Source organism: Heteronotia binoei, chromosome 5 (genome assembly GCF_032191835.1).
Source record: "Heteronotia binoei isolate CCM8104 ecotype False Entrance Well chromosome 5, APGP_CSIRO_Hbin_v1, whole genome shotgun sequence".
NCBI lineage: Eukaryota > Metazoa > Chordata > Lepidosauria > Squamata > Gekkonidae > Heteronotia > Heteronotia binoei.
In genome coordinates this window covers 156,282,114-156,712,167 of record NC_083227.1, presented here as the reverse complement: position 1 = coordinate 156,712,167, position 430,054 = coordinate 156,282,114, and the positions used below count along the sequence as shown (strand labels likewise).

General features: G+C 44.6%; 4 protein-coding genes and 3 non-coding genes across 10 annotated transcripts in view; 2 read left to right on the top strand and 5 right to left on the bottom strand.

Moving 5' to 3' along the window:
- Window positions 1-17,401: 17,401 nt before the first annotated feature.
- RARS1 (arginyl-tRNA synthetase 1) lies at window positions 17,402-48,195 on the top strand. The gene is made up of 15 exons (XM_060240621.1): window positions 17,402-17,536; window positions 22,469-22,603; window positions 23,839-24,033; window positions 27,367-27,478; window positions 29,101-29,201; window positions 30,924-31,045; window positions 32,676-32,796; window positions 36,259-36,388; window positions 36,758-36,862; window positions 38,808-38,986; window positions 39,385-39,494; window positions 42,122-42,227; window positions 46,557-46,729; window positions 47,295-47,542; window positions 47,976-48,195. Exons 1-15 carry the CDS (start codon window positions 17,492-17,494, stop codon window positions 48,083-48,085), a joined length of 1,992 nt encoding a protein of 663 aa, XP_060096604.1. The 5' UTR covers window positions 17,402-17,491; the 3' UTR covers window positions 48,086-48,195.
- Window positions 22,787-22,861, bottom strand: TRNAP-CGG (transfer RNA proline (anticodon CGG)). Its single transcript has one exon. It is a non-coding gene; the product is annotated as a tRNA-Pro (tRNA).
- Window positions 48,196-49,939: 1,744 nt separating the features above from the next.
- On the bottom strand, window positions 49,940-296,989 carry LOC132572982 (rho GTPase-activating protein 7-like). 3 transcript variants are annotated; one of them, XM_060240613.1, is made up of 14 exons: window positions 296,869-296,989; window positions 90,865-90,936; window positions 83,182-83,263; window positions 75,997-76,060; window positions 70,070-71,445; window positions 69,158-69,328; window positions 67,010-67,166; window positions 65,888-66,086; window positions 65,262-65,478; window positions 57,984-58,098; window positions 53,376-53,585; window positions 52,218-52,435; window positions 51,612-51,785; window positions 49,940-50,905 (listed from the first exon to the last, which is right to left on the bottom strand). In XM_060240613.1, exons 1-14 carry the CDS (start codon window positions 296,933-296,935, stop codon window positions 50,812-50,814), a joined length of 3,216 nt encoding a protein of 1,071 aa, XP_060096596.1. In that variant the 5' UTR covers window positions 296,936-296,989; the 3' UTR covers window positions 49,940-50,811. The 3 variants fall into 3 exon arrangements, with proteins under 3 accessions (XP_060096596.1, XP_060096595.1, XP_060096597.1); XM_060240612.1 differs by lacking the exon at window positions 296,869-296,989 and adding an exon at window positions 245,197-245,539; XM_060240614.1 differs by lacking the exons at window positions 83,182-83,263; window positions 296,869-296,989.
- Window positions 296,990-309,426: 12,437 nt separating this feature from the next.
- Window positions 309,427-342,206, bottom strand: PANK3 (pantothenate kinase 3). 2 transcript variants are annotated; one of them, XM_060240610.1, is made up of 7 exons: window positions 341,506-342,206; window positions 335,738-336,090; window positions 333,416-333,669; window positions 332,128-332,304; window positions 319,953-320,076; window positions 317,744-317,869; window positions 309,427-315,309 (listed from the first exon to the last, which is right to left on the bottom strand). In XM_060240610.1, the coding sequence occupies exons 1-7, from the start codon at window positions 341,531-341,533 to the stop codon at window positions 315,259-315,261; spliced, it is 1,113 nt and encodes a 370-aa protein (XP_060096593.1). In that variant the 5' UTR covers window positions 341,534-342,206; the 3' UTR covers window positions 309,427-315,258. The 2 variants fall into 2 exon arrangements, with proteins under 2 accessions (XP_060096593.1, XP_060096594.1); XM_060240611.1 differs by lacking the exon at window positions 341,506-342,206 and having other exon boundaries at window positions 335,734-335,872.
- TRNAL-GAG (transfer RNA leucine (anticodon GAG)) lies at window positions 318,716-318,790 on the top strand. The gene has a single exon. It is a non-coding gene; the product is annotated as a tRNA-Leu (tRNA).
- A 21,628-nt stretch (window positions 342,207-363,834) lies between the features above and the next one.
- SLIT3 (slit guidance ligand 3) overlaps window positions 363,835-430,054 on the bottom strand; it is an 884,772-nt gene continuing 818,552 nt past the window's right edge. The window contains exons 31-36 of the mRNA XM_060240620.1: window positions 413,240-413,480; window positions 410,315-410,445; window positions 372,852-373,006; window positions 369,862-370,147; window positions 366,227-366,435; window positions 363,835-364,933 (exon numbers count right to left, since the gene is read on the bottom strand). Coding sequence (XP_060096603.1) covers window positions 364,695-364,933; window positions 366,227-366,435; window positions 369,862-370,147; window positions 372,852-373,006; window positions 410,315-410,445; window positions 413,240-413,480 — 1,261 coding nt within the window. The 3' untranslated portion in view covers window positions 363,835-364,694. The remainder of the gene's footprint in view (window positions 364,934-366,226; window positions 366,436-369,861; window positions 370,148-372,851; window positions 373,007-410,314; window positions 410,446-413,239; window positions 413,481-430,054) is intronic.
- Window positions 372,303-372,377, bottom strand: TRNAA-GGC (transfer RNA alanine (anticodon GGC)). The gene has a single exon. It is a non-coding gene; the product is annotated as a tRNA-Ala (tRNA).

Below are 430,054 nucleotides of genomic sequence, written 5' to 3'. Positions count from 1 at the left end.
TTTGCAGCACGAAGAGAGAAGAGTTACTTGTCATGAGAGCTGACCCTGAGCTTTCCTCGGGGCACCTGCTTTGGGGGTTATAACTTGGACATTCCAAATCCAATCATTGCCTGAGGGCAGGTGGAGGAGAATCTGCTGGAGATTCCCGATGAGTTTTACACCTCCCAAACCACAAACTGGCTGGGGCAACCGTATGAATCGTAAAACAAATCAACCACCATTTTCCTATTCTGTGCCCAGGAACGTCAGCAACTAACGGTGAAACTAATTCCCCTTTTTAACATTTTCAACGTGTTTTAAAACTACATTACGATTTATACAAGGCCTACAAGGAACATTTTAAAATTAAGGTTTTAAGGAAATGTTTAAGGAAATTTTAAAAATAAATATTTCCCTGTCCATTTTTTCATTAAATGCATGATTTTTAAAAACTCATGTTTTCCGTCACTAAGTGTAATTCAAATGTTTATTTTTACCCCTTTTGAAAACTCCTACTGAACAAGATGTTACAAAGCCTTGTCTAGAATTACTGTAACTTTGTATGGCATAGTTTTCCATTTGTTAGTATTTTTTTAAAAAAACCTCTATCTTGTGAAGTAGCTCTCACTTCTGTGCACAAGAGTGTTTTCTTGTTTCCACATTCACATGCCCACAAATCTTTCAGCACACAAACCCTCTTCAGGTAGTACATTCTAGACCACAAGGGATCAACCTGGAATGAGTCTTGAGCCTATGCCACTCTCACTCACAGTATAGAGAAAGTAACACATAAATTAGACTGGTCCGTATTTGGTATTTCTCACTCAGATATTAAAATCTTCATGACCAGTCCTCATAGGGTATAACGGAGAATTGATCCATGGTTATCTGGGGCTCTGGGGGGGGGGGGGGGCTATTTTTTGAGGTAGAGACGCCAGTTTTTCAGCCTAACATCTGATGCCTCTTCTCAACACACCCCCCCCCCCCCCCATTTCAAAAAGACTGGACCAGGGGTTCAATTCTGTGAGCCTCAAGGAAGGGTGCCCCCATCCTCCATTATTCCCAATGTCGGAAAGGCATTTATATGGAGCACGGTCCCTTCAAAGTTTAATTGTGTTTGTCACAACCTTGCTCCTGGCTCCACCCCCAAAGTCCCCCAAAGTTTCCTGAGTTAGTCCTGGCAACCCTATATTTAAATTAGTGAAATTGTTACTTTCTCTCTTTCTTCTCTTCTCTGTTACTGTCATGTTTTGTCCCTCATACTCATGTTTGCTTAACTGTTGCCAACACAATCACTTTGCTGATAATGGCTAGAGAACCATGGGACACCCACACAGCAGCCTTAAATGGTCTACAAACCAAGATGCGCCTTCATGAAGAAAGCTGGCAAGTGGTTTAAAACTGGATGTCTTTTGAGATGTACATATTCCTTTTTTCTTGTATAAAACACTTTATTAGGCAAGCACTAAATGATTGAATTTATATCTATTTTCAATTTTGTCAGGAGTAAGATTAAAATTGATATAGAAATTTACAAACCCGATTCTGTGTCTTTTTTGTTGTTGCTGCCAGAGCTTACAGTTGAGATAGACATCTCAGAGAACATGTAAATATGTTTTGAATGAAAGAGGAGTAGATTCTGTAGGGAGAATTAAAATGGTGTGTGGCCCTGGGATAATTTTTTTTTTTTTTAAAGAACTCTTTAGGATTGTTTCTCACTTTTGACAACGGACATCACAAATACATAATTTTAATTGCTCCAAGTACTTTAGTTGATGGTCTTGTAACAAAATCTTACCATGAGAAGATCCTAGAGCAACCCAAAATGGTTTACAAAGTATAGGTTAGCTGCTTGGTCTCTGGCTGTTTCATGATATTTAGATTACTTAAGAGTATACTTGGAACTCAAATAGAAAGAAAAGCACTCAGTAGTTGTTACATTGCAAATATGTGTCCGTTCTGTATCCCTTTGTGTCAGGTAAGCAAACTGGACCATCCTAAAGATTATCGTTTGGGATCCATGGCTAGCAGTGGTAATGGATTTTGCTTTGATGCAGACAAGAAAGACATTTTGTAAATGGTATGGAAAAACTGTTCTCCAATAATCAATCTATTCAGAATACTACTTGGATATATTCAACTGGCCTTATTCTCTGGGGTATTTTTAGGATTGCACTGTTAAACTACTAATAACAAGGGGAAATGCCTATTCTATGAAACTATACTAAGGCATACTTGTGCATCAGACTGGGAAATGGCAATATCTGAAACTTAGAGAAATTGTAACAAAAATTAACGTCAAATTTGTGCGGTTACTAACTGCAAATTAAAACCTTTCTACTCTCATAAAGTATCTGAAATGAAAACACTCAGAGCTGGATTAACAATTAGGCAAACTAGGCACTTGTCCAGGGGCCCCGTGTCTCTGGCCAGCTCCCCCCCCCCCCATTTTCATGGCCAGCATGTTCCTCGAGCACCCGTGTCCAGCTGACATCCTTTGCAGACTGGCTGGTGATTGGTGGTGGCACCGGAGGGGGTGGAGCAGGCCTGCACTGCGGGCAGCAGCTGTTTTCAAACTGAAGCTGAGAAAGGCCCACTGAAAGAACCTCCGTGCAACCGGGAGCAGTCGTTTTCTGGGCTGACTCAGTCTGACTAGCTTAGCTGAGAGTCTGTGAGACTCCGCTCACCTCCCTCCCGCCTTCCCTCCCTTTGGCCTTGGGTCTCACTCACTCTTTCACCCCAGCCCCGACCCATGGAATCCGGTGCAGGAGGGGCGGCTCTGCTGTGCTGAGCGACTTAGCAGTGGAATGACAGAGAGCATCCTAGGTATTTCATCTGTAAGGATATAAGTAACCATGAGACTGATTTATGGATAAAACTATGCTGTTAATTAACTGTTGGCTCCCCTAGTCTGTTGTCTGCAGCTACTGATGCGCTTTATGGGCAGAATGCTTGCTGTTAGGTCACCGATTTGGTTTTTCTCTGGTTCAGTTCCGTTCTGGGAAGTTTCAACAGTTCATTTCTTGGTTTGACAAGGCTATGTAAGATTCAGTTGAAGAGAACTTGGTCATTTCTTATTTGACTGCAATATTAGTAATTCCTTTGTTTTGACTTTTAAGCATTCATGTATCCACAGAGTACTTAAGGAAACCTAAGCCAGGTGTTATGCATACATTTTGCTGCACCTTACCTAAGACCACTGTTTTCAGCAATGTCTGCTTTTAGCTTCCGTTTGGTTTCAGTTAGTCTGGGTTTTCAAAGACTACTTCTATGCTCAGTAAATGATTAAAAATTATAGTTCATGTTCAGAATTATTTTGATGTTGTTTTTTTATGGCAGTTATTTAAATTTCAGTTCTAATTTGCACAGACGTATCTTTTTATAGATCCAGAACTAGATCTTAGTCATGCTGGTGGAACAGTTCAGGTTCTGACATTATGCTGGCATAGAATAATAGAGCTGGAAGGTCATCCAGTCCAACCCCCTGCACAGTGCAGGAAATTCACAGATACCTCCCCCTAAATTCACAGGATCTTTATTGCTGTCAGAGGGCCATCTAGCCTCTAGGCGTTTTCGCACTGACCTTAATCGGGAGCGACGTCCCTCTTCACCGCGCAGCATCTGCACGGATTTCGCACTAATTGCTCCGCAGAACCCGGAAGAGCCGCAAAGTCCCACGGCTTTTGCGTCGCAAATGTAAACTGGTTTTTGGCCAGTTTACATTTGCGACGCAAAAGCCGCGCAGACGCTGCGCGGTGAAGAGGGACGTCGCTCCCGATTAAGGTCAGTGCAAAAACGCCCTCTGTTTAAAAACCTTCAAGGAAGGAGAGCCCACCACCTCCCGAGGGAGCCTGTTCAACTGAGGAACCGCTCTAATGGTCAGGAAGATCTTCCCAATGTTGAGCCGGAAGAGATTAGTACATCCCATCCTTAACACTATAGAAAGTCACTGTGGCTCTAAAGTATGTTGTCTCTCGAGTAATCCTTCATCTGCTACAAAATTCCTGCTTGACTGCATATAAAATATAATATAAAGAGAGCAGGAATGTTTCAAAAGCCCCTGGTTGATGATGCTGTGTGTGTGTGTGCGCGCGCAAAGTTTGGTTTTTCTGTTATGTGCAGGTAGTGCTTCTATCTCCGACCTTTTTCCTTATGGTATTAAGAACATAAGAGAAGCCATGTTGGATCAGGCCAATGGCCCATCCAGTCCAACACTCTGTGTCACATAAGAACATAAGAGAAGCCATGTTGGATCAGGCCAATGGCCCATCCAGTCCAACACTCTGTGTCACATAAGAACATAAGAGAAGCCCTGTTGGATCAGGCCAATGGCCCATCCAGTCCAACACTCTGTGTCACATAAGAACATAAGAGAAGCCATGTTGGATCAGGCCAGTGGCCCATCCAGTCCAACACTCTGTGTCACATAAGAACATAGGAGAAGCCCTGTTGGATCAGGCCAATGGCCCATCCAGTCCAACACTCTGTGTCACATAAGAACGTAAGAGAAGCCATGTTGGATCAGGCCAGTGGCCCATCCAGTCCAACACTCTGTGTCACATAAGAACATAAGAGAAGCCATGTTGGATCAGGCCAAGGCCCATCCAGTCCAACACTCTGTGTCACATAAGAACATAAGAGAAGCCATGTTGGATCAGGCCAACGGCCCATCCAGTCCAACACTCTGTGTCACATAAGAACATAAGAAAAGCCATGTTGGATCAGGCCAATGGCCCATCCAGTCCAACACTCTGTGTCACATAAGAACATAAGAGAAGCCATGTTGGATCAGGCCAACGGTCCCTCCAGTCCAACACTCTGTGTCACATAAGAACATAAGAGAAGCCATGTTGGATCAGGCCAACGGTCCCTCCAGTCCAACACTCTGTGTCACATAAGAACATAAGAGAAGCCATGTTGGATCAGGCCAACGGCCCCTCCAGTCCAACACTCTGTGTCACATAAGAACATAAGAGAAGCCTTGCTGGATCAGGCCAGTGGCCCATCCAGTCCAACACTCTGTGTCACATAAGAACATAAGGGAAGCCGTGTTGGATCAGGCCAATGGCCCATCCAGTCCAACACTCTGTGTCACATAAGAACATAAGGGAAGCCGTGTTGGATCAGGCCAATGGCCCATCCAGTCCAACACTCTGCGTCACATAAGAACATAAGAGAAGCCATGTTGGATCAGGCCAATGGCCCATCCAGTCCAACACTCTGCTTCATATAAGAACATAAGAGAAGCCCTGTTGGATCAGGCCAATGGCCCATCCAGTCCAACACTCTGTGTCACATAAGAACATAAGAGAAGCCATGTTGAATCAGGCCAGTGGTCCATCCAGTCCAACACTCTGTGTCACATAAGAACATAAGAGAAGCCATGTTGGATCAGGCCAATGGCCCATCCAGTCCAACACTCTGCGTCACATAAGAACATAAGAGAAGCCCTGTTGGATCAGGCCAATGGCCCATCCACTCCAACACTATGTGTCACACATAAGAACATAAGAGAAGCCCCGTTGGATCAGGCCAATGGCCCATCCAGTCCAACACTCTGTGTCACACATAAGAACATAAGAGAAGCCATGTTGGATCAGGCCAATGGTCCATCCAGTCCAACACTCTGTGTCACATAAGAACATAAGAGAAGCCATGATGGATCAGGCCAAAGGCCCATCCAGTCCAACACTCTGTGTCACACATAAGAACATAAGAGAAGCCATGTTGGATCAGGCCAATGGCCCATCCAGTCCAACACTCTGTGTCACATAAGAACATAAGAGAAGCCATGATGGATCAGGCCAATGGCCCATCCAGTCCAACACTCTGTGTCACACATAAGAACATAAGAGAAGCCATGTTGGATCAGGCCAATGGCCCATCCAGTCCAACACTCTGTGTCACATAAGAACATAAGAGAAGCCATGATGGATCAGGCCAATGGCCCATCCAGTCCAACACTCTGTGTCACATAAGAGAAGCCCTGTTGGATCAGGCCAGTGGCCCATCCAGTCCAACACTCTGTGTCACATAAGAACATAAGAGAAGCCATGATGGATCAGGCCAATGGCCCATCCAGTCCAACACTCTGTGTCACATAAGAACATAAGAGAAGCCATGTTGGATCATGCCAATGGCCCATCCAGTCCAACACTCTGTGTCACATAAGAACATAAGAGAAGCCATGTTGGATCAGGCCAATGGCCCATCCAGTCCAACACTCTGTGTCACATAAGAACATAAGAGAAGCCATGATGGATCAGGCCAATGGCCCATCCAGTCCAACACTCTGTGTCACATAAGAACATAAGAGAAGCCCTGTTGGATCAGGCCAATGGTCCATCCAGTCCAACACTGTGTGTCACACATAAGAACATAAGAGAAGCCATGTTGGATCAGGCCAATAGCCCATCCAGTCCAACACTCTGTGTCACATAAGAACATAAGAGAAGCCATGATGGATCAGGCCAATAGCCCATCCAGTCCAACACTCTGTGTCACATAAGAACATAAGAGAAGCCCTGTTGGATCAGGGCAGTGGCCCATCCAGTCCAACACTCTGTGTCACATAAGAACATAAGAGAAGCCATGATGGATCAGGCCAATGGCCCATCCAGTCCAACACTCTGTGTCACATAAGAACATAAGAGAAGCCATGTCGGATCAGGCCAATGGCCCATCCAGTCCAACACTCTGTGTCACACAGTGGCCAAAATTTATATATATATATATATATATATATATATATATATATATATATATATATATATATACACACACACACACACACACACGCACTGTGGCTAATAGCCTCTGCTGGACCTCTGCTCCATATTTTTATCTAACCCGCTCTTGAAGCTGGCTATGCTTGTAGCTGCCATCACCTCCTGTGGCAGTGAATTCCCCACTCCTCCACTTGCACCTGCTGGAATGGCCTTTCTTGCACACTTTTTAAGGTAGAATCATTTTCTTTTACTTTTTTCTCCACCTCTACACCCTCTGCTTTTAAAGATTCAACACAGAAAAATTCATTCAGACTATAGAATACCACAAGGAGATAGCAGCACTAAACTGTACACAACTGAAAAGCCAAACTTTGCTAGGAATCTACGTATGTACATATGTACACACACACCACCATTTATTCTGCAAAAATACAAGTATCCTCAAAAAGGATATTATAGCGTTGGAAAAAGTGCAGAAAAGGGCAACTAGAATGATTAAAGGCTTGGAACACTTTCCCTATGAAGAAAGGTTGAAACGCTTAGGGCTCTTTAGCTTGGAGAAACGTCAACTGAGGGGTGACATGATAGAGGTTTACAAGATTATGCATGGGATGGAGAAAGTAGAGAAAGAAGTACTTTTCTCCCTTTCTCACAATACAAAAACTTGTGGCCATTCAATGAAATTGCTTAGTAGTCAAGTTAAAACAGATAAAAGGAAGTACTTCTTCACCCAAAGGGTGTTTAACATGTGGAATTCACTGCCACAGGAGGTGGTGGCGGCTACAAGCATAGCCAGCCCCAAGAGGGGACTGGATAAAAATATGGAGCAGAGGTCCATCAGTTGTTATTAGCCACAGTGTGTGTGTGTATATATATATATATATATATATGTGTGTGTGTGTGTGTGTGTGTGTGTGTGTGTGTATACATAGAAGACGACGTTGGATTTATATTCCACCCTCCACTCAAGAGTCTCAGAGCAGCTCACAATCTCCTTTATCTCCCTCCCCCACAACAGACACCCTGTGAGGTGGGTGGGGCTGAGAGGACTCTCACAGCAGCTGCCCTTTCAAGGACAACCTCTGCCAGAGTTATGGCTGACCCAAGGCCATTCCAGCAGGTGCAAGTGGAGGAGTGGGGAATCAAACCTGGCTCGCCCAGATAAGAGTCCACACACTTAACCACTACGCCAAACTGACACATATATTGGTCACTGTATGACACAGAGTGTTGGACTGGATGGGCCACTGGTCTGACCCAACACGACTTCTCTTATGTTAGTTTGCAAACCACGCGGGTTAACAGCATAATCAGAATTAGTAGCACAATGTGAGTACGAGCAAACAATTTGCTGAGCCTGATCAAAGTGTAACAAGAACTGTTTGGCTAGTGCTTTGGCATTCTGGTGAAAATAACTATGACTGAGAAAGGGATTAGTAAATACAGAGGTAACACCTTTTTTAAAGTCTTATCAGCATATACATTGCCCTGAGCAATCAAGCCAGGAAGATTAGAATGGCTTTGAATAGTGAGCAACAGAAAAAGGTCATTCTCGGCAAGAAATTAAAAACTGCAAGATTAAAAATATAGCCCATCAAATTAGAGGGTCAATTTGTGAAGCGATACATGCACCAGGAAGCTGATGAATCCGATTCAATGGATATAAGGTGTCAACTATTAAGTTGAAAGGCTGTTGTGAATAGAGCTGAAAGGCCATTATTATAGCAGCAATTTCAGCCTGTTGTGCTGAGCGCTGTTGCAAAGTAAAGTATGTCTTTTACACTTTTCCCCCAGCAAACTGGGTACTCATTTGGCAAACCTAGGAAGGATGGAAGGCTGAGTAACCTTGAGGCAGCTACCTGAACCCAGCTTCCGCCGGGATCAAACTCAGGCCGTGAGCAGAGCTCAAGACTGCAGTACTGCAGCTTTAACACTGCACCACGGGACTCTATCTGAATCCAAATTAGCATTTTCCTTAGCCAATTTCATCATCAATTCTCCTGCTGCGTCAGGATTATCAACCTGTCTTCTGATTGCTGCCTGAAGACGGTTGATAAAGCTAAATAGGGCTCTTGTGGCTTTTTACAGACCGTTGCAAAACTATGGGCTGGTCACCCTTCTGTAGGTACCGGCAAAGGCCTGTAAAGCACATTTAGATATTATAGCAAGGGTTGCGACAGGAAGTACTGCTTGTGCTTCAATAGTGCTGAACTGTCCAGATCCATATAGTCGTTCAGCGGTATAAGCCCCATTGGAGCCACGCCCTTGAGCATCAGCCAAATTACGATATTCACTGTCCCATACTACATACTGTCCAGGAGTTAACATCATCCTCATATTTTTCCAATCACAGTGTATCCATTAGAGTCCTTCTAAAAGACCTTGCACATCGGTTCCCCCTATGCCCGTATCTCTGATAGCCTTTTGAATTTCACTCAAAACAGAGTGGGGCAATGCAGTATAGTTAACCTGTTGCCTATTCTCATTCTGTGCATATGTTACTGGGCATACCGATAAAAGGTCAGCCAACTTTTCCCCTGTCAAATGTACAGGGCAAATAGACAACATTTCCGCCGATTCTGGAACATTTTCCAATTTAGCCTGACCAAGTTCCTTCTCCAAAATTTCACGGACCATTCGTCCCGGGGCCTTAGATGGTGGGCCCACGGGCGGATCCGTTGGCGGAGGAGGGGGAAGAAGAGGAGGAGCAGGGGGCACAAGTTGGACACCAGTGTATTTTAGGGGACAATCTTTGGAGAGCTGGCTTGTGTTAGAAACGGGCATAAATTTCTCTACTGCATACCGACATTGATGCCAGGCTTGAAGAAGTTTGACAGAAGCTCGGGGTTCTGTATGAAAGGTCTTCCCTACCTTCTCCCAGTCCCGAAGTTTAAGAGAACCTTCCTCCGGGTACCAGGGGCATTGCTTACTGATCTCTTGTAACAGAGTCTCAAGTTGGCCAGAAGTCACGGACCCGCCGGACTTTTGGATAAGAAACCACAGCTCCTCCAAATGTTTGCTCTGGGTTTGCGAGAACTGTCCTCCCATACTCACCAATGAAGGGGTTGTTGAGAATGACGGAGTGCACTCAAGGGGCCTATTCCAGGTGTTGATGAGAGGGGTCCCTGCTCGCTGCGCCACTTGTAGAAATCACGACGCAGGGTTGAGGTTCTTCGCACCAGTCTCTGTCTGTCTGACAGTGGTCGTTTATTTTATACATTCTTCTTTACACAATCATTTACTAGAAGTATGCAGAATAAGGAGACAGATGTTTACCTCTAGCTCTAACACAATGTGTATTCCAGGAAGGAGGTGAAAGGGTACAAAACATTCCAAGGCCCTCAGCAGTCTTGCATAAGGGCAAAGTATACAGAGGCTTAAGGCTGCCTTCTAAGTCTATAGATGAAGTCAGACCAAGGTTGGTTTGCCAGACTGTTGACCTTTCCTTCATCACCTCTCAGCCGCCTCCTCTCCAGGCTAAACATGCCCAGCTCCTTCAACCTTTTTTCCTAGGACTTGGTCTCCAGACCCCTCACCATCTTCGTTGCCCTCCTCTGGACCTGTTCCTGCTCGTCTATCTCCTTCTTAAAATGTGGTGCCCAAAACTGAACACAATACTCCAGGTGAGGTCTTACCAGAGCAGAGTAAAGCTATACCATCACATCACTTGATCTGGACACTATACTTCTGTTGGTACAACCCAAAATTCCATTTGCCTTTTTAGCCACCATGCCAGCAGGCTGCAGCAGGGCGGGTGCTCCAACTCGGAGATAATTTGCAAGGAGGGCTCCAAGATCTCGACTGCCTAGGGGCCTTCACAGGGTTTAATCCAGCCCTGCAAACACTGACTGCTTTAGGCAGCTATCTAGTTACAGTATTCATAAGCTCTTGTAAAGCTTTTCCTGTGGATAACTCTCAGCCCTACAGACTTCCCTGGTGAAGGCATTAAGAATGGGTCGTGTTCCCTCATACTAACAGCAGTCCCTGAACCTCTTAGAAATCCCCTTCCATGTAAATGACTTCCATGTGAGTTATCTATCCTGAGTTAATTTTTTGTTGCTTTTAAATACTTTTTCCTGCTTCCTCACAGTAGTATGGTGCATTCAGACTCATCTGGAAATTCTCCTGGGTTTTCTGCAGTCTTTCTCAAACCTGCTTTGCCCTGAAGCAAAGCAGTCATAGAGGTGCCTGCAAAAGATCAGCACTTTGGGGGTTCTATTCCTGATACTTTCTAGTCAAAACAAAGGGCGGAGGAATGAGATCCACATTAGACCTGAGATGTTTAAACAAGTTTTTATTAATAAAAAAAGTTTACAATGTTATTGATTTCTGATGTCTATCTTCTGTTGAGCCAGGGTGCATGGTTTGTGCCGCTGGGTTTGCTAGATGCTTATTTCCATGTCAAGATACAACCAGGCCACCAAAAATATATCCACTTTCAATGGCGTTCCCATCATTTTCAATAAATGGTCCTCCCATTTGAGCTGGCCACAGTGCCGAGGTAGTAGCAGTGGTTGTAGCTTACCTATAAAGCTTAAGATGTGAGATATTCCCTACCTCAACGATTGGCTGATCATAACCAACATTAAACCAAAGTTATAGGCAGACTTACACCTCATATTATAGCTGCCAAAAGCACTAAGCCTACAGGTCAATACAAAAAAAAAATCCAAGCTCAAACACTTGCAGAATGTTTTGTCTCCTAGGCAGGGCTGGCCCTCCCACTAGGCAAACTAGACGGTTGCCTAGGGAGGCGGGAGCGGCAAATTGGGCTCTCGCCCCCCCCTCTGGTGGCCCAGGCAAGCTCCCTCCCCCCTCCCCACTGCTGCTAGCCTGCTCCAGGCCACTGCCGCCACCCCCACCCCCAGCGTGGCATCCCACCTCCCGCAGGCGATCCGCTCACTCCCTTCCCCCTGGGGCTTACAAGCTAAAAGTAAGCTTAGCCAGCTTCGCAGCCTGCGCATTTTGTGAAGCCAGTTAAGCTTACTTTTAGCCAGCGAGCCCCAGGGGGAAGGGAGCGAGTGGAGCGCCACCGCTTTTAGTGGCGGGCAGGCGAGCAGAGCGCTGGGGGGGCGCAGGGGGGACACTGTGGGGGAGGGGGCACGGAGCTGAGAAAGGAGAGCTATGGGGTGCGCTTGGGGGGGGCGCCAGGCAGCAAGTCTGCCTAGGGCGCCCCAGGGTGTTGGGCCAGCCCTGCTCCTAGGAGCCAAAAGTCCACCACCATACAAAAGCTTCTAGGATTAATGGGTTCCACCACATCAGTGGTTCCAGATGCATTTCTTGCCACTGCAATTTTTCAGGATTTTCAGTCTCCTCCACCACCAATCAAAAAAGGCTAACTACACCAAGGCAGGTGTTAATGCTCCCTGCACTGGTGAACTCTAAACATTGATCTTTTAATTGTAGACCCCTTTAATCCCCCTTTACCAGAAATCACAGTCACTACGGACACCGCCTTGACAGGCTGGGGCACCCACATTGAGCAAATATCAATCAATGGGACATAGTCTGTTCAAGAAAACTCTCACATCAGTGAATCACAGCTCAGACAGATGCCAGTTGCCTGGTTGAGCAGGGATGCTATGAGAATGAGGGGAAAGTAGTTCATTAACCAGAGGCCTTGGAAAGTACACCGTGGGGTTGACAGCAATCAATGGACCTGACCTAACAACCAGAGGCCTTGGAAAGTACACCGTGAGGTTGACAGCAATCAATGGACCTGACCTAACAACCAGAGGCCTTGGAAAGTACACCGTGGGGTTGACAGCAATCAATGGACCTGACCTAACAACCAGAGGCCTTGGAAAGTACACCGTGGGGTTGACAGCAATCAATGGACCTGACCTAACAACCAGAGGCCTTGGAAAGTACACCGTGGGGTTGACAGCAATCAATGGACCTGACCTAACAACCAGAGGCCTTGGAAAGTACACCGTGGGGTTGACAGCAATCAATGGACCTGACCTAACAACCAGAGGCCTTGGAAAGTACACCGTGGGGTTGACAGCAATCAATGGACCTGACCTAACAACCAGAGGCCTTGGAAAGTACACCGTGGGGTTGACAGCAATCAATGGACCTGACCTAACAACCAGAGGCCTTGGAAAGTACACTTCAGGGTTCACCAACCATTAATGGGCCTGATGCTGGTAACGCGTCTAGGTGGACAGGGTGCTGGTTTCTTGTGATATGCAAGATAAATATATAACTGGTCCATAGAGCATTAATAACTCTTTATTTCATATCTTGATCTAAATGATTTCATAGTATTGTATCAAATGCATGGGTTAAATAGATTTATGCCCAATTATATATAATGTGTTATATCATTGATATATGTATTATTAATATATCTATTATTAATGTTAATGTCTTATATAATATACTATATAATAATCATGGGTTAAACTGACTGTTTCCACATTATGCCCTTATGTCTCTGAAGCTCCTTGGGGAAGGGCCTTTTACTGCTGCAAGCCTGTAAAAGGTGGCTTCCCGAGGCGTTTCCATTGGTCATCACGCTTGTTTAATCCTCATAATCGTTTCTGCGGTTTCTCCTGGTGGTCTTCTTCCCCCTTCACTCAGCAAATCTGTTCACACCCATCTCTCTCTCTCTCTTTTTTTGTCACATTCAGTAACGTTATGACGTGACAGTTTGTGCGATTCTCGATCTGATTGGTCGAATGCATTCTAACTGCATGTGTGTCCATTTAAGTTTTAAATGCCTGTTGCCATATAATGTTTCCATATGCACACTGTTGCCATAGCGTGTTTCCACGTACACATAGAAGGGAGATCCCTCTTCACACAAAGAGGATCCAAATTATTCCTTAAGGGGTTACTGAATCAATTGCCACCACTTCAGCTACTGGTTCCAAATGGAGCCTGTCCCTTGTGCTCTAAACAACTGGGCAAGCCGTATGAACCCATGGCCAAACGCTCTCTCTGTCTCATAACTGTGAAAACTGTGTTTCTAATGGCCATCACATCAGCCCAGAGAATCAGTGAGTTCCAGGCATTAAGACATGACCCTCCATTCCTAAAGGTCTTTGACAATAGAGTAGTCCTCTGAACTTCAGTACAATTTCTTCCTAAAATGACTTGGACATCTAAATCAGGACATCACCTTAACTGTGCAATATCCACAATCATGGGATGGAAAGAAAGCCCTGCATTCCTTAGAAATCCTTAGAGTACTCTTCAATTATATAGACCGAACAAAGCCACAGAGAAATGACAAAAAAAACTTTTGTACCCTTCTTAGGCTGTAATGTGGGCAAAATATCATCACAATCCATATCCATATGGATAGAAATTTATATTCAACTGTGCTACAAGCTGATGCAAGCTGACTGTCCTTTGCTGCTGCATCTCTGCTCTATCTGAGCCCAATCTGTCTCAGTTGCTTTTCGCTGTGGCCTTTCCATCAACTCCATCTGCAACATGGTCATCATCTTGCACCTTCATGAGACATTATGCCATGAGAGACGTGGCAGTAGGAAAGTTGTCCTACAATCTCTGCTCAACTGAGAGTTCACACCCACCGTCCTAGGACTCAAAAAAAAAATCACCTCGCTAATCTCCCCATTGAGACTGCACAAGTACCATGATGATGGCAATGAGGTTACGCTTCCAGAAAACTGTTGTTTGAGGGGCCAGATGTGTAGTCACACATCCCTCCCTTCTGCCACACTGTGAGCTCTTATCTAATTTTAGCGACTCAGTGGTAGGCAGGCACAGAGGGAAGGGCACTTGGTCTACTCCCTATCACACTGTGAAAGGTGGGGAAACGGTTTTGGGGAGGGGTGTTTTTGAGCTTTAAAAATCTCTCCAGGGCAGGCCTGGATTTGTGCAGCAGCCATCGGTGACTGCACAGCTGACTACTTGATGAACAACAGCTACAGTTAGGTGTAACTCTGTGTTATTAGGGTTTTATTAGGGTTTTATTAGGGTTTATAAGGGATATTAAGTATTACGTTTATAAGGGATATATTCATTGTGCCATCAGTTACTTCTGAAACTAAGACAGTGTGTTTACTTAACCTTGGTTACCAATTTTATTGTAGTTAAAATTAAATTACTAGTTTATCTATCCCCCACCAATTAAAATGATGCAGGTGGTTCTGGAAGGTGTTCACTGAAATTTAAGGAGATTGTGTTTATATACATGCTTGGACAGTTGGGAGTCGATTTTAACTCATAAAAGTGGGCTACATACTGCAGAAGGCAAAAGTTTTTTTTAAAAAACACAACAGGTAACTTTATGGAAACCACAAAAGTCAGTGCACCGGAGTGGAAACAGCCAGAAGTAGACAGTGAAACTGCTCTTAATCTGAATTGCAACATTTACTAACACAGCAAGCTAGAAATGCAAAGACATTGTACCATGTATCTATAAGTTTTCATATCTACGTCCGCTGTGTTCACCAGTTCCAAATGCGATTTCTTCTACTTTGTATATTTCAAAAGGAAGCTGAGGAACAGGATTATTTATTTATTTATTGGGGGGGGGGGGCGTGAAGCGGTCAAAACGCGTCAAAGGAAGTACAGATCAAAAACTCTTCCCCGACAGCGACTTCGGATGCAACAGCCTGTTCTGCCCCTGTTGAAACTTTTTCGAGATCGTTGCATAGTTCTCGTTAAAGTGCCATCCAGTTTAACATTAGGGGCATTCTTGTTCTGGGTTACTTGTCCATGTTTATTGTAGTAGTTAAGTGTGCGGACTCTTATCTGGGAGAATCGGGTTTGATTCCCCACTCCTCCACTTGCACCTGCTAGCATGGCCTTGAGTCAGCCATAGCTCTGGCAGAGGTTGTCCTTGAAAGGGCAGCTGCTGTGAGAGCCCTCTCCAGCCCCACCCACCTCTCAGGGTGTCTGTTGTGGGGGAGGAAGGTAAAGGAGATTGTGAGCCGCTCTGAGACTCTTTGGAGTGGAGGGCGGGATATAAATCCAATATCTTCATCTACCTCACAGAGTGTCTGTTGTGGGGGAGGAAGGTAAAGGAGATTGTGAGCCGCTCTGAGACACTTTGGAGTGGAGGGCAGGATATAAATCCAATATCTTCATCTACATCACAGGGTGTCTGTTGTGGGGGAGGAAGGTAAAGGAGATTGTGAGCCGCTCTGAGACTCTTCGGAGTGGAGGGCAGGATATAAATCCAATATCTTCATCTACCTCACAGGGTGTCTGTTGTGGGGGAGGAAGGTAAAGGAGATTGTGAGCCGCTCTGAGCCTCTGTCCTTGAAAGGGCAGCTGCTGTGAGAGCCCTCTCCAGCCCCACCCACCTCACAGGATGTCTGTTGTGGGGGAGGAAGGTAAAGGAGATTGTGAGCCGCTCTGAGACTCTTCAGAGTGGAGGGCGGGATATAAATCCAATATCTTCATCTACCTCACAGGGTGTCTGTTGTGGGGGAGGAAGGGAAAGGCGATTGTGAGCCGCTCTTCGGAGTGGAGGGCAGGATATAAATCCAATATTTGTGGGGGAAGGAAGGGAAGGAGATTGTAAGCCACTTTGAGATGCCCGAGGGTAAAGAAAAGTGGGGTATAAAAACCAACTTTTCTTTTTCTTCTGGATGCCCTGTCTTTCCTCCTCTCTGCCCCTCCCCTGCAGACCCACAGGGTGCCTCCTCCTTCCCCACTGCAGGGCTTTTGTAATGCTTAGGGTGGCACCCCTATTCTACCTCCTTCTACCTCACAGGGTGTCTGTTGTGGGGGAGGAAGGTAAAGGAGATTGTGAGCCGCTCTGAGCCTCTGTCCTTGAAAGGGCAGCTGCTGTGAGAGCCCTCTCCAGCCCCACCCACCTCACAGGATGTCTGTTGTGGGGGAGGAAGGTAAAGGAGATTGTGAGCCGCTCTGAGACTCTTCAGAGTGGAGGGCGGGATATAAATCCAATATCTTCATCTACCTCACAGGGTGTCTGTTGTGGGGGAGGAAGGGAAAGGCGATTGTGAGCCGCTCTTCGGAGTGGAGGGCAGGATATAAATCCAATATTTGTGGGGGAAGGAAGGGAAGGAGATTGTAAGCCACTCTGAGATGCCCGAGGGTAAAGAAAAGTGGGGTATAAAAACCAACTTTTCTTTTTCTTCTGGATGCCCTGTCTTTCCTCCTCTCTGCCCCTCCCCTGCAGACCCACAGGGTGCCTCCTCCTTCCCCACTGCAGGGCTTTTGTAATGCTTAGGGTGGCACCCCTATTCTACCTCCTTCTACCTCACAGGGTGCCTGTTGTGGGGGAGGAAGGTAAAGGAGATTGTGAGCCGCTGAGACTCTTCGGAGTGGAGGGCGGGATATAAATCCAATATCTTCATCTACCTCACAGGGTGTCTGTTGTGGGGGAGGAAGATAAAGGAGATTGTGAGCCGCTGAGACTCTTCGGAGTGGAGGGCGGGATATAAATCCAATATCATCATCTTCTTCTTCATTGAAAGCGCTGCTGCTCTTCGGCACCTTCCCCCCTTGCTGCGTGTCCCTCTGCTTTCTTTCCGGCAGCTTTTGCGGGATTTCTTGCAGAAGCGAGAGAGGATTGTTGAAGCCTCCCCTGTTCGGGAGCTGAGCTGTTCCGCAGCAACACCTTTTGCATCCTTCCCTGAAAGGGACCGAACTCCGCCCCCCCCTTCTCCCTGCAAGCGTTCCTTCCCGCGCCCGCCGCCCCTGGACCCGCTTAGAGGAAGCCGGCGACCGCGGGCGCCGCCCACCAGGGGGAGCTGCAGAGCCGCCGCGGAGGTTCTCCCTTCGCGGGCGCTTGTTGGCGGCGCTTCCGCTTCCGCCCCGTTCCCTGACCCGCGAGGATGGAGGTGCAGGTGGCTCAGTGTGCGGAGCGGCTCCGCCGGCAGGTCAGAGGCCCGGTTTTGGGTCTGGGTCTGGGCGGCTCGGGGCGACTTATGGGCAGCGAGGGGGCGACCTGGAGGAGAACAAGCCCCGAGGTTTCCTTGCGGCTGCGCGTTGCGGGACTGGAAGCAGCTCTGCCCCCCCCCCCTCTCTCACTAAAGCAGGCGGAGCTTCCCTCCTCCCGACTCCTGCGTATGGTTGAGAAGGGCTTCCTCGAGGGCAGAGCGGTGTCCGTTTTAGGGCTGCCAAGCCCAATTCAAGAAATGTCTGGGGACTTTGGGGGTGGAGCCGGGAGACATTAGGGGTGGAGCCATGAGCAAGGCTGTGATTAGGGCTGACAACTCCAAGAAATATCTGGGGACTTTGGGGGTGGAGCCAGGAGGCTTTGGGGGTGGAGCCAGGAGGCTTTGGGGGTGGAGCCAGGAGCAAGGCTGTGACTAGGGCTGACAACTCCAAGAAATGTCTGGGGACTTTGGGGGTGGAGCCGGGAGACATTAGGGGTGGAGCCATGAGCAAGGCTGTGATTAGGGCTGACAACTCCAAGAAATATCTGGGGACTTTAGGGGTGGAGCCAGGAGGCTTTGGGGGTGGAGCCAGGAGGCTTTGGGGGTGGAGCCAGGAGCAAGGCTGTGACTAGGGCTGACAACTCCAAGAAATATCTGGGGACTTTGGGGGTGGAGCCAGGAGACATTAGGGGTGGAGCCATGAGCAAGGCTGTGACTAGGGCTGACAACTCCAAGAAATATCTGGGGACTTTGGGGGTGGAGGCAGGAGGCTTTGGGGGTGGAGCCAGGAGACTTTGGGGGTGGAGCCATGAGCAAGGCTGTGATTAGGGCTGACAACTCCAAGAAATATCTGGGGACTTTGGGGGTGGAGCCAGGAGGCTTTGGGGGTGGAGCCAGGAGACATTAGGGTTGGAGCCATGAGCAAGGCTGTGACTAGGGCTGACAACTCCAAGAAATATCTGGGGACTTTGGGGGTGGAGCCAGGAGACTTTGGGGGTGGAGCCGGGAGACATTAGGGGTGGAGCCATGAGCAAGGCTGTGACTAGGGCTGACAACTCCAAGAAATATCTGGGGACTTTGGGGGTGGAGCCGAGAGACATTAGGGGTGGAGACAAGATCAAGGCTGTGACAAGCATAATTGAACTCCAAGGGAGTTCTGGCCATCACATAGAAAGGGACGGCACACTTTTTCAATGCCTTCCTCCCATAGGAAATAATGAAGGATAGGGGCACCTTCTTTTGCGGCTCATAGAATTGGACCCCTAGCCCAATCTTTTTGAAACTTGGGGGGGGTATTTTGGGGTGAGGGACTAGATGCTATACTGAGAATTTGGTGCCTCTACACCAAACAACAGCCCCCCCCCCCGAGCCCCAGATATCTGCGGATCAATTCTCCATGATTTTCTATAGGAATAAATCTCCATAGGGAATAATAAGAGTTCCCAGCAGACATTTCCCTCCCCTCCCCCCACTTTCTGACAACCCTGAAGCGGGGGGAGGGTCTCCAAACCAGGGGATCTCCTGCCCCCACCTGGGGATTGGCAACCCTAGTCCGTTTATATATTCAAATGTATATGTGTTTGTTCAGTCTTTATACCAAATAGATTGCAGGGAGGCTACTGTAATTCTGAACAATCTAAAGAGCAACGAACTCCTAAAATAAATTTAAAAATGTACAAGAGCAAATCATTCCTATTAAACATTCATGCTAACATGGCGATTCTGTAACTTTTGCAGACAGAAACGGTTCCTTGTGCTGTGAAGTCATTATGGTTTTTTCTTGCATGTTTTTTTTCTAGACGTTGGCCTACTTTGTCCAGAACTGTTCTGCAATTTATAGTTCTTTTAACTCCTGATCCTGCATATAAGTAACATTGTAATTATATCTCATTGGATTTAGAATGCAGTGTTTTGGGCCTTTGTATTTAACATGGAGTTGTACAGCATATTTTATGCAATAGTACAATAACATTACATAGTTATCTAAACTGTATGTACTGTTTATTCTGTACCATTCTGAAGAAGAAGATATTGGATTTATATCCCGCCCTCCACTCCAAAGAGTCTCAGAGTGGCTCACAATCTCCTTTACTTTCCTCCCCCCCACAACAGACACCCTGTGAGGTAGATGAAGATATTGGATTTATATCCCACCCGCCACTCCGAAGAGTCTCAGAGCGGCTTGCAATCTCCTTTACCTTCCTCCCCCACAACAGACCCCCTGTGAGGTGGGTGGGGCTGGAGAGGGCTCTCACAGCAGCTGCCCTTTCAAGGACAACCTCTGCCAGAGCTATGGCTCACCCAAGGCCATGCTAGCAGGTGCAAGTGGAGGAGTGGGGAATCAAACCCAGTACAAGCAGAGGCCACTCACTGTAATATGCCTATTTGCTAATGACATAAATTGTCTACAGAAGTCTCTAAAGCCATAAATTGTCTACAGAAGTCTACTGTATTGACACCACAGTTTTCTATGCAACTTGACAGTTTGTTGGGAAAAGAGCACATTTCTGGTGTTTTCTCTAATGCCTGTTTTTTTCAAGCAAAATTTGTCTCTCATTTAAAGAACATTTACCTTGCTATTAATAGAGACTGAATGTCTCACCATACAGGACCAGTTCTATAATGATGTGATGCCGTGTCCTAAGGGGGTGGTATTGGGGGGATAGCAGCCTCAACCACTACTTCTGTCTCTCTGCCACACCCAGGAGCCAAAACAGCTGACACACCTTCCCCCTTGTTCTAAAGCATTGTTAAATACAGCGTTTAAATACACAGGCAGTACATATCCAGTAAGGTTTCCCATATTTGCAGAAGAATCTCAGGAAGGCTTAGGGACCTGGAGCTTCATTGGGCATATCTGCCTTGTTTAAAAATGCCTGGGAGGGAGGAAGCTAAGGGAGGTATCAGAGGTGGGAAAGACATCCTGAACCTCATAACTGCACACCAAAACTGTTCATTCTTCTTCTACCTCCTGTTTTTTTTTTTTGTTATCCAGAAACAAGATAAGAATTGGGAAGGGGAAAATTGAGAGAGTAGAGAATCTGTATTGAATTCCTGTAGAATTTTAAGAAGCTGCAGGTTCAACCCTATAGGGGCCCTTGCATGAAGAAAAGGCACTTCTCTTCTAAGGGTGGAGACAGAGTAGCCACTATTTTCATGAATTTCCTTCTCAAGCTGCAGCTTCTTCAGGGTTGGAGGTATAGAATTTTGCAGTAGGACACGGGGAGACATTCCACAAGCCATTCTAAGAGCTCTAGCCATAGTTTGGCGGACCCAATCCAAAATGTTGACTTGGGGAAAAATTGTACCCCTCTGTTTCATGTTTTCAGTAGGCGTAAATGACATCAGCAGGTACCAAAAGAGATGCAGGAAACTGATTGGGGAAGAGAAAGATTTTGTGTGTGGTTTTCTTCCACAGCATAGTCTCCTTTAAAGACCTTTCTCACAACTGGGCAATATTTATTCCTGGAAAGATGTACTTAAATGTTTACGATGCTGCATTTAGATTATCTAACTACCGGATTTGAGGGAAAGGCAAGCACGCAATACACAAGCGCGCAATCCAGGCTGCTTTGCCTTCAGTCCTTGCTTGGCTTTCCCTACACAACAGAGTCCTCTGACTAAACAGTTTAGCAAAGTAGGCGATTTTTCTTTTCCCTCCAGACCAAAATTTTGTAAGACTGTCAGTTAAAAATCAAACTTTAATCTCTAGGAACAATTAATGTTCCTTATCAGATGTCTTCTCGAAGTTCCAGAATCCAAACCAAGAATATTTATTTATAAATATTTATATTATTTATAAATATTTACAGGAGAGCCAGTTTGGTGTAGTGGTTAAGTGTGCGGACTCTTATCTGGGAGAACCGGGTTTGATTCCCCACTCTTTCACTTGCACCTGCTGGAATGGTCTTGGGTCAGCCATAGCTCTGGCAAATGTTGTCCTTGAAAGGGCAGCTGCTGTGAGAGCCCTCTCCAGCCCCACCCACCTCACAGGGTGTCTGTTGTGGGGGAGGAAGGGAAAGGAGATTGTGAGCCGCTCTGAGACTTTTCGGAGTGGAGGGGGGGATATAAATCCAATATCTTCATCTACCTCACAGGGTATCTGTTGTGGGGGAGGAAGGTAAAGGAGATTGTGAGCCGCTCTGAGACTCTTCGGAGTGGAGGGGGGGATATAAATCCAATATCTTCATCTACCTCACAGGGTATCTGTTGTGGGGGAGGAAGGTAAAGGAGATTGTGAGCCGCTCTGAGACTCTTCGGAGTGGAGGGCGGGATATAAATCCAATATCTTCATCTACCTCACAGGGTGTCTGTTGTGGGGGAGGAAGGGAAAGGAGATTGTGAGCCGCTCTCAGACTCTTCGGAGTGGAGGGTGGGATATAAATCCAATATCTTCAATATCTTCTAAATGCATAAAATCAGACTTTGCAAACCAATCAATGATTTTGCTTGCACTTTATAGTGATAAAAAGTTTCAATCAGATCAGTAGGTAACTGCAGACATCTGTATGAACTGAAGTAAGTGTTGACAAGAGTATTTGCTTTATTTATATCCCACCTTTCTGTGTAGTGGGGGTCCTAAAACAGATTGCAGCATTCTGCTCCTCGCTGTTTTATCCTCACAGCAAACCTGTGAGGTAGTTTAGGCTGAGCGTGTGTAACTGCCCCAAAGTCACCCCAGCAAGATTCTGTGGCAGGGTGAAGATTCAAACTGATCTTCTAGAGCTTGAATGAAAATTTAGTGCACGTTTCTAAGAACCTTTCTATAGATTTTGGTTAGAAAATGTGTCGTTAGGTTCTCTGGTTATAACAGTATTCTCACATGTTTTATTATCTGTAATAAGCGATAGCACTGGGCCAAAGGTAAAGGTTCTGATATAATCTTTATCAGTGAGTATAGACATATACTACTTATTTCATTTGTCTTCCTAGGAAAAGGAAATAAAGTTTCTAACAGCAGAAATTGATCGTCTGAAAAACGTCGAGTGCTTGGGCATGTCTCCAAACTTAGAGGGCTTGCGGGAGGAGAATGCAAAACTTAAATATCGTTTAAACATTCTACAAAAGGTAAGCTTCCTTCTTGAAAATGACAGTTATTAAAGATTTAATAACAACATTAAGAGCAGTACACATGAAGCTGCCTTCTACTGAATCAGACCCTTGGTCCATCAAAGTCAGTATTGTCTTCTCAGACTGGCAGCGGTCTCAAGCTGAGGTTTTTCACACCTATTTGCCTGGACCCTTTTTAGTTGGAGATGCCAGGGATTGAACCTGGGACCTTCTGCTTCCGAAGCAGATGCTCTACCACTGAGCCACCATCCCTCCTACATATGAAGCTGCCTTATACTGAATCAGACCCTCGGCCCATCAAAGTCAGTATTGTCTACTCAGACTGGCAGCGGCTCTCCAGGGTCTCAAGCTGAGGTTTTTCACGCCTATTTGCCTGAACCCTTTTTAGTTGGAGATGCTGGGGACTGAACCCGGGACCTTCTGCTTCCCAAGCAGATGCTCTACCACTGAGCCACCATCCCTCCTACATATGAAGCTGCCTTATACTGAATCAGACCCTCGGCCCATCAAAGTCAGTATTGTCTACTCAGACTGGCAGCGGCTCTCCAGGGTCTCAAGCTGAGGTTTTTCACGCCTATTTGCCTGAACCCTTTTTAGTTGGAGATGCTGGGGACTGAACCCGGGACCTTCTGCTTCCCAAGCAGATGCTCTACCACTGAGCCACCATCCCTCCTGCATATGAAGCTGCCTTATACTGAATCAGACCCTCGGCCCATCAAAGTCAGTATTGTCTTCTCAGACCGGCAGCGGCTCTCCGGGGGTCTCAAGCTGAGGTTTTTCACCTCTGTTTGCCTGGTAATAATTATACCTGATGACTGCTGCAGATCCAGCGGGAAACCAAAAAAAACTTTGATACTGTGCAGTTATCGCTGTTCGAAAATTCAATGCCGCCTATATTGTACTGATGCAGCACCACAGAATGGTTTTTAAAAATTGAAATATGTAAATTATGGTTTTATATGTTTAATTGTATTGACACGATGTTGTGAGCCGCCCTGAGTCCGCTTGCGGAGAGGGCGGGATATATAAGTCGGACGTAATAAATAAATAAATAAAATTTGTCGTAGAAAATACACTATACGGGGACATTTTTAAAAACTAAAAAATATTCAGAAAATACGGGATGGAGTCATAGCGATCTTACATTACGATTGCTATTGTGTGGTATAGGATGACGGTGTGTCTATTCTAGATAGCTTTCCTGGGTAATTGAATTTGGTGTTTCATTTTAGAGCCTTCAAGAGGAAAGGAACAAAGGAAAGCCCTCAAAAGCCATGATTAATATCAACAGCCGCCTTCAAGACATCTTTGGAATGGCTATTAAATCTGCATATCCAGAGCTAGAAAACCCTCCACTGTTGGTGACCCCCAGTCAGCAGCCTAGGTTTGGCGATTATCAGTGTAACAGCGCTATGAGTATAACCCAGGTAATTATGGTCATGACATATGCAGCACGTGGGCCTGAGTGGGGAAACTATCCAGCCTTTTGACTCGATATTTCTCTCGAGTTTTTCTTCCATCGTTCACAGTAATGAGCTTGTGTGTGTCATACAATGCCGCATTTATTTTGACCCTATAAATGACGGGAAACGAAACAGTTTGAGCTGGGAAATGTCTGTGATTTCTATGCAGAGAGCCAGTAGTAGTTGGTGTCAGACTAGGGGAGTCTGGCTCAGTGGTAGAGCATCTGCTTGGGAAGCAGAAGGTCCCAGGTTCAATCCCTGGCATCTCCAAAAAAGGGTCCAGGCAAATAGGCATGAAAAGCCTCAGCTTGAGACCCTGGAGAGCAGGGGAGGGACGGTGGCTCAGTGGTAGAGCATCTGCTTGGGAAGCAGGAGGTCCCAGGTTCAATCCCTGGCATCTCCAAAAAAGGGTCCAGGCAAATAGGCGTGAAAATCCTCAGCTTGAGACCCTGGAGAGCAGGGGAGGGATGGTGGCTCAGTGGTAGAGCATCTGCTTGGGAAGCAGAAGGTCCCAGGTTCAATCCCTGGCATCTCCAAAAAAGGGTCCCGGCAAGTAGGTGTGAAAAACCTCAGCTTGACACCCTGGAGAGCCGCTGCCAGTCTGAGAAGACAATACTGACTTTGATGGACCAAAGGTCTGATTCAGTATAAGGCAGCTTCATATGTTCGTATTCAGATCCTCACACAAAGCTCATGGGGTGACCTTGAAGCAATCCGGCTTCTGCTCTGCCCTATCTCAGGGGCTGATGTGAAAGTAAAACGTGGAGACAAAGTATCCTTTATAAAATCTAGCGGCCTTCAGAGAAGAGGCGTGATAAAAACATGGTAGACTACCTGCTGTGGAATTTCAGAAGTCGCTTCTAAATCCTGATAATCAGATTCCTTTAGAACAAACTGTCAGAACTTGTGCTTTTCATGCTTGCTAAGCTGGGCAATGTTAGCCAAACCGACTCCATCTTGTAAGTTGATACTAACCCTATGTACCCTTAGCTAGGCCACTAATCAAAGCGCTTTGCATTTCAAACAAACTGTAACCATGGGAGGAATGACAGATAGCCTCTGGGAGTCATTCGCAGGTGTCCTTTGAAGACAGCCGCTCAGGACATCACAACAGGACTCCTTCCTCCCTTTTCTGATAACAGACTCTGGGAACAGACAAGTGTCTTTGGAAGTGTGAGAACCGGCTTTATTGTTTCTGTAACAACCGCATAAAGTTGTAACCATTGCTAACCCCGTTATCAGAGTTATTCTGTGCCTTCATGAACCTAGTTCTCAATAAATACCTATACTTTGTAACGAAGTACTGGGCCTCGTTTGAAGTTCTTCAAGTTCTGACACAAACCAGTAGACAAGTTGCACCTTTTAAGTTCTAAGCTGCACCTTTGTTCTCTTGCTTCAGACCAACCCAGCCGCCTGCTTAGATTTCCTTATGTAGGCGGAATTATGGAGAGTGATGCAACTCCTCTTCCTCTCCGCTTCTGGAATTATAATGTACACGAACGGAATGTTTCAAAATTGCTACTAAGATAAACTGTCACCAACAAGTTAGCTAATTTTTTAAATCTCCCTTCATTAAAAAAATGAGAGCCCCAAAGAGGGAGAGTTTCCCGCTAGTGGTTTAAGACCTGTGGATATTCCCATTTTGTTACGTCTCCTAGGAAGACTGTAGATTTATTAGGGAAATTGGCCTGGCAGAGGTCTAAACGATGCTGATACGTGCCAGCCAGCAGCTCTCTCTGTGAACTTCCCTTACAGAAGCTGCCCCATAAAAGTTTGTTCCATTCCTCATGGAGCTCATTAGCATATGTGGTTGGGTGGCAGCAGCCCAACACAAGCTGACCGTTTTCTAAAATTTATTTTGACCGCCACTTTACCCCAATTAAGTTGCTGCTACGAGTCTTGTCCTGTGATCAGTTCTCAGTGTCCATATTGTTTGTGTACCTTGGTATCATATGGCTCTCCCTCCTGATTTAGCGCATAAATTGGCTTGTTTCCATCCCCTTTTCTACTTCCTGACACATTTTTTTTGCTCTCCTTGCCAAGATTGATGTCCCAAAATACATTAGCGCCTCTTCTATTATGTGTAGTGCGCGCTTGGCTGATATTTACTTTATCTTAGTATAAAGAGTTTTCCTCCCCCCAACACTCCTTGGATTCTGAAAACATTCTGCAATTTGTGTTAACTAATGCATCTTCAAAGGTCTCAGATACCACTTTCCCTTTATCGTCCAAGAATGGCTGTGAGAACAATAAAACAAGCAAATATTTTTCACCTCAGCAAGTAAAAACAACAAAAAGTTTTATCTCTTCCACAGGTATTCTTGATTTCGCTCATCTGTTTCCTCTACAATAGGAAACAAAACAAACTACATTTTTAAATGTATAACACTTTTTTTCACTGTTGCGACTTGCTCAAAAAACTTAGAAGCATCGTTCCCAGAACCTTTCCGAAAAGAGGTCATGGTTTTTAAACGCCAAGTTGGAGAGCAGAGGGTATATTTCTGAATATGTATTGGTGGCAGAGGTAACAGAGGGAGCTAAAGAGGTGAGCTGAGGCCATGAGCCAGGGAACTTCCAATGTATCTCTGAAGTTTCTGGTTCCTCCAGCTGGGGGAGGTCAGGCTCGATATGCTAATGAACACATACAAAGACAAATCGCATTTGTGATGGTTCTTTCCATGTTGGCAGGAGAAGTTATTGCCTGGCACGTACACTCCAGTTGTATTTCAGAGCTTGTGTTCTCAACTCCAGCAATACTAAAGAGTTTTGGGGGGGGAGTTGTTTTGGTTTGGTTTCGGCTGAGGAAAAGTTACTTGTTAGAAAGGAGCTTAACACACAATGGGAAATGTGGAATTATTAGCTAGTGGTGGCATTGACTCTTGCCTGCCCTCAGAACTGAGTCTGGTGATGTAGAAGAGCGATTTTTTTTTCTTTTTTGGAGTGTAGGTATTTCCTGTAATAAATAGGAAACCTCTTTCAAGGCATATTAAAGGTAGCATTTGAATGGCTGGGACATTAGCGTGTGAGAAGTGAGATTTGCTACTCCTCATGTTTTCACTTCTGGCGCTTGGAATCAGGATTACCTGTTGTCAGAAGCAGCTGAAGCGTCAGGATGTTTCCTCAGTAAATGAGTGTTCCTGCCAAATTTTTATTTGAAAAATCCAAAGGATTCCTGCAGAATGGAAATTTGCTGTTTTCCACACCCGGTTGAACAATTAGTTTGTAGAATACCGGCCAAAGGTATTTTCTTTCTTTTCAGCAAGCAAATGAATTGAACCCTTTCATTGTGTTTTTCAGATACTGCTCAAGACCAAGGAGCAAAAAGTAAGCCCAAGAGAAATTGCTGATAAGATTGCCAGAAACATTCCTGACAATGAATGCATTGAGAAGGTTGAAATCGCTGGCCCTGGTAATTATTCTGTAGTTGCTTTTCTGGTACATCTAAATCTGATATAGGAGTATTATATCACATGACAAAAGGACTCCGTAGACTACTGGGAATCAGAATTTGAAATGAGATATTTTTAAGAGCTGTTCTCCTTTCTTTTGCTCTCTCACACAGCACTGCTGTGCTTGGCATACACATTTCCCCCCCTGAGAACTTGTATTAACACATTTTCAAGGCTGCTGACCAATTAATCGTTGCCATCTTTTTCTTCACTCAGAACGTGTTTAACAGTTTAGATTGATTTGTCGTCTAAATGTTGCAGCCCAACAAAATATCCGTGTGTAGGAAGAATTTTTTTTTTACCGAGTTGTGTGTTCAACTTGGATTATTGCAGTATTAGAAATAAAATTACAAATTGTCAGTGTGTTAGTGGTCAACTGCTGAGGTTAGGCAAATGCAGCCCCTAAGTACCCCCTGTGTAGGCCCTCCCTGCCACATGGTGGATACAGAAGATAGGGCAGAAATGGTATCAGTGGCAACTGAATTTGCTGGCAAGGCATTCAGTGCTCAAAGCCAGTTTGGTGTAGTGGTTAAGTGTGCGGACTCTTATCTGGGAGAACCGGGTTTGATTCCCCACTTCTCCACTTGCACCTGCTAGCATGGCCTTGGGTCAGCCATAGCTCTGGCAGAGGTTGTCCTTGAAAGGGCAGCTGCTGGGAGAGCCCTCTCCAGCCCCTCCCACCTCACAGGGTGTCTGTTGTGGGGGGGAAGGTAAAGGAGATTGTGAGCCGCTCTGAGACTCTTCGGAGTGGAGGGCGGGATATAAATCCAATATCTCCATCTACCTCACAGGGTGTCTGTTGTGGGGGAGGAAGGTAAAGGAGATTGTGAGCCGCTCTGAGACTCTGAGTGGAGGGCGGGATATAAATCCAATATCTTCATCTACCTCACAGGGTGTCTGTTGTGGGGGAGGAAGGTAAAGGAGATTGTGAGCCGCTCTGAGACTCTTCGGAGTGGAGGGTGGGATATAAATCCAATATCTTCATCTACCTCACAGGGTGTCTGTTGTGGGGGAGGAAGGTAAAGGAGATTGTGAGCAGCTCTGAGACTCTTCGGAGTGGAGGGTGGGATATAAATCCAATATCTTCATCTACCTCACAGGGTGTCTGTTGTGGGGGAGGAAGGTAAAGGAGATTGTGAGCCGCTCTGAGACTCTTCGGAGTGGAGGGCAGGATATAAATCCAATATCTTCATCTACCTCACAGGGTGTCTGTTGTGGGGGAGGAAGGTAAAGGAGATTGTGAGCAGCTCTGAGACTCTTCGGAGTGGAGGGCGGGATATAAATCCAATATCTTCTTCAAAGTGGTCTTGTTGCTCACTGGGATGGTTCATAGGACCATTTAATTTCCCTGGTGTTTTCTTAGACTTGATAACACGCTTAATTTTATTGTCTATGTGCTAAAATTTTGACTTTTTATTATTATTGCAAACGGTTTGGTGATTGTTTCCCGTAATAGTGTTGTGTTTTGTTTTCAATCAAAGATGCTCTTCACCCAAGAAAACAGGGACAGACTGTCATATTTAAATTTTATATCGGTTATATTCCCAGCAACTGCTCTTATGTTTTCCTTCTTCCCGTGAAGGTTTCATCAATGTACATTTGAAAAAGGATTTTGTTTCCAGACAGCTGAGCCATATGCTGATGAATGGAGTACAGCCGCCTGCTGTTGGTGAAAGGAAAAAGGTACAATAATAAATCATGAACAAATTTAATAATCAAGGCTTGCTTCTAAACTTAGACAGCAGGCAGGTTTACTAGGGATTACTTTGCTTTTATAAAAAAAACCCAGGTTTTATTTTTCTGAAAGTGGCTTCGATAAACATAAATTGGACTGGGCTGCATAAATTATAATAGCATATAAGCCATTATTGGAGTCCATAGTTGATGTTCTCTGTTTTTGTTACTGTTTTTTCATAAATAGTGAACATATCTGGAATTTCAACTGCTAATGTGAAATATCTCCCCTCCCACATACCCCGAGTTCAAAATACTTGACTGTGTATATCAAATTTAAGTATGCTTGGGAAAAGCAGTCTGACACTTTTGAACATATGAACATATGAAGCTGCCTTATACTGAATCAGACCTTTTGTCCATCAAGTCAGTATTGTCTTTTCAGACTGGCAGCGGCTCTCCAGGGTCTCCAGCTGAGGTTTTTCACACCTTTTTGCCGGGACCCTTTTCTGGAGATGCCGGGGATTGAACCTGGGACCTTCTGCTTCCCAAGCAGATGCTCTACCACTGAGCCACCGTCCCTCCTGCATATGAAGCTGCCTTATACTGAAGCAGACCCTCGGTCCATCAAAGTCAGTATTGTCTGCTCAGACTGGCAGCGGCTCTCCAGGGTCTCAAGCTGAGGTTTTTCACACCTATTTGCCTGGACTCTTTTCAGTTGGAGATGCCGGGGATTGAACCTGGGACCTTCTGCTTCCCAAGCAGATGCTCTACCACTGAGCCACCGTCCCTCCTACATATGAAGCTGCCTTATACTGAATCAGACCTTTGGTCCATCAAAGTCAGTATTGTCTTCTCAGACTGCCAGCGGCTCTCCAGGGTCTCAAGCTGAGGTTTTTCACACCTGTTTGCCTGGACCCTTTTTTGGAGATGCCAGGGATTGAACCTGGGACCTTCTGCTTCCCAAGCAGATGCTCTACCACTGAGCCACCGTCCCTCCCCTAATCCTTTTGAGGGAGTTAGTAAGGCCCAAATACTTTGTGCATTACAGTTGATGCGAGTTTCATAGTGAATGTGCATAAGCACTAGGTGCTGTACAAAATGCAAACAGCGTAAAAGGGATTTTGCTTGTGGCCATTAATTGTATGTGATCTCCAAACATCTGTGAGGAATGTGCACAAAATTACAAGAGGAGCAGTAAGAAGAGGAGATTGGATTTATATCCTGCCCTCCACTCCGAAGAGTCTCAGAGCGGCTTACAATCTCCTTCCCTTCCTCTCCCCACAGTAGACACCCTGTGAGGTAGGTGGGGCTGAGAGAGCTCTTCAAGAACTGCTCTTGAGAGAACAGCTCTGAGAGAACTGTAGCTTTGACCGAGGTCGCCCAGCAGCTGCATGTGGAGGAGTGGGGGAATCAAACTTGATTCTCCCAGATTAGAGTTCGCACTCGTAACCACTACTCCAAACTGGCTCACACATTTACCTTGTCACAGTATTTCACATTACTTAGTCGCTAGAGTAATGTGTGCATTCAACAGTCATTGTGTGAAGCCTTCACATCCTCCAGCTTCAGATGGAGGGTTATCTATGTTGTGCCATCCCTTGTTCATGGCGATAGCACACGGATGTTCTCTAGTGTCCAGTGAATGTGAATTACGGCTGGTGTCTGTGACTTTTCAGTTAAAAATGTGTTTAGAACGAGCCCGTTTTTAATTTCTTGTTCTGTGCGAAGGTTGTGGTTGACTTCTCCTCACCTAACATTGCAAAGGAGATGCACGTCGGTCATCTGCGGTCAACTATAATTGGTGAAAGCATGTGCCGCCTCTTTGAATTTGTGGGCTATGATGTTCTTAGGTAAGTTAAATCAAGGTTGAATCACGCAAGTTCCCAAAATGCCGTCTGGACATAACCATCATTTCTCTGTAGCGTACCTTAAAATGCACAGTCGATAACGTATACTGAAGTACTTTATGCTTTCCTTTTTAAATTCCATCCTTCTTCCAAAGAGCTCAGGGGTGCCACACGTGGTTCTCCTCTCCCTTATTTTGTCTCTGCAATGACCCATGTCTCCTAACAGATTATACTGGTCTCCTGATGAGTGCCATGGTTGAGATATTGAGATTTAAGATATTGGATTTATATCCCGCCCTCCACTTCGAAGAGTCTCAGAGCGGCTCACAATCTCCTTTCCCTTCCTCCCCCACAACAGACACCCTGTGAGGTGGGTGGGGCTGGAGAGGGCTCTCACAGCAGCTACCCTTTCAAGGACAGAGGCTCAGAGCAGCTCACAATCTCCTTTCCCTTCCTCCCCCACAACAGAAACTCTGTGAGATAGATGAAGATATTGGATTTATATCCCACCCTCCACTTCGAAGCGTCTCAGAGCGGCTCACAATCTCCTTTCCCTTCCTCCCCCACAACAGACACCCTGTGAGGTGGGTGGGGCTGGAGAGGGCTCTCACAGCAGCTACCCTTTCAAGGACAGAGGCTCAGAGCAGCTCACAATCTCCTTTCCCTTCCTCCCCCACAACAGACACTCTGTGAGATAGATGAAGATATTGGATTTATATCCCGCCCTCCACTCCGAAGAGTCTCAGAGTGGCTCACAATCTCCTTTACCTTCCTCCCCCACAACAGACACTCTGTGAGATAGATGAAGATATTGGATTTATATCCCGCCCTCCACTCCGAAGAGTCTCAGAGCAGCTCACAATCTCCTTTCCCTTCCTCCCCCACAACAGACACTCTGTGAGATAGATGAAGATATTGGATTTATATCCCGCCCTCCACTCCGAAGAGTCTCAGAGCGGCTCACAATCTCCTTTCCCTTCCTCCCCCACAACAGACACCCTGTGAGGTGGGTGGGGCTGAGAGAGCTCTCACAGCAGCTGCCCTTTCAAGGACAACTCCTACGAGAGCTATGACTGACCCAAGGCCATCTCAGCAGGTGCAAGTGGAGGAGTGGGGAATCAAACCCGGTTCTCCCAGATAAGAGTCCGCACACTTAACCACTACACCAAATTGAGCAGGGATTTGAACATGGATCTCCCCAGTGTGTCATATGCTGTAGTCATTGTACTCTGCCAGCTTCAGTCCAACACCCAAACATTATTTCATAGTTATGTGTTACAGAAATGATTTTTCCACACCCTGTGCAGTCTCTCTTATATTCCATCCTACATACTTGTTTTTTACTTGTGCTTCTCCTGCTATGACTTCAGTGCCAAAGTCTGCAAAGGCTCATATACCCAGTTCACGACGAACCACTCAGGTTGTCTTAGGCAACGCGAATCTTCATTACTCTCACCTCTTTGTATAATTTCTTGGCACACAACATTTTGTGGCGGTTTATTTGTAGAGCCTTAAATTGTTCCCCCCAGCAACAAGGGCATAGAACTGACCCACCTGCTCTTGACAGCGAGGCACCGTTTCTTTCTTCAGTTTTGTTTGCCATTTCATGTGTTTTGTGCTCTTTACTGTCCAGATTAAACCATTTAGGAGACTGGGGTACCCAGTTTGGGATGCTTATTGCTCATTTGCAAGACAAATTCCCAGATTATCTGACTGTCTCTCCTCCCATTGGAGATCTCCAAGCTTTTTATAAGGTATTTTTGTGTTTAAATGCTTCTGCTTCTGCTTCTAATCTTATTTGCTAGATGTTGTTCACTGCATGGAAGGCTGAAACTACATGAGTTCAGCCTCAGGGGCTTACTGTTTATAAGGAGTTATGGTGAAGATAGGAGAAGGTGTGCAAGTGGGTAGAAAAATATGGTTGTCCTAGGTGTAAGATAATGTTACAGATGTTTGTAGAGAATGCACTTCTGTGTAGAAATGTGCAAAAAGCCCAAGATTGTGAGTGTAGCATGTTGCAATACATATCTAGATTAGCTGCACGTGTATGTGAAAGTACTTTTTGGAGGGATTTCATAAGAACATAAGAGAAGCCATGTTGGAGCAGGCCAGTGGCCCATCCAGTCCAACATTCTGTGTCACATAAGAACATAAGAGAAGCCATGTTGGATCAGGCCAGTGGCTCCCCCGCCGAAGGCAGGCTCAGGGCGGCTAACATGGCACGGTGTCTACCATAATAGTAAAATACAATATTACAACAAACAATTAAGCAATTAAAACAAATAAAATTACATTCATAAGTTAAGTTAAAATTAAATAGACAGTTAAACCGTTGTGAATTATGCATTTCAGTGCTACAGTTCAACTATATCTAGGAAGGCTAGATGTCATTTCCCGGGTTTCATCTTAATGCAAGCTGAAAGAGGGCAGTTTTATAGGCTCTGCGAAACTGATTTAGATCTCGCACCTCTTCTGGTAGTTGATTCCACCATAGGGGAGCCATTGTTGAGAAGGCTTGCTCCCTCGTTGATTTCAATCTAACCTCTCTTGGTCCAGGGACTTTTAAAAGGTTTTGAGAACTAGATCTCAGTGCTCTCTGAGGGACATATGGGGAGAGGCGGTCCCTAAGGTAGGCAGGTCCTCGACCATATAGGGCTTTAAAGGTAATAACCAGCACCTTATAGTGAACTCGGTACACCATCGGCAGCCAGTGCAGGTCCCGCAGCCTAGGCTGCACATGTTCCCACCGAGGCAGTCCCACTAACAGCCTGGCCGCCGCATTCTGCACTAGCTGCAGTTTCCGCGTTCGGTATAAGGGCAGCCCCATGTAGAGGGCATTACAGTAGTCTAGCCTCGAGGTGACCGTTGCATGGATCACAGTTGCCAGGTCTCTACTTTCCAGGAAGGGGGCCAACTGCCTCGCCCTCCTAAGATGGAAGAAGGCGGATTTAGCAGTGGCAGCTATCTGGGCCTCCATTGTCGGGGAAGGCTCCAGTAGCACTCCCAAACTCTTGACCCTGCGCACTGGAATCAGTGACGCACCGTTAAAGGTTGGTAGGGAGATCTCCCCTCCCGGCCCGCCGTGACCTACGCAAAGGACCTCGGTCTTCACTGGATTCAGCTTCAGCCCACTCAGCCTGAGCCAGTCCGCCACAGCTTGCAACGCCCGGTCCAAATTTATAGGGACATCGTCAGTCTGGCCGTCCATCAATAGATAAAGCTGGGTGTCATCAGCGTACTGGTGGCAACCCAGCCCATACCTCCGGGCAATCTGGGCAAGGGGGCGCATGTAGATGTTAAATAACATCGGGGAGAGAACTGCCCCCTGAGGCACCCCACAGTTAAGTGGGTGTCTCTGGGACAGCTCTCCTCCAATCGCCACCCTTTGTCCCCGATCTTCAAGGAAGGAGGAGAGCCACTGTAAGGCTAGCCCCCGAATTCCTGCATCGGCGAGGCGGCGGGTCAGCAGCCAGTGGTCGACCATATCGAACGCCGCCGACAGGTCTAACAACAGCAGTACTGCCGAGCCGCCTCGATCCAGATGTCGCCGGAGGTCATCCATAAGGGTGACCAGAACTGTCTCCGTCCCATGGCCCGGGCGGAAGCCAGACTGGTATGGGTCTAAGGTGGAAGCGTCATCCAGAAAATCCTGCAACTGCAACGCCACAGCCCTCTCTATAATTTTGCCCAAAAAGGGCAAATTTGAGACCGGCCGATAATGAGCCAATTCGGCCGGGTCTGATGTAGCCTTTTTCAGGAGAGGGCGGACCACTGCCTCTTTCAGGCATTATACAGGGGCATTATGATACTGGCTGATTTGTTTTCAATTCCCTTCCTAATAATTCCCAGCATGGCGTTGACCTTTTTTATTGCAGTCACACACTGTCTTGACATTTTCAGTGAGTTATCTACCACAACCCCAGGATCTCTCTCTTGGTCAATTTCTGCCAGTTCACACCCCATCAACTTGTATTTGTAGCCAGGATTCTTGACCCCAATGTGCATTACTTTGCACTTGGCCACAGTGAACCTCATCTGCCATGTTGACGCCCACTCAGCCAGCCTCAACAGATCCCTTTGGAGTGCCTCACAATCCTCTCTGGTTCTCACCACCCTGATTAAATGATGGGAGCCAAATACGTCTCCTATAAAGATAGCTATGATCACTGTCTTTGAAATATACATACAGATGGATGTAGTGTGTGCGTTTCTCCAAGCTAAGAAGGCTGAGGCAGAAACCTGGGTGATGTGCATGCACACACAAACAAGATCCGCAGTCATTTGTGCTCGATATCATTGATCTCTTTGAAGGAATTGGAGGGCAGGATTCAATCAATCCCCGCCCCCCGAACAGATGATTGGCAATATCTGACTGGAGCTCCAGACCCACACAGCTTCAGCTCACACATCAGGCTTTGTAATACACATTAATGTTCTCGCTGCACCCCCCAGTATATCGAACAAATATATCGAACTCTTTAGCTTGGAGAAACATCAACTGCGGGGTGACATGATAGAGGTTTACAAAATTATGCATGGGATGGAGAAAGTAGAGAAAGAAGCACTTTTCTCCCTTTCTCACAATACAAGAACTCGTGGGCATTCGATGAAATTGCTGAGCAGACAGGTTAAAACGGATAGAAGGAAGTACTTCTTCACCCAAAGGGTGATTAACATGTGGAATTCACTGCCACAGGGGGTGGTGGCGGCCACAAGCATAGGCACCTTCAAGAGGGGGTTAGATAAGGATATGGAGCAGAGGTCCATCAGTGGCTATTAGCCACAGTGTGTGTGTATATATAAAAAATTTTTGCCACTGTGTGACACAGTGTTGGCCTGGATGGGCCACTGGCCTGATCTAACTTGGCTTCTCTTGTGTTCTTATGTTCTTATATAGCACTGCTTTGGTGCGGGGTCTTCGATCAACATCGAAGAGAAAAAAGTTTAATTTGATGACTAGTCAGTGGTGACGGGTCAGTCAATTTCCGCATAGTTTCTTATCACAAATTTAGAGACTGGCATCCAGATAATGTGCAGTGTGAGCTTTGAAGTTCAAACTGTCCCCTCTTGCAAATTACAAGGCAGTGACTTATCTGGAGTCCCCATAGGATACTAATGAGTAACATGAGACCTAAACACTTGCTTGCACATGGGTTTATTTCACTGTACCTTCAAGTATATTGTTTTATAATTTCTCTGCCTTGTTTTCAACGTAGGAATCCAAAAGGAGATTTGACACAGAGGAGGAGTTTAAGAAGCACGCATACCAGTGCGTGGTCCTATTACAAAGTAAAAATCCAGACTTCCTTAAAGCTTGGAAACTGATTTGTGACGTGTCTCGGAAAGGTGACGTTGGAATTCATTCTGTGTCTCCCCCTTTCGAAAAACTGTGGAAAATGTGCCCACATGGTAGTTTGGATGTAAAATCTCCCCCTACCTGCCAAAAAATCAGGATGGTGGAATTCAGTAATGATGTAAGGACATATCATGTATAACGTCCAGATCCTTTTTCAGCACCTGTCTTTAATTGTCAACAGTTTTGGACTTTGTGGAGTTATTTTTCCAGCTGTACATTTTGTGGTCCATTCGTAAAGCAAATACAAACATCTGTGCTGACTTTGGCAGCACATATACTAAAATTGAAAAGAAACAGAAGTGCGAGCATCCCAAATCCTGTGATTTCACTTTGTGGTGTTTTTTTTACTCCTCTAACAGAGTTTCAAAAAATCTATGATTGCTTGGACATCACTTTAATAGAAAGGGGTGAATCTTACTACCAGGAAATGATGGCTGATATTGTAAAAGAATTTGAGGAACGAGGTAATGTATCTGTTAGCATACGTCTGTTCCTGTGGTGTTCATGTCTTTCAGCAGAATCAATGTAAATTATTTATAAAAACCTTTGCACCTGTCTTCATTTAATACGGAAATGTTATTAGTTTTTCTTCATTCTTCCCCTGCTTTCTAAGAAAAGAACAGGGTTTGTTATTTACCATTTTTTCCCTGCTGTCATGATTAAAGAATTATACAACAAAATGATTTTGTTTAGGGCTGATAACTTTTGTTGGGTTGTGTCCAGCCGCTTCATATTTACAGCATCAAAGCTTTACGTTTGATTCTCAGCTTCTGTTGATGTCACAACGACTTTGTTAAGATGAGAGGCAGCGACTGGCCCGAGCATTTCATATTTGAGCATAGTGGCTCGGAGGCAAACTGTAGTGCAGGGCGGCTTGTTTGGGGCTCTACATGCCAACCTTGCCAGGAAACATCCAGTCAGCCGCTGAGAGGAAATGGGATGCTGGACTAGGGTTGATCCCGGAGGGCTGTTACTAACAAGCGGGGACTTAAGAATAGCATGACTCAGCAGCCTCAAATGAAATCCCCAAACACGGTCCTTGGGCTAGAAGAATATAAAAACAGTTTAAAATATGACATCCCTCATTAATGAGCCTGGGTAAAAATGACATTTTTGCACTGATGCCAGAAGTGGTGTTAAGATAGGTGCCAAGCAAGTATCTATGCAGACATATGCTGAAAAAGAGGCACCCCCATTGTAAAGGCTCTGCGTGACTCTAGTTACCAACCCTCACATCTGCAGGCAGGGCCTCAAAGGTCAGGTCTTGGTGAAAGGTTCTTAATTTGCAAAATGGACAGTATGGGAGGAAGTGGTTAAATTAAGAATTTAAATTAGGGGAGGGAGAGTGGCTCAGTGGTAGAGCATCTGCTTGGTAAGCAGAAGGTCCCAGGTTCAATCCCCGGCATCTCCAAAAAAGGGTCCAGGCAAAATGGTGTGAAAAACCTCAGCTTGAGACCCTGGAGAGCCGCTGCCAGTCTGAGAAGACAATACTGACTTTGATGGACCGAGGGTCTGATTCAGTATAAGGCAGCTTCATATGTTCAATCAGCATTTTGAACAGTTCCCAGAACCAGAAATCTTTCTGCACGAGGGCAGTGCAACAATTCTCATCTACAATTGCCTCGTTCGCTTCCTTATTTGCCTTGCATGGTAAAAGTGTGTCAGAAATTAGATACTGGTTTGGTTCATAACTTTGATTAGTACGATCGACTAAATGTGGGCCACCGCACTAACCGTGGTTAGGTAGGGTCTCACAAACCAGGATCTCTAACTGTGGCTCGAAGCTGATTTTATTAACCCGTTAGTTTTAACTTCACATTATGTACAAATGCAGACAGCCTGCTGCCGCCCTCATACATTCCGTGGCCACAGTGATGCCTAGCCAGTGTGTAGGGGTGGGGATACTGGCATTTGTTAGGTCAAACCAGGATTTGAGGTGATTTCACAAACAAAAATGTAAGTTATCAAAGATTTCAGGTTTTCACGGCTGGTAACATCATTAGGGTTTGTAGAATCTTTCGGGATCAAGTGCCGTGTTCTACTGGAGGAAGCTTTCCTGCTGCCTTCTACTGCTCCTTCTGCTGGAGAAAGCTGCCTTATACTGCTCCGGCTGCAACGCCACTGAGGATGTTCTCCGCAGCTGAGAACGAAACGTCTGGAAGGAAAACTTTCTCCAGTGGAACACGGCACTTGATCCCGAAAGGTTCTACAAACCCTAAAAATGTAGGTATAATGTAATGTTCCAAACAAGGGTAAAAATGTAGATTCTAGCCACCATGGCTGCTCTTGTGATGTTAGTCAAATAATACTGATGAGTTTGTAGATGTTCTTTGCTTTTTCAGTGCTTATAAGTCTTGACCTCATTTATGCGTCTGTAGTCTGTACCATCAAGCTACTTTCCATGCCTAGGGTTTGTACAAGTGGATGACGGCCGGAAGATTGTGTTTGTCCCTGGGTGTTCTATCCCTTTGACGATTATGAAGTCTGATGGAGGGTTTACATATGACACCTCAGATTTAGCGGCTTTGAAGCAGAGGCTGTTTGAAGAAAAAGCCGACGCCATTATTTATGTGGTAGACAGTGGGCAGGTGAGTTTTTTTTTTACCTCCGTTTTATATTTCTGTGTGCTTTTTAAAAAAAACGGACTTTAGGGTATGAATCCAACTTTAAAACCACAAACAGTTTAGTGTCTTCTTTCCTTGGTGATAGCTTAACCTTATGCCCTAAAGCAGGAAGCATTTCAAAAAGATCTTCCCCACAACGTAAATCTCGTACAGGTTAAGAAATGTTTTTCAGCTTACAGTAGACGCAGTCAAGGTGTCCCATGTTAGAGGTGGCTCCCCGATTTAGGGAACCGTTTAATAAGACAGCAAGGCAAGTAAGCCAAACCTTATACTACAGAATCGTTGTTAGTGCTACTACCTTACTAAGATCATATTTGGGAACCATAGTTAATTGGTTGTGTTCATACCCTTTTGCCTTGCAGGCTATGCACTTACAAACAGTATTTGCAGCAGGGCAGATGATCGGCTGGTATGACCCTAAGGTGACCCGAATAACTCATGCTGCCTTTGGTGTGGTGCTGGGAGAAGATAAGTAAGCTTTCTGATAACTTTCACCATACAGTAGGCTGAACTCTTATGGCTGATTGCATTAAAATGTTCATTGTCTTACCCTGTTGTTAAGGGATTATCAAGTATCCTTTATGCGTTAGTCAGCTTTAGATCTGAATGTACAAACTGTGGATCTAAAGCATGTGAAAATGCATCACAGATCTCCAGATTTCTTTTTCCAACGGCAGTTCCTTATTATATAACCAAAGACTGTTTGGTATTGTGGCATTGTGTATAATTTGTTTATTCCTAGTTTGCACCCCTTTGTAGGTTGATAATAAAATCCCTGCCAAAGCACATCAGAAGTATTCACTGGGATGTGACCAAACAATTACAGTTAACGTCTACAGAGTAGCCACCACAGCCCCATTGTGAACTACGTTTTCACAGTGATTTTGCTTTTCTCTTCCTGCCTGCCTGCTCTGGGGTCACCTAACACAAGCTGGGCTTCTCTGCCATAAGTGTTTAAACTTCATTGTGCTTTCACTATGAGTTTTGTTCCAGCCTCCTGGAAAGAGGCTCTTGAAGTGTGAGGGGAGGGGGAAATCCTGAGTATTACTGGTGGCTGCAAGTGGACAGGGGAATTATTAATTCTGTCCACTTTGCAATATGTGAACATTAATGCTTTTATTAGAAGAAATCATAGGTTTAGTAGGTGCAGGAATCAGTACCTTTTTTGGTGAGGAATGATTTCTGCCTCTTCTTTGCTAGTTTACTATAGAATTCCTTTTTTTCTTCCTTGCTGCTTAACATAAGAACATAAGAGAAGCCATGTTGGATCAGGCCAGTGGCCCATCCAGTCCAACACTCTGCGTCACATAAGAACATAAGAGAAGCCATGTTGGATCAGGCCAATGGCCCATCCAGTCCAATACTCTGTGTCACATAAGAACATAAGAGAAGCCATGTTGGATCAGGCCAATGGTCCATCCAGTCCAACACTCTGTGTCACATAAGAACATAAGAGAAGCCATGATGGATCAGGCCAGTGGCCCATCCAGTCCAACACTCTGCGTCACATAAGAACATAAGAGAAGCCATGATGGATCAGACCAATGGCCCATCCAGTCCAACACTCTGTGTCACACATAAGAACATAAGAGAAGCCATGTTGGATCAGGCCAATGGCCCATCCAGTCCAACACTCTGTGTCACATAAGAACATAAGAGAAGCCATGATGGATCAGGCCAATGGCCCATCCAGTCCAACACTCTGTGTCACACATAAGAACATAAGAGAAGCCCTGTTGGATCAGGCCAATGGCCCATCCAGTCCAATACTCTGTGTCACATAAGAACATAAGAGAAGCCATGTTGGATCAGGCCAATGGCCCATCCAGTCCAACACTCTGTGTCACATAAGAACATAAGAGAAGCCATGTTGGATCAGGCCAATGGCCCATCCAGTCCAACACTCTGTGTCACTTAAGAACATAAGAGAAGCCATGTTGGATCAGGCCAATGGCCCATCCAGTCCAACACTCTGCGTCACATAAGAACATAAGAGAAGCCATGATGGATCAGACCAATGGCCCATCCAGTCCAACACTCTGTGTCACACATAAGAACATAAGAGAAGCCATGTTGGATCAGGCCAATGGCCCATCCAGTCCAACACTCTGTGTCACATAAGAACATAAGAGAAGCCATGATGGATCAGGCCAATGGCCCATCCAGTCCAACACTCTGTGTCACACATAAGAACATAAGAGAAGCCCTGTTGGATCAGGCCAATGGCCCATCCAGTCCAATACTCTGTGTCACATAAGAACATAAGAGAAGCCATGTTGGATCAGGCCAATGGCCCATCCAGTCCAACACTCTGTGTCACATAAGAACATAAGAGAAGCCATGTTGGATCAGGCCAATGGCCCATCCAGTCCAACACTCTGTGTCACTTAAGAACATAAGAGAAGCCATGTTGGATCAGGCCAATGGCCCATCCAGTCCAACACTCTGTGTCACACAGTGGCCAAAAAAAATTATATATATATATATACACACACACACATACACACACACACACACTGTGGCTAATAGCCACTGATGGACCTCTGCTCCATATTTTTATCTAACCCCTTCTTGAAGCTGGCTATGCTTGTAGCCACCACCACCTCCTGTGGCAGTGAATTCCACATGTTAGTCACCCTTTGGATGAAGAAGTACTTCCTTTTATCCGTTTTAACCTGTCTGCTCAGCAATTTCATCGAACGCCCACGAGTTCTTGTATTGTGAGAAAGGGACTTTTTATTTGGGTGACTTTTTATTTTTCTCTTCTGTCCTTCTCTGAATTCTTAGTGTCTCTAAGTTAACTAGATAATATTCCTGTGGAAGTCGTCATACAAGTCAGTGCAACACCATTTGGATTTATGCAGTTCAAAAGCTGAAAGCCTGCACTAAAGTAGAATTGCTTCTGATGTTCTTAAGACTCAGTAGGCCTTTTGCTTGTCTTTCCAGTAGTCTTGTCAGGCAAGACGTATGCAGAACATAAACATCTGTGGATGTTTATGGTGGCAGTGGACCAATGATTTATTGATAGGCAGATAGTTTTGTATTTGAAAATGGGTTATGAACCTAAAAAAAATCACCATTTTTACTTCCTGCAATCAGGAAAAAGTTTAAAACTCGTTCTGGGGATACTGTGCGGTTGATTGATCTTCTTGAAGAGGGCCTGAAGCGGTCAATGGACAAACTGAAGGAAAAGGAAAGAGACAAGGTAGTGAAGAATTTCCCTTTCTCCTGATGCTAAGATAACAAAGCAAGCTGTTCTCCTGCCAGATGGTGCTTCTGAGGGGAGTATGCAAAGTCCTTAGTCCCAGCACTTGGTTGGTTCAGTTTATATAGTGGGTGGCAATGTTCTGTTTCACAATTTATATTTGAAGACTCTTGAGTGATGCTTGCTTAATCTTATTCTCAGACTGAGCACGGTTTCATGTGCTGTATTTTGAACTCAGGCTGATATATTGGAGAACTGAATACAGGCACAGCCCAGCAAGTATGAAAAGTAAAAGAGCTGAGGCTTTTTTTATTTTAGAGAGCTAATTTGGTATAGTGGTTAAGTGTGTGAACTCTTATCTGGGAGAACCAGGTTTGATTCCCCACTCCTCCACTTGCACCTGCTGGAATGGGCTTGGGTCAGCCATAGCTCTGGCAGAGGTTGTCCTTGAAAGGGCAGCTGCTGTGAGAGCCCTCTCCAGCCCCACCCACCTCACAGGGTGCCTGTTGTCGGGGAGGAAGGTAAAGAAGATTGTGAGCCGCTCTGAGACTCTTCGGAGTAGAGGGCGGGGTATAAATCCAATATCTTCTTGTGCAGACTCTTATCTGGGAGAACCGGGTTTGATTCCCCACTCCTCCACTTGCACCTGCTAGTATGGCCTTGGGTCAGCCATAGCTCTGGCAGAGGTTGTCCTTGAAAGGGCAGCTGCTGTGAGAGCCCTCTCCAGCTCCACCCACCTCACAGGGTGTCTGTTGTGAGGGGAGAAGACATAGGAGATTGTAAACCGCTCTGAGTCTCTGATTCAGGGAGAAGGGCGGGGTATAAATCTGCAATTCTTCTTCTCTGTGGGAGGTTCTGTAGGGCATCTGACAGACATTAGTGTCAGATTGCAGGATTAGGTTTGGTTCCAGTATCATGCAAAATCATAGCTGAATTAGGGTTTAGTTTGTCAAGCCCAGATGAACCTCACAGTCACCCAAATCCAGATTTCTTGACAAATGCTTGTTTCATTTCCTTCTCTGTAGCTTGGGACGCCATTATCCAGGAACAGATCCGAATTAGGCAAAACCATAATTAAGGATTAATAGTAATTAAGACCGTGGTACCTAGCTTCAAATCCTAACTAACCATAGTAAGTGGATTGGTCTGCATTTAAGACAGTCACACTAAGCACAGTTTAATTAAACCACAGTATTTTGTAAGGGTAAACTAAGGAGTGTCTTCTTGTGCCTTAACTGCAAAGTCAAAATGACACCCCAGTCAACACCCTGTTTTAAGAATATAAATCAGGTAAGGCATGGAAACTCTGCTGCTTGGACCTGCAGACGGAACCAATTTAGCAAAGTAATTTTACTAGCATTCCAGTAGATGGCAGTAGAATACAGAAAGCCGTGTGGTGAGGTGGCTGTCGCTTTTGCCGGTTGAAAGTCGATTGGCTGTCCGCTTAATTCATGTGGTCGGGAAATCTCTGAAAGCCTTTTTATATTCCACCCCGAGCTATCAAAGTCGGCATTGAATTCATGGTTAGTTTCATGCCACTGTAGTAGCCGATGTACCTTTTGCTCGGAAGGTGAGATGTTTTGTGGGATCCAGAATTTACATCCATGCCTGTGACACTGAGTATAGATTGATTGCATTGGTAGAAGTGGTACGGGAATCACCATTCACTGTGCCGTGCTGTTGTTAAGGTTTCTTCGGAGCCAATCCAGTGAGTGGTGCACTGAAGGCTTGCCTCACTTACACGGGGATGTAGGTGGTTTGGGTGGTAGTCTGAGGTACATCAAGGAGCCCTTAAGATGTTTTGGAGAAGTTTAGTTTCCCCTTGCGATCTGCTTTACAGCCATTGCTGTTCCTTTTAACCCATCAGTTACAGCAGCCATGACATTGATTTATTTATTTTGGAGCTAGGAGTCTCCAAAATTAAGAAGCCCAGATGTAGCTGTACCAGATGCATTTTTTTTCTGTGTCACACTAAGCAAGTTGAATGTTGCCTCCATGTTATGAATGGGGTTTCAAAACGGCTGGAAGAAAATGCCTTTCCTCTTTAATAGAGCAATAGGCCGACAAAGACGGAGGTTCTGTATCTGAGTCGGGGTGGCCCAGGAAGGGAGATCCCTTTGCCAGCTCTTGACGGGGTGCCACTGATACCGGCCCCTAAGGTCAAGAGCTTGGGAGTGCTTCTGGAGCCCTCTCTGACAATGGAGGCCCAGGTTGCAGCCACCACCAAATCCACCTTTTTCCATCTTTGGCGGGCTCGGCAGTTGGCTCCTTTCCTGGAACATGACGACTTAGCAATGGTGATCCACACAGTGGGCACCTCGAGAATAGATCACTGTAACACTCCCTCTATGGGGCTACCCTTGACTCTGACTCAGAAACTACAGCTAGTGCAGAACACTGCAGCACGGCTGTTAATGGGGCTCCCTCAATGGGAGCACATTCAACTGGTGCTGAAAGAGCTGCACTGGCTACCTGTTGTGTTCCGAGTTCGTTTCAAGTATTGACCTTTAAAGCCCTATATGATTGGGGGCCTCCTATCTACGGGACTGCCTTTCTCTGCATGTCCCCCGGAGAGCACTGCGTTCAAGGACACAACATCTGTTGTTATCCTGGACTAAAGGAGGCCAGGCTGAGTTCTGCATGGGCCAGGGCCTTTCTCAGTGGCAGCACCAGAAATGTGGAATGCCCTCAGAGAGGCCATAAGGGCCCTGCGGGATCTCTCCCAATTCCACAGGGCCTGCAAAACAACTATTTCGACAGGCCTTTAACACCTAAACCGGGAGAGGACTGCCCCCTGAGGAATTATGATCATTCCTACACCGCTGAGGAATTACGATCATTATAGGATCACTGTTAGGGATGCCTTTATTGCACTTGAACAGCACCATCAAATGTTTAAATTGTTTTTAAACTGTAATTATAGATGTTTGAGCTGAAGTGATTGTTAGCTGCCCTGAGTCCGCTTGCGGAGAGGGCGGGATAAAAGTCTAAAGTAATAAATAAGGTGATATTTCCCTCCACATGAACCTGTGAAGCTGCCTTATATTGAATCAGACCCTCGGTCCATCGAAGTCAGTATTGTCTACTCAGACTGGCAGCGGCTTTCCAGGGTCTCAAGCTTTCCATTCACACCTATTTGCCTGGACCCTTTTTAGTTGGAGATGCCGGGGATTGAACCTGGGACCTTCTGCTTCCCAAGCAGATGCTCTACCACTGAGCCACCGTCCCTCCCTTCTGTCCATGTGACAGAAACCAGTCGATTACCACACACGAACCCTGTATTAAAGGAACAGTAATTTTTCCCCCCACACTAGTTGGTAGCCTTCAATTGAGCATGTCAGGTTGTACTGTAAGAGGTCAGAACATCAGAATTGCTGTTTCATCATCTTTCAGATGGGCAGCGAAATTTTTTGTGCATGTGGGAACGTTTCCCTGGATGTGTTGCATGAGAAGAGATACACCCACGTATATTTCGGTGGAATGAACACACATTCTTCCCCATCTCTGTTTTCTCTTCCTCTTTTTGCCAGCTCCCTTCTCTCAGATTTTGATTGGAAGCTCTGTAGGGCAGAGGTATTATTTATTATTAGATTATTTATGAACCACCCAGCTCTGGGTGTAAAAATATCCGACATAAATAGGAAATGAAAATAAAATAAAATTCGAATCTAAAATCAGATGGCAAAATCCAAATATTACAGTAGCAGACTGCCTGGCCCCTTTGTGAGTTTTGATCGCTAACTGGCATTATGACGCACTTGTGGCCTGGTCTGACAAGATCTCATTTATATGAGATCCGGCCCTCATAAGAAATGAGTTCGACACCCCTGGCCTAGAAGATGGAATAGTCGCTGTCCTCAACCAAACGCCTGGTGAAACATTTCTCTTACAGGCTGTCTGGAACTGCTTCAAATCCTGCATGGCATGGATTTTTTTTTTTTTTGGACAGCGTTCCACGAGGTTGGCCTAACAGAAACGAACGTTCTTATCTCACTGTTTGCTTTGTGTGTCTAAGAAGATTGTTTGCCTTTGTTGCTGCTATCGCGAATATCACACTGCTTATTTTGCCTCTAAAACACGGTACACAGAAATGGCAGATAACTTTTCTTTCTTTTCTATCAGGCACGTAGACATACTGTAGCCATCCGATGAAGTGAGCTTTAACCGACAAAAACTCATGCCACAGTAAACCAGTATTTACAAGGACCCGAAACATTTGTGTATTTATACCTTGTAGGAGGAGATCTCTTGCAACTTTTTCTGGCATTTGTGCTTTTTTTCCCCCCTGTAGCACTGCTGCAGTATAATGGCATTCTTTTTTTCTTGCAGGTTCTCAGCCCAGAAGAACTGAAAGCAGCTCAGACATCAGTTGCGTTCGGCTGTATTAAGTATGCCGATCTCTCCCATAATAGAATCAACGATTATATCTTCTCTTTTGATAAGATGCTGGATGATCGGGGAAATACAGCTGCTTATTTGCTTTATGCCTTCACTCGAATTAGGTAGGGATAGTGCTGAAATACAGCTTCCCCCCCCCCTCCCACTGGTAAATTAAAGATAAAAAGCTTACAACTTGCGTTTGTACCTGTTAGAAGAATATTTGCTCAGTTCTGGGCTGAGGATGTGTTTCAGGTATTTGATGTGACCTGCCCCGAGCCCTTTTCTGCAAGGGCGGGATAGAAATGTGAATAAATACATGAAAGTTCTAAAAGTGGGATTATTTCAGTCTTGCTTTCATGTACAGGTTTAAGCTGTATTGTTTTTATGAAGTGAAATGTTACTGGTTTTAATGTTTAAATGTTAATTATTTAATTGTTTTATATTTAAAATTGTTAAATTTATGTTTGATTAGTTGTTGGAAGCCGCCCTGAGCCACTTGTGGGAAGGGCGGGATACAAATCCCAAATAAATAAATAAAATAAATAAAAAACTTTTAGGGGGGAGGGTCTGGGGCTATACCACGTTGTTTCTTACTTCCTTGTTGTATATTCTATATATATGTAAGATATTGGGGAAAGATAATTGACTTTGAGTATCTATTTAACACTAGGCTTGCTTCTTTGGCAGGTCTATAGCACGGCTCGCCAATATCGATGAAGGGACGTTGCAAAAGGCGGCTAGAACAACAGAAATAATACTGGACTCTGAGAAAGAATGGAAGCTAGGCAAATGCATTTTGAGATTCCCTGAGATTTTGCAGAAGATCCTGGATGACCTCTTGCTGCATACCCTTTGTGATTACCTCTACGAGCTCGCCACCACTTTCACTGAATTCTACGACAATTGCTATTGTGTGGAAAAGGACCGACAAACTGGTGAGTTAACTTTTCAGAAAAGGATGAGAAGAGATGGGTAAACTGGAAATACTGCGTTTGGGTTTACATGGGTCGTAGTGCAAGTGCTATCAAGGTTTTTGTTATTGCCACAAACCTAGATTTTCTCAAGCCTTTGAAAGGTTGCAGGATGTTCAGATCCCTTATCCTGAATGCTGTGTAAGAGGGAACGTGTTCCAGAGTTGAGTTTGGTTGCAGTCATCAAAAACACCCTTTAGAAGTGAGTTTTCCACCGACTTTTCCTTCCATCCAAGTTAGGGTACGTAGCAGGAAGCTAGGAAAGTCACTGGCATAACATTTCCTGTGCTGCGTGTGGGTGAAGGCGACATTATATCAAGGCCAGTTTTGCTGCAGATTTTTGGGGTGTGCATTTTTGTTTGTCTGATGACTTGTCCTTAATCTCTCTCTCGCTTAGGTAAAATAGTGAATGTGAACATGTGGAGGATGCTCTTGTGTGAGGCCACTGCTGCAGTTATGGCCAAAGGTTTTGACATCTTGGGGATCAAGCCTGTCCAGAAGATGTAACTATATTGCCCTTTTAAAATAGTTTTTTTTTAAAAAAACAACACCAAAAAAAAACAGAAGTCAGTTGTGACCATCGTGGCTCAATCTTTGAAAATAAAAATGATGCAAGTGAGTTTCACTGTCTCTCAGCTGCTGTGGGAATGTTCAGAGAAATGATAAAATAACATATTCTGACCAAACGAGATCAGTATGCAATTCTGAGCCATTAAATTTAGATTGTATATACTCTTTGTCAGAGAACAGAAAGGAGGCCCTCCTGGGAAGAGCTGCTCTCCCCTCTGGCTACATATTCACTTTTTCACATGACATCTCGAAACTGAATTTTGCAGAAGAGAAGAAAGTAATATGCCCGTGCAACCAAACAAAGTAGTCACTTGACTGCTTCTCCTTTATTGGGTGTGTTGTCTGAGTTCACTTTAAACCATTTTATTTACATGACCGTAAGAGTTTTTGCAAATACAAGTAAATGCAGACTTGATGAACAAGACATGCCTATTTTAAGAACAGGAGAACTGCTTGTTTGTATTTTGTGGTGATCTTTTTTTCCTATAGATTTTAGATTTGCAACATTTAATCTGCCCTTTCTAAAACTTGAAGGGCAGTGACAGTTGTCATAAAGCTTTAGATTCCCCCCCCCCTTTTTTTTTGCAGAACAATAGCACACATTTGAAAGTTCAAAAATGAGTTCAGCAATACGTTCAAATAACACTGAAATTAATAACTGGGCAGATTCAAAAAGATGCTTGACATGCTGTCAGCTGCGTGCTTAACAACTGTTTGACCTGTATGTATGGTGTGTACGCTACCTGAGGTTGTTCAACAAAAAACAAGATTCTTATGCCTCTCTCTGTTAATATACAGATATCCCTCAACTGGGATTTTAATCTGCATCATCTGGTAGCAGAATACTTTGAGACCATGTGTAGGAAAACTACCTAAGTTAGTTATTGCCCCCAAAAGTTCTCAGCAAGTTTGTCCTATTGAAGCCAATAAAACAAGGATTTGGCTTTATTGCGGGGTACAATTCAGCAGGGAAAACTGGGTTTAGCAATAGTGGTGCATAAGTAGTCTTAAACCAACAAAGATGATGATGATATTGGATTTATATCCCGCCCTCCACTCCGAAGAGTCTCAGAGCAGCTCACAATCTCCTTTCCCTTCCTCCCCCACAACAGACACCCTGTGAGGTAGATGAAGATATTGGATTTATATCCCCCCCTCCACTCCGAAGAGTCTCAGAGCGGCTCACAATCTCCTTTACCTTCCTCCCCCAAAACAGACACCCTGTGAGGTGGGTGGGGCTGGAGAGGGCTCTCACAGCAGCTGCCCTTTCAAGGACAACGTCTGCCAGAGCTATGGCTGACCCAAGGCCATGCCAGCAGGTGCAAGTGGAGGAGTGGGGCATCAAACCTGGTTCTCCCAGATGAAGAGTCCGCACAAGAAGATATTGGATTTATATCCCGCCCTCCACTCCGAAGAGTCTCAGAGCGGCTCACAATCTCCTTTCCCTTCCTCCCCCACAACAGGCACCCTGTGAGGTGGGTGGGGCTGGAGAGGGCTCTCCCAGCAGCTGCCCTTTCAAGGACAACCTCTGCCAGAGCTATGGCTGACCCAAGGCCATTCCAGCAGGTGCAAGTGGAGGAGTGGGGAATCAAACCCGGTTCTCCCAGATGAGTGAGCTATGGCTGACCCAAGGCCATTCCAGCAGGTGCAAGTGGAAGAGTGGGGAATCAAACCCGGTTCTCCCAGATAAGAGAGCTCTGGCTGACCCAAGGCCATTCCAGCAGGTGCAAGTGGAGGAGTGGGGAATCAAACCCGGTTCTCCCAGATAAGAGTCCGCACACTTAACCACTACACCAAACTGGCTCTCCATTTTATTATTTACTGCCGAATATTACAGATTATAAAAAACAAATGAAATTTTTTATAATTGCTGAAATCATGTTACACTGATTAACCAATTAAAGCAATCTCATTGACAATCAAATGGCATATAAATGTGTCATTAGCATTTCAACACAGTATTGCCCTCAGTTAGGACAGCAGCTGCCACCACTGCACCAATCAATTTTTCTAAGTTTCGAAAGTGGGTTGTTAAGGACTACCAAGAACTACCAAGCCAGCAAAGGGAAACGATATTCACCTTTAAGGACTAAAGTGCCCATTTTGCCATCAGTGTGAGGCAGGATTGTGCTTACAAAATAGATCAAATATTCATACATACAATTTAAGCTTTTACATACAGCATTTTTGAAGGTAAAAGGTGCACCTCTTTCATCTTTATACAGACGCAGAAGAGCTACCTGTCCAAGTGTCGCCAATAGGCAATGCTTAAATCAGAAAACCTGCTGAATAGCTGGTAAATTTGAATCTACTTGTAGCAACTAATTATAACATCTGAAAAATATGTCCCACATTTTACAAATTAAAATATACTTAGAACACATCAACCTGTTTTTTAAAAATAACTTAACTCTGATAGGTAATCTTTTCATCATATAAATTTTTTATATAAAACTATCTAAAAATGTTGCATAGCGTCCACCAGTTCAAGAATATGCTTCAAGAGAAAAAAAAATGCTCTTTATAAAATGCTAGTAACATTCAATTTATATGCAGCACTCTTAGCTGATCAAAACAATGCAACCTAGATGGCTTTTAGCTCTAATCTAGGAAGAAAGACAGTTTTAGACACTACTCATTGCTTCTCCTTCAAAACCAGAAAATCACTGTGAAGTTTTAAAGGATTCTTTAATCCTCATCAGTTCTGCAGTACAAATGTGACCAAAAGCCCTGTTGTACCATTCTAGTGTCCGGCCCCTGTAAAGAAATAAAAAACAAATCTCAGGCAGTCACCAGTTTTCTCTCTCACTATTTTACTGTATCAGCAAGTTATGGAGATGGTCCAGAAAAGGCAATTCGTGAAGGTCTGAGGGCCAAGATGTCTATGGACCCCTGGACTATGAACCTCCATAAGGACTGGGATGTGGTCCGTTTTGTCTGTGACGTGGATGGCACAGGCTGTGCTCGTGGACCATGAAATAGGCCCTGGTCCATGGGAAAATTAGGTCTGTGCCCATCGCTAGTATCAGTGGGAAAATACTAGTGTTTCCAAAAAGCCACAGGCAGAAATGGCTATCTCTGAAGACAAGCCCACTGTTTGGTTGAGCATACAGAACTCTTTAGTATTTTGTGTTTCAGTGGAACGTTAACAAGTTCCAAACCTGTCTGGGAGGCAGAACAACAAAATTCTATATGCCACTTTACAGGACTATCACTTGGAATGATTTCACTAAATCTAATAAACTGCTCTCAGTCATATTCACCATTTATGCAAAAGTAGAATCGGAAGAAACAGTCATAACGTACAACGATTTGTGCGTGGCTGTTCAAGTAGCTGGCCCAACAAGAATCAAAGTACTAAGATTCATATTTAAGTATTAGACTGCTTTTGAAACCCTCAGTTTAGATTGTTATCAAATCTAAATATTCTGCGGATCAAATAAAAAAGGGGGGGGGAAGGTACCTTTTATCTATTCGACAGATGTGTGTTACTTTGGATTTCTGGGAGCCAACTGCTTCTATAAGGTACTGACACAGCAAAACTTTAGCTAGGATCCCATTCGGCTTAACATTTCCACTGTCTGTTGAGGTAGCTGCTAACACGCAAGTCCCGCTTTGAGGATCAGTTCGCCACGTCCTGAAAATCAATACAGGTCAAAATCATATACACTGTTCATTTGCTGTCAGCTGAACAAAGGTCCTGAGATGCTTCCCAGCCTGCTTTTTAAAATGCGTCCATTGCAATAGGTTGATTTTGGGAAATTTCTAAATGATAGAACAGGAGAGAACAATTATCATTTACAAAGGAACACCTCTGAGACATGTTATCAGTGCAGCAAAACTAAAACTTGGCTCCGTTATGGGTGTATTCTATTAGAATGCTCAGTCTGGTTGGGGATGCATTGCTGCCACAGAGAAACTAACGGGAACAAACACGCACTTCAAGAGAAGAGATTGTTTCAGCTGAGTCCTTGTGCGGGGGAGGGGGGGGGAATAAATGATCCTTGTTAGGTACGTCTCCCTCCCACACCATAATCACAGCAGCAAATAGCAAGAGGGAGAGTTTTACCTTAGGATCACATGGTCTCGTGGAGGAAGTGGAGACATGCTCTCTGTTGTGTAGTGATAGATGTTTGTATCATCATCTAAGACCTCTAAGATCTTTGACTGCTGAAGACTCGGATCCCACAGGTGCTGTTCCATCAGTACACGGTGTAGAACTGCTTTAGGAGTGGCATACATTTCAACAGAAGCTCTCCATAAACGGAGGTAACAGTTATCGTCCACCTTAGAAGACAGATTTAACGGTTAAGCACTGAATCTCGCTGAGCTGTTTCTCAGGTTCATAGCGGCTTGCCAACAACCCGTCTGTGCCTTGACTCTGTGTGGGGATGGAGAATGTGGCATGTACATATTGGCCCCACTGTCATGCAAATCACTGAGCTGTCTGCACGAAGTCAGCATGCAAAGGAAGTGCCCGTGTACACTTCCCTTCCCCATAATTAGCAGACTTTGGAAAACAGCCGTGCGGATCATGGGGAGGGGGCACAGGTGCCCACACCTTGCAGACAACGCAGCAATCACACAGAGCTGGGGCCAGAGCATTCAGGACTGCTCTCCCTCCCCAGACAGTGAGTTGACACACTGAGGGGGTCATCTGTGCTGGGTTGAGGTTACTGACTGACAGATGAGTGTGCTGGCCATGCAGTCGCATACAGCTAGAATCCACGTTGCTCCAGTGAGGAAGCAATCTGTACATTTTTTAGCTGCACACTGTTCCTTCTCTCATTAAGGACTGTCATGCCTTCACAACATCCTAAAGGGTGCTTAGCATAAAAGTAGAAGCACCATCCTAACGTATTTTTAACTAATTTATAGCTCATTTCTCACAAGGAGAAAGACTGCGCCTTTTTTCAGATGGGGGAAAAGATACTACCAGCAACTGTCATGTCAATTTCATAGCACATTCAATTCTTTATTGACTTTAGTTATTCCCCACTCTTTTCTCCCACGAAGACCCAAAGAACCTCGTGTTGTTCTCCCCCTCCATTTTATCTTTGCAGCAACCCTGCGAGTTAGTTTGGGTTGAGTGTACGTGACAGGCCCAAGGCCGCCCACCAAACATGGCACGGTGGGGATTCAAACCTGCGCCTCCCAAATCTCGGTTCAACACTAACCACTTCCATTACTAACATCAGCCTCATTCACCTCCTCTTGCCAAAGTTACCTTTTTATAACCAGAGTCCACGCCTTCCGCAATGAAACAAGCAACCCAGTTCCTGAAATTTTCCTTGGCGTCTCGGAGCAAATCCTGCATGGAGTGTTCCAGGGAGATCAGTGTGCTAGAAAGGCTTGCTGAGATGGTTCGGTTCGTTTCATCCGAGAGGTTTCGATTACAGGAATCTTCACGACCTTCATCAATGCAGTAGTCGGGTATCTGTAAAAATTGGGGATCACTCAGAGATGAAATGTACTAGATTGCAATAATTTTTACACAGGTATGGCCCTTCTAGAAAGCAGTTTCTCGGGTGTTTGGCTCACACAAAATGGGTATTTCTTTCCCTGGATTTAACAGTGTTTTCTCTTTTCCTTCTGGAATGCCCCCCTGGAATGCCTCACCTTTCCCTGCTTCCTTCTTTCCTTCCTTCCTGTTTTATCTGCCACCCGTTTTCATCTAGTAATTAATTTATTCATTATTTAATTTACTTTTTACTTCTTACTGTTTTTACAACTAAATCACAAACAGCAAACCCTCATCCCATGGGATGAGAACATAAAAGTTAGTATCATGCAACTTAACAACAAGTGCCAAAAATTTCACCGCACACAGTGATTTATCTTTGTCTGAGTAACCAGGATGATTTCGCTTCTGGAGAGAACTCTGATTAAATAACGGGGAGATCGATTCAGAAATACACTGAGAGATTCCTAAGATATTGTGCAGGAATCTTAGTAGTGGTTTATCAATATCGTCTGATACTGCTCTAATCCAGACCCCAACAGCATATAACATCTGCCCGATGCCTCTAGTGGTGAATACTTTCACTCGTGCAGGAACATATTGGCCCCCAGAGGAATAGTAGAATCTTGAGATGGCCTTCCCGGTATTCAAAGCAGCTCTTAACAATGAAGTTCAGGTGGACTTTCCAAGAAAGGTTTGCTTAAAAAGTAATTCCCAAATATTTAAACCATAGGCTGGATCTGCTATTGTCCATTTGTATTTCTTTGCCCTTCATTTTTTGCTTAAGAGGAGAACCTTTCACTTAGTAATGTTGATATCTAAACCCTCATTGGAACATGCTCCACAAAGAAACCTATAAGCTGGCGAAGGCCAACCACAGATCTTGACAGGAGAGCGGTATCGATAGGAGACAGGGTACTTTGACATGAGCCAGGCGAGGTGAATGAAATTCATCTACGGAAATATGAGGAATTAAATCATTAAGGTACAAATTGAATAACAGTGGGGCAAGGACAGAGGAAGGAAGTGCGGGCCCTGCAGAACCTTGACCAGTTCCGCAGGGCCTGCAAGACTGCCCTTTTCAGACGAGCCTATGCTGACATCGAATGCTGAGTTGCTAAGAATAAAGAACCGCCACCTATAATACGATCACGGAACTATCTAAACTGGCAGAACCAGCGCCAAACAATTTTATTGCTGCCAGATATATTTAATGTAATTTGAATTATGTATTTAACTCAACTAACTGGTTTTTATGCCTAATTTCTTTTTAATTGTTAAATTTAAAGTTTTATCTATTTATGTTAATTGTGTGAAATGTTGTTAGCCGCCCTGAGCCACCTAGGCGGGGAGGGCGGGATATAAATAAAATCTATTATTATTATTATTATTACTTGATTCTTTTGCTCAATTGAATAGCCCTAGTCAGTGCACTGGAGGATGAAACAAACCAAAGGAGGGGGGGGGGAACCCAACCACTTAAGCAGGTGGGTACTCAGAGGTTGAGTTTAGCCATTTAAAAGTATTGCCAGTATTTATCACACTCTATGACAATTGAAAGTATAGAAAATACATTAAAAAAATAAAATGCAATTGTTAAAAAATAATACTAGTTCATCAAAACTTCGCTATAGACCAAAAGGATTTTGTACATTGAAACCAATAGGCCAGATGCGTTTTGGCTTGATGTGCCTTCTTCAGTGCGCTATAGTCAAAGAGCACGCACTTGGAAACATAAAAATAAAAACATCTGTAAAAGAGGAGAGGCAGGTTCATAATATTCCAAATTGAGGCTGACTTCTCATAAACTATTATATGGTTTTGAGTCAACTCAAAAAGCGCGGTTTCTCTCAACAATTGTTCTGCCCCAGTGTTTAGCCTCTGTGTGTGCTCCAATGATAACTGCAGAGGAAGATGATCACCACACATATAATCTGTTGTCTCCAGTGAATTGATCAAATTAAACGGACCAGATGAGACTATAAAGTAATCAATAATGCTTGCACCACACCGATTAATACATGTAAAGTTCTCCTTGATGTCGACCCATGGACAACCATTAAGAGCCCATTGTTAGTAAGGCTAGTCGCTTCCCAACACTGCTGATCTTAGTATCTTTGGATCTTGGCACTAGAGAAAAGTTATTTGCTGAATGGTCTTTAAAACGTTTGGAGAAGAGCTCTTCATAGGTTGCACCAGTCTGAGCACTGAAATCGCCAGCCAGCATGTGGGATTGAAGGCTACGTATCCCTAACTTTCTGAATGCATGTATAAAAACTGCCCCAAAAATACGCCAGTTAACGTATTCATTGTTATTATTTACTTATTCATTATAACAATTAATATAACTCCACCTTTCTTCCAAGAGGGACACGAATTGGCTTGCATCGTTTTCTTTTCATTCAGTTTAACCTGACAACGACCCTATGAGGTAGGTTAGGATGAGAACGTGCAACTGGCCCAACATCACCCAGTGAACTTACAAAGCAGACTAGGAATCTGAACCTGGGTCTCCCAGATCCTAGTCTGAAACTAAGCAGTACACCACACTGACTTTGTGGAGTGGCTGCTGTTAAACAATAGCAAGCAGCCAGCCTTGGGTAAGTCATCAAAGTTGCCTGGCATTTGCGGCCCGGACTAGCCCCAATGGGTCTTCCCCCGAAAACAGCCCTAGAAAGAGACCTACCCTTCCCCCTGCCTTTGAATGACAAAAACCAAGGCTCCCAATACTGTTGTGGTTGCCTAGCAGCCCCCCACAATATCCATTGTCAGGAAATTCATTCATTAAAGTTATATGTGCTAGTTCTATTATAAAAAAAAAAAGGTAAAGGTAGCCCCCTGTGCAAGCACCAGTCGTTTCCGACTCGGGTGATGTCACATCGCGACATTTTCACAGCAAACTTTTTCTTTTTATCCCTTTCCTACATTGTCTGCTGGTATGCAGACGGAGAAAAGTGAAAGCCAAATCCAAGGGAGGAAACAGGAATTACTGGAACACGCCCCTTGATTAAATCCACCACTCCGCCTCATATGCAAGAGCCCATCTCTGCCTCTCCCAGGAGGTTGGACTTTTTCATAGGCTATTTCAATGCCTGATAGAAGGAAGGACTTCCTGGCACCAGCTGATATAATGCTCAAATGTAGCCAAGGTCAGAAGGCCCAAATGCCATTCTTTAGTGTATCCAGCACACTAGCATGTCAAACTTCCACACAAATGAACATATTAAAGGAAGAAGAAATGTCGGCGAGTCTGCAAATCAGACTGAATTGGCGTAATGAAGTCCACAGCCTGCTCATACACAGAGTAAAAAATTTCCTCTTCTCTCATGCCATAAAGGAAATGTTCAAACAACCTGAAAAGCAGTGCCTTTTGTCATGTATTTATCATCAGTGTTGTCCCCTCAAACAGGAAAGGATGAGTTGCTTGAAATTTAGTCAAAAAGGAATCAACTATGACAGTTTTGTGCAGGAAAGAAGGATAAGCAAAGCCAGGCAATTCAAAAGCATCCCCTTAATATCAAGCAAGCAAGGAGAAGAAAACATATTGCTATCACGCAAGGCAAACAATCCACTTGGTCTACCAATGTTCACATACTGTATTAAAGAATAACAGAATTATCTTCATCCAGTAGGCGGTGGTCACCTGAAATCATTGTGTGTATTAACTCCCTTGTTTGTCTGGGAGCTTGAAATGTGAGTCAAAAATGTCCTGCTCCAACCCTGATGGCTTCTGAACATGACTAGAAATCCACTAGCAGTTAATCAAAACAACTTGAGAACATTCTTGTATCTCACCAAACGCTACATGGTCGTTAAGCTGAAAGCCACCCTTCCTCGTCCGACTACCATTAAAGGGGCTACACGTCTGCGTCCAACACCAGTTTAGAAAACCCATCTCCATCAAAACCATCAGTAGAAGGGCAAGAAGCAGCCAAGCACCTGTCTATTATGCCTGGATTAACATGGATTACCAGCCCAAAATCTCCATCCATCCATTTATTAACTGCAACAAATAAGGTCATTAGAGGGAGAACAGGAAGCAATATGGCCCCCCTTTACTTGTACTTAGCCTCAAATGGAAGCCTTCCTACCTCCAACTTCTAAGGCCATCCACAAGACCAGAGGGAGATGAGGAAGAATCTAGCATCTCCCCTCTGTGCCTGGAATCCAGTTCACCTTTGACTTGCTTACCCAAGTAAAGTGTTGTATGTGATTGTACTGGCTACAGGAAGTGCAACGCAATCAATAACACAAGAATCTACTGTAGCTGATAACATAGGTTTATGTAGGATTTGTACTTGGCAGTGATAAGCAGGAATGGTATACACCACAAATGAGGCTAGGTAGTGGCTCCTATAGAACACAGTAACCTACCTGAAAGAGTCTGTGGCACTCCATTATCATGTGGGCTAGGCCTTGTGTTGCAGCTAAATTCTCACTTAGATCTCTCTGGTCAGGTCTTCCTGTACTATATTTTCTCTGGCTGGATCTAAGGAAGAGATGGTAAAGGACAGAATGTTCACGTCACATCAAAGGCTTAGATGTGTCTAGTCTATACCTTTTCAGACTGCAGAGGGGAGATTATAGCATTGATACCTCATTCAAAAAAATTCCTTCCACAAAGAAAACTAGATATCAGAGAAAGGTCTATTCCACAGCCTTGGATCCCTCAAAACAGTTTCTCAGACAGAAGTCTTTCCATCGGCAGAGTACAACTTGTGTGCCTCCTCTCTCCCTCTGCAGCCCCAAATGCCGTCCAAAATGCTAGTCTTGGGGGAAAGGAGGCCCTTGAAGAATTGCACAAGGAAGGGGCTGGAGGTCCACAGAGAGACAGTGGAAATCTGCAAATATCTTTCCCTTCTCTGTGAACCTTTACCTTTTTACTTTGATATCTAATTTATTATATGCAGTCATGTAACCCGAGTCTGACCTGCAGCCTGGAACTGTTAACCATTTGTTGAGAAGTAGGGGGGGAAACTAATACAGAATGCAATGCAACTTGTCTCCTAAAACAGTCCTTCCTACACATGCAGGGTTTCAACACAGGATGACATCTCATCTAAAACGATTTTACCAGAGTCCTGGCCACTTCACATCTATCATATGAGCGCAGCTTGCCAGCACCTAAAAGGTGCCTTTTGAAGGAACTGGTACACAGGTAATAATCATTGCAACAAGAACTTGTGCTTCACAAAACCCTATGCTTCATTTCTGCTCACAAAAGGCATTGTGGTTCACACTGCATGCAAAAACTTACAACCATGCATTCTACGTATGGACTACTTATTGAGTTAAATGCTAATGTAGTAAAATCTGATTTAACACAATAATTTGCCTTTCAGTTGAATGAACAGAAAGCTAGAGGGAAAATACCAATAATACTCAAATGCTTTCAATGACCTCCTAAAGTGCCATTAATTCATATTTTAAGATTATTTGTGGCATCATGCCAAGCATATCAACTGTAAAAAGCCTGGCATTCATCTCTAACAGCTTTATCTTGGAACATTCTTCCTGACCATTTTAAACACAGATTGCTAGATAAAGATACTTGCCTTTAATCCTTGAAGCCCTAGCTGTTAGATTGGTCCCTTTGAAGTCCCAATGCTGAAAATGAAATATTAGCAGCCTTTTATCTAGCCCTTAAGGTTCAAAGCAACCTTGCATTTAAAACAACCGACCCAGCCTTTTAAAACTAACTGTAGTTTTTTTAAAAAAATAAATAAATACATGCGAACATACAGGCCCTCCTCCAGCCAGGTTGCTCTTACCAAAGGTAATTCTTTGCAACTGAAACAACTATCAATTCTTCCAAAACAGTCTTGGCTCTGACAACGTTTTGCTCATTCGCTGTGACTGACAGCGCTCTCATCAGCTCAGTTGTTGATTCATCTCTCCCTGGGGAATGCGGAACATCACTGGACTTGTTTTATAGCCTGATACACATCTGGGATGTGTATTCTTTTTAAAAAGCACACTCCTCACATGTTTTACCTCTCCTCACCCCTCTAAAAGATTTAGCTATCAGATGTCAATTTCACCAATACCTTCTCTTTTCAAGAAATAGATTTTGCTCCCTGAGCATCTTTAGTCTGCCACAGACAAATGAAAATGAAAATCTCCTCTTAACATACCTGCTTCTCCCATTTCCTTTAAATCTTTAGCACACTTACCGTTATAAACTATCTACAGCCAACAACTTTGTGAGTTTTACTCCACTTCCCAGTGCAGTTCCTAAATTACTGATACTACTCCAAAGTAAAACTTTCTCTTCTCACCCTATGATGTAGTACACAAATTCCCTGATGCAGGGTGGCTTGCCCACTTTATTTTACGGGAGATAAATCTCCCTTCCACAAGTGTCTAAAGAAAAAGATCTCCTTTCCCCAAGTGTCTGAGAAAAAGATCTGCCCTCCAAAGTCACCAGGTTTCAGAACACTACCAAGTTTATGGCATGTCTGCCACCATTTTCTGGAAGCCACCACAGTATAGGCACTGCAGTGCTGGATTTTTCCTGGACAGACCATGAAATCCCAACTTAAGTACTCAGTGATCCTAGACCAGTCAGTGTCTCCAAGCCTAACTGATCTCAGAGGAGGAAACTCTATGTGCAGCACTCTGAACTATTTGAAAGACAGTGGGATAAAACTCTGTTTGTTTATATACATTTACATTTCAGAGAGCTCTGAGAGAGAGCAGAGAATAAGTGCTATATGGGTGAGGTTTGGCTTTCTAAGCAGCTGGGGAAGTTGCTGAGAATTTCTGAGTTTGTGTGACTGCTGAAAATTCTGAGTTTTTGGTTGCTGGGGAACTGCTGTCTGTTTGGTTTGAGTGGGCTGAAGGTGATTGTTGCTGATTGATTAGGAGTGGCTGTGCTCCCCACCCTCTTTGCATTATTAAGCTGCAAAGTAGCTTAGGCAAGTAGACAGCTGGGTGGCAAAACCACGTACTAACTGTATGGTGACTTGCCTGCCTGATGCGAAGGTAGCAGACATTACGCTTGTGGTAGATAGGCTGATAGACAGTGCTGGGGAGGAGCCAGTGGTCGCGGTGCATCTTGGCACCAACAATGTGGGGAAATGCAGTCGTGAGGTCCTGGAGGAAAAATTTAGGCTGCTAGGCAGGAGACTTAAGGCCAGGACCTCCAAGGTAGCCTTCTCAAAAGTGCTACCTGTTCCACGTGCAAAGCTGGAGAGACAGGCACAAATTAGAAGTCTCAGTGTGTGGATGAGACGATGGTGTAGGGAGGAAGGTTTTAAGTTTATTAGGCACTGGGACGCTTTCTGGAACAAGCGGGAGCTGTACAAAAGAGACGGTCTCCACATCCCCAGATGGAGCCAGGCTGCTGGCGTTTAAGATCAAAAAGATAGCAGAGCGGTTTTTAAACTAAATCTTGGGGGAAAGCTGACAGGAGATGAAATATCTCTGGTTCGGGAGGACCATCTCAAAGAGATGAAGGGTAAGCTGTTACTTTTCTACCGGGTAATGGATCAGAGTTGTCCATTGAGATGGAGACAAACAGTATGGACTGTCTGCCAAAGTCTCGAGGCAGCAGGAGGAAGGTTGCGGGCCTAGCTTGCCTGGGAAATTATAGATGTTTGTATACCAATGCTAGAAGTTTTCAACGTAAAATTGGTGAGTTGGAATGTTTAGTGTTGGGAGAAAACATAGACATTGTGGGAATTTCAGAAACTTGGTGGAATGAGGAGAATCAGTGGGACACGGTGATTCCTGGATATAAGTTATCTCAGAAGGATAGGGAGGGAAGGGTTGGAGGTGGGGTGGCTCTGTATGCCAGAGAGGGTATACAGTCCAGTAAGACTGAGGTCAGAGAATTAGATTCCCTTCTAAAAATTCTTTGGGTTGAAATAGAGGGCCCAAAAGGAAATTTAACTATGGGAGTTTATCGCCCACCAAATCAAAAGATAGAGGACGATTATAATATGATGTAAGGATTAAAGATAGTTGCTAAATGTAAAAACTGTGTCATAATAGGTGATTTTTAACTACCTGCAGATTGATTGGGTCAATATGTGGCGGGTCAAGAGAAAGAGATTGAGTTTCTAGATGCTCTCAATGACTGTGCTATGGAGCAGATGGTCCCAGAACCTACCAGGGGTGGGGCGATCCTGGATTTGGTCCTAAGTAATGCCCAAGGCTTGGTGAGAGATGTAAAAGTGATTGCGCTGCTTGGAAGCAGTGACCATAACGTTATTGATTTCGCCATTTGTATAAATAGAGAGTTGCCCCAAAAGACCAGCACAACCACGTTTAACTTTAAAAGGGGTAAATTCTCTGAGATGAGGAGGCATGTGAAGAGAAAACTGAAAGGAAAGGTAAATACAGTCAAAACCCTTGGGGAAGCTTGGAGGCTATTTAAAACTACAATCCTAGAAGCTCAGATAAAATATATACCACAAGTTAGGAAAGGCACAAACAGGTATAAGAAAAGGCCTGCATGGTTAACAAACAAAGTAATGGAAGCTGTAAAAGGTAAGAAGGACTCCTTTAAGTGGTGGAAAGCTAGTCCAAGTGAGATCAATAAAAGGGAACATAGGCTGTGGCAAATCAAATGCAAGACTGTGACCAGGCAGGCAAAAAGGGACTGTGAGGAAAATATTGCAAAAAACAAAGACCAACAATAAAAATTTCTTCAAGTATATTAGAAGCCAGAAACCAGACAGGGAGGCAGTGGGGCCCTTGGATGACCAAGGGGTAAAAGGATTACTGAAGGAGGATAAGGAAATGGCTGAGAAGCTGAATGCATTTTTTGCCTCAGTCTTCACTGTGGAAGATGAGAAGTGTTTGCCTGCTCCAGAACCACTTATTTTGGAAGGAGTGTTGAAAGACCTGAGTCAGATTGAGGTGACTCAGGTCCTACAACTGATAGACGGTCCTACAACTGATAGATGAATTAAAATCTAATAAGTCACCAGGTCCGGATGGCATACATCCAAGAGTTCTGAAAGAACTCAAAGTTGAACTTGTGGATCTCCTGACAAAAATATGTAATCTTTCATTGAAATCTGCCTCCGTTCCTGAGGACTGGAAGGTAGCAAATGTCACCTCCATCTTTAAAAACGGTTCCAGAGGAGATCCAGGAAATTACAGGCCAGTCAGTCTGACTTCAATAACGGGAAAGTTGGTAGAAACCATTATCAAGGACAGAATGAGTAGGCACCTTGATGAACACAAGTTATTGAGGAAGACTCAGCATGGGTTCTGTAAGGGAAGATCTTGCCTCACTAACCTGTTACATTTCTTTGAGGGGATGAACAAAAATGTGGACAAAGGAGACCCAATAGGTGTTGTTTACCTTGACTTCCAGAAACCTTCTGATAAAAGTTCCTCATCAAAGGCTTCTTAGTAAACTCGAGAGTCATGGAGTAAAAGGACAGGTCCTCTTGTGGATCAAAAACTGGCTAATTAATAAGAAGCAGAGAGTGAGTATAAATGGGCAGTCTTTGCAATGGAGGACGGTAAGCAGTGGGGTCCCATGCTCTTTAACTTGTTCATAAATGATTTGGAGATGGGAGTAAGCAGTGAAGTGGCCAAGTTTTCAGATGACACTAAATTGTTCAAGGTGGTGAGAACCAGAGAGGATTGTGAGGCACTCCAAAGGGATCTGTTGAGGCTGGGTGAGTGGGCGTCAACGTGGCAGATGAGGTTCAATGTGGCCAAGTGCAAAGCAATGCACATTGGGATCAAGAATCCCAGCTACAAAATCAAGTTGATGGGATGTGAACTGGCAGAGACTGACCAAGAGAGAGATCTTGGGGTCGTCGTAGATAACTCACTGAAAATGTCAAGACAGTGTGCGATTGCAATAAAAAAGGCCAACTCCATGCTGGGAATAATTAGGAAGGGAATTGAAAACAAATCAGCCAGTATCATAATGCCCCTGTATAAATCGATGGTGCGGTTTCATTTGGAATACTGTGTGCAATTCTGGTCACCGCACCTCAAAAAGAATATTACAGCATTGGAAAAAGTGCAGAAAAGGGCAACTAGAATGATTAAAGGTTTGGAACACTTTCCCTATGAAGAAAGGTTAAAACGCTTGGGGTTCTTTAGCTTGGAGAAACGTTGACTGCGGGATGACATGATAGAGGTTTACAAGATTATGCCTGGGATGAAGAAAGTAAAGAAAGAAGTACTTTTCTCCCTTTCTCACAATACAAGAACTCGTGGGCATTCAATGAAATTGCTGAGCAGTCAGGTTAAAATGGATAGAAGGAAGTACTTCTTCACCCAAAGGGTGATTAACATGTGGAATTCACTGCCACAGGAGGTGGTGGCGGCTACAAGCATAGCCAGTTTCAAGAGGGGGTTAGATAAAAATATGGAACAGAGGTCCATCAGTGGCTATTAGCCACAGTGTGTGTGTATATATTGGCCACTGTGTGACACAGAGTGTTGGAATAGATGGGCCATTGGCCTCATCCAACATGGCTTCTGTTATGTTCTTACTGGTTGTAATTAGAAAAATGTTTGAAAGAAGCTGTTCTCCAATGACTCCCTACAGCCCAGGTCACTGGAGTGGAACAGTGGGGGGGGGGGGGACGTTGGCTCAGTGGTAGAGCATCTGCTTGGGAAGCAGAAGGTCCCAGGTTCAATCCCCGGCATCTCCAAAAAAGGGTCCAGGCAAATAGGTGTGAAAAACCTCAGCTTGAGACCCTGGAGAGTCGCTGCCAGTCTGAGAAGACAATATTGACTTTGATGGACCAAGGGTCTGATTCAGTATAAGGCAGCTTCATAGGTTCATAGGTTCAACAGCATGGTTTCTTACCACATCTCTGGTATCATAGGAACTTCAAGATCTCCTAAAAGTCATTAACAATGCAGTCCCACTCTAGTGCTAACCATTCTCGGAAATGGGTACAGGAAGCAATGCTGTGGCAGTATGTACCACCAATGTAATGAGAATCAGCCACTTAAGAAACAAAAGGGAAGCTCCTGAGAAGGTACATGCATAGAAAAGGCCTGCTCTGTATCTAGATACTGTGTGTGCTGAACAGTGCTCGAAAATGCTGTACTAACATTAGCCCATACATCTAAAAGTTTGTTCCAAGTGCTCATGTCCCTGTAGCCTAATTTTATATCCTTATCTCCAAAGCAAAGCCAATGCTTGGGAATTGCCTCAAGGAATGCAAACGCAGTTGCAAAAAGTTAACTTTTAAATAGAACCAGTCAGCAACAACCCTATGCTCTAACCTAAACAACAATAATACAGACTACCAAAAGTTCCCTAAAACGGCAGTAGCAGGAATACCTAAAAATTAATTATAATGATGTAAAATCAAGGTCACCTGAACTTCTACTAATGAGACCCACAGAGTTTGTGGGTAGCATGCACTGGTTTTAAAGTCAACCAGGTAACGAATCACTATCACATAGTCAGAATTGTATATAGCGTTAAAAAGAAGCTACATTCTAAGTTTCATAGTATAGTCTGCTCTGGACACCACCAAACCTGACGACAAGTGACCATGCAGCATGAAAGGAGGAAACTCGCTGTAAATGTAGCAACACAACATCATATTCACTTCCTGCTCACGTTGACTAACAATAACTGAATGTTAAAAGGGGCGATGTGTTTTTCTTCTTGCGTATCAGCAGAATTATACGGACATCTTATTCAAGTGAAAATACCTAGATGACGAGGAACTTTCTCTTCTCAGGGAATTAAGATGAAACAGAGATGGGGCAAGGCAGACAGCGAGATTGGTAGGTGTCATTTGGTTTTCCTCGACAAAAGCTACTACATCCCTGAGAAAGAAGAGTAGAATTTTCAAAGCTTCACGATTTTCATCTGGAAGCAGAATAGCAGCAGCCTGGACAGCGCAGAATTGCTGATCTTTAGGCAAATCTAGAAAAAAAAAGGGATCCCAAATAATCTTGTCTGAATTTACATTTATTATTTCAGTAGAACACCACCCACTTAGACCTCATTTCCAAGCATTTGTCCTTACAACAGGGACACTAATCAGGAAAACAGAGGTGCACATAAGCAGCTGCTAAGCTCCCCTACAGTTACTATAAAATGACCAACGAAAGTTCAAAGACTACAGTTTTTAAAAGCACCAAAATATCTTTTGAACAGCTGGAGCTATTAAAAAAGATTCATCACCCTATACTCACTCTTCCCTTTCTTAATCTAGGCCTTAAATACATTCATTCAAATCATACCAAAGTGGAATGATGACTCAGTTAAGACTATCAATGATTTGTACCATCACTGTTTAAAACAGGTTATGATTAGTATTACCATCACATACATTGGTAGATGTTAAGGAAGGATTCACAGAGTTTGCTGGTGAATATAGGTTCTGGAAGATCTCGGAAATACTGTTTCACCATATCTGCCACATCAAATGCTGATTGCCCCTCATAAGTTACATTGTGAGGGTCATTTTCATTCATTTCCCGTAAGGAGAGGATCCTAGATTTCACACCAGATTTTCTGAAAAGGCCAACCTATAAAAGTGAAAACAGAAAAGTAAAGATCCAGCCAATGGAAAAAATTTCATTGGCCAAGAAATGATATACAACTCTGACAAAACTAATATTTCAAAGCTGTGCAGTGACTTTGTTAATAAACGAAAAAAGAATGAATAATAAATTCTCACATCTGCAGCATAATATGCACCATACTGAGCATTCAAGGTCGACTAACACACGCAACTTCTGATTACTGTCTCCCCTCCTTCAGAGCCTATAGCTGGGATATGTGAGCTACCTCCGCTCAAAAGTACTGGGTCTGAGGTGAGGTCATGAAAGTTCTGTCTGTGGGGTTTGAACCATGATGACTGCTTTACTGAGGCAAGTTATCACTTGAGAATTCAGACACTGAGCGATGAGCATGCACAGATCAACTCGTTTTCAGACCATACGCACAGCAGCATTTCTGCTGACTTTGTCCCATTTTACCCCCTATAACAATACTTGTATAGTTCCCCACACACATCTTTCTGCCATTTAGAGTACATTCAGATTTTTCTGAAACAATGTATATGCTCAGGTGTTACAGATATGGGGGTACAGATAACTGGTTTGTGCAAAACCAACTTTTTAAATTCTTCCAATACAGAGGGTAAAACATTGAGAGTGTGATGTGAACTGGCTTGGCCTTTGCTCTCCTCACAACACTAAAAACAAATTAGCAGAAGAAACTGGTGAAGCACAGGTGTGAGGGGGGACATAATGACACCAAAAGAGAGGGACATCACCGAACATGATTCCTATTTAACACACTAACATTCACAGGAAAGAATGAGAAAGCACAGTGCTAGGAAGAGGACAGAGAGGCAGGCTACAACTGCACATCCTTTTTTCAGTTACAGGCTGAAAAGGACTGGCATGTACTAAGCCCACGAGCTAAGTTGTGTTTCATACAATACCTGATCGAGAAAATTGTCTCTTAAATAGTCCATGGCCTGGAGTATGCTCATTGGAAAAGGATGACTTGTTCTCTGGACATTTAACAATAGTGGTACTCCAAATATATTTTTGTCCTTATAATCAGGTTTTATTTTTCTAATAAACTTTGGAACAGTCCTGAAAATACGAAGTAATTTATTAGTTTATTGTGTCTTTCAATGAATTGAGAAACTGAAATTGGCCACTGAGAAATCACCGCTGGCTGCGATTAAAGTTTTCAGTAATAAACTTCAGACTGCTTAAAAGAGGACAACCAGTTCACAGCAAAAGAGAGATACTACTGGAGCTGTTCTGTTTGCCAGCAGCAGTATTTTGTTGGTATAGGAGACCTTTTAAAAGAAAATATTTTTTTTTATAAAACACTGAAAAGTGATGATGTGAGAATGCTCACTGAAAAGTGATGGTGTGAGAATGCTCACTGAAAAGTGATGGTGTGAGAATGCTCACTGAAAAGTGATGGTGTGAGAATGCTCACTGAAAAGTGATGTGAGAATGCTCACTGAAAAGTGATGGTGTGAGAATGCTCACTGAAAAGTGATGGTGTGAGAATGCTAACTGAAAAGTGATGGTGTGAGAATGCTTACATAATAATTTTTCAGTGTTTTATAAATAAAATGGAACACCTTACAACATCTGTTTAAAAATCTCAATAGAGGGTAATGAATCCGCACATCAGGATGAGACTTCAAAGCATTGAAATCAGTGCCCTGCTAAAACACTGCCATGGTTGCTACAAACTTCTCTTCTTTGCGAGCAAGAAAGTTAATGTAACTAGATTGTAATTTGCTAATTTAAAACATTTATATTCCATTGTATCTCTGTAGATTCAATGCAACAATAATTTTCAAAAATACAAGATCACCGGAGCAAGACAAAAAATAACATGGAACAAACAAAAACTGTGAAAAAAACAATTAATCCTCTACCAAATATTCTCTGAATTAAAAACTATTTCATTTTCCTTCCTAAATGCAGCAAATGAAGGCACCCTCTCTGGTAGGCTATGCAGAGGACTGGGCCAACCACCAAATGCCTGTGACCAAGGTTCCCTCTAAGCTGCAGTGTCTTGTGAGCAAAAATTCTATTTTGTGAGCTACTGGCATTAAAGCTGAGAGCTACTGCATAAATTAGTGTGCTCTGGGGTCATCCTTCCCGAGCTAAGACAAAAATGTGTGAGGTGGAGGCTAAAAATCTGTGAGCTAGTTCACACTAAGTCAACTTAGGGGGAACACTGCCTGTGACCTAACTGTTGTCATACGTCATCTGGAGAACAGCTGCAGAATGTAACCATCACATGGGAGTATACTGGAAAAGGAAGTCTGATAACAATGAGGGCCCCGGGGCGTGAAGGGCTAATAAAGGGTTAAAAGCAACATTTTAATTGGGCCCAGAAGAAAATAGGTAACTGGTACATTTGAGTTGTATGTTCCAAGGAACTGGCCCCAAACAGGAGTTTCACTGCTGCATTTTGTAGCAATTGAAGCTTCCAGGATATCTTCAAAAGCAGCCCCATACAAAGCATGTCATAAGTAGTCCAGTCCAGAGGTAATGGTAGAGTGGATCAGCATGGCTTGGTCAGCAGAGTTTAAATTGGTGGATAGTTTAAAGAAGATACCCTCAGCAACATCACTGACCTGTTTATCCATTAGCAAGGCTGGGTTCAAGAGCACATCCAAGAGCTCTTCACTTGATCTGCTAAAGAGAGCTTAACTATCTAGGTCTGGTAGATGAACACCATCCACAAACTCTGCCATTTACTGATTTACTAAAACATTTGGATGCCACTGTGGTTCAAGGTGGCTTGCAATGATTCCAAAGCACATCAGCTTTTTGTCTTAAGTTTCAGTACTTTTACCCTTGCCCACTTGACCCCAGCTTCAAGTCACTAGCCAGGTAAATAAACTTAAGAGCTGGCACTTTTACCTTGAGGAAATTCTACAACTGAAGCTCTACAGATATCCTTAGGAACAGAGTCCAGTTTAAGAGGAAGCCAGTAGTGAGCTCCGATTATACTGAATTTCAAATACAAGATCTTAAGACAGTTGGTTGCTTCACTTCAGAAAAAAGTTTATCTGGAGAAAAAGGGTTTGTTTTTCATTTTAACTTACCAGTTCCATCCTTGCTTGCTGGAAGGAGTGTATTTGTCCATTAAAGAAGTCAGTTTTAACAAAGCAAGCTTCTGTATTCGGTTTAGGTGGGCTGCTGACTGGCTGTCAAGTTGTACAGAAAGATCTTCCAAGTTCGTGCCTTCCTCAGTAGACCAATATGTTCCCACAGGTCTGGAAAAAGATGTTTGAATATGCTTGGTGCTAATGCTCTTTATCCCAAATACTTCCCTCTTTGTAAAACTACAGAACTCGTAGATGATTGCTTTTGATTTGATACTAACTCCTAAGTATATTATTTTGGAAACCAATCATCAAAATCTCAAAGTGCTTTACACGCAGTTGAATTATTCTCAACGCTGCCAATTACACAAAGCAAGCTTTCACTGCAGCGAATTAAGTTAAATCAATTAACCCGTTTTTAAATTGAGCAAAAAAAGGTACTGAAAACTTTACAAAATAACTCCTAACTTTCTAATCCAAATACTAGACCAATGAAAACATTCCCTAGGGTTGGGATATCTTGGCCACAAATTTTCTGTTCTTTCTAACATTAACGCACTGTGCATCTTAACTCTTGGTATAAAGTAAAAAAACCCATGTCGCTTCATATACCGGGTTGTGCCCAATGTTGAAAAGGTTTTGGACTTTTTATCGTATCAATTCACAGAAAGAGCAATAGACACGTTAACTGCTGGAATCATTCTCATTATATATTATTAATTATTGCAATAGTCCTATAAAGGAAGATCACTGTCACCCGCACACTATACTGAGGTCAAGTGGCAGACTAACTGTTGGCCTCAGGTAACATCACTAAGGATGCATAGCTGACCTAACTTCTTGGCTCAGAGATAATCCCCCCTCCCTTTATTTTTTTTTATTCTTGGCAAACTCAAGAAATATAGAGCGGACCTGATGCAACATGCTGGTGCCAGCCTTATCCCTGGTTCTGTTACATATGCCAGTTCTGCATAAGGGTGCTCACTGGTACTCTTGCAGTCATCTTCTCCATCAATGATAGGCGGTTCCATCAGTTTCTCCTCTGAATGCTTTTTAATCTCGAGGTGAATCTCCTTAGGGGATGATGGGCATGGAGAAGCAGACTGGTTGGAATGACTGGCGGAGTCTGAGTCCCCATCATCAGAGAATTTCTCCGACCACTGACTGACCAACTTCCTGAGCCCATTGACGTGTTCCATAACGCTGTCTAGTTCTGTAAAAACATCATCGTCTCCCGCCTCTGGTGCATCCATTTTGTTAACATGGACTGGACTTTCAGGCACGTTGTCATATATGCTCAGTCTGTTATCTATCAATGAGAGAGAGCCAGGTGTTGTCTCAGAGCCTCGAGAACCCACGTGAGCCCTATTTCTGCGGCAGCCATGAAAACTCCCAGTTCTCCAGTTCACTGCAGTGTTGTCTAGTGGAGGCAAAAGGCTGTAAGTCAGTGCTTTGGGGAATGTCCCAGGCTTATGGCCTTGTGGCACCTGAAATACTTTGTTTTCATGCAAATTTATCTCGTTTTCCAAGTTCTGCTCCGAGAGATCATTCCACACAGCAAGCTTGCTGGCATCAACGCCCTCTACGTATGTCCCTCTGCTACTCTGCCTCCTGGCTTTGATAGTAGGGCTTGGGGTGCTCACAGTACTGCTGTTTCCGGACTGGCTGCTGCTGCTGCTGCAGGTCTGTGGTGAATAAGAGGACTGCATTATCTGGCTATTGGACACGTCACTAATATTCATACAATTGAGTTTTCTCAGTTTCTCTTCAGTTAGACCCTCTAAGAGAATTGGCTCACTGATAATGGGTTTGGCCTTTGAATTAAGTTCCCTCTTTAGACTGCTGCTTCTTATGCGCAGCTTCTCCATTTTCTTCAGGAAGTTCCTTCCCTTTTTGTCGCATGGTTTATCCAAAGGCTTGTCCTCACAGACTATATTCAAGGTTTCGCCAGGAGACGAAGAGCAACTGAAGGCAGAGTCGGGAGACGCCAATTTATTTGAGGAGCACGTGGACGAACTCCTGCTAGTCTCCACTTCCTCAAAAGCCTTTGGAAAGCTGATTAAGTCACTGTCGCCACTGCTGGTACTGTGAACCGAAGATTCATCGTTTCTCTCCCCATGGTCGGAAAAGGCTATATCCCCACTGCCGATGCTCTTAAGCCTCAAACTGTCCACTGCCGAAGCGCCAAAACCGTCTAAGCTCTCAAGACGAGACCATCTCTGAGTACATTTCTCATAAGTCCATTTGTTACTTAGTGCACAAGGTTCATCCTCCTCAGATTCATCACTCTTAAAGAAAAGAAAGATGTTTAAAACATTAAGTATGAAAAGTCAATTATAGTAGTTCATACTCCCCTACTTCCAGGAGCAGCCTCCACGCCCCCCCCCCCCATGACCTCAAAGAATCACAGCCACGGGAGTAGCATTACACGGAGGCAATGTTCCCTCTAAGCTGCAGTCTTGTGAGCAAAAATTCTACTTTGTGAGCCACTGGTATTAAAGCTGTGAGCTACTGGCATCCAAGTTGTGAGCTGCTGCATAAATTAGTGTGCTCGGGGGTCATCTTTCCTGAGCTAAGACAAAAATGTGTGAGCTGGAGGCTAAAAATCTGTGAGCTAGCTCACACTAACTCAGCTTAGAGGGAACACTGCATGGAGGTATGAAAGGTCACTGCCAGAAAACACTCTGTATGCATGCACAAACATGCTCTTTGAAGCCCAACCACTGTACACAACTCCAATAGACTTTAATAAAATCTCCCATTTTTAAGAGATTTTGGTATTTTTTCAAAGCATTGCACCTAGTATAATCAGCCTAATCAACCACCTTGCAAATATGAAATTGGTAGATAGGACATTGTATAATCAAGAAGGACATCTGGCTTCTTCCCATTAAAAGTAATTCCTTGAACTAATGCAAGTTGTATGCCAATTGCCGTTTTTGATTAAGCTTTCTTTTCGTTTAAACCCATTCAATAAAATCAAAATGGACATTCCAGAATTACACTCAAGGTTCGTTCTTCCATTATTTCAGTGGCAGAGGGCTGCACTTTTCCCCACAGCAGCAGGGTAATGCAAGCAGCATTGGAGTGTGCAAGGAGAGCCCATGTTACAGCTCTTCCTATGCAAAAATCAACCCTCCAGAAATGTGGGCTAATGCTAGTTTGGAGAGCACGATCCAGTGCTTTTCATGTAACCCAGAAGCAAATCTGCAAAGGCAGAGTAAGAATAAAGTCTGAAGGCATATAAAAGAATAAGGTGATCAGATCCTTAGCATAAACTTCAGCAAGTAAAGGATGCTTATTTTTCCATGTTCCCTATGTAATGAACGATATCTTATAAAAAGTTGGCAAACTGGAAGGGGAGCTTTTCTAGCACAACCTACTTCCTGTTGTGGTGTTTTCTGGTTGCAGGTAGTTTTTTCCCCATAGGGGATTGTTTTAAAATGTGATCCTTCACATGTTATCTAAACTGGTATAGTCCACTATACACCTCAAAATTCTGCCACCTCATTTCGTCCTACATGCCCTTACTACTGGGACAACATGGTATGCAGATTACACATGGAGCAGGTGGCTCACCTCCTAGTTCCACTCAGTTGCACAAGGTACAGTCTTATTAAGTATTAATGTTAAAAGATTCAAAAATGATTGAAACACTTGAACATATGCATAACAGAATTCATCCATTCACAATAACTGTTTCTACTGGCTGTTGCAGGTGGATCCTTATGTTTTAAGGCGGACATAGGCCTGTCCTGTTTTTGAGTTTGAAATAAAACAGAGCTAGGCACAGTATCCAAGACTTTGATGACAGAGAAGAAAGAGAATGAGCGTACAGATGATCATCCATCAGTGGGGAATCAATGAATAATTTGTCAAAACCAACACCTCTTCCTTCATCTTGACACCCCACACCATTTACAGGCCATGAGTGAACATCGTGGGATCTTTGGCAGAAGCTTTGAGTGGACACTCCACTAATTGGGTCCAAAAAGGGACCACTGCCCTGATGACTCTAAGGAATATGAGTGCCAAAAAGCCAGGTTTCATCTCCTTTTGTCAGGCCCAAGACACAAACTGAAGGGAAGGCTAATACATTTGATCAAACATGGAAACATGGTAAATATTGTATTTACAGCCCAATTCAGACATAAGTGGCGGCCGGCTGTGGCGTAGCTGCCGCACCACTAGCAGACTTCCTGAGGACTTCGGCATACTGGAGCGTGGAGAGGCGTAGCTTGCCGTGAGGGAGACGGTTGCCATGGCAATGCCACTGGCGTAGGCACGCAAGGGAGGTGGAGGCAGCTGGAGGGGCCAGCCCACCCACCCCCCATTGGCCAGTCCTGGCGCATCCCTCATGACAGTCAGGGAGAGGCGGCCCCAGAGAGGCTGATAGCCATCCCCAACCCGCCCCCAAATAGAGAACGAAGCCAATGATGGGCAGACCATCAAAGGCAAAAGAGAGATGTTCTACCAACATGGGGAGATAACAGGAGTGAGGCTGGGCATGCGCACACAAGAAGCCTGGCTTGAAGACAAGGTGGGGGCAAAACAGGCCCGCACGGGACCACGGAGAAGCCGTCAATCCCCTCACACCCTCTGCTATCAGAGACTCTGCCAATGGCAGGCAGACAAGCAGAAAGTACCAAGTGCGGGAGTTTGCTGTCATAGACAGCAGCTGGAATGTGTGTCTGGGAGTGAGCAGCCCAGCAGCAGACACCCCCTCACCCAGAGACCCCGTGTTGCCCTGACACCCCCTGCCATGTGCATGGAACACCTCCCCCAGGGCCGCAGAACTCAGCGTGCGAGTGCATCAGCGCAGACTTCTGAGTCCACTTCATCAGTCTCCCCTTAGTGCCCTGTGCACAACAGCCTTGTGGGGTCGGGTAGGCTGTCAGCCCAGGCAGGCTGAGAGGCGGCACTCCCCTTCCCTGTCCAGCCACGCGGGGGGCAGCGTTGCGGCTCATAGACCATTCCCCCCCCACAACCAAGTCTGCCCACCCTCCCAGGCATTCCCTCGGAGAGGCCACTGACAGGGGGGTGTTACCCAGGGAACATGCAGCAGATGCCAAGCAGAAGAGACAACAGAGGGCACAGCTCAGCCTTTATTTTTCCAGAACAGAGTGCAACAGTCTCCCTGGCGCGCGCTAGGCAGTCTTGCCATGGGCGGGGCTCTATTCAGAGCGGCAGGCAGAAACAGCTGAGGGAGTGGGGAGGCAGCGGAGCGACACACGCAGAAGCATCTGTGTTGGAGTCCCACCTGCAAAATGGAGAAAGAGATCAAGAGCATCTGCAGGGGCAGCGGCTAGAAGAACAGGCTGCGTTTCAGCCAAGCGCTCTCTTAAAGGGACAGTCTCTGACCCACCTCCCCGCAACGGAGCAGCTGCCACACACACACCCCGTGCCCTGCGAAGAGAGCAGGCGACAGCACAGGGGAGCGGGGTCAGCAAATGCCCCATGCCAGAGCCCACTGTCTGTTTTAAGTGCCAGAGATGCTCGCACACGAAGCAGTCGAGAGCGAGGGGAGGGAGAGGCTGGGCGGGGGGAGGACAGTGGAACTTACCCAGACATGGGTGACAGTCCTCGTATGCAGAGCCTCTGGGAGCGCGGAACCTGTGGAGACCTGGAAACAAGAGCAGTTAGCCCCAGGGGAGAGACCTCTCTCTCCCTCTTGCAAGTCCAAGATACTGTCAAAGCAACCGCACAGTGCAAAACCTGTCACCAACGTGCCTGCCTGTCCCTCACTCTAAGTCTGTATGGCCGGGAGCTTGTCAGCAGAGCTTCCCGCCATGCACTCCTCTCCCTAACAACTGAGTTGAGAGAGGCAAGAGTGGAAGTATTTCTAGGAGGAGGGAGACCACAACTAGGTGCTGGGGAGGGGGCTCGTCAGCCCAAGGCGCAAAGAGACTGGCGAGGCAATCATGCCGCTCCCTAAGGAGTGGCAGAGGCGACTTTTGTTTTTGGTTTCATCGAGTGCTTATGGAACACACCGCTATTTTTGCCTGCGTAATGTTGCGCCTCTCGGGAGGGGGGTGTCCTGGACCAAACTGCTCAGAAAGTTGCCTAAGCCTGGCCACGCCCCCAACTCCACCCCCTCCTCCGCCTGAACGCGACGCTCCACCTCACTTCCGCCCACCCTCGGGCACAGCCCGCTGACCTCAGGCGGAGTGGCGCTCGGGCGGCCCTCCACCCATGTAACTCCTCTCCGCTGTGGCGGCGCTGGTTGTAAGCCAGTGCAAACCCTTCCTGCACCCACGTAGCGGCTCGTCTGCTCCCAAAAGACTTTCCGCCCCCCCCCCCCCTCTAGATTCTGCTGTTAGTTAGCAAGAAAACAAATTTTACTTCCCTCCCCCCCTGTACTCAGTAATTTCCCTTTTTAAATTTCCTGTAGTATTTGTTTTTGTGTTCACAGAAATAAACCAGTACAGTGCGTACTTTGAGAGACTTGCTGGATTATCTTCAGCACATCCAGCTGCTTTTAGTATACTCTGCTATGCAGTCCTGAAAAGGCCAGAGTCAGGGAGATCCTGCTCTTTCATCACACAAGAGTGCAGCCCCACATTCAAGTGAAAAAGTACTGACTGGCCTGGGGCAATCTGGAATTTTCCCCAGGTGGTGCTAGGGAACTGACCACAGACATCCAAGAGGGCTCTACATGTACAGAATAGCTAGCTGGAGTCACAGAAACATGGAGATCTAACATCAGATACTGTTACAATGACTACTCAGACAGAGACAATGCATTTCTTGATAGATCTTATTCTTACATGTCACTGCCTTTGATGTTATGAAGCTTAGTTTTTTAAAAGCAGAAAAATTAATTGAATTTGGACACATACCCGTTTCCTTTGCCGATTTATTTCAACTTTCATTGCTGCACACTTATTCAATGTATTTAACCGTCTGGAACAGAGACAAACAAATTGACATCTTTAGCTCAGGACAGTACTCAAAATATTTAGGCCACATATGAAATTATATTTTATAACCAAACACGACCGCTCCTTTCTTTCCCATGGCTCACTGAGGGCTGATTGTCTTTTTATGTTCCTTAAAATATACAAAGAAATAGCATACCACGGTGTTCCTTCATACTGTGCAAATTGTCAAGTCTGAATCAAAATCCTGGCAAAGTTCCTCAAATTTTGGTCAGATTGGGGTATTCGCAAATGATGATGTTTACAAAAAAAAAAACCTGTGCGTCATCATGTGTGTTTTAAGAATGTTAACAGGGAACAGTAACCAGCACAACACAAAATGAAATTTATTCATTCCACATTAGAGTCACATCAAGTAGTCTTGAGCTGTGTTATTTCCAAGGAAAGGTGACTGATTTTTCCGTAACTGCTGATCGTCCAGGCCTCCATTATCTATTGATGAACACCAGGCACTCTCCTGTCTTTCCATCTCTATACAAGAACTTATTTAGAACATGGTTGAAAAGAACTCTCAAACAATTGATAAATATGAATGTTGCCAGTTCACACCAACTCTCAAAAGACACATTTTCCTTTTTATCTCCACCAGCTACTGATAAAGGAACAAATGCTCACATAGCAGTGGATACATATTGTCTTCAAGAGATCTCTTAAGGAACAATATTGTTGTGTAAATTGTTTGCAATTAAGCAATTACAGTGGCACTCCCATGGGGTGGGCGTGAGTAGAGGGCATTGCATAATATTTGAGAGCGCTACATTTTTCTTATTAAAATCCAGAGCATACCTCTAGAAGTACAGCTGCTCTGGCAGAATTTCAAGGTCTCTTTTGCACCTGCAGCGTCTTACCAAAGCAGTCTCCAGAAGAATGTTGATACCTAACTTTACAAATGGTGCTTCTATTACTTGTTGTATCTTGTATCTAAATTAGGCAGCCTAAACATATGACACCGTGGAAAGTTAAGTTGGTCAAGCAAACCTCTAGAAGTAGTGATACTAAAATAAGCAGGTCCATGAAGGTGTTGGTTTAGGTGATAAAATAATAAAAAATTGGTTCATTGTTCAGTACTGAATGTGTTGCCTCCTCCATTGTTGAAGGCTCAGGATTAGCAACAACATGCTTAAAAGCATGTCAGTTATTCTTTCAAAAGTCTAAGAAAAAGTAACGCAAGAACCCACATCAATCCCTTTCAACTGAAAATCCCAACTGAACCCTTCTCAATGGTCCTCCATAAACTGAAAGATGTCACAGTGTATCTGAAAGACAGACTTGACTCAAGGATGATGCTCTCAGTGGACTTAACAGACTGCCTTGTCCTATGGCCAGCGTTTACCTATTAATATATAAAGAAGGAGCAGAGAGTGGGTCTGACAGCAAAAAGCATGCACAGCAACTCCATCCAACACAATGACCTGTAATTCCAAAGCCTTTAGATTTTCAAGAGGAAGAAATTTCCCTATCCCACTGCAGTCCTGAGCTCCTTTGAACCCCGTGGCAAAGGGAGCAGAGTAGGAAGATTGGCAGTGGAGCAGGAGGGGAAATTCAATAGAAATCACCTGTGATTCTTAAGAAAACATATGTATTCAGAGCTTCAGAATGTGCTGTTGGATACAGGCACATACTTCCGGCAGTCAGTAGCTCCAGTCACTTTTTCTTGCTTATTGACTCCAATACTGGGAATAGGCTGGGGATAAAAGTGGCTGGAGCGACAGACAGAGGATGCGTAAAGCATGGAAGAATCAGCGTTCCTCTCCCGTGTACTCTTTTTAGTATTATAAAGTCATCACACCTCATCCAGATTATACATTAAATGGTCAAGACACGTGAAAAGAAATATGCCCACCACTGATACACAAGAAAGCTTTCGTTCTGCTGCAAGCATGAACACAGGCCCAGCTTCAGGAACGGGGGTGCCTTCGGGCAGTCACCACTACCCCCTCAGCCCAATACGTATGATTCACTGAGCAGCTTTGCCATTCCCCTCCTTTAGCAGCCCCACAGCTCTCCTTCCATATCTGAGGCACAGGCAGCAGCTAAACAGAAGTACCAGCCAGATAAGGAGAAGAGGCTTTGCCGCCACAGAAGGGAAAGGTGGGTGCATACTCGCTACATAAGGGACAGCAGCCATTGCTGCCAAGCAGGTACTCACTTGCTTCCCTGACAAAGCGGGCAGCAGCTGTTGTCCTACAACTGACAGGGTTCAAGGAGCAGCCTCACAGAGTGGTAGTGAGAGGCCACTGGAAAGGTTTTTGGCAAAGGGACACTGAGCCTAATTACAGGTGATTCCTTGAAGGAATTCTGTGATATTCAAGCATGGAAGAAGAGAATTGAAGACTTAAATTAGAAAATTGTATGCAAATATATAGATAGTTACATAGAGAGCTTTTTTTGTTGAAAAAAAAAAGATTGCCCAGCAGGAACTCATTTGCATATTAAGCCACACCTCCTGGTTGCACCACTGTTTCACAAAGGGCTTTTTTGTAGAAAAGGCCCAGCAGGAACTCATTTGCATATTAAGCCACACCTCCTGGTTGCACCACTGTTTCACAAAGGGCTTTTTTGTAGAAAAGGCCCAGCAGGAACTCATTTGCATATTAAGCCACACCTCCTGGTTGCACCACTGTTTCACAAAGGGCTTTTTTGTAGAAAAGGCCCAGCAGGAACTCATTTGCATATTAGGTCGCCGCCGCCACCCCCAATGCCAAAGCCAGCAAGACCTGCATTCCTGTTTAAAAAAGGCCGTGGTTACATAGACATACTAGAGTAAGACTTAGAAAACTTGCTCCTTCAGAGAGCTGCTATAGTAAAAGAGACCACGGTGAACAGTAAGAGTCAGAGAATATACAACACTGTGCCCAAAAATATTCTTTACAATATATTGTGAGTATCCAAACTCTATATATTAATTATCCAATAACAATACTACGATTCACATGTAAGGCACAATGAGCATATAAACACCAACAGGTGTAAATTCTCACACCAAGTCTCTTAAAGACTTTCTGGTGGAAGATAAAAGAAGTCAGATGAAAGCAGTCAACTTGCCACTTTGAACTAAAAAGCAGTTTTGTCAGACTTTGTCAGGACCACACGTCAATTGGAGCACTCCTCCAAGAAAAGAAAACAAGAATGGTAATAATAACAAATAAAGAATACAATCAATAGAAATATTGTACAGTGTCCTCAGTTGATTTTGCTTATCCAAAGCCTTCATATATTAAAGCATAGCAAACATCTCCAAGGGGGTTTAACCGCTGTCTCACTTCTTTCAGTTCAGCCAAATGGTTCTTATACCCCCAAATCACAGGTAGCATTTAATAACACAGAGACCTGTTCATTGCTTACAGCTGAATCCAGCCACTAAACAATCATTTAAACGGACAGAACACAGCATAGTCTATAGTAACACATAATCAATAGTATATAGTCCATAGAATAAAGAAACAACCTCCTTTTGGAGGAGTGATGATAATAATCCAGTCTATACAGCATAAATGCTTCTTAACAAAATAGGAATTATCACAGACAGTGCAAGACAAAACAACTTATGTGGCTGAATACCTTAAGTAATTACAACTCAGAGAAAATGATTCCCTATATAAAACGAAAAGTCCACATTAATATTTAACCCTCTGGGTATACATGTGTCTAGTTTATATATGAAATATGTCTCCTGTTTTAATAAGACTTGAGACACATTTTCCCTATTATAGGGATGTGGTCTAAAGTGATACAGAACACATCAATAGAATGGTTGGCTTCTAACCAGCGATTAACCAGTTGTGCATCTTTGTGTTACTATAGACTATGCTGTGTACTGTCTATTTTAATTTTTTTGTGTAGATATATTCATTTGGTAGAATTGTACCAAACATCATCCAGCTGTATGGAAACTCCTATTTCTTCCATCTCTTTGCCCTTCACAATTCCATCAATATCAAGCCTCTCGACTATTAGGCTACAGGAGAGGAGTCTGGCTACCTTACCATACCAGGGCAGCTGATCAGCTCTTCCCAAGAATTCTCAAGTGCTCAGACATAGACCCTTTCAATCATTACCTAGAGGATTCGGAGCTTGGTCTGCCTGATCCTCTAATAGAGTGCCCAGCTCAAAATAACCCGCCTCCACTAGAACCAACTATTGTAACTGAGACAAGGTTTGCCAATTTAAGATTGGCTACTCCACCAAAAATCCCAACCTTTGTCAAAAGGAGAACAGCATCTGAGAACTCAGACATTTCCATGAGACCGCGCAGCATTGTGGCTACAGCATGAGGAGGTGGAGCGTATCAATTTCAGCCATCAGGAGACAGAGTTAGCTGGAGTTTGTAATGATGTCATAACCAAAGTCCTATTTTTCTTGCGATCCTTCCCAAATGCAAGATAGGTTTAAATTTTGTACCACTGCTTTCAGATTTGTCCTGATCTGTGCCCTTGTATTGTTGATGGTTGCGTGTTGTCCTTTAAGCTACCTATGAGCACTTTACGGTTAATAACCGTTTTCACACACAGCTCACCTCGCAGTCACAATCCTGTTCCCTCCGCAGCGTCTGGTCGGATTTCCCACCGTCTGTGCCGAAGATACAGGAAGTGCCGCGGCTTTTGCGTAGCAAATGGAAACCGCTAAAACCCAGTTTACGTTTGCTACGCAAAAGCCGCGGCACTTTCTGTAACTCTGGCGCAGATGGTGGGAAATCTGACAGACGCTGCGGAAGGAACAGGATTGTGACTGCGAGGTAAGCTGTGTGCGAAAACAGTCATCATTGCTGCTGCTGCTTCTTTTCTTTCTTTCCACACCCACCATATTCCTCCAGTAGTCTTTGCAGCCCTACCTTTCCCTCCGTTCCATCATTTTGCTCCCCATCCCATTTCTTCCCCCAGAGGTCTCTGCCCTCCCCCCCTCATGGTACACCTTTCCCCTTCCTTCTTTACCTTGCTTGATTTGCCTTATTTGTTTTTCCCCCTCCACTTTCACCTTTTCTATCCCACCCCATTTTATATACTTTTTCTATCCCATCCTACCTTGTTCTCCATGTCTTTTTGGCATATTGCCCATTGCAAGCCAAGGAGTTGCTTGCATGAGGGGCCTTGCCAGCCTTTGACAGCCTTGGGCTTTTATACTCACTGGACTGAATATTTTTCTTTTCAAAAGAGACTACATGGGTGTTGCTCATCAGAGTCTAATTCAGTTGCTTATATTTCACTCCGTTGCCCTGTGTTCTGTGAGGTTCATCAGCAACTTGTGATCCTGTTGCTTCTGACCTTTCCGGCTCTCCTGTGGGAGTTGCCCAGTATTTGCTTGCTGGTGGATTGCCCAGATCGATGGGGCTGGTGCCTGGGTGTGTGGCTGTTGTATTGCATTAGGGCTTTCATAATTTTGGGTAACGGCAATGAATATATGATCGGTTTTTCTGTGGTGTTGCCTTGACTGCCTTTCTGGCCAGTGTAATTTTTTATTCTGTTTCACCCATTTTGGATCCTGTCTATGTTTTTGTTTCATTTTTTATGCCATTAAGGGTTTTGAAAAGTGAAAAGAAAGTGGTCAAACTGAAAGAAACGAGACAGATATTAAATCCTCTTAGAGGTGTTTGCTCTGCTTTATTTAATATACTAGCCCGAAACCTGTGCTTCACTACTGAATTTAACTTCCTTTCAGTTTTCTTGTTCGTTTTAGGTAGGAACAGTGGTTTATTTTTTGAAGATTTATAAACTCAATTGCCATACCAACCAGTGTTCCCTCTAAGCTGAGTTAGTGTGAGCGAGCTCACAGATTTTGAGCCTCCAGCTCACACATTTTTGTCTTAGCTCAGGAAGGAGGACTCCAGAGAACAGTAATTTATGCAGCAGCTCTCAGCTTTAATGCCAGCAGTTCACGAAATAGAATTTTTGCTCACAAGACACTGCAGCTTAGAGGGAACATTGATACCAACTATTGTGAAAAATGCCTATTCTGATTTAGAGCTGACTCCCCCTTTTAGTCTACATGACAACTCTCTGAGGTAGGTTAGGCTGAAAGTCTGTAAGTGGCCTGAAATCACAATGCGGACCGAAGCAGGAGGGAAGCAACCTCAGCGGGGTATAATGACACAGGGTCCAGCCTGCAAAGCAGTCATTTTCTCCAACAGAATTGATCTCTGCGATCTGGAAAGCAGCTGTAATTCTGAGTGATTTCTGGCCCAAACCTAGAGAGTGGCAACAATGGTTCTCCAAGAGGAAGTGGCTGGTTTGGAGGGTGGAGTCTATAGCATTGTAGCTGTCTGAAGTCCCACCCTCTCCAGGCTCCACCACTCAAATCTCCAGGAATTTCCCAACCTGGAATTGACAACCCAATCTCCTTGCCAGCTAACCATGGAAGGAATGCACTCCCCGAATTTTGGGTTTCCAGGTCCAGGGGTTTAGGCTGGGTGTTGAGGAGTCAATCAGGACACCTGTCCAACTGTCTGCAGTCTCCATTAACTGATTTTTTACTTCAGAACACAGAGCTCCACAGCTGACCAATCAGAGAGAGGGGTGTGCAAACAGGCAGCAGCCCGCCAGTCACACAGCACAGCTTTACTCCTAAGTGAAAACACATTTTATCCCTTTTCTCACACACACACTCCGTAGGGGTGGAATTTCTAGAAATCCCTTCTAAGTGGGTGCTTACGTCATGGAAAGAATGTTCTCCCCAAATTTGGGGTTTGTCGGTTCAGGGGTTTAGGCTGGGCATCGATGAGTCACAGACAGAGACAGGCTGGCTTTGGGTAAGCAAAATCCCTTTTTAGTTTGAGTAGCAAGCTGACTGCTTTCATCTTCTATAAGGAAGACTTAAGAGACGTGTGAAAATTTATACCTGTTTGTGTTTATATGCTCATTGTGCCTTATGGGTAAAACTGTAATATTGGATAATTAATTAATATTGGATAATATTTGGATACTCACAATATATTGCAAAAAAATATTTGGGGCATGGTGTCATATACCTTCAGAGAGCTAAGCAGGGAAAGAACCAGGACCCATGGTTAGTGGCAGTTCTATTAACTTAGTATTTTTAAAATTAAAGTCGTAGGCTTTACCGGATTTAAGGAAAATTCAGTACCAAGATTACCTGTACAGGGAGTCTATTGCATCTTGATCTAAAAAATCATGATCTTTCCTCACAGTTTTGATATCAATAGGGAACTGCATATCTGCCAAAAAAAAAAGAGTTCAGAACAAGAGGTAAATTTCAAAAATGAAACAGTTTCAATTTTCAAACCTCAAAGCTAGTTAAGACATTGTTAGGTAAATCAAGAAATGCCAGCCTCAAGTCAGCTAAATATTTGTAAATAAAACAACAGAGATTTATAGGTGCTTGCCAACGGAAGTTATTAGGATGTATTAATGAAATGTTTTGAAATCAAGGCTTCTATCAATAAAACATGAACTGCTGATTAAAACCTCAACCTTATCTCCATTGCCCAGTCTGCTAAAAAAAAACGCAAAACAGGACTAGAGATGAGAAGCCCACCCGCTCGCAAAACTGAAAAGTTCAGAGGGAAGGGGTTTTCCCTTCCCCCACCCAGGACTTCTTATACTTTTTTTTAACAGAAAAATGGCACCAGGGGAGGGGGGGAAGCTATGATATTTTTTTTTCTTATAGAATGAGTGGAATGTTTCTTAAGCCACATAAAGCAAGTTACAGTATTAGATAATGACCACCAGTAAGAACCCACAAGGACTTGCAGGAGGGATCTTACTTTCCCCTCCTCAATCATTTCCTCTTTCCCTTTCCTGAAAGCCCCATAAGCTTCTCCTTTTTCCCTACTTCCTTCTCTTCTTCTAGGGTTCTCAACCCAGAGATCTCTTAGAACCACGATGGATCAGTTCCATCTTAGGGTTAACAGCTCCAGGTTCAGAAATTCTGGAAGATCTGGGGGTGGAGCCTCGGGAAGACAAAGTCTGGGGAGGGAAGAGAACTCGGTGTAGTATAGTGCTATATAGTCCAGACTCCAAACCAGCCATTTGCTCCAATGGAACTGATCTCAGTCATCTAGAGAGCAGCTGAAATTCCCAGTATTTTATTTTAATATATTTCTATTCTGCCCATTCCCCACAGGGCTCAGGGCAGAGTACGACGTACGATAAAACAATAAAATACAATAAAAAACATTTTATAAACAGACAACTCAACAGCAGTCGGAAAATTTACCATAATCACATATTGCCCAGCCTGTCAATCTCCAGTCCCTAACTGGAGGCTGGCAAATCTAGTTCCCCTGGAGGAAATGGCTGCTTTGGAGGGTGGAGTCTTTGGCATTATGCCCCTCTGAAGTTCCTCTCCTAAAACCCTACCATCCCCAGGCTCCACACCCCAAATCTCTAAGAATTTTTTAACCTAGAGTTGGCAACCCTCTCCCCTTTTCACCTAACATACCTTTACCTACTTCTCTATCTTAAACTTTCTTCCCCCCCTCCAAAACAGCCTCTACCTAAAAAACACTGTACCAGACACTGGACGAGGACCACCTGTATGGTAGGGAATCCTCATGGACTTGTGGGAAGTATTTCTCTCGCCACGCTATTTCCTCTTTCCCTCCTCCCGGCAACCCCCATATCCTCTCCCTTTTGCCTGCCTCACTCTCTTCTCAGACATTCACCAACCTAGCTTTGATTTCCTCCCATCTTCAGCTATATTTATTTATTTCATCCTACCTGCTTCCCAGTGGGGACCGAAACAGCTTACATTATACTCCTCTCTTCCTTTTTTATCCACACAACAATCCTGTGAAGTACATTTGGATGAGAATATATGACTGGTCCAAAATCACCCACTGAGCTTCTGTAGCAAGATGGCAATTCAAACCTGGGTTTCCCACTCTCTACTCTAATGCTCCAATGCAAGGCTGTCAAATTCCTGGCCTGCAAGCCACACCCAGGGCTTCAATCAGGCCTGAGCAATTTTCTTCCTCTTCCCCGTCCTCACCCTTTGAAGCTCAGAGGCTGCCAATGTTTCCAGCTCCTTCTGCCTTGTCTTTGCCTGCTTCAGATGGAAGCTCTTCTGAGCTTGCAAAGCTGCAAAGAAAATGCAGAATGGATTTTCCATTAAGGGCTCTACACCCAGATAGACCAGTCTATGTGGGCCCAGAGACCTTAATGAACATTCCGTATTTTCCTTGCAACTTTGCGCTGTAATGTATTTCAATAGTGTGGAGCTAAAGCAGTTTCACTTCTGCAGCATTTTATAGCCAGATGAAGCTCCTTGCAGACAAAGGGTTGATACTTTGAACCACCTTGTCTCTGCTGAATGGACCTGAGAACAGGTGCTTAGTGAGTACTCTGACCTGGGAGCCCACAGTCAAAGGGGGATATTACACTGGAGAGCCATCATTGATCTGAGTAGGCCTGGGAAGGGGGAGAAGCTTACAGTGTCCAGCCGTTTCATGTTTTCCTAGACTCAGAGCATTTTATATTTGTAATTTCTGCTGTGATCCTTGTGCTTTTTCTTGATGTTTTAGTTTTAAAATTGCATTGCCAAATCCCACTATCCCCCCACCTTTCCATTTTAAATGAAATATTACAGGAGTTTTAAATATGTTTGTATTTTAAGTTAAAATAATATCTTTAATTGTGTTTGTGTCATTTATAAAGTTTAAGTCTCTGCTATGTGGCATTACATTTTATATGTATGGCTCGGCCCCATTTGTGTCATATCCTGCCCTCACAGATGAGTTTGACACCCCTGTTCTAATTTCAACACCACAGTGGCTTTCAAGGGGTGGCTGCTGTAGAACGGTAGCAGGCAGCCAGGCCTAGTTGAGTCATTCAGGTTAGGTGGTATCAAGTCACCACAGGTTGGTTATAGTCTAACTTTGTTAACCTCCAGGTGGAACTTGGGAAACTGCCAGAATTATAACTGAATTCCAGACAACACATATCTCCCTGGATAAAATGTCTGCTCTGGAGGGTGGACTCTGTGGCAGGGGTGTCAAACTCATTTCTTATGATGGCCAGATCTGACATAAATGAGACCTTGTAAGGCTGTGCCATGTGTGTTATAAAATGTAATAACGGGTGTGGGTTTTGGGGGGGTGGGGGTGGGGAACCCAGCCAGCCCAGAGCTCTTGGACAGTCCAAGAGATGCATGCAGGCAAGGTCTTCGTCTTGCATCTGCAGCAGTGCTGCAAAAGCATGAAGAAAGCTCCGCCAGCCTCTGACAGTCTGAGAGGCACGAGGGTGGGGGGAGTAGCGGGATATCTTTTTCCTGCTTTTGGAGCCCAAGCTGTAAAAGCAGGAAGAATGCACCCCAGGGTGCAAAAGTAGGAAGAAAACCCTTCCCAGTCTGCACCTCTCAGAGAATCCAAGAAGCATATGGGGGCGGGGAGATATTTTTCCTGCTTCTTCCAGGCATGCGGGCAGGAGGAGGTCAGTCGCTCATGGGGCCAGTCTGAAGCCCTGCAGGGGACAGATCCATCCCGTGGGCTGGCTGTTTGACACCACTGCACTATGGCATTCTGTCCAGCTAAGCCCTCTCTCCTCCTCAAACCCTGCCTTCCTCAATAAAATCTCCAGGAACTTCCCAACCTGAAGCTGGCAACTCTAGCAGGCTTAGCCTCAATGAGTCCTCCCTCAAAGGCCAAAATAGGCCTTGAAAGGGTCCTACCTTTTACTGACAGAATGAAGTCTGGAATCTGTGGTTGCCTAGCAACATCCACTGAGGGAATCATTTGCTTAAAGCTTCCCAGTGTATTTTTTAAGAGTTCATATTTTTCTGCAAACCTGGGCCATAGTTCAGGCTTGCAGAAAGTTCTTATTCCTCACCAGCAGTTGCCCTGCCCTCGTACTTAACCACTGCCCACCAGCTATATGCAGCTCTGCTCACTATACCCCATTCCACTGTCTGATGAAGTGTGAATGCATATGAAAGCCAGTTTGGTGTAGTGGCTAAGTGTGTGGACTCTTATCTGGGAGAACTGGCTTTGATTCCACATTCCTCCTTTTGCACCTGCTGGAATGGCCTTGGTTAAGCCATAGCTCTGGCAGAGGTTATCCTTGAAAGGGCAGCTGCTGTGAGAGCCCTCTCAGCCCCACCCACCTCACAGGGTGTCTGTTGTGGGGGAGGACGATATAGGAGATTGTAAGCCGCTCTGAGTCTCTGATTCAGAGAGAAGGGCGGGATATAAATCTGCAATTCTTCTTCTTCTACATTCTGAATAAAACTTTGTTGGTCTTAAAGGTGCTACTGGACTCCTACTTTGTTCTATTACCTCAATACGCTTTTGCTTTTCCCCCTGCCTCTTTCTTTCTTCTATACTTCTCCAGCTCAGCTAAGCTTTTCAGCTTGACTCTAAAGCTGTGTTACTGTGTGCTGTGGTGCAGTGGTCAGACAAACGAGGATTTGGGAGATCCTGGTTTGAATCCCCATTCTGCCATGGAAGCTTGCCAAGAGACCTTGGGCTAGTCACACACTCTGGGCGTTTTCGCACTCACGTTCAGCCGGCGCGACCCCCCTCTTCACCGCGCAGGATCTGCGCGGATTTCACACTAAATGCCGCAGAGCAGCCGGAAGAGCCGGAAACTCCCGTCGCAAAAGCCGCGCAAACGGAAACTGCTTTTTGGCGGTTTACGTTTGAGCGGCTTTTGCGCTGGGAGTTTCTGGCGCAAAAGGCTGCTCCACGGCATTTAGTGCAAAATCCGCGCAGATCCTGCGCGGTGAAGAGGGGGGTCGCGCCGGCTGAACGTGAGTGCGAAAACGCCCTCTCAGACCAACCCTTCTCACAAGGCTGTTGTGAAGATAAAATGGAAGACAGGAGAATGATGCAAGCTGCTTTGGATCCTCACTGGGGAGAAAGGATAAATAAATGTTTATCTCATCTGCCTTCCACATTGGTTTTAATTTAATTTAATTTTTTTATTTATACCCTGCCCTATCCTGCAAGTGGGCTCAGGGCAGCTTACAGCAGTAAAAACAAACATCAGAATTAAAACATCTTTCTCCTTCTATATAAACAACTTCCATCAACTTAAAATTTCTTTGTTCTCTTTTCTTCATTTTCTTCCTGCCCTTCACTCTAGTCAGGCCCTTCCATACTCCTTGTTCGTATCTGTCCTTAAAGTACAAGATTACTATCTCCATTGCACAACTTCAGCAGTCTCTCCACTGATGTCATAGCTATCAAGTTTAATACGGTCAAAGACCAATCAATTGGATACAAATAACTTAATAAAAAACAGTCAAATAATACTGTAATGAGAATAAAACATACACAGTATAAAATAAGATTCCCCCCCAAAGCACTAACTAAGTTCCAAAACCAAGGCGTTCAATTGGGTATTTCCCTTAGGAATTGCTTCCGGAGACTTATAGCTCGCGAAGCAAATTTTGCCACACATTAACACTGACTTCTTTCCTCTCAGAGAATATATCTAAAAGCCTGAAAACTCCTCCCTGTTTACTATTTAACTGGTTCTGCATTTTCTTCCACTCTTCCTTTATGTTTCTTACCTTGATTGGGTATAAGCCTGAGGGCAGGGTTTACGTCTTTATCTTTTAAGACAAGGATCTAGCCTTTCTGAACTTTCCAGAAATCTGGGGCTAGAAGTTATCTCTGCCACCAAAAAGCACACAGTGCCACACCACTCCCAAGCAACACTTGCAGGGACCTAAAGCCCAGTGCTTCCTCTTCCCTATTTAGAAAGCCAGGTTTTTCCTGCGTGTGTTAAGTATCATCAGGCCATTTCCAACTTATGGTGACTCTATGAACAAATGACCTCCAGCACATCCTATCATTAACAGCCTCGCTCAGGTCTTGCAAACTGAGGGCCGTCCCATGCTGAGTCTCCTTCTCCTGCTGTTTTCAACTTTTCCTGGCATTATTGCCTTTTCCAGTGAGTCTTCTCTTCTCATAATGTGACCAAAGTACGACAGCCTCAGTTTAGTTATTATAGCTGTTAGGGAGAGTTCAGGCTTCTTCTGCTATGTACTATATTCAAGCGGTGGCTCCGAGATTCAAAGACTTCTGTAGTTCCTTGTGCCCAACAGGCAGGCGTCATTCTAGCACTCGCTTCCGCTTGGCAGAAGGAGATGGGTAGAGGATGCTACGATAGGGCAAGCCTAATCACTGCTTAAACTCAAATTCAGCGAAGAAGCCAAATTCAAGCAGAGACCTACAACAGTCTGCAAGATACCTAACCTCAAATTGTTAATCATACAAGATGATTCAGTTTTTAAAACACCATTTCCACACAGCGGCATCTCTCCACCCTGGAGTTCCTGTGGCCTTCCTGTAATTTAAACAACTCTTCCATTGGAGAGCCGGTTTGGTGTAGTGGTGAAGTGTGCGGACTCTTATCTGGGAGAACCGGGTTTGATTCCCCACTCCTCCACTTGCACCTGCTAGCATGGCCTTGGGTCAGCCAAAGCGCTCTCATCTGGGAGAACCGGGTTTGATTCCCCTCTCCTCAACTTGCACCTGCTAGCATGGCCTTGGGTCAGCCATAGCTCTGGCAGAGGTTCCCCTTGAAAGGGCAGCTGCTGTGAGAGCCCTCTCCAGCCCCACCCACCTCACAGGGTGTCTGTTGTGGCGGAGGAAGGGAAAGGAGATTGTGAGCCGCTCTGAGACTCTTTGGAGTGGAGGGCGGGATATAAATCCAATATCTTCATCTACCTCACAGGGTGTCTGTTGTGGGGGAGGAAGGTAAAGAAGATTGTGAGCCGCTCTGAGACTCTTCGGAGTGGAGGGTGGGATATAAATGCAATATCTTCATCTACCTCACAGGGTGTCTGTTGTGGCGGAGGAAGGGAAAGGAGATTGTGAGCCGCTCTGAGACTCTTTGGAGTGGAGGGCGGGATATAAATCCAATATTTTCATCTACCTCACAGGGTGTCTGTTGTGGGGGAGGAAGGTAAAGAAGATTGTGAGCCGCTCTGAGACTCTTCGGAGTGGAGGGTGGGATATAAATGCAATATCTTCATCTACCTCACAGGGTGTCTGTTGTGGCGGAGGAAGGGAAAGGAGATTGTGAGCCGCTCTGAGACTCTTTGGAGTGGAGGGCGGGATATAAATCCAATATCTTCTTCTTCTTCCATTGGAGGAAGAGCCACTGACATTGAAGGAAGGATCCATCAGGCTGGAAGAAAGTTCCAAACTTTGCTCAGTGGAATGCAAGGATACGTGCTTCTATCTCATATTGGCCTGTTTTAATCTGGCCCATAATAGTTTTTCAGATGTTAGACTACAATGCAAGTAATTACACTATGGGGAATTCTTCTTCAGGACTATTACATCATCATGTCATATCAGGGCACACAACGAATGGACAGCTGTTTCTCTAAGTGCCAGAGAAAGAGAATTGCCATTGATTTTTTGCTATTGTAGTATCAGTGAAAAAACACTTTGCTAATGGTCACAAAACAGCATACAACAGTTTTCAGCCTTTTCCTTCTCTTTTGTTATTAAAGACATTTTCATGGGGCTTTAGGCTGATCATTTCTCTCCAAGTACCAATGCCTGTAATACACAAATGGGCTCACCTGCATTTGACAGATGCTTGTGTGTCACATTCTACATGGATTTGTTGCAGAACTTGTTTCTGAGTATGCTTTGTTATGTCACAAGAGCATTGTCTCTTTTAGTTGTGATTGTTTCGACTAAGCATAGCTAAAAGTGGGAGGAGTTTCCTGATTTTCATGTTTGTGTTCTGAGACAATAAACTAGTTATGCTTATGGCCTTCTGAGTCTCATTTTTACCACTACCAGACACAATACTTCTCAGTTTTTATTTATCAAGAATGCCATGGGAATAACAGTACCTTCAAACATTTGAGCATACTGAGGGAAACCAGCAGCCTTCAGCCATTCACAGGCTTCCTTGGCCTCAATTTCTGGGGGGGAAAAAATACAAACCCCTTAAGCTTGATCTTGAATAATCAGCAAGAAAACAATCAATATTAAGTCACATTAAATAGCTTCAAACACATCTTATCTGTCTCTGGGGAAAGGACATCATGATTTTTAAAAACCTTGTGATGTTTCTTTTCAAACATTGTAAGTTTGTAAGTAGAATTGCCTGCATATTGGTGGCAATAACATGATAGCTTTACCTACGCTATACATTTCTAAGCTTTTTAACTCTGGGATATCTTTTGTATAACAAAATAAGTAATCTCAAAACACAAAGAAAGGATTTTCAGACATACTAAATGAAAGAGACACAGTGAGAACAACGCTATGGTCACTGTTTGGCGAAGAAAATACTTGTTGGTCTATAATGCACAATTCATCACTCTCTAGAACATTTTGAGTTTATAACAGTACTTTCACGAAGCAGTGATTCTCCATTATTTCACCCCTATCACTTTTAACTGTCTATTATCTATAATACCTGACATTTCGTTTAGTTAAGCAGATGTTACTCATTTTGTGTCAATTAATAAAAACCCAATGGTCAATGTTATAACATTCCCACAGGAAAAAGAGAGAAAGCATAACTTCCACAGAACAGTCACCAGATGCCTTAAAAATGTAAACATGTTTAATATAGTTTTGCTCAAAAGAGGACAGGCCAGCAGCCTCCAATAATATACTTTTGCTCAAAAGAGGACAGGCCAGCAGCCTCCAAAGCAAGCAAATACTGAAAATTACCATGTCTTTTCCAAAGAAGAAATTCAGATTAGAGTGTGTGATTCATGTTATGACCATTATAGAAGCTGAACTGCCAAGGCTTTCTATATATATTGCGTTAAATAAAAAGACATACAAGACAGACGTGTATTCCTATAGATACAGCTACATTACCAGATCCCACTCCCAGTTACTAAAAGGTTTTTATTTGTTTCCAGTATTTCTGACATTTATTTTTATGTTACCCATAAAAATGTCTATTTCTTATGACCGATAGTTTTAACTACCATTCCATTAATGAAGGGAAAGTAATTTTCTTCCAGCACAGAATCCAAAGGATTTTGGCAGCAAACAGCAGTTAACATATTCTGCAACAATATCTTATTTTTCAGCTTGTAATCAACCCTTTAAAAGTTGAGGATATATGTAATCACCTCAAAATAAAACCAGATCCCAAATCAGTCTTGCCCATTAATACATCTATATCCACCATCATCTCAGTCTATTAGAGATGCCTTGTCTAGTAGTTCTGGCTCACATGTATAACAATTTCTTATATTACAACAAAGTAGGAGTCAAGTTGCACCTTTAAGATCAACCAAGTTTTATTCAGAATGTAAGCACACGAAAGCTTACGTTCTGAATAAAACTTGGTTGGTCTTAAAGGTGAAACTTGACTCCTGCTTTGTTCAACTACTTCAGACCAACACAACTGGATTGGATCAATCTCTTATATTACTTAAACCTAATGAAAAAATAGTACAACACTGCTAAGACGACTTTCTTCTAAATAAATTACTTAATAGCTGCCCCAAAGTTATTGAAGTCCTTTATTTCATGTGATAAAAGCCTAGCCTCAGAAAATATCTAACATGGAAAAATTGAACTCACAGAAATATTTGAATTTTACATCAAGAAATGCAAGCACACATTCTAACAACAATTCTGTAAAGCAAGTACTTAACATTACTTTAATCGGTCCATATGAATCTGACCTCCCTAACATCAACCAGAAGTGGGAATGTTGGGGGGGGGGGGGGGGCGGGGCGTCGCTTCAACATGGCGGGCGCGTTTTAAGAGAGCTCTGACCTCCTTTCCTCCTTACCACTACATAGATCGCTTTGGATAGCTTCATCCTATGCAAACCATGAGGAGAAGCTCATGGAAGACTCCTAGATCAGCAAACAAATCAGCAAAGTCGGTAAAAAGTTTTTTTTTCCCCTTCAAATAATAGAATATCTTTAGTTGAAAGGGGTTCTCCACCGATAGCCAAAATGGCACCCGTCACTAATACTCCCCTCTCACTAAAAAAGATCTAACTGCTTTTAAGGAAGATCTTTACATGTACTTTACAAATTCAATGACTAACTTGCTTCAACTGGGGAACAACAAACTCAATTCTCTCGCAGCAGATCTTAAAGAAACCTCTAAGGTTGCAGAAAATGCCAGAGATGCTGTACGCTGTTCAGGACGAGATTAAAGCTTTGCAGAGTTTTTGAACAATGGCAACTGAGAGGCTAATGTCTTTGGAAAACTGCTGGTGAGAGCGGAATTTGAAGATAAGGGGGGTTGAAGAGGGAGCGGAAGATGGCAAAACTTATGTTAGACTGGCTTGAAAAAATTGTGAAAATTGATGGGATTTCCTTAACTACCATTAATAAAGCCTACAGATTAGGGTCAAAGGCGTTTATAAGTAAAAACAGACCCAGAGATGTCCTTATTCAATTTAATTCCATGGAGTTACGTGACACGGTATTGCAAGAAGCGCGAAAACGCGACCTTCTAATGTTTTGACGCCCTCCCTTCTAATGTTTTACAAGGAAGGTTTCTTTGCTGGCCTATCCACCAAAGATGCTGAATATGCTCAAAAAAGGAAGTTGAAACTGTCACTCACATTCTTCTACACTGTGAGCTGTATTCCAAAGAGAGACATCAATTAATATTTCCATTACTCTCTAAATTTAAACCTATAGAAAATTATGTGAAATTTGCAGATGTTGTGCTACTGAAATACTTACTGGAAGATATTAAGAAATCTTTAACTCAGGCAGTAGCAAAATATTGGGGGGTTTTAGCCATAAATAAGCGGAAGTTTTTAACAAAGTAGAAATGGTTAATATAGTGCCATTTTTAAGGTTTAACATTGGTGAAATTTGAATATGAGAATGCTTTTATGTAGTCAGAAATTATGGTCTGTGACCATGAGATTTTGTATGTTGTTATTGCTGGTCAATTGACAGTAATAAATTAAATTGAATTAAATTGAAACTATCTAAAATACCCAAATATGTTATCATCTATCCAAATCTCCATTCCAGTTTCTGAACATTTAAAGTTGAAGTTAACAGTTTTAGATATATGGCAAAACATATCCCTAGACATTTAACTGGCTTTGGAGCACAATGGACTACAGTCTGAACCAGGGGGAGCGAAACTGCGGATCGGGAGCCACATGTGGCTCTTTCAGACATATTGTGTGGCTCTCAAAGCCTTCACCACCCCATTGGCTAGCTTGGAGAAATCATTTGTCTCTTTAAATCACTTTGCCAAGCCAGCCAGCATCTTGGAGAATGCATTTAAAGTTGCTTTCTTTCCACCTCTCCTGAGTGGTGGGTGTTGTCTTCTGAAGGACTGCTGGGATATGTGGGTGCTTTTAAAGGTCTTGTCTTATAGCTCTCAAACATCTGATATTTATTCTATGTGGCTCTTACGTTAGGCAAGTTTGGCCACCCCTGGTCTGAACAATGATCTGGTGATTAACACCTGCAAGGACCTCAGTGGCTAACATCTCAGTGTTTCTGAAATGTTTTTCTTTATTTCCTATCCTGAAGTTAAACTATACCAGTCTAAGACTGGGGAAAGGTGGCAAAATAACTATATGTTTTTCTAGCGATAATGTGATTTTATCAGCATGTGAAAACAACTTAGCTCAATCTTCCTTACTGCTTTAAGCCTTTCTGCTGGCAAATGTCCACAACATGCATTTCAACACCCCAAAAGGTGGTACTGTTCCAATGCTAAAATCTGGTATTGAAGCATTAGTGCTGCTGTTCAGGAAATTGTAAGGTCGGTTCCTAGCTAAATAAATCAGCATTGGACTGCAGTTGTTAGGCACAGACCTATAGATCCAAGTTGGTTGAGAGCTTCTGTCCAGAAAGAAAACTGGGAGGAAAAGAACATTTGTGGCAATTACCAGGTAATTACTAGCATATGTCCATGCTTTCATTATGTGCTAAGTGTTAAGAACATATGAAGAGTCCGTTTGGATCAGGCCAGTGATCCATCCAGTCCAACATCATGTCCCACACAACAGTCAACCAGTTTCTCTGGAGAGCCAACAGAGCAGAGAGGAATGTCTAATCCCCTTTTAAAGCCATCTATGCCTGTGTCCATCACTACATCCTATGACAGTAAATTCCATATTTCAATCACTTGTTGTATAAAGAGAATCTAATGCTCATCAACTTCATTATATGCCACTGAGTTCGAGTACTTGGGGAAAAATTACAAAAAGTTCTCTCTGTCCACTTTCTCTGTCGCAGGCATACTTTTTCAAACCTCTGTCAAGCCCCCCCCCTCCTCCCCTTAGCCATCTCTTTTCTAAACTGAAAAGCTATGGATTCTACAGCCTCTCCACACAGGAAAAGGCTATCAATCATCTCGATTGTCTTCTGTACTTTTTTCACTTTTGCATTGTCCTTTTTGAGACACAGTTACCAGAACTGCATGCGCTATTCCAAATGAGGCTACACCATAAATCTATACTGGGGCATTTTAATATTAGCTGTTCTATTTTTAATCAACCAGTCCCTTTCCCAATAATCCCCAGCATACAGTTTGCCTTTTTCGCTATTGCAGCGCTCTGGGTTGACATTTCCATTGAGCTATCCACTGCATCTCTTCCCAACAACCTCAGCAAGTTCAGACCCTATCAGCATATACTAGAAGCTGGGAATTTTTTTTTTTTTGTTCCAATGTGCATCACCTCACACTTAGTTATGCTGAACTTCATTTGCCACACCGTTGCCCACTACTTCAATTTGTGGAGATCCTCCAGATGATCTTTACAGTCAGCCTTGAATTCATTCACTCATTTATTTTTCAGATTTATATTCTGCCCTCCCAGCAAGCGGGCTCAGAGTGGATCACAGATAATCACAATTTCATAAATAATTTCGTAATTAAAAACAGCTACACAATTTGTTGCATGCACATTCTCAAATATTGGGGCTGCTGAACTCTGATGTTCACTTATTCTGAGCCACGCGGGTGTCTTTGGGCGGGGGGGGGGGGGGGATTGACTCTTTTTTTTTGGACAGTCACCACTTCAGCCAAAGGCTTGGTGGAACAGGCTCATTTTACAGGCCCTGCAGAATGGTAGAAGGTCCCACAGGGCCCTGATCTCACACAGGGGAATGTTCCACCAGGCCAGGTCCTGATTGAATTTAGGTAATAATAATAATAATACTTTTATTTGTATCCCACCCTCCCCGCCGAAGCAGGCTCAGGGCGGCTAACAAGACATGGTATCCCATGATTTACATAAAACAATTTTAAAATACAGTTGATACATACATTAAAAACGGTTACATAAAAAGTTAAAACTACAATAAATTAAGGTAGATGTCTCTTGGGCCAGGGACAGTCAGCAAAACTTGCTCAGCAGAGCACAAGGCTCTCCAGGGCACATATGGAGAAAGGCAGTTCCACAGGTATGTCGGTCCCAGGCCACAAAAGTCTCTGAAGGTCAATACTATTACCTCAAAGTGGATCCACTACTCAATCAGCAATACAACTGGCATAGCACTAGCTGAATGCGCACCCATAAGAACATAAGAGAAGCCATGTTGGATCAGGCCAATGGCCCATTCAGTCCAACACTCTGTGTCACACAGTGGCCAATACACACACACACAAACACACTGTGGCTAATAGCCACTGATGGACCTCTGCTCCATTTTTTATCCAATCCCCTCTTGAAGCTGGCTATACTTGTAGCCGCCACCACCTCCTGTGGCAGTGAATTCCACATGTTAATCACCCTTTGGGTGAAGAAGAACTTCCTTTTATCCATTTTAACCTGACTGCTCAGCAATTTCATTGAATGCCCACGAGTTCTTGTATTGTGAGAAAGGGAGAAAAGTACTTCTTTCTCTACATTCTCCATCCCATGCATTATCTTGTAAACCTCTATCATGTCACCCCGCAGTCGACGTTTCTCCAAGCTAAAGAGCCCCAAGCGTTTCAACCTTTCTTCATAGGGAAAGTGTTCCAAACCTTTAATCATTCTAGTTGCCCTTTTCTGCACTTTTTCCAATGCTATAATATTCTTTTTGAGGTGCGGTGACCAGAATTGCACACAGTATTCCAAATGAGACCGCGCAATCGATCTATACAGGGGCATTATGATACTGGCTAATTTGTTTTCAATTCCCTTCCTAATAATTCCCAGCATGGCGTTGGCCTTTTTTATTGCAATCGCACACTGTCTTGACATTTTCAGGCATCACTGTCAGCAGAAACACCACCACATTTTGCACCAGTTGTAGTTTCCGGGTCAACCACCGGGGTAAGCCTGCATAGAGCAAGTTATCGTAATCAAGCCTGGAAGTGACCACTGTAGCCAAGTCTTGGAGGAGAAAGGTATTGGGGCCAGTGCCTATCCTGCTAAAGGTTTTTTAAAATATATTTATTTATAATTAAAATATACCACCAGTTTATAATCTATGAATAATAATTATCAAATCAGAAGTGGGCTAAAACATTGAGTGAATGATGTGATTGTCTAGATTGGCTCAACAATGAGATGGTTTGTTCTTTCTCCAAAAATGGAAGCCATTTTTCTAGGTAGGAGGCAGGACTGCTTTCTGATTCATTAATACTTTCAGCAATTTTATCAACTATAAAATAGTCCCAGACTTTTACATACCATTGATCGATGGTAGGAGGTGTAGTATTCTTCCATTGCAAAGCAATGTTTGGCTGCCATAAGAAATAATGAGACCAATTGTCTTATTTCACAGGGACATGATTCTCACACCAAATGTGCAATAAAGCTATAGCTGGAGTCTCTGGAATCAACAGTCCCAGGATCATTCAAATTTGTTTAAACACTGACTGCCAGAACGGCTGGATCACTTTGCACTCCCACCATTGGTGCAAATAAGTGCCTTTAGGGTCTGAACATCTCCAACACTTGCCAAAGATGATAAAAGGCAGACCTGGCAACTGCAGTAACCTGGGCCTTCATGGAAAGCAAAGCGTCCAGGAGCACCCCCAGGCTCCACACCTGCTGGGCTGGCACAAGCAATATGCCATCCAAAGTTATTCTGAATAATTGTGCCATCCTGAATAATTTTGCGCCATTTGCAAACTCAGCCACTACACTGCTCACCCCCAGCTCAAGATCATTTACTAATTAAACAGCCCCAATACTTGCAGGATACCACTGATTACTTCCCTCCATTGTGAGAACTGTCCATGTATTCCTACTTTCCATTTCACCATAAGAGAACATGTCCTCTCATTCCATGACTACTCAAGCTTACTCAGGAGTCTCTGGTAAAGTATCTTCTCAAAAGGTTTTTTGAAAGTCCAAGTATAATAAGGTCACCATTACTTTATTCACTTCTCAAAGAACTCCAAAAGGTTGGTGAGGCGGGGCTTCCTTTTGGAGAAGCCATCCCTCAGAAGGCTTTGTTCCTCTATTTGTAGTTCTTTGATTACAGTTTCTAATAATTTGCCTGGGACAGATGTTACGCTAAATGGCCTATAATTACCTGGCTCCACTCTGGACTCTTTTTCAAATATTTGACACATGGCACTTTGAAAAGGGAAAAGGAAGTTCTAAAACTAGTCAATTTAACAAAACTAGGGAAATTACATTAAACCAACTGTGAATGGTCCCTACCAGAGGTTTTTTTTTTGTAGAAAAAGCCTAGCAGGAACTCATTTGCACACTAGGACACACTCCAAGATACCAAGCCAGCCGAAACGGCGTTCCTGTGCATGCCTGCTCAAAAAAAAGCCCTGGTCCCTACTAATGCTCCTTCTAAGCCAGGGGTGTCAAACATGCAGCCCGAGGGCCAAATCAGGCCCCCAAAGAGCTCCAGTAGGCCTCCAAGCAACTCACCATCATCTGCTTCTTTCTCTCTCTCTCGGTTCCTTCTGCATCACAGCTTGCTTTGCCAGGTTTGCTCAATTTCACAGGAGCTACAGAGCAAATCTTTTAAGCATATTTTAAATTTTGAAAAACCAAATAATTGTGTTTGTCTGTGTCCTTTATAAAGTTTATATCTCCATAACCCAGCATTACATTTTACAACACACATGGCCCGGCAAGGTTTCATTTATGTCAGTCCGGCCCTCAAAGCAAATTTCAACAGCCCTGTTCTAAGTTCTGGAGTCTTGTGAGCAAAAATTCTACTTTGCGAGCTACTGAAATTAAAGTTCTGAGCTACTGCATAAATTAGTTTGTTCTGGGGCCATTTTTCCCGAGCTAAGACAAAAATGTGTGAGCTGGAAGCTTTAAAAAAATGTGAGCTATCTCACACTAACTCAGGTTAGAGGGAACACTGGTCTCTACTTTTTAAATAGTGTTTGAATTTTGCTTAATTATGTCTTGCACTATACTTCCTGAATGGTCTTTTGACTCCACCCATTCACCTGCTGAAGATCCACTATACGTTGTCTAGTAGAGTGTTCTCAATTCCATAAAAATTTATGTAGAATGCAAGTACTTGGGTTTAACTTATTTATTTATTTATTTATTTATTTATTTATTCCGTAACTTATATCCCGCCCTTCCCACAAGTGGCTCAGGGCGGCTTATAACAAACAATAAAACAATAAAATCGGAACAAATTAATACATTTAAAATCAAGCATTTAAAACCTAAAAACCTTAAAATTTTACATTATACATTAAACTATGCAGTATAATCACAAAAATCTGGAATCTAGAAAGCTACATTTGTCCAGTCAGGCGTAGGCTAACCGGAAGAGGGTCGTCTTACAGGCCCTGCGGAACTGAGTAAGATCCCGCAGGGCCCTCACCTCTTCCGGGCCCTCACTTATGACAAGACTCCAGTTTACCTACCGTCTAATCACCAGATGCCACTTTGAAACTTATTTTACAGGAGATGTTTTTTTAAAGCAGAAGACAAAAAAGGGAATGTTCTTGCATAGTATATTTTCAGACTGACTTTCCTTTCCACATATCTGAAGTAGTAAGCTCTGACTCATGAAAACGCATATTGAGATAAATGCTGTTAGTACTTAAGGTGCCACTGGATTTTTATTTTTCAAAATCTACTCCAGTATCATATATATATATATATATATATATATATATATATATATATATATATATACACACACACACATATATATATAACTTTTCTCCTTGAGTTGGGTTGAACAAAATTTGCTTTTAAAATCTAGACGACAGCTCCTTATGTTTTACAGATTACTGGCATACGATGTAGGGTTCCAAAGCCAGCTCTAGTATGCCCCCCTCCCCACCTTCTCCTTGCATGCAAAAACACATTTCCTGGCTTTCTAAACATCTGAATAGTTGAAAGGTTTCCACTTCCTGCTGACCTCATTACTCTATCCAAGATTAAATATCAGCAAGTTCAAAATGAATTGTTTTCCCTTACAAAACAATAACTTCTCGTTCTGCAAAACATAATAAAATTTGGCTGATTTTCCTTTTTTGAGAGTGCTAAACAGAGATCATAAAAAATACTTGAGGATGATGCTAGCCGGTCAGATCAACCCGTACTAAGAATACAGGAATGTTCTTTCAGTTCTTTTCAGCATCCGGTAAGATGCCAAATCTGTACTCGTCTTCAATGACTTTTGCAGTCAAAAATAAAACAACCTTCAATTTAAAAAAAAATTAACCTGCATGCAATAAAGGATTATATTCACACCTGTTTCCATCCCAATAATTTCAATTAAGCATTCATTTGGATATGTTATTATAAATACTATCAAAAAGCAACTAAACAAAGAAATAGCTAGGAATAGCATTCCTGATTGTATTGCTTTTAAACATTATTTATTTTTAATTATACCCCACCACTTCTTTGGTTGCATCTTGCTAAGGACTTCTGGGGGGGGGGGGGAGGATGAATTATTTTTGCCAATCCTACCTCCCACTGCAGATCTCAAGCTCAGCATTTTGGGTGTGAGGCTCACTCATTCCAGTGATAGAAATTCCTTCTATCAGCAGAAATGTTCCGCAGGATCCAAGCTGTGCTCACAAGGTGGCTTACAACCAATTCCTTAGAATATTTCATACCAAAACCACAGAATTAAAAAATGAACAAATCCATACATTTCTAAAAAATAAAAAACCCACAGTACCCAGAACACAAATGCCCTCTGAACAAGAACTGTCTTGCACCACCTTCAAAAAAAAATGAGAACACTCTGTTGAAACTTCTCAAGAATCCAACTGCAGAGCATAGGGGCTATTAACAGAAAATGCCCTAACCTAGCTAGGAGGTTTGCACCTGTCAAGCACAAAACAAAGGACCTAAGCAAATAACTGATAGTTATCTCCAGAAGTTAGATGTTTAAAGATACCCAAATATAGCTAAAAGGAACCACACAAAAACACATCAAATATGATATGGAACAACTGATGGGTAAAAACTAAGATCATGGCATCCGGCCCCCATCACACCTTGGCAAATAGAAGGTGAAGAAATGGAAGTTGTGACAGACGTCACATTTCTGGGATCCAAGATCACTGCAGATGGTGACTGTAGCCATGAAATTAAAACACGTTTGCTCCTTGGGAGGACAGCTATGGTGAACCTGGGCAGTATAATAAGAGACATCACCCTGCCAACAAAAGTCCATGTAGTCAAAGCGATGGTATTCCCAGTAGTAATGTATGGCTGTGAGAGCTGGACCATAAGGAAGGCCGAATGCAGAAGAATAGATGGTTTTGAGATATGGTGCTGCAGAAGACTCCTGAGAGTCTCTTGGACTGCAAGAAGATCAAATCAGTCCTAAGGGAAATCAACCCAGACTGTTCACTGGAAGGTCAGATGCTGAAGCTGAAGTTCAAATACTTTGGCCACCAAATGAGAAGGGAGCACTCCCTGGAGAAGATCCTGATGCTGGGAAAGACAGCAGGCAAAAGAAGAAGGGGACGGCAAAAGATGAGATGGCTGGACAGTGTTACTGATGTAACAAACACAAATTTGGGCAGACTTCGGAGGATGGTGGAAGACAGGAGGGCCTGGCGTGACTTTGTCCATGGGGTCAGAAAGAGTCGGACTCGACTGTGCGACTGAACAACATCTGTATTTGGGATGGGGGCATGATTCTACTTGCATCTGATTCACTGAAGTTGAATAAAGTTCATTGCTGGGTGCTAGAAACATACATTGTTATTATGAAACCAAGACATCTTTTTTATCAGCACCACAGAAAAAACATTCTGACGTCTTCATTGCTCAGTATTTCTGTGCTAATAGCCATAAAGTTTCTTCACCCACCCCCACCCTTGACATATTAATTTTACTACGGGAGCAAAACAAAGAAGTTAAACGCCATAAAACAAAATTACTCAGCGGTGCTTACTCAATTTAAACACAGAAAGGCAAGCTGTCCCAGAAGTAAAGCCAAGGCTTCTGCCTCCAACTCCTCCTGTTCTTGGCATCTTAGCCCTATTGTTCTTCCCCAGTGCCCTCCATCTGCTCCTGAACCAGAGACAACATGCATGGGATCTGCTTGGCAGCTGCACCAACCAGATGCCAAACTAAGGAATGCTCGTCTCCTCCTATAGGACCAGAAAGTCTCATCAGCAACTGCACTGACAGATGCTTTATGCAGCCTCCTGCTGTATGGTTCATTGTTGGCTCTGGCTGCAGCTGAGCAGTTGATACAAAGGCCAACACAAGGTTATGTTGTAGATCTAAGCTATTAATCTTTCACGTAGGTCTGTTGTATGTTCCTTACTGCAGTCGGATTCATATAGCCTCTCAGACGCTTACATATATGCTCACTTCCCTTGCCTTCGTGCAGCCCTGTAACCTAAAATGGCTTCTTAGCAAAAACAGTCGGCCTTCTAAACAGACACACAAACCCTACATCTAATCAAGATGTCAATTTTGTCCCCATATACATTCAGGAATTACTGTAACATCAGATATACCATCGTGAGTTCATCTTCCAGTGCAGCACATGCCATTATATGCACTCTTCTGCCCTCTTAACAAATACACCAATGCCCATGCAAAAAAAAAAGGGGGGGGGGCACACAAAAACTGCCATATTCAGAAACTAGTTAACTAACTTTTCAGTCTCCTGTTCCAAAAATGCTGCTGATCTAAAAGCCACTGTTCTCCCAAAAAAGGAACATTCAGCATGAAACTGGTGAATTAGACTTATATCTTCTCTTCAACTCAACAAGAACTTGAAGATGCAAAACTAGAGGAGATGGTGTTATCACCAACCACTGCCACTTATTCTGGTGTCTCTACTGTTCATTACTTTGAATTTTCCATAGTTACATTTGAAAATTTGGATTGCCCTTGCTGTTTACAACTTTTTATCTTCAAACCCTCATTTTGTGGGTCCCACTTTGAGTGAGAAGAGTTGGATAAAGACATTGTGTGATAAAAGTGTGCATCTGCCTAATGAGGACACATTACACACATTTGACAAAGTTTACGAAAGCTAAAATTAGTCGTGGTGCTCACTTTTTTGTGCAGTAGCTGCTTAGCTACAAGAGTAAAAGAGTGACATGATACCTCTATGTCACTTTCATGGAGTTCCCCCCCCTCCCCCAACTGTCTGGATTGCAAAACATGGACTTTTTTGCCAACTGTCTGGATTGCAAAACTCCTGTAAAGTTAAGACGGGCTCCTTACACAAGGCTCTGCCACTAACCTAAATTATTCCGTTGAGTTAGGACTATTTAAAAAGCAGGATAATGCCAGAGTTTTATAAAAATAAAGGAAACAGTATATGTCCATGTGGTCAAAAATTTGCCTTTAGGAATAGCTAGCGGAAAGGTTAACTATAAAACTATAGTTTTATAAAAATAAAGGAAACCGTACATGCTCATGTAGTCAAAAATTTGCATTTAGGAATAGCTAGCGGAAAGGTTAACTATAAAACTATAGTTTTATAAAAATAAAGGAAACCGTACATGCTCATGTAGTCAAAAATTTGCCTTTAGGAATAGCTAGTGGAAAGGTTAACTATTAAGCTATAGTTTTATAAAAATAAAGGAAACTGTACATGCCCATGTAGTCAAAAATTTGCCTTTAGGAACAGCTAGTAGAAAGGTAAACTATCAAACTATAGTTTTATAAAAATAAGGGAAACAGCACATGCCCATGTAGTCAAAAATTTGCCTTTAGGAATAGCTAGTGGAAAGGTTAACTATCAAACTATAGTTTTATAAAAATAAAGGAAACTGTACATGCCCATGTAATCAAAAATTTGCCTTTAGGAATAGCTAGTGGAAAGGTTAACTATTAAACTATAGTTTTATAAAAAATAAAGGAAACTGTACATGCCCATGTAGTCAAAAATTTGCCTTTAGGAACAGCTAGTGGAAAAGTTAACTAGTTCTATAAAAATAAAGGAAACTGTACATGTCCATGTAGTCAAAAATTTGCCTTTAGGAATAGCTAGCAGAAAGGTTAACTAGTTCTATAAAAATAAAGGAAACAGCACATGCCCATGTAGTCAAAAAATTGCCTTTAGGAACAGCTAGTGGAAAAGTTAACTAGTTCTATAAAAATAAAGGAAACTGTACATGCCCATGTAGTCAAAAATTTGCCTTTAGGAATAGCTAGCAGAAAGGTTAACTAGTTCTATAAAAATAAAGGAAACAGCACATGCCCATGTAGTCAAAAAATTGCCTTTAGGAATAGCTAGCAGAAAGGTTAACTAGTTCTATAAAAATAAAGGAAACAGCACATGCCCATGTAGTCAAAAATTTGCCTTTAGGAATAGCTAGTGGGAAGGTTAAACGTCCAGCACACAAATAAGTCAACAAGTTCAATGGGATGAAAAATATTCATTGGACGATGCATCTGTAAGAGAAAAAAAAAACAAATTTCCTACTACAGCAGCCCGCATTCAGAGAACACTGCTGCTTAAGGACTCATCACACTCTCCAAAACTGACTGAAGAACTGAAGCCCTTCTTCGCGTGCAACATTCCGCACATAGCAAAATAACACACAGACACACACACACCCCGCGGGACCAAAGCCACTCATAACCATCAGCACGAGGCTGCCCACTCCCTCCACCGGGGCACTGCTCGCTCTGTGCACACAGCTGCCTCTGCCCTCCGCGGTGCCCCCTGCCCCGTCATCTAGGCGCAACGCGCTCCCAGGCAGCCTCCGCACTCACGCGTGAGGATCATCGCGCCCCCGCGTCCCGTTAACCGTGTCCACCGCGGACGCCTCCGTTTCAGTCTCCAGCCAGGTCGGAATAAAATCCTGTATTGTTATAATATTATATATAAGTAGCAGCAGTTCCAGCGGCTCCAAACGGGGCGCCAAGCCCGCTTTCCCAGCGCTGCGCGCGCATCTGCTCGCCCAGCTCTCGCGCCGGACTAATGAGCAGCGCCCGCGCGCGCTCCTAGCTGAGGGAATGGAACGCCGCGTGCCTTTAGCTCCACCCACCCGCCGGGAGCCTGTTCCGAGTCGACCGCAAGCGCTGCGCGAAAGAGAAAGCCTCACCTTAACCCCCACGACCTTTCCCGTCCAGAATAAAAGCAATGGGTCGGCACAATAGGGTTGCCAAGTCCAATTGGAGGGGGAAAAAATCTGGGGACTTTGGGGGTGGAGCTGGGAGACTTTGGGGGTGGAGCCGGGAGACATTAGGGGTGGAGCCAAGATCAAGGCTGTGACTAGGGTTGCCAACTCCAATTCAAGAAATATCTGGGGACTTTGGGGGTGGAGCCAGGAGACTTTGGGGGGTGGAGCCGGGAGACATTAGGGGTGGGGCCAAGATCAAGGCTGTCACTAGGGTTGCCAACTCCAATTCAAGAAATATCTGGGGACTTTGGAGGTGGAGCCAGGAGACTTTGGGGGTGGAGCCAAGATCAAGGCTGTGACTAGGATTGCCAACTCCAATTCAAGAAATATCTGGGGACTTTGGGGGTGGAGCCAGGAGACTTTGGGGGTGGAGCCGGGAGACATTAGGGGTGGAGCCAAGATCAAGGCTGTCACTAGGGTTGCCAACTCCAATTCAAGAAATATCTGGGGACTTTAAGGGTGGAGCCAGGAGACTTTGGGGGGTGGAGCCGGGAGACATTGGGGGTGGAGCCAAGATCAAGGCTGTGACTAGGGTTGCCAACTCCAATTCAAGAAATATCTGGAGACTTTGGGGGTGGAGCCAGGAGACTTTGGGGGTGGAGCCGGGAGCAAGGCTGTGACTAGGGTTGCCAACTCCAATTCAAGAAATATCTGGGGACTTTGGGGGTGGAGCCAGGAGACTTTGGGGGTGGAGCCAAGATCAAGGCTGTCACTAGGATTGCCAACTCCAATTCAAGAAATATCTGGGGACTTTAAGGGTGGAGCCAGGAGACTTTGGGGGGTGGAGCCGGGAGACATTGGGGGTGGAGCCAAGATCAAGGCTGTGACTAGGGTTGCCAACTCCAATTCAAGAAATATCTGGAGACTTTGGGGGTGGAGCCAGGAGACTTTGGGGGTGGAGCCAGGAGACTTTGGGGGTGGAGCCGGGAGCAAGGCTGTGACTAGGGTTGCCAATTCCAATTCAAGAAATATCTGGGGGACTTTGGGGGTGGAGCCAGGAGACTTTGGGGGTGGAGCCGGGAGACATTAGGGGTGGGGCCAAGATCAAGGCTGTGACTAGGGTTGCCAACTCCAATTCAAGAAATATCTGGGGACTTTGGGGGTGGAGCCAGGAGACTTTGGGGGTGGAGCCGGGAGACTTTGGGGGTGGAGCCAAGATCAAGGCTGTGACTAGGATTGCCAACTCCAATTCAAGAAATATCTGGGGACTTTGGGGGTGGAGCCAGGAGACTTTGGGGGTGGAGCCGGGAGACATTAGGGGTGGAGCCAAGATCAAGGCTGTGAAAAGCATAATTGAACTCCAAAGGGAGTTCTGGCCATCACATTTAAAGGGACGGCACACCTTTTCAATGCCTTCCTTCCATAGGAAATAATGGATAGGGGCACCTTCTTTTGGGGCTCATAGTATTGGACCCCTGGTCCAATCTTTTTGAAACTTGGGGGGTATTTTGGGGAGAGGCACTAGATGCTATACTGCAAATTTGGTGCCTCTACCCCAAAAAACAGCCTCCCCAGATACCCGCGGATCAATTATTTTACGATTTTCTATGGGAATAAATCTCCATAGGGAATAACAGAGTTCCCAGCAGACATTTCCCTCCCCTCCCCCCGCTTTCTGACGACACTGAAGCGGGGGGAGGGTCTCCAAACTGGGGGATCCCCTGCCCCCACCTGGGGATTGGCAACTCTAAGGCACAACAAAAGAGATACACTGCACCGTTAAATTCAGAATGTCTCCAAATTAGAGTCACTTTTCGCTGGATTGCACTGCTCCTCTTGTAGACGTAATTGGTGGACACCAGGTAGATTATTTAGAACATTACCTGTCTTTTGCTCCATGGCATTGTAACATTAATAACCGGTTGAGGGGAGAGAACGAGCTGAGTTTTATTTCCCGTTAAAAGCAAACATGGCTTTTGAAACGAATCCCTTTACTCTTTCATATTTCAAAAATAATGTTCTCAATCCCAGCTGGCCTGTTACCTTGTTTCACCACTGAAATTCGTAGGAATCTCCCCACCTCTTTCTTTAAAGTGTACCCCAACTACTTGCAATCCCAGCGGTTGTTTTGGAGTAACTCTTTTTAAGATCGGCCCGCAAAGCGGAGGGCAATGCAGGAGTTATATCCTAGCATCCCCCTCCCCCTTGCATAGGATTCGGGAGGACAGAGCCCGATGGTGGCAAGTCACGAAATGGTGCAGCCCTGACCAATGTGCCATTTCATACAAGATGGAGCAGCAGCTTCAAAGTTGCTGCCCTGTGTATATTTAGCAGACAGCCACAGCTGGTTTTCTCAGATGTACCCATATTATCAGAATTGTGTGTTGTTCACTTACATTTTTAAATAACCACTTAAAGTAATGTGTGAAGTCTCTAAGATAAGTCATTCCTCTCAGTGGCTCTGGACAAAAGTTACCGTATTTGCCGGCGTATAAGACGACTTTTTTGCCCTGAAAAACATGCCTCCAAGTGGGGGGGTCGTCTTATACGCCAGGTGCACTTCATTTGGGATAAACATAGCTGCCCATAGTGGCCTTCCGATGCTCGCCCGGTGCCCATAGTGGCCTCCCGATGCCCGCCCACCTCATTCTACATACCGTCCAGTATCGCGCAGTATCCAGCGCAGCCGTGGTGGGTCATCAGCGTGGCTGCGGCGAGCATCAGCAGCGAGACAGGGGTGCCAGCCTTTTCGGCGTGACCGGCCCGTTCTGCTCGGCGGGAAGCAGCAGCGCTTCAGCCCGCCCCTTGTCTACACACAGCTCGCACATGCACACTTGCGCACTAGTGCCGGTCACAGGGAGATGCAGTTTTCCTGCATGTCATAAGCATTTGAATATAAATTAACATGTTGAAATCAAATCTGCTGTTCTTTTACCTTTTATTTGGTGTGTGGAAGGTGTGCGGAAGAGGGGGTAGTCTTATACGGCGAGTATATAACAAACTCTATATTTTGAGTGGAAATGTTGGGGGATCGTCTTATACGCCCAGTCGTCTTACACGCCGGCAAATACGGTATTCTAAACTACCCGTCCACCTCCCGGTTGACAGCATCCTTTCCCCCAATCTGTGGGAACAACATCCTAACCTTTTGATGCGCCCCATTTTCTCACCACAACCCTGGAAGGAACTGAGAGATGACGGCTTAGCTGGCATGCTTGCCAGCTGCAGGTTGGGAAATACCTGAAGATTTGGGGGAAAGAGCTGGAGGTGAATGGAGTTTAGGGAAAAGAGGACTTCAGTGGGGCATAAATTGTCAGCCCCTAGGTGGAAGTGGGGGAATCCCCTGATTTCAAGAGTTCTTGCCCACTGCTGGCTGTTGGGGGGGAAACCCTGCCCCCAGCTGCTATCACCTGGCATGAAGTCTCCTGTGTGATGACATCACACCAGAGACATCACACAGCAACACTCTAGTATTTCAGGCAAAACTCTAGGGTAACCATAGAGTTTTGCCCAAAATATCAGAGTGTCACCATGTGACACCACCACCTCCCCCTCCACTTATGGAAAGCTCCCTCTCACCTCCTACTGTAAGTGCCTTGGATCTGACAACCCTAGGCATAATGCTATGAGTCCACTTTCCCCAGGTGAAATGGTCTTTGCCACCTGGATATCAGTTCTGATACCAGGAGATCTCTAGCCATCAGGTTGGCTGTGCCAAAGCTACTCAGCAAATTTTGTGGCCAAATGGAGATTTCAGTCCAAAACTCATTTGTCCTAGGCGAATACTGCAGCTACACTGCACTTTCTTTAATGAACTTCCTAACATTTTCTTATTTAAGCTACGTATCACTCTGCTTTTCTCTCCAGTGTTGACCCAACAGAAGGGGAGGGGTGACAGTGAAAGACAATAGTCACAATCTATTATATTTTCCTAATTTTCGAGAAACATTTTTATTTTTAAAGATACAAAAATATATCCGGCTATAATTGAGAATAAACTGTTTCTGGGTTGCAAATAGGGTTGCCATCAGGTCTGGGGTAGGGGGGGAGTCCTGTCCTGTCAATAGAAGTGGAATATGTTGAAATGTACAGTCGAGGCCTTTCATGCCATGGAGATAAAATAACATTCCATTAAGCCACGATAACAGGAACAAGACTTTTTTTTTCTAGGCCTGTTGGCAAGAGTCAATAAGTCTCTGCCTGAGACCTTCAAGAACTGCTGCCAGTCCAAGTACTTGAATTGGAGATCTCCTTGGAATACCAGCAGTTGGGAGGGAGGGGCAGGCAGTGCCTACCTGTGGGCGCATGGTGCCCCAGGCAGGCTCCCTGTCCGTCACTGCCCTCCTTCCCTTCGCAGCGCTGCAAGGCAGCGCTGTGCTCCATCCCCCACCCCACCGAGGCAGGTCTTTACCCTCCTGCTGCCTCCACTCTCCTTCCCTTCACAGCACTGCAAGCCAGCGCCGTACTCTGTCCCCTCCCCTGAAGCTGATCCTGACCCCCCCCACACTGCCCTCCTTCCCTTCGTGGCGCTTCAAGCCAGCGGCTCGTTTTATTGTGCTGTGGCTGGTGCTGTATCTTATCCTTTGCAGAGCCCACGAGAGGAGACTTCACTCCCCCTCCTTCCCAGAACCAGAAGTGAGGGGGAGCAAAGTCTCTTCTCGCAGGCTCTTCAAAGGATTAGAAGCCACGCCAACTGCATCGAAGCCGGTAAGGACCAGCCACAGGGGCGGGGGCGGAGCGCGACGCTGGCTTGCAGCACTGCAAAGTGAGGGAGGGCAGCGTGGAGGAGGGAGAGAGGGAGGCAAACTAGGCATTTGCCATGGGCACTGGTGGGGGGAGTCCAATTGTGCAGCCCCCACCTCCCCGCACCCTAGGCAACCGCCTAGTTTGCCTAGTGGGCGAGCTGGGCCTGGGGGCAGGATTTATTTGGCCACCTCCCTGAATACCCTCCAAGCCCCCAGTAGAGGTCAGTCACCAGAGGTTGCCATGACTTCCAGGTGCACGCATACACATATAAAAATACTAGAGAGAGAGAGAGTCAAAGCAACTTCATGTGTAAAATTTTAGAGAGGATCCTACCCCCAGGGTTGCCACTTTCTAGAAAGTCGGAAATGGAAATTGGTCAGGGAAAGTCAGGGAAATTGGTCTGGTCAGGGAAAGTCAGGGAAATTGTGATTAAAATATATTCAAGCAGTGGATTTTTGACCTGCTGCTGCAAGAGCATGAACTGTTCTTGCAAATTTTGCAAATGTGATTGCTTGTTCTTGCTGGAGTTTACAGGGTACCAGCTCCCTTTTTTCTGACTTCTCTCGTACATAAAGGTTGCAAATGAGGGTTGTCTGCTTCTCTAGATTGCAGAAACTCCACCTCCTTTCTTGCTGCTAATCTGCTCATTACAGCTTTGGAAAGTTCCTACTTGTTAACATTCAGCATTTACTTGAATTGAAGTTTGTTTCTTGGTGTAATATTTGGTGCAATTGCAAAACAGATGTTGCTGCAGTTAATGTTGAAAGAAGTTGATATTAAATCTCTTACTTTGACAAATATTTTTGCAGTTGAGATTTGTGTATATTCCAATCCCAAAGAAGAGTAATGCTAAGGAATGTTCAAACTATTGCACTCATTTCACATGCCAGCAAAGTCATGTTAAAGATCCTACAAGCTAGGCTTCAGCAGTATGTCGATTGGGAAATATCAGAAATTCAAGCTGGGTTTCGGAGAGGTAGAGAAACTAGAGATCAAATTGCCAACATTTGATGGATTATGGAGAAAGCACGGGAGTATCAGAAAAAAAGTCTTTTTCTGCTTTATTGACTAAAGCCTTTGATTGTGTGGATCACAACAAACTGTGGCAAGTTCTTAAAGAGATGGGAATACCAGACCACCTCACATGTCTCCTGAGAAACCTGTAGAAGGGTCAAGAAGCAACGGTCAGAACGGGATATGGAACAACTTATTGGTTTAGAATAGGAAAAGGAGTTCGACAAGAATGTATATTGTCACCCTGCTTATTTAATTTATATGCAGAGTACATCATGCGAAATGCTGGCCTGGATGAAGCACAAACCGGAATTAAGATTGCTAGGAAAAACATCAACAACCTCAGATATGCAGATGACACCACTCTAATGGCAGTAAGTGAGGAGGACCTAAAGAACCTCTTGTTGAGGATGAAAGAGGAGAGCACAAAAGTAGGCTTGAAACTCAGCATCAAAAAAACTAAGACCATCACACCTTGGCAAATAGAAGGGGAAGACATGGAAGTAGTGACAGACGTCACATTTCTGAGATCCAAGATCACTGCAGATGGTGACTGTAGCCATGAAATTAAAAGACGTTTGCTCCTTTGGAGGACAGCTGTGGTGAACCTGGGCAGTATAACAAGAGACATCACCTGGCCAACAAAAGTCCATATAGTCAAAGCGATGGAATTCCCAGTAGTAATGTATGGCTGTGAGAGCTGGACCATAAGGAAGGCCGAGCGCAGAAGAATAGATGCTTTTGAGCTGTGGTGCTGGAGAAGACTCTTGAGAGTCCCTTGGACTGCAAGAAGATCAAATCAGTCAGTCCTAAGGGAAATCAACCCAGACTGTTCCTTGGAAAGTCAGATGCAGAAGCTGAAGCTCAAATACTTTGGCCACCAAATGAGAAGGGAGCACTCCCTGGAGAAGATCCTGAAGCTGGGAAAGACGGAAGGCAAAAGAAGAAGGGGATGGCAAAAGATGAGATGGCTGGACAGTGTTACTAATGTAACAAACACGATTTTGAGCAGACTTTGGAGGATGGTTGAAGACAGGAGGGCCTGGCATGCCTTTGTTCATGGGGTTGCAAAGAGTCGGACTCAACTGTGCGACTGAACAACAGCAACAACAACTAGTAATGGAGAGCCAGTTTGGTGTAGTGGTTAAGTGTGCGGACTCTTATCTGGGAGAACCGGGTTTGATTCCCCACTCCTCCACTGGCACCTGCTAGCATGGCCTTGGGTCAGCCATAGCTCTGGCAGAGGTTGTCTTTGAAAGGGCAGCTGCTGTGAGAGCCCTCTCCAGCCCCACCCACCTCGCAGGGTGTCTGTTGTGGGGGAGGGGGATAAAGGAGATTGTGAGCCGCTCTGAGACTCTTTGGAGTGGAGGGCGGGATATAAATCCAATATCATCATCTTCTTCTTCTTCTTCTTCTTCTTCTTCTTCTTCTTCTTCTTCTTCTTCTTCTTCTTCTTCTTCTTCTTCTTCTTCCTTCCTGCTCATTTACTACAACTCAGCTGCTTTTATTTACTTCTATGCTTATGTCTGCCACGATGCAAAAATCCTTTGTCTTCCACTCTTTCTCCTCCTCAGGATACTGAAAGCCAAATTGATTTCTACCATTAATCCCATCATGACACAGCTTAACAAACTGTGTTACTGTGTCAGCCTCACCTATTGTTTTAACCTGGGAATCCATTCAGGTGCGCAGGAAAAACCCATCAACGACCATTATGGTCACCATAGTTACCAGAGGGCCTTCACTCCTCAAAACCCTATATAAACTGGGTCCAAATCACGTTACATCATCCATTCTGTAAGGCGCCATTATACAGCTTGTACTCCTCATTACTTTCTGTATTTGGGTCTATTGGGCATGTCACTCTGGTCGTGCATGTCCTTCCCTCTTCAACAATCCCTAAAAATCCCTATCAATCACTTTTATCTTTCTTAGTGTGTGTGTGTTTGTACCTTTTAACATATTTTATAGTATTATAAAATATATTTACTTTGGAGTTTTTCTTTATAAATCCAGACCTCTGTATCATAGGTGGAAAAGATCTCTGCTCCAATTAGCTTTACCTAGGTCTCCCTCATGCTAATTTCCCCATACAGAAGACATTGGATTTATAATATGCCCTCCAGTTGGAGTCTCAGAGTGGTTTACAATCTCCTTTATCTTCCTCCCCCACAACAAACACCCTGTGAGGTAAGTGGGGCTGAGAGGCTCTCTCAGAAGCTGCTCTTTCAAGGGCAAGCTCTGTGATAGCTATGGCTGACCCAAGGCTATTCCATCAGCTGCAAGTGGCGAAGTGGGGAATCAAACCTGGTTCTCCCAGATAAGAGTCTGTGCAGTTAACCACCGCACCAAGCTGGCTGAGACCCCAAGCGTTTCCCATAACAAAGGTCTCATTTATGTCAGTTCGACACCCTTGGCCTAGTGGGTGGCGTGGCCCTGCTTGCCTCTTAAACTGTGTTAATGGACGTTCTGTAGCTCATTAAAGTGAGCCCATGAACACACGTATCTGCCTTATACTAAATCCGACCCTTGGTCCATCAAAGACAGCATTGCCGATTTAGACTGGCAACTACACGGCCTCAGGCTTTCATATCACCTGCTGCCAGATCCGTTAACTGAAGATGCCAGGGAGTGAACCTGGGACCTTTTGCATGCCAAGAAGCAGCTCTACCACTGAACCACAGTCCTTCCCCAAAGTGCCTTCATTCATTCTGTCACCAGCCACATACAAATCGGATTTACATTGGGAAATCATCAAATTACAATTCACAGTTTCAGAGATCCTTTTTATTGTCCACGGTCTCTCTCTCTCTTTCTCTCTCTCTGTGTCTCTCTCTCTCTCTCTGTTTCATAAGACTGAGTTGCCTAGTCATGCATATATTTGTGTTTTATTTAAATGAAGGCTTATCGAGCAACTCCATTGATTTCATCGAAATAAGTATTTTTGAAGATTAACTTGTAATAGCTTCAGTTACTGGCTGAAGGACATGTGGAATCACATTTAAAGTACCAAGGTTCCAAAATATGTTTCCCACCCACAAGTGGGAACTGCTCATTGGGTATTTAGCCTGTTGTTAAAAATCACCGATCAATGGCATATAAAAGTCTGGGACTATTTCATATTTGATAAAATGGCTGAAAATATTAATGAATGGCTTCCATTTTTGGAGAAAGAACAAGCCATCTCACCGTTGAGCCAATGTTTTAGACCACTTCTGACTTGATAATTATTAGTTACAGATTATAAACTGGTTGCATTTTTTAGTTATAAAGAAATATTTTTTTTTAAAAAAAAAGGGGGGGGGAATCACCAGTACGATGAGTTATAGGGTTGATGAGCAGAGTTAATGGATGTACCTCTAGTCTATAACAATAAAAAGATCTGCCTATCTGCCCCTTTGCCAATCTGTCTATCTGTCCTTCTGTGGCAAGTGTAAACCTGTCAGAAAATGAAGCCAGGAGTTTCCAAATGAGCCACCAGCATCAAGATTGTGCCCAGAATGAAAGGAATGGGAACACCCTGGCCTCCAATGCTGTTTTCAAAGGAAGAGGTTTTTTCTTTGTGGCCAAACTCGTTAAAAGATAGGAGTTTGAACATTGGGCCACAACTTTAGGATGATAATGAAAGCCATTCCAGTCCAGATGACCGGTAGACCCCCACCCCATTCCCTCCTGTGTAGTTATGAGAGTTTTTGTTCTGTTATAAACAAAAACACGGTTAGTACTTGGGTGTGTGACCTGACCACCAAGGGTCACTATGCAGAGGCAGACAATGGCAAACCACCTCTGAATATTTGTTTGCCTTCAAAACCCTACAGAGTTGCCATAAGTGAGTTGTGAGTCGATGGCACTTTAACTACCATATCCTAAACGGGCCCTTTAAACTTTGCAGCAAATCGTTCCTGTCCCTTGTGTGAACTCCCCCCCCCACCCCGCAAATGAAATGGTATTTCTGAAAGTGATTCTGATTTCTTATTATGTTTAGAGTACCTGAGCACAATATTCATTTCTGCAATACTCCTCTTCTGCAGGTCATGTTCCCCTGTAGCATTTATTTATTTGGAAGATATTACCAATATTTGTATCACAAAATCCGGCACAGATGTCTTCATTTTATCTGATCTGGTCTGAATCTTAAGTCAAATCGATTTGTAGAATTGATTATATGTTGCTCAAATGACCATAATAATAATAAAGAACTGAACTGAAGTCAAATTGAGTTAACAAAGTTGAGCCATGGTACTTAGTGACAAAAATGAGTGGAAGTTTCCTTATTGACCAAAATTCCATGACCACTGCATGGATTAAGAAGGTCAGGGCTTTTTTTTTAGCAGGAATGCACAGGAACGCAGTTCCAGCTGGCTTGGTGGCAGGGGACATAGCCTAATATGCAAATGAGTTCCTGCTGGGCTTTTTCTACCAAAAAAAAGCCCTGTGTGAAGCAATGGTGACATCAAGGTCCCTGCTGGGCTTTTTCTACAAAAAAAAAGCCCTGAAGAAGATAATTACTTTAAACCTACCATTCACGGTTAGAATACACTCACTGTTGGCAGTTGGCCAAATGATTCTATTTTCACCTGATTGCCGCTAAGAATTTTCCTTTGCCCAGTATAATTAACCTCCTAATGACCTGAGCTCCATCACGAAACATCACTTCTTTTGTCAGACTTGTCGTTAGAATATACAGACATCCCTTTGTACATTTAAACTTGCTTCCAACATGAATAGCTATTTTCTACAACAGAAACCCAGCTGGAAAGTTCTGCAATGATTCAAAAATATGATTGTATGTTTTCAAATGATGTTATTATATCACTTGCTTTAAGATTAGAATAATTGCTTATTCCACATTATATAAACATTATTTTAGGATAAAGATTTGAATGTGGCTGTCATAACTAGAAAACCTAACATAGCAAAGGTGTAGTTAGTTTCCAGACGCAAAAACAGTGAGAATTAAACAGAATATTCCCCCCACCACCACAGTGTAAGAAGAAGATATTGAAGAAGATATTGGATTTATATCCCGCCCTCCACTCCGAAGAGTCTCAGAGCGGCTCACAATCTCCTTTACCTTCCTTCCCCACAACAGACACCCTGTTAGGTGGGTGGGGCTGAGAGGGCTCTCACAGCAGCTGCCCTTTCAAGGACAACCTCTGCCAGAGCTATGGCTAACCCAAGGCCATTCCAGCAGGTGCAAGTGGAGGAGAGGGGAATCAAACCCGGTTCTCCCAGATAAGAGTCCGCACACTTAACCACTACACCAAACTAGCTCAAACAGACATTTGAGATAGTTCAAAGAAAAATCAAAAATGAAAATCCATACGATACCTTTAAGTGTGTGTGTGTGTTAAGTGCCATCAAATTGCTTCTGACTTACAGCGACCCTATGAATTAATGACCTCCAAAACATCCTTTCATTCACACCCCTGCTCAGGTCTTGCAAACTGAGGTCTGTGGCTTTCTTTAACAAGTCAATCCATCTCATGTTGAGTCGTCTTCTTTTCCTGCTGTGTCCAGCTTTTTCTTACATTACTGACTTTTCCAGTGAATCTTGTCTTCTCATAATATGACCTGTGTTTAGTTACTTTAGCTACTAGGGAGAGTACAGGCTTGATCTGGTCTAGAACTTTTGAATAGGACTAATCAAAATATCATGCAATAGTGTGCAATCTTTTGAGCTCTTCGAGCTGAATGAAGCCCCATAGAAAACCAACGGAGGGGCAGAGAGATGTTTTGGGACATTGGTTTATGGCCTATTATCTGTATCTTGGGCAGGGCGTACTAGACCTGATTAGATTACATGGTGTTGGGTGAAGCTGGTATCAAGTGCTTTCCCAGGGCTACCTCGGCAAATGCAAACATTACCTTAAGAGATGCAAATATATCTGCAGTAGATGCCTTGCTCATGTGCAAGTCCAGAAAGAAAACCCATTAAAAGTTCATTACATAGAGAATACAGGATTTGGAGCCCAGGACAATCAAGTTTAGATCTTTGTTCAGCCAGATGTACAACTTAACAAAGGGCATTTCACAAGTGATATTAAGACTGCCAGCTAGCTTGAGATGCATAATTTGTGGTTTATAGATACATGAAAATGGCTTCAATCACTCTTCTCAATCCTTCTCTCCTCGGATGAAAGAAAAGCCTAAAACCAAAAAAAAAATAATAAGCACACAGTTTGAGTTTCAGTGAATAATGAACAAGTATGCTCTTGCAACCATAGGTCCATTGAGGATCCAGCTCATGTGATTCTCTGTTGTCCAAAATCAGCAGCAGATCTGAAAAGGTATCTTGGGAACATTTTATCACAATGCTTAGGGAAGTTGGACCAGAACAAACCGGCAGATAGAGATAAATGAGTAACACTAAAATAGGCAAAGTTGGTGGCCCTGGCTATAAAGCTACCCCTGATGCAACTTTGGTCTATGAATCGTGCTGGATCACTCCTTTTGATTATAGGAATAAGAACCAAGCGGGCAGCTGTGTTGGTCTGAAGCACTTGAACAAAACAGGAGTCAAGTGGCATGTTCTAAATAAAAACTGGGTGGTCTTAAAGGTGCACCTTGACTCCTGTTTTGTTCATAGGAATAAGAAGTTGTTGTTAATTCTGCTTCTTTTAGCTGTTAAGGTTACATTTTCAATGCTTATTATTCATTTCAATCTTCTAATGGATTTTTTTTGGCGTTTACCCGATATTGTGATTGCCTTGTTTAGTTTATTTTTCTCGTTGTTCTGGTACAGCTTTGAGGTAGTGCAATAAAATGAATTGATTGGGTCATTATTTGGGTTGAATAGCTGCTTACCTGTGCTCTTCTTATAGATGGCAAGAAGATTCATATACGGTGTAATCCTAGGCAGAATTACTCTATTTCAAGCCCCATAAAAACCAACGGATTTATACCGCAGTAATTCTACATAGGATTACACTGCTAGTAATAGTAAAAATGCCCCTCAGCTGCATTTGGATTCAGTTTTTGATACCTTCAGCCTGCTCTCCTCTACTGACATTAACAGAATCCTTAGTACTATCTGACCAACCCCATGCCTCCTTGACCCATGCCCCTTGTGGCTCGTAAGGGCTGGCAATGAGAGGATATGGGGCCCATTGATGAATTTTATCAACTCGTCCCTGGAAACGGGGGTCTATCCAGAGGGTCTTAAGGAGGCCAGTAGTAGCAGTAGGTAGTAATGGGCAGGATCCTTTAGATCCTGCCCATTACTACCCAGATTTGAATCTATCATTCATGGGTGAGGTAATTGAGAGAGTGGTAGCTGAAAAGCTCCAGGGTTTTCCAGATGACACATTGGCATTGGACCCATTCCAGTCCAGCTTCCATCCTAGCCATTGGATGGAGACAGCGTTGGTTGCCTTAACGGACAATCTCTGCAGACAGCTGGATCAAGGCGGGTCGGTGCTGCTACTATTATTAGATCTTGCAGCATAGTTTATTATGATCTGCTGACCCACTGCCTTGCCAGTGCAGGAGTTTGGGGGGTTGGCCATTCGATGGCTCACTTCCTTTCTCCATAGTCAGTGACAGAGGGTTGCATTGAGTGAGAATGTGTCCTCTAGATACCCCTTAATGTGTGGGGTCCCTCAGGGGGCGCTTTTCTCCCTGATATTGTTTAACCTCCAAATCTGCCCCCTCACCGAGCTGGTACAGAGTTTTGGGCTGGGGTGTCATCAGTAATAATGTCATATAGGGATTAAAATTGTATAATTTGAGACGTTTTAATAACTTATTGTGATTTTATTGTAATAATTTAATTTTATGTTGTTTTAATTGTTGTTATCCATCCTGAGCCCATCAGGGGAGGGTGGGATACAAATATAATAAATAAATAACACCCAGCTATATCTCGGCGGGGAGGGCGGGGTATAAATAAAAATCTATTATTATTATTATTATTATTATTATTAGATGGCCGCCCAGGTTCCACCCCACACAATCTGGCTGTGGTCTTGGAGGCTGTGGTTGGGTGTTTGAAACAGAGCTGGTTGAAACCAATGTTCCCCCAAAGCATGTTGTCTTGTGAGCAGAAATTTTATTTTGTGAGCCAAAAGAGAGCAAGTATATATGTGTGTGTGTGTGTATACACACTAGGGTTGCCAAGTCCAATTCAAGAAATATCTGGGGACTTTGGGGGTGGAGCCAGGAGACTTTGGGGGTGGACCAGGAGACATTGGGGCGGAGCCAGGAACAAGAGTGTGACAAGCATAACTGAACTCCAAGAGAGTTCTGGCCATCACATTTAAAGGGACAGCACACCTTTTTAAATGTCTTCCTTCCATAGGAAATAATGAAGGATAAGGGCACCTTCTTTTGGGGCTCATAGAATTGGACCCCCTGGTCCAATCGTTTTGAAATTTGGGGGATACTTTGGGGAGAGGCACTAGATACTATATTGAAAATTTGGTGCCTCTAACTCAAAAAACAGCTCCCCCAGAGCCCCCGAAACCTCCAGATCAATTCCCCATTATACCCTATGAGAAGACGTTTCCCTCTCCACCCCCTCCCCCCCCCGTTTCTGGGAAATCTGATGCAGGGGACAGAACTCACTCACCTCCGGAGGTGCAAAGGCACATGGTCCTTTGGGGGCGTGGCTGGGCTCCCCTCCCTTCACCGGCCAGCTGACTGGGGGCGGGAAGCAGCCTGAGAAAACGGAAGAGCTCTGGCTGCTGCGATCGGGGCTGGGTGGGAAGGGCTGCCGTTCTCCCCCCTCCCCTCCCCCCGCTTTCCCTTTTATGGCCAGCGGGGGGAGGAGGCTCCAAATCTGGAGTCTCCAGGCCTAGCGGGGGATTTGGGAACCCTAATACACACACACTTATTTTAATTAACAAACATACAAAATATACAAACGTGAAATATAAACTATTACTGACATCAAGGGTAAAGAGGGTGGTCCCTGGTCCTAAAGACATCTAGCTGTCCCCTAGGTCTAGGGTTTTTCGGTCCTTGCTCCAACTCAGTGGAACTCTCTGCCAAATTCCATCAGGGCCCTGTGATATCTTATGAAATTCCACAAGGCCTGTAAGGCAGAGATGTTCCGCCAGGGTCCTGGTTAGGACAGCAACAGTTTCCATCTTGGCTGCTACTCTCCTCTGTTTTTCATGCTCGCTTTGCCCCTTACCCCTTGCCCACAAAGTGGCCAGCAGTCCGTAATTTGGATAATTAATATATTAGTATTCACCATCTGTTTTTATAATGTGTCTTCAGATTTTGTGTACTGTTTTATCTAGGAAATGTTTTTAATGTAGCTATACATCATCCAGAGGCCTGCAGTAGCAGGGATGAGGCAATTCACAAATCAGTGTTTTTGTTGTTGTTGCGTGATCATTTACTATAATTAATGAAGTTATATTACTGAAAATCACCGTTTGTGTGATCATTTACAATAATTAATGAAGTTATATTACTGAAAATCATAGCTCTGTGGGAAAATTTTTCCTCAAATGCTTTGTATTTTTTATCGTTTTGAGACAAAAGCTGGGCTCAATTTTAGCCTAGGTCATAATTCTATCATACTAGAGTTCTACAGTACAAATGCAGTTATATAAGTCCGGGATAGAGATGGGCATGAACCGAGGAAAAGGGTGGTTATTTTCTTTTCATGGTTCATTCAATTTCATGAACCAAATGAACAATGAACCAACAAAACCCACAAATTCCTGAACAATTTGTGGGTTGGGGATTCGTGGTTTGTTATGTCGGGGGGGGGGGGGAGTCATTTAAATGCTACCCCATCCCTTCTCAGCTGAAGAGAGCTCCACTGTATCATATGGGCCCATAGAATAAAATGGAGAAATCAAGCCATAGCTGTGGTGTGACTCTAGAGAAGGGGTTTAAAATTTAAAGTGGGAGAGATCTCTCCCTGATCTTTCTTCCCTTCCCCAGCCAGCCCTGCAGGATCAGCTGGCGCTTTGAGGGAATACAAAAAATATCAAAGATATTGTGCAAAAACACTCTTGACTAGTGTATACAAAATTAAGTAACTTATATTATATCATATAATATACAGCCTACAAAAGTAGGCAAACATTCATATTCATCCAGTAGAAATTAAAGACAAACAAGAGTCTCAAATACAGTATTACAGGGAGGACCCCACACAGTCTCTTACTTTTCCAAACAGAGTACTGAGACTCAACAATAAAGTTCCACAGGAGCCCCTCCGTTGCTTGTTGACTTCTGAAGGAAAAATTCTCGCCTTCACGCAAACCCCGGCTTTGATTGCGTTCCGCTGCTCCTGCAGCTTCCTCGTAAGCCAACTGAAAGTTCCAGCCAAGTTCTCTCTCAAACGCCCATTTTGGTATCTTAATTAGCAGCTTGGGAAGCTGTGAGGGAAGGCAGTTTAAGCTGCCTCCCCCTTGGTTTCCTAAAGCACCCTGCTGTCACTTGGTGCTTGGGGAAGCCAAGCGGGTAGGAACGGTCCCTGAACCTTCTGAGCCTCTTTAGGAATTTCTTAACCTGAAATGGACAACCCCGTCCCCCTCCCTTACTTCGCCAGCTGCCAGGGGGGACCCGGCAACTCTATGCATTGTTCTCCAAGCCGAATAGGTTTCTTAGGAAAGTAATATCCCTATCGGGGCAAAAAGAATGCCTTCTGTCATTATCTTGAATAGTCCAAGTTATGGCAGAAGGGGACTGCCTAGTCTGTCAGCAATACTAGAATGAAACCTGTATTGTTCCACCAGGTTCTACAGGATAATTATTCCCAGGTACGTTCCTGGGCTCAATCTACAAATGGTGTCTAAAAGTCTCATGTGTCCCAGGAGCATGGGGGCCCGGTTTGGACCAGGATCTTAGTATGCAAGTAGATCAGTCTGGAAAAATGGCTCATGGGAAGGAATTGGCTCCCAGTTAGCTTTTCAAGCACAATTCAAAACTTTTTAAAAGCCTTACATTGCCTTGGTCCATTTTATTAAACATTTCCTCCAATACAAGTCCCCGCATACGTTGAAATCATCGGATCATGCCTTACTTAAAGTTACACCTCAGTCAGCTGCTAAACTATTGAATCAAGTTTTGTTTTAAATATATAACGGCAGCCTCGCTGTGGAGCTTCTTCTCAAAAAAGGCTCTTGAGAAGAGTTTGCTTGTTATTTTCAAAACCTTTTCATTCCAACAGGCCTTTTGGAAGAGGAGAGTAGTGGAGACTGAAGTAGGATTGGTCTGGCCAGGGGATCCCCCGATCTTTGGGGCTCTCATCTGCCACCAGCCAAACTGGCTGGCAGGAGAAACCCGACCCCCAAACAACAGAGGTTTTGCCCAGAACCCAGAGTGTTGTGCACAACATCGGCAATGCAATGTCACTTCTGAGTGATGTCACTGCACTGCAGAAAACTCCTGGAGTGACTCTAGGATTCCCCTGCTTGCAGTGAGGTTGGACCTGGCAACCCTAGACTGGAGATCTCCTGGGATTACAATTGATCTCCAGGCAACAGGATCTCCAGGTGACAGGAATCAGTTCATCTGGGGAAAATGGCAGCTTTGGAAGGTTAGACTCTATTTTACCACATTAAAGCCTCTCTCCTCTCCAAATCCACCCTCCTCAGGCTCCACCCTCCCCCCCAAATCTCCAGGTATTTCCCACCCCAGAACTGGCAACCCAGACAGATTTTTTTATATGTCACTTTGTTCATTTGTAGCTGAGGTTGGTGTTAGTGTATATTAAACTGATAATATAGTTGTATAATTTATGCTAGCCACCCTGAGGGCTCCATAGAGCCATGGTAGATGGAGTGCAAATTTTGAAGTAAATAAAGATTTGAAATAAGTCAGTTGTCCTACAGAACCAGTCATAAGCCTTTTCCTGTAGGTGCAGATCCATCTTTTTAATATAAAGAATGTCTATTCCTTCATTCCAAAGAGGCAAAGTGCATATATATCAAAACTGCATTAGCTATCCAAGAGTGGCATTCTTCCAATACATAGAGTCATTAGAAGCCATCCCCCTTCCTCACATATTTTAAGTCTGATGTCATTGGAACATTTCCTAGGTAAACATGTTACCATCCGAAATCCTGTTTCTCCCTCGTATAGAAATATGAAAGGAGTTCTATCTGTACTCACAAAGCAAACTTTCATTTCAGTGACCTAGCCTACAATTAATCTTTAGGCAATATGTTAATATATTTTAAGACAAGCGTTGTATATTAATATTATTAGAAATGTTTTCTTCAATACACTGCCGTGAAAATGTTGTGAAAGCAACGTCACCCCAGAGTCGAAAACGACTGGTGCTTGCGCAGGGGACCTTTCCTTTTCAAAATGATGTTACAGGCATTTATCTATTAGGCATCTCTGTTTCAAAACTTCAGTCTTGCGTCTATTTTATGCTGTTCAGTCATACCAAATGTGGCAACTGTGTCATGTTGCAGGCTGGTTAGAAAACAGTCTCTATTCTGCCGTTGTGTATCCAGGCAGAGAGAAATTACGCAAAAGCTAGTCTTTCTCCACCTACGTTAATGCCTAAGGGGCATTCTCTGCACCTTCTTGAACATACCATCCTAGGGAGAGCCTGATCTAGGCTATGATAACTTCGCCACCAGGCAACTGTAGGAGATGCTTGAATTACTGTGCTGGAACCATAACCATTATTATTGTTCTTTGGAACCAAAGGGTGTGGGGGGGGGAGAGACATGATTGCTCTCTATAAGTATTTAAAGGGATGTCACTTAGAGAAGGGCAGGGAGTTGTTTCTGTTGTCAGCAGAGGAGAGGACTCATAATAATGGGTTTAAACTCATAGAATTGGATCCCTGGTCCAGTCTTCTCGAAATTTTGCGGTGGGAGTTTGAGGAGAGGTACCAGATGCTATGCTGAAAGTTTGGTGCTTCTACCTCAAAAAACAGCGCCCCCCCGCCCCCGAGCCTCAAATACCCACGGATGGATTCTCCATTGTACCCTATGAGGACCAGTCTCCATAGGGCAGAAGCGTCGAACTAATTTGTTATGAGAGCCGGATCTGACTTAAGTGAGACCTTGTCAGGCCAGGCCATGTGTATCATAAAATGTAATGCCAGGTAGCAGAAATATAAACTTTATAAAGGACACAGACAAACACAATTAAAGACATTTAAAAAAACCCTTAAAACATGCTTAAAAGATTAGCACTTTTGCAATATTTTATTTAACAGTCTCTAATAATTGAAGGAAGCAAGGGAGAGGGAGAAAGAAGCAGACTTGCTCACAGGCCTGATAGGAGCCTTCCAGGGGCCTGATTTGGCCCCTGGGCCGCATGTTTGACACCCCTGCCATAGGGTATAGTAGAGTACCCAGCAGACATTTCCTCCCCTCTCTGCTTTCTGATAACCCTGAAGTGGGGAGGGCCTCCAAACCAGAGGATCCCCTGCCTCCAACTGGGGATTGGCAACACCACTAGGATCCACTCCAAGACATATAACATTTCAGGAACTATATGTACAGTACCTATAACCAGTTTGGTGTAGTGGTTAAGTGCGCGGACTCTTTATCTGGGAGAACCGGGTTTGATTCCCCACTCCTCCACTTGCACCTGCTGGAATGGCCTTGGGTCAGCCATTAGCTCTGTCCTTGAAAGGGCAGCTGCTGTGAGAGCCCTCTCCAGCCCCACCCACCTCACAGGGTGTCTGTTGTGGGGAAGGAAGGTAAAGGAGATTGTGAGCCGCTCTGAGACTCTTCGGAGTGGAGGGTGGGATATAAATCCAATATCTTCATCTACCTCACAGGGTGTCTGTTGTGGGGGAGGAAGGGAAAGGAGATTGTGAGCCGCTCTGAGACTCTTCGGAGTGGAGGGTGGGATATAAATCCAATATCTTCATCTACCTCACAGGGTGTCTGTTGTGGGGGAGGAAGGGAAAGGAGATTGTGAGCCGCTCTGAGACTCTTCGGAGTGGAGGGCGGGATATAAATCCAATATCTTCTTCTTCTATTTGCCAGCTCAACCAGAGAGGCAAGTAAAGCAACTGTGCAGAGTGCTAAAATTCCAGGTTTGATCGCTTCTAATGTAGTCTAGAGGTGGCCCATGTAAGCAGGTAGTGTTCAGAGATATAGCTCTATGTTTTATGAATTTGTAAGTCACTTCAAGCCATTTATTTTAAACATTTATATTCTGTCCTGCAACCAAAAAAACTGTGGCTTACAGTAAGTAATCAGAAGTGTGAAAATACATTAAACACCTTGAGGACACTGAAGTGGAAATCAAATAAAAGCAAAACTATTGGGTTTTGCAAGTATAATCCCTTCAGTCATTAAAAGGTTAAGATGAAGTTTCTGTATGCTAATAACAGCAAGTTTACACTAGAACCAATTAGATGTAGAGTAGATTCTTCCCACCGAAAGAGGGAGGTTTTATCCTTAATGAGGTGACCTTAAGATCGCTATTGGCCAATCAGTATATCGGAGATAGTTCATGCTATTCTGCAAGTACACAAAGGGTGAAGCTTTGGGGAGAAACTTCCATTCCTGCCTTCTTAGAGTCAGAGGCCGTTTTCGCACTAGCGTTTGCTCCGTCGTAGCGCCCCATTTACCTCCGGATCTTCTCTTGGATTTCGCACATCTTGCTCCGGCGCTGCGGTTTGCTCCGGCGCTACAGGGATTTTACGCCGGAGTATGTTTTTCAGCATTTTGCCGGAGTTTCCGAAAACCTCTGGATCCACTCCGGATCCACTCAGCGGAGTTTGCTGTGGGAAATCCATCCACGCCGGATCGACTGCTTTGTAGGCGGCACCCTCTCCCTTTCTGTCCTCCCACCCCATCCACCCCCTTGGCCAATCATCAGCCTTTCGCGGCGCTTCCCCGAAGTGCCGGCGCGGCCATTTTTTTTTTTTTAAACTTCACAGTTTTGCGTAATAGCGATATTTCGAAATTAACAAAGGGAAAAAAAACCCCTCCTGGAATAGTTGCGTTATTTCGCTGTTGCGTTATCCCCTGCCTCTTCTCCCTTTAGGGGCCCCGGTGGGGGGACCGCGGCAGCCCCCCCAGCAGGCCTTTTCCAGCCAGTTCGTTTCGGGTCTAGTTTGGGGAGGGCGAGCGGGAAGGAGGCGGTTTCAGCGGGCCGGCGGAGGGGCCCCGGCAGCTTCGACTCTCCCCAGCTCAAACCCCCCCACTTCACTTCCATTTGCGCCCCGCTTGACCCCGCCGGCTTCCCGCTGCCGCCGCCGCCTTGGCAAAGGGAGCCCAGCCGCCCAGAGACATTTGGCGGCGGCGGCGCTTCTCCATTGTTGGGGGGGGGGAATCTAGTGCCGGTGCGGGCCAAAGCGTTGATGTGTGTGTGTTAAAAACGGAATGCCTCCCTCAGCTGTGCCACCAGGATTTCTGGACCTGCACAAAATCGCCCTGGCTACATTCCGCTCGGTTAGAAAATAGACGGAGCTCGCTCTTCACACCCGCCACAAATGATCCGGAGATAATTGCGCCGGGGAATAAGGGGAGCAAACGCTAAGTGGGAAAACGGCCAGAGGCAACAAAGAAGGGGAAGGAGAGAATGGGGCGGGGGGGGGAAGCTCTGGCAGCAGGAATCAGTCAGGTCCCCCGTTGCAAGCGCCAGCCGGAGAGGGGAAAGAGAGCGAAGGAAATCCCAGCTTCGCCACCCGGGAGGGAGCGAAGGGAAGAAGCTGCCACACACACACACACACAAACCCCTCGATTTCTCTCTCTTCGTTATTGCGATATTTCGCAAATTCAGAATTTGGGGGGGGGGGAATATAGTGCTAGGAATGCTTCTGTTAATACATAAAGGACTGTGGAGGACTCTACAGCTGCAGCCAATCCATGAGCAGCAGCAGCACACGTGATGCGGTTTGTCCACGAAATGAAGGGGAGGGAACAGCTCGATGTTACGTTAGTACGTTAGTACGTCATTACGCAACCAGACTTGCGCTTAAAAAAAAATGATTGACAGGGCATCGAACTCAAGCCGATGCCAGTGGGAAAACGATTTGAGCCGGGGCTTCAGGGAAGGCGACTCCGCAAAGAGTCACTAGTGGGAAAACGAGAAAAATGATCCGGAGATAATTGCGCCGGGGAATAAGGGGAGCAAACGCTAAGTGGGAAAACGGCCAGAGGCAACAAAGAAGCAAGATGGAGTAGATCAGAACTAGAAAGATGAGTTAGATCGTTGTTTTCTTTCCATGTAGTCCATTCCCTAATTTGAAGTAAACTTTTTCTTAGAAGTTAAACACAGATGTCTGTGCTGCATACTTCCCCTGTGCTTCGTTTACTCTGCTAAATATCCAGCAAAAGCAGCTCACACATTAAAAACCATCAACAGGTTACAAATAGACAAACAGGAACAGATTAAATGTGGTGTGAGTGTGTGTCTGTCTAGGACTGCTTATATGGCTGTTCAAAAATTATTTTAAAATACCTTTCTCAGTATTATTTCTCTTATATTTGATTATCACGCCTATGAATTTTGCCCCTGAGAGGCTGACACGATCATTGTATCCGATAGTAGCCATGACTCAATATTCGATATATTATCAGCATCAGATGCAAGGAAACAAAAATGCTTGCTACTTAAAAGCATGAGAAAGTAAGCAGGTTTTCACCCTGCGCTTTATGAAGATATGAAGCTGCCTTATACTGAATCAGACCTTTGGTCCATCAAAGTCAGTATTGTCTTCTCAGATTCGCAGCGGCTCTTTCTCCAGGGTCTCAAGCTGAGGTTTTTCACACCTATTTACCTGGACCCTTTTTTGGAGATGCCGGGGATTGAACCTGGGACCTTCTGCTTCCCAAGCAGATGCTCTACCACTGAGCCACCGTCCCTCCTACATATGAAGCTGCCTTATACTGAATCAGACCCTCGGTCCATCAAAGTCAGTATTGTCTCCTCAGACTGGCAGCAGCTCTCTAGGGTCTCAAGCTGAGGTTTTTCACACCTATTTGCCTGGACCCTTTTTTGGAGATGCTGGGGATTGAATCTGGGACCTTCTGCTTCCCAAGCAGATGCTCTACCACTGAGCCACCATCCTTCCTTTAAACTTAATGAATTCAGCTGTAGCTAGCATCCAAGGGGAGGGTATTCCAAAGTTGTAGTGCCACAAATTAAAATGTCCTGTTTCTAGACACCATCCACCTCATCCGCAGTAGGGTGACCAGAGACCCTGCATTCGTTGCCCCCTGCTTTCAGAGGCTAGATGATGGACAACCTGAAACAGGGCCTTCTTGGCTATGGCATCAAAATTACAGCAGTCCCTCCCCAAGGGCATGAATCTGTCCCCATCTAACACAGTCTTCCACCAATGGGTGAAGGTTCCCCCCCCCCCACCGCCTAATTGTTCTGTCCTGCATTATATTTTAATTTGCTGTTTTCAGTTTTATATAGGTATTTTAGCTGTGATCTTATCTCTTTTTACAACATATATTTACTACTCTGGGTCTAATTGCTAGCTGCCTAGGTGACCCTGATCTGGCAGAAAGATGGGATGTAAGGATTTTAAATCAAGAAAGAAATAAAATAGCAGAATGACTGCTGCTCAACAGCAATTGCATCCTCCCGCTGCCCTGCATTAATGTGTAGACTGTGCTCTGTTCTGTTAGCGAACTAGCAACTTGTGTGCGCTATGGGAGAAATGCGGCTGGAGGGCATGCAAGTTTGATAAGCCCTAACTGGAATGTACTTAATGGCAGTTGTTGAATGGATCCTCCAATACATTCTGGTGTGGCTTACTCACCTTGTTCTCCGCATCTCCAAGAAAGAGCTATATTTATTTTGGATGGAATACATTGTTTAAGCAGCGTAAACGTCTTGTTTGATGTTGGGAAATCCTAGAATTGTGATTACCTTTGCACTGCATATGAAATAGTCCTTTGTTTTAGTAGTTAATACAAAAGCTAGCCGCAGGCGAGGCCCTGTTGGATAACACATTCTTTATATCCTGTCTCTCTTCCATAGAATTAAACCGTTAGGATGTGCTGGCAGACAGGAAAGCTATTCTAAACAAACACCAGAGAGAGTACAATACATGCAACAACTAGAGACTATGTGATGAAGTAAACAACGCAAGGATGTATTTACTGAAGAAGGGATGGGTGGGTGGAGGGAGATCCAGGCTGTTATATCTCAGCAACAGAAACAGCAATGCAAAGAGAGCATATTCAGTTAAAGTATCTTGGGACTGAAAAGCGCATTCTGCCTATTTCTCTTCTGAACACGGTAATATTATTCTGATTTTCCACATAGCTTGTTCTAAGAGCGCTTAAGGGCCAAAGTACTTCGCCAGATGTGCAAGTTTAGGTACAAAGCACAGCCACAAGCGGAAGAAGCAGTACCACAGCATTGTGGGAGGGATGGTAGCACTACTTGCCCCATGACATTTCCCTGCTTGGACACCTCCCCCCGCCAAAGCATCTCAAAGAGAATTTCTGGTTAGGAAAACAATACAGGAAGCAGGCCCAGATCTACATTTTTTTTGAGGGGGGGGCAAAACCAAAAATTGGCGCCCCCACTCAAAAAATGAAGGGACCCGTGGGCAGCCTGACACAGACACTCCATTTAAACACCTTATTGAGTGTTTGTATGGGGACGGGAAGCCTCAGCAGGGATGGTCCTAGGGTGTTTTGAGCCCTAGCCAAAACTAACTTTGTGCGCCCCTTTGCAGCGCCACACCAGAGAAGGGGTTTAAAGTTTAAATTCCCTTCGCTAGAGTTGTGCAGCAGTGGCGAAAGGATAGGAACCTAGAATCATAGAATCCTAGAGTTGAAAGGGACCTCCAGGGTCATCTAGTCCAACTCCCTGCACAATGCAGGAAACTCACAACTATCTCCCCCTAAATTCACAGGATCTTCACCTGAACAGTAAGAGAAAAACCCAGGTTGGTTTTCCCTTCTCAACATGGCAAGCATTTCTTTCCAGGAATCTGATGGCTGTTTGCATCTCTAAGGGTGCGGTCAGACGGAACATTAACCGCGACTCACCCACGCCCCCCATGCGGAGTTAAAGTGGACATCCAGACATTCACATCTGTCAAACAATGTGGAGTCGTTATCAACCCGACTTGCTCCGCATGAATGGCGCGTTAATTTGACAGTACATAAAGTCCGGCCCTTTTTCAAAACAGTGACACAAGATCGGCTTTTTGTTGTTTGGACAGCTCACGCGCGATACTGCCTCCCACCCAGCAGACAATCGCATTGCCAGATCATCCGGGAATCTGAGAAGACGCTTCTGCTTCTCCAATCAACACAGGATCGGAGGGGGGGGGGGAAACATCCCACTTTTCAGAACAGGAAAAAAACCTTTCTTTTCAATGTGAGGATTTCAAAATATCATTGTCACTGCCAATTTCTAGGAAAATAATTCCTGCCAGTGCCTTGGTTTGGATCGGCAACGTTAATTCCGGAAACTTTCCCCCTTCCCTCCCTGTCGCTGAAGCAATGTTTGATTTCCCAGCTCCAAGCAGTTGGGCGCATGCTCAATGGACCCCCCCCCTCTCAGAAATCACCATAACCGTGTGATCGATCAACTGCTTTTCACTAACGGGACCAACTCTTTATACGACCGTTCGTGTGAACGCCGCCACATCGGAATTTTCTGCCCCGGTCCAGAAAAAGGCTCTTCCTTCTCGCTTTAAGTGGTCCACCTGGCCGCACCCTAAGTGCATAAACTGTTTGGGATCTGCAGCAAAGAAGGCCACAGTCCCAAGCATACGTACTTGACATTAAATGCTGAGCTATGCGGAACTTACCTCTGAGTAAAGGTTCAGGACTCTCAGCTGCAATTTTAGGTCCCGTCTCCTCTAGTTTCATTAAATTCAGTGAGACTTTCTTACAAGCCAGTATAAAATTTAGAGAGCTTCTCACCTTGAAAAAGGAAAACTGGTAATAATATTCATAGTTTGTTCCTGTATAGGGTGCTGTGCAGACTAACATAAGGCAAGTCTCTGCCCCATCTGAGGTTACAGCTTGCATTTTGGCAAAGAGGGAGAAAGGGGGAAGAGCTAAGGACTGCAAGGGACAAGTAAGCGAAAATGCAAAGTGTTTTCAACTGGATACTCTAAAAACTGGGTCTGGGTAAAAGTCAGATCTACACGGATCTTCATGAATTCATATGATTTTTACATTGAAATGAAATCAAACCACTATTATTATGCTGGGAATTATTAGGAAGGAATTGAAAACAAATCAGCCAGTATCATAATGCCCCTGTATAAATCGATGGTGTGATCTCATTTGGAATACTGTGTACAATTCTGGTCATTGCAAAAAGGATATTATAGCATTAGAAAAAGTCCAGAAAAGGGCAACTAGAATGATTACAGGTTTGGAACACTTTCCCTATGAAGAAAAGTTAAAATGCTTGGGGCTCTTTAGCTTGGAGAAACGTCGACTGCGGGGTGACATGATAGAGGTTTACAAGATTATGCATGGGATGGAGAAAGTAGAGAAAGAAGTACTTTTCTCCCTTTCTCACAATACAAGAACTTGTGGGCATTCAATGAAATTGCTGAGCTGTCGGGTTAGAACGGATAAAAGGAAGTTCTTCTTCACCCAAAGGGTGATTAACATGTGGAATTCACTGCCGCAGGAGGTGGTGGCAGCTACAAGCATAGCCAGCTTCAAGAGGAGATTGGATCAACATATGGAGCAGAGGTCCATCAGTGGCTATTAGCCACAGCATATTATTGGAACTGTCTGGGGCAGTGATGCTCTGTATTCTTGGTGCTTTGGGGGGGGGGGGTGGCAAAGTGGAAGGGCTTCTAGCCCCACTTGTGAACCTCCTTTTTTGGGGGGGGGACACTGTGTGACACAGAGAGTTGGACTGGATGGTCCACTGGCCTGATCCAACATGGCTTCTCTTATGTTCTTATGTTCTGTAGATCCTGTCTTAGGCAGGACCACAAAAATCATGCATCCATGGATTCGTGGCACCTCACTAGTGCAAAAACAGGGTTCCAAAGCACGAATCCTCATGAATTCATATGATTTTCATGGTGAAATGAAATGAAACCACCATAATGCTGTATATCCTGTCTTAGACTATAGGCAGCACCAGAAAAAAATCATGCCTCCACGAATCTGTGGTGCCACAACAGTGGTAAAACATGTTTCCAAACCACAGATCCTCATGGATCCTCATGATTTTTGCTTTGGATTCACCCCAAGCTCACCATCAGTTCTTATATCATGTCCATGGGCAGAGTTTGCACCACAGAAATCATGGATCCATGGTTTCCTGGCAGCACAATGGACCAAAAACTTGATTTTGAACAATGGATCCTCATGAATCCTCATGATTTTTGCTTTGGATTTCCCCAAGCTCACCATCCAATCACATATCATGTCCATGGGCAGAGTTTGCACCACAGAAATCAATGATCCACGGCTTCTTGGCAGTACCCTAGAGCAAAAACTTGGTTTTGAACCACGGATCCTCATGGATCCCCATGATTTTTGCTTTGGATCCCCCGAAGCTCACCATCAATTCCTATATCATGTCCATGGGCATTGTTTGCATCACAGAAATCGTGGATCCATGGTTTCTGGGGTGCAAACTCTGCCCATGGAGATGATATGTGATTGGATAGTGAGTTTGGGGGGATCCAAAGCAAAAATCATAAGAATCCATGAGGATTCGTGGTTCAAAACCAAGTTTTTGGTCCATGGTGCTGCCACAAAGCCGTGGCTATATCATTTCTGTAGTGCAACCTCTGCCCATGGACACGATATGTGATTGGATGGTTAACTTGGGGTGGGCCAAAGCAAAAATCATGAGGATCCATGAGGATCCGTGGTTCAAAACCAAGTTTTTGGTCCATGGTGGTGTCACAAAGCTGTGGATCTACAATTTCTGATGAGTCATATATCTTCAGATGTATTAAACTGAGACTGTGGGAATCGGAGGAAACGAAATTATGGCCAACTGACCCTTATATTTGCTCTCCAGCTTCCTTAGGTCTTTATGCTTTTTTGTGGCAAAATGCCCAATTATCTATCAGACCTAACCACTCCAAGTCATCGCAGGGCATTTATGTTGGCTAGACTAAACGCGTTTCCCGCCAAAGTTTTACAAGGGAGATATCAGCGAGTCCCTTTAGCTGACAGACTTTGCTCCTGTGGAGCGAATACCCCTGACTCAATCCAGCATATATTGCTTGATTGTTCTTTTTACCATAACCTCCGTAAAGAATTATTTGGCAAGCTTTCTTTTTCTCCAGATTTGTCTATTCTGCCACCCTGTTATTATTTATTGAGTGATACTGAGGGGGTGGTTAGTGAGGCTGTGGCAAAATTTCTGGCTAAAAATTTGTGAGCTAACTCAGCTTAGAGGGAACACTGGTCCCAGCCCTTTGCTGCTTGATAGCAGGATTTTCAGTTCCAGAAGGGATGCTGTGAACACTGCACTTCTATGGAGAGTCACTCCAGCCCTATTAACTGTTCTGTTTCGTGTCAGGCTGCAATCACACACACTAAATAATGCACTTTCAATTCACTCTCAATGCACTTTCCAACTGGATGTTTCCAGTTCACACAGTAATATCCCAGCTTCAAAGTGCATTGGAAGTGTGTTATTTAGTGTCCTGTGATCTCAGCCTCAGAGTGCTATTTGATTAAGTTTCTCTATCTCTTCACAATGGAAGCTGCTGTTATTCTTAGGGGCTTCTTTATACAAGATCAAAGCCACCTGATGCCATCTGTTTCCCAGCACTTCCTAAGGTGAAATGACTGTTCCAATAGGAGCAGGTTAATAACATTAAGAACACAGCCTGAAGTTAACTTTTCCCCTCCCATCTCCCGTTTTGGTAACAACATTCCAGTCTGACGAAGAGCTCTTGAGAGCATAAGCGTGCACAGTTTTGTGCCATACTGGTTGCACATAATAAAATTATATCATATGGCTTTTAAACATGCTCCCCCCCCCCATTGGACCAACACAGCTGATCTGGAACATATGCCTGAGATTGCACTGCTTCATTTCCTACTGTGTGTCCCCAAGCCCAGGACAGGGCTTGGGTCTAGGAAAAGAAGCATTTTTGGGGGGCTCATTATTCTTGAACGGCTATCCTAGAGCCCTAGTGAGAAAGATGGACTAGAAATAACATTTTAAAAATCCCCATTCCTTTTGCTAAAAAAGGGGGGGGGGTGGAGGAAGCCTTGAAAGCCACCTTGAAGATCATTAGCTTGAAAAGGTGAAGTAAATAAATGCATTTTTGTGGATAGAGATAGCTGGTAGGTAGAGAATATAGATGAAAGACAGATAAGAAAGAGTTAGAGAGTATGCCTGCCTGGGCAGATTTTTTTTTTAATTTAAAAACTTTTGTCCTCTAGAGATCCCTTTTTTTAACAAAAGTGGTAACTCGGAATTATGGAAATGATATACTATGGGAATGCGTGTGTCTGTGCACACACACAAAAACCACAGGAAGGAAAAAGACAAAAATATTAACATTGCTAACACCTCCCCCGACCAGCCCTCGCTGTCGCTGAACCAAAAACCGAGGCAGAGAAGCCCGCCAATTTCTTTCTCCCTCTCCCCTCACGCCAAACTGAGTGGCCATGGCGTATGCACAGATTCCAGAGGCGGGGAGCGTGTAGGTAGCGTGAGGCAGAGGCGGGATCGAGGGCTGCTTCCCCCTCCCTTCCCTTTGGCTGCCTCTCAAACCAGGCAGTGCTTGCCGTTGGTGGGAGGGGAAGCGCTCTCTCTCTCACACACACACACAAACTCTCCCTTCTGTGTTTCTCAGGCGGGCAAGCGGGCGCGCGCCGTTGGGCCGAGTGCGCGCGCAGGTGCATTCCCATTCCCTGCTCCTCTCTCTCTTCACTCCCTCCCTTTCTCTTCCCCTCTCCTGGCGAGGATTGGTCGCCCGGGTCTCTTTTGCCTTATCCGGGGCGAGCCACGCAGCGCGCCTGCCCGCCTCGTTTTTTCCTTCTTTCCCCCTTCTTTTTCCTCTCACAGAACCTCGCGTGGGTCCATCCAGAGGGGGGCGGGGAAGGGACCCAGGAAGGCTGCGGTTCGCCTCCTAGCCTGGGGGAGGCCGACAGCCAACGAGCGAAGAGCCCGGCCGGGTGAGAGAAGAACACCCTGAGAGGATGAGGAGTGAGGCCTTCTTGGCCCGGCCGGACTGAAGTAATAAAAATTAACAGCCCACGCCCGGCCAACAACCGGTTCTATAGAACCGGTGCGAACCGGCTGAATCCCACCACTGACCTTTCCCCCTAAAAAACTTACTCCAATGCAAGTCAATCACTGACTTCTTTGATACCAGCATGTCCATGATCTTCCCTTCGGGCTTGTTGGCTCCAAGTCCGGAAAGGGTGGAGGGACAGGATGGGGGTCTTGGAGAGAGTGAGCGGGACTTGTCTATGGAAGAATCCCAGAGGTGGAATAGATAGATCTAAGTGGGCAGCCATGTTGGTATGAAGCAGTAGAACAAAGCAGGAATCAAGACCAACCAATTTTTATTCAGAACGTAAGCTTTCGTGCGCTCTCTTAAGCACACTTCATCAGATGAGGGGATCAGGTATTGTGAGCTGAAATACAAGAAGTCTGGCAGACTTGACTGGTCATATGGTCACATAAAACAGTGTGGCTAGGCCATATGGCCTGGATAGCCATGTAAGGTAATAAAATTCTCTGCCAAATGGTGTTTTTGCAAATCTAGGTGGATCACAAAAGGACATGTATATCCAACTTGTAGTCCAAAGGTGGAATAGAGAAAGCAACTCTTCTTTTTATTCTCTGTTTCGGTAGCAGCAAATGGTCAGCCTGGATTTTTTTTTCTCACCTGCTTTACTTTGATGAGCTGCAGGAATGAACTGCAATTGTCAAACTGCTGGCAAAGGGCTTTTTCATGCAGAGCAGAGGCTGTTTTTTTTGGGGGGGGGGGGGGAGGCGAGATGAAACCACTTCTGAAGGGGGGGGAGGAGATAGCCCACAAGATTCTTCCCTCCGTCCCTTCCACCCCAACACACACAACCAGTTATGCTGTCGGGGGAGGTGTGTACGACCAGGCACCAATAGGAAGGGGCTGGGGTGGCGAGGGGGAGGGGAGAGAAGAAAAGCAGCCGGGAGGGAGCGATTATTGCATTCCTGTATCGCTGCAGATGAGGCAAGGGAAGGAATTCCAGCAGGCCGGGTGACGGTGCAAAAGAAGCCGATCTTTCTGGGGATCTGGTTTGGTGTAGTGGTTAAGTGTGCGGACTCTTATCTGGGAGAACCGGGTTTGATTCCCCACTCCTCCACTTGCACCTGCTAGCATGGCCTTGGGTCAGCCATAGCTCTGGCAGAGGTTGTCCTTGAAAGGGCAGCTGCTGTGAGAGCCCTCTCCAGCCCCACCCACCTCACAGGGTGTCTGTTGTGGGGGAGGAAGGGAAAGGAGATTGTGAGCCGCTCTGAGACTCTTTGGAGTGGAGGGCGGGATATAAATCCAATATCTTCATCTACCTCACAGGGTGTCTGTTGTGGGGGAGGAAGGTAAAGGAGATTGTGAGCCGCTCTGAGACTCTTCGGAGTGGAGGGCAGGATATAAATCCAATATCTTCATCTACCTCACAGGGTGTCTGTTGTGGGGGAGGAAGGTAAAGGAGATTGTGAGCCGCTCTGAGACTCTTCGGAGTGGAGGGCGGGATATAAATCCAATATCTTCATCTACCTCACAGGGTGTCTGTTGTGGGGGAGGAAGGTAAAGGAGATTGTGAGCTGCTCTGAGACTCTTCGGAGTGGAGGGCAGGATATAAATCCAATATCTTCATCTACCTCACAGGGTGTCTGTTGTGGGGGAGGAAGGTAAAGGAGATTGTGAGCCGCTCTGAGACTCTTCGGAGTGGAGGGCAGGATATAAATCCAATATCTTCATCTACCTCACAGGGTGTCTGTTGTGGGGGAGGAAGGTAAAGGAGATTGTGAGCCGCTCTGAGACTCTTCGGAGTGGAGGGCGGGATATAAATCCAATATCTTCATCTACCTCACAGGGTGTCTGTTGTGGGGGAGGAAGGTAAAGGAGATTGTGAGCTGCTCTGAGACTCTTCGGAGTGGAGGGCAGGATATAAATCCAATATCTTCATCTACCTCACAGGGTGTCTGTTGTGGGGGAGGAAGGTAAAGGAGATTGTGAGCCGCTCTGAGACTCTTCGGAGTGGAGGGCGGGATATAAATCCAATATCTTCTTCTTCTTCCCCCTTCCTTGGGGGGGGGGGAAGCGCCCAATTTGGTGCCTCCCTCCCTCTGGCAGCGCCAGGGGCAAAACACCCCCTCTGTCCCCCCTGTAGATCCAGCCCTGACAGGAAGGGAGGGTAGAAGTATTCCTACTACCTCCATGCCACAACCCCAATCCCATTTCTGTCGCGCAACGCACAGCTTTGTTTTGTTTTACAGTTAGCTATCCTTTGTTATACCAGCTCTAAATAATTCTGTTTTATAGTTTTCTAAATTTTGCATACTCCAGCTACAAGATAAGGACCTCCACCCCAAACACTAGGACAATCGAACATTTGATGCATAAAGAAATAGTTGTTTGGTTACCTTGTGTTTTCTAACTGGAATGCCTAAAACTTCAAACGGTAACTGCTGTCTGCTCAGCAAGTTATCTTCCCACACAATTCCCAGAGATGAGAGAGTATATTGAAAGCACACATCTAAGTCTTGAGGAAGGGAAAAAACCCTGGAGAAGCAGGACAAAGATTAGCAACGCTGATTCATCATGTGCTTTTGGGCATATAGTCTGTGTATAAACCCAGTCACCTAATTAATGTGATGGGTGATAGTGGTGGTGAGTGGGTGAGTTTTTCTGAAGTTCTAACAGGGAAAATTTTAGGTTATGATATTTTTCCTGCATTTCCTCCTCTTGCTTTTACTGGCCACATTTTGCTTTTGTTCGTCTTTGCCTTGGTCCTTTTTATTGTGCCCTATCTCAGATAGCGGTTCATCTCCCTTCTGGTGATGAAGGCATAGATTCTCAAAGTTCTATTCTAAATGCTCTGGGCAAATTCCAATATTCAGTTGAAGCAACAGCTTAATACCAATTTGTACGTTAGCACAGTTAAGCAGGACTGCAAACATGATTATTACACCAACTTCTAAATTTTGAGCAAAATGCAGAGGTATAGAAGAGGTGGAGCGTCAGGCATTAAAAATATCAAAATCAGAGAAGAGCAGAAAGAGAAGGACATGAGGAGGGCTAGTCCTCACTGGTTTTATATGACCAAACTGACCTTATGCATCCCATGGGCACACATTTCTCTAGGGAATTCCTCCCATGCTTTAACATCAAGATTCCAGATTTGGAACATAAGAGAAGCCATGTTGGATCAGGCCAATGGCCCATCCAGTCCAACACTCTGTATCACACAATGGCCAAAAATATATATTTATATATATATATATATACACACACACACACACACACACACACATACTGTGGCTAATAGCCACTGATGGACCTCTGCTCCATATTTTTATCTAACCACCTCTTGAAGCTGGCTATGATCGTAGCTGCCACCACCTCCTGTGGCAGTGAATTCCACATGTTAATCATCCTTTGGGTGAAGAAGTACCTCCTTTTATCCGTTTTAACCCGACTGCTCAGCAATTGCATTGAATGCCCACAAATTCTTGTATTATGAGAAAGGGAGAAAAGTACTTCTTTCTCTACCTTCTCCATCCCATGCATAATCTTGTAAACCTCTATCATGTCACCCCGCAGTTGATGTTTCTCCAAGCTAAAGAGCCCCAAGCGTTTTAACCCTTCTTCATAGGGAAAGTGTTCCAAACCTGTAATCATTCTAATTGCCCTTTTCTGCACTTTTTCCAGTGCTATAATATCCTTTTTTGAGGTGCGGTGACCAGAATTGCACACAGTACTCCAAATGAGACCGCACCATCGATTTATACAGGGACATTATGATACTGGCTGATTTGTTTTCAGTTCCCTTCCTAATAATTCCCAGCCTGGCGTTGGCCTTTTTTTATTGCAATCGCACACTGTCTTGACATTTTCAGTGAGTTATCTACCACGACCCCAAGAACAAAAAAGGTCCCTTTAATAAAGACCCTAACAAAGCTTATTAAGTTGATCAAATCCACGCTTGGGATAAGGAGATCCACTAGGTGCCTTCAGCCATCTTCATGTTTGTCAGAACAGTCATGATCCAACAAAAACTCTCCACTTCTAAGTACCATTGATTTCAGTGGGAGAGCTTGATGACTATACTTACCTTTAGCCTACAAGTAGCAGGCAAAGTGAGAGGAGCTATTCTCCACAGAACCTTGTACTACTCGATGCAGAGCCTTGTACTACTCGATGCAGAGCTGTCAGATAACAAACAGCTAAGTCCTGGTCAATCTGCCTTGATCCTACCAGACTTCATTAGCAGAGCTGCAACAAAATTCTTCAGTAAACTAGAGTTGCCTTCTAGGATCCAAATAGGGTTCCCAGCCTCCTGCTGGGGGGCGGGGATTCCCCCAATTTCTGGGCCTCCAACCTGCCAGCACACAAGCGGCCAACAGGGGGAGCCTGACCCCCGAAGAGCTCTGTTGGTGCTTGACATGCCCAGTACGACGACATCATCTGGAAGTGACATAATTGCGCTCGGCATGTTGCATAGGCACGCTCTAGCATTTGGGTAAGAAACTCCTTTGGCACAATAGGATTTTTTTTTACCAAAATGCTAGAGCCCCCGCACAACATGCCTGGTGTGATTATGCCACTTGTGGTTGACTTTGCGCACTTGAGGACAGTCCCCCCACTAGCAGCCAGGTGAGACCTCACAACCCTAGATCCGAACAAGCAGCTCCTAAATTGCTTTTGGTTGAGAAAAATGACTAGTCACAATCCCTCTCCTAGTTCTCCCTTGAAATGCTGCATTCAAATGCGGCTACAAGTGACTAAAAGGTGTTTACACTTGCCTAAATGCTATTTTTCCAAATGAGCAATTGACATAGCTGCTAAAAGATCATTTTACTGCTGTGAGTGGAGGGCTTCATGAGCAAAGGGAAAGGATAAAACTGGAATCTGACCGCTACTGAAGAGCTTCCCAAAGTTCACGTGCACAAGCCGAGTCCATCTGCCTATATATAATTCCCATTAATGTAATGGAAAGTTTTAACACAAATATGCCACAGACTGGCCTATCTAGGTCAATTCACTAATGAAAGATTTTCAAGGGCCTTCTCCAGCCACCCAAGTAGGAGCAGAAATGTAGTTTTCAGGGCCTTCTCCCTGCGGGCTTGTGTTCCTTTGAAGCATAAATTAGGATTATCTATCTCAAGGTAGAGTTCTCCAAGCAAGAGCCACATGTGACTCCTGAGCCACGGTTTAGCCATGGTTTAGCCACGCCTGCTCTATGATAAACTACAGAGTTTCTGGTGAATGCTAGGGTGTTACTTCAATAGTGTGATGTAATTTCTGGAGTCACTCCCAGAAATGACATCACACTTCCCATGTCCACACTCTCCAGTCTCCCTCCAACAGCTGGCAACCCTACATCACATCTTTGCCGAGCTCCCTTCCTTCCAGATTCCATCCTCCCAGGCATCTCCTGTCAATCTGCAGGAACTTTCCAAGCTGGAATTGGCAATTTTAAGTACAATGAATTAGTACATGCACTTTGTGGGTTCCATCAGATCATGATGGATACATATGTAGTGCGGTTTTCAAATTATAACTATTGTTTTCCTCACACAAAATACCAACGCCTCCACTTAGCCTTAGACACTGGAGTCTAGGGTTACCAACTCAAGGTGGGAAATTCCCAGATATTTGAAGCCCAGGGAAGGTGGAGTTTGAGGAGAGATCTCAGAAGGATATAAAGCCATAGAGTTCACACTCCAAAGCAGCCATTTTCTCTAGATCAGGGGTGTTAAACAAGTAGTCCGGGGGCCGAATCAGGCCCTGGGAGGGTTCCTATCAGGCCCCTGAGCAAATGGCCATCATCTGCTTCCTTCTCCTTATATCTTGCTTCCTTCTGCATAGCAGCTTGCAAGGCTTGCTCAATTGCACAGGAACTACAGAGTAAAACCTCTATTTTCTCAATTGGCTGAGCCTCCTCGTTTGGGGAGGAAGAGAGGCAGAGCTTGTTTTTCCAGGCTCTCTCAATCGCATAGCAGAGCTACTGAGCCGAGCATCTCTCCCTTCTATTGGCTGAAGCTCTCCCCCTCCCACCCTGTCCCCTGGGGAAGGAAGGAAAGAGCCAGAGCTTCCTTTGCCCAGTTCCCTGGATCCCATGGGAGAAATACAAAGAACGCATCTTTAAGAACATAAGAACATAAGAACATAAGAGAAGCCATGTTGGATCAGGCCAACGGCCCATCAAGTCCAACACTCTGTGTCACACAGTGGCAAAAAATGTTATATACACACATACACTGTGGCTAATAGCCACTGATGGACCTGTGCTCCATACACTGTGGCTAATAGCCACTGATGGACCTGTGCTCCATATTTTTATCTAAACCCCTCTTGAAGGTGGCTATACTTGTGGCCGCCACCACCTCCTGTGGCAGTGAATTCCACATGTTAATCACCCTTTGGGTGAAGAAGTACTTCCTTTTATCCGTCTTAACCTGTCTGCTCAGCAATTTCATCGAATGCCCACGAGTTCTTGTATTGTGAGAAAGGGAGAAAAGTACTTCTTTCTCTACTTTCTCCATTCCATGCATTATCTTGTAAACCTCTATCATGTCACCCCGCAGTCGACGTTTCTCCAAGCTAAAGAGTCCCAAGCGTTTCAACCTTTCTTCATAGGGAAAGTGCTCCAGACCTTTAATCATTCTAGTTGCCCTTCTCTGCACCTTCTCTAAAGCTATAATATCCTTTTTGAGGTGCGGCGACCAGAACTGCACACAGTACTCCAAATGAGACCGCACCATCGATTTATACAGGGGCATTATGATACTGGCTGATTTGTTTTCAATTCCCTTCCTAATAATTCCCAGCATGGCATTGGCCTTTTTTATTGCAAACGCACACTGTCTTGACACTTTCAGTGAGTTATCTATCATGACCCCAAGATCTCTCTCTTGATCAGTCTCTGCCAGTTCACACCCCATCAACTTGTATTTGTAGCTGGGATTCTTAGCCCCAATGTGCATTACTTTGCACTTGGCCACATTGAACCGCATCTGCCACGTTGACGCCCACTCACCCAGCCTCAACAGATCCCTTTGGAGTTCCTCACAATCCTCTCTGGTTCTCACCACCCTGAACAATTTAGTGTCATCCGCAAACTTGGCCACTTCACTGCTCACTCCGAACTCTAAATCATTTATGAACAAGTTAAAAAGCATGGGACCCAGTACCGAGCCCTGCGGCACCCCACTGCTTACTGTCCTCCACTGCGAAGACTGCCCATTTATACTCACTCTCTGCTTCCTATTACTCAGCCAGTTTTTGATCCACAAGAGGACCTGTCCTTTTACTCCATGATTCTCAAGCTTTCTAAGGAGCCTTTGATGAGGAACTTTATCAAAAGCTTTCTGGAAGTCAAGGTAAACAACATCTATCGGGTCTCCTTTGTCCACATGTTTGTTCACCCCCTCAAAGAAATGCAACAGGTTAGTGAGGCAAGATCTTCCCTTGCAGAACCCATGCTGAGTCTTCCTCAATAACCCGTGTTCATCAATGTGCCTACTCATTCTGTCCTTGATAATGGTTTCTACCAACTTTCCCGGTATTGAAGTCAGACTGACTGGCCTGTAGTTTCCCGGATCTCCTCTGGAACCTTTTTTAAAGATGGGGGTGACATTTGCTACCTTCCAGTCCTCAGGAATGGAGGCAGATTTCAATGAAAGATTACAGATTTTTGTTAGAAGATCCACAAGCTCAACTTTGAGTTCCTTCAGAACTCTCGGATGTATGCCATCCGGACCCGTTGACTTATTAGTTTTTAATTTGTCTATCAGTTGTAGGACCTCCTCATTTGTCACCTCAATCTGACTCAGGTCTTTCAACACCCCTTCCAAAATTAGTGGTTCTGGGGCGGGCAAAAAGTTCTCGTCTTCTACAGTGAAGACGGAGGCAAAAAATTCATTTAGCTTTTCAGCCATTTCCCTATCCTCCTTCAGTAATCCTTTTACCCCATGGTCATCCAAGGGCCCCACTGCCTCCCTGGCTGGTTTCCTACTTCTAATATATTTGAAGAAAGTTTTATTGTTGGTCTTTATGTTTTTTGCAATATGCTCCTCATAGTCCCTTTTTGCCTGCCTGATCACAGTCTTGCATTTGATTTGCCACAGCCTGTGTTCCCTTTTACTAATCTCACTTGGACTGGTTTTCCACCGCTTAAAGGAGTCCTTCTTACCTTTTACAGCTTCCATTACTTTGTTTGTTAACCACGCAGGCCTTTTCTTATGCCTGTTTGTGCCTTTCCTAACTTGTGGTATGTATTTTATCTGAGCTTCTAGGATTATAGTTTTAAATAGCGTCCAAGCTTTCTCAAGGGTTTTGACCGTATGTACCTTTCCTTTCAGTTTCTTCCTCACATGCCTCCTCATCTCAGTGTATTTACCCCTTTTAAAGTTAAACGTGGTTGTGGTGGTCTTTTTGGGCAACTCCCTATTTATACAAACGGTGAAATCAATAACATTATGGTCACTGCTCCCAAGCGGCGCAATCACTTTTACATCTCTCACCAAGTCTTGGGCATTACTTAGGACCAAATCCAGGATCGCCCCACCCCTGGTAGGTTCTGAGACCATCTGCTCCATAGCACAGTCATTGAGAGCATCAAGAAACTCAATCTCTTTCTCTCGACCAGAACACATATTGACCCAATCAATCTGCGGGTAGTTAAAATCACCTATTACAACACAGTTTTTACGTTTAGCCGCTATCTTTAAGCCTTCCATCATATTATAATCGTCCTCTCTCTTTTGATTTGGTGGGCGATAACAAACTCCCATAGTTAAATTTCCTTTTGGGCCCTCTATTTCAACCCAAAGCATTTCTAAAAGTGAATCTAATTCTCTGATCTCAGCCTTACTGGACCGTATATCCTCTCTGACATACAGAGCCACCCCACCTCCAACCCTTCCCTCCCTATCCTTCCGATATAGCTTATATCCAGGAATCACCGTGTCCCACTGATTCTCCTCATTCCACCAAGTTTCTGAAATTCCCACAATGTCTATGTTTTCTCCCAGCACTAAACATTCCAATTCACCAATTTTACTTTGAACACTTCTAGCATTTGCATACAAACATCTATAATTTCCCAGGCGAGCTAGGCCCGCCACCTTCCTCCTGCCGCCTCGAGACACTGGCAGACAGTCCATATTGTTTGTCACCTTCACAGTGGACAACTCCGGTCCGTTACCCGGTAGAAAAATAGCAGCTAACCCTTCATCTCTTTGAGACGAGTCCTCCCGAACCAGAGACATTTCATCTCCTGTCGGCTTTCCCCCAAGATTTAGTTTAAAAACTGCTCTGCCACCTTTTTGATTTTAAGCGCCAGCAGCCTGGTTCCATCCGGGGACAAGTGGAGACCGTCTCTTTTGTACAGCTCCCGCTTGTTCCAGAAAGCATCCCAGTGCCTAACAAACTTAAACCCTTCCTCCTTACACCATCGTCTCATCCACACATTGAGACTTCTAATTTGTGCCTGTCTCTCCTGCCCTGCACGTGGAACAGGTAGCACTTCCGAGAAGGCTACCTTGGAGGTCCTGGCCTTAAGTCTCCCGCCTAGCAGCCTAAATTTTTCCTCCAGGACCTCACGACTGCATTTCCCCACATCGTTGGTGCCAACATGCACCACGACCACAGGCTCCTCCCCAGCACTGTCTATCAGTCTATCTACTACACGCGTAATGTCCGCTACCTTCGCACCAGGCAGGCAAGTCACCATACGGTCAGTACGCGGTTTCGCCACCCGGCTGTCTACTTGCCTAATGATCGAATCACCAACTACCAATACCCCCCCTCTCCCCCTGCTCAGGGATGGTTCCTTGGCGCGAAAGGATTCCCGCTCACCGACCGAAGAAGAGGTCCCTTCTGAGGGCGCATTCCCCTTATCCTCAGCACGGTGCCCTGTTCCCTCTCGACCCTCACGCTCTCTGGCAGCAACGGGGCTGCTACGTTCAGAGCGGGGCTCATCTAATACGCCCCCGAGAGTCTTCCCCAAGTGCCTAACTGACCGTCTCTGCTTCTCCAGGGCAGTCACCTCGGCCTCAAGGGTACGAACTCGTTCCCTGAGGACCAGGAGCTCCTTGCATCGAGCACACACCCAAGACTTCTGTCCTTTGGGCAGATAGTCATACATGTGACACTCAGTGCAAAACACTGGAAAGCCCCCAACCCCCTGCTGGCATTCTATCTTCATTGTATATATATATATATTAAAATATACAGTCCTCTTTAAATGCTGTTTAAGTGGCTCCCCTTCTGGCGGGTCAACTTACCTAAACTTACCTTATTGGGAACTTACCTTATTTGGAGAACAAAGAAGCCAGGGATCTGGGTTCCTGCTCCTTAGAGAGCCCCTAGGCGAAGAGCCACAGGCCAAGAGCCCTTTAGCTCTCGCCCTTCGGCTCGCGCCAAAGGCTCGCGCCTTTGGCAAGGCGCAGCTTAAAATGCAAAGAGGTGGAGCAGGGCACTCCTCAGCAATCACTCTCAATCAGCAGCAATCACTCTCAATCTCTTTCACCCTTAAGGCAGTCAACCAAACAAAGAGCAGTCAACCAAACAAAGAGCAGTTCCCCAGCTATCACACCTTAGAATTTTAGGCAGCCCCACAAACCTTAGAATGTAGTCCTTCAAAACTCAGAAATTCTCAGCAATTTCTCCAGCTGTCTCAGCTATCAGAGCTGCTCTGCTCTGCTCCTCCCAGACCTCTGTGAGATGTGCTCAGCCTTTGGCAAGGCGCAGCTTAAAATCAATAAGACCAATAAGCTTAAGACCAATAAGTGCTAATGTTTTAAACATGTTTAAGTTTTAAAAAAAATATTTAATTGTGTTTGTCCGTATAAAGGACACAGACATTCTGTATAAAGGACATATCTCTGCTACCTAATCTTAAATAGGTACACACATGGTGCAGCCCGACATGGCTTGGCCCAATCCGACATGGCCCAGCCCAACGAGGTCTCATTTATGTCAGATCCGGCCCGCTTAACAAATGAGTTCAACACCACTGCTCTAGATGAACTGATCTCTGTGGTCTGGAGGTCATTTGTAATTCCGAGAGATGTCCAGGTTGTATCCCAACCCAGTGGGGTGGGAGGTATAAGGAAAGCTGGTTTGGCTGCTTGTATCACTGACATGAGAAGCAAAATAGGACTTGCCTTTGGAGAGGAGTTGTGGCAGTTAAAAAAAAATTAAAATAATTTATTTGATACACATAGAAAATTAATGTTTTTGTCTTTTGTGAAATTGCTGCTATGTCACAATAATACAAAACACAAGGGAGTTTAATCGGGCTTTGTGCTTCGAGTCAAGAATGTAAGTGTATATATGCCTTTTGGCGAAATTTTGCCTGAATTGTAATTCCAGAGAACACACCTTGATTTCTAGTTACTTTTTAGTAATCTTTATTATATGAAACACTGCTGGTAATTTTGACTGTGAGCTTTCATGCTTGCGTTAACAGGCATGGGATCAAGAGCGTGGTTTTGTGTCTCAGGGCTCAGATCCCCCCTTGTCATTTCATTGTGTCTGTATTCTCATAACATAGAGAAGGGATAAACATGTATGCTACCATAAGCTCCTTTGAAGAAAGGCAAGATAAAGATATACTAGACAGATATCCCCACCTCTCCCTTTTATTCTGCTTTAGCACCTTGGACAAGTTATTTGATGAGTGTTTTTTCTGGCAAATCCATGGGGCTGCCATGGGTAGTACATTCATAGTTTGGTGAACTTGTCTATGGCAGAATTGGAGGACAATGCCATTTATCAAACAAATCCTTTTTTATTGAGATTCTTTTGTATTTTTGTTACACTGATGATCTATTCATGGTGTTGACTGATGGAGGACATGTACAGTAATTCATTACATGGATAAATTATGCTGATGGGAATATTAAATATTAAATGCAGTCACATATTTGGGTGCAGAGGTGTTCAGGAAAAGTAATAATTGTCAAGCAGTAAGACCTTTTAAAAAAAAAAAGAACCAACAGGAATACCTATTTGTCCTTTAGATGATATTGGATTTTGATATTGAATTTATATCCCACCCTATACTCTGAATCTCAGAGCAGTCACAATCTCCTCTACTCCCCCACACACAACAGACACCCTGTGAGGTGGGTGGGGCTGAGAGAGCTTTGACAGAAGCTGCCATTTCAAGGACAACTCCTGTGAAAGCTATGGCTGACCCAAGGCCATTCCAGCAGCTGCAAGTGGAGGAGTGGGGAATCAAACCCAGTTCTCCCAGATAAGAGTCCACGCACTTAACCATTACACCAAACTGGCTCTCAAGGAAAGATAAATTCATCCAGTCCAGTTGAGAGAGAATTTACCTTTTGGTCAATTTCTACAAATAAAATTAAATTCATATAGATCCTTTGAGTATAAGCAGGAATGCACAACAGTGGTGCAGGACTTTAGGGATAGGGGATATCCTGAATGAGTTATATCTAAAGCCATCTTTCAGGCAGATACTGTAGAAAAATCAACGTTGTTTGAAGATTGGATTAGAACACAGGCAAAGTGGTATGTGCATTTACCGGTAATTATATTCCCCTATTGAATTCCATCTGTAGGATTGTGCTATGTCAGTGGCATCTGTTAGAAGGGATCACAGGGTTTGAGTGGACCCCATGTGCTGGATTTAGGAGGACCAAGAATGTGCAGGATATGGCAGTAAGATCAAGCCTACATAAAAAGAAGGTGAGACCTGCAGAGACGGTAGGTCATTACAGGTGTGGTGCATGTTTGGTTTGTCCGCAGTCCTTACAATTGAAAGATTTCACTACCGCAGTTAAGATGTTTCTCAGACTGCAAAACACATAACATGGTTCATTGCATCTTATGTTCCTGTCAAGTGTTATACATTGCCCGCACCATGTGTTCTGTCAGAACCAGGATTCTGCAACTCTTGACGCTCCTCTGGTCAGCCATTTTGTCAGCATGAACCACAATGCAGAGGATTTTAAATTGTTATTTATAAACATGAGAGTAGAGAGTGCAATGATGCTGATGTTTGAAGGGCATTTTTGCTAGAAGAATCATACTGGACATTCAAGTTAATCACTCTGTCCCCCTCTGGCCCTAATTCTAGTATAGACCATTCATGTTTTTTTTATGATGACGTGTCTGCATTATAATTTTGTATTGTAATGCAAAGTTTGTATGCGACAGGATTTAGGTCATGTCTCCTTGAAATTGTACTGTGACTGGAGTTTCCCGCTGTTTTCAATGAAGGTTCCTACGCTTTTATGTGCAATTATGAGGACATGCAGTACCTAAGGGAATGAACTTTGGTCTTATGCTCAATATGTGCAATGAAAGAGCGTGAGTATGATATTACAGCATGTACTTTATACTGTTTATATAAGCAGGTACGATTTTGACGACTTTTTGGCATAAACTTTTTCCCAGTATATAGGTGAATTTGGATTTGGAAACACAGTTCCAGGTTCTGCCTCCTGAAGAGGCTTTTTTAAGGCAAAATGGCCACTCTCAAGCTAGCAGCTCCACAAGCCAAAACATGAGTGGCAAGTAGGCTTCCCAAACCTCCCGCTCTGGCGGGAGACTTCTAGGTTCGCAGTCTCATCTCCCGCTCTTCAAAACTCTGGAAGCGGGGGTGGGGGGTGGAGGGGGGGGGACATACCTTTAGGCTTCATGTTGTAGAGCTCCTGAGCCGTTTGCAAAATGTCTGCCCCTCTAAGGCTGGGCAGGAAGCAGGAAGCAGAAAGGGCTTCTGAGAACGGCCGCTCCCTTTCTTTTGCTTTCGTTTTCACAGAAAGTAGAGTTGTCCGGAGGAAGATCTGGTAAGTGTGTGTGTGTGAGAGGGATTCCCTAGTTTGGAGGCCCTCCCCCCCCCTTTAGAAAGCGTGGGGGGGGAGGGAAATGTCTACTAGGCACTCTATTATTCCCTATGGAGAACGATTCCCATAGGGAATAATAGGAAATTGATCCGTGGGTATTGGGGGCTCTGGGGGGGGCTATTTTTTGAGGTAGAGGCACCAGATTTTTAGTATAGCATCTAGTGACTCTCCCCAAAATACCCCCCAAGTTTCAAAACGATTGGACCAGAGGGTCCAATTCTATGAGCCCCAAAATATGGTGCCCCTATCCTTAATTATTTCCTATGGAAGAAAGGCATTTTAAAAGGTGTGCTGTCTCTTTAAATGTGATGGCAAGAACTCCCTTGGAGTTCAATTATGCTTGTCACATCCTTGTTCTTGGCTCCACCCCCAAAGTCTCCTGGCTCCACCCCCAAAGTCCCCAGATTTTTCTTTAATTGGACTTGGCAACCCTAGTGGCAAGAGAATTGTTTCTGGAACATCACTGTTTACCTTTGGAAAGGGAGTTGATCTCCTGTTGAACCATGAATGTTTCTTGTTTCTTTACAACTTCACCACACTGTTTGTGTGTTTTTGAAACATATATTGCATGTTGGATAGTTATACAGCTATTAATGATAGGGTTGCCAATCCCCAGGTGGGGGCAGGGGATCCCCTGGTTTGGAGACCCTCCCCCCACTTCAGGGTCATCAGAAAGCGGGGGGAGGGGGGGGAAATGTCTGCTGGGAACTCTGTTATTCCCTATGGAGATTTATTCCCATAGAAAATCATGGAGAATTGATCCGCGGGTATCTGGGGCTCTCGGGGGGCTGTCTTTTGGGGTAGAGGCACCAAATTTTCAGTATAGCATCTAATGCCTCTCCCCAAAATACCTCTAAAGTTTCAAAAAGATTGGACCAGGGGGTCCAATTCTATGAGCCCCAAAAGAAGGTGCCCCTATCCATTATTTCCTATGGAAGGAAGGAATTGAAAAGGTGTGCCGTCCCTTTAAATGTGATGGCCAGAACTCCCTTTGGAGTTCAATTATGCTTGTCACAGCCTTGATCTTGGCTCCACCCCTAATTTCTCCTGGCTCCACCCCCAAAGTCTCCTGGCTCCACCCCCAAAGTCCCCAGATATTTCTTGAATTGGACTTGGCAACCCTAATTAATGAAGATTATAAGGACTGTGACGTATTTCTTTGAGACAAGGCTTCTGATTATATATGAATTTGGAACTATGTTTCTTTAAGAATTGGGACTGGGTGTTGTGTTTCTTTAAACTTTGTAAGGGTTTTTCATATAGAATCTTTGTTGAAGAGTTCTCTATGCATATAGTTTATTCTTTTGAGATAAGTAGATTATTCATTAAAAGGTTTTCCACATAGAATTAAGGCTTGTTTTAGTAAATTTTTCATATGCATACGTTTAGTGTTTTGTCACTTTCTTGAAACAGCTATTTTCCCTTAAATGCTTTTTTTCCCTGCTAGTTGTGGCACAGTTGTAATTTGAATTGTGTTGATATGTGGGAGCCCCGATACCATGTGTGAATGGTATTGTATTGCTTATAGGCAAAGAAATGAAAACAGAGATAATATATTGTCTGCGGGCTTCATCTCCTGACCCACAACGCGGGAGCTGATCGGCAGAATCAGTGAATTTATAGCACCCTCACATCACTTTTTGGTAATATCTTCCATCACTCATTTCTCTTATTCAAAAGTCTGTTATTTCCTACTTTCCATACCACCAAGACAACAGTGAATCTGAGCCAAAAGAAACTCTTTTGAAAACCTCAAACAAGAGTGGAAATGCTCTGGAGAGGTAAGCACTTATTACTGCTCTGTGCTGCTTAGACCTTTGGTTATCTCTGCTGTTATGAAAGGTTAACAGCAAAAAGGAAGTCCACCCGGTTTTCAAGCCATATTAATACGTTCCATGCAGCCTCCCTCCTGTTTGTTGCCAAAAACTTACGGATATTACATAAGAACACTAAGTGCCCTCTATTTATTTTTCTTTGTTTTTCCAGATCTAAAGTGAACTCAAATTGCTGGCTCGCAACTAAGTGTTGGCTTTGAATCGGGAGGTCCATCAAAGTTCAAAAAAAAAGTTTTAAATAGATTTTCTAACTAGAAACAACATCTTTTTGACTAGGAACAAAATCAGCTAGCCTTCCCCAAGAATAGCAAGCAATCAGAAAAGAGAAAGAATATACAATCCTACAGCTCTAAAGAAAGCTATTACTTTATGTGAACTTGCTAAATTATCACTTCAATAAATTGGGTTAATGTACAGGAATCCATCTAGGCTGCAGTCTTAAAGATGCTGTTCTGGGAATAAGCCACATTGAATAACATGGGGCTTACTTTTGAGTAAGCTTGCCTAGGACTGTTTCCCCCAGTATCAGAAGAATGAAAACTTTGCTTCTAAACTATTAATTCACTGAATATACACTAAGAATGCCATAATATGATGGCAGAAAGAATTCCTTTTTATTTCATTCTCTGTCTCTGGAAACAAAGGAACAGAGTAGCATCTTTATGCAAGCTGCTGTATGCTAGGCACGTATTTTGTAATTTGCCCTGGCTTGCCAACACATTTTTCAAACATCTTATCTTTCCCATTCTTTGCATACAGCTGACAGATCTGCTGTTGTGAAATGCAACTGGTGATGAGTGGTTAGGAAAAATATGTATGCACATGACTTCTTTGAGTAATACTTGACTTTGGCGCACGCACTCAGGTTTTCAAGAGACAGCCCTTGGCCATTCTGTTTTTGTGGCAATAGTTTTATATCATAGACTAGATCTCACAACCATTGTTTCCCCCAAGACTAGCTGGACAACAGTTGTCTACACCAAGCTGACATAAAGACAAAAAAATAAGATGCACAAATATGGCAGCCCCTTCCAACAGTAAACCTAAGCTACTTCATATAAGCAGTTTTGTGTAATAGTTAGAGCAGGGTGTCAAACATGCAGCCCAGGGGCCGTATGAGGCCCCTGGAGGGCTCCTATCAAGCCTCCGAGCAACTGACTCTTGTCTGCTTCCTTATCTCTCTCTCTTGCTTCCTTCTGCATCTCAGCTTGCTTTGCAAGGCTTGCTTAATTGCACAGGAGCTACAGAGCAAAACCTCCATTTGCTCCATTGGTTGAGGCTCCTCCCCCTCCTGGTCCCCTGGGGAGGGAGGGAAAGAGCCAGAGCTTCCTTTGCCCAGTTCCCTGGATCCCATGGGAGAAATACAAAGAAAGCACCTTTAAGATCAACAAGTGCTAATGTTTTAAGAAATGTTTTTTAAAAAAATATTTAATCGTGTTTGTCTGTGTCCTTCAAAAAGTTTATATCTCTGTCCCCTAATCTTAAATAGGTACACACATGGCCCGGCCCAACACCGCCCGGTCCAACAAGGTCTCATTTATGTCAGATCCAGCTCTCATAATAAATTAGTTTAACATCCCTGGGTTAGAGTATCGGTAGATCTGAGAGACCTAGATTCCAGTCCTTACTCTTCCACGGAAGCTTGCTAGATGATGTTGGGTGAACCATTCAGTCTCAGCCTAAGCTACGTAACAAGAGTGTTTGTTGTTAGGATAAAATGGAGGATGGGAGAACAATATTGTTAGCCGCTCTGGGTCCCCATTATTTTTCCTATATAAACAATTTTATTAGTAACATATGGTAGTAGAACTATTTCTACAGCTTATAAAAAAAAAGCCTTAAGATGAAAGCATCATTCTACCCCACATCTTACTTTCCTCCCACCCCACCCCCCAATTATTGACCCCCGCCAGTGTTATTTTTTAGAAAACAGATATTAAAGGTACCTTTAACTATCAAGAAAAAACAAAAATTGATTAAGAAAGAGAAAAAAAGAGGGAAAAAAAACCCTTCAAAAGTTATATTCTTGTCTTAAAGGTCTTAATCTTCAAAAATTGTCCAGTGTCCTTTTATTTTCCACTCTTTTTCTACATATCTTCTGAATTTCTTCCACTCCCGATTAAAGAGTTCTAAATCGCAGTCTCTTAATTTTCTTGTTAGCTTATCCATTTCACTCCATGACATAACTTTTAAAGTCCAGTCCCATTTTTCTGATATTTTTTCTTGCTTCCACAACTGCGCATACAATGTCCTAGCAGCTGAGAGCAAGTACCATATTAAAGTTCTATCTTCTTTTGGAAAATTCTCCATTTGTAATCCCAGCAAAAATGTCTCTGCTTCTTTTTTAAATTCATATCCTAGGATCTTAGATATCTCTTGTTGAATCATCTGCCAAAACATTTTAGCTCTTTCACAAGTCCACCACATATGGTAGAAAGAGCCTTCATGCTTTTTACATTTCCAACACCTATCTGGCATCTTATTGTTCATCTTTGCTAATTTTTTTGGAGTCATGTACCATCTATACATCATCTTAAAACAGTTCTCTTTAATACTATGACATGTTGCGAGTTTCATAGAGTTTTTCCACAAATGTTCCCAAGATTCCATTTTTATTTCTTTATTTACATTAATTGCCCATTTTATCATTTGAGATTTCACTACTTCATCTTCTGTAGTCCATTGTAAAAGTAATTTATACACTTTTGAAATTAATTTCTCATTATCTCCAAGCAGAACTCTTTCCATTTCTGTTTGCTCTTTCCTTATTCCTTCAGCTTTGATATCATTCTCCATCAAGCTTTTTATTTGTTGCATTTGAAACCAATCATATTTATAATTCAATTCTTCTGCAGTTTTCATTTCTATTTTCCCACTTTGTATTTTTAGTAGTTGGTTGTATGATAGTTGTTTTTCCTTAACTGTTTTGGCCGTTAACTTTATCACTTCAGCCGGCACTATCCACAGAGGTCTTCTCTCATCGCCATATTTCTTGTACTTTATCCACACATTTAGTAAGTTGCTCCTTATATAATGGTGAGAGAAAAGACCGTCCATCTTCTTTTTCCCATAATACAAGTAGGCATGCCAGCCGAATTTTTTCCCATGGCCTTCTAACACTAGAAGTTTTTTATTTAATAACGTTATCCATTCTTTCAACCATACTAAACAAATTGCTTCATGATACAGTTTCAAATCTGGTAATTGAAACCCACCTCTCTCTTTTGCATCTATCAGGACTTTCATTTTAATTCTAGGTTTCCTCCCGGCCCACACAAATTCCGAGATTTTTCTTCTCCATTTATCAAATTGCTTAGCATCTTTCACAATGGGGATAGTTTGAAACAAATACATAATCCTTGGTAAGATATTCATTTTTACTACAGCTATTCTGCCCAACAATGACAAATTGAGCTTGTTCCACTTTAGCATATCTTCTTCTATTTTGCGCCAGAGCTTTTCATAGTTGTTCCTAAACAGATCAATATTTTTCATTGTTATCTCTACCCCTAGGTATTTTACCTTAGAGGTAACTTCACAACCCGTTAGTCTTTGTAGTTCTTGTTGTCTATTTTTCTGCATATTCTTACATAAAATTTTTGATTTTTCTTTGTTTATGTAAAGTCCCGCCAACTCCCCAAACTCTTGTATTCTCGTTAGCAACAACGGTGTAGCTTGTAAGGGATTTTCATTTATAAACATTATATCATCCGCAAATGCTCTGTATTTATAGGTATACCCTTTTATTTGTAGTCCTTCTAAATCTTTTTCATCTTGGATCTGCATCAGTAAAATTTCAAGAGTCATTATGAACAACAATGGCGAAAGCGGGCAGCCTTGTCTAGTACCTTTACTAATTTTCATTTCGTCTGTAAGATCTGCATTGATGCACAACCTTGCCCTTTGTTCAAAATATATTGCCTTTATCATTCTTATAAAACTTTCTCCAAGCTCCATTTTTTCCATCACTGCAAACATGAAGTCCCAATTTAAATTGTCAAATGCTTTTTCTGCATCCGCAAAGAATAGTGCTACTTCCTTTTCTGGATGTCTTTCATAGTATTCTACAATATTTACAACAGTTCTAATATTGTCTCTTATTTGTCTTTTGGGGAGAAAACCAGCTTGGTCCTCCTTTATAAAATTTATCAGATATTGCTTAAGTCGTTCCGCCAGAATTCTTGTAAATATTTTATAATCATTGTTCAAAAGTGAAATTGGTCTATAATTTTTCACATTTGTGACGTCTCTTTCTTCTTTAGGTATCAAAGAAATAACAGCTTCCTTCCATGTATTTGGTACCTTCCCTTTAGCTCTTATTACATTCATCAGCTTCTGTAATTTTGGTATTAATTCATCTTTGAAAATTTTAAAATATTTAGCTGTATAACCGTCTGGCCCGGGAGCTTTATCATTCTTCATCACATTAATTGCTGCTTCAATTTCTATTTTTTCGATTGGGTCATTCAAAATTTTTCTCATATTTTCAGTTAAAGGCTCAATTTTTATTTTCTGTAAGTATTCATCTATCTTTTTTCTCTGGGTCCCCATTATTAATCTATTATTAATCCGTATAGTCCACTGTTGTCTATTGCGACTGGCAGCTGAGGCTGCTTCCACATGCGGGTATGAAGAATTGCCCCTTCTGGGGCTGCAGCAACAAATGGCAGGGAAACAGGCCAGAATGGGAATGGCATATACACATCCTGCGTAGGCTTCCCAAACCTCCCGCTCTGGCAGGAGACTTCTGGGTTCGCAGCCTCATCTCCCGCTCTTCAAAACTCTGAAAGCGGGGGTGGGGGGTGGAGGGGGGGGAACATACCTTTAGGCTTCATGTTGTAGAGCTCCTGAGCCATTTGCAAAATGTCTGCCCCTTTAAGGCTGGGCAGGAAGCAGAAAGGGCTTCTGAGAACGGCCCCTCCCTTTCTTTTGCTTTCGTTTTCACAGGAAGTAGAGTTGTCCGGAGGAAGATCTGGTAAGTGTGTGTGTGTGAGAGGCAGGGGGCAGGGGATTCCCTAGTTTTGAGGCCCTCCCCCCATCTAGTGCCTCTCCCCAAAATACCCCCCAAGTTTCAAAACGATTGGACCAGAGGGTCCAATTCTATGAGCCCCAAAATATGGTGCCCCTATCCTTAATTATTTCCTATGGAAGAAAGGCATTTTAAAAGGTGTGCTGTCTCTTTAAATGTGATGGCAAGAACTCCCTTGGAGTTCAATTATGCTTGTCACATCCTTGTTCTTGGCTCCACCCCCAATGTCTCCTGGCTCCACCCCCAAAGTCTCCTGGCTCCACCCCCAAAGTCCCCAGATTTTTCTTTAATTGGACTTGGCAACCCTAATCCTGCGCCTTTTCCATGGACTGCTGTTGCTGCCCCACTTCTCCCGTTTTTCTGCCATTGCATTGTCACACAGTTGCACTGGACACCCTCTGGCCAGGCAACTCTCCGCACCCCCCACCCCATTTTGATGCACTTTGGAGACCCTGATTAGGTAGAAAAGTGGTATCAAATATTTTAAATAAATCCAAGCTAAACCATGTGGCTCCCCTGGGAAAAGAGAGCCAAACGGGATCAAAAAGAGGGAGAGAAAAATGTAGAGCGCAGCCCTGCATCCTCCTTGTGTTGGCTAGAGGTGGAATGTCCACATGATGTTCTACTCACAGCCACCCAACAGTTCCCCCTTTCATCCAGATCAAAGGGGAAAGCCCCAGGATGCCCATGAGTCATGCTCAGAGCCAGCGGTCATTTTGTAGAAAAACAGGTGGTGGAGCTCATCCAAGGTTTGCTATGCAGCTGCACATACTATTCAGTGGACAAGGAGGTGGAACTCTCAGAAGGGGAGGTGGAACTCTCAGAGAGGTTCAGGAGCTGTGCTCCTGTGAGCTCCCACTGAATCTGAGGCCTGCAGTCAGAGCCATGTGTAACCTTCATTTAATGGTGTGGGGGGGGACATGCTGCTCTCCATTTGGGAACAAAACCCTGTGTGGAAGCAGCCACAGAGTTGGTGTTGATTAACCTGGAGCCTTCTGCGTGCAATGTGCACAGAACCTATTAGGTCACAGCCCCTTCCATTTACAGTAATTTACACCTACAACTTACAGTACTGGTAGATGCTGGTGAGCTATTGTTATCTTAACTAACTGCTTGCTTCCCTTTTCAGTTCACTTATTCAGCATAGCATAATCTAGACTTTGCTTTGGGTGGGGAATTTGTGCCTATTTGTACTCTGACTGCTGCATTCGTTTAAATGCTAACTTTCTTGGCATTCCCACCAACGAATTATCCTGATGGAAAAGGACAACTCTGTGCATATTGGTTCATTGCCTTATGAGTTCTCTCCTCCTGCCACCTACAGTGCTAGGTAGAACTAGACGAGGGCACCTTCCCTTTCGATTGGCTTCCCACTTGAGGTACACACATTTTCTTACCTTATTGTCTGTTAAGCCTCAAAGCAAGAAAACAAGCCAAAATATCTTTTGAACCCAGGCTGTTAACTGATGGGATCCCATCCTTTTCGCACTTTCTAATGCTGCGCTTATAGTTTAAGAAACATTTTATGAATATCCTTGTGGACTGCTGAATGTTTTATGCTGTTTTATTCCCTTGGTTTATTTTAATGTTAACAATTCATCAGACACACAAAAAACCCACTACTATCAGAGGAACACAACATCCTTGCTCTCCCCCAACCAACAGACAGTACAGCACACTGTAGGGTTACCAGACAGTACTTGGCAACCAGCAAAGGGGACTTACCGGTGGGGGGGGGGGTGCTCGCTGGCAATGTAATAACACAGTGACATCACTTCTAGGTGCAAGGGGAGTGACATCAATGCATCAGAATGAAGAAGAAGAAGAAGACATTGGATTTATATTCCGCCCTCCCCTCAAGAGTCTCAGAGCGGCTCACAATCTCCTTTATCTCCCTCCCCCACAACAGACACCCTGTGAGGTGGGTGGGGCTGGAGAGGGCTCTCACAGCAGCTGCCCTTTCAAGGACAACCTCTGCCAGAGCTATGGCTGACCCAAGGCCATTCCAGCAGCTGCAAGTGGAGGAGTGGGGAATCAAACCCGGTTCTCCCAGATAAGAGTCTGCACACTTAACCACTACACCAAACTGGCTCTCCATGCTGAGGGCATTCCACACACACACACACCAGCCAGCTGAGCAGTGTCAAGGAAGTGCCCACTGGGGGCAAGGGATCCTCTGCCCCTAGTGATGGTATAGCAATCCTAGTCCACTTATCTCCCCCACAATGTTGTTCCTGGAGGAACTTCCAAAACACTGTGAAACACAAAATGGTAGAAATCGCCTCTTCTGTAGGTGGGCACAGCCTCCCCCCCCCCAAAAAAAAATTATTAAAATTATACAATAATCAACAGACAAATAAATTTAAACATTGATCAAACATTAGAACATTTTTAACATTAGTAAATGACATACATGAAGAATAACATCAGATTTTCATTAAAATACATACTGAAATATAGCCATAAAGCAAATTCTATAATATCTTATCCAGCTAAGAGTAACAGGGAGGAAAAGATATGGGACTACATCTAAAATTACATGTAAAAATGTTAATATATAACATATGAAACCATTAGAAAGATGACAACTTCAAAGAATTTAGGATGATGTTGTGATTTGCCATATACTCCAGTAAAGGAAACCATTTTTCAACCATGTTAGAAGATCTGGGATAGGTTTCTGATTAAGAGGGTAAGTTATTTATGTATTGATCCCAGAGTTTATTATATCATAATGGGATTGAAGGTCCGGATTTTTCATGCCATTTAGATGCAACGGCCATTTTGGCTGCTACTAAAAGAGTTGAGATTAAGTCTTTCCTGATTTGAGGTATCAATGAATCTGCCTAGTAATTCAGAAATAAAATTACAGGGTTTAAAGGTATAAACATAACCAGTTATCTTTTGAAATTTTTCTAAATTGTCTTTTTCTAAATTATCTTGTGGTTTTGCATTGCCACCAGCGATGATCACATGATCCATTTTCTCCACACTGTTTCCAGCAACTATAGGAGGAATTAATATGCGAAGTCTCAGAGGTGTGATATATGAATGATTCAGTATTTTGAAGAACTGATGTTTAGTGGATATTGTTGGAGATGTGAAGACTGAGGAGTTCCGTACTGTGGACCATTGTTCATCCATCAGTTCCAGATCACATTCTGTTTGCTACAGTTTCTGGTATTAATTTTATTTTTTACTAGTAACATCTATGTATTGTATAAATTTCGGTAATTAAACCCCATTTAGTCTCATTTGGTATTTTAAGGATTTTCTCAAAATCTGTAAAAGGTACAAAATAGATAAAACAAGAACTTGCAAGAAACATGCAGAGAGGGTGAATCTCTTCCCCCTTTTTGATTCCTCCTCTTTATCTCTCTCTATCAATCTTACTTTTTTCCCCTTTCCCTTATATATCAGTCTACCCCCATCTCCTTTGCCCCCAATGCCTCTCTGTCAATCTACCCCTTTTTTGATAACCTACCCCCAATTTTTTTCTCCCCTTTCTTCCTATCTCAACTTCCTTTCCTTTTCCCTCTGTCTCAACTACCCCTGCATCCTTGGTATTCATTCACCCATTTTCCCTTCCCCTTCCTTTGCTTCCTCCCATATTTAATAAACTTCTCCCTCTTTCTTCTCCCCTCCCCTTATCTTCCAGCTTTCCTTCACTCTGTTTCTTCCCCTTACCTTCTCTGACAATCATCCTATTCCTCCAGCTTCGCTTATTCCCTTCTCCTACCACCCCTTCTTCATCTCTCTCTTCTTCCTTTCTCCACCCCTTTACTCTCTCAATATTTTCCCTTCTTCCTCATTCCTGCACTAAGCCTTTGGAAGGCTCCTGCTTTGGGACCCCAGGAGTTCCAACCTGTATCCCTTGGGGTAGCCAGGATGGGCTCCATAGGTTCCCATGAAGCCGGCCACCATTCTTCTGCAACCAGACACATTTTCCCGGCACTGGCCTTTGAAGTCCTGGACCTGCCATCCTGTCTGTCACCGGCAGCCCTGGAGGGGATGGACCTTGCCAGGCAGTCCAAGCGGAGGTAGAGTCGGTTCTTGCTATGGCGGCAGGGATGGTTCTTTCTGGGGCAGTATCCTTCACAGCTCCAGCAGTTTGTTGCATGTTAGCACTGGTTTGGAGAGCCACAGCCTTGGTTGCCAGCGGGCCCTGGCATAATCATCTTGGAGAGGACAGGACTCTTCTTTGCTGGCAGCCATGGCAGCAGCAGGGATGGTTTTTGAAGCCGTACTTCCAAAGGGAGCAGGGATGGTTCTTTCCACGGTAGTGGCAGCTTGGTCTTGGTAAACGTGTTCTCTGAGCATACACAGAGAAAGCTATTTTACTTTTGTGAGGATTTAAGTATCCTCGTATACTTTTTAAAAAAGATTTAAGATTTTTCTGCAGACCAAGTGTGCAGAAGAATCTCTTTTCCTTCCAAGTGCCCCCGATCTGCAGATTTAGATATCTGCACAGAGGGGCCATGTTAGATATATCGATAACCCGATTATTTCACATCGTCCCTATTGCAGTCACAGTGTTGGACAGATTGGTACCTTGCTTGGTAGAAAATGTCCTTTTACATTTATTCAGTCTTGTCAAGTTGCTCTTCTATTGCACATAAATTTAATGCTTGAAGGAGCTGAAATCCACTATCTTCATCCCATATACAAAGGATTTTCCATTCTGGAATACTTGAATTTTGCATGGGAATACCCATTTATATCTGATTATTTGACAAAGTCAAACGTTTAGTAGGTTTCAGTTCTCTCTGTTTAAGTATAGCTTCATATGGAAGATCCTGAAAGACACAGATCTGATCATTTTGATGCATAAAATGACTTCGGTTCTGCTTCAGCTGAATTTTTTTTTCTTTGAACAATGAAAGTTATAACAATATGTCTTGGCCCTTTCTGTTTAACCCTTCTTAATGATTCCAAATACCATGATTGTTGGGGCAGTCCCCTCCCCGAGTTTTAGTTCTGTCACAAGCCAGTTTGCCATACAAGACAACAACTGAGTAATGCCTTCTGATTTCTCCTTAATCCTTTGAAATTTGAGGTTATTTTGTTTTATTGTGGCTTCCAATTGCAGGATTTTTTTCATTCATTATTTCCACTTTATGATGGAGATCTCTAATTTCAGTTTGTGTTGTTATGCACAGTCTGCTGTTCTTTCAGTCTGGGACAGGGAATTTTTAATTTCTTCTAATTGGTTTGTTAACGACTGGAGGAGGACTGATATATCATTTTGAATATTTGATCTTAAAAGAGACAGAGTTTGCAAGTGCAATTGTAGTACAATGTCTTTGCTTTGCAGTTATTGCCTGCCATTTTTGCCATTTTCTGGATGCTTCTCTGAATGCAGATTTTTTTTTTTTTATGATCTTTTGAGAGAAAAAGTGCTTTAGTAATTTTTTTTGGTCAGTCAATAGTGGTTTTTACTTAACCATGCCTGATTTTCCCATAGTTTGGGGCCCTGATTTACACTCTGACTTTTAATTATGGGCAAAAAGGACATGGGATTGAGGGAGAAAAGATCTCAGGTGTCCATTCTATTCAGGCAATGCCAGCTCCCCTCCCCCACCCCCGCCGCAACCTTACATAAAGTTACACTCATCTGAATACATTTCCTCAGGAACCACAGCTGTGAAAACGAGCAGCAATGATCTGACTTTGCCCAGATGGCATGAAATGGCAATGGAAGCAAAATACAAAGTAAGCAAACTACATATAGTCCCTCTTTCTTCAGTCATAGAACAACTGTGCCGGAAGGTCCCTAATCAGTGCTGGCCAATGCATTTGTTAAAGTGATGGCTGATTTCCAAGTTACCTGAAGGGAATCTGTAAACCTTGAAGGCTGATGGTTGACTTAAGAGGATGACTGCACAACCCACTCTTGTCTGTGTCTTGTCATATATTTGTGGTGGAAAGTGCTTTCTAGTCACAGCTGATGTACAGCCGGCAAGAGATGCTCAAGGGTGGTTTGCCATCGCCTGTCTCTGCTTTGTGACCCTGGACTTCTTTTGGGGGTGGTATTTTGTGTGTCCGTATGGGCAACTAGCAGACATGGCAACTGGTGGTGACTGACCCTTACTCCCGGCCGGAAGGATATGTAGAGAGGCGACTGAATAAAGCCTGTCCCTGTCCTCCCAACTGGGTATTTCAAAGAAGTCTCCCATCCAAGTACTAACCAGAGTCAACCCTGCTTAGCTTCCGAGATCTGACACAATCAGGCTTGCCTGGGCTATCCATGTCAGGGTGACCCTGCACTTCTTTGGTGGTCTCCCATTCAAATATTAACCAGGACCAACCTTATACTTTAATTACCATCAACAACGTGAGTGAACTTGAATTAAGAGCTCCTATTGTAATTGATTCCACACTCTATAGGTTGCAAGATTTACAGCAATGGGAGCAGAAGTTTAAGCTACTTCAGCACATATTGGCAAATAAAAGAAAGAAGATTCACACATGTTTTCCAGAATACAGGGTTCCATCTTGGATCCCTTCCAGATTGGCTTTCACCAAAGCACTGGTTGCCCTTACAGATGGCCTCTGGAGGCAGCTGGATTGAGGCAGGTCAGTGCTGCTGCTGCTTCTTGATTTGACAGCAGCATTCGACACGGTTGACCACAGTCTTTTGACCCGTCTGTCTGAGGGATTAAAATGCCATACAATGGCTCTCCTCCTTTCTTCAAGGTTGGAGACAGAGAGTGGTGCTAAGGGAGAGGGTCTTCCCATGTTTTCTGTTGGATTGCGGGGTCCCTCAGGGATCGATTCTCTCACTGATGTTATTTGTTATCTATATGGGGTGTGAACTGGCAGAGACTGACCAAGAGAGAGATCTTGGGGTCATGGTAGATAACTCACTGAAAATGTCAAGACAGTGTGCGTTTGCAATAAAAAAGGCCAATGCCATGCTGGGAATTATTAGGAAGGGAATTGAAAACAAATCAGCCAGTATCATAATGCCCCTGTATAAATCGATGGTGCAGTCTCATTTGGAATACTGTGTGCAATTCTGGTCACCTCACCTCAAAAAGGATATTATAGCATTGGAAAAAGTGCAGAAAAGGGCAACTAGAATGATTAAAGGTTTGGAACACTTTCCCTATGAAGAAAGGTTAAAACGCTTGGGGCTCTTTAGCTTGGAGAAACATAGACTGCGGGGTGATATGATAGAGGTTTACAAGATTATGCATGGGATGGAGAAGATAGAGAAAGAAGTACTTTTCTCCCTTTCTCACAATACAAGAACTGGTGGGCATTCAATGAAATTGCTGAGCAGTCGGGTTAGAATGAATAAAAGGAGCTACTTCTTCACCCAAAGGGTGATTAATGTGTGGAATTCACTGCCACAGGAGGTGGTAGCAGCTACAAGTATAGCCAGCTTCAAGAGGGGGTTAGATAAAAATATGGAGCAGAGGTCCATCAGTGGCTATTAGCCACAATGTGTGTGTGTGTGTGTGTGTGTATGTATATATATATAAATTTTTTGGCCACTGTGTGACACAGAGTGTTGGACTGGATGGCCATTGGCCTGATCCAACATGGCTTCTCTTATGTTCTTATGTGACACAGAATGTTGGACTGGATCGGCTATTGGCCTGATCCATCATGGCTTCTCTTATGTTCTTACCCTCTTGCCCAGCTGATGTGGAAGTTTGGGCTTGGGTGCCATCAATACACTGATAACACCCAGCTGTACCCATTAATGGACAGCCAGCCGGACACAGCCCCAGTCACCTAGTTGAAGGTTGTGGCTTGTTGGTTGCAGCAGAGTCTGAAGCTGAATCCATCAAAGATGGAGGTTCTGCCCTGAGCTGTAAGGGGTTAGATGTGGGAATCTGACTCCTGACCCTGGGTGGGGCATCACTGCATGAATGAATGAGAATTTAAAATTAGTGATTTGGCTGTTAGATGTGAGCTTTTTCATAGTCAAAGTTTTGTCACTTCACCACAACATTACCTGCAATTGTTGATACTGTATGTGAACCAGAGGCCTCTTGGCCACCTTTGGATTCCGTTTTTGACAGCTTTGGCTTGCTGATGTTGACAGGATTCTGGGTGCTGTTAGGCCAACAACATGCCTCTTATATCTGTGTTCCTCGTGACTGGTGAAAGTCAGCAATGAGAAGATATGGGGCCCACTAATTGATATTATCAATCTGTCCCTGGAAACAGGAGTCTTTCCAGAGGGTCTTGAAAGAGGCTGTGGTGGTACCGCTCTTGAAAAAACCATTCCTATATCCTACCAATCCTTCCAATTACAGTCCAGTCATTTCTGGGTATGGTAATTGAGAGAGCAAATGGATGGCTACCCAGATACCACCCTGCATAATTTGACCAAGGGGTTGGAGGCCATGGTGGGATGGTTAAAAAAGAGCCAACTGTCCTGGATTAGGGCAGCCTCAGGCAGCAGAAACCAAGGCGATGAGGTAGAACAACTAATCAGAATCATCTTGTTGAGAGTTGAGTCCAAGAGTCATGTACAAGGGAAGCCAGATGAGAGTCCAAAGAACAAGGTATGAGCAGGTCCAAGAACTGTGGTCGAACAGGTTTGGGTGTCAAGGAGTGGCAGGGGAAAACAGGATCAAGTGGTGGCCACAGCACCTGCAGAATGGTGACGAGATGCTCCCACATCTAAGCCACCTGGGTCTGGGTCTCATTAAGCTTATGAGAGAGCCATCCATTTGTCCCATCAAACCCAGGTGTTCCTCCTGATTTGGTAAATGCCAGGTGGCGAGGCACACAATCAGCCTCCTCACAAGAAGTTCCCAGCACACTCGCTGCTCTTGCATTCCCTGCATCTGGGGAAACGGGAGGTGAGGCAGCCTGAGGAGTCTCCCCTGGATCTTGGGTTCTCCAGGTTGTCTCCATTGTGGCCTTGGTGCTTGTGGGGCTAGAGCACATGCTGTTCTCAGCAACTGGTGCATTAGGATCTGCTTCTGCCATCTCTGCCAACTTGGAGTCGCTGACAGAGGTGTTAACAGCATCAACTGGTTGAGCATCAGAATCACTGTTGACCGCCCACAACACTGGCTGAGACTGAATCCAACAAAGATGAAGGTTCTGTGGCTGGGGGGAAGGACTTGAAGGTTTGGGCACAAACTTCCCACTCTTGATGGGGCGCCATTGACACTGGTGCAAACCATCAGGATTTGGGCATGGTCCTGGATACCTCCTTATCCATGGAGGCCCAGGTCATAATGTTGCCTGGGTGGCATTCTTCCATCTCCACCAAGCACAGCAACTAGCCCTTATCCTGTCATGCCCTGATCTAGCCAGAGTAATCCATGTAATGGTCACCTCCAGTGTGCTGCACCAACTACACTGACTTCCAGTGGAGTATCAAGTCAAGTTCAACGTTTTTGTGTTGACCTTTAAGGCCATGAGTGGTCAGGGACCCGTGTGTCTTTGGGACTGCCTCCTCTGGTATGTCCCCTGAAGAGCATTAAGCTTTGCTGAGAACAATCTGCTGGTTTTTCCTGTCCCCAAAGACATCCGGCTGTCCTCAACCAGAGTCAGTGCTTTCTGGCCTTGGCTCCAACCTGGTGGAACTGTCTGCCAAATAACGTGAGGGCCCTGCAGAACTTAAGGCAATTTTGCAGGGCCTGGAAGGCAGAGATGTTCTGCCAGGCTTTTGATTGAGGACAGTGACAGGTTTTATCATGGCTGGCACCCATCTCCTTTTCCCCCTTCTTTTCTTTTCTCTTGGCCTCCTCCCTGCGCTACCTGCAAGGTGGCAACACAGTCCAGAACTGGTTTAAAATGTGATTCATGGACACCATCTGGGAACTGTTTTTAAGATTGTATTAAGATTGTATTATTATTATGGCTTAATGGTATTTATATTGCGTTTTATTTACAGTTGTACATCACCCAGAGCCCTGTGAACTCAGGAACTGAGCAATCCATAAATTTAATTTATAAATAAATAAAATGATGGCCAATTCTGTACCTCGAGGCTCCACTTTCTGCCATCATTGAATTGTCAGTGATGTAGGAAAATCTTTCCAATATTAAATAAATCAACTTTTTTTTTTTTTTTAAAGAGAGCAGATTCTAGTTCTGAAATTATTTGAAAACACCCCTATTTTAGCAAACGCATATCCTGAAACACTGGGCCACATTATGACTTTTTGTGGGCCCCTAAAACCACTGTAGCTCCTAGGCACTGTGCCTAATGGATCAGTTGGCCCTGCTGAAACAGCTTCTGTTATCCATAGCTGTTTGTTTTCATGAGAGAAAACTGCATGTTCAAAAGGACATATTGTCAGATTCACAGGGAAACAGAAAAAAAAATTATAAACGAATCCTTTCGGTGTTCTGGGTGGCATCTAAAATAATAATACCATAAAGAATTTCACATCCAACTAATTCTTGGCTCACATTCTCAGGAACAGACGTCTGTCATGAGTTTATGTAATCTGAGTAACTTTCCCACTATTATTCTGAATGAGGTGATGACTACTATGGAAATGCAAAGTATTCTTACTGCTTTGCCGTTAAAAATACTTCCAAAGTGATATCTAAGGTCAGGAAAGAGGACGCTGCTTCCCTTGAGCCGCCTGCTAACAATGTCAGTGTGAGGAAAAATACCTCTGTGTGGAACATTTCACCATAAATAGCAAAAGTGATAAGATTTTACTGGAAATAGTCTCTTCAAAACAACATTTATCAGATGTAGAAATATACTTATGCCGCTGATTTTATTTGAAGCTTTTCCGAAGACATGAATACAAATGTGTTCAGTTGATTTAAGTGCTTGTTTTCCTGTCAGTTTCAAAGAATAGAAACAAGACTGGATTTATTATATTACACATCTTTTTAAAGCATGCTTAGCATACCACATGTGAGATTACTATTTCCAAAGGAATCAGAAACTATTTGACTGTCTGCACCTTCAGTGAAAAAGCACTATCTGGAAACAAATAAAGAGTTGCTACATTAGAGGGCAGTTATTGAGAGCAATTTGTTAACTTCTGTTTAGAATATGTGTATGAGACTATGGGTGTTTTTGCACTCACGTTTTACTGGCGCCACGACCCTCCTGACGCCGGCGAATCTGCATGGATTTCGCACCAGAAGCGCCGGCGCTCCCAGAAGCGCCGGCTACTTCCGTCGCTAAGCCAGCGCAAACGTTTTCCTGCATCTTTGCGATTTCCGTTTGCGCTGGCTTAGCGACGGAAGTAGCCGGCGCTTCTGGGAGCGCCGGCGCTTCTGGTGCGAAATCCATGCAGATTCGCCGGCGTCAGGAGGGTCGTGGCGCCAGTAAAACGTGAGTGCGAAAACGGCCTATGTGTATTAGAATATGTGCGTTACAGTTAGGGTTGCCTGCTCTGGGAAATACCTAGGGATTTTGGAGTAGAGCTTAAAGAGGATGGGGTTTGAGAAGGGGAGGGACTTTGAGGGGCAATGAAGCCACAGAATCCACCTTCCAAAGCAGCCAATTTCTCCAGGTGAACTAATCTCAGTCACCTGGAGATCAGTAGCAATAGAGATCTCCAGCTACCATCTGGAGGTTGACAGCCCTAGTTACAGTAAGGACTAACCAACACAATGTCGGTGTATATGGAGTCCTCCTTTACACAGCCTGACAGGAGCAACATGCCAGCAGGAGATCTATCTGACAGGTCAGGTCAGAGTGGCCTTGTCAGCAAGCCGGTTCTGGCTGGATAAGGAAGAAGGGAAAGTACCTGCTGGAGTCAGCAAGATTATGGACTGCCTTGATTGGCTGATGTGCATATATAAGGACTGCATTGCCTGTGTACAGTTCTCTCACTTGAGAGGTGGATGCTGGCGGAGCGCTTTGTCACTGAGATCTATGTTTGTCACTGCACAAGTTACTTTGTATATAGCTTGCAAATACACTGTTTTAACACTAGTTGCAGGTGCGTGGCTCACTTTCTTACCGGAGCTCACTATTGTACATATCTCTATTTCTCACTCTGCACACACACACGCACCGATACACAACACAACAGAGCAGATGTTTGACAAGACATTTTATAGTAAAAACCCCCAAAACTTTCTTTGCACAAGCACAAACACACACGCATCCTGTCTCATCCCCCTATTTCTCACCAATTTACAACCACAGGTGCGCTAAAAGCATTTAACTCAAAATACTATTCCTAAATCAGATTGTCATTATCACAGCTGTTCCCTGAACATCCATTTTAATGACCATCCCCTGTTGTTTTAAAAACAGTAGTGTTTTTCTTAAAAAAAAAACAAAAAACAAAAACAGCATTCGGGGGGAAACCTGGAGGCTTAAGAGGGATTCCTTGATGAAATCACCACCAACGGGGAACAAGGTTTCTTCTCAGTTTCTGCATATAAACTGAAGCATAGGTTTCTGAAGGCTGGAAGGCAGAAACATAAGCCAAGTCCCCAAGGATCACTCCTGCTTCAAGGGCTATCTCCCTTTTCACTGGGCAGGGATCACTTCTCTTAACTAGAAGCAATTTCCCTTTTTTGGCTTAAATAGGGATCCTCATTGATCCATTCACTCCTCCTTTGCCTCCTTCCCAGTCCACAGTCATTGCTAAACTCTCTCTTTTTCAACTGCAAGCAGAGGCAGCCCGACACCCCATGGCGCCCTAGGCCGACTCGCTGCCTGGCGCCGTCCCCACTCTGCAGTCCCCTCCCCCCCGCGCCTCCTTCCTCCCTTCCCCACAGCATGTTAATTTCAAAGTCAGAATGGGCTCTAGTGCCGCATTCCGGCTATCTAAAGCCTCCTCCCGCCTCCTTCTTCTCCCTCCCTTCCCCACTCCATGTTAATTTCAAAGCCCCCCACCAGCGATCGGAAAAACCGTGCCGTGGGGCCACACTCCCAGTCTGTCAGTAGCAGCATCTTGAAAGGGTAGTCCTGTGGCTGCTGAGCTGACTCCTCTCGATCCAGGAAGTGGGGAGGGGAGGAATCAGCAGTCGCGGGACCGTCCTTTCAGGACGCTGCTCCTAACAGACTGGGAGTGTGGCCCCGCAGCGTGGATTTTCCGATCGCTGGGGAAAGGGCTTTGAAATTAACATGCAGTGGGGAAGGGAGGGAGGAGAAGGAGGCGGGAGGGGGCTTTAGCTAGACGGAACACGGCACTAGAGCCAGTTCCGGCTTTGAAATTAACATGCTGTGGGAAAGGGAGGGAGGAGGAGAAGGTGCGGTGGAGGCAAGGTTGCGGGGGGGGGGAGGCCGATTTTGCCGCCCCTGCCCTGCTGGTGCCCTAGGCAACCACCTAGTTTGCCTAGCAGGGGAGCCGGCCCTGACTGCAAGTTCCCAATTGTCATTTCTTAACTGATGCTCTCCACAGACTTTCATTTGAACAGCCTATCACTCAAATGTTCTCAGATTCTGACTGCTTTCCCACTAGCAGTTGCTCTGCCCCAGGCGTCTTCTTTCTTGTATCAACCAATCAATTTCTCATCAGTTGCTGCACAGGTGCATTTTGATCCATGGCTCCCTCCTATTCCCTCACAGCTTCCTGCTCTGGTGTTTTTGGAGGTTTGGAAGCTGCAAGGCTTTAATATAGAGGGTTCAATGCAAGGAGGAGATGCTGTTGTTGTGATCATAGCTCTTTTATTACGTACACAGCATGGTAATGGCTGGACTCTAAGACTGAGGAACTGGGCCAATGGGGCCAACTGTATACACTTCAAAGCGCTAGGATGCCATTGGATCATTCAAACCAGCAGGGGGCCCATGATTGGAGCAGGGCAGCAGGGAAAAGCAGGATCTGGTGCGCTGAAGCAGGATCAGGATCCCCCAAAGGCAACAGCTGGCACTGGAGAGAGTACTGGTATCCAGCCAGAAAAATGGGCTTCTGGTGGTTGGGAGTGAAGAGGCCCAGCAGCAGCTTGTGGTCCATAAGGATAGTGAAGGGCTGGCCATAGAGGTAGTCATAGAATTTATTGACTCTTGCGACTATGACCAGATCCTCCTTATCTATCTGCACGTAGTTGTGCTCTGGCTTTTGGAGGGTCCTGGAGTAATAGGCCACCAGGACCTCGTGGCCTTCCGGTAGCAGGTGAGCCAGGACAGCACCGACTACGTAAGGGGAGGCATCACAAGCCAGGACGATGGGCAACCACTCATCAAAATGAGCCAGCAAGCTGTTGGAAGTCCTTGACAGCCTGGAAGAAGAAGAAATTGGATTTATATTTTGCCCTCAACTCAAGAGTCTCAGAGCGGCTCACAATCTCCTTTATCTTCCTCCCCCTCAACAAACACTCTGTGAGGTGGGTGGGTCTGAGAGGGCTCTCACAGCAGCTGCCCTTTCAAGGACGAGCTCTGTGATAACTATGGCTGACCCAAGGCCATTCCAGCAGGTGCAAGTGGAGGAGTGGGGAATCAAACCCGGTTCTCCCAAATAAGAGTCCGCACACTTAACCACTACACCAAACTGGCAGCCCCAGACCCAAGACATCCACTTGTCCAACAGTCTGTGGAGGGGCTCAGCAACCACAGCCTTGTGGGGGAAGAATGTGTGATAGAAATTCAGAAGGCCGAGGAAGGCTTGCAGTTCGGCCTTATTTGTGGGTGTCAGGGCCTCGCAGATGGCCCTGATCTTGTCATGGGCCGGGTGTATCCCGCTAGCGTCCATTGTGTAGCCCAAAAAATCTATATGCAGGACCCCCAGGAAGCACTCTTCATGCTTTACCTTCAGCCCAGCCTAATTGAAGTATTGGAGCATGTCGCGGATGCAGAAGGCGAACTCTTCCTCGCTGGCGGTAGTGATCAGCACATCATCAAAGAACAGCTGGACCCCAGGGATGCCTTTTAAAAGAGAGTCCATTAGGTTCTGAAAAATCCCCAGGTCTACACTGCTCCAAACTGTAGATGCTTGACCCTGAAAGCGCTCCTATCATGACAATGGTCTGCGCTTCCCCTGTGGTGTTGTCCATGGGGAGCTGTTGGTAGGCCTGGGCCAAGTCCAGTTTTCCACAAATTTTGACCCTGGCCAGGGAGGTCAAGACATGGCTGACTACAGGGACCAGATAGGCATGGTCCTGCAGGGCCTTATTGATGGTGCATTTATAGTCCACGCAGATGTGGACACTCCCATTGGGTTTCACGGGGGTTATAATGGGAGTCTCCCGCTGTGTGTTGGCCACCGGCTGTAAGACTCCTTGCTCCACGAAGCAGTTTAGCTCCTCAGTTTTTGGTTTTAAGGCAAAGGAGAGGCGTCTGGCCTTGAGCCTTAGTGGCTGCACTGCTGGGTTGAGCTGTAGGGACACGGGTCCAGTGTAAGTTCCCAGAGACCCATCCAAAATGGATGGAAACTCCGCACATACCTGCTAGAAGTCCATGCCTGAGGGGGCCTGGTGGATGCCCAACACACGGATCCCCAGCGGACCGAACCATGACTGGCCCAGTAAGCTCGTGAGGTTTCCTGCAATGACTAGCAGTGGCAGGGTTCCCTTGTACAGCCCGTATTTGACCCTGAGAAATCCGACCCCATGCACAGCAATCTCCTGTTTCTTAAAGTCCCGTACAACTATCAGTGAGGGGTGCAAACAGGGTCCCCCCTTGGGGCACAGTTGTTTAAGAGTCTTAGCCAAGATTACCATAAAGGTAGCCCCTGAGTTTATCTCCAGCCTACAAGGAGCACTCTCTATGAACACAGTCGTTTTTAGCTTGTCCGGTGAAAGCATTGATAACTGGCATACCTGGCTGGTGGACGTCGGCCATTTTGTCATTGGGCTGTGCAGCAGGACAACTTGGAATGGCAGACCCATGCCAGGTGGCCCGTCTTCCCACACAGGTGACAGATGGTGTCCCTAAATTTGCATGATCTCCGTTTGTGGGGCTCCCTGCAGCTGGCGAAGACCTTGGATGTCGCTGGCTCCGATGCACGTGGAGGCTGGCATCACAGGGCAGCTCAGTGCAGCTTGAGAGTGTAGTCACCATCTGAGTCATCTGATGCTGCCGGGGGTGGAAGCTGGTGAGCGCTGGCTTTGGAACGGCGGCTTTTGCCCTTACCTGACTCTTCTGCTGCCATGGCTATCTTGAGGGTCTTTTCAAGAGTCAGATTGCTCTCTGATTGCTTGATCTATGGATTTAAGAATCTTCTGGTGGGTTTTCCCATCAGGGAGGCCATGCATGAATTTTTCGAGCAGGGTCTCTTTCCAAATGGGCAGCATCCTCCACTTTCACCCTAAGTTCGTGTAAATAAGTGAGGTAGTCAGCTGCAGACTTGTTCAGCTGCTGATGCCTGTCGAGGAATTGCAGCCGTCGGGTCAGGTGGGTCTGCTGGGGAGCGAAGTGGCCAGTCAGCGCCATGATGATCCGCTCGTAGGAGGATGATTCAGTGTGGCTGGCACGGTCAGGCTCTCAGCTAGCCTCAGGGTGGTGATGTCTCAGGTACTCAGCAGAATGGCCTTTTTCATCTCCTGGTCCTCCTCCTGATTTCTGATCTTCTGGCCACAAGGTAATATTTGAGTCGTTTGACCCACGATTCCCACAGCTCGGGATGGGCTGCGTTGAACTCGGGCAGCATTCCTGGAGCGGTAGCTATGTCATGCTGCAGTGGCGATTCGATGTGCGGAGCTGGATGCTGTGGGCTGTGGCGTGGTGGCAGTTGCCGGGGCTCGCTCACCAGGATCCTACCTTCAAACCAGCAGGGGGCCCATGTTTGGAGCAGGGATTTGGATCCTACTGCCCTGAGTCCCCAAGCTCAGTCCCACAGGCTCTAGTGAGGCAGGCGGGAACGCTAGTAATACATAACAGTCCACATACACAACATCGGGAAATTGGAGGGAGCTGCTAGTAAAAATGTGGTCAAGAAGCAACTAGTGGGGAATCAATTGCTTGATCTAAGAAAAGCAGATCGTTTTTCCAGGTTATGGTTAATACTTGTCAAAATGGTAGAGAATTTGTGCAAGTGGGCAGGTTCAGGAGTCATCCTGGATGTCAGACCAGAGGAAATTAGAGAAAGTAGAGAAAGAAGTACTTTTCTCCCTTTCTCACAATACAAGAACTCGTGGGCATTCGATGAAATTGCTGAGCAGACAGGTTAAAACGGATAAAAGGAAGTCCTTCTTCACCCAAAGGGTGATTAACATGTGGAATTCACTGCCACAGGAGGTGGTGGCGGCCACAAGCATAGCCACCTTCAAGAGGGGTTTAGCTAAAAATATGGAGCAGAGGTCCATCAGTGGCTATTAGCCACAGTGTATGTGTGTATATAACATTTTTTGCCACTGTGTGACACAGAGTGTTGGACTTGATGGGCCGTTGGCCTGATCCAACATGGCTTCTCTTATGTTCTTATGTTCTTATGAAATTCTCCAGTGATCCCTTTTTGCCAGGTTTCACATTTGCTAGGGCATTGCGTTAGACAGCCAGGTGTGACATCTGTGTACTGATTCTCCCCTTCAACCTCAAATGCTTGGTGCTGGTGTTGGAAAGTGCCATCAAGTCACTGCTGACTTATGGTGCCCGTATAGGGGAGATGATTGATGATCAGAGGTGATTTGCCTCCACATCACACACCCCGATATTCCTTGGAAGCCTCCCATCCAAATACTAGCCAGAACTGACACTGCTTAGCTTCCAAGATCTGGTTAACCTGGGCTATCCGGGTCAGGATCTAGAATGCTTACATGTTCTAATAATCTCAGTATAATAATTTGTGATTAAACTGAAATTCCACAGAGGAACTGGCCTGTTGCTTTTTTATCCAAAACACAGAGCTGAACCGTACCAGGAATGTCCGACAAGGAATCTCTTGTGCTTTACACGCTGTGGGGATATAATCTCGGGTTCTTACTTTGCACACAGCCGGGGGGGGGGGGTTGTAGAAAAAGCCCAGCAGGAACTAATTTGCATATTAGGCAACACCCCCTGACACTGAGCCAGCCGGAACGGCGTTCCTGTGCGTTCCTGCTCAAAAAATGCCCTGCACGCAGCACTGACGAGGCCCACTGGGCTTTGTTGATGAGAGAGAGAGAGAGAGAGTATAGCAAGGCAAAAAGCTCATACCTTGAATAAAACCGTGCTAAAGGTCTTAGAGTTGTTTTTTGCATTTCTCTAGTGGGACTGAGGCATCCAAGCAAATCCAGCGTTATTTAGATTATATGACGGCAGCACAGCAGTGAATGATCATGTAAGTGAGGTGTGGCTTCTTGGGAAATAAGATCCTTTGCCAAAGAATGGCTAGACAGAGCTTCAGAAGACAGGGCAGCCACAAATGTTTTAAAATCCTAGAATACAGAGTCTTAAGTTTCCCAAAGAGCATATCCCTTTGGATGTTCTGAATATTACACGTATTTATCGTTTATACAAAGTAGAAAAGCACTCTAAATTGAATGACCACGAATCAAAAGATGTTTATGCCACAAAGCGATATGTTGTGGCATTCATTTGTCCTCATATTTAGGCAGTCCTGAAAGCACACACCCATAATACGAGCACTTATGAGCAAACATTTTCTCAGTAAAATTTGCCAGTTTGCGCATGTGCCTACTAGTCATCCATGATGTTTTTTACATTTTCAGAATATGTTCCCAGATGCAAGTTCTGAGACAGTACAGATAAAATCGAGTTGCAGAATGCACACAGTTGCATCAATACTTCCCAGCCTTTCCATCTCTGATTCGTTTATTAGCAAAGAATTAGTCCCCTACAAGATTGAAAGAGTGACTCACATCCTATAGACATGCTTGGAGTTTTAAACCAAAACAGCAGAACAGTAGACATACAAAATACATGGCTCAGAGGAATGCCAATCCAGGTCCCAAAGATATGCTTTTCTAGTTACTCCGGTACTTTTACAGTCAATCATCGGCTCCTAATTGACTTTGTCCTTTAATTTACATTTTGAACCTACTGTTGAGGATAGACAGAACATGTCCTAACTTACTCCATTCTGTTTTCAGCTCCCTGTATTGCCACCATGCCCATTCTCCATCACTCCATCGCTTCAGCTCTCTTTACCTCAATACCACTGTCACACTTGCACATCTTCCTAGCGCCCTGTGTCCTTACCATCTTCCTCCTCGTGTAAGTCCACTTCCCACTCCTCCCTACCCTCTAATCTTCCCAATCCCATCTGGGATATACTTGAACCATTGGCCTTACTCTGGGTGGGTTCTCATAGAGTAGCCAAGGGTAGAAGACATTTGGGTAATTTAAATCGAATTGGACACTAGGAATTTTGTGAGTAAACATTGCCCCTGGATTTTGGAATAGCCTTGAGTAAACTGCTATCATGTTTTTACATTCGAACTATTTATAATAGCCTTATAAGAATGGTCTTCATATTTTGACTACACAACGCTGCTTTAAATGTCTTTCTGCATTTTTGAAACCATCTTTTCCTCTGGAGTTCTGCTCTATATTCTTTGTTAGGTCAATACAGTTAAAAACTAATCAATCATCTCCTTTCCTTTTGTGTGGGGAGGATACCAAACTAGTCTATGTCTATAAATGAAAAGATCTGTGGAGCCAGAATTTAGGATCTGCATGTGTGGGAAAGCTTACACAGTATGGACACTCAGGTTAGAACAAATAAAATGAAGTACTTCACCCGAACGGTGATGGACACATGGAATTCACTGCTACAGGAGATGGTGGCAGCTACAAGCATAAACAGCTTCAAGAGGGGATTGGATAAATATATGGATCAAAGGTCCATCAGTGGTAATTGGCCACAGCGTATTAATGAACTCTCTGTCTGTGGACAGATCTAGAACAATATCTACAAGATCTTATTACAGACAATGTGGCAGACAAGGTTATGGTTGGGGAGATCTTAATGCAAGGATCGGTCCAAGTGACCAGTTCCTCTTTGACTTTTATAAAGACTCCATAATAACGACAGAGGATGCTCAAACCCACACCCACTACCAGCATCACTCAAAAGACGGCAAAGCAAACTATGCCAGCATATGCCTTGTTGGGATAGCAGGAAGGGCTAGTCTTCATATTTTGAATGGGTCTACTAATGGAGACTTTCCAGGCAGTTTTACATTTTTGATGGGAAAGAGGTGTAGTATTATAGACTACTTTCTTGTCTCCAGAAATACACTTCCATTTGTGAGAAGTCTCCAGGTCCTACCTGCCTTAGAAAGTGATCATTTCCCCATCTATCTATGTCTTAATCTTTTACCACCTAAAAGTCACGTGAATTGACAGATTGGGACGCTGATCTTACCAACAGAACAAATAGGATGTCGTGCAAAATGGACGTCCCAGTTAGAACAGAAATTAAAGGGATTCCTAATCAAAGAGGAATGCATGGCAAACAGAGAAGCTATTATTGGTTGTTCAGAGGGCGACAATCCCCTGATTCCTTTCAATGATCTTGTTCAAAGGTTAAAGCCTCTATTCCTTCAAAACATGAAATCAAAAAATAAGAAACTGAGATGCCCTTCCAAGAAATGGTTTGATCAAGATTGTCAAGATGCCAAAAGATTTTGTATTTCTGCACTCCATGCCAATAAAATCGCCTCTGATGCAGAAAGTCCAGCCCTCTTCCAATCCTATTTGAATGCAAAGACATCCTACAAAGCAATTGTGGCTAAAAAAAGGAAAGCAGATGAAATGAAAACATGGGAAATACTGATTCAGGCAGCCAAAGACAAAAATTCCAAACTATTTTGGAAATTGACTTCTAAACATTCATTTATGGAATCTTCTCCATTAGATTCTGTTATTACGGCCAGTGTTTGGGAATCCTTTTTCCAAAAGATGTATGAAAAATGTCCCCAGGAGACTGATCAACAAACAACATGAAGCAGCTAGCCTACTCTAGGACTATAATATCATAAAAAAACATCGGCGGCCAAGTTTTTAAAGTGTTTGGGACATTAAAAATTGGTGAAGCTGACAGAGGTGACAACTATAAGGTAAATACAATTGGACATTATCGCTGATAATTGTTTTAGAAGCCTTTTGAAGGAAATTTTTTTTTAAAGGGAAGCAGAAAGTCACGACCACCATTTTGGAAGAAATAAAAACTTTAAAAATTAATATCTGAGCCCAGGAGGCTCTGAGGATGGCAAAATTAGGCTTATTGAAAAGGGCAAGCCTTACTCTATCAAACCTGATAGTTTAAATTTCATTTGGAGAGGTAAAAATTTTTGGTGTTTTTTTAAATGTCAGAGCATAAGTTAACCCGTGCAAGGACTGCCTCAATGGAGAAAATGCAAGAGCAATTAGAAGCAATGGAAGCCAGGATGATGAAAGGGGTGAGAGACATGATAACTGCTTCTAAAAAAGAAATTAGAAATACATTGAAGAGTTGATGGTTTCCGGTTCCTGGCGGAGCGAGGCGGCGGCGTTTCTGAGGAGCTCTCGGAGACAAAGCCGGACAAAGGCGAAAAGGGGGGCTAAAAAGCTCGCATATGCCCAGTAGAGGAGTATATGCACAAAAGGTGCCGAGAGGCGACCGACGGCGCGGCGCGGTTGCTTTCATTACCTTTGTCCCGAGCCAGCGACGTCTGAAGACGACTCAGCTCCAGCCTGCCGGACAGCGGGTGAATGTAGACGCTGGGGTAGGAGGGAAAGAGGCTTTGGTGGTTCTCCCGAGCTGGTAATTTCCCCTGCTGAACTGGTTAAGACTGTATGAATGTGTGGGGAGAGGCGCTGAGAGGATAGGAAAAATCTGAAATAAGATGCGAAGCGTTGAAGAGCGGGACGGTGGGGCGACGCCCCAAGAGTGGAGCGCCGACGCCTAAAAGGTTGCTCTCCGACGTCATTTTGATGAGACCGCTACTGAAGGCTTCTACCGTCGCTGTTTATTTGTTTTGGTATTCGTGACTGTTTATTTATTTTGGTCTCCGTGACTGTTCTACGGCTTAAGAGCCTGCTCCTATTAGCGCCTTAGTTCTGTTAAGACAGCGCTCATTTCGTGGGGGTGAAAGAAGAGGCTGAAGCTGGTGTTAGGAGAAGGCTGCAACCCTAGGGAAGGCAAAAGGAGATACAAGGAAGGAAAGCGACCCCTGCTGGCGGTTAGAAGGTGAACTTGATGCAGGACTTTAAGGAGATCAGACTTGGGGCGGAAGAAACTTTGTTGATTGACGATTATTGATGTTTATTACAAAGACCAAGGGAAGCTACACGGGATTATAGAAGAGCACTGAAGGGAATCTTTCAAGAGAAAAGGAGAAGGGAAGACAAGAGAAGAAGAAGGGAAGATAAGAAGAAGAGAAGAAAAGAAGAAGAGAGGAGAGAAAGGAGAGAAAGGAGGGAAAAGTAAAAGGGATTGACAATATATTCTTTATCTTGCTTGTTTCCATATTTGTTTTACTTTGGTATATTTGGTCTATTGTTTTGTTTTTGTTCTACTTTGAGCTAACACTTGTTACTAATGAATAGAATGGGGATGAATGGTGATGTGAACCAATTTATGTTAGAATAGATGTAAAGTGAATCAAGCGATCCCTGTGGCTGACTGTAAGCCTATTCTAATTTATATTGTTGTGATTTGACTTGGTCTAGTTCCTTTCGTATGTATTTTTATTTTTGTGAGGAAATAGTGTAGTTAACAGCAGTGCGGCTACTTCGCTCATTTATTACTTGTTACTAACCTATAATTGATAGAGACGAAGTGAATAGTTAATAAGATGTCACAACTCCCTAAAACTAAATTTTCACCTGGTCAGCCCAAAGCTGTGGGGAATATATTATCCCAAGATGCTCTGAAGGAGTTACAACAATCTTTTATGGAAGCACTGGGTCAAGTACAAAAAACTATAAGTGGTCAGATAGAGGGAATAGACGGTAAATTGACAGGATTAGAAAAACAATCTAAAGAAACTAAAAGTGAAATTATGGAGTTGCTTCAAGTTACGAAATCTATAGAAAATAACCAGAAAGTGATAGACTCCAGGGTTCAGGCGGTGGAGACGAAACAGACAGAGTTAGATAGGAAGTTGGCAATACTAGAGATGGAGAAAGCAGAATATATTTTGAGACTTATGAATATTCCGGAGGAAAGGAATGAGAGTCTTTTTGATAACGTGGCAGAAGCGTTAGCTGATATACTAGATATGGATAAGCAAGAAGTCGAATCGGAACTGGATCAAGTATATAGAGTTAATTCGCTTTATGCAAAAAAAAACGATTTACCTAGGGAAACGCATATTAAATTTGTGAGAAAAAGAATTAAAGAAAAGGTTTGGATGATTGCTCGCGATCACCCAATTATAATTAAAGATACTAAGATAAAGATTTTGCGAGAGGTTCCTTGGGTGATAAGGAATAAAAGAAGAGAATACAAAAAGCTAGTGACAACCCTTCAAGAAAAAGGCATAACATATAGATGGTTGAATCCAGAGGGACTACTCTTTAACATTATGAATACAAGATACAGGATAGATTCCATTATTAAAATGGAAGAATTTCTTAAAAATCAAATGAAGGGAATAGAAAGTAGAGAATTTAGGGATTCGGAAAACAAATCGATACAACCAGAACGTCTGGGAAGAGGTCTAAGCGCCCGAGAGGAAGGGGAACTTTATTCAGGAAGTGACCTAGGACCAAGAGAGACTAGACAACAAAGAAAAAAAAGAACACAATCAGCAGAAGCACAGGAATGGTGAATACAACTATGTTCTCTCAATTAAAAATAGTATCATTAAATGTCAACGGACTTAATTCTCCCCAGAAAAGGAAAAGAGTTTCGCTTCAATTGAAAAAAATGAAGGCGGATATTATCTGCCTTCAGGAAACGCACATAAAGAAAAAGGACGAAGCTCTGATTTGCAATATGAAGATCGGCAAGGCAATAATTTCTTCAGAAATAGATAAGAAAAAAAGAGGATTGGTAACATATGTGAAAGAGGATATTAAGGCAGAGTTGATTTTTGAAGCTGTGGACGCGAGATTTCAAGGAATACTAGTTTCTAAAGGACAAATGAAATTTTTACTGGTCAATATTTATGCTCCTAATAATAAACAGGAGAACTTTTATAAAGAACTACAGAGAATGGTAGATAATTATAAGCCAGATAACATGTGTATAATAGGAGACTTCAATGCGGTGACTTGCCCCAAATTAGATAAGAGATTTGAAAAAGAAAAGAAGGGAAAAAAACGTACAAAATGTAAAACTCTCCCTGATACATTTTTTCAAATAGCAAGTGAATATGTGTTAGTGGATACATGGAGAACTTTAAATCCAGACAAGAAGGACTTCACATTTTACTCGAATAGACACTCCTCATGGTCACGAATTGATATGTGCTGGGCGTCAGCTACATTAATGAAAGAGGTTGAAGGGGTGGAAATACAGCCCAGAACAGTGGCAGATCATAGCCCACTTATAATAAACATTAAGGGGGAAAGAAAAAGATGGAACTGGAGAATGAATCCTAGGTTAATGAATAATAAGAAATTTGTAAAACACATAGAGGAGGAAATGAGAGATTTTTTTTATTGGAACACACGAGAAGATATGTCAGCCAGAACGGTTTGGGAAACTAGTAAGGCCTTTTTCCGTGGTTTAGTTATAAAATTTAACGCACAGAAGAAAAGGGAAGATAATAAGAAATTAAATGGGCTGATGGAGACAATTAAAGACAGAGAAAAGCGAATGAAGGAAAATCCAGGGATACAAGGAGTAAAAAATGAAATAAAAATTCTTCAACACGAGATACATCTATATTTTTTGGATGAAATGGAAAAAAAGATACGTTTCGCCAGACAGAATTTCTTTGAAAACGCTAATAAACCAGGAAGATGGCTCGCGTACAAAATTAGGAAAGAACAAAATAGTAAAATAATTAGAACATTGAGAGATGGAACGGGGAATCATGTGCATACTCAATCAGGAATGCAGAAAATAGTTATGGACTTTTACACACAGCTCTATGAGGAAAAAAAACTGGATGAAACAAGACAAGAAGCTTATTTGGCAAACAAGTTAATGACAAAATTAACACAAGAACAGAAGGAAGGATTGAATAAGCCTATAGCAATGTACGAAATTGAGGAGGTGTGGAATAACCTGAAAAAAGGCAAAGCGGCGGGACCAGACGGAATTCCGCCGGAATACTATATTATATTTAAAGAGATATTAATTAATCACTTTAAAAATGTCTTGGAGGAGGTTTGGACCAAAGCAGAGATAATGGACTCATGGAGACAAGCGAATATAGTGCTTATTCCCAAAACAACACAAGGATCAGAGGAGATAAGGGATTATAGACCAATCTCGTTACTTAATACAGATTATAAGATTTATTCAGCGATTCTGGCTAACAGATTAAAGAAGGTGTTAAATAGAATAATTCATACAGATCAAACGGGATTTCTGCCTAAACGTCATATGAGCCATAATTTAAGAACTATATTAAATGTATTAGAATATTATGAGATTAGCGGAAAGAAACAGCTGGCGCTATTCTTTTTAGACGCAGAGAAGGCGTTCGATAATTTAAACTGGGATTTTTTATTTTGTCAACTAAAGATGATGGATTTTGGGGAAAATTTTATTGAGAATATCAAGGCTATTTACAAAGATCAAAGAGCCAAAATAATCGTGAATGGACAACTAACCGAAGAAATCAAGTTGAAGAAAGGCACCAGACAAGGCTGTCCACTCTCCCCACTCCTTTTCGTATTGTCACTAGAAGTTCTATTGGAATCCTTAAGAAATAATCCCAAAATAAAAGGTTTACGGATAAGGGATGAAATATATAAAGTGCTCGCGTACGCTGACGATATAGTATTAATTGTACAAGATCCTCTAGAGTCAATTGAAGAAATACAGGAGGAGTTAAAGCAATATGGGTTAGTGGCAGGACTAAAAGTAAATTACAATAAATCAAAGATAATAACCAAAAATATCTCAATCGCGGATAATCGTTTGATAGAGGAAAGAACAGGCTTTCAAAGGGAGACAAAAGTAAGATACTTAGGAATAATTTTGAGCAACAGATGTAGTAAGATATATGAGCTTAATTATGAACCGCTCTTAAAAGAATTAGAAATTAAGTTAAAGAAATGGCGTAGTCTGCAACTTTCATTTATGGGTAGAGTAGCGGTGGTTAAGATGTATGTTTTACCTAAGGTCCTATTCTTATTTCAGATGGTTAATTTTGCTTCTAAGAAAGCTTTCATTGTAAAACTAGAACAAATGGTTAGAGCTTATATTTGGCTAGACAAAAAACCGAGAATAAAATGGAAAATACTAACAGATGTTAAGGAAAACGGAGGGTTAGGTTTACCTGACTGGGGAAATTATCACCTGGCATGTGGAGTGAGCTGGTTACGAGACTGGATTAGACTGGAATCCAAGAGAATATTAACGTTAGAAGGGTTTGACCTTCAGAAGGGTTGGCATTTTAATCTATGGTATGCTGAAAAACCGCAAAAATATTTCACCAATCATCTGATTCGTAAAGGAATTAATAATGTTTGGATAAAACTTAAAAAGAAGATATATAATAGAGTACCAAGATGGTTGTCACCTATTGAAGCTTCAATTCAGCCACAACTATGGGATTACTCTAACGTAGTCAGATACCAAGATCTTTTAGACGAAAAAGATAAGATTCAGGGAAAAGAGATACTGGAGGGGAAAGGTCTAAAAATAGATTGGTGGATTATGACTATGACAGTGGCTAAATTTAACAAGGATAGACTAACTGGATTTAGCAGAGCTAACTTTGACTTTGATAAAATCTTAGTACACAACGTTGAGAAAACAATAAAAAAAACCTACAATTACATGTTGCAGATGAATTTGGAAGACGAGGTAGTTAAGGAAGTAATGCTGAAATGGTCAAAAAACTTCTCAAAGAATGTAGATTTAGAAACATGGTCATCATTCTGGAAAAAGAATTACAGTATTGTTAAGCCGATCAATTTCAGAGAAAATTTTTTTAAATTATATCATAGATGGCATATTACTCCAATACAATTAAATAAAATTAATTCAGACTCCTCCCCAAAGTGCTGGAAGTGTGGGATCAAAACAGGTTCATTTTTTCATATGTGGTGGACGTGTAAATGGGCAAAAAGATTTTGGGTGCAAATTCATGAGATGGTGAAGTTAATGCTTGATATAAATTGGCAGCTTAAACCGGAGATTATGTTACTCTCCATGGTGAGGAAGGAAATTCCACAAGAGGACGAATACCTGACAACTTATGTTCTAACGGCGGCGAGAATCGTATATGCTACTTATTGGAGGCAGAAAGAGTGCCCAAAATTAGGGGAAGTGATAGATAAAATTTTTCAGGCAGCGGAGATGGATATTCTATCTAAGATGTTAAAAGGATTGTCCAAAGAGGATGCAGTAGAAAAATGGAGAAAGTTTTATAACTGGTTACAGAAAAGTAAAGATGAAAGTTATATATCTAGTAATATAATGGTATAAGATAATTAAAAGTTAATTTGTCTAATAATAAGGACTATAGTTTGAGTCTACATTCACCTCATTTTAGAAAAATAAGGATAAGGATAAGATTTAGCCAGGTTACATACATACGTGTAGATATCAGGATATTTTTGTCTGTACGATTTCTCGTTTAATAGGAAGTTTATGTATTGGAGGTATATGTATGAGAATTATGTATGATGGTTGGATACATTTTGGATACATATCTTATCTTTGTTAAATGTGAAATAGAAATAAACTTTGGAAGTATTAAAAAAAAAAAAAAATACATTGAAGAGTTAAGGAAAGATATAGAAGATCTCAGAAATGAGACTGTGGTAACATCAAAGAAAGTGCAAGAGGTGGAAGAGAGAGTGAAAGTACATGATTCCACCTTGCTAAAAATGCAAGAAAAGGTGGCAATTTATGACTGCAAATTGATGGAAACCCAGATACGTCTTGAGAGGAGTACCTGAGGATGAAGAGACTGATTTGAAAGGATATATAATAAGAATAATTCCAAAATTTTTGGAGGAAGATCCTGAAGGAACTAGAAGCATGTATGACTATATGTATAGAGTGAACTCACTATATGCCAAGAAAAATAATCTACCAAGAGATGTGGTTATAAGATATATGACAAAGAAATGGTGGGAAAAATCTTGAATAAAAATTTTGAAAAGACATTGATAGTGGGAGGTAGCAGAGTAAGAATCATGAAAGAATTGCCAAGACAAGTGATAAATGACAGAAAAGCATACAAAAATTGACAGAAAAACTAAGTGACAATGAAATGAGGTATAGATGGACAATACCTGAAGGTCTGACCTTTCAGCTGGAAGGAAAAAGGATTACAATTACAAGCACACAGGAACTGCGTAGGTTTTATGAAGAACAGAAAGAATTTGCACCATGATGGATTACAAATTATTATCTTGGAATGTAAATGGACTAAATTCACCACAAAAAAGAAAGGCAACATTTCATTGGATTAAAAAGCAAAATTGTAATATAGTTTGTTTAAAATAAGTGTATATCAAACAAAAGCATTACAAATGTTTATGGAATAAACAACTGGGACTAGAATTTTATTCATTGGCTGAACAGAAGAAAAGGGGAATGATTTTCTATATTAAACAAGAATTGGAGCCGAAATTAGTGTTTAAAGATAAAGATGGAAGATTTGTACCGGTAGAAATAATATTAAATGCAAAAAACCCATTGTTATTGGGACTGTATGCACCAAATGGTGCAAAGGATGCTTTTTTAAAAGACATGATACAACAATTTGATGAACTGACTTATGACCAAGTTTTGATAATGGGGGACTTTAATGGAACAATTAAGAACACACTGGATAGGTCTGGGGGGAAAAAAATAATAAGGAAGGAAAATTGCCAAAGTCTTTTTTTGAACTGGTCAAACAAGAAAATTTGGAGGATATATGGAGGAAATTTAATCCTGAAGTGCGGGACTATACCTTTTTTTCAATAAGACACAAAACTTTTTCCAGAATTGACATGTTGTGGGGCACTAAAGACTTAGGCCTTATAACAAAGAAAATAGAGATTTTACCTAAAATTGGGGCTGACCATAACTCAATAATGTGGATTACAAAATTGTCTAAGAAGTTGAGAAGATGGAGATTGAATGAAGATTTACTACAGACTAAAGAAATAGTGACATCTCTAGAAAATGAAACTAAAGCTTTCTTCCAAATAAATGATAAAGAGGATATAGAATTTCAGACAGTCTGGGATGCTTATAAAGCAGTAATGAGAGGAATATTGATTACATTGAATAACAAAGATAAGAGGGCAAAAGAAAAACAGATGTTGGACATTCAAAATGAAATAAAGAAAAAAGAAGGGGAACTGAGAAAAAGGCCAGGGAAAAAGAAAATTATAAGGGAGATTACAATATTACAAATGCAAATGAGACATTTGTTAAATAAAGAACTGGAATGGAATCTGAAAAGATTGCAGCAGAAATCTTTCGAGGGAGCAAACAAACCCGGAAAATATTTGGCCTGGCAGCTGAAGAAAAAGAAAGAAATTAAAATTATTAATAAAATTGTAGTGGATGGAAGAGAGGTGGTAGATCAAGAAGGAGTAAAAAGAGAATTCTTTAAGTATTATGCCAAGTTATTTAAAGGTGTTAAAATAAGGAAAGAAAAGATGGATGAGTACTTACAAAAGATAAAAATAGCACCCTTAGCAGAAAATATGCAAAAAGTTTTAAACGATTCAATTGAAAAAATAGAAATTGAAGCAGCAATTAATGCAATGGAAAATGGAAAAGCACCTGGGCCAGATGGATATATAGGTAAATTTTTTAAAACCCTCAAAGAGGAGTTAATCCCGAAACTTCAGAAATTGATGAATATGATTAGAACAAAAGGGAAAATAACAAATACGTGGAAGGAAGCTGTTATTTCATTGATTCCAAAGGAAGATAGAGATGTTACGAACGTAAAAAATTATAAACCAATCTCACTATTAAATAATGACTATAAAATATATACAAGAATCTTGGCAGAATGGTTTAAACAATATTTGATAAACTTTATAAAGGAAGATCAAGCGGGGTTTCTTCCCAAAAGGCAAATAAGAGACAATATCAGAATTGTTGTAAATATTGTAGAATATTATGAAAGACATCCAGAAAAGGAAGTAGCATTATTCTTTGTGGACGCAGAGAAAGCATTTGACAATTTAAATTGGGATTTTATGTTTGCAGTAATGGAAAAAATGGAGCTGGGAGAAAGCTTTATAAGAATGATAAAAGCAATATATACTGAACAACATGCAAGGCTATGTATAAATGCTGATCTTACAGAAGACATGATAATTAGTAAAGGTACAAGACAAGGTTGTCCACTTTCCCCACTGTTATTTATAATAACTCTTGAAATATTACTGATGCAAATTCAAGAAGATAAAGAAATAGAAGGATTAAAAGTAAAAGGATTTACTTACAAATACAGAGCATTTGCAGATGATATAATGTTTATAAATGAAAACCCCATACAAGTCACACCTTTGTTGTTAGCCAAAATACAAGAATATGGGGAGTTGGCGGGACTTTGTATTAATAAAGAAAAATCAAAGCTTCTATGTAAAAATATGCAAATAAAAAAGCAACAAGAATTGCAGAGACTAACGGGCTGTGAAGTTAGTTCCAAAGTAAAATATTTGGGTGTGGAGATAACAATGAAGAATATTGATTTGTTCAAAAATAATTATGAGAAGCTATGGCATAAAATGGATGAAGATATGTTAAAGTGGAATAAACTTAATTTGTCACTGTTGGGTAGAGCTGAATAATAAATATGATTTGTTTCAAATGCAACAAATAAAGAGCTTGGTGGAGAATGACATTAAAACTGAAGGAATAAGAAAAGAGCAAACAGAAATGGAAAAAGTTCTGCTTGGAGACAACAAAAAATTAATTTCAAAATTATATAAATTACTTTTAAAATGGTCTACGGAAGATGAAGTAGTGAAATCTCAAATGATTAAGTAGGCAATTAAGGTAAATAAAGAAATACAGATGAAAACTTGGGAATATTTGTGGAAGAACTCTATGAAGCTTTCGACGTGTCATAGTATTAAAGAGAACTGTTTTAAAATGATGTATAGATGGTATATGACTCCTAAGAAATTGGCAAAGATGAATAATAAGATGCCAGACAGATGTTGGAAATGTAAAAAACATGAAGGTTCTTTCTATCTTATGGGGTGGACTTGTGAAAGAGCAAAAAAGTATTGGCAGATGATTCAACAAGAAATTTCTAGGATCTTGGGATGCAAATTTAAGAAAGTTGCAGAGACTTTTCTGTTGGGATTACAAATGGAAAAATTTCCAAAAGAAGATAGAACTATTATTTGGTACTTGCTTTCATCTGCTAGGACATTATATGCGCAGTTGTGGAAGCAAGAAAAAATACCAGACAAATGGAATTGGATTGTAAAAGTTATAACATGGAGTGAAATGGACAAATTAACAAGAATTTTAAGAGACTATGATTTAGAAGTTTTTAAGATGGAGTGGAAAAAGTTCAGAAGATATGTAGAAAAAGAGTGGAAAATAAAAGGACATTGGACAATTTTTGATAATGATTAAGTCTTAGAAAAAAGAAGAATATTAATTTTTGTTTTTATTAGTTAAGGGTACCTTTAAACATTAGTACTTTAAGTAAATAACACCGGCGGGGGTCAAGTAACAGGGGGAGGGGTGGGTAGAAAGTAATATAGATAAAAGAAGTTATTAATGATGCAAGAAATATAATTTGTTACCATATGTTACCAAATAAAATTGTTTTAACACAAAAAAAAGATTCCCCTGCCAAAGTCACATACCTCATCCATAAGATTATGTGCTGGAAATGTAGAGTTGTTTTTTTTTTTTTAAATGTTATTCTGTACAAATAAAGTTTTTCTTTCACACTGCTCAATGGCACTGAACGTTTTACATAATTGAATGTATTCTGCATGAGAAGTAGGGCAGTACCTGTATGAACAGGCTAGGGTGTGGCTTACAAGAATCAGTAGGTTAGGGTTAGGGTTAATTGAGAGGAATCTAGGAGGGTTAATTGAGAGGAATCTAGGAGCCTGTAGATTCTATTAATGACCCTTCCCATGATTCAAGCATTGGCCCATTGATGTCAGGCACCATCCAATGAGCTGACTTGTTTCAGTAGTGTGTGCACTGTAATCAATGACTACAAATGCAAGGAAGACCAGAGGAAGGCAAAACATATTTTATTTGAAAGTCCCATTGCATGTTTGGCACTATTTCTTTACATTTCCAGCAGGACCCTTTGTAATTCTTGTCCATCTTTTCAATATCTTTTGGGGTAACTTACCATTGATAGAACACCTTGTACCAGTTTTCTCTTAATGCTTGGCTAGCAGTAAATTTAATATCCTTAGTCCACAGGTTTCCCAGCATTGAAACTGTATTTCCTTACCAAAATTTTGCATCCATTTAATCATGCAGGGTTTAACCCCTTTCTGGGCTCCATTGTTCAAACTCCCTGTGAGAATTTTGCCGAACTCTAAGATTTGACAAACTTTCTAAGATTTCCCCCCCAAAAAATGGGAAAATAACCAAAACATATAAAGCAGGCAGATGGAAATCTTCATCATGCCACTGTGGCCACATAGGAGAAAGTAATTTTAAAAGTATGATGGGAGTAAGGTTTTATTATGACAATTATAATTCAAGAAGCATTTTAAGGTAGATGCTGAGCTGATATAATTCAGTACACCTTCCGGTGATGTCAGGGGTGTATGGCATATGCAAATGAATTGTGCTAATGAGCTCCAACACCTCTTTTTCTACTAAATGACCCCTGAATAGACATATATTGGGGACATTATTGATGGGATTGTAGGGCTGATTCATTTGCATAGCATTTCCCAAATTTTAAATAGGTTATTTCTAATTATATGTCTTTTGTCTTGGCTTATATTTTTAATGTGGACTTTTTTTTATCCATTCAAAGGGTGCGGTCAGACATTACACTAAAAGCGGATGCATCATACTTCAATATGAACTGCCCAATTTTGTATCGGCACATTTCTGATCAGACGACCACCCTCAAAAGAGAGCGGTCCCGCACTGGTCCCGTATTCGAATGATCCGACATTGCAGACCTGTATCGCTTCTTCCTTGTGCTTGAAATAACAAGTTCCGGCAAAACCTGGAGCGGAGACAGAAGCAAACTCGCACACACACTTGGAGGGGGGATGAAGAGATCCCGATTGCCTCTTTCCCTAGGAACCAACCATTAGTTGGATTGCATGTTGCACCCTCAGCTAAAAGCAGCATCCCCGAATTCCCTTTTTCTTCCCCCCCCTCCCAACACGCACACACACATACACACACCTCTTGCGGAGGGGTGTGTGTGTTGCAATCTCTTAGTCGATATGGTTGCTCTAGAACTCAAGACATTTGTAGATGGATGGCAAGGGAAAGGGACTTGGGTTCAGACCCCGGGCAGTGGGAAGGGCTTTCCACGCCTCCTGCAACCCTCCCCCCCCCCTGTTATTAGTGTTATTGTTGATGATGGATTGCTTTCCAAGAAAGAAAAGCACCCCTTTCCAAAATCTTTTTTAAAAGAGAAAGTCGAATCTGGATGATGTTCTATTATTACAGGGCGAGCTGAAGAATGCAGTTAAACTTTTGGAAGAGAGTATGTTTCCTGGAGAATGACAATTTCAGTGTGTGTATATGAAAAAAAAAAAAGCCCAAGGTAGTTGTAATGCATTTTGTGCAGTTGAAAAACAGCTGTGGGAAAGGATCCTCCCGAGGGGATCCTCCCGAGAGAAGCCTAGCCAGACGCATTCAAACTGCTGATCAGCAGAGAGCTACTTTCAGGGAGAAGTGGGACTTTGACACATGGAGATCCCACATAATGGGGATATTATATTCCAGTTCCTCTAAAAAAGAAAGATTGTGCTCCCATGTAGCCTGTATTGACAGGGAAAATGCAAAGCTCTGCTAAACGGTTATGTGGTCGTGCGCATGTATGAATTCGTCTGTTAATAATGGCATCAGAAATGGTCGCAGTTTGACAGAAGTGCAAACCGGCTGCATCGCAGATGAGCCGTTCAGACAGTCACAATCTGCTTGTATGCCACACCAAGCAGGAAGGACCAGACTTTCTCTGGGGTCAAATTGTGGTGAGATCAATCTGGGGCAGGTTGGGATGACTATGAGTTGCTACCAAGTAACAGATGTGGATGTCTTAACGTGCTCAGGAAATCCGAATGGGAAACGTGCCTATGTCGGAACTAAAGGAGTGTCTAAACACACCCAAAGATTCTAATTTGATCATCCATTCAAAGATTCTAATTTTATCAGTCTTTCGGGATTTCTGATCCAATCTGATATCCAAACTAGTTCAGCAGCTTGGTAATATAATGTGATATCAGATAGTGCCATGCCACCTCTTTTCTTCTCATACTGCAGTACTTTAAATCTTATTCTTGGCTTCTTATCTTTCCATGTAAACTTATTTGTTTTGCCAGTCACTCAAAATCCTTTCAAAAACTGAAATTGGAATAATCTGAAGCAAAAAGTTTGGTAATACATACATTTTTAAATGGGTTTGATGCATTATTGTTCAAACAGGAGCATGCTTTATTGCTAACTACATAACAAGGCAAAAATGCCACGACCCTGCTTATATGCATGTCTCAGAACCACCCCCCAGATATCAAATCACGGCAGTCAAGCTTCACACCATAACTGCTCAGTGGTTCCCTTTTAGAGTCCAGATCTCCCTGAGTCTCTAGCGTTCCCACGGTTGCCCAGCCGTGCGAAAGCCTCCCGCCAAACATACAGTCCAGTACATAACATATAGCAGAAATTCTTCCTAGCCAGGAAAGTTCTAATTCGGACCACCTTTCAAGATCTTTTTTGTATGTTAGATCAGGTTGTCATAGAGTTGTCCTCAAATAATGTTATCATTCTCTCCCATGGGATATATTTCTAAATATTTGACTGGGTTGATCATTATATCCCATCCTGGATTTTTAAAAATATCTTTCTTGTTTTGGTTAGTTGAAAATTTCAAAATCTTAAGTTTTCTTCCTGTTGATTTTATTACCTGAAAAAAAAAATCCAAGCTTGTCAATTTACTCCATTATATGTTGGAGAGATATTTGAGGGTTTGAAATCGTAAGAACCACACTGTCAGCATAACTCTTTAGTTTAAACTCCTCTCCTTCTGCTTTTAGACCTTCAGTTTTGGGATCTTATCTTGCAAGCAAAAATTTCCATCGCAAGATTGAAGGGAAGTGGAGAGAGTAGGCATCCTTGACACATTATTGTGTCCTTGAAGTGGTTAATGCATTTTCTTCACATACATTTTATAATCTTTAGAATTATACACCATTTGCTTCTGCTCCCCACTTTCCTTATAAATGGGAATTTGTACCTGTCTGGATCTAAAATAAAATAGCTGGAAAATGGCATCTTCCAGTGCATTAGCTGTAACGTACTGAGATAGGAGACATTGGTAGGGCAACATGCTTTAATGGAGGCACGTTACAAGAGGGAGAACACGCGGGCCGGGTCCCGCTTATGTACAACTCCGGGAACCTCCCTCCAGACAGGCCAGTCCAATCCTGGCCTGTTGAACTTCCCGCCACAGCTGGTGATTGGCTGAGAGTGCATGCCCTGCGCTGAGCAGCCCGGGGACAGCCCGGTCGCTCCGCGCAGGGTCGCGCTGGCTGGTTTTATGTTATTGCGTTGTATCGTTATCTCGATACACTACATTAGCTACAATATAACTTCAAAGAATCAAAATTTGTGGAGATGCCACCCGGTAAAGTAACCTGGGGGAAGAGACTTAAAGAGAATTAGGTGGCCTTGATGATCCATCTGTTTTTAGCTGATTGTCACTGAACTGCTTTCTCAGATTTGCACATGAAAACAAATAATGCTTACTGTGGAAGAGATAGCAGAAAGTAGCAATTTATCAGTTTTGTTCTGACTACCAAAAATGTAATGGCCACATAAAAAATTTATCCTACATCATTGATAAAAACAAACCTCTCAGCAGCTTTGTAACGTATCAGGATTGAACTTCGTATTCGTGCATTTTTGAGGGGGTGGGGTGGGGGGTTACAGCTTCTTGGGCATGTTATATAAATCTAAAAGAGAAATCACTCTAGAAGCATAGGAGACAAAAAGTGTTCATTGTAGAAATTTTGAAAACTGTTATATCCCCTTAAACATGTATTATAGAAGACAAAATACCATTTAAACCTGAAGCATTATATTGGCTGCCTCCACAAGAGAGCATAAAAAACATGTTCCCATAATGGCAGCAACAAGCAGCATAGGAATGGGTGGGAAGAACATTGGCATGTATGTACCTGTTCTGTTTGCTGCTACACACACACACACCCTCTTTCTGTAGCACCTGTACATACTAGCACTGCTGCAAGGGAGATTGTGTTGAACCACAGTTCAGCAGCACCTTTTCCCATTTCTTACCTCAGCCACAATGAGCAGCTGAGCTCAGAAAAGGCTAAAGCCCTTTAAAGGGCCAAAGGGGAAGAAGGAAAGGAGGGCTTATAGCTTTTCCATTTCGAAAGCAGAGCCTAGCTGCCTCCCTCTCCCCTAGGGCTGCCAAGTCCAACTCAGAAAATATCTGGGGACTTTGGGGGTGGAGCCAGGAGACTTTCACAATTCCATTTATTGTGCTTGTTTCCCTTCCCTTCCTTTCCAACAGTTAACTGGGAGAAACCATGTTGATCTGCTGGCTCGCCCCTCCCCCATTCAGCCTGGCTCTTGCAGATTTACAGCCACACACACCTTCTAAAAAACCATCCGTTTCAAGCTTCTTCTCGCCTTCCAAGGCGACTGGGGAAAGGAAGGAAGGAGCCTGCAAAACTGGGGGATCCCCCACTGAGACCTGGGTATTGGGAAGCCTACTCTCCCCATAACAGCAATATATGATATATCCCTTGGTTCATGTTTTATGTGTAAGTAAATTCTATTTTTTTCATGTTTTGCCTTTTGTTGAACCAGAATTTAGCATATTATTCTGCCGTTACGAAGACAGACGGTCACGCGGAACCATAAATCTATGAACAGTTAAGACTGCAGCTCTACCATACATAGGCTTCCCAATCCCCAGGTCCCAGCGGGGGATCCCCCACTTTTACAGGCTTCCCCCCTCCTCCAGCCAGCTGGCCGGCGGGGAAAGCCCCACCCCCACAGCCATTATGCACCTCCATGAACAATTCCCATAGGGAATGATGGGGGAATTGATCCACGGGTATCGGGGGCTCTGGGGGGGGCTGGTCTTTGAGGTAGAGGTGCCAAATTTTCAGTATAGCACCTAGTGCCTCTCCCCAAAGTACCTCCCAGGTTTCAAAAGGATTGGGCCAGGGGGTCCAATTCTACGAGCCCCAAAAGAAGGTGCCCCTATCCTTCATTATTTTCTATGGAAAGAAGGCATTTTAAAAGGTGTTCTGTCCCTTTAGTGATGGCCAGAACTCCCTTGGAGTTCAGTTATGCTTGTCACAGCCTTGCTCCTGGCTCCGCCCCCACAGTCTCCTGGCTCCACCCCCAAAGTCCCCAGATATTTCTTGAATTGGACTTGGCAACCCTAACCATACAGGAGGGGTGGAGGCAGGTAGAACAGGAGAGAGGAGTTATACAGGTTTTTTTTAAAAAAAAAAAAAAATTGAACTTGCTGTAGAAACATATTTTTATGGTGATACTTTTATTCTGAGCAGGCATAAGACATGCCTGTTCGTTTCGTTGTGTTTGTCTTTTCCCAGGACATGTCTAGGAGATGGCAGATGTATTCAAAAAATACAGTGCCGGCTGTACCCATCATGGGGCATATAAGCAAGTCTCAATGATACATGCTTCTCTCTCCTATTTTACCCAACCCCCACCACATATACTCCCCTTGCACAATGCAGCCACTGTTCTTGCAATATATGGCAAGCTGGGTGCATATCTATCCTGTATAGCAGGGGTGGAGAACCTCCGTCCCGAGGGCCGTATGCGGCCCTCGAGGTCACCTGGTGTGGCCCTCGGGGATTGCTGGGCCAAACCGAGCCATGTGGCAGCCTCTCTGGGGCCTGGCTGGCTAGCGAGGATCGTGGGGCCCAGCCACACTGTACGGCAGCCTCCCCAGGGCCAGGCAGGGATCACAGGGCCCAGATGTACTGTGCGGCAGCCTCCCTGGGGCCTGGCCGGCCGGCCGGAATTGCTGCAGGGCCTGGAAAAGTTACTGCCACAGTTCAGTTTGCACTTGATTATCCCAGATGGTGTGGCCTAATATGCTAATGAGTGTGTGACCTAATATGCTACTGAGTTCCTGCTGGGCTTTTTCTACAAAAAAGCCCCGGACCTGTGCATTTGCGTAGGGCAGCGGGCTGTGTGTGTGTATGTGTGTGTGTGCCAGATTAGGCTCTCCCCACATGACTTCAAATAGAAAAACAATTATTTGTATTAATTTTGCCGGCCTGGATCATTCTCCCTTGGTGGAGCACTGTTTTTTAAGCTGATAATTTTTTATGGCCCGTGAATGATGTTATAAATATCCATATGGGCCTTGGCAGAAAAAAGGTCCCCACCCCTGCTGTATCTCATAGGTAGTCTACATGCAGTGGGAAGACGCATCCCTGACTAGTTTTGATCAGGCCATTAAGGTTCTGACATAACAATTCTAAACTGTGCTTAAGATTTCACTGGAAGTCACCCAGAGGCGGAACATTCATTTGTGATCCCCTGTCTTTTTGTTTACTGCAATTCGTATTAAAGCCATTTTTTTTCCTGTGTTGTAAAAAAAATTATATGCAACATAATCTTTTCAAAAACCAGGAGCATATTAGGGGGGGCGGGGGAGGGAGAAAATAATACCATTGGACTCCCTTGAAATCACCCCTTCTGCAAATGGGATCCTACCCAAATTTAGCAGTTTTGGGAGCTCAGCTTAGTGGGATTGTTGGGGGAAAACAAAGAGATTGCCAAGAATGCCTGTCAGGAATTTGGGCTGAGCCAGTAAGCATTCCTTTCTCTTGCTGCCTAAGATGATGACTTTATCCCCCTGTCCTCCAGTTAGGCTATTTTTTGCCTGTGAGGTGCAGGGGAGAAATTTACAGTGCTTGAAAGAGTTATTCTTACTGTGATAAATTCATTGGGAAATGACCAACGTAGCTATTGTTAATGAAACTTGGATCTGGCAACCTCCTCCACACACACACCCCAGTGATGGCCAGGTGGGATTTGGCAAGCCAATGCCAGAGAAAACAGAGAAGTCTGATGACTGTTATGACATACAGAACCTACACTTTAGCGCAGGGGTTCCCAACCCCCAGGCTATGGACTGGTACTGGTCTGTGGTCTGTTAACAACTTGGTCATGAGGCAGAGATGCTGCACCACCCCTTCCGCCTGCCTGGCACCCAGGCAGATGAAAGAGGCAGCGCAGCCTTGCTGTGAGGCAAAACAAGGCCGAGCAGTCTCTTGCAGGGGAGGCAGCCTCAGATTGAGGCAGGGCAGTCCCACTGCCCCTTCCGCGTGTCTGGGATTCAGGCAGATGAAAGAGGCAGTGTGGCCTTCCTCCTGGGCTGCCTCCCCTTGCAGAGGAGGCAGCCTTGGAGCGAGGCGGAGCAGCCCCATCGCCCCTTCCACCCGGGCAGGCGAAAGAGGCAGCGCAGCCTCGCTTCAAAGCTGCCACCCCTTGCAGGGGATCAAGAAAGGAGACCTGGGGTGATTATGTAGGTCTAAAGTACAAGAAAAGCCCCAGGTAACAAAAGACTTGAATACTTAGCAACACTCTCAAGTATTTGACAACCTTAATAACAAACAATATATAAAGTAACAAAGCCCACTCTAACAATGAAAATTCTACTAACAACTAGGGTTGCCAAGTCCAATTTAAGAAATATCTGGGGACTTTGGGGGTGGAGCCAGGAGTCTTTGGGGGTGGAGCCAGGAGACATTGGGGGCGGAGCCGAGAGCAAGGGTGTGACAAGCAGAATTGAACTCCAAGGGAGTTCTGGTCATCACATTTAAAGGGACTGCACAAATTTTTAAATGCCTTCCTTCCATAGGAAATAATGAAGGATAGGGGCACCTTCTTTTGGGGCTCATAGAATTGGACCCCCTGGTCCAATCTTTTTGAAACTTGGGCGGTATTTTGGGGAGAGGCACTAGATGCTATACTGAAAATCTGGTGCCTCTATCTCAAAACACAGCCCCCCCAGAGCCCCCGATACCCGTGGATCAATTCCCCATCATTCCCTATGGGAATCGTTCATGGAGGTGCATGATGGCTCTGGGGGCGGGGCTTCCCCCTCCGGCCAGCTGGCTGGGGGAGGGGGGAAGCCTGTAAAACCGGGGGTTCCCCCTCTGGGACCTGGGGATTGGGAAGCCTACTAACAACTAAAACAACAAGCAGTGTAACACAGTGCAGTAATCAGTACAAATGCAGGTTGCTTTTGACAAACCAATAAATATCAAGCCAGTCCAAAAATGTGGCTCAGCCAACAGTATTCTTCTCTGGCCACTTCAGACCTGAACACCTTAAAGAAGCAAATCCAGTTTCGGGTAGCCTTAGTCTTTTTCATTCTCCCCTAGTGTTTCCCTCCCCAAGAGACTGCTGGCATATACTCACTACATTCCAAAGGGGGACAAAAATATATTCTAGCTGTCAGGACATCTATCGTCTACCTTTGGATTGAAATATCCTTCTACTCCTAGGCTCAGCATCCTTGCATTAATCTCCTGTCTGCAGGCTAAACAGAAATCCTGTGAAATTCGTTAAAGAGACCTCAGTGGAAAAAGGATCTACAAAAAGCAACTTAATTCCAAACTTTGGTTGAGGCCTCTGGATTCTACTGTATCATACTTACAAATGCATTTTGCCTCTTGCCTCAGTAAAATCTTCATAGCGTCAGTTCTATTATATGGATGTTTTTAAATTCTGCATACGGCAACCACTCTAAGTGGATCGGGAGCATGGCCGTATGTCTGGTAGTGATTCACCAGAGGGGCTTCCCCGACTCCTCTCTTCAGTTGAGAAACGTGTTCCAGAACCCTAGCTTTTAACATTCTTGAGGTGCAGCCAATGTACCACTTGGAACATGGACAGTGGAGGCCATATAAAATGTCTTTACTTTGACAGGTAAATGCCTCTTTTGATATAGTGTTTGCACCCATTAAAAAAGGTAAAGGTAGTCCCCTGTGCAAGCACCAGTCGTTTTCGACTCTGGGGTGACATTGCTTTCACAACGTTTTCACGGCAGACTTTTTATGGGGTGGTTTGCCATTGCCTTCCCCAGTCATCTACACTCCCCCCCCCCCCCAGCAAGCTGAGTATTCATTTTACCTACCTCGGAAGGATGGAAGGCTGAGTCAACCTGGAGCAGACTATCTGAACCAGCTTCCGCTGGGATCGAACTCAGGTCATGAGCAGAGGGCTCGGACTGCAGTACTGCAGCTACTCTACTCTACTCACTAGTCTCCCAGAAGAACCTGCAGCACTCACATCCTGAGCACCTGAACTAACCTTGTCTTAAGCCCTGTGCCTGAGAGAGTTACAGCATGTCAGGCCTACATACAATCTCCTTAATGTTTTTAGTTGTTCTATATGCTGTGACCAGGGGAAGTTCACATCCCACAATATTGTCAACAAGATGCCAGTGTTTCCGTACTAGGCTGTTTATAGCTGGTGCTAAAGGGGTATGTTCCAAATTCCAATGCAACCTCTGCTCCTTAGTTCTTTGAGTAGTATCTAAGAGAGTGTGTCTATGCACATCATCTGCCCTTGAAAGGGTCCAGTCTAAATTTCTAAGAGCTGTGTTGCAGGTCCCTAAGTCTGTGCCTAATTCCTTCATTCATCTGGAAACAGGGAGGCTGACGATGGCTGCCAGTATCACTCTAAACTCGCTCAGATACTGGCTTAGGATCAACTTTCATCCACATGTTCTTGTGCAAATGGTACTTGCAGACAACTTTCAGTCAAATTGGCTGAGAGCTCTTCTTAGCAAATCACATCTTCTCGGTTTTTCCCCTGAAACCATTCTGGCTTTGAATTGAAACCAGGTCGAGGAAATTGTGAAGGGAAGAATTAAGGACATTGAGAGGCAGTCTGATCTTGCCAAATACGCAGCCTTTAGACTGCCAAAGCAGACTAGATATCGGGTTGGATACTTAAACTATCTCCATCATAGGGTTGCCAATCCCCAGGTGGGGGCAGGGGATCCCCCGGTTTGGAGACCCTCCCCCCGCTTCAGGGTCGTCAGAAAGCAGGGGGAGGGGAGGGAAATGTCTGCTGGGAACTCCATTATTCCCTATGGAGATTTATTCTCATAGAAAATCATGGAGAATTGATCTGCGGGTATTTGCGGCTCTGGGGGGGCTGTTTTTTGGGGTAGAGGCACCAAAGTTTCAGTATAGCATCTAGTGCCTCTCCCCAAAATACCCCCCAAGTTTCAAAAAGATTGGACCAGGGGTTCCAATTCTATGAGCCCCAAAAGGAGGTGCCCCTATCCTTCATTATTTCCTACGGAAGGAAGGAATTGAAAAGGTGCGCCGTTCCTTTAAATGTGATGGTCAGAACTCCCTTGGAGTTCATTTATGCTTGTCACAGCCTTGATCTTGGCTCCACCCCTAATGTCTCCTGGCTCCATCCCCAAAGTCTCCTGGCTCCATCCCCAAAGTCTTCACTCCATCCCTACACCATCACCTAGATGTCCATAAATTCAGAAAAGCCTTTACTCTGGCCAGATGCTCAGCGCTTCCCTCAGCAGTTCTTGAGGGCAGGTACAAGGGAATCCCTTTTGCGCAAAGACTTTGCCACTGTGGCTTAGGGGAAGTTGAATCCACTACGCACATAATTCTTAGGTGTTCCTGGTATAAAGAGGCTCATGTGAAATATATACAGCCTATATTAAGGGCAAATTCTGGCCTGCTGGAATCAGAATGTCTTAATCTGGAATCAGAATGTCTTAATGTCTTAGTCCAGAGAAGGGCAACTAGAATGATTAAAGGGCTGGAGCACTTTCCCTATGAAGAAAGGTTGAAATGCTTGGGACTCTTTAGCTTGGAGAAACGTCGACTGCGGGGTGACATGATAGAGGTTTACAAGATAATGCATGGGATGGAGAAAGTAGAGAAAGAAGTACTTTTCTCCCTTTCTCACAATACAAGAACTCGTGGGCATTCGATGAAATTGCTGAGCAGACAGGTTAAAATGGATAAAAGGAAGTACTTCTTCACCCAAAGGGTGATTAACATGTGGAATTCACTGCCACAGGAGGTGGTGGCGGCCACAAGTATAGCCACCTTCAAGAAGGGTTTAGATAAAAATATGGAGCACAGGTCCATCAGTGGCTATTAGCCACAGTGTATGTGTGTATATAAAATTTTTTGCCACTGTGTGACACAGAGTGTTGGACTTGATGGGCCGTTGGCCTGATCCAACATGGCTTCTCTTATGTTCTCTTATGTTCTTATGTTCTTAATCTCATGCTTTCGGATGAAAACCAGCTCATTTCCAAAGCTGCTGCCAAGTTCTGTGCTGCCTGCTACAGCATCCGAAAGACTCGTTTTACCGCTTCTCAGTTTTAAGATGTTCTGTTTTAACTTGCGTCTTGATATATCTCTTATACTGAACATATTACGACAGTTGACTATCCTAATACTTATTATAGCATAGATTTTATCTTCTGTGTTGAAGCTATTAAATTCTTGGGTTTTTATTTAGTCTGTGACAGTAAATAAACTGACTGACTGTCTTCATCTCTTGTGAAAGCAGTTCTTCACTTCAAAAGTTCATGGTGCAATAAACCGATTAGTTTTAAAGGTGCCACAGTTGTATGGCTGCTTATATGAAAATAGCTATTCTGCTGGAACAAAGTGAGAATTGGTCTAATTCTCAGTGTGATGGCGCTGCTTCACTCCTGATGAGATCAGGCTATCCTGAGGTTATCCAGGTCTGGGCTAGCCTTAGAGTAATGTGACTGGCCCAAAGTCACCCAGCAAGCTTCCATGCCGTGAGTAGCAATTCAAACCAGGATTTCCCAGTTCCTGGTCCAACACTGTAACTGCTTCATCACTCTGGCTCTTGTTATAGAACAGCACTTTGGAATTTGAATTTTTTAAAAGAGGACTGAGAAGAGAAGAGGGAATGCCTAGAAAGAAGAATGCAGGCTTGGCAGTCTGGGTAAACTGATAGACAGGGCCGGCGCATAGGAGTAGGTGGCTGCCTAGGGCGCTACCCCACCTGGGAGTGCCACCAGGTGCCCCTTACTTCTGCCGCTCGGCCGCCGCAATCTTTGGAGGCACTCTTAGAAGCCTCCAAAGAGCGCAGTGTTTTAGCGCCGCCCAGCTGCTTTCAAGGCAAAAGTGGCTGCTGCACTTTTTGGAGGCTTCCTTGGAAGCCTCCGAATAGCGTGGCGTTTTAGTGGCGACCAGCCACTTTCGGGTTGAAAGCAGCCAGGCATAGGGGTCCCAAATCCCCCGCTAGGCCTGGAGACCCCCGATTTGGAGCCTCCTCCTCCCGCTGGCCATAAAAGGGAAAGCGGGGGGGGAGGGGGAGAACGGCAGCCCTTCCCACCCAGCCCCGATCGCAGCAGCCAGAGCTCTTCCGTTTTCTCAGGCTGCTTCCCGCCCCCAGTCAGCTGGCCGGTGAAGGGAGGGGAGCCCAGCCACGCCCCCAAAGGACCATGTGCCTTTGCACCTCCGGAGGTGAGTGAGTTCTGTCTCCTGCATCAGATTTCCCAGAAAGGGGGGTGGAGGGGGGTGGAGAGGGAAACGTCTTCTCATAGGGTATAATGGGGAATTGATTTGGAGGTTTCGGGGGCTCTGGGGGAGCTGTTTTTTGAGGTAGAGGCACCAAATTTTCAATATAGTATCTAGTGTCTCTCCCCAAAGTATCCCCCAAATTTCAAAACGATTGGACCAGGGGGTCCAATTCTATGAGCCCCAAAAGAAGGTGCCCTTATCCTTCATTATTTCCTATGGAAGGAAGACATTTAAAAAGGTGTGCTGTCCCTTTAAATGTGATGGCCAGAACTCTCTTGGAGTTCAATTATGCTTGTCACACTCTTGTTCCTGGCTCCACCCCCAAAGTCTCCTGGCTCCACCCCCAAGTCCCCAGATATTTCTTGAATTGGACTTGGCAACCCTAGCCAGGCAGTGCTAAAACACTTCACTCTTCAGAGGCTTCTAAGGAAGCCTCCAAAGAGCGCAGCGGCCGAGTGGTGGGAGTAAGGATCCATCTCATCTTTTCAACTTTATCAATACTAGTAGTACCTAAGTACGAGTGGCTGAGGAGCTCCTCTTTAGTCTAAGTTTTCAACAGTTTTTTCTTATCCAGTATTCTGATTCATAACCGATCAAAGTACAAATTGTAAGAACAGACAGATCATTTTCATAGTTAAAAAAAATGAACCGATATGCACTGCTACCCACATATTCCTCTCAGATGAGAACCATGTATCCCAAAGCTCCATGAAGCAAGATGTATCAAGAGATTCCATCACTGCACAAAGAGCCAGTAAATCACAATCAGTCACAATTCAATGCAACCAGCTGCATCTCTGGAGGAGACACCCAGTTTCCTATGAGAAAACTGTCACACAATCAAAGCTTGGGTTCTGACACTCTCTGGGATCCACATAGCCAGGTCAAAATGACTGACTGACATTTGTAGGTCAATAACCGTGCAATTCACTCCACTCAAGAGCACTCCTTACAATATAGATCCACCCAGTAACCTACTGAAGTCATTATTCAGAGGTAACCTCATCACCTGCCCCATTATCATTCCTTGTATAGCACCCTAAGCTTCAGCTTCCTACCTCCATCAAAAATGGGGCATGAAGTTATAGTAGGTGTTAAATACTGGGCTTGATAGGAGGGCGGACGCCAGGCATAGTGATCAGCTCTGTTTATTAGTGATTTCAGCTAGCATCCACTCACACATAGGCCTCAGCCTGGTTATATACACTTAAACTCCTCCCGCTCCCAGTTCTAACCATTGGAGGGTTAGAACTGCCTTCCTGCTCCCTGTTGGCTGCCAACAACTGCATGGCCAGTTGGCAGGCAGATTCCAGAATCCTGGTGGTCTGTTGTTCAGGAATTCCAAGCTCCTCTAATGCTCCCGGAGAACAAATCCAGGCATGCCTATTTAGGAGCCACTACAGCAAAGCATTAGGTGACAAGCCCCGACATAATAGTAGGTATAAATCAGGGGCGGGGAACCTTTTTTCTGCCATGGGCCTTTATAAATTTATAGTATCATTTGCAGGCCAGCAGGAACTCATTAGCATATTAGGCCACACCCCCCTAATATTAGCATATTGGGCCACACTGGGATAACCAAGTACAAGTTGAATTGGTGATAGCTGGCTCCCACTGCCCACTCCTGCCATCCCTCCCTCTCTCCCTCCCTCCCTTCATGCAGAAACTGCAGCTGCTTGTCAAGCATGCTATTTCTAAGTGCTGGTTTATTCAGACCTTTCTTCTTACCCCCCACCTTCCCCCTCTCTTTCATCCATCTTCCTTTCCCCCCTCTGGGTGCATAATAAAACCCTCAAGATGTGTAGAGTAACCTTGTGTAAAATGCCTCTCCCCCGGATTCACGCAGCCATGCCTTATCAGCTAGCAGGGAATGTGTGAGAAATGGAGATGTGAACATTCCTTAGTAATAAAGAGATAGTGATGAGTATCCTTTGAACCTTCATCCCCATTTGCATCTTTATGTTATTCTTTTGAAGTTATCTGTAACCCTGCCTTTTGAACTAACTTATAAGATTCTATGCAACTCTGTATTCAGTATTACTTCCAATGAATCCGTCGTAACAAGTCATAGAGCTTCAATAAAACACGTCTTTAATTTACAACAAAAGCTTGATTATTTCGAAATATCGATGCTTGACACTGCTCCTACCAGGGCCAGATCTGGGGGGTGGGGGCAGAGGGGGATGCTTGCCCTGGGCACCTCTGGAGGGGGGGCGCCAAATTGGGTATGGAGTCCATTCTGTTCTATGGGCCCATAAGGTAGAATGGGCCCATAAGGGGGCACCTTCTCAAAAAACATGTAGATCCGGTCCTGGCTCCCACCATACCCAAGGCACCCACATGCCCTACCAGCCATCCTTCACAACACCCATCACAAGCTCCAGAGTGAGAAATAAGAGTGAGAAATAAAGGGAAATGAAGAAATGACAGGGAAGAAAAGGAAATAAAGAAATGTGGGGAACAAAGGAGAAGAAATGAAATAAAGAGCCCCATGACCCCCGGCAGCCAGCTGGCCCCGGGGGAGCCCGTTGCACAGCCCAGCCCACCGATCTCCACTGGCCGGTCAGCCCCAGCAATCCCACCAGCCAGCTGGCCCCGGAGAGGCCATCTTGCAGTGCAGCCCATCCCAGGGATCCCTGTCGGCCTCCTGGCCCTGGAGAGGCTGCTGCACACCGCAGCCTGCCAAAGGGATCCCCAAGACTGCTGCACGCCCAGTCCAACAATCCCACTGGCTGTCTGGCCTTGGGAAGAGGCCACAGTGCGGCCCAGCCTAGGGATCTCTGCTGGTCTGTTGGCCCCAGGGAGGCTGCTATGCAGTGTGGCCCTGCCCAGGGATCCCTGCTGGCCCCAGGGAGGCTTCCATGCAGAGCGGCCCAGGTGAGTGATCCTGGCTGGGCCAGGGAGGCTGCCACGCGCCTAGCCCAGCAATCCACACAGCGTGGCCCAGAAATCCCCACTGACCAGTTGGCCATGGTGAGGCCGCAGTGCGGCTCAGCATTCCCTGCTGGCCCCAGGGAGGCTGCGATGCAGCACGGCCCGGGGATCCCCGCCAACCTGCTGGCCTTGGGAAGGCTGTCTGGCAGCGCGGCCCAGCCCAGGGATCCCTGCCAGCCCTGGGGAGGCCACAGCACGGTCCAGCCGAGTGACCCCAACCAGGCCCAGGGAGGCTGCCATGCAGCGCAGCAATCCCCGCCATGCTGCATGGCCCGGCGATCCCCACTGACCAGCTGGCCCCGGGGAGGCCACCCAGCGGCGCAGCTTGGCCCTGCTGGCCAGCTGGCCCCCGGAAGGCCACCACACACGCGGCCCAGTCAAGCAATCCCGACCAGGCCTGGGGAGGCCGGCGCATGGCCCTGCCCAGCAATCCCCGCCGGCTTGGGGAGGCTGCTGGCAGGCCAGACTGAGCGACCTCACGGGCTGTAAACGGCCCATGGGCCGGAGGTTCCCCACCCCTTTTATAAAATGAATGGGCATTTTAGACCAGTTATACCCCCAGACTATGCTTCCACCACCAAGATATGAGAAGCTTTGCTCTACCTGGTTCATTCCCACCCCAACCTTAACACTACTGTAGCCCCATAGCCAGGATTTGAAAAATCAGGAGGCTTTCATTTTTTTGGGGGGGGGGGACTTAGTGGCTCCCCCATTGCCTTCCCTCCTGCCACTGCTTGAGGAGGAAGGCTCCTCACAGGCTGCTGGCTCACCATCCCACAGCCTTCCCTCCCCACAGTGGCCTTGTGACCTTCCCTTCCCACTGCTCTCTCCCAGCCACTCTCCCCTGCTGTTGCCACCCCAAATTGCTGGCTGCCAGCTACCCCACAGCCTCCCCACCATCACCCCGCAGCCAGGCCTTGCCTTTCATTCCCTCCTTGCCGCTCTCCCTGCCGCCGTTGCCTCCTGCTCCCCCCGCCTTCCTTCCCTGAGATTAAAATCACATGGAAGGGGCAACAGGAGCAGCCTCCAGCCTCCCACACCATTTAGAAGCCCACCAATCAACTGATTGGCAGGCCCTTTGCGTTTGAATTATAGGGGAGGGGAGGGAGGGAGGCAGTCAAAACGGCACAGCCCTCAAGCAGTGGTGGGCATGATGGAGGGTTGGGGGCCCTAAATCGGGGTCCCGTGTGGGCTGGCAGTCAGGGGGCAGGCCCCTCATAGCTATGGGCCCGTACTAAGGATCAGGCAACATATGAATATTTTCTTTTTTCTTCCTTTCTTTAACCTCTTTGTGCTTGTCTCTTCCTTCCTTTTCTAACCTTCCTTAGCACAAGTCTTATTTCCCTCATCTGCCACTCCTGCAGCCCCCTCAGTCCAACTGAGTCAGCCTCCAAAATCCCATTCTACCTATCCACATTTCAACACATCAGCCCCATCCACTCTCCTCTTCTCTTTTGGGAACACACATCTCATTGGGTAGGCTACATTATGCACTAGTCATGGCTGAATTCATCTAACTTAAAATAGGATAGCTTTTCCACTAAGAATTTTTTAACTTACTTATTGTTTGCTTATTTCCTAGTTTGAATAGTTTACATTTGTGTGGTTTACTACACTGTCTTCAGTAATTACTCAGTCCTGGTTCATTTATTGCATTGCCTTTGGATCTAGTATCCTTTCTTGCTATCTCTTTCTGTTCATTAATGATCAAACCCAGATCAAATCAAAGTTGCCTTCTTGCTTCTCCTACCCTTCACGATTCCACTCCAAAAAATGCCACCAAGATTGGGCTTTTGTACACAAACTTTAGGTGCCTTGCCTGGAGTCAAGAGGCGCATGTGTCAAGTCTCCACACCTACAGCTCCCTGTCGCTTGGAAACAGATGACACTACATTATTCAGAACACTGAAAAGCCAAATTGATTGTGAAAGAATAAAAAAGAATAAAAATCTCACTAAAATAGGTGAAGGAAAAGTGAAAAGTAATGCACCATGATTGTTTTGTTCATAGCAGTGTATAGACAATCTAAGTCCCAATGTGCTATTTGCCCAAGAGGGTAAACATAACAGGCATGGTTGGTTTCCCACTTGCCACAAATAATTGTTAGGAAAACTCATCTCAGACAGCATAGAAGGAAAGTCCCCTTCTGCAATGCCATGGCTTTTTTTTTTTAAAGTGAGATGCCTATCACGGATCTCCCATATCGTGATTAGCTTAGCCCTGAAAACGATGACTCCGATTGTGTGGAACAAAATTATCTCTCAGATTGTAGAGGACTGTGAACATCAGAGAGCCGGTTTGGTGTAGTGGTTAAGTGTGCGGACTCTTATCTGGGAGAACCGGGTTTGATTCCCCACTCCTCCACTTGCACCTGCTGGAATGGCCTTGGGTCAGCCATAGCTCTGGCAGAGGTTGTCCTCGAAAGGGCAGCTGCTGTGAGAGCCCTCTCCAGCCACACCCACCTCACAGGGTGTCTGTTGTGGGGGAGGAAGGGAAAGGAGATTGTGAGCTGCTCTGAGACTCTTTGGAGTGGAGGGTGGGATATAAATCCAATATCTTCTTGTGTGGACTCTTATCTGGGAGAACCGAGTTTGATTCCCCACTCCTCCACTTGCACCTGCTGGCATGGCCTTGGGTCAGCCATAGCTCTGGCAGAGGTTGTCCTTGAAAGGGCAGCTGCTGTGAGAGCCCTCTCCAGCCCCACCCACCTCACAGGGTGACTGTTGTGGGGGAGGAAGGTAAAGGAGATTGTGAGCCGCTCTGAGACTCTTCGGAGTGGAGGGCGGGATATAAATCCAATATCTTCATCTACCTCACAGGGTGTCTGTTGTGGGGGAGGAAGGTAAAGGAGATTGTGAGCCGCTCTGAGACTCTTCGGAGTGGAGGGCGGGATATAAATCCAATATCTTCATCTACCTCACAGGGTATCTGTTGTGGGGGAGGAAGGTAAAGGAGATTGTGAGCCGCTCTGAGACTCTTCAGAGTGGAGGGCGGGATATAAATCCAATATCTTCATCTACCTCACAGGGTGTCTGTTGTGGGGGAGGAAGGTAAAGGAGATTGTAAGCCGCTCTGAGACTCTTCGGAGTGGAGGGCGGGATATAAATCCAATATCTTCTTCTTCTTCTTCTTCTTCTAGTTTTGTAAACAGCTATAATCCATTGCTTTGTGATGACAACATTGCCAGAAAAAACTATCCATTTTTGTGCTACACTGCGACATGTTTTCATGATAGTATAATACAGTGGGTTCCACGCGAGGAAGAGGTGAGGTGGTAGTGATCATAGCTCTTTATTGCAGTGCAGCATAGAATAGGGCGGCACTCTGAGACTGGCTAAGTGGGCCCACGGGGCCAACTATATACAACTAAGGGTTCCCACCAAGCATGCTATTGGATCATTCAAACCAGCAGGGGACCCGTGATTGGAGCACGGCAGCAGGGATTTGGATCCGGCTGCCCCTTGTTCCCGAGTCCCCTAACTCAGTCCTTCTGGCTCCAACGAGCCCGGCAGGAGCACCCGTATCAGCCTTCGCTTTGGTCCACTTACATAGCAGATAGTTATTCTCTATAATATTGCCAATTCAGGATTTCTGCCAAGGACAGAAATGAAATCCCGCTGCAGTTTACAGTTGAAGCAAATTTGCCTGATGGCTGTTCAAACTTCAGAAGTGCCGTGTTTAGAAACACTTAATTAACAACGCTGTAGATTTCCTTTTGGGAAAAAATAAATAAAAATAAATGAAAGATCAACGTTTCCAATGTTTTAAACTCAAGCAAGATGTTGCTTCCTAAAGTGTTCTGAGATACTGCATATGTTGCCGGCTCAAAAAGCTCCTGCTGATCCAGCAGTAAGAGTACATTGCTCATTCGGGGGGGGAGGGTGCCGTATAATTTTCTTTTAGAGTTTACAGACTATATTCTGTTATTGCATCTCCGGATTATGCAGTCTGTTCCTTGCAGAGATACCAGCCAGTTAAGTCATCAAATCATCTTCCAGTCCCATAGTTACAAAGACTCAATTGTTAGCTTTAAGTTTTGATCCGGAAAAATAATGCATTTGGTTTGCTTTGAACACTCACACATTTAGCAACGTTGCCAAAACTTGTACTTGGCTTGGAATAAGAACTTGTCCTGCTGCTCCTAATATTTAGCTGCGTTATGAATCATAAGAACATAAGAGAAGCCATGTTAGATCAGGCCAATGGCCCATCCAGTCCAACACTTTGTGTCACACAGTGGCAAAATTTATATATATATACACACACACACACACACACACACACACTGTGGCTAATAGCTACTGATGGACCTCTGCTCCATATTTTTATCTAAACCCTTCTTGAAGGTGGCTATGCTTGTGGCCGCCACCACTTCCTGTGGCAGTGAATTCCACATGTTAATCACCCTTTGGGTGAAGAAGTCCTTCCTTTTATCCGTTTTAACCTGTCTGCTCAGCAATTTCATCGAATGCCCATGAGTTCTTGTATTGTGAGAAAGGGAGAAAAGTACTTCTTTCTCTACTTTCTCCATCCCATGCATTATCTTGTAAACCTCTATCATGTCAATCAAGCACCATTTCTCTGCAAAGCTCTTGTCCCACTCAGATTTTAATTTGAATTTCTGTGTATCTCCTTGCGCCTCAATAAGAGAAGCCATGTTGAATCAGGCCAACGGCCCATCCAGTCCAACACTCTGTGTCACACAGTGGCAAAAAATTATATATATACAGACACACTGTGGCTAATAGCCACTGATGGACCTGTGCTCCATATGTTTATCTAAACCCCTCTTGAAGGTGGCTATACTTGTGGCTGCCACCAGCTCCTGTGGCAGTGAATTCCACATGTTAATCACCCTTTGGGTGAAGAAGTACTTCCTTTTATCCGTTTTAACCTGTCTGCTCAGCAAGTTCATCGAATGCCCACGAGTTCTTGTATTGTGAGAAAGGGAGAAAAGTACTTCTTTCTCTACTTTCTCCATCCCACTTTACAAGCCACAATGGCAACATCCACACTGTGAAATCATGGCCTCAAGCCATGCATCCTAGCATCCAAGATGCTTCTACTGCAAAATTTAAGGTGCCAGAGAGGACAAAGAACCAAGGGAGACCTATAGCAGGACGTTGCTGCTTCTGTTCCAGCACCAGGAGTGGAAATAAAGAGGTATGTGGTCAGAATGTAAGGGTGCATGAAGAATAATCAGAATCATGATAATGTCTGAAATTTAGAATTAGATTGGGAGAGGAGTAATTCTTACTAAGAGCCCCCGGGGCGCAGAGTGGTAAAGCTGCAGTACTGCAGTCCAAGCTCTCTGCTCACGACCTGAGTTCAGTCCCAACAGAAGCTGGGTTCAGGTAGCCGGTTCAAGGTTGACTCAGCCTTCCATCCTTCCAAGGTCGGTAAAATGAGTATCCAGCTTGCTGAGGGGAAAGTGTAGATGACTGGGGAAGGCAATGGCAAACCACTTCATATAAAGTCTGCTGTGAAAATGTGATGTGACGTCACCCCAGAGTTGGAAACGACTGGTGCTTGCACAGGGGACTTCCTTTAGCTTTTTAATTCTGAGTTGCTTTTGTTAGATACGTTTGTTTTCTGAGCCTATTTTGCTCATAACTACTTACATTTGCTGAACCTGCGTTCAGCATTTGAACATTAACTGGTATAATAAAGAGGTGCTAATATCCAGATCACTCATCTTTTTTTTTCTTTTCTTTTTTGCTGTTGTTCTAAAGGATACACGATCCATTGAAGTTTATAAAGAAGGTCATTATCATTCCAAAAAATTTCTTAGTGCTTGCCTGGTTCTCAAAAATTCATTTCCTTACAAAAGGTTATGTTGAAAGAACAAGCCAAGGTATAATGATGTTTGGTTTACCTGAGGAAAAACCACTACGAGTCACGGTGAAAGCCTTTAAAAACAAGAAAGGTATTTTCAAATAAAATTTAGCCAAGAGATTTCTGAAACTAGATAGCACCTACATTAATTACAGGGCAGTATTTGCATCCTCAAACTGATTCCCCCCCCCCTACTATTTTTTCATAATATTTATTTAGACCAAAGCTTCCTGTGCTCCAAAGCAAAAAGTTATTTTTTGTTCTGTTTCCATGGATTTTCCAATATTGTTTAGAGATTTCAAACAAGAAAAAACTTGACATCCTCCCTGAACATGCTGTGCTCTCCCACCTGGCAGCTGATCCTGATATAGATGCCAGTTTCTGAAGAAAACCCACAGGGTGCCAAAAAGTAGATACTTCACACATTACACCTTTCTGTAACATAGATTCACTGTGGTACTGCTTGGAAACCATTTGGGGTTTGCACAATTTGTTCTTTGCATGCCCCACTTATTCACTATAGTTTGTGTCGAAATGTTCATTGGCCCATTAAAGATCAATCAGCGTAACTAATAAAATGTCTCAAGATTTTTCCAAGTTACACTCCTTTGTGCACGACTCAATGACGTAATAATTACAATCCGTGCCTGGATTTCCTTCTTTTCCAAATGAAGAAATTAAGTTATTACTTTTATGGCTAAAGGTTTCTTTAGCCTTCCAAAGACACTGTAAAAGGCTGAGATAATTTTGCTGGCATTTGATTCTATATATATATATATTTTTTCAATTTTAAATAAATTTATTAATATTAATATAACAATAACAATCCAACACATACAACTATTACAATATCTATAACTTTAGCCATCCCATTATGCTTACAATATTATGTAGAGAGACTTAATAGAATACAAAGTCTATATATTTTTCTGGCAGTTGACATGAAACATTTTGTTGTTCTTGTACAAACTTAAAGAAATGATACCATTTTTCCACAAACGTGTCATTGTCTTTTCCGTTTTTTAAAACTTCTGATTGCCGAATTGTGTTTGCTATCTTATCCATTGCTATTATGTCCCAGACCTTCAGGAACCATTGTCTTTTTGTAGGCATTACCTTTGACTTCCAGTGATGCGCTATTAAAATTTTAGCTGCTAATATAAGGAGAGACGTCAAGTCTGCTTTATGACTTGGCATCTCTTCCCTTCTCCATAAATTTAATAGAATTGATTCTGGGGAGAAAGGAATCTTGTGATTAATAATTAATTCAATAGTTGGTATGATTTTACTCCAAAAATTTAAAACTGTTGGACATAAGATCATTACATCAGTTAACAGATAGGCAGGCCGTTTGTTCCCTTGTCTACCTTTTTGGAATTTAGTTTTATTCCATCTCATTTGATCCCATTCTTTTTTTCAGTAGCCCATGCCATCACACATCTTAGCACATGAGCGTGACTAGCCCAAGGTTACTTAGCAGGCTTCAGGGCCAAGTGGGGATTTGAAACCTGCTTTCTTATAATATTAGTCTGACATTCTGAGCACTACTTCACGTTGGTTCACTTTGCCTTATTATAAAAGATTCTGGCAAGTGTCTATTTGCTCATTGTTCTGTGCTAGTCTCCACTGTATGGAATCCAATCTTTTCAAGCACACCTTATAACCTTACTCTTCTAGAAGCATAGAATCAGGACTGAACAGGGCTATTGGTTTTTTGTCTCGTTACATATGCTAAACCCACTTTCACCAAGTATAGCTATATATCCACAGTATTCCAATGTATCTCTCTTTTAGAAGAAGAAGATGATGATGATATTGGATTTATATCCTGCCCTCCACTCCGAAGAGTCTCAGAGCGGCTCACAATCTCCTTTACCTTCCTCCCCCACAACAGACACCCTGTGAGGTGGGTGGGGCTGGAGAGGGCTCTCACAGCAGCTGCCCTTTCAAGGACAACCTCTGCCAGAGCTATGGCTGACCCAAGGCCATGCTAGCAGGTGCAAGTGGAGGAGTGGGGAATCAAACCCGGCTCTCCCAGATAAGAGTCCGCACACTTAACCACTACACCAAACTTGCTCTTTTAGAATAGTGTATCAGAATAATTTTTTTTGTATTGACATAGATAAGGGATATTGACTGTTCACTTCATTATATATACTAAACCCATCTTCCACTATATTTTAATGTATTTTTTCTAATGGCAAACTAGAAAGATGTTTATATGTATGGTACATGTTAAAGGGTAAATTAGTTGGACAGGAAAAACCTCTGAGAAAGAAATGTCCTCATTTTGGCCCAGGCTTTGCAATAGAGTAATTAACATTCTGACATGTTACTGTTTCATTGGTTTCCCAGGCAAATGCTATCTAGACCAAACGTTCTCTCAATTTGTTAATTTCACTGTTCTGCCATTGGATTTTAACTTCGTACCACTTTGCATTCTAAACATATGAACATATGAAGCTGCTTTATACTGGATCAGACCCTCGGTCCATCGAAGTCAGTCTTGTCTACTCAGACTGGCAGCGGCTCTCCCGGGTCTCCAGCTGAGATTTTTCACACCTATTTGCCTGGACCCTTTTTAGTTAGAGATGCTAGGGATTGAACCTGGGACCTTCTGCTTACCAAGCAGATGCTCTACCACTGAGCCACTGTCCCTCCCTTGTCCACCAGCTATATATAACTTTGCTCACTGTACCTCATTCCTTGTCTGAAGAAGTATGTGTGCATATGAAAGCTTACATTTTGAATAAAACTTTGTTGGTCTTAACGGTGCTACTGGACTCCCACTTTGTTCTGTTTGTTGAAACAGTAAAGGACTGCTGTCAGAAGAAGGGGAGGTTTTTATACCCTGCTTTTCTCTACCTTAAGGGGTCTCAAAGCGGCTTAACCGTCACTTCCTCTCCCCACAACACATGCCCAGTGAGGTAGGTAGGGCTGAGAGATGGGACATTAAAGCAGAGGTGCAGATTCCTTCCAATAATACTTTGACATATTTTGCATATTTGTATTGCACTCTGTTAGTCAATCTGATTCTCGATAAGACTTTCAACCATATATTTAAAATGAGATAAAAATATATTAATAAAAGTAATAAAAAATTAACAGACTGTGTCCTTTATCTTTAACGGAGAAAATTCAAATCAAGTATCCCTATGCTAGACAAGCATTCTCATTACAATAGCCTTAATGTTGGCCTGAGAATTTAAGCTCCAATTTACTAAGTATGAAATATTAGAAGGAAATTCAGAGTAGCAATTGAAAAGATGGTGTTTACGGCAGAAGCATCGGCTTATGCCACCCCCATAGATTCTTTTTTTCACTGCATGCTAGAAGGTAGTAATGTTATATAAACCTCAGATGCCCAGAACTCCCATGTCTCTATGCAGTGTTGCCTTATTAAATTGTAGGAATCTTTCCCTTTTCTATGGTTGTTTATCCAGATTATCAAGGTGGAATGAAGCAACAGGTCTCACTCATGTGATTACAGCATTAATTCATGCACATGCCATAAAAGTAAAGGTAGTCCCCCTGTGCAAGCACCAGTCGTTTTCGACTCTTGGGTGACGTCGCAAGCCGGGTACTCATTTTACCAACCTTGGAAGTCTATGTCAACCTTGAGGCACATGCCATAGCAGCTCAGAAATGGACCACAGTGAAGGTTATCTATTGAGCTTCGTGCCAGAAGGGCTATCTAAATCTGTTTCCAAATTCTAAAAACGCCATCGCTTTTTCACTCAGTCATTTTCTCTTCCTTTCAATCAGATACTAATAAATTCCCTTGATTTTGGCACAATCTTTGCAATGTTTGCACATGAGTGAAGAAAATAAACTACGTATGTCAGTAGATTCAAGTTTTTCTTGACTCATTGAGGGGAAATTTTGTTGACTTGTAAGCAGGCCGATGAGAGCTCAACTACAAGGACGAATGAGTACTATTTCTCAGGGATGTTTTTGCAGCCATACTACAACTTTATCAATTCCAGGGGCCAGGAATTCCAGGTGGATGGGCATCCTAAAAGGAAGTATTTCCAGTTGCATTGTAGAGGTATGCTACCCTCATCATCCCTAGTATTCTCTCGCACACAGTGTTGTGTCTTGCTGCTGGAAGTACATATAAATGAGCCCATCATAGGGTTGCCAATCCCCAGGTGATGGCACGGGACCCCCTGGGTTGGATGCCCTCCCCCTTCTTTGGGGTCATCAGAAAAGGGGAGGGGGAGGGAAATGTCTGCTGGGTATTATTCCCTATGGAGACTGATTCCCTTAGGGTATAATGGAGAATTGATCTGCTAGTATCTGGGGGCCGGCTGAAGGTGAGTGCGAAAACGCCCAGAGTGTTGGACTGAATGGGCCATTGGCCTGATCTAACATGGCTTCTCTTATGTTCTTAAAAACACAAGCCAGATTCCAAATTTTAAAAGGGCTAGCCAAGGCATTTACTAGAGTGGGTTCCACACAATGTTGAATACATAGTAGAAAAAGCATTAGCCACTTACAATTCCCAGTGGATATTTCCCCCTTTATAAATAGATTTCAGCTTGGAAATTATTTTTATTATTTTGCTCCAGGCCATGGAAACACAGCTGAACTTCTTTGTCAGAAGAAAACCATAGGCCTTAAGAGCTCTGGGAAAGTAATTTGTTTGTAGTAACAAAACATAAAGACCATACTCCTCCACTTTCTCCTCCATTGTACCAACTACCCTTAAAAGTATCATAAAATGCACGCATTCATTCATATTTTCATGCTGAAAGCATATAAAAATGACTGCTGTTATTTAAAGTGAATCAGACTTTTAATTATTTGGTGACTTCACAGTGCAGAGTTACTCCAGTTTAAGGCCTCTGATTTCTGAGTAGGCTTCCCAATCCCCAGGTCCCAGCAGGGGATCCCCTGGTTTTACAGGCTTCCTCCCTCCCCCAGCCAGCTGGCCGGCGGGGGAAGCTCCACCCCCACAGCCATTATGCACCTCCAGGAACGATTCCCATAGGGAATGATGGGGAATTGATGCGCGGGTGTCAAAGGCTCTGGGGGGGGCTGTTTTTTGAGGTAGAAGTGCCAAATTTTCCGTATAGCATCTAGTGCCTCTCCCCAAAATACCTCCCAAGTTTCAAAAGGATTGGACCAAGGGGTCCAATTCTATGAGCCCCAAAAGAAGGTGCCCCTATCCTTCATTATTTTCTATGGAAGGAAGGCATTCTAAAAGGTGCGCTGTCCCTTTAAATGTGATGGCCAGAACTCCCCTTGGAGTTCAATTACGCTTCTCACACCTTTGCTCCTGGCTCCACCCCCAATGTCTCCTGGCTCCACCCCCAAAGTCCCCAGGTATTTCTTGAATTGGACTTGGCAACCCTATTTCTGAGTAACTGAAACAGTATAGCACTAAGGAGGGCCACACGCTAGTAAACTCAAGGATAGGCTTGCCAGACCCCAGGTCTAGGTGGGGGATCCCCTGGTTTTGCAGGCTGCTCCCCACTGCCAGTCAGCTGGCCAGTATGGGGAGGGCTCCCCAACAGCCTCCATGTGTCTTTAAATCAGGGCAGGGTTAGGTGATGCTCGCAGTCTGTGTTTCCAAATATGTATGTGCCTTTAAATCTCAGCCAAGAAGAGTGGCAGGGTGAGCAGGCAGAGTCATGTGGGTGTGAATCAGCTCGTAAGAAAGGAAACAGAACCAGCACAGTCCCTCTGTTTGTTTTGGGTTTGCTTCAGAAGTTGTTTGTATAGCAAAATGGGTTAGCTTGCTGGGGGGAAAGTGTAGATGACTGGGGAAGGCAATGGCAAACCACCCCGTAAAAAGTCTGCCGTGAAAACATTGTGAAAGCAGCGTCACCCCAGAGTCGGAAACGACTGGTGCTTGCACAGGGGACTACCTTTTTTTTAGAACCTGATTATGGGAGGGAGGAAAACTCCACCCCCTAGGCTGTTGTTTGTTTGTGTTCCTGTGTTTGAAGAAGCTGGTTGAAATACAGCAGATTGTTACATTCAGCAACTCCCATGAGTGAATTACCCGAGTGAGATCACACAAAATTGTGGGCTTGCAAACTGTGTTTATTTTGGCTGCTTTTTGAGTGGGTGTGCCTTTAAAAAGGCATGCTTGGAAATGCTTCCAAAGCCTGACAAGGGGCTTGTGGGGGTATGATACATCTCACCTTCATTTAGTGGAAATGCAGCTGCTGAGGTAGGCAAAAAAAAAAGAGGATGAGGAAATAAAGACTCTATTCAGGGGAACTACACTGCTGTATATTTATGTAGGGAACGGGAACATCTGGTTCCACTTCCAAAGTCCCCAGATATTTCCTGATTTGGACCTGGGAACCCTACTCATTGATGACTGGATTTAGAATACTGTAAATGTGCAGAGGATATTATTAAACACACTCCACACTATTAGTCCAGGGCCTATGGAAACATCCTGACTAAAGTACTTGAGCTACATTGGAGCAGGTTGACAGTATTTGTCAGTTCACTTGACAACCAAAATCCATCTTTTTTCACAACTCCATATACAAGGCTTGAACTTATGACAACAGTGAGCTGCTTACTATGTAAATAAAACAGATTGAATGTCATAATGGATTGCACTTGGGGAACAGGACCCATTCTTGGAAGCCACAAAAGTGCATACAGAAATAATTTGAGGACAAGCAGGTAACGGCTCCCGTGTAGGGTTGTCAGCTCTGGGTTGGGAAATACCTGAAGATTTGGGGATGGAGTAGGGATGCCAGTTCCCAGGGGAGGGGATCCCTTGGTTTGGGGGGTTTCCCCTGATGCCAGAGAGTTGGCATGCAGGGAAGCATGCCCCCAACAATCCTCCATGGCCCCTTGGGCACCCTGCATGCTTACTTCCCCAGCTGCAAATTCACAGCTTGCAGAGCAAGCGTGTGTGGTTCCCACTCTTTCTGAGAGGGGAAGTGCCTGCTGTTACCCCCAGACGCCAATCTCAGAGCTCGGATGGTAGGAGTGTCCAGTGCCTGCTCTTTCTGAGCAGAGAACCACTGGCTCTTGCCCTCCAAGCCCTAATCTCACAGCTTGGAGGGTAGGAGCACGTGGTGCCAGCCCTCCGCAACCATTTAAGGGGAAGCTCCCCTTAAATGTGTATGTGGCACTGCATCCCCAGCATGATGACATCATTCTGCATCATGTGATCACATTGAGGATGGCTCCACCCCCTTGTGGAGCGCCTCTAAAATCCCCAGCAGGTGGACCCTGGGGAGGGTGGGATTTGGGAAGGCGAGGGACCTCAGCACGGTATATCCAAGGGGACTGATCTTGGTCATCTGGAGAGCCAATGTAATAGTGGAGGATCTCCAGGTGTCACCTGGATGTTGGCAAGTCTATAAGCATGTTCAAAAGGGCAAAATCAAGACTTACCACAATGGTCAAAGGAATAGCATAAGTCACAGTTATTTATTTTTATGGAGCCTAAATTATTTTCTTCTTGCACTGGCTCTTCTGGCCAATATCCAGCTCGCCTTCGCACTGACCTTAATCAGCAGCGACGCCCCTCTTCACCGCGCAGGATCGGCGCGGATTTCGCACTAATTGCCGCGGAGCACCCGGAAGAGCTGGAAAGTCCCGTGGCTTTTGCGGCGCAAACGGAAACCGCCAAAAACCAGTTTCCATTTGTGCCGCAAAAGCCGCGGGACTTTCCGGCTCTTCCGGGTGCTCCACGGCAATTAGTGCGAAATCCGCGCCGATCCTGCGCGGTGAAGAGGGGCGTCGCTGCTGATTAAAGCCTGTGCAAAAACGCCCTCTCTCTCTTTCTTTCTTTCTTTCTTGCTTTCTTTCTTTCTTTCTTTCTTTCTTTCTTTCTTTCTTTCTTTCTTTCTTTCTTTCTTTCTTTCTTTCTTTCTTTCTTTCTTTCTTTCTTTCTTTCTTTCTTTCTTTTCTATACTGCCCTGCAAAGTGGACTCAAGTATTCATTTGTCTCTCCAGGCTTTCCCTAACTCAGTTTCCCTTTATTCCCATACCATACCATACCAAACCTTTAATGGCATAGTAGATTCAGATAAAAATACACAGAATATAAAAATTTAAACATTGGAGATAAAATCAAAATAAAACCGAGCTTACAGATGCATTCAAACATGGTCAGAATTAAATTTAAGGATGTCAGCCAGAAATTTTGCCACAGCCTCACTAACCACCCCCTCAGTATCACTCAATAAATAATAACAGGGTGGCAGAATAGACAAATCTGGAGAAAAAGAAAGCTTGCCAAATAAATCTTTACGGAGGTTATGGTATAAAGAACAATCAAGCAATATATGCTGGATTGAGTCAGGGGTATTCGCTCCACAGGAGCAAAGTCTGTCGGCTAAAGGGACTCGCTGATATCTCCCTTGTAAAACTTTGGAGGGAAACGCGTTTAGTCTAGCCAACATAAATGCCCTGCGATGACTTGGAGTGGTTAGGTCTGATAGATAATTGGGCATTTTGCCACAAAAAGCATAAAGACCTAAGGAAGCTGGAGAGCAAATATAAGGGTCAGTTGGCCGTAATTTCGTATCCTCCGATTCCCATAGTCTCAGTTTAATACATCAGAAGATATATGACTCATCAGCGGTAGAAAAATCATCTACCTCTAACCCCAATTGATTGAGTTTAGACAGAAGCACTGCTGTCCAGGATGAAATATATGGGTCTCTTTTCATACAATCAAGAAGGCTGTTGGGATCTGTTCTAAAATGAATTTTGAGCCAGAATTTAAACACTGCAATCCAGGCTTTTGTCTCCACCAAAGACTAACCCACTTCAGAGCAGAGAGCAAAGTAGGACACACATTTTGGCAAACCAAGAATTTGTCTAAAGAATGAGGCTTGAATGCCCTCCACTTTCCTGGTAAAAGCTGAGATCCAAATAGGGATACCATAGAGGATTTGGGCAAGCGTTTTGGCTTTGAACACTTTAATAGCTGCTGGAACTAATTGGTTGCCCCTTGCAAAGAAAAACTGTTTAATTTGAGCAGCTGAACATTTAGCCAAGTTGACGGTGTTGTTACGATGTGAAACCCAGCTTAACTTGTGGTTAAAACCCTTTATTCCCCTAAATATATCCAGGCCTTAATACTGGATTGTGACTGGTGAAATTGTGCTGTTGGTATAATTTGTAGTGATTTTATGTACAGCCACCTCTACCATAGAGAATTTTCTAAGGGGGGGAAAGCTAGATGGGAAAACCAGGTCTTACGACCTTTCTATTTCAGACAATTTCTGCTGCTGGTCAAATGCAAAAGTCCTAGCCTGCTCTGCTGCCAGATCTCTATTTTTGTTGGAATCTCTTTTTCTCCTCTGTTCTGAGCTCAGGATCATCACATGTGAGGCCAAGGGGCAGAACTTCTGTCCATTTCTGTAACACAAGGCAGAGTAGGGAATGAGCCTATTATGTACTGAATTTAAGGTTCGAGGAAAGCGCTCACAGGCACCCGGGCAGTCACGGGAAAGCCTGAGACTCTTGATAGATTTGAACTCTAGCAACAACTAATGAGCAGTCTTGGTGGGAAACTTGACTACTGTGATTTGGTATGGGAATTAGGGGTGTGTGTGTGTGTGTGTGTGTTTCATTTGCATGCATATAAGCGGGGTCATGGCCCTGCCATGTTGTCTTTAGTGAGTAGTTACCCCTAAAGCATGTTCCTGGTTGAACTCCTCTGTGTTGAACCCAGTATTTAACAGAGCCTAATCCCATTTTACAGAGCCCCGTGGCACAGAGTGGTAAAGCTGCAGCACTGCAGTCTGAGCTCTCTGCTCATGACCTGAGTTTGATCCTGGCGGAAGCTGGGTTCAGGTAGCCGGCTCAAGGTTGACTTCCATCCTTCCGAGATCGGTAAAACGAGTACCCAGCCGGCTGGGGGGAAAGTGTAGATGACTGGGGAAGGCAATGGCAAACCACCCCGTAAAAAGTCTGCCGTGAAAGCGTCACGATGCAACGTCGCTCCACAGTCAGAAACAACTGATGCTTGCATGGGGGACGACCTTTACCTTTACCTTAATCCCATTTTATTCCTCATTAGTAAGAGGATTTCAGAGAGGGAAGCTGAGACCTACTAAGCTGAGCTCAAAGGATCCTTCTGCATGAACACGCATGTACAGCTGAATGTGTGTTACGAACTCAGCTTTTATTAAGGTTGGTTTCGATTGCAATGTGAACCCAAATCGGCTCTTTTTTTGCAAACAGGTACATGCACGTGAATGTGCGATGTAGATGTGCTTTCTCTAAAATGAGATTCTCCTTCTAAGGCAAAGCCGTATAAGCTCAATTTCATTTCCCCCCGGTGTAGAGAGATCCCAGCAGGCAGCCGTGTTGGTCTGAGGCAATAGCTGACATTCTGAATAAAACTTAGTTGGTCTTAAAGGTGCACTTGTCTACTGCTTTGTTCTATTCCCCCCCCCCCCCCCCCGTGCTAATTTACAAGTTACATTCAAGGAAATGTCATTGCTTTTCCTGCAATTCTTGCTTCTTTGCTGCCACTTAGTGGAAAGAGATCAAGATGAGTAGCTGTGTTAGGTTGTCTGTAGCAGTAGGGAAAAAAAAAAATAAGAGCCCAATAGCGCCTTAAAGACTAGCAACGTTTGTGGCAGGGCATGAACCTTCGTGAGTCACCGCTCATTGCTTCAGATACCTGAATCTGAAGAAATGAGCAAAAGACTCATGAAAGCTCATACCCCACCGCAGATTTTGTTAGTCTTTAAGATGCTACTGGACTCTTACTCTTTTCTACCCCTACTAGAGAGTGTATAGAAACTTTCAGAATTTTAACATGAGTCCTGTTGCGAATGGAACCCCGTTCTTATCTTTTATGTATTTTTGGCTCGGTGTAAATGCGTAACACACCTGCTGCAAACTACCCTCATTTTTCTTTGATATGCATTGATCCATATATGCTTGCATCTCTCTCGCTCGCTAACACACACACACCTCCACCAGACAATAATTACAAAGAAGAAGAAGAAGAAGAAGAAGACTGCAGATTTATACCCCGCCCTTCACTCTGAATCAAAGACTCAGAGCGGCTTACAATCTCCTATATCTTCTCCCCCCACAACAGACACCCTGTGAGGTGGGTGGGGCTGAGAGGACTCTCAGAGCAGCTGCCCTTTCAAGGACAACCTCTGCCAGAGCTATGGCTGACCCAAGGCCATTCTAGCAGGTGCAAGTGGAGGAGTGGGGAATCAAACCCGGTTCTCCCAGATAAGAGAGCTATGGCTGACCCAAGGCCATTCCAGCAGGTGCAGGTGGAGGAGTGGGGAATCAAACCCGGTTCTCCAAGATAAGAGTCCGCGCACTTAACCACTACACCAAACTGGCTCTCTAAAAGCTCTAATTAACTAAAAGCTCTAATTAACAAAAAATAACAAAAAGCTCTAATTAACAAAAAATATGACTAAAAGCTCTAATTAACAAAAAAAAATCATGGCACAATAAAACAGGCTTCATTTTCATCGAAGGGCTGCTGAGTCAGTATGCCAGTCATTATTAGAGACTACACTTCAGCAGCGGTTAGACTACAGGGAATTATTATCGAATTATTAGAGAATTATTATGCCTTTGACTATAGCTTTGCACCATATGATCCTAAATGCTTTTTTCCTCTTCGTATTTGATCATTCTGAGTCATCAGATTGCTCCCTTCCCTCCCCTCCACTTGTAAACAGCATCCAATATACTCAGCACGAGGTTTCACTGCCAGCATGACATCTGAGTCTACAATTTGAACCGGGCGTTGCAAGCCGTGGCAGACTAGATTAAGCTGAGTGGGCTGAAATTGAATCCAGCGAAGACGGAGGTCCTTTGCCTGGGCCACGGCGATTCAGAGAATGGGGTCCTTCTCCCAGTTTTTGATGGGGCGCAACTGGTAGCAGTGCGCAGAGTTAAGAGCTTGGGAGTCTTACTGGAGCCTTCCTTGACAACGGAGGCCCAGATAACAGCTACTGCCAAGTCCTTTTTTTCATCTTAGACGGGTGAGGCAGTTGGCACCTTTCCTGCAGTGCCGCAACCTGGCAACGGTGATCCACGCAACGGTCACCTCGAGGTTAGACTACTGTAATGCCCTCTACATGGGGCTGCCCCTCTACCGACTGGGGAAGGCAATGGCAAACCTACCCATAAAAAGTTTGCTGTGAAAACGTGAAAGCAAAATCACCACAGAGTCAGAAACGACTGGTGCTTGTACAGGGGACCATTCCTTTCCTTATTTACTTACAAAATTTATATCTCACCTTTCTGCCCCATTTAAAACATAGATGGGGGGAAAGGGAGGAATAACAGTCTCCACCTGCCTAATCACAGAAGGCAGGGACAACCAAATCAGGGCCTCCGAAAATGACACTAATGGTTGAGCGTGTTCATAAGGGATAGGTAATCCTGAGAGCCAGTTTTGGTGCAGTGGTTAAGTGTGCGGACTCTTATCTGGGAGAACTGGGCGGAGGTTACAAGCATCGAGGCACTGCTGTTGAAGACGCAGCTGCGCTAGGCAGGGCATATTTCTAGGATGGAAAACCACCTCCTTCCCAAGATTGCTCTGTATGGCGAACTTTCCACCGGCCATTGAAATAGAGGGGCACCAAAGTAGAGGTACAAGGACTCCTTGAAGAAATCCCTTGGCACCTGTCGCATCAACCATCACCAGTGGTCTGACCTAGCCTCAGATCGCAAAGCATGGAGGCACACCATCCACCAGGCTGTCTCTTCCTTTGAGAACGCACGCATAGCTGGTCTTGAGGACAAAAGGAGATTGAGGAAGAATCGTACTGCTACAGCACCAACCCCAAATCAGACTTTTCCCTGCAGCCACTGTGGCCGGATCTGCCTGTCCCACATTGGTCTTGTCAGCCACCAGCGAGCCTGCAGAAGACGTGGACTACTGCACCTTTCTTAAATCTTCGTTCACGAAGTCAAGCCGAGAGAGAGAGAGAGATCCTATTATTTGACTTCAGCATCATGTAACACTATGCTAATGCTTACGCTTTGTGTCAGTTCTGTTTCAGATTTCAGCAATCCAAATCCTATTTCATTGTTTACTGGATGTCCCATCCTGTGATTGATTGACACTGTGTCTTGAGCATTGGAAAGAAAGGTGAATCATAAATAATGTAAATAAATAGATAGTGATGACAGTAAATATGAAAGGAGATTGGGTCAGCAAAAGAAGCTAGGGTATGAAAAGAGGATAAGTATTTCGAATTTTAGATAAGAGATTTCTATTTTGAATTGTAGGTGAGGGTTTTCAATTTAGAGCCAGCAGCTGAGGAGAAACTATGGCCAAATCTACACATGTAACAGAATGGGATGTTAGAGAAGACTATATTAATATTGTAAAATCCATTATAATGCACCACTGAAATGACTTATGATCACTTTCCCACTTATCCACGATTGTGTTTTCTGCTATCAGAATTTGGTCAAGAAAGGCAAGAAATGTAAGAAGGGCTATCATCGTCATCATGAACAGGTTACCACTATAGGTGAAGTCTCATTCGTATGTAAGACACTATAAAAGTTCAGTGTTCCATATGGAGGGCTACTGATTTTTTAAAAAATCTCAAAAGAAAAGAAATATAGAATGGAAACAAGTCGCACAGAGAGATGTCAGCCGATTGTGGCTCATTCCTTTTGAAGGATAATTACACTTAATTGCCCTTCGTTTTATTTTTAAGATTTACAAAAACTGTGATGAGAAATATACTTCAATATGCTTTTCCTATTGCATGGATGATGAGAAGTAAAACATTCTTCGACCCCTGAAGGAAAACAACTTCTAATTTCCACTGCTCAAATGACCAAAGGTAACATTTCACGAGTACCAGAGCACTACATATAGAAAAAGCACTACAGATAGAAAAGGTTCAGAAGTCTCTGAAAAGCAACTCTTGTGCAGGACCATAATAAAGCATCAAGAAGAAGAAGAAGAAGAAGAAGAAGAAGAAGAAGAAGAAGAAGAAGAAGAAGAAGAAGAAGAAGAAGAAGAAGAAGAAGAAGAAGAAGAAGAAGAAGAAGAAGAAGAAGAAGAAGAAGAAGAAGAAGAAGAAGAAGAAGAAGAAGAAGAAGAAGAAGATATTGGATTTATATCCCGCCCTCCACTCCGAAGAGTCTCAGAGCGGCTCACAATCTCCTTTCCCTTCCTCCCCCACAACAGACACCCTGTGAGGTAGATGAAGATATTGGATTTATATCCTGCCCTCCACTCCGAAGAGTCCCAGAGCGGCTCACAATCTGTTTTATCTCCTTCCCCCACAACAGACACCCTGTGAGGTGGGTGGGGCTGGAGAGGGCTCTCACAGCAGCTGCCCTTTCAAGGACAACCTCTGCCAGAGCTATGGCTGACCCAAGGCCATGCTAGCAGGTGCAAGTGGAGGAGTGGGGAATCAAACCCGGTTTTCCCAGATAAGAGTCCGCGTACTTAACCACTACACCAAACTGGCTCTCCACAGTGCTTTTTCTGATAAAATAGCAGGGGTCCGTTTCAAATTGACATTCATATATGTTATAAAAATAAACGCAACGGTGTAGAGTAGACTTCCAAAGAGACAACAGCAGTTTGCCAGTTTAAAAATATTTAACAGATTTCTTCCTTTATGCTGCAGCTTGAAACACGCCCTAAAATCCTGGTCCTGAAGGTTGGATCACCAGTTCCAGTTTTGGAAATTCTTGGAGATTAGGGGGCAGAGCCTGGAGAGCATGGGGTTTGGGAGGGGAAAGACCTTAGTGTGGTACAATGCCATAGAATGCACCCCCCCCCCTCCATAGCATCCATTTTCTCCAGAGAGACCAATCTCTGTTATCTTAAAACTAGTTGTAATGCTAGGAGATATCCAGGTTCATAGGTTGGGGGGCAAATCTGAGGTTTTCTGTGGGAGGGAGGAAATCAGCAAAAATTAGGGGTGCCGGGTCCCTCTGAGTCCTCAGCAGGAGACTTTGGGGGGCAGTCCAGGAGGGGGCGGGGACAGCCCAAACATGTTGGCATCATGAAGAACTGATGTCATCGCTTTGGGGACCGGGGGTCATGCGTGTTTAGACTCCAAGCCACGATTTCACGGCTTGGATTACAAGTGTGCACTACCTCTCCCAATTCTTCCCCAAAGCATTTAAAGATATCTTTTAAATGTTTTGGGGCTGAAGTGGGGGGTGTGCACATGCATTTGCACTCCAAGCCTCAATTTTGTGGTTTGGATTACAGGCACATACTGCCCCCCCCTTCCTTCCCAAAACATTTATGTAAATGCTTCAGGGAAGAAGTGGAGGGTAGTTCCGCAGGGCTTGCAAAACTACCCTCTTTCAACGAGCCTATAAGGAGCCCTGAAAGTGGCATCTAGCCATCTGGATATACAACCCACTGAATGCAGCACCTTTAATTTATTGTGGTTTTTAAAATGTTATGTAACTGTTTTAACTGTATTTTTAACTGTATCTTATCATGAATTGTATAATAATCATGGTACACACCATGTCTTGTTAGCCGCCCTGAGCCTGCTTCGGCGGGGAGGGCGGGATATAAATAAAATTTATTATTATTATTATTATTATTATTAGTGCCTACCCCTCTTCCTCCCTCCTGCAAGGTATAAAGGGCTCTGCAGCTAATCACAGGGCCACGTGCTCCCTGCTGAGCAGCTGAAGGGCCCTTTAAATCTTGCAGGAGAGAAGGGAGGGGGGGGTGCTGCTGGCAGTGGTGGGACTTGCGGATGGGGCTCCCCCCCACTGGCAAGCTGGCTGCTGGCCAGGCCCGTAGCCACAGTGGGGGCCAGGCCACTCCATCCAACCCCCCTTCCATTAGCATGGCCCCTCCATTGGAGCAACAGCGGGCCTGGGCCCAGGTGGCAGCAGCCTTGAGGAGTGGAATCGCCCTGCCTTACCGCTGCATTGGAGAGGGGCAAGCCGGGTTGCGGTGGGGCTGGCGCGAAGCGTGGCCAGACTCCAATGCCCTAAAGTAGGCAAACACCCAGCCAGCAGCAAAACAAAAGGTAGTTGCTGACATGGGCATTGGAGAGAGATGTCTGGGGGCACAATCAAAGCGGTGACGCAGCCAGCACGGCAAGAACCAAGCTTGCAGCAGGCAGGCAGGCGGTGAGTGAAGCAGGGAAAGGGAAAGAGAGAGGGAGCCCCCTGGGCACCTGCCCGCCGCCTTCTCTCCTTGCTTCCCAGGTAGGATGAGCGCTGTGCAGCATCCGGCCTGGACCCCAGGAATGGCCATTCGGGCAATGACTCGCTTAGTGGGAAGTGGGCTGTTTGCCCATTGCATGGAGTCAGGGATCCATTGGAGCAGTGGTGGGCCCAACGTTGCTCAGGAGGCGGGGGAAGGGTGGAGGAAGGACGGCCCAGCAGAATGACTGGAAGTGGGTCAAGCTGTTGAAGGGCAACTGGGAAGAAAGGCATCCAAAGGTTTTAGATGACTAGTGCAGCCCCTGTTCTCTTCCGATGTTATTTAATGCCCTGTGGCCCACCACCTAAAATTGTATACCTTGCCCCCCCCTGTCTAAAATTTTCTGGCTACGGGCCTGCTGCTGGCAAGTTGAAGCCCCCCCCCCCCCCCCCCCAGGATCTAGGAGGTAGAAAAATCAATGACGACACAGTCCGAGAATGTAGCCGAAACACAACTGCATCAAAGAAAACAACCACTTTGTAATGTACTAGACGAGACGTGTTGAAGGCAACATGCTTTATTAGCTGGTACATCACAAGAGGGCGAAACGCGGGCCGGGTCCCGCTTTATATACAATACCCGGAACAGCCCTCCGACTGGCCCAGTCCAATCCTGGCCAGTCAAACTTCCCGCCGCAGCTCTTAATTGGCGGAGTACTTTCGCGCGCTACACCGAGTGACCAGGGGGCTTCCTCTGGTCATCTCGGCCGCGTCGCTGCGCAGTACTTCCGGATTTCCGTGCAAGACACGACACACTTATAGCAAAAATTACAAAATTTCTATAATAAAGGTACAAATGTGTCCTCAAATTCAATCATAAGCAATAACATAGATCAAGAACAGAGTTCCGTGTAGAAAGGTAGTGTTCCATAGGATGACTCCAAGAAAATTTTAAAGTCTTTGCAGAGTAGTCCTACTCCAAAACAAATCACAAACAGAGTCCTTCCTTGGCGGCTTCAGAAGGAAAAAATCTTGCCTTCACGCAGTCACCGGCTTACATCGCGTTCCGCTGCTTGGCAGCTTCTTCAAAAGCCAACTTACACAGTCCTCAGACTGTCTTCTCTTACACGCCCCTCTTGAATATCTTAATGACAGCTTTAAGATATTCAAGTAAGCCATCATTAAGCCGTCATTAAGATATTCAAGAGGAGCGCGTAAGAGAAGACAGTCTGAGGACTTTAAATACTTAAAGCAAGAGCAAAATAAAAACCTACTATTGTATGTATAAAGTAAAACTGTGATGGTATTGTGGAAATGCCGTTTGTCAGCTTATATTGTTTAGATTTTCAAGCACCAATATTTGCTATTACTCATTCTTTTCCCCCAAACAATGCCTTTACCTTCCCCCTAGTTCTGACAAATGGCATAACACATGATCGGGGTCTCTGACCATTTTTCATGCTTTGTGTATATGTATGCTCTGTGTGGGATAAGGATTGAATTAGCTTTTGATCCTTATGAGAGCCAGAGGCACTCCTAGGGGGATAAGAAAATTATTTGTTTGGAGTCTAAAAACTGATAAACCAACATCCTCAGTAAATATGCAGCCTTTCCAACTGACATCGTACAGTTTGTACGTCTTATTGGAAATGCAAAAGATCTGTTTGCTCATTTGTGTTTAAATGAAGGCAAGCTTGAAACTGAGGTTACCTTTACTTTATGCTATTTCTGCTGCAAAAGAGGGTGTGTCCTCCAGCTGACTCCCTAGCAGTTCGTAGAGAAGTCGCTTCCACACCACTGCGATAGCAAATTAATTAGGCTACAGAATCATGCCATGTGTACACTTCTCTTCTCTCTTTGATATTTAATATTGCCATCATCTCACAGAGGTCTGAGAGGAGCAGAGCAGCTCTGATAGCTAAGACAGCTGGAGAAATTGCTGAGAATTTCTGAGTTTTGAAGGACTTCATTCTAAGGACTTCATTCTAAGGTTTGTGGGGCTGCCTAAAATTCTGAGGTGTGATAGCTGGGGAACTGCTCTTTGTTTGGTTGACTGCTCTTTGTTTGGTTGACTGGCCTAAGGGTGAAAGAGATTGAGAGTGATTGCTGATGATTGCTGAGGAGTGCCTCTACTCCACCCTCTTTGCATTTTAAGCTGCGCCTTGCCAAAGGCGCGAGCCTTTGACGCGAAGGGCTCTTGGCCTGTGGCTCTTCGCCTGGGGGCTCTCTAAGGGCCAGGAACCCAGATCCCTGATTTCCTTGTTCTCCAAATAAGGTAAGTTCCCAATAAGGTAAGTTGAGGTAAGGTAAGTTGACCCTCCAGAAGGGGGGCCACTTAAACAAGCAGCATTTAAGGAGGACTGTATATTTTAATATATATATATCATGAAGATAGAATGCCAGCAGGGGATTGGGGGCTTTCCAGTGTTTTGCACTGAGTGTCACATGTATGACTATCTGCCCAAAGGACAGAAGTCTTGGGTGTGTGCTCGATGCAAGGAGCTCCTGGTCCTCAGGGAACGAGTTCGTACCCTTGAGGCCGAGGTGACTGCCCTGGAGAGGCAGAGACGGTCAGTTAGGCACTTGGGGAAGACTCTCGGGGGCGTATTAGATGAGCCCCGCTCTGAATGTAGCAGCCCCGTTGCTGCCAGAGAGCGAGAGGGTCGAGAGGGAACAGGGCACCGTGCTGAGGACGGGGGGAATACGCCCTCAGAAGGGACCTCTTCTTCGGTTGGTGAGCGGGAATCCTTTCGCGCCAAGGAACCATCCCTGAGCAGGAGGAGAGGGGGGGTTTTGGTAGTTGGTGATTCGATCCTTAGGCAAGTAGACAGCTGGGTGGCAAAACCGCGTACTGACCGTATGGTGACTTGCCTGTCTGGTGCGAAGGTAGCGGACATTACGCGTGTAGTAGATAGACTAATAGACAGTGCTGGGGAGGAGCCTGTGGTCGTGGTGCATGTTGGCACCAACGATGTGGGGAAATGCAGTCGTGAGGTCCTGGAGGAAAAATTTAGGCTGCTAGGCGGGAGACTTAAGGCCAGGACCTCCAAGGTAGCCTTCTCGGAAGTGCTACCTGTTCCACGTGCAGGGCAGGAGAGACAGGCACAAATTAGAAGTCTCTATGTGTGGATGAGACGATGGTGTAAGGAGGAAGGGTTTAAGTTTGTTAGGCACTGGGATGCTTTCTGGAACAAGTGGGAGCTGTACAAAAGAGACGGTCTCCACTTGTCCCCGGATGGAACCAGGCTGCTGGCGCTTAAAATCAAAAAGGTGGCAGAGCAGTTTTTAAACTAAATCTTGGGGGAAAGCCGACAGGAGATGAAATGTCTCTTCTTCGGGAGGACTCGTCTCAAAGAGATGAAGGGTTAGCTGCTATTTTTTTACCGGGTAACAGACCAGAGTTGTCCACTGTGAAGGCAACAAATAATATGGACTGTCTGCCAGAGTCTCGAGGTGGCAGGAGGAAGGTGGCGGGCCTAGCTCGCCTGGGAAATTATAGATGTTTGTATGCAAATGCTAGAAGTGTTCGAAGTAAAATTGGTGAATTGGAATGTTTAGTGTTGGGAGAAAACATAGACATTGTGGGAATTTCAGAAACTTGGTGGAATGAGGAGAATCAGTGGGACACGGTGATTCCTGGATATAAGCTATATCGGAAGGATAGGGAGGGAAGGGTTGGAGGTGGGGTGGCTCTGTATGTCAGAGAGGATATACGGTCCAGTAAGACTGAGGTCAGAGAATTAGATTCACTTTTAGAAATGCTTTGGGTTGAAATAGAGGGCCCAAAAGGAAATTTAACTATGGGAGTTTGTTATCGCCCACCAAATCAAAAGAGAGAGGACGATTATAATATGATGGAAGGATTAAAGATAGCGGCTAAACGTAAAAACTGTGTCGTAATAGGTGATTTTAACTACCCGCAGATTGATTGGGTCAATATGTGTTCTGGTCGAGAGAAAGAGATTGAGTTTCTTGATGCTCTCAATGACTGTGCTATGGAGCAGATGGTCTCAGAACCTACCAGGGGTGGGGTGATCCTGGATTTCGTCCTAAGTAATGCCCAAGACTTGGTGAGAGATGTAAAAGTGATTGCGCCGCTTGGGAGCAGTGACCATAATGTTATTGATTTCACCGTTTGTATAAATAGGGAGTGGTCCAAAAAGACCGCCACAACCACGTTTAACTTTAAAAGGGGTAAATACACTGAGATGAGGAGGCATGTGAGGAGGAAACTGAAAGGAAAGGTACATACGGTCAAAACCCTTGGGGAAGCTTGGACGCTATTTAAAACTATAATCCTAGAAGCTCAGATAAAATACATACCACAAGTTAGGAAAGGCACAAACAGGCATAAGAAAAGGCCTGCGTGGTTAACAAACAAAGTAATGGAAGCTGTAAAAGGTAAGAAGGACTCCTTTAAGCGGTGGAAAACCAGTCCAAGTGAGATTAGTAAAAGGGAACACAGGCTGTGGCAAATCAAATGCAAGACTGTGATCAGGCAGGCAAAAAGGGACTATGAGGAGCATATTGCAAAAAACATAAAGACCAACAATAAAACTTTCTTCAAATATATTAGAAGTAGGAAACCAGCCAGGGAGGCAGTGGGGCCCTTGGATGACCATGGGGTAAAAGGATTACTGAAGGAGGATAGGGAAATGGCTGAGAAGCTAAATGAATTTTTTGCCTCCGTCTTCACTGTGGAAGATGAGAACTTTTTGCCCGCCCCAGAACCACTAATTTTGGAAGGGGTGTTGAAAGACCTGAGTCAGATTGAGGTGACAAAAGAGGAGGTCCTACAACTGATAGACAAATTAAAAACTAATAAGTCACCGGGTCCGGATGGCATACATCCGAGAGTTCTGAAAGAACTCAAAGTTGAACTTGTGGATCTTCTAACAAAAATCTGTAATCTTTCATTGAAATCTGCCTCCGTTCCTGAGGACTGGAAGGTAGCAAATGTCACCCCCATCTTTAAAAAGGGTTCCAGAGGAGATCCGGGAAATTACAGGCCAGTCAGTCTGACTTCAATACCGGGAAAGTTGGTAGAAACCATTATCAAGGACAGAATGAGTAGGCACATTGATGAACACGGGTTATTGAGGAAGACTCAGCATGGGTTCTGCAAGGGAAGATCTTGCCTCACTAACCTGTTACATTTCTTTGAGGGGGTGAACAAACATGTGGACAAAGGCAACCCGATAGATGTTGTTTACCTTGACTTCCAGAAAGCTTTTGATAAAGTTCCTCATCAAAGGCTCCTTAGAAAACTTGAGAGTCATGGAGTAAAAGGACAGGTCCTCTTGTGGATCAAAAACTGGCTTAGTAATAGGAAGCAGAGAGTCAGTATAAATGGGCAGTCTTCGCAGTGGAGGACGGTAAGCAGTGGGGTGCCACAGGGCTTGATACTGGGTCCCATGCTCTTTAACTTGTTCATAAATGATTTAGAGTTGGGAGTGAGCAGTGAAGTGGCCAAGTTTGCGGATGACACTAAATTGTTCAGGGTGGTGAGAACCAGAGAGGATTGTGAGGAACTCCAAAGGGATCTGTTGAGGCTGGGCGAGTGGGCGTCAACGTGGCAGATGCCGTTCAATGTGGCCAAGTGCAAAGTAATGCACATTGGGGCCAAGAATCCCAGCTACAAATACAAGTTGATGGGGTGTGAACTGGCAGAGACTGACCAAGAGAGAGATCTTGGGGTCGTGGTAGATAACTCACTGAAAATGTCAAGACAGTGTGCGTCTGCAATAAAAAAGGCCAACGCCATGCTGGGAATTACTAGGAAGGGAATTGAAAACAAATCAGCCAGTATCATAATGCCCCTGTATAAATCGATGGTGCGGTCTCATTTGGAGTACTGTGTGCAGTTCTGGTCGCCGCACCTCAAAAAGGATATTATAGCATTGGGGAAAGTCCAGAGAAGGGCAACTAGAATGATTAAAGGGCTGGAGCACTTTCCCTATGAAGAAAGGTTGAAACGCTTGGGACTCTTTGGCTTGGAGAAACGTCGACTGCGGGGTGACATGATAGAGGTTTACAAGATAATGCATGGGATGGAGAAAGTAGAGAAAGAAGTACTTTTCTCCCTTTCTCACAATACAAGAACTCGTGGGCATTCGATGAAATTGCTGAGCAGAAAGGTTAAAACGGATAAAAGGAAGTACTTCTTCACCCAAAGGGTGATTAACATGTGGAATTCACTGCCACAGGAGGTGGTGGCGGCCACAAGTATAGCCACCTTCAAGAGGGGTTTAGATAAAAATATGGAGCACAGGTCCATCAGTGGCTATTAGCCACAGTGTATGTGTGTATATAAAATTTTTTGCCACTGTGTGACACAGAGTGTTGGACTTGATGGGCCGTTGGCCTGATCCAACATGGCTTCTCTTATGTTCTTATGTTCTTATCCATCCCACCCCACCCCCGCCCCAATTTCTATGAGTCCATAGAAATCACTTTGCCAGCAACCCACCCATCCTGAGATGCCTGGTAATGTTACTCTGAATAGCAATAACAGTGGCAATACAATCACAAACCACTGTGGTATCCATGCTCGTTTGCAGTCAAAATTATGCAGCTTTTAAGAGATGGACTATTCCACATACATACTTTTTACATTTAAAAAAAATGGAAATTAGCTACCTGCTAAATATAACATCACTCACTCACTTTCATGGAGTGACCCAAACCACTAATGTTGCCAGATTGGCATTCTCCCACCTCTGTCAGGTCAAGAAACTTGCTCCCCATGACTTGGCTACAGTGAGCCATGCAATGGCCACCATCAGGCTGGACTACTGTAACTTGCTTTATGCAGGGCTACACTTGAGACTGACCCAGAAACTGAACCAGAATGCAGCTGCACATGTCCTTACGGGAATATCACTGAGAGGACATATACAACTGGTGCTCCATCAGTTGTACTGGCTCCCAGTTGAATTCCAAATCAAGTTTGGGTTTTAACCTTCAAAACTCTATGCAGTCTGAGATCAACATACCTTCAGGACCTTGTCTCCTGGCATGTTCCTCAAAGAGCTTTATGCTCTATGGACCAACATCTTCTGATGATCTCCAGCCCAAGGAATATCCACCTAGTCTCAACCAGAGTCAGAACTTTCTCAGCTCTGGTGCCAACCTGGTGGAACACTCACCCAAGTGAGATTTGGACCCTGCAGAACCTAATGCAGTTCCACAGGGCCTGTAAAATGGAGGTGTTCTACCAGGGCTATGTTTGAGGCAGAAGAAGTCCATGTGGTTTGGCCTCCTCAGTCTAGTTCTGCTATCATCTTGTCTTGTTTGTTTTCTCATCCACCCATTTGCCTCAGTTCTAGGCAACAGCTATTTGAGAGCCAGTTTGGTGTAGTGGTTAAGTGCGTGAACTCTTATCTAGGAGAACTGAGTTTGATTCCCCACTCTTCCACATGCAACTGCTGGAGTGATCTTGGGTCAGTCATAACTCTCTCAGAGCTGTTCTGCTCAAGAGCAATTCTTGGAGACCTCTCTTAGCCCCAGCTACCTCACAGGGTGTCGGTTGTGAAGACGGAAAGGGAAAGGAGGGCTTAAGACTACATAAGAACACAAGAGAAACCATGTTGGATCAGGCCAATGGCCCATCCATTCCTACACTTTGTGTCACACAGTGGCCAAAAAACCCAGGTGCCATCAGGAGGTCCTTCAGTGGAGCTGGGACGCTAGAAATCCTCATACTGTTGCTCCTCCCAAGCACCAAGAATACAGAGCATCACTTGCCCCAGACAGAGAGTTCCAACAATACACTGTGACTAATAGCCACTGATGGACCTCTGCTCCATATGTTGACCCAATCTCCTCTTGAAGCTGGCTATGCTTGTAGCCGCCCCCACCTTCCGTAGCAGTGAATTCCACATATTAATCACCCTTTGGGTGAAGAAGAACTTCCTTTTATCCGTTCCAACCCGACTGCTCAGCAATTTCATTGAGTGCCCATGAGTTCTTGTATTGTGAAAAAGGGAGAAAAGCAATCACTTTTACATCTCTCACCAGGTCTTGGGCATTACTTAGGACCAAATCCAGGATTGTCTCTCCCCTGATAGGTTCCAGCAACCCGTGGATAAATTCTCCATTATTTTCTGTGAGAATAAGTCTCCATAGGGAATCATGAGTACCCAGCAGACATTTCTCTCCCCTCCCCTCGCTTTCTGATTACCCTGAAGTGGGGGGAGGGCCTCCAAATCGGGGGATCCCCTGTCCCCACCTGGGGATTGGCAACCCTAAGACAGAATCTCTGCTGAAAGTGTAGAGGTATTTAATTGTGCTACTGTCTTCCATCAGATTGTTCAACTGTGAATATGTATTTACAGGGGTTTTAATGGCTGTTTATAACTATGCCCAATTGTTATATTTATATTAGTGTTACTGTAACCTGTCCTTAGCTTTGCTGTGCAGGGAAGGGAGGGCTAGAAGTCAAATATAATATATAAATAATAAACATAGTGTTGAGCTGTTAGCCAGTTTGGTGTAATGGTTAAGTGTGCGGACTCTTATCTGGGAGAACCGGGTTTGATTCCCCACTCCTCCACTTGCACCTGCTAGCATGGCCTTGGGTGAGCCATAGCTCTGGCAGAGGTTGTCCTTGAAAGGGCAGCTGCTGTGAGAGCCCTCTCCAGCCCCACCCACCTCACAGGGTGTCTGTTGTGGGGGAGGAAGGGAAAGGAGATTGTGAGCCGCTCTGAGACTCTTCGGAGTGGAGGGCGGGATATAAATCCAATATCTTCTTCTTCTTCTTAGCGCCACATTGCTTCCTGATTCAGTTTTTATATGTGCAGTGGTTACCAGAAGCACCAATGCACTGAAGTCTAAGAAAGAGCCATTAGGTATTTTGGTAAGCTAACAGCTCTGTGATGGCAACCTGAATGAGCCTCCGAACCTGATTGACAAGATCAAAGCGTGAGAGCTGACAAGGTGATGTACTGGCCATACTGCTACCGCCAATATCAACCATGAAAACAGGGTCAGCTCCCAAGATGTTCTACAGACTTAAAGCACAATGTATACTTCGGTAGACTTCAGTTTACAAATAATACTTAATCACAGCTGTATCCATTGTCAAGCAGTTAATCACAGGCAAGCATTCACCAAGTTTATATCTTGGCTGGCACAAGAAGACTGCGGGCCAATCAAGCAGTTTCACCACATATATTAAGGATCACATGTTTTAAACTATCCTCACTACAGGGCATCGCAGCGCTCATGCTGTTGGTGAACGGCGCAGCTTTCCTGGCTGATTAATCTCTCTCACAAAGATCCCACACTGGACCATAACCCATGAAATGCTGCATTTAATCGGCAGAAACATATACCCAATAAGAAAACCCAGTTCCCTAGAACGAAATGTCCTGCAATAACATGATCCAGTTCATACAGAAAGCAGCCCAGTGGTTACAGCGTGCAACACTGTGTACCCTCAAGTCACTTCCAGATTATGGTGACCCTGTGAATTAATGACCTCTAAGGTGCACTACCGTTTCACTTGCTCTTTCAAACTGAGGGCCAGGCTTTCATTTATCTCATCCATCTCTTTTCCTGCAACTTTTCTCACAGCATTGTTGGATTTTCCAGTGAGTCTTATCTTCTCATAACATGACTAAAGTACTATAGCCACAGTTCAGTCATTTTAGCTTCCAAGGAGACGTCAGGCTTGATGTGAGCTTGAATCCACTTATTTGCCTTATTGGCGGTCCACAGTATCCATGAAACTCTCCTCCAACATTGCATTCCAAATTAATCAGCTTCCTTCGTTGTCCAATTTCACGCCTATGGGGTTTGGAAAACCTGGATTCAGATCCTTCCTCGGCTGTGAAGGTCACTGGATGATATTGGGTTAGACACCCTCTCGCTGCCTAATGATGTTGTTGTGATGAAGAGTGGGATAAAGCTATACTTGACAGTGGTGATGATGTCCAGAGGCGCTCTAACAACAGTCACACCTTTCATTTGAAATGCAAACATGTGAAATGGTTTATACTCTTAACCAGGGCCTTTATCCTGGGGGAACAAGGTGGAATGGGGTTCCAGAACCTCTTCATGGAAACAAAATTCTCAAAAAAATGTTTAAAAGTTCATGAGGGGCACCCGTGTGTTTCTCCATTTCCCTTTTGTGAATTCCAGCACCCCTTTTTCCAGACATCCCCCCCCACACACACACACAGATAACACAATTAGTTTAGGACTCTGGCTGGTGGCAGCTTTCTGGTGTCTTGGGGAAAAACGTCCCCCCTCACTAACATCCTTTAATGGGGTGGTAGGGATCAAACTTTCTATATGTAACACTTATGCTGTACCACTGAGCTACAACCACACACTGAATAACCCCCTTCCCTTATATTACCTAATCAGGAGAGTCCACTTACAGGAACTCACCATATTCTGAAAATATAAGATCATCAGCTGTAACAGCTTCAAGTGCCACTTCTGTTTCCCAGAAGACATATTAATATAAGACGATTGTGCTACAGGACTGGATCATTAAGACCACAAAGTTCCCTAAAGAAAAATATTTATAAGACCAGTTCAAGTAACTTGGCCATTTATGACTGTCATTGTCACGAAAGCCTTTATTTATCTCCCTTTTAAAAAAAAAATGCTTCATGTTAACTCCATCATACTCTAACATCTCCCACCAACTGAAGAAAAATGGCTATTTCACATAAGATTAATTGCAGGGTTTTTTTGGCAACATATCCTACAGAGAAAAAGATCATGCGCTGTAGCCCAAAGCTCCATGGCAGCATAGATTTGGAGTTCAAAATAGAGCAATTAGGTCAAAGGAGACCTCTGTGGACCTGGCTGTTTTGCATTTGACTACATTCCACATCTCTTATATAAACAGATCGTGATGTGAATAATGAGATCATCACGTAAGGACTCCCCCAAGAAAAACGATATCAAGTTAGAACAGTGGGGAAATGGCCCACTGTTTCCTTACTACTAAAAGCAGAGCAGCTGGTTTGAAATCCCAGCAAAAGAACCAACCCGTGTTTGTAAACAGCTGCTCTGTAGCCACAGCCTTGAATTCTACCAAGGCTGCAGTTCAATATAGTCAGGGTTTATAAAACATCATAATTATGGCAGGTGAGGTATGTATTAAGAGCAGCTCACTTGTTGCAAGAGAAGCACTGCAGCCCTTTAGAGAAGGTTCGTCAAAGACAGTAAGCCCGCCCCCTCCCACCCCGGTCTAGGTAGAGGGAAGGTTTTGCCCTCACTCCACCAGAAATATTCCTAACTGCAGTGCTCATTTCCCCATGACAAACAAAGGCATTTATTCACCTTTATGCTGTAAATTTGGTGCCTTTACAAAAAAAGGAAAGGAAAGCTGGACTCAAGACTTTGCTCTATTGCTTCAGACGGAGATAGCAACCCACCTAACCCTTTCTTTTGAGAGTGCCTAGACAGAGTTTCTCCTAACAGGACACAAAAGCTCCTCAGAGCAGACACCAGGCTGCCATGGTCTTTGGCAAACCACCCACACTGCCGCAATCAATAACGTGGAGAAGAGAAGGCTCTTTACGCTGCAAGCTCTTCCAAAGCAGATATTCCTGATGCGTGCATGCCATGCACAACTCAGCACAAAACGACAATGAACCTGCTAACTATTCACCCTACGGAGCACACCCAGCCCCCTTTCCCCTAATGCTTTCCCCTTACTTGGGAGGAAGCCCCTTTAAAAGCAATGGGGCTTACTTGGGAAAACATATTAAGGGGCCTACTAGAGCCCTACTCCCACCCACCCCCAACCTCACCATCTTCCCATTCAGGCTCTTTGAAGGAAAATAAAATTACCTGCTCTACAAGAACTTATTGGGCATGTGCACCTCTTCCCCTGGCCCCACAGCCTCCTCCTCGGTGTCCAGCTGGAGGTCAGAGGAGGGCAGTGACAAGCCCTCCATGAACAGCTGCTGGACGGAGGTTGGATGGGACAGATAGGATGGCGAGGAGTCATGCTCTGCTCCAGAGACAGCTGCTCAGGGAGACGCCACTGTGCTATGCTCAGCCCTTCATCTCGCCTCCAGTGCTCAGGATGGTGGCCAAAAGGAGAGCCTGGTCCAGCTCACCCCACCTCCATGCATCCTTCAGTTGCACTCAAGACAGTGAGGAGGCGCTCTCCACTCCAGAGAGGGCTGCACAGGGAGACGCCACTGCACTGCACTCAGCCCTTCATCTTACATCTGGTGCTCAGGATGGCAGCCAAGAGGAGAGCCCAATCTGCCCCCCCCCCTGCACCCTGCAGACGCAATCAGGTTTTGGCCCCAAGTGCCAGGACCCAGAAGGGAGAGGGAGGAGTGCTCTCTGAGGGGGCATGAAGACCACTCTGAGGCAGGAGAAGGGTGGCAACTCTTCAGCCCAATGGAAAAATCTTCACTCAAAGGATGATTAACATGTGGAATTCACTGCCACAGGAGGTGGTGGCAGCCACAAGCATAGCCACCTTCAAGAGGGGTTTAGATAAAAATATGGAGCAGAGGTCCATCAGTGGCTATTAGCCACAGTGTGTATATGTGTGTGCGTGTGTGTGACCTGAATGTGTGTGTGTGTGTGTGTGTGCGGGACCTGAATCAATTCCGCAGGGCTTGTAAAACATCTCTTTTCCAGCTTGCCTTTGAAACAGAACCTGGCTAAACTGATGTGTAGCTACCCAGCCATCTTGTGGATATTATGACTCATAGTAATTTAGCACCTATTTTATCTGTTTTAACTAATTTATTATGTAATTGATTATTTAAAATTGTTGTTTGTACTGTATTGTTTTATTGAACCATGGAATGCCATGCCTGTGAGCCGCCCTGAGCCCGCCTTTGGCGGGGGAGGGCGGGATATAAGAATAAATTTATTATTATTATTATTATTATTATTATTATTATTATTATTATTATTATGTGTGTGTGTGTGTGTTTGTGTGTGTATAATTTTTTTTCGGCCACTGTGTGACACAGAGTGTTGGACTGGATGGGCCATTGGCCTGATCCAACAGGGCTTCTCTTATGTTCTTATGTGACACAGAGTGTTGGACTGGATGGGCCATTGGCCTGATCCAACATGGCTTCTCTTATGTTCTTATGTGACTCAGAGGGCGTTTTCGCACTCACCTTCAAGTGGCGCGACCACCCTCTTCACGCCGGCGGATCTGCAGGGATTTCGCATAAGAAGCGCCGGAGCAGCGAAAAGAGCCGGCGACTTCCGTCGCAAAAGCCGCTCAAACGTTTTCTTGCTTCTTGGCGGTTTCCGTTTGAGCGGGTTTCGCGACGGAACTTTCCGGCTCTTTTGGCTGCTCCGGCGCTTCTTATGCGAAATCCCTGCAGATCTGCCGGCGTGAAGAGGGTGGTCGCGCCACTTGAAGGTGAGTGCGAAAACGCCCAGAATGTTGGACTGGATGGGCCATTGGCCTGATCTAACATGGTTTCTCTTATGGTCTTATGTTCTCAAAATCCAAGGAAGGGTCCTTTCTTGCCATTTGCCACAGATAAGTGTTGCTTTTTCAAAGCAAGGGGGGCCAACTATGGAGTTCATGCCACATTTTCCTGCTCAGTCAGCTCTGGAAAGAAAAAGCAGGGCTTTTTTGAGCCAGAACGCTGGCCAACCCAGCCGGAACAGCATTCCAGGGTGTTCTGGATTAAAAAAAAAAAAAAAGTCCTGGCGTTTTGCATAATGCTTCCAGCACCATTTCGAAAGTACATATATTTGTCTGAATACTGCCTCCTCCTGCAAGTATCTGTATGGGATTTGTAGGTTTCCCGTATTGTTGTAATTTCAGTAGGGAAAGGAAAAGAAAGGCAAGGCAGCATTCACCTCTTTATGTGGACAGAACAAACAATAATGCAAGCCTTAAGACCACAATGGAAAGTATAAGAAAATTCTACATAATCTTAAATGTGAGTTTTGGAATCTGGGTTTTGGAAAATATGCAAAAAGATATATGAGCAGCAGGCATTCTCCAAGATCTTGGAGTCACTGTACATTATTTGAACATTGTTTGCTTTCAGAAAAAGGCATCCTGTAGAATTATGAGCAGAAAATAGGACCAAACCAAAACACTGTTGCTGCAGTCACATGCTGAGCAAGAATCAATTTTTGTTAAGATGCAATAAAATAAGGGCCCCAGGTTACTGCACTAGTGAGTCTATCCACCTTCCCACTCTTATTTATTTTTTTTATTTTTGACCATCTTTCTCAGAGGGACTCAAGGCAGATTACACATAGCGAGCCAGAACGTCACAAGGGCATTAAATAAGGCAACCCACAGGCTGTCCCCAGCCCCTGCAGGGCTCTGATCCAGTCCATGAGCAACTGACCTTCCCCCACCCCTGTGCCTCTCCAGCTGTCCAAGTGGTGTGGGCTTGCTGGCCTTTTTTTCTTGCTTTTGTAGCCTGCACTGCAAAAGCAGTATGAAGATCTCTCCCCCCCCCCCCCCGTCTGCATGCCTCTTGGACTGTCCAAGAGGCATAGGCTGACTGGGCTTTCTTCCTTCTTTTGCAACCTCAGCTGAAAAAAAGCAGGATGAAGATCTCCCCTCCCTGTGCTTCTCAGACTGTCCAAGAGGCATGGACTGGCTGGACTTTCTTTCTGCTTTTGCAGCCTGGGTTGAAGAAGCAGGATGAAGATCTCCCCTCCCTGCACCTCTTGGACTGTCCGAGAAGCACAGACTGGCTGAGTTCTCCTCCCCCAGTCGCGTATTACATTTTATGACGTGTGTGGTCCAGCCCTCATTAGAAACGACTTCGGCACCCCTGCATTAAGTGATACAGAGATTACATAAATACAATCTTCCTTACAATAATATAGACACAGCGATATGGACCACAGTCCTTAATAATTTAGCCAAGCAAATTCATAAAGCCATTTTATGTAGCGAAACCATACTACCTGTGCAGAAAAATCCTTTTGAATAGTTCTGTTCCGGATAATTTGTGGAAGGCCTGGAGAATGTGATCCATGAAGGACTTTATATGTGATAGCTAACGCCTTAAACTGAGCAAGGTAACAGATAGCCAATGGAGTGTCCGTCGAGTGGGAGCAATTTGAACGCCCCATCTAGGTCCTGTTAATAGCTGAGCCACGGCTCTAGCTGGAGTCCTGAACTATTGTACTAACAGCAGCAGACGTGCTGTAAGAAGTCTAGAAGCCAAAAGGTGCAATCTGTGGAGTTTTTGAGACCCTGTCACTTTTTGCCGGGGAGGGGGGGAGATACACCACCAATTGCTTCACCCAATTCTCAATGAATGGCTGTAGTGACATCACCAGCTAGATAAATATACAACTTCATCCACCATATTAGTGTGTGGAGTCCGTTATGGCATCAGCAGCTAATTTAGGAGCCCTTTCCTTTACATTCTACAATATTCTGTTACAGAATAATCCCCTCATACAAACATAGAACATAGCTGGGATGGCACTATGCAGGTCTCACTGATGTGACTACAGGATGGAAGGGATGCAGGAAAGGCAATACCAGCTCAAGGTTAGGGGGCATGTAAAGGTAAGAAATAGGTCAGGGCAAAGAAAAGATGAACAAAACATAAAACAGATGCTGGCACCAAACAACCCACTCAGATGTAGCCCACCTTTATAGACACTTTCTGTACTCACCTACAAACAGACTAATAATTTTATATTAGTTAGGGTTTGTAGAATCTTTCGGGCTCAAGTGCCGTGTTCTACTGGAGAAAGTTTTTCTTCCAGACGTTTCGTTCTCGGCTGTGGAGAACATCCTCAGTGGCGTTGCAGCCGGAGCAGGCACTCTGACCTTCTTGGCTGCTGTGCATTGAGTGAATTTCCCTCACTCAATGCACAGCAGCCAAGAAGGTCAGAGCACCTGCTCCGGCTGCAGCGCCACTGAGGATGTTCTCCGCAGCCGAGAACGAAACGTCTGGAAGAAAAACTTTCTCCAGTAGAACACGGCACTTGAGCCCGAAAGATTCTACAAACCCTAATGATGTTACCAGCCGTGAAAACCTGAAATCTTTTATATTAGTTGTTAATTATATTGTTGGTTTAAGATCCTATTCTAACATGTTCTAGCGCTGTTACTGCTATCTAGTATCCGTATTTTAATTGGTGTCTTATGGTTTTATTTAATTTTATATTGTAAGCTGCCTCAGATACTTATTCAAAGATGCCAGATATAATTATACTAAATGAAAAACCATTGATGCTGCATAATTCCTTTCTAGAGAACTGTCATCACTAAGAGGCCACAGTTCAGGAACAGCTGCTATTACCCTGTTACCCCCCCCCCTCCAGCTCCCCCCCCCCTTCTATACCAATTGAGAACCTGCCAAGTCTGGGACACAGCTGCCCATTTCTCAGAAGCATCCTAGAACCAATCCAGCCCTTCCTTGCTACTACCCCACAACACATACATCCCATACCTTAACCTTCTGTATTGGGGGCAGAAGAATCCGAGTTCTTAATATTCATTGGGAGGCAGGGGGAATATAATGAATGTATCTAACATTCATGTTGAACTTAATGGAGACCAAGCAAAAGACCAGGGGGTGGGCGGGGAGGGCGGGGATTCTGAGATGCTGCATGGAAGACATCTAGCCCTTCAACATTCTTTCCCAATGGGATGTGTAGCTGCGGAAACGGTGAGTGGTGGGATTCATCTTCTGCAACAAGACCAACAAAATTCTCCATTGTAATGTAACATGCCCGGTTCGCTTGATTTGCATGCTTTACTGTTGCAAAATAGAAGATGGATGGTTTTTTGTTGCAGATTGAAATTGGAACCAAGGAAAGAATATCAGCCATTGGCAAGATGACCAGCAGCTGGTGGGAGCCTGCTTATCCCTTCCCTTCATTAAAAAATAAAAAACCCCTCATTACTCAACTGTCACAGCAGATCCTGCCCATTGGCTGGAGAAGCCAATGGGGAAGATGACCTGACCTCAGGCACTGGCCGGAGAAAACCAGTTTTTTGGAAGTTTGTATGCTGTCCCACACCCTCCTCTTACACAACACTTACATGAAACTGTCTTATCCTGAATCAGATCCTTAATCCATCAAAGTCAATATTGTCTCCTCAGACTGGCAGCAGCTCTCCAGGGTCTTGGGCACATTGCCTGCTGTCAGATCCTTTTAACTGGAGATGCCAGGGGTTGAACCAGAGACCTTCTGCATGCCAAGCAGAGGCTCTACCACTGAGCCCCAGCTCCTCCTCTCTAGAGTGCAGATACCTTCCCTTCTTCTTTTTAAATATCTGTGCAGTCTATTCTAACCTTTGGAGCTGGAATGGAATAACAAATAAAATATAAATTAATAAATGAATGAGTAAAATGGGGGGAGGGATGGAGATGAGGTAAGATAAGAGGACAGTCTTAGAGGAATCGCCCTGCAGTTAAAGGATGCACGAGCAGTAGTCCCACATAGCTCCAGTAGCCACAAGTTGTTAGGTTTTAAACAATTTTATTAATAACATATGGTTACAATATTTAATTTATGTCCTTACTTTCTCTAACCCATATGATATTTTCAAACCCCCCTCCCTCCATTACTAGACTTCCGCCAAAGTTATATACTTAAGTTCAATTAAAAAGGCAGCCCTAACCAATCAAAAAATCAATGTCTTTCTTTTCTCCCATTCACATTGAAAAATTGTCCAATGTCTTTTTACATTCCCACTCTTGCTCTATGTATTCTCTGAATTTCTTCCACTCCTTTTTAAACAGATCCAAATCATAGTCTCTTAAAGTTCTTGTTAGCTTGTTCATCTCACTCCACGATAAAACTTTCACAATCCAGTCCCATTTCTCTGGTATTTTTTCTTGCTTCCACAACTGCGCATACAATGTCCTAGCAGCTGAGAGCAAATACCAAATTAAAGTCCTATCTTCTTTTGGAAAAATTTTTATTTGTAGTCCTAGCAGAAAAGTCTCTGGAACTTTCTTAAAGTCATATCCCAAAAGCTGTTGAAGCTCCTTCAAAATGTATGGGAATCTCTGAGGTCCATGAAAACTGCTACATTCTGTACTATATATCATTCCCTAAATGCAAGGAGATTGCTAACATTCCTTTCCCTGATTCTATTATTCCTGCTTTAATTTTTGAAATACAAACTGAATTACCTCATCGTCCATGTTATACTTTACCTCAGTTAAAGGCTCTCAACTCGCTTTTACACCTCTTCCAGAACCCAGAATTATTTTCATACTTCAAAGCAAATTGTTTCACAACTGCCTGGTCACATAAATATTATTACTGTATTTATTTTGTATATTATATCCTATTCTTTCTCCAAGAATCTCAGAGTGGCATATAGAGGTCTCTTCATTTCCATTTTACTGGCAAGTTACCAGAGTAACTGGACCTAAGTCACACAATGAGCTTCTGACCACAGTGGGAATTTGAACCTGGCTTTCCCCAGACCCTAGTCTAATGCTTCCAGCACACCAAACTAGATCTCTTAACTGACTTGGCCAGTACCACACAAGTCATTTCATACTTGAGATATCATTTGCTCTGTGTTCCTAGGCCTTTTACAGATTTGTCAGACTTTTCCTAACAGCTCTACAGGACATGAGTAGGTAACCATCTAATACTGTTTACCAAGCTAAGTAGGCCCTTCAGTATGCTTGAATAAGTTTTTAGTATTACAGGAGTCGAGCTTTACAGATATCATAAGCGTCTGTAAAGATGCCCACAGTATGTATTAATAGGCAAGTCTTCCATTAGCCAGTCTACTCTTTTCCTATAACAGGCTGGATCTTACTCCTATCCTAACACACCACCAACCAAGCACAGTGTGAAGCCTTCTTCCATCCTAAAGAGACTTCCTTCAATTTAAGTGCCTCTTACATTGGAGGAGGATGGTTAGACTCAACTCATTAACTAACAGTTATTTATATGCCACAGAGTTAAAGCTTAAAAGGACTTTAATGTTAGGAACAACTGAACCATGCGCTTTTTGATTTATAAATACAGAAGCACACTTTTCTAGGGGGAAGAATCCCATTGCTCTGCTCTTCAGCTCTAAAACACAACGTTCTGTTAAATTGCCGCAGAACAAGCTACAAAGCCAACACTTCTCTTTTTTTCGAGGGGGGATGGAACGTTCTATAGCAAACAACTATGTTTCTTGATACAAATTTTTAATTAGAGTGGGCTTCTCAAGGGTTAACTTGATATCACCAGATTTCCCCAGGGAGTGTCACAAAAATCAACATATTCGTGCACTATCACATGCTAGTTTTCGAGTCACTAGGCTTTCATCAACCACTCGTCACAGAAACAACCAAAGCGTTACTTATAGACAAAAAATTTCAGTCCAAGCGCTTTAAATTGTTCTGAGGCTTTCAGAACCACTCTGCATGGAAACAAATGGTTAATCGTTGTGTGCTCAAAGTGAAGGCTAAGATGGACATTTTGCAATCCAGCTGTTTATTTAGGATTCCACATCTAGTTTACAACATACCTGTCTGACACATTAAGTGCTAGATCTGCTTGTCGTGTATGGAAACTGGTTCTTTGCGTCAGAGGTTATGAAAGCAGTGACCAAGTCAAGAAGCGTTTTCCGCTTGCAAACTGTTAAGGAACAGACGTGTTGCAATTCTTACTCCGTATTTAGTCCAGTATCACGTAGACAGTAACACTACAGGGGGACCGCAAAGCTACAAATCCCTACATAATTACACGTGTAGCAACTTATGCCAGGATGTCCCTCCGAATTTGCATTTGAGTGGCTGCATTCGTGCTGCGAAATGAAGCTGTGCTTTCTTTGCCAGAATACAAGTGGGGAAAAAAAAAATTAACTGACCTGACAAACGCTTTTCTCGTGTGCTTTTCCAGAACACATCCCATGCTTTGTTGGTGGAGACCCTGATACGTTCACTGAAAGATCTCCGCAAGCGCAATTTCCCCGGATATTCCATCCTTCTGTACAATCCACGGAGACAAAGCTAGCCCATTACAATCCAGCGGTCTGAGCTAATTTGCAGAAGAAAAAAAATATACCATCCTTGACAATCCAGGTCTTTCAGCTTCCTTCTTTGAGACCAGTCTGGGGGGAAAGTTGCTGTATAAGAAAATCTGCATGCAATTTGTTAACACCCCTCAGAGGCTGGGATGGAAAGAGGAGGGGGGAAGAGCCGGGAGGAGAAAGAGTGAGAAACTCATTCCAAACAATCTGGGGTCAGGCTGAAGAGGAAATAGCAAGTCCAATGGAGTCCCCCCTGACTTACAGCAGAGATGAGTTTTGCATCTCAGCTGCCACGCTTTATAAACATGTTCATTGTTCTGCTTTGCTAAAAATAAAAGAATTCAGCAACTATGCAACAGCTTGTGACGCAGTTCTCCCTACCACTTCCAATTTAACAGCACAAGTAACACAGCTTCCTCATTTTCTAGTTCTCTGTTACTTAATTCTCATATGTGTGGGCATAGCAATAGATACCATCCCATTATTGCTAATACTCAATGTTAGTTTTGCCTTAAGGACTCACCAGGTTGGTCATTTGGCCTTCCATCCCAAGGGAGGGACGGTGGCTCAGTGGTAGAGCATCTGCTTGGGAAGCAGAAGGTCCCAGGTTCCATCCCTGGCATCTCCAAAAACGGGTCCAAGCAAATAGGTGTGAAAAACCTCAGCTTGAGACCCTGGAGAGCCGCTGCCAGTCTGAGAAGACAATACTGACTTTGATGGACTAAAGGTCTGATTCAGTATAAGGCAGCTTCATATGTTCATATGTTCAACATAATACTCTTAGAGGTCTTCAAAAGCATCTTCTTCATAACTATTGGGTGCATAGGAGGGGGATAGGTTGTGCGTTCACTTTTTAACTCCAGGTAGATAATATTTGTTATTTCATTACGACAATCAATAGTGAGAAGCTGTTGAATGTTGGCAGTCATTTGCAAATGACAACTGGAATGCAGGAACAACGAAGGTCTCTTTTCTTACGTACAAAGTAAGGAAAAAAAAGAGTAAGTACATGGTCGGCTCATTGTGAGAACAGGAAAGTGAAATTGGAACAGGTGATAAAGAAAGGGCAGAACTGCTCAATTCCTACTTTTCCTCAATCTTCTCTTGTGAGGGAAATAGCGCTCAACATGGCAAAAAGTGAACATATGATGAGGGAAGGGAGTTGCAGCCTACGATCAGCATAGGGATAGTACATAAACACCTAGTTTCTTTAAATGAAACTAAGTCCTCGGGGCCAGATGTACTGCATCCAAGGGTATTGAAAGAACCTGCAGATATAATTTCTGAGCCTCTGTCCATTATTTTTGAGAATTCTTCGAGAACAGTCAGTGCCAGGAGACTGGAGGCAGGCAAAGAAGGGGGGAAAGGAGGATCCTGGTAACTACGGACATGTCTATACCTGGAAAAGTTTTAGAACAAATCATCAAACAGTCAATCCTTGAGCATTTAGAAAAGATGGCTGTGATTACTAAGAGTCAGCATGGGTTTCTCAAAAATAAGTCATGTCAGACTAACCTTCTCTCTCTTTTTTTTAGAAAGTTACTACCTTGCTGGATCAGGGGAATGTTATCTTGATTTCAGTAAGGCTTTTGATAAGGTTCCACATAGTATTCTTGTTGACAAGTTGGTAAAATGTGGTTTGGATCCTGTTACTATTTGGTGGATCTGCAACTGGTTGACAGCTTACACCCAAAGAGAACTTGTGAATGATTCCTCATCCTCTTGGAGAGGAGTGACAAGTGGAGTGCCTCAAGGATCTGTCCTGGAACCTGTTTTGTTCAACATCTATATAAATGATTTGGTTGAAGGAAAAGAGGGAATGTTTATTAAATTTGCAGATGATACTAAACTGGGAGAGGTTGCAATAGAGTAGGAGATAGAAACAGGATACAGGATGATTTTAACTGGCTGGAAAACTGGGCTAAGACAAGTAAAATGAATTTTAACCAATGGGGGGAGGGCCTCCGAACCGGGGATCTCCTGCCCCCACCAGGGGATTGGCAACCCTAACTGAGCTTATACACCCACAAAGGGACCATGGACAAAATAATTTTGAGAATGTGCCCATAATTCTTCCTTGAATCACTGTGGATCCCTGAATCCCAAATACAAGCCAGTTTGGTTAAAGCCATATTAAATATGACGAATGGCTATTGATAGGAAATTTATGTCTGTGGAATATGCATACAGAGATTTTATATGAGCCATTTTGCAATTCATGGAGGAAAATAAACACACTAGTTTCTATTAAAGAACAAGGAGGAGAAAAAGAGGAGACTGGATTTATTTCCTGCCCTTAACTTGGAGTGGCTTGCAATCTCCCTTCCCTTCCCCTCCTCACAACAGATACCCTGTAAGGTAGGTGGGGCTGAAAGAGCTCTAAGGAAACTGCTCTTGAGGGAACAGCTGAGAGAACTCTGTCCGCCCCAAAGTCACCCAGCTGGCTTAATATGGAGGACTGGGAAATCAAACCCATAGCAGTTGTCCATAGCTTGATTGGCAGCTCTGGGAGCCAATCATGGAGCTCCCATTCTGCTCTATAGCAGCAGACACCCTGACTCTGCTGCTTTCATTTTGCTGCACAAAGAGAGAAGGGTTAATTGTAGTGAGAGCTGAAGCTGAGCTTTCCTTAGAAAACCTGCATGGGGGGTGGGGGGTGGGGGTAGAACTCAGACATTCCAAGTCTAATCTTTGCCAAATTTGGAGGGGGGGGGTGAAGGAGAGCCTGCTGAAGACTCCCTGTGAGTTTTACACCTCCCAAACCAAATGAACCAGTTCAGGCAACCATATGAATCACGAAATGAAACGAAGCACTGGTTTGGGCAATCAGACGAACCACAAACCGACACGAACCACCATTTTCCTGTTCTGTGCCCATCCCTACTAGATTCCAAACAATATGAAAATGTAGCGTTCGATAAATAGGTACAAACTACCAGGATAACTTTGAGACTGCTTACAAGCTTAGTGCACACCAGTTGCCTTTGCAGATAATGAAAATGTTGGCATTATAAAGGCTGGGAGAGTTGGAGTGTATGACTAGAAGGGACTTAAGCAATGCAACTTCTTCCAGAATGCATTGCTTAAAGATCTTCTACCAGCTTCAGGTACTCAGTGCACATTTTGAGCCACAGCTATGGTTACTTGAAGGACTAGAAAGCTTACTTAGAACTAGAAAGGCATCACTCTGAACAACACAGAGGTGCAAAGAAAACAGAGAGCATCTTCTCATCAGGAACACATTCCAGACCCTTAGCTGTACGTGGAAAATACAGATAGTCAGCAAACAAATTTCTCAAAGTGAAGGGCAATGTTCGTGAGACCATATTCAAAACTCTAATGTAACCAGGCACCTAAAAAGCAGGACTTTTTAGAACCTGTGAAAACAATACAAAAGCTGAATAAACCAAGCAGCATATAGTACTGTACTACATTGTAATTTAAAACAATATACCAGAGTACATTTTGTCATGGAGCGCTTAGAACATCTAAAGCCGGTGTGTGTGTGTGTGTCTGTGTGAAGTAAAATCTTTTGAATAATAAAATAATAATCTAGAATCTGAAGTGGTTTCCATAGCAGTTCTTTTAAAGATTCAGCCACAGACGTTCAAGGATCTAACAGATGTGGCAAGAGTCTGTGCAGCTGTTTATGAACAGAGAGTTAAGCAAAGATAACAAATGCCAATTCTTCATTAGATTTTTATAAGAATCTAGTAGAGCTAAATGCAAGACCCCAGAGAGCAGTTAAGAATATTTGCTACAAGCCGCACTCAAAAGCAAAATTTCCAAGAATTACCTCAGGATCTGAATGTGATAAATATGCCTCAGAGTTATCTGGAGAAAAAAGTGTCCTGTCTCTTTGCTAGAGTCTTAATGGGATGTTATTTACCAGGTGGTATTATTTACATCCATGCCATAAAAGCTTCAATATCCCAATTCCGCACATTGAACATATGAAGCTGCCTTATACTGAATCAGACCTTTGGTCCATCAAAGTCAGTATTGTCTACTCAGACTGGCAGTGGCTCTCCAGGGTCTCAAGCTGAGGTTTTTCGCACCTCTTTGCCTGGACCCTTTTTTGGAGGTGCCAGGGATTGAACCTGAGACCTTCTGCTCACCAAGCAGATGCTCTACCACTGAGCCACTGTCCCTCCCCATTAAACATGTATTAAATGAACAGGGCATTTCCTTCAGGCTGTTGGCATCCCTAGGAGGAGTTTCAGTGGAATGATTTTCTGTGAAATTCACAGCAAACAAATTCCTATCTATTGTTATCTGTAATTCCTCAAGACACTAGGTGAAATCTGAAACAGTCCACACACAAAAAAGGTACATTGTTTCTGTCAAACTGAGAATTCCTTCTAGTGTAGCCTCTCCCTTTACCTTCCTCTAGTGCAGGGGTGGCCAACGGTAGCTCTCCAGATTTTTTTTGCCTACAATTTCCATCAGCCCCAGCCAGCCTGGCCAATGGCTGTGGCTGATGGAAGTTGTAGGCAAAAAACATCTGGATAGTTACCGTTGGACAACCCTGCACTAGTGTATCCTATATAAAATGCATAATAAGGTCAATGCTATTTGAAGATGAGAAGACAATCCACCTCTCTGTGATTTTTTAAAAGGACTTCTAACCGGGGCTTTTTCTCTAGAAAAAGAGGTGCTAGAACTCTCAAGAGGGAAATGAAGGAGAATCACATGGGTGCCCCTTATGAGTTTGTAAACATTTTTTTGAGAATTTTGTTTCCATGAAGAGGTTCCAGAACTCTGTTCCACCATGTTTCTTTAAAGGGAAAGCCCTGCTTCTAACCACTGTATAATGCAGGTGTGTCAAACCTCTGACTGCGAGCCAAAACTGGCCCACCCAGAACTGTAATCCAGCCCACGAGTGGGCTGTCTTCTTTCCTCCCCTCCCCTCCCCACCCATCTGTCCTCAACCTTCCTTGCTGCCGCTGAGTGCAGGAGCAGACAACAGAAGATGAAGAAGATAAGAAGATATTGGATTTATATCCCACTCTCCACTCCGAAGAGTCTCAGAGCGGCTCACAATCTCCTTTACCTTCCTCCCCCACAACAGACACCCTGTGAGGTAGATGAAGATATTGGATTTATATCCCGCCCTCCACTCCAAAGAGTCTCACAGTGGCTCACAATCTCCTTTACCTTCCTCCCCCACAACAGACACCCTGTGAGGTAGAAGAAGATATTGGATTTATATCCCACCCTCCACTCTGAAGAGTCTCAGAGCGGCTCACAATCTCCTTTACCTTCCTCCCCCACAACAGACACCCTGTGAGGTAGATGAAGATATTGGATTTATATCCCACCCTCCACTCTGAAGAGTCTCAGAGTGGCTCACAATCTCCTTTCCCTTCCTCCCCCACAACAGACACCCTGTGAGGTAGATGAAGATATTGGATTTATATCCCGCCTTCCACTCCAAAGAGTCTCACAGTGGCTCACAATCTCCTTTCTCTTCCTCCCCCACAACAGACACCCTGTGAGGTAGATGAAGATATTGGATTTATATCCTGCCCTCCACTCCGAAAAGTCTCAGAGTGGCTTACAATCTCCTTTACCTTCCTCCCCCACAACAGACACCCTGTGAGGTAGATGAAGATATTGGATTTATATCCCGCCTTCCACTCCAAAGAGTCTCACAGTGGCTCACAATCTCCTTTCTCTTCCTCCCCCACAACAGACACCCTGTGAGGTAGATGAAGGTATTGGATTTATATCCCGCCCTCCACTCCAAAGAGTCTCAGAGCGGCTCACAATCTCCTTTCCCTTCCTCCCCCACAACAGACACCCTGTGAGGTGGGCGGGGCTGGAGAGGGCTCTCCCAGCAGCTGCCCTTTCAAGGACAACCTCTGTCAGAGCTATGGCTGATCCAAGGCCATGCTAGCAGGTGCAAGTGGAGGAGTGGGGAATCAAACCCCGTTCTCCCAGATAAGAGTCTGCACACTTAACCACTACACCAAACTGGCTCTCCAACCACTACACCAAGCAGGGCTGTCAAACTTCCCAGCTTACTCAGTTTCATCTTCACTGGTTTCTTTTATGCCTGGCTGGGCTCCACCCCCAGCCAAAACTCCTCTGGGCCCATACTGTTTTGCTGACCCTGCAATCCAGTAGGTAGCATGTCCTCAGTGCCTGGGATTGGCTACTGCCTGCAGTGAGGTGGAGATAGATGGCTCTCCTGGAACTCTGACAGTGAGAATGGCATGCACACAAAGCCCCTGCACATGCCCACCCGGCCTGCCTGCCTGGTGGCTGCCCCATGGCTTCCCTGGATGGATGGATGGATGGATGGATGGATGGATGGATGGATGGATGGACTGGAGCATGGGAGGAAAGCAGGGGAGCTGGGGTGGAGGTGCACAGCCACAGCTGAGGGACAAAACCTGGCTGGAGTTTTCCTGCAGGCATGCATGAATGAGATGCCTCTGGGTGGCTGCAGCCAGAGCGAGGGCATGAGTACCCTGCTGTGATAGAGCCCTTCTTTGTTGAGCTGAGAAGGAATGGGGAACTTCCTTGTAGGGTTGCCAATCCTCAGGTTGGGGCAGGGGATCCCCCGGTTTGGAGACCCTCCCCCCGCTTCAGGGTCATCAGAAAGCGGAGGGAGGGGAAGGAAATGTCTGCTGGGAACTCTGTTATTCCCTATGGAGATTTATTTCCATAGAAAATCATGGAGAATTGATCTGCGGGTATCTGGGGCTCTGGGGGGGGGCTGTTTTGGGGGGTAGAGGCACCAAATTTTCAGTATAGCATCTAGTGCCTCTCCCCAAAATACCCCCCCAAGTTTCAAAAAGATTGGACCAGGGGGTCCAATTCTATGAGCCCCAAAAGAAGGTGCCCCTATCCTTCATTATTTCCTATGGAAGAAAGACATTTAAAAAGGTGTGCTGTCCCTTGAAATGTGATGGCCAGAACTCCCTTGGAGTTCAATTATGCTTGTCACACCCTTGTTCTTGGCTCCACCCCTAATGTCTCCTGGCTCCACCCCTAATGTCTCCTGGCTCCACCCCCAAAGTCCCCAGATATTTCTTGAATTGGACTTGGCAACCCTACTTCCTTGGGAGTAAGCCACCACCAGAGAAACAAAGCCTGCATGGGGTTGCTTGCAGAGCAGGGGTGGGGTGAACGTTTTGGAGAGGCTGCCGCCACAGTGAAGCCCTTCTTTGTCAAGGTGAACAGAAGCAGGAAAGGGGAGGCCAAGCCGGCTTCCTCAGGACTTTCAAAGTCTCTGCCACGTGATCTGTACTCCAGCACTTTAAAATCCCACTGGGGTTGGGGGGTGGGACTGGTCAGTCAAGGGAAATAGAAGAACAGTATCAACATTGGAAGGATCCCCCAGGGACTGGAACTCAAAACCCAAGCCTAGATGACATGTCTTGTTGGGAATCCCTTGTGCAAAAAAAAAAAAAAAATGTTGCATGGAATGCGATTCTCAAAGGTATAAGGTTCATTCAAAGTATAATGTGTTAAGCATATTTGTATTTTAAATTTTAAAAAAAATCTTATAAATTTCTCTCTCTGCCACCTGGCATTACATTTGATGATACACATAACCCAGCCTGACAAAGTCCAATTTGTTTCAGATACAGCCCTCATAACAAATTAGTTTGACGTTCCTGGGGTGCGGCCACACCTCTCATTAAAAGTGTGTGTGTAGCGCTCAAATTTGAACAGCTGAATATTGATTCGATGCAGGGCCATTCAGACGAGCATCCAAGAATGCGACTCATTTTGTTGTTGAGCGTTCAGACATCCAATACTATCACACTCTTTTCTTGGAGCATGCGTGATCGGGTGGGTGATTTCTGGGAGGGGGGGGGGTTCATCGAACATGCGCCCAACTGTTTGGAGGTGGGAAATCAAACGTTACTTCAGAGGGGGGGGGGGAGTTTCCAGAAATCCTCCACATTGAAAAAAAGAGACTTTTTTCTGTTTTAAATAGTGGGATAACGTTCCCCCCCCCCCTCCGATCCTTGATTGGAGAAGCAGAAGCGTCACCTCAGATTCCTGGATGATCTGGCAATGCGCATGTTTGCTGGGGCTTTTTTTAAAAAAAAAAGGTGAGAGGCAGTATCGCGTGTGAGCTGTCCAAACAGGAAAAAGCTGATCTTGTGCAGCTTTTTTGAAAAAGGACCGGATTTTATGTGCTGTCAAATTAATGCGCCATTGAGGTGTAGCAAGCCGGGATGACCCTGGATGACGCTCGATTGCCAGATGTGGATGTCTGAACGAACACATTTAATCCACCAGCGAGACGGAGCTGTATCGCCACTTAATGGTACGTCTGGCTGCACCCCTGGTATAATGTAATAGGATCCGATGAACAAAATTTCTATTGATTCAGATGATAATTTGTGTACTTTTACCAGCTAGAAGTTACAGAGATTGTTACTCCTTTAACAGACAGTGAGAGAGAAGCAGTTCTCTACAGTTCTTGAATGACTACTTTATTCTTATTTCAGTATTTGTATACTCACAACTTTAAGGTTTGGTTCCAAGTACTGATGCTTGCAATTGCAAATTACCAGAGCATTATTTTAGAAATTTCTGATATTACTACATTCTTGGGTATTAGCTACTTTTGTTAACATAAGCGCTAAGAGCGGGGTGGGTGGTTTGTAGAAAAAGCCCAGCAGGAACACGTTTGCATATTAAGCCACACCCCCAAATCCACCATTGTTTCACATAGGCCTTTTTTGTAGAAAAATCCCAGCAGGAACTCATTTACATATTAAGCCACACCCCTTGGCACCAAGCCAGCCGGAACTGTGTTCCTGTGCGTTCCTCCTCCTCCTCGAAAAAAAAAAGCCCTGGATAAGAGTTTTGTCAACATGGTGAAGCTTTCAGGAGAAAACCTAGGCCTATGTATTCCAAGAGCAAGTGATAAATCGATTACCAAAAAATCCCAAACTGTGTAGTGGTGCAAATTCGCACCATTGGTTATCTGCCAGATATTCATATTAGGTGTCTCTGAATAATTTCCCCTAGTGAATACTAAATATTTATAAAGCAGTGTTGTGCTGAATGCAAACAAGAGCAGTTCCAGAAAAATAATAATAGATTCCTCTTTCCTTGGGCCTCTCCCTGTCTCATATTACTATCTCTTCAAATGCTAATAAATCTACCTCTAATTATTCTACATATTCCAAATGGGTAGGCAGCCAGTTTTCACAGCAGCATTTTACTCAGCCTTGTTCCTTTTGCAAGAAGCATTTGATAAATCCATTCTTAGTTCCTTCTCCATTGATACACTTTCTCCACCGCCACAATTCCAGGGCTGCCTATGTACAAGAAGAGACGGCCCCCGGCCACAATTTTACAATCTAAAAATAGGCTGTATATATGAGATTAAGGAGGGAATGTTTGGAGGGGCTTTTAAAGAACACAGATGAAGCCAATGCTACAACAGAAGAGAGAAACAGAAAGAGGAGACGCAAAGAACCATCGGAACAGAAAGAATGGAAAGCAAGCAAGCAGGAAAAAAAGAATCCTAGAAAAGCTTTCTTTTCAATGTCCAAAACTCGGGAGAACATCTGCTAAGATCAGAACATGAAAGGTCCAAGAATGCAGTTCAATCCTAAACGTATTGACTCAAAACTCAATCCCAGCAAATTTAATAGGATATGTTCCTCAGCAAGCTAATTCAGTATTAGGGTTGCCAAGTCCAATTTAAGAAATATCTGGGGACTTTGGGGGTGGAGCCAGGAGACTTTGGGGGTGGGGCCAGGAGACATTGGGGAAGGAGCCAAGAGCAAGGGTGTGGCAAGCATAATTGAACTCCAATCACATTTCTGGCCATCACATTTAAAGGGACTGCACAATTTTTTAAATGCATTCCTTCCATAGGAAATAATGAAGGATAGGGGCACCTTCTTTTGGGGCTCATAGAATTGGACCCCCTGGTCCAATCTTTTTGAAACTTGGGAGGTATTTTGGGGAGAGGCACTAGATGCTATACTGAAAATTTGGTGCCTCTATCTCAAAAAACAGCCCCCCTGGCTGGTTGGGGGAGGGGGGAAGCCTGTAAAACCAGGGGATCCCCCTCTGGGACCTGGGGATTGGGAAGCCTATTCAGTATTGCAGCCCAGTTCCCCCCCCTCAAAGTAGTGCACACTGCCACCAAGCCAGGCCACAAAGGATTCAGAAACAGACAGACAGACAGACAGACAGACAGACAGACAGACAGACAGACAGACAGACAGACAGACAGACAGATAGATAGATAGATAGATAGATAGATAGATAGATAGATAGATAGATAGATAAATTTATTGTCATTGTTCTCAAAAAAGAAAATGAGAGCAACGAAATGACAGCTTATGATACGGTAGGTGAGTAACCATGGCTCATAGCAGCAAGTAAAATAAAGCCTCACTGGATCTGTGGGAGCCTTAAATGGATCCAAGCAGCTTTTCAGATCCCAACCAGGGTAGCCATCTTGGACCACTTTTGTGACATTTTAAAGATGTCGTGTATGAGGACTCAAGCCAAGACTTATATGAGTGTTCCTGCCTGGCTCATTGGCGCCATTAGAATGGAGCTTGGGGACAATGGGTTGCAGGATCCAAATCCCTACTGCTCTGCTCCAATCACAGGCCCTCTGCTGGTTTGAATGACCCAATAACATGCTTGCGTGGGAACTCCGAGTTGTATATAGTTGGCCTCTTTGGCCCTGCTCTTCAGTGTTTGAGTGCAGCCCTATACTATGCTGCACCTAATAAAGAGCTCGCCTCTTCATTGCATTGAACCCACTATATTAAAAAAGACTGTCATTGTTTTCCAGGAAGTGTCTTAAGAGCAAATGAAACCCCCAAAACAATACAACTGTCCAGTTTGACATCAGGTCCAGTTAAACTGAATAGGCCTTTTATTGTTTTGAGATTTTGTATCTCTTGGAAGTTGACCTCTGCAAAATTACAACGCTGGAATAACTAGTTAATAGGGTTTCCAGATCCTCCCTGGTCACTGGCGGTGGCTGAGGGAGTAGGTTGCCAGCATCAGGTTGGGAAACTCCTGGAGATTTGAGAGTGGAGCCTGCGGAGGACAGGGGCCTTAGTGGGATAAAATGCCATATCACCCACCCTCCAAAGCATCCATTTTCTTTGGAGAACCTGATCTCAGTAGTCTGGAGATGACCTGTAATTCCAGGTGATCCCCAGATCCCACCAGGAGGCTAGCATCCCTACTGGTTAAACAGACAATGATTCCTTTTAAAACTGCAACAGTGGTGAACTACACATGGTTGAAGTTACTTGCTTTTGATAGAAAGAGGAAACTTAAAATAAACCTCATCTTTTCAGATTTCTTCCTTTTAAACGTGTTGGCATTGCATTATGAAAGTTACGCTGTTGCTTCCACAGACCAGAAAGAGATACACAACATGAACCTGTCAATGCAAGCATTTCCCCCCACAAACCCATGGCCAAAGCCCCTAATCTACACAGTAAGCTGATAAGACACATTCAGTAATGTGGTAGAAAGCAGAATCTACCTGTTTACTTATTTGTAGCAATTCATCTTTCATTTGTTTAATTTAAAACTGGTGTTCTGAAGTCTGCAGAACCTCAAGATTTGGCAAGGAAACTAACCTCTGTCCATTTCTGCCACAATAAGCAGCATCAAGTAAGGGTCGTGACTCGGTTCTTAACCAGAACTTGCTGCTTGTCAAGAAGGGAAAGAAAAGTCCTACTGCCTTAGGTCAAAGTCAGAGATGCTAAAAAGCCTACTTCTGATGCCTCATTTGTCCCCGTATTTCCCAGAAAGCTATGAAGTCTGGCAGTTGAGAATCTTTATTTTCGCAAAATGCTGCTCATCTTCAGAAGCATACATTTGGGAACAGGACAGTATTGATTTGATCAGTCACACCATGGCCAAAGTTGATATTACGGCAACATCTACTATACACTAGAATCAATCTATAGCTAAATACAGTAGTCGGGCCACATGACATCTAGATTTTGTGAAGATGTAGCACATGTCAATCCCAAAGCTAATATATTGAATGGCTATTTTATGGAAATGTTTGCAGTAACTTTTCTACATACCGGTGAAGGAGTGACTGACTCCTTTTTCCTAGCTAAATTGTAATGAATGTTTAAGACTCAGGGACATTTACCATTTACCAAGAACTAATTCTCACATTATTTTGCAGTTGACCATTTAAGTGTCTTTGTACACATTAAGTACATGATCTGTGACTGAAAACGCAACATACCCTGGTGCCCAAGTTGCTTTCACTTTCCCACCAAACACAACATTTGAAGACCATGTAAATATATCCAAGATTCATTTACTATACCTACTATGCATCTGGATTATATTTCTACTAAAAACAGATGACAGGTTACTAATTTTTCAGCTCTTTAGCTTTCGTTAACACCCAGGTTTTGCAGCATTGCTGGTTTGTGTTATTTGCTGGAAAGAGTTGTCATGAGGATGGTGCTTAAAATTAAGAGTCTTTATAGCTAAATATATGAGACACTTTCATTAGTTTATATATACAAATGTATGGGAGAATGGAAGCTTTTATAAATATAGAACATTTCAAGTTCCCAGGTGATGCAGCTCTTGTAGAACAGCTCACAATACTTACAAAACCTGAAAGCTAGTTTTTATTAACATGTTCAAACAAATATTCAAATGCTATTTCTTATTTCTGTCATTGCTTCTATACCTGCTTGCTTCCACAGCAAAACTTCGTGATTCAGAAAATAGCTGAATGTTATTAAAATACTAAACTACTCCATCTACTAACTCAGAAAGTAGAACATTGCTAAGTCACAGCTAATTTATAGTGAACCTATAGAGTTTTCAAAGCAATAGACAGACATCGACCATTTTCGCACACAGCTTACCACGAGGTCACGTTCCTGTTCTCTCCGCAGCGTCCGTCGGATTTCCCACTATCTGCGCCGAAGTTACAGGAAGTGCCGCAGCTTTTGCGTAGCAAACGTAAACCGCTAAAACCCAGACTGTTTTCGCACACAGCTTACCACGCGGTCACGTTCCTGTTCTCTCCGCAGCGTCCGTCGGATTTCCCACTATCTGCACCGAAGTTACAGGAAGTGCTGCGGCTTTTGCATAGCAAACGTAAACCGCTAAAACCCAGACCATTTTCGCACACAGCTTACCACGCGGTCACATTCCTGTTCTCTCCACAGCGTCCATCGGATTTCCCACTATCTGCACCGAAGTTACAGGAAGTGCCGCGGCTTTTGCGTAGCAAACGTAAACCGCTAAAACCCAGACCATTTTCGTACACAGCTTACCACACGGTCACGTTCCTGTTCTCTCTGCAGCGTCTGTCAGATTTCCCATTATCTGCGCCGGAGTTACAGGAAGTGCCACGGCTTTTGTGTAGCAAACGTAAACTGGGTTTTAGCAGTTTACGTTTGCTACGCAAAAGCCGCGGCACTTCCTGTAACTCCGGCACAAATAGTGGGAAATCCGACAGACACTGTGGAGAGAACAGGAATGTGACCGCGTGGTAAGCTGTGTGCAAAAACGGTCATCGTTTGCCATTGCCTTCCTCTGCATAGCAGCTCTGGACTTCTTTGGAGTTCTCCCATCCAAGCGCTAACCAACATTGACCCTGCCTATTTTCTTAGATTTGGCAAGACTGGCTAGCCTGAGCCATCAAGATCAGAGAACTAAATGAGTGGATTATCCAAATCATTTGGAAGACATGCTGTAGACTTAGGGAAGCCAGCTCTGAGTTGGGAAACATCTGTAGACTTTGGATATTAACATGAGAAGGGGAGGGTTTGGGAAGGGGAGGGAATTTAATGGGGTATACTGTATAATGCTATAGAGTCCACCTTCCAAAGCAGCTCCAGGTGAACTGATTTATGTCACCTGAAGATTAGTTGTAATCCCAGGAGATCTCCAGCCACAACCTGGAGGTTGAGCAAAAACTGAAGCAAAGCACTGTGTAAGTGCTTAATACTTGTGTGTTATTGTCTACAGTCACACTAATACATGCTCTCTCTTTGGATCAAAGCCACTGCTCAAAACATTAACTCGCTTAAGTCCAATGGCTAATGCTGGTAAGCCTACAGTGGTTCTGACCCAAATTGGGTGATTTGAAAAAGGGAAAAACTTTTGAAACATGCAAATTATATAATCTGGGATGCATGTCTCACCAGTCTGCAAACAAGCTGGGGAAGACTGGTAGAGCTGGAAATGGACTAATTTATTCTGAGTCAAGAGACCTTTATCAACTCAAGAAGAAATTAAAGAAGTGAGCTGCGGCTTAGTGACTGTAATTGTAAATATGTTTGAGAGTTTAAATTTGTATTAGTGTGAATGTAGACAACAACACACAACTATTAAGCAATTACATGGTGTTTTGCTTCAGTGTTTGCTCAACCTGTACAGCATGGTTTCTTGTTTTAGTTGGATCAACTACCTGGAAGTTGGCAACCCTGTGTAGGCTACCATGTATCTTCATCCCATTGCACAGCTTCCATTTCCAGGTTTTCTGTGAGCATAAGCTGCTCAATTCAGATGTCATGGTGTAGAGCAGGGGTGTCAAACATGCAGTTCGGGGGCCGAATCAGGCCCCGGGAGGGTTCCTATCAGGCCCCTGAGCAACTGGCCATCATCTGCTTCCTTCTCCTTATATCTTGCTTCCTTCTGCATAGCAGCTTGCTTTGCCAGGCTTGCTCAATTGCGCAGAAGCTAGAAGAAGAAGATGATGATATTGGATTTATATCTCGCTCTCCACTCCGAAGAGTCTCAGAGCGGCTCACAATCTCCTTTACCTTCCTCCCCTACAACAGACACCCTGTGAGGTGGGGCTGGAGAGGGCTCTCACAGCAGCTGCCCTTTCAAGGACAACCTCTGCCAGAGCTATGGCTGACCCAAGGCCATGCTAGCAGGTGCAAGTGGAGGAGTGGGGAATCAAACCCGGTTCTCCCAGATAAGAGTCCGCACACTTAACCACTACACCAAACTGGCTCAGAACAGCTACAGCTACAGCACAAAACTTCTATTTTCTTCATTGGCTGAGGCTCCTCCCTTGGGGAGGAAGGGGGGAGGGAGAGCATGCTTTGCCAGGCTCTCTCAATCACACAGCAGAGCTACTGAGCCAAACCTCTCTTCCTTCTATTGACTGAGACTTCCCGCCCCCCCATTCCTGGGGAAGGAAGGAAAGAGCCAGAGCTTTCTTTGCCCAGTTCCATGGATCCCATGGGAGAAATACAAAGAAAGTATCTTTAAGACCAATGAGTGCTAATGTTTTAGGCATGTTTTAAGTTTTTAAAATATATATATTTGTGTTTGTCTGTGTTCTGCTACCTAATCTTAAATAGGTACATACATGGCCCGACCCCTTAAATAGGTACGTACAACCCGACATGGCCCGACCCCTCAAGGTCTCATTTATGTCAGATTCGACCCTCATAACAAATGAGTTTGACAACCCTGGGAGAAACAGGGGAATGAAGGAAAGAACTTGCTTGCTGTGGTGGTTCAGAAGCTTCTGTTTGCACTGAGCCACTGCAGGACCAATAATAAGGCAGACCATAAAAGTCTGCAGCAGAAATTAACAAGAGGTGGGTCAAATGACTTCAAATGCGGTTTTTATAGAAGAGGAAGTATTCCTAGTCAACAGCAGCAAAACAAACGAGCAAAGAGAGGGAGAGAGAGCAACTTCTGCTTTGTAAAAGTCTGAAGACTTTATTCTGGATTTCTGACATTAGGACCAAGTGGCACCAGATGGAACAGGGACGGCTGCACTCTCTGCCCTCCCCCCCGCAAGTTGCTGGCTTGGAAGGAAAAGGAGAGGGACCGTAGTGGCTTCCTTCTCCTGCATCTCCAAGTTGGCCGATGAGGCAGTGCTTTGAGAGCCACACAATATGTGTGAAAAGTGTCACACGTGGCTCTGAGCCACAGTTTGGCCACTTTTGGCCCATACTGTTCCAGCCTAAACCTTCAAAGCGAGGGCATTTGACTGATTCAAAATAATGCATAAATGGCTATCCAATCTTGACACCCACAGCAAACTTCTAGGACTTCAGTTCCGGTCTTCTTGACACACTGTGTGCCACCAGGTAGACCTCAGCTTGAGTCACACCACTTCCCAGATGGCCCGTGCTTTCGGCAGGAGTCCTGCTTCTGCACACGCACACACCCACACACACTGACACTGAGACCCTGCACAAGGGTTTCTACCGCCTGAGGCAAAACCCTGCACCGGTGCCCTGTCACCCCAGGACTAATCACATGGGCAAAGCACACTGTGATGATGTCACTCAGAAGTGCCATCATTGTGACGGCACACGGCATGCCCCCTGCCCAGCAGCCCTGTCCTGCTTTATAATGAGCTGAGAAGGGCTGTGGGGGTATTGCTCCGAGCAAAGAAACAACCCACCTCCCTGCAGCCCCTGCTGAGCTCATTATAAAGCTGGACAGGGCTGCTGGGCACCTTCCCCTGCCCAGTGTGCTCCGAGTTTAGTGGGTGGGGAAGCCACGTTCTTCCTGGGCTTTCAGGGATCAGGGGCACTCCCCCAATCCCTGAAAGCCCAGAAAGAACACTCGCACCTTTCCCTGCCCAGCGTGTTTTGAGTTTGGAGCATGCTGGGGAGGGGAAACTGCGTTCTTTCTCAGCTCTGAGGGATCGGGGGAGCTCCTCTGACCCCTCAGAAAGGCTCAGGGGTGGCACAAACAGGGAGGGGGCACCTACCCCCCGCCTGCACCTCTGTGGAAGCCGGCACTTCAGGCCATCACCTAGTTTGCCAACTCCCACGCACCGGCTCTAGGTTATGTTCTAAGTAGCTTTTGACTTATGGCCACCCTATGAATTAATGTCCTCCAAAATGTTGTACCATTAAAGCCTTGATCAGGACTGAGGACTGTGGCTTCCTTGACTGAGTTAATCTATCTCATGTTTGGTGTTCCTTTTCCTTCAACTTTTCCTAGCACTACTGTCTTTTCCAGTGAATTTTGTCCTCTCATGTTTTTTGGAGAGCAAGAAACCACGTGTGGAATTGGAGGGAGCTGCAGATCAAAATGTGCCTTCTCAGCATCTGGTGGAGAACTGATTGCTTGAGCCAGGGAAAGCAGAAGCCCTGAGGTCGAGCAACTGGCAGTGAGGAATCAGTATTTATCTTATGCAAACCAGACTTTGTTTCAAAACTATAACAATTGTAGAGGCATGGAGAGAGCAAAGAAGCATTCCATCAGCAGCAACTACATTTCCTCTTTTCCATTAAGAATGTTGAGGAAATTTCACACCACAATTACCTCATATTACATCTACTATAATGAATGATTTTAATAATCAGCATATTTTTAAGAACATAAGAGAAGCCATGTTGGATCAGGCCAACGGCCCATCCAGTCCAACACTCTGTGTCACATAAGAACATAAGGGAAGCCATGTTGGATCAGGCCAACGGCCCATCCAGTCCAACCCAACACTCTGTGTCACACAGTGGCAAAAAATTTTATATATACACACACACTGTGGCTAATAGCCACTGATGGACCTGTGCTCCATATTTTTATCTAAACCCCTCTTGAAGGTGGCTATACTTGTGGCCACCACCACCTCCTGTGGCAGTGAATTCCACATGTTAATCACCCTTTGGGTGAAGAAGTACTTCCTTTTATCCGTTTTAACCTGTCCGGTCAGCAATTTCATCGAATGCCCACGAGTTTTTGTATTGTGAGAAAGGGAGAAAAGTACTTCTTTCTCTACTTTCTCCATCCCATGCATTATCTTGTAAACCTCTATCATGTCACCCCGCAGTCGACATTTCTCCAAGCGTTTCAACCTTTCTTCATAGGGAAAGTGCTCCAGCATATCTCCCTCCAGATTTAAACTGCAAGTTTTTATGCTAGGCATAAACTGGTATAATATTGAATCAACCACTAGAGGGAACAAAACACATGCAGGGCAGACCTGAATCCCCCCCCAACCCTCACCCCCACCCCAAGAAATCATTCTAGTTGCCCTTTTCTGGACTTTCTCCAATGCTATAATATCCTTTTTTGAGGTGCGGCGACCAGAACTGCACACAGTACTCCAAATGAGACCGCACCATCGATTTATACAGGGGCATTAGGATACTGGCTGATTTGTTAAGCCTCTTTTCCCTAAACTACTTTCGTGTATAGTTTTAGCAGGACCACACACCCCCACACACACATTAACTTCTCTGGAAGGGGTTTTTTTTTTTTTTTTACATTTGTATTATCTGACATTTGTTTGCAAGTGTATTTTAGAAAAAAGGATTTTATCACCACTTCCCCTTATTGTGCCAAGAGATTTCTTCCCCTGATGGGCCTCTCTGTACTAAATTCCTTCAAGATAGTGGAAAGCCTGCTTATTTCCTCATTTCCACATATGAGAAGGCAAAGGGGCAGCCTCCAGACTCGGGGGTGCACAGCTGACATTTACTTTGGGGTAGATACAATGTAAAAGAGAAAATGAATGACTATACTTATTTCTAAAAGGTTAAGTGGCTGCTATGCCATTTACTACTGTAGGCTTTGTGTAAGAGCGGAGCAGTCACGTGTAGACAGATTTGGGGTTTGTGACACCACAGGCTATATTCAGACATTCTACAAATTGAGATCGTGCATGAACTCAATTCAGTTACCATGCTCATGTACCACAATTGCTTCTCTCTTTTCTTGGTTCAAAACTTCCTAGGTTGATCAAGCGGCAATCCATCATTGTGAATCACTGAGCTTCTTTGTGAGGAGTAAATACTAGATTTTTCTGCATTCTCGTTTTCCTCACTTGTAGATTCGTATTTCTTGGGGTGGGGGTGAGGGGTGGGGGGGGGGATTCAGGTCTGCCCTGCATGCGTTTTGTTCCCTCTAGTGGTTGATTCAATATTATACCAGTTTATGCCTAGCATAAAAACTTGCAGTTTAAATCTGGAGGGAGATATGCTGGAGGTAAACTGGCGTAATATTGAAGGGGAGGGCGACCCTGAAGAAACAGACATTTACAAGAAAGGAAAGTAAGAATGTGGGAAATGCACTGAGACACTTACATTTGGATGTCATGGCAAGCTGAAGACTGACCAAACCAGAAACATTCAGTCCTCTACATGTAACGTGAGCAGGGAGAGGGAAGGTGAAGGGACCACAAGCTGTATTCATGCTGAATCTCAGCATCAGTTTGTCATGATACCTGATGCAGCCAAAGGAGGATATAATCATATATTGCAAGCCCAAGTAATTTAACTGATATTATGCTACTTTATAGCAAATTTCTATAATGGATATAATATGCAAGAGAAATCACTGCAGAACAGAAAAATGCATTATTGCTTTAAGGAATAAGTTTAACAAGCAAAGGGTTTGCAAAGCAGGGACATCTAATACTCACCCTCTTTTGTTCTCTGAAACTACCATAACCTCCTCCCTTTTCACGTGTCCTTCTCTCCTTCCCACACACCAGCCAATTAAGTATACTTTCCTCCTGTCTTCAGTTTTGCCTTCTTTTCTCTCCCTGGCAGCCTCCTTAAGGGAAAACTATAAGCAAGTTGTCAGGACTGCCTTGCCCACTAGGCAAACTAGGCAGTTGCCTAGGGTGCCGGGAGGGTGGGGGCACAAAATTGGGCTCCCCACCAAATCCCAGTGCCCCAGGCAAGCACCTAGTTTGCCTGCCTCCTTCGCCCATCGGCTGCTACCGCCGCCTGCCACCACCACCGCTGCCACCGCTCCTTCACCTCCCCCTGAGCCCCCCTCCCCGCTGCACCTCCTCCCCCTCCCTCCCTTCCCCACCCCATGTTTATTTCAATGCCGGAACCAGCTCTAGTGTCGCGTTCCGGCTATCTAAAGCCCCCCCCCCCCCCGCCGATCACTCGCTCGGCAAGGAAAATCATGCCGCAGGGCCTCACTCACAGTCTGTCAAGACCAGCGTCCTGAAAGGGCGGCCCTGTTGCCACTGACTCCTCCCCTCCCCACTTTCTGGATGGGAGAGGAGGCAGCAGCAGAAGGGCCGCCCTTTCAGGGCACTGGTCCTGACAGACTCGGTGAGGGGGCGCTTTAGGTAGCTGGAACGCGGTGCTAGAGCTGATTCTGGCATTGAAATCGACATGGTGTGGGGAAGGTAGGGGGGAGGAGGCATGGTGGGGAGGGGAGGTGGGGGGCGGCACGAAGCCGTGGGGGGAGGCACCAGGCAACAAGTCTGCCTAGAGCATCATGGGGCGTTGGGCCACCCCTGCAAGTTGTGCAGTGGGGAACCAGCACAAGCTTGGGGCAGAGTCATCCTCCCATTCCCACACTATTTCCTCTTTTTCTCCTCCTACAACCCTCATATCCTTGCCTTTCCAAGTTTCCTTTTCTCCTTCCCACCTATCCTTTATCGCTTTTTAGTTTACATCATTTTCCTCTCCTCCATTTTATCCTCACAACAAACTTGTGAGGTAAGTTAGGCTGAGGACGTGTAACTGGCCCAAGGTCACTGTGTGGTCTTCCATGGCAGAATGGGGATTTGAGCAACAGTCTCTCCCAAATTCTATTCTGAAACTGTAACCACCACAACACACTGACTTCCGTGGGGTCACTGCTGTTGAACAGAAGCAAGCAGTTGGGCCTGGATGAGTTATGCAATTTGCATGGTAGCAAGTTGCCTGGTGGTTGCTGCCAAGCTTGGCCTGATTAATCTTCTCTAAAAAACCAAAACAGTGCTCAAAAACCTTCTACCCCTACCTTTTACTGGCAGACACCAAGGTTGGAAGACTGGTAATACTGTTATGGTTCCCTAGCAACAACCACTGAAGGCATTTATTTCTTAAAGCTACAGACACTACTATTATTTGGGGGGGGGGGAACCCCAATGTACTTTTTTTTTTTAAGATCTTGGGTTTATCCGTAAGCCTGGGGCTTCCCTTAGGTTTGCAGAAATATCTGTTTTGCCTGTCCATGGTCTCAGTACCCAGATTCAAGTATGACAAGATGGGATCACACTGAGAATTAGATATATGGATATTTGGACTATATACATACTGGCTATATTTAAAGATATGTCCTCCACTTGCTATGAATAAGGTTCATACCAGAGGAAGCCAAACTTGCTTAATGTAAGAGCCACATAGAATAAATGTCAGTGGTCTGAGAGCCAGAAAACATGAATGTCAGATGTCTGAGAGCTGCAAGACAGGAAGGAAGGAAGGGAGATGAGGAGGAGGTAGAAAGAAAGCAACTTTAAATGCATTCTCCAAGCAGCTGGCTGGCTTGGAGAAATGATTTAAAGAGACAAATGCCTTCGCCAAGTTGGCCAATGAGGCAGTGCTTTGAGAGCCACACAACATGTGTGAAAAGTGTCACATGTGACTCCTGAGCCACAGTTTGGCCACTTTTGGTCCATGCTGTTCCAGCCTAAACCTTCAAAGCTAGGGCATTTGACTGATTCAAAATAATGCATAAATGGCTATCCAATCTTGACACCCGCAGAAAACTTCTAGGACTTCAGTTCCTGTCTTTGGACAATGTTTATTTTCTTCAGATACCAATTATGCTGCAAGGCTGCTATAAACAAGATGTCAAATCAAGCTTGGCTGTGCTGTAAATAATCTTTGCTTAAGCAGTAAAATTGTGACAAGTCAGCATGTTGTTTATGCATCACATATGGTCCTTCAAGGAAGTGGTCAGAACCTTCCTATCATTGCATATGTTTCAGAGTTCATAAAAAACATTGACTCTGTTTTAGCCCTTTGGAGTTTAGCTGCAAACTCCAGCTGCCCATGTATTTGCTGGGGGTGGGGAAGGGGGTGTCAGTCTCTGAAATTGCTTGACAAAACTGGAACGGGGTGAAAATACCAAAGACTGTGTACATACTAAACTAAAAGTAGCTCTATTGCCTAATCAAAGTCTAGCCACACTGGAGTACAGTGGTGGCATGACTCATGATTGTACTTAGAAGTTTTAGACACAGTAATGAGAGAGAGGGAGGGAAGGTAACATAGTATAGCCCAGTCTCATCAGATCTTGGAAGCTAAGAAGGACTGGTACTTGGACAGGGGACCACCAAGGAAGACTCTGCAGAGGAAGGCCATGGCCATCCACCTCTGCTTCTCACTTGCCTTGAAAGCACCTTTCTGAGGTTGACACAAGTTGGCTGTGAGTTAACGGTGCTTTACACGGACTATTGCACCCTTCTTAAATCTTCGTTCGCGAAGCCAAGCCGAGAGAGAGAGAGAGAGAGAGAGAGACACACACACACACAGTAGGAGACACCCCTCCAACCCCCCAAAAGCAATTTCACTGAGCACCGGTGAACCCAGAAGTTGTTTACCAGTTTCTCTGGCATAATAGGCAATCTAACTTTTAACATGGTACCTGCAGGATGACTACCAGAGCAAGAGGTGAAATTATATTAAACTATCAGCAGGAAAACTAATTTAAGTCAAAATTCAACAATCACTCAACAGTTCGTACTCACTGGTAAGAAAACCAGTGAGTGAGGTGGCTAGCAGGAGGCATTACAGAGCTAGTGGCACTGGTCTTGTAGCCTAGTGGTCCCCAAACTTTTGGGCACCAGTGACTGGTTTTGGGAAGACAGTTTTTCCCCGGAGTGGTGCGGGGGGGGGGGGGATGCTTTTGGTATGATACGATTGTGCACTTTGTTTTGGTGTGGTGGTTAAGTGTGCAGATTCTTATCTGGGAGAACCGGGTTTGATTCCCCACTCCTCCACTTGCAGCTGCTGGAGTCCTGGAGATTGGCAAGGTACATTTTCCCCTTTCAATCCAAGTCTTGGCAAGGTACATTTTCCCCTGTCAACCTCAATCCAGTCTTGAGGTTGGCAAAGTACAGTTTCACCTGTCAATCCAGTCCTGGAAGCTGGCAGACTACCTTTTCGCCTGTCAATCCAGTCTTGGAGGTTGGCAAGGTACATTTTCCCATGTCAATCCAGTCCTGCAGGTTGGCAAAGTACATTTTCCCCCTTAAATCCAGACCTGGAGGATGGTAAGGTACATTTTCCCCTGTCAATCCAGTCCTGGAGGTTGGCAAAGTACATTTCCGCCTGTCAATCCAGTCCTGGAGGTTGGCAAGGTACATTTCCCCCTGTCAATCCAGTCCTGGAGGTTGGCAAGGTACATTTTCCCCCTTAAATCCAGACCTGGAGGATGGTAAGGTACATTTTCCCCCTTAAATCCAGACCTGGAGGATGGTAAGGTACATTTTCCCCCTGTCAATCCAGTCCTGGAGGTTGGCAAAGTACATTTTCCCCCTGTCAATCCAGTCCTGGAGGTTGGCAAGGTACATTTTCCCCCTGTCAATCCAGTCCTGGAGGTTGGCAAGGTACATTTTCCCCCTGTCAATCCAGTCCTGGAGGTTGGCAAGGTACATTTCCCCCTGTCAATCCAGTCCTGGAGGTTGGCAAGGTACATTTTCCCCCTTAAATCCAGACCTGGAGGATGGTAAGGTACATTTTCCCCCTGTCAATCCAGTCCTGGAGGTTGGCAAAGTACATTTCCCCCTGTCAATCCAGTCCTGGAGGTTGGCAAAGTACATTTTCCCCCTGTCAATCCAGTCCTGGAGGTTGGCAAGGTACATTTTCCCCCTGTCAATCCAGTCCTGGAGGTTGGCAAAGTACATTTTCCCCCTGTCAATCCAGTCCTGGAGGTTGGCAAAGTACAGTTTCACCTGTCAATCCAGTCCTGGAAGCTGGCAGACTACCTTTTCGTCTGTCAATCCAGTCCTGGAGGTTGGCAAAGTACATTTTCCCCCTGTCAATCCAGTCCTGGAGGTTGGCAAGGTACATTTTCCCCCTGTCAATCCAGTCCTGGAGGTTGGCAAGGTACATTTTCCCCCTGTCAATCCAGTCCTGGAGGTTGGCAAGGTACATTTTCCCCCTGTCAATCCAGTCCTGGAGGTTGGCAAGGTACATTTTCCCCCTGTCAATCCAGTCCTGGAGGTTGGCAAAGTACATTTCTGCCTGTCAATCCAGTCCTGGAGGTTGGCAAAGTACATTTTCCCCCTGTCAATCCAGTCCTGGAGGTTGGCAAGGTACATTTTCCCCCTGTCAATCCAGTCCTGGAGGTTGGCAAGGTACATTTTCCCCCTGTCAATCCAGTCCTGGAGGTTGGCAAGGTACATTTTCCCCCTGTCAATCCAGTCCTGGAGGTTGGCAAGGTACATTTTCCCCCTGTCAATCCAGTCCTGGAGGTTGGCAAAGTACATTTCCGCCTGTCAATCCAGTCCTGGAGGTTGGCAAGGTACATTTTCCCCTGTCAATCCAGTCCTGGAGGTTGGCAAAGTACATTTTCCCCCTTAAATCCAGACCTGGAGGATGGTAAGGTACATTTCCCCCTGTCAATCCAGTCCTGGAGGTTGGCAAGGTACATTATCCCCCTGTCAATCCAGTCCTGGAGGTTGGCAAGGTACATTTTCCCCCTTCAATCCAGTCCTGGAGGTTGGCAAGGTACATTTTCCCCCTTAAATCCAGACCTGGAGGATGGTAAGGTACATTTCCCCCTGTCAATCCAGTCCTGGAGGTTGGCAAGGTACATTTTCCCCCTGTCAATCCAGTCCTGGAGGTTAGCAAAGTACATTTCCCCCTGTCAATCCAGTCCTGGAGGTTGGCAAAGTACATTTTCCCCCTTAAATCCAGACCTGGAGGATGGTAAGGTACATTTCCCCCTGTCAATCCAGTCCTGGAGGTTGGCAAGGTACATTTTCCCCCTGTCAATCCAGTCCTGGAGGTTGGCAAGGTACATTTCTGCCTGTCAATCCAGTCCTGGAGGTTGGCAAGGTACATTTTCCCGTCAATCCAGTCCTGGAGGTTGGCAAGGTACATTTCCGCCTGTCAATCCAGTCCTGGAGGTTGGCAAGGTACATTTTCCCCCTGTCAATCCAGTCCTGGAGGTTGGCAAAGTACATTTCCGCCTGCCAATCCAGTCCTGGAGGTTGGCAAGGTACATTTCCGCCTGTCAATCCAGTCCTGGAGGATGGTAAGGTACATTTCCGCCTGTCAATCCAGTCCTGGAGGTTGGCAAAGTACATTTCCGCCTGTCAATCCAGTCCTGGAGGTTGGCAAGGTACATTTTCCCGTCAATCCAGTCCTGGAGGTTGGCAAGGTACATTTCCGCCTGTCAATCCAGTCCTGGAGGTTGGCAAGGTACATTTTCCCCCTGTCAATCCAGTCCTGGAGGTTGGCAAGGTACATTTCCGCCTGTCAATCCAGTCCTGGAGGTTGGCAAGGTACATTTTCCCGTCAATCCAGTCCTGGAGGTTGGCAAAGTACATTTCCGCCTGTCAATCCAGTCCTGGAGGTTGGCAAGGTACATTTCCGCCTGTCAATCCAGTCCTGGAGGATGGTAAGGTACATTTCCCCCTGCCAATCCAGTCCTGGAGGTTGGCAAGGTACATTTCCGCCTGTCAATCCAGTCCTGGAGGTTGGCAAGGTACATTTCCCCCTGTCAATCCAGTCCTGGAGGTTGGCAAAGTACATTTCCGCCTGTCAATCCAGTCCTGGAGGTTGGCAAGGTACATTTCCGCCTGTCAATCCAGTCCTGGAGGTTGGCAAGGTACATTTCCCCCTGTCAATCCAGACCTGGAGGATGGCAAAGTACATTTCCGCCTGTCAATCCAGTCCTGGAGGTTGGCAAGGTACATTTCCGCCTGTCAATCCAGTCCTGGAGGTTGGCAAGGTACATTTTCCCCCTTCAATCCAGTCCTGGAGGTTGGCAAGGTACATTTCCGCCTGTCAATCCAGACCTGGAGGATGGCAAAGTACATTTCCGCCTGTCAATCCAGTCCTGGAGGTTGGCAAGGTACATTTCCCCCTGTCAATCCAGTCCTGGAGGTTGGCAAAGTACATTTCTGCCTGTCAATCCAGTCCTGGAGGTTGGCAAGGTACATTTCCCCCTGTCAATCCAGTCCTGGAGGTTGGCAAAGTACATTTCTGCCTGTCAATCCAGTCCTGGAGGTTGGCAAGGTACATTTTCCCCCTTCAATCCAGTCCTGGAGGTTGGCAAGGTACATTTCCGCCTGTCAATCCAGACCTGGAGGATGGCAAAGTACATTTCCGCCTGTCAATCCAGTCCTGGAGGTTGGCAAGGTACATTTCCCCCTGTCCATCCAGTCCTGGAGGTTGGCAAAGTACATTTCTGCCTGTCAATCCAGTCCTGGAGGTTGGCAAGGTACATTTTCCCGTCAATCCAGTCGAGGAGGTTGGCAGAGTATCTTTTCACCTGCCAATCCAGTCCCTCAGGTTGGCAGGGTGCATTTTCCCCTTTCATTCCAGTCCTCGAGGTTGGCAAGGTACATTTTCCTCTGCCAATCCAGTCCTGGAGGTTGGCAAAGTTCAGTTTCACCTGTCAATCCAGTCCTGGAAGCTGGCAGACTACCTTTTCGTCTGTCAATCCAGTCCTGGAAGTTGCCAAAGTACATTTTCCCCTGTCAATGCAGTCCTGGAGGTTGGCAAGGTACATTTCCCCCTGTCAATCCAGTCCTGGAGGTTGGCAAGGTACATTTTCCCCCTTCAATCCAGTCCTGGAGGTTGGCAAGGTACATTTTCCCCCTTCAATCCAGTCCTGGAGGTTGGCAAGGTACATTTTCCCCCTGTCAATCCAGTCCTGGAGGTTGGCAAGGTACATTTTCCCCCTTCAATCCAGTCCTGGAGGTTGGCAAGGTACATTTTCCCCCTTCAATCCAGTCCTGGAGGTTGGCAAGGTACATTTTCCCCCTTCAATCCAGTCCTGGAGGTTGGCAAGGTACATTTTCCCCCTTCAATCCAGTCCTGGAGGTTGGCAAGGTACATTTCCGCCTGTCAATCCAGACCTGGAGGATGGCAAAGTACATTTCCGCCTGTCAATCCAGTCCTGGAGGTTGGCAAGGTACATTTCCCCCTGTCAATCCAGTCCTGGAGGTTGGCAAAGTACATTTCTGCCTGTCAATCCAGTCCTGGAGGTTGGCAAGGTACATTTTCCCGTCAATCCAGTCGAGGAGGTTGGCAGAGTATCTTTTCACCTGCCAATCCAGTCCCTCAGGTTGGCAGGGTGCATTTTCCCCTTTCATTCCAGTCCTCGAGGTTGGCAAGGTACATTTTCCTCTGCCAATCCAGTCCTGGAGGTTGGCAAAGTACAGTTTCACCTGTCAATCCAGTCCTGAAAGCTGGCAGACTACCTTTTCGTCTGTCAATCCAGTCCTGGAAGTTGCCAAAGTACATTTTCCCCTGTCAATGCAGTCCTGGAGGTTGGCAAGGTACATTTCCCCCTGTCAATCCAGTCCTGGAGGTTGGCAAGGTACATTTTCCCCCTTCAATCCAGTCCTGGAGGTTGGCAAGGTACATTTTCCCCCTTCAATCCAGTCCTGGAGGTTGGCAAGGTACATTTCCCCCTGTCAATCCAGTCCTGGAGGTTGGCAAGGTACATTTTCCCTGTCAATCCAGTCCTGGAGGTTGGCAAGGTACATTTTCCCGTCAATCCAGTCGAGGAGGTTGGCAGAGTATCTTTTCACCTGCCAATCCAGTCCCTCAGGTTGGCAGGGTGCATTTTCCCCTTTCATTCCAGTCCTCGAGGTTGGCAAGGTACATTTTCCTCTGCCAATCCAGTCCTGGAGGTTGGCAAAGTACAGTTTCACCTGTCAATCCAGTCCTGGAAGCTGGCAGACTACCTTTTCGTCTGTCAATCCAGTCCTGGAAGTTGCCAAAGTACATTTTCCCCTGTCAATGCAGTCCTGGAGGTTGGCAAGGTACATTTCCCCCTGTCAATCCAGTCCTGGAGGTTGGCAAGGTACATTTTCCCCCTTCAATCCAGTCCTGGAGGTTGGCAAGGTACATTTTCCCCCTGTCAATCCAGTCCTGGAGGTTGGCAAGGTACATTTTCCCCCTTCAATCCAGTCCTGGAGGTTGGCAAGGTACATTTTCCCCCTTCAATCCAGTCCTGGAGGTTGGCAAGGTACATTTTCCCCCTTCAATCCAGTCCTGGAGGTTGGCAAGGTACATTTTACCCCTTCAATCCAGTCCTGGAGGTTGGCAAGGTACATTTCCCCCTGTCAATCCAGTCCTGGAGGTTGGCAAGGTACATTTTCCCCCTGTCAATCCAGTCCTGGAGGTTGGCAAGGTACATTTTCCCCCTGTCAATCCAGTCCTGGAGGTTGGCAAGGTACATTTTCCCCCTTCAATCCAGTCCTGGAGGTTGGCAAGGTACATTTCCCCCTGTCAATCCAGTCCTGGAGGTTGGCAAAGTACATTTCTGCCTGTCAATCCAGTCCTGGAGGTTGGCAAGGTACATTTTCCCCCTTCAATCCAGTCCTGGAGGTTGGCAAGGTACATTTCCGCCTGTCAATCCAGACCTGGAGGATGGCAAAGTACATTTCCGCCTGTCAATCCAGTCCTGGAGGTTGGCAAGGTACATTTCCCCCTGTCAATCCAGTCCTGGAGGTTGGCAAAGTACATTTCTGCCTGTCAATCCAGTCCTGGAGGTTGGCAAGGTACATTTCCCCCTGTCAATCCAGTCCTGGAGGTTGGCAAAGTACATTTCTGCCTGTCAATCCAGTCCTGGAGGTTGGCAAGGTACATTTCCCCCTGTCAATCCAGTCCTGGAGGTTGGCAAAGTACATTTCTGCCTGTCAATCCAGTCCTGGAGGTTGGCAAGGTACATTTTCCCCCTTCAATCCAGTCCTGGAGGTTGGCAAGGTACATTTCCGCCTGTCAATCCAGACCTGGAGGATGGCAAAGTACATTTCCGCCTGTCAATCCAGTCCTGGAGGTTGGCAAGGTACATTTCCCCCTGTCAATCCAGTCCTGGAGGTTGGCAAAGTACATTTCTGCCTGTCAATCCAGTCCTGGAGGTTGGCAAGGTACATTTTCCCGTCAATCCAGTCGAGGAGGTTGGCAGAGTATCTTTTCACCTGCCAATCCAGTCCCTCAGGTTGGCAGGGTGCATTTTCCCCTTTCATTCCAGTCCTCGAGGTTGGCAAGGTACATTTTCCTCTGCCAATCCAGTCCTGGAGGTTGGCAAAGTACAGTTTCACCTGTCAATCCAGTCCTGGAAGCTGGCAGACTACCTTTTCGTCTGTCAATCCAGTCCTGGAAGTTGCCAAAGTACATTTTCCCCTGTCAATGCAGTCCTGGAGGTTGGCAAGGTACATTTCCCCCTGTCAATCCAGTCCTGGAGGTTGGCAAGGTACATTTTCCCCCTTCAATCCAGTCCTGGAGGTTGGCAAGGTACATTTTCCCCCTGTCAATCCAGTCCTGGAGGTTGGCAAGGTACATTTTCCCCCTTCAATCCAGTCCTGGAGGTTGGCAAGGTACATTTTCCCCCTTCAATCCAGTCCTGGAGGTTGGCAAGGTACATTTTCCCCCTTCAATCCAGTCCTGGAGGTTGGCAAGGTACATTTTCCCCCTTCAATCCAGTCCTGGAGGTTGGCAAGGTACATTTTCCCCCTTCAATCCAGTCCTGGAGGTTGGCAAGGTACATTTTCCCCCTGTCAATCCAGTCCTGGAGGTTGGCAAGGTACATTTTCCCCCTTCAATCCAGTCCTGGAGGTTGGCAAGGTACATTTTCCCCCTTCAATCCAGTCCTGGAGGTTGGCAAGGTACATTTTCCCCCTTCAATCCAGTCCTGGAGGTTGGCAAGGTACATTTCCCCCTGTCAATCCAGTCCTGGAGGTTGGCAAGGTACATTTCCCCCTGTCAATGCAGTCCTGGAGGTTGGCAAGGTACATTTTCCCTGTCAATCCAGTCCTGGAGGTTGGCAAGGTACATTTTCCCGTCAATCCAGTCGAGGAGGTTGGCAGAGTATCTTTTCACCTGCCAATCCAGTCCCTCAGGTTGGCAGGGTGCATTTTCCCCTTTCATTCCAGTCCTCGAGGTTGGCAAGGTACATTTTCCTCTGCCAATCCAGTCCTGGAGGTTGGCAAAGTACAGTTTCACCTGTCAATCCAGTCCTGGAAGCTGGCAGACTACCTTTTCGCCTGTCAATCCAGTCCTGGAAGTTGCCAAAGTACATTTTCCCCTGTCAATGCAGTCCTGGAGGTTGGCAAGGTACATTTCCCCCTGTCAATCCAGTCCTGGAGGTTGGCAAGGTACATTTTCCCCCTGTCAATCCAGTCCTGGAGGTTGGCAAGGTACATTTTCCCCCTTCAATCCAGTCCTGGAGGTTGGCAAGGTACATTTCCCCCTGTCAATCCAGTCCTGGAGGTTGGCAAGGTACATTTTCCCCCTGTCAATCCAGTCCTGGAGGTTGGCAAGGTACATTTTCCCCCTTCAATCCAGTCCTGGAGGTTGGCAAGGTACATTTTCCCCCTGTCAATCCAGTCCTGGAGGTTGGCAAGGTACATTTTCCCCCTTCAATCCAGTCCTGGAGGTTGGCAAGGTACATTTTCCCCCTTCAATCCAGTCCTGGAGGTTGGCAAGGTACATTTTCCCCCTTCAATCCAGTCCTGGAGGTTGGCAAGGTACATTTTCCCCCTTCAATCCAGTCCTGGAGGTTGGCAAGGTACATTTTCCCCCTTCAATCCAGTCCTGGAGGTTGGCAAGGTACATTTTCCCCCTGTCAATCCAGTCCTGGAGGTTGGCAAGGTACATTTTCCCCCTGTCAATTCAGTCCTGGAGGTTGGCAAGGTACATTTTCCCCCTGTCAATTCAGTCCTGGAGGTTGGCAAGGTACATTTTCCCCCTTCAATCCAGTCCTGGAGGTTGGCAAGGTACATTTTCCCCCTGTCAATCCAGTCCTGGAGGTTGGCAAGGTACATTTTCCCCCTTCAATCCAGTCCTGGAGGTTGGCAAGGTACATTTTCCCCCTTCAATCCAGTCCTGGAGGTTGGCAAGGTACATTTTCCCCCTTCAATCCAGTCCTGGAGGTTGGCAAGGTACATTTCCCCCTGTCAATCCAGTCCTGGAGGTTGGCAAGGTACATTTTCCCCCTTCAATCCAGTCCTGGAGGTTGGCAAGGTACATTTTCCCCCTTCAATCCAGTCCTGGAGGTTGGCAAGGTACATTTTCCCCCTTCAATCCAGTCCTGGAGGTTGGCAAGGTACATTTTCCCCCTTCAATCCAGTCCTGGAGGTTGGCAAGGTACATTTTCCCCCTTCAATCCAGTCCTGGAGGTTGGCAAGGTACATTTCCCCCTGTCAATCCAGTCCTGGAGGTTGGCAAGGTACATTTTCCCTGTCAATCCAGTCCTGGAGGTTGGCAAGGTACATTTTCCCGTCAATCCAGTCGAGGAGGTTGGCAGAGTATCTTTTCACCTGCCAATCCAGTCCCTCAGGTTGGCAGGGTGCATTTTCCCCTTTCATTCCAGTCCTCGAGGTTGGCAAGGTACATTTTCCTCTGCCAATCCAGTCCTGGAGGTTGGCAAAGTACAGTTTCACCTGTCAATCCAGTCCTGGAAGCTGGCAGACTACCTTTTCGTCTGTCAATCCAGTCCTGGAAGTTGCCAAAGTACATTTTCCCCTGTCAATGCAGTCCTGGAGGTTGGCAAGGTACATTTCCCCCTGTCAATCCAGTCCTGGAGGTTGGCAAGGTACATTTTCCCCCTTCAATCCAGTCCTGGAGGTTGGCAAGGTACATTTTCCCCCTGTCAATCCAGTCCTGGAGGTTGGCAAGGTACATTTTCCCCCTTCAATCCAGTCCTGGAGGTTGGCAAGGTACATTTTCCCCCTTCAATCCAGTCCTGGAGGTTGGCAAGGTACATTTTCCCCCTTCAATCCAGTCCTGGAGGTTGGCAAGGTACATTTTCCCCCTTCAATCCAGTCCTGGAGGTTGGCAAGGTACATTTTCCCCCTTCAATCCAGTCCTGGAGGTTGGCAAGGTACATTTCCCCCTGTCAATCCAGTCCTGGAGGTTGGCAAGGTACATTTCCCCCTGTCAATCCAGTCCTGGAGGTTGGCAAGGTACATTTCCCCCTGTCAATGCAGTCCTGGAGGTTGGCAAGGTACATTTTCCCGTCAATCCAGTCGAGGAGGTTGGCAGAGTATCTTTTCACCTGCCAATCCAGTCCCTCAGGTTGGCAGGGTGCATTTTCCCCTTTCATTCCAGTCCTCGAGGTTGGCAAGGTACATTTTCCTCTGCCAATCCAGTCCTGGAGGTTGGCAAAGTACAGTTTCACCTGTCAATCCAGTCCTGGAAGCTGGCAGACTACCTTTTCGTCTGTCAATCCAGTCCTGGAAGTTGCCAAAGTACATTTTTCCCTGTCAATGCAGTCCTGGAAGTTGGCAAGGTACGTTTTCCCCTTTCAATCCCGTCCTGGAGGTTGGCAAGGTACATTTTCCCTGTCAATCCCGTCCTGGAGGTTGGCAAGGTACATTTCCCCCTGTCAATCCAGTCCTGGAGGTTGGCAGAGTATCCTTTTGCCTGTCAATCCAGTCCTGGAGTTTGGTAGGGTACCTTTTCGGCTGTCAATCCAGTCCTGGAGGTTGGCAAAGTACATTTCACCCTGTCAATCCAGTTGTGGAAGTTGGCAAGGTACATTTCCCCCTGTCAATCCAGTCCTGGAGGTTGGCAGAGTATCCTTTTGCCTGTCAATCCAGTCCTGGAGTTTGGTAGAGTACCTTTTCGGCTGTCAATCCAGTCCTGGAGGTTGGCAAAGTACATTTCACCCTGTCAATCCAGTTGTGGAAGTTGGCAAGGTACATTTCCCCCTGTCAATCCAGTCCTGGAGGTTGGCAGAGTATCCTTTTGCCTGTCAATCCAGTCCTGGAGTTTGGTAGGGTACCTTTTCGGCTGTCAATCCAGTCCTGGAGGTTGGCAAAGTACATTTCACCCTGTCAATCCAGTTGTGGAAGTTGGCAAGGTACATTTCCCCCTGTCAATCCAGTCCCGGAGGTTGGTAGACTACCTTTTCCCCTGTCAATCCAGTCCCGGAGGTTGGCAAAGTACCTTTCCCTCTGTCAATCCAGTCCTGGCGGTTGGCAAGGTACATTTTCCCCTGGCAATCCTGTCCTGGAAGTTGGCAAAGCACTGTCAATCTAGTCCTGGAGGCTGGCAGAGGGTTGTCCTTCGGAAACAATAGCAGAGCCTGGATGGGAGTCTTGATTGTCCTTAGGATATAATGGGATATAAGATTATCCTTTCCAGGTTTTTCTTGCAGCCGTTTCTTTGCTTCAGTGTATTTCAATGAAGCCCATGCAAGTCAATGGACAATCTTCTCTCCCGTTATATCCTATGGGCTATCCAGGTTCTGCAATTGTTTCCTATGGACCATCCTGTCATTCCTTTTAGTACATCCCTTCATAACAACCCACCAGAATTCTATTATTATTTAAGCATCATGTTTGCAATGGCTACAAATTAGTTAAGATAGTGAAAGCCAAAGACAATTATAAGGAGAATCTCTCCAAATTGGGAAAGTAGGCACCAAAGCGGCAAATAAGGAAGTATAAAGTGATCCATGCATGGAGTCTGAACCAGCAGCAACTGGTTTAAAAAGAGATGCTTGGCTCTCAATGAAAAGGCTGACTCTGACTGATTTATCACTAGGCTTGTTCGGATCTCGGAGCCTTCCCCCCCACCATGCTTCCATCCAATGGGGCTGCAGCTTGCCCCGCCTCCTTTCTGCTGCAAGCAAGATCCTCTGAAAACCAGTTTTTGCTTGCTGTGGGAAAGAGGCAGGGCAAGTCTCAGCCGCGCAGCAGCTTGTGCAAAATCAGTACCGGGGAGGAAGGTCTCCAAGACCAGAACAAGCCTGGTGAGAAATCGGTGGCAGCTGCAGAAAAATCTAAATTCTATGTTGGGGATTATTAGAAAAGGAATTATTAGAAAAGGAATTGGGGGGAAATGGCCAGTGCAGTAATACCTTATATAGATTTAAGATGAGGCTGTATTTTGGATACTGTGTTTGGTTTAGGGTTGCCAAGTCCCCTGCAGCCTCTGGCTTCATGTGTACTTCGCGTGTGGGGCGTGATGATGTCACTCACAAGCGACGTCATCACGCTGGTGACGTCACACACCGGCCTCTCTAGGAGCTTCTGGGAAACCTCTATGGTTTTCCTGGACACTCTAGCAATTTGGGAGGGCAAACTCTATGGTACAATGCGGGCCGGTAGATTGAGAACCTCCCGGGCAGGGGAATCTCCGCCCGGCCCAGGAACTTGACAGCCCTAGTTTAGTTCATGGTTACCGTGTTTCAGAAAGGATAGTGTAAAACTGGAAAATGAGCTATGTGACGGAACCGGCCCGATTCTGCCTTCAGACCCGGTCCCGTCAGCTCCCTATTGAGTCGCCAACTCCTGGAGGGAGCTATTTCTCCTCCTGCCCCTTGGGCGCGCTGCCACCACCTGCTCAGTCCCGGGGTTCAGATTGAGAGGAACAGGACTCCCAATCCCCCTCTCCGGCTGTGAGGCCAGGCCTCAAGGTCCTCTGCCACCCTGCACTTGGGTTTCACAGAGACCTCAGCGCTTCTTTGGGGCACCCCTGGAGGATTGGCACCTTATCCAACTGCGTGCCTTCCCCCTTCCCCGGGGCCCCCTTCTCAAAAACAGCGTGGTCTAAAGCGGTTTGGGGATCTATGTGGTACAGAGTTTGACTGCCAGCATTTAAAACAGAAAAACTATTTATTTAAAAGAGAAAAATACAGGGAAAGAAAAACAAAACAAAAACAGTTGCATCTACAAAATTAGCACAGCACAACACCCGTACAGCAACCAGTCTAACAAAGAAAGTTGATTATAAAAGCATCCTGCTGGCCCTGGTCTAACCATGCCCTGCCCTTTTGAATGACTTACTTTGTCTTACTGCCTGGAGGCCTCATTCTCTTTTGAATAGGCCGCATGCACAGGCAGGAGCTCTCCCACTGGCAACCGCTCCCTTCGAGCTGCAGCTGAGAACTGAACTCTCTTCCTGCCTAACACATGGCAAGAACAAAAGCACTTCCTGCCTCTCTGGGAGATTTTCCCCCTAGCGTTGTTGGTTTGGTTCTGGAAGGGAGGGGGGGAGTGAGGGGAAGGCTACAACGCCTGCTGAGGGATTTACTGACCCCTGCCAAATGAAGCACCACCACTCACTAAAATGGCGTTTCTCCACAAGCTATAATGGTAGCTCTAAATCATCAAGGGGTCGGATCACCCCTTTTATAAGGAAAGGCTATTGTGTTTGGGGCTTTTGAGTTTAGGCAAGGCCCGGCCCTTCCCAGCCAAGCCGGCATCGCCGGCGCTCAGGCTGGGGGCCGTATTTGCCCCCTCGGAAGGAGGGAGCGACAGAGTGCTCAGCCCGGTACATCCGGGTCTGTTCTGGGCGCGGCGTCAGGGCTATATAAGCCCTGACCCCGCCCTGAGCTCTTCAGTTCCTTTGGGCTCTCTGCCCGCCCGCCCTCCCTTGGCAGTACAGGTTTCAACCGGTCGCCTCGTTGGGGGCCAGGTAGGAATTTTTTCATCTTCACACAATTGGCCCATGTGGAGTTGTTTTTCGCCTACCTTGTACTGCCTTGTAGTGTTGGGTGGTAGCTGTGGGAGTTTTAATTCGGTCGCAGGCTGGAGGATGTTTGGCCATAGGGTTTTCAGGGGAGCACCTATGGCCTAGCACCAGTGGTGCGGGTGGTCTGTAGGAACCGCAGATGGGCTACACGGCTCAGTGCGGGGAATGCAGATCATCGAGAGCCTCACCTGGGCGGATCTTTCCATGGGGGATTGATGCTAGCCCAGGTGGTGAAAGGCTGGGGCCTGGCCGCTCAGCTACAACCCGAATACGGCGGGCTTGTGCTGGGGGCAGGGTGGCTCGCCCTTTGGACAAGGCGGGGTCCAGGTGTGACCCCAGGGGCTTGTCCTGTTAGGTTCCATCCCTGCCAGTTATAGCTTGATTAATTATTTAATAAAGCGGCCCGGTTTTACACCCAACACTTTGTGTCTGTCTCTTCATTCCGACTGGGGGGGCAAAAAGATTATTAAGCAGGGCTTTTTTGTAGAAAAAGCCCAGCAGGAACCTATTTGCATATTAGGCCTCACCCAGCATCACCATTGTTTCACACAGGGCTTTTTTGTATATTAGGTCACATCCTTACACCAAACTAGCTGGAACTGTGTTCCTGTGCATTCCTGCTCAAAAAAAGCCCTGTTATTAAGGAACAGGGCTGGTTTACCACCTATGCAGCTGCTTGGGGCACCACATTTGGGGGAGAGACGGCAGCTCAGTGGTAGAGCATCTGCTTGGTAAGCAGAAGGTCCCAGGTTCAATCCCTGGCGTCTCCCCCCAAAAAAGGTCCAGGCAAATTGGTGTGAAAAATCTCAGCTTGAGACCCTGGAGAGCCGCTGCCAGTCTGAGTAGACAATACTGACTTTGATGGACCCAGGGTCTGATTCAGTAGAAGGCAGCTTCATATGTAGGAGGGACGGTGGCTCAGTGGTAGAGCATCTGCTTGGTAAGCAGAAGGTCCCAGGTTCAATCCCTGGCGTCTCCCCCCAAAAAAGGTCCAGGCAAATTGGTGTGAAAAACCTCAGCTTGAGACCCTGGAGAGCCGCTGCCAGTCTGAGTAGACAATACTGACTTTGATGGACCCAGGGTCTGATTCAGTAGAAGGCAGCTTCATATGTTCATTGATAGGTATCCTCCCATGTGGCATCTCCTAACACCTCACCTCCCAGGATGGGTTTGAGGCAGGGTCTGCCTGCAGCCCATCTTAAAACAGCACAGATGAAGAGATGTGTTCTCTCTTGTCACTACTACTCACCTACAATGGTTTGTAACTAGGGGAGGAGGCATGTGCTCCTTCTTCTTCAGTGCTGCAGCTTACTTTGGAGCTGTAGGGGGTGGAATGCACAGGTGGAGGTATGTATTCCTAATGTATTCCTAATGGACTGCAGAGCTCCTTTGTGTCCACAGACGCCAGAAGAAGTGACATGAGATTAATCTACTTTCATTTGTACCCTGCTAAAGCAGTTTATAGCAGCCTCGTCTCCTTCATCTTTATTGTCACTTGAGGCTTGGTCACTTCATTTGTCTACAGTTAACAGGCTTGTGAATATATATCGACTCAAGCAGATTAGTCTGGGCATATCTTGACCTGGAGCAAAATGTCCTGCCCCTTCTTGTAGAATTTGGGCCGATGAAACTTTTCATGGCATTGAGGTAAGTCACATCACCTGGCAAATAACATCCCACTAAATCTCCATTATGGGGACAGGACATTTATCTCAAGGCAACTGGCAACTCCTACAAGTGGAAGATGCAAACAGCAGTTGAACTGGGCTTGGAACTAGAATCTGGGATTGTGGCAAGGAGAGTATTGCCTACAGCTCAGCTCAAGGGGTGCTCATACGGACACTGGGGTATGACAAGTAGACACATTCCTGACAACTACTGCGGTTCTTTGAAAGCTACCACCCTTCTTTAACCCAAAGCTTTTGACTCGTCTCATGATTCTTGCGTCTGCAAGCAATCCGGCTCATTGGAAGACAAAAGAAACAACAAATAAAGACAGTTATGTATAACAGCTACTTCATGGAATCCCAGGACTTAAAGGGTATACTAAGACCCATTCTCAAGGCCAAACTAGATGTTTCATTTTTTTTAAATAGCTGAGTCTGGGTTTCCCATGCCCAGTTTGCATTCCCAAAGGTACAAAGAAGATGGCAGAAAATCTTCCTTCCTTCCTATGATGTGATGTTCTGACTCCCGGATGATGATGATGATGATACTGGATTTATATCTTGCCTTCCACTTTGAGTCTCAGAGCAGTCACAATCTCCTTTACCTTCCCCCTACCACAACAGACACCCTATGAGGTAGATGAAGATATTGGATTTATATCCCGCCCTCCATGCCGAAAAGTCTCAGAATGGCTCACAATCTCCTTTACCTTCCTCCCCCCCCCCACAACAGACACCCTGTGAGGTAGATGAAGATATTGGTTTTATATCCCGCCCTCCACTCCAAAGAGTCTCAGAACGGCTCACAATCTCCTTTACTTTCCTCCCCCACCACAGACACCCTGTGAGGTAGATGAAGATATTGGATTTATATCCTGCCCTCCACGCCGAAGAGTCTCAGAGCTGCTCACAATCTCCTTTACCTTCCTCCCCCACAACAGACACCCTGTGAGGTAGATGAAGATATTGCATTTATATCCCGCCCTCCACACCGAAGAGTCTCAGAGCGGCTCACAATCTCCTTTCCCTTCCTTCCCCACAACAGACACCCTGTGAGGTGGGTGGGGCTGGAGAGGGCTCACACAGCAGCTGCCCTTTCAAGGACAACCTCTGCCAGAGCTATGGCTGACCCAAGGCCATTCCAGCAGCTGCAAGTGGAGGAGTGGAAAATCAAACTCGGTTCTCCCAAGTAACAGTCCGCACACAACCACTACACCAAACTGGCTCTGCTTCATTTTTAAACAGCCATTCCCTGCCACTGCTGTGTTGGTGTTTTGAAAAGCAAATGTCTAGTTTGGCTCTCAAACAGCCTCCTCTTCTTTTCCTTGTAACGTGTGAATGAACATAAGTTACTCGTGTTAACTTACCTGATGAGACTACGGTCCATTTTGTACTGTCCCGAACATCTGAGATAGAGCATAAAAGAAACCTTCGACTAAAATACACAAGCAGCAAATTGGCGGCAGCTGATGTTTAGTTACACAGTTTCAAAGGGACTGACTTATGTCAGTGCTACTCAAACACTGTCAGTCGCACCTTTTTGACAAGCAAAACAGGGGTGGGCGGAAAACTCTGCTGAAATAAACTGAAATTCAGCTTTGAAGAACTGCATATCACCACCCCAGTCCCCCCCCCCACACACACACACTCCTGCTGATCTGGGGAGCTGGCATCTGGCCCTTTGTTTACATTCTCATCCCATTCATGGCTGCTTCTCATGACCCCCCCCCCCCAAAAGCTGGATTCTGTAACTGCTTACAAGGTCAGAGCCCTTAGGAGGCCAAGTGCTTGCATACAAACAGACTGCTCTTCTAAGACTGAGTTTGTTTTGGCAGCTCCGTAAAGCCTTGCTTTGCTGTAATTTGCTGCCCGCTAGAAATTTAGGGACATAAAGATTTCTTTCCATAATGCTGAAGCCGAGTACAGTTTGCACAGAGGAAATGCAAAAGTCACCATGAATTCCATGTTACCGCAACAGGGATGGAATTCAGGGCCCTGAGATCCAACCTCCAATATATTGCCAACTGTCCATAATGAACTTCGGCAGAGTGTACATAGAATGAAGTACATAGTTCATAGGTGAAATTTTGTATTGTTGCAAACTATTTAAATTTATGTACGAGGATGCAATAAGGACAAGCTCTTAAAATGCTCAGTCCAGCTCAGAACTACTAGGGTTGCCAATCCCTAGGTGGGGGCAGGGAATCCCCCGGTTTGGAGACCCTCCCCCCGCTTCAGGGTCGTCAGAACGCAGGGGGAGGGGAGGGAAATGTCTTCTGGGAACTTTATTATTCCCTAGGGAGATTTATTCCCATAGAAAATAATGGAGAATTGATCCACGGGTATCTGGGGCTCTGTGGGGGCTGTTTTTTGGGGTAGAGGCACCAGATTTTCTGTATAGCATCTAGTGCCTTTCCCCAAAATACCCCCCAAGTTTCAAAAAAATTGGACCAGGGGGTCCAAATCTGTGAGCCCCAAAAGAAGGTGCCCCTATCCATTATTTCCTATGGAAGGAAGGAATTGACAAGGTGTGCCGTCCCTTTAAATGTGAGGGCCAGGACTCCCTTTGGAGTTCAATGATGCTTAACACAGCCTTGATCTTGGCTCCACCCCTAATGTCTCCTGGCCCCACCCCCAAAGTCCCCAGATATTTCTTGAATTGGACTTGGCAACCCTAACTACGCCATACTTGCCAAGTGAATTATGGCGCTCCAGCAGTCACAAAAGCATGCAGAACAATGTTTTTTTCAGTTAGCTGGGTGCTCCTGCAGCAAGGGGATAGTTGGAGTAATCACTGGCTAAAAAAAAAGAAGATACAGACACACGTTGTAGTTCAGGACAAGGATGGCAACTGTGTATTAACCTGCAAGGATGCCGAGACAGGATGAAAGCTGGCAGCGCCTTTCTCTTCTCTCCGTTTCATCTGTGTGTCTAAGCAATTGCTTGAGGCATCAGAAGAGGATATTGGATTTATATCCCGCCCTCCACTCCGAAGTGTCTCAGAGCGGCTCACAATCTCCTTTCCCTTCCTCCCCCACAACAGACACCCTGTGAGGTAGATGAAGATATTGGATTTATATCACGCCCTCCACTCCGAAGAGTCTCAGAGCAGCTCACAATCTCCTTTCCCTTCCTCCCCCACAACAGACACCCTGTGAGGTAGATGAAGATATTGGATTTATATCCCGCCCTCCACTCCGAAGAGTCTCAGAGCGGCTCGCAATCTCCTTTACCTTCCTCCCCCACAACAGACACCCTGTGAGGTAGATGAAGATATTGGATTTATATCACGCCCTCCACTCCGAAGAGTCTCAGAGCCGCTTACAATCCCTTTTACCTTCCTCCCCCACAACAGACACTCTGTGAGGTAGATGAAGATATTGGATTTATATCCCGCCCTCCACTCCAAAGAGTCTCAGAGCGGCTCGCAATCTCCTTTCCCTTCCTCCCCCACAACAGACACCCTGTGAGGTAGATGAAGATATTGGATTTATATCCCATCCTCCACTCCGAAGAGTCTCAGAGCGGCTCACAATCTCCTTTCCCTTCTTCCCCCACAACAGACACCCTGTGAGGTAGATGAAGATATTGGATTTATATCCCGCCCTCCACTCCAAAGAGTCTCAGAGCGGCTCACAATCTCCTTTCCCTTCCTCCCCAACAGACACCCTGTGAGGTAGATGAAGATATTGGATTTATATCCCGCCCTCCACTCCGAAGAGTCTCAGAGCGGCTCGCAATCTCCTTTACCTTCCTCCCCCACAACGGACACCCTGTGAGGTAGATGAAGATATTGGATTTATATCACGCCCTCCACTCCGAAGAGTCTCAGTGCGGCTCACAATCCCCTTTACCTTCCTCCCCCACAACAGACACCCTGTGAGGTAGATGAAGATATTGGATTTATATCCCGCATTCCACTCCAAAGAGTCTCAGAACGGCTCACAATCTCCTTTACCTTCCTCCCCCACAACAGACACCCTGTGAGGTAGATGAAGATATTGGATTTATATCCCGCCCTCCACTCCAGAGTCTCAGAGCGGCTCACAATCTCCTTTACCTTCCTCCCCCACAACAGACACCCTGTGAGGTGGGTGGGGCTGGAGAGGGCTCTAACAGCAGCTTCCCTTTCAAGGACAACCTCTGCCAGAGCTATGGCTGACCGAAGGCCATGCCAGGAGGTGCAAGTGGAGGAGTGGGGAATCAAACCCGGTTCTCCCAGATAAGAGTCCACGCACTTAACCACTACACCAAACTGGCTCTCTTTAGGGGAACCAGTGAAACAGTATGCAATCTTATTAGGTACATCCCAGCTTCCTCACACTTCACAGAGCATGCCCGAGCGCAGTCCTTGGCAGGCTGCTCAATATGGCCATGCAGGCACCAAGATTTGTGCTGTGGCATTCTATATGACATCACATGGTATCTTAGGGTTGTATTTCAGCCTGCCTCACTCTGCTTCGTGCTGCAGCAAAATACCCTGGACTTGTTTTAAAATTGACACAGTGCATAATGTTGCAAGGGGCTTTTTTTCTGAAGCAGCAATAAAGGAGTGGATCACAAAATTTAGTTTTAAATACGTAAAAGCCCATGCAACTTTACAGTCGCGGTGAATTTGTAGCTGACTTATGACTATCTTACCTTACTCCTGACTCGAAGCAAAGTAAGGGTGTTAAAATGTTTGTGGAAGTAGAAAAGTACTCTGCCCTGGAGGTTCAGATAAACAGTTGCCATCCTATGTTAACTTGGCAGTAAATGTGTGCTTATAAATACAAGTAAGGGCTGAGCCTTCCAAAGAAGGAATGGAATGACCTCCAGACAGGAGTGAAAGAAAACAGATTCAAGAGAATAGTAGCAACAATATGGAATGCTGACGACCACAGGAGGTCCAAAGGCCCCCAAGGAGTTAAGAGTTGTTAACTGGCTATTCCTGCAGTTAAAATGTATTTCACCTTGAAATATCCGGTTGTATGCATTGTTACAGTGGATAAAACAGAAATTGCTGAGCAGTCAGGTTAGAACAGATAAAAGGAAGTACTTCTTCACCCAAAGGGTGATTAACACCTGGAATTCACTGCCACAGGAGGTGGTGGCAGCTACAAGCATAGCCTTCTTCAAGAGGGGATTGGATAAATATATGGAGCAAAGGTCCATCAGTGGCTATTAGCCACAACGTATTGTTGGAACTCTGTCTGGGGCAGTGATGCTCTGTATTCTTGGTGCTTGGTGGGGCACAGTGGGAGGGCTTCCAGTAGTCCTGGCCCCACAGTGGGAGGGCTTCTAGTAGTCTTGGTGGACCTCCTGATGGCACTTGGGTTTTTTGGCCACTGTGTGACACAGAATGTTGGACTGGATGGGCCATTGGCCTGATCCAACTTGGCTTCTCTTATGTTCTTATGTGACACAGAGTGTTGGACTGGATGGGCCGTTGGCCTGATCCGACACGGCTTCTCTTATGTTCTTATGTGACTCAGAGTGTTGGACTGGATGGGCCACTGGCCTGATCCAACATGGCTTCTCTTATGTTCTTATGTGACACAGAGTGTTGGACTGGATGGGCCACTGGCCTGATCCAACACGGCTTCTCTTATGTTCTTATGTGACACAGAGTGTTGGACTGGATGGGCCATTGGCCTGATCCAACATGGCTTCTCTTATGTTCTTATGTGACGGACTGGATGGGCCATTGGCCTGATCCAACATGGCTTCCCTTATGTTCTTATGTGACACAGAGTGTTGGACTGGAGGGGCCACTGGCCTGATCCAACATGGCTTCTCTTATGTTCTTATGTGACTCAGAGTGTTGGACTGGATGGGCCATTGGCCTGATCCAACATGGCTTCTCTTATGTTCTTATGTGACACAGAGTGTTGGACTGGATGGGCCATTGGCCTGATCCAACATGGCTTCTCTTATGTTCTTATGTGACGGACTGGATGGGCCATTGGCCTGATCCAACATGGCTTCTCTTATGTTCTTATGTGACACAGAGTGTTGGACTGGAGGGGCCACTGGCCTGATCCAACATGGCTTCTCTTATGTTCTTATGTGATTCAGAGTGTTGGACTGGATGGGCCATTGGCCTGATCCAACATGGCTTCTCTTATGTTCTTATGTGACACAGAGTGTTGGACTGGATGGGCCATTGGCCTGATCCAACATGGCTTCTCTTATGTTCTTATGTGACACAGAGTGTTGGACTGGAGGGGCCACTGGCCTGATCCAACATGGCTTCTCTTATGTTCTTATGTGACGGACTGGATGGGCCATTGGCCTGATCCAACATGGCTTCTCTTATGTTCTTATGTGACACAGAGTGTTGGACTGGAGGGGCCACTGGCCTGATCCAACATGGCTTCTCTTATGTTCTTATGTGACTCAGAGTGTTGGACTGGATGGGCCATTGGCCTGATCCAACATGGCTTCTCTTATGTTCTTATGTGACACAGAGTGTTGGACTGGATGGGCCATTGGCCTGATCCAACATGGCTTCTCTTATGTTCTTATGTGATGGACTGGATGGGCCATTGGCCTGATCCAACATGGCTTCTCTTATGTTCTTATGTGACACAGAGTGTTGGACTGGAGGGGCCACTGGCCTGATCCAACATGGCTTCTCTTATGTTCTTATGTGACTCAGAGTGTTGGACTGGATGGGCCATTGGCCTGATCCAACATGGCTTCTCTTATGTTCTTATGTGACACAGAGTGTTGGACTGGATGGGCCATTGGCCTGATCCAACATGGCTTCTCTTATGTTCTTATGTGACGGACTGGATGGGCCATTGGCCTGATCCAACATGGCTTCCCTTATGTTCTTATGTGACACAGAGTGTTGGACTGGAGGGGCCACTGGCCTGATCCAACATGGCTTCTCTTATGTTCTTATGTGACTCAGAGTGTTGGACTGGATGGGCCACTGGCCTGATCCAACACGGCTTCTCTTATGTTCTTATGTGACACAGAGTGTTGGACTGGATGGGCCATTGGCCTGATCCAACATGGCTTCTCTTATGTTCTTATGTGACGGACTGGATGGGCCATTGGCCTGATCCAACATGGCTTCTCTTATGTTCTTATGTGACTCAGAGTGTTGGACTGGATGGGCCATTGGCCTGATCCAACATGGCTTCTCTTATGTTCTTATGTGACTCAGAGTGTTGGACTGGAGGGGCCATTGGCCTGATCCAACATGGCTTCTCTTATGTTCTTATGGGACACAGAGTGTTGGACTGGAGGGGCCACTGGCCTGATCCAACAGGGCTTCTCTCATGTTCTTATGGGACACAGAGTGTTGGACTGGAGGAGCCACTGGCCTGATCCAACAGGGCTTCTCTCATGTTCTTATGTGACACAGAGTGTTGGACTGGATGGGCCACTGGCCTGATCCAACAGGGCTTCTCTTCTGTTCTTATGTGACACAGAGTGTTGAACAGGAGGGGCCATTGGCCTGATCCAACAGGGCTTCTCTTATGTTCTTATGTGACACAGAGTGTTGGACTGGATGGGCCACTGGCCTGATCCAACATGGCTTCTCTTATGTTCTTATGTGACTCAGAGTGTTGGACTGGAGGGGCCATTGGCCTGATCCAACATGGCTTTTCTTATGTTCTTAAGGCCAAAGTGTCACATATTCCAGAATTACTGAAGCAGCACAATATTGTTAAATAGTTTCCTATGTCCCACCAGCTGACATTGCTTTTGACACTACCATTTAATCTTAAAGGTAGGGTGGGCTACATCTCACACAAATTCTTCACTACTCAAAGGAATTTCCATAAATAGAGCATGACTTTACTTCCTCCCTCCTGCAGCCTCCTCAATGCTGCTCAAAGAGGACAGAAAACCCCAAGCACAGCATAAGGAGAGAACTGGAGGTATACAGTGGCAGAGAAAAGTCAGCAAAAATTGCCCTCTTGCCCCCATCAGTAGAAATTTCTATTTGGTCCAAGCCCTATACATTCTGTAGGAATGCATTTAGGGCTGCCAATCCCCAGGTGGGGGCAGGGGATCCCCCGGTTTGGAGGCCCTCCCCCCGCTTCAGGGTCGTCAGAAAACGGGGGGAGGGGAGGGAAATGTCTGGTGGGAACTCTGTTATTCCCTATGGAGATTTATTCCCATAGAAAATCATGGGGAATTGATCCACGGGTATCTGGGGCTCTGGGGGGGAGCTGTTTTTTGGGGTAGAGGCACCAAATTTTCAGTACAGCATCTAGTGCCTCTCCCCAAAATATCCCCCAAGTTTCAAAAGGATTGGACCAGGGGGTCCAATTCTATGAGCCCCAAAAGAAGGTACCCCTATCCTTCATTATTTTCTATGGAAGGAAGGCATTGAAAAGGTGTGCCGTCCTTTAAATGTGATGGCCAGAACTCCCTTTGGAGTTCAATGATGCTTGTCACAGCCTTGATCTTGGCTCCACTCCTAATGTCTCCTGGCTCCACCCCCAAAGTCCCCAGATATTTCTTAAATTGGACTTGCCAACCCTAAATGCATGCATTTGGCATATCATGATTATACACGTAATAACATGTGTTTTAAAAAGTATTTTATTACTTAAAATAATTTCTGGAAATTCTCACATACAGCACAAGTGACACAGTTCTCACATTAGTTTAGTACTGACTCCCATTTATATCACGTCCCGTAAAGAAGTAGTATATTCTCCTGATAGGTGCAAAAGTTTGCCTCCTTATGAAGTTGAAGTACTGGAATAGTCAATTTTTGTATGCACTGCAATGGCAGAACTGGGATGTCCAGCTGTTTATTCAGTATAATGATATGAAACCCAGAGGTTAAACTGCAATTTCAAATTCTCAAAGGAAATGCAATGCTATCTTGCCATTCCTTAAGTCTCTTACCAAAGTATATTGAAATATATTAAAATATATTAGTTTGTCCTCTGAGGCTGCACTCAGAATTTTAAACAGAAAACACATTTTGAGAACGCTAGCAACATACCCTCATGCATGCACAATATTGCTCCCTTTCCCACATGTGTCCAGTTAGGAATCAAAGTGGCTAAGGAAAGTTCAAACAGTATCAAATATTATCAGCAGCTGTTGAGAAAAAAAACCCTGATTGATGTATCATTAAAGGCTTGTTCTTATTTTACATAGTCTTCTTTGTTAATAGCATTCTTTCATATATATATTAAATGCTAAAAAGCCGATTGGTAGATATACTATGTTGATGGACGGTGTCTTTCTTTTTCTCTGACAGAAACTTTTGCAAATATACCTCAAGTAGATTAGATTGCAGCCAACTAGGGTTGCCAATCCCCACGTGGGGGTAGGGGATCCCCCGGTTTGGAGACCCTCCCCCCACTTCAGGGTCGTCAGAAAGCGTGGGGAGGGGAGGGAAATGTCTGCTGGGAACTCTATTATTCCCTAGGGAGATTTATTCCTATAGAAAATCATGGAGAATTGATCCACGGGTATCTGGGGCTCTGGGGGGGCTGTTTTTTGGGGTAGAGGCACCAGATTTTCCATATAGCATCTAGTGCCTTTCCCCAAAATACCCCCTAAGTTTCATAAAGATCGTACCAGGGGGTCTAATTCTGTGAGCCCCAAAAGAAGGTGCCCCTATCCATTATTTTCTATGGAAGGAAGGAATTGAAAAGGTGTGCGGTCCCTTTAAATGTGATGGCCAGGACTCCCTTTGGCGTTCAATGATGCTTGTCACAGCCTTGATCTTGGCTCCACCCCTAATGTCTCCTGGCTCCACCCCCAAAGTCCCCAGATATTTCTTAAATTGGACTTGGCAACCCTACAGCCAACTGAGGGCCATAACCCAGCAGCAACCACCTTAAAGAGAAGAAGGGGGCAGGCCACAGCCAGACCTCCAATGTCTGAGGCGCCACCTCCATTGACCCACAGCTCTGCAGACCTGACTGGTTCCTTGCCGGTTGCCACCAGGACGGGCCCCTCCCTGCCAACCATGTAGCCAGTTGATCCTTCTGCTCTTGCTTCTCCCCCCCCTCCCCACAAGTCATGGCTGCAAATGGCAGCTGGCTGCTAATTCAGCACTGTGGCCTCAGAAATGGGAGAGAGTACCTGCGACCACAGCAGCCAGCGTGACCACTCAACATTTTCAATCAAAGAAACTCTTTACGAAGCCACACCCATCACAATAAATCCTTTGCGATGCAAATAGCAGGACTGCTTTCATTCACACTGATTTGCCAGTAGCTCCAGTGTACAATACAGCCACAGCTGAGAAAAAAAAAATGTCACGTTCCAAGATATAAACAAACTTCAAATTAAATGGTGATAGGAAGAAACATCTCAGCAAATAGATATCATTCTGTGCTTCTGGAAATCGGTCAGCAAGCCATTTCAATGGTGATGGTGGGGAGAACAGTGATGTAACTCTGCGCTGTTATCTTGTCTTCCTGAATCAAACAGCATGTGTTTATATAAAAAGCCTTCCTGATGCAACTTGTTTCAAGCATGAAATAGGAATTTATTGTTCAAGTCATCGTCAGCATAATGTTTCCTGTTATCTGGCAGATCTGTCCAAGAATTCTTAGTCCTCAAAACAGACTCTTGAAAGCAGTGGGATTTATCGATAAGAATTTTTCTCATGGCTATGGGTGGGGGGGGGTAGGCTTCCCAACCCCCCCGCTTTGGCGGGAGACTTCTGGGTTCGCAGCTTCATCCCCCGGTCTCCAGAAATCAGGAAGCGGGGGCATGGGGGGGGGGGAGAACATACCTGTAGGGTTCATATTGGTGTAGAGCTCCTGAGCAGTTTGTAAATGTCTGCTCCTTTAAGGCTGGGCAGGAAGGAGGAAACAGGAAGGGCTTCAGAGAACGGCCCCTCCCTTTCTTTGCTTTCATTTTCACAGCAGGCAGAGGGAAGAAGACCCAGTAAGTATTTGTGTGTGAGAGAGAGGGAGGGGGCAGGGAGGGGGGATTCCCTGGTATGGAGGCCCTCCCCCCCCCTTTAGAAAGCGTGTGGGGGGGGAGGGAAATGTCTACTAGGCACTCTATTATTCCCTATGGAGAACAATTCCCATAGGGAATAATAGGGAATTAATCCATGAGTATTGGGGGCTCTGGGGGGGCTATTTTTTGAGGTAGAGGCACCAAATTTTTAGTATAGCATCTAGTGCCTCTCCCCAAAATACCCCCCAAGTTTCAAAACGATTGGACCAGAGGGTCCAATTCTATGAGCCCCAAAAGATGGTGCCCCTATCCTTAATTATTTCCTATGGAAGAAAGGCATTTAAAAAGGTGAGCTGTCCCTTTAAATGTGATGGCCAGAACTCCCTTGGAGTTCAATTATGCTTGTCACATCCTTGTTCCTGGCTCCACCCCCAAAGTCTCCTGGCTCCGCCCCCAAAGTCCCCAGATTTTTCTTTAATTGGACTTGGCAACCCTAGGGGGGGGGGGAAGTAATCCTGTGGGAGGAAGGATGTTTTCTGTACCTGTGCACACATTTTATTTATTTACAAAATGTATACCGTGCCTTTCTGCACTCATTAGGGCTACAGGACTACAAATTATACGAGGACACCATGGGTGGTCCTATATAGTCCAGAACACTAGAAGATAGGGTTGCTAATCCCCAGGTGGGGGCAGGGGATCCCCCGGTTTGGAGGGCCTCCCCCCGCTTCAGGGTTGTCAGAAAGTGGGGGGAGGGGAGGGAAATGTCTGCTGGGAACTCTATTATTCCCTAGGGAGATTTATTCCCATAGAAAATCATGGAGAATTGATCCGCGGGTATCTGGGGCTCTGGGGGCTGTTTTTTGGAGTAGAAGCACCAAAGTTTCAGTATAGCATCTGGTGCCTCTCCCCAAAATACCCCCCAAGTTTCAAAAAGATTGGACCAGGGGGTCCAATTCTATGAGCCCCAAAAGAAGGTGCCCCTATGCTTCATTATTTCCTATGGAAGGAAGGAATTGAAAAGGTGTGCCGTCCCTTTAAATGTGAGAGCCAGAACTCCCTTTGGCGTTCAATGATGCTTGTCACAGCCTTTATCTTGGCTCCACCCCTAATGTCTCCTGGCTCCACCCCCAAAGTCTCCTGGCTCCACCCCCAAAGCCCCCAGATATTTCTTGAATTGGACTTGAAGACCTGAATTCTATCAACCTACAGTTGCTAGCAAAAGTGATGGCCAGTGCTAAAAATAACTTTATGTAAGCAGCTTTGATGGGTGCCAGCAGAACAAAAAAGGAAAAGCATTATTTTAGAATGCCCAAATACGTAACTAAAACGTGTAACAGTAAATGCTATTCTTCTCTTTTACAGGGCTACCCGAACATCCATAATTGCCAGGTAACAGAATCTTTTAAAAATCCTAAGGATTGTTGCTCACCTTGGCAATTACCTGTGTGATGGAAGGATCAGCAGAACTGCCAGTGAAGAATGCTGGGCTTGTACCCATGAAGGCACGCCTCTCATCTTTACTCTGCTGCTCATCTGTACATTCCTAACTGATTCCCAGGATAGCTGACTGACCAATAGCTGAAGCTAGTATCTACATCTCAATAGCATGACACTCCGTGGACTTCAGATGCAAAACCAGACAACATATGGTTTTCATTTAACTCCCTCCTTCCTGCCTCCCACATCTCGGGATCACAACACCCCACCCACTGGGAATAAGATTGGCCCCTGTTGTTTTATCATCAGGAAATGCTTAGCACTAAGAATTATTGAATGAGAAAAAAATCCCCACCACCCAGAGTCACTGTTTTTTTTCAAAAAAAAAAAACACATTATAGCGATTAGATGTGTTTATGCAGAGAAACAAATGACCAGCTAGCCTTAAGTCCACCACAATTCTTCAGTTTTTGCTCGCTCGGCGCTCCACTTTCAGCGTTTCTATGACTTGTGAATTTTATATCAATTGACTCGACATAACACCTGTATAAATGCAATCAAGAAGCGCATCGAGGAGGATCAAGAGTGAGCAAAGAAAAGCTTACGTCTTGATGCAAACACATGCAAATTATTTCTAAGTCAAATGTTGTTTCACTTATGAATTTCTAAGTTGGCCCACGTTCCTTCTAATCCTACATTGATTCAGACACAATCACAAGCTGGTGATGCCCATGGATATTTGCTAAATCGTAAGAACAGGCAGTGTGTGCGGTTGGCAACTAAGTGGTAAGCTGTGTGATCATGTTAAAGGTTTCCCCATGGAGTATGCAGGGAAAGATGTTAGGTAACAAGAAAAACAGAAGTCAACAAAAAGGAAGATCGATTTTTTTTTTTACAGCCCATCTTTTTTCCAAATGGCATTCTATGGGTGTTTTCGCACTCACGTTTTACTGGCGCCACGACCCTCCTGACGCCGGCGAATCTGCGTGGATTTCGCACCAGAAGCGCCGGCGCTCCCAGAAGCGCCGGCTACTTCCGTCGCTAAGCCAGCGCAAACGTTTTCCTGCATCTTTGCGATTTCCGTTTGCGCTGGCTTAGCGACGGAAGTAGCCGGCGCTTCTGGGAGCGCCGGCGCTTCTGGTGCGAAATCCACGCAGATTCGCCGGCGTCAGGAGGGTCGTGGCGCCAGTAAAACGTGAGTGCGAAAACGGCCTATGTATACCATGTTGACTGTATCTTCTCTGAAGGTAGTTGTCATCTCAGTAGGTTTCTAACATTAAACATCGTTAGAGCTGTGTGTTTGCCCATGCAAACACCTGCTAGAAGGGACTTACTTGCTTCACATACTTTACTAGAAGCATGTCTTCTTACAAGAAAGCAATCTCCATACAGAAACAAGAGGTTAGGGACTCTCAGTGCCCAGCTTTTAAAGAACAAGTTGGGTTGGTTACACCGGCGGTACAGAAAAGACGCATCTCCTTTATACTTATCACTACCCAACATTCACTTTCAGAGAAAACAATAAAAAGAAAATAGCACTTACATCAGTAGCTCAGAATTTTTTGTTCCGTCAAAAACCAATTATGCTGCATCTAGGATAAAGAACAAAAATAGTACTATCCCATCCCGCTACATAAACAAGCATCGGGGAGGAACAACAGATTACATGCGAATCCATAATCTTCCCCTCCACCCATGTTTTTTTCTTTCACAGACTGAAGTTGCAGGAACTCGTGGGCATTCGATGAAATTGCTGAGCAGTCGGGTTAGAATGGATAAAAGGAGGTACTTCTTCACCCAAAGGGTGATTAACATGTGGAATTCACTGCCACAGGAGGTGGTAGCGGCTACAAGCATAGCCAGCTTCAAGAGGGGGTTAGATAAAAATATGGAGCAGAGGTCCATCAGTAGCTATTAGCCACAGTGTGTAGATATATGTATGTGTGTGTGTGTGTGTGTATATATATATAAAATTTTTGTGTGTGTGACACAGAGTGTTGGACTGGATGGGCCATTGGCCTGATCCAACATGGCTTCTCTTATGTTCTTATGAACTGTTATTTCACAGAAGAATGTACACAGGAGAAAGCAGACATTTTACTTAACTCTTTTCCATTACCCACATTTCCTGCTAGAAATCACGCCCCCCTTGTTTTAGTACCTGCTAGAAGGAACTTACTTACCTCTGTGTTCCCTTGAAAAGTTGCACTTAGCAAGCCCTTCTCTCAAACTACCTCTTCTTTTCTTCATAACACCACTGAAAGACCATGTGAAGCAAGCCTGCTCTTCTTTGATTGCCCCTTTGCTCTGACATCTGGTCTTTTAACAAGGTTCACCTGTCCCTAAAACAGCCTCTTTATGACCAAATCACACCACCATTACAAAGCTATAGACATCCCAGCGTAAAATAATCTCCTCAGAACAAACTGAGAATGAGTCCAAACCAAGTATCACACTATATTCTAGACAAAAAATGAACAACACAGAAATAGAGTCCTTCCTGATACATAGACCACTATTGCTCAGCTACTTGTGAGTTGGTCAGGATTGTATTTACCATCATTTATCTCAGAAGGACTCATTTCTAGGTAAACGTGGACACTTCACTCTTAAGAAATTCACTCCTCATAACCTCTCAAACAGCAGAACTCCATTTTGCTCCATGCAGGCTTCCGCTTTTCTATGACCAGAGGGAGGACGACTAGAAATTCAGAAAGTGAAAAGTGCAGGCTGAAGTACCTGTTGTCTAACAGTTATAATAGCAAAATATTGAAAAAGATGAAGGTGATTTGTTGCAATGACTACTTTCGCAAGGGAAATGGTGACCCACGGAAGACTCGTTGGTGATGTGAATGCTTTGCTATTCATGTTTCAGAGGAAATTCATCCTAAGTCTTTTGTGCTAATTCCCAATGCACTGCAATTATTTAGGAGAAAAGAGAGTGCGTTTAGATTATGACAAAATACCACCCTTTCTACAGCGAACTTTTAAACAGGCGTTTCTAAAAATACATACTTTTTTTCATTCTTTGCTTTCAATGGGCACATTGTGTATGGCTAGATATTTCAGTTATGCTTTTTTTCACCTACTTTCAATATGTGCATTTTTGTGATGAGAAGGAATTCACCACCTTGGAAGCCTTGTTTAAAGTAACGGTATGCCTAGAGAGGCAACGTGTCTCCACAATATTTATGTCAGAATTTGCATTATAAGTATTCAGTTATCATAGTTTTGTATATTGCTCATCTTACTAAATCTTGAAGATATATTTTCCTATTTATATTCTACTTGTCTCGCTGAAATCCGCATAGGATATGTAATTTTACCTGGAATTTGTTTATATTTTGCCCGATTCACTATGACTTGTAAATGTCTGTAAAAAAAAAAGTGCCATATGTTTTGATGTGGTTACAGAAATGGATAAATAAACTCAAAAGGTATCATTCATTCTGAAAGCAGCAAATAGTTTCATAGATAATGTATCTGTTTTGAGCTACCTATCCTACAATAGTATATATTTTATTATAGAAGCTACAAGGGGGAGGGGGCCACAACACTTGCAGGGGGGGAAATCTCATCTCCCCCACAAAGTAGGGTTGCCAAGTCCAATTCAAGAAATATCTGGGGACTTTGGGGGTGGAGCCAGGAGACATTAGGGGTGGAGCCAAGATCAAGGCTGTGACAAGCATCATTGAACTCCAAAGGGAGTCCTGGCCATCACATTTAAAGGGACGGCACACCTTTTCAATTCCTTCCTTCCTTAGGAAATAATGAAGCATAGGAGCACCTTCTTTTGGGGCTCATAAAATTGGACCCCCTGGTCCAATCTTTTTGAAACTTGGGGGGTATTTTGGGGAGAGGCACTAGATGCTATACTGAAAATTTGGTGCCTCTACCCCAAAAACAGCGCCCCAAGAGCCCCAGATACCCGCGGATCAATTCTCCATGATTTTCTATGGGAATAAATCTCCATAGGGAATAACAGAGTTCCCAGCAGACATTTCCCTCCCCTCCCCCCGCTTTCTGGCGACCCTGAAGCGGGGGGAGGGCCTCCAAACCGGGGGATCCCCTGTCCCCACCTGGGGATTGGCAACCCTACCACCCAGTGATGAGCCAGCATGTCCGGGCCCAATGGCTCAGCTGGGACCCTGGCTGCAGTAGCGGCATGGGAAGACAATGCTTTTACATTTTTAAATTAAAACAAGCCATATGAGCACCACAGATCTTTTAGAACAGCAACCCAACATTTTCTGGTGGTCCCTCATCTGAGTCGTTGACTTCCCTTGACTAGGGCCAACGCTTTTTGGCCTTGGCCCCCGCCTGGTAGAATGAACTGCCTTCAGAGAACTGGGCCCTGCAGGACTTGCTCCAATTCTGCAGGGCCTGCAAAACAGAGCTCTTCCGCCAGGCCTTCAGTGAGGCAGCGGACGTCACCTACTATTAGGCCTCCCCCTTTCATTCCAGCAACTTGGGATCTAGGGCTGCCAAGTTCCTGGGCTGGATTGGGGGTTCTCTCACCCTGAAGGTTCCCAACCCTCCGGCCCACATTGGGCCGGCAGGGGGATCGTCTCCCGACGTTGCCAGTGCGATGACGTTACTTGCAAGCGATGTCATCATGCTGGCAACATCGCTAGAGCATCTGGGGAAACCATAGAGTTTTCCCAGAAGCTCCTCGAGCGGCTGGCACGTGACGTCACCGGCACAATGACATCACTCTCTGCGTATATATGGTTCTTCTTTGTTCAAGATGGCTCAGGTAGTCATGTTTGTCCATAAAACCGGAAAACACTTTTGCATACTCTGTGGTTGAGAATGTTACACAGCAGGCTTCTGACAAACTGATCATTCCACCATGATACTCTGCTTCTGCTATCTAACTTCCATGAATCGGAATGAACGTTATCCATCACGCAAGTCATTACCTAAATATCCCCAACTTCACTAGCTAGTATTTCTTGAACTTGGTCCAGCTCAAACAGACCACCCAATTTAAACAGACTCTCTCAGTTCCCAGAAAAGTAGCACTTAATGCTATTAGAAGTGGAAACGCTGGAAGATGTAAGGTTATCTCCTGTTTGAAACCAGTGATCTCTTTACTCCCTCTGCTGGCTTGCTTAGTTTACATATTCCCAGAGTTCGAGGCAATATTATACATTGTTCACTCTGGTAAAACTGTTCCATAACACTAGTTTTAAGATGGCCTTGAACATAGAGCTAATCCGTATTTTTCTTTTTTACAAACTGTGAAAAATTTTAAAAACCTCTGCCGTTTTATTTTATCCATAACTTTTTTTTTTAATTCAAGTAAAACAAATTACAATAAAAACAACAGAAAGCCTTGAAGCTGCCACATTTCGACATGTCAAATGGAAGGAATACACATAAGTAAAAGAAAGGAAAAGGTTTTTCATGTGCAAAAAAAGGCGCATCATTACAGCTCAGAGCCAATAACATAACTGCTAATTATAAAGATTCAATGTGAACCCAAAAGTGAGAAATACTCCTCTTGTGACAGAATGGGGGAAGAACCTCTTGTGACAGAATGAAGGAAGAACCCAAATTCCAAACTAGAAAGGGTTCGCATTTACATAGTAGCGATGTGCAGAACCCAGTCCCAATACAGGATTGTTTGTCAGTGAGTTTGTCTAGGAGAAAAAATTCCCAGAATTTGTTTGCCCAAACTTGAATTGAAGGAGCGTCTGCCCTTCTCCACTTCAGCGCAATGGCATATTTTGCTGCTGTAAACATAAGATAAAGAAGTCCACACTGAGGTTTGGTTATCATGTATCCCTCCCAAATATTTAAAAGGAGTATTTGAGGAGAAACTGGTACTACCAGGCCAGGCAGATAAGTAACCTTTAGTAGGATTAAGTGTCGAAAGGCTGCTATGACCGGACAGGTCCACCAGTTGTGAAAGTACATACCTAAACCCCTGCAGCCTTTGAACAGTTGGAAGAACTCGAAGGAATTAAATGAGACAGTCATCTTGACGCTACTTTGTATTCTTGGAGTTTAATATGCATATATTTAGATCTAAGGGGAGGAGACTACCAAACATTAGACCACAGATCTTCATTTAAGGAACAGCGAAGGTCAATCTACCAAGCTTTCTTACAAGGTGACTGAAATGGAGGGTGAGAATTGAGAAGCATCTGTATTTTAGGAAATCATACCTTGATAGGTATATCATCTGAGCACAAAAATTGTACAAAATCTGTAAGTTTAGCTCTAAGGAGAGGCTGGAACTTATGACTTGCCATAAAACTTTGAATTTGTAAATATTTGAACCAGGATAAAATAATATCGTAGGTACATTCTAAACCACTCTTAGTTCTCAAATGGCCCTGAAGTAAAATATCCTTGAACTGGGTTAAATGCAATCTCCTCCAGATAAAGGTAAAGAAAAGTGGTGGCTCATAAATTTGGTCGACAGTGAAGTGAGAGGAGCCAAAAGAATGGAATTTCTATTCCATACTTTGAAAATAGCTTTTAAAAAGGGATTAGAGGATTCCATGAAGCATCGTAAGTGGCTATGCCGAAGTGATTGACAAAAATTGTAGGATTTTAAACTGGTCTCGTCTAACATTTTCCATTCCACAGCATAAGCGGATCTATATTGTTTAACTATATTTGTTAGTACTATTGCATCATAATAAAGACAGATATCTGGGACTGCCAAGCCCCCTGGCTGATATGGCTGCCTCATGGTATAAAAGTTCAATCTAGGCTTCTTATTTTGCCAAATAAAATCGTTAGTGTCCCTCTGCCATTTCTGCAAAAGAGAGGTAGGTCAAAGTAAAATATACTTTTTGGCAATAAAATCATCTTAACTAAACGGATTCTTTGTAGAAGAGTTATCTTTTAATTGTCCAGTGTGCAAAATGATCTTCGATGAGCTTTGAGCTCCTTGTGGTTGAATTTCAGGAGGTCAGCAAGAGAAACTGTAATAGCGGTACCTAAATATTTCCATTTGGTGGCTACTCAGGTATAATGATAATGCCGCTTGATGTAGAATGATGTTTCTGGATGTAAATTGACAGGATACAAGGTAGATTTATCGGAGTTGATTTTAAGGCCTGACAAACCTCTGTCATGCTACACAAAGGATAGTGCTGTTTTTATCACAACAGTTCAAGGGAAACAGCTTCCACATTGGTAGGAATCACCACAAATCATGAGTCCAGTGGCACCTTTAAGACAAGCCAAGCTTTATTCGAGAAAGCGATGGCATCTGATTAGAGCAAAGCTCGTTTTGTGCTCTCAGCTTCTTGGCACACCACCACATAGAAATGGAAGGTAATAATTCATGTATATAGGTAGATGCCTCTACATAGCTCATACCCTGGGAATGTTGAACACACCAACAGTTTTACCTCAGAGACAGACACATCTCCAGCTCCTCTCTGGGTCCTCTCTGTCAGTTGGCCTCATGAAAGGCGCTGCTGGCAACAGTCCTTTGCTATCCCATCAACAGCCCACACAGACGGTCTCCCAGCATATGCAGCCTCTGAAGGCCACAGTTAGGGAGCTGCCACTGACATCTTGCAACAAGGTGGCGGTCTGGCCTCACTGGGAGTGTTTTCTCAGAAGCAATGGCTGCTGCCTCTTTCCTGTTACTTCCTCTCTCCCTTCTCCCCTCAGTCTCATCCCTAGCCAAACACTATTGCTACACAACCGAGGCTTCTTTCAGTAAAGAAAGTGAAGGTGTTCACTCCGCACCCCCTCACCTCCAAGGGAGACGATGCCTGTCATCTTGAGAGCTCCTGCTTTGGTCCTCACCAGGGTTGCCAAGTCCAATTGAAGAAATATCTGGGGACTTTGGGGGTGGAGCCAGGAGACTTTGGGGGTGGAGCCAGGAGACATTAGGGGTGGAGCCAAGATCAAGGCTGTGACAAACATCATTGAACTCCAAAGGGAGTTCTGGCCATCACATTTAAAGGGACGGCACATCTTTTCAATGCCTTCCTTCCATAGGAAATTATGAAGGATAGGGGCACCTTCTTTTGGGGCTCATAGAATTGGACCCCCTGGTCCAATCTTTTTGAAACTTGGAGGGTATTTTGGGGAGAGGCACTAGATGCTATACTAAAAATTTGGTGCCTCTACCCCAAAAGACAGCCCCCCCCCAGAACCCCAGATACCGCGGATCAATTCTCCATGATTTTCTATGGGAATAAATCTCCATAGGGAATAACAGAGTTTCCAACAGACGTTTCCCTCCCCTCCCCCCGCTTTCTGACGACCCTGAAGCGGGGGGAGGGCCTCCAAACCAGGGGATCCCCTGCCCCCACCTGGGGATTGGCAACCCTAGTCCTCACTGTGGAGAAAGACTGCCCTTTTCCTAGATAGAAGCTGCAGGGAGTGGGGAGGAGATGAAAAGCTGGAGTCAGATCAATTCCCCTACTCTATGGTATACCATAACACAACCATGCCAGGCAAATGTATATATATATGCCACAAGCTCACACTGATGCTAAATGCCACAAAGCTGAATATGACAGGAAAAGGCAGCAACAATGCACTTCAAGCGAAAGGAATGCTAAGCTTCAGTGCCTGTGTCATTGTCGTCATGCCCCCCCCCCCCGTGCCCCCAATAATTATTCTTTTGACTGGCATGACTTAATGAAGCCTGGATGCTTGCTCCGGTTCAGCCGCTGCCCCACTGTGATAGCCAATGTGAGTTAGCAGTTGCCACCTCCAGGTTAGAAAATACTTGGGAGATTTGAGGGGTGGAGCCTAGAGAGGGTAGGGTTTGAGGAGTGGGCCCTCAGACAGGTACAATGCCATAGACTCCACCCTCCAAACCGGCCATTTTGTCCCATAGAACCGTTGTTGCCAATCTCCAGGTGAGGGTTGGAGATCACTCAGAATTACAACCAGCTCCCTTGCCTTCACTTGGGTGGGTGAAAAGACAGCAAGGGTGGGGTGGGGCCCTCATCCAGAGCCTCTTTCTAGAACCTATTATATTCCCCTTCATAACAGGTCTAATTCCTAGTTATGTAATGAAATATAATGATGTGTCCCGTATTCTTGCAGACAGCTTTTTACTCCTTATGGCTCAAAATATGACACAAAGACACAATCTAGTTTCATTTCTGTAGCAATATTCCATTTCATTTCCATCATATTCGTGTATACAGGCAGATGCCTCTACATAGCTCATACCCTGGGAATGTTGAACGAACCACCAACAAAGTTGAATGTTGAACAAACTACCAATACTTTCCCAGTATTATTCCCTATACCCTCACAAAAGCCTTTTACTATTTTTCCTGCCATTCTCCCTACCAACCTGGCAATTGGTGCTGGCTTCTTTCCTACTGTTTAAAAACATCCACCCAGCCAGATCTCTTGGGCCTCCCTCCCTAGCCAAAGACCAATAATCTTCCCTTTGCCTCCAGACTCCTAGATCATGCTGCCTACTCCTATTGTCAACTTTCTTCTCCAGCTCCCCACCATCTGCACCTCACGGCAATCACCCTCACCAAAATCATTAATGATTGCACTACCAAATCAAAAGGATTCTTGTGTTTCATCTGTTGCCGTTGATATAACTAATTAGCCTTTCCTGCTCCCAAGATACCAAGTTCATCTGGGCAGCTTTGAAACTGTTTAGCATTCTAGGAAGAAGTTGCTTTTCTTCGTTTGAAGGCCAAGGAATCTGCATCGGCTTTCTCCCACCATCTACCAGGGCCGGCTCGCCTGCTAGGCAAGCTAGGCATTTGCCTAGGGCGCCAGCAGGGTGGGGGCACCAAATTGGCCCTCCCCATGCTCTAGACAAATCCCTACTTTGCTACTTCCTCCACCCAACCGTCCCTTTCCCTCCTCCATAGCTCGCCTGCCCCACCTCCTCCCTGCCATCTGTCATCTTCCTCCGCCTGCTCCTTCTCCTCCTTCATAGCTTGCTGGGCTCACCTCCTTCCCTGCTGTCTGCCATCTTCCCCGACCGACTGCTCCTTCCCCTTCTTCGTAGCTTACCTGGCCCACCTCCTCACTGCCATCCATCCTCTTCCTCTGCTTGCTCCTTCCCCTCCTTCATAGCTTGCCCAGCCCAACAAACGGCAAGAGTAAACATCAATGGTACAATGATGAAACCAATAAATATTAAACAAGGTACTAGGCAGGGGTGTCCTTTGTCTCCATTGTTGTTCGTGTTATCGCTGGAATATCTGATTCAATCTGTACGAGAAGAATTCGAGATTAATGGTCTAAAAATAAAAGGGGAACAATACAAAGTACAGGCCTTTGCAGATGACGTAGTGCTTATTTTGGAAAATCCGAATTCTTCAATTGAAATTTTGAAAAATAAATTGATCCAATATGGTCAAATTGTCGGTTTGAAAATTAATTACAAGAAAACTAAGTTTTTGGCAAAGAACATGACAAAAGAACAAATTAAAGAACTGGACATGAGAAAAAGGTGAAATATTTAGATATTTATATTACGGCTGGAATTAGAAAATTGACAACTATGATAAACTCCTAAAAGAGATTAAAAAGGATTTAGAGAGGTGGAGAGATATACCGTTGTCTCTTCTAGGAATAATTGCGACTGTTAAATTGAATGTCCTCCCAAGGTCATTGTTTTTGTTTCAAATGATTCCAGAAATCTTTTTTCGGCAGTTAAACACTCTAATTTCTAAATTCATTTGGCAGAACAAGAGGCCTAGAATTAAACTGAAAGCATTACAAGACGTTAAGCAGAGAGGGGGTCTCGGCCTTCCGGACTGACAGCTATATCACAAAGCGTGCTCACTGGTGTGGCTTAAAGATTGGGTCACACTAGCTAACAAAAAAACATTGGTTGTAGAAGATGGAGACCTTCCTTGAGGATGGCACTTTTACATGTGGTACCAACCCCCTGTTTATTTAACAGACATGAAATTAGGAAATCATCATACAAAACTTGGCAATGGATAAAACCACAATTTTTCAATAAGGTGACGAGGTGGTTATCCCCACTTGAAGCATTGATACACCCCAATTTGTTGAACTGGGACGAAATACCCACTTACCATACATTATTGGATAGCCAAGCAAATTTGAAGATCAATCCAGGTTTGCAGTTGGATTGGTGGACAAAGATACATATCCAGTCAAGATAACACGAAGGACAAGATATTGGAATTTGAAAGAAAAATGAACGATTTAGACCTGATTTGGATTGGTACTGAAGAGAAATTGATTGCAAAAATATATAATCTACTTCTAGAATTAAGAATGCAAGAAGAAATTGTTAAAGAAGGCATGGTTAAATGGATGCAGAATATTGGTCATACAATTGCATTAGCAGATTGGGAGAAGCTATGGAAAACGAACATAAAAATGGCTAGATCCTCTGCTCTTAAAGAAAACATATATAAGGCAATGCAAAGATGCTAGAAAATATTGGATCCAAATATTTGGATCCAAAAAATTCTGAAAATACAAATTAATCATGTGCCGGAATTGTATCTTCTTAATATTTGTAGACAAAACCTGCCTATGACAAAATTGAAACTGTTATTGTATATGGTTACTATTGCCAGAATACTCTATGCCAAGTATTGGAAGAACGACAGAACTCCTAATAGAGATGAATTTATTAATAAGCTGTTGGATGCCGCAGAATCCGATTTAATGTCCACAAGACTAAGAGATGGTAACGTGCAAAAATGTCAGGAGGAATGGGACCCTATCTATAAATGGGCTAAAAGTAGAGGTTTTGGCATGGAGTAATCATTTTTTCTTTTTCTTAAATCCTCTCCGTCTCCAAGTGTGTATGATTGGGTATTTGTCCTAGATGTTAGATGTTGGACTATTGATCTATTCTGAATGTACTGCGCATTGAAATATCCAGAATGTACAGTGTTTCTTCCCTTTTTGAATGTATGGCGCATTGAGATGTTTAGATGTATTTTGTTTGTGTTTTTCTTCTTTCTTCGTTAGTGTTGATTGCATTGATTTTGTGTGTTTGTTTTATGTTTCTTTCTCTCTGTGTATCTATTTCTTTCTTAATAAAAACTTTTTCACATGTAAAAAAAAAAAACATATATAAGATGATTTATAGATGGTACATTACTCCTGAGAAGCTCTCCAAGATATATCAGAACACCTCTAATAGATGTTGGAAATGCCAGAAAACAATTGGCTCGTTTTATCACGTGGTGGCAATGCGAAAAGGCGAGAAGTTGTTGGACTCAACTACACACCTGGCTACAAAAAAATACTTAAAATAAATATAAACCACCTACCCGAATTTTATCTTTTGAGTATATGCCAAAATCCCATTTCTAAGATATAAGCTAGATTTTTGGTCCATGCAACTACGGCAGCAAGAATTATATATGCTAGGTACCGGAAGACACCACAAATACCTAAGAAAGAATTTGTGCAAAAAGTGTTGGCAATAGCTGAAATGGACTTTCTCTCAACCAAATTGTTTGCAACAAAGTTAGATCAATGTAAAGAGGTTTGGCAGCTCATGTATGAGTGGCTGAACATGCAGGTATAGTAGTAATAAAGGCGAGGGGTGATGGAAACTGATAGATGAACTTAGAAGAACCACCAGATCAAAGTTCTCTTCCCCCAAAATGTTCGTTTATGTGTATTTTTCATTTACTGCTTTTGCATTGTTATAACATTTGTGTTATTGTTTTTATGTTATTATGTAAAATATAAAATTATTATGAACCATAGCTTGCCCAGCCCATCTCCTCCCCGCCGTTCGTCATCTTCCTCTGCCCGCCTGCTCCTTCATAGCTCACCTAGTCCGCCTCCTCACTGCCATCTTCCTCCACTTGCGCATCCCTTCCCCTCCTCTGTAGCTTGCCCACCCTGCCTCCTTCCTATCGCTTGTTCACCATGCGGGCGGCAGGCCATGAGCCTGCCTGGGGCAACACACACCCTAGGGCTGGCCCTGCTCTCTACAGTGACCTCATCAAATCTCACAGTACTACCCTACATGGTGATAACATTCAGCTCTCTACCCTCCATACACATCTTTATCTCCAGTTGCTTTTTTCAAACAGTACTGTGCTTAAAATTGAGCCTCCCATCTCCTCCACTTCTTGTGAGCCGTACATACCCGTAGGCAATCCAGCCTGCAGGATGAACCCTTGGCTTTCCGTCTAGCTTCCCGTAATCACTTTTTTTACATTGCAAACTAACTCCTTTCAACTCCACCCCTCTAGCAAATACTGCGGTTTACTCTTATAATTGTTTTACTGTTACAATCTGTTCATGTATATTATTTCTATCAACCTGCTGAGCATGTAAAGCCCCTGCCGACTCCTTGACCCTTCCTAGATCTAGTAGTCTTCCCAATCTGAAAGCTCTCTACAGCCTTGCCCCATACATACCCTTTTATCCTTACCACCCAGAGGTCTCCTGCTTCCTTAAACTCAACATTTTCTTACTTGCTATCCATTTTTGCATGGAAATTTGCTGGTTGCCCTTGGGTCAACCCATTCTCAGTCTCACCCACTTCAAAGGGTTGGTGTAAGGATAAAATAGGGAGAATGTGAGGTATGAATGAAATAAATACCTGCCACTGTGATTTCTCCGTTAAATCTCTCAGAACTACCTTGTCCTTGAAACCTTTGACAAATCCATCATTATACAAACCCTGATGGCTTTCTTCCATTGATCTAGGCACTTTTCTTTTACTTGGTCCTCACATTAAGCATTGTATCTGATTTTAATACATACGATCATAGGAACAAGTCTATTCACAAGCCCATTTTTTTATATAAAAGCAATAAACTCCGCCTTTTGTGTAAAATGCCTGAACACAGAGCTTGTGGCAAAAGTAGGTCCTGCCCAGACTAAGCAGTAACAGACACTGAAAAGCACTTTCTACCAGGAAGAGTCCTTGAGAAATGATCATACTCTTTGAGAACTGTGAATCCTTCCTTCCCTAGTCATGTGACTAGGCAGCACTTGAACTGCTAGAGGGGAGGGTCTTGCACTCAGATGAACTCTAAAACTTTGTGGCTGCATAATTCCCGATACAGGACTGCACAAAGGACACAAAACTACAAATGTTTGAACACCTACCAGTTCAGCTTGCCAGTGGCTATCAGGCAGCCAATTAATCTACAGGCTGTTCACAGAATAGGCTATTTGTAGGCATCATCAGAAATTGACTTCCAAGCCGGGAAAATTTAGCTCTGCATTCCACAGAGAGGTTTTATGGGGGAGGTAAGGAGTCAATTCTGTTGGAAATCAGGTTCTTCTGATGTCCCGTCCCAGACTTGCTGAGATGCAGCAAACTTAGTGGGAAGGCATGAGGTGAAAAGAAGCCCTTCTCGCCAACCCAAGTTGTCAGGTTTGGACTACAAAGGAAACAAACTTTCACAAGAGGAAGATCAAAAGCATTGCTTCTAATGGGCAAATCTGAACCCATCTCACAGCTGATATCCCAGTGAGTTATGTATAAGCTTCTGACCCAACAGGCAGCTGTAAACTTTTTAAGCAGCTGTTCCAAGTAGCTTATTTGCACACCCTTGACCAGCATACAGGTATGGTTTGACTGCCAAACAAGTTCACTGCAAAATTCATGGCAATCCTAAGACGAACCAGCTATGTATCAGTGAACTGGGATCAAAATAGCAGACCTAACGACTTCCTGAACCACAGTGAAATCGATATTTGAATCAATCTGCACGAAGAGGCCATGTATTTTCACTATTCAACAACAATACTAACTGCTGAATTTGTCAGGAAAAATTACTACTGAAGAAAAAAAAAGAGACTATGCGTGTTTCTTACCCCTTTATTAAGACAGCTTGTGATGGTACATGGAACATATAAGTATGGGAGCCATTGGTAATTATTTAGAAAAGCCAAAGTTCTGTTTGTTCATACAGAACAGTAAACTAGAAAGTAACAAAAAAGCAGATTCATCAAACAGGGAATTAAAGTTCACATTTACTCATGCAAGCAGTCAAGAACATTTTTATACAGTTCTGATGGTTATGTTTACAGAATAGGATCCCATCATTTGGCTGCATGGAAGTGACAGGAAAGCATCGATGATGAAAATAAATTAAACCATTTACAAAGTGTGTTAAATAATTTAACAACGAGGAATTAAATCTGCAACACATTATACATTTTTACACAAAGTTCATTGTCAGAATACAGAACAGAGACCATATGAACTGAGGCAGCATAAGGCAACTTATATCTGAAATGTCTGTTATGATGTTTTACATATACCAAATCTGCAGAATTTGAACTTACCATAAAGTAAAAATTGGGTCTTTTATAAATTTTAAAAATGCATGCAATTAAAATGTCAACAGGAGGGGGAAAGTGAATGATATTTCTCCTGTTTTCTATTGACATGTAATTATCAAATACACTAAATTGAAGCGTCTCATCTACAAAACCCTATTTTTTTTTAAAAAAAATCCCTTTGCAATGGTTGAACTTCAAAGCTAATAAGCTGTAGAAAGCTGCATTAACTTAATGCTGAAATAAAACATATTTGTTCCCATTCCAGAAGAACTCTCACCCACGCAACAAGCCTACTGGAAAGGCTTACTGACAATACCTTAGGAATTTGTAAATGTGTATACAGAACGTACAGGGATGGTTGCAGTCTACACAGGATTATTTATGTTGACCAAGTTATCTGAATTTTTAAAAAAAAAAAAAAAAACACAGACACAATGATCAACACAACCCAAGAACAGTTCTTTCTAAAGTTCTGAACAAAAGAATCCACCTCACAGCATGCATTTGCCAGTCTTTTATGGAAAGCCAGTTTCAAGACAAACTGTTTCAAGTAGAACGGTTTAAGCCCGTGAGACGTAGTTACAATCTGATAACGTGTTTCTCTGGTAAGAACAATCAGACTTTAAACTATGATTGTAAAGGAAACTGTTCTCAGTCCAGGCTGCCACGAAGCGACAGCGCCAACATGCTGAGTAGGCCTGTTGTTTTCTTATCTAACCCAAAGCAGTCACAGTTCAAAGAGCAAGCGGTTCTGCCTTGTCAGCCTACTTTAACCATTGCAGGGAGAAGGATAATGAATTACTGCACTAAACGAATGTAACCTCCTTTTGACACAAATCAATAAAAGCCACTGTTCTCAGCATACAGTTTTCCACAAATTAATCAGAGTGCCTCATTTAGAAGCTTATTTTCGGGTTATCATTTCTAACGTACAAAAGATATAGTGACAACGATGAAAGAGATGCACCTCTGAGTGCTATACTGTTACAGCAGTAGTGCTAGACACAGATTTGGCAAATCCTTAGAAATGTCATCAGGTGAATGCATGTCAGATTGATGTGACTGCTTACAAATCACAGACACATTCCTTCCGACTGCTCGCCCACACGGATCATATGAACATGTTTTTAATGTATGGAGAAGTGAACCTAAGAGAAAACTTGCCAGCCAAGTTATGTTTCTTTCTAGCGTGGCTGGAGGTTAATATTGTAACAGTCTTTGGAATAGGGAACCTCCATTGTATTACAACATGTTCTGGAATATTACTCCATTTGAGAAAATTTTAGCGGAGATCACCTGTAAATTAAGGCATTTTTTTTGTGTGTGTGCCCCAGCCACAGACGTAAGTGCGGCATTCTTTGACATTTAACATAGCACTACAAAACCATACAGAAGTTGAGATGGAACATTTGAACCTTGCTCCAAAACAGATGTTTTGGTCAACAGAAACCTGGTCCTCAATATTTTTCTAGTGCTACAGTTAAGCCCCTGTAAGATAACAGGGCTTCTGTAATGTATCAGAATAGTAGCAAGATGGCTGCTTAAAAAACACATACACACACAATGCATTTGGTTAAACACTAAAAAAATGGTGGTTCAGGGATTATCCTACCCACTCTTAGAACATCCTCTGATTTCACCTGCACAAAACCACTGCCTCATAAGTTGTCTGACAAGTCAGTCAGGGTTTATTGATCACTGCAGTATTTACAAAGCAACAAGGCATTTAAGTCTTGAAGCAACAAAAATGTACTCTTTGTATAGTACCTGGAAGTATTTAAAGCATGATTTCAAGGACTGCTTTAAACAAATAATCAAAAACTTAGCACATGACTGCATGTACTGGGGAATGGAAAATACTCTTCCTTCCCCATGGAAACACACTGCAAAGAGTTGCAAATGACCTGCACTTCCTTCCATAATGTAGGTTATTAACCGTACTGTTGTGATGCAGTCCTGAGGAATAGCCAAAGATTTCAGCAACAAAGTGATTGCTGTAGGCTGAGTTTACAGATGCATTTAATAAAGACACTTGATAGTCTATAACTTCACTGGATATTTATGTTGGCAGTGTAACACTGCCTGAATTTCCCATACAGGGAAAGATACATGTGCATACAGAATGTGTAACTAGGGAGATGAAGAGAATAAAGGTTTACTCCTGCTACTAAATATTTAAGCAGCGATGTACAGAAATATTACGGCACATGAACTGTGACATAAAAACATGACTCAGCGGGGTTATGTAATGCTAGAAGCCTCAATGGCACTAACAACAGTGTAGCATGTTAACAGGGCCATGGCAAACGATGAGAAAGGTAGCCTGATCACTGCACTACTCACATTTATGGAATGGTTCTTTAAAATTATGCACGTGGCAATACATTATGAGATGTGGGCAAAAGCTGCTCAAGGAAAGTCAAAGCACAGTCCATTAATCCCTTCATTCAATGAACAGGAATCCAATAAACGTTAGGAGAGGAAGTACTTGCTCCAACATACCTTGGTGGAATGGATACTGAAAACATTTGTAATGCCCAAAAATGAACTATGAAAATGAACTGATATTTCAGAGAAGAAACTGCCTGGTATGAGAACAATGAGGAAAAGGGTCACTTACTACCTGATGGTCTAGTGATGTCACTATTTAGGTAATCTAGGTATGCCAATTAAGGAATCAGAGGGCTTCTGATAATATTCAAGACTATTGAAGTAAAAAAGATTCTCATCAATAAAACAATAATTATTTGAAATAGGAGTGGCACTCAGGAGTGCTGGATTCAAGGGCCACCACATTAGGAATTTCTTTCCTAAAAGTCAGAAGAAATATCCCAATTCTTGCCAGTTATGCCCCATGCCAGCAGTCTTCAATACACACGGATTTGTAGAAGGAAGAACTGCTCAGCACCAACTTCCATACTACAAAAAAGTTCACGTAGAAGGTTTCTACAGCACAAAGTCTAATTATGGAAACTCCTATCACTTCAAATCAAGGTCTACAGTACAAGATATTCTTATAAAGATCAGTGCAGCATGAAAGATGCCTATTTATTTATGGAGCTTATTCCAAGTTGTAATTTTAGTACTCAGGGCTTTTTTTGCAGCAGAAACTCCTTTGCATATTAGGCCACACATCCCTGATGTAGCCAATCCTCTAAGAGCTTACAGGGCTCTTAGCACATGGCCTACCGTAAGCTCCAGGAGGACTGGCTACATCAGAGGTGTGTGACCTAATACGCAAAGGAGTTACTGCTACAAAAAAAAGCTCTGTTGGTACTTAAACCGATTGCAGTAGATTTCATTGCAAATTAAATCTCAATACCATAGCAGAGTTCTCTTTTTAAAAATAACAGTAATTCCAATAAGCCTAGGGATAGAAGCAGCTAACTTGTGCAGTTGTACATTTATAATGCAATCTGACGCAGAGTTACCCCACTGTAAATCCACTAAAATCAATGAAGTAAAACTATAATAACTGCACAGGATCACACCGATAGCCACTTTCTGTTCCTAATGACAACCAACACAGAACACAGCTACTTTTAGACTCTTCTACTGCCTAGGGTATGTAGCAAATGTTGTTACTTGCAATGGATAGTGAAAGTCTGCTTGCTGTATTTTAAGACATGATGCTAAGACACATTTTAAAGGCAAACAAGGTTACATTTATAACAATATATGAAGGAAATCATTACACTTTTTGGGGAAAAAAACCCCCCAACAGATGGGATCAAAATCCTCAAGTGCTGTTAACACCAGAAACGCTGCCCCGGGCACACTCTGTCTTCTCAGTGTGGACTGATAAAACATAAAGCTTTTGGACATTGCACTGCGCTACAAAGATCATTCTCAATCCCTACAGGTAGAAAACAGCTTTTGGGAGCCCACTGAAAGCAACATCAGTACTACTCAGAGCTAAATACTACTAAGCATTGCTGGAAAGTAGCAGCATGGAACTGATTGAGAAACAAGCACACCAGATAATCTGGAGATACCTGCGACATCTATATATTGTTGTACAAAATATCAGTGTGCCAAAATTGTATCAATTCAATTAAGCAAGTCAAGCGCCAGCTTGAGCTCCGATTCGAGTGGTAGACTCCCCCGTTAAAAAAACTCTATTCATGGATTGAATAACTGCATATTACTTCAGGATACAATTATACATACATCCCTGTGCATAGGAAGTTTGATTTCTGAGACGATCTTCTCTGAGGTCTTATGGTAAAGTTGGATGCAGCAATCTACTATAATACCACTACTGTAAACTTTTACAATCAAGTCTGAAACAGACTGTCAAAATACAGGAGTAGCCCCATTACATGGAGGTTACACCAAGGCCACTGTTGCAGTATCAACATACACTGAACGCTGGTCATCTTGAATTTGCAGCACAATCCCTGGAGGTAACATAGTGCTTAGGCCATAAGTGTGCACCGATTTCACATTTTGGGTAGACACAGGTTCTAGATGATTAACTCGAGTAAATAAGATTGAGACATTATACCACAAGTACCCTGGCAAATCTCTTTATCCAGCAACTGTAACACTGAGCGACTCCCAACCACTTCTACTGGCCCACTTATGGAGATAGGTAACTTATGAATTTTCTCTTGCCAAAACCATGTAATACCCTTGAAGGCTTCTCTGGAAAACCTATGCAGAAGAACCCCCAACACAGGCAATATAACCTAACCATTATAGAAACAAGGAAATTGTTGAGTTTTACAAAACCCGACTACACAGTCTAGTAGTTAAAATATATATTTGTTACTGAATGCACATCTTCAACTATACAAAGTCTTCACTTGTTGGTACTTTTATTCTCTGAAAATGTTAATACTCATAGCTGGAATTAAGAACTTCAACTTTTGCGTTCTTGCACTGAAAGAAAGTCTTCCGCACTGAAAACTTTTATTTGCAGTAGATGGCACCCAGATATGGTTATGAACCATTTTTTTTGGAATAGATGGAAAAACACACTTAAATGAACATTCAACACAACAACATAATGAGACTTACAACTAGATGCAAACAGCCTTAAGGGACGTTTCCCCCAAAAGACTTGATTAGTGTTGCAGGATAGAGGATACGGACAGCTAATCTTTCAATTCTGGCTCGTTTTTCAGAGGCCATACTGCATACTGAATGTTTAATCAGGACTCGATACACCACCACCTTTATGTATTTCTTACAGAATTTTGTGGACTGCCTCATCAACACAGCATCACCATTAAAGACATGTATAGCAGGACTGTGGCCCTTTTCCCCCTTTGGTTCCAGTCGATACAAAAATAATGCAATAGTGACATCAAGGTAGGAGATAACTCAGTACTGCGGTGCTTTGCTCTTCAGCTGAAATTTGGTAATCCGAGGAGGGCACCAACTGCTCCAAAGTATCCCTGTAGATGAAAGAAGATTTTAAGCTCAGCTGTTGCACTAATTCCACACACACACCCCAAATACACAGAAATAATGAAATAGTATGGCACTCTATATTGGCAGCGCGCTCTCTCCTATTTTCATTGAGCTGGTGAAAAATTTGACAAAGGAAACATACCCAGTATAGTTTATATACCACCAATAAAAAGTTATGTTCCAAATGAGCCGTGACATATATTCAGAGGTTCATCACCTACCCAGTGATCTGTTGGCATGTGCCATTTTCTTCTCTCCTTTCCTTATCATGGTTACTTCTATCATCAGTTAACCTTCCCTTACGGGGTTACCTCAGATTCCTTTTCACCTTGAGACTGGCAGCAAGGGCACAGCTGTGCATATATTAAGTTAAGCACTGTGAAGACTGTGCCCTGCACATTTGATTTCCTTGCTAGGCCAAACAGTCAGCAACTAAGGCTAAATGGGAGACAAACAGAACTGTGCATACAATTTTTAGTGCTGCTCTCTGCAGCGTTTAATAATACTCATACCTTCTCTATTACAGCCTTTTAGGAATAGGTAGGGATGGGCATGTAATGCAAAAGCAATGGTTCATTTCATTTCGTGGTTCATTAGGTTTGTGGGGCTTTTTTTCCCCAGTTTCCCAAATGATTCATGGTTCAATTCTTTGTTCAGTTCAGGAAGGCGTAGAATGGTCCCCTGAGTGGGTTAAAGATGCCAAACTTGTGGTAAACTCTTCAGTGGATTCTCCTCTACATGCTCTCCAAGTTTGGTGCAAACTGGAGTTTGGGGGGCCAAACTACAGCCCCACAAAGCAGGTGCCCCCAAGTAAACTGCTCTCCTAAGAGTATGTCAAGCTGGGGAAAGAAAGGGAAACCGTCCTGCAGCTTCTGGTTGGTTTCACCCTCAGGAAGCTTGGAAACTGACTAGAAGTGGCAGCTCTGCTCTCTCCTCCTACACTGTTTCCAGAGAAACTGACTAGAAGCTGCAGAGGACTGGGGAGAGTGGCGCTGCCGCTTCTAGTCAGATTCACTGGAAACTGACTAGAAGCACAGGGGCTGGAGATTCATGTGGGCACCAGGTTGTCTGGTAACACTAACAAAACACAAACCAAACAACATGCCAAGAAAAAAGTCCAGTTCATTTTCATATTCAGGCAAGCTCAGATGAACCAGTTTGGAACAAACCACAAACTGGCCATTTTTAGCTCGATTTGTGCCCATCCCTAGTAACAGGCACAAAGACCGTGCAAGAGTCATGATTTTGCTCTCTGATAAATATGGTAACGATTGAAAGCCTGCACAAAGAACTGTTCCTATCTGGGATTTCATTTTCTTTCAAAGACCCTGATTGGACATTAGAACACTTGGACTGGTTTCTATCGCTTAATAACCCAATACCATTGTTTAATAATGGAAATAGATGGCTAAGCATTTAAAAATACATTTATGGTTCCATATGATCAAGTTCAACACGTCTCCCTTTCTCCCCTCCCACCTAGTTGGCGGCCTTCCTTCGTTCCCCCTTTGCTTTTTCCAACTGTTTTATCATCATCACTAACACTTAGTTGATTTGGGCCCTTCTGAAATTAACATATTATTTCGCTTGGAGAGACTGCCCTCCCCAGCTTAAGCAGATGAAGAAAAAAAAAGAAAAGAAACCTAACAGTACAGCTTGCAAGCTTGATCAGTGGAGAGGGGCAAGAGTCCAGCAGCACCTAACAAAATTTGTAGCAGGGCATGAGCTTTCGTGAGTCACTGCTCACTTCCTCAGGTACAGCCAGAATGTGACTCCATTGGCCCCTTATACTTTGGAGAGTGGAGTGGTTTCAGATGCCAAATGACAACAGCAAGCATTGGTTATGAGACAGGAAATCTAGGCCTCAATTCAGCGGTGGAGGATGCATTTAACTTAATTATCAGTTGCAATTCAGCAGTCTCTCTTTGTAATTCCTTTGTAAAAGAACTGCTACTCTTAGGTCAGCAATATTCTGGAAGGTTAAATGTTCCCCCACTGGTTTTTGAATGCTGTGGCTTCTAATGTCTAATGTCATATGTCCATTTATTTTTGCATTCTTCTGGAATGAACGGAGACGTCTGGAAGGAAAACTTTCTCCAGTAGAACACGGCACTTGATCCCGAAAGATTCTACAAACCCTAATGATGTTACCAGCCGTGAAAACCTGAAATCTTTGAAAACTACATTTATGTTAGATCCAGCTGTCATAGCAAATGAGTTCAACACCTGTTCTAAACTGAATGCACACATTTCGGCTTTTCTTTCACCATCCCAAAGACTCAAGTATGAAGAAACTCTCTCTGCATAACTGTTCTTCTTCCAAAACAGAAATGAAGAAAAGGTAAACTGTTAAAAACTGATATTCTTATTGGAAAACAAACACGGTCAACTATATTTAACAGCTGTAGTCATACATACCTCATGCTCGAGGAACAAAGCCTTCAACTGGCCTTTGGACCAATAATCCAGTGCATATGCCAAAAGCTTCATAGATAAGGTATTTACACGCAAAAAGTTTCCAACAAAGACAACACGGTTTATTTTCTAAAGGGATATAATCAAAAGCAAAAAAAAATTCCTCACTGGGGTACAAGGCAACAGAATAGCACAAGTTATCTAACTTTTGTTGAATGATTTATCTTGTGTTTAAACATGTAAACCTATTCACAAGAAGACTTTCTAGAACCAGTGTTAATGTGAGAATAGACGAAAGAAGTCATGCATTTAAAAGTACTGCAGAATTAAGTACAACTTCAAGAAAATGGGTCGGACCCAACTGATCCACAAAGTGAGTGAATTTGGGAAAGGGACCTTTGTTGTCATACCCTTTCCAGTGAGCACGCCATACAAACTACTCCTGATGTTAGATGGGAGACCTCAGAAACAATGTTGGGTGTGGCATGGGAGGACTCCAGCTTGAAAAGGCGAAATCTATGAAGTCATTCCAAAGTGCGTTTTTGCTCATCTGAGGAGTCTGCCCTATTTCCACAGGTCTGTGTGGGTCTTTGTGGCTCTTTCTTATTAAATCCCCCTTTTGCTCGAAAGCCCGTGCTGCATCGCATTCTATTCCCGAAAACACTCTGAAGACAGCTACTCAGAAGGCAGAGGGGATCTAATTAAACCCGCTGATTTCATATTTCTTTCACGTAGCAACAGCCCTACCACCCCAGAAGAGTGAAATCTCAGTAGCTTCTCAATTTCATGCCTTTCCATCCCTCACCCTTATGTCTCTACCTCAATTCTATTATGTGAGTTGGGGAGGGGCGGTGGCTCAGTGGTAGAGCATCTGCTCGGGAAGCAGAAGGTCCCAGGTTCAATCCCTGGCATCTCCAAAAAAGGGTCCAGGCAAATAGGCATGAAAAACCTCAGCTTGAGACCCTGGAGAGCAGGGGAGGGATGGTGGCTCAGTGGTAGAGCATCTGCTTGAGAAGCAGAAGGTCCCAGGTTCAATCCCCGGCATCTCCAAAAAAGGGTCCAGGCAAATAGGTGTGAAAAACCTCAGCTTGAGACCCTGGAGAGCTGCTGCCAGTCTGAGGAGACAATACTGACTTTGATGGACCGAGGGTCTGATTCAGTATAAGGCAGCTTCATATGTCGGAGGGACGGTGGCTCAGTGGTAGAGCATCTGCTTGGGAAGCAGAAGGTCCCAGGTTCAATCCCTGGTATCTCCAAAAAAGGGTCCAGGCAAATAAGTGTGAAAAACCTCAGCTTGAGACCCTGGAGAGCCACTGACAGTCTGAGTGGACAATACTGACTTTGATGGACCAATGGTCTGATTCAGTATAAGGCAGCTTCATATGTTCATATGATCACTACCTCACCTCTGTACCAAATGCCTGTCCTCACTAGCAAGAACTCAGCTGCCCAGAGAAAATATAAACCACTATTATCGACAAACATGTATCTAGACAACTGCAAAGACCAAAGTTTGGGGTGGGGGGTGGGGGGGAGAGAAAAAAGGAAGAACATTTCAAACCGTAAGCCAATTTCTAGCCATACATCAACTGGCATAGCGCAACAGCTGATTAAGCAAATACATGTACATACACCCCCTACGTTCACTTTAGAAATCTCTATCAACTGTAAGGGGAATATTGCAAATTATTGTGAAGCTAGTTGAAGTAAATCATTACACTCACTGTGAAGAAGTACTCAAAGTCTTCATAGCCCTGTACAATGCTGCTTGATCCATATGCAACAAGGCAGCACTGTAAAGAAGCCAAAGACAGTGAGAAGTATTCCAAATGATGACAACTTTGAAAAAATTCTCTCGACACACAGGCTCATCAATCAACACAAGTGTCCGCATTTCACTTCTCTGTAACCTGGGTTCAGCCCTTGCTGAAAACGGAAGCTCCAAAAAGCAGTCGTGTCACCAGTCTGCTTTCAAAACCCCCCCAGAATATTCTGGATTTAATTAGTGCGGGGAATGTAATTCTCCCAAATATGATGGAAAGCCTTTTAAAGATGAGTCTGAGCAGTTAGCAGAAATGTAACAGAAGTAGAAAAGTAACACACATCTGCTTGCCCCAGTGAAGAAATCACAGATTTAAGAAACTTCTGTTTTCTTCCACACTGAACCTTAAAAGCTTTGTGACGTCACTGCTCCTCCCTCCCATCCGGTTACCTCATTTACAGCACACATTCGCGCTATAGAGCCGATATTATTGGTGATAGTGACCAACGTCGCTCGAGCCAGATCCTCTTTACGAACAGATTCCCGCTTTTCCTTGTAGATCATATTCCCAAAGCTAGAAAATAAGATTGTAAAAGATGGTACGGTTTTAAATTCTGGACACAAACTTCTATTATACCGAGTAGGAACATTCATGACCAAGTTGCCTGGCTATTCTGAACAGCTCTCCGAAATATAGTTCTTCAGTCCTGCACAACCACTAGCAGCTGAATTAAGAAACATGGTAGCACAAAGCTAGTAAGCATGACTGTACTTGCCATCTATTTTGAAACTTACACCTGAGAAATGATTTCAGTTGTTCAGATAGTCTTAGATGCAGCATTTATAGCTTTGATTAACTACATTTTTAGCTTTGGAGTCTGAGGGCATGACTGACTGTACCAGGTAGCATAGTGTTTTGATAGCCTAAATATCAGTTTTCCTTTATATTAGGCCCAACAGGAAGAACACATAAGTTATATGCGACAGAATTAAACAAAGACCAGATACATTATAAAGGGAGCACAAAGTACTCAAATCAAAACGAAGCCTGCCAGCTTTTAACCTCTTCTGTTACTACTATACATTATGGAAATAACACCTGATCCTCCAAAATGTGGCCACGCATTAGGTACCAATGTATCCACTTAAACAGGTGCTGATACAAAGTGAACTCTGAGTTTGTGTAAACTAATACCCTTCTTTTACTGTTCATGCCATGCTCTGGCTTGATCAGGTTACATATGAAGCTGCCTTATACTGAATCAGACCCTGGGTCCATCAAAGTCAGTATTGTCTTCTCAGACTGGCAGCAGCTCTCCAGGGTCTCAAGCTGAGGTTTTTCACACCTATTTGCCTGGACCCTTTTTTGGAGATGCCAGGGATTGAACCTGGGACCTTCTGCTTCCCAAGCAGATACTCTACCACTGAGCCACCGTCCCTCCTGCATATGAAGCTGCCTTATACTGAATCAGACCCTTGGTCCATCAAAGTCAGTATTGTCTTCTCAGACTGGCAGCGGCTCTCCAGGGTCTCAAGCTGAGGTTCTTCACACCTATTTGCCTGGACCTTTTTTTTGGAGATGCCAGGGATTGAACCTGGGACCTTCTGCTTCCCAAGCAGATGCTCTACCACTGAGCCACCGTCCCTCCCAAGGTTAGCTTTTAGCTTAACGTTACCTGTTCACCACAAAGTTGCGTGTCACCAAGCGCCGATTTATCCTAATTATCTATTGGGGAAGAAGCTCCACGCAAAAACTAAAGCCCGACTCAGGATCCTGCTGGTTTCCACTGTCCGCTTTGTCTAAACCTTTCCTAGCTTAACTTTGCGACTATGTACTTCGTACAGATTCAGCACACTATCGCAGCATGTGAAGATGGAAGAATATACATACATTCCTAGCCTGACTAGGAATAAGTCCTGTTCTGGGGAAAAACACAATGGGCTCTAGAAAGAGGCTCTGGGCGAGTACCTCCGACCTTGCTGTTTTCCCACCCACCAACCCCTTAGTCTTCACTCACCCCCATATGCTGTTTTCCCACCCACGCCACAGCTGAAACAGATGCTGGCTCCCCCGCCCACCCCAATGTATGTATGTGTCCCCCTGTGTCTGTGGTGGCTCAAAGCCCTGAAAAAGACCCAGAATGGAGATAAGGAAGAATAATTATGGAGGGTATGTGTGGAGGAATGACAACAGTCGCACAGACACTGAAGTTTAGCATTCCTTTCGTTTGCAATGCGTTGTTGCTGCCTTTTCCTGTCATATTCAGCCTCGAGGCATTTAGCATCAGTGTGAGCTTGTGACACGATCTGGGTTTCTGTACCCCGCTATGGTTGTGTTACGGTATACTACAGAGCAGGGGTGTCGAACTCATTATGAGGGCCAGATGTGAAATAAGAGACTTGGTTGGGTTGCGCCATGTGTACCATAAAATGTAATGCCGGGTAGCAGACATATCAACTTTATAAATGGCACAAACACAAATATTTATTTTTACTTAAAATAAAACATGCTTAAAACATTAGCACGCTTGCAAGATTTTGTTGTACAGCCTCTGACAAACGTCACCTCTTGCTAGAAATTACTGCATCAAAAACTGCAGACAATGTCTATACTGTACCGATCTTGAGTAGGCTGTTAAGGTGTTGTTCAGGTGTGCACATCTGTAAGTCGCAAACCTCCTTTTGATTTATTGACATTCAATACAGAGATCTCATGGTCAATGCTTTGAGCCTAAGACCCAGAGGAAAACATGAAGCAGCTGGGCATTATGAACTTTTGTGCAGAAGCTGCTTCATGTGCTAGTCAAAAACACGTGAAGGTACCATGGCACAGACTGAGGACTATGTGCTTGTCTACAAAACTATAGTCTTCCCCAGAAAAATATGTGGCATTGCAAGAACAGAGAAACAGCCATGTACATTGGCCAGTATCAGCCTACTTACTAGCTGGGAAGTCTATGTTCAAGATCATCAATCAAAAGAAAATGTAAAAGAAATATCAAGAGAAATTTGCTGAGAAAATCTGGGCTGGACACACACTCTCAGTCTAATCCTGGCTTGTTATTGATCTTCTAAATAGTTCACATGCCTTCCTGCTGAGAAAGACTGGAGGGCATGAATATAGTGAAAAAGAGGAGGGGAACCCAATTATGCCCATAACAAGCCCAACAAAACTGTGTGCGTGTGTGTAGGAAGACAAAAAGCAAAAGCTCATACCTTCAATAAAACATTGCTAGTCTTAAAAGTGCTCTTTGTATCTCTCCTGCAGTGGGGACTGGGCAAAAGAAGCTCTTTCCTTCCTTCCCAAGGGACAAGGAGAGGGAGGAGCCTCAGAAGTAGGAGTGTGCATTCGGTTTGGCCGAACCAAAGAAACCACCGAATCACCCCTGATTCGGAAGTATACGGTGCTGTATACGTCTGAATCCAATTGGAAGCCATTATATGGGAGCCGTATATGGCTCCCTGTATACTTCCGAATCGATATTCAGAAGTATATGGAACTCCATGGAAAAGGCGGGAAAGAAGCTTCTGCAGCTTCAGGGGAGCTGCTTGCCTCCTTTCCTGCCATTGGAAGCCTTTTCCCACCTCTCCCATAGCCTCCCTGGGATCAGGGAGGGAGGGGGAGGGGGAGAGGAGCCCCAACAGCCAATCCAAAGCATGCATTTGCAAAATGCATTGCAAATGCATGCTTTGCAGGACTGTTTTGTAGCTGATGGCTGGGCTAATCCCCCAGAGATCAGCAACATTGTTGTTCTTTTGTTTACTTGGGTATCCAAGTACACAGTGTTCTCTGGCCAATCACAGAGCAGTGGTATTTTTTGAAACTGCTCTGTGTGGGGCCAGAGAACCTTTTTAAGGCGTCCGCCTGGCTAGACTCCATTCCATTGCTGCTGTGTCGGTGTGTGAGAGAGATTGTGCTGCGCTGGTCCTTGGCATCAGCTGCTGCTGCTCTCTCTCAGCCTTGCCTGACCTGCCTGGAGAAGAGAAGACATCTAAGGTAAGACAGTCTTGGGGTTCTTGTTTGTATTTTAGTTAGTAAAAGGACTTTTTAAGACTCAGAGTCCCTTTACTTATCCAGATGTGGGTGGGTGAGTACTGGGTAGCTTATTTGGGGTTAGGGGGCTTTGCTGGGGGTGGGGGGTTGCCAATTTGCCCATATCTTACTTTAGTGAGAGGACTTTTAAAAGTGAAGTGTCCTTTTACTTTTCCTGATTTGGGTGGCTTGGATTTCTTGGGGTTAGGGTGAAGGTTTTTTGGGGGGAGGGGTTGGTAAAGTTCCTGTATTGTTAAAAGTCAAGATTTTTACTGTTTTAAAAGGATTCTGTGTTTGATTTGTTGCTGCTGTTGTTCCTTTTCTCTTCTCATTCTGGTTCTTGGGGTGGGGGTGGGGCTGTTTGGCCTAATTTTCATTGTTTAAAAAGGTCACTTTTTAAACAGTTGAGTTTGTTGGCCTTTTCTCAGTGATCTTTTTGGATCTATTCTCTGTTGTTGCTGGTTTTGCATCCTGTCCTGTTGTCCCTTTTCCTGGTTCTGGTTTTGGGGTGGGTTAAAAGTTAAGTTTCTTTCTGTCATGTTTTGGTTTTTTAAAATTACCTCTGGTTGGTGTGGGGGTTGGTGTGTGGGATGGGTCACTTTCATGTTTTTATAGAGTTATTTTTGAAGTCTGAGGGTGCTTGTGGTTTGGCTAGGGCCAGCAAAGAGGCTGCTCTACAAATAAGGGTGTTTTTAGGGATTGTGTTTTTTGAAATTTTAAAAAAAATAATCCAGTTTAGGACTTTATCTTTGTTTAAAATTCAACTAGGCCAGATAGGGGCGATTTAAAAAGATTTTAGGTTTCTCATAAAAGGCAGCGTGACTACTAGGCCACATCAGGCTCCCTTTTAAAGAGACTAGGGTTGCAGTGCATCTTGCTTTCAGCCACTGAAAGCTGGTGCATCCTTAGATTTCCATAGGGTAAACCACAGCTTCTCTTTAGTTATAGGGGACACCTGATTTCTAATTTGCAAGGAAATCTGGTTTGTCCCAGGATCTAGTTAGGAGAAGTTTAACTAGGAGGATATAACAAGGATTGCCCTCATCTCAAGGTAGCCTTTTAAAAACTGTAGCCAGGTAGAGGCAGGATCACCTAGTCTCCTAAATTTTACCAGACTACTACTACCCCAACCCAAAGGAGGATAGGTTAGGGACCAAAAAAACAAACAAGTTTTGGTGGGAGGGTTTTTAAAAAGAAGTCAGGGCACCTGTTGGTTCAGGGTACAGGATAGTGAGTCAGGTTTGTAAAAAACCCCACTCTCAGTTCAGGTTGTGTGAGACTGGCCAAGGTTGACATGAGTGACAGGCAGCAGAAGAGGGGCCCTGGGGACAAGACCAAGGAGTGGAGGGGGAGGACCCAGGTTTCCCCCCCCCCATGCGTAGGTTTGACATGAGTGACAGGCAGCAGAAGAGGGGCCCTGGGGACAAGACCAAGGAGTGGAGGGGGAGGACCCAGGTTCCCCCCCCCCACTCCACAGCCTCTTTCCCAGCACTCCGACCTTGAGCCCTTCACCAAGGCGGTGCTTCTTAAGGGGGAGAAGCAGGCTGGTGCTGGGGTGCCCTAGCGGCCAACACCACCCAGCCAGGAGGTCTGTCCCATCGCGACTACCTCCAGAGCTCTCCAGGAGAGTTCTGTGGCAGTGAAGGGATGCCAGCCATCTCTGCCTGAGATGATTGGTGGGGTGGCATCTGTGTGCCAAGAGGAGGGTGATCACCTGGAACCTTGCCAGGGCGGTCGCCCATGGGCTTCCATTTTCAGCGGTCGAGAATCCTGGGGTGCTAGGGTTGCTCGAGTACCTGGCGCCCTGGTACAAAGTTCCTGCTAGAACCACCATTAGCAGGACCATTGTGCCATCTGTTTTCAGGGCGACCAGATCTGTGGTGAAGGTGCATTTGTCCCGTGCTGCCAGGGGGCTGTTCATTTCACCTATCTGGAGCTCCCATCATGCGTTCGAGGGGTATCTCTCCCTGACTGCGCATTGGTGGCAACCCAGTGAGCTGCAGGGTGGGGGTGGTAGTAGCAGCAGGAAGGGTCAGGGCCGCTAGGCCGGCTATCGCTGGGCCTTGCTGCACACCAAAGCAGTCGACGCGCTGCACACAGCGGACACTCTCAGAGCCATCTTCTCACAGCAGTTAGAGGGCTGGGTAGGCAGCAGGGACGTCGCCACGGGCTTCGTGGTGACTGACGGTGGCTCCAACATCAAGGTGGCTGTCCAGCGTCAGGGCCTACAACGCCTTCCTTGCGTGGCCCACCTTCTCCACCTCGTGGTTAAAGACGCACTGGGCCAGACGAAAAGCCAGGATCGTCGGTATCTAGCCACAACCCATGAGTACAGACTTCTACTCCAGAAGTGTCGACACATCATGGGTCACTTCTCACGCAGCAAGACGGACTCGTATCTGCTATGTGAGAAACAGACACTGACAGGCATGCCAGGGCACCGCGTGATTGGTGACGTCGGCACACACTGGAACTCCACCTGTGCCATACTGGAGCGCATGGTGGAGCAGAGAGCAGCCCTGGATGCCTTTGCCTCTGAGACGAGGGTCTTTCAAGATGAGAACCGTCTCACCCAAGAGGATTGGGTGGTCATTTCTCAGACTGTCGAGATTCTTGAGCCTTTCAAAACCCACACAGAAATGCTCTCGTCTGACACGGCGAGCATCGCACTGGTCATCCCCATGGTCCACATGGCCCGTGAGGACCTGGCCTCGTTTCCAGTGCCAGCTCAAGGTTGTGCAGATGTTCTTCCAGCGGTGCGCGCCCTGTTAGGCTGCAGGAAGGGCTTGAGGCCTGCTTTCAGACTTTCACCCAGAATAAGGCCTACATGATGGCGACCATGTTAGACCCACGCCTTAAGGGCACAATTACTGAGCGGGCCAATGAGCTCGATCACTGGCGAGACGAGCTCTCTCAGAAGGTTGAGCGCTGCAGAGTCAGGGCGGGCCCAGTGCCTGTAGCTGAGGAGGAGGGGGGTGGATGCAGCTCATCTGCCACTTCCACTGCTGTTCATTCCCAACCTCCCCGGCTAGGCAGTGTTTCCCACCAGACTCATGCCACAATGAGTCCCGAGATGACACTCATCGGGCGGCTCATTGACTCCTATGGGAGTGGTAGGCTCCTGAGAGCGGATACGGGTGCTGTGATGGTGAGGGACTATCTTTCAGAGCCCAACAAGTGGCAGGAAACGTCTCCTTTGGACTACTGGGTAACAAAGGAGAGTGTCTGGTTGGCCCTCTCCTCCATGGTCAAGGTGTTCCTCTCATGCCCACCGACGAGCGTGCAGAGTGAGTGTGTCTTTTCGGTATATGGGTGACATTGTCTGCCCACATTGCAATTGCCTGCAACCCTGAACAATTGAGCAGTTGGTCTTCCTGGGGGTTTTGTAGGGGAGGGTCTCCTGCGAGTTCCCTGCAGTTTTGGGGGCTCTCCCTCAAACCCCCTGCCCCCCAGTAGCCTCTAATTATGCCCTATGTTGCCACTGATTTCAATGGCCCATAGGGTATAACGGTGGGATAGGAGCACCCTCTTTGGGTGCCCCTGGAATGGGACCCCCTGGCCCAATCTTTTGGGACTTGGGGGGTTTGTAAGGGAGAGTCTCTCCCTCAAACCCCTCCCCTCCAGGTAGCTTCCAATATACCCTATTTTGCCATTGATTTCAATGGCCATAGGGTATTATGGAGCCATATATTCGGAAATAGCCGCACATCTACCATATACGCAGTTATTCTGAGTACCGGTATTTGGAAATATACGGTATTCCGAATTTTTCGCCCCCCATATATTTCCGAATCCGATTTTTTTTTTTTGCACACTCCTACTCAGTAGCTCTGCAGTGTGATTGATTGAGCCTGGCAAACGAAATCAACACAGCAGAGCTATAGAGCCAAGCTCCTTCATTGGCTGAGGCTTCTTCTCCCTCCTCCTCCCTTTGGGAAAAGGGAGGGGGGAAGATGGAAGAGCAGGGAGAGGCTGCTTTGCTGGCTGGCTTATTGGGGGAGAAACACAAAATGTCAACTGAATAAAGTAGATGAGGGAAAATGAAGCAGACAACAGCCAGATACTGGAGGATCTGATTGAAGCCCTCTGGGGGCTGGATCCGACACGCAGGCTGTATGTTTGACACCCCTGCCATAGAGTATGTGCCTCAAGGTGGCCATTTTCTGTAGATAAACTTATCTGAGTTCAGCCTTCCATTTCCTCCCTCCTCCCTACAGCCTCTACCTAGGAAATGGATAGTCTTTTTCCACAGGAGGGACCAAAGCAGGAAGAAAGCGACTTCAGCCAGGTATAATGACACAGAGTCCACCTTGCAAAGCAGTCATTTTCTCAACGGAAGCTGACCTCTGGCATCTGGAGAGCAGTTGTAATTCTGAGTCATCTCCAGCCCTCACCAGGAGATTGGTAACAATAATTCCCTGGGAGGAAATGGCTGGTTTGAAAGGTGGAGTCTATGGCATTGTACCCACCCCTCCTCAAACCCCACCCTAGCCAGGCACTACCCCTCAAATTTCCCAACCTGGAGTTGGCAACCCTATCTTCTTCTCAGTGAACCATCAACCTAACTGTATCTACCCCTCTGATTTCACTTTTCCATCCCTCCTCCCTCCCTTAAGCCTCTACCTAGGAAAAGGACAGTCTTTCTCTACAGTGAGGACCAAAGCAGCTTTCATCATTCCTCTCTCTTTCAATATGTGAGGTAGGTTAGGCTAAGAGTCTGTGTCTGGTCTGAAATCACCCAGTTAGCTTCTAAAGCAAAAACCTGGGTTCAGCAAACCCTGCTCTGAAGCACTAACTCCTAATGCCAAACTACCTAACATGGGAGGTTGCTGATGAACACTAGCAAGCGACCAAGATTTTTCTTGTTCCATTTTCTCAACAGATACTGGATACCTTTGGGATGCTGAAATATACCCGATAAGATATATTTTCGGCATAAAGGTAAAGGTAGTCACCTGTGCAAGCAGTCGTTTACAATTTTGGGGTGACATCGCATCATGATGTTTTCACAGCAGACTTTTTACAGGTTGGCTTGCCACTGCCTTCCCCAGTCATCTACACTTTACCCCCAGCAAGCTGGGTACTCATTTTATCGACCTCAAAAGGATGGAACGCTGAGTCAACCTTGAGCCAGCTACCTGAACCCAGTTTCCGCCGGGATCGAACTCAGGTCGTGAGCAGAGCTTGGACTGCAGTACTGCAGCTTACCACTCTGCGCCATGGGGCTCTTAATATTTGCAGCTTGCATAGATAGAAATGCAGACCTCTATTCAGAAAGCTGTATAAAGCTATTTTTTGCCCAATGTGCCTCTGTACTCTTAATAGCCAATCAACTAGGAAATGTCAGGGGTCATTATGGCAAGCTAGGGCCATGCAAGTTCACTAAGTGATCTTGGGCCAAGTGCCTACTCTCAGCCTAACCTCTCAAGGTCGTTGTGAAAATGGATGAGATGACGACGTAAGCCATCCTGTGCTCTTCGGAAGAACCAGATTATAGTAATAAAACAAAATAATCACTGTATTTGAATGTACTTGAATGGAGAAAGTCTTTTGAATTTTTGATCTATTATTTAATTTGATTTTACATAGTTGCAGTTTTGTTACTGCTAGGCTTTGCTTCATACAGAGCATGGGCTATATATATAAATTTGAAGTTAATATGCCGGTAGAGTTTGTACTCCCACACTGACCAATCCTCTACTATAATGGAGCATGAGAGTCTCAAGGTAAGAGAAGGGATATCATCTTTTCAAAGAGGACCTCAAATGAGGAACCAATATGCTTTTGTGCCAATCATATCCCTTTTGGATTTAGGAGAGGAGTTTTTTGGTAATAATAATTACAAAAGAGAGTCTATTTTCAATGGGGGGATCTGACCATATACTTTCTTCATTTGTGAGACAACTGGATGCAATATGCTGCATTTGCCTGTTTATATGACAAACGGTACAATGGAACATTTACCAGTATATCAGAGTTAACATTCAACATATGAAGCTGCCTTATACTGAATCAGACCTTTGGTCCATCAAAGTCAGTCTTGTCTACTCAGACTGGCAGCGGCTCTCCACGGTCTCAAGCTGAGGTTTTTCACACCTATTTGCCTGGACCTTTTTTTTGGAGATGCCAGGGATTGAACCTGGGACCTTCTGCTTCCCAAGCAGATGCTCTACCACTGAGCCACCGTCCCATTTTCAGAACTGCCACCTATCTATGCAAAGATCAGGCATGGATCATGAGACAGTGATGTCAGAAGAAAAGGCTTCATCCTCTTAGGCACTAAGAAATATTTTAAGGCAACCTGACCATAAAAAAAAAAATGAACCAGGCACTTAATATCAAATTTGTTCAATAGATGATTAATTTAACAGCTTTATCATACAGTAAGCAGATTTTTCAGTAATACAGCTTTCAAGTTAACTCCTGGGCAAAATAGGAGTTGAAAAGGATCTATTTTGGGAACACCCCCCCCCCCCTCCAAAAAAGACAATGTAAATGCAGGAGACTAGAAACTGACCCTGAAAATATAGCAGGAAATGACAGCAAATGTCAGCCTTTTACGGAGATCAGGGATACTTTACGGAGAACATGCATACTAGGAACACTTTGAAAGGGAACCAACATAGTCTACTCTGAACTGTTATGATGCTTGAATGAGGAATGCACAAAATATTTTTTTAAAAAAATACCATGAAAACTTAAGTAGCCATGTTTGCAGAGGGCATCTAATTAGATGTAAAAGAGAATTGTGAGGACCTCTACGAGGATACCACTCAACTGGGCAAGAGGGCAACTACATAGCAAATGAAGTTCACCGTTAAATATAAAGTGACTGGAGCAAAATATCCTAACATTATGTATACACTGCTGAAGTCTGAATTGAATCAGTTGCAAAAAGATCAATCTTGGAAGTACGGTGGATCTTTCAATGAAAACCAGGGAAGAACCGCTCCTCAGATGGATGGATTCAATGACCCATAGCCACAACTGTGTATTTTTCCAATGTCTCAAGCTCTCCGCTCTCCACAGTCATTTCTTACCACAGGAAAATTTATTCTCAGGGTTGCAGGACCTACAGACTCCCACACAAGCTGGGACATTTGCAGTGATGAGAGGAAAAGGGGGAAATTGTTCCCTTTTTCTGTCAGCAGAGACGTGCTGAAAGAAGAGATAGGAAGGGAGGAGGAAAGATAACTCTCAGCAACCGACGGGTTGCTGGATCCAACCCCAAATGTGGCTGTAGTAAGAACAGGTAAAATATATACCATGGATTATTAGGCAAGAGCCCTGAAAAGAAAACTGCCAGTATCGTAATAGCAGATACAGACCTATAACACATTTGCATTCGGAATACTGATGGTCATCCCATCTCAAAAAGGGGTACTGTACACCTGGAAAAGATTGAGACTAAAGTGATCCAGATGCTGGAGAATCTGCCTAAGAGGAAAAGCTTAGGAATTCTCTGCTTTGAAAAAAAAACAAAACAACTACAGGGTGCCATGATCAGGTTCCTAAAACTATGCATGGAGTTAATAAAGTACGGTGAATGTCTTTTACCTCTCATAATACTAGAACTCAGAAACACCCAATGATGCAGTGCATACAAAACAAAATACTTTACATAAGGCATAATTAATGTGCAGAGCAGGGGTGTCAAACTCCTTTGTTATGAGGGCCGGATCTGACGTAAGTGAGACCTTGTCGGGGCAGGCCATGTTGGGCTGAGCCATAGGAGTACCTATTTAAAATTAGGTAGCGGAGATATAAACTTTATAAAGGACACAGACAAACACAATGTCTTTTTTTTTCTTTTTCAACCTTAAAATATACTTAAAACATTAGCGCCCATTGGTCTTAAAGGTGCCTTCTTTGTATTTCTCCCACAGGAACCAGGGAACTGAGCAAATGAAGCGCTGGCGCTTTCCTTCCTTCCCCAGACCAGGAGGGGGAGGAGCCTCAGCCAGTAGAAGGGAGAGAGGCTTGGCTCAGTAGCTCTGCTGTGCGATTGAGAGAGCCTGGCAAAGCAAGCTCTGCCTCCCCCCCTTCCTCCCCAAAGGAGGAGCCTCAGCCAATGGAGAAAACAGCGGTTTGCTCTGTAGCTCCTTTGTGAGTTAGCAAGGCTTGCAAAGCAAGCTGATACATAGAAGGAAGCAAGAAAGAAGGAGAAGGAAGCAGATGATACCACTTGCTTGGGGGCTTGATAGGAGCCCTCTGGGGGCCTGATCTGGCCCCTGAACCACATGTTTGACACCCCTAGTATAGATCCACAGCATGCCTTTGAGTATCAGTGGAAGGGTGGGGGAAGCAGGGGAGACTTTAGCATCTGCACCCCTGCTTGTAGTTTAATGTTGGAAAAGAATGCTGTAGTAGATAACCTTTCGTCTGATCCAGGACAGCTGTTCTGATAAGGGCACAAATTCAGTTTATGTGGCTGAAAAATGTTATTTTATAAATGACACATTTGAAATCTGAATACTGTACTTTTTTCTGATATATTTGTAAATTATTAGACTTGCCAATTTTTCACAGGCATCTTAATTCAGTATTATCTCATTTAATGAACATTTTTAGCATTAGCGTTCATTTACCTACCTAGAGGCCACAGCCCACCCGGGCAACCCAAATCGTTCATAATCTCCCCCATAAATATCACGGACTAGTTTATCCGCATGTGTGCTGTCTCCCTTGGATGCCATTTCCAGAGCCTCTTCAAAACTTTCACATCCAGTCAGTAAGCTGCACAAACCAAGAAAGGTCCCTCCACCTAGACTGGTATGAAAAAAGAAATAGTGTAATTGAACTTAATAACACTTCAAAAACTAACAGTTTTTATATATTGCTGTGACAAGGCTGTCCAATGACTAAACCAATCTCAGTTTCACGCCAACTCAACTAACAAATCTGAGAATGGTGGACTTTACAAGAAACGTTTCTCGCAAACTCATACTTAGTACATCATTTAACTGCAGTTACAGTCCACAAAATATGAAAGGGCTGGGAGGATACATTTTTAAAGAAGCAAAATATATAACACAAAGTAAGCAATGCATTCTTCATATATGCCCCCAAATGTTTCTTTGAAAGTTACTTGAGGAATTGAGTTCTTACAAGTGGATAAATTACAAAGAAGCATGGAAGAGTGACTTAGGAAAATGTCATATAATGTTCAAGTTTCACTAAAAAAAGTCAAATCTTTTGCACTATGTGAACTGATCAGGAAGGATCCTTGGGCTCATATGCTCCTTCTTCCCTTTGCATACCAGTTTTCCACAAGCCGTTATTTGTTGTTATATCAGGATTATCAAAAATTGACTTGAGGTAGCCTTACAAGCCAGGATCATGACTTTGTTGTCAGAACTGTTACCACAGCAGCAATCACCCATAATAATGATGATGGACAGGGGGAGGGACGGTGGCTCAGTGGTAGAGCATCTGCTTGGGAAGCAGAAGGTCCCAGGTTCAATCCCCGGCATCTCCACTAAAAAGGCAAGTAGGTGTGAAAAACCTCAGCTTGAGACCCTGGAGAGCCGCTGCCAGTCTGAGAAGACAATACTGACTTTAATGGACCGAGGGTCTGATTCAGTATAAGGCAGCTTCATATGTTCATATGTCTAGATAAATCACAACAAAAATGTTTCTATCCCAGAGACAATCTCCATCCCTTTATAACTCCCCCACTTCTACCTGTACATACATTTTGAAATGTCACGAAAAGCGTAATAAACATACAACAAGTGTTTATAAAGCACATTTTCCAATGCATTACCAAGAGCAACAAAGCCTGTCCATCATGCTCAAAGGTACATTCATAATGAATATCTGACATTCCAGATCCTAATTCTATGTAACGTTCTAACTTGGCATGCATTAAAATTATTACCTTGTTCCAGTTACTCTCTTATAGTTGTCTTTGGAATGGACAGCTAAAATACTGACTCCTGAACCAATGTTTACAACCAGCAAAGGGTATGGATCATCCAGATTAAAAGGCATCTTTTGGCACCGTTCAGGTTCTGACGCATTTTCAAAGTAGTAGCACTCTGCCTGCCCATTAAAACTGACAGAATCTATATACAGCAAGCCTTTAACAAGACAGTCAAGTTCATCTAGTTTGTGTAGCTGGAGATTTCCAATCTGTGAAGATACAAATGACATGTGAAACCAACATATTCAGATTAACAGATACTGAAGAAACTTAGCATGCACTAGAAGTAGAGGAAGCAAATTCTCCTACTGAAATGATGTTGATTTGCATTTTTAAAATGTTCTTCTTCCTGGAAGAAAAATAGTATCAGATGGTATTTTAAAGGAAAAGTTACATATGAAAGTTTAAAATGGACTACAAAAGATATTAAGAAGATGAAGAAGAAGATATTGGATTTATATCCCGCCCTCCACTCCGAAGAGTCTCAGAGCGGCTCACAGTCTCCTCTACCTTCCTCCCCCACAACAGACACCCTGTGAGGTGGGTGGGGCTGGAGAGGGCTCTCACAGCAGCTGCCCTTTCAAGGACAACCCCTGCCAGAGCTATGGCAGACCCAAGGCCATTCCAGCAGGTGCAAGTGGAGGAGTGGGGAATCAAACCCAGTTCTCCCAGATAGGAGTTCGCACACTTAACCACTACACCAAACTGGCTCATTAAGCAGCTAAATGACTCCAGTGTTCATGTGTTTTTAAAATGCAGTGATATAGATATCAATAATGAGATATCAAGTCAATAAACAGCAGTGTCGTTTATATTACTACTAAACAGGCTTAAAAAGAAATGCTGTGCTAGTCACCATTATCTAATTATATCTAGTCACCATTATCTAATTATTTTTCATAATTTAAAAGTCTGTAATATGACAAGTGCCGTGTTTTTCGGTCCATAAGGCGCTCCGGACCATAGGACGCACCTTCCTCCTGGGGGGCGATCCGCTGCCTCCGCCTCCGATCCCGGCGCTTCCCCTGCGCCTGCCTGGCTCCAGCTGCCCCCACCGCAAACCCAGCGCTTCGCGAGCGCCGGCTGCGGAGGGGGCAACGTGCTTCCTCCGTGCCTCCTCCAGCTCTGATGCTTACAGCAAACGCCAGGATCGGAGGGCGGAGGGAGCGATCCCGGCGCTTGCTGTAAGCATCAGAGCTGGAGCCAGGCAGACAGGCACGGAGGAAGCATGCCGCCCCCTCCACAGCCGGCGCTCGCAAAGCGCTGGGTTTGCAGAGGGGGCGGGTGTTTCCTCCGTGCCTGTCTACCTGGCTCCAACTCTGATGCTTACAGCAAGCGCCGGGATCGGAGGGCAGAGGGAGTGATCCTGGCGCTTGCTGTAAGCGTCAGAGCTGGAGCCAGGGAGACAGGCACGGAGGGAGCACGTTGCCCCCTCCGCAGCCGGCGCTCGCGAAGTGCTGGGTTTGCGGTGGGGGCAGCGTGGAGCGATCCCAGCACTTGCTGGAAGAAGCTGGAGCCAGGCAGGCAGGCGCGGGGGAAGCGCTGGGTTCAGAGGCGAAGGCAGCGGATCGCCCCCCCCCCAGAGGAAGGTACCTTTGCTCCATAAGACGCACACACTCCCCCCACACTTTTTTTTTGGGGGGGGGAGTGCGTCTTATGGTCCGAAAAATACGGTAGGTTCTCTCCAGTAAGTCTTCCATGCAGGTGGAATCAACAGTTTCAGCACTGCTATGACATTAAGGCATATTATCAAGCAAACAAACAAAGCAACCACATAATCTACACACAGTATTTGTCCCCCTAAATGAGAAAGAATGAGAGCCCTCAAATTGCATCACTGATCACGTGTACTTAGTGTCTACTTCTAGAACCATTGCTGGGGCAACATTTTAAACAGACTTGTAGGCCTGAGCAGACTGCCTAAACTCCCTGTCTGCATGGAAAAGAAAGTCTGAATATCTTTACTGGGCGTGGGAGGAAATGAAAAAGAACAACACAAGTAAATAGAGAATTTAAATATAACATGCAGAAATACTTATTATGGACCTCCATGATAGAGTTTGGAGACCATCTGCTTCCTAACAAAGTAAAGTGCCTACTCTACTGAAAAGCACTTTCAGGAGGCAACACATGCAAATTAGAAGTATTTTGACTATTCCAAACCCTGCTTGCAACAGCAAAAGCAATAATCTGACGGTTGAATCACTTCATTTCTGAGACAAGATCATCCTTTAACAACAAACATACAGAAGATGCAACTGAGAATGAACTACCTACTGTGCGAAAATCTTCTTCAAATTTATAGGCACCCCCACCAGTGGCACATAGCACTGTATGCAACGTCGAAAAATTTTTATTTCTTCCCATTTGAATAAACGTAGGCAAATCATGGGTTGGAAATCTGATAAAGTGCAAATTTCCCTTCCTCCCAAAGAGTATCAAGTCCTTGAGTTCAAGGTGGACATCACGGATGCCAGTGGACCCATACGCTACATTTGACATCAAGTATTTACGAATGCTCTTCAAGCTCTCAACTTCTTCCTGCTCTTCTTCTGCAGTGATATCAATAGGTTCAAAATAAGCAAGCTTCACCAGGGTTCCCCCAATGTCCATACCAAACCATGGAAAAGCTGCAGAAAAATAAAGTCACTGTTAGTAAATTGGTGCATATGAATACTGAATCAGACTCCTCAGCTGCAAGCACTTCAGCATTATTAAATGATTAATCAAGAATGCTAAGCATGATTATGGCACTTACAAACCCTGAAGAACAGTCCACTCCTGAGTAAACCCTATTTGCAGGTAGACATCATCCATAAATCACCAGCAATAACAGATTTTCTAGTACAAGTATTGGGCATAATATCCAAGGTAATCCAATGATAAATGATGTATTTCTACCAATGCGAATTTATATCGCTCAGCAAGGAAGTATTCTCAGGGGTTCTGAAAAATGCTATTTTCATGAAGCTGATGTACTTTATTTGTGTGCGATTTTGTATAATACACTAATACCTTAATCCGCAGATCAGAAGTATTCGTGTGTTGAGAATTTTTAAGGACTACCGGCACAACGCAGGCCTTACAAACACATAGAACAACTTCTAAGAGGAGCACGTCTGTGGCTAAACTCTGGTAAATTATTAAGTGAAAACTAGAAAATCTGGATTCCAGCTGATTTTTTTCATACAGTTGCATAAGAAAGGAGCGTTTAAAAAAAACAGAAGTCCCTTGTTGAAACACAGTAATCTCCCACTGTTTTACTCTTTAAGCTCAAGCATAAGTGCCTGAAATTCTTCTCAAGATAAAATAAGGTCACAGTAATTGCATCTGAAAACATCAGATACTTAATACACTTTCCTTTGTTATGTAGCCCTGACCATAATATTTGTCATTTAGAAAATTAAGTAGAACCTTCTCAGAAACTGTAGGTACTTCTTGCAACTAAAATGTACCTGAAACAGTTAAGCCAAAGCTAAATGTTTATATCTCTTTGAGCAATAAAACTTGACTATGTGAACTTCAAACTTGGCTAGCTTCTGTCAACACAACAGCAGTTTAGCTTTAAACATGAGCACGCCTGCCTACGTTTACAGGCTATCTGGGGGCAGTTTACGGTAGTGCAGCAGAAAAGTGGTGCTCTATATACAGTCTGACTCGCTAATACCACATTTCTTATATATGGAATGGCAACTTGGACGCCAGGAACACGCTATATGGATGACAGTCCCAAAATCCAACTTCTGTTTTTTCAGTTTACAGTATTATACATTAAGCTGGGATTTATGTACATATTTTTGTACCTTTGTCTAAATTTTATATTGTATGTGCAAAAGGTATATACTTTTCCATAGTGCATTTGGAATACTGGTTATTTAACGTACTCTTTCCTCATGGTGGCATATTTGACACATAAGAGCTAAGCTGTATCAAGTCTTTGCAATGTTATCAGTAAACATTTTATCTCTGAGGTTTTGTATCAGAATCAAGGACACTAGAAATCAGATAACTTGTGGTGGTTCTAATCAACCAATAGGATTATTATTGCTTTGTTCAACACACACCATTCAAGACCTGAGCCAGCTATTTCTCTGCTGTTCAGAAGAAATCTGAAAAGAAAGATTTCTCAAGAGAAGCAACAGAAAACTGACCACCCTCTTTCTGCCAAGTCCCATAAAGTACCGTAAGTGTTATTTCCTTGGACTATTTTTGTTATTACAAGCTGTTGGCCCATGAGCTTGTAGGAAAGCAGGGAGGGAACAGAGAAGAAGGGAAATATGTGATTAAGTGGGAAGCCACCCCCTCCTCTGAGTGTCTGCACAGGCTTATTTCCCCACCACTCCCTTTCAACTCTGAACTGTTCTCAGTATTTCTTGCCTAGTGGAGCATGCTCAGTCCTCCACGTGACATTTTTGTTACTTAATTTACAACATGGGAATTTCACTTGCAAGCCTGGCAAGTTCCCCAAGTCTATAGAAACCATCTCTCTCTTTTTTTAAACACAAGTTACTTTTTATGTGGGTGGTCTGGTTTTGATGATTCTATGACTGAATCAAACTTAACCCACTTAACCATTACACATTGTAAGTTATAAACCACAGTACATTTTCAAGGTTACCACCAAAACCACAAAACTTGTATGAGATTTCCTACATGCCATGAACTAAGGTCTTACAAAATTAAATCATACTATTGAGCTACAGTATTTACTCCAATAAAAGACTAGGGGTCCCCTGCCCTGAAAAATAAAGGAGATCATCTTACCTTCACATACATCTTAGTATTCAGTAAAATTCTGGAAGGTATAACTGGGGGGGGGGGGGGGGAGGGGCAGTTTGTCTTAAATTCAAAGTGGCCTTCCTTTCAGTAAATATGAGTATTTTAGAATATCTGGTGAAATTACTCAGAAATAAATCGCAGTATGATTAGGTGGCTGTCTTTAGACTAGACATGCATACTGCATGCTCACCTGTTATTTAGACAATTAGAATGTCAAATATGCAAATAACAGAAAACCAGCAATCTGACCTCAGCTTTTCCTTTAAAAACACAGGAACATCATCAAAACCGTGTGACAAAGATGCATTAAGTTTATCACAAAATCACCTGCATTGTAAAAAACCAAAAAAACAAACAAACCAGCTATCATAACCACACAGTTCAAAGCAAATCTTAAACTGACACCAAAGGTCAGTCAAGCTAATAGGCTACTATAAGGCACAGGGAAATCACAGAAGCTACAACTCCCCATCACATGTACACTACGCATGTGTGTGTGTGTGTATGTATGTGTGTATATATATATATATATATATATATATATATATATATATATATATATATATATATAAATAAAATTTTGGCCACTGTGTGACACAGAGTGTTGGACTAGATGGGCCCTTGGCCTGATTCAACATGGCTTCTCTTATGTTCATAAGAGAAGCCATGTTGGATCAGGCCAATGGCCCATCCAGTCCACACACACACACATATATATATATACACACATACACATATATATACACACTGTGGCTAATAGCCACTGATGGACCTCTGCTCCATATTTTTATCTAACCCCTTCTTGAAGCTGGCTATGCTTGTAGCTGCCACCACCTCCTGTGGCAGTGAATTCCACATGTTAATCATAAATAAATAATGAAACATCAATAGGTGTGATCACTGAAAGTTAAAATTTAGAGTTTGCATGTTTTTTACTTAAGAGGGTGTTTACTGTGCAGAAAGGATGCAATGTATTAAGTGATGTAGAATTACATCTTAGTACTCACTGCAGCCAAATGTTTCACAGCAAGAGTAAGAGAAAGCCAACACTGCATCAGATTTGACCCACTATCCCTCGTCATAAACCAGTCAACTGATAAATCTACGTTCAAAGGACACAAATTGCAAACTAGTCTTCACCTAAGTTAACACTGCTAACAAGGCACTTTTTTTTTTCTTTCCTTGAAGTTACCCATAAGATATTAGCAGTCACAGCGCGGTCAAATCAGAATGAAAGGAAACGGGAGGGTAGGGAGGGATGGTGGCTCAGTGGTAGAGCATCTTCTGGGTAAGCAGAAGGTCCCAGGTTCAATCCCCAGCATCTCCACTAAAAAAGGGTCCAGGCAAATAGGTGTGAAAAACCTCAGCTTGAGACCCTAGAGAGCCGCTGCCAGTCTGAGTAGACAATACTGACTTTGATGGACCAAGGATCTGATTCAGTATAAGGCAGCTTCATATGTTCATATGATGGGTTACTATCCTGAATTAGCTCTTGCACTCAGCTAACTCAAAAGTACTGTTTAAGGCAGTGGCTCCCACCCTTTCTGGCACCAGGGACTGGTTTCATGGAAGACAATTTTTCCACAGACCAGTGGTGCTGGGGGGTTTGTCATCTCAGGCTGCCCCACCCCACCCCACCTGGTCCATGGTAAAATTGTCTTCCACTAAACCAGTCCCTAGTGCCAAAAAGGTTGGGGACCAATGATCTGAAGGATACAGGAAGTACCCCACAAAGGACAAGCCAGAAATGATGGGCTGGGTCCAGCAATCCATCACCCAAAGGCACTTCCCTGCTTTCCCTTCCCACCAGGGTGGCTCAGTGGTAGAGCATCTGTTTGGGAAGCAGAAGGTCCCAGGTTCAATCCCTGCAATCTCCACTAAAAAGGGTCCAGGCAAATAGGTGTGAAAAACCTCAGCTTGAGACCCTGGAGAGCCACTGCCAGTCTGAGTAGACAATACTGACTTTGATGGACCAAGGGTCTGATTCAGTATAAGGCAGCTTCATATGTAGGAGGGACGGTGGCTCAGTGGTAGAGCATCTGCTTGGGAAGCAGAAGGTCCCAGGTTCAATCCCCGGCATCTCCAACTGAAAAGGGTCCAGGCAAGTAGGCATGAAAAACCTCAGCTTGAGACCCTGTACAGACACAGGGAGGGGCTGTGGCTCAGTGGTAGAGCATCTGCTTGGGAAGCAGAAGGTCCCAGGTTCAATCCCCGGCATCTCCAACTAAAAAGGGTCCAGGCAAATAGGTGTGAAAAACCTCAGCTTGAGACCCTGGAGAGCCGCTGCCAGTGAGTAGACAAGACTGACTTTGATGGACTGAGGGTCTGATTCAGTATAAGGCAGCTTAATATGTAGGAGGGACGGTGGCTCAGTGGTAGAGCATCTGCTTGGGAAGCAGAAGGTCCCAGATTCAATCCCCGGCATCTCCAACTAAAAGGGTCCGGGCAAAGAGATGCGAAAAACCTCAGCTTGAGACCCTGGAGAGACACAGGGAAGGACGGTGGCTCAGTGGTAGAGCATCGGCTTGGGAAGCAGAAGGTCCCAGGTTCAATCCCCGGCATCTCCAACTAAAAGGGTCCGGGCAAAGAGATGCGAAAAACCTCAGCTTGAGACCCTGGAGAGACACAGGGAAGGATGGTCGCTCAGTGGTAGAGCATCTGCTTGGGAAGCAGAAGGTCCCAGGTTCAATCCCTGGCATCTCCAAAAAAGGTTCCAGGCAAATAGGTGTGAAAAACCTCAGCTTGAGACCCTGGAGAGCCACTGCCAGTCTGAGCAAACAATACTGACTTTGACGGACCCAGGGTCTGATTCAGTAGAAGGCAGCTTCATATGCAGGAGGGACAAGTGGCTCAGTGGTAGAGCATCTGCTTGGGAAGCAGAAGGTCCCAGGTTCAATCCCTGGCATCTCCAAAAAAGGGTCCAGGCAAATAGGTGTGGAAAACCTCAGCTTGAGACCCTGGAGAGCCGCTGCCAGTCTGAGCAAACAATACTGACTTTGACGGACCCAGGGTCTGATTCAGTAGAAGGCAGCTTCATATGCAGGAGGGACAAGTGGCTCAGTGGTAGAGCATCTGCTTGGGAAGCAGAAGGTCCCAGGTTCAATCCCTGGCATCTCCAAAAAAGGGTCCAGGCAAATAGGTGTGAAAAACCTCAGCTTGAGACCCTGGAGAGCGGCTGCCAGTCTGAGCAGACAATACTGACTTTGACGGACCGAGGGTCTGATTCAGTAGAAGGCAGCTTCACAAGCAACGCTAAGGGCTCTTACATGGCTTCTTGGCATCTTTGATCTTCATGTCTCCGGAGCTGCACTCCCGACGGACAGGCACTTCGGCTTGAGCTGCGGGGCGGGCTCCACGCCCTGACTGAGAGGCAGACCCCGGGGAAGGGAAGCAGGTGCAAGCCGCTCAAACGGTGGGCGGAGGCGACGCCAGGTGCTGCGGGGCAGGGAAGGAGGGAGGCAGGTCGAAGAGAAAGACGGGAGCTTCGACACCGCTTCCGTGGGGCGCCTGAGGCTGAGATCCCCGGATGCGGAGAGAAGCGGGGGGAGCTTTCCCGCCGGGCCGGACCCACCCACAGCACCGCCCGTCCTTCCTTCTCCTTTTCTAGCTGGACTCTCGCCAGCATAAAATGGCGGCCGACACCGGGTGGGGGGCGGAGCTCAGCGCCTCCCCAGCGGGCAGAGCATTCAGGGCGGCGGCGGCGATCTTCCTCCGGGTGCCGCAACGCCGCCCACCTCGATACTGGGCACGGCCTCGCGCAGAGCACAACCGACGAGGCGGCGGCGGTTGAACCGTCGCCCTCGGCACGAGCGTCCTACGCTTCCCAGAGTGCGCTGCGAGATTCCGCTCGCTTCCCCCCGGCCGCTCTCTGCTCGCAAGGCACGCTGGGAAACGTAGTGCAGGCTCGCTTCGGAGAGACTTCCCGAAGTGCAACGCGACGACGGGATCCCGCCGCCGCGGTCACGCCGCTCACCCCACAAGCAGCCTGCCAATGGCAAGCCGCGCCCCGCCCCGCCCCGCCCACAGCCGCCTGCTCCCCTTGATGGGCAGGGCGCTCTCTTACCGCTCCGGCTGCAGGGATGCTGGGCATGCAGGAGCTGCATGGGGATGGGAGTCTCCAGCATTTGTTGGGCAAAGCTTGTTTGTACTTCGATAACTCTGTTCAGGACGAAGGCGACTTAAATGCAAACGTGTAAAGGAAGAGGAAAAGGGAAAGCTTGTGCAGACAGCCAGTTTGGTGCAGTGGTTAAGTGTGCGGGTTTGATTCCCCACTCCTCCACTTGCAGCTGCTGGCATGGCCGTGGGTCAGCCATGGCTCTCTCATCTGGGAGAACCGGGTTTGAGTCCCCACTCTTTCACTTGCACCTGCTGGGTCAGCCAGAGCCCTTGCAAGAGTTGTCCTTGAAAGGGCAGCTTCTGTGAGAGCCCTCTCCAGCCCCACTCACCTCACAGGGTGTCTGTTGTGGGGGAGGAAGGGAAGGTGATTGTAAGAGAGCCAGTTTGGTGTAGTGGTTAAGTGTGCGGACTCTTATCTGGGAGAACCGGGTTTGATTCCCCACTCTTTCACTTGCACCTGCTGGAATGGTCTTGGGTCAGCCAGAGCTCTCTTATCTGGGAGAACCGGGTTTGATTCCCCACTCTTTCACTTGCACCTGCTAGCATGGCCTTGGGTCAGCCATAGCTCTCTTATCTGGGAGAACCGGGTTTGATTCCCCACTCTTTCACTTGCACCTGCTGGCATGGCCTTGGGTCAGCCATAGCTCTCTTATCTGGGAGAACCGGGTTTGATTCCCCACTCCTCCACTTGCCCCTGCTGGCATGGCCTTGGGTCAGCCATAGCTCTCTTATCTGGGAGAACCGGGTTTGATTCCCCACTCCTCCACTTGCCCCTGCTGGCATGGCCTTGGGTCAGCCATAGCTCTCTTATCTGGGAGAACCGGGTTTGATTCCCCACTCCTCCACTTGCAGCTGCTGGCATGGCCTTGGGTCAGCCATAGCTCTCTTATCTGGGAGAACGGGGTTTGATTCCCCACTCCTCCACTTGCCCCTGCTGGCATGGCCTTGGGTCAGCCATAGCTCTCTTATCTGGGAGAACCGGGTTTGATTCCCCACTCCTCCACTTGCCCCTGCTGGCATGGCCTTGGGTCAGCCATAGCTCTCTTATCTGGGAGAACCGGGTTTGATTCCCCACTCCTCCACTTGCAGCTGCTAGCATGGCCTTGGGTCAGCCTTAGCTCTCTTATCTGGGAGAAACAGGTTTGATTCCCCACTCCTCCACTTGCCCCTGCTGGCATGGCCTTGGGTCAGCCATAGCTCTCTTATCTGGGAGAACCGGGCTTGATTCCCCACTCCTCCACTTGCACCTGCTAGCATGGCCTTGGGTCAGCCATAGCTCTGGCAAGGGTTGTCCTTGAAAGGGCAGCTGCTGTGAAAGCCCTCTCAGCCCCACCCACCTCACAGGATGTCTGTTGTGGGGGAGGAAGGGAAAGGAGATTGTGAACCACTCTGAGACTCTTCGGAGTGGAGGGCGGGATATAAATCCAATGTCTTCATCTACCTCACAGGGTGTCTGTTGTGGGGGAGGAAGGTAAGGAGATTGTGAGCCGCTCTGAGACTCTTTGGAAGATGAAGAAGAAGATATTGGATTTATATCCCGCCCTCCACTCGGAAGAGTCTCAGAGCCGTAAAAAGTATGCCATGAAAACATTGTGAAAGCAACTTCACCCCAGAGTCAGAAACGACCGGTCCTTGCACAGGGGACTACCTTTACCTTTTTAATGTTGAAGCTGTGATAAATGCTACTAACTAGGAATATTCCTAGCCTTCCAATGCAAAACGGATATTTTCATCAGATTTTTTTAAAGATCCCAAAAGATGATATACAAAAAAAGAGGGCATGTCCTCTAAAAGGAGGACATCTTGTAACCCTATGGTATTATGTTGCTTTTATGCTGGAATGGGGAAATGACTGTTTATTTCATTTTGACTCTGCAAATGGTATAAAGAAGCCATATGTTTTGAAGGAGTTGGTGTAAGAACTCATCAGGGATGTATTTTTAAAACACCTTCCTCCTCTTTCTCAGAAATGTTGAATGACTGTGGGAATGTCATACACTTTTGTGAACTAAGGAAAAATTGCCTGTGCTTCTGAGATTTGCACCTATGGTAGGCATATATTGTGTATTTGTAGCTAAGGAAAAGGTTTTATCATCAGCAGTCTGACTCTTGGGAAGCACCTAATGCATTGGTTCTTAACTTGTGAGTTGGGATCTAAAAGTGGGTCAAGACTCACCAAGTCTTTCCTAAATGAAAAAAGTAACAAATATATAAGCATTGTAACATTTTAAAAATGATATATATATATTTAAATTAATGAGCTGTAAATTAATAAAGATTTCAGGTTTTCACGGCTGGTAACATCATTAGAGTTTGTAGAATCTTTCGGGATCACGGCACTTGATCCCGAAAGATTCTACAAACCCTAATGTAAATTAATAGTTTTAAAATATACTACAAATTAACAGCCTGGCTATGAATTGTTTTGTTTTCGGGTTTAAAAAAAAAAAAAAAGATTGCAAATGCCCCCAAACAGAACCGCATTAATGTTCTGACTCACTAGGACTCCAGTGTTTGTTGGTATTGGAAGATATTTTCAGATGCTGGAAGTAGGTCATTCAGAACTCTTGAGAGTATCTCCTGATCTGGTGATGTTTCCAAGGGAGGACTCAGTCCCTCCATACTAGGGGTGGCCAAACTTGCTTAACGTAAGAGCCACATAAAATAAATGTCAGATGTTTGAGAGCTGCGACATGAACAAATATTGCACACACATCTTTATTAAAACTCTTAATACTTCCTTTGCACAGAAAGGTAAGATGCATATGTGTGCACTTTACAACATCACAATGCTAGAAGGAGACTTTTTAAAAGCAAATGCTGGGAATAACAGTCCCCATAAGACCAGCATAAGGGAACATTGGGGATTTTTTTTTTTTTGTACCAGTGGGAGAAGGAAACACAAATGCACCATATAAATCACTGACCACCGTTTGCATCATTATGCATCTCTCTTTGCCTTGACACCAAGGTTAGTAGATACAGCTCCTACAAGAGCTATTAAACAATGGAGGAATTATGCACCTCCCTCTTTAATTCCATCCCTCCTTCCAGTGGTTCCCTTAGCTCTTGCACTCTCTTTCCCCACTCTAGGTGTCCAGATGAACTCTGTGGTGGAGGAGAAGAACTTGGAAGTCTGCCTATTTCCCCCTCCTTCCCTACCTCACTCATGGCAGAAATACCTACGGATCAGTGCTCAGAGGCTGACTGAAGTCCTGATGCTAAGCACGCTTACTCGAGAATAAGCATGCATTAAGTTCCTCGACTTCTGGGAGCTGCACAATGTGTGTGAAAGAGTTGCATGTGGCCACCCTTTCTCCATACAAACTCTGTCTTCATGTGGGGTGGTGAATTCCAAATCTGATGGTCTGCCTTGCCTCCAGGGTAGTTGGTGCATTGCGCACCAGTGTAATGCTTTAGAGAGCTTTGTATTACTAGGCAAGAATGGACAGAGACCAGACTGGCAGACGTGATGTACATTTTATGATCATATACAGTGATACAAGATAGTACAGTATGACCATACTCATCTGAATATTTGGAAACAACATGCTGCACCTATAGTGGTTTGAAACTAACCGTTCAGTCCTGAGCTAAATGAGCTTAGGGAGCTGGTTAAGCATTATACTAGTGTATCCTGAAGTTACAGCTAGGGTGGCCAGACTGTCCCGCCCACCCGGGAAAGTCCCGCCCCTGCCCCCAAATTCCCACCTCACGGGTTGGCTGGCCCAGGACCACTGAAATCCCGGGTTCGCCAAAATCCCGAGGAGGAGTTGGAGGAGAAGGAAGCCCTGGCGGGGCTCTTCGGCTGCAGCGCGGGCCGGGGCTTCCCGCTGGAGCCGGTGGTGGCGTCGTGCGCCTGGAGGCTGGCAGCCTGCGCGGAGGGGCCTGGAGAGGGAGGCCAAGCCCGGGCGCCCCTCCCTGCTCGCCCACTGGGTGCCCTGGGACCCGGCCGGATGCCCAGCCGCTCCCAGCAGCAGTCGGGGAGACGCCGCCTGCACTCAGCCCCGCAGCCAGCCCTGCCCGGACGGCTCAAGCTCGGAGGCCGAGGCGCCCCGCCCTCCCTGCAGGCCCGGCGGCCTGGCTGCGGCTGCCCCGCCGAGGGGGGAGGGGGTCCGAGCGGCTCCCTCTTACCTGGCTGCCAGGGCGCTCCGGCTAGCAGCGCCGCCACCAGCACCAGCTGCCGCATCGCCGCCCAGGAAGGGGCTGCCGCCACCTCCTGCTCCTCCTTGCACTGCTGCTGCGCCTCCTGGCCAGCCTGCCCGCCCGGCGGGGAGGGAGGGAGCGAGCGAGTATCTGTCTAGAGAAGACGCTCTACACGCACATCTCAAAGTGGGCTCTTGTACTCGAAAATTTATGCCGGAATAAAATCTTGTTTGTCTGCCGCAAGACTCCAGTTTCTCTGCGATAAAAGACAGCAGAAGACGTGGCCAAAGGGAACGTTCTACTTTGGACATTCCTCAGCCCCGTGGAACGCCTCCTAGCTTCTAAAACCTGACGTCCTCTTTTCTCAATGAAGGGTCATTGAAGGAGTTAAACTGCATGTCCCAGCATTCCGTTGAGGAGCGCCGCCTGGCGGGCTCAGAGATCATGCTGACGTCGAAAGGAACTAAGGGCACGGACCGGTGGCTGCCTCTGCCTGCGAATTTTGTTTCCAGCAGAGGAACTGGGGGGGGGCTGGGAAACTGTGGCTTGAATCAGGGAATTGCAATCTCTGTACAAAATAAGAAGGGACAGACAACAGAGGACAGGAATGAGCGCTTGAGAAAGGCCTGCTGAACTAACTTTCTGCAAAGACAAGGGGAATTTCTCTTTCGCTTCTATTTCCTGGTCAGTCCGAGAAGAACACAGTTGGTCAGGTCAGAAAAGGTAAGAGAGATTTGGGTTGTCCGGACAGTGTTTATATTAAGTAAAGTCCAAATCTGGTACTGTGTTCAGGGAGAAGGAATTGAGTTAGTGCACAAAGTGATCCTTTATCTCTCTAATAGAAATCCTCCCTTGTAGACCTATGTTGTTTATTTATGTTGAGGCTTTATGGGAATGTTTCATATGCTAAAAAAAAAAGGGGGCAGACGCCAGGAAAAAGCCACTGTAAGTCTTTCCAAAAGTGATTTTTTTTTTCTAATAAGGAACCGCAATTGTAGATGATTCACGTGTGAGAGAGACCATGCCTGCTGGTATGTCCAGGAATCAGCATCCTTTAAGATTCTCAAGATAAACCTGCTGCTTGAAACTGAAAAGCCTAGGCTGCTATCTGCCTGTTTCCTGAGAATTTTGTTGAAGAAAACCCTTTATTTTCCTCCTTCTAACAGTATTTCCTTATGCTTTGTCTACAAACACTGAACAAAATATTCCATTGGGGAGCAAGGTAGTGCTGTGTGTGCGAACTCTACTTTTGCTGGTGGCGCAGCAGTTTAAATTCAGCGGTTTGTCTATGGATCCATTTATGTAGCACACGGGGGTCTGAAAGCTCTTTTTGCTGTGAATGGGTGGGAATGACAGGTTTAGAGAGCTGGGAGAAGACGTATTTAGTGAGCTGTTTCTTGCATTGTTTCTTTTGTCTAGATCTGTATATAGAGGTATTTCAAAAGCACAGAGGGATGAGATGTGTGAATGAGCCCAAGCAGGTATCATGTTCTTAGTTTATTTTAGTTCCAGGATCAACATGGCTGAAACAGCATACATTATTTAGGCAGAGTATATGACTGGCCTAAGGTCACCCAGATTCTGGGAGACCAAGGTTCAAAATCCCCACTCTGCCTCATGGAAGCTTGCTGGTCTGACACTTTAACCACTACCACCACTCAGTTTGTGGTCAGTGGTTGTCTCAGTGAGTCCTTAAGGTTCAGGCCTTCACTTTCAAGAAAATTAGCCTGAATGTGATGGAGACCAATAGTCTTGATAGGTAAGAACTCACATGGGAACTACAAAATTCACGGTGAATGTCATTCCTCAGTCGACGTTTCTCCAAGCTCAAGGCCCCAAGCGTTTTAACCTTTCTTCATAGTCCTGGTAACATTTGTTTAGAAAAGATTCTTTCTCAAGGTTTGATGGTCTTAATCAGGACTTTTTTGGTAGAAAAAGCCCAGCAGGAATTCATTTGCATATTAGGCCACACCCCTGATGTCAAGTCACATGGGGAATGGACTGGGGGGGGGGATCATCTGAGGGGGCACATGTGTCTGTTGCAAGGGAGAACGAGGCTTGGAATTTGGGTCTCACATTTTCCCCATAGCACTGCCCGTATCTGATAAGTCATGCAACTTGGTGTGGAGGTGGGAGGGGCGCATGATAGCTGTGATGGGCCTTTTGGATGTTTGAGAGAGCATTGTAAAGATGGGCCAATATAAATGATTAATGTATCATCAGTAGGGCTGTCTGATGATCCACCACAATATTGTCTGCAGGGGCAAAATATCAGCTGTACACAGTTGAACTGCCTCAGGATTCTTCCTGTGCATGGATCACATGCTGTATCAGTGTCGTTCCAGTGGGCCGTGCCAGTTTTTGCCATGCCCCCTTTGCTCTCAGAGTCTGAGAAATAATCCAACCCATGCTTTGGAGTTTGCTTTGAATGACTTTCACTGCAACAGGATTTTGCAACAAGACAATAACGGACCGCCGGCCACTAATGCAACAGAGAGGCCTTCCGAGTAAAAAAAACACTAACACTACCATAAAGCAAAGAGAAAAAACATTAAAGAGGTAGGCTGCCGTGCAAAAGCCAGCATTCAATAAACCCTGTATGCTACCACAGAGCCTCCTAGGGCACAGGTGGACTAAACTCTATCCCAAAGAGTGGATTGGATTTCTCAAACTTTGCCATCAGGTTATTGGCTGAACATCCTGATTGGCTCCCTATGGCTAGTGGTGACATCAGAGTTGCCTATGCTTCTCCTTTACGCACGCCCAGTTGGCTCTGTGATCTTCTGCCTAATGCCTTGCTGCTGTTTTGCCAGGTGAATGGTGGATTTTGCCTTTTGGCTACCACTTTTGCCTTTTGGCTGCTTTTGGAGCTCAAACCCATGCTTCCTAATTGTCAGCACCCTTCTCCAGTGAGCTATTTGAGAGAGGTGACGTAGCCTTTTGAGGGTGCTGTTGTGTCTTGCCTTGCTTCTGCCCTTATGTTTACTGTTTTCCTGCCTGGCAAAAGGGAACTCAGCCGCAGCCCAGGACCTGAAGGCACATCTGTATTCAAGTTCTCCAGGGGTGCGGTCACACTCACCATTAAATCCACCTCCAACGCGCCTCTATTATAATCCGCACAACCAATTTTCCGATCAGACAACAGCCAGGCTCCCGTTCTATCCCATGTAGGTCCCGTCGCTGGTCGATCAGAGTGCTCTACCAGACCTCGTTTCATGAGATGTCAATCTGCATTAGCGCAGGCGCAGTGATGCCCACTATCTGCAGCGTGTCACTTTTAAATGGGTCGGATCACTAACAGTTTTGCTAGTCCGTTAGCACTACTTTTCCAGCACGAGCACTACGCGTGCAGAAAAAAACCCAGGAATTCAAATCAGTTCACATCTAGTTCACATCTACTTTCAAAAGTGATTTTTGTTTCCGGACATAGGGGTGGGTAAACGATTTATCGAGCCAACATTCGCTCGCTCATTCACTGGCGCAGTGATATCACTTGCAGGGGGCTTTGGGAGGGAAGCGGTGGTGCGATTCTGACGAGTCGCCAACGATGGAGCATTCAAACAGAAAAATTCCGCTCAGGAACCATCAGAAGAATTTTGTTCTGGATTTAAAGCAGTATCAAATTAATCTGCGCCCCAGTCATCTCAACGTGGGACTCGAACAAGCTAACTACCATTTGCAGATGCTGATGTTTGGACAACCGCTTAAAATCCGACATGCTTCTGGACTCCACTCATGCCCGTAGCAGGATTTTATGAACATCTGACTTCACCCCAGGACTCCTGCCACTTGGGTCCTTGTCTTGTGGGGCTCCAGCTATGGGTGGGGCTAGGAATGCCAGCCTCCAAGTGGGACCTTGGATTTCCCTGGAATTATAGCTTATCTCTAGACTACAGATATCAGTTCCCCTGAAGAAAATGGTGAAATCGATGGCATTATACCCCACTGAAGTCCCTGTCCTCCCCAGGCTCCATCCTCAGATCTCCAGGAGTTTCTCAACCTGGGTCTGGCAATAACACCCCCCCCCTCCATCTCTCTCTGGTGCCAAGGTAGGGTTGCCAGGTCCATTTCAAGAAATATCTGGAGACTTTGGGGGTGGAGCCAGAAGCAAGGTTGTGACAAGCATAATTGAACACCAAAGGGAGTTCTGGTCGTCATGTTTAAAGGGACCGCACACCTTTTAAATGCCTTCCCTCCACTGGAAATAATGAAGGATAGGAGCACCTTCTTTTGGGCTCATAGAAGTGGACCCCCTGGTTCAATGTTTTTGAAACTTAGAGGGCAATTTAAGGAGAGGTATTGGATGCTATGCTACAAATTTGGTGCCTCTATCTCAAAAAAACAGCCCTCTCAGAGCCCCAGATACCCGTGGATCAATTTTCCTTTATACCCCATGAGAATCAGTCTCCATAGGGAATAATGGAGTGCCCAACAGATATTTTCCTTGCTGCTTTCTGATGACCTTGAAGCGGGGGATCCCCTGCCCCCATCTGGGGATTAAACACAACAGGAAACCACAGTGTACAGATTGCTATAATACAAAAGACCCACTGTGTAATATGCACAGCAAATAATCATGCACACATATTTTTCTTATACACTTGCTTTTTTGTATTCATTTACATTCATGAAATACATTCTTTATAATGCTTCTCAAAATCCAATGCCCATCATAGGTCTATTACTTAAAGCAACAGTCCATATCCTAGATGCTGAAAATACATATTGGTACAGAATCCTGCTGAATCCGGATGTCCTCTACTGGTAGACTCAAGCAGTACTGAAACAGAACTTGGCTTAATCTTGAGGCAGCAAGATTCAACCTCTATTCAAACCTCTATTCAATAGGTGCGGCTACATGATTCCAGAAGTGGCATATGAAACGCGAGCTATACCTAGGAATTCCTAGGAATCTCTGCTACCTAATGTTAAATAGGTTCACACGAGGCCCGGCCCAACATGGTCCAGTCCAGCCCGACAAGGTCTCATTTATGTCAGATCCGGCCTTCATAACAAAGGACAGCAAAATACCACTGCATTGTTTTCATGTGATGGCCTACAAGCAAGATACCGCGATGTAATTTCTCACATGGAAATACTTTCTGCGGACAAATGTCATAATTGTGTGGGATTGAATTCTGACCCATTGCCTTGTACTCGTCATGACCGTATTTCAGTTCTCTAATACTGTTTTGGTGTCTGCATTGGCTAATTAGTTTTTTGCAACTGCCTTCCTCCATGTCTTTTGTTTGTGGTTGATGTGAAAAGATTGCATTCTATTTCCTGTAAAAGTGGGCTGCGTAGATCCTTTTTTTTGGGGGGGGGGGGGGAACAGGCACACTGCTAGTCTGAGAATGTAGGGTTGTGAGACAGCTCTGAGATGAGACTTAGATGAAATGATGTGTTCTCAACAGACACTTTTTCAACTGACAAAGACAACCAGCCAGCCTATTTTGCAAATGGGCTGCAGGAACAAGAGGGACAAGAGAGGTAGAATATTAACCACACCATGGCTATGTGACTGTCACTAGGGCAAAGGAAGCCAGTTCAAAACAAGGGCTACACAAAGCAGGAAGTTAGAATTACAAGACATCATTGCTTAACGAAATCTGTTTGGTTTTGGGGTTACATGTATAATCTTGTACCATTTTCTCATTTAGTGGCTATTCTTATATTGCATAATGAAGAAATCCTCATAATGGTCCAATTGTGCGAATAGCCACTAAACTGAGAAAGATAAGTACGTCAAAGAGTTTTACACTTTTGTCCCAAACCAGTTGGTATGTTTTCAAACCCTAAGCTAGGCAAGACATCTGCTTCGATCTTCTCTGCAAGGGCCAGCAAGAGTTATATTAGGGTTGCAAGTCTCCAGGTGGGGCCTGGAGACCTCCCGCTTTTATAACTGATTTCCAGCTGGCAGAGATCAGCTCCCCTGGAGAAAATGGCTGCCTTGAAGGGTGGACTCTATGGCATTGTACCTTGCTGAGGCCCCTCCCCTCCCCAAACCTCACCCTATCCCGGATCCACCCCCCAAAGATATTTTCCAACACAGACCCGGCAACCCTAAATTTGATTTTGGTATGAGGATTCAGTAAAACCAGTGGGGAACCTGAAAGGAGTTGTGGAAGGCATGTTATTTCCCTTTCCCCTATTATTTCCTCTTTTCCTTCCCCGAAAGCCCCCATAGCCTCTCCCCTTTTCCCACATTCTTTTCTCCTTCTCACCCACCAGCTAACCTACCTTTATCTTCCCCCTCCTTCAGTTTGCTCTCCTTTCCTCTCTCTGGCATCCTCACCAGAAAACTCTGCCCAAGTTGCCTACTGCCAGATAGGGTTGCCAGGTCCCTCGGACCAGCTGGTGGGGATGTGGTGGAATTTATTTTGGGTTGCCCCTCTTGATGCTCTTAAACAGACTCTTTATGAAATTGACTACAAGAGCTCTTTCTTGGAGAGCCAGTTTGGTGTAGTGGTTAAGAGTGTGGACTCTTATCTGGGAGAACTGGGTTAGATTCCCCACTCCTCCACTTGCACCTGCTGGAATGGCCTTGGGTCAGCCATAGCTCTGGCAGAGGTTGTCCTTGAAAGGGCAGCTGCTGGGAGAGCCCTCTCAGCCCCACCCACCTCACAGGGTGTCTGTTGTGGGGGAGGAAAGCAAAGGAGATTGTGAGCCGCTCTGAGACTCTTCGGAGTGGAGGGCGGTATATAAATTCAATATCATCTTCTTCTTTCTGAAAGTAGCCATGCTCTTATGAAACGAGCACTAAGCTCTTCAAACATCTTAAAACCCTCTATCTCTCTCTGTAATCTTTGCTGCAGTTATGGAATTTGGCCACTAGAGGTCTCAGTCTTTCAGACCCATAGAGCATCTATCTAAGACTTAAGTGGGTTAGTGGGCGAAGGTTCAAGCTGCCTCTTCAGGAAGTACCATATATGGTAAGTATCCTTATATGGCAAGGTGGAAACAAGATGGCGGGAGCAGCCATTTGCAAAGACCCAGAAAGTGGGTGAAAGGTAGAAGTAAACCGGGGACAATCTCAGCCATGATTTGTTTTGAGTTAGCTGAAATTGTTTACAGTTGGCTGTAAAAATTGTTGACAGTAAATGACCCTGCAGATCTGTTATGGGGTCACTGGAGCCTATATAGCTGTGAATTTTCTGGCCCACGCTGCTGATGTGGACCAGAGTGTCGCTACACTGCCTCTGTGTCAGATCATGCCAAGCTAATTGGAACTTCTCGAGTTGTTCTGCAGAGAGTTTCTCTGCTGGACAGCCTTTGCTGATTTTAAATCATCTTCGGTTTGAGATCTCAAACACAGAGAAAATGTTCAGACTTATTCTAGAGCATAGCATTTACTAAGACTTGGGACTTTGATTTTAAATGGGGAAATGTAACTAATAGGGGAAGTCCCTGTTGGAACTTATATTTTTCATTATTGCTTTATTGTAGTTTATGCTTTATGCCTGACTGAATTCTAAATGTGCAACTTTCTGCTTTGTTCTCTGCCCATATATTTTACGCCTTCTATCTAAAGGAGAAACTGAAATGTCCTGTTTATCTAACTGCTTTGTTTTCTATCCATTTGAAGCCTTCTGTCTAAAGAGAAACTTGGAGTCTAGCAACTGTACTAATGTAATCTCTTGTTTTGCCTTTCTAACTATAGAAGAAACTTGGAGTCTAATAAACTGTCTATAAAAGAAACTTGGAGTCTAATAAACTGTTTGCTTTTCTGTCTATAAAAGAAACTTGCAGTCTAATAAACTGTTTGCTTTTCTAAATGTGGAGTCTAAGAAAGTTTATCCAGTTTGGGGTAATGGTTAAGTGTGCGGACTCTTATCTGGGAGAACCGGGTTTGATTCCCCACTCCTCCACTTGCACCTGCTGGCATGGCCTTGGGTCAGCCATAGCTCTGGCAGAGGTTGTCCTTGAAAGGGAAGCTGCTGTGAGAGCCCTCTCCAGCCCCACCCACCTCACAGGGTGTCTGTTGAGGGGGAGGAAGGTAAAGAAGATTGTGAGCCGCTCTGAGACTCTTCGGAGTGAAGGGCGGGATATAAATCCAGTATCTTCTTCATCTTCTTCTTATCTACGAGGTCTTAAAACATATTAGTGAGTATGTATTAGCCTTCTGATAACTGCAGTTTGTTTTGGTAGATGCAGGTTTTATTTTTGGTTTTCTGTTGTTGGGGGTACAATAGAAATCCGCCAACAGGGGGGGTGAACATACTGGGTGTGGGGAGGAACATTGAAAATAAATGTGATGTGCCTACATGACCCAGAAGTGATGTAGGCATATTGGGGATGTTGGGTGTGACACTCTGATTTTGGGGCAAAAACCAGAGCGCCCCCCCCCCCCGACATCCCTGATATTAGGATGGTCTGTGTGAGAGCACCGACATGTTTCTCCTTCATTTCCCTCTTGAGAGTTCTGGCATCTCTTTTTTCAAGTGGGGGGGGGGGGGGAAGCCCTGGCTACATCTAATTCACACGTAGAATTATACTGAAATCCATGTAGTTTATCAGCTTACTCAGGGTATTTATTATTCTTCTTGAAATAAAAACACAATACACCAGACGCACTAGAAGGCTTAAACAGAAGATACCCCCCATGCGTACTATAGAAAAGTTTGGAATTCCATGGCTTTAGTTAGACATGGAATTCTAATGATGTAACTTTAAATATATCTGAAAATGTAACTGCTAAAATATATTTCACACAAGACTTTCCAGATTTCTCTCAATATTATCTAAAACTAGCACTATTTTAGCAGTGACTTCATCTGTGTCTGGATTGCTTTAGCATAATTTATTTTCAGTGATAGAAATGCTGACTGCATAGAAAGCGACGGATGTATTTTGACTTAAAAAAGCATTCCTCCCCCAAAGAGACAAAAAATACTCCTTATATACAAGCAGCTGAATATTATTGTAAGATAAGCATGTAAAATAAAATACATGTGATAATCAAAACATAATGATAGAGCAAATATTCCCCCTCCCTCCAGTCCTGTACTGAAAAGCTAAGAGAGAGCCTTGCTGTCAATGTGAAGGGAGAATAGCATTCAAGTCAATAGAATTGCATTTTTTGTCAGCATAGAATGATTCCTAAAGGGTTCAGTGATAAGATCTTAAAGACACCAGACCAGCTTTTAGATTTGCAAAAGTGTTGTAATAATGGGATATAAGTTGTCAGGTATTAACTTTATCCAGTCATTGTCCTCCCAGCCTATGGCACTTTTGAAAATTGAAGCTAGGCGGGGGGAAATTATCATATTGAGATAAATTGGAGGGGAGGCAGAGAAGAGTTCAGATTTTCTCACATGCCATCTTCCCTGCAGGAGAGGGAACACACACCAGGGCTTGTGAGAAGGATTCAACAGTAGGGTGGTATTTCCCTTATCCAACTATAAATGGAGATGGATCACCAAAGCCATCTGAAATTGGTAAAAGTCAGATCCAGATACATTTTTGAACTGTTCAAGTAGTCACTCACACAGTACTTAGAATTCTGTTTTACATTACTCAGAGAGAGAAGAGTGAACCAATCCATAAGATTATCAGACAGATAAAACTGAAAACCCAGATAGGGTAGCAGACATTTCTACAACAAAACCTATTAAAAAGTCAACATTCAGGTTTTATTGGATCTGAAAAATTTTATTGGCAAAGAATTGTGCAAAAACATTACAGCCAAAAGCCCAATTCCTATTTGTCCGAGATTCCATTTCAGGAGTCATCGAAGCCCAAATTACACTAGATAATCGAGCTAGATGAAATTATAGCTGACACAATGGCAGCAGAGAAAGATACTTTCTTCATTGCTCTCACGACCAAGTCATAGGTTTTCAAATGAATTTTGACTCCATTAGACTTGAGTTTTCTGCCTCTGTCACTCACCTTCATCAGATCCTAATCTAAGAAGAGCTATGGCGCAGAAGCCCTCTGAGAATTTAGGAAAGGGTATGTGAGACCAACTTTGTCAACAGTCCGTCACAACCTGCAATTCCAGGACCCTACTTAAAACTTGACAAGGTCACAACCTGAATGATCAATCTATCCTAAAAACAAAATGCTTTCTTCCCAGTCTCTGTGTGACAAAATCTAATGGTTTTAAACATAAACATTAACCATTTCTAAGGCTGTCTTACATACGTACCCACCTGCTATATTTTAGGGATATAAAAATTAGATATGTGAGAAAACACCTTTGGAGGTCACATTCAAAACACCTGCCTCTTCAAGCCGAGCAGAGGAAAAAAAGCTGGTTTTCAAACTTTCTTTGGATTACCTGTTGAGGTGTGCATTTGGCTATATCTGAGCTGAAAAAATAAGTGGCTATGTGATCTGAAGAGAAACCAGAATATAAAACAGCTGGCTATTCTTTTAGCTATCTGAAATAGCCGAGTTCCCCAAATCCTGAATATATTCAGGATCGTCTGGGATCGCCCGATAGCTGACGTTAATGGACATTTAAAGAGATTGCATAAGAGAACATAAGAGAAGCCATGTTGGATCAAGCCAATGGCCCATCCAGTCCAACACTCTGTATCACACAGTGGCCAAAAATTTATATATATATATATATATATATATATATACACACACACACACACACACACACACTGTGGCTAATAGCCACTGATGGACCTCTGCTCCATATTTTTATCTAACCCCCTCTTGAAGCTGGCTATGCCTGTAGCCGCCACCACCTCCTGTGGCAGTGAATTCCACATGTTAATCAACCTTTGGGTGAAGAAGTACCTCCTTTTATCCATTCTAACCCGACTGCTCAGCAATTTCATTGAATGCCCACGAGTTCTTGTATTGTGAGAAAGGGAGAAAAGTACTTGTTTCTCTACCTTCTCCATCCCATGGATAATCTTGTAAACCTCTATCATATCACCCCACAGTTGACATTTCTCCAAGCTAAAGAGCCCCAAGCGTTTTAACCTTTCTTCATAGGTAAAGTGTTCCAAACCTTTAATCATTCTAGTTGCCCTTTTCTGCACTTTTTCCAATGCTATAATATCCTTTTTGAGGTGCGGTGACCAGAATTGTACACAGTATTCCAAATGAGACCGCACCATCAATTTATACAGCGGCATTATGATACTGGCTGATTTGTTTTCAATTCCCTTCCCAATAATTCCCAGCATGGCGTTGGCCTTTTTTATCGCAATTGCACACTGTCTTGACATTTTCAGTGAGTTATCTACTACGACCCCAAGATCTCTCTCTTGGTCAGTCTCTGCCAGTTCACACCCCATCAACTTGTATTTGTAGATGGGATTCTTGGCCTCAATGTGCATTACTTTGCACTTGGCCACATTGAACTGCATCTGCCATGTTGACGCCCACTCACCCAGCCTCCACAGATCCCTTTGGAGTTCCTCACAATCCTCTCTGGTTCTTACCACCCTGAACAATTTAGTGTCATCTGCAAACTTGGCCACTTCACTGCCTACTCTCAACTCCAAATCATGTATGAACAAGTTAAAGAGCATGGGACCCAGTACTGAGCCCTGTGGCACCCCACTGCTTACCGTCCTCCACTGCAAAGACTGCCCATTTATACTCACTCTCTGCTTCCTATTAATTAGCCAGTTTTTGATCCACAAATGAGACCGCACCATCAATTTATACAGCGGCATTATGATACTGGCCGATTTGTTTTCAATTCCCTTCCCAATAATTCCCAGCATGGCGTTGGCCTTTTTTATCGCAATTGCACACTGTCTTGACATTTTCAGTGAGTTATCTACTACGACCCCAAGATCTCTCTCTTGGTCAGTCTCTGCCAGTTCACACCCCATCAACTTGTATTTGTAGATGGGATTCTTGGCCTCAATGTGCATTACTTTGCACTTGGCCACATTGAACTGCATCTGCCATGTTGACGCCCACTCACCCAGCCTCAACAGATCCCTTTGGCGTTCCTCACAATCTTCTCTGGTTCTTACCACCCTGAACAATTTAGTGTCATCCGCAAACTTGGCCACTTCACTGCTCACTCTCAACTCCAAATCATTTATGAACAAGTTAAAGAGTACTGAGCCCTGCGGCACTCCACTGCTTACTGTCCTCCACTGTGAAGACTGCCCATTTATACTCTAAATGCCGCAAAAGGATGAACTTGCCTGCGAATTCATTCGCAGCTTGCTAAAGGCATTTAAAGGGACTGCAATGCCTTTAAATGTCTTCTCCCCCTCTCTATTGAAACCAATGGCAGATAAGGTCACCTTATTTAGAGGCCCGTAGAATCGGATCCCTTGAGCCAATCTTTTTGAAACTTAGGAGGTTTTTTGAGAAGAGGAACCAGCAACTTTGCTGTAAATTTGATGCTTCTTCCACACACAAAAAGACCCTCCCCTAGATAAATTCTCCACTATGTCCTATGGAGGCCACTGACTGTAATGGTCCCCATAGTGTAGAATTGATTTTTTTTTTTAAAGTGGGATTTCTGAAAAATCCCAAATCCCGTACTGATATTGGAATTTGGGAATATCAGAAAATATCAATATTTTGGGGTTCAATATACCCAAACCTGAAAAATACCAATCTTTTTTGCACATCCCTATTATATGTACATTACTGCATTTTCCACATCAGAAGGAACCAACTAGTATAACACTTGTGTAATCAACATAGCCACAGATCTTTAGTGGAATAATGAAAGGCATCATCATATTACAACACTTTTGTGTCCCCATGTTCTCTCCGGTTCCATCGACAGATATGCCTTGGGAGTTCTGTGCTGGGAATTTCTCAGGTGAACATGGCCAAGTTTGGATTGGGGTTGTGACACACAGGGAGGGGTGGGCTTAAGCTACCCTTGCACCATTCCCCCCAACCAGAAACTACCAACGCCAGCCTTATTTGCCCCACTGGGGACATTTATTGTAGTTAAGGGCTATGAGTGGGGACTTCAGTGCTTCGTGACTGGGCCTATAAACCCAATATCTTGTTCTTATAGCCCCACCTTTCCTCCTTTAACCATACCTATTTACACTGCTCGCTCCTTTCTGTATCAAAGTCTCTCCTTACCTCTAAGTAAACAGCATCAATCCAGTATTTTCCAAGAAGTTAGATGTGTCCTGATCACATCAGCTCCTAGGTCCTCCCCCTCTCTGCTCCCAAGCTCTGAGCAACTGAATAGCTGGGGTTTCAGTGTATGTGAAGGGACTTGAACCCACTTGTTGGGAAATCCTAGCCTCCTTTGATTTATATTTCTGTCACGAGTCAGTGGTCTAACTCATAAGTGGGGTTGTGTGTGTGTATGCATATGTAGGATTGCTATTACCTCTCTCTCTCTGCTAGGTGTTTACCCACTACCTTGGCCAGGTGTTTATATGTGTGAATGAACAGTAAGGCTCTTGACTGAGTTGCTTATGCACAGTCTCAGATCTTTACAAGGGGAGGGGGGGGGAGATGTTTATTTAACTAGAAAGCATTTCCATCAATTAAAAACATCAAGGCAAGGGAATACATATCAGAACAAGGTGTGGGAGAAACTAGAAAATGAACCAAAAAGCAAAGCGCTAATGAAGTTACTGTTCTCTGATTTTACCTTGCCATTTCTCCCAGAGAAATGGGTGCAAGGCAGCTGGGATTTGTAAAAACAGAGAATGTTAACTGCAGACTTCACTCAGGACAATTCCTCACTAGCAGCTGTTCCGCCTCCAGGCTTCTGCTTTTACAGGCTCAAGCGATCAGTTCCCCACCAGTTACTGCAAGGGCGCATTTTGAACTGTGGCTCCCTCCAGTTTCCCTCGCAGCTTCCAGATCTCCAAAAAGCAAGATCCAGTAGCTATGAGGGAAATCGGAGGGAGCTGTGGATCAAAATGCGCCCAGGCAACAACTGATGGGGAATTGATTGTTTGGGGGAAAGCAGAAGCCTGGGGGCAGAACACCTGCTAGGGAGGAATTGGCCTGAGTGAAGTCTGCAGTTAACGTTTTCTGTCTCAGTTCAGTTTGACCTATCCTGTAATGGAGGCTGAGTCCATCCATTCCCACCAAACATGCCTCTAACCAATGAGATTACATTCTGCTCCACTGGTTTTTAGGGCCCAGGGCGGGATCTTTCCTCTTTCTGACAGTGTAGCAAATGGTCTTCCTTATCAATCATTCCTACCTGCATGTAACAACATGATTTTACGGCCTGGTTCCTATATCAATGGGTGCCTTCTCTAAGGCTGCTGAGGTTGTAAAAGTAGTTTCTGTGTTATTCAGGGCACCCTACCATCCCTATCATAACAAGTCATACTTGGAAAGAGCAGATTGATTCTAAAAAGAGACGCATTAAGTGCAAAACCCACTGTTTCAGTGCACCGTGAGACCATGTATTATGCATCTGCTTAAAAGCAGGTAAAAAGGGAATGTACGTGGTGAGCTGGTCCAGAATCCTTTCCTCAAAGATGTTCTGAACCAGCTCTTTCAAATATAAAGTTTTAGCTCACTGTTTTTAGAAAGCAAATAACGCCAACACAGAATGAAGAATTTTTATAGCAATGGCGTTATGAAGGCTCCATTTGCCTTCATCTGATAGGAGGTCTTAGCAAGAACATCTGATAGGAGGAGCTTTAAGTTCTGCTGTAGATATTTTTTTTTGTAACAGAAGTTTTGTGTGTCTCCCCCGCTTACTCAGCAAGCACCGTTTTCAGTGAACAATAAGTCACCCGCATGAGACCTCAGGGTCTCAAGTTAGTTGATACTAGTATGATCATCTCCGGGACATTAAATACCTCTACATGCTGTGCATTTACTGTGTGGTCTTAGCAAGAATGTCTAGAATGCTCTATCAGCTGGAGCAAGACCAGGTGAATGTACAGGTGAAAAAATGCCCTCCCCGGAGAAAAAGCAACACAGGAAAAGTACTCTCAACTATAACCCAACAATTTACTTAAATTTATTACATCACAAAAGGACAATCTAGTAAAATACACAGAATCCATATCAGTCCACATTGTCAATGTACACTTTTTTATAGGGTTAGCAATCTTTCTTTATATTAACTTTCAAAAGTAAACTACTGCATTCCATTTACAGTAGCTGAAATGCACTGCCATTTAAAAAGATAAGAGAGATCTAATTAACACTTTGAAAAACTAACTTCATAGACCTTTTGGCACTTTAAAAAAAACAACAACTGAAGAACCGGATTCCATATCACATCAACTGATACACAGCAAAACATACACTGTCCAATGGCAGAAAACAAATAAAGTGGCTTTTCTTCTAGATCACAGCATAGTCCCAAGTATATAGTGGCAGAAGAGGGCCAGCCTTTCTCTATTGTGGCCAGTTATTTAGCTATTCAGTTTGGCAATGCCCTTGGAATTATTTTACAGAATGCTGGTGTGTATTTTTTCCTCTCTAGTAAGTGGTTGAATCAAAAGACCAAATGGCCAAAGTGAGGCTGTACCTCCTTTCTTGCCTGTCTTAATACATTTTTTTGTTTGTTTTCTCCTTAGCAGCACAAAGCATGCGGAACAGCCACCTTGCAAAACCAAGGAATTGATATTTTTTAGTAACATTTCAGCTCTATGATTTTCCTATTCTGGATGGATTTCCATTTTCTGCAACAAAGGCAACAGCTTCCTGGGTAACGAAAAGGGAATAAATCATTATGAGAAGGATGTTTTTGCCAAAATCATGTTTATACAAGAGAGTGGTGTTGCATCTGCTTTTGCAAACTTTGAGTCTGTGCACATTGTGGTACATTATAAATTCCAGCTGCTTCTAGCATCACATATTATGCTCAAAATAATGCAAACTCTCCACAGCGGATTTTTTTTTGTGTGTGTGCGCTGGCTCCTGAACTATTATTTCAATCAGTTTTTTTGGCAAAGGAACCAGTGATTGTTTTATGTTACACTGATTGCAGTCTCCACGTACTACCATTTGTGCTGAAAGGCGACTATTGTATCAGTCATTTTCCCTCCTGCCTGAAATTATCCTGAGAATCTATAAGGAAATCTGAACAAACTATTGTGGCTTTCGTAAGGCTGTAATTACTGTAAAGGCTCTTTAAGCACTTTCAGGCTTCTGAAAGCTGAAAAGGGGCAAAATACTTTATGGCATGGTCAAAACTGTTCTTTTGAGAGAGGTTGTGTTATTCGTAGATGCTTGCTTAAAAAAAGAAAAAGAAAAAGCAAACCTGGTCTGGAAGAGTATGCATGTCTTCTGCTGGGAAGAACCTACTGCAAGTTCATAGGACTTTACTAGCCTCTCAGGATCAGATTGGGATTCGGGGAACTTGTTCTCTCTTAGGCACTGCTGAAAATTGTATCTTCCGAAATCAAGCCAGACAGAGTTTGTAGATGTACAGAACATCAAAGGCATTTATGGTGGTCTACCAATACGAAATTCCTATGAGTAAATGCTCTGTTAAATTCTTACTCCCCGTCTGAAGAATGGTCTACCCACTGGGCCCCACCCCATGTGGAAACTGCAATAAACAGTTCCACATTCTGCCTGTCCCATGTGGCAGCTGTAACACATTGAGTAGCTTAGCATGTGGACAATGCTTATCATATGGAGACTTCCTGTCTGCATTACTTTTTAGTTTCCATTTCACCACATGCTGGGGCCTGCTAAGAGGAGCAGTAGATTTATTTAAAAGGAACTGTGGCAATTTTAAAAGTGATTGTCATACTCTACTAAGGCAGTGTTTCAGTGCATCCTTTGGCATAGCTGCTTTGCAAAGCATAATCCGTTACTCTGATCATTATACCACGATGGCTGATTACTACAGGGATGATTCAGTATTCTAGGGTTGCCAAGTCCAATTCCAGAAATATCTGGGGACTTTGGGGGTGGACCCAGGAGACTTTGGGGGTGGAGCCAGGAGACACTGGGGTGGAGCTAGGAGCAAGGGTGTGACAAGCACAATTGAACTCCAAAGGGAGTTCTGTCCATCACAATTAAAGGGACCTCACAACTTTTTAAATGCCTTCCTTCCCTCCACCCTCCCCTTCTCTGATTTCACCTCAGAGGCGGAGCGGGTGATGCCGCTGTGCTGCTGCCGCCTCTTCTCTGCTTCATCTTAGCTGCTCCTCCGAGATGGGCTCAGCCTGAGCCCATCTCGGAGGAGCAGCTACAGTGAAGCGGAGAAGAGGCGGCAGTCGTGCAGCGGCGGCGTCCGCTCTGAGATGGGGCGGCTTGCCACGCTCCTTGGCGCCGCCCCCCGCTTCTGTTTTTTTGGGGAGCGGGGGAAGAGACTGGAAATCATGGGGTCCCCCGCCAGGGCGGGAGGGTTGGGAAGCCTACAGTATTCTCTGAATGCAGACCTACATGGCATTACTCCACACTTGACATAATAGAAGACAGAAAGGGAACAGAATTGGGATGAAGTGCTACATGTGGAGCAACGTACGTGGGTGGAAGAGAAAAGGACATGCTGGTTATGCGGGTTGTTCCCCATGTTATTAGTTAGGTATTACATGGCCCTTGCTTTCCATCTATTAATGTGGAAAAAGGAACTTCATAAACAAAGCATTTCTCGTATTCATTTTTTGCAAAAGCATCTATGTCAGAGAGCCAATACAACTGATGCTTAACACAACACAACGTACAAGGCAAGAGGTATTACCACCACTGCATTAACATGTGCATAAGGAAATCTGTGCATAAGGCCCAAGCTATTGCAGTGTCATAATGTGCTTTTTCAGCAATAGTGTCAAGCTGACCCACAACACTGACAAACACAACTAGCAATTATGTCATCATCAACTGAAAGAGATATTAACTGAGCACACTCAGACAGGAAAGACGTCTGAGAGCTGTAGATCTCTTATGTGCATCTATCCAGAATTTTAAAAGACATATTCTACTATCTCCGTGGCAAATTCTTTGAATTACCTTCACATCTGGTCATCGTGCAAAGCTTATCAACTATACTCTGTTTTTTTTTTTAAATCCCTGTGTTTAGATTTGGAATAATTTTTCCAATTTTTTTTTACAACTGTAAAAAAAAAATCCATAGTAAAAATAACTCACTGTATGATACATATACCCAAAAACAGTCAGATACTTTATATAATAAAAGATGAAAATAGTCACTTTTCATAATAAAAATAACTTCTATTTTTTGCTTATTTTACATTATACTTAATATTATCTTCTCCACTTAAAGTAAATAGGTCCCACTTTTGATAGCACATCTGAGTTGATCCAAGGGGCAAAGAGGCTGACCGGCTGTTTATAAACACCTCCCACAGCCACATTCCACATGCCTCTCCAGCTCTTCTGTGAAGGAGGAGCCATCCACACACTGGAAGATATATTTCCGCCTTTTGCTCCGGATGGGGACGCAGCATTGATCATTCCCACAGTTGCCGTGACATTCCATGCGCTGTACCTTGACAGTAGAGACACAAGAGATGGAATTCTGTTGCTTCCTAATCAATTCTCGAACGATCTCTCCTTGGCACTGATTTTCTGTTACGGAGCAGACAAGATTATTAGAAAGCTGATCACTCACTTGGCACAATCCCAAACATCAAGAACATGGATTAAGCCTTATCCGCTATGGAGTAGCGCATGCCAGTCTAACTAGTAGACACAGATCAATCCATGTTTTAGGAAGACTTGTTTGGTTTAAAGAAATTAACCACACCCCAAGTGACGTGTGTAGTTGCACTTCTGGCACTAATCCAAGATGTCACTTGGGACAGATGGACTGCAGGAGGTCTATGCTGCTCTCTGCTAGGTACAAAGTCTTCCTGTTTATTTCCTGGTTACAATGAATTACCTTCTTCATTAGAATGTCTAGTAAGCTGTAACACGCTAAGAAGAAGTCTTTGCTGATCAACTCAGTTCTGAATACATCTTCTAGCAAGGAAATGCAATTCTTTCATCTTAATAAGGTTCGCTGTAAAAACATTGACTACAAAGTCATATTAAAGGGATTAATCCAATCCAGATTTAGAAGACTCAGCAGATATTTATTTACTGCCTTCAACTATGTGTCTCAACTATGCCCTTTGCTGCAGTAGGTTCAGAGGAGACTAGTGGGTAATAGTGATCTGAATTCTCTCTCTCTCCCCACCCCTACCTACCTACCTACCTACCTGCCTGCCTGCCTACCCATCCATCCATCCATCCATCCATCCATCCATCCATCCATCCATCCATCCATCCATAACTCAATAACAAATGCACAAAAGACCACAATTTAACATCTCAATTAAGATGGCCAATAAATTTAAAAAAAACTAAATCAAATGCAGTCTTAAAATAAAATAAACTTTTCATGAAAGCTGATACGTGGTGGGGTAAAGTATCAGATGACCGCATGCATAGTGCAGCACCATGTGAAAGCTGACTGGAAATGATGAACATAGAAAGTCATGTGCCACCCTAAGCAGAATTACAGCCTTGGAAGTCCAATGACTGCTGGGGATGACATTGTCAAACCCTTCTGAGGCTCCTTGGAAGTCCATCTGCTGTCAACCAGAGTGTGCTACTGGTACACTGGATGCACATCATAACTTTTGGATGTGCATAATCTTACAAGGTCAAATGCAATAACTAATAGTCTTCATTTATTTCATTTATATTCTGCTTTTTTTTGCTGATACTCAAGACGGATTAAACGATAATGAAGTGCAAATACAAATTGCGGAAGAGAAATCTTCAGAACGCTACTAATCACGTAAGCTGTCCTTTTTATAGGAACCAAAAGGTCATAGTAAAACACACTCCATACATACACTTTGCAGTTATACCAACCTCTATCACAGCGCTCGCCACTGTAATTTGGATCACACTCGCAGTAGGGCTCTCCATGTGCTGAGATCTTACACTGCCCATGGTTGCATTTGAGAAGTCTGCAGGGGTTGGAGGAATCATTCTTCCTGTCGCAGTACATGCCTGTGAAACCTTCTATACACTTACATAAGTAACCAGAACTGGCGACTATGCATTTCCCATGGAGGCACCTTGGAGACAAAAAGAAATAGCTAATTGAGGTACCTAAGAATGTATGAAGAGTTAACAGGTAGCTTTCCACGTGGGGGCTGCTCCGTTGGCAGTTTAATGCATCGCACTGATTCTTTTCTTGACTCTACCAAGCAGAAGAAGTATTTCATTAAGTCATTCCTCAATTGTAATTCCAAATCTGTTATTTATTGTATAATCTGCTGTGACTTAATGTACATTGGCTATACAACTAGGACTGTGAAAACCAGGATTTGTGAGCACAGAAGCAACATCCGTCTTCAAAGGAAGAATGCTCCCTTGGTGAAACATCGGACTTCATCAAATCACTCTGAAAAGCACCTGCACTTCTTTGTCTTGGAACAAATACATGCTCCATGCTCGCGCAACGTCTGAAGGCCAGAGAGACATTTTGGATTCACACTCTAGGGACTTTAACACCTCCTGGTTTGAATGAGGAAATTGATTGGTTTTGTGTATAATGGAGAGAAAATTTTTGAAATTATTTTTGTAACTTTTTAAAGTTTTCCATTTTACCTGTAATGTACTTATAATTTCCAATTTATCTTCCCTCATGACCTTGGTTCTAATAACATCATGTGCTTTGATTGGGCCAGGATTGCATCATCTGGTTCCTAGCATTTTTAAGCTGAGCACCAGCTTCAGTGCACTACACGCAACTCTCGGCACATGGGCTCTGACTTTACTTGATCGCTTCTGGACCACGTGGTGAGACAACTGATTAAATTTGAAATTTAATAATAATAATAATAATAATATTTTATTTTTATATCCCGCCCTCCCCGCCAGGCGGGCTCAGGGCAGCTAACAGACATGGGAGTCCCATGATTCACATAAAACAACATAACAGACATGGGAGTCCCATGATTCACATAAAACAACATAACAATTTAAATATATCAATTACCAATAAGTTATTTAAAATAAGTAAAACATATAAAATAGGTGCTAAAATGCTGTAGTTGTAATGTACACAAGATGGCTAGATGTCCGCTCGTTAAGTTAATCAGGTTCTATCTCGAAAGCCAGCTGGAAAAGAAATGTTTTGCAAGCCCTGCGGAATTGGTTCAGGTCCCGCAGGGCTCGCACCATCTCTGGAAGGTCGTTCCACCAACGAGGGGCTATCACCGAGAAGGCCTGCTCCCTAGTAGCCTTCAACCTAACTTCTCTTGGCCCAGGGATTGTTAGTAAGTTCTGAGAACTAGACCTCAGTGCTCTCTGGGGCACATATGGTTTCATTCGGTATTATTTTTAGTGTGGCTTAACTTTTATATTTTGGTTAATATTTTGTTCTTAGGCATACAAAAAAACAATGAATGCTATAGGCATGCTCTTGATTTAGACATAAGGCTACAGAACAAGAGGGCTCAAGAATATCTCTAAGGCTTTGTCACTTCACTGTAAATAATTAATTCTAAATATTATCCTTAAATAGCATGAAAAAAATATTTTTACCAATTTATAATTTTTCTCTTTTATATTACAGAAATCTCCTTGTGGGCCAGAATTGTTCTATTGCTTTATTCTGTTCTGTATTATGAGCCAATATGTGTACTTACCTTTCTGACCTTTGAAGAAGACCAATTTAGGTCGAAACGCGTCAGGTCAAGTTGAGTGGGTTCCCATTGAGGTTTTATGATTTTACATAGGGTAGAGGCTTATGATGGGCCCTTAAATGGTTTTAGCTTTCAACAATAAATACACGTATGTTGATTTATGATTTTTTTACACTTTGTTTTTAATGTTCGGCCCTTTAATTTTATATTAACCTTTTAGGTCTCTTACTCCAGTTTTTGGGTTAAGTTTCTTTCCCTTCTTTGTTTTTCTTGAATTAACAGAAATGTCAGCATTCCGAAATACAGGGTTTTTTTTTTTTCTTTTAGATTAATTGGCACTCAATTATCTCTCTAGTTTTTGAAAAATACTACTGAGTTTCACGGTAAGGACGCAACAGAACTTCTCCTCTTGATGACATTTATTGTGAATCTCATTCTTTTAAACTACCTGAGTATACATATAAGGAATAACCTAACATTTGGCTCATCTCATTGAGAATATGCCTTGGTTGGCATTCTTTATTTATTTATTTGCTGTTAAGTCACACCTGACTTACGGAGACCCCGATGGGGTTTTCAAGGCAAGAGATGCTCAGAGGTGGATTGCCATTGCCTGCCTCTATGCTGTAACTAGGGGTATGTATTCAGATCTACCAAAGCCAAATATGCACAAAAATACTTTATTGGTATTTTGGGGGTATATTTCAGCTTCTCAAATTTATCCAAGTTTTTTCAAGGAAACTGAAAAAACCCCCTGAGAAAATCCCAGACATACTTGGGGATTTCAGGTAGATCCGAAAACAATCTGTTCCCGCCTCTCAGCTGTTTGCCAGGCAGGCCTCCACTGCGGCTGGCTTCTTTTGCAGCCCAATTTAAACGGAGCTGCATGATAAGTAGGGTTGCCAAGTCCAATTTAAGAAATATCTGGGGACTTTGGGGGTGGAGCCAAGATCAAGGCTGTGACAAGCATCATTGAACTCCAAAGGGAGTTCTGGCCATCACATTTAAAGGGACAGCACACCTTTTCAATGCCTTCCTTCCATAGGAAATAATGAAGGATAGGGGCATCTTCTTTCAGGGCTCATAGAATTGGACCTCCTGGTCCAATCTTTTTGAAACTTGGGGGGTATTTTGGGGAGAGGCACTAGATGCTATACTGAAAATTTGGTGAATTTACCTCAAAAAACAGCCCCCCAGAGCCCCAGATACCCACAGATCAATTCTCCATGATTTTCTATGGGAATAAATCTCCCTAGGGAATAACAGAGTTCCCGGCAGACATTTCCCTCCCCTCCCCCCGCTTTCTGACGACCCTGAAGCGGGGGGAGGGCCTCCAAACCGGGGGATCCCCTGCCCCCACCTGGGGATTGGCAACCCTAATGATAAGCCAGCCCAAGATCAGCTGGGTTGATGGAGAGTTGAGAGCTCCTCACCAGCGCAAGCTCTGCGCTGCTTTCTCCTGCAGCTCCGTTTAAACTGGGCTGCAGGAGAAGTCAAGCCAGCCCCAGGATCGGGTTGCTATTTTTTTACCAGTATTTTTCAGTTTGGGTCTATCCAACACCCATTTTTTTCAGGGATCCTGAAAATTTTTGGGGTCCAATAGATGCAAACTTAAAAAATACCAGTAAATACTAATATTTACTGCCATGACCCTGGTATTCTTTAGTGGCCTCTCATCTAAATACTGACCAAGGCTGACCTGACCTGATGAGATGCGATTTGATCAGGCTGGCCTGGGCTACGTAGGCCAGGGCATTCCTAGATATCCCTAATTGTATCAGCATGCTCATTCGCCTAAAAAGCCCTCTCTCTCCTCGGCGTTGTTCCCTCCTCAAATGGATTGGAACTTACTTGTGATTGAGGCAGGGATCTTTAACTTCGTGGTCACAAAGGGAGCCTGTCCAACCTGGGTGGCACTCGCACACAACGCTTGTTTTCTCAACAGAGCGGCAAATGCCATGCTTGCAGATGTTACAGGATTTGCAGCCAGGAAGGACTCCCACCGACTGATGGGGTAGATCCTTGAAATCCTGCAGCTCATTATTAATGCGGACATCATGAATGCAGCCATGGAAACCGCTGGGTGTCCTCTCTGTACCTTGGCGCAATGAAGACAGCCCTGTGGACGTAGGAATACCTGCACGGAAAGGACAGAAGCGCTTCAGAAGCAGTGCAGATTCTTGCTATTCCAAGAACTCAGGGTAACATAACGGCATGGTAAAAGAAAAACTAGGCAAACATGTGGTAGTAGTTCACAACATGTTAGGGGCTGCTCTGCCCCTCCTTCCATTACATTAAGTTATATATTTCTTAAGCATGAACTCATTTGCATATTATGATGCCACCATTGTTTCACATGGCTTTTTTTGTAGAAAAAGGCCAGCATGAACTCATTTGCAAATTAAACCACACCCCCTGACACCAAGCCAGCCGGAACTGCATTCCTGTGCGTTCCCGCTCAAAACTCCCCTCTATTTCTTTACGTAGCTGATCATGTATAAATCATGACATATACAGTATGTCACAGAAGTGAGTACACCCTTTCAGATTTTGTAAATATTTAAGTATATCTTTTCATGTGACAACACTGAAGAAATGACACTTGGCTACAATGTAAAGTAGTGAGTCTACAGCTTGTATAACAGTGTAAATGTTCTGTCCCCTTAGAATTACGCAACACACAGCCAATAATGTCTAAACTGCTGGCAACAAAAGTCAGTACACCCCTAAATGATAATGTCCAAATGGGGCCCAAAGTGTCAATATTTTGTGTGGCCACCATTATTTTCCAGCCCTGCCTTAACCCTCTTGGGCATAGAGTTCATCAGAGCTTCACAGGTTGCCATTGGAGTCCTCTTCCACTCCTCCATGACGATGTCACGTAGCTGGTGGATGTTAGAGACCTTGCGAACCTCCACCTTCCATTTCAGAATGCCTCACAGATGCTCAATAGGGTTTAGGTCTGGAGACGTGCTTGGCCAGTCCATCACCTTTACCCTCAGCTTCTTTAGCAAGGCAGTGGTCATTTTGGAGGTGTGTTTGGGGTCGTTATCCTGTTGGAATACTGCCCTGCGGCCCAGTCCCCGAAGGGAGGGGATCGTGCTCTGCTTCAATATGTCACAGTACATACTGGCATTCATGGTTCCCTCAATGAACTGTAGCTCCCCAGTGCTGGCAGCATTCATGCAGCCCCAGACCATGACATTCCCACCACCATGCTTGACTGTATGCAAGACACACTTGTCTTTGTACTTCTTACCTGGTTGCCGCCACACACGCTTGACACCATCTGAACCAAATAAGTTTATCTTGGTCTCATTGGACCACAGAACATGGTTCCAGAAATCCACATCTTTAGTCTGCTTGTCTGCAGCAAACCGTTTGCGGGCTTTCTTGTGCATCATCTTTAGAAGAGGCTTCCTTATGGGACAACAGCCCTGCAGATGGTTCAGATGGTGTCAGATGGTGGCCACACAAAATATTGACACTTTGGTCCCCATTTGGACATTATCACTTAGGGATATACTCACTTTTGTGGTTAGCAATTTAGACATTAATGGCTGTGTGTTGCGTAATTCTCAGGGGACAGCACATTTACACTGTTATACAAACTGTAGACTCACTACTTTACATTGTAGCCAAGTGTAATTTCTTCAGTGTTGTCACATGAAAAGGTATACTTAAATATTTACAAAATGTGAGGAGGTGTACTCACTTCTGTGACATACTGTACAGAACACTGCAAAGCACAGGCCTAGACTGTTTTCCAGGTAAACCAAAACATCAAGGTGTGTAATTTAAAAACAAACAAAAATAAGATCACAGTGAATCACATAATAAATAACGTGAGAGATGGGTTCCAAACCCAATTCAGCCATGGAATTGACCGGTTCACCTTAGGAAGACACCATTTTTAATCCTAAATTACTTCACAGGATATATATGTAGGATTTATCGTAGCCTCTCCTGGGCCTCAGACAATACAAAAATATGCATAAACAGAAATCCTGCCTGAACCGGTTGGTGCTTGAACCTTTGTGTTGCCTTGCACCTGCTACCTTGATCAACCACAGTGCAAAAAGTTATTCTGCTTCAAGAGAAACATGTTTTTTTTTTCCATGGTTGATTGTAGAATACTGGAAGTTCACAGTTGAACATATGAACATATGAAGCTGCCTTATACTGAATCAGACCCTCGGTCCATCAAAGTCAGTATTGTCTACTCAGACTGGCAGCGGCTCTCCAGGGTCTCAAGCTGAGGCTTTTCACACCTATTTGCCTGGACCCTTTTTTGGAGATGCCAGGGATTGAACCTGGGACCTTCTGCTTGCCAAGCAGATGCTCTACCACTGAGCCACCATCCCTCCTACATATGAAGCTGCCTTATACTGAATCAGACCCTCGGTCCATCAAAGTCAGTATTGTCTACTCAGACTGGCAGAGGCTCTCCAGGGTCTCAAGCTGAGGCTTTTCACACCTATTTGCCTGGACCCTTTTTTGGAGATGCCAGGGATTGAACCTGGGACCTTCTGCTTACCAAGCAGATGCTCTACCACTGAGCCACTGTCCCTCCCCAGTTCTACTAAGACTTTCTTGGATAGTGGAAGACAAATAGGACAGTCTTCTGATTTTAGTATGGCACGTAAACACCATGGAAGAATTAACCAAGGATTAGGTTTAAGTGCAGACAATTTTTATCAGATGATTATGAGCAATGATTACGCACAACTGTTTCCTTTCTAAAGTGCACAAAAGTTAGTTTCCCAAATCTTTTGGATGGAACAGATACCCACAGTAGTGATGGGTAGCTCAACTATAATTCTATGGACAGCTCAACTTACCTCCAATGTACAGAGGTGTGTCACGACCAACCGCGGGCTGTTTCTGGAGTTTGCCAAGGCTCTTGGGAGCGCCTTTGTCTACAACCAAGTTCAAAGTCTGATTCAACATTACCAACTCCACGCTGTGAAACTGCCCATCGTTGACTGTTTCCACACTAGCATGTAAAACAAAAAAGGGAAAGGAAATTAAGAGAGAATAAGCTTAGTCACAGTGTTCAAGAATCTTTTTATTACAGTACCCCACATTCAGTTCCATTAGCTGCCATAAGAAAAGGGGCTCTCTTTCTCTCTCTCTCTCTCTATATATACATAAACAGGTTTCAGTTCCTGTACTGGCAGTGCCCCTCGCATTGTCCTCGAGAGGCAAAATGTGATTTCTAAACTCTGAGGCAGGATCAATGCATGTAGCAGGAACAATCTGCTTTTTAAATCTAGAGATGTTTGAATCTGTAGCCGTTTGTCAGAAGATAATGGTGTAACGTTTGGCAGTGTTGGTTTTCAGTTCAAGCAGGAGTGCATAGACATAAATCACCAAGTCATCCATAGTATATGGCTTTGCCTAGATTAAGGTTTAAATACCCTGATCAAAAGGATTATGGAGGCTCATATGTTTTGCTACGACATGCAAGGAAACAGGACTAAGTCTTCAGTACTTCCGAGTTCCTCAAATGTTTAGAAGCTCATTCTAAAAACAGTGACATTTTGTAATTATTACACGGAGTTTTTAAATTAAATATTGTTTTGTTAGTAGGCTGCACAGGAGTTAACATTTCCAACATTAGAAATGTAATTCTGATGCATCAGCATTTTTTTCCTCTTACTAGCATGTCCTTTTTCCTTTCCTCCCCACTCTCTTTAATGAGATGGTAAAAGCGTGCGTCCAGGGTTTGTCCTTTCTTTCAGAACTTTGTATTATACCTAGCTGTTCTAAATCTAAGCCTAAGTCATTCAAAATAACCATTTAAACTAGAAAATCTAATGATCATATAAAATCCCAGAACACGAGCCATGGAATCAAACAGCTTTGACTATGAGTAGAAATGAAATGCCTGAGTTTTGAAAATATGGAAATACAGATGTTTTTTTTAAAAAAAACAGGTCGTTTTCGCACTCACCTCCAGCCGGCGCGACCCCCCTCTTCACCGCGCAGGATCTGCGCAGATTTCCCACTAAATGCCGCGGAGCAGCCTTTTGCGCCGGAAACTCCGGCGCAAAAGCCGCTCAAACGTAAACCTCCAAAAAGCAGTTTCCGGCGCAAAAGGCTTTTGCGATGGGAGTTTCCGACGCAAAAGGCTGCTCCGCGGCATTTAGTGGGAAATCCGCGCAGATCCTGCGCGGTGAAGAGGGGGGTCGCGCCGGCTGGAGGTGAGTGCGAAAACGACCACAGTAAATTATTTCATTTATTTGCTATTTAATTGATTAAAAAAAACCTGCTGGTCCTCATTCTACTGTTCACTATTCTGAAATGAACAGTGCATATCACTTCACCCTTTGCGCTGAATCAGTCAGTATGCTATTTTTAAAAGGGACCTTTATCAACTATTTCTTTCTAAGAGGATAGGAATTGCTATTATGAAGTACACAGGGACCCTCTCATGGCTGGGATTCAGAGAGCATCACTCAATTACTGCCAACGATGTGTGAGATCTACCGTAACAAAGGTACTTCAAGTGGTGGATGAGCCACAAAATGCTAGTGCAAATATATCTTTGTAACTACGGCTTTGGAGCCAAAGAAGCAGGGAGCTTGTCCATGGAGGAGCTAGTCTTGTTCTTTTCAAAGAGCATCCTTTGAGTGCTATATGGCAAGGTGCTTTTGAAACTGAGAGGTGATGGTTCAAAAGCAGTTTGCAAGTGCGTGTGTGCGTGGGCGTCTACCTCTACTGGGTTATCACATGAAATTAAGTAGTTCCTGCTCCTATTCCACAATCAGGTAGAAACGTTACAACAAAATTTTCATGAGAACAGAAGACACTGAGGACACAACCCAGTTAATGCTCTACGGCTCTGTCCTATTGATTTCAATGGACAAATTAAGAACATGTGTAAATATATCATGCTGAGACCAACAGAACTACAATATGCTCAGCTTTGAACAGATTGTGCCACAATAGTTTTAAAGCTGGAATGCGATAATGTACAACTGAAGACCATAATACTATCAAGAGCCGGAGAACTCACAAGAACATGAAAAACAGTAAATATTTGTGAAGTCAGGCAATCGTGCTCTGTACCCGCAAGACACAGAAAGGATTTCTTTCATAAAGATATGTGCTTATATGAATTTATCTTCCTTGAGAGCATAGCTGGCCGTTGCTATAATTGTCAGAGACAGCTGGAGTCAGTGGCTTGGCAAACAACGAAGAGAACAAAGCCACAGACATTGATCAGTGCATCGTGGGCAGGCTAGCCGTGCATGCTGGCTGTGCCCTGGGAGAAGGAAGGGGGCATCCCCAATGAAAGAAGAAGAAGAAGAAGAAGATATTGGATTTATATCCCGCCCTCCACTCCAAAGAGTCTCAGAGCGGCTCACAATCTCCTTTACCTTCCTCCCCCACAACAGTCACCCTGTGAGGTAGATGAAGATATTGGATTTATATCCCGCCCTCCACTCCGAAGAGTCTCAGAGTGGCTCACAATCTCCTTTACCTTCCTCCCCCACAACAGACACCCTGTGAGGTGGGTGGGGCTGGAGAGGGCTCTCACAGCAGCTGCCCTTTCAAGGACAACCTCTGCCAGAGCTATGGCTGACCCAAGGCCATGCCAGCAGGTGCAAGTGGAGGAGTGGGGAATCAAACCCGGTTCTCCCAGATAAGAGTCTGCACACTAACCACTACACCAAACTGAAAGCAAAGTTTTGGTAAAATGGCACTCAGGCCATTCGGTGGTCTTCAAACTGATAATCACAAAATAGTGCCAGAGATTAAAGAAGAAGAAGATGATGATGATATTGGATATATATCTCGCCCTCCACTCCGAAGAGTCTCAGAGCGGCTCACAATCTCCTTTCCCTTCCTCCCCCAAAACAGAAACCCTGTGAGGTAGATGAAGATATTGGATTTATATCCCGCCCTCCACTCCGAAGAGTCTCAAAGCGGCTCACAATCTCTTTTACCTTCCTCCCCCACAACAGACACCTTGTGACGTAGAAGAAGATATTGGATTTATATCCCGCCCTCCTCTCCAAAGAGTCTCAGAGCGGCTCACAATCTCCTTTACCTTCCTCCCCCACAACAGACACCCTGTAAGGTAGAAGATGATATTGGATTTATATCCTGCCCTCCACTCCAAAGAGTCTCAGAGCGGCTCACAATCTCCTTTACCTTCCTCCCCCCACAACAGACACCCTGTGAGATAGATGAAGATATTGGATTTATATCCCACCCTCCACTCCGAAGAGTCTCAGAGGGGCTCACAATCTCTTTTACCTTCCTCCCCCACAAAAGACACCCTGCGAGGTAGAAGATGATATTGGATTTATATCCCACCCTCCACTCCAAAGAGTCTCAGAGTGGCTCACAATCTCCTTTACCTTCCTCCTCCACAACAGACACCCTGTGAGGTAGAAGATGATATTGGATTTATATCCTGCCCTCCACTCCGAAGAGTCTCAGAGTGGCTCACAATCTCCTTTACCTTCCTCCCCCACAACAGACACCCTGTGAGGTGGGTGGGGCTGGAGAGGGCTCTCACAGCAGCTGCCCTTTCAAGGACAACCTCTGCCAGAGCTATGGCTGACCCAAGGCCATGCCAGCAGGTGCAAGTGGAGGAGTGGGGAATCAAACCCGGTTCTCCCAGATAAGAGTCTGCACACTAACCACTACACCAAACTGAAAGCAAAGTTTTGGTAAAATGGCACTCAGGCCATTCGGTGGTCTTCAAACTGATAATCACAAAATAGTGCCAGAGATTAAAGAAGAAGAAGATGATGATGATATTGGATATATATCCCGCCCTCCACTCCGAAGAGTCTCAGAGCGGCTCACAATCTCCTTTCCCTTCCTCCCCCAAAACAGAAACCCTGTGAGGTAGATGAAGATATTGGATTTATATCCCGCCCTCCACTCCGAAGAGTCTCAAAGCGGCTCACAATCTCTTTTACCTTCCTCCCCCACAACAGACACCTTGTGACGTAGAAGAAGATATTGGATTTATATCCCGCCCTCCTCTCCAAAGAGTCTCAGAGCGGCTCACAATCTCCTTTACCTTCCTCCCCCACAACAGACACCCTGTAAGGTAGAAGATGATATTGGATTTATATCCTGCCCTCCACTCCAAAGAGTCTCAGAGCGGCTCACAATCTCCTTTACCTTCCTCCCCCCACAACAGACACCCTGTGAGATAGATGAAGATATTGGATTTATATCCCACCCTCCACTCCGAAGAGTCTCAGAGGGGCTCACAATCTCTTTTACCTTCCTCCCCCACAAAAGACACCCTGCGAGGTAGAAGATGATATTGGATTTATATCCCACCCTCCACTCCAAAGAGTCTCAGAGTGGCTCACAATCTCCTTTACCTTCCTCCTCCACAACAGACACCCTGTGAGGTAGAAGATGATATTGGATTTATATCCTGCCCTCCACTCCGAAGAGTCTCAGAGTGGCTCACAATCTCCTTTACCTTCCTCCCCCACAACAGACACCCTGTGAGGTGGGTGGGGCTGGAGAGGGCTCTCACAGCAGCTGCCCTTTCAAGGACAACCTCTGCCAGAGCTATGGCTGACCCAAGGCCATGCCAGCAGGTGCAAGTGGAGGAGTGGGGAATCAAACCCGGTTCTCCCAGATAAGAGTCTGCACACTAACCACTACACCAAACTGAAAGCAAAGTTTTGGTAAAATGGCACTCAGGCCATTCGGTGGTCTTCAAACTGATAATCACAAAATAGTGCCAGAGATTAAAGAAGAAGAAGATGATGATGATATTGGATATATATCCCGCCCTCCACTCCGAAGAGTCTCAAAGCGGCTCACAATCTCTTTTACCTTCCTCCCCCACAACAGACACCTTGTGAGGTAGAAGAAGATATTGGATTTATATCCCGCCCTCCTCTCCAAAGAGTCTCAGAGCGGCTCACAATCTCTTTTACCTTCCTCCCCCACAACAGACACCTTGTGAGGTAGAAGAAGATATTGGATTTATATCCCGCCCTCCTCTCCAAAGAGTCTCAGAGCGGCTCACAATCTTCTTTACCTTCCTCCCCCACAACAGACACCCTGTGAGGTAGAAGATGATATTGGATTTATATCCTGCCCTCCACTCCAAAGAGTCTCAGAGCGGCTCACAATCTCCTTTACCTTCCTCCCCCCACAACAGACACCCTGTGAGATAGATGAAGATATTGGATTTATATCCCACCCTCCACTCCGAAGAGTCTCAGAGGGGCTCACAATCTCTTTTACCTTCCTCCCCCACAACAGACACCCTGCGAGGTAGAAGATGATATTGGATTTATATCCCACCCTCCACTCCAAAGAGTCTCAGAGTGGCTCACAATTTCCTTTACCTTCCTCCTCCAAACAGACACCCTGTGAGGTAGAAGATGATATTGGATTTATATCCTGCCCTCCACTCCGAAGAGTCTCAGAGCTGCTCACAATCTCCTTTACCTTCCTCCCCCACAACAGACACCCTGTGAGGTGGGTGGGGCTGGAGAGGGCTCTCACAGCAGCTACCCTTTCAAGGACAACCTCTGCCAGAGCTATGGCTGACCCAAGGCCATGCTAGCAGGTGCAAGTGAAGGAGTGGGGAATCAAACCCGGTTCTCCCAGATAAGAGTCCGCACACTTAACTACTACACCAAACTGGCTCTGTTCCATGCCAAGGATTTATCACATTATATAATCTTTTCTTATCAACTGTGCACATTACTGCAAGGCACAAAGACATCATTTTATTCATTCAGGTGGGCAGCCATGTTGGTCTGAAGCAGCGGAACCAAGTTTGAGTCTAATGGCACCTTTAAGGTTTAAACTTCTGCATGCATGCCCACTTCTTCAGATACTTCTATCGTTTCATTAACTCAGCCACTGTGGCGACACTGCCACCACGTAGCAAATACAAAAGGTTTTCATGCTTACGTAGCTCAAGTACACAAAGGTATAGGCTTTTGCTCGATTTATAGAAGTAGACAGAGGCAAACACACATCCCTTGAGCATGACATTATAGTGCAGTCTAACAGTTCATTTCTAGGTGGCAGCAGAGCATCACAGAAAGAACGTTTGGGCCTCGAAAGAAACAGCACTGCTGACATATTACCCTTTGTACTACACAATCATCTCAAATCAGAATGTAAACATCTCGGCAGAAAAATGAAGCCAGGGCGGGATGAACTACCACCAATATTAAAGCTTTCTAGGAATGAAGAATGAAGCTGCTTTGCGCAACTGACAAAAAGGAAAATGTCATAATGTCTCAACATCTGCAAAGGATCAAGGACTGCAAATGTATCTAGCACGCTTTTAAGAATTATTTTGATAAGAGATTAAATAAGAAATAGCAAGATATGCGCGCCGTTGTGCGTGTGAGCGAGAGAAGGGGAGAAGGTTTTAAATGGGAGTTGGCTCAGAATCAACTTTTGTGTTTAGATTTAGAAAGCCAAAGCTTGTGTTAACAGTGTGCTGCCAACCAATCAGAAACAGCTCTCGATTTTTCACTTGGGCTAAGGTCCAGTAAAACTATTAAAATGTTCTATGATAAAGTGGAATCTGCTCCTTAAAAAAAAAAAGCCATTCTTGTGGAATTCACAATATATACTTAAAATCCCAGTGGAATATAAACATGTTGCAAGACATTCAGTTGTATTTGAGTAAATGTCTCCAAAAGAATAACAAACAACCAGTGCTCCCTCTAATACAATTAAAAAAAAAAAACATACAGAGCCAGGAAAGTAGCTGCCGTCAGCCATGATCACAAACAGGACTAGAGAATATTACTTGGGCTTCTCCATCCTTAATCGCATTTTGAGAATTGCAATTCAGCCCTCCGAATGGAACGATATTGAGACGACAGTGATCAGGAGGGCGAAAAAAGACATTCCAGGGAACATGAACGTCATTATCCAGGAACGCCCAGATAAATTCAATGGGGGAAATGACATATCATCATTGGATGGCTTTTGTACTTAGAATTAAAGGCAAGTAGACAAGATTGGTAAGCACAGAGCAAAAAGCAGAACTGCACCTGAGTCAGTCATGCTCACGGTAAGGTTGCCAATGCCCAATTAGGGGCAGGAGACCCCCCGGTTTGGAGGCCCTCTCCCCGCTTCAGGGTTATCAGAAAGCAAGGGGGTGCAATATTAATCGAGTGCTCCATTATACTCTATGGCCCCATAGGGTATAATGGAGAATCAATCCACAGGTATCTTGGAGGGGGGCTGTTTTTTTTTTCAGGTAGAGGCACCAAATTTTTAGCATAGTATCTGGTGCCTCTCCTCAACCCCCCCTCCCCAAGTTTCAAAAAGATTGGACCAGGGGATCAAATTCTATGAGCCCCCAAATAAGATGTCCCCATCTGCCATTATTTCTAATGGAAAGAAGGCATTTAAAAGCTCTGTGGTCCCTTTAAATGTGATGGCCAGAATTCCCTTCAGAGTTCAATCATGCTTGTCACAAGCTTGCTCCTGGCTCCACCCCCAAAGTCCCCAGATATTTCTGGAGTTGGACCTGGCAATCCTAGCTGAATTCATTATTATTATTAGTTTATTTCTATTCCGCCCCTTCCCCCTTTTGGGGGGCTCAGAGCGGAGTACAACAATTTAAATTAAAATCACAATAAAATCATCATAAAAAACAAATTCAACATTCAGTAAGTGCAGTAAATTAGTTCAGCAAGGTGATAGGAGCAAGATGGTATAGCTCCACAATACAGTGATGCAGTGGGCCGTAAAGGCGTAGGGGGAGGCCAACCGATCTAACAGATGGATGCCCGCTGCCTCATCCAAGGACATGGCAGAACAGCTCCGTTTTACAGGCCCTACGAATGGCCAGTAGGCCAGGTAGGGCCTGGATCTCTATTGGGAGCTTATTCCACCAGGTCGGGGCCAGAACCAAGAAAGTCCTGGCCCTGGTAGAGGCAAGACGGGCATCCCTTGGGCCGGGGACTGTCAGAAGATCCTGGGAGGCCGAACGAAGTGACCTCCGGGACGTATATGGAAGGAGATGGTCCCGTAGGTATGTTGGTCCCAGGCCGCGTAAGGCTTTAAAAGTCAAAACTAACACCTTGAAATGGATCCAGTACTCTATAGGCAGCCAATGCATATTGCAGAGCGCTGGCCATAGCCTCACCCATATAGGTGATGCAGTCAGCAGGCGAGCTGCCGCATTCTGCACCCACTGCAGTTTCCAGATCGGTTTCAGGGGCAAGCCAACATACAGCGAGTTACAGTAATCCAGCCTGGAAGTGACCATTGCATGGATCACTTTAGCCAAATCTTGGGAGGATAGATATGGTGCTAGTTGCCTGATCTGCCGTAGGTGGAAGAAGGCAGACCGCGCAGCTGTGGTGACCTGGACTTCCATGGAAAGGGAGGCATCCAGAATCACTCCCAGACTCTTCAACTGCTGGGCTGGTACCAAAGTGGCCCCGTCCAGGACTGGGAGCTGGATGCATGAACACCCCTCCCTCGATTCAGGTACAGGACCTCCATCTTAGTTGAATTTAACTTCAGTCAACTCTGCTGTAGCCATCCAGCCACGGCTCCTAATACCTCCGACAGCTGCTCAGGGGCGGAAGATGGTCTGCCGTCCATAAACAGATAAGAGTTGGGTGTCGTCAGCATTCTGGTGACAACCCAACCCAAAACCTCGGGCAATCTGGGCAAGGGGGCGCATATAGATGTTAAATAATGTAGGTGAGAGAATAGTTCCCTGCGGCACTCCACATATAAGTGGGCGCCGCAGGGAAGTCTGCTCGCCAAGCATCACCCTCTGTCCCCATCTCTGGAGGAAGGAGGAAAACCATTGTAAGGCCACCCCCTGCACCCCCGGCAACGGCAAGGCAGTGGGTCAATAGGTCATAGCTGACCGTGTCAAATACTCCTGATAGTCAAGAAGAATCAGCAACACTGACCCACCTTGGTCCAGATGCCTTCTTAGGTTGTCTGTAAGGGTGACTAGCACCGTCTCCATCCCATGGCCCGGGCAGAAACCGGACTGGAATGGATCCAGGGCAGATGTTTCATCCAGGAAAACCTGCAGCTGCTCTGCTACTGCTTTCTCAACTACCTTTCCCAGAAATGGCAAGTTACAGACTGGACAGTAGTTAGCTAGCACACTAGGGTCTAGCGAAGGTTATTTCAAAGCGGGCGAATTACAGCCTCCTTTAGCATCTCTGGGAATGTCCCACTTGTCAGGGACAGATTAACAATATCACCCAGAGAGTCCCTAATAGCATCCTGGCAAGCCTTCACGAGCCAGGATGGACAGGGATCCAGGGGGCAGGTGGTAGATTTCACTGCAGCTAGGATCCTTCAACATCCTCTAATGTGAGTCAACTAAAGCGGTCCAATGTCGGACCATCCGACAGCCAAGGGGCTTCCAGTTCACATACTGTATCAACCGTGGCTGGGAGGAACTGGTGGAGAGTCAAGATTTTATCTGCAAAGTATGTCGCAAAAGCCTCAGAGCCAATATCCAATTCTCTTTTTGATTGCTCAATGGCAAAGTTGTCAGAGATCGAATCATTCTAAATAATTGGGCTGGGTGCAACTTTGCAGACTCTATGGAGGCTGCATAGAAAGTTTTCTTAGCAGCCTTCACAGCCTTCTCATAGACTTTCATAAACGTTCTATAAGAGGTTCTGGACTCTTCATCACGAGCACGCCACCACACTCTCTCTAACCATCTAAGCTGCCGTTTCATCCTTAGCAGGTCCAGGGAGTACCAGGGAGCTGCTTTGGTATGGCAGTGAAGAAGGCGTCGGGGGGGCGATGTTGTCGATGGCAGTGGAGAGTTGGGAATACCAGTCCTCCACAAGCTCATCTAACGACTCACCAGGGGGCATCGGATCCCGCAAGGCCTCTTGGAACCGCTCTGGGTCAATTTGACTCCGTGGGCATGCATAAATCTGCTCGCCGCCTAAAGTGGAAACTGCAGGTTTAGCCGGACTTTCAAGGCTAATTGGTCTGATCATGGAACTGCATTTGCCGCCATCAGATCCACAGATATCCCTGCCCCGGAGATCAAATCTAGCGTGTGACCGGCCCGGTGTGTGGGAACCGAAACAAATTGGTTGAGTCCCAGCGTTTCCATAGATGACACCAGGTCCTGCACCTGCAAGGACGTTGCGTCATCAACATGGACATTGAAATCCCCCAAAATTAGACGTCTGGGGAAGTCCAATGCCCAGGTGGACACCGCATCCAGCAGGGCAGGTAGGCTCTCTGGTGGTGCGTTAGGTGGTCAGTACATCACCCAGATTGCCAAACTCTCCTCAGTTTCCCACACCAGGCCGGTACACTCTATGCCAGTGATGTTCAGGTCAGGAGTGCCCTGAAGGAAAGAGTCTCGAATGAGCACTGCAACTCCCCCCCCCACCCATTTGTCCAAGACTGGTGAAGGATGGCAAACCCAGGTGGGGTAAGCTGGTTCAAGGCGACAGTTTTGCCATCCCGCACCCAGGTCTCCGTCATACATTCCAGGTCCACTTGTTCTGTAATAAAATCCCACAAAGTAGCAGTCTTATTATTAATGGACCTGGCATTTATCAACACCAGTGAAGTGGATGGGTGATTTATCCTAGCCCCACAACCAACATATCTCGGGATGGGACATAGGTGAGAGGGGGTCTGAGCATTTCCATATCTCCGGCTCCCTCTCTGTTTTCGTAACCTATTCCCACCGTCATACCTTCCCTGCCCTGTTACAACTGAAATCCCTGATCCTGACATGGCCTCCCCCACGCAGTGCTATTTGACCAAAAGAGGTCCTGCTAGCATCTGCTGATAGGAATTCAAGGGGCGGCCTCTCATTCATTAATCTACCTACCCACTCCTTTCTCATGCACAATACTCTTACTTTCAGTTTGGCTCCCTACTATTTCTATTATTATCTAACTTCCCCTAAAAAACAAGCTCATTAGTTTTCTCGCTGTCTAACAAATCAAATACATCTAACAGTTTAAATTAATCCTACTACTAATTAATTAACTAGCAAGCCAATTAATAATAGTTACCCTCCCACAATTTCCCACCCTCCCCGTCCTACACAACCCAATTAATTAGCTAGATAAAATTCAGTAGCATTTTAAAAGGTCCAATTTAAATGATGAGTTCCAATTAAACAATTCATTAAATTCCTAAAATCAAATTGATCGTATAATAGCAATTTAGAGCTTGAATTAAAAGTTAAGGCTTCAAATACATATGGATGTGCCAAATAAATGCTAAAATAAAGTGCTGAAAAAAGTGCTGAGTGCTGAATGCTAGGCCAGCTCTTCCAGGTTTTCCTGAGTCTAAGGTGGCCCAGTGTGAATGTGAACAGGCAGACCTCTTGAAAGATCCTGGGAGTAAAGGGCTTCAGAAAGTTAATCAAAGACCCTACATCTCACCAGTAGGCCTTTTACTACAATAGACTGTTGCTTTTCCATGTCCAAAGCCCGTATTTCAGCCAGCTACTTCAGTTCTGTCTCCTGTTCCATTTCTCACTGTTGACCATTCTAGAACTGGCCCAAACGTCATCTTATTTGTATTCACAGACTTCCCCCCCTTTGGATATACTTGGCCCTCTCAGTTCCCAAGCTACCACCAGATTCCTTGTGTTCCAAATAAGGTAAGTAGACTCTCCAGGCGGGGAGCCACATAAATAAACAGGGTTTAAAAGGGGACTGTATATTTTTAAAAAGCTATCATGAACGTAGAATGCCAGCAGGGTGGGGGGTGGGGGCTTTCCATTGTTTTGCATTGAGTGTCACATGTATGACTATCTGCCCACAGGACAGAAGTCTTGGGTGTGTGCTCGATGATAGGAGCTCCTGGTCCTCAGGGAACGAGTTCGTAACCTTGAGGCTGAGGTGACTGACCTAGAGAAGCAGACACAGTCAGTTAGGCACTCACAGAAGACTCTCGGGGATGTGTTAGATGAGCCCCGCTCTGAATGTGGCAGCCCCGTTGCTGCCAGGGAGCATGAGGGTCGAGAGGGAACAGGGCACCGGGCTGAGGATAAGGGGAATGCACCCTCAGAAGGTACCTCTTCTTCGGTTGGTGAGCGGGAATCCTTTCGCGCCAAGGAACCATCCCTGGGCAGGGAGAGGGGGTGGGTCTTGGTAGTTGGTGATTCGATCCTTAGGCAAGTAGACAGCTGGGTGGCAAAACCCATTCTGACCGTATGGTGACTTGCCCGCCTGGTGCGAAGGTAGCGGACATTATGCATGTAGTAGATAGGCTGATAGACAATGCTGGGGAGGAGCCGGTGGTCGTAGTGCATGTTGGCACCAACGATGTGGGGAAATGCAGTCATGAGGTCCTGGAGGAAAAATTTAGGCTCCTAGGCGGGAGACTTAAGGCCAGGACCTCCGAGGTAGCCTTCTCAGAAGTGCTACCTGTTCCATGTGCAGGGCTGGAGAGACAGGCACAAATTAGAAGTCTCAATGTGTGGATGAGATGATGGTGTAAGGAGGAAGGGTTTAAGTTTGTTAGGCACTGGGATGCTTTCTGGAACAAGTGGGAGCTGTATAAAAAAGACCGTCTCCACTCGTCCCCGGATGGAACCAGGCTGCTGGCACTTAAAATCAAAAAGGTGGTAGAGCAGTTTTTAAACTAAATCTTGGGGGAAAGCTGACAGGAGATGAAATGTCTCCGGTTCGGGAAGACTCATCTCAAAGAGATGAAGGGTTAGCTGATACTTTTCTACCGGGTAATGGATCAGAGTTGTCCACTGAGATAGTGACAAACAGAATGGACTGCCTGCCAGAGTCTCAAGGCAGCAGGAGGAAGGTGGTGGGCCTAGCTTGCCTGGGAAATTATAGATGTTTGTACACAAATGCTAGAAGTCTTTAAAGTAAAATTGGTGAGTTGGAATGTTTAGTGTTGGGAGAAAACATAGATGTGAGAATTTCAGAAACTTGGTGGAATGAGGAGAATCAGTGGGACACGGTAATTCCTGAATATAAGTTATACCGGAAGGATAGGGAGGGAAGGGTTGGAGGTGGGGTGGCTCTGTATATCAGAGAGGGCAGACGGTCCACTAAGACTGAGGTCAGAGAATTAGATTCCCTTCTAGAAATGCTTTGGGTTGAAATAGAGGGCCCAGAAGGAAATTTAACTATGGGAGTTTGTTATTGCCCACCAAATCAAAAGATAGAGGACGACTATAATATGATGGAAGACTTAAAGATGGTGGCTAGACATAAAAACTGTGTCATCATAGGTGATTTTAACTACCCGTAGATTGATTGGGTCAATATGTGTTCTGGTCTAGAGAAAGAGATTGAGTTTCTAGATGCTCTCAATGACTGTGCTATGGAGCAGATGGTCTCTGAACCTACCAGGGATGGGGCAATCCTGGATTTGGTCCTAAGTAATGCCCAAGACTTGGTGAGAGACGTAAAAGTGATCACACCGCTTGGGAGCAGTGACCATAATGTTATTGATTTCACTATTTGTATAAATAGAGAGTTGCTCCAAAAGACCGGCACAACCACATTTAACTTTAAAAGGGGTAAATTCTCTGAGATGAGGAGGCATGTGAAGAGGAAACTGAAAGGAAAGGTAAATACAGTCAAAACCCTTGGGGAAGCTTGGAGGCTATTTAAAACTACAATCCTAGAAGCTCAGATAAAATATATACCCCAAGTTAGGAAAGGTACAAACAAGTATAAGAGAAGGCCTGCATGGTTCACAAACAAAGTAATGGAAGCTGTAAAAGGTAAGAAGGACTCATTTAAGCGGTGGAAAGCTAGTCCAAGTGAAATTAATAAAAGGGAACACAGGCAGTGGCAAATCAAATGCAAGACTGTGATCAGGCAAGCAAAAAGGGACTATGAGGAGCATATTGCAAAAAAAAAATAAAATAAAAGACCAACAATAAAAATTTCTTCAAATATATTAGAAGCAGGAAACCAGCCAGGGAGGCAGTGGGGCCCTTGGATGACCAAGGGGTAAAAGGATTACTGAAGGAGGATAGGGAAATGGCTGAGAAGCTGAATGCATTTTTGCCTCCGTCTTCACTGTGGAAGATGAGAAGTGTTTGCCTGCTCCAGAACCGCTTATATTGGAAGGAGTGTTGAAAGACCTGAGTCAGATTGAGGTGACAAGAGAGGAGGTCCTACAACTGATAGACAAATTAAAAACTAATAAGTCACCAGGTCCGGATGGCATACATCCAAGAGTTCTGAAAGAACTCAAAGTTGAACTTGTGGATCTCCTGACAAAAATATGTAATCTTTCATTGAAATCTGCCTCCGTTGCTGAGGACTGGAAGGTTGCACATGTCACCCCCATCTTTAAAAGTTGGGGATGGAATGGTGGTTCAGTGGTAGAGCATCTGCTTGGGAAGCAGAAGGTCCCAGGTTCAATCCCTGGCATCTCCAAAAAAGGGTCCAGGCAAATAGGTGTGAAAAACCTCAGCTTGAGACCCTGGAGAGCCACTGCCAGTCTGAGAAGACAATACTGACTTTGATGGACCAAAGGTCTGATTCAGTATAAGGCAGCTTCATATGTTCATAAAAAGAGTTCCAGAGGAGATCCGGGTAACTACAGGCCAGTCAGTCTGACTTCAATACCGGGAAAGTTGGTGGAAACCATTATCAAGGACAGAATGAGTAGGCACATTGATGAACACGAGTTATTGAGGAAGACTCAGTATGGGTTCTGTAAAGGAAGATCTTGCCTCACTAACCTGTTACATTTCTTTGAGGGGGTGAACAAACTTGTGGACAAAGGAGACCCGATAGATATTGTTTACCTTGTCTTCCAGAAAGCTTTTGATAAAGTTCCTCATCAAAGGCTCCTTAGTAAGCTCGAGAGTCATGGAGTAAAAGGACAGGTCGTCTTGTGGATCAAAAACTGGCTAATTAATAGGAAGCAGAGAGTGAGTATAAATGGGCAGTCTTTGCAGTGGAGGACGGTAAGCAGTGGGGTGCCGCAGGGCTCAGTACTGGGTCCCATGCTCTTTAACTTGTTCATACATGATTTGGAGTTGAGAGTAGGCAGTGAAGTGGCCAAGTTTGCAGATGACACTAAATTGTTCAGGGTGGTGAGAACCAGAGAGGATTGTGAGGAACTCCAAAGGGATCTGTGGAGGCTGGGTGAGTGGGCGTCAACATGGCAGATGCAGTTCAATGTGGCCAAGTGCAAAGTAATGCACATTGAGGCCAAGAATCCCATCTACAAATACAAGTTGATGGGGTGTGAACTGGCAGAGACTGACCAAGAGAGAGATCTTGGGGTCGTGGTAGATAACTCACTGAAAATGTCAAGACAGTGTGCAATTGCGATAAAAAAGGCCAACGCCATGTTGGGAATTATTGGGAAGGGAATTGAAAACAAATCAGCCAGTATCATAATGCCGCTGTATAAATTGATGGTGCGGTCTCATTTGGAATACTGTGTACAATTCTGGTCACCGCACCTCAAAAAGGATATTACAGCATTGGAAAAAGTGCAGAAAAAGGCAACTAGAATGATTAAAGGTTTGGAACACTTTCCCTATGAAGAAAGGTTAAAACGCTTGGGGCGCTTTAGCTTTGAGAAACGTCGACTGTGGGGTGACATGATAGAGGTTTACAAGATTATCCATGGGATGGAGAAGGTAGAGAAAGAAGTACTTTACTCCCTTTCTCACAATACAAGAACTCGTGGGCATTCAATGAAATTGCTGAGCAGTCGGGTTGAACGGATAAAAGGAGGTACTTCTTCACCCAAAGGGTGATTAACATGTGGAATTCACTGCCACAGGAGGTGGTGGCGGCTACAAGCATAGGGGGTTAGATAAAAATATGGAGCAGAGGTCCATCAGTGGCTATTAGCCAGTGTGTGTGTGTGTGTGTGTATACACACACACAAATTTTTTTTGGCCACTGTGTGATACAGAGTGTTGGACTGGATGGGCCATTGGCGTGATCCAACATGGCTTCTCTTATGTTCTTACCACCTCTTTAAAAAGCAGCAAATGCACCCAAAATCAGCAAAGAATTAAAAAACTAAAACACACACACCTCTAAAACTATTAAAGCAACCAAAACAAAACACAAAGACAAACAGGAAGAAGAATTAGTGTGAATTAATGAGAGAATACCAAACAAATCAGAAAAGTCGTCATCTGCTGGTGGAAGACAATAATAGAAGGGGACAGGCAAATTTCCCAGGGGAGGGATTTCGATAGTGCTATGGAACCACAACTTTCTCAGGTTGCTACACATCCAGCCTCCGATTGTAGCAGCACCTAAAGCAGAGCTATCAAAGATTACTACAGTGGGCAAGTAGATTCACAAGGGAGTAGGTGGTTGTTAAGGTATGTTATTGTTTCTTAGAAACTGGATTTGCTCCTTAAGCAGATGGATTCTTAAGCAGAGTGGAAGCAGAAGAATAATGCTATGAAGACATGAAAAGTGACCCTAAGGCCACAGAGGGAAACCTCTGCTGTTATCAATGAGCATGGGAGAAACTTTCTTCGTGGATTGGAAATCCAGGATGCTCTTAATGGTACAATATCCACTGATCATGGATGCAGATAAAGGACTGAGCAGTAAAAAAAGACTATAACATGCAACTTCTAGTCACATATTCATATTATTTGTGTTTGGCACGCTGCTCTGAATTAAACCATCACCGTTTTCGCACACAGCTTACCACGCGGTCACAATCCTGTTCCCTCCGCAGCGTCCGGTCGGATTTCCCACCATCTGCGCCGGAGTTACAGGAAGTGCCGCGGCTTTTGTGTAGCAAACGTAAACTGGGTTTTAGCGGTTTACGTTTGCTACGCAAAAGCCGCGGCACTTCCTGTAACTTCGGTGCAGATGGTGTGAAATCTGACCGGACGCTGCAGAGGGAACAGGATTGTGACTGCAAGGTAAGCTGTGTGCGAAAACGGTCCATGTGTTAAAATCAGAGACAGCACTTTCCTATTTAAGCTACTTTAGTGTGGATTCCTAGTAGTGCTGCCATTGTCCGAGCAGGAGTGGGTCCCCTGCCCCTGTCTGGAGAAAAACGATCTGGAAAAAGAATCACTGTTGCATGACAGCACGATTTCACTTCTGGGGAAAACTTGGAAATTCCCTTTATGAACTGCTGGTAAAACTCTACGATTTTACCAGAGTTTCTGGTGATTCCTAGCGAGATGTGATGTCACTTCCAGGTTTGCCATGAAGTGCTATCATACTATTGCTTGATGGTGCCTCTATGTCACTGCCTGTCCCAAAACCTTACGGTGCCTGGCAACCATAGCTCCAACTGGAAAGTGGGCGATATTCATAGACATCCCTAACCACTAGGACTGCCAAACTCTTGCCAGGGGCAGGGGATCCCCCGGTTTGGGGGGCCCCAACCCACAGGCATGGAGCAGGCAGCTGGAGGTATCCCCCCCCCAAAGCCTCATCACTGTGCAACGTGTCCTGCATGAAGTGCAGTCATTGCGCCAGGCACACTGCACTGGGGACGCAATAGGAGTCATAGCAGAGAGACTTGGCAACTCTACTGTATCCCAGATCCTTCATTTTCATCGCTTCCTCCTATAAATATATATTTACTTTGAGCGCCGAGTTTGCTGGATTAGTTGCCTCACAGATTCAAAATTAATTCGATCCATTCATAGCTGTTCAACTCTACCCAGAGATTTAATCTATTTGTAATCCTTCATTGCTATCTGGAGTTTTCATAATCATCTCCCCAAACAAACACGGAGCACACTGTTGGCCAGTGGATTATCCGCAGACGTTGAACATCCTCTTGCTCCCAACTCCAATCCAAACTACTAACCAGTCTGTTTTTCTTCAAAACCCACCAGCATCTTCCTGAGTAATTTACTAGGCCTCATACTAAGGGGGGAAAAAAAAAATCAAATGTGATGCTGGAAGATCCATGACTGAATATAGCTGATATTACTAAAAAATGAATTGTAGCTTTGGGGGTAGCTGATTTGCATCAGAGCCATCATGAGCTTTAAAACTTTCAACTTCACATGGCTTTGTTGTCAACCTTGGGGTTATTATTACCACTTGAAAGGGGAAAGATACAGCTGCAGGGTGTATGCATGTCTATGAGTCAGTTTAGATTTTCAGAAGGATGATTCATCTGCTTTATGGCCTTGCTCTGAATAGTGGGTTCTCCATGCTTTTAACATACCGGAAAGATCCCTTCAGGTGAGCAGCCATGTTAGTCTTAAGTAGTTTAATAAAATCTGAGTCCAGTATCACCTTAGAGATTTTCCAGGGTAGAAGTTTTTTTTTTGAGTCAAAGCTCATTTTTGTTGGATAACTAGAAAGATCTTGTCATAAGTCTTTCCAGGGGTCATTTTGTAGGGGAAAAAGGTGCAGGAGTTCAATAGCATATCTCATTTGCATATGCCACAGGATCTATGTGCAGTAGGGAGAACTCCCCACTGCATACAGACCTTGGCTGGAAGTTCAGGATGATGATGATGAAGATATTGGATTTATATCCCGCCCTCCACTCCAAAGAGTCTCAGAGTGGCTCACAATCTCCTTTCCCTTCCTCCCCCACAACAGACACCCTGTGAGGTAGATAAAGATATTGGATTTATATCCCGCCCTCCACTCTGAAGAGTCTCAGAGCGGCTCACAATCTCCTTTACCTTCCTCCCCCACAACAGACACCCTGTGAGGTAGATGAAGATATTGGATTTATATCCTGCCCTCTACTCCGAAGAGTCTCAGAGTGGCTCACAATCTCCTTTCCCTTCCTCCCCCACAACAGACACCCTGTGAGGTAGATAAAGATATTGGATTTATATCCCGCCCTCCACTCTGAAGAGTCTCAAAGCGGCTCACAATCTCCTTTCCCTTCCTCCCCCACAACAGACACCCTGTGAGGTAGATGAAGATATTGGATTTATATCCTGCCCTCTACTCCGAAGAGTCTCAGAGTGGCTCACAATCTCCTTTCCCTTCCTCCCCCACAACAGACACCCTGTGAGGTAGATAAAGATATTGGATTTATATCCCGCCCTCCACTCTGAAGAGTCTCAGAGCGGCTCACAATCTCCTTTACCTTCCTCCCCCCACAACAGACACCCTGTGAGGTAGATGAAGATATTGGATTTATATCCCGCCCTCCACTCCAAAGAGTCTCAGAGTGGCTCACAATCTCCTTTCCCTTCCTCCCCCGCAACAGACACCCTGTGAGGTAGATGAAGATATTGGATTTATATCCCACCCTCCACTCCAAAGAGTCTCAGAGCGGCTCACAATCTCCTTTACCTTCCTCCCCCCACAACAGACACCCTGTGAGGTAGATGAAGATATTGGATTTATATCCCGCCCTCCACTCCAAAGAGTCTCAGAGTGGCTCACAATCTCCTTTACCTTCCCCCCCACAACAGACACCCTGTGAGGTAGATGAAGATATTGGATTTATATCCCACCCTCCACTCCAAAGAGTCTCAGAGCGGCTCACAATCTCCTTTACCTTACTCCCCTACAACAGACACCCTGTGAGGTAGACAAAGATATTGGATTTATATCCCGCCCTCCACTCCGAAGAGTCTCAGAGCGGCTCACAATCTCCTTTACCTTCCCCCCCACAACAGACACCCTGTGAGGTAGATGAAGTTATTGGATTTATATCCCACCCTTCACTCCAAAGAGTCTCAGAGCTGCTCACAATCTCCTTTATCTTCCTCCCCCATAACAGACACTCTGTGAGGTGGGTGGGGCTGGAGAGGGCTCTCCCAGCAGCTGCCCTTTCAAGGACAACCTCTGCCAGAGCTATGGCTGACCCAAGGCCATTCCAGCAGGTGCAAGTGGAGGAGCGGGGAATCAAACCCGGTTCTCCCAGATAAGAGTCCGCACACTGACTACACCACTACACCAAGCTGTGCTCCTGTGAGCTCCTGCTGAATTCAAGCCCCGGGTCTTCCAGCTTCTGGTTGGTTTGGCTTGAATCTGAGTCCTTTCTCCTATTTGACTTTTTTAAAAAACTAATTTTACTGATTAATAGTCCATCTAATGGGGTGTTTTCGCACTCACCTTCAGCCGGCGCCGCGACCCTCTTGACGCCGGAGGATCTGTGCTGATTTCCCACACGAAGCGCTGGAGCAACCAGAAGAGCCGCCAATTTCTGGCGCGAAGCCCGCTCAAACGTAAATCGCCAAGAAGCAGGAAAACGCTTGAGCGGGCTTCGCGCCGGAAATTGGCGGCTCTTCCGGTTGCTCCAGCGCTTCGTGTGGGAAATCAGCACAGATCCTCCGGCGTCAAGAGGGTCGCGGCGCCGGCTGAAGGTGAGTGCGAAAACACCCATGGTCAAAGGCCACATGAATATAAGTTGTGTATATTTTTTCTCTTTTGTCTGTTGTTTTTTTAAATGAGCAAGAAGGCACTGCAGAAATCTGAAATCTAGATCAGATCGGAGAGAGAAGGATAGTGCTTTTCTCTTTTCCTGTGGATGATTTTTCTTATCAAAACTGCCTTGTTTCAGCAAGTTTTTGCCCTTCAAGAAAAGATAGGGATATAAATATATATTTAAAAAAAAAAATTAAGGGCCAACAGGGAAAAAGATAATTGCCTTCCGCTGTGGTTTTAAAATACAGATTGCAGTTCATTGTAGATGCTTTGGATCAAAACAAATGCACCTTTGGGACACATCACAACTAATATGACCTATAATAGGCAGCAAGGTTCTTCTGTTTCCAGATATAAGTTATAAACCAAAATTCTTACATAAGCCTGGAAAAGAGTTTGTATCCCTTTCCCCACCCTCTCTTTTTATATTAAAGACTAAAAGAAGTGCTAGGTTATATTTATGCACAATTCAAATAAAAACAGAAGCAATATGTAATCATCTTTGATGCAGAAGTGGTTTATAAAGTTTCCCTTTTCTTGCTCCATAAAGATGTGCACCTGCTGTATTCACTTGCAGCTACACTGCTGACAGTGTCTAGAGCTGGAGGCAATTAAATGAAGCTGTTTTGGTGAAACTGGAAGCTGAACAGTAAGGATAAAAAATTATCTTGCTGTCTCTTCAGAAATCAGATAGTCAACCAGGAAATGAAACTGCTTCTACTTTATTAGCTGGGTGACAATATGTATTCAAGGATTCAACATTCCCAGACCTGGGAAAGGAAACCAGGTAAAGAAAAAGTCTTGCACAGTTATTTACGTGAAAGGCAACATATGTCTCAGAGTCATTCCCCCCCAGGCAAATTATAACTCTAGGGCAATTTACTTCAGGATAACCGCACAGGGAGAAAAAAGTTCACCACCTTCCTCTGCCACATTGCAGTCCTACTCCTAATTCTACCAGAGCTGTCTCTTATTCTAAAAGAAATCATGAGATATACATCCAGGGATTTCCCACTATCATGTCCATAACATAAACAGAATGGAGACAAAGGGCATGTTTTTGCATACTCTGAAGGTCAAGTGCAGATTGAAGATGATTCTGGATACAGGTTGCCACAATCAACTAAGGGCTCTCATTTAGCTATAGTGAAGCAGAGAAATAACGAGGTCCACATAGACTTACTGGTTTGAAGCGAGGTTTACTTTATGGTACCATAAGCAGAACCCAGTTGGGCACGGGCCCCCCAAAAGACTGAGTTACAATCATTCTACATACAGACAGTTTTATTCACACAGAAAACAAGCAGGCAGGCACACAGGCTTATCTGATTTCAAAGGCCCCACCTCCGCTAAGTTTCCTTACTTATCTATCACAGCAAGTCACCTGTAGGAGGCTGTTCTTTATCTAATCGTACAGCTGGAGGTCACACCCACTGGGGGGTAGAGTCAGTTTCTAACGGGCAGTTTTACAACAGACCCCTTTGTTTGAAGACAAAGCATATTTTTACTCAATATGACAAATATTATTATTGGGGGGTATTAATTATTCAGGGGCTCTCTTTCAATAGGAAGGAAAGATCATTAGCTTGCAGAGCCCTTTTCCTGTCAACGACAAAGAAATCACTGCTACATATGCAGTCCAACTCAATTGGATGGCACATGTGGTTTCTTAAACAACCTTTTGAGGGTCTTTTTTTATGGTACCCTGTAGCTGTGACTTAACAACTAGCCTGTGATGGGTGGGAGGAGAAGGGATTCAGTTTATCAGGATTCCAGGGGGAAAGTTAGAACTGAGTGGCCTGGGTTGTAAACCCAGAGTTTATGGTAGGTGTATGTCATTTCAGAAATAAAATAGATTTTTTTTTTGGTTCATAACTCATGAAGACATGGTATTGGGGGAGGGTTGTAGATTTGTCCTCAGCCCAGATTACTGATGCTATGACTCTGTCCACATAACTCTGTTTTATAAGAGTTTTCCTCCTAGATTATATAATTGGTTTTTTTTTCTGGAAGCAATAGGCTTCCCAACCCTCCCGCCCTGGCGGGGGACCCCAGGATTTCCACCCTCTTCCCCTGCTCCCCAAAAAAATGGAAGCGGGGGGAGGGGGGAACAGCGCCGGGGAGCATGGCGAGCTGCCCGATCCTGGAGCGGGCGAGGCCGCCGCGCTGCACCGCTGCTGCCCCCTCCCTGCCCACCGCAGCTGCTCCTCCGAGATGGGCCCAGGCTGAGCCCATCTCGGAGGAGCAGCCAAGAGGCGGCAGCAGTGCAGGGGAGGGCGAGGCAGGCCAGGAGCATGGCGAGCCGCGAATCTGGGCCCTTCTAGGACCCGGACTTGCGGCTCGCCACGCCCCCGGCCCACCTCCACCCCACCTCCGCTTTCACCCCAGAGGCAGAGCGGGCAAGGCCGCCGCGCCGCTGCCGCCTCTTCTCCGCTTGCCGTGGCTGCTCCTCTGAGATGGGCTCAGCCTGAGCCCATCTCGGAGGAGCAGCCACAGCGAGTGGAGAAGAGGCGGCAGCTGCGAGGTGGCTCGCCTCGCTCCCTGGCGCCATTTTCCCCCTCCCCCCTAGCTCCACCTAGTGTCTCCTGGCTCCACCCCCAAAGTCTCCTGGCTCCACCCCCAAAGTCCCCAGATATTTCTGGGGTTGGACTTGGCAACCCTAGGAAGCAAGCACTACTTGTATGCTTGTTACAATGCGGATAAATTAGGGTTAGTGCATCTATTTTTGCTTTGCTTGTGGTTCATTTTTTCTTTTCTCTCCTGTAATTATGAGAAATCAGCAAGGAGTCACAGTTTACATCTTCAGAAGCAATGCTTTTCTATAATCATTTCACCTTCTTGTTGTCAGTGTTGTAATATGACAGGTACAAATCCAGTAGTTTTCAATGACCACAAAAGTATGGTGGGAATAGCAGCCCTTGCTAAATTTCTGCTTTCAGTAAAAGATGTAGGAGGCCTCTCAGGAAAAACTGGCCCATGTATTTCTCCTGGGTGTACAATAGGAAAATCAGTTGCTTGGGATCGAATGAGCAGATGAATGGCTGCTTTTGGTATTTCTTTACAGTACACCATTCTGTTCTGATTGTAAGCACTACAGAATGCAGCATTTGCATTCAAGGAAAGCTAAAGCTTTTTTAATACTGAGCATAAACAAGTTCTCAAGGACGGAGGCAAGCTGAGCTATTCATTGGGTGACTTACATTACTTTAAATTGACAATGGATAAAAGATGGAAAGTCCCATTTAAAAAAAATGTTTAGCATTGCAATAACATTGCCACAGAAAACAATCAAGCACAGAAAAGAAATCGATAACAAAATTCTGTCCTGTAAATGTCAGTCAGAATCATAATTGGTATCCTAACTTCAATTCTTATGCAACAGAAAATCGATACGCATAATGCTAAAAAGAAAACTCTAGTCTTCAAACACAAAAAATGTAACTCTGATTCAAAAATGAAACAAGGAAACACACACAGAGGAAAAATGTCAGCATAGGCAGAGATATTTGCAAATGTGGTGGTATTTGCAAATGAAACATCTCTATCTTCTAGAGTTTCCATCAATCATTCCTTATCCATAAGCAATATTTTCTTGATATAAAAGTCTTGTTTGACTGATGTGTTTTCCTGTGTTAATTTTTCCCTTCTTCAAAGTTAGTGATAAATGGCAATATATGTTATGTAATTCCTGATAAAGGATTATTATTATTTCCGTAAATTTCAGGATATTTACTGACTTCTACCTGACATTACATTGAGCTCATTAAAACATTAATGCACACTTTGACCTTTCTACTCCAAGGCATAATGCTGAATAAGAGAAATCTGAACAGAATCCCAAAAAACCCTCAAGTCTTTTCTTAAATTTTATTTTGCTTTTGAACCAAAAATAAATATCAAAAAACACAAACAAGTTCTAAGTGTCACAAAACAACTTGATAGTCCATACCCTAATCAACCATTTTCATTTTACACCATTCTGTGGATCTTCCACATTTTTAACTTGTCTTTGCTCCGAAGGGCTCAGAGCAATGCTTCTCCATTCTCCTAATTGGTAATTTAAGCTGAGGGAGGTTGCAGAGATTTTTCTGTTGGGATTACAAATGGAAAAATTTCCAAAAGAAGATAGAACTTTAATTTGGTACTTGCTCTCAGCTGCTAGGACATTGTATGCGCAGTTGTGGAAGCAAGAGAAAAATACCAGAGAAATGGGATTGGATTGTAAAAGTTATGACATGCAATGAAATGGACAAGTTAACAAGGACCTTAAGAGACTATGATTTAGAAGTATTTAAGATGGAGTGGAAAAAGTTCAGAAGATACGTAGAAAAAGAGTGGAAAATAAAAGGACATTGGACAATTTTTGATAATGGCTAAGTACAAGAGGGAGGAGGATATTAGTTTTGGTTCTTATTAATTAAGGGTACCTTTAATATTAAGATTTTAAGTATATAACACCGGCGGGGGTCAAGTAACGGGGGGAGGGGTGGGTAGAAAGTAATATATGGGATAGATTTTTTAAAAAGTAATTATTAATGAAGTAAGAAGTTGAATTCATTACCATATGTTACTAATAAAATTGTTTGAAATCGGTAATTTAAGCTGAGGGAGGGAGTGACCCAGGTCAAATTCATCCAAGGTATGTCATGGCTGAGTAGAAGTTGGAACTAAATTCCAGTCTGACATTGACCATTAGACTACACTGACTTGCCACACACTACCTGTACAAACCAGTCCATCAATCAAGTCATCAGGGATTCTGTTCTGTGTGCCTCTATGGTGGATAAACATCAGGGCCCGGGCAGCTTCCATTGTAATGCCACACTTGGAATCTCTTCCCTATTGAGGCTCAACGAGCAGTGAATTTACAGTCTTTCAGTTACCAGGCAAGATTTCTTCATTCTCCCAAGACTTTAACTAGTTTCCACTCTTATTATCTGAGTTTGTCAGTTCATTCTTTGGTTTTATCTGAGGTAACACGCTCGATTGTTGCTGTGCTTTGTGTTTTTGGATTTTGAAATCTACTTTTGGCATCTTGGTAGTGTGTGTGGGGTATAATATTTTTAAAATAAATATTGTGGTTGACTAAATCAAAGACACCCAGCTATCCAAACATTTAAGGCAGCATACACTTCAGTTTCCAGGATCTTCATCTTGGAAGTATAAAGAAAGAACGTAGTTACTCTGGTCCTGAGTTAAACAATGCGCAACTCAGTCCTCTTCAAGATTATCCCTGATGCACGATCTGCACGTTCGGTTTTAAATCTATTAGGAATCGAAATAAAATGTGTCCAAACTGCATTTTATTTCGATTCCTAATAGATTTAAAACCAAACGTGCAGATCATGCATCAGTGATAATCTTGAAGAGAACTGAGTTGCACAAATATCAACGTGTTATTCCATCTGTGTATAATAATGTAGGTTTAGGGTTGCAAGAGACGTCAGCAGGCGATGGGAGGGAGCTTTCCAGGCGTGGGAGTGGCAGGATGACATTGCTGCATGCAACGTTCCTGATGTGATGACATCAGATGGAAGTGATGTCATCATGCCAAGGATGTCATGCAGTGATGCTCTGGTGTTTTGGGCAAAACTCTATGGCATAGAGTTTTGCCCAAAATGCCAGAGTGTCGCTGTGTAACATCCCCGGCATGATGGCATCATTTCTGCATTATGTCATCACATTGGGGATGTTGCAGTGGCCACAGCTCTTGGGGGTGGGGTTTTCCCCAACTGGCTGGTGGAGGGCAGGAGCCTGTGAAATCAGGAGATCCCCTGCTTTCACCTGAGGGCTGGCAACCCGAGATACGTGGGGCAAAATGAAGACGGTGACTTAGATCCTACCTGCAGTTGGTGCCAGCAGGGAGAACACTTGCGAATCCTAGGTAATGATTGGGAAATTAAGCAAAAGGGGAAATGAGTGCTTTGGAGATTCATTTCTTTTTTTGCATGTGAATTATTTCTTGCTTTCTGTTGTCGCCTGGTGGTTAGCACTGGTCCGCTGGGGCCTGATAGCAGGGTAGTGGGGAATCATAAACACATGCAATAGATATATGAGTTAGATGAGTACAGAATTTTATGCAGGTTTTATATTTCAATACACCAGGACCTGCCAGGCTCCAGTTCCTTAACCTGCCAAGTTTTGTGGTGGAAGTAGCTCTGCAGGCCAACAGAGGGTTGAGTGCTCCCACTCTTTGGAGGCACCAGCTGTCACTGTTTTTAAGCTGAATTTGTTTGTGCCCCGTAATTAATATGTGGAACATCTTACTATCATCAAAGATTTCCTAGTGGAGTCATATCAGGCTGCTTCCACATGGGGATTATCATTGCTGCTGCAAATGCAAAGGTGATAGAGCATCCACTTAAGAGTTTTCCCTACACTTCTCTTGTCACCCCCCTGTGGTCATTATTCATCATAAAAGGGCTTTTAAAAAATTGGGGATTGCTAGATACCAAATGCTAGGAAATTGGCTATTGACTGTGAGGCATTTGCAAATCATTTTGCAGATAAAGTCTCGTCACTTTGCCGTGACCTCCCCGCCACATTTGATACAATACGGGAACTGGAAGCCCCTTGCCCATCTTTGGGTCCAGTTTTGGACCATTTCAGCCTGCAGTCCCAGATTGAAGTTGACAAGACCCTGGTAGCTGTGAAACTAACCGCTTGATACCTGCCCATCGTGGCTGGTTAAAGCAAGGTTGGGATTCCCCTGAGGGAGATTATCAACTTGTCCCTGTTGACGGAGACTTTCCCAGGGACTTTGAAGGAGGCAGTGGTCTGTCCTCTCCTGAAAAAAAACCATCTCTGGACCCTGTGGTCCTCACAAACTACCGCCCAGTTTCGAACTTGCCATTCCTGGGTTAGGTAGTGGAGAAGGTGGTGGTGAGGCAGCTCGAGGCTTTCTTGGGGAAAGCAGACATCCTGGACCCCTTCCAGTCTGGCTTTCGCCCCACTCATGGAATGGAGACAGTGCTGGTCGCCTTGGTGGATCATCTCTGGAGACATCTGGATTGAGGTGGATCAGCACTGCTAATATTTTTTGGATCTGTCGGCAGTGTTCAAAATAGTTGACCATGACGCATTGGCCCACTGCCTCACTGACATGGGGATTGGGGGGGCTAGCCTTACAGTGACTGATCTCCTTCCTCGGTGGCCAGGGACAGAGAGTGCCTCTCAGGGGAGAACTGTCCTGGCGACACCTATTAGAATGTGGAGTGCTGCAGGGAGTGATTCGTTCCCCCATGTTATTTAACATCCAGATGTGCCCCTTCGCTCACATTTGGAGATATGGGCTGGGTTGTCACCAATATGTGGATGACACCCAGCTCTATCTGCTAATGGATGGCCACCCAAGCTCTGCCCCGATAGTGTTGGATGGGGCATTTCAAGCCATGGCTGGTTGGTTGCATCAGAGCCACCTGAAATTGAATCCATCGAAGGTCCTGTGGCTGCGTTGTGGGGGAATGGGATTAGGGATTGGGCTCCCATCCTTTGACGGGGCCCATTGGTACCATTGACAGAGGTGAAGAGCTTGGGAATATTTCTGGATGCCTCTCTATCCCTGGAGGCCCAGGTTGCCACCACTGCCAGGTCTGCCCTCTTCAGTTTGGTGTAGTGGTTAAGTGCATGGACTCTTATCTGGGACAACTGGGTTTGATTCCCCACTCCTCCACTTGCAGCTGTTGGAATGGCCTTGGGTCAGCCATAGCTCTCACAGAGTTGTCCTTGAAAGGGCATCTTCTGTGAGAACTCTCTCAGCCCTACCTACCTCACAGGGTGTCTGTTGTGGGGGGGGGGGAGGTAAGGGAGATTGTGACCATTCTGAGACTGAGATTCAAAGTATAAAGTGGAATATAAATCCAATATCATCTTCTTCTTCCATATGAGGTGGGTTAGGCTGTTGGTTCCATATCTCGCCCCTCATGATCTGGCCACATTGATCCATGTGATGGTCACTTCCAGGTTAGGCTATTGTAATGCTCTCTATGTGGGGCTTCCCTTGACCCTGCTCTGGAAACTCCAGTGGGTGCAGAGTGCAGCAGCACAGATGTTGATTGTATGGGCGTGGATCCATATGGTGCTATGCAATCTGCATTGGCTGCCTGTTGAGGACCGGATCCGGTTCAAGGTATTGGTACTCATCTTTAAGGCCCTATTGTCAGCGTTGGTAAGACACCAGGCTGGAGTCTATTGCAAGTGATCTACGACAGTTCATGATCTATGACAGTTCCTGACAGCTTCCATTATCTGGTTCATACCGGTTTTGTCCAGAGTAATTGTGCCTATGCAGGATGACTTGGCACTGTGTGCTGATTGGTGCTTCTGTATAGCTGTATGTATATAACTGTGAACAGCCTGTACAGTGTCTCTGCTCTCAAACGTGTGAGGGCACATTTAAACACTTTGGCTGAATGCTTCCAGCAACTGGAGCAGTGTGGAAAAACTGTACCGGACAAGGATAAAGTGTTTATCATTCTCCGTTCCCTGTCGGTGGATTACAACTTGCTGATAACTTCACTAGAATCTACAGAAGCGAACAGATTAACCTTGGCTTACATCGCTGGATGCCTGCTAGAGAGGAAAACAGGCTGAGGGAGTTGAATTTCTCAGAGACGTGGCAGCGTTCCGAAGTGGAGGAGGCAAAAGGGGCCAGCTGCGAGACCAGCCGAGCAGAGAGCAAAAAGCACGGAGAGGCGTCTCACGTTGCTTTGAAAGTATGCAGATGCTTCTGCTGTGGGTCTACAAAGCACCTGAGCCGATCATGCCCGGAGTGGAAGAAGAGAGGCAGACTTGGAGGGCCACCTCACAACTCTTCGCACAGTCAGAAGGTCACATTGGTGGTCACAGATGTGGCTGCTGCATGTGGGATGTGGATTTTAGACTCAGGAGCGTCTCAGAACTTTTGCAGAGACAAATACCTACTACATGACATTCAGTCCTCAACATTGCAGCATGTGAGTTTAGCTGATGGCAGGAACTCTGAGGTACCGTGTCAGGGCAGTGCCACATTCCCAGCACTTCAACACACATTCAAAGAAGTGCTGTGTGTTCCTGCTCTTGAGAACAATTTGCTAAGTGTACTTGCTTTGGACAAAGCTGGCTTTACTGTGACTTTTGCCAGCAACTCTTGCAAAATAATGAAGGGTAGCTGGGTGTTTGCTGTGGGAAAAACATTGCAAAACAATGTCTATGTTACAGAAAATTTATCTGTGCAGCACAGGTGGTAACCAACACAAAACCTCATGATAATTGTGTGCACTTACTCCACCGAAGGCTGGGGCATGCCAGTTTTAACACTATCGAGCAACCAAAAGAGCAACGTGGAAAAGTAAAGCGGGGTAAAGCACAAAAGCATCCACGAACAACCAACAACTCTGGAAAACGTATGCAAGAATATATTCAATACAAAACCATTTACAGTAATAAATACAAAGTTACAAAGTAACAAAAAATACATTCCCCCAAGACATGTATTTTTTTGTTACTTTGTAACCTTGTATTTATTAAGAACATAAGAGAAGCCATGTTGGATCAGGCCAATGGCCCATCCAGTCCAACACTCTGTGTCACACAGTGGCAAAAAAAATTATACATACACACACACTGTGGCTAATAGCCACTGATGGACCTCTGCTCCATATTTTTATCTAAACCCCTCTTGAAGGTGGCTATGCTTGTGGCCGCCACCACCTCCTGTGGCAGTGAATTCCACATGTTAATCACCCTTTGGGTGAAAAAGTACTTCCTTTTATCCGTTTTAACCTGGCTGCTCAGCAATTTCATCGAATGCCCACGAGTCCTTGTATTGTGAGAAAGGGAGAAAAGTACTTCTTTCTCTACTTTCTCCATCCCATGCATTATCTTGTAAACCTCTATCATGTCACCCCGCAGTCCACGTTTCTCCAAGCTAAAGAGTCCCAAGTGTTTCAACCTTTCTTCATAGGGAAAGTGTCCCAGCCCTTTAATCATTCTAGTTGCCCTTTTCTGGACTTTCTCCAATGCTATAATATCCTTTTTGAGGTGTGGCGGCCAGAACTGCACACAGTACTCCAAATGAGACCGCACCATCGATTTATACAGGGGCATTATGATACTGGCTGATTTGTTTTCAATTCCCTTCCTAATAATTCCCAGCATGGCATTAGCCTTTTTTATTGCAAACGCACACTGTCTTGACATTTTCAGTGAGTTATCTACCACGACCCCAAGATCTCTCTCTTGGTCAGTCTCTGCCAGTTCACACCCCATCAACTTGTATTGGTAGCTGGGATTCTTGGCCCCAATGTGCATTACTTTGCACTTGGCCACATTGAACCGCATCTGCCACGTTGACGCCCACTCACCCAGCCTCAACAGATCCCTTTGGAGTTCCTCACAATCCTCTCTGGTTCTCACCACCCTGAACAATTTAGTGTCATCCGCAAACTTGGCCACTTCACTGCTCACTCCCAACTCTAAATCATTTATGAACAAGTTAAAGAGCATGGGACCCAGTACCGAGCCCTGCGGTACCCCACTGCTTACCGTCCTCCACTGCGAAGACTGCCCATTTATACTCACTCTCTGCTTCCTATTACTCAGCCAGTTTTTGATCCACAAGAGGACCTGTCCTTTTACTCCATGACTCTCAAGCTTTCTAAGGAGTCTTTCTAAGGAGTCTTTCTAAGGAGTCATTACTATAAATGGTTTTGTATTGAAGATATTCTTGCATAAGTTTTCCAGAGTTGTTGGTTGTTCATGGATGCTTTTGTGCTTTACCCCAGTTTTAACACTATCAGCAAAACACTTGCTATAGTGGGACATGAGGGAGTGAATAAGTGCAATGTGTTTCTTGATTGTTAAGTGTGCAAACGCACAAAATCAAAAGCATTCCCGGTTGCCAGGAAAAGTGAAAGAGTGTCTGCAAAACCATTGCCTTTAGTACATGCAGATGTGATTGGACCTTTCCCCAAAAGCCACTCTAATAAGAGGTTTGCACTAATCTTGGTTGATGATTTTTCCAGATTCTCATGGGTGTATGTGCTCAAAAAGATGTCTGAGGTGTTCACAACAATAAAATATTGGGCACCCAAAGTACATAAACAATTGGGTGAATTTGTGCTTTGCAGACTGACATGGGAGGTGAATTCATGTCTTCTGAATTTAACAATGGTTGCAAGCACAAGGTATAATTCACAGCGTGGCAAATGTGTCAACATCGCAAGAAAACGGTTTGGCTGAAAGAAAGGAGGCAGTTTTGCAGGATATAATGCAGTCTATGCTTACTGATGCTGGTTTATCTATCACTTACTGGGCTGAAGCATTGAAGGCTCATGCTATATAAGCAACAGAATTTGGACTAGGTCCATAGATAACATTCCTTACAAGGCGTTGTACAACAAAAACCCCAGTTTGGGACATTTAAGGATTTTTGGCACCAAGGCCTGGGTGAATGTTCCTTTAAACCAGAGGAGAAAAGGGGGAGCTCGCTCCAAAAAACTTCTCTTCCTAGGTTATCAAACAGGAATGAAAGCATAGGAAAAGAAAGGTCCCCTGTGCAAGCACCAGTCATTTCCGACTCTGGGGTGACGTTGCTTTCACAACGTTTTCATGGTAGACTTTTTACGGGGTGGTTTGCCATTGCCTTCCCCAGTCTTTTACACTTTCCCCCCAGCAAGCTGGGTATTCATTTTACCAACCTCGGAAGGATGGAAGGCTGAGTCAACCTTGGGTCGGCTACCTGAATCCAGCTTACGCCAGAATCGAACTCAGAGAGTTCAGACCACAGTACTGCAGTACTGCTGCTTTACTTCTCTGTGCCACAGGGCCGCTAATGAAGGCATACAGGTTTTCTAATGAACATCAAACGCTAAGCTTTAGAAGGTCTGCCAATTTTTGTGAAGACCAGAATTGGCACAGAGTGCATGCTAATGAATTGCCTTCGCAGGTCACACTCCCCTTATCAGAGGAAACCAAAAGTGTAAAACAAGAGATAGTCTCTCCTAGGCAACAATCCTCTGAGAATGAACAGAGTGAACAGGTAACTAGAGTGTCTAACAGAAGTACAAAGGGTATACCTTCAGTCAGATTTGGGTTTGATACCACTACTGTAACAAAACTTGGTTTTGTTGCTCTTCTCAAAACCACAAGTGTCACAAGGTGGGATCACACTGTCATAGATGTGAACTTTTCCCTTCAGTTGTTTAATAAATAATAATATATATACATCATTATTTGACACTGTTTTCCATAAACTCCATAGGCTACAGAATCATAACATGCAGGGCCTGTAAGATGGAGCTCTCCCATCAGGCCTTTCATTGAAGCAGTGGCTTCCTCTTTATCAATGATTGTGCTCTAATTACTTTGTGGATTGCTGTAGAGATAGGGCTCTATGTTACGTTGTTTAAAATGTTGTTTAACATTGTTTTAATTGTAAAGATGTTTTAATAGTTTACTATGTTATTACCTGCTCTAAGCCTGCAGGAAAGGGCGGGATATAAATTGAATACAACAAAATAAACAACATAAAATAAATATTCTACTTTCATGATATATTAGTTCCCCACTTTCATTTTTAATGGCGATCTCTAGCCTTTTTGTTGTGTAGTTGTAGCGCATTTCCCCTTATAAATTCTCCAATGCAAAGGGCTAGATTCTTTATTTTTAAATGAAAACTGGGAATTAGTAGATTGTGACAATAGATAACTGCAATGTTATAACACTATAGTGATCTAGCAATTCTCAAATTACCCCTCCCCCCCCAAAAAAGAAACCCCTTTAGTGTGGGGGAGGGAAATGGTGGCCACAGGGGCTGAAATAAGTACCAAAGTTGGTGTAAACTGCAAAAATGCATACAGTGGAGGAGGCAAAAGGGGCCAGCTGCGAGACCAGCCGAGCAGAGAGCAAAAAGCACGGAGAGGCGTCTCACGTTGCTCTGAAAGTACACAGATGCTTCTGCTGTGGGTCTACAAAGCACCTGAGACGATCATGCCTGGAGTGGAAGAAGAGAGGCAGACTTGGAGGGCCACCTCACAACTCTTCACACAGTCAGAAGGTCACATTGGTGGTCACAGATGTGGCTGCTGCATGTGGGATGTGGATTTTAGACTCAGGAGTGTCTCAGAACTTTTGCAGAGACAAATACCTACTACATGACATTCAGTCCTCAACATTGCATACATTGTCAGGATAAATAGAGGACGACATCATGAGAACATTGCTCAGAACATCACTACCCAATGTATTTCTCTTTTATCTGTATTGGCATACTCAATTAGGGATATTGGCTGTTCATCTTATTATGTATACTAAGCCCATCTTCCACTATATTTTAATGCATTTTTCTTCTAATGACAAACTGTATGTATGTTACATGTTAAAAGGGAAATCAGTTGGATGGAAAAACATTCTGAGAAAGTAATGCCCTCTTTTTGACCCAGGCTTATATAACAGAATGATAGACATTCTCACATTTTGACATATTGCTGTTTTATTGCTTTTGCATATTCATGCTACCCAGATCAACCGTTTGCTCACTTGGTTAATTTTACTATTCTGTCACTGGATCTTAAATTTGTACTATTTTGCATTCTAAACCACTGCCTACCAGCTATATGTAGCTCTGCCCACTGTACCCGATTCTTCGTCTGATGAAGTGTGCTTGGAGCACATGAAAGCTTAGGTTCTGAATAAAACTTCGTAGGTCTTAAAGGTGCGCTCGACTCCTGTTTTGTTCTATTCCTGACAACAGCATTGAGTTAATGAAGCCCAGGGCTTTTTTTGGTAGAAACCCCCCCAGCAGAAACTCATTTGCATATTAGGCCACACACCCCTGATGTCACCATTGTTTTGCACTGTGCTTTTTGAAGAAAAAGCCCAGCAGGAACTCATTTGCATATTAGGCCACACCCACTGACACCAAGCCAGCCAGAACTGCGTCCCTGTGTGTTCCTGCTCAAAAAAAGCCCCAGTGTAGCCCAAACAGAGCAAAAAACATCCATGTAGATACAGTCATGGGAATCAAAAGGAAGTGACCCACCCATTAAAGCAAAGAAAACCAAATCAACTGAGAAACTCTCCCTCGCCCCACCTTTTGACATTCTTTAGCTGCAGTTTTTCTCCCTGAGCCCAAATCTTTCCCTATCAGGTCTGATGCTAATCCCCATTCTGCTGTTCTCCTTAAACTAATAAAAGATTAGAGTGACATTTCAGAAAGGGCATCACATTAAGCTGCAGCTTTCACCATCTCAACAGATCACACGGTGCACAACACCGCCAGCCAGCAGGCCATTAATCTTATGGTAATGAGGCGTCATTCCAAATGGAGACCTCCTCCTTGGTCAATATGAAGGGCACCGGAATAATGAGCACACTGATGCTTAGCACCGCGGGTAACTTTGCCAGGAAGGAGAGGATCCGTAAAACTCTGTGCTATCAGAAAGAGCCCCTTGTCGCTGTAGATTTCTGCTATCAACAACGGAGAGCAGGCACGCGGCTGTGATCTGTCACCTCATGTGTCGTCTGCAGCTAATGAGCCTTCCCCTATGTTCTAATTAGCGGCATAAAACTGCTGTAACGACTTGGCTTTGCTATAACATGGAATCAATTAGGATTAGCTGCAGAATAAAAGAGTCTGTTTCCATGCCTATCCCACCAGGCTATAATCACTAGTGAAAGTAAAACACTCCCCAAATCTTTTCAACGGGTAGACAGGCTAGCTCAGACCTAATGATTGCCCTTTCTGTTCCGTACAGAGCTCGCTCGAAGTCAATGCACTGCCTAATTAGTCCATACACCACCAGCATAGAAAGCAGCCTACTGAGCTTGCTTCTCCTCCGTGTACAATGCAGCCCCCTAAACGGAACAGACGGCAGCTCCAGACTGAGATAATTACCCATCCTGCTTTGTTTCCTGAGTATTAAAAAACGCTCACAGGGAGAACAGAGAATCTTTAAGCAGCTTCCTGTTTCTCTGTACATAAAACTAGTCCTTTTAAGTTTACTGTGCAAGTAAATTCAGCCCGGTTCCATCTGAGGCAGCAGAAATCACCACAACTAAGTTCAGGCAGGACACTGGATGCTAAGAAGCTGCCACTAATACAGGTTTTTTTTTGGGGGGGGGTGTCAGTAGTTGGGTTCTGCACATATTAGAGAGGCACCAGAGCACACCAAGAGTTACTACAGTGAATGTATGAAATACAAACAGGTGACATGAGTACTTAACCACCCATGCCACAAATTTAAGAGCCGTATTAGGGCTTTGGTTTCCCAATGCATGTTTAAGGACATGCATTTTTTAATTAACATTTACATGTACTTGTTGTGTAAAATAAGGGTGCGCCTGTGGCCAACGCAATTGACTGTGAAGTAATAAGCTGTTTTTAGAGTTTGATGACTGTATTTGTGGTCAGAAAAGTATTATCCCTCCAGGCTAGAGTGACTAATGACAGTTTTTATCTTTCCATTGTGGGGTGTGATGGGCCTTACCTGTACAAGTCATCTAGCGCTGTTTACTCTGAAAACACCTTTCTGCAATGCTTTTTTGCTTGTGGCATACTTGGTCTCAGATTGATCCCTGGTGAATGCCGGGGATTTATCTATTAGTTATCAGTTTCTCTCTGCTCAGAGGTGAAATTGTTCTGCCTTGCACTAGATGGACTGTGATTCTATACTTTAACATTTTTTTTTTCACTATTAAAAAGATATTTGGATAAACATTAGTTCAAGGGTGCTCCATCCATTCATTTTAACTAGAAATTTTGGATTTCTAGTTTGGATCAAAACGCAATACTGCAATAAAAGAAAAATTCTGAACAGAAGTGAGATGTAGGCTCGGAGCTAACCAGGGGCCCAGGAGCCCGAAGCCTACATGAAGTGAAGTGAGATGTAGGCCCGGAGCTAACCAGGGGCCCATGGGGCCTGGCCCCGACAGGGTTTTTGGGGGCCCACCCCAGGAGTAGCTGCTGCCCCTTCCATGCCATTCATAGGGCCCAGAAATCAGCTGATTGGTGGGGTCTAAATTATGCAGGAGGGGTGGCAGGAGCAGTTACTAGCCTCCTGCACAATTTAAAGGGCCCCTCCCCCTGCGGCTCCTAACTATGGGGCTGAGTGAGAGTCTTTAGAAAGCAAAATTTAAAAAGAAAAACAATAGCACCACTGCCTTTTCCTTCCTTTCCATACTTTCCCATAACCTAATAAGGAAAATTTGAAATTGTGAAAATAAAATGGCTGGGTTTTTTTTTAAAAAAAAACTTTTAAAAGGTATTGTAAATTAATATCAAGTAATACCACAAGGCAACATAGATTTTATATAGCTGAACAACTGATCCCATGCCACAGCTGAACAACTGATTAAATAGTTGAACAACTAATTTCTTGGCCTAGATTTTGGGGGAATATGTAGGGTTGCCAAGTCCCCACCAGCTGCGGGCAGGGATTTTTTTTTTTGCACGTGCGCAGTACCACAGCGTAATGACATAACCCAGAAATGACGTCACGCTGGGCACGCTGCGCAGGGACGCTCTAGCAATTTTGGGGGAAACTCTTTGGCACCTTAGAGTTTTCCCCAAAGTGTTAGAGAATCCATGCACAAAACCATAGCTTTTTCCAAATTGCTAGAGGGTCCCCACGTGCTGTGCCTGGCATGACATCATTTCCAGGTGATGTCATTGTGCCATGCCTGGTGGAGCTCTTTAGGGGCGGGGATCCTCTCAGCAGTCCACTCCGTGCCAGCAGGTTGGGGGCCATGAAATTGGGGGAAATCCCACCCCCAGTGGGAGTTTGGGAAACCTAGGGATATGCTATATTAATTTCTCAAGATAGAATGTGCTTAGGCTATTAGAAAAACACATTTTACATACTTACAACAAAAACTGATTTCCCCTTTTCAACTCACACACTCAAATTCCATGCAACAAAGGGGAAGAAAACAAGTTATACCAGAGATGTAATTTTATTTTCTTATTCAGAATTTTGCTGATTAATCCCTTGGATGAATCCCAAAGCCCAAAATATATGAATTAGATCATTTACCTGTATATAGTTGTCGGTGGAGAAGTCAAGGTGTCATAGATAAGCCTCACATGGCCTTGATATAGCTCTAAAGCCAAAGGATCATTGTCTCCTTTATATAATAAAATGCCATTGTCTTTATCTGTTGCTACCTGTGAACAAAAAAAGTGAAAATTATTAATGGGGATACATTAAAAAGAGGAGTGTACACAGAATATATTTCTGCATACTTAGAAAAACTGTTATAGTATGTGATGTTACAATAAACCTGGCATTGAAGCATTTCTTCCATATCACTGAAGGCAGTTAAGTAAGTAGATAATTAACAGTGTGTTGTATTTGATGTGGCATTTACAGACGCTTGATGGGCATCTCTGTGGATGAATTATAGCTACTGTGTTATTCTATCCAAGGTGGTGTTTTCTCTCCAGCACCAATGCCCATTGACACTTAAATTTACCCAATTTCTGTACTATCAGAAACATAACTGGGAAAAGTCTATGCAAGAGTCAAATACTTCCCTTGGTCAGAAGAAAGTGGAATGCTTTCACACACCAGGAGTTCTGAATGTACATCAATGCAATCCTAAACAAAATTATGCTTCTCTAAACCCATTGACTTCTGTAGACTTAGAAGAACTATGCTCAGGATTTGTCTGTAAAATGACTGGATTGTGGCCAAGGATTGAATGTGATATCCCCCATCAAAATGGCTAACAAAGTTCATCAAATAGTGTAACTCCCCACTCAGAGAAAAATAACTGTTATTTAAGTCAGTTTATTCTACTTTACTGACAGCCTGAAGCGGCTTAGAAGCACATTTAAATTGTAACATAAAACGTTCTAGACAAATGTATCAGTCAGAGAACTTATAAAGAGAGATGTGATCTGCAACACGCTTAGTTAACAAACAGGCAAGCTACAGTAAGTTAGCATTTCCTTATGAGAAATGCAGGAAGAATATCTCTTTACCGCTAAAAGGAGGTCTGCTCAGCAGCAATAACCCTCTTCACTAGTATTGTTGCAATGGCAGTCCATCCAGTGGCTTTTAGATTGTGATCCATTACACTCAGCACCATTATAGCTGCTATGCTTGCAGTTTCCATCACCCTATCCCTAGCACTTTTTTTTTTTAACAAAGGACCTCAAAATACAAATATTGAAGTAGTTAGAAAGAACAAACAACAGCTCAAATTACTGCTACAGCAAATATAACAACAGAGATTTTTCAGCTTGTGAGATAAATCACAACATGCAAAGGCAGAGAAGAGTCAACACATTGTTTTTAATTTCAAATTAATTTCCTAAGCTGTCAAATTGAAAATAACTTTTATTTGCTTATGAATTTTTTTATTAAGAGGGACTCCTTAATCCTGTTTTAAGAGATGCTTAGTTACATTTTTTTTTTAACTCGAGTGCCAATTAACTACCAGATGGAGAAGCAATATTTTAACTGCAAAATAAGCTTTGAGGACACCATCTGCGTGACATCCATGTAGTAAACAAGTTTGCCTTTCGTTTTATCATCCAAAATACACTTTTGTCATGAACCTGTTTTTGAAATCAGGCTCTGCATGTAAAGTCTGCTCCTAACTTTGGTCAAGCCTGCACTCAAACACTGGTTCAGGAGAAAAGCATCCTGGGTAAAGCCATACTGTATTTCACTGCAGCTAGCTTGAACTCTCCTCATCTCCCTCCCTTCCTTTGTTATGTAGCATTGCTTTGAAATGGGAATATGTGAACAGGTTTATCGTGCCTTCTCAGGCTTGGCATCGGGGGAGGTTGGAGCCAAGAGACGCTCAAGGCCAAACCAGGCCTGAGAAAGAAATTGTAACATCAATGTGTGAATGTGCCCTGCATAGTACCCCTCCCTCAAGAATCCCTTTGAAGTGTACCTTATATGATTGCATTCTACTGTATGATCTTTAGTCTTTCAATCTTACTGTAGTCGAGAGCCATGATATCAATAAACTAGATACTTTGTTTCAACGAAGACTCGTTATTGAATCTGCCAACTTGACACTGCATTTGGCCTTTGCAACTGAATGTGCCATGGTTCACGGGTCACATGAAATATTTTGCTTCTGGATGCAGGCAGAAACCAGAGAGTATGGCAGCGGCTTCACATATTATTGAGAAGTGTCAAAAATGGAAAAAGCCGACATGTATTTTGTGCTTCAAGAATATCATGTATAGGGAAAAAATGTGTAGAATCCTAAACGGAATGTGTATCAGGAGCTTATGAAAGGAAGCCTGCAGCAGATAGCTGTTAGAAAGCTCATGTGCTACTTTTCATTATGGATGAGAGTAGGGGGCTGTATAGCATTCAGGCGCTAAGAAAGTAGCAGAGACTTTTTTATTGGGATTACAAATGGAAAAATTTCCAAAGGAAGATAGAACTTTGATCTGGCACTTGCTTTCAGCGGCTAGGACCTGGTATGCGCAGTTACGGAAGCAAGAAAAAATACCAGAAAAATGGGATTGGATTGTAAAATTTATAACATGGACAAACTAACAAGAATCTTAACAGACTATGATTTGGAAGTGTATGAAAAGGAGTGGGAAAAGTTTAGACGTTACGTAGAAGAAGAATGGAATATAAAAGGATATTGGACAATTTTTTGATAATGATAATACTAGAAAAAAGTAGAATATGAATATAGGTTATTATGGTTTAAGGGTACCTTTAAATGTTAGTATTTTAAGTATATAACTTCGGTGGGAGTCAAGTAACGGGGGGGAGGGGGGACTAGAAAATAGCATATGGGATAGATAAAAAGAAGGTATTAATGGATATGGTTACCATATGTTATCAATAAAATTGTGTTTACCGAGAATAATGAATGCTCTAGCCCTTTACTTAAGTTCTTTGCAATTACAATTGTCAATAAATACACATTGCAGGGGATAAAAGAACCCCAAAAGATTAGAACCGCTTTAAATTTACCTGGAGGGAGATGTTTGCTTGAGAGCGGATTTTGGCTGGCGGCAATTCAACGTAGGAATCCTTCCCGACAAAATTGACAGTGATGAGTTTCTCGCACTTCTGGCCGGCAAAGCCAGCCAGACAACGGCAGACTGGTTCTTGCTGTACTACAATGCACTGAGCTCCATTTTGGCATTCGTAGTGGTCGCAGGGGCTAGTCTGGAGCAGAACCATTGGTGGAGGGTTTTCACAGAACAGTCCACTGGAAAAACAATGAAAAGAAAACTGTTGTTCTTCATACAGTGGCTTTACAAAGGAATGTGCAGATATGAATTTTACATTTGATTGTGATTTCCTGTTCTGGAAGGCATGGGACAAATACTTGGACAATTCTGGATTAATATTTTCAACTCTCATATCGATTTTGAAGCGCTCCCATGAGCATGTACATAAGGAAAATGACGTTGGAGTGATTGTCACATAACCGTTCCTAAAACAATCTTGAGAAAATTATTCATTTACAAAGCAGGGATGCCTGAATTCTTGTGGGTTCAAATCCCCACATGAATATGCAACTGATTTTTTGATGATCAGATCAACTCATTGGCAAACCATTCACTAGCGTTTACCAGGTGGCATGCATGTTGCCTCTAGCAGACCCACTACTGTACAGGCATACTTTGTCTTTGCAGACTTATTTAAATCTATTATAATTTATTTAAATCTATTATAATTTATAAATATCTTTCAAAATTATTTTTGAAATAGATCTCTACTTTCCACTGTCCCATAAATGGTTCTAATAACTGGCTGGCATGGATTTCCTGTGTATAAGCAGTTTGGAAGAACGTTTGGGGATTTCCCATAAAACTAGGAATGGGTCCAGAAGAACAAATGAATGGGTTTATTATGGTCTCTTCAGGTACAATAAGACTGGGGACAGACTTACTTAGAAGTGGACAGGGAGACCAAAACAGTTCTGGAAATCGCCACAATCCTATCTTCCTTGGTTAAACTTTTCTCCCTTTCTCATTTTTGCACTTGATTGCTTTTTTACTCATCAGTACTAATAAACTTTGGCAGGCCTTTTTTTGTATAAAAAGCCCAACAGGAACTCATTTGCATATTAGGCCACCCCCTGAACTCATTTGCATATTAGGCCACACACACACACACCCAACACCAAGCCAAAAACTGTGTTCTTGCTAAAAAAAAAAAAAAGCCCTGAACTTTGGTAATAAAAATAATCTATGAATGATTACCAGGACTTTTGGGGTAGAAAAAGCCCAGCAGGAACTTGTTTACATATTTAGCCACACCCCCTGACATCACCATTGTTTCACATAGGGCTTTTTTGTAGAAAAAGTCCAGCAGGAATTCACGTACATATTAGACCACACCCCCTGACATCAAGCCAGCCGGAACTGCGTTCCTCTGTGTTCCTGCTCAAAACCTATGGGGGTTAATTAATTTCGTGTGGCTGCTCTACTCAGAAGTAAGTCATATTTTATTCAATGAGGCTTACTTCCAAGAAAGAGGATTGTAGCTCATTCTGCTTTCAGTCACTGTTTGACCCATTCCCTTGGTTTTTATGATCTGTTCCTTGTTTTATTTCCACCCTTGCAGAAGAACTTCATGTGTTTCAATAGGATTCATTCAAGTCAATTGTAGCTGGTGCCACAACAAGTGCTATTTGCTAGCAGCAAGTTCATAAGGAGTCCAGGATGTTCTCCACACGCAAGACTTTTTTTGTCGCAGGAACTCATTTGCATATTAGGCCACACCCCTCTCATGTAGCCAATCCTTCAAGAACTTACAGGGCTTTCATTACAGGGACTACCGTAAACTCTTGGAGGATTGGCTACATCAGGGGTGTGTGGCCTAATATGCAAATGAGTTCCTGCGACCAAAAAAGAAGCCCTGCCCACAGTAATGAAATAATCATAAGATTAGCTCACCAGAATCATTGCAATCAATTATGGTAAGCTTGCCTGGCAAACTCGTTTGTGATGAAGATGGTGACACCCCTACTACAAAGAATCACCTTGGGAAATGTTTCATGGGATAATGCATACAACGTCTGTTTTCATGGCAATAACTGTACGAGCAGGAAACTTTACCTAGTAATCACCCCCATCTGTCAAAATGCAGAAAAACAACTCAACCAAACCATTTTCAGGCTGCATAAACAGTGCATTAACATATATGACTAACATATTTGTTTGCTAAACATCCAGCTATTCATGTTTGTTTATAATTGCATTTATATCACACTTTTCTTTCGTCATAGAACAGAAGGTGAACATAAGCAGTTTCCTAGAGATCTCCTCTACAGTCATTATCAGACCCAGATCTGCTTAGCTTCAACAAAGTTGCTGCATCATGTGCCCTCCAAGATTTGTCTCTGGTCAAATGAAGATGTATGGGTCAAAGACGGGAGCAGCTACTGATGGCTCTTCAGCCCACTTTGGCTTCTGAAGCCAAACAGATTTTTTAAAAAAGATTTCACGCTTCCTCAGGGTAAATCACTATCCTCTCCGTGTTACTGAAGACTTATGGCATTTTTTTCCAAAACCTGTTTTTTTCTAAGGGCTTTCTCTTGTGCTGCTGAGTCATGGAGGAATGTCGACTGAAAGGTCTGCCACGGCGTTAAAGGCACTGCTCTCATTTCTCCTGCCTTTCCCCCCAGCCGTTTCTACACAATGACAAATGGGCTAATCAACAGCTAATCTTCCAGTCACTGCAGGTGCCACACAGAGGTGTTAAAATCTGTCTCGCAATTTATCTCCTGAGAGGGAAACAACAGGCCTTCAAACTATGCCAAACAGGGTGAGGGGGGGGGGGGTATCGTGGAGGGAGAATGAAACACTTGACATTTCAGCATGGAAAAAAAGAGGTGTGCGGTACAGGAAACTGAGTTAAGGTCTGACAAGGAAATGCACTAAGGCATCAAGCATGGTCTACTAATCCTTCCATTGCAGCTGCTGAGTTCTGAACTATGAAAAAGTTTAGTTATTTAGGCTATTGTAGGGCAATTATATTTTTCTAATATATCTTTAAACCAGTGTAGAAAACCCTCTCAGTGGAAGACACAGGTTCCTGCAAAGTAAATGAATACAGCAGACAGCACAGACCTTTCCAAAATGTGTAATGGGGAAGTGGGAGTGTTCTCAATGAATATAGGGGACATATATTTATAGGCTTCCCAACCCTCCCGCCTTGGCGGGAGACCCCAGGATTTCCACCCTCTTCCCCCGCTCCCCCAAAAAACAGAAGCGGCGGGAGGGGGGGAAACAGTGCCGGGGAGCATGGTGAGCCGCCCCATCCCGGAGCGGGCGAGGCCGCCGCGCCGCTGCAGCCCCCTCCCCGTCCACTGCAGCTGCTCCTTCGAGATGGGCCCAGGCTGAGCCCATCTCGGAGGAGCAGCCAAGAGGCGGCAGCAGCACAGGCAAAACCAGAGAAGGGAAGGGTGGAGGCAGGCCAGGAGCATGGCAAGCCGCAAATCCGGGCCCTTCTAGGACCTGGACTCGCAGCTCGCCACGCCCCCAGCCCGCCTCCAGCCCCCCTCCGATTCCACCCCAGAGGCGGAGCGGGCGAGGCCGCCATGCCTCTGCCGCCCCTGCCCCACCGCAGCTGCTCCTCCGAGATGGACTCAGCCTGAGCCCATCTCGGAGGAGCAGCCACGGCGAGTGGAGAAGAGGCGGCAGCTGCGCAGCGGTGTCGCCCGCTCCAAGACGGGGTGGCTCGCCACGCTCCCCGGCGCCATTTCCCCCCTCCCCCTAGCTCCACCCCAGTGTCTCCTGGCTCCACCCCCAAAGTCCCCAGATATTTCTGGGATTGGACTTGGCAACCCTATATATTTATGAAATACTGAAGGACCTGGACAAACGGATGTTCTTGTCTGTTTCTACCTGAAAGTGAGATGGATGGATGAGAGATGCTAGACCTGACATAACCTTTGGCCTAAACGATAGGTGAAAGAGCCACAAGGCAAGCTTGAGCCAAAATTATCAGGATTTAACTTGAGACCAGATTTTTGAGTAATAATGGCATCCCCCTCCCAATATTGTTTCTTACTGTTTTGATTTATCCAAATGTTTCCCAGGATATTTGCTTTCCCTAGGACATGGCAATGATACTTCACTGAAGAAGAAATACACAATGGGGTGGGGGAGATGCGTGAAGAACTACTGTGACCTTTCAACAAGAGTACGTGATTGTTTCAGCTGTAAATAGTAAACTGAAACCGCAGGCCCAGTATACCAGCTGTGCTCACCCAATTTTCAAATTAAGCAGGCAATATGGCCAAGCCAAGAGGGGAGGTTTGTTTGTTTGCTTGCTTGCTTGCAGAGAAATCTATCAGCGTACCTGCTGTTTGTCCCCAAGTTCCTCATTAGGACAGCTTTCCAAAACCAACCAACCCTTTTGCATTAGCATAAAGAGCTCAGCACAACAGCGCTCTGCTCGTCTGGAGCTGCTGCAGCTTGTGAATAAGTAATGCGCTGTAAGTCACTCCATAGAGCGCAAAGATGTAAAGCGAGCTTTACTGCATCATAAAGCCTTTTCCCAAAGACGTCCTACATGCCAGTTAAGATTTTTATTCTGTTCTTCACTTTTCTACTGCAGTCTCTTTGGACAGATCTGGAGCAAAAAAACTAGCAGCTACAAACAAACGTTATGATGTCAAAGAGATGCATAACTGTAGGTACTGAAAGTATATGTGAAGACCACGCAGTCTACTTTTGCACAGCTCCCATAATAGCAGAGGTCAAAAAGCGAGATATAAATAATATCCATCGATCAGTCAATAAGAATTCCTAACGCATTAGCCCCCTTGAATAGAACAAAACAATCCACAGTAGGCCCTTTCCGCATATACCGTCCACTTCAGCTTACTCCAGAGCAGTCGAGCCTTTAATATTGACTTCGGATTTGTGTTCCTGCCCTCTGCCCTATTCTTTTTTCTCTGGTTTATTTACTGTGTATTCTGCGTATGCATTCTGCATCTACAACCGAACTCTACATTTTTTGCTTAATTGTAGTTATAACGTCACTTGTGACCTCTGGGCTACTGTGTCCAGTTGTCATTGACTTGGCTGAGTGCATGTGCAAAGGATGGGGGGGGGCACACTGCACCCTCCCCTTTATCTTCTCCCTGCTCTCTCACCCCCTTCAGCTCGCCACTGCTGGGCTATTCTGGGCATGGTGACCCATAGAGGAACTGTTGGAATACAAGCTATGCACATTCCAGCCATGATAGAGTTAACTGTTTGTTTACCTGATAGAGGAAGTGATGTATTGTGATTGTCAGACACTGGAACTTACTTGTTTAAATGTGCTTTAAACTGTTCATGCCTCCTTGCCCTAACTAACTCCATTTTGAATGACTCCACTAACCGTGTGAATAAAGGCTTGCATTTCAAACACTTTTGTAACAACTACTAACTCCCATGGGAATTCCTTGCATAGCACTAACAAATGTAGCAGGACTTTGAAGATAGTGAGACTCAAGGTAACCAGCAGGGTTCCTTCCTTGAGAAAGAGATAAGGGGGCATGGGAACCGGCAATTGCCTCCCAAAAGTGTGAGAATGGTTTTATAGTTTAGCTTTTGATGTTAGAGGTTAAAATAGTATGCTTTGCTTTGAATTGTATCAATCTCAACCCGTTCCTATCCCAGACAACAAGTTCTCAAATAAATGGATTAACTTTGCTACAAATGATGGTCCATTTTACTTTGAAGTTCCAAGTCCGACAGTGACCTAAACCCAATTGTGGGTTGGTTCTTCTTTTACCCGCTTGGGATTAGAACATGGGTCAGAAAGGATGTTAGATGTGAAATGCTTTGATCTTGCATGCAAGCTGAATTGCTCTTCTTCCTGGCGAAATGCTTTTTGGGGAGAAGAACAGACTCACAAAAGAATGTAGTCGTGTAGGACAGACATATTTAGACTAGCTGGTAAGCGAAATTGTTTTTCTGTTTTATCCCAAGTACCCTATCCTGATGTTTTCTAGTAAACTTTATTTCTTTTGATCAGCTTAAGCCTCGACTCCAATTATTGCCATTCCAAGCCTCTGATTTTAACATGTATTTCCCAACAGGAACACAAGCTCGGTGGCTAGCTGGTCGGTTGGAAGGGATGGCATCCCAAAGTTGTTGTTTTTTTGTTTGTAATTTAAAACAAGAAGGCAATATTTTAATTTTAGGCTTCCAGAGACTGCCAAAATCTTTAAAGATGCATAGAATCTAGGAACATTCAGCTAATCTTTCTTAGAGCCAGTGTGATGTAGTGAGTAGACTGCAAGACAAAGGGGAGACCCTATCAATGCACAGCAGCAGTAGAACCTCTGACCTCTTGTTAAGGTCAGATGAGAGGGGGCAGCCACACACACCCTTGCCTGCATGGCGCATTGGGATCCCTCGGCTCCCGAAACACTTTTCACTCCCGCATGATTGGCAGGCAAGTGTGTAGCCCTTTCAAGATGCTAACAGCACTCTCAACCTGTGTGGGGTGGTGAAGCAGGTAGCCCAGGCACCCTTAACGCAAAACTTTGATATTGCAGCCAATTGGAAAGATGCTAGACTCAGGGCAAATGAAGGAAGTGGGGACCAAGCCTGAAGACAACTGCAAGAAGCATCAACTCTTGTAAGGCTGAGGGGAAACTGATAGGCAAGACTGAAAGCAGGCTGGCTTGGAACTGACCCAGCCAATCAGAACCAAGCTGGAGCTGCCTAGGTGCTGAGAAGATATGAGTGTATCTAGGAAGGAACAGTTTTTTGGGGGGGTGGGGGGGGGAGTTCAGCAGATATGACACCATATAGTCCATCTGCCAAAGCTGCCACTGCATACAGGGTAACCGATCACTGTACTAGTTTGGAGTAGCGGTTATAAGTGTGGACTCTAATCTGGGAAAACCAGGTTTGATTCCTCACTTCCTTCACATGTACCTGCTGAGTGACTTTGGGTAAGTCACAGTTCTTGAAAGAGCTGCTTTCTCATGAGCAGTTCTCAAAAGAGCTCTCTCGGCCCCACCAACCTTGAAAGGTGTTCGTTGTGGGGAGGGAAAGGGAAAGAAGATTGTAAGCTGCTCTGAGACTCCAAGTGAAGGCAGGGTATAAATCCAAGCTCCCCCACGACTACTACAACTACTACGTCTTCTCTCCTCCCACCCCTGTAGTTCCAGGAGGCTGGAAACCATAGGCCTGTGTGCCCTACCACAGATTCTAATCTTACATCTAAGCATAAATATAAGGAACCTGGAGAAAAGAATACTAGAATATTGTTAAAAACTAATATGATGGGACTGGAGAGAGGGGGAAATAATGAGTTAATGAGGAGCTCTGATAGTGGCTTGCACGAGGAGGTATTTTTTTTTAAAAAAACAAACCAACCCAGGATCCTTGTGGCTTTAAGAATTTTATTTCTTATATATCCATCCCAGCTCTCCTCCAAGGAACCTGAATCTCTTTCACCCCATATTATCCTGCCACGACAACCCCTGTGAGGTAGATTATATTGTGTGAGGGAATAACTAGCCAAGTTCACCTAGGGCGTTTTCGCACTGACCTTAATCGGCAGCGACGTCCCTCTTCACCGCGCACGATCTGCGCGGATTTTGCACCAATTGCTGCGGAGCACCCGGAGAGCCGCAAAGTCCCGTGGCTTTTGCGGCGCAAATGGAAACCGCCAAAAACCAGTTTCCATTTGGGCCCCAAAGCCGTGGGACTTTGCGGCTCTTCCGGGTGCTCCACAGCAATTGGTGCGAAATCCGCGCAGATCCTGCGCGGTGGAGAGGGACGTCGCTGCCGATTAAGGTCAGTGCGAAAACGCCCCTAGTAAGCTTCATGGCTCAGCAAGGATTTGATCTTGTCTTCCCCGTCTTGCTTTTGCAATTGGCACACTTGCCAATTTTTTTGCCTTCAGCACAGTTTTAGACAGCAGTTCTATGCACAACTGCTTGGAAATAAAGCCTCACGGAATTTTGGAGGACTTATGGCAAAATAAAGATTTAAACTGGGACCCAGATTTTAGGCAATGTGGAGCTGAGCCTGCAAGAAGCTATTAAATCCCTATACACACGAGTCCGCCTGGGCTGCCCTCTCCTGCTGCCTGGTTTAAACTAGGCGGCAGGAGAAGGCAGCAGGGAGCTGTGTCAGAAGGGAACCACTGGATCCTCCCTCCCCATGCACTGTAAGCCCAGTTGGGGTGCCTTCTCTAGCCGCTCGGTTTAAACTGGGCAGAAGGCGATAGCAGCCCAGCCAAAAAATACAGTAAAAAGAAATTTGCACACCCCTATTCAAATCCTTTTTTTCAACAAGGCACCATTTTAACGTTATGTGGAAGGTGTCAGTTGGGAAGAATGTCCTCAACGCGTGTGGTGGAAGAATGGCCTCCAAGGGTGGAAAAACGGCAGAGTTGAAAAACCCAAGGGAATTGGTTTGCTTATGAACTACTTCGGTTTGGAGTGAAACAATAGGATAAATCAGCACAAAACAGGTTTCAGATAAGCTGGGGAAACAGCGAACCGAGATCTGAAGGATGAAAATCAATGCGGAACTTTTGAAAAACCCGACAGTAATGCAAGGTGAAAGTGGGGGGGGGGGGGGGGGATGCAGAATGGAAAAAAAAATAACACGACAGGGAGGCACTGCGAAAGTGAGAGAAACCACCAGTACAGAAAGGGCCTATATTAAAGCAAGTCAACAGGAGAGAGCAGAAACAAAGAATGTGACGTATCTTCATTCCTATGGCTATCAATAGCGCAGGATGCCTGGTTTAGAGGAGAGAGGGCCTTCTCGGTTACAGCACCCCGCTGGTGGAACCAGCTACCAGAAGAGGTACGGGCCTTGCGGGACCTTAACCAGTTCCGCCGGGCCTGTAAGACCGTCCTCTTGCAGCTGGCTTTTTAATGTGGAAGTATTACAGCATCACTATGCGACCTATGTGGTATTGGTAGCACCAGATTAATCTGTGTTTTAAATTGTTTTACTGATGTTTTAATGCTTAACTAATGTAATAATCTAAATCGGGGTATTTTGTTTGTTATTATCGACTACTGTAATGCTGTATTTATGTTACATTATGTGAGCCGCCCTGAGCCTGCTTCAACGGAGAGGGTGGGATATAAATTAAAAATTATTATTATTATTATTATATGAGTTTGGAGTTTTAAATATCCTCTTCCCTCCCTGCTGGGCCCTGATCCAAATCGCAGCTCTGTATAGTATTTACTTCTTTCAGACGAAGAAGAAGAAGATATTGGATTTATATCCCGCCCTCCACTCCGAAGAGTCTCAGAGCGGCTCACAATCTCCTTTCCCTTCCTCCCCCACAACAGACACCCTGTGAGGTAGATGAAGATATTGGATTTATATCCCGCCCTCCACTCCGAAGAGTCTCAGAGCGGCTCACAATCTCCTTTCCCTTCCTCCGCCACAACAGACACCCTGTGAGGTAGATGAAGATACTGGATTTCTATCCCATCCTCCACTCTGAAGAGTCTCAGAGCGGCTCACAATCTCCTTTCCCTTCCTCCCCCACAACAGACACCCTGTGAGGTAGATGAAGATATTGGATTTATATCCCGCCCTCCACTCCGAAGAGTCTCAGAGTGGCTCACAATCTCCTTTCCCTTCCCCCCCACAACAGACACCCTGTGAGGTAGATGAAGATATTGGATTTCTATCCCGCCCTCCACTCCAAAGAGTCTCAGAGCGGCTCACAATCTCATTTACCTTCCTCCCCCACAACAGACATCCTGTGAGGTAGATGAAGATATTGGATTTATATCCCGCCCTCCACTCCAAAGAGTCTCAGAGCGGCTCACAATCTCATTTACCTTCCTCCCCCACAACAGACATCCTGTGAGGTAGATGAAGATATTGGATTTATATCCCGCCCTCCACTCCGAAGAGTCTCAGAGCGGCTCGCAATCTCCTTTACCTTCCTCCCCCACAACAGACACCCTGTGAGGTGGGTGGGGCTGGAGAGGGCTCTCACAGCAGCTGCCCTTTCAAGGACAACCTCTGCCAGAGCTATGGCTGACCCAAGGCCATGCCAGCAGGTGCAAGTGGAGGAGTGGGGAATCAAACCCGGTTCTCCCAGATAAGAGTCTGCACACTTAACCACTACACCAAACTGGAGACTAATGGAGATCTGCAAATGGCAAGATAAACAACTGCCTGTACTCATGTATTCTCTGTTGCTGTGCCCACCTTGTGGAATCCTGACATGGGAAGAGATTTATATTATAAAGATAAAAGGGCTACATAATAATGAAAGTAGGAATAAGGCCCATGGTGAACATAAAAAAGTGCTTTCGTGGGACTGGGAACCAAAGGATAGTTCATATGAAGATACTATCTATTTGCTGTACATTATGATTTTTGTTCTCATTATTTTATACTTACGTAATACCATTTTCTGCATTGTGTAACGCATTGTGTCTAATACTTTATGCTGTTTTAGATTTCTGCGACCCTAGCCCTATTACAGTGTTTATTAGATGTCTCAATCCCATTTATTGCATTTGCTTTCACTTTGTCATCCACTTTGAGTCCCAGTGAGAGAGGCAGACAATAAATAAAAGTAAATGCATAAATAAACGTCTGCTTTGGACCCCAGCTTTGGAGCCAGTGTAGATGGAACAATACAACCCTAGGGGAGTGAAGACGGGGAGGCAGTGATAGTGCTAAACGGTAGGCTGTCTGTCAGGAAAGGGTGGTGGTGGGCAGGGTTCTCCTTGTGAGTGTTCTGAGTCCCCCCTTGTTCTGTTTATTTGTACTTAGTAAGGATGGGCACAGAATGCAAAAATGGTGGTTCATTTCAATTCATGGTATGTTGAGTTGCTTGATTTGTTGGTTTATGTTGATTTGTGTGTGTGTGTGGGGGGTAGACTTCCTGACCCATTTTGTGGTTTGTTTTGGGAAGGTGAAGAATGGCCCCTCAATAGGCTTGAGACACCAAATTTATGGCAAACTCTTCAGCAGACTCTCCTGTACATGCTCTCCAAGTTTGGTGTGAATTGAATTTAGAGAGGGGGAGGGCTGACCTACAGCCACCCAAAGCAGGTGTCCTCAGTAAGCAACTGGGGGCTGGGGGAATCACACCAGGCTGTCTGGACAAACAAACCAAATCAAATGACATGCCAAGGGGGAAAAAAGCCGGTTCATGTTCCTGTTTAGGTGGGACAAGATCAAACGAATGAGTTCAGAACGAACCACAAATTGGCCCAATTCATGCACGAATCGCAATTTGTGGTCCCGTTTGTCCCCATGCCTATTACTTAATATATATACATTTGTTTTCATTAGTTTATTCTGCTCATTTTTCTGTTCATTTTATTGGTATGATATTTTATGTAGGTCGATGAATTTGTTTTAATTTCGGCTTCCATCTGAATTTGCTTTTTTCAGTGCTGCTTTAAGATACTTCTGGCAGTCGTTTTGGTATGGGAGTTTGATAAAATCTTTGTATTAAAAATCCATTGCCTATGCTGAAAATCACTATGAATTCACTCACAAAAGGAGAACGTGTAGGAGATATGATCCTTTCATCTTGCATAAATTTTACCTTTTTTACATAAATTGTCACATAAGAAGAACCATACGTTTTAATTCTACCATTACTTCTGAAAGAAATCCTTTGATCCTGTATAGTGACAGGCAAAGAAGAGTAGATCTGTAACTGCTAGAGACAGGTTAGAGTCAATTCTCTGACTGACTCTAAATTTTTTGCATACAGTGGTCATTTTGTAGAAAAAGAGGTGGTGGAGCTCATCCAGGGATTGTTATGCAGCTGCACCTACTATTCAATGGACAAGGAGGTGGAACTCTCAGAAGGAGGAGGAGGAAGTCTCAGAAAGGTCTCAGAAAGTGTCAGAGTGACACCACTTCCATTTCTCTCACTGTTTCACCTCCATCGCCAAGCTGTGGAGTTGGGAAAGGTCAGAGGGGGGCAAGAGGGAGAACTGTCGAGCCTTGATATAAACCCAGTTACACCTTGCTAAACCCCTACAGTCATAGCAGGTCCCCCCCACAACCATGTCATCCCTTTGCCTGTCAGCGAAGGTTCATTGAAGTTCCCAAAATAAGCAAACTTGATTATTTGTGAGCTTCTGTGAGCTCCCACTGAATCTGAGGCCTACGTATGTCTTAATGCTCCTGTGGACTGACCTACCGTTCTTCCAGTGCAAAGCAAAGACTGTATGATATCAAAATGCATTACTATTGCATTTTGCAACCATACATTTTGCCTCATTTTGTTATCTCGTAAATAGTCTCCTTATTTATAAAGTCAATTTCAACACTTTTCTAGACGTATTATCATGCCACATCACAATAGCCTGTCAATACTGCACAACACATTCCGTGTGCCTGCAGGAAGGCTGCCTGTGAAGAGATTGTTCTCTCCTAGTTGAAAACCTAGCACTACATGGGGCACGTTTCTTTGATTTCGGTAGCAGTCAGCAGTTGCCAGTACTTTAACAAACAAGCTCAATAAATGTTTCCCCTGGATAGCAGACATCCCAATACATCGTTTAGATTAATTTATGATTCCATTCTTCCCTCAAAGAATTCAGGTCTGCATTCAAGGTCCATGCTTCCACTTTAGGTAGATTAAGCCAAGAGACTGACTGGGTCAAGGTCATCTAGTGAGCATCGCGGCAAAGTGGGAATCTGAACTCAGGACTCTATGATCCTAATCACTCTAAATGCTGGAGGGGAAACCCTGATATCAATAATGTTACTGGAGGAAAGAGAGGTAAGGACTTGAGAAGCAATAGTTAAACACTGTGCCACATATTTGTATCTGAAACTGTGGCATAGCAAGCCAGCTCTGGCCTGCAGGCCCCGTTTCTGCCTTGCCCTCTTTGGGGTCCCCAACTCTTCTTTTCTTTTCTCTCTCCCGGTAGCTGCCCCTGTCAATATAGGGGCTTCCTGCTGAGAGGACCAGGTCTCCCAGTTCCCCTTCCAAGCTCAGAGGCTTTGCCTAGGGTTGCCAAGTCCAATTCAAGAAATATCTGGGGACTTTGGGGGTGGAGCCAGGAGACATTGGGGGCGGAGTCAGAAGCAAGGGTGTGACAAGCACAACTGAACTTCAAACGGAGTTCTGGCCATCACATTTAAAATGACTGCACATCTTTTAAATCCCTTCCCTCCATAGAAAATAATGAAGGATAGGGGCACCTTCTTTGGGGGCTCATAGAATTGGACCCCCTGGTCCAATCTTTTTGAAGCTTGGGGGGTATTTTGGGGAGAGGTACTGGATGCTATGCTGCAAATTTGGTGCCTCTACCTCAAAAAACAGCCCCCCCCAGAACCCCAGATACCCACGGATCAATTCTCCATTATTTCCTATGAGAATAAGTCTCCTTAGGGAATAATAGAGTTCCCTCCCTTCCCCACTCTCTCACTCACACACACACTTAACTCTGGTGCCTCCAAAATGAGGTCTGGAAATGAGGGGCTATGCTGCTCCCTTTTACACACACACTCGCTTGTCTGAAACGAAAGCAAAACAACGAGGGGCTGCATTCTGACAAGGTCTGCTGTTGCTAACCCTTCTCCATGAAGTACTTCCTGCTTCCTGCTCCAATTTAAAGGAACACACACATTTTAAAACCGGACCTGTTTGCAGGGAGATCTAGAGGTACATGGTGGCTGTGGGGGAGGGGCTTCCCCTTCCGGCCAGCTGGCTGGGGGCGGGGGGGAAGCCTGTAAAACCGGGGGATCCCCCGCTAGGACCGGGGGATTGGGGAGCCTAGTTTTGCCCCAGTGTCTCCTGCTAGCCCAGCACCTGGCCATCATGGGGACAAATTAATGCCTTGTTTGTGCCTGAGGGAAGAGCCAGTTACCAACTGCTTGCCTTCCCCCCTCCTAGGGCTCCCTTTTAAAAGTGTGTCCAAAACAGTGGGGGTCTATGTGGTACAGACAGCCACTTCCAGAATCAAAAATTTAAAGTATTTATTAAAATGTTTACAAGCATATTCTTAGCACAATGCCAGATTAAAGTAAGGAAGAACAAAAGAAATTCATAAAACACAAATCCTTTGTTCCTCTCTTTAAAACAAGCCCTAATTAGATGTTAAAATCAGGACAGGCTCTTTATCTTAGGTGTCCTAGTTCTCTAAAGGTTTTCCATTACCTTAACAAATGCTTCCAGCTCTTTGGGTCAGCTGTAAGGTCCAAAAACGGCTACCTGCTCCCATCCTCAGACAAGAGGTCTGTTCAGTTCAGCATCCCAAGGAATAGAGAGACCACCTTCCCCTTGCAAGGCAGTTTTAACAAAACTGTCTCCTCCACCTTGACCCCTGTCAGCCCAGGTCAAGGCTTCTTTTCCTGTTGTCTCCAGGTAGTCCTTTCCTGTAATCTCTCTAGCCATTAATATCTCCACCTCTATTCCTTGCTTGGAGAAGGAGTGTGTGCGTGGACTGGACCATCCCATTGTTTCTAATAAGTCCCGTTAACATTTCTGCATCTGGAAAACCATGGGCTAACATCCTCCCTGCTCCTGCATGTTTTTAGCTCAGAGGAAAAAATGGTTAAAACATACAAGCCATGCTCATTACCAACCACCCAGGAGATAAGGCATTTCTCCACAGAAAATGAGGGGTCTAACAGGTTCGCCAGTCAGCTGTTCGGTTTAAATGGCTGGCAGCCATTTAACCCATCAGTTTGGCTTCCCTCCACTTCAAAGAGGGAGTGAAACAGGTTTGCCAGTCAGCTGTTAGGTTTAAATGGCTGGTAGCCATTTAACACATCAGTTTTGCTTCCCTCCACTTCAAAGAGGGAGTGAAACGGAGGGATTTAATAGCTCACAGCCATTTAAACCTAACAGCTTGGTGGACCCTGTGCCACTCCGCTGTCAGGTTTAAATGGCTAGCCATGAACAGCCGAACTAAACTGCCCACAAGTCCAGTAAACGTTCGGGAAAGGTGCCTTCCCTGAACATTGGTTTGCGAACTCTGAACTGGCCAAGCCTGGGCCAATGTTGGGTTCCTGAACCTGTTTGTGCCCATCCCTAACAATGACTTGGTGGAATAAAACTTTTCATTTTACCTTTAAGAGACAGTGTAAAGGTTTATACAGTAGCTTAAAAAAACTTCAGCATGTAATAAGCTAATGTCCTTGGAACTCTGCAGAAAGGCTAACATACCACCATGTAGGTGTGCTGTTGAACTGCTGCCTCACCCCAGTTCGCAGGCTAGTATCTCTGACAAATCAGCTCAGCTCCCAACGTCAAGGGATTCAGAACCCACAAATACCTGTCAGCTTTTTTTTTTAAAAGGGGAATCTGACATTTATTTAGTCCTGACTTCTGTGAAGTGCTCGAGGATGTGCACGTTTCAGTTCTGCAGTCTTGTATGATCCCTGCTTACTTAAATGATGACTGCTGAGATTCCTTGCTGCAAAATATCACAGCGGGGGAACTTTGAAACAGCTACCGAACGAAGAAATAAAAACAACAGGCATTATATAAAGCTCAGTGGTTGTAATGTATGTTTCCCCTCTAGAGTGACATCTATCAGAAAAACAGGTGGATTGCTGAAGGGAAGGTTTAACAAGTCAGACTCTGCTTACCAGGGGTTCATGAATTGTAAAGAGAGTTCATACAAGGGTAAAAAAAAAAATTTAACCCACAGTCAATATGGGGAAGCGAGTGAGAGAACGATTATTTATTTGAGAAGTTCATAGACTAATAAGCTACGTCTGAGCTGCCTACACAGCAGCTATCAATAAAGAATGATATAACTGGAGTTTGCTATTGCTGTACAGAGGATGGTGCCAGATGTACGCAACTGTGACAAGTGAGAAGCAGTAACAGCCTATATAGCTTTGTAAAACCCCTCCCCCCTTGCTGCTAACCTATTTGAGTATGGTCTTTCTGGTTTTCCTCTGCAATCATGCTGAAACTCTATTACAGATAACCCATCGAACAACTATGGGTGAGGCAACTATGATAGACTCACAAGAAGGGCGCTGGACATTTTTTCCCCAACCACCCCACCCCTCTCAAAGCAAGTGTCTGGGCTGACTCATCAATGCCCAGCCCAAACCCCTAGATTTAGAAACCCAAAATTCAGAGAGTGCATTTCACCCCGGGGGGGGGGGGTGAAAAGAGTTAAAATGTGCTTTCACATAGGGATAAAGCTGTTCTGTGTAGCTGGCAGGCTGCTGCCTGCTAGCACACCCCTCTCTCTTATTGGTCAGCTGTGGAGCTCTGTGTTCTGAGGTAAAAATCAGTTAATGGAGACTGCAGTCAGTTGAACAGGTGTCCTAGCTGACTTATCAATGCCCAGCCCAAATCCCTGGATGCTTAATAACATTGCTTCTGCTGCTACTGCTACTGGAAAGTACATAGGGTTGCCAACTCCACATTGGAAAATTCCTGAAGATTTGAGGGGTCGAGTGTGGAGAGGGTGGGGTTTGAGGAGGGGTGGGACCTCACACAGATACAATACCATAGACTCCAACCTCCAAACCAGCTTCTTCTTCCTGGGGAACCATTGTTGCCACTCTCCAGGTGAGGGTTGGCGATCTCAGAATTACAACTGCTCTCCAGATGGTAGAGGTCAGCTCCCCTGGAGAAAATTACTGCTTTGCAGGCTGGACTCTGTGTCATTATACTCTGCTGAGGTTGCTTCCCTCCTGCTTTGGTCCACACTGTGATTTCAGACCATTCACAGACTTTCTGCCTAACCTACCTCATAGGGCAGTTGTACAGATCAAAAGGGGAAGTCAGCTCTAAACCAGAATAGGTATTTTTCATAACAGTTGGTATGGTGACTGAGTTTATAAATCTTCCAAAAACAAAACTCCCTTCCTACCTAAAACA

What these genes read in the sequence shown, in the direction of transcription:
- RARS1 (XM_060240621.1), top strand. Translation starts at nt 17,492, where the DNA reads ATGGAGGTGCAGGTGGCTCAGTGTGCGGAGCGGCTCCGCCGGCAG. An exon ending in GTGGGCTATGATGTTCTTAG is followed by an intron (nt 31,046 to 32,675) that starts GTAAGTTAAATC and finishes TTTACTGTCCAG; the next exon opens with ATTAAACCATTTAGGAGACT. An exon ending in TTGTGACGTGTCTCGGAAAG is followed by an intron (nt 36,389 to 36,757) that starts GTGACGTTGGAA and finishes CTCCTCTAACAG; the next exon opens with AGTTTCAAAAAATCTATGAT.
- LOC132572982 (XM_060240612.1), bottom strand. Translation starts at nt 245,311, where the DNA reads ATGGAATATCCGGGGAAATTGCGCTTGCGGAGATCTTTCAGTGAACGT. An exon ending in GCACCAGCATGTTGCATCAG is followed by an intron (nt 69,329 to 70,069) that starts GTCCGCTCTATA and finishes ATCTTTTTCCAG; the next exon opens with ACCTGTGGGAACATATTGGT. An exon ending in CGAGACCATGTGATCCTAAG is followed by an intron (nt 51,786 to 52,217) that starts GTAAAACTCTCC and finishes ATTGATTTTCAG; the next exon opens with GACGTGGCGAACTGATCCTC.
- PANK3 (XM_060240610.1), bottom strand. Translation starts at nt 341,533, where the DNA reads ATGAAGATCAAAGATGCCAAGAAGCCAT. An exon ending in TTGAAGAAGATTTTCGCACA is followed by an intron (nt 333,670 to 335,737) that starts GTAGGTAGTTCA and finishes GTATCTTCACAG; the next exon opens with ATTGGAAATCTCCAGCTACA. An exon ending in CTTTGTTCCTCGAGCATGAG is followed by an intron (nt 315,310 to 317,743) that starts GTATGTATGACT and finishes TTTCATCTACAG; the next exon opens with GGATACTTTGGAGCAGTTGG.